The 484,237-nt window shown below is 44.6% G+C and overlaps 8 protein-coding genes and 1 long non-coding RNA gene across 20 annotated transcripts; 6 read left to right on the forward strand and 3 right to left on the reverse strand.

Moving 5' to 3' along the window:
• Nucleotides 1-1,857: 1,857 nt before the first annotated feature.
• Nucleotides 1,858-16,809, reverse strand: CFAP210 (cilia and flagella associated protein 210). Of its 2 annotated transcripts, none has more exons than XM_083409718.1 (9): nt 16,689-16,809; nt 15,174-15,388; nt 12,641-12,814; nt 10,702-10,895; nt 9,154-9,310; nt 6,936-7,075; nt 5,218-5,410; nt 4,540-4,704; nt 1,858-3,596 (listed from the first exon to the last, which is right to left on the reverse strand). In XM_083409718.1, the coding sequence occupies exons 1-9, from the start codon at nt 16,762-16,764 to the stop codon at nt 3,258-3,260; spliced, it is 1,653 nt and encodes a 550-aa protein (XP_083265844.1). In that variant the 5' UTR covers nt 16,765-16,809; the 3' UTR covers nt 1,858-3,257. The 2 variants fall into 2 exon arrangements, with proteins under 2 accessions (XP_083265844.1, XP_083265843.1); XM_083409717.1 differs by having other exon boundaries at nt 16,683-16,808.
• A 42-nt stretch (nt 16,810-16,851) lies between these two features.
• PHOSPHO2 (phosphatase, orphan 2) lies at nt 16,852-23,473 on the forward strand. Of its 2 annotated transcripts, none has more exons than XR_014504926.1 (4): nt 16,852-16,946; nt 19,676-19,821; nt 20,438-21,723; nt 22,163-23,473. XR_014504926.1 is itself a non-coding variant. In XM_083413700.1 (4 exons), exon 3 carries the CDS (start codon nt 20,516-20,518, stop codon nt 21,236-21,238), a length of 723 nt encoding a protein of 240 aa, XP_083269826.1. In that variant the 5' UTR covers nt 16,950-17,522; nt 19,676-19,806; nt 20,495-20,515; the 3' UTR covers nt 21,239-21,723; nt 22,163-23,473. The 2 variants fall into 2 exon arrangements, 1 of the variants encoding a protein (XP_083269826.1); XM_083413700.1 differs by lacking the exon at nt 16,852-16,946 and adding an exon at nt 16,950-17,522 and having other exon boundaries at nt 19,676-19,806; nt 20,495-21,723.
• A 4,001-nt stretch (nt 23,474-27,474) lies between these two features.
• Nucleotides 27,475-38,932, forward strand: KLHL23 (kelch like family member 23). 2 transcript variants are annotated; one of them, XM_083409515.1, is made up of 4 exons: nt 27,475-28,044; nt 32,461-33,675; nt 34,581-34,733; nt 36,563-38,932. In XM_083409515.1, exons 2-4 carry the CDS (start codon nt 32,463-32,465, stop codon nt 36,907-36,909), a joined length of 1,713 nt encoding a protein of 570 aa, XP_083265641.1. In that variant the 5' UTR covers nt 27,475-28,044; nt 32,461-32,462; the 3' UTR covers nt 36,910-38,932. The 2 variants fall into 2 exon arrangements, with proteins under 2 accessions (XP_083265641.1, XP_083265642.1); XM_083409516.1 differs by lacking the exon at nt 27,475-28,044 and adding an exon at nt 28,128-28,383 and having other exon boundaries at nt 36,563-36,955.
• A 1,742-nt stretch (nt 38,933-40,674) lies between these two features.
• On the forward strand, nt 40,675-62,300 carry SSB (small RNA binding exonuclease protection factor La). The gene is made up of 12 exons (XM_083411953.1): nt 40,675-40,833; nt 46,462-46,536; nt 47,266-47,369; nt 48,824-48,998; nt 51,348-51,455; nt 51,555-51,655; nt 53,248-53,319; nt 53,423-53,465; nt 55,752-55,892; nt 59,508-59,694; nt 60,602-60,730; nt 61,447-62,300. The coding sequence occupies exons 2-12, from the start codon at nt 46,471-46,473 to the stop codon at nt 61,545-61,547; spliced, it is 1,227 nt and encodes a 408-aa protein (XP_083268079.1). The 5' UTR covers nt 40,675-40,833; nt 46,462-46,470; the 3' UTR covers nt 61,548-62,300.
• METTL5 (methyltransferase 5, N6-adenosine) lies at nt 61,358-72,624 on the reverse strand. The gene is made up of 8 exons (XM_083413929.1): nt 72,496-72,624; nt 70,971-71,091; nt 69,514-69,628; nt 67,690-67,871; nt 66,369-66,451; nt 66,046-66,097; nt 64,682-64,731; nt 61,358-61,665 (listed from the first exon to the last, which is right to left on the reverse strand). The coding sequence occupies exons 2-8, from the start codon at nt 71,077-71,079 to the stop codon at nt 61,600-61,602; spliced, it is 657 nt and encodes a 218-aa protein (XP_083270055.1). The 5' UTR covers nt 71,080-71,091; nt 72,496-72,624; the 3' UTR covers nt 61,358-61,599.
• Nucleotides 72,625-76,363: 3,739 nt separating this feature from the next.
• UBR3 (ubiquitin protein ligase E3 component n-recognin 3) lies at nt 76,364-170,479 on the forward strand. Of its 8 annotated transcripts, none has more exons than XM_083405192.1 (40): nt 76,397-77,022; nt 85,888-86,027; nt 86,776-86,934; nt 88,293-88,439; nt 89,018-89,067; nt 94,047-94,113; nt 97,204-97,334; nt 99,444-99,672; nt 100,337-100,516; nt 101,095-101,228; nt 102,016-102,102; nt 102,437-102,502; nt 102,609-102,698; nt 103,590-103,718; nt 103,818-103,870; nt 107,396-107,529; nt 108,259-108,357; nt 111,441-111,575; nt 113,632-113,728; nt 116,100-116,241; nt 116,926-117,030; nt 118,723-118,896; nt 119,094-119,126; nt 121,185-121,645; nt 126,657-126,745; nt 132,235-132,384; nt 133,193-133,326; nt 136,501-136,611; nt 138,622-138,822; nt 139,706-139,842; nt 146,006-146,091; nt 155,213-155,321; nt 157,185-157,285; nt 160,600-160,724; nt 162,682-162,789; nt 162,958-163,083; nt 163,809-163,985; nt 164,879-165,088; nt 166,624-166,763; nt 167,777-170,479. In XM_083405192.1, exons 1-40 carry the CDS (start codon nt 76,559-76,561, stop codon nt 167,892-167,894), a joined length of 5,628 nt encoding a protein of 1,875 aa, XP_083261318.1. In that variant the 5' UTR covers nt 76,397-76,558; the 3' UTR covers nt 167,895-170,479. The 8 variants fall into 8 exon arrangements, with proteins under 8 accessions (XP_083261323.1, XP_083261321.1, XP_083261320.1 ...); XM_083405191.1 differs by having other exon boundaries at nt 76,403-77,022; nt 108,259-108,344; nt 111,434-111,575; nt 138,622-138,834; XM_083405193.1 differs by having other exon boundaries at nt 76,403-77,022; nt 108,259-108,344; nt 111,434-111,575.
• Nucleotides 170,480-182,599: 12,120 nt separating this feature from the next.
• MYO3B (myosin IIIB) lies at nt 182,600-471,297 on the forward strand. Of its 2 annotated transcripts, XM_083405794.1 has the most exons (37): nt 182,600-182,623; nt 190,444-190,486; nt 217,795-217,978; nt 220,384-220,518; nt 228,338-228,442; nt 228,727-228,826; nt 237,667-237,743; nt 250,178-250,323; nt 270,835-270,900; nt 289,556-289,711; nt 303,490-303,586; nt 307,633-307,749; nt 309,971-310,075; nt 314,149-314,232; nt 315,357-315,559; nt 317,034-317,132; nt 319,243-319,357; nt 319,639-319,765; nt 320,041-320,251; nt 321,145-321,292; nt 322,804-322,957; nt 327,397-327,485; nt 328,159-328,288; nt 356,600-356,679; nt 359,237-359,257; nt 362,016-362,093; nt 363,004-363,209; nt 381,340-381,451; nt 386,658-386,820; nt 389,895-389,975; nt 401,239-401,353; nt 413,016-413,079; nt 414,690-414,825; nt 448,763-448,869; nt 449,278-449,324; nt 452,053-452,213; nt 470,646-471,297. In XM_083405794.1, exons 3-36 carry the CDS (start codon nt 217,832-217,834, stop codon nt 452,177-452,179), a joined length of 3,948 nt encoding a protein of 1,315 aa, XP_083261920.1. In that variant the 5' UTR covers nt 182,600-182,623; nt 190,444-190,486; nt 217,795-217,831; the 3' UTR covers nt 452,180-452,213; nt 470,646-471,297. The 2 variants fall into 2 exon arrangements, with proteins under 2 accessions (XP_083261920.1, XP_083261921.1); XM_083405795.1 differs by lacking the exons at nt 182,600-182,623; nt 190,444-190,486; nt 314,149-314,232; ... (21 more) ...; nt 452,053-452,213; nt 470,646-471,297 and adding an exon at nt 207,754-207,801 and having other exon boundaries at nt 303,490-303,591.
• LOC310666787 lies at nt 455,364-455,790 on the reverse strand. Its single transcript, XR_014506034.1, has 2 exons — nt 455,746-455,790; nt 455,364-455,503 (listed from the first exon to the last, which is right to left on the reverse strand). It is a non-coding gene; the product is annotated as an uncharacterized lncRNA (long non-coding RNA).
• Nucleotides 471,298-475,071: 3,774 nt separating the features above from the next.
• SP5 (Sp5 transcription factor) lies at nt 475,072-478,054 on the forward strand. The gene is made up of 2 exons (XM_083442492.1): nt 475,072-475,310; nt 476,007-478,054. Exons 1-2 carry the CDS (start codon nt 475,260-475,262, stop codon nt 477,099-477,101), a joined length of 1,146 nt encoding a protein of 381 aa, XP_083298618.1. The 5' UTR covers nt 475,072-475,259; the 3' UTR covers nt 477,102-478,054.
• Nucleotides 478,055-484,237: the final 6,183 nt, after the last annotated feature.

Genomic DNA, 484,237 nt, shown 5'->3' on the forward strand with positions numbered 1-484,237 from the left:
TAAATTGATGTGAGCTATTATTTTTATCCTCTTCCAAAAACTTTTAAAGGCATTTTTAAATGTCAAACAATCAGTGGGACTTTCTTCCAGGTGAATCAGAAGCTGCCTTTATAGTGAGTCAGACCATTGGTTCATGTAGGTCAGTATCATCTAGTTGTTGTGGCTGATTGAGACTCTCCAGGGTTCCAGATAAGGGATATTTCAATGCTTTTGGAAGGATTGAACCTGAACTATAGCTGTTTCTTCACATATGCATAGGATCGGGCTGTTGATCTTTATTATTATTATTATTTATTATTTAAAGCTGGCCGGCTGCTAGACAGACAGACAGACATCTGGTTTTTATTCAAGGTCAGGTCAGTACCGACCACAAGAAAACCAAATGCAAACACCAAATGCAACCAAACAGTAGTGCAATTAGGAATATATATAGGGGATGTTCATATTCTAAACCAACAAAAATTCTATTACTATATGTAAAATATTTTAAGTATCTGACTTATGATGGTACTGTACTTTGCCTGTCCTAAGTAAATGTAGCAGCAGTCGGACACACACGTTTTACATATGCTTCCGTGAAATTATTTGTGAGGTTTTCCATAGTCTTGTCCCGGGGAGTATTTCTGATAAAAAATAAGACAATGGAATAATAATTCTATTTTTGCTTTGATGGCTCCATGTACTTTGTTGACTTACATAGCATCTAATGACTGTCACTGCTTCCTTTGAGTCGCCTCATAAAACTGAAATGACTGGAAGTGAGGGTAATAACTCCAATGGAAATTAGAAGAGAAAGGGAAACAGGATACATTTTGAGTAGCCTGAAATATACAGCCAAATCATTTCTTCATATATTTTTGCTTTGGCTGCCATAAACGATGTGAAGCGCCTATGTCCTCAACCGTGATAGCAAAGAGGACAGAGCATGAGACTCAATCTCGGATCACGGGTTCAAGTCCCGCATTGTATGAAAGATGCCTACATTGCAAGGGATAGACCAGATGATCCTTATGGCCCCTTCCAACTCTATAATTCTATGATTATCACTCAGTGAGGGTGTTTGGATGGCTTAATCTGAAGACAGGTTGTTGGGATATTGCAAATGGGTCATTGACAATAGTTATAAAAACTTCTCCGAGCCTCCCCTTTCAGAAAGGGTAAATCCTAAATAAACGCTGTGCAGACACTGCCCTAAATTTGCTTGCATCGGAAGCAGGACACAGGTGGCGCTGTGGTCTAAACCACTGAGTCTCTTGGGCTTGCCGATTGGAAGGTTGGCAGTTCGAATCCACAGCATCAAGATTTTCCATGGGCTCTTCGCTGTTGAACTGGTTGGCCTTGTGGCAGCTGCTAATAAATAGAATTCTGAAGCTAAGCCACTGTCTCCGGGTGACATCACGAAAACCACAAACTAATGTATCCCTTTATACCAGGGGAGTTCCCCAGTAGATAGATCCCCCTACCTTGCCTGTAGGTGGCCTCGTATTGTGCCTTATTGAGAGGCATGGAACCAACAAGTTACCTACATGCAATGCAAATACTAGATGCCTGAATTCCCAACGCCAGTTGTATATCCGCACCCACCTTGTGCAAGCAATTTCCAAACCTGAAAGGAAAACTTATTTTGTCTGCATATCTCCTTTGCAACACCAGAGGTATGACACTAATTGGGTTGGAGGATCCAATTTAAATTGGCCTTAAGCAGCATCTGAAGATCATGATACAGGAACCACGCTAAGGTTAAGTAGCTCTGAGTCTGGTCAGTACCTGGATGGGAAAAACCATTTCGGGATCCCATTTTTATTGCATTTAGCTCCCTGGAGGAAAGGCAGGACAGAAATGTAATAAATAAATAAATGCTGCAGTTTGTTTTTATTTTATTTAAAACACCACTGGCTATTCGTTTTTTGGTAAAGAGGTTTCCAACGCATTTCTATAAACAGTTTTGCTTTATAAAAGTCAACACTGAACAATATTTTCCCTGGGCAATATGTCAACTCCAAAACTGCAAAATGATGTCATAACAAAGCTTTTATTACAAGTAAACAGTGCATAGCTGCAAATTATCCTTTACTACGTTGTAAGCCATCTCACACTTAAGATAAATTATTGTTTCTTTTCACTGTTCATCAAAGAGGCACTTATACTGAGGTCTTAGTTATCTGTTGATTAAAATATTGTTTAAAGGCTAGATGATGATTGATCAAGAAGGGGTGACAGAAGATCTACAGGTACATAGTTCATGACTTACGCATACTAAGGGTCGAACTATTCCTACTTTGTGTAGAAAACCAACCACTGCTCATCTTCCTTTTAATCTTCCAAGTTGATGGCACTTCTCAATCTGACATGCAAAGCAGCGAGGGGCAGTTGAAAGGGAACAAGAGATGCTGTCTTCCTGTTGCATATATTCTGCAGACCTAACTACTTTAGATTCTGTCTGGCCCAAGATGAGATTTCCCAGTCAAGGGGGTGAGGGAAAGGATAAGCACCTCTGTTCCCAACTACAGCTACTTCCTTGTATATGGCTCCCTACTTTGAGTGCCACAGTCTCTCCAATGCATGATGTTTCTCTCTTTCACAAATAACCAGTGCAATGGAGGGTAGGTGGGCTTTAACTCTTTTTGCCCCTCTCCCACCATGGTCCCAATCCAGATCACTGCCTGCTATGTCCATGGGGGCCCCAGGGGAGCATCCATTAGCTTCGAGTGCAAAAAGCAGGAGAGGGGGAATCCAATCCAGACTGAGAGCATAGCGAGGGTTAAATTGCATATACCTCCCCACAATGCCACATTCTTGATCGGGATTAGGGAGTGGCATGCCGGCTATTGAAAGAAAAATAGCCATGGGTGGGATTTTGGCCATCAAGAGGCAAATACCTGATCAGGAATCTTATGTTTAGAACTAAGTGGCTAGTTAATGCTTTTAGCCTAAAAAGTTTAAACGGAAGAGGTACAGCAAATGGTTTGTTCGCGAAGTGCGTGTTATTTTTGGTGTTCGTACAGGTGGCAGAAACTGAAGGAATAAAGGAGTAGAAATTCCTGAAATAAAACTGAATAGAAAAGGTGTGAATGGCTGTTTTGGAACTTCTAAATGCTACACATCATTAGAGCTACGGATTTTCAAAGTTATACGTAAATATATTTGGATGGTTGCAACCTTTATTAAGGCATCTTAAACTTGCTAATTTTCTACTACAATTTGGGGTAATTTAAAAATGCATTAGACGTTCACTGTAGCATTCGGAAGGGTTTTCCTTACCATGAAAAACCTAGCCGACCCTTAGTGTGCCCATATTCATATTCATTTAACCATTTCATTTCTTGAGCTGTGTCACCTATAAACGGCAGCTTAGTAGGCTGCTTTTCACACGGCTGTTCATTTTCTCTAAAAACTGGTCTGTTTATACCTGAGTCACCTTCATTGAGTGCTTTCAAAAGAGGGTAGAGATTCCGAGTTGTCTTGGATTGCTCATCAATGATTTTCTTTGCGTACTTCTGGAATTCCTGCTCCTTGAATAATAAAATGCGTTCTTTTTGTCTGACATAGTCCGTATCCGCTTGTTTCTCACGATCTTCTTTTAACTTTTTTTCGACCTGCATTGGAAGGGAGGAGGGAAGTCTTAAATATATCCAACAATAATTTTATAATATATTAAAACTGAAACTATAAAGTTATAGATGTCCTGATTCCCTCAATAATAATAATAGCACACGACTGAAGCACTAGCTAGGATAAATGATATCGTGTGGGTGCAATCCTTGTTCTATAAAGTTAATAAACATTGTGAGTGGGACACAAGTACAGCATTAACTACCGAATGTAAAATTCAGCATTCTGAGAATCCCAGTTTAATCCAGTAAAACTAAGCTTTCAGTATCTGTAATGGCATTAGTCTATTTTCTTCCCTCCCTGCGCTCACGCGGTCTCTTTCATTCATTGCCACTGTTGTTTGCAGCTTGGGAGCAGGGAACCTGTCAGTGTTTGCCTATTTAAATATTTAAAATACCACCTACACTTCCAAAACATGGAAGATCCCTCTCATCTGATTTTGGGAAATCCCCCCCCCTTCCTCTGGCAGCGCCCCGGAAACCTACACTGTGCAGGACCCCCTATAACCCTCTGGAGAGGACTGGTGTGCAGAGGAGGGAGAGACAGAAAGAGACAGAGATGAAAAAAGAAAGAAAGAAAGAAAGAAAGAAAGAAAGAAAGAAAGAAAGAAAGAAAGAAAGAAAGAATACTTCTGTGAGTTCTCTGCTCATGATATTCAGAATCCAAGCCTCTGTCTACTACACTACAGTGATGATGTTCCCGGTTTTCTTTGATCTCTGACAGGATGCAAGGTTCCTTTCTCTAAGGCATTTGTCATCTGGAGACAGAGGAAGCCTGTCTCTGGGACTTCATCCATCTGCAGGTGCAGAGGGCAGTTTTCTCACTCAGGACTGCCCTCTCAAGCACTAGACAGAAAATGTACAAGTCATATTCCATTTTAGCCCTTTTTAAAGAAGTTTACTTTGTAAACTTAATGCCCATACTTACTATCTGCATGACATGGAAGTCTTGTAATTTTAAGTTTGCACAATGATTTCTATGTTTCTTGTCTTTCTCCAGTTCTTGGAAAATCCGATCTGCTTCTATTTGTCCACGAAGTATTTCTTGAGCCTCTAGTCTGTCCTGTTTTTCTTTCTCTTCTTTCCTTTTAATCTATAACAACACAATCCAGTTCTTATCCTGTGGTAGTGAAGCCTAAGATCTGATGACTCTCTAACCTGCTACCAACATTAAGAGTTACATATATGCAATTTTGATATTCTGGGCAACCAATTTTTAAATACTTTTATGTGTAAGCCAATCCCACTATTTTAATGGAATTTGCTTTCCTGAAAGCTGCTCAGGAACACAGTGCCTGTGTAAAAGAAGTCTATTTTTTGAGATGAAAGGTTGCATCCAACACTGTCCATTTGCAAACTGAACTTCTGCTCTCTCTATGCAACTTCACCTTTCTCTCCCTCCCTTGTGGTCTCCCACATACCCTCAAAATCTGCTCTACATGGCTGCGGGATCCTCTGAAACCTATTATGGGATGCATGGGGGAAGAGGTAAAAGTGAAATCCAGTTGTGCAAGCAGACTGCTGACCCAATGCTGGATTCCATCCCAACTGATAAATAAGAAATGGTGAAACAGAAAAGCATGCTTAATTTAATTTTAATTCTTACCACATTCATTCTGTGCTCTGTGATGGATTTCCGTTCAGCATTGTTCTTTTCTTCTTTTTCTTTGCGTTCTCTCTCCAGCTGCGCGTCCGTCTCTGCAATGTCCCTAGCGATACGCTCATCTTCATCATCAGCCTCCTTTTTCATATGAGCCAGGAGGCGGCTAGTAATGTTGTCCCTGTGCTCCTCCATTAACCTGCAATGGTTCAGCCATAAGTGCCAAGATTCATCAACTGCGTGCTGTGAGGGGAGGCCTGGGGCATGCCTTGATTAAACTACCAAATTGGATAAAACCACACTCCTCTATGCTAATCAGAGGAAGGACTGATGCTCCGTATCTCTACCCATACGTGACATCTGGTGCCAGACAGGTGGTGAGCTGCTTGCCAAGGAGCAATCAGGAGCCTTAAAACGCTCCCAGTTGTTCCTCAGTGAGGGAGGCTTGCTGTCAGCGATCTTCAGCTGATTGGTCATGACAGCAAACGTAACGCTCGTAAACTGCCCTGTGATCCTCAGGGGAAGGGCAGAATGGAAAGTTAACACAAGCAACAGCTGATTTACACGTGTCCAATTGGCGCACGACTGTGCACACGCACATCGCAGCTACCCGGATGTGGCCGGAAAAGGAGGAGGGCTTATGTGCACTCTGCCATTGTGTGTGATGACCCAGAATGCAAATCAGGAGTTGCCTGTAAATAAAGAAATAAATAAATCTGCACTACAGTGTTCCCGACCTGTTGGTGCCTACCCAAAGTCAGCTTGCGGTCAGCATCAATCAGCTGACTAGTGCCCACTGGGGTCAAATGTACTATGGAGTTGCTGCTTGCCTGAAGTGGGCTTCGCAAGCTAGCTGGAATCTGCACTTGCAGCAAGCCCCAAACATAGTTTGCTGTAAGTGCAAGTATCTCTTTGACGGGCCGGCTTGAATTGAAGCTGGTGGCAGAAGAATATTTCTCTGCGGTTGCAGTTCAAGCGGCACCTGCAAAGGAATTCTAGTTTGCTTGGAGTCACTTGTGATGTCAGGTGATTGACACTTGTCAGAATGGCCCACAGTACATCACCGAGGTAACTGTCTGGTCCACTGGCTGCATCCTATTCCTCATCCGTGCCTCTGTATGATATTCATCTCTTATACTGGTTCCTAGGCAGGTCTATGGGCACATTTGTTTGTTTGGTTGATTTGTATCCTGCCCTTCCATCCAGGGCAGCAGACACAACAGTCTAAAAAACAGTTTTAAAACATTGTCTCAGATCAGTGATCTTAAGGTTGGGAGATTGCTTGGCATCTCTATGTATGCTGCCTTGGGTTCCGCGATGGAAGAAAGGCAGGATGCAAATGTTATCAGTCAAATAAAATAAAATAAAAGAGTTCACAGCAGAGTAAAACTGAATCAAGAGTCCTTGGTCCCACAGAGAAGGATTCAACAAACAAGTCCTACTAGCAGAGGCCAACTAAGAATCTTCATTAGTGCAACAGGACTCTCCCCCCCCCGCCCCCCTGAAACTGGCTCTGTTGGGACCAAGAAGAATATGATGGGGAGGCGGGGGGGATTGTTGTCAGGCAAGCGGAAATGCTGGCGTGGATGCAAGAACAGCCGCAGTGTTACTTTCCTTTCATAATATCTCGGTGTGCGAGATGGGGTCTCTACCGTAATGCTAGAAAACTGTACCTTGTTTTATCTGGGTAGTGTGTTTCCATTTCCCGCTCACATTCTGCCTACCTGTGCATTTCATCTTCTTTTGCTTTTCTCAGCTTAGCCATAGCCTGCTTTGCTCGATAATGTGCTCGGACTTTATCATCCTCTTCCTCTTCTTTTTGCTTCTCAATAGCCTTGAGAGTCACCTGGTCAGCAACATGTGCCTTTAAAAAAACAAAACACAAAAAAACTCAGAAAGTGTATTTTGTTTACCAAAATAAGTGTCGAGCAGAGCACACTATAGAGTTGACTGGCTGGAGGATAATTGGAGGAAGCCCTGCTGCCTCCTGCTGGTCAGGGTAGAAGGTGGATTGTTTTTTGCTGATCCTTGGCCGGCCCTGCTTCACACAAGACCCCAAACACCCTGTATCAAGGGCTTGGCCAGCTACCATCAGTGGGAGCACCACCAGCAGTAGCTCTCCAATGACCTGTGCTTTCACTGGGCAAACTGGGGCTGGAATGACACTTCTGCCCAATCCTAACTATTTCCAGGTGCGTGTTCGCAGAGGGAAGAAGAAGAAGAAGAGTTTGGATTTGATATACCGCTTTATCACTACCCAAAGGAGTCTCAAAACGGCTAGCATTCTCCTTTCCATTCCTCCCCCACAACAAACACTCTGTGAGGTGAGTGAGGCTGAGAGACTTCAGGGAAGTGTGACTGGCCCAAGGTCACCCAGCAGCTGCAGGTGGAGGAGCAGGGAATCAAACCCAGTTCACCAGATTACGAGTCTACTGCTCTTAACCACTACACCAGAGGGGGGGGGGTGCAGAATCTTTACATAAGGCTTCACTGCGTTTGCACCAGTTAGGCCCGAGCTATGGAAGATGACAGAAAAGATCATGAAGAACGTTATGTATTTATTTAAAGTACAGAGTTGGGGGAAGGAGTTTTATAGGGATTTGTTCCTGTTTTCGACATCAAAGGAGCAAGAAGCAGTGTTGACAGTGCAAATATAAGAAAGCATATTAATGTCATCTCGTGTAAACATGGTACCAATGTTGAAGCTGTGTAGCTGTGTAGCTGTTATGGAGCTCCTGACACCTTGTCCTTGAAAAAGTGCACCTTGTGGTTTGTATTGGTCCCGATACAAACAACTTGCTGCAAAATATGACTGAACTCCAATTTTTGCACTGCTTACATATCCCCGCCCTTTGTGCACCTAACTAGAAGTCATTTCTGTCAAGTATGGAGACTATTGGCATTGTTTCATATGCAGGTTCCACAAAGATATCAACAGGTGATGCCAGAAGGCAACTTTGTCAACAGCTGGTTTGACACTATAGCAGAGTTAGACTGTACCACCTTCACTAAAACAGTCGTATTTTGGTTTTTGAACAGTTTAGTTCTTGAACATTTTGGCTCCCGAATGCCGCAAACCTAGAAGTGAGTGTTCCGGTTTGTGAACTATTTTTGGAAGCTGAACATCCAACTGGACTTCTGCAGCTTTCGAATGGCTGCAGGAGCAGCCAATCAGAAGCCGTGCTTTGGTTTCTGAACGTTTTGAAAGTTGAATGGACTTCCAGAATGGATCCCGTTCAACTTCCAAGGTATGACTGTATTGCCAATATCCAATCTGCCATTGGGAATAGTAGAGAGCACGATCATCTGTGTGAGCCTCACACCTGCTAGGACTTGCCGATTGCATGGTCGGCGGTTCGAATCCCAGCGGCAGGGTGAGCTCCCGTTGTTCGGTCCCAGCTCCTGCCCACCTAGCAGTTCGAAAGCACCCTTAAGTGCAAGTAGATAAATAGGTACCGCTTTCTAGTGGGAAGGTAAACGGCGTTTCCGTGTGCTGCTCTGGTGCCGGTTCGCCAGAGCAGCTTCGTCACGCTGGCCACGTGACCCGGAAGTGTCTGCGGACAGCGCTGGCTCCCGGCCTCTAGAGTGAGATGAGCGCACAACCCTAGAGTCTGTCAAGACTGGCCCGTACGGCCAGGGGTACCTTTACCTTTACCTTTAAGAATCACCTATCCAAACAAAATTGTGCATGGAGGCAGCCTCTCTCTCCTGACCTTTGAACTAGAGGCTCCCCTACAAAGTAATATCTGAAAAGCAATGACACAAGCTCTTCGCCTAAGCAGCAGAAACCAACTTTCCCTCCGTTTGCCATAAGCAGGCCTGTGAGTAATTTGACTGGTAATTTGTCCAAGTTAAGCACCTAGTCAAAGTCCAGTGGAAACTGAAATGCATTTTTTCAGATCCTAAGTTCCATACATTTGGCTACTAACTCCCATTTCATACCTGATGCTCCTTTCTACGCCTGATTTTGTCTTCACGCTCCTCCTGCTCTTTCTGCAGCACTTCCTGTTGATTTAGCAGGACCTGCTCCTGAATCTCTGCCCTTTCCCTTTTGTCTTCCAGCCTGCTCAGTTCTGCTAGACGTTCGTGCTCTTTTATCCTAAAACATAGAAAGGATTGGTCAATGAGCCATGTCTAAAGTTCCTCTACAGTTGGCAGAAGTTCTGGATGCTCAAGAAGACTGGTACAGGTAGATTGCGGTTATTCGCAGGGCTTCTTTTTTCTCTCTCTCGAAAGGTGTACCCCCACTTTTCAACCAAATTATCTCCAATGCGATTTTTAAAACATTAAAAACAGTTTGGAAAATTAAAAATCCTACCGGTGCCCTTGCTCCTCTGGCTGATAAGCAGAGACTAGGGTAGCCTTCCTCTCAATTATTATTTACTGAATTTATATACCACCCTATACCCGGGTGTCTCAGGGTGGTTCACAGAATAAAATCAAGATATAAAACCACACAACACCTAATAAAAATAAAAACAACAACCCAATAGCCCCCCTTCCCACAACAACAACAACAACGTTTTAAAAGGGCATAGGATGCAAATTGGATCAAACAAAGGCCCGGTTAAAAAGGAACGTTTTTGCCTGATGCCTAAAGGTATGAAGGTGCCAGGTGAACTTCCCTGGGGAAAGCATTCCACAGACAGGGAGCCACTGCAGAGAAGGCCTGTTCTTGTGTTGCCACCCTCCAGACCTCTCGAGGAGGCACATGAAGGAGGGCCTCAGAAGATGATCTCAGGGTCCGGTAGGTTCTTATGGAAAGAGGCGGTCCTTGAGGTATTGCGGTCCTTAGCCGTTTAATTCTGAACTCTCAGATCAACTGGCAGTTGGAGCTGAGTGTTCTTTCATTTAAGGGGGGGGGGGAGGAACTAGACAGAAGGCCTTCTTGGTTGTGGCACCCGCCCTGTGGAACGCCCTCCCATCAGATGTCAAGGAAATAAACAACTATCTGACTTTTAGAAGATATCTGAAGGCAGCCCCGTTTAGGGAGGTTTTTAATATTTGATGTTTTATTATGTTTTTAATCTGTTGGGAGTCACCCAGAGTGGCTGAGGAAACCCAGCCGGATGGGCAGGGTATAATTAATAAATCATCATCATCATCACTGTCTGGCCAATGGTTGAGGCCAGACTGGCCTTCAACTCGCCACTTGTATTCTTCCTAAAAGAGAAAAGATGCAGCATCCCTGCAAAGGTCCTTCTTCTGTTGACTAGCAACAGAGGCCTTCCCCTCACTTCTGGAGTCCCAGGGCGAATGGTACTTGGAGTACAACTTCCTTCCAGCAGCGAGAGGGAGTAAGGAGTTACAGCTGCTAATTCAGAACATGGTCCAATATGGTATGTTTTGCTTTCCTGCCCCATCCCCCAGCAAATGTTAAAACACATCAGTTTCTGTGCTGTTGCTTTATGGGGCAATGTGCTTATGCCACAAATGACACATTTATTTTATTCTGTGGGCTTAAAAAAGAGCTCTGCTAATTATATTTACTGTTCCAGTTGATCCTTGCTGAGTTGCACTCTCTTCCTACGGTTCTCTCTAATCTTTTCCTCCTCTTTTCGTACAGCCTTTTGACGTTCACGTTCTACTTCTTCATCTCTGCAGCGGTACAGGTTTTCTTTTACCTTTTTAAATTCAATCTGAGCATCTCTTTCTTTTAAGCATTCGGTAAGTAAGAGGGCTCTCTGCAAAATAAAATTGCAACGTTTGATAGGGATTCTTTTTATTGTTTTATTTAAACAACAACAAACAATATTTTAAAGCAATAAATGATGCACCAGTGATGTAAGTATTATACAAATGATGTTTCCCCTTAACAACAGTAGCTGATAATTTCTAATGTGTTAAGAGAGAGAACTCTGAAAGTTAAGTTACATTATACTTAATAACGTGTGGGTTTATATTGTCTTGTGCTTTGTTATTCCAATATATTATAAACAAATTCAATTGCTTTATAAAATGATCGTGAGGGTGTCTTCCTTTTCTAACTCTGACCATGTTTGTCGATCGTATCATATTTACAACCTCCCATATTTTGATTACCCAGTTCTCTGCTGATAAGCGTTTTTTCTTCTTTCCACTTAGGAAGCAACAGTCAATAACTTTATGACCATTTCTCTATTGTCTGTTAAAACATGATATTTCACATACCCAAACAATATTGGGTATGTGGGTTCATTAGAAATGTATACCCTGTTATAACATCAGTTTCTTTTACATACTTCAATCCAAAGAATCTTCGTTTTGGGACAAGTCCAAAAAATATGATAAATATCTGCATTTGTTGCTTTACATAGCCAGCATATATTGCTTGTTGTCCCAGATATATGGTTCAATCTTAATAGTGTAAAGTACTATTGAGATATAGGGACGTGGGTGGCGCTGTGGTCTAAACCACAGAGCCTAGGACTTGCCAATCAGAAGGTCGGCGGTTTGAATCCCTGCGACGGGGTGAGCTCCCATTGCTTGGTCCCTGCTCCTGCCAACCTAGCAGTTTGAAAGCACGTCAAAGTGCAAGTAGAAAAATAGGTACCGCTCCGGCGGGAAGGTAAATGGCGTTTCCATGCACTGCTCTGGTTCACCAGAAGTGGCTTAGTCATGCTGGCCACATGACCCAGAAGCTGTACGCTGGCTCCCTTGACCAGTAGAGCAAAATGAGCGCCACAACCCCAGAGTCATCCATGACTGGACCTAATGGTCAGGGGTCCCTTTACCTTTTTACTATTGAGATATAAGTTTAAATGTTATATAATTAGAGAAGTTTGTCAACTCACAAGGTTGGGGGGGACCCATGAGCCTAAGTCACTTGGTTCATGCCACAAAGGTATAGGGATTGGAGCCGACAGGGGAAAGCAGGTTGCTCTGATCTCTGGGTAGAGACAGAGAGCTGGGTGCTGGCTCAGCTTGCTTCATCAAACAAGTTGACGGAGGAAAGCAAGTTTCTTTCAACTGGGGAAAGTCAAGTAAACAGGATGCTATCTCAGAGTCCCTGTACCAGAGTTTCTTCAATAGCCTCGGAATCTGCTCCTGTCTGGGGCCTATACACATTAAAATAAGGTGGGGGGTGGCAGCCATTCCTGGACAGTTTGGGATGTGACTAGCCTGCTTTGCAAAGAAAGGCATAAGCTGGTTCTCATGGCCTCACACAGAGCTATTACCTTCTTCCAATATTAATAATCTGTGTCAATGAAACCAGTTTTTCAAATTTGTGAACCTGATAGCAGTTTTTTACAGATGGGAATGCTAGTCCCCCCCCCCCATTGCTTATTGTATTAGACAATGTTTTCCCAGATACTCTCGGCTTCTTCTGACCCCAAGCAAAGCTTATTAACAGCCATTTTGATTGTGCCTATTTCCCTCATTTAATACAACTTCTATGTTGAACATATCCCCCACGTTAAAGCGAAATAATAATAATAATAAATGTTACATGGAAGTCTTTCACTCTCTCATTCTGGTAGTACTGATAGAGTTTGGATTGTGCCACCGCCTCTTTTCGCTTCTGTGCTTCATACTTTGCTTCTTCTAGGTCAACCTTTCTTTTTTCTTCCTCATCCCTCTCCTGACGCTCTTTCTTGGCTTTCACTTTCGCTTGTGCCATACCCTGCAATGCAATATTTTATTCATTCATTCATTCATTCTTGTTGCAATCTGTCTGTCTCGAGAAAAAATGGAGTACACCTCTGGGGATAAAGTCAAACCGATGTGTTAGCAGCACCAAAGTGACCTCATCGGGGCACAAGCCTGGGCAGTGTGTATAGAGGTCCTGTGCTGCCCAGACAAGATCCACCCCATCCCCCTTTCAGTCTAGCTGATTTGGTCGAAAGAAAAGCAGAGTGATATGTTTGGCACCAGTTTGGCTGCAGGAGTTGCCAAAAAGAATCATACAAGGCGCCAACCGTCTTAGGGACTGCAGGGTTTACTTCTTATCCTTTTCTTCTCCTGAAGGCAGTAGAGGTTTAGGATCAGTTTTTTCCTTCTCCTAGATGGGCTACCTTCCCAGGTTAACAAGCCCCATCTGTCCTCACGTCCCTCTATAGCACATATAGAAACTGCCTTCTTGACCATTGGACCCACTATTACGTCTCATCCATTCAATCCGTCAGAGCCTGTCTTTGCAAACTCTAACTCACTTAGGGTTTGAGACCCATCGGCTACCCACACCTGGTTTATCCAGCCAGCTGAAGCTGCTTCCAAGGAGTGGCTGCTGTCACAGGTGAGAGCTGAGGGCAGGGTGGGGACCAAAGGTGGATAAACTACCCCAGAAGGAGTATGACGCATACCCCACCAGAGGTACTACCCCTCCCCATAACCCTATGCACCCAACTTCCTTGCATGATGCATTGTAATAAAGTACTTAACTAAGACATTTGGTCTAGAGTGGTAAACAGGCATTTGTTCATTTATAAACTACTAACTACAAACTTTTTTTTTTTTCATATAACCCACTGCTCTGGCACACGCATGCTGCACATTATGACACCATGCAAGGCACCCAATGTTGCAGATACAATGTCAATGTTGAGGATCAGAATGTTGCTGTTTAAACTAGCATCAATAACACTAATACTCAGCAGATTGAGAAGCAGAGAGCAAGGATCTGCAACCACCAGCCACTGCTGTTTTCGCCGGCTGGGCAGACTCCTCCCCTCAGCTTCACAGAGGCTTGTCCTGTGAGAAGGACCATCTGATCTGAGGATGACGGTACTGGGTGTCTATGAGCCATGAACCTACCTGCTAGGATGCCACAAAGTGTTGGCAGATTTCATTTAGGCCCCAGGAGATGAAGGCCCCACCCAGTAAGGTCAACAACTTCTGGCTGCATTGCAGTCACTTCCAGGTAGGTTGGGTTGCCAGGCTATTTCTCAGGAGCCACCAACAAACAAACAATGATCAGCCTGTTTCCATCCAATCTGTTGATTTATAAAACCTTGTACCTTTAAGATCATGGTGCCTGTATTTTCTTTGATCCCTACCATATCCCCTTTTCCTATTTTGTCATTTAGTTTTTTAGTCTGTAAACCTGAGGGCAGGGGCTGTGTTATTTTTCTCAATTTGTAAGATCCTCTGGGAGCTTTCCTGGTTGAGGAGTGGGGCCTATACATGTAAGTAGTGCTCAACAGTCTGCATAGTAAATGTGTTATTTTTTATCTATTGCAATATGAGTTGACCTGAAAAATTCATGGTTGAGGCAAGTTCTGAACCCAGGACTTCCCAGGTCACACTATAAAATTATCACTATCATCATTATTATTTATTAAATCATCTGAAGTTCACAGGGAGGTTTACAACATAAAAATACAAAATGAGAACACAAGATACCTAAATAAAAAACAAAATCAAACCAACAACACCCCCCCTGCAACTAACATATGTAAAAGGTCATAGAATGTTTAATCAAAGGCCTGGTTATAAGAAACATTTTTGGCTGGCACCTAAAGATAAATAATGAAGGTGCAAGGCAAACCACCCTGGGGAGAGCAGAACCACTGCAGAAAAGGAACATTCTTGTGTTGCTACCCTGCAGACCTCTCATGGAGAAGGCATATGAAAAAGGGCACCAGAAGATGTTCTCAGGGTCCAGGTAGGTTCATATGGAGAGATGTGCCCCTTGAGGCACTGTGGTCCTAAACCATTTAAGGCTTTACAGCAATTTGAATAGGGCCAGGAAACTGATTGGCAGCCAGTACAGTCAGGCCAGGATTGTTTTTATATACTCAAGCCATCTTCCCCCGGTGAGCAACCTGGCTGCTGAATTCTGCACCAGCTGAAATTTCTGAACCGTCTTCAGAGGCAGCCCCATGTATATCATGTTGCAGTAATCTATTGCTGATAAACACATATATTCTGATTTTACTGAAACGCTTTTGACTAACCAACCCAGTAGTAAGAAATAGGATAGAAATACAACCAGGACTGTCATAAACATTCCACAGGCATTGAAATGTATGTGTGTCACTTACCGCAATAGTGTTATGCCAGTTTTTCACAAGTGCTTGAGACTTTAAGTGCAGATCTTTCCGCTCCTTCCTTTCAGCACGAATCCGGGCTGCTTCTCTTGCTGGGGCGGTGAGGCTATCGTGAATCCTCTCCCATTCTTTTTTGGGGAGTATAGTTATTTGGCGGAGATCTACTCCCACCGGAAGAAATATTCCCTCCACAACATCATCTTCGTTTGCTAGATGTGAAAAAAAGTTTTCTGTCAAATGCCACTTACTTTTAGAAGACATCTGAAGGCAACCCTGTTTAGGGAAGCTTTTAATGTTTAATGCATTACGGTATTTTAATATTTTGTCGGAAGCCGCCCAGAGTGGCTAGGGAAGCCCAGCCAGATGGGCGGGGTATTAATATTAAATAATAATAAAATTATTATTATTATTATTACTACTACTATTATTATTATTACGATTCTTTCACCTTCTGGGCAAAATGATCATGCTTTCATACCAGTGGCGTAGCGTGGGTTGTCAGCACCCGGGGCAAGGCAAGTAATTTGTGCCCCCTAACCCGTGGATTTGCGCCCCCTAACCCTAACCCCCAGATGTTGCGCCCGGTGCGGCCGGCCCCCCCTGCACCCCCCACGCTACGCCACTGTTTCATACCAGGTTGAGATAGCAACCCTGGGCATGCTGTATGATGGAGACATCTTCACACTGCAACCCTAAAAACATGTTCATTCTCTGGTTTCAGCGCAAATGCTCCCATGTAAACGTTCATAGGATTAAAGCCTTATAGGTCTGCTGAGATGCAAACACTTCAGAGTTCAGGGGGACTTATTCCCAGATAAATGACAATGGACAGGATTTATCAAAATATTGGGGCCATTGGGTACATTTTGTATTTTGGGAGGGCGTGGTGGGCACCACCCTCTCTGGTAGCTTTTATTTGCCCTTCTCCAGCTCAATCATTCCTGCTGGCGTGGCGAGTCTTTGGTAAATGAGCTCACAAAGTCGAAAGTCCTTTAGTGAAACAGTAGGTATACATTTCAGTAGTACCTAGGTATATATGTATTTTGTTTTTCTAGCTTGATCAAAGTTATTTAATATTTCATAATTATTTCATAATAATAAATAACAGGTGAGGCTGCTGATCCCTTATTTTCAAATCTGAAAGTTGACAGCTATGATAAAAATACAAGACAAAAACACAAAATACATAATAATAATTCTTCAATTAAAATGTGTTTTCAACACTGCACTGCCCATGTATGCCGTGTCGCAGCCACCTCTTGCTGACAAAACCCATCGATTCTGATTTCACCGAATCTCTTTTGACTGACCAACAACCCAGCAGGAAGAGAGAGGACAGCAAGACGACGGAGAAAACTCGCTCCCCAACCGCCCCGCATTTTGCCAGGGCGAAGGCGCCGAGCCTCATGAGGAGGCTCAAACTGGCAGCGGGTCGAGGCGCATCAACGGGGACCACCGCCGCCCTCCTCCTCGGGCCCCCAAGCAGCGCCTCCTTCCCCTCACACGCACGCGTGGCTGGGCGCTCCTGCCCTCGGCGCTTCTTGACGAGCACGGCTTGGCGGGCGGCGGCGGCGGCGGCCTTCATGGCGTGAGGCGACCCGCCGCCGACGCGACTCGGGGCCTTAAGCGCGCGTGCGGCGGTTGCCAGGCAACGGCGGGACGGCGGCGGCGTCGGCCGGGAGGGAAGTGACGCGACGTTCTGAGGCGGCGGCGCCAGAGTTGTCCGCGCGCCGCTCACGTGACCCGGCTTCGAAGGAGACGTTGCAGGTCAGTGCGGCCGGGCGAGTCCAGGCGCTGCTGCTGCAGCGGTTGTTGTTGTTTGCTGTTGCGGTTCTTTAACCCCCCTCCTCGTGCGCGTGCGCGGCGCCCCCCTCCCGCCGCTCAGCCGGTCCCGCTGCCTCGTCCTCCGCGCTTCCGCCGGGCTCCGGCCCGCAGGCGGCCCGAAGCTGGAGGGAGACAACCCGGGTTGGGTGGATGTGGGGTGGCGGGGTGGGGAGGGGAGGGGAAGAAGGGACGGGGACAGGGTCTCCCCCGCAAGCTTTCCCCCTTTTTTTGCCGTGTGTGGGACTCCGATGATGTGGGACTCTTGTGTCCCGGGCAGCTGTTTATCAGCTGCATCTGGTACACAGGCTGAAATCCTACCTGTCTGCGGACTGTCTCGTAAGAGTGGTGCATGCTCTAGTTATCTCCTGCTTGGACTACTGCGATGCGCTCTACGTGGGGCTACCTTTGAAGGTGACCCGGAAACTACAACTAATCCAGAATGCAGCAGCTAGACTGGTGACTGGGAGCAGCCCCCGAGACCATATGACACCGGTCTTGAAAGACCTACATTGGCTCCCAGTATGTTTCCGAGCACAATTCAAAGTGTTGGTGCTGACCTTTAAAGCCCTAAACGGCCTTGGTCCAGTATACCTGAAGAAGCGTCTCCACCTCCATCGTTCAGCATGGACACTGAGGTCCAACTCCGAGGGCCTTCTGATGGTTCCCTCACTGCGAGAAGTGAAGCTACAGGGAACCAGGCAGAGGGCCTTCTTGGTAGTGGCACGCGCCCTGTGGAACACCCTCCCACCAGACGTCAAAGAGAAAAATAACTTTTAGAAGACATCTGAAGGCAGCCCTGTTTAGGGAAGCTTTTAATGTTTAATAGGTTATTGTATTTTAGTGTTTTTTTGGAAGCCGCCCAGAGTGGCTGGGGAAACCCAGCCAGATGGGCGGGGTATGAATAATTTATTATTATTATTATCATCATCATCATCATCATTATGTGATGAAGGCGCTCGGCGCTGGTCTGCCCAATTATTATAGAGAGGTGGACGGGACCCCCGAGGGTCATCCAACCCAACCCCACTGCTCCAGACAAGCATCCAACGTCTGCTTTAAAAAAACCTCAAAGGAAGGAGAGTCTGTTCCACTGTCAGGACAGCTCTTGCTGTCAGGAAGTTCTTGATGTCCTAATGGTTTTTTTTTTATTTACTTACTTACTTATTAAATTTGCATATCACCCTATAACAGCCAAGGGACGCAGGTGATGCTGTGAGTTAAACCACAGAGCCTAGGACTTGCTGATCAGAAGGTCAGCGGTTCGAATCCCCACGATGGGGTGAGCTCCCGTTGCTCGTTCCCTGCTCCTGCCAACCTAGCAGTGCGAAAGCACGTCAAAGTGCAAGTAGATAAATAGGTACTGCTCCGGCGGGAAGGTAAACGGCGTTTCCATGCTCTGCTCTGGTTCACCAGAAGCGGCTTGGTCATGCTGGCCACATAACCCGGAAGCTGTACGCCGGCTCCCTTGGCCAATAAAGTGAGATGAGCGCCGCAACCCCAGAGTCGGCCACGACTGGACCTAATGGTCAGGGGTCCCTTTACCTTTACCTTATACTGGCAGTTCTCCTTTCTTTGTAATTTGAAGCCATTGGTACTGGAGCAGGAGAAAACCATCTCGTTCTCCTTTCTTTGTAATTTGAAGCCATTGGTACTGGAGCAGGAGAAAACCATCTTGTTCCCTCTTCCATGTGACAGTCCTTGAGATAGTTGGAGGTGGCTGTCCCATATCTGCTTATCCAACTTGCACATACCCAGCTCCCTCAACCGTTCCTCACAAGGCTTGGTTTCCAGACCCTCGATCATCTCAGTTGCCCTCCTCTGCACACATTCCAGCTTGTCAACGTCCTTCTTAAATTGTGGTTGCCCAGTACTGGACATAGTATTCCAGGTGTGGTCTGACCAAGGCAGAATAGAGCGGGACTATGACTTCCCTTGATTGGAACACTATACTTCAGCGGATGCAGCCTAGAATAGCATTAGCTTTTCTTGCTGCTGCATCACACTGTTGACTCAGGTTCACCTTGTGGTCTGCTAAGACCCCTAGATCCTTTTCACATGCACAACCGGCAAGCCAGGTGTCCTCCATCTTATATTTGTGCAGTGGATTATTCCTGCCCAAGTGCAGAACCTATTGAAATTCATTTTGTTAGTTTTGGCCCAGCTCTCCAATCTGTTAAGGTCCTCTTGAATCCCAATACTGCCTTCAGCGGCATTGGCTATCACTCCCAGTTTGGTGTCAGCCGCAAACTTTTATGAGCATCCTTTCAATACCTTCATGCAAGTTGTTTATAAAGATGTTGAACAACAACAGGCCCAGGAGATAACCCTGCAGCACCCCACTTTTTTCCAGGATGATGAGGAACCATTAGTGAGCACTCTTTCGGAACCCGTCAGGCAACCAGCTACAAATCCACCTAACAGTTTCTTCACCTTGCTCATACTTTACCGGCTTCTTTGCAAGAATAACATGAGGGACTTTGTCCACAGCCTTACTGAATTGCGCCTTCCCTTAAAAAATAATAATCAAAAAGCGTGCAAGGCAATGTATGTTGTAAATATTATGAATACGACTCAGCTGGTGGGGAGCTGAGAAACTGCCTTCATAGGCTTAAATACACATGTATGCTCTCACCTCAATTTCCTTGGCTCTTCTTTCCTCTCTTCCTAACTAGATCTGTGGCGGCAGCGATGGAAAGCTCCAGACGGCAGCTTGCTTGGGAACTGATGGGAGGGAGCTGAATAGTGGAGCAGGTTACCAGACTTTTTCTGTCTCCTGTTGTTTCTTCCTTCCCCTCAGGACAAGGTAAATAAAGAGTGAGTACCACTGTGTTGTTCCACTATTAGATTATCCACCTTTTGTGATGTACACCTGGCATTGCAACATGCATGTGTGCATATTTGTGTGTGTCCACTTCAGGTCTAGACTGACCTGCTTGAAACATAACAAACTGTGCTTTATTGTTACAAGCACAATCTGCAGTGATGTTTGACCTCTATCCTCCTTTGTCATCTCCCCTCACACAAGAGGGGAGGAGCTTAAAACCTGAGAATCTGATTTGTAATAAACTGGTTTGCTGTTTCATTCAACTGCACCAAACTATAGTTTGCTCTCAGATTTGTATCTGGAACCTATAAGGCAAGAATGGGGAACCTATGGCCTCCAGATTTGCCAGACTACAATTCCTATCGTCCCTGACCATTGGCCTTGTTGGCTGGGGCTGAAAGGAACTGGAATCCAACATCAGCTGAAGGGTCAAAAAACTCCCCACACCTGCTATAGAGTATGGTAAATAATTGCATATTCCAAATGGGTTTCATATCATAGGGTACTGCAGATTGTAATACAGTACTTTCAAAAGCCACACACAACCTGATTTCTGAATGAGAGGCAGTATTTTTTTCAGGCATAATTCCATTTCTAAGATCATGGTCAGACTGTAATATAATACAGTAATAGCATACTTAAGCAAATAATTCTTTCTCATTTCCAGGTTTATATTTATCCAACAACAATGAAGGTTCTTCTGGTTTTTGATTTTGACCATACAGTTGTAGATGAAAACAGTGATACTTGGATTGTGAAGTGTGCACCAGGTTCCAAGCTTCCTGATGAAATTAAAAATTCCTATCGAAAAGGATACTGGACAGAATATATGGGCAGAGTCTTCCGATACCTGGGGGACATTGGCATAAGAGAAGATGAGATGAAAAGAACTATGACAGCAATCCCTTTCACTACAGGAATGAAAGAGCTGATAGATTTTATTGGCAAGCACAAAGACTTTTTTGACTGCATAATTATATCGGATTCCAATGCAATATTTATTGATTGGATTTTAAAAGCTGCTGATGTATCTCAAGTATTTGACGAAGTGTTTACAAATCCTGCAAGTTTCAATGACTGTGGCTCTCTCACTGTGCAGAATTGTCACGCTCATGATTGCGCAAAGTGTCCTATTAACCTCTGCAAGAGAAAAGTCTTGGAAGAATTCTTAGAACCTTTAAAGCCCAAGGTGAAATACTCACAAATTATATATATAGGCGACGGTGGGAATGACCTGTGCCCAGTAATGTGTTTGAAAAAAAGCGATGTGGTTATGCCAAGACAAGGGTATATGTTGGAGAGCTTGATCTCTCAGTTGTCTCAGAATCTTGTTCCCGTGGAGGCATCGGTTGTCGTCTGGTCATCTGGATTTGAGATCCTGGCCTACTTGGAAGTACTTACAAAAGGATAGAACTAATTAATACTGGCAAATGGGTGGTGCTCTCTGAATCTTCTCACAGCAGAATCGTTTCTTTATGAATGTTAGGGGGGGGGATAACACTTTGTTTATGCTACTTTGATTCATTGTCTTCCCTTGTGCAAACTCGGTGGGGTGAGGTTCCTGAGAAAGGAGGGAAATTCATCAAAAGAAGGTGCCGAAGGTTGCAGTTCTATAGACACTTACCAGCAAGTCCTGTTGAACTCTAGAGGGCTTACTTCTGAGTAGACATTGCACTGGAAGTCATTGATAAATGTAGTTGCCATGTAATAGCTATGTTACATGAGATAAGCTGTCGGTAGGGTATGTTTTATGAGATATAGAAACTGTTTCCCTCTAATTATTTGATGGAGAGGAGAAATGCAGCAAGAGCTATAGCTAACGTTGCACTGTTGTGCCTCGGTGCCACGTTCAGCAACAGCTGTCCATTTAAGATGATATGATAGGTATCCCTATGAGCTAACTTTTTTTTTTTAAGATAATATTTATTAGAGGTTTAATAGTTACAGAAAAAAGAAACAATAAAAAAATTAACAGACAATACATCGAAAATAAAAAGAAAAACAAAAAACAATACAGCAAAACAGCAACAAAAAAGGAAAAACAAAAACATTTAAAAACACATCTAATATTTCCATATCTTTACCTTTCATTTACTTATTTCATCAACCTCCTCACACCTCCCTTTTTTGCATTCTAGTTCAATTAGCTATTTCAGCAAATCCTTTCTATCTTTCTCAATTTTTTGTTCTATAATTTATCTTAACACAATCTAACTTTTAATTTTCCACTTTGGCCCATTAACAATCAGTTTTTGCTTAATTCTTTATAACATTTCTGCTAAAACCATATAACTTCATTCCAGCATTCTTCTAACATTCATTAATTGCCCATGAGCTAACTTTTAAAAGGTTGTTAATATCATGTGGGATGTGGCTTTGGCTTCTGGTCTTGTGAACATCCCTCACCCGGAGCCCCTTGCAACCATTATAATTCAGCTGCTATTTGCAAGAAACGTAGAGCTTCCACACTGTATGTGAGTAACAAACCATTTCTGTATAACCTTCTGAAGCTCTTTCTTAAGGGAGAGCTGCTTCCCTTAGCCACAAAATCAGCCTACAAACGGGGGCTAATTTTGTCGCGCACACATCTCGTCCCCACGCATCTCATCCCAACATGGCTCTTTTACATTACTTAGCAAACAGCCAGCATAATTCAGTATCAACCACTAATCACAAAGTGAAAGCTGATACCGTGTGTAGGCAGCATTAACAAGGAATAAATGTGAGCAACACTTGAAAGGTTCTGTGTTGTCTGACTTCACGTGCCCATGCAGTGTCTGCTCTAATTGCATATGCCCTGTGAAGAAATTAAAAGAGATGGTGGGATGATATCTGTACTCCTCGTAACAGGCAAAAAGGTGCTTTGTATTAATGCAGCCTTCCATGTTTGCTTGGAAGTAATTCTCGCTCATTTCAATAGGATTTACTTCCGTGTATGTGTGCATAGGATTGCAGCCTTAAAACCGAAGTCAGTTTTGCTAAAACGAGTGTCCCGTGTATGATAATGTTGGAAAGGAGAATGTATCAATCCGATTTCGATGCATCTTAACGAAAGTTCCTGTGACTGAGACACCGTGGTTTGTACCTCTTTGTAATACCTCTGAGGATATTACCCAGGAGTTTGTGGTCCATCTTCCTGTGACATTTTATTAGCATTAGAATGGTGTGTCTGAAATGAAAGGTTTGAAAAGTGGCATATATTGATAAACAGTATTGTGTTGACCCTTTTACCCTATCGTGAAAGGTGATTGTGTTAAAATGTTTTGCTTAATATGTGGAAAAAATATTTAGATAAAATGGTTTTCCTTCCAGTTTTTGAAAGCATACACGAAGAGTAAAGAGCATAACTTGGTAGGCTTCCAGATCCTAGGAATTTGGTGGCAAACATCCCTTTGATGAGCTTACTTAGCAGTCTGCTAAAATTCAAATACTGAGGTACAGTGATCAGTGGATTTCCTTGAAGGTCCATTTCTTGCCCAGTTGTTATTTTGTCTGCATACAATGTGCCTGCTGCAATTTTTGGAGTATGTATATTCTTTAAAAATAAGAAAGATATAAATTTAATTTATCCTGTTTGTAGTTTTGTATTTAAGGATTCATGCTTATATAAAGAATACTTAATTAAATATTTTATTAAGTAACTACATTACAGTTTGACGTCTTTTGCTTTAATGTAAAATCTTCCTGCAGTGGAAATAAACAGAAGCAACCTACATTTGTATAAACAGATCTGATATTACAGAGGTACTCAAGAGATTTTTGCACTCTTGACTGCGAAAGAACAAAAATACAATGGCAGTAATCCCATTGAATCAGCTGTAATACAAATAACCTGTAACTGGTCTCAGTCAGCACCCCGAAACCCTTCTAAAATAACATTTCCACCTACTAAAAACTATGAAAATGTCAAGTTTTGCAGGGAAGGTGTTCCAAAGTTCTGCTGCCACAGAAAACGAGTTGCTGCGAGTCATTGCCAAGTTGCTGCTAAGTTCTGGAAACATTAACCTATCCTTGCATGCTCCCTTTCCTTTTCAGGGGAAAAAAAAATGCTCTACTGTAGCACGCTACTCTCAGTGTAAACTCCTTACACGAGAAGGTCGTAGGAGAAGCGAACGTTTAGGTTCAGGATGTTATAGGAATTCTAAGGTCTCAAATATAATAATAATAATAATAATAATAATAATAATAATAATAATAATTTTTTATTTATACCCCGCCCTCCCCAGCCAAGGCCGGGCTCAGAGCGGCTTACAAGCAATAATAAAAACAAGATGAATGATTACAACTTAAAACAAAAGTAAAGTACAACATTAAAATAATGGAACATTAAAATATTAAAATGTAGCCTCATCGGAGGAGGAGAAGGAAAAGAAAAAAGAAAGAGAGGGAGGGAATCAAATTGGCTCCAAGCCAAAGGCCAGGAGGAACAACTCTGTCTTACAGGTCCTGCGGAAAGAAATCAGATCCTGCAGGGCCCTGGTCTCATGAGGCAGAGCGTTCCACCAGAATATAGAATATAGAATAAATGTTGATAATTGCACAAGGTAAACACACATACATACTGTAAGTATATAAGCCACATGTCTAAAATAGTACTGGAGAGCAATCCAAAAGCCATCTTGGCTTTCCTAAAGACTCTAAATATTTCCTCTGCCTCCTTAATCCCCCTTGCCTGAGAACAGGTAGGCAGATAGCAATCTGGGGAAGTTCCTGAAGGGATTCCTCTCCTCTACATCTATGAACCTCCTTTGTATTAATTGTCATTGTTTGCCCAGATGCTCTGCATTGAGCGATGTCTGACAGGCATCCTGATTGGATGGTTAAGTCCCTCAAAGGCAGCTATGGGGCTGCAGCGCTCATCTCACTTTCAGGCCGAGGGAGCTGGAGCATTTGTCCACAGACAGCTTTCCGGGTCATGTGGCCAGCATGACTAAACCACTTCTGGTGCAACAGGACACTAACAAGTGCCAGCGCGTACGGAAACGCCGTTTACCTTCCCACCGCAGTGGTACCTGTTTATCTACTTGCACTGGTGAGCTTTGGAACTGCTAGGTTGACAGGAACTGGGACAGAGCAACGGGAGCTAACCCCGTCGTGGGGATTCAAACCGCTGACCTGATCAGCAAGCCCAAGAGGCTCAGTGGTTTAGACCACAGTGCCACCCTCTCCCGTAAATGTTTTGTGTAAACTGTGTCTGGAACTATTTGAAACATGCTAAATCCTCAGGAATATCATACCTTGGCCTGCCTGAGCCACAGTAACCCCACCTTAAAAGTAAAGGGACCCCTGACCATTAGGTCCAGTCGGGAACGACTCTGGGGTTACGGCGCTCATCTTGCTTTATTGGCCAAGGGAGCCGGCATACAGCTTCCAGGTCATGTGGCCAGCATGACTAAGCCGCTTCTGGCGAACCAGAGCAGCGAACGGAAATGCCATTTGCCTTCCCACCGGAGCGGTACCTATTTATCTACTTGCACTTTGACGTGCTTTCGAACTGCTAGGTTGACAGGAGCAGGGACCGAACAACGGGAGCTCACCCCTCCGCGGGGATTCGAACCGCCGACCTTCTGATTGGCAAGTCCTAGGCTCCGTGGTTTAACCCACAGCGCCACCCGCGTCCAACCCCACCTTATGTGTGATGTAATTTCTAACTGTTTGTAGAGAGGATGTCCTTCTTCTCCGTGCCAAAATGCAAACCCTTAAAAGAGATGTTTCTTTTCGGTTCTGGGTCTCTCTTGCATCCTTGCTAGCAGGGGAGGGAACTCTGTTGCAATAGAAAAAAATAAAGATCTGCCTTGCTTTCGCTGCATCCGGCCTCCATCCATTCATCTCTGACCGATCATGGACTTAGGGGACTCATTCCCTTGGGGCATTGGGCAGCAAAAACCAACCACCCTTATTTTTCCTATATTGAGGAGAACGTCATTGGTTCTTGGTGGCTCCCATTAAGTTCTGTGCAGCAGCAAGCAGCCTGCAATGTGGGCCCTGGCTAGACAGGGACTGGGCAAGGCAAAAACACAGATCCAGGGCCGGATTTAGGTTTGATGAGATCCTAAGCTACTGAAGGTAATGGGGCCCTTTCTATGTCCAGCTGTCCTTTGTCAACAGCAAATTGTCGCTGTTCTTTTGGGTTGAATATATGCTATATGGTAATTTACGGACCTAATAGGTATCTAAAGCCATTAGCACATGCAGAATGCAGGCACCCTATATATAGAAATGAGCAAACCAGTGATATTTTAGGGAGCAGGCTAGCAGGTGGGGCCCACGACTTACATCATAGGAGCCTACACAACACAAAACACTGTTGCCGTATGTAGGTTTTATTTTATTTGTTTTTTATCTCATATTTTGGAAATGTACATCCAGGTTTTTTTCTCCTTTAATTTTTTTTGGGGGGCCCCAAGAGAGTAGGGCCCTAAGCTATAGCTTGTTTAGCTTATACGTCATGGGTAGGCAAACTAAGGCTCAGGGGCCGGATCCAGCCCAATCGTCTTCTAAATCCGGCCCACAGACAGCATGTTTTTACATGAGTAGAATGTGCCCTTTTATTTAAAATGCATGTCTGGATTATTTGTGGGGCCTGTCTGGTGTTTTTACATGAGTAGAATGTGTGCTTTTATTTCAAATGCATCTCTGGGTTATTTGTGTTGTTGTTGTTTAGTCGTTTAGTCGCTTCCGACTATTCGTGACCCCATGGACCAGAGCACGCCAGGCACTCCTGTCTTCCACTGCCTCCCGCAGTTTGGTCAAACTCATGTTGATAGCTTCGAGAACACTGTCCAACCAACTCGTCCTCTGTTGTCCCCTTCTCCTTGTGCCCTCCATCTTTCCCATCAGGATCTTTTCCAGGGAGTCTTCTCTTCTCATGAGGTGGCCAAAGTGTCAAATGGGCCTTAGAAAGCACTGCTAATAACAAGGCCAGTGGAAGTGAGGATATTCCAGCTGAACTATTTAAATTTTTTAAAGATGATTGCTGTTAAGGTGCTACACTCAATATGCCAGCAAGTGTAGAAAACTCAGCAGTGGCCAGAGGACTGGAGAAGATCAGTCTACATCCCAATGCCAAAGAAGGGCAATGCCAAAGAGTGCTCCAACTACCGCACAATTGTACTCATTTCACATGCTAGCAAGGTTATGGTTAAAATTCTACAAGGAAGGCTCAAGCAGTATGTGGACCGAGAACTCCCAGAAGTGCAAGCTGGATTTCGAAGGGGTTATTTGTTGTTGTTGTTTAGTCATTCAGTCGTGTCCGACTCTTCGTGACCCCCTGGACCAGAGCACGCCAGGCACTCCTGTCTTCCACTGCCTCCCGCAGTTTGGTCAAACTCATGCTGGTAGCTTCGAGAACACTATCCAACCATCTCGTCCTCTGTCGTCCCCTTCTCCTTGTGCCCTCCATCTTTCCCAACATCAGGGTCTTTTCCAGGGAGTCTTCTCTTCTCATGAGGTGGCCAAAGTATTGGAGCCTCAGCTTCAGGATCTGTCCTTCCAGTGAGCACTCAGGGCTGATTTCCTTCAGAATGGATAGGTATGATCTACTTGCAGTCCATGGGACTCTCAAGAGTCTCCTCCAACACCATAATTCAAAAGCCTGAGGCAGAAGCTATTAAAAGGCCCTCGTTGCCTTCGGCCTCTAGGGAGGCACCAAAATAGGAGCTGCTGGTGCTTCTGCTGCTGCCGCGCAGGCCATCTGCTCGCGGGCAGCTTGGCAAGCAGCGCCTCTTCTTCCCAAACATGGTCAAAGAAAGGGTCGCGCCGGGTGCCGCTGCCTGAGGAAAGCGCCGCCGCCTTTGCTTTCCCCCAAAAGATCCGCGGCCAATACTTCTGACCCGCGCACACTCGCGGGAGAATTGCAACCGGTCGCCCGGGGGCGCAGCAGCCTGCGCGCAGCGAGCCCATTTTTTTGCAGGTCCCCCTCGGGCGGCGTCGGTCAGAAGAGAGGACGAGGCAGCAGCAAGAGGCGAGCTGGCGGAGTCTTTCCTCCAGCACCCCCAATGATGACAGGGCGCCCCCTCCCCTCCATGAGCGCACAAGGGCCATCCCGAGGGGAGCGTCCGCGCGCGCTCCACGCGCAGCAGCCTGAGGCGATAGACGCGCGCGGCGAGGGGGCCGCCTTTTGTCTCGCGCTTTTTTCTTCTTCTTAATTTCGGGAAGCGGGCGCGCGCCTCCCCTCCTCCGCGCTCGCGCCGCCGAGGTTGCGCGCGTGGAGAGCAGGTGGGTCTTCGCGCCGCGCGCGCCGCTGTGTGTTTGTTTGTGTGGGGCTGGGTGTCTCTGTCACGATACACGCGCGAGCGAGAGGGGTGTCTGTTTGGGTCGCGCTCTGGGCCTTTGGGAAATGTCTGGAGAGGCAGGCGACCACCTTCGCTCTCCCCAAACCTAGCCCCCCCCCCAGCCCGTTTCCTATCGGGGGCGTTTTTTCCTACTTGTCGTCTTCCCGAGCGCGCAGAACGAAACGCGACAGACGCGTGACTTCGAATTGGCTCCCTTTTGTCTCGCTGCCCGGTGCAGGACAAACTGCTAGCTTTTGTCTGCAGGCACCGGTTTCGGATTTAGGTATAAGCTAAACAAGCTATAGTTTAGGGCCCCACTCTCTTGGCCCCCCCCCCCCCAAATTATGAGTCTGTAAATTGTGTTTCTAAAATTGTTGTTTCCAAATGCCAGTGTGTTTGCATTATTTTGTTATGAATAAAAAATCATTTTAAGGTAGAGCTTAATTATTTCAATATTAATATACTTCTTAATTGTGTTTCACTATTAATATACTTAATAATAATAATAATAATAATAATAATTTATTTATACCCCATCCATCTGGCTGGGTTTCCCCAGCTACTCTGGGCGGCTTCCAACCAAATATTAAAATACAGTAATACATCAAGCATTAAAAGCTTCCCTAAACAGGGCTGCCTTCAGATGTCTTCTAAAAGTTTGGTAGTTGTTGTTCTCTTTGACATATGGTGGGAGGGCGTTCCACAGGGCGGGTGCCACTACCAAGAAGGCCTTCTGCCTGGTTCCCTGCTACATAATTGTATTTTACTATTAATATACTTCTTAATTGTATTTCAGTTCAACAATGACTTTGATAAAATGCATATTTTGTTATGTGCAAATGGCTTTAGATACCTATTAGGTCCATAAATTACCATATAGCATATATATATATAGCATAACACAAAAAAACAGCAACAATTTGTTGTTGACAAAGGACAGCTGGACATATAAAGGGCCCCGTTACCTTCAGTAGCTTACGGCCTCATCAGATCTAAATCTGGCCCTGGCAGGCACTGTGTTTTTGAACGTGTGAATAACAGCAGGAGCCCAGACTTTCCTGCGCTCTCGTGTGCGGTGCTGCGCCCCGTGATCCTAAAGAAGAGAAGTTGCAATCCCACTTAATGGGGGAAGAAGCACCATTGAATCCAGTAGGTTACACATAAAAGGTTCTGAGGGTGCTGTAAAGTTGCATTGTACAAATGTGACACTAGATGGCGACGGTGAGCGATGGAAAATTCAATATATGTTTTTCAAAACTTTTTATTTATTTATTTAAAAAGCATTTAATAATTTTAATAATTTATTATTTATACCCCGCCCATCTGGCTGGGTCTCCCCAGCCACTCTGGGCAGTTCCCAATAGAATATTAAAAATACCATCAAACATTAAATTCTTGCCTTCAGATAGAATAAGAATAAATAAGAATTTTCACAACGTTTTTTATACGTGTCTCAGTTCCACCTAGGACTTAGTTCCAAGTAAACCTGTTTAATGTTGCGCTGTAAGTCCCGTTACATTAAACGGGAGTCACTCCCTACTAGTCGTGCAATCCTACAACGCATGTCCACTCAGAAGTAAACCCCATTGTGTTGCATGGGTTTTACTCCCGGATAAGTGTGTTTAGGATTGCACTGATTCAAGTTCCATATGCTTAAAAAATAAATACCGTATTTCTTGCTCTATAAGACTCTCTTTTTCCCTCCCAAAAAGTAAGGGGAAATGTGTGTGCGTCTTATGGAGCGAATGCAGGCTGCACAGCTATCCCAGAAGCCAGAACAGCAAGAGGGATTGCTGCTTTCACTGCGCAGTGATCCCTCTTGCCTTGGTTTCTGAGATTCAGAATATTTTTTTTCTTGTTTTCCTTCTCCAAAAATAATAATAATAATAATAATAATAATAATAATAATAATATCTTTATTGTCATTGCCCCCTTCGGGGACAACGAAATTACTTGGCTGCTCCATAAAAACACTAATTAAAAAAATATAGTAAAATACATAAAACACCAATTAAAAAAATATAGTAAAATACAGCAAAGGAGATTTGATGACTTTCAAAGTCCGGGCTTCCCATTCAGGGCCGAGATCGCTCTGGAGAAGAAGCTGTTCTTAAGACGGCTTGTTCTTGTCTTCATCGTCCTGTATCTCCGTCCCGACGGCAAGAGCTCGAAGAGACAGTGACCAGGATGCGATGGATCTTTTACTATGTCCAGTGCCTTCCTATGGCACCTTGTGGCGTAAATCCGCTCTAAGGTGGAGAGTGGGCAGCCAACAATGCTCTCTGCTGCCTTCACAACCCTGTGCAACCCCAACCTGTCCTGGGTAGTACAGCTTCCGTACCACACACATAAGCCATAAGTAAGCACGCTCTCAATGGCACAGTGATAGAAGGCAAGCAGCAGTTTCTGCGGAAGATGGTTTTTCCTTAGTATTCTCAAAAAATACAGTCTCTGCTGCGCCTTCTTCACAAGCCCCCTTGTGTTGACACTCCAGGACAGATCCTCTTGTAACTCAATGCCCAAAAACTAGGTGCGTCTTGTGGTCTGGTGCGTCTTATAGAGCGAAAAATACGGTAAATCACTGATTGGTCATTGAACCGAATACAAGTTTTTGGAAATTGTGAAGTCAAAATTTTATTTTATTTCTATTTTAACCATCCCATCTGGTGCCTGTTAATTGAGAGATGTATTGCTATATAAGTATGTTTGTTTATACAGTATATATTCTTTCTTTCAAGAGAAATAGAGCACTGTCTGAGGTCATTTGATGCTGTTCCATTGTTAAAAACAAACAAGATGGTTAGTGCCTGGGCAGGAGCCTGATATATCCTACTTTGATTTTTTCTTAATGTATATAAATCATTAAAAATAAAATAGTTTTAATCCAGACTGGTGGAGTTATCTGTTGAAATCCATGGGAAAGATGGGAGGGGGCAAGGTAAGGATAAGGAGCTTGTTTAGGATTCGGGAGAGTACAAAAGTTACATAATCAGAGTGATTTAACATGATTAATTATTTCAGCAGCAGCATGCTTGCCAGAGCTGATGAGACCAGGGTGACTAGTTCTAGTACTTGCATACACAGTGGTACCTCGGGTTAAGAACTTAATTCGTTCTGGAGGGCCTTTCTTAACCTGAAACTGTTCTTAACCTAGGACACCACTTTAGCTAATGGGGCCTCCCGCTGCCGCCGCACGATTTCTGTTCTCATCCTGAAGCAAAGTTCTTAACCCGAGGTACTATTTCTGGGTTAGCGGAGTCTGTAACCTGAAGCGTATGTAACCTGAAGCATCTGCAACCCAAGGTACCACTGTACAACTTCCATTGAATCAGGAGGGCCTTAAAATGATATTTCCAGGGAAATATTTATTTTAAAGTTTCTTTTCCTCAAGTATATTCTGTCTTATACTTTAACCTTCAGGTGGGTATACACCTTTATCTAAAATATGGCAAGACATTGAGATGATGTCCAAATAAGGCAATTTATACTGGAACTAGATAAAGAAGAAGATTATGAGGCCATTCTTCCATAAGTGTGCATTTACTTATTTACACCTCATTTACTTGTTGATACCTAACACTAGACTTAGCTCTTTGTATTTCACACCTTATGGACTCTACCATATTGTGGGAGCCAGATCTGGATTTTCTTATACCTTTTCCTTTTTGGGGTACTCCTGGTATGAGAAAATCTGGATTGAAGGAGAAGTGTGGGAGGACAGTGCTTTGGAGGAGAGCATCATAGAGCATCGCAGAGAATTAATGGAGATACTGGAAGCTTAATGTCTCCATTAAACAACAGTATGGATGAGCCCAGAATGAATACAGTGGTACCTCGGTTTGCGAGCGTCTCAGAAGTTAAATGTTTTGAACACCGAAAACCTGGAAGTAAATGATTCCTTTTTCAAATGCGCCTCAGACATCGAACAGCTTCCACTGAGTTTTCATTTTTCTCTACAGTGGTACCTCAGGTTACATACGCTTCAGGTTACAGACTCCGCTAACCCAGAAATAGTGCTTCAGGTTAAGAACTTTGCTTCAGGATGAGAACAGAAATCGTGCTCCGGTGGCGCGGCGGCAGCGGGAGGCCCCATTAGCTAAAGTGGTGCTTCAGGTTAAGAACAGTTTCAGGTTAAGAATGGACCTCCGGAACGAATTAAGTACTTAACCTGAGGTACCACTGTATTAAATTTGCAGGCCACCCTTTGCACCTTGGTTTTTGAACGTTTCGGGTGGTCTTCCAGAACAGATTATGTTCAAAAACCGAGGTGCCACTGTATATTAATTCAGTAGGGCTTACTTCTGAGTAAGCACGCTCTACTATCTTCATTTCTTTACCATTTCTTGACATTTTATTGCAGTGATGGCACTGACTGATCAGGAGGAATATACCTATATATACAGAGACAGCTCTCATCCTGTGGAATTCTTGGATGCATTCAGAACATTCTACCTTGAAGGTGTATTCACTGATATTGCCCTTCAATGTGCATCAGGCGTGGTTTTCCATTGCCATAAAGCTGTGCTAGCTGCTTGCAGCAACTATTTCAAGGCCATGTTCACCTCTGACATGAAAGAGAAGTCTAAGAGCCAGGTCAAACTTTCTGGACTCAGTCCCACAATACTGGAATCCCTGGTGATTTACGCTTACACATCAGAGGTTCAAATAACAAAGAGAAATGTCCAGAGCCTGCTCCAAGCAGCAGACCTCCTTCAGTTTGCCTCGGTGAAAAAAGCCTGCGAGCGGTTTCTGATACGGCACTTGGATGTCGACAACTGCCTAGGAATGCACTCCTTTGCAGAGTACCACGTCTGCTCAGAGCTGGAGAAGGAATCTAGAAGGATATTGTTATCGAGATTTGACGAGGTGTGGGCGCAGGAAGAATTTTTGGAGATCAGCAGCGAGAAGCTCCAGTTTATTCTCTCCAGAAAGAACCTCGGCCTTTGGAAAGAGGGGGCAGCCGTGGAACCCATTGTTAAGTGGATAGCCTACGACGTGGAAAAGAGAAGCGAGTGCATTTATGATCTGCTGAGCTGCCTCGAAGCAGATTTAGATGAAATGTATCTGAGGTCAGCTTTAAGCTTGCACAAGAAAAGCCGGCTGAATGAAAACAAGATCCGGTCTCTGATACACAACGCGCTGCGCCCCAACCCAAAGGCAGTTCCTACGAGGTCTACGGCTGTTATGTATGTGATTGGAGGGTACTACTGGCATCCTTTATCGGAGGTGCATGCATGGGATCCAATCGCCAATGTCTGGATCCAGGGAGCTGACATGCCGGACCACGCGAGGGAAAGCTATGCAGTTGCTAGTCTGGGGCCCAACATTTATGTGACAGGCGGCTATAGAACAGACAATATAGAATCCCTCGATGTCATGTGGATATACAACTGTGAAGCCGATGAATGGGTTGAAGGCTGCCCGATGCTTAACGCAAGGTACTACCACTGCGCAGTCACCTTGAGCGGCTGCATCTACGCTTTAGGGGGTTACAGAAAAGGAGCTCCGGCTGAAGAAGCAGAATTCTATGACCCTTTAAAAAAGAGATGGGTCCCTATTGCAAACATGATTAAAGGTAAGTGGAATATTGCATGCTTATTTGCATTTTCGCATGTGTCTTTTAAAAATGAATGAATATTTCCCCCCCCCCCCCCAGGATACACAATTTATTTTTTGTTCAATCTTTTAAAAGATAGCCTGATTAGCCTTCTGCCCATGAAAAGAAATGTGTGAGATGCAATTGCTTGAGTGAAGAAACATTGTCAGTTGCCTTTTTCACTTAGAATTTATGTTTGGCTACTACAACGGAATTTCTGCTCCAACACAATCTTACAATAAGTTTGTTCTGGTTTAAGTTTTCGGGTGCATGCACACTTCTTCAGATACGCGCATGCACACGAAAGCTTATACCAGAACAAACTTAGTTGGTCTATAAAGTGCTACTGGACAATTTTAATTATTATTATTTTTATTTCTACTGTGTCATACCAACACCTGAATCTACAATCTATCACTGTAGCTTAAACTTAAAGTGCATTCATTGTGCTTATTAGCTGTTCATAACTCGTTATCAGGAGCACATTTCTCTTAATGTTTTGGATATTATTGTCTTCTGTTAAATCATTTTAAGTTCTTGTGTTGCCTTCCTCAACAAATTTCAAATGAAAATATACAAACTTGTGCATTCTCACAAGCTTGATCAGCAGAATATATTGCCATACCTACCTTGTTTCTTCTTAAGCATTGAAAAAACTAGCTCTGTGACCAAATGCAGATCTATAAAAATTGGAAAAGCTTCAAGATGAACCAGAAAAAGCCTTTAGAGTATAATTTATTATGAAATCATTTCAAATATTGAATTTCTAGTTCTGTATTTCTATACCATTACATCATTGCTAATGTATTAGTTATATTACTAACTTGTTGGTGAATGTTACTCCATTTTAAAGCTTTTTAGCAATTTCAGTTTTTATTAATTAGGGGTTGGGAATGCCACAGCCTGTGTCTTGAATGAAGTTATCTATGTCACTGGAGGTCACTACGGTTATCGGGGAAGCTGCACTTACGACAAAGTTCAAAGTTACCACTCTAATATTAATGAATGGAATGTCATCACCACCAGTCCGTATCCAGGTAAGCTTTACTTCCGCTCGGTGGTTTGAATAATTGCCTTCCAAAAGCAGCAATTTGCCTGTTTTTCGTCCAAGAAAAGAAATATCTGCAGCTGCTCTGCTGATTTGCACCCACACGTTAACATTCAAAAGCTCACAGCCAGCTAGCAATACTAGGGCATTAACAGGCATTGTTGAGTAACCCACTTCCTTGCAGGGAGCCCACTACTGACTCACAGAACCTGCTGCTCCCCCTTCCTTTGCTCTTTCTGCCTGTTCAGTTTTCCCCCAGTGCTTTTGTATTATGGCCCCCAAACTCTGGTCCTGCTGTACTTCTACCATTTAGGGATTTTAGATTTGGAAGGTGTGGGAGTGTTCAGGGAGGCAGGAGAGGATATATTGTTTAGTAATAATATCCTTCCTAACTTGCGCTAGCAAGTTCTATAATTTAGCAGAGTTTTAACATTCCCCTTTAAACGCACAGCGGGTAGCTGGTTGCAAGCTTGTTTAAGTTTCTCACCATAGATTTCTGGTAAGATCCCTTCCTTCTCCATCTTCCTTTCGTTGCGTGAGCTGCCGTGACTGTCAGTCTGCAGTCACTGGGGTGAACCCCCCATATGGGGTAGATCCACATGTATATAGTGGTGCCTCGCAAGACGAAATTAATTCGTTCCGCGAGTTTTTTCGTCTTGCGAAGCACCACGGCGGGGAGGGGTGGGGAGAAGCAGGGCAGCTGCCGCACCCGCGCCTTGTGGCCACCGCGCGAAGTGGCTGCTGGAGGGCAGTGGGGCTCAGGAGCGCGACTCCGGCTGCAACTCTGGCTGCTGGCGGCAACAGCTCCTGAGGGGAGCGTGCGAGGGCGGTGGGCAGCGGCGCGAGGCAGCCGGAAGGTCGGCCGGAAGGTGGGAGGGAGCCGGAGGAGCCTTCAGCAGGAAGGTGGGAGGGAGCCGGAGGAGCGGGGAAGCGAGCGTGCAACCGTCGCCATGACAGGAGAGGCAGGGCTGTTTCATCTAGCGAAGCAAGCCCTTAGAAAAATCCACCTTGCGAAGCACCTCAGAAAACGAAAAACCCTTTTGTCTAGCGGGTTTTTCGTCTTCCGAGGCATTCGTCTTGCGGGGTACCACTGTATATACCTTTGTAACTAGGTCTGCCTTCAGGGATCCAACTGTGAACTGATGATGTGAATAAACTACTTTTATATATCTTAAACAAGATTTATTCTTTTAAGAGGGAAATAAGAGATCTTACCAGGAATCTATACAGTGGTACCTCTGGTTACGTACTTAATTCGTTCCGGAGGTCCATTCTTAACCTGAAACTGTTCTTAACCTGAAGCACCACTTTAGCTAGTGGGGCCTCCTGCTGCTGCCGCACCGCCACTGGGCGATTTCTGTTCTCATCCTGAAGCAAAGTTCCTAACCCGAGGTACTACACTTTGAGGAGCTTTCGGACTGCTAGTTTGGCAGGAGCAGGGACCGAGCAACGGGAGCTCACCCCGTCGTGGGGGTTCGAACCGCCAACCTTCTGATCGGCAAGCCCTAGGCTCTGTGGTTTAACCCACAGCGACACCCGCGTCCCTTCAGCGCAAGTTAGGAAGGATATTAATAAACAATATATCCTCTCTTGCCTCCCTGAACATTCCCACAGAAGAGACCCTGTGGACAATCTAGTCCAGCCCCCTGCAATGCAGGTATACAGTATGCAGCTGTTCCATATGGGGACCGAACCTGCAACCTTAGCATTATCAGCGCCACGCTCTAATCAACTGAGCAATCCTGCTGCCTGCCCTTTTTCTTCCTTTTCTTCAAACGCTTATTCAGTGTTTTCCGGCACTCTCTGTTTTACCTGTAGAATATGGGCTGTGTTCCATTGCACTGGAGAACAAGCTGTACCTCGTGGGTGGACAATCGACGGTGACGGATTGCTATGACCCAGAGCAGAATGTGTGGAAACAGAAGGCTGATATGGTAGAAAGAAGGATGGAGTGCGGCGCTGTCGTCATGAATGGATGCATCTATGTGACGGGAGGCTATTCCTCTTCCAAAGGGTCGTATTTGCAGAACATTGAGAAGTACGATCCTGAATGCGATACGTGGGAAATTGTGGGGAATCTCCCCAGTTCTATGCGCTCGCATGGCTGTGTCTGCCTGTACAGTGTGCTAGAGGTTGAAAATGCCACTTATGGGACAAGGAACTAATAATATAAGGAGCCCAAAACTAGAGGAAGGTGACCCACCACCTAATGATGGGGACTTACTACTCCGTTTGGCTTTTATTGACACTAAGCCTAGTGCATCAACTCCAGTTAAGCTCCAATATTGTTGATACAAGGGCTACCACTTCTTTTGTTACTACTGTTCTCTGCCCTAGAAGCAATGTGAATGTTTTGTTGCTGCCAGAGCCAGATCTGATTAACTGTTGGGGGGTTAGGGCAGGCATAGGCAAGCCCCAGCCCTCCAGGTGTTTGAGACTACAATTCCCATCATCCCTAGCTAACAGTGGTCAGGGATGATGGGAATTGTAGTCCCGGACATCTGGAGGGCCGGAGTTTGCCTATGCCTGGCTTAGGGTTTTATATTTCTAAAGGGAGGACAAACATTGGTTTTTGTGTGTGTGTGAACCAAGTTATTTTTTGCACCGAATAAGGTCTTAAAGCCCATGTTAAACAGGGATGAGGAGCAGCCTTTAACCTTCCATATATTGCTAAACTCCAAGTCTCATCAGCATGACTGATGGTCATGGATGATAGGTGCTGCAGTCCAAGACATCTGGGAGAGGTTCTCCATCTCTGGTATGACATCTCCATTTTATCTCAGGACCATAGCAAACTGCAGACTTGGGATTCTCATAATACCCAGCACAATCCCCCCCTTTTCCCCACTCTGCCCTTGACATTTGGAAAGTTGTTTGGCTTTACGTACAAGCTCTGTAAGGGTTAGGGTGAATTCAGCAGGTTGGTCACTATTTTGTGATATTTTTAATCAGTCCTAAAATAGTTATTGTGCTACTGTTGCTTTTGGATTTTTGTCCGAGAGACAGACACCACTGCCTACAATTTATGTCTAATCAATAGGTGGCATCTACGCTACAGTTGACCTCCCTTATTAATTTTATGGTACTACTGTGTTGCCGTTGTGTATGAACGGTACAATAGCTATCAAAATAAAATATAGGTGGGGTGTGTGGAAATGAGCACAACTCCCTAATTTTAGGGTCCTACGAGGTTAGGCAGTGGTACTTTCTTGGATCTGACTGGGCAAAAGACCCCACTTTTTGTACATTACCTAACTTGCTTCGCCCAAAAATTTGAACAATGTGCTTTTCAAATGCATTTTGGACTAGAAATGTTTCGTTTATCTTTCATAGTTGTAAAACTGCTTTTGCATATCGTGTTTGTGTTTCAGAATGACGATCTAAAAATGACTTTTTGAAAATGTAAACAATTGAATTTGTGGTCTAGGCCACTGACGATAACCAGCTGCTTATAAAACGTTGCTGCCTTTTCTTTATTTGGCTTACAGAGCTCCAAATGCTAAGCCAAACTATGCCTCACCATGAACAAGCAAGTGTGCAACTAGGAAGTCATGGCCACTTCACTCCTACCCTGGTCCTGCAGCTACCATGCTACAGACACCTATACCATGGTTTGACTTAGCATTCCATGTAAACCTGAGTGCATGGTTTGTCTTCCCTGATAAGTCAAGCACAAACCTTGGGGACAGCTCATTGCGGAGCTTTGAGGAAGACAAAGCATGTGCCCAGGTTGGCACATAATGTTAATGGCTTGGTTCCTGGCAGCATGGCAACCACAGGAATGGAGAGGGTGAGGAGCAAAGCAGTCACAAGAATTTTAAGAATTACTATTTGGATTTTAGTTCAAAAGCACCAGCACTGTAATATCACTTCAGTACTTTTCTTATTTCCAAAAAAGTTGCTTCACCAGCACAATGATAGCAAATACTACGAAAAGGAACCCACCTGTAACAGTTTCAGGATGACAATGCAGGAGACATCAGCATAAATGTTTACAAACTGCGATTGCCACTGTTCCAGTCACGACTTCAGAGCTATTACTATACCTGGAACATTATTATTTATGGAAGCGGAAAAGGATTAGAATGTAGAGCTTTCAGGTTCTCGTTACAATTGTATTTATTGTTGTTGTTTATATTTAATTTATATTTAATTCACGTTAAGTATGTTGTGCATTTGATAAAAATTTGTAAAGTGTGATTTACTTTTAGGAGTAAACAAAATGCTGCACTGTTTTCTAAATTGTAAAGAATACACTACTTGAAACCCTTTTTCAAGATGTGCTCATTAACTTTGGGGGAAAATAAAAGACTAATCTAATATCTTATACCACTGAAAACACAGGCAACCTCAACTTTTGCAGGGTTTGCATTTTGGGTCATCGCTCGCTTCCGTGAAATCATGTGCAATTGAAAAAGCCTGCAAACACCCCATTACCTCGGGTTAAGAACTTAATTCGTTCTGGAGGTCTGTTCTTAACCTGAAACTGTTCTTAACCTGAAGCACCACTTTAGCTAATGGGGCCTCCCGCTGCTGCTTCCCGCGTCTGTAACCGGAAGCGTATGTAATCCAAGGTACCACTGTATTCCACCCCAGCTCAACTGCTGCCACCCACATCTTCAGTGTGGTGTAGTGGTTAAGAGCGATAGACTCGTAATCTGGTGAACTGGGTTCGATTCCCCGCTCCTCCACATGCAGCTGCTGGGTGACCTTCTCTGAAGTCTCTCAGCCTCACTCACCTCACAGAGTGTTTGTTGTGGGGGAGGATGGGAAAGGAGAATGTTAGCCGCTTTGAGACTCCTTTGGGTAGTGATAAAGCGGGATATCAAATCCAAACTCTTCTCTTCTTCTTCTTCTGTTCACCCTGGGTCACTTCAAGGTTTGGTGATGTGTGCATGTGAATGATTGGTCACATAACAGTATTGGTAGTGCCTAAAATGGGAGTTGCCTATAGCACATCTGGAAATGTGTTTAGGACCAAGAGGGAAGAATACCGTTTCCTTGAAGTAACCTCAGCCATATTTTCTCAACCATGTCAACAGGCTTTCGAGAAGCGATCAAATAAATAATTATATCATTGGTTACAGTCTGGGGGGATGTGGTGGGGTATACTTACGCAATACATCAATAGTACGCCATTGTGCCTTTTGTACGTTCAGGTCCCATGCATTAGAAATATACCCCATTTCTCAGTGAATGTGTTATCTGACTGTAGTTTTGTACATTAATTTAATCACAAATGCAGTACACCAAATCCCCAATCCCCAATCTGATATTAACGGAAACGTTTTGATTTTTCCTGTTTATGGAAAATTCTATGGAAGTTCACACTGCTTTGAAGACTTCAATCCCGTTTGACTGACCTGAGCAAGGGGATAATAACCGGCAGCTGAAAAGCAGGGCAATGGTTGTGCTTAATCATCACAGGTCAAATGAGATATGTTATGCCCATACCTGCACCCGATTGCCAAACAGGTGGGTGCTTCAGCTTATGATCAATCAATAATCAGAGATGTGTACTTCATACTTGCTCAGAGAGGTGCTTTATTTACTTTTTTATTGATTACCTAGCTTCCAATGCGGGCTGCGAGGCTGTCGTCACTTCCAGCTTTAACAAAATCGATAGTTTAGATATGCTATGCTATGCTATGCTATGCTATGCTATGCTATGCTATGCTATGCTATGCTAAAAAAACAAACGAGGCTGGCTTTACCCTGAATATTTTTTACTGCCAGAAATTTCTTCCTGATGTTTAGCCATAGGATCGCAAGCAAGACGATCATATTAGGAGCTGCACGGTGCGCGCCCGCTTCCTCTTCCTTTGCCGGTGGAGGCAGAGATCTTCGCAAACCGTCTTGACAACCCGCTGCTCGCTGGGCACCTTCCGAGGATCCGGATTCAGGAGGCGGGCGCCGCGAAAGCCCAGCCCTCGTGGGCCGGGCCGGGGAAAGGGGTGCGGCCAGCGCCGCACAGGCTGCTGGGCTGGCCGGCGAGAGGAGGACGGGAGCGCGTAAAGGCGCACGGAGAAGCGGCGCCGGCGGCCTACGCGATCTAGAGAAGGAGAGGCCGGGGTTTGCTTTGGGCGAAGGTTGGTTCGTTTCCGCGGGCGCGTAATCCTGGCTCCGGGGCTTTTGGGGAGCGCCTGCCTTACGCGCGGCTGCCCGGAGCTCGTTCCAGACTTGGGTGGACGTCCCCACGTGCGTCCCGGGTGGGCTCCCCGGGTGGGATTTCGGGCTTCGCCGCACCGGGTGGGCAGGTGGGTGGGGAGCGAGGAGGGTCGGCTTGCTTGCGCGCCTCCGCCGGCGACGGGTTCCCACGAGGCCTGCTCTTTCCCCCCAACCCGGGGAAGGAGCTGAGCTACAAACAGGGCCCGTGTGCGCGCAGCAGAAGGAGGTTCAAAGCCCAGGAGAGTTGAGATTTCTTTCCCCCGGGCGCTTGCTCGCTGTAACGCTCTACAGACGTGACCTACACGTGTAGGTCAAACCCCGGGATGCGGTGGTCGCGGGGTCTCTTTGGGGAGCACGGATGCGCCGCTTGGCGTGATGCGGGGGGGAGTAATCCGTCTCTTTTCCCGCTTTAAGGCTTCCCACGCGTGTTTTTTTATTGACTTTGCTTTTAACGCACGCGAAGTGCGCGTGAAGGCGGAGCAGGGAACTTCTCGGAACACGCAGGCGACGTGTTCAAGGGAGAAACTTGCATTTTAAATGCCCAGGGAGCTTCTTCCTATTGGAGGTGGCCGGCGAGGAAAAGCACCACGCTGCGCTCTTGTGCGCGCAGGTTTGGACCACGTGGAGGATGGTTTGATTGGCAGCTGGGAGTCCTTTACTGCAAATGCTCACGGAAGAGTGGCAAAGGCTCGACTTTCCGATCCTTCTGCTTTTTGTTTTGCTTCCCTTTCTCACCTGAGTAATACACAAGAGAAGAGTTCTCTGTGTTTTCTTTTTTTTAGTATCTCATTTGGTAAAAGTGAGGTCAGGCTGATATCAGCCATGTGGCATGACTTCTTGGAATCGGTGGCCAGTATCTAGAACTAGTAGCGCTCTTTAATCTCTTAGTGTTTCTCAAACTTGGATATCCAGCGGTTGTTGGACTACAACTCCCATCATCCCTAGCTAGCAGGACCAAGTGGTCAGGGATGATGGGAGTTGTAGTCCAGCAGCCGCTGGGGACCCCAGTTTTAAGGTAAGGGTCCAGCAGCACAGACTGTTTAGTAGGGCTGGGCAATAAATTGCCATACCGTTGAGTACCGATATTGAAATAACATTGTGATAAATGTTTGAACATGGCAATATAGCTGTGAACAAAAGGTGGACACTTGACAGCTTCCCAGGGGGTAGCTCTGCTGAACTTTGCAGATAATTTGTAGGCATGGTGTCTTCAGCTATGTTTGCCCTTTCCTTCATCCCTCCTAACTGCTAAGAAATCATATTTCCACTTAAAGGTAAAGGGACCCCTGACCATTACATCCACTCGTGGCCGACTCTGGGGTTGCAGCGCTCATCTCGCTTTACTGGCCGGGTACAGCTTCCGGGTCATGTGGCCAGCATGACTAAGCCACTTCTGGCGAACCAGAGCAGCGCATGGAAACGCCGTTTACCTTCCCGCCGGAGCAGTACCTATTTATCTACTTGCACTTTGACGTGCTTTCGAAATGCTAGGTTGGCAGTCGCGGGGATTCAAACCGCCGACCTTCTGATCAGCAAGTCCTAGGCTCTGTGGTTTAACCCACAGCGCCACCCACGTCACTTAGTGTGCCACTTAAGGTAAAGGTACCCCTGCCCGTACGGGCCAGTCTTGACAGACTCTAGGGTTGTACGCCCATCTCACTCAAAGAGGCCGAGGGCCAGCGCTGTCCGAAGACACTTCCGGGTCACGTGGCCAGCTGACATCACTGCTCTGGCCACTTAGAGCACAGCTAATTATTCAGAGCCTGCTAACAATACAGGAGGGACCCCCCCCCCCAGGTAGACAAAGAGGCAAAGTAAACAAAGAAATGGAAAACATTTCTTCCCTCACCCCTGAAAAAAAAGGGGGGGGGAAGAATTTTTATTTTCATTTTCTGATGGTGTTTATGTTGTTGGTTCTCCCTAAATAGCTTTTCTCCATATCAGAAAGGAGGGTTTGTTGTTGTTGTTGTTTCAAGGAGACTATCTTTTTGCTTACTTGTCCTCCCTCCTTTTGATTAAAAATAGAGGGATTGGTGGGAGGGGGAGTTTTGGGGGTGGGGTGGAGGGGAGAAGATTTAGCTGTCTGCCTAATGCTGAAATGGGAGGTTGGGTACCATGTGAGAAGGATGGGGAGGGTGTAGAGACTAATACAAATTATCAGAAACAGGAACAGAGTTTTTTTAACAAGCCAATCTTATTAATCAGTGACTACAGTATCATATGAGCATATTTTCTACAGTGTTTGTATTTCCTTACATGTAAGATTGGCTTGTTAAGAAATTGAACTGCATCCTTCTCATATTAATTCTTACAAGTCTGGCTGACGAAGAATTGATCAAGATTGGCTGTTGAAGCATTGAACGAAACAGATTGGTTAGCCAGAAACTCTGTTCCGGCGCTATTTGGTGACAGATTATGTATATAGCAAACTGGTGAAGAAGATTTAGAGACTTTGGCTGTAATTTCTGATCATTTGTATTAGTCTATAAATAGTGTTTAGTGCCGTTGTTATTGGCCATCGTGTTGTGTTATATTGTTCAGAGTGTTCAAAATTGACCAGGCGCATTTTGCACTGAGCTATTGCGGTTCGAATCCCCACAACGGGGTGAGCTCCCATTGCTCGGTCCCTGCTCCTGCCCACCTAGCAGTTCGAAAGCACGTCAAAGTGCAAGTAGATAAATAGGTACCGCTCTGGAAGGAAGGTAAATGGTGTTTCCGTGCGCTGCTCTGGTTCGCCAGAAGTGGCTTAGTCATGCTGGCCACATGACCCGGAAGCTGTCCCTCGGCCAATAAAGCGAGATGAGCGCCACAACCCCAAAGTCGGTCACGTCTGGACCTAATGGTCAGGGGTCCCTTTACCTTTACCTATTGGCCACTTGCGCCCAAGTGAAGGTTCCTGGGCCCCAGGATGACACCTGATATCACCTGGAGGTGCGCACCTGGGGATCGTTGGATCTTGACCGTTTTCACACACTAATACCCACAATCCTATAGAACTCTATCAGCCATATCTTACCTGCACAATTTCAGGAGCCAAAATGCTTTCAGTGCGCAGCCTTAACAAGAACAGTGAACAACGCTGTAGTTAATTGTTGCAGCTTGTTTTCACTTACCATACTTTTCCGTGTATAAGACGCCCCCTATTTTGGGAGGCTCAAATTTAAGAAAATGGGGGGAGAGCTTGAGGGGTTTTTTTGGCGAAGGATTGCTCAGAGTTGTGGAGCTTTTTTGGGGTGGGGGATTACCCTGGGTTGTTCAGCTTTTTTTAGGAGAGGTTGCCGAAAATCGCTCACCTGCACGCGTAGCAAAATTCGACTCTCGTCTGTCCCCTTGCCGGCAGAAGCTGACAATAGCCCGCCCAATTGGCGCAGCGTCAGCCAGTCAACACCACCCATTGACGCAGCAACCAATAACACTCACAATAGCTGCTGACAGTCGCAGCAGCAACCAATCAAACGTCCACCCTATGCACTACCCAGGTATAAGACAAACCTCATTTTTTAGCATGATTTTTACATAATAAAACTTAGTCTTATACACATAAAAGTATGGTACTTCACCCTGCCGCCCTCCTCATAGTTGTGAAGGACGTTCTCATGTTTTGAATGATCTGTGTCACCATTAAGAAAAAGAAGTCAGGATACATGTGGACTGCCCCTTAGTGACTTTTCTTTTAAGTTCTCAAATTCCTTAACCCAGCTCAAGCTGGTCAGCAGAACTTGCCAGGTGTTTTAACTGATAATCCGTCACCACCAGTCCATCCTTTGAAAATAATTTCATTTAAAAACGTTTGTAGCATTAACGTGAAATGTTTTGTAATGTGAAATTAAGAGGTTGATTTGTAAACAAGAATGTGATATTTTAAGGTGACTATAGGATAAGGAAATGACTACGGGAATGCGAAAAATATGTTATAGACTATAGGGATGTCAGAAAGAGAGGTAGAAGGAGGTCTAAGCTCATTTTGAGCAAATAATATAAGTTGTGAATATGTGTATTGAATTAAATGAAATATGGAAAAATTCAATAAAAATTATGCTAAAAAAATTTGAAAACAATTTAGAGTTGTATTGCCCCAAAATGGCAACTAGACATTCTGTTTCTGTGACTAATCTTGGTTTAAGGAGCTATTTGGTGTCTAGCTTATACATCTGAGTTTCTAACAGGGGCTCATGGTCCTCTGCTGCTTAAAGGGCAGGGCCGGCCCACCCATGAGACAAGTGGAAGCAACCACCTCAGGTGGCAGGACCTGATGTTGATAGTGACTCACCCCTACTTCCCTGGCTGGGAGGGGGACTCCATTCTGCAGCTCGCCTCAAATGGCAAAATATATTGGGCCGGGCCTGCCAAAGGGTAACGGATAGCGCTATTTCTTATTTTCATTAGGCACTGTAGGGAGATGCTGGATGTCTTGAACCTGTGCCAGGAGGTGGCTCAAATCTGAAATGTGGGGCGTATGTTTTTTTAGACTTGCTTGGAAATCAATATACATTTACAACAGCGTTCGAAATTTGCCAGGTGCATTTTGCACCCGGTCATTGGCCACTTCTGACCAAGTGAAGATGCCTGGGCGTCAGGATGGCACCTGATGTTTACTCCATCTGGCCTGGGAACCCTTGGCCTGTTTTCACATACCAGCAACACATCCTGTAGAATTCAACCTGTGATATTTTATCTGCACAATCAAGTTCAATTTCAGGAACCAAAAAGTCATATTGAAAAACATTACTTTCAAGCCAAAAGAAGGCAACTAGGCATTTTGTTTTGGCGACTGTCAGGGTGGATTTGATTTAAATCGGATCGATTTAAATCACTAGTCATTAAGACTTGATTTAATTTTTTTTTTTTTTTACAGAAATATTCATTCTTGCTGGTATAATCTTAATATTTACAACCAGATAAAGCTTTCATTTTTGGAATAAAAAAATTTCAGTGTAGTTTTTACAGTTATATCAAAAATTATTGATTTGGTTATACTATTAGAAATAAAAAGACAGGTAATTATGAAATTATTGTTTATATTTGGACAACTTTTCTGCTTTATTGGAAGGAGAAAAATAATCATTTCCTTAATAACAATTTAAACAATTTATTTAACTAAAACAATAACATTATAGCATACGTAGCCATGTTAACTGATGTGGTTAAACAATTTAAAAAAAAACTTAGACTGAGTTTTAAGACACATGAAAAACTTAAAACAAATCCTTATTTCCTGATGAATAGCCTTTGGACTATAATGTAACTTAAATAGAAAACTATCTTTAGAATTTTTTTTCGTCCAGATGCATTTAAATTAAAAAAAAATCTAATTTAAATTGAAAAATTCTGATTTTTTAAATATATATATTTTTTAAAAAATCTTTGATTTTTATCCACCCTGGTGACTGTAAACCCATTTGCTGCCTAGTTTATATCTCTGTGTTTCTAACACAGATTTAAAAGAAGAATATTCTATAATAATGGAGGCAATTGGTGGTAAAGTGGGGTCTAAACCATTTAAATGAGCCCTAGTGCTTAAATGATGCAAAATGTTCCTCTGATTACAGGTGGCGAAAATGGCCGAAAATGGAGACAGCGAAAACATGTCTGACTTGGAAAGGAAGGTCTGCCAACAGATTGAGGTACGAATATTGAGACTGGCATAGCATTAATGCAAAACGCCCGTTACAAACTTTGTGTAGCTGTGTCCTGGTTGAGTACTTAAAATGAGGATTCCTCACAGCTTAGAACTGTTTTATTCCTGGTATCAGCCTGATGTTTTGGAATAGGACTCCTCATCTGCACAGCTTTGCTGGCCGATCGCTGATAAAGTACAAAACTTCTTAAGCTGAACAGACTTTTGTAAAAACAAAGATTAAAAACAGCCTTGAAAAGTTAGGCAAGGAACTATAAAGGGTTCTGGAGCTGCAGAAATTCTCCCGTTTGTTCTGATGACACATGAGACGAGACGCAGTTCAGGAGACTGAGATGCAGTCCAGAATTGAATTGTCAGAACAATTTTAAGCATCCACAAATTGTGACCAGTGTCACAATTGCCTTTTGGGGGGGGAGGTTTAACTCAATAATGTAGCTTCACCTGTGCTGATATTTTTCATACATCAAGCTTCTGGCAAGCAATTTGTAATATAAAACCATTGAGGGAACGACGTTAAGGCATTTTAAAATATTGAACAGAAACCTGGACGTTTTTCACCTGGCGCTCAGAAATGTGTGCCGTAAATTCCGATGGTGCTCTGAAGAAAGGCTTCTGGAAGCTCCTGTGCATGGAAACTGATTTCTTGGTGCTAAATGAAGCAGTAGGTTGTGCTTGGCTTCTAATATTTGTGTTGCTCTTCGTACTTGCGTCATAGTACTATTTTGGCGACCACAACTTGCCCCGGGACAAGTTCCTCCAGGAGAAGATCAAGCTAGACGATGGCTGGGTGACTTTGGAAACGTTAATCAAATTCAACAGGTAAATCTATGGGTGCTTATTCAAAGTTAACTTAAAGGAAGGGGAAGTGGTGACGGGGGTTTTGTTGAGTCCTGTGAGTCCTGCCAGGGATGTGGGTGGCGCTGTGGGTTAAACCACAGAGCCTAGGACTTGCCGATCAAAAGGTTGGCAGTTCCAATCCCCGCGATGGGGTAAGCTCCCATTGCTCGGTCCCTGCTCCTGCCAACCTAGCAGTTTGAAAGCACGTCAAAGTGCAAGTAGATAAATAGGTACCACTCTGGTGGGAAGGTAAACGGCGTTTCTGTGTGCTGCTCTGGTTCGCCAGAAGCGGCTTAGTCATGCTGGCCACATGACCCGGAAGCTGTACGCCGGCTCCCTCGGCCAATAAAGCGAGATGAGCGCTGCAACCCCAGAGTTGGTCATGACTGGACCTAATGGTTAGGGGTCCCTTTACCTTTATGAGTCCTGCCTCCCTCATCTTCTCCCTTGTGCTGCATCCCATGTTGTCCAGCAAGGCTTTATGGCAGACCTCTTCAACCTCAGCCCTCCAGATGTTTTGAGACTACAATTCCCATCATCCCTGACCACTGGTCCTGCTAGCTAGGGATCATGGGAGTTGTAGGCCAAAAGCATCTGGAGCACCCTTTCTCAATCTGTGGGTCCCCAGAAGTTGTTGGACTACAACTCCCATCACCCCTAGCTAGCAAGGCCAGAGCTCTGGGATGATGGGAGTTGTAGTCCAACAACGTCTGGGGACCCACAGGTTGAGAACTGCTGATCTGGAGGGCCGAGGTTGAGGAAGCCTGCTTTAAGGGGTTGTAGGTGAGGAGAAAACTATAGGTTGAGGAGTAAAACTATTTCTATGAGCTTCTTACGTAACCTTACTACGGCATCCAAGCCAGTATGTTCAGTAGAACGTAATGGTTTCAGTTTTAAGGATTTGTGCAGCCTTCATCATGTTATCTGAATGCAATGCAAGCAATATTTTATATTTTTTATGACTTTAGTACAAATCCAGTAAAAGCCACATTATCACAGTACCCAATCACAATCCAATTAAAAACAGAGCCGATTATTCAAAAACCAATTTGAGGTGACTTCTGTGTACTGGGTTTTTCTGAATACGAGGTTCTTATTTCTTCCTGCTTTCATAATCTTCATTAATCCATTTACAGCAGTTCCGATCTTTATCTTTCGTTTAACAGCCACTGGTTTCTTGACTTTCATTTGTAGTTGCAAATTTATTAACTTTCGTTCCTGCTAAATGAGTTTGTGTCCAATACATTTCCTGTGTGAGATACTCATTTTCCCTCTATTTCTTCATTTTTCCTGATGTAATCCAATCATAAAGGGCACCTATGCTTCCACTTTTTCGCTCGGGTTGTATTTAGAGGAGACTTAATATAATTGATCGTTCTTTTAAAAACAAAACAAAAATAACCTCTTTTTACCCACCTTTCTACTTTCCTTCCTAGATTAAATCGTCTCACGAAAGACTTCGATGTAATAGTGGGGGCGTTGAAAAAATCAACGACTGAGCTGATGGAAATTAGCGAAGACAAAGCTAAAGTCCGAAGATCTCCAAACAAACCTTTGCCGGAAGTGACGGAGCAATATAAGAACGCGGTTAAAAGCAGATCTGTGTATATTGTAAGTGGGAACGATAATGTTCTTTAATGCAACCGGATTTCAAACGTTCTAGTTTGGGAGACCCCAGTCCTGCATGAAAATTTCTTTGCCATTACCGAGGACACCCTGCGTGTTGCAAAGGATTCTGGGAAGCATATTGTAGGCCCTGGGCTTCACTAGGCTCAGTGAATTGAAAATGCACTCTTCCCCAGGGAAGATCTTCAGTGCTACCTTGGTTCTCAAGCTTACATCTGTTCTGGAAGTCCATTCCAAAACCAAAGTGTTCCAAAACCAAGGCGCACTTTCTCATAGAAAGAAAGTTTCTCCTCTGTAACATAATAGAGTGTGTAATATCTCAGCTATGGACTTTAGACAGGGCAGCCAATTACTGTTAACATGCTTTCTGTGAATATTCTCTGGCCTTTGCCTCACACCTCATAGAAAGTAATGCAAAATGGATTAATCCGTTCGAGGATTTTAAAAACAACCCTTGAAACAGCAATTTAATATGAATTTTACTATCTTAACGAGACCACTGATCCATAAAACGAAAGCAATAAACAATGTACTGCAGTCACACAATCAGTAGCTGAACTGGGTTCCACACAGTCACAAAAACAAAACAAAAAGAGACGCAAAAATGCAAAATAAATAGCAAAAACAGACAGACCTCAGCGTAACACTCAAAACGGAAGTGTGGTACTCAAATCAGAAGCGTAACACTCAAAATGGAGCACGTTTGGCTTCCGAAAAAAGTTCGCAACCCGGAACACTTACTTCCGGGTTTGCAGTGTTTGTGTTCCAAGTTGTTTGAGTACCAAGGCATTTGAGAACCAAGGTATCACTGTACTATGAAAATGATGAAGCTGAGCCTTCAGGGCCCCTAAATCCCAGAGGAGCCTCAGAAGTGACTTTAGCCAACAATGCTTAAAAAAAGCTGGGTCTAGTCGACGCAAGTTGAGTCACATGACTCAAATTGAATATTTTTTGGTTGTATATGTTTCAGGGTGGATTTGATTTACATAACATCAATTTAAATCACTAGTCAGTAAGACTTGATTTAAATCATTTTTTATTACAGAAAGACTCATTCTTTCTGGTATAATCTTAATATTTACAACCAAATGAAGGTTTCATTTTTGGAATAAGAAATTTTCAGAGTAGTTTTTGCAGTTGTATCAAAAATGGCTGATTTGGTTATACTATTAGAAATACAGAGATTATTGTGAGGTTTGATAAGTTAACTGTTTATATTTGGACAACTTTTCTGCTCTACTTTATTGGAAGGAGAAAAATAATCATTTCCTTAATAACAATTTAAACAAATTATTTAACTAAAACAATAACATGTTTGTTAACTGATGTGGTTAAACATTAGAAAAACACACACCTTAGACTGAGTTTTAGCACACATGAAAAACTTAAAAGAAATCCTTATTTCTTGATGAATAGTCTTTGGACTGCAATGTAACTTAAATAAAAAAACTATCTTTAGAAAGATTTTTCCATGAAAAGCATTTTATTTTAAAAATCCAATTTCAATTAAAAAGACCTCCGATTTAAATAAAAAATCATTTTTTTTTATCCACTGTGCCCCATATTATGTTAACTGCTAATAAGCAGTTGAGCTTAAGTTGGCTACCGTATTTTTCGCTCCATTGGACGCACCGGACCATAGGAGGGGGAGAACAGGGACATTTTTTTCCCCTTGTTCTCCCCCTCTAAAACAAGGTGCGTTCAAGGTACATTCACCAGAGCTTGTGGGGCTGGCGGTGGGGGGAAGCGCTGCTTTCCCCCACCGCCAGCCTCAAAGATCCCTGAAGCCTTTGGAGCGCAGCGCCCCGCTGCCCTACAGAGGCTTTGCGCACAGCCATCCCCAAGCTAGAACAGCGAGACGGAGCGCTCCGTCTCGCTGTTCTGGCTTGGGAACAGCCTTGCTAGCTTCTGCAGGACAGCGGGGTGAAGGCACCCCGCTGCCCTGGAGAGGCTGTGCATGCAGCCGTCCCCAAGCTAGAACAGCGAGACGGAGCGCTCCGCAGTGCTCCGTCTTCCTGTTCTGGCTTTGGGCTTAGCAGCGCAGCCTACATTCGCTCTATAGGACGCACACACATTTCCCCTTAATTTTTGGAGGGGAAAATGTGCGTCCTATAGAACGAAAAATACGGTAATTCTGCTTGACATTTGATTTTTGCTCGTCATGAGGGAGGCTCTCAAATATCGTTCTTTACCGCTATCCATCCTGCTTATGGGTATTGTTCACAAATCAACAGCAAGACTACACCCATGTAAATACCCTAAACGTCCCCAGATAGGTGTTTGCATAAACGTGTCTCTGAATATGAAGTCACTGACCGAATCCTCGATTTTCAGAAAGGTTTTCCACAGGATGCAACCCTTGATGATATCAAGGAATGGCTAGACTCTAAAGGCAAAGTTGAAAACATTCAGATGAGGAAAACCATTCAGAAAGCGTTCAAGGTAACTCCTTTTCGTCAAAGCTCTTTTCAATTATTATTTTTTCCTGTGGGAATATTCCACCAATCTAAATTAAAACACCTCCTTTCTTACCTCCTTCAGGGATCAGTATTTGCAGTTTTTGACAGCGTCGAATCTGCCAAACAGTTCGTTGAAACTCCAAACCAAAAATACAAGGACACGGAGCTTATTGTACTTTTCAGGTGAGTTATGTATTTTATATCGTAATGCTATGGACTTATAGATTGTTACTAGTCACCCAGTGTGTTACTATTGGTATTCATAGCCCTTAACAATATGGGACCAGTTTACCTGCAAGATCGCCTTGCCCATCTATGCCCACTTGACCTCTTTGATCTGCGGAGCTGTCACTGTCGCAGAATACCTGATCCACATTTGTCAGAAATTGGATCTCTTAGTGTGATGGCATCTAAACTTTGAAACTCCTTGCCTGTTGACACCAGGCAGGCCTTTTCACTGTACCCATTTTGGCGCCCGCTAAAAACACTCTTGTTTATATGAGCTTATCCAGGTATGTAGAGTATTGCGAGTTTTAATCTGTTTTTAGTTTATTGCTGATTTTATTTTTATTTTTTTAAAAAAAACACTTTAAATGGTTGTACTTAACCAATTTATTGGTTTTATTCTTTTTGCAAACTGCAAACTGCTGAGAGCCAGCAGACAGCAAAATGCCGTATTTTTTGCTCTATAAGACTCACTTTTTCCCTCCTAAAAAGTATGGGGAAATGTGTGTGCGTCTTATGGAGCGAATGCAGGCTGCGCAGCTATCCCAGAAGCCAGAACAGCAAGAGGGATTGCTGCTTTCACTGCGCAGCGATCCCTCTTGCTGTTCTGGCTTCTGAGATTCAGAATATTTTTTTCCTTGTTTTCCTCCTCCGAAAACTAGGTGCGTCTTGTGGTCTGGCGCGTCTTATAGAGCGAAAAATATGGTACATTAGTATCAGAAGAGAGCAGCAAAAGAGTCAGATAGGAAGAGGATTGCGTGACTGGCCTTTTACAGGCGCTCACAGAGTCATGCCCATCTACCTGGTCACACTCGAGGAGGATGTTCTAGACAGGTGTGACAGGAAGTCCTCCTGGCTGGAGTAACACCCCCCTGTCTGTGTCCACTCTTGGCAAACAGGAAGTGATGTACTTGACTGCTTATGTTACATCCCACACCAAGTTGTAAAGGCAAGCTTTGATAGCCTTGGCAAAGGATCCTACAATCAAGGCTGGAGTGGACTTTTGCTTGTAAGTGTCTTGGCAGGCGCTTTTGGGTGTGCTGCGCTCTAGTCCATAACATCAAGTGCTAGAAAATGGGTCTAGGAGGGGTCTTCTGTCTTGCCCTGCCTGCCTGCCCTCTAGCATCATAGAATCGTAGAACTGGAAGGAATCTTAGCTATAAAGCATCCATGACAGATGGCCATTCAACCTCTGCTTAAAGCCCTCCAAGGAAGGAGAGTCCACAACCTCCCGATGGAGATCTTTCCACTGGCAGTGGTAGCGATTTCTTGCAGTCTGAGGAACAGCACAGTGGGGAGAAGAGTCTCGATCGTGCTTTGAGGGGGAAGCAGATGGCCAGTTTTAATAAGAGCTGATTATTTTTTTCTTGAACCAAAGCCAGTTTTTCTGTCAACGCTAATTGGTCACCATTGTCTATAGCAGCACCAAGGCAGCGATTAGCTTGTTTCAAAGAACAGCCAGGCATCTTAAGGGTGGCTTTCATATTCCTTTCCGTTGCATAGAGGACCCCTAAATTGGCTCGCTTAATTGAATTATATATTCCGTGCAGGGATGATTACTTTGCGAAGAAGAACGACGAGAAAAAACGGAACAGATTGGAAGCGAAAGCAAAGGCCAAGCAGTAAGCGGAGATTTTTTAACCTCGCCATTATCATCTCCTCTTTGTTTGCCAGCAGTGCGCTCTGCTTAACTTCGCAATCCTTTTTCTTACTTCTTTGTCGCAGGGAGAAAGAGGAGAAACAGAAGCAAGCGGAAGATGCGGAAATGGTACATGCCCCTTGATTTAACTGACAAAACTGTGTAATCCACAGTGCCTCTGTTTCCCCTATGTAATTTAGAAGGATAAGGTGGAAGAATAAAGACTTGGAAAGCAATTAGCTAAGACCAGCTTGAGTCTTCTCTCCTGGACCTGATAAGAGCAATAAAACAAACAGGAAGTTTTCACCTGGGTTCTCCAAAACACATGACACTGTTTAGTAATTAAAGGTAAAGGGACCCCTGGCCATTAGGTCCAGTTGTGGCCGACTCTGGGGTTGCGGTGCTCATCTTGCTTTACTGGCCGAGGGAGCCGGTGTACAGCTTCCGGGTCATGTGGCCAGCATGACTAAGCTGCTTCTGGCAAAACCAGAGCAGCGCACGTAAACACCGTTTACCTTCCCACCAGAGGGGTACCTATTTATCTACTTGCACTTTGACGTGCTTTCGAACTGCTAGGTTGGCAGGAGCAGGGATTAAGCAACGGGAGCTCACCCCGTATGCACTTGATTTCTTACACATACTGGGACTGAGCCAGTAGTCTGCCTCAACATCTGTTTTCAGTGCAAAGGCTCAATCCTAGAGCATATGAAGTAAGTAGGAAATGCCCCTGAGCAGGTACAGAGTGCATTTTTGTCCCAGATATGAGTAACTGGCCATGGACTGGGACTAGTTCTAAGGAGGGTTTGCACAGGAACCTGAACTTTGACAACATTTCTTCTGCTGATAATTCCCCGTACGGGACAGCTGCATATTCCTTCAGTGCAGAGGGTTGGACTAGATGACCCTCAGGGTCCCTTCCAACTCAACAATTCTTTGATTCTTCTAGAAATTAAATCCCGAGTGCCTCATTCATAAGGGCTCTTTGCCTAGTGCTGCTGGGGGTATAGGAGACCTAGAAAGCAGTTCTGCTCCTTATTATGTCATTAGGTCGGCCTTGTATTTAACACCTTGCGGGGTAGACAAAAATCACCTGGAATTTCATTCCAACAAAGGAGCCTTCTCTTCCAGTCCACTTGGTAGAAGGTTTTTTATTATTATTTAAAAACCTAGTCAGCATTTTCATGCTAGTCGCAAACTTAAGGCTACATTTAGGCCAAACAGTGGAAAAGGCTGTTCTGACCCAGATGGGAGAGAATTGTCATGAAAAGGTTCGTAAGTGTTGTGTGGGTAAGGCTAAAGGCAACAGTGCTGTTTGGTTTGAAGCTTCTTCCAAAATAGTCTTTCGGAGACTTAAAACTCAATTGCCAAAGTGCTTCTGGGATTGTAAATACCCCTTTGGGGGGGGGATAATAATTTTTATTAATTTTCAATTACAATCCAATAATAGCCTCATTATAACAATGCCAAGTTATAATACAATGAATAATACCAATCATTGAGATGCCAAATTATACAATTTAGGTTGCCCTTCATGTGCTAGAATTGATGGTTTAGTGATTTACTTTGTTTCTGCGTTCCAGAATCTTACAAATTTCAATTACGCTCCAATCAGACTGGAGTGTAATAATACTCCTCCTACCAGTGTCCTGTGCTAAAGTAGCTTTCCTGGAAGAAGCAGGGCACCCCCCTCCCCATTCCAGATTTAATGTGATCATGGGTACCAGTGCCAAATAAATTCACATTCTTGAAGTTGCGCTTGCAAGACTTTGAGCTTATTGGCTGAGCTTACACCATATACTGCAGGAAGGTGTGATCCAGGGTACTCTGGTCTTAACCGAGGTTAGATCGCTGGAGCATGCTTGTGAAACTGAACCTTAGAATAAAGCAGCACATAGCTGGATAAATGCAACTCAAAATGCGATGGCTGTTACGAGCCACCAGCTGCGCCATGCAGCCAACAGCACTGAAGGAATCTCCCACTTTAGGCATTCTCTTTCATGACATCATAATCACATGGTGGAAGGGGGTGGAGCTGTGTTGGTTGGGGAATGGGTCCTCCCAAAGTGTGGGTGGGGGGGGGGTGCAGGGCCATGGAGCCAGCTGAGGAGTGGGGAGGTACAATGCTGTGGCGCCTACCCTTCCTCCATGTGATTATGGTAGCATGAGAATCTCTAAATGGGGCTATTTTAACAGCCAGGAACTTGGGAACTCGCTAATAGTCTATCTACAACCTTGATTCCCCCCCCCCACACACACACACCTTGGAACGGTCCAAGTTTGTGTACATCTCATCGCCCAAGTGCTGGGAAGCTTAAAAACCCATCTCTTGCTTGAAGTCTTGTTTAATCCTGCGGGGGGGTATAAATGTCTGTCCTGTCTAATGGAATCTTTTCCCTCCCCTTTTGTAAATGAAAGAAATCTCTGGAGGAGAAGCAAGGCTGCTTGCTGAAGTTCTTTGGAGACCTGGAAGATCAGACTTGCCGAGAAGACCTCCATGCCCTTTTCTCTGGCCATGGCGAAATTAAATGGATAGACTTTGTCAGAGGTGCCAAAGAGGTCAGACCCGGGGCGTTGCTGCATCTGGCGAAATGTTAACAACAAAATGGGGCGATGTTTTCAGGTTTTGCTGCGCTCGCTGCCCGATACGATGGTGGCTCTCTTCGAAATGTATTACACCAGGGACGTCCAACCCCCCCAGAGACTGTGATCTACTCACAGAATAAAAATCTGGCAGTGATCTAGCCCTTCAGGTCAAAGTTGTGGAGCTTCTCTTAGGGAGGAAAGACAAAGTTGTGGTGCTTTTTTTTAGAGGGGGAGGTAAAAAAATGTTGAGCTTTCTTTAGGGGAGAAAGGAAAAAGTCTCTCACCAAAAGATTGCTTAGGAAACAATCAGCCTCACAGTGAAAACTCTGTCTTCCGTTCTAGCGATCATGTGCAGATGGAAGAGGGGGCGAGGCCAGATGCTTTTTTCCCCCAGCAAAGGGGGGGGGGGAAAGCCAGCGACCAACCGCAATCAACCTAAACCTCCCAGGGATCGACCAGTAGATCGTGGTCGATCGGTTGGACATATACAATCTGCTATTACTGAAAATCAGAATGGAAAACTTGGCAGAAACATTTGATTCCTCCTATCCAAGGCACACTCATAAAAACAGGGAGCATTCATTCTTGCTTGCTAGACAGAATGCTGTGATTGCTTCGCTTTATTCTTCTAAGCGGCAAATGAATAGGTAGAGGTAAAACTTTGCATTGTGGTGAATAACTAACAATGGGTCTCAACCCTAGGAGACCTGTGGCCTGCCTTAAAATGTTCTGCACTCCCGCCAGCCCCAGCTGGTGGTCACAAGTGATGGAGGTTGTAGTCTGAACAGCACCTAAAGGGTGTCTGCTTTCCCCATCCCTCCCTTGCACAAATTGGGTGGTATTTCAACTAAGATTTACTCAAAGTTAGGTCCATAAATTTCAATGGTTCAACTCTTGAGTAATATCTCCCATGGAATTGCCACACGAGCAATGTCCCAGGAACCAGAGCTAGTACAGTGGTGCCCCGCAAGACGAATGCCTCGCAAGACGGAAAACCCGCTAGACGAAAGGGTTTTCCGTTTTGGAGGTGCTTCGCAAAACAAATTTCCTATGGGCTTGCTTCGCAAGACGAAAATGTCTTGCGAGTTGCTGCGATTTTTTTTGCTCCCCACCCCCTTTTTCTAAGGCACTAAGCTGCTAATAGCCTTTTAGTAGCTAATCAGCTAATCCCTTAAGCCTTTAATAGCCGCTAAACCGCTAATAGCGCTAATCCGCTAATGGGCTTGCTTTGCAAGACGAACCGCTAGACGAAGAGACTCACGGAACGGATTCTTTTCGTCTTGCGAGGCACCACTGTATAAAACACCCCAGGAAATTCTGGCAGCTACTAGCTGAAGGAGCCACAGCTAGCTTTGGGAGGACTGCTTTATGCTCACAAGCTACTGGAACTGGTTGATTCCCTTCTGTAGTCTGCTATAGCATCTTCTCCTGGGAAAGAGAGAATAGTTAAAGGGCAGAGTTGTGGGTAGTGACCACGTGCTGCTTTAGGAACATAGAAAGCAGTATTGTCTATATTGACTGGTAGCAGTTATCTGGGATTTCAGACAGAAATTTCTCCCGGCCCTACCTGGAGATGGCAGGGATTAAACCTGGAACCCTCTGTGGGCAAAATCGATGCTCCGGCACCGAGCCACTGTTCTTCGGATCATAAGGTTGGCCTGTCTGGCTTAGGCCTCAAATGAAAAGAACGGCAACTAATGCCAGTACAGTCATACCTTGGAAGCCCAGGGCCTTTGAACTCAAAAGTTCTGGCTCCCAAAGAATTGAAAACCAGAAGTGATTGTTCCGGTTTTCGAGGGATTTTCGGAAGCCAAATGTCTGGTGCTCCTGCAGCTGATTGGAAGCCACACCTTGGTTTTTTAACTGTTGAACGGACTCCTGGAACAGATTAAATTAAAAAACTAAGGTACGACTGTGGTACCTCTGGTTATGCACTTAATTCGTTCCAGAGGTCCGTTCTTAACCTGAAACCATTCTTAACCTGAGATAACCACTTTAGCTAATGGGGCCTGCTGCACTGCCAGCGCGCGATTTCAGTTCTCATCCTGAGGTAAAGTTCTTAACCCGAGGCACTGCTTACATGTTAGCAGAGTTTGTAACTTGAAGTGTTTGTAACCCGAGGCACCACTGTAGTGGCTTATCTAAAATTTTCACAATAATAAAGACATGACTTTTCATAAAAGCACCAGTTTTACGCCAAGTGCATAATGACTTTCAGATATGGAGACACTGAGGAGCACAATATAAAACAGAGTAAAACTGTAATGTAATACAGTGCTACCTCAGGTTACATACACTTCAGGTTAGACTCTGCTAACCCAGAAATAGTGCTTCAGGTTAAGAACTTTGCTTCAGGATGAGAACAGAAATCGTGCTCTGGCAGCAGCAGGAGGTCCCATCAGCTAAAGTGGTGCTTCAGGTTAAGAACAGTTTCAGGTTAAGTACGGACCTCCGGAACGAATTAAGTACTTAACCTGAGGCACCACTGTAATTATATAAGTACCTAATACCACTTAACCTCTGTCCAAGTTGTGTTGCATGTGGCCAATACAGACCTAATACCGCAAATACCGTTTGTGTTTGTGCACACCTATACGATGTCAGGATTTATTTGTATAGTTGTTCAAGGCTTTGAGCTTTTTAAAAGAGCTATCGTCTTGTGTCTGTGCACTGTGTTCATGCCACACCCCAGTAGAACCATTCTTGCGTCGGCTACTACGTGCACACACCTGTTATATGCCACCACGTGCCCCGATATCTGTGATAGATGAGTCCACGTGTGGTGTGAATTTGGTGCTTTTCTGAAGTGCATGACATGCCAGCTATGCTGCCTCAGTGCTAAAAACAAAATAGGAATACAGTGGTAACTTGGGTTAAGTACTTAATTCGTTCCGGAGTTCCGTACTTAACCTGAAACTGTTCTCAACCTGAAGCACCACTTTAGCTAATGGGGCCTCCTGCTGCTGCTGCGCCGCCGGAGCACAATTTCTGTTCTCATCCTGAAGCAAAGTTCTTAACCTGAAGCACTATTTCTGAGTTAGCAGAGTCTGTAACCTGAAGCGTATGTAACCTGAGGTACCACTGTACTTAACAGTGGGCTGCCTTGAGAAGGTTCAGAGGAGTGATTAGTTGTTCCTGGGCAACTGGTGTCAAATACAGTCACACCTCATGTTACAGCCACTTCAGGTTACGTGTTTTTGGGTTGTGGACCACGAGAAACCCGGAAGTACCGGAACGGTTTACCTCCGGGTTTCACCGCATACGCAGAAGCGCCAAATCGCACCCGCGCAGATGCAGCGCTTCAGGATGCGAACGCTGCGGGTTGCAGACGTGCCTCTGTCACGGATTATGTCCGCAACCTGAGGTTCCACTGTAGACTGTTCCAACAAACCTAGTTTAGGCCGAAGCCTCGTGGGAGTACTTGGCCTGCATGATCGTTACCGCTGCATCCGTTACGACTCGGCGGCAAATTTTAGCTATCGAACCGCCACCTTGGCCGTCTCTTCTGACCGCAGGGAAGCCATAGAAAGAAAATGTCTGAGCGAACGGTTGTGTATTGAGATAACAAGCTTGCGTTTCTGCACACAGGGAATCATCCTGTTCAAGAGCAGCGCCAAAGAAGCGCTGGATAAAGCCCAGGCGGCAAATGACGGGAGCCTGCAGCTGCGAGGCAGAGAGGTGACGTGGGACGTGTTGGAAGGAGACGTGGCGAGAGAAGCGCTCAAGAAAATCATGGAGGGGCAGCAAGAACTGTTGAACAAAAAGAAAGGAAAAGGTGACGTTTTGCCTTGATTTTTTTTATTCTTCTTTCATTTAGTTTACCTTCTTGGAAGCCTTATTATGCAGATAGCTGGTGTTGAGCAAAGCAGTGGGCTGCTCTTCTCAAGTCTGGGGACCTGCAGAGCAAACGTTTCTGGACTCTTCGGTAGCTCACAGAAGCTATGTAAGGACACAAAGATGAGTCTGGCTGGATCAGACCAGGGAGCTGTCTTGTCCAGAAATGGTTTAATGCAGCGGTGGACCAGTTGCCTTTGGGAAACCTGCAAGCCAGACATGAGGCCTAGGCCAGTGCCAGAAGAGCTCACTTGGTAGAGCATGACTCTTGATCTCAGGGTTGTGTGTTTGAGCTTCACGTTGGGCAAAGCATACCTGCATTGCAAGGGGTTGGTCTAGGTGACCCTTGTGGTCCCGATTCTAGGAATGCTGGAAGAGCAGCAGTGGGGGCGGGGCTTTGGAGGGGACTGCAAAACTGGTGGTGAACTGGACTGTGCAGCAGAGGGGGAAGCCTATGAAATAAGATGCTGGGGCAGTGAGAGCGCACTGGGGATGTAATCCGAATTCTGCAACTGATTCGCACACCTCATTGCTTGTGGTTGGATGGGCAAACTAACTCTCAGCACCGTGCGTGGAGGGGATGCACGAGTTCTGCCGGCGGGGTTTGATCTATGAAGGCTCACCCGCACATACCGGCAAAATGCTTGGGGAGCGTTGCACATGAATAGGCTTTGCATAAGGGTCCAGGGTTCAAGTTCCGGGCAGAGCAAAAGTGGAAAACCGCTGCCTGTCAACATTTGGCTTAGATAGTTGAGGTTGCAGTTTTCTTATCCTCTTGAGATGCGTTGTGGGAAGCCCCTAAAGCTGAATATTAAGCGGCCTAAGACGTGCCTATTCTTGCCTAACAGGCCGCAAAGGTAAAGGAAAATGCGGCAAGGGACCTCAAGGTGCACAGGACAGGAAAGTGAAATTCCAAGGCAAGAAAACGAAGTTTGAGAGTGAAGAGGAAGAAGAGGGGGAAGACGAAAGTGCGACAGGTGAGCGCTTTCCTTTATTAGAACAAGATTCTGAATGCATGCATTGGGTTTAGTATCACATACTCTTAATACTGGCTGGGGTTTTTCCTGGTATCAAATGCAGAATAAAAGGGCTAGGTAAGGAATAAGCCTCAGCAACTCAAGTCTCACATACTTTAGGTTGAATGTCTTTGCAGAATGGTTTACCCGGAACAGGCAAAAATAGTGCTGTGCAACAGAGGCTCCAGCCAACCTGATCTTTCAAGGAGCCTTTGGCAGGACAAGTAATAAAAAGGCAGTGTTAATCTCCACGAAAAAGCCAGAAGGCCAGTAAGATTGGTTGGCAACTCATAGCTCAACGCCAAAATACATTCCCAGCACACTGGGCTGTGTTTACCATCCAGCTTGTTCAGGCTTTTGCAGCTGGGGGGAAATGGCTGATCAGTCAAAATAGGCTCGGAGGCCCCTGTTACTTCAAAATAGTCACTTTACAGCTGAATCTGTTTCACCTTGAACAGCTGCAGGTCCAAGGGGAAAATGGCTGCCTGTGAGGGTCACAAGCATTCCTCGATATTCTTCCATCCAAATGCGTAGCGTAAGCATTTGGTGTTGTTCTGAGAGAGGCACCAAGGACGGTTGCACAAAAAGTTTCAGTAATACTTGCTTTATTGGCAAGAGGTGTAGGGATCTGGCTGTTTTATAGATCAAATACTGAGTTAACTCTTGGGTGTTTTTAGGGGCGGCGAGTCCAAAGAAAAGACCACTGGAAGAGGCTGAGAAGGGAGAGCCTGCCCGCAAACAGCTGAAGACAGAAAATGGAGCTGGAGATGCAGAATAGTAATCCAAAAAAGCACTGAGGGTTTTGCTTTAAAGAAACAAATGATTTGTTTTCAATCATTCCTCCGTTCATCCTGTTTTCTGCAAGAGAATCTAATAAAATCGACTTCGATGTCCACCTGCAAAAAGGGGATAGAAGAAAGAGTTACATTTCAGGTTATTTCTTTGGGATTTTTTTCTTTTTAAAAAACATACCTTTTTATAATAGCTATTTGAGTGAAATCGAACTGTGTTCTCTTTCCTCTATTCTCCCCTTACAACCCCCCTGCATCCCCCCCCCAATATGCTCTGGAGGATTGGGGGCAGGGACTGTGGCCTGGATAAAAGCGTAAGTTGTTTGTAATACAACGCACCCAGGAGTTGCCAACTCTTTTTGTAGGCCCCACACACTAATTACAGCAACCTTTTCTATTAGCTACAACTGAATGCTCTTTTCGAGCCTAATTTCAGCAGTGGGGAAAGGCAGGGCAGCCGTGGGTACCGAGAAAGGCTTCTGCAGGAAATTCTCTGCCCATGGGCAGTACCTCCGTAACCCCTGGGCCAAAGGGGAAAGGCTCAAGAAAACTGAACCACCTTCATTCAAAACTATGTACAAAAGTTGTATTTAGTAGATACCGAATAAACTTAACGTGCTTCAGTGTTGGAATTCAATGAATTGTATTGCATTAAGTTCCAGAAGTGGAACAACAGGTGTACCACCGTCTTGAGTTTGATGGGAAAGGTGGGCTTAAATAAAGCAAAATGTGTACAGTTACCCGACTTGAGTGATTCGATTCTGAACTGCTTGCCAATGCTTTCGTTAAATAAAGGTAAAGGTACCCCTGCCCGTACGGGCCACTCTTGACAGACTCTAGGGTTGTGCGCCCATCTCACTCAAGAGGCCAGGGGCCAGCGCTGTCCAGAGACACTTCCAGGTCACATGGCCAGCGTGACATCGCTGCTCTGGCGAGCCAGAGCCGCACACGGAAACGCCGTTTACCTTCCCGCTAGTAAGCGGTCCCTATTTATCTACTTGCACCCGGGAGTGCTTTCAAACTGCTAGGTTGGCAGGCGCTGGGACCGAACAACGGGAGCGCACCCCGCCGCGGGGATTCGAACCGCCAACCTTTCGATCGACAAGCCCTAGGTGCTGAGGCTTTTACCCACAGCGCCACCCGCGTCCCCCTTCGTTAAATAGCTGCCTTCAAATTTCATTTGCTTTTTCCATTTACCACAACACTGGGAGTTTCGTCGTGTGTGTAATCAACCTGGTGCCTGTAAAAGCCTTTCTTGGCATCCCTCAGGCAATCGGGGCACCTGTCGTTTAAGTGGCTTTTTCTTGCTTTGCCACATAGGATTTTTTTTTTTAGATGGGGAGGGTCAAGGAAGAGGAAACTGCCATTTTTCTCCCCGCCAGCCACATAGAGCCCCTTAGAGGGCCTTCCCCCCCCCCAAAATGGGGGGGAGAGAAGGAACAAGGGCCACCTTGCTTGCTCAGTTATTGCTTGCCTGCCAGCAGGGAGTTGCTTAGTACTGCAGAGGGCCTTTAAAAAAAAACTGACTGGGGATAACCCTGTACAGTGGTACCTTGGGTTAAGTACTTAATTCGTTCAGGAGGTCCGTTCTTAACCTGAAACACCACTCTAGCTGATGGGGCCTCCTGCTGCTGCTGCGCCGCCGGAGCACAATTTCTGTTCTCATCCTGAAGCAAATGTAGTATTTCTGGGTTAGCGGAGTCTGTAACCTGAAGCGTATGTAACCTGAGGTACCATTGTATATGTGAGAAAGATTTGGGGTGGGTTGCCTGTGAGAAAATAGGTGGGTGTATCCACCTTGTATATTTTTGCTTCTACTTAAATATGGTGCTTTCTAGCAACAGCACTTCCATGTGAAAAATCAATATGGTGTAATCCATAATGTGGACCAGCAGGACACAGATGACTTCATGCTCTGTTAGTAAACAGAGGCTTCGTGTAATGTTTAGCTGGATCTCTGCTGGCCCACACTTAGGTTGTACCACCTGCTTGTATCACCACCAGTTTGTTTAGGGGGATGTGTACCTGTACAGTGGTACTTTGGTTCTCAAACTTAGTCCGTTCCAAAACCAAAGCGTTCCAAAACCAAGGCACACTTTCCCATAGAAGGTAATGCAAAATGGATTAATCCGTTCCAGACTTTTAAAAACACCTAAAGCAGCAATTTAACATGACTTTTACTATCTAACGAGACCACTGATCCACAAAATGAAAGCAATAATCAATGTACTGTACTATAAAATAAATAAGACAGTATTGTAGATGATAAAAATTGTTTGGATTGGGGGCTTTTATCCATTTCCGCAGTCACACAATCAATCAGCAGCTGAACTGGGGTTCCACACGGTCACAAAAACAAATTAACTGAAAAAGCCTCAAAAATGCAAAATAAATGGCAAAAACAGTTGTTTGAAAACCGGAACACTAACCGGTATGTTTTCGGTGTTTGAGAACCAAGGTACCACTGTATACATAAAGGTAAAGGTAAAGGTACCCCTGCCCGTACGGGCCAGTCTTGACAGACTCTAGGGTTGTGCGCCCATCTCACTCAAAGAGGCCAAGGGCCAGCGCTGTCCGAAAACACTTCCGGGTCACGTGGCCAGCGTGACATCGCTGCTCTGGCGAGCCAGAGCCGCACACGGAAACGCTGTTTACCTTCCCGCTAATAAGCGGTCCCTATTTATCTACTTGCACCCAGGGGTGCTTTCGAACTGCTAGGTTGGCAGGCGCTGGGACCGAACAGCGGGAGCGCACCCCGCCACGGGGATTTGAACCGCCGACCTTTCGATCGGCAAGCCCTAGGCACTGAGGCTTTAACCCACAGCGCCACCCGCGTCCCTACTGTATACATAATCATGTTCAAAATAGGTTTCATGTTATACGTTAAGAGTTAAGTGGCTTTTAGGGCTGAGCCATTCTTAAGGTCTCTGCTCCCAGAGAGTTGATTCTTGGAATCCTGATTTCTGTTCCCGGATCCACCTTTAGTGCCTGAACAGTTCAGTCACAGAATACACAGAGCTCCTTGCCTAAAAGGTTTTCATACGTGGTCCTAAGCCCGTGGTTCAGTTAAAACTACCAAGTTCCTATATTCACTCTGGCTCAAGAGTGATGTAATACTTGCCGATTTCTTCTTGTGAAACTTGAACGAGGCTGGTAGGTCGTATCTCAGTTCTGAAAACAAAATGAGTAAACACATTAAGCTGTAATGGATGGTATCGGGCAATTATGTCTCTGGGTGTAAACGGCAAAAGCATTAGGGAATAATGATGCGAAAGCAGGTTAACTGGAATCGGGAAGAAAACACAAGTTTCCACGGATTAAATGCATTTTAGATACATGGCCTGTTTTTCCAGGGCCATCAGATGCTGTAGGATAAGGATTTTGGGAGAGTGAGGCAAGGCAGGTGAAGGTGACAAAGCCTGAACTAGATGAAAAATGCACTCGCCACAAAGGAGGACCATCTACCATCTGCTGCCCTCGAGGAAGGTTGTTGCAGGCTTGTTATGCATGCTGCATTTTTTTTAAAAAAAAAAGCATTATGATATTTGTAATCTGTCTTAGAAGAATCCATCCTAGTGTTTCGCAGACAGTGGGTCTCCAGCTGTTTTTGGACTACAATTCCCATCATGCCTGACCACTGGTCTTGCTAGCGAGGGATGATGGGAATTGTAGTCCAGAAACAGCAGGATATAAGTTAAAATAAAATGGATATTGGAGGTCAGGGACATTATTTGTCTAAGGTTTGGATTGGGGGGGGGCTACATTATCAGACAAGCAGTAAATCACCTGATCTACTTCTAAAATACAATTTAAAAGATTTTTTTAAATTGTCTGCTCTCATTTAACCATACTTATTTCCCCTAATAGCCAAGTTCTCAGGGCAACTCAACCGGAAAAAGCAAAACTGGCTCCTACATCGTATGTAATCAAGTCAGCATCGTTATAGCTCTTACAAAATGACTTTTGGAAGCAGCTCTTTTGAGTTTCATTTTTTTAGGCACTATAAGACAACCCAAATACGGTCAAACCTTGGTTCCCAAACGCCTCCATTTTGGAACGTTTTGGCTACCGAATGCCAAAAACCCGGAAGTAAGTGATCCGGTTTTCAAAGATTTTTCGGAAGCCGAAAATCTGATGTGGCTTCCGCTTGAGTGCAGGAAGCTCCTGCATCCAATCAGAAGCCACACCTCGGTTGTCAAATGTTTTGGAAGCCAAATGGGCTTCTGTAATGGATTACGTTCAACAACCGAGGTTTGACTGTATTAAGCATAATCTGTGTTTTCATTTTTTTATTAAATTCAAGTTGCTCCTCCTCACAGCAGCCTCCAATCTAGCCCAAACCTTCTCTGAGCCTGGCTTCGGCTGGGGAGGACGGGATATAAATAAATTATTATTATTATTATTATTATTATTATTATTATTATTATTATTATTAGCAAGGGGAACTATGTGCCTTTAAGGCTGATCTAAACCGTCAGCTCTTACCTGCTAAAACTTCCATTTTCACGTTCCATTCATCTGCTTTCTTCTGGATATGCTAAGCATGGAAGAAATGCAAGGTGTTTAGTGGTCACCTCGACAATCAGCAGAAGCGTGCCTGATCTTTTGAACTGACGCAACAGCTGTGATAGGACTGCTTCCATCGTGACCAAAGGGTAAGAATCCTAAACACTGACTGTTGTAATGCAGCTTATCATGAAATTATGTTCCAAAGTTGTGTTCTTTGTGTCACTAGAGCTCCCATAAGTTCTGACCCACTCAGTTCCTGTAATGTAGGTGGAAAGAAGACAAGCTTGACTGAGATGTACCTGTCGGGTCGAAGTCTTGTGCAAGGAATATACGGCTGTCCTTGCCAACTGTAATGCTGTCTTGAGAAAAGCCATATCCATGCCTAGGAAAATAAAGATTGTTGTTAAGTTTCAAATCGCCTATTGAATGCGCCAAAGCAAAACTTGTTTTACTGAAACCGGTAGCATGCTAGCAAACTTGAGAGGTGGGATGACAAACATTAAATTGATTTTAAGCTTTGTCCGTCAGCATTAAGTGAAACTTGCATCACTTTTGGAAAAAAAATGTTTTCTTTAATTTGGAAGCCAAATTTGTCTCTTCCAGATTTTCAGCATTGAAAGCCTAATTAAACAGTATATTTGAATATTCAGTTTCCCTGCCCAGGAAGAGTAAATATTTTAGCTACCTGTTCCTGTCTAACATCATGCTTTTAGTTACAACCTTAAACAAATTAGTGCCTCTTTCCGCAAAAGATGACAGACCTTACTGACGAGTGGGAAGAAACAGAAGCGATATGCCTAAACTTCAGTAAAACTTTTGCCATTTTCAGATGACTTACTCTGCCCACCCAACCCCACAAAAAAACAGGGAAGGTTTTGCCCTCTATAAAGGTAAAGGGACCCCTGACCATTAGGTCCAGTCGGGACCGACTCTGGGGTTGCGGTGCTCATCTCACTTTATTGGCCAAGGGAGCCGGCGTACAGCTTCCGGGTCATGTGGCCAGCAGGACTAAGCCGCTTCTGGCGAACCAGAGCAGCGCACAGAAACGCTGTTTACCTTCCCGCCGGAGCGGTACCTATTTATCTACTTGCACTTTGATGTGCTTTCGAACTGCTAGGTGGGCAGGAGCAAGGACCGAGCAATGGGAGCTCACTCCGTCCCGGGGATTCAAACCGCCGACCTTCTGATCAGCAAATCCTAGGCTCTGTGGTTTAACCCACAGCGCCACCCATGTCCCTTTTAGATGCCCCTATTAGATGGCTACAATATGCTGGCTAAAGTAGCATATGCTTGGAAATATTAACAAGCAGAACATCACATGCATCTATCCTAAATCTAGTGCTAAATGTAGAAAGAAAGTGAACACTTTTGAAGAACAGAAGGTTTGCACAACCTGGGAGGAGAGCAAAACAGGATTGGTGAAATGAGTCTTCCAATATATGGAAGATGCATGAGGATAAATCCTTATTAACACCACACATGCAGCCTAAAAAAAATGGCACTAGACTTTAGAAATCGCCACCCTTAACACAATCCAAAAGTAAGTACTGAAAGAAATTGCCGAGAAGCGTAATTACAAAACATTTAGTTTGTTAAGCTAGTTGCTTTATCATTACCAACCTTTATTGTGCTTCGTTCCAAAGGGGGGATTCATAATGACTGTATCAAAGGTTTTTGGCATTCTGTCAGACAAAGAACACACATTGCACTGGACCAAATCAATATTTGTCAGCTCAAATTCTTCAGCGTTCTTGCTAAATACTTCCAAGGCATCAGCATCTATGTCAAATCCTATACATAACCTGGAAAAGGGGAAAATGAAAAACAGCAATTACAGTTATGAATATTTCTAGTTACAGGTAGGTTGCCGACCAACTAAGTTTGTTATTGGTATGAGCTTTCGTGTGCTTGCACACTTATCTGAAGTGGTATCTGAAGAAGTGTGCATGCACACGAAAGCTCATACCAATAACAAACTTAGCTGGTCTATAAGGCGCTACTAGAAGGATTTTTTTAAAATTTTGTTTGAGTTACGAATATGTTGAAGTTATTCCAGGTATAGGTAAAAGGTAAAGGACCCCGGACGGATAAGTCCAGTCAAAGGCAGCTATGGGCTTGCAGCGCTCATCTTGCTTTCAGGCCGAGGGAGCCAGCGTTTGTCCACAGTTAGTTTTCTGGGTCATGTGACCAGCACGACTAAACCACTTCTGGCGCACGGAGGACCGTGACAAGTGCCAGAGCGCACGGAAAGGCCGTTTACCTTCCCGCTGCAGCGGTACCTATTTATCTACTTGCACTGGTGTGCTTTCAAACTGCTGGGTTAGCAGGAGCTGGAAGCTCACTCCGTGGCGGGGATTCAAACCACCGACCTTCTGATCAGCAAGCCCAAGAGGCTCAATGGTTTAGACCACAGCGCCACCTGCGTCCCTATTCCTGGTATATGTGTACTGTGAAAGAAGGATTGGTCTTACTTTCCCCACTTGACTAAGGGAGGAGCAAAGTGGGAAAACATATGAGCTTTGTGCACAGTCAAGTTAAACAAACCATACTCTGTGGCTCAGTGTGGCGTTTGAAGGCAGCCAGTGTATTTAGGAATACACATTATATTCAAAGCAACAAAGCATGGCTAGACTGCATCCCTACTCAGCAGTGTATCCAATTTATGCTTGCAGTTTTCAAATCAATATGGATACAAGCCATTACTCAGCAGGTCCCAGGTTCAATCCCCAGCATCAATAGGTGGGACTGAAATGTCCCCAAACTGCAACTCTGCAGAACCACTGCAATTCACTATAAACAATACAGTGGTGCCCCGCAAGACGAATGCCTCGCAAGACGGAAAACCCGCTAGACGAAAGGGTTTTCCGTTTTTCAATGCGCTTCGCAGGACAAATTTCTCTATGGGCTTGCTTCGCAAGACGAGGCACCACTGTACTGAGCTAGACAGACCAATGGTTTCACTCAGTATAGTGGTACCTCGGTTTCATGAACAGTCTGGTTTAAGAACAATTCGGTTTACAAACTTCGCAAAACTGGAAATAGTGTCTTGGTTTGAGAACTTTTACCTTGGTCTAAGAACAGAATCCGAACGATGGAAGGGCACCGGCGGCAGGAGGCCTCATTAGGGAAAACACGCCTTGGTTTAAGAATGGTTTTGGTTTAAGAGCAGACTTCTGGAACGGATTAAGTTTGTAAACCAAGATACCACTGTATTAGGGATTTCCTAATGAACATGTATAATAGGTCCAGGTCTTTTAGTACAGGTCCAGATCAGGACGCTAGCCTTTAACGTAAAACCCTTTCTAAAATTTACTAACTGTACTTTTATAGGTTGGTTGGCTTCATCAAGGCTTTCTGGTTACACACTTATAATTTTTCAGAAATACATCCAGTATCGGCACCCATTATGAGAAAGCAAGAAGCACATTGCTGTAAGAGACCTACCCTGCTCCCAACATGGCGCTTCCAACGCTCAACACACCACAACCGCACCCAAGATCTGCAACAGTCTTGTTTTCAATATCACCGAAAGTATTGTGAATTGTATAAAGCATACATGCTAGATGACAAAAACAAAGAAATACAGGTGACAGGTTCCGGGCAAATACAAAACCATACTGCAAGGCTGGAATGAAATGCAGGCCTCTAATCTATCCCCTTTTTGCCAGCTGAATAGTTTCCTATTAAGTCCAAGCACTCTCAGCCAACCAGCCAACTTAATAATAATAATAATAATAATAATAATAATAATAATAAATTTTTATTTATACCCCGCCCTCCCCAGCCAAGACCAGGCTCAGGGCGGCTAACAACCAATAATAAAAACAAGTTGATTAAAATACAATTTAAAAGATTAAGATACAATATTAAAACAATTAGGGAGCAATCTCATGATAGGAGGAGAAAGGAAAAAGAAAAAGGGGGAGGGAATCAAACTGATTCTGAGCCAAAGGCCAGGTGGAACAACTCTGTCTCACAGGCCCTGCGGAAAGAAATCAGATCCTGCAGGGCCCTGGTCTCATGAGGCAGAGCGTTCCACCAAGCCGGAGCCAGAGTTGAAAAGGCCCTGGCTCTGGTTGAGGCTGATCTAACTTCCTTAGGGCCCGGGACCTCTAGGGTGTTGCTATTTATGGACCTTGAGGCTCTCCGTGGGGCATACCGGGAGAGGCGGTCTCGTAGGTACAAGCTTCCTAGGCCGTGAAGGGCTTTAAAGGTCAAAAGCAGCACCTTAAATCTGACCCTGTACTCCACCGGGAGCCAATGCAGCTGGAAAAGCTAGTGGGCAAGGCAAGCTAAGAAGACTAAAGTAAATATATTTGCAAGACAGGTTGTAAAAAAATCCAGGTGGCTCAAGCCAGTGATTAGCACAGAACAAGTCAAACAAGAAGGCGTTTCTGTTCATGACCCCAAAATATGGGAATTATCTTGGAAGCATGTGTTCTTCCACGAAACCGTTTCGAACATGGACTCTTGCTTTTCAGAGGAGTGCAACAGCATAACAAGACAGTCATAATTCAATATCAATTAGCAACTTAAGCTCCAGGGATACAAATTTAGCTCTTGACTTTCTTGACAGCCCCAGGAGAAAAACATGTTTTATCCACAACTTAAAGCTTGTTAATGAGAATTTTTGCTGCCCACATGACTTAAATTTAATGCTAAATACACATCATTGCTATATACATCATCCACGCCAACAACCAAAGGTTCTAGAATGAGGGTGCTTTCTTGAATTAGCGTTTGCAGAATAGATTTATAGGGTTGCATCCAAGTCACAGTAAATCCATTTAAATCAATAAATTTAAGTTAGTCATTATTAGCTTAACCCTCTTGTTTTCAATAGGTCTCCTCTAAGTATGCTAGCCATACTGTTAAGAAATAGAAAAAATATTGAGATTTACCTGCAATATGTGGTCTTGTTGGATATTGCTCAAGCAGAAGTTTTGGATTCTCAAAATCATCAACTTGTTGAAGATTGCTCTCTAGTTCTTTAAGTTTTAACTTCTTCATGTTTAGTTTAAGCTTGAAGGGAAATTTATAATCAGATATACATAGGAATTAAACACGGACATGATTGTTACATGTATGCACTGGGTTCAAGAGCACAATTCCTGTTTTTCTTTAATTTGTTTTTGTCCTCTGCCACCTGTATTTATTAAAGTTTTAGGAAAGAACATAAATAATACAGCAGCAAGTCAACAGATTAAATTTGTAAAAAAAGATAAAGTGTTACCAAGCACGATAAAACAACAACAACAACAACTTTATTAGCAACAGCAACAACAACAACAACAACAACAACTTTATTAGTTATACCCTGCCCATCTGACTAGGTTGTCCTGGCCACTCTGGGTGGCTTCCAACATATATTTAAAAATTATAAAACATCCAGCATTTAAAAGCTTCCCTATGCAGGGTTGCCTTCAGATGCCTTCCAACTTTTCTTTCAATTTCTAACACTTAGAATTTTTCACTTGTTCATCCGTTCAGTTTATAAGCCACAATATAACAGTCCTCCAGGCACCATACAAGGTACGACGACAATGCTATAAAACAAGCTTGCAAATTAAAAACAGAAAACACATGACCGTAAAACTAAACAAATCACTCTTGGGGGGGGGGGACTGCCAAGAGAAGGAAATGCTGCAGACAGTTGGAACAAATAAGCAAAATAATGTGAAATGGTGGCACCCCACCAAAACAAAACCCCACCCTACAATAGAGTAAAACTTTTATTTAGGCCAATTTAAAAAGAGCACAAACTCTCAGGCTGGATGCTAATAAGGAGAGAAACAGGCAGGAGAGAAAAAGGTGCCAGGCCTTATGAAACTGAAGCCATCAGGGCTTCAGTATACGTGGACCAATATTTTTTAATGTGCTTCAAGAATCGTGAGACATGAGAGATCATTGGGAAAATTCTCAAAATTGGGGAGAGCTCAAAATCGAGCCCCCTGGTATTGGAACAGTTGGCATTAGTAATTGAATTACAATTAGGTATTGTTATAATGAGGCTATTATTGGATTGCAATTAAAAATTAATTTTAAAAAAAATTAATAAAAAAATCGAGCCCCAATGCACGCTTACTCGGAAGTAAAGCTGCACCTGAATGAAGCCTGAACAGGATAGCAACCGTCCCAAAGGGAAAAGGAGCTTCTCTTCCAGCGTTGTATTCGTGTTCCCGAGAAGATAGTGCAAAAAGCAACAGCAGCAACGAGTTTTGGGTTTTTTTGGAAAATAATAATACTAATTTTATCATTCATATGCCGCCCATCTGACTGGGCTGCTCCCAATCAAATATTAAAAACACAATGAAACTTCAAGCATTAAAATAAACTCCCTGCAAAAACTTCAGATGCCTTCTAAAAGTCAAATAGCTGTTCGCAAGAATAAGCACCCGAAGTGTCTTCCAGGAAGATGCCTTTTACCTTCTTCGCTGCAGCTTCCACGCCACGAAAGATCACATTTCCGCTTTGTGCGGTTTCTTAAGGGATCCCCTGTACACAAAAGAAACAGCAGCCCCCTCGCTTTAGTTCCTCTTGCTGCTGCTGCAGCGAAAACCCGGAGCAGGAATCCGGCGCCTGCCCTGGAAGCGCGAGAAATGGGATGGAAACTGTCACTTTCGATGCACAAGCATAGCTGTCAACTTTCAGATTTGAAAATAAGGGATCAGCAGCCTAGAAAATAAGGGATCAGCAGCCTCACCTGTCCCAGGGATATCTAACAATCCGGGATAGCAGCCGGAAGCAGCGGGAAACGGCGCTGGAATAAGAGAATTTCCCACAAAAAAAGGGAAGGCTGACAGCTATGTGCACAAGTCAGGGTTGGATTGCCATATATATTTCGAAAAGTAAAGAACCCAGGACACCGCGAAAGTTGTGGGGCTTTTTTAAATTTTTTAGGAAGACCCCCCCCCCCCAAAAAAACACTCTGCGATTTTTCTTTTGGAAATAGTTTTATTTGATTTTACAAATGAAAAATTAGTTACAATGCCTAATAAAGGTAAAGGGACCCCGACCAATAGGTCCAGTCATGACCAACTCTGGGGTTGCGGCGCTCATCTCGCTTTATTGGCCGAGAGAGCTGGCACACAGCTTCTGGGTCATGTGGCCAGCATGACTAAGCCGCTTCTGGGGAACCGGAGCAGCACACGGAAACGCCGTACACCTTCCCACCACAGCGATACCTATTTATCGACTTGCACTGCATGCTTTCGAACTGCTAGGTTGGCAGGAGCTGGGATCGAGGGGTGGTGCTGTGGTCTAAACCACTGAGCCTCTTGGGCTTGCCCATCAGAAGATCGGCAGTTCGAAGCCCTGCGACGGGTGAGCTCCTGTTGCTTAGTCCCTGCTCCTGCCAACCTAACAATGCCGAATACATATCCATAAAATGAGATTTCCCTGAATCTCGCAACTTTCCCCCACCCCCTCCATGGCTCCTATTGTCAGCATTTCCAACTGCATATCATTTCATAGTCTGTGTTTGGTATCTACCCATATTGTCCATGATATTTGTTACATTACAAGCGAAGTTAAAACCCTGCTAATGTTTTCATCTGCTTTCGATCAACTTGCCTAAGATCCAGGACAAAGCACCACCTTTTGAAAATTCAAACCAGACGTCAATTCCGCCTTTGAAATCCAGTTCATGTCTGGGAAAATCCGGACGTATGGCGGTCCTACACCAGGGAGAAGCAGTTTGGGGAGCGAGATTGATTCAGCACAGTTGGCTTCCCTTCTGCCTAAAAGCCCCATTGGATCAGAGTGGTGGATCCACCCAGTTCTGCGCAGATTTTTAAGCGATTGCAAACCCGCTTAAAGCCCAGGATTCAAACATGCTAACTTCAGTACAGATGGCAGCTGTTAACTATTGCATTGCATGTAAGCTACTTATGTAAGATGTTACGTGTTAAGTTGTGGGTGAACATATTAGACGACACAGCGATTCTTCAAACAGCTCTTGTTTATTCACAGGCCAGAAGAGAACTGAACTGAAGGGTTCAGCCAGCCTGCTTATATAGAGCTTCGCTACAACGCAACTGTAACAACTTTCTGTAACTATCCAATCAGTGAACGTCACTTTCAAGCCCTTATTTGCATATGTGGACCTGAGTGATATCTACAATATCCCCCTGCTGGCCCAGGCTGAGAACCTCAGGACATAACATTACGGGGAAGCAGCATACAATTCTCGGCCAAATAAGCTGCTTTCGGAAACCTAACGCCCGCCAGTAGCACAAGCCAATGCATGCCTACTCAGAAGCAAGTCCTGTTGAGTTAATTGGGATTTACTCCCAAATTGATGTAGCTTTTGGGGAGCTATCTGGGGTGAAAGGGCAGCCAGTGTCCAATTAAACCCTGTGGCGGCCCCTAGGCAGTCGGAATCTCAGTGCCCCCCTAGCAAATGATCTCCTAATACTTAATTGTAATTTTCTTTCAAGATCAAATCAATATTATTTCAATCTTTTGTCGTGGAGTCCCTAGGTCTACTCTGCCAATTTGGTAATCCGGCACTGAAGACACCCAGGCGCATTGATTCAAAACTTTCTGTGGCTTTTGCATACAGTGGTGCCCCACAAGACGAATGCCTCGCAAGACGGAAAACCCGCTAGACGAAAGGGTTTTCCGTTTTTCAATGCGTTTCGCAGGACGAATTTCTCTATGGGCTTGCTTCGCAAGACGAAAATGTCTTGTGATTCCTGGGGGGTTTTTTTTCGCTCCCCACCCCCTTTTTCTAAGGCACTAAGCTGCTAATAGCCTTTTAGCAGCTAATCCGCTAATCCCTTAAGCCTTTAATAGCCGCTAATAGCCGCTAAACCGCTAATAGCGCTAATCCGCTAATGGGCTTGCTTCGCAAGACGAAAAAACCGCTAGACGAAGAGACTCATGGAACGGATTCTTTTCGTCTTGCGAGGCACCACTGTATTTGCAACCATTTGTTTCACCACTTTTAGTGCTGGGCCTTCTATACCACTGCCTGCAGCGACAGAGGTTAACAGAGTGCTATCAGGAGTGGGGTGCATCCACGGCAACAGTATATACAGTGGAATACCCTTCCTTGATTATTTTCTTTCAAGAACAAATCAAAATTATTTTAATCCATTGTTGTGGGGCCCCTAAAAGGCATGAGACCCATAGGCGGTGCCTACTCCATGGGGATAACCAGGATTTTTGTTGACCGGGGGACAGAACCTCAGATTTGATTTTTACTAATTTTGGGGAGGGGGCAGCAGCCCTCTCTGCCCATGGCCTCCTCTACCTTTCTGGTAATCTAGCACTGCTTCCAAATCTAGTGGGTGCCTGAAGCGAAGGACTATCGGTCAAAGAACGTCATCAACCTTCCTTATGCGTGGCTCAAGGGCCGTTCGTGTGAATGCCACCACACAGTTGTTCCCCAGGGGTGCCCAAACTTTTGTAAAAGAGGGCCAGATTTTGATGAACTGAACATGCCTGAAAGCTGATCTTAGTTGCTGAGGACTGAAGTTGTTGAGCTTTTTTTACAATTTTACCCCAAAGTTGTTGAGCTTTCTTTAGAATTGACGTTGTTGAAATAATATAAACTGCCACAGGGGCCGGATTAGGCCCTCGAAACAGACTTTGGACATGCTTGCCTTAAAACCAGCGTTTCCTAAGCTTGGGTCTCCAGCTGTGTTTGAACTACAACTCCCATCTTCCCTAGTTAGCAGGACCAGTGGTCAGGAATGATGGGAATTGTAGTCCAAAGAAAACCACAACCAGCTGTGGTAACCCAAGTTTGGGGAACAGTACTTGGCGGGTTGTTGCTTTTATTTTGATTTTACATTTTATATCTTGATTTTGTTCTGTCAACTGCCCTGAGACCTCTGGGCATAGGGCGGTATATAACAACAACAACAACAACAACACAACCCAGAGGAGCCAACTTGAATAGAATATTGTGGGGTGGGTCAGGTAAACCTCACCTCACATGACCGATCACCTGATGCGGTGCAAAATGCCCATTAACTTTGGCCTCAAATGTTTTATGGAAAGTGGGGTAGCCCTTCGGCCCCCAGGAGTTGGCTCCTATGCCTCTAGCTAAAGAGTTGGGTCGGGCCTCCGTGACGCGCGTCTCGCTTCTTGAGTTTGGCCGAAACGCGCCGCTTGGCTCGCCGTGTGAACGCCGCGAGCGCTTTGCGTTTCACGCGTGTTAGCAGGCGCACCAACCCGCCCTGTACACACGTACATATATAAACACGCAGGTTCCTCGGAGGCTGCACACCGGAGGGGGCGGGTGTGTGTACAGTAACATCAGGGCGGGGAGGCGCCGCCAGGAGCCAGCCGCGGCAGAAGGAGGCGGCGGCGGCGGGTCGAGTCGAGGAGGCGGCCTGAGGCGGGCAGGGCGCCGGCTTTCCCGGCTATCGCGAGAGGCGGCGAAGGGAGGGGAAAGCGGAGCCGAGAGGGCCGCGAGCGAAGGAGCCCGGCGGCCGGAGCTGCGTCGCGGTTGCTGAGGGGGGAGAAGGCCGCCGCCGTCATGGCGGGCGCCGCCGGAGGCTCGAGCGCCCAGGAGAAGCGGGCCACGGCGTCGCGCCTCAAAGCGGCCCTCAGCCTGAGCGCGGACGAGAGCGAGGCCGCGGCGGGCGAGCTGCGGGCGCTGCTGGAGACGGTGCTGAGCCCGCCGAGCGGCGGCGGAGGCGGCGGCGGCGAGTCGGTGTCGGAGGCGCTGGCGTGGTGCCGCTGCCTGCTGGCGGGCGGCGAGCCGTGGGACAGCTTCGTGCAGGCGGTGCGGGCCTACGACCCGGCCACGCTGTGCGGCCTGGTGTGGACCGCCAACTTCGTGGCCTACCGGTGCCGGACGTGCGGCATCTCGCCCTGCATGAGCCTCTGCGCCGAGTGCTTCCACCAAGGCGAGCACGCCGGACATGACTACAACATGTTCCGCAGCCAGGCCGGCGGAGCCTGCGACTGCGGCGACGGCAACGTCATGCGGGAGGCCGGGTGAGTGCGCCGGGGGTGGGGGGGACCTGGCTGGCTGGGTTGGGGGGTGGTGAGGGGAGACGCTTGTCTAGGGCTGAGGGTGGGGGGAAGGCCAAGGGAAGGCCTCCCGGGCGGGTGTCTGCGAGGGGGTGGCAACCCCCCACCCCACCCCTCCATAAAATACCCGAGGGGGGCACCCCCAAAGTGGATGGGCACTGCCCTTCAAATGGTGCGTGTGCGCCACGTCATGCGATCGGTTATGTGAGGTGGGTCTTTACCTGGAAAAACACGCACAGACACAATATTTTATTCAAGTTGGCACCCCTGGCATCTGGGGAGAAAAGCGAGAGACCCTCCCTCCCTCCCTTTCACGGACAATAATGGTGAAAATAATAGTACCAGGGAGGACCAGTTGAGTGTGTGCAAAAACCTGACCTAATCCATCCTATTAAGTAACCCGGAGCGAGCATGTTTCTGCGCTCATGGGCTCTGTTTTGACTCCACAGACGAACAACAACACAATTATTATTGTTATTATTATTATTAGCTATATGCCACTCATCAGACTGGGTTGGCCCAACCTCTCTGGACAGCTCCCGACAAAAAATAGTAAAAACCCGACACGACGTCAGACACTAAAAACTTCCCTGAAGAGGGCTGCCTTCAGGTGTCTTTTAAAAACCACATAGCTGTTTATCTGTTTGACATCTGCTGGGAGGGCGTTCCACAGGGCATATGCGCCGTGTAATCCTAGGCGTGTCTGCTCAGAAGCAAAGCCGCACTGAACTAAATGGGACTTGTGTACTCTGTAAAGTGCTGCACACATTGATTGAATAATAATAATATTAATTTTATTTATACCCTGCTCATTATCTGGGGCGGCTTAGCACATATAAAAACGTAATAATACGTCAGACATTAAAAACTTCCCAATACCAGTAATAATGGATGCAGAATTGCAGGCTGTTTGCGGAATAAGTTTATGTGTTGAAGTGGGCTTTATGGGACCTTTGGTCCAGCAGAGGTTTTTTCACTGGGGCAAAGGTGGCCGTGCACCACCAACCTCAGTTTGGCCTTAAGGCAGTCTCCACCTGCCCTCCTTCTGCCTTGCATCCACCCCAGGAGGTGGCACTGATCATTGGCTTCCTTCTCTGGAGCCTCCCCGTTATATAACTTGGTAGGATTGGGGCAAAACTAGAATTAATTTGTTCTGTGTGTCATTTGCTGTTGCTCCACCCACGGTTGACCTTTCTGCCTTCTGTCCTTAATGTGCACCGACTTCCACTGCTTGTGTTGCAATGTGAAAGGCTTTAAGATGTCACAGCACTCTTTATTTGTTTGCTACCTCTGTGCGGTTTGTCATGTGGGTTGGAATTCTCGCTTCATCCAGAAATATGCATTCCAAGGGGAGAAAATAACAATCATCAGGCATATATTATGCAAATCTTGACAGGTGAATCTTGCTGGTATGTAATCTATGGATGACGGTCTTGTAAATGCATCCTTGAGGCGTGTTACAAGTTAATGGTGTGCGCATGCTTATGTGAAAACATTGAGAGTGAAACCAGTACTAAAGAGTAAAAAGTAGAGCATTGTAACAGTAAACATTTCTGTAGCACTTTCAAATGGTCTAAATGTGTAACATGATCTAGTTATCTAACAGAGAGGTGAGTTTCAAACCAGGGATTTTCTGAGTATTTGATGGTATGTGAAATGAGAGAAATGTATGTATTGGAGAAGACAGATGGATGCATGCCTATGGAATGAATACACATGATCACACATTTCATCATGCTATCAATAATGCCAGCAAACTTATGATCTTGTGTTTTTACAGACACATTCCATCCATGTGGTTTTATGCACAAAAGCATGATAAGGCGTAACTAACCCAGAAATCAGTCTTCAGATTTTGCTCCAAACCATACCATACGTACAATACAATTCTTCTACCTTCTACTGATTGGTTGTGTTGGTCTGTATGTGCCTGGTGGGTTTTATAGACCTTGTAGGCACTGAGTGATGCTGCAAGGTTTGGTGTACAGTCTTACACCTAGGATCCCCCCTTTGGCTGTTGTACAGTCTTCATGTTGCACAACCCAGTGCTTCTTACTCCTGTTCTTGTGTGGCATAAAGTAGAAATATTGTGTACATTAATGTACTTAAAAGGAGTGAAAAGATTGTAGAATTTGGGTCTCCAGTTGTGGGGGCAGGGGAAGATAGACACACAGGTAAGGATGCTGAAATAATTTGTGGGGAAGAGTGATGCTTAGAACACTGTCAGCCTGTTCAAGTGTTACTCTGTCCCAGGTGTGCTCCCCCTCTTTCCCCTCATTACAGGTACAAGGTAACTATGGAAAGGAGGTACTTCCAAGTTTGCTCCTGCAACACACCTGTTTTGGCTTGAGTGCCACTTATACATTTTGCCAAACCGCTAGGTGCTGTGGATGCTGCTACGGTCTCCCTGCAATCTTGCTTGTGCATGCATGCAGCCCACATATACACAGAGCCCCCTTCCTCAGTTGATCCATTATCTGCTCCTTCCCTCTAATCTATATGATCAGTCTGATGGCCAGGAATGAACAGTCTGCCTTCCGAGCAAGGTGCTGAGTTGGCACAGGAAGCGGGTGGCGCTGGGGTCTAAACCCCTGAGCCTCTTAGACCTGCCGATCAGAAGGTTGGCAGTTCGAATCTGCGCAACGGGGTGACCTCCTGTTGCTCTGTCCCAGCTTCTGCCAACCTAGCAGTTCAAAAGCACGCCAGTGCAAGTAGATAAATAGGTACCGCTGCGGCGATAAGGTAAACAGCGTTTCTGTGTGCTCTGGTTTCCGTTATGGTGTCCTGTTGCGACAGAAGCGGTTTAGTCATGCTGGCCATATGACCCAGAAAGCTATCTGTGGACAAATGCTGGCTCCCTCAGCCTGAAAAGTGAGATGAGCACCACAACCCCATAGTCGCCTTGACTGGACTTAACCGTCCAGGGGTCCTTTACCCTTTACCTTTTTTTACTTTGCTGAGCTGGCAAGAGACATAGTGCTGTGTATCTCCTTAAAGTTTTGTCTTATTGGCACCACATCCAAAATGGGTGGAATCTTATGGGGTGAGGTGGGGGGACAGAAAAATTTGTGGGGGGCATGATGTGGCCTCTAGGCCAGGAGTCAACCACCCCATCCCACGTTATTTAATTGTACAGTGGTACCCCGAGTTACAAACGCCTCAGGTTACAAACGCTGCAGGTGACAAACTCCGCTAACCTGGAAGAGTTACCTCGAGTTGATAACTTTGCCCCAGGATGAGAACGGAAATCGTGTGCCGGCGGCGCAGCGGCAGCAAGAGGCCCCATTAGCGAAAGCACATCTCTGGTTAAGAACAGTTTCAGGTTAAGAATGGACCTCCGGAATGAATTAAGTTCGTAACTAAAGGTACCACTATGGGGATTCCCTGCAGTGTGGTGGTTCCTGGTAGAAGTCAAAGGGTATAATGTGCTAAGCAACTTCTTGTTGTTTTTTGAAGCATTCAAGGGTGGGAGTAGCTGCTGTTGCTGCAGTAATGGACAGATGTAAAGCTGTGAGGGTGTAATTTCAGCAGCACAGTAGTGTTTTATTGGCAGGGCGAGACGATGAAGTGCTGCCAAATTATGGAAGAGTCACTAGCTGTCATATTGAACACATGTGATAGCTGGAGTCATCCTATCCCCGACTCTCATTTTAGTAAGGACTGAAGTGTGAACTCTGAAGGTATGCCAGTATGTAAACAATTCCCAAGTGTCGTCTGATCACCATGATAGACACTGTCCATTGTTGTTTTATTTTTGTGTGCTAATGCTGTGTCATCCCAGCAGGCAAGCCTATAATTAAAATGTAGCTGTGCCTTATAAATTCAATGGGGGAAAATAACATAATGCAGTTGTCATAGTTTCTAAAAAGATTGCTTCCTGATCTGTTTGACTGCTAAATTGCTATGAGAATCTGCCGTGTGTTGCTGGATTCTTCTTGTTGAAGTTTGCATCGTTGATTATGGATGCAATGTGAATGTGGGGACAATGAAGTGGGAATGCGGGATCTGATTGGGGTTATTTTAATTTAGTGATAGTGTGTAGTGGCTGTCTGCACTTAGGTTTTCAGATGTGCCAAATACTCTTTTGGATGACAAGTAACAGTGTGTTTTGACAAATCCAATATCATCACATTTGAAGGAGATGTAGCAAAAGTCAATAAAGATGTTTCCTGGATTATATACTTGAAGTTGATGTGCAAATGAACTCAGTTAGGTCTAGTTCCCAGAAATAACAAATGGAATTGTAAGGTTGTTACATGTGGCCATAGGGAACCTAAATTCAGGTGGTCATTCGATGGCTAGCTCCTTGAATTGGACCACTTGTTCAAATACTTTGGACTTCATGTCAATGAGAATCTCTCATGGAAGCTACACCTGGGCGCCATTAAACTATCAAGAGCCCAGGTCCATTGGCCAGCTCAGCAGATTTTTCTGTACAAAAGAAAACCAATGAATTAATGCTGTTCTCAAGATCTTTATGGCTAAAATTATAGCACAAATGTAGAAATCTGGGAAGTTGGAGCAAAGTACAAGTTCTCCAAAATCAATTTGCACTAGCAGCCAAGAAGCTGCATTCTAGTCATATCAAGAATTATAGTGTATTGTAAAGTTTTATCCCAGGGGTAGGCAACCTAAAGCCCGTGGGCCTGATCACCTTCTCAATCCGGCCCATGGACGGTCTGGGAATCAGTGTGTTTTTACAAGAGTAGAATGTGTGTTTTTATTTAAAATGCATCTCTGGGTTATTTGTGGGGCATAGGAATTCGTTCATTTCCCCCCCACCAAAATATAGTCCGGCCCACCACATGGTCTGAGGGACGGTGGACCGGCCCATGGCTGAAAAAGGTTGCTGACCCCTGTTTTATCCAATGTTTTGTTACCCCTGGGGTAACAAGAAAACTGGCATGTCAGAAAGAAGTTTAGTTTCTATGTTCAGGGAAATTTTCAAATTGAGAATTCAAACATGCGAACCCCACTTTCCATAAAAAGGCTTACCACCTCCTCTGATACTTGTAATAAAAAGGTAAAGGTAAAGGTACCCCTGCCCGTACGGGCCAGTCTTGACAGACTCTAGGGTTGTGCGCCCATCTCACTCAAAGAGGCCAAGGGCCAGCGCTGTCCGCAGACACTTCCGGGTCACGTGGCCAGCGTGACATCGCTGCTCTGGCGAGCCAGAGCCGCACACGGAAACGCCGTTTACCTTCCCGCTAGTAAGCGGTCCCTATTTATCTACTTGCACCCAGGGGTGCTTTCGAACTGCTAGGTTGGCAGGCGCTGGGACCGAACAGCGGGAGCGCACCCCGCCGCGGGGATTCGAACCGCCGACCTTTCGATCGGCAAGCCCTAGGCACTGAGGGTTTAACCCACAGCGCCACCCGCGTCCCTGATACTTGTAATAACTAGTATTTAATTCCCAACAGTCTTGCATTAATTAATGTATCTTGTGAAAACAGTGAATGTGTTTATAACATAAGAGTATGCTAATTGCTGTAGTAACCAATATCCAGTGAGACATTGTGGTCGCTTTTATGTCTTGGCAAATCTGCTGATTCTTCCCACTGAATTGATAGATGTCCCTATTTAAGCTAAGGAACTATCAAGTATAAAAGATAAAACCCCAGTCCCTTTTGGGTAAGTGAAAAGGTTGGAGGAAAGTGAGCTACTATATTTTGTGTGTCGCTTCTTAGTTTACAGCTGAGATCTTTTGGACTGTTTCAAGTTCTGGAATAGGAATTTGCCTCTACAATTCTAGATTTTTCTCTTTCTCATTGTTCTCATTCATTCTTCACCTCTCCTTAATATTGTCTACCCTTCCCATGGTCTGTGTGAATATCCAGCAGACCAATCAAGACTGTATTAGTCAAGATCATCCTTTATCTGTTTTGTGTTTTAAGTTTTTCATCAGAGCAAGCAGTTGCCCTCTCTTTCAGGTCAACATTAACAGCTATGTGAAAGATCAGGTTTCTTGGTACTTTTGCCACAGCAAAAATTTCAACCATGCAAATAAATAAAGTTCAAGTCATATCCTGCCTGGCACTACTCCCCCCCCCCCCGAAATCCCTGGTTGATTGTGTCCAGTGTAACGTCTCCTAAAACAACCTCCTTGGCTGCTGAGCCAATGAATGGTGGTCAGTAAAGCTATGATTCACAGTGCTGTGTACCCATACACAATCTCTTGTCAAACTAAACTTTCTAATATTTGCTTTGCCTGAATACATTTTGGCTTTGAAATCAAGATGGATTTAATTATTCATCTACCTCTTCCCCCTGACACTTTAGAGATTTTGAGGCTATAAATTAGAGCATAGAAGCTCAGAATCAGGTAGTTTATATTTGCAATGTGGCTTTTGTCCAATATCACCCCACCCCCGAAAACCCCAATCTAGTCAAATGCTAGGAGATGCTTTTTGGTAAATCCAGGCAATTATGAAACAGTTTTTTAAATCACTGAGTGGTTTTCTGTTTTAAAATTTATCCAGTTGTACTTTAAAACAACAACAACCCCAGGCTTATGATTTATTAGTGAAACATTTTTATTGTGAAACATTATAATTTTACCCCTACACTTTTCTGTGACATTTTTTGTGCACTAATTTTGTACGTGAGTCTTGAATATGTACTTCTGAAATAGCTGTTATGTTTTTATATAGTTGTAAAACAAATAAAAGAACTTCGTTTGTATTTATGTAGAGGATGCTCTTTAACTGAAGATCATTCCAAGATCATTAATATCTAAGGAAACTACTTTAGCTATGACAAGTAAAGTGAGATTTTGAATAAATGATAGAAGGGAAAGTCATATGAGAAATAAAAAAAAAATCCACTGAGGATTTTGCTTTGACAGCAAGCCTTCAGGAACATGTACTTGGCAGGGCAACAAAATAGAAGCCAAAGGTTATTTCAGTGGTTTATTCAAGTAAGTGGTGTTGGGCATACTTTGAGTGAAACTCTTCATGCATAGCTGAGAATGTGTTCTGTACCAGACCTTTAAGTGAAACATTCTTCAGTTATGTCTTAGGAGGAATTATATAGATTCTGTTCTCCCAAAAACTTTTTTGTAATTTGTGGAGTCTCTGTTTCCTCAAACATTTAATGTATCTGCAGCTTTTCTTTTATTGGTATTTTTTGCTGCTGCAAGGATAGTCCAGTGTTTTGTGTGTGTGGTCAAGGCAAATCACATCTTACATAAGCTCTAAATTATCTGCAAATAGTTTGATTTCTCTCTGCGTTGGATTTGTGTTTTGTCTTTTGTGTTGAAAGAGCTTCAGTTGACTTCCAGACCTGTATTTTCGCATTTGATATAAGCATTATGTAATAGACACGATAATCCTTCTTTCTCTTTCATTTCTCCTGAAATTGTAACTTCGCTTCTGTTGTAGCATTTAAAGTTGGGTGAGAAACTGTGCTTTCTGAATATGTGCAAACGAAAGCATTCCAACTAGTACTGCAAGATCCAGTAGTTGTTTGTCTGGTAGTACAGATGGTTGTATGGCAAGTCCTATATCAGTGAGCTGTGAGAAATGCTATGATTAGAGTTTTTCTTTGCACTTTCTTCCCAGTTTCTCTATAGTTTATGGCAGGAATAGGGAATCTGTAGCCGACCATATGTAGTTGTGGGAGTTGGGAGTCCAGTAATACCTGGAACAGGCATAGGCAAACTCAGCCCTCCAGATGTTTTGAGACTACAGTTCCCATCATCTCTGACCACTGATCCTGTTAGCTAGGGATGATGGGAGTTGTAGTCCCAAAACATCTGGAGGGTCGAGTTTGCCTATGCCTAATCTGGAAGGTCACAGGTTTCCCATCACTTGGATAGTTTTGCATTACTTGGTGGGTATAAAGAGTTCTCGTTTCTTCAGCTCAATAGAGCTGGTAAAGATTCAGAAAAGGACAACCAAAATGACCAGGGAGATAGAGCAACTTCCCTTTCCTGTGAGGAAAGGTGACAACAGTTGGCGTTTTTAAGTTTAGAGAAAAGGTGAGTAAAACTATGCTTGGTGTGAAGAAAGTGAACAGAGAAAGGTCTTTCACTTCTTACAGTGCAGAACTTAGGGAAATCCAACGAATCTGGATGTTGGAAGAGTCAGGGCAGACAAAAGAAAGTACCTTTTCACTCAGTTAAACTGTACAATTTGCTCCCACAAGGTAGTCACCAACATGGATGTTTCATGGAGGACATGGTAATCAGTGGCAACTACCGTATTTTTTGCTCTATAAGACTCACTTTTTCCCTCCTAAAAAGTAAGGGGAAATGTGTGTGTGTCTTATGGAGCAAATGCAGGCTGCGCAGCTATCCCAGAAGCCAGAACAGCAAGAGGGATTGCTGCTTTCACTACGCAGTGATTCCTCTTGCTGTTCTGGCTTCTGAGATTCAGAATAATTTTTTTTCTTGTTTTCCTCCTCCAAAAACTAGGTGCGTCCTGTGGTCTGGTGCGTCTTATAGAGCGAAAAATACGGTACTAACAATGGCTGTGCTTCTGAATATCAGTTATTGGAACTTGCAAGGAAAGAAAGTGATGTTGCACTCATGTCCTGCCTTTTGGTTTTCTGTAAGAATCTGGTTAGCCACTGTGACATCAGGATGCTGGACCCATTATGCTCTTTTTATATTATTATCAGTGCTATTTTTCTAGAAAAAGGGGTGCTGGAAAACCTCCCTTATTCTCTCAGCATGGCAATGGTGCCCACCTGAGAGGTGCCTGAAAAAAGCCCTACTTAGCTTATGTTTACATACGCAGCCATAGCATGGGGGGTTTCAAAATTAGCAGCTGTCAGTTCTTTGTTATTAATTAGGTGGCTGAGTATAACTTTGTATAACTTTATTTGTAGGTTTTGCAAAAGGCATCGGATAAAATCAAGCTCAGAGGTTCCGTCTGTTCCAAAAGATCTGTTGATAATGTCAGAACTAGTTCTTCCACAATTCATCTTCTGTCTTATTCAGTACTTGCGGGAAGGCTATGATGAACCAGGTACGGATGCTATTAATATTTTTGGAAAAGTTCACAAGGCAGATTCTCAGTGTTGTTAGTTTCATTTTGGTGACAGTCTGTTTTGTTCCGAAGGTAAGGATGATTTCAAACTGTTGGTGAATTGCAAGTGGGCTTTTAATAAAGTGTGATTGTCAGGATTGTGAAGTTGAATATGATCAGTGAAGCTGAGGTTAGTCTGCTCCCTGCCACCCACGTAAGCAACTCCTTATATTTTGCAAAATGGGAGAAAAGCTGAAATCCTAGAGAAAGTTGATGCAGAGTGCCCTGGGTTACACAGAAGAGAGTGGAGTGGGAGCGAATTATACTTTGAGTGGCGTAAGCCATGGTGTGAACGCTGGGATAGAGGTTAAGATAACTGAGAGCCATAATGATAGAGTGTAAGGGAAGAATTTAGATACCTGATAATGTTAGAATTGAGGGAATGAAAGGCATCACTCTGTGGAACGGAAACAAGAACTTCCAACACCCTGTCTTGAATATAAAAGGAAAAGAAAAGCCAGTTGCTTGGTTAAAAAAAGTTTATTACTGTTTTTTCTTCCTTTATTGATCATAGAGATGTGAGCAGCTTATGTCTTTTACAAATATTGTAATCAGCAAGGGGTGTATAATCTAAAATTTTAATTGTTGGGATGGGGTGATGTCGTAACAAGTAAGCCACAAGGAGCCACAAAGTTGCTAGAACGGTTTGCTCAATCTGCTACAAACTTCTTGCTTGTTTGTTTTACAGTTCTTGATGTTCCATCAGAAAAAGACCTTCACAAAGTCCTTCAGATATTGGAATCCCACATTTCATTTCTGGAAGATCTGACAAAAATGGGAGGAGCGATGCGTTCAGTCCTTACTCAGGTTTTGACAAATCAGCAGTTCTATAAAGATCTTAGCTCTGGTGAGTTGGTGTGTTATTACGTCTTGAGGAGTTTTTCTGTATTAACCATCCATTCTGTACTTTAAAAAGTCACAAAATAGTGTGGGCATGGGAGAAGGGAGTGGCATTTATTATTGCCGGTGATGTCACAGTCTGTGACACACAACCACAATTCCACACTGGTCTTGTGGTAGTTGCAGGTGTGCTGCCAACAGAGGAGTCAAATTTTCCTTATGACAAATAACATTGAAAACACTACTTGAAGGAATAATAATAATAAGTTATTATTTGTTCCCCAGCCACTCTGGGCGGCTTTCGACAAAAATTAAAAATACATTAAAATGGCACACATAAAAAACTTCCCTGAACAGGGCTGTCTTCAGATGTCTTCTACATGTCAGGTGGTTGCTTATATCTTTGACATCTGATGGGAGGGCGTTCCACAGGGCTGGCGTCACTACCGAGAAAGCCCTCTGCCTGGTTCCCTGTAGCTTTGCTTCTCGCAGTGAGGGAACAGGCAGAAGGCCCTTGGAGCTGGACCTCAGTGTCCGGGCAGAACAATGGGGGTGGAGACGCTCTTTCAGGTATACTGGTCCAAGGCAGTTTAGGGCTTTAAAGGTCAACACCAACACTTTGAATTGTGCTCGGAAACGTACTGGGAGCCAAAGTATGTGAATCCCATGCATCAAATGAATTATAGGACATTTATTGTGTTGCAAAGCCCAAAATGTATTTAATTCTGTGGGCTATTTATTTTTTAATCTCTAGTCAAATTTTCTAACCCATTTCATGCTACAAGGCACATGTGACTTGTGTCACAAGGACTTTGTATTTCTCCTCGGTTGCTCATAGTGCAGCCTTCTAAGCCCCAGGAAGCCCAGTTCACTTTCTGCATCTGATCAGCTGTCAGTTGGGCGGTGGTGGAAGGGATGCTGTAACAGTGCTGCTAAGCGGGGGGTGGGGGGTGGGGCAGCAGTTTTAGCTGCCTTGGGATGGCTGTGGAGTGCAGGCTTTGATCTGCCTGCCCGGAGCGCTCAGTGCAGCTGAAATTGCACTGCCGACAGCAGTGTGAGGGCAGAATTTTTAGCTGCATCAGGATTACTGGGGGTGGCGTGCAGACTTTAATGGTTAAAGTTGCAACAGAGTTCCTGATGCAGCTGCAAAGGGGAAGATTAAACTGTTATTGTGAGGTGGGGAGAATATGTGTGCAAGGGGGAGGAATGCCAGGCCCTGCCCTGCCCTGCCCTGCCCTGCCCACTGGTATGCAGCCCCTGACCAGCTGCACACCACCACATCTGCAGACAGGTGGCTACCCCTACAATAAGGCTTGGTAAGGCTGGTCGCTAGAGTGAACGTAAACCTTTTGAAATACATTCCAGGTGGTGCAGAAAATGCATGTGCGAAAAAAAGCCACGAGAAGTATCTTGTAGCTCTGAAAGGTTCTGGACTCACATTTCCCGAAGACAAGGCTACATGTGGAGGGCAGGAGCAAGCAGCTGGAGGAGCAAGCTCTTCAGTAGTTCAAGGTCTTTTTGTTTATTTATTTCTTTATTAAAAATGTCTTTGTTATTTGAAGAATCTTCTTAGACTTACAGCATTGCCACAGGTCTGCTTCTGAAATAATTGACAGAATGCAGTCGAAACTACACAGTACCAGATACAGAGAGGAAAACAGAACCCCTTTTCAATTGCTACAGTGGGGGAGTATCTCAATTCTTGCAGAAGTGAATTGCAATGGAAGCTTTGGGTCCCTTTGATCCTATCCATTAGAAAATGTGTAAGTTAGAATGAGCGCTTAGTAATTGTGTGGCATAAGGTCACATTTCATTATCAGCAGCAGCACAATCCCCAGCAACATGCATTTCTGCACTGTTCCAGTCATTGTCCCAAACCACACGTAGCACTTCCTAAAGTATTTACCGTTTTCCTCCTTGTATTTTATTTCCAGTATTGCTAGACCTAATGCAGCCCATGCTCGAAAGATAAATCCAAACTTACGTGGAGAGATAGAGGGGGGTATTTTTTTTAAATGAAATTACCTGATTATTCTTTTGTCTAGCTGTGTGCAAATTAGAAAAGATAATTTAATGTTTAATTTCTCAAGGTTTTGCAGGTGCTACGCCAGCTTCAGGGCAAGGTGACTCTTCAGATGAGGTGAGATTTCTTCAGAAATAAAATAAAAGCACAATAACATGTGAAATAAATTGAAATACCCTAATTTTGATCATGCTTGCCTTTGCTAACATGTACTGTAGACTGGTGGTGTCAGCCCTATAAGCCATTAAGCAGAAAACACAGCTCTTTGTATTTATGTAGGGCCAGTCCCTCTCTGCTTTCTCCCCTAGGAGGGTTGTTGTTAATACTGCTTTCGTTGAACTAATTTTAGCAACACTGGGGATCGCAGTGCATATAGCAACTTCTGGAAATAACGCTAACTCATTACTATGTCAGATTCACATGCTGGGGCAGGTTTTAACTAGTGTTAAGGCAGCGAAGGTTGTGTTTCAACTGCATCTTTCTAGTGCTCTTGTATTGACAACAACAGCTTGTTCTTAACCAGGTTCCTTTTCTTAGAATATGTAGGATAGGAATACTTATTTCTAACAGGGCACTGTTAAGCATGTTTATTCAGAAGTAAGCTCTGCTGAGGTTGATGGGGTTTATTTCATAGAAAGCATGCTTAGGATTTAACTGGGAGTAAGTCCTATTGGAACACTGAGTAGGCGCGCATGGTATTGTTCTGCACGTTAACTATGCTAGGCGAATAACTAACAACATATGTGTGTTTATATATACACATTTTAAAAACAGAAATAATAAAGTACCCATGAGTTGCAGATGCTTCCCAAGAGCTCTTGTAAACTTGACGTAGGACTCTGTAAAGTTGCTAGATTAGATGCTGAATAAGCATCTTCCTGAGATCCCTTTACCTTGTAAAGAAGAGGAGTAAAGTGAGAAAAGTGGAAAATTGGGGAAAGGGCCTGCTGTTTCAGTAGTTCCGTCTCTGGTTCTAATCTAGAACTGGGTTCTTGGCGACTGGACAGGAAAGATTTTGTTGAAGCTCTTCCCACATCTGCATGCAACCAGGAGTCATATGCTGCAACTGTGTGCATCCTCTAGTTTTCCGTACACTTAGATGCTGAAGTCCTGTTTTTCTAACATGTAAATGACCGGGATCTCCCATGGCAAATAATAGTCCACCTTAAAAATAAAAGGTTCTTAACAGTAGCCTGACTTAACAGGATCGTGGTACCACGATTCGCCGCTTCCGCGCATGCACGTGGCGTCATTTTTACCGCATGCACGAGCGGTGAGACCCTAAAGTAACACGTTCCATTACGTCCGGGTCGCCGCGGAGCGCAACCTGAAAGCGCTCAATCTGAAGCAACTTCAACCCGAGGTATGACTGTATAACCAGTGAACCTTTCATTGATACTGATATCAGTGCTAGGAAAAGCTTTATGAACTCAATTTCTGCATAACAGGCTGCAGTAAAAGTTGCCAGAATAAAATGCAAAAAAAGAAAAGAAAAGTATCTTTGTTTGAAAAGCTTAGTTCAAAACTTTTTGCAGTATTTTAGATTTTTTTCCAGCTTCAGGAACAAAATGAACATATTGACGGCTGCTTCAGAGTCATTTCAGATGTAATTGCAAAATGAACATGTTGCATGTTTATAACATTTGCAAATGATTTCTGGTTAATGCTGAACTGTAATTAAACAGATTTGGAGGAGAGAAATAATTGGTTTATATCCAGAATAATTTATTAGAAGTTTGTTGTTGTTTGTGCAGCAGAGTCTGCTATGCTTTTAGCAGTGCTATTTATAAGCTAATGTGTTTCAAAGTGCTGCTGTACTTTCACAGTTTTTAGAAACAAAGCTATTTTTAAAAAATGGCAGTGTAACCGAAGGTGAACTTAAATCTCTGAATTAATGAGAACCAGCTAAAAATGATACTTACGACACTTCATATTTGCACAGTTTATTGTGAAGGAAGAAATATGTAAGGTTAGGATTTAGACAGGAATCTGGTGCAATGATCTTTACAGGGAAAAGTGGGAATAGGAGGGTAGCACACCCTGACTTACTGCTTGTGGTGTTAGGAAGGATCATTTCAATAAAAGATGCAAATATGGGAATTTTCAAATAAAGAAACTTCAATAATTAAATGGTACAGGAAACAAATCTAAGTGCTTTATACAGTCATACCTTGGGTTACAGACTCTTCAGGTTGCACTTTTCGGGTTGCACACCGCGCCAAACCCAGAAGTACTGGAATGGGTTACTTCCTGGTTTTGGCGCATGCGCAGAAGTGCTAAATCGTGCTTTGCGCATGCGCAGACACGGCACTGCAGGTTGAGAACGCTGTAGGTTGTGAACGTGCCTCCTGCACGGATCACGTTCACAACCCGAGTGTCCACTGTATTTGCTGGTGGCTGCATTATTTAGTTTTGCCTTTCTAGCATTTAAGTGGATGCAGATCACTAAATAGTTTATTAACCTGTGTGTGTGTGCATATCCAATAATGTCTACTAGCAAAAAGTGCTTGTGCAAGGCAAGAGTACCCAATTTTTGTTAATCACAGCTTATTAACCCATTTCTCTGTGCCTGTGTTGAACCAAGCAGTGGTTTGTACCAGCAAAAAGCACTCTTGCTTGTGTAAGACAGAGCACCTAATTTCCAGTTAACCCCCCCCCCCCTGGTTCACTATAGTCTTCTGCTACACAGAGCTGCTCCTGGAGCTTAGGAGACCCTCCTGTTATGAGATATGGCAGAGGGCTGTAGTGGATAGCGAGGATTAGCAAAAGTTATGTACCCTTCCTTACATTATCAGAAATGGTTTCCATTAGTGCAGAACCACAACTAGATACAATCCTGTGTGTATATCTCTCTCTGAAGTAGATGTAAAATGCATATTATGGGCAAGCTAATTAAACCCAAGAGCACTTGCCTATCTATGAGAGAGCAAAGTCAAGGTCTCAAATAACACACTTGTAATCTTATCCAGAAAACTGTGAGTTAGCACTTACATGTCTCGTTCAAGGCTTCTACATGTAAATAATCTAAAACAAGGACATCTGGTGAGATACTAGTCAATTCTTCAGTTGCATGTGTTTTATCAGAGTCTCCATTTTCAACTCTGCAAATACTAAGCGGATCTAGTTGCATCTATCTGCAAGCAAGTAAAAAGTACTCTGTTGCTTCTGCTTTCCTTAAAACATTGATGTATTTCAACTGTTTTTGCCTCCGTATACTTCTGTGTTGCCACATATTGGTGAGCAGGTACTGCATATGAAGACAGACTTCCCACGAGAGGCCAAAAAATATCTATGTGAGAGGTCTTTCTTTCCCATTCCTCCCATTTGCACAGTTCACAATTCTTGCAGTCTTAAGTGACTACAGTATTCTGAATTGGCTCTGGGGACATAATAATAATAATAATAATAATAATAATAATAATAATAATAATAATAATTTTTATTTATATCCCGCCCTCCCCAGCCGAAGCCAGGCTCGGGGCGGCTAACAACAATCAAATAATCAAACAATCAAATAATCCAACATTCTAAAAACATTTCATTATAAAAATTAATTAAAATCGAATTAATGGCAACCATTAAGTAAAATTCTGTGCAGGTTGCCAGAGGAGGGAGTCAGGCTGGGCCCTGACCAAAGGCCTGGTGGAACAGCTCTGTCTTGCAGGCCCTGCGGAAAGATGTAAAGTCCCGCAGGGCCCTAGTCTCTTGTGACAGAGCGTTCCACCAGATTGGAGCCGCGGCCGAGAAAGCCCTGGCTCTAGTTGAGGCCAGCCTAACCTCTCTGAGGCCTGGGACCTTCAGGATGTTTTTATTTGCAGACCGTAGGTTCCTCTGTGGGGCATACCAGGAGAGGCGGTCCCGTAGGTACGAGGGTCCTAGGCCGTATAGGGCTTTAAAGGCTGTCCCCCCCCCCCCAATCCCGGTACTAGGAGGAGCTGGATTTGAGACATCCTCTAGTGATACTAGCCAAGACTGTGAGAACAAGCAAGGGATGCATAGTTACCGTATTTTTCGCTCTATTAGACGCACCGGACGATTGGACTCACCTAGTTTTTAGGGGAGGAAAACAAGCAATAAGAAAGGAACGCAAAGCATCCTGAGCTAAGAGGGAGCACAAAAGATCCCTCTTGCCCTCCTGGCTTTCTGCAAAAGCAAGCCTAGTGGCTTTCCTCCCGCAAGAGCCATGCGCTCTTTAAAGGGAGCGCGGCTCTTGGGGGCTTTTCTGGGCAGCCCTTCTCCCTCCTCTGGAAAAGCCGCACACACACTCCACCTGGCTCTTTGAAGGGAGCGCTGACAGAGCCTCCTGCCTGCATTCGCTGCATAAGACACACACACATTTCCCCTTACTTTTTAGGACGGGAAAAGTGCATCTTATAGAGCGAAAAATACGGTATATATGGTTGCCGTCTAGGGAGGATAGATTACTAGGAAAGACTTACCACTCAGATGCCACCCAAATAGCTTTCTGTTATCCAAGCTTTCAACATACTGGTGCCAAGTATGTTCATTTTATTCATTGTGCTGCTGAATAAAATTAATTATTAGAAAATACTAATAGTATTTAAGCATTCAAGTGTTTTATGATTGCTTTCTACTTAGGCTGTGCACACGTTTCTAAGTGTGCATGTTTCTAAGCAAGTGCCATTGAAACTAACAGTATTTGCATCCAAGTAAATAGATTTAGGATTGGGGCAACTGACATGTAATACCTTTAACTCCAGAACTTGAATAAAACCATTAAATCAATTGGAAGATGTGCCATTCTTTGTTTTGGTTCTAAAGCCACAAGTTGAAGTCAATTCATAGAGAATCAAATAACAACAGTAACAAATCCCCATAGTTCAGATTATGCATTTGTAAACATAATTAGAAGCAGCGGAAGGAATGTTTAAGGAAGATTATGAAGACCAATCCAATGAAGAATATGTTATTAAGAGTTTGAGTTCCTACAGTATTATTGGAATGAGTTGCTGCAATAATTAAACCGTTCCTTTGTTTCATTCTTTTTTCTTTGAAAAGCATATTCATAGCATATATAGTCTTTGACAGTAAGACATTTTATATTGATCCACTCTCAAACTCTTTCCATATCTCAGGAGGACCAAGATGGTAGCCAAGACGTGGGAAAACGCAAGAGGGTAAAACTAAGCAGCAGCACCAAAGGTACATGGCATATAGTTTGTCAGCTACTTTTGTCTTTTTGTATCTTGAGGTCACCAAGTTTTTGATCAGTCTTGGCTGAAGAATGCAGTATGAGAAAAGACTGAGAAATATGCCGGCATGACATACTTTCACCAGAATTCACTGCTGCCACCAGTGTCTTGTATTGGTTGCATATGTTTCCTGTAAGCGGCCAGTAAGTTTGCTAAATGCCCCTTGATCGAACGATGAAGAGAGTTCTTAAGAGTTGTATCATACGGGGCTTTTGTTTCTTCTCCACACACACCCCACCGCCACATCCCCCCATAATCTTCTTTGGTAGGTCCCCCAACTCTCTGGAGCTGATATTGAGGGTTCCTTGGGGGTTGGAGAGGACAAGAGCAGAAGAGGAAATTCTGGTGTATGCATGGAAACCTGATGTAGCAGCAGAGCTGCAGTGTTTGATACAACCCTTAAAATGTAATTTTGTGAGTATATGTATATGTATGTATGTGTGTGTGTGTGTGTGTATTACACAATATTTTCTTTGGGACAAGGAATTCCATGGCTCAGCTTTCTACGAGCTAAGTACAGTGGTACCTCTGGTTACGTACTTAATTCATTCCGGAGGTCTGTTCTTAACCTGAAACTGTTCTTAACCTGAAGCACCACTTTAGGTAATGGGGCCTCCCGCTGCCACTGCGCCGCCACTGCATGATTTCTGTTCTTATCCTGAAGCAAAGTTCTTAACCCGAGGTACGATTTCTGGGTTAGTGGAGTCTGTAACCTGAAGCGTATGTAACCCGAGATACCACTGTACAGGCACTTGATCTGGAGGTATTTGTGACTCACCACCTCTGTTTTAGGCAGAGGTTGCAGAACCAGAGGGTCTACATGGAAAAGTCTTTTTCTACTATATTTTTCCTTATCCATTCCCCGTAACTTTTTCACCTTGTAATTTCTTCTCATGATTCTCCTTTCATACTCAACTTGTACCTTATTTCTGTACCTTATTTCAACCCCCCCCCCAATCATTTTCGTTCATCCCTCCTCTCTGCTCCTTTCCCCCCTCACTTCTTCCTCCTTTAGCAGCTTTACTCTCTAGCGCCTTCCTTTCTATTCTCAGGTTATTTTATCACTAATAATTATAATTATCATATCTCGCTTTCTAATTCTCTTCAGCAACACCCCTGGAGGCCTCCCTTCCCTTCCTCCACTCTCCTGGCCACTTTCATTTTCACTCAGCAAGCATAGAGCTCCAGGCATTGGTCCAACTAGAAAGCTTTGGCATGGGCTAGGGGGCAGGACAGTGGGACGCGGGTGGCGCTGTGGGTAAAACCTCAGCGCCTAGGAGTTGCCGATCGCATGGTTGGCGGTTCGAATCCCCGCGGCGGGGTGCGCTCCCATCGTTCGGTCCCAGCGCCTGCCAACCTAGCAGTTCGAAAGCACCCCCGGGTGCAAGTAGATAAATAGGGACCGCTTACCAGCGGGAAGGTAAACGGCGTTCCGTGTGCTGCACTGGCTCGCCAGATGCAGCTTGTCACGCTGGCCACGTGACCCGGAAGTGTCTTCGGACAGCACTGGCCCCCGGCCTATAGAGTGAGATGAGCGCACAACCCTAGAGTCTGGCAAGACTGGCCCGTACGGGCAGGGGTACCTTTACCTTACCTAGGGGACAGGACAAGGGACGCGGGTGGCACTGTGGGTTAAGGTTGGTGGTTCAAATCCCCGTGACGGGGTGAGCTCCCGTTGCTTGGTCCTTGCTCCTGCCAACCTAGCAGCTCGAAAGCACGTCAAAGTGCAAGTAGATAAATAGGTACTGCTCCAGCGGGAAGGTGTACGGCGTTTCCGTGCACTGCTCTGGTTCGCCAGAAGCGGCTTAGTCATGCTGGCCACATGACCCGGAAACTGTACGCCGGCTCCCTCGGCCAATAAAGTGAGATGAGCGCCGCAACCCCAGAGTCGGTCATGACTGGACCTAATGGTCAGGGGTCCCCTTTACTCTTTACCTTTAGGGGCAGGACAGGCAAGCGACTAGGCATTGGGCACACTGAGGCCCCTCTGAAATTGCCCTGGGGTGCATTGACGGGTCCCTGCTGTTTGAGAAACCTCAGTGCAAATTGTTATGAGCTGCTGACCCCTTCAGAATTGCACTGAATGATGTGACAAGACACGAAAGATGACTGTGTAAAAAAAAGAAAAGAAAAGATTGTAACCTAGCTGCCAGATGGCATGCAATTAGTATAATTTGCACATCGTTTTCATGGATATGGTTCGTGTCAAACTGCAGTTGATGGATGTGTTGTGCCGGTTCTCAGTATTATTATGCTCACTTTGTTGTCCTTAAAGACAACCCTCCACAAGCCATTCAGCCATCAGTAGTGAGGAAAAACAATTAATTTAAATATGTCTTGGTTTTCTCTCTATTACTTTACAGTACTCAGAAATGCCCCTTTTTACAGTACTTTTAAAAAACAGTAGGCTATTTTGTGTGAAAAGGGTATATATAGTGTGTGTTTTGATTTTTAATGCTTGCTGGATCTACTTTAGGACAAGATTGTGGGTTTGGAGGGCCTTGACTTCAGTAGAATAATAGGAACAGAATATAGCTGAAATTCTAACCAGCGCCCATATGTACCAGATAAGTGGCCCCAGCACAGTGGGCAACCTGTAGGTTGCAGATCATTGCTTGTATCCACCTGTATCTGTAACCTTTAATTATTCACTACGAATGATCAGCAAGCTATTGTGTACACTTTTCTTCCTGTCCTCCATTTTCTGCAACTATGGTACCTAATTTTTAAGCAGCCTTTTAAGCTTTGAGCAGATGAGATGAAAAACACCGGCCTGTTTATATGATGGGGTTTGTAGTTGCTGTGTGTGATTTGAATTGTATGGAAGATTTGTACTGAAGTCTTCTTTGCAAAACAACAACAACAACAACCCTCTGAAAATAAAGTTCCCTGGCCAGCCAGATGTACTGATTTGCCCAATCTAGTTTTTCTCTTAGTAATAAACTCCAGACTTTTTCTTTTTTGTTAGTAGAAAAATATTAAAGAGTTAACAATACTTCTTAACAACCTCCTTCCAATTTTATTACTTGTTTTTGTACAGATCAATCCATTATGGATGTTTTGAAGCATAAATGTTTTCTAGAAGAATTATTATTTTGGACAATAAAATATGAATTTCCCCAGAAGATGGTAACTTTCTTACTCAACATGCTTCCAGATCAGGATTATAAGGTATTTGTGTGTTTCCTCTTTCCTTTCCTGTCAGAACACTTCCCCGCTTCAGTTTGCATACAGTTCCCCATTGCAGTTTGCATTGGGCACGGGGTAGGTATTGCAGAACATCTTCGAATGCAGCATTTACCGTATTTTTTGCTCTATAAGACTCACTTTTTCCCTCCTAAAAATTAAGGGGAAATGTTTGTACGTCTTATGGAGCGAATGCAGGCTGCGCAGCTATCCCAGAAGCCAGAACAGCAAGAGGGATTGCTGCTTTCACTACGCAGTGATTCCTCTTGCTGCTCTGGCTTCTGAAATTCAGAATAATTTTTTTTCTTGTTTTCCTCCTGCAAAAACTAGGTGCGTCTTGTGGTCTATAGAGCAAAAAATATGGTATTTATTTTTACTGTAGCATAAGGTTGCTGGTTGAAAATAGCGCGAAAGAACATAAATAGCTCAGACTAAGTTAGAAGGAACAAATTTAAAAACCTGTAAAAATGCCTGTTTCTTTTATGAGCCATAATTGGAAGGAGTGCTGTCTCTGTAGCTGGTGCTTCCTCACGGTTGGCATGCAATAGTTTGCAGTTACTGTTCTTTGAGTTGCAGAGCTAGGATGTGGAAATTAGCTGCCCCTTTAGTTTTCTGAAACACAGTGCAAAATTTCAACCGTTAATGGAGCCCACAAGAAAAGGTTAAGATTTGTACACATTTGATGGTTTCTTAGCGCTTGAGTGCTTTGGATAGCTCCAACTTATTCTTAAGGGCTTACCATATATGATAACAGGTGCCAGTTCAGACTGCTTAATAAGCTGCATTACGAACAAGGCTCATTCCCCTTTCACATAGCAGATTCTCTTTCTTTGCCGGATTGACTTATAAACCTGCAAGTCTTCTGTTAACTCTAGGTTTTCCATTTCATCTGAATCAGCAAACTATGGCTAACTGGATATGAAGCCACAATTCAATTCACAATTCCTAGCTTGTTCCAGATACATTAACCATTGTTTCCTGGTTGGGTTGTAACAGGAAACTATACTTAGCTGAAGACTTCCTGGCTTGTTTCCTTGTGCAAAGTAATAATAATAATTTTATTATTTATATCCCACCCATCTGGCTGGGTTTCCTCAGCCACTCTGGGAAGCTTAAAACACATTAAAAATTGTAAAACATTAGACATAAAAACTTCCCAATACAGGGTTGCCTTCAGATGTTTTTCTAAAAGTCAGATAGTTGTTTATTTCCTTGACGTCTGATGGGAGGGCGTTCCACAGGGTGTGTGCCACTACCGAGAAGGCCGTCTGCCTCGTTCTCTGTAGCTTCACTTCTCGCAATGAGGGAACCGCCAGAAGGCCCTTGGAGCTGGACCTCAGTGTCCAGGTTGAACGATGGGGGTGGAGACACTCCTTCAGGTATACTGGGCTGAGGCTGTTTAGGGTTTTAAAGGTCAGCACCAACACTTTGGATTGTGCTCGGAAACGTACTGGGAGCCAATGTAGGTCTTTCAGGACCGGTGTTATATGGTCTCGGCAGCCACTCCCAGTCACCAGTCTAGCTGCCGCATTCTGGATTAGTTGTAGTTTCCAGGTCGTCTTCAGAGGTGTCGTCACGTAGAGTGCATTGCAGTAGTCCAAGCAGGAGATAACTAGAGCATGCACCACTCTGGCGAGACAGTCCGCGGGCAGGTAGGGTCTCAGCCTGCGTACCAGATGGAGCTGGTAGATAGCTGCCCTGGACACAGAATTGAAGTGAAATGACCGTGTTCAGGTGCAGAAGGTTTGTTCATATTCCACCTGGTTACATTGAGATGTAATTGTACCAACATGCCCATTGTGTCCTCTAGATGATACTTACCTGGACATTTGGTCCTCATTAACAGATTTTTTAAAAGCATTCATGTTAGCAGAAGTATAGTCTGATACAATGCAGAGTGAGGCACACATAAAGTACATTGAAATAATTGGATTGGGCCACATGTACTTGAAAAGTAATTGCATTGCATGGCATCCTAGTCTTGGTTTTGTGCAACAACTGGTTCAATATACTTTCAGTAACACTTCTTATTGAGACTTGTTCGGGGGTTGGGAATGCAAATGGTAACGCTAACCTTTATTTTATACCCTGCAGATTGCTTTTACTAAAACTTTTGTGCAGCACTACGCTTTTATTATGAAAACCCTGAAGAAAAGCCATGAATCGGATACCATGTCTAACAGAATAGTACATATTAGTGTCCAATTGTTCAGCAATGAGGAGCTGGCACGCCAAGTGACAGAGGAATGCCAGCTGCTTGATATTATGGTTACTGTCCTACTGTACATGATGGAGAGTTGCCTTATTAAAAGTGAGCTGCAAGGTGAGTCGAATTCAGAATTTGCTTTAAGAGCACTAGAGAGGCGCACACAGAATATCCTCAGCCTGTATTTAGGCTTCTTTCTGTAAGGGGGATGCAATCTGTTGGACTCCATGCTAGCAGTTGACAGGGCTAGAGTCCAAGGTGGGCCACCCTTTCGTCTCTCTTACCCTGTTCCCTTCTTTCCCGCTTGTTTCCCCATCCTCTGCACTCCCATGAAATTAGACCCAAGTGCCACAGTTTACCCACCTGTGGGCTTTGGTGGAGGAGGGTCTGTTTTAAGCTTTCCAGCTGAAAGAGTGAAAAATGGCTAAAATAGAAGGAAAACAGCCCCATCATCCTTCCCCTTCCATTCCTCTACCAGAACATGCAGACAGAGAGACTGCTTTGTGTAAAAGAGAGAAAATGTTGGAGATGATCATTACTGCTGTAGTCTTAGACATAAAGGCCAGATTCAGAGTTCACTGCATCCGGGAAGTCCGCATGGAACTTAACTAGCATGCAGACACCTTGTGAGGTTTGGGAGAAACAAGGAAGGTGGTTGTAAAGTGAATGAGGAAGTACTGATACAGGTAGAAGCTCTGTTTTGCACGCTCCATCAGTGTGTATGTTTAACATTGGCAGTTTTAACATTTATGTCTTCAAAACCACTTTACTTGCCTTTTAGATGAGGAAAACAGTTTGCATGTAGTAGTGAACTGTGGGGAAGCTCTACTCAAGAACAACACCTACTGGCCACTTGTCAGCGACTTTATAAATATCCTTTCACACCAGAGCGTGGCTAAGAAATTTTTGGAAGACCACAGGCTATTAGTAACATGGATGAACTTTGTATCATTTTTCCAAGGTATGCGTCACTTTTGCTAATTATGTGCCCTAGTATTGACTGTCCAACTATATATACCTATATATACCTAGATAGGGTTTAGGGGATGCAGGTGGCAATGTGGTCTAAACCACTGAGCCTCTTGGGCTTGCCGATCAGAAGGTTGGTGGTTTGAATCCCCGCGATGGGGTGAGTTCCCGTTGCTCTGTCCCAGCTCCTGACTACCTAGCAGTTCGAAAGCACACCAGTGCAAGTAGATAAACAGGTACCGCCGTGGCGGGAAAGTAAACGGTGTTTCCGTACACTCTGGCACTTGTTACGGTGTCCCATTGCACCAGAAGCGGTTTAGTCATGCTGACCACATGGCCCAGAAAGCTGTCTGTGGACAAATGCCGGCTCCCTCGGCCTGAAAAGCGAGATGAGTGCCACAACCCCAGCCTTTGACTGGACTTAACCATCCAGGGGTCCTTTACTTTTTACCTTAGATAGGGGTTGGATGACTAACTTTCATTTTCTGGGTGTTTGAATTGTATACGGTGCGAAAAAGATGGTGTACTGGTTAGCTGTAACTTTGCGCAACTTTGTCTTGATCTTTTAAGGAATGAATTTAAACAAGAGAGAACTTAATGAGCATGTTGAGTTTGAATCTCAGACCTACTATGCTGCTTTTGCCGCTGAGCTTGAGGCCTGCGCCCAGCCAATGTGGGGGCTACTATCACACTGCAAAATCAGGGTAAGCTGAGCACTACCTCCCCCCTTTGGTTCTCTAGTGATTACATATTTTAAATGTGAAATATGCAGTTTTAGAAAGTTGTACGCTCTCCTTGTGTTAAGTTGGTACACACACCCCAGTGCCTGTTGTGTACCTTGCAGTTAATATGATAGCATTGTGCTCTTAGCTTAACACCCTTAAATTTTTATTTAATCAACTATATTCATCAACGTGAGCAGTAAAACTCCTTTTGAGGGTATGCTCGTTAATCTGTTGTCCTGTTACTGAAAATGTGTTCAGGTGCTTTATTAGTTATGTTCTACAAATAATAAATAGAATGCTTTCATGTTTTTGATGGAAGTCCTTCAAAAATGTGCCTTTTTATCAAACAGAGAAATGCAGGTCCAGTGACTCCAGTTTGAAAGTACATTTATTCTCTCAGCCCCCACTGCCAAGAGCACAGACTGAGTTAACATTCCTGAAGAATTGTTGTCAGAGACCATGGTTTCGTTTTGGTTTCTGTTTCTTTTACTTTGATCGCACAGTATTGTATAACTGTTATCAGTAGGTTGAAACATCCCCCTCCCCCAGATATCAGATTGCCGATCATATCCATAAATAAATATTGGTTCTCGACCCTGAGGGTGTACATGAGGTGAGGCTAGAAACAGGACTCAGGTTCCAAATCATACATTGGGAGAGGACAGGAAAGGGAAGGGATGCTTGCGCCCTCTAGCAAATTTTGCTGTGTCGTTTAACTTCAGAGAGTTCATTTTTCCATTTGTGCAACCTTTGTATCCCACTTCAGGAGACGCAGGAATACACACGAAACGTTGTTAGATACTGCCTAGAAGCACTCCAGGATTGGTTTGATGCTATCAACTTTGTGGATGAGGTTTGTGTGTCTAATGTATTTGACTTTGCATTACGGAGTAGGGTCTTCTTTTAAAATTTGGAAGCATCTTCCCTTCAAACCTATATTGCACGCACCTCCATCCCACCCTCTCTTATTGCAAGAGATTTCCCTGAGCCAAGCTACCCGGTGGAGGGTTGCTTTTGTGTCTGTAGCAATAAAAGAGCGCAGCGTCACAATTTCTGGAATAAAAGCAGAAGTGTATGTGCGCGTGTTGGGTTTTACCAGATGAGAGGAAATAATGAGTGATTTAATAGTGTGCAAAATGGAATTGGTTATTCCTTTGAATTGTAAGCAACCTTTGTTTCCATTGCAGCCTACTCCTAATCAGGTCACTTTTCATCTGCCTCTGCATCGTTACTATGCCATGTTTCTAAGTAAGGTAAGTGAATGTTTTTTTGCAGAATAGGTTTTTTTTTTTGGGGGGGGGGAGAGGCATTATTTAGGTAGACACGTCCAGATCAAATATGTACATATTTTGTTTGTAGGCTGTTAAATGCCAAGAGCTAGATCTCGATTCCCTCCTTCCAGACCAGGAGATGTTGATGAAGCTCATGGTTCACCCACTTCAGATTCAGGTAAGTTGGCCAAGTATTTTTCTCTCTCTGTGATGTGTCAAGCGGTAATCGCAAATAGCGAGCAGATACAGAGGGTAACATCCAATTACGTACATCCACAGTCAATACAGAAATTTGCTTGCACAATGGGAATTTTTGGTTTCTCCTCTCCCCCCCTCCAGCCTCTTGTGTGGCCTCAGAAGATGCTTTGGTGGCTCTCCGAATCCTCCAAAGCAAATTGGGGGCCGGGGGGGGGGGGCTGCAAGGGAGAGAAAAGGAAGGAGATGCCCCATTGTATCTACATTGGATTTCACTCATGGTTCATTGCCTCAGACAGTTTTTCACCACTGGAGGCCATTGATTTGTGGCTGAATGTAACTGAGTGCTAAGGGCATGCAAATCTGAATAACCACAAGTTCATTCCCACATTGTATGTACAGCACTCTTTGTTTTCCACATATGGATCACAATAACGAGTGAGAAATTTTTGGGCGATTCTATTGAATTAGCAAGAGGTAAAGTGAAGGCCAAAAGCGGGAGTGTATCTGAGAACAACACAGAAAAAAGTTATACGGTATAAATAAGCAGGGAAAATATTCAGATCCTGTGGAACAACTGCTCAGTGGTTGCACTTAAAAATGTGATCACATCCTTGGTTGTGGCTGACATTTTGTCTGGATGGCATCCTATGTATTAGTGAAAATCACAGGGGAGAAAGATTGCTATGTTGGTTTTGCAGTGCCTCCGAAGTCTAGTGTGCCACCCTGGATTGAAATATTCTGTAAAAAGCTGTGTGATCAGCTACAAAAATATATTCTCAGCTTTTCAAGTTCTTAACACTGCAAAATAGTATGCCTAAGCAACAGGTAGCGTGTTGAGCTGAAACAGCTTTCTTTTTGCTCTTTCTGGTAGGCAAGCCTCTCTGAAATCCATAGTAATATGTGGGTAAGGAACGGCCTGCAGATTAAAGGACAAGCCATGACTTATGTGCAGTCCCACTTCTGTAATTCCATGATTGATCCTGACATTTATCTGTTACAGGTAGGTCAGTACTTTTTGTAACCTCATCTGCTCTATGTTATTAGATAGCTAAACAGTAATAACTAACATATATATTTTCTCCCCCCCCCCCGAAAACAGGTTTGCGCTTCAAGACTTGACCCAGATTATTTCATTTCCTCAGTTTTTGAAAGGTAAGATACTGTTGAAAAGAACACACCATCTAAGCAATGTCTGCCTTGTGGTTTAAATACACCATAGGGGGCTCTTTAATTCACATGTGGTGGCAGTGAAAATTTGCAAAAAAAAATAAAAAATCTGGGTAATGGTATATGACAAATTTAAAAAGTGCACTTTCCCCCCCGAAAACAGAAGCATTCCAGTTAGCAATAGTAGGTCAGGAAACAAAGTTAAAAACTTAGTTCTATACGGAACAGCAGTTGCAAGAATAGTGTACGCAAAAATGTGGAAAGAGAAGGCTATACCAACAAAGGACCAATGGCTGCTTAAACTAATAGAATACGTCGAACTAGTATGTACGGCAGCCAAAAGAAGAAATAATGATGGGAAGATAGTAACAAGTGAGTGGGAACAATTGGAAGAGTGTTTAAAAGGAAGTGGTATTAAGATAAATCTACAAGCAGGGATAAATCTGTAGTCGTCAGCAGCAGACACAATAAAGCAGGGGTCACCAACGTCCAGCCCGGGGGGCGGATAAGGCCCGAGACCCTCGTTTATCCAGGCCCCCGCCACCCACTCTTACCAGTGTGGTGCGGCGTGGGGACCCACTTCCAGGTCGGAGGAGCACTGGAAACAGCTTGTGTACATGCAGAGGAATAGCCGCCTGAAGCCCCCAGAGCGCAGCGGGAGTTCGCGCTGCGCTCCGGGGGCTTCAGGCAGCTATCCGCAAGCCTTCGGAGGGCAGCAGGAGTTCCCGCTGCGCTCCGAAGGCTTGCGGATAGCCGCCTGATTCCTGGAGAGTGAGAGGGGTCGGTGCACACCAATCCCTCTTGCTCTCCAGGCTTCGCTTCGCTGGAGAGGCGTTGCACAGTTTTCCCTTTCTGCGCAGCGCCCCTTCAGCGAAGCGGGAGGAGAAATGGAAGGGGCTCCATTTCTCCTCCCGCTTCACTGAAGGGGCGCTGCGCAGAGAGGGGGAGAATTTTTTTCCCTGTTCTCCCCCTCCTATGTGTGTCCTATGATCTGGTGCGTCCTATAGAGCAAAAAATACGGTAATTGTTTTGATTATCTTGATGTCTGGAGACATGGAATGGAGAGTGGAATATTTGTAAAACAGTTTGGGTTTCCATTGAAGGGGAGTAGTTTTGGACACCAGCAGTGGATCTCCTCATTGGAGAAAGTGGCAACTTTGAGCGGATGGCTTTTATCCATGGGGTGCGTCAGTGGGTTAACCCCACCCTCTGTGTGCCATGGTTCTAGTTCAAACTGGGTTACCAAACAAACAAACAAACAAACAAAGCATGTAATACTAATTGGAAATACATTTTTAATGTTTAAAAGTAAACATGCACATTTCTGTTTGCCTGGATATCGGTTGCCCTTGGGTGATGAGCTAATTGCAAAATGGTGCCTTCACTCCACTCTCTCAGGGCACTGCTGAGTTTCCTGGCTAAAATGCAGCAGCACTTGTGCTCTGATGTTTATCCTGAAGATGCGAGGGCCAGACGACAGCCCATCTGCCTTAATGTGCCCATATTCGCACGTGTGCATCCTCTCTTTTCTGGCCTTGGTATTGTAGCGCTGTTGTGTTTCTGAAGAAGTGGCTGATGAAATGCATTCCGGCGCTATGGAGACAGTGTGCTCCCTCCTCCCCATCCTTTGTTTATGGCTTAGGGAATAGAGACGGGCAGCAGGCATTTCACAGTACAGTGGTGCCTCGCAAGACGAAATTAATTCGTTCTGCGAGTTTTTTCATCTTGTGAATTTTTCATCTTGCGAAGCACGGTTTCCCATAGGAATGCATTTACGGTTTTAAGAAAAAGGCGCAAGACGTTTTCGTCTTGCAAAGCAAGCCCATAGGGAAATTCGTCTTGCGAAGCAACTCAAAAAACAAAAAACTCTTTCGTCTTGCGAGTTTTTTGTCTTGCGAGGCATTCGTCTTGCGAGGTACCACTGTACAGTGGTACCTCTGGTTACGTACTTAATTCGTTCCGGAGGTCCGTTCTTAACCTGAAACTGTTCTTAATCTGAAGCACCACTTTAGCTAATGGGGCCTCCTGCACCACCACCACGTGATTACTGTTCTCATCCTGAAGCAAAGTTCTTTACCTGAGGTAGTATTTATGGGTTAGCAGAGTCTGTAATCTGAAGCGTATGTAACCCGAGATACCACTGTACCTTGGTTTGCATACGTCTTGGTTTGCATACATTTTGGATTACAAGCACATCAAACCCGGAAGTGCGTGTCCCAGTTTGCAACCTTTTTTTGGATTACACCCCACCCTTTTTTCTTTTTTGGATTATGAACAAAAAATTTTGGGAGGCCCCATTGGCGAAAGTGCGCCTTGGGTTACAACCTGTCACAGACCTCCGGAACGGATTATGGTTGTAATGTACAGTGGTACCTCAGGTTACAGATGCTTCAGGTTACAGGATCCTCTAACCCAGAAATAGTACCTTGGGTTAAGAACTTTACCTCAGAATGAGAACAAAAACCGTGTGCTGGCCGTGCGACGGCAGCGGGAGGCCCCATTAGCTAAAGTGGTGCTTCAGGTTAAGAACAGACCTCTGGAACGAATTAAGTTTTTAACCCGAGATGTACTGCATTTCATTGGAAACTCGGTATCAAATGTATCTAAGCACCCTCTGACCTGCTCCCTCTGTGTTAAGGTTTGGGAAAAGGCTGACAGACTGTGATTTGGGAGCAGATGCTGCATGGCAGCTCTGGGGCATGTAGGGAAGGAGAAAAGTAGAGCTATCTGTAGGCAAACAACACAAGGTGTGCGATAACCCATAAAAAAAAAATTCCAAATTTCAATGGAAGGTTGAATCTTGTACTGTGCGCCAGATGTTGCCGAGTGTAATGGCACAGATAGAAATTTGTTACTTCTTTTTTTAAAAAAAATAGACAGTCGTTTATCCTCACAGATCTCATGGTGGTATACACTAGGCATGAGTAAAATATATCATGCCAAAACCACAATAGTCATCCTCATAAAAACAGTTAGAAGGTAAAGGTAAAGGTACCCCTACCCGTACGGGCCAGTCTTGACAGACTCTAGGGTTGTGCGCCCATCTCACTCAAAGAGGCCGGGGGCCAGCGCTGTCCGAAGACACTTCCGGGTCACGTGGCCAGCGTGACATCGCTGCTCTGGCGAGCCAGAGCCGCATACGGAAACGCTGTTTACCTTCCCACTAGTAAGCGGTCCCTATTTATCTACTTGCACCCGGGAGTGCTTTCGAACTGCTAGGTTGGCAGGCGCTGGGACCGAACGACGGTCCCGGTCATAAAAACAGTTAGAGGCAACCAAAAACAAGCAGGCTAAATGATAGCGAACATCAAAATATCTGGGCAAGTAAGCAAGTTGCCCTTCAATATTCGCTGCTGCTGCGCTGTGTGAAGTTAAGGGGTCTCCATTTGATCATGTCTGGATGGGCCCGTGCCTGGGAGCCTTGTGAGCTTCCTGGAGGAGCAACAGGAAATGTTCTCAAATTATTAACCGTACTAGATTTGCTAAAATTCATATTTTCCTCACCTGTAGGTTCAAGGTGGTTGACCTCTTAACAATGGCTTCCCAACATCAGAATACAGTGCTAGATTCAGAGCATGAGAGATCGATGTTAGAAGGCGCCTTAACATTTCTTGTCATTCTTTTAAGTCTCCGTTTACACTTGGGTAAGATTAATTGGCTTTCTGCTTTCTGCTTTACTCCCAGTAATATCTATGTCGGGGTAGGAATGGTCACAGGCACCAGTATTTAGGTAGGAATGGTGATGGAAACCTCAGCCAAAAGCACTTGCTAACTCTTAATGTTATTGAATTGTTTCTCGGAACCTTCGCCTTTGTTAGTCCCTCTTGGTGGAAGCCAAAAGTTGTGGTTGCCCACTAAATTGTGTTTATTTAGTCAGTCTCCATTCTTGTAACTTGAATCCATTGGTTTGGGTCCTAGCTTGCTCGATCCTCCTTGTGAGAGACCTTTAGATATTTGAAGCTGGCTATCCTATCTCTTTTCAATCTCCTCTTTACTAGGCTATACATGCCCAGTTCCCTCAACCATCCCTAATAAGGCTCTAAATCAGGCATAGGCAAACTCGGCCCTCCAGATGTTTTGGGACTACAACTCCCATCATCCCTAGCTAACATGACCAGTGGCCAGGGATGATAGGAGTTGTAGTCCCAAAACATCTGGAGGGCCGAGTTTGCCTGTGTCTGCTCTAAATCCTTGTTTCTTATTGATACTCTCTGGATTAACAGCCCTTTTTTTTTTAAAATCATAGTATTTTTAAAAAAACTCTTTTACTGTAAAACTGAATGCACTTCTAGGTAGTAATAACTCCACCTCCGCTTCCTATCTTATGGTATGTATTATATGGTTATGTTAATTTACCTTTCAATTTCTCCTAGGAATGACTGATGATGAGATTCTTCGGGCAGAGATGGTCGCTCAGCTCTGCATGAATGACAGGACTCATAGTTCTCTACTGGACCTCATATCCTTGGAAAGTTGTTAAATGCATTTTTTCTGTGACTAATTAACAGGATTCATGTATTGTTCTTCTCTTTGGTGTACAACAAGTAAGACTATTAGAAGCAATTTTGAATGCCTTGAAACCATATTAGCATATAATTTTCATATGAAAAGTTGCATGTTGAGCTTGCAATGAAATTTGATGTTGTACTGAGCTGGAGATATATATCTCATTCATATATATATATATATATATATATATATTACACACACACACACACACACCATAAGCACTCTAGTCTTTCTAACTCTGGTCTAGGAATATAAATCATCACCTTTCTTCCAACCTTCTGATTCAAAAGGATAGATTTGGGATTTACAACTGTGTTTGCCTTGCCATTGAATTAAACCGCCTTCCCCAGATTGGGTTCTTGCACTCCAGGGAGTAATTGGGCAATATGCCAGGACAAAAATAAATAAATACTAGTGTAACCTGGTTTGTTTGAAATCCAAATTTCAGTCTTTTAAAAAACTGTAATGTACACGAAGACCCAGAAGGGTGCAGTATAGTGTTCTCCTTCTGGTGAGATAATCTTCCATATTTAAACATGTGAAATCTGTCTTCCTCCCCTGTTAGCAACCAAAGGGTGAGATTTCAAAAAAACCACAACTAGCCAAGGCTTTAGTGTCGTTGCACAGCTTTCTTTTTCTTACCAATGTGCATATCCTTAATCTAGTGTAATGTGGATTAAGATGGATTAGTAATACCACTATATTCATGCAATTGTGTCCTTAAACCAATTAACATTTTGCAGCTGTGATGGGGTCGTTTTTCAGAATGATGGACATTCTTTGGTTTTTTTGTTACAGCTTCCTAGCACCTCTGGAATAAGCATTTAGTTATGTATCTAACCATTCTCTTAGTCTGAATTGTACAAACATGTATTTGAAATCTATGTGCCGCCTCCAAGAAAACTTTCAACATTAACACTTCAAATGATGGATCGAACACCATTTAATTGTGCAATATAGACCTCTTCTGGTGAAGTGAAGCAACTGCAGAAATCCCTGTTGCTTCTGCCCACCAAAAGACATGCTTACACAGTGGTACCTTAGTTCTCGAACAAATTGGCTCCCGATTGCCGAAAAACTGGAAGTACGTGTTCCGGTTTCCAAACGTTTTTCAGAAGCCGAACGTCTGATGCGGCTTCCGCTTGAGTACAGGAAGCTCCTGCAGCCAATTGGAAGCAACGCCTTGGTTTTCGAACGGTTTTGGGAGCCGAACAGATTAAGTTTGAGAACCAAGGTACCACTGTAGAATCATGGAAGGAAGGGACTATGAGGGTCATCTAATTCAACCCTCTTCAATGCAGGAACCTTGATCGACCCACAACCCTGAGATTAAAAGTCTCATGCTCTACCGACTGAGCTATTAAAAAATGGCTGTGTATTTCTAGATGAAGTTTGCATGTGGGGATGATTAGGGAGGCAGGAGAGGATATATTCTTTAATGATATCCTTCCTAACTTGCGCTAGCAATTTCCATATTCTAGCAGAGTTCCAAACATCCCGCTTTTTAAATTACACAGCGATCAGTTTGTTGCTGACTCATCTGAGTCTTACTATTAAAGATTCCTTCCTGGTAATATCCCGTCTAATCCCTCTTAAAAAGAATAAACAATAAAATCTGATTTAACGTTAATATAAAAGTAGTTTACTCACAGATTCATTCAGGTTCACAGACATATCCCTGAAGGCAGGCTTAGGTTGCATAACAACTATAACTATTCCATTAAGAAGTTAGTCCCAAGTGACTGCACCTGAGCAGTCCAAACACTTCTCCAAACACACAGCAACATACAAAATGGAGAACACACACTGATCAGAACATGGAGGCCGTGTTCTCCTCCATGCTAGTACAACAGACCACACCCTCTTCAAGTCTATCCCAGCTCAGGAAGTCTTCTCCTGAGTGGTGCAAAACATCCCCTAACATGCCCACTGTAGGAAAGTTGTGCAGTGGACGCTCGGGTTGTGAGCGCGATCCGTGCGGGAGGCACGCTCGCAACTCGCAGCGTTCACAACCTGCGCGTCTGCGCGCGCGGGGGTCGCAATTTGGCGCTTCTGCGCATGCGCAAAGCTCTATTTAGTGCCTCTGCACATGCGCAAGCGCCGAAACCCGGAAGTAACCCATTCCGGTACTTCTGGGTTCGGCACGGTGCACAACCCGAAATCATGCAATCCAAAGCATCTATAACCCAAGGTATGACTGTACTTGACTGCAGTTTTACATCCCACAATGCAGTGGTGACTTTTTGTAACGGAAAACACTCCTCCTCACACAAGGCAAGGCATGCGATTTCTGCTGATCCCCACCACCCCACACATGCGCACTGGCAGGCCTCCACAGTGTCCCATATATGTATCCTGTTGCAGAGGATCAACCAACCCTCAAGTACAGCTAGAGTGGGTGCTAGAGTGACTAGGGAGAGTTGAAAAACAATATGCTGCCCCATCTTGCAGAAGCAGAAGTGTTTTCTTACTAGTTCAGGGCCACCATTGGATACAACCCGAATAAAGTTAATACAGTGGTGCCCCGCAAGACGAATGCCTCGCAAGACGGAAAACCCGCTAGACAAAAGGGTTTTCCGTTTTGGAGGTGCTTCGCAAAACGAATTTGCTATGGGCTTGCTTCGCAAGACGAAAATGTCTTGCGATTCCTGGGTCCCCCCCCCCTTTTCCCCAAGCCCCTAAGCCGCTTAACAGCTGTTCGCTAAGCCGCTTAACAGCTGATCTAAGCCGCTTATCAGCTGATCTAAGCCGCTAATAGCCTTTTAGCAGCTAATCCGCTAATCCCTTAAGCCTTTAATAGCCGCTAATAGCCTTTTAGCAGCTAATCCGCTAATCCCTTAAGCCTTTAATAGCCGCTAATAGCCGCTAAACCGCTAATGGGCTTGCTTCGCAAGACGAAAAAAACCGCAAGACGAAGAGACTCGCGGAACGGATTCCTTTCGTCTTGCGAGGCACCACTGTATATGCAACGCTCATGGGAACGAACACCTTTTTGTTGAAAAATTGGGCAATTGTTGTTTACCTTAACACGAGGATCACATTCCAGAAAACCCAAATCCGAAAAGTGGCATTATTCCTGGAAGCTTAAGCTTTGAATCAATGCTGTCAGCTGTAGCTGATTTTAAAGCTCCTGTGTTTGAACCTGGGGGCTCTATGCAGCAAGGAATGTATACACCTAAAGGTATGTTCAGTTTTTATGGGTGTTTTAGTGGGAATCTGTAATATATGTATGGGTTCTTAATGAGCTGGTATTAATTACAACTCTAGAAATTAACTATTGTTATTTATTTATACCCCGCCCATCTGGCCAGGTCTCCCCAGCCACTCTGGGCAGCTTCCAATAGAATATTAAAAACACAATAAAACATCAAACATTAAAAACTTCCCTAAACAGGGCTGCTTTCAGATGTCTTCTAAAAGTCAGGTAGTTGTTTATTTCATTGACATCTGATGGGAGGGTATCTCTAAGATGTAAACAGCTTAGAGATAGTTGACTTCAGTTGCGTATTATGTGAATTTTGGTGGATTAATAAAAATTTTCAGAATTTCAGTGTTGTTACATGCTTTCAACTTTTTTGCTTTCCCTTCCCTAATTCCTCTGTTTAAACAAGTGTTTGTTTGTCACACTTTGAACACTATCATGATATATACAAGAACCAAAATAGTTGATCGGCGAACAGGATACATTGTAATTGTGTATGTTGAGTAATGATAATAAAGATATGTGTTTGAGGATGTTGGCACAAAACTGAAACACTTAGTTGCTGAAAACCTTCATTGTGGTTCAGCATGCACGTAGGTTAAGCCAAACCTTATCTAAACATAGACAAACATGTGGGCACTGAGGGAAAAAACAATTGTGACTGTGCTACTCCTTGCCCGGTCCTGCTGCTGCCATGCTACCCAGTGCTAAGTTGCAATTTGGCTTAGCATTATGTGTGACCCCTCATGGTTTGTCTTGTTTTAGACAAACCAACAGTTGTATCTAGAGCAAAGTTTTAAACCATAAACCTCAGGGCCAGCTTTAGAGCATCCCATTTGATGGTGCTCTTGTGCCTACCAGATATGGGACCATTATTCTTATCCGAAAGGGGTTTCAGATTGAGCACTAGAACACCTCCAAGATCCAACGTAAATGTGGCCATACTTAAGATTGGATTTGAGGAGTGGACTGTCCATTGAGTAGTCTTGTGTGTGCATACGTTATGTGTATTACATTACAGTCGTACCTCGGCTTAAGTACTTAATTCGTTCCGGAGGTCCATTCTTAACCTGAAACTGTTCTTAACCTGAAGCACCGCTTTAGCTAATGGGGCCTCCTGCTGCCGCCGGAGCACGATTTCTGTTCTCATCCTGAAGCAAAGTTCTTAACCTGAAGCACTATTTCTGTGTTAGCGGAGTCTGTAACCTGAAGCATATGTAACCTGAAGCATATGTAACCCGAGGTACCACTGTATTTCTTATCAGTTGTGGCATGAGAGTGGTTTGACTCAGTTTTAGGTTATTTTCATGCTTGATTAGAAAGCAAATGGGCATTTTATACTCTAAGGGAGAGGTAAAAGAGAGCTTCTTGTAGAGTGACAGTGTTTTCCTGCCCCTGGCAACTGGAGAAACACAGTCCCACTTGGTGGTTTGGTAGTGCCCACTTAGAAACACCTTTTGGATAAAACAATGAGTTTCTTCTCATTAATGTGTCCTTCTTCTTCGTGTTGTTATTTGAAGTACAGTGGTACCTTGGGTTACATCCGCTTCAGGTTACATATGCTTCAGGTTACAGACTCCGCTAACCCAGAAATAGTACCTCCGGTTAAGAACTTTGCTTCAGGATGAGAACAAAAATCACGCAGCGGTGGCACAGCGGCAGCAGGAGGCCCCATTAGCTAAAGTGGTGCTTCACGTTAAGAACAGTTTCAGGTTAAGAACAGACCTCCAGAACAAATTAAGTACTTAACCTGAGGTACCACTGTACATGAATAAACAAAATAATCAGTCAGCTACTTTAGTTCTTAATCATTCAGTATTTTTCAAGCACACCAGTATAAACTCAGGCTTTTAATGGTTGTTAATTGGATTTCATTGTCTAGTGTTTTCAGATGTTTATATGATCAGGTGAAGGTATGGTATGTTTGTAAGTGATTCTTTGTGTGTGAAGTAATTTGTATTTATCTTTTAAAAAAAAAAATCTTGAATAGATTTCAGAACTTAATGTCAAACATGTTCTATCTCTATAACAATAGCTGAAGTCTGGGATAAGGAGTTTGACCCCGTCATGGTAATTCTCCGAACTGTTTACCGTAGAGATGTGCAATCTGCGATGGACAGATATACAGCATTGTAAGTTGAATGTATTCTAAAATGAATACTATATTATGTAATAGTAATATACAGTGCCTTTTATTCTTAGGCAGTGAACCCGTTGGCATGTCATGCAAAGCCAGTTTGTTTTAAATCGTGGCTTAATCGTGATTCTTAATTGTGAATTGTTTGTTCGCTTCAAACAAGCCATGAGAAATAAGACAGAAGTAAGCCCAGTTTTGTTACTGGCTTTATTTCTTGCTTACCGCTCGTGGTTTGTGTGAATGCAAAAACCTTCCATACTATGACTTGTCTGAGTACATCCTTAAAAGTAGATTGATACTCAATCTGCTGCCGTAGTTAGCAAGGGCAAAATCATTCCACTCACTTGAAACAAATTATTATTCAGCTGGCTTGGGTCGGTATACGGCTGAAGTCCTTACAAGTATGATTTTGTGCTTTTCACTGGTGCAATTCTGTGAAACGTGTACCTTTTAAGTTTTTTTAAAAAACCTTCGTTTTGTGAAGTGGCATGTCAAAATGATGTATTGCCTGCCATTTTGAAGAAATACATAACCTTTTCAATTTTTAGTGAACTGAATAATATGTTCCTTGAAGCCAAGTAAAAACAAATTGGAAGTCAACCTTTTGGATTTATCCTTCCCTCCCATCTCCTCCCCTCCTACCCAATTCTTGCATCGTGAAGAACTGTTCTAGATATACTAACTGGAAATGTTACCCATCTAGAGATTTGTAGTTGTTCTTCATTCCCATCTGTGTGGTACAACTACGTTTACTACCCATATTATTAAAAGGATGATTTGTCATTGGGAAAACCTGGTCAGAAAACAAAGTAACATTTTTGTTTTCAAGTCTCTTCACTTCCTTGTTTCTGCTTTCCTTTTGTCAGCTGTGAGAAATTCTTTGAGCTGAATCGCACTCTGGCAAAAATGGGAACAGCCTGTTACCTGAAAAGATTTTGCCCTCCTCCCGCACATCTGGACTTGAGCTCATTACAGATGTTATGCTTAACCGTCTTAATCAGAGTTAAGATATTGGAAGCAGGCCACTTTTCTTTGTTGGTATTAACCATGGTGCACCAGAACATCAGCACCAGTATTAATTTTAATTGTAAACCTAGGCTTAGAAACTGGCTTGCAAACCTTTTGAATTTCTCCTCCCCTTCCATTAGTTTTTACCATGGTAGCACTGTTGTTGCATACTTTATCTTGCTGTACTTAGGTTAACACTGACAAGGACAGGAGTGTAGAGTCCATGTGGAAGGAGGAATGGGTAGTATCAGTCGTGCTGGTAAAATCTAAGACCACAATCATATGTACACTTAAAAGACAGAAAACTCAAGATTTACTTTCGAGTACATGGTGCTGTGGTCTAAACCACAGAGCCTAGGACTTGCTGATCAGAAGGTTGGCAGTTCGAATCCCCGCGACGGTGTGAGTTCCCGTTGTTTGGTCCCAGCTCCTGCCCACCTAGCAGTTTGAAAGCAAGTCAAAGCACAAGTAGATAGATAGGTACCGCTCCGGCGGGAAGGTAAATGGCATTTCCGTGCGCTGCTCTGGTTCGCCAGAAGCGGCTTGGTCATGCTGGCCACATGACCAGACACGGAGCAATGGATCCAAACTACAAGAAAGAAGATTCCACCTAAACATTAGGAAGAACTTCCTGACAGTAAGAGCTGTTCGACAGTGGAATTTGCTGCCAATGAGTGTGGTGGAGTCTCCTTCTTTGGAGGTCTTTAAGCAGAGGCTTGACAACCATATGTCAGGAGTGCTCTGATGGTGTTTCCTGCTTGGCAGGGGGTTGGACTCGATGGCCCTTGTGGTCTCTTCCAACTCTATGATTCTATGACCCGGAAGCTGTACGCCGGCTCCCTCGGCCAATAAAGCGAGATGAGCGCTGCAACCCCAAAGTCAGTCACGACTGGACCTAATGGTCAGGGGTACATTTACCTTTACCTTTTACATACTTAGTACTTCTGTTGAGATATGAAGGTGGTGATTGCCTCACTCTTTTTGTGATCATAATACAAATTCTCAGCTTTCCCCATTCTGTCTGATTTGCTGTTGGCTTTAGTATTAGAAGAGTCAGAGCCCTGCATCCAAGGTTGTATCCAAGGTTGTTAGTGCAAGGATTTCTGCTTCCCATCTCTCCCTAGCCCCCTCAAATCTGTTCCTGGATTATGGCGAAAACCCATAATGCATTTGAGCCTATTTTATAATTGGCACCTGGCTTTCAAAATGTTGGGTGCAAGCATTTTTAATTTTTCATTTACTACGAGAAATGCTGAAAAGCGCATGCAGTCAAATGGGCATTCGTTGAGTATCGCAGTTCTCAGTTGTATCTTCTGTAGCATTAACTTTGAGCAGGTTATTTTCTGGTTCTCTTACAGCTTAAAACAAAGTGGGAAAGTTCATGGAAACCCCTGGCCTCCTTACAAGAAACGGACACATTTACACCCAAGCTACAAAGGACTCATGAGGCTGTTGCACTGCAAAACTTTACACATTGTGTTATTCACTCTGCTCTACAAGGTACTACTGAATTGTTGGAGTAGGGAGGGGGAGCCAAGGGACACAAAGCTACTTCAGACTTCACATAATTTTGGTTTGTGGAGGGTGTTTGCCGCGGGTACAATTTTGAAACAGTGATTTTTTTAAAAAAAAAGTTGAGCCAAGTAATACCCTGATCCATTTTTAAAATTTGTTTTTCCAAGGAGAAATGGAACGTAACTGCATACATGTTAAGATTATTGTTAATAGTGCCACAAAGCCCTCTTGTTTTGCTCCTGTCCTGAAACATTCTGCACATTTTCTCAGCTATACAGGCTCAAGCTAAATTAGGTGGCCAGACTAGAATTTTTGAAACCTCATCTTGGGCTCACCTCTCTCTCTCTCCCCCTCCCTCTCCCTTTCTCTCTGTGTACTTCTTTAATTTGTTCCTTAAAATGAAGGCTTGCATATTTCCACAACACAAACATTTTCTAGTTGTGCTTGGGGAGGTGGTGCTGTGTGTTTGTGAATTGTGACCACCATTTTTCTCTTGGTAAATCGTTAACAGCTGTCATTCTGAGAGGTTTTCCTGTACTGAATACTGAATCATGTGGAACTGATGTAGCTATATATTATTTCTTTCTGTTTCCCCTCCCCTCCCACCGAATTCTGAAGTGGAAAAATTTTGAAAGGGAAAAAGGAAAGTAACATTTACTTTTGCTTTAGATCTTAATGGATCATCAGAATCTGTCAGAACATGTCCTTTGCATGGTTTTATATTTGATTGAGTTGGGACTAGAGAACTCATCCGAGCAGGAATCTGATGAAGAGGTAAGTGCTCACATTTCTGTACCTTTCTGGTGTTGTGCTTGTATCTAGAACTACATTTTTATTTTATAGACAATATATTTGCTCTGCTCGCAGCAAACTTTTACTGGAATGGAGGGGTGGGGTTAACGCAATTTTCCTTCCTCCCTCCCTCCTGTGTCCCCTGGAAAGTTACTTGGGTGGGCTAGGGGACCCTACAGAAGAGCATGGGAGGTGGCACTGTGGACTGTAGGAGGAGGGGGACATTACTGAAAATTGCCCCTTTCCTGCAGTTGGCGCCTCTGTTAGCATGATGTAGTGGTTAGAGTGCTGCCTTTGGCCCTGGGTGTAAAGGTAAAGGGACCCCTGACCATTAGGTCTAGTCGTGGCCGACTTTGGGGTTGCGGCGCTCATCTCGCTTTATTGGCCGAGGGAACCGGCATACAGCTTCCGGGTCATGTGGCCAGCATGACTAAGCCACTTCTGGCGAACCAGAGCAGCACACGGAAATGCCGTTTACCTTCCCGCCAGAGCGGTACCTATTTATCTACTTGCACTTTGACGTGCTTTCGAACTGCTAGGTTGGCAGGAGCAGGGACCGAGCAATGGGAGCTCACCCCGTCACGGGGATTCGAACCTCCGACCTTCTGATCAGCAAGTCCTAGGCTCTGTGGTTTAATCCACAGCGCCACTCACGTACCGGGGTTCAAATCCCCACTCAGCCATGAAGCTCACGGGGTGACCATGGGGCAGCTACTCACTCTCAGCCTAACCTACCTCACAGGGTTGCATGTTTGCCCTCTTAACTCCTTGCATGAAAAGTGAACTCATTAAAGAAGGCCCCAGACCATCCTTCTCCAAGCTTGGGTCCTCAGATGGACTACACTCTGATCTGGGAACTCGGGGTTGGAGAAGACTGCCTTAGGCCCTTCCACAGACAGAATGAGTCCCTCTGTTGGTGGAAGGACATTTTGGATCTAATCCACTATCATTTCAGAGCCTTATTTTAATGGTGGGCTGTTCATTGTGGGTGGAAGTTGGCCCCTAGGAGTAACTCAAAGACGTCTAGTGCAGTGAGCTCAGAGCCTGAAAATCCCAACGCAGTCATGAGCCCACCAGGTGGCTTTAGACAAGCTAAACAGCCTCAGCTCACCAGGTGCCATACAGGGATAGCAATACTTCACAAGGCTATCATAGTAACACGAGAACAGGGCCTTCTCTGCAGCCGCTCCCCGTCCGTGGAATGCTCTCCCCAGGGAAGTTCACCTGGCGCCTTCATTATACACCTTTAGGCGCCAGGCAAAAGCGTTCCTTTTTAACCAGGCCATTGGTTAATTTGATTTACATCCTATGCCCTTTTTGAAATGTGGTTTTTTGTGGTGGACGGTACTATTGGGTTGTTGTTTTTATTTTTATTATGTATTTTGTGGTTTTATATCTTGATTTTATTATGTGAACCGCCCTGAGACCCCCGGGTATAGGCGGTATAGAAATTCAATAAATAGTAATATTGGGAGAATGTATATGGCGCGTAACATTGCATAGTACTCCCACCTTAGTATTTCGGGAGTATTTCCCCCAAACACTTAAAGTGCTCTGTAAATACTAAGGTGGCAGCCCCAGTTATTCAGGAATAATTTTCCTCCATGTGCGGATTGGATGGGTTGCACTGACCACATCTGGTGCTGATGGCCTGCTTTGTTTTTGATGTGCCAGGATTCCATGGGAGGACAAGAGCGCTGCCACGATAGTTGGTTCCCAGGGAATAACTTGGTGTCTAACATGCGCCACTTCATTAATTACGTGCGTGTCAGAGTCCCAGAGACGGCCCCAGAGGTGAAAAGAGAACCACCTGCAAGTACGAGCGCCGATGGCTCAGCAGCTTCTCAGGTAAGGATGAGATCTTGCAGATTTATTATTCAGGATCTCATAAGTCAATGCTGACCTCAAGGCCTTTTGCCTTTATGTGGTTGTCTTAAACTTTGCTGAACTTATAGCTGTCCATATTTGATACTTCAAGACCTGGTATGTAATAATCACATTTCTTAGGGTATTTTAATGCCATCCTTTTCCCTCCAACTTCCCAGAATCCCAGGCGGCCTAAAGGACTTCAGAGAGAGGTAGAATTCTGTGTATCTTGCGTTCTAATGGCAAGATGGCTTTAGCTGTGCTGACCCTAACTTCCCTGCAATTCCACAGTCTTTTCAGGAATGTTATTAAGAAATAGCAGCCATTGCATATTTCTAACAATTGTGTTAAAAAAAAGTGCATTGGCCTAGAATATGGCAATCCTTTTTGGTTCCAAATTAATTGTGCCATCTGCTGGAGATAACCTTTTTTAAAAAAGGGGGGGGGGGAGAATTGCTAGCCTGTTGGAATAAATACTGTCTGCTTTGAGCGTGTGTGAATTTCTGCTGCGGTTCTTGCTAACATTTAATAATGCTGCTGCTCTTTAGCTTCCCATTTTCAATAAGCCTGGCCCTCAATCTTGTTAGAAATTACTTGAAATGATAAATGGTTAGTTGATTCATCTTTGTGAACACATGATTAACTTGTTTGAATGATTTATAGCCAATTCATAATGGGGTTGCCACCTTTTCGGGTGGAGGGATGGTGAAGAACAGAGCCGTGGCTCATTTTCTTATAGTAAATCAAGGATACACTACTACATATTTCATTAGCAGCAAGGCTATGCTAAAAGGAAAATGCTTAATGGAAGGCAAGCGTCACAGTTATTTTTTAAGGACAGAGCAGCAACTCTGTAAAATAATCACATTTTTCCTGGTATAGCAGGTATGTCCAACAGGTAGATCGTGATCTACCGGTAGATCACTGGACGTCTGCAGTAGATCACTGGTAGATCATTGGCTCCCCCCAAAGAAGCTGAACAACTCTGGCTCCCCTAACTTTGACCTGAATCCCCCAAAAGGGGGTAGATCACTGCCAGTTTTTAACTGTGAGTAGATCGCAGTCTCTTGGGAGTTGGCCACCCCTGTGGTATAGAACAAATTTTAACAAAAATTGCAGCTGTAAAACGCACATGGTTTTTTTGACCCACCTGCAGAGCCGATAACACCCCCTAGTCCCTCTTTAAATAATGCAACGTGCTCTTTTTTCCTACATACATATCTCAAATTTATAACAATTCTCATAGTAAAACGTACACAGTGGTATTCCAAACTTTTGAAAAGGGACTGGAGCCTTTTTAATCATAAAGTTTTTTAGCTGTAAACTTTGTGTATTGGTGGGTGGGGGTGGTTTTGTTTTACTGCATACATATTGGGAATGTTCAAAAGTGTTAAGCAGTTTGGAGCAGGCTGTGGGATTACTTTTCCCTTGCCTTTAGAAGTGCTAATTTCCCCAGTCCTTCCTCTGCTGCCCTTAACCATGACTGAACTTAACATCTGCAACTACATTTGGTTATGATTAAGGCTAACCAAGACTGGAAATCTGAGAGAACCTTGGTTACACTTAACTGCTGATCATATTTGGGTTTGGATACAACCCTAAACCATAGCTTGTTCAGCTTTAACCCACCCAAGCCAACTAATTATGGTTTGTGTGAGGTCAACAAACCACTGCCTGAAATTATGGTTTTACGTTGGCTTGTGTTAACTGTGATTTGTTGTATCAAAACTCAGTATTGTGGCTTAATCCTAGTCCATGCCTCTGCCAAAACGTTTGGAAACCAAAGCGCGGCTTCTGATTGGCTGCAGGAAGCTCCTGCAGCCAATCAGAAGCCCCATCGGACACTTGGCTTCCAAAAATAGTTCACGAACCAGAACAGTCACTTCTGGTTTTCGGCGTTTGGGAGCCAAAACGTTCAAGAACTAAGCTGTTCAAAAACCAAGGTACGACTGTACTTAATTGTGGGTAAGTTCGGCGGGGGGCGGTATGGTTTCTTCAGAAGGGAATGCTGGGGAGAGGCAGATGATCCTGTGGCCTGCTTTTAATTGCACTACTTCGTTAAGCATTTGGGAGTTGTATGTGTGCACCAGCCTTGGGAGATTGTGAAGTATATTTTAAATGCGAATGTACGTTTAAGGTGTGGCAGTTTTTGTTTTAAACAGCTAAGTAACAAATCGAAATTATTTTAAACGTAATTTTAGTTTAGCTTGTAGTTTTCATACTTACCGATTACTATATCTAATGGCCTTTTCTTATTATTTCCCCTTAAGAATTCAGGAACAGCACAAGTGTTCAGTCTGGTTGCAGAGCGCAGAAAGAAGTTTCAGGAAATCATCAATCGGAATACTACTGAAGCCAATCAGGCTGTTCGACCCAAGACTTCAATGAAGTGGTCTGCTCCAGGTGCAACTCCCCAGCTGACAACAGCTATCTTGGAAATCAAGGAAAGCATATTGTCTTTGCTAGTGAAGCTTCACCATAAACTGTCAGGAAAGCAGAACTCTTATTACCCACCCTGGCTGGATGACATGGAAACGTTAATTCAGTGCGAAAACCCTAAGTACTTACATGGGGATGGAATGACTGCGGTGGAAAGGATTTTATTGAAAGCTGCGCTTCAAAGCAGATTGAACAAACGTATCATTGAAGAAATATGTAGAAAAGTGACTCCACCTGTACCACCCAAAAAGATTAGTCCAGCAGAGAAGAAAATTCTGGACAAAGAAGAAAGGTAATTGGTGGTGGCGGCGGGGTTATTTCAGTGTTTGAACCGATTAGGAAGTTTGACAGTATTCTGTGTTAACAGGCTTCTAATTCTTCATCTGAGACCTTTATGAATTCAGGGCTCTGGTTGGCAGTAGACTTGACTATTGCCAACTACTGTTGATGCTGGAAGAAAACTGACTGGCAGGAGGAGCTAGGGAAATGGGTGATTGCTGCATTTCCTTTCCCCTTGTACCCATGTCTCAAGAGGGAAAATGTTGTCATAATCTGCCCTCCACTGTCTTAACAGGGCTGCAGTTCTAAGGGCGTCTGCATGCATGCATTGATTCTACCGGAGTACCTTGGTTTACAACCGTAATCCATTCCGGAGGTCTGTTTGCAAACCAAAACAGGTTGTAAGCCAAGGCGCGCTTTCGGCAATGGGGCCTCCAAAACAAATTTGTTTGTAATCCAAAAAAAGTGGGTTGTAAGCCAAAAAAAAGTTTGCAAACCAGGACACACACTTACGGGTTTGACGTGTTTGTAATCCAAAACCAGACTGTTTGCAAACCAAGGTACCACTGTATTTGTATTGCTATAAAACACATTTTTCTCCTCTAAACCTTATTGGCAGTGTGTGCTTAGTGTGATACCCAGACATGAGCTTTCATAAGAGTCACATTGCGACCTATACTGTTGTGTTCGTTTGAACATTCCTGCGCTAGCAGTTACCTGATAGAATAACCTGAGCAGGCAAGACTGCGTGTCATCCTGACTCTTTTTGGGGATCCCCACCCCCAGTGTGTGGTGAAATGGGGGCCAGGCCCCTCCCTCCACACCTTTCATGCTGCTTCTCACTCCACCTGATCATCAAATCACCAAGTTGCTTGGGAGCCATTGCAGTATTTCTTTGCGGAGGTAAAGGTAAAGGACCCCTGACAGTTAAGTTCAGTCACGAACAACTCTGGGGTTGCGGCGCCCATCTCGCTTTACTGGCCGAGGGATCCGATGTTTGTCCACAGGCAGTTTTTCCAAGTCATGTGGCCAGCATGACTAAGCCGCTTCTGGCAAACCAGAGCAGCGCACGGAAACGCCGTTTACCTTCCCGCGGTACCTATTTATCTACTTGCACTTTGACATGCTTTTGAACTGCTAGGTTGGCAGGAACAGGGACCGAGCAACGGGAGCTCACCCCATCACGGGGATTCAAACTACCGACCTTCTGATCGGCAAGCCCTAGGCTTAGTGGTTTAGACCACAGCGCCACCCATGTCCCTCTTTTCAGAGGAGAGAACATCAAAAGTCATGGGGCAAGTGGAAGGATGTATGCTGGCAGTTCCTCCCCAAACCAGCATTGATTCTCTGTGACCATTTGGGGCAATGGTGGTATGTGGAAAACTCCTCCACTCCCCTCCCCACTCCTGTCTGCCATGGGGCTTCTGAAAACAATGCTCATGGTGGTTTGATTGATTGATTGTACAGTGGTGCCCCGCAAGACGAATGCCTCGCAAGACAGAAAACCTGCTAGACGAAAGGGTTTTCCGTTTTTCAATGCGCTTCGCAGGACGAATTTCTCTATAGGCTTGCTTCTATAGGCTTGTCTTGCGATTCTTGCGATTTTTTCCCCGCTCCCCACCCCCTTTATCTAAGGCACTAAGCTGCTAATAGCCTTTTAGCAGCTAATCCGCTAATCCCTTAAGCCTTTAATAGCCTCTAAACCGCTAATAGCGCTAATCCGCTAATGGGGTTGCTTCGCAAGACGAAAAAACCGCTAGACGAAGAGACTCGCGGAATGGATTTTTTTCGTCTTGCAAGGCACCACTGTATTTGTACAGAGTTATACTGCAGCTACTCCATGCCGCAAACATACTGTGTGACTCTTAAATATATATTTTTCAAAATATTTTTTGATTCTCTTTTCTCATAACATTCAATATCACCACTTATCATTCATTTTCTAGTTTCCCCCCTCCCTGTTGAACGGCCTCAAGCCGCTTCTTGTCCCCCCCCAAAAAAAAACTCATTGTTAACGCAGCGGCAAGGTAACAGGGAAGCTGGGGCGAGTTACTCCCCGTTCGGCCTGTCTCCTCGAGACCCCACTCTTCCGTGGGGCTTTTTCAGAGGTGCGCGTAGCCCTAGCGCTTCCCCTACAGGTCCAAAATAGCCCAAAACGGTCGTCTCTTAACCGGACGATCCGTTTTGTGCTGCCATTCCTCTCCGCAGACTCTTAAATATTGGGAAAGCGTGGGAGCTGCCGTGAAATGTATATTTTTTTAGAAATCGCCTTATCTCCGTGATTTCAAATTGCTTAATTCCCCCCCCCCCCCAAATATTGTGTTTTAATTGTCGTAATTCACCCTGCAACCTTAAGGTGAAGGGTGGGCAATTAATTAAGAATCCAAATTGGCCTAATGAGGATTGAGTGTGCCTAGTGGCTACAGAACGCTGAAGGACTGTTTTGGGGAGGAGGGGATATGGAACTGAGTGTCTGGAACCCGGAACAAGGAGCACTCCTCGCACTGCAACATTTTTTGCTGTTGATATTTAGGGTTTGCCCCCCCCCCCCTTTAGCACTTGCACAAACCTTGGGGCTCCCTCAGTTCTGCAGATCCTTTTCATACGTTTGTATAGGTCATGCAGCTGTTTTAGCTACATACGGCAATAGCTCACTCCTGGAAGTAGAGGAAATGATGCTTGCAAAAAGCCTTGACAGGAGAGGACGGGGAGGGGAGCCGGGAGCTGCGTACATATGCTTTTGTGTAAATCCAAAACGAAGATGAATCTCCGCAGGCAATTAAGCTGTTTTGTGTGACCTCAGTGTGTGGAAGGAAGTCGGTAGGAATACAGAGTCCAGTTTGCCATAATGAAGACGGAGCAGGCTGTGAGCAGTCAATGATGACCTATTTTCTGGTTTCTTCGTCCTGCAAAGACAAACTTGACATCACCCACATAAGTCGTTGCCATAGAAACTAAGGCATGGAGCTAAAGAAGAATTCAGCAGCGCTGCTTTGCAATATTTTTTCAATCACGGTGCGGAGCCCCCTGGGCCATGGTAGAAAATCACCGAGCTGTACTGAATTTGTCAGTTTGCTATGGCCTCCTTATTAAGGGTCTCTATTTACAGTTAGCCTGTTTAGCAAAGGCATAGCATGCGCTGAGAGGAATTCCCAGGGGGCTGCGGTGGGGCTCAGTATTATGAAAGCTGCCTCATGTTCTTGATACACCCTCCTTAAATGGGACTAAATTGTGCTTAACTGGGTACTCAGTTGCACTTGTCCTATAATAAGTGATGGTGACGATGTGACGGGGATTTTAAATTGCATAAGCTAAATCTTTGGTATCCTTGAAGATCTAGAAGGTTAACTGCATAAGTTACATAATTTTTTGAAAATGGGAATAAAAACTTGCTTGTGTATATTTCTCTCATCGAAAGCCACAATTTGGATGAGAGGATTTACTCGCTTGTTAAAGCTATGAAAAATCTTTGGTGCCATGTCCTTTGTGTATATCGGCAGCTAATTAGTCCATTATTGTGACAGGATAATGGCAAAAAAGCATTGTATCTAGGGCAGAAGAATTCAGATTTGTTCTTGACAAGAGGTTTGTGCTGTCAAGTTAAAAATTCCACTAGCTGTGTAATTACGTTTTCTGTAGGCTTTTGTGCTGTTTCTCTAGAGTTTTTAGGGAAGCTCAAATCCTTCTCTGAGACAGTAAAAGCATGGTTTTTGGTTGTGCAAAACCCCAGCATTTTAACTTAGTCAGGTTCCTAATAATATCAACATTCATTTTCTGCATATATTTCATCCTGCTGTGAATGTTTGTTTTTTTTAAAAAAAAATCTTGTATTTTTATGTTGTGAACCACGAGATCTATGGACAGAAGGCGGTATACAAATTTAATTGATAATAATAATAATAATAATCCGCCACATCTTTTCACAAGAGATCTATAAAGCCCTGGACAACTTCAGACCTCAATACCTGCAATCACACTTCTCTCCACCCTGTCTTGACCAAGCATTGAGATTTTCCAGGGAAGACCAAAGCTCCTTAGCATACTGTCTTGATGTGTTACACAACATGCCGTTATGTGGGAGAGGGTCTCCTCTGTAGTGGTGCCCTACTTGCAGAATGTCCTCCACTCTGGCACCAATCTTCTTTTTTGTGTGTGTGTGTGTGTCAGGCTAAAACCGGGTTATTTAGCCATTTGTAATGGCCATTGCTTGTTTTAAAGATTCTTTACTGTTTCATTGTGCATCCATTCCTGATCTGCAGTTGGGAGTTGTTGTTTTAATTACTACTGTGTCCCACTCTGAAGGGACGCGGGTGGCGCTGTGGGTAAAAGCCTCAGCGCCTAGGGCTTGCCGATCGTGAGGTCGGCGGTTCGAATCCCCGTGGCGGGGTGCGCTCCCGCTGTTCGGTCCCAGCGCCTGCCAACCTAGCAGTTCGAAAGCACTCTCGGGTGCAAGTAGATAAATAGGGACCGCTTACTAGCGGGAAGGTAAACGGCGTTTCCGTGTGCGGCTCTGGCTCACCAGAGCAGCGATGTCACGCTGGCCACGTGACCCGGAAGTGTCTTCGGACAGCGCTGGCCCCCGGCCTCTTTGAGTGAGATGGGTGCACAACCCTAGAGTCTGTCAAGACTGGCCCGTATGGGCAGGGGTACCTTTACCTTTACCCACTCTGAAATGCTTGGATGGAGGATATATTTTAATCAATGAATAAAGTGTGGTCAATAAAGCCCTCTCTGCAGTGTGGGTGGAGCATGTTCTGCTCCTGTCTTAGACTTCTCTGGAGTTCAACTAAGAAGAGAAGGAAGAGGTAGAAGGGAAACATACATCAAGGGCTTCTGGTACATTTGGTCATTAAAGCTTTGGGGTCTTGGGAGATTGACATGCAATAACATCAGGCTAAAATGATAGTTTCAGGTTTTATGTAACGTTTAAGATCTTCTTGTACTCTGCCAACCTAGAAACAGAGCTTATGAATTGAGCTGTCTTGGCATTTGTTCACAATTGCCAATTCTTCTTTTTCACCTAGGCGACAGAAGGCCAGGGAGAGGCAACAAAAGTTGTTGGCTGAATTTGCATCAAGGCAGAAAAGCTTTATGGAAACCGCCATGGATGTTGGTAAGGTTTTATTCTCCATTTTTCTTAATGTGTTTTTTTCCCCAGGTCTCAAGATCTTTGCAAAAGAGGCTAAAGCAGTATTGTTTCCTAGGGCACATTTAATGATAAGAAACAGGATATTTAGACTGAAGAGAGCGAGAAACAGCTTCCCCACTAGAGTTCATCGTAGAACCCTCAAGGAAAGTTCTTGATGTTGCCATAAAAGAAGTGGCTCAGTCTTCTGGTTTAGCCACATAACTGTAGTGATGGCCCTCCACTCAAATCTATTCAAATCCTGCATATAAACTTGCCCAGCAGCTTTGTGCATGGGGTTGAAATGGTAGGGGAGGGTAAAAGGAGCCCCCCAAGATCACTGAAGGTTCTGGGGAGATGATGGGCAAATGCCATCTCCCAGTGTTCCTACCAAGAGTGAATGGAACTCCTGAAGGATAGCTCCACAAATACCTGGCAGGGACCTCAGTTATATTATTAGCACTCGGGATGTTGTTGTTTAGTCTTGTCCGACTCTTCGTGACCCCATGGACCAGAGCACGCCAGGCACTCCTGTCTTCCACTGCCTCCCACAGTTTGGTCAAACTCATGCTGGTAGCTTCGAGAACACTGTCCAACCATCTCGTCCTCTGTCGTCCCCTTCTCCTTGTGCCCTCCATCTTTCCCAACATCAGGGTCTTTTCCAGGGAGTCTTCTCTTCTCATGAGGTTGCCAAAGTATTGGAGCCTCAGCTTCAGGATCTGTCCTTCCAGTGAGCACTCAGGGCTGATTTCCTTCAGAATGGAGAGGTTTGATCTTCTTGCAGTCCATGGGACTCTCAAGAGTCCCCTCTAGCACCACAATTCAAAAGCATCAATTCTTCGGCGATCAGCCTTCTTTGTGGTCCAGCTCTCACTTCCATACCATCACTACTACCAAATATGGCTAGATGATTTTGTAGGACTGACAGGATACCGTTTTCTCTGATCTCTCCTAAGCATCCGTCAGAAACACAGGAGTTAACAACACCCTATCCACACAGAGTGTGTCTGAAGCTTCAGGGCTACTACCCAAACCACTTCTCAAAAAAGAGAGGTGGGAGATTGGGTTCTAGCTAAGCAAGGGAGTTCAGGAAGTGGCTTTTTGATCAAGCACTGCCCAGTCAAGCTTTGTATCATTTCCACTTCCTCTAGCCAGACTTTGCCATCTAGGGTTGATTTGCCAGTCCATTCTGGAGATACTTCCCACATCGCTTGATTGAGCATTTCGTAAGCCACCCCAAGAAATCATTAAAGGGCAGGATGTGAGTACTTTGGTGGGCAGTATTGGTGGATGGTACATTTCCGGGCACAATTCAAAGTGTTGGTGCTGACCTTTCAAGCCCTAAACGGCCTTGGCCCAGTATACCTGAAGGAGTGTCTCCACCCCCATCGTTCAGGAGTTGCAGGTAGGGAAGGTACATACTCATTTTAATAGCAAGGTGACACAGGTTTTCCCAGCACCTCTCCTTCTGGATTTTATACGACAATAGATTAGCTTCTACTCGTCATCTGGGAATACACATGCTGTGTTAGGGCAAAATATATTAACATTCTGAGAGTTGCTTCCGTGCTTGGAGACCACCTTGACACACAGTGCTTTGCAAGTGCAATGTTGCTTCCAGTTAACAGATTGTAAAAACCACACTTAGCATGTGGGGTTTCCAGTGCTTAAGCTAAGGCGTTGCAGAGACATACAATATTTAGTGTCAAGTTATGCATTATTCTCATGGATCAAGATAATTTCAGTAACCTAGTGCTACTTGATATTTGATTTGAGGGTTTTGCTCTGTTTTGTTTTTAAAGATTTATACATTTGACATTGTTGAAAGCTGTCTATGGGCAATTAGGAGTACCAACCATACCTTTTATCCCCAGTTCCTTTATTCACAGTAATCTACTATTAGCTGGTTAAAAAACCAGTTGTGGCTAGTGGTAGCAATTGCAATTGCCCTAGTGTAGTGGTAATAGGATACATCAGGCTTCCTCCACCTCGGCCCTCCAGATGTTTTGAGACTACAATTCCCAGCATCCCTGACCACTGGTCCTGCTAGCTAGGGATCATGGGAGTTGTAGGCCAAAAACATCGGGAGGGCCAAGCTTGAGGAAGCCTGGTATACATTTATTTTCCAAGTTGCTTACAAATGCCTAGGTAATCTCAATATGACCCACTACTGCTGCTGCTGCTACTACTGCTGCTGCTGCTGCTACTACTACTACTACTAATAATAACAACTTATTATTTATACCCCACCCATCTGGCTGGGTTTCCCCAGCCTCTCTGGGCGGCTTCCAACAAAAGATTAAAAATACATTAAAACACCAGTCATTAAAAGCTTCCCTAAACAGGGCTGCCTTCAGATGTCTTCTAAACGTCAGATAGTTGTTTATTTCTTTGACATCTGATGGGAAGGTGTTCCACAGGGCGGGCGCCACTACCGAGAAGGCCCTCTGCCTGGTTCCCTGTAACCTCACTTATCACAGTGAGGAAACTGCCAGAAGGCCCTCGGCGCTGGACCTCAGTGTCCAGGTTGAACGTTGGCAGTAGAGACGCTCCTTCAGGTATACTGGACCGAGGCCGTTTTAAAGGTCATAATGGAAAATAATGGCTATTTCTGAACCATTGAGAATTTCCCCTTCTCTTATGATAAAGCTGTGAGCATGATTCCACTAATTCTAATTAATAATAACGCTTGCACATACTGTTCTTGAACTGCTGTAGCCTTTTAGCTAGACCTACATGTAATGTTCTCCAGCCTGTATGATGTAACTGCATAACTATGAACTATGCATTTGCTATATTTAAAGTAATATATTCAAGTTCTTAATTTAGGCCGGTACTGCAGTGGCTTTGAAATCTGGTTTGGAAAACTTTTTTTTTTTAAACTGTTATTAAACAGCACACGGATTTTGTGCCAAAATCTAAAGTATCTCACCGTGTGCTGTTTTCATGCGCTACAGCAATAAGGACACTTTAACAAGATATGCTATCTTTAGTTAAGTGGTTGATTTAATCAGTTTTATGCAGCTATAGCAATTGCCTAATAAATCAGTCATATTATTGAAGATGTTTTCTCCTTTCCTATACTGAACAACAGAGGTGACTTCCTTATTGTTGCTTTGGTCCTGCTGTTATGCAGTTAGTAATTGAAACATTGCATATTCAAATCCTATTGATTTTAGCAGGAAAAGTTGAAACACACATTTTAATAATCTGTCAGAGTACAGGACTACTCAGTGCAGGATGTTCCTTCTGCATGGCTGTGCAGCCTGTGGCTGGAGGGGTAACCAGATGTAATGGTTAAAAAAAATAATGAATTGTTTTCTATACAGAGATATATCCTATGATTCTGTAGATTGACGATTGGTTTGTATAGTGTGGTTGACTTCTCTTATCACAGCAAGCCTTAACATTTGAATGTTTTTATATTCAATACTCAATTGAAAATACTTGCCATTATATTTCCAAGCCATTAAAAAGCTTTTTTAAAAGTGATTTATTAGGAAAGCTTTCCTAATGGATTCTCTTTTATCTTTGGAAACGGTGACCTGAATTCCTTTATAGGTTGAAAACATACAGGAGAAATGTTGTTTTCCTATTTCCTATTTACATAATGTCTAGCTTCCCTGAGAGAAATTAATATGGAAAGACTATACTTTCAGGGATCACTTCTATAGTGCATAACTAGAGAAATTAATATAGAAATGAATTGGTTTTTAAACATGAAAACTACTGTATTCATTTCATCTGTTGTTCTTCCAATTGCCACTGGGTGGTGGTAAAAGTGCATATAGTGTCAAAAACAATAATCTTAAGTGTCAAAGACAATATGCTTCTTTTTCTTCCTGCTCCCTGGTTTCCCCCCTAGATTTTGGCAGGATTGCCATTAAGAAACTAAAGGAAAACAGCATCTTCCCTGTGACCAAGGTTACACTTTTCTCCTTGCCTGTGATAATGGAATTCCCCGTCAGGGACTTGAATGTGCAGCCAATCTCTGCAGAAAGCAGTTTTGCCAGCCCAATGCTTGGGGTTTTGCTCACCATAGAGCTGGCAAAGCCCTTGTGCTGTGGTTCCTGGCAACCAGCTTCAGAAGCACCTTGCAAGGGACTTTGACAGGTGGGCAGAACAACCCACCTATAATTTATCTGATTACATCAGTTTATGGCCGGTGGGTTGTCTCACTCCCCTGCCAAAGTTGGTCCAAGTGGGTGGGGACAGATAATGATCTGGCCCACCAGGCCAAAAGTGTTCGCCACCCCTGTTCTAGTCCCTCAGTGAGAGAAACGTCCCACATGATGCTTTCCAAATGTCCTTCTGGTTTTTCTCATCCGTTGTCTCATGCCAGGTCCCAACTTTTCAAAGTTTGGATTGAAAAAACAGGAGTCAGATAGATAAGGGGCTATTGAGATGAAACACACGGAACATTCCAATGCCTCCACATTAATTACTAAATCAGTGATGGTGGCGGTGGTGGTTTTATTTGATGTGCATTTTTCTTTTCTTTTTGTGTACGTAAGTTGGCTGCAGCTATATGGCTTGCAAAACTGGTCGATGCAGGAGCTTCTCAGTCTCTACCTGTAGTGGAGGTGGGGACAAGCTTGTCCTACCACCCAAATATTGCAAGGAACATGCTTTACACTCTCGCTCTCTCTCTGTATATATATATGTGTGTGTATATGTATATATGTATATATATGTATATGTATATATACACAGTGGTACCCCACAAGACGAATGACTCGGAAGACGAAAAACTCGCTAGACAAAAGGGTTTTTCGTTTTCTGAGGTGCTTCGCAGGACGGATTTTCCTAAGGGCTTGCTTCGCTAGACGAAACGGCCCTGCCTCTCGTGTCATGGCGACGGTCACTGCACGCACGCACGCTCACTTCCCCGCTCCTCCGGCTCCCTCCCACCTTCCTGCTGACGGCTCCTCCGGCTCCCTCCCACCTTCCGGCTGACGGTTAGTGCCTCGCGCCGCTGCCCACCCCCCTTGCGCGCTCCCCTCAGAGAGCCGTTGCCGCCAGTGCCTCTCTCTCCCTGGAGTCACGCTCCTGAGCCCCGCCGCCCTCCAGCAGCCACGTCGCACAGTGGCCACAACGTGTGGGTGAGTCTGAGGTACCGGCTGCGGCAGCTGTCCTGCTTCTCCCTGCCCCTCCCCGCCGTTGTCAGTGTTTAAATGCAGTGGTGCTTCGCAAGATGAAAAAACTCATACAACGAAAAAACTCGCGGAACGAATTAATTTCGTCTTGCGAGGCACCACTGTATATATATAACATAAACATCACTTATAGTAGCATGGAGATACAGCTCAGTGTGAACAAAATTAAATATATGTGCCATCCTTAGGTGAAAAATAGCAACACGCTGCATTTTGTAATTGGTATAATGATCCAACTGACAGGCCTACCTTGCATTTTACCCATTTACTTATGAGAGTGTCAGTTCTGCACTAACACAGTTTCCTTCCTCTGATCCTTAGAGTCACCAGACGCAGAAATTGCTATGGAGATAGCAACAGCAGAACAGCATGTCCCTGAAGCTGTGTATGATTGCGTTATTTGTGGACAGAGCGGCCCTTCCACGGAGGAGCGACCGGCTGGATTAGTTGTGCTCTTACAGGCCTCTTCAGGTAGGACTGAAGAAACAGCTGAGTTGGAAGAAGATAGGTAGATATCTGAGAATGTTTTAATGGCAGCTAGATTTGGCTGCACTTCAAAGGAACTGCAAGAAAAGTGTACATACGGCCATCTCACATGGTTATACAGTGGTACCTCTGGATGTGAACGGGATCTGTTCCAGAGCCCCGTTCTCATCCAGATGCAAATGCAACCCGAATCTGCGCGTGCGTGAGTCGTGATTCGACATTTCTGCACATGCGCGCGACATCATTTTGACCCTCTGCGCATGTGCGAGTGGCGAAACCCGGAAGTAACACACTCCGTTACTTCCGGGTCGCCGCAGCATGCAACCCAAAAATACTTATCCCGAAGCTACTTCAACCCGAGGTATGACTGTATTCTTGAGCTTTTTGTTGTATACAACCAAAGCGAGGAACCATTTTCGCCCTATGGGTCGTGTGTCCCATCATGGCAACCTCCGCATGCCCCTTATGAACAGAGTCAGAGACACAAGTGGGTGGGGCAACAGACATGATTCTGTACGCTGCGTTCTAGACCATGCAGAAGCCAGAGGTTTCTATCCATGCACACACCCTCTCCACCTTCTATCCAGGAAAGCAAGGTGCATTATCACACTTTGCAAACACGTTTCTGCTGGCAAAAATCTCTGGTTAGGAAGCCATGGACCTAGCCAGGCAAGAGTGCGTGTCCTGCTGGGAGAATATGGTGTGCGGATGTGACCTGTGGCTAAAAAGTAGAACTACTACAGTTGCGCTTCGTTTCCCGCTCTGCTGATGACGACATTATTTCTCCCTGCAGTTTTGGGGCAATGCCGCAATACTACTGAGCCCAAGAAGCTGCCAACCTCTGAAAAGGAGCAGATTTATCCTTGGGATACGTGTGCGGCAGTGTATGAAGCCCGCCTCGCCACTTTACAGCACTTCTTTAAAGATGTAAGTTTTCTGCAGCAGCGTGTTGCGATGGTGTTCTGTTTCTTGCACTTCGTTTAAATATTTAGCTATGTTAACTGCTATAATTCTTCTTATGACTTCTTTGAATTTTAATAGCAACTACAAATTACTTCAAATGATCTCTGTGAGTGTTCCACAGGGATTAGCATCTGCGAGAACCTGTGTCTCTGATTGTGCACACTGTTCAGTTTAGGACATGTATGTTAAAATGCTTGCTCAGCAGTGAAAATAGTTGTTTATCAGTGTCACAATTAGGACTGTGGCAAACCAGCAGTTTTAAGGGCATTTTGTCTCCCAGAAGAGGAGTGCAATTTGAAAGAGAGAGAGAGCACTTCTTTATGCCAGTGATTTCATCACCATTCTTCCTCTTCTTCTTCTCCTTCCAAAAAACAAAACCCCGTTTAAAAACTATTGACTCTGGTCCTGGGATCAGCAGTGATGGAACAGAGCCCTGACCTTCATCACATTTCCTCCTAAGAATGTCTCTTGAACTATACAAGCATGTTTGCACAAAAAAAGGAGAGAGGAGTCCACTGTTGTCCTGGCAAACTGTTTCAGGGCCCAGTAGTTGTAGTTCAGAAAAAAAATACTGAAATTGTTCCACATCATTTGTCACCTACAAATGGAATGATGAATTTGGCTGGGTCCTGATTACAACTCCTTGTTTGTGAAATGAGTATACAACTGAAGGAGTTTTTTAAAAAATGTTTGGAGTGATGCACTAAGAAATCAGGTGTCATTTTCTGCTTCACTTTGTTGCCATATCTACTACTTCTCATTTACAGTGGTGCCTCGCAAGACGAAATTAATTCGTTCTGCGAGTTTTTTCGTCTTGTGAATTTTTCGTCTTGCGAAGCACGGTTTCCCATAGGAATGCATTGACGGTTTTAAGAAAAAGGCGCAAGATGTTTTCGTCTTGCGAAATAAGCCCATAGGGAAATTCGTCTTGCGAAGCAACTCAAAAAACAAAAAACTCTTTCGTCTTGCGAGGCATTCGTCTTGCGAGGTACCACTATACATTGTTTCCTGAAAGGAGCAAAGCTACATACAAGAACATTTCCTTCTGTAGAGGGGAAACACAATAATTTCATATCCTTATACCCTTTCCTTAGAGCCAATTGGAGGCATGAAACATGGCTTTTCAACAACTCTAGCATGTAGACCTTGTTACTACATCTAGTTAAAAATATTCCCATAAAACCAGAAAACCAGAATTTACTTAAATTGCAATCTAAAATATAAAAGCATCGCTTCCTTTCTAGCCAACCAATGAATAGTTTGGGGTGCATGCATAACCCACTGCACACAAAGAACATTTTCATACATTTCAAACGTTTTAGTCATTTTTACTGTTTAGTGAAAGGGGGCCACATGCATTTGATTGTGTGAAAAGATCTGAAGTGCCTTGGTACCTATTAGCAGAGCACTTTATTAGCAATTCTAGATCTTTCTGAAATACAGCATCTTGTGCACTGGGAATCCTCCCACTTAGGAAACTGGATTACTCTTTGGTTTCTTAAAAAAAGTATAGTCCAACTCAGATATTACTTGGATCAAATGTTTTTGCTTTCTTTCAGCTTTCCAGATCATTATTGCGCTAAAATGGTCACAGTAGGAAAGAATTAATCCTGAAATTTCTCTTGGCGCAGAAACAGAAACCTCTGTTAAAGCCCTTGAATAGTTTGTTCACCTCAGCTAAGGAATAGGGGAACAAATCCTGTTTTTCTAAAGTTACTTTTTTCCAATTTTTTAAACACACACACACACAGCTTTTATTCAGCTGGACCTCAATGGAGCTCAGTTGCAGCACCTCTCAGGTGTGCGCCATTGCCATTCTAAGAGAACAAGGGAGAAGTTCACATCACCTCTTTTTCTAGAATAATGGTACTGTGTAAAATAATAATAATAATAGGAAAAAACCAGCAGCAGTTCACATCTATTATACATTAACAATCAGTTCATTCATTTCAAAATAAACATAAATTCATATAAGCTCTCATAGGTCCAAATAGGTATCCTCATGAAATTGATATCTGTAATAAATATGTTCAAATGTAGCCAGGTAGTATGGTCCACAGACCATCGAATCCTTCCAGGCTGATTTGCGATTTAGGCGAGAGGTATAAAATTTTAAGGGATGCGGGTGGCGCTGTGGGTTAAAGCCTGAGTGCCTAGGGCTTGCTGATCGAAAGGTCGGCGGTTCGAATCCACACAGCGGGGTGCGCTCCCGTTGTTCGGTCCCAGCGCCTGCCAACCTAGCAGTTCGAAAGCACTCCCGGGTGCAAGTAGATAAATAGGGACCGCTTACTAGCGGGAAGGTAAACGGCGTTCCGTGTGCGGCTCTGGCTCGCCAGAGCAGCGATGTCACGCTGGCCACGTGACCCGGAAGTGTCTCCGGACAGCGCTGGCCCCCGGCCTCTTGAGTGAGATGGGCGCACAACCCTAGAGTCTGTCAAGACTGGCCCATATGGGCAGGAGTACCTTTACCTTTACTATAAAATTTTAACCCATGTTATAAATTCTTTAGAAAATCTAAATTTGTCCAAAGTAGCAAACATAAAGTGCCTTGGTGGTATCCTAGCATCCACTGAGAATCACTTTTCAGGTGAGTGCTAACGGGACCTTCTCAGCATCTAAGGAAATAAGTGCAGCTGGATCAGTTCTAAGACTGTTTAAAGCAGCCAGTTGGGTCACCAGTCTTGGGTGATGAGCTCCCTGTCTATGCTCAATAAAACTTGCTTGATTCACATGCAGTACGGTTAATACCACTGCCTTAACTCTTATTAGCCAGAATCTCTGTTCATACCCTAATATCTATTCCAGTTAAAGAAATTGGCCTATAACTTGCAAAATTTGTCATGGTCTTTACCAAGCTTAGATGTAACAGAAATATATGCATCATACATTGGAAGTTGAACAGGAACCTTATTCGAAGACTTTTTGATAAACACATAGATGATTAGGGATAAAAAAAACCCTGACTTTCTTGGCCCTGGCTCTTTGTTGGTCTTCACTTTATGAATAACATTCTATGTTTAAATTAGACAACTAATTACATGTAATTTATTTTAATTGTGATTAATTTACATTTTAATTGGTGGTGGAGATATATATGAATTTTTTTTAACCCCCCCTTTTTTTTTACCTTTTTAAAAGAGCTCCTGTCTGCAATCGGTATCAATTGGCTGGGAAGGAGGTGTGTATGTACAAACCTGTGGCCACACGTTACACATAGATTGCCATAAATCCTACATGGAATCATTACGGGTAAGTTAAAATGGACATTTCTGGATATCGAGCTTTTTTTACTCATTAAGTACTATAGGCTTTGCTGCTGACATCGATAGGATCCCAGTGATGCCTTTATGTACCATCTGGATTTTTTAAACAAGCTGCAAAATCCATCCTTTGCAATATAATGCAATGCTTTATGCCCCCCCCCTCCCCACTTAAATATTCTCGTATATAATGCATTATGGTATTGGCCATGAAAAAGAAGTTTTCAATGCTGTACTATTTCATTGAAGTTGGATGGGCTTCACAGTACACTGCCCCTGTTGTATTTGGTAACATTTGAATTTGCTGATCTGCTATGTTAGAAACATCTGACCATGGTCTGTAGTGATGGGCTGTGCAGGTGATGCAGCAATGTAGCTTAAATTATTGCTCCCCAGGCCTCATCTAACTGATTCAAATCAGATAACATCCATACTTGAATCAAAGTGGCTTGCAGCAACCACTCTATGGCAATGGAGAATGAGATCTAACAGTTTAAAAAAGTGTTCACAATTCACAACCTGGACAAGCTATGTTCAGTGGTCTTAAAAATTAGGAGAGGGGTCCCTGACAAACAACTGCTTTGTGCTTATCACGATGAAAGCCTCACTCACCTGAGCTCTCATTGGTTCTGTGAAAGGAAGTATAGTCACAGACAATTTGTGAAATGAAAGTAACAATCTTTTCTGGCCACCAGTGTTGCCCTCCATTGCTTGTGACAGAGTCCCCCCTCCTCCCTAAAAAGGTAAAGGGACCCCTGACCGTTAGGTCCAGTCGTGGATGACTCTCGGGTTGAGGCGCTCATCTCTCTTTACTGGCCAAGGGAGCCGGCGTACAGCTTCGGGCCATGTGGCCAGCATGACTAAGCCGCCTCTGGCGAACCAGAGCAGCGCACGGAAATGCCGTTTACCTTCCCGCCGGAGCAGTACCTATTTATCTACTTGCACTTTGACGTGCTTTCGAACTGCTAGGTTGGCAGGAGCTGGGACAGAGCAACGGGAGCTCACCCCGTCGCGGGGATTCGAACCGCCAACCTTCCGATCGGCAAGCCCTAGGCTAAAAAAGCATCGTGTATCTCCCCTTGCCTTGTAACAGAGAGAGAATTAGGCTTAGGGAAAAGCTTATGGGAGGAGGTCAATGTGACACTATGGAGACTGGTAAAGGTAAAGGGACCCCTGACCTTAGGTCTAGTCGTGGCCCACTATGGAGTTGCTGTGCTCATCTCACTTAATTGGCCAAGGGAGCCGGCATACAGCTTCTGGGTCATGTGGCCAGCAGACTAAGCCGCTTCTGGCAAACCAGAGCAGCGCACAGAAATGCCGTTTGCCTTCCTGCCGGAGCGGTACCTATTTATCTGCTTGCACTTTGACGTGCTTTCGAACGGCTAGGTTGGCAGGAGCAGGAACCGAGCAATGGGACCTCACCCCGTCGTGGGGATTCGAACCTCCGACCTTCTGATCGGCAAGTCCTAGGCTCTGTGGTTTAACCCACAGCGCCACCCATCAGTGCAAACATTAGTTGAACCCGGTCCATAGTCTTTCAAGTGTTTTGTTGAGGTTGTTACAGATACCAAGGATAAGAAAATGATGATTCATCTCTCTTTTCCTAGAGAATCGCTGTTGCCATGTCTACAGAGAATTGAATATTTGCTACTATAATTTACAAGTAGAGAGTACATATCGTTAAGGACCCTTAAAAAAAAGGTGTCCTCCCCCCCCCGGCCCACCCCCAAAATGCTCTTCCCTTAATATCCCTCTCCTGCTTGTTGATTTTCTGCTGTAAATGGACCTTGTACTGGCATTCTGTGTTTGCATTACAGTGATGAAAAGATTGTCTGAATAATTAGAAGTCTTAACATTAAGCATTTATTCATTAAATTGCTTGGTTACAAAAATAACTACACTTGTAGCTGAGCAATTGTTCTTTTATTTCTGGCCTTGCTGTCACTAGAACTTAGCAGTGTCGCTTCACGAATTCATTTGTATTTTTATTTCCCTTTAGAACGACCAGGTTCTCCAGGGCTTTTCAGTGGACAAAGGAGAATTTACTTGTCCTCTGTGCAGGCAGTTTGCTAACAGCGTTCTTCCATGTTATCCTGGCAACAATGTGGAGAGGAGCCTTTGGCAGTGTCACAGTAACAAGACTATGCAAGATCTCATAAAGGAAGTGGAAGATCTTCAAGAGCAGCTGGGAACTTTCCCAGTAAGCATCAGTGTAAGGCAGAAAGATCCTTGTTAATTTGTCTCCATCTTTCAACATTCCTTTTCATTCTCTCTTTCTCTCTCCTTCCCCAAACTCATTTGCATTTTATAGAATTTTAAAGCTGAATATCCTCTCCCATCTCTCTGTTAAGCACTTAAGAGCTTAAATAACGTTAACATTTTAACAGTTAAGCTCTGTTACATCACCTTTAAAATAGGAGATGATTATGTGAGCATTTGCTCCCGCATTTCAGTCTATGTATTTATTGGTCGTTAAAAGTCATTCTTTCCAGCTTCTCATCTTATACAGAACTGAGTTGTATTACATGGAACTCATAATTTCTTTATGATACAAAGCATCAATCACTTGTTAACTAGAAGCCATTTGAAGAGTGTCAATCAAGAGTGCAGATTATTCCTTTTACTAGGACTTTTATGCATTTTGAAGTTTCACAGTGACATTCAAAAAGGGGCAGTTAAAATTATAAGTTTTACTGTGCTCCAGTCTTAGTTATAGATACGTTAAAACAGTACTTTTTCTTGAGACGTATTAGTGTTTTAAAATTCTGTGTTCATATTGACTTATTCCAATGTATGCCTAGTTGAATATGTTTATTATAAAATGCATATGGTGCCTTTGAGGGCAAACTCCTTCAAGGCGGTTTACAATAAAACATAGAAATAATTGTAGGATTTTAAGAGTGCTTTGTCCATCTCCATAACTGTTTAGATTTAGTTTCATTCTGTGGAATTCGGTATTTCCGCTGTTGATGTATAACTGTTACATAATTTTAAAAGTAATTCTTAACTTTCCGAGGGTGTCTTAATTTTGTAATCACCTCTTACTGTAGCTAAGTGAAGTCAGCCATCTTTCTTTTTTACAGTCGGAAACCAATTTAAGTAAAGAAATGGAGTCTGTGATGAAGGATATCAAAAGTACTACCCAGAAGAAATATACTGACTATAGCAAGACTCCTGGATCACCAGACAATGACTTTCTTTTCATGTATTCTGTAGCCAGGTGGGTAAGACATCTGTTTTACAGTCCCTTCCTGTTTGTCAACTACTTGTTACCTCTTTGGTTAAATAAACTGCATGCTTGCTATTTTTCCTGTATCGTGGCAAAGCTCCCTTGACTAACTGAGTTTTGAAGAGGACTCTGGCAGCGTCATGCATAGAGTCAGAGGTTCTTCATAACAAATGTTACACCCATTCCCCTTCAGTTAAATGTTTGCACTTGTACTTGAGCAAATTTTTCCATTCTCTTCAGTGCTCAAATACACATACATTCCACTTTTCCTTGGAGTGAAAGTGGGGTGCCGTCCTGTGTTTTGGGGGCTCAGGGTTTGATTGCAGCTTCTATGTTGCAAAAAGGTGCTGGACGTCTGTGCATGGAGTGCAGTTCATGTACACAGAAGCAAGTGGTTTTTACAGCTCTTAGTTCTTCTGCTTTATTACCTATAGCCACAAGTGTTGCTTGCAGAGTCTATTTCATTCGTCTCTTTTCCTTCTAATTCTTATCTTTTCTGCATTAACTTTGACTATGGGGTCATGCATGAACATGTGCACACATAAACATGATAATGTAATTTGGATAGTTGGATGTTTGGATTTTTAATGTAAGGCAGCGGAGAGTGCTTAACTACTTTAGACCTGTAACTTTCAATTTATTGCTTAAGGTAATACAGGCGCTTCTTACAAGATATTTTGTACTTAGCTCTAGGGCAGGAATTGGGAATCTTTTTTGGTCCCTTGGGCAAGATCCTTATCAGGAATGGCCTTGCAGGACAAATGTGAAACTTAAAAGGAGCAGGGAAAGGGCTGGAATCTCTGTTTATCAGCCTATGCAGAATTAAACCCTGTCATCCTGCCCTTCAGCTGAGACATCATCCATGGGCATAGTTGGGGGGAAACAGCCAAGTAGACCACATTGACTACCCTGGCTGGCCTGTATTTATCTTCAGGTTCCCCCTCCTTGTTGTAGGAACAGAGAGCAGTTCTGGAAATGAGGGTAGTGGAAGAAATCCCTGAGCCCAAGCCCAAATGGGTATATTTGTATTGCTCTATGTAACATATGGGAGACGGGTGGCGCAGTGGGTTAAACCACAGAGCCTAGGACTTGCTGATCAGAAGGTCGGCGGTTCGAATCCCCGCGACGGGGTGAGCTCCCATTGTTCGGTCCCTGCTCCTGCCAACCTAGCAGTTCGAAAGCACGTCAAAGTGTAAGTAGATAAATAGGTACCGCTCCAGCAGGAAGGTAAACGGCATTTCCGTGTGCTGCTCTGGTTCACCAGAGGCGGCTTAGGCATGCTGGCCACATGACCCGGAAGCTGTCTGCGGACAAACGCTGGCTCCCTCGGCCAGTAAAGCGAGATGAGCGCCGCAACCCCAGAGTCAGTCACGACTGGACCTAACGGTCAGGGGTCCCTTTACCTTTATGTAACATATAGACCAGAGAGAATAAAAGACTGCAGTTTTTGTAGAGTTAAGATGAGAGCTGTTTTGTCAGCTGTTCCTCACTCATCAGCAGGAATACTTGAAACTTAAATTGCTGACTCCAGGAAATATATATTTCTAATACTTCCTAATTAGCACACTGGGAAGAACTTTTTAAAAAAGAATTCCCATTGATAAGACATTCGAGCACATTCAGAAGCCTTCATTGCAGAAAGCTGAAAACATGAGATCAGCCTTCTTGACTTTGGTTTTCCTTATTCCCTTCCCCCATCTTCAAAGTGTTTAAAATGTGGGAAGAAGAGTAGCTGACAGACCAGAGTGCTGATTATGGTGGAAAGGTTTCCCCAGATTTTCATTTCATTTATAACTTAGTCTATTTTCTGTAAAACCATGCAAGCAAATAGTTCACCCTGTAAGCCAACTTACTGATTACTGTTAGTATTCCAATTCTTTGCTTTGTTATAGAGATACTATCGCTTCCAGATTTCTTCTGGTGCCCCCACCACCCAGGCTATGGCCTACCTCTTCCTCCCCCCATAATAAGCTCTTTCTAGTTTGTCTGTTTTGAATTAAGTTGCTATTGTACACATGTCCTCATTCACCTTTGATAATTTAATCATTTGTCTACAAGCTTCTCTTCCCCCTTCCCCAAAAGTACACATCACCAGCTGCTTTACAAGTCAGTGGAGATGCCCCAAGGCATCTTCCACCCCCATCTCATTTTTTTTAGCATAATACATCAAAATTATTGGTGCATATGGGTCTTTCAACAGAAGTTTGTGCAGCATTTTCTTGAACCTTCAGAAATCCAGTGAAGCTATAAAGAACAGTGATTCCTCCCCCTGCCCCCAAGATTGATGAATGGTTTTATACCCTGACCTTTATAAAAAGTATTAGGAATGGAATGTGGTTGGAAAACGCATACTGCAGTCCTCAAACCTCTTGCCTCTTACTCATAAGCGGGCATTTTTGTTAAGCAGAGAATTTCAGGACTCTGGCTTTTATCAGTGGACTTTAGAGGTCGTTAAAGGTCATACGGTGCAACCCTTTGCAGAGAAGAAAAAATCACTGTACAGAACCAGACGTAATCAAATGTTCATGGAGAGTAAGATCTAGCTGAAGTAGCTTTGAAAAGAGCATTTTAATTTGCTTCCTAAGTTGGTAACTTAAAAGTAAAAAAAAAAAGGGGGTAAAGGAATCCCTGACAGTTAAATCCAGTTGCGAACGACTCTGGGGTTGCAGCGCTCATCTCGCTTTACTGGCCTCGGGAGCCAACGTTTGTCCACAGGCAGTTTCCCCGGGTCATGTGGCCAGCATGACTAAGCCACTTCTGGCGAAACCAGAGCCAGCGCACGGAAATGCCATTTACCTTCCCGTCGGAGTGGTACCTATTTATCTACTTGCACTTGACATGCTTTAGAACTGCTAGGTTGGCAGGAGCAGGGACCGAGTAACGGGAGCTCACCCCGTTGCAGGGATTTGAACTGCCAACCTTCCTATCATCAAGCCCTAGGCTCAGTGGTTTAGACCACAGCGCCACCCGCGTCGCTAACTTTTAAGTGCCTTGATTTTTTTTAAAAAAACTGCGTAAGTTTGTGCCAGAGACTAGTGGGGATGTCTCCCTTGAACCATTTTTCTCATATATCACATGCAGGTTTTGATTCTCCCGTCATTATAGGAGCAGCTTCAGGCTTTTGTTGGGACAAGAGAGCTAACTTTGGGCCTGAGCCCTTTTACTGCTATAGCAGGAGCCTAGTGGCCAGAAGTTCATGAATGAGCCAATATCTGAAACTATGGTTTGGATCTGACTGGTTCTTACTAAACAGAGTTTAAACAAACCAAGTTCTCTGTATTTGACTTAACCACTGCTGAGACCCTAGAATTAGGGAAATCTGTTTAAAAGTGGAAGCAGTTGCTTCTGTTTGCTGCCTAGTAGCAGCAAACAGGGGGAAAAGAAAGTATACAAGTCCGAGACTCAATGTGGCTTGTTCACAAAACTATAAGTTTTTAGTAATAAATATTAGAGAACATGTGAACTAAACAGTTAAGCTTACAGTTATTGTTATATGCTGTTGTGAGAGTTTTCTATCTACTCTGGTCATTTAGATACATATCAAAGAAGATCTTCCTCTGACTCTCAAACACCTTTTTTTTGGAAAATTTTGTGTGATTCATAATAGAGATAATCAACATCATTTCATTAAAAAAAAGCCTGCTAAGTGTGGGTAGCTTTAAAAGAATTAGTCTTCACATAACATTCATTATGAACCTTTGAATTTGGCCATGTGTTTCTCATTAAAAACATATTTTAAGTTTAGTTATAGAAGTGTCATTCCATAAGTTTTTCAGCAGCATTTTAAGAAATGTAACATTAAGAAAAAGGAGGCTTGATTCCCTCTTGTCCCCAAGTGTTTCTCAAGGAGGGCACAGGCAGACATGAATGCCTGACAGGAATCCAGTTATGTAATTGCTGGCAGAGAGTACAATAAAAGCTGGTTACTAAGAGAACCCTTTTGTGCTGTGTTCTCTGCATGTGAATGGATCACTGCAGGGGAAACAATGTGTTCGAGGGATCCCACACTCATGTGGGATCACTTTTAGGCAGGGGTAGGAAACCTAAGGCCCGGGGGCCGGATGCGGCTCAATTACCTTCTCCGTCCGGCCCGCGGACGGTCTGGGAATCAGCTAGTTTTTACATGAGTAGAATGTGTCCTTCTATTTAAAATGCATTTCTGGGTTATTTGTGGGGCCTGCCTGGTGTTTTTACACGAGTAGAATGTGTGCTTTTATTTAAAATGCATCTCTGGGTTATTTGTAGGGCAAAGGAATTTCTTCATTCCCCCCCCCCCCCCAAAAAAAAAAATAGTCTGGCCCACCACATGGTCTGAGGGACAGTGGTCCGGCCCACGGCTGAAAAAGGTTGCTGACCCCTGCTTTTAGGCATTTGAGGGTTCAGATGAAAGTCATGCTTAAATCAGAGAGAGATGAAAAATTCAGACAGGCTTTTGTGAGATCTGAATATTCTGTCAGGGGAAAACTGTCCAGTAAAGCTCTGGAGCCATATGGAGGAGAATGTTTGGAAGCACACCCAAAATGAATTTATTTGCATTAGACTAAGTCAGGGGCATCCAACTTTCAAGAGTCTGTGATCTACTCACAGTATTAAAAAACTGGCAGTGATCTACCCATTGTCAGAGTTGTTGAGCTTTTTTTTAGGGAGCTTTTTTTCTCTCTCTCACTGTGAGAGTGACATCTCACAGCAGAGGACTTGTGTCCTTGCTGCAATGAAGACTAAACCCTTTGGAAGTGAGTGACTTTCAATTGCTGTAGAACGAGACACACAATTTCAGTGGCTACCTCCTACATATCTGTGGAAGGCATTTTTGCCACATCAAGTATGTGTTGTTCATTTAGAGCAATTCTTGAAGTTGTCTTGGGTGTTAGTGTCTGTTTTTACACTGGACATGAATGTTTTGCTGAGAAGCAAAGGTGAGAAACCTTTGACATCTGACAAAATGGACTGCTTAAAAGATTTCCAATAACCGTTAAGCAAATATTTTTCCTACAGTAAGTGCAGGCAATTTTACTCGAGGCAGTAAATTAGAAAAATGAAAAAGGTCTGCAAATAAACACTTGTCTCATTAATATTCCACAGCGAATTAACCTGTGATCTGTGGTTCCTGTTCTGTCCACTAATACGAAATTCGTGTCCCAGCTTCTTTGCTGGTAGCTTTTTAGAAGTTCAGCAAGCGCTGCAAATCGCCCAAAGAGTGGAAAATTCCCTTGTCACGTGGATGGCCTTATCAGCAGCAACCAGATGGAGCTCAGAGCCCAAACATTATCAATGTTAAATTGCTTTTTCCTGGAGTAGGGAGGATTAAAGTGTTCCTTCCAAAATGGGTGACATAAGCCACTGCAAACTTAGGGATATTAATATTTTGAAACGTTACTATTTTAGTAATGTGCTAATATATTTTAACAAACATTCTATAAAGAAAGTCATCTTCTGACTGATGCAGCTGGAATCTTTGCAAACTATTTTGCTTTGAATAAAATACTTCCAGCTTCCCTGCATTCTTTTGATTAGCTGTACTCAGTGTAATGCTGCAGTTTAGTGGCTAACACAGCACACCTAAGGGGGTCTGTTAAAGTGACGAAACCTCTTCCCTCTCTCCTCCCTCTTACTCCTCACTGTGGGAAGGAAATAACAATTGATTGAGCTGTTGGCTAGAAATTTAAAGCACTGGGAGAAATCAGGATTCTGCTCAGCTTCCTGAATAGCTCTGGAAAATCTAGGCAGCTTGAAATCAGGTGGCTCTGGAGAGACTTTGTCAAATACTGTCCTGCCCATATTTCGTGGGGAGGGTTCTGTGCGTATTTGAGGCTGAGACTTCTCCTAGTAACGCAATAGCTGGTGGCTGGTTTCACAAATATACATTTACAGAAATACGTTTGCAGTAGTCACACCCATACTCCGTGATAAGCTACTTTTGAAAGTTGCATAAATGACAATATTTGCAGAGTTATTGTTGGATTATGCACTGGGGGTGTATAGGTCGAGAGACCCTCTTTCTACCAAATCTTCTGGTTGCAAAACATTAAAGGGGGGGGGGATAGAATAGATGCAACAGCCTTGATCAAAGTGAAGGGAAACGGACAGGGGCAGTTTCATTTCTTTACAACCTCTAGATAATTTACATATAACCTACTGTATTCTTTTTATTCAGGACCAACTTGGAACTTGAACTGGTTCACCGGGGAGGCAATCTGTGCCTAGGAGGTGCAAGCACAGCTGGGAAGAGATCATGTTTACGTATGTATAAAGTTGTCTCAGTTTAATTTAGATTGATTTAAATATTTATTTTTTAAATTTGTATCCCGCCCTTCATCCAAAGATCGCAGGGCGGTTCACAACATAAACATACAAAATGAGAACACAAAATACGTAGTAAAACAAACCGATAAGCCCCCTCCCACAAACACATTTAAAAGGCCACAAGAGTGTCAATCAGCTGAATGCCTGGTTGGAAAGAAATGTTTTCACCTGGTGTCTAAATATCTGTAATGAAGGCGGCAGGTGAGTTTCTCTGGGGAGCGCATTCAATATTATGTTCTCAGGGTCAGGTTCAGTTCATATAGGAATATGAACCGATATGCCCTAAAGATCCATGATGTCAACTCAAACTACACTGATGTGTTTGGCAATGTTTCTAATGTTACGGCGGACGGCGTATTAGACAGCTTCATTGTTTAATTCATGTGGTTTATTTGGTACAGTCGTACCTTGGTTTTCAAACAGCTTAGTTCTCAAATGTTTTGGCTCCCAAACACTGCAAGCCCAGAAGTGACTACTTTTGGAAGCCGAGCTTCCACGGCTTCCAATTGGCAGCACGAGGTTCCTGCAGCCAATCAGAAGCCACACTTTGGTTTCCAAACGTTTTGGAAGTCAAACAGACTTCCAGAACGGATTCCATTTGACTTCCAAGGTATGACCGTATTTGGGTTTGGTAGTACAACCTAGGGCTGTATAGATTGACCGTGTTTATGAAGTGGATAACTTTCGAAGAACACATGTAAACACAAGGATCTCCCTTTCCGCCATCTAGTGGGATGTACACCTTTCCACACTTTGTTGTTGTTTTTTAATAATTTTTATTAAATTCTCCATTTTAACAATCCAATCCAATCCAATCATATTAAATATTCCAAATTATACAAATACATACCATATATTCCGAATATTCTGCCAAATTATAAATTTTTATTGGGACTTCCCATGCTTCAAGTTCGGGGGGGGGGGCTCTGATCATCTTATATCTCTACTGCCTTGAGTTTCTTATAGTTCCTTTAAATCTTCCTGTTGTTAACCTTCCTTCTTTCACGGCCTCGTGAGTTGTTTCCACAGGCGAGTTGAAGTAAGCAATGATGTGCTTCTGTGTGAATTTTGTATGCTTCACTCTCCTATTGTTGCAGTATCCCCTCACATGCTGGTGTTTATGCCGAATCAATCCGAAAGTCATTTCACTGCTGGCAGACGCCATCTTCTCTCAGTTCTGATGAAATCAAATCTAGGCATTTGCTCATTAATTTTCCCAGACCGGTTGCATCAAACATTAGCCTTTCCAGGGGAGAGTTGCCAAATCCGACTTGAAGTGCAGATATAATAACAAATTAAGAGCTCACCTCCCCCACCTTTACACACTTTGTGCTTGTACTGTACACCTATAGAGGCTATTAGATTACAAAAAGTGTGGGATGTCCTTGGGTTGAGAATGGCCAGAAGACTTTACATCATGCATTGTATGTGTGGGGCTTAGCTGCATGCTTGTGAGGATTCCCACCATATGGGGAAGGGAGAAGGTTATGTATCCTCTATTAACAGAAATATCCAACCAGGAGCTAAAAGTATCAACTCCTTTCAGCCAAAAAGCTGAGCCGTAAACAGGCTGCAAAGCAGGCCGCAGGGTTGAAAAGGTAGATGTTCCAGCTGGGTTAAAGCTAGTAAGGCTGGCAGAAGAAGAAATATAACTTGGGGCCACTAACTACAATACAAAGCAAAGTTGTCAGGGTGGGCTTCTTTGAAGATACCACACATGATGGTCCACGTCAGATGTAATGCTAAACCATGGTTTGATACGGCATGTATGAACAAAAGTGAGTTTCAGGCTTGCACACCTATCCTCTTCCAGTACAACTGCAAGGAGATTGGAAGCATCAACTTCCTGGAATTCATTGTCACATCTGAACTGGTGGTGGCGGTTCTGGTTAGTTCAAACTGTGGTTGCTGTAACAAACCAGGATCATGAGCCACACTTTAAACTAACTAGAGTTTTGCCAGTTCTGATATAAGGATAAAGATTTGCAAATAAACTCTGGGATGGTTTTAAAAAGGAAATGGAAGTTTTCAATCTCTTTGCAGCTCTGCCAGTTATGATAACTTCCATTGTAGCTGTTTATCTCAGCTATATATTTAAGTAATAGAATTGACTAGAAACTTAATTTTGAAATTTTTTAATGGGGGGGGTTCTCTCTCTCCCCCCCCCCAATTTGCTTTCTCCCTGTTTAGATTCAAATCTATGATACACTTATTGTATTGACTGGGATAAGGCCGTTTTGTTACACTCTAAACAACATGCTTCTGTTCAAGTACAGCCCAATGAAAATCCTTGCAGATCTTTACTCCCGTAGATCTTTCAGTCATTTTCTTGAATTTTGCGTAATGAGGTCTCTCTCTCTCTCTCTCTCTCTCTCCCCCTTGTGATTGAGTACAGTGTTCTGCATGAGTCTTGTAACAATTGTAAAGTTTGTTGATTAGATATGGAATATGGTGTCCCAGGTGAGCTCTTACAGCTGCGAGTGTCAGTGAAGATGTGGGAGCAAATAGGTCAAGTGCTGTTTTAGAAGATTGCGCAGAGGGGGCAGCTGTACGCTGAGAAGTAAAATTAGGAATGATTAATGTAGCTGTTCATGCCGTTGGCTTAGACAGGGTGACAAGAACAGTGAACTAAATCTAGCTATTTAAATGGCTCCTTTTTAAGGCCTAGATCTTCAGGTGTGTTTTAGACATAGTACACAGCAAGCTGGTAGTCTAATACTACATAATCTGCTGATCTTTATTGGTTTCAGGAAAGCCAAAAAGAGTGACTACAATCTCCATTATTGTCAGCTGTTATAGGAAAGCTTGCAATTGCTTTTTGAATTTTGCAAGTCTTCAAGCACTTTCCTTTTACAAGTCTTCAAGCACAATCTTTTGCCCAATGCGGGGCACAAACCCACGACTTTGAAATTAAGAGTCTCATTGTCTTCCAACAGAGCTGTTAATAAATTTTCTATTAGTTTTGGGTGATATCCAAGATTTGTCATACTTGAAGCTTGTTGAATTCAATGGACATGAGTAACTGGTTTGCTCTGGGTATAACTTAGTTAGCTAGGATAGCTAGGATCCTTTATATTTTAAAACAAATATGAACTATAGCTCTCCCTTAGATGCAAGATGTCCTTGGCTGGGTTTAAGTTTCCCCTAGTACTCAGAGGCCGGAATGCTGGGGTTTCAAAGAAAGTTATTGGCTGTTTCAGCTTCTGAAGCCTCAGCTTGTTCCTCCAGTGCTTAGTGTGGTCTTCTTTCCACTGAGCTATATAGTGCTAAACTATGCTTTAGCTGTGGCGCTGTGGGTTAAAGCCTCAGTGCCTAGGGCTTGCCGATCGAAAGGTCGGCGGTTCGAATCCCCGCGGCGGGGTGCGCTCCCATTGTTCGGTCCCAGCGCCTGCCAACCTAGCAGTTCGAAAGCACCCCCGGGTGCAAGTAGATAAATAGGGACCGCTTACTAGCGGGAAGGTAAACGGCGTTTCCGTGTGCGGCTCTGGCTCGCCAGAGCAGCGATGTCACGCTGGCCACGTGACCCGGAAGTGTCTTCGGACAGCGCTGGCCCTTGGCCTCTTTGAGTGAGATGGGCACACAACCCTACAGTCTGTCAAGACTGGCCCGTACGGGCAGGGGTACCTTTACCTTTACCTTTACCTTTATGCTTTAGCTTTATGTATGAATGCCGCCTCTGTGTCGTGTGAATGCTCCATTAGGCTGGTGTCAGGGGTTTATTTATCCTTGGAAAGGGGTTTAGATGTGATTTAGGCTTTACATACTTGGTGTGTAAGGGATCGGACTGTAAAAACAACAACCACAAATACAAAATTTGCAACCCAAGCTGTAATCCTAGGCCAGGCTTCCTCAACCTCGGCCCTCCAAATGTTTTGAGACTACAATTCCCATCATCCCTGACCACTGGTCCTGCTAGCTAGGGATTATGGGAGTTGTAGGCCAAAAACATCTGGAGGGCTGAGGTTGAGGAAGCCTGTCCTAGGTATTCTTACTGGAGACTAAAGCCCAATTGCTCTTAGTCAGACAAACTTTTGAGAAAGCATGCTTTGGACTGTACTGTCAAGCGTTTCTGTTTCTGTATCTTGCTTTCCGTTGACCCATGGTACGGCTGAGATCAAATTAAACCATAGTTTAAAATGAACTGTGGTTTAATATGAATGAGCAGTGTGCTGGTGCTTGTTCTTGATATGCATCTTGTGGTTTTTTGGGGGGGTGGGAAGGGTTTACTGTGGCAGTAGAGTATTTTGGGGGGTACTAATTGTCCTATGGTCAATATCGGACTACCATCTGGACTTCTAAAGTATAGTGAATTTCTGCTCTGTATTGTGTATACAGTATATAATGCTGTATACTTATATCACTTACACTTATATTTATATCATTATGTAAGTGCTGTAACACTTATATCAGTAAGTGAATGCTAAGCACCATAACATTAGAGTAAGCAAAAAATAAAATAAAAATGTTTGCAGAGTAGAAACAAACAGCTAGTCATCTCTGATTTGTGGAAACATAAATGGGTTTTTTGGGGAACTATGAACACTGTTAAAGGTCCAGTTCTGATCCTTTTTCTTTGCTGCTGTGTTCCCATTAGGGGGCAATGTTAGTCTTTTTGTTTCTGTCCAGTGATAGAACAGCAGAACTAAATTCTAATCTAGAGAATCATTTTTGTTTTGCAACAATTATAGAATATATAAATTTTCTCTAGAAGCAAGGTGACTGTGTCTTCAGTTTACCTAGCTTTTATGGTTGTTAGTCTTAGAGCGTGACCTGAATAAAGCTAATTTAATACTGAAATGATCTTAGCGTGAATAAGATTGCATTTGCTAGGCCCAGAGAAGCAATGTTTCTTTCTTTTGTTATGCTGCCAGGGAACCAAAATGGACCTGTGCAAATTCTTCACTATCTAAAAGAGAAAAGCTACAATTTACAAGGATAATGTACAAGTATAGGGAATTTTGCAGAAGCAGCACTGGAATAAATAGAGACTGTACGGGAATGGCACTGTTTGGTTGGCATCCACATTGTGAGGTGCCAGGATTTAATATCTCTCTGACTGAACAGTGCAATTCTATGCACATATATTCAGAAGTAAGCCCCGTTGAGTTTAATGGGAGCTGTTCCCAGGTAAATGAATCTAGGACGGCTGTCTCCATGTTTAAATTGACAGTTATCTTTGGTGCAAGTAGCTCTACTTAATTAAGCTGAGAAAAGGCTTATTTGGACAACTTTGTTCTAGGGAGGAGTGGGAATGAAACCCTGGGTCCTGATGAGCTAACTTATTTCCTGTCCTGTTTCATTCACCTGAAATAGGTGTGTTGTTGTTGTTTAGTCGTTCAGTCGTGTCCGACTCTTCGTGACCCCATGGACCAGAGCACGCCAGGCACCCCTGTCTTCCACTGCCACCCGCAGTTTGGTCAGATTCATGTTTGTAGCTTCGAGAACACTGTCTAACCATCTCGTCCTCTGTCGTCCCCTTCTCCTTGTGCCCTCCATCTTTCCCAACATCAGGGTCTTTTCCAGTGAGTCTTCTCTTCTCATGAGGTGGCCAAAGTATTGGAGCCTCAGCTTCACAATCTGTCCTTCCAGTGAGCACTCAGGGCTGATTTCCTTAAGAATGGATGCGTTTGATCTTCTTGCAGTCCATGGGACTCTCAAGAGTTTCCTCCAGCACCATAATTCAAAAGCGTCAATTCTTCGGCGATCAGCCTTCTTGATGGTCCAGCTCTCACTTCCATACATCACTACTGGGAAAACCATAGCTTTTACTATACGGACCTTTGTTGGCAAGGTGATGTCTCTACTTTTTAAAATGCTGTCTAGGTTTGCCATTGCTTTCCTCCCAAGAAGCAGGCGTCTCTTAATTTCGTGGCTGCTGTCACCATCTGCAGTGATCATGGAGCCCAAGAAAGTAAACTCTCTCACTGCCTCCATTTCCTCCCCTTCTATTTGCCAGGAGGTGATGGGACCAGTGGCCATGATCTTCGTTTTTTTGATGTTGAGCTTCAGACCATATTTTGCGCTCTCCTCTTTCACCCTCAATAAAAGGTTTTTTAATTCCTCCTCACTTTCTGCCATCAAGGTTGTGTCATCTGCATATCTGAGGTTGTTGATATTTCTTCCAGCAATCTTAATTCCGGCTAGGGATTCATCCAGCCCAGCCTTTCGCATGATGAATTCTGCATATAAGTTAAATAAGCAGGGAGACAAAATACAGCCTTGTCGTACTCCTTTCCCAATTTTGAACCAATCAGTTGTTCCATATCCAGTTCTAACTGTAGCTTCTTGTCCCACATAGAGATTTCTCAGGAGACAGATGAGATGATCAGGCACTCCCATTTCTTTAAGAACTTGCCATAGTTTGCTGTGATCGACACAGTCAAAGGCTTTTGCATAGTCAATGAAGCAGAAGTAGATGTCTTTCTGGAACTCTCTAGCTTTCTCCATAATCCAGCGCATGTTTGCAATTTGGTCTCTGGTTCCCCTGCCTCTTCTAAATCCAGCTTGCACTTCTGGGAGTTCTCGGTCCACATACTGCTTGAGCCTTCCTTGAAGAATTTTAAGCATAACCTTGCTAGCGTGTGAAATGAGTGCAATTGTGCGGTAGTTGGAGCATTCTTTAGCACTGCCCTTCTTTGGGATTGGGATGTAGACTGACCTTCTCCAATCTTCTGGCCACTGCTGAGTTTTCCAAACTTGCTGGCATATTGAGTGTAGCACCTTAACAGCATCATCTTTTAAAATTTTAAATAGTTCAGCTGGAATACCATCACTTCCACTGGCCTTGTTATTTGCAATGCTTTCTAAGGCCCATTTGACTTCACTCTCCAGGATGTCTGGCTCAAGGTCAGCAACCACACTACCTGGGGTGTACGAGACATCCATATCTTTCTGGTGAAATAGGTGTATGTCCTGCCTAATGAAATGTATGGGTGCATCCTGGTACACGAAGTTGGGACAACAGCATAAGCCCTCAGATGTCCAGTGAACTTTTTACTCCCTGAACAACTTTTAAAATAAGAGTATCTTGTCTCACTGCAGCTCTAAGTGGGCAACCTATGTTTGAGCAAACCACTGTTTCCTTGATTTGGATTAAAATGCAAGCTGTGGTTTGCTAAGGCCCTGGATGAAGGTGCAGAAATTGCATGGCATAGAAGGAGAGGGAGAAAATAGTGTACAGCCCGCAAGCTGAAGCCTTTTGGGCACGGCACGTACTGTCAAATCATGGTTTAGTGTACACAACACGTAAACCTTTGCTGAACTCCTTTCTGCTAGCTAGTGCTTTCTGTTTCCATAACAACAACATGAATGGTATAAAGTATATATATATATTTAGAACTAGGGAAGGGAATGTTTTTACTGCCGCTTCAATACCATTTTTTCAACATAATTCAGTATTTTTTCCACATAGGCTTCAAAATAGACATATGTAGGATAATACTGTCAGTATAAATAAATAAAAATGCCAGTCTTTTGCCAGGAAACTTGTTTTGCCCTCATTCACTGCATCTGATTCAGAAAACAGGTGACGACAATCCGTTCCAATGTCATCTGCGCCTTCAATTATTTCCCAAACCCCAGGAACTAATTACAGCCCTCAAGCTCTGCTAAAATCAGCTGACATAAGCATGAGACTCTTTTGGCCTCCCAAGTGCCTATGAATAATTGTCTATTTGTGGAAAATAAATTAATTCCTCTTGTGATTTATATTTAAATGTGGTATCTCCTGGTCTGTTCAGCTGGTAGCCAGGGATAGAAGAACAGAAATGAGAGATAGTAAATAAAAGAAAGTGTGAGCAATAAAGGATTTATATTTTGCAAAGGAAATAGATACGAAAACTTCTTTGGGTGTGGAAATGGTAGATTGACTATAAACTGACTGTCAATTAAAATGATGGTATCATGAAATAAACAAAAAACCAACCGCTCTTTGAAGGAATTAAAAATTGTGTAAAAATGCGTATTTTCCCATTATAGATTAAGTTGTGAAGAAGCATACAAAAAGAAATTCAAAACATGGCAGGGGATCCCATAACACGGGGCAACTCTAATGATCATGCCTGCATTGTGGCAGCCTGGCTCGAATAGAAGAGAGCAATTATGAGTCGTAGATTTCCTTATCTGGATTAATTTTGCAGTAATCTCCTCTCATCAGTCTGGTTCTGTAGATCTAGACAAGATCTAAGACTCGGCAGTCGTGTAATTTAGGAAATGTCTCTCTTTAAACCGGCTCATTTGGTTACAAATGATCCCCAAGGGGAAATAAACTGTTCTCTGCACCAAAATACAGCCACCTCTGTATTAGATACCAGATTAGCTATATATACACCAAGAAAAGTGGTGTGTGACATTCCGTTGCATTTCTGGTACTTTATTATTGGTTGCATTTTTATTAATGTATGGCTTTATTCAGTGTTACTGTAAAGAGAGAGTGCTTAAGACTCCATCTGAAAGAGAACCCCACACTGAAAACAGATAATAGAATTTGCCTCTTGAATGGATATAGAAATGGTGATTTGCTGTGTAATGGCAGTGCTCTAGAGAAGGCCCTTATTAAGCCGCTGTATCTAACCTGCAGAAACCTTTGGGAAGCTGCTGAACACCATGGTTCAGCCTCATTTCCTTTTCTTGCATGGATGTGACTCGAGCAATTGCAATGTAAAACTTTTGATTTATTATATTTGTATCCCGACCCTCTCTCCAAAGGGCTCGGGGTGGCTTACGTAGCACTCGTCCCATTGTTATCTTTGCAGCATCCTGTGAGGGACATTAAGAGATGGGGACTTGTCTGAGGTCGTCCAGTAAATTGTGCAGCTCATGTAGGATATGAATTCGGGTCTTCCCGTTCTAAATCCACCACACTATCTATTACATGGCTCTTGGTGCATGCTAAAGCCAGCTATAGCGGATTGGGTTGTCAAATATTAACAGCTGGCAATGAGTTAGGGAGCCACAGTAATCTAGAAAATGAAACAATCGGTTACAAAGGACTATGAAATATTTTAATTTCATTCAACCAAATAATTAACTCATTAGTTGTTTCCCTTTATCCATTCAGATCAGCTGTTTCATGTGTTGGCTATGCACATGCGGCTCTACAGCATTGATTCTGCTTACAACCCATGGAAGAAACTAACCCAATTGATGCAGAATGACGAGAGTTTGCAGTAAGTACAGTTCTATAGACCAATTTCTCTGTAGCGTTTTAACCTTGTGAGGCACCAAGTGGAGCAGTGTATCTCTGCTGAACATACCGTTCTAAGGGACTGAATTTGCTGCAGTGTTAGAAACACACATCTCACTTCACCTGCCATATCCAAAGACCTTTTATACCCAAACAATTATTCCATCCATTTTTTCAACTAGTAAAGATTTGGAGACCATATTCATTTTTTAAGCCATGCATTTATTCATGTTTACTTTCTCTTCTCTTTTAAAACTACATTGTGCAGCAAAATCTTATGCATTTTGCTCAGAAGGAAAGTCCCTTTATGCTCAATGGGGGTTCAGAGTGTGAGTGTGTGTGTGTGAGAGAGAGAGAGAGAGGGAGGGAGAGAAAAAAATGCAAACACACACATCGGGTAACTAATTTGTCAGTATCTTGGAATATAATACAGTTTATAGTTATAGATTGTTTATGCCTGCAGCATGGTGCAGTTTGATTCTCTTTTCAATAATTTTGCTTTATCACTATCAGACTTTACATTAGGTTGCTTTTTCTTAACTACTTCTGTAGTAGTGTTTTGGGAAGCCACACTTATCTGCCTTCCTCATATGCGTTGAAGGGATTAGCAGGGTGGTTCATTTCCATATTCCAAACAGACTTTATAAAAGACAGTTTTCAGTGTCACGGTGAACAAGTTGCTTAGGCTTTTAATAAATGACAGAGCAATTTTTAAGAGCTTAATGTGCTCTGGTGCTTGACGTAAACTAAAGGAGCTTATCTCTTGGCATTTTATATCATTTCACTTCTTCCGTTCTAGCAAAATGAATATATTTAGTCAGATGTTTCACTTGCTCCTGCAAGCATTCCCTATTTTTGTAATGTTGCCAGGCATCCTATAAACCATATCAATTTAAAGGTTTGATTGTGCAAACATTATTATTTGACCTGCATCCTATAAAACAAAATTATTGCTATCACTTTATTCCACTTGAAAATTGAGCATACGTTTTAAAAGTTATTGGTATAAAAAATGACTCAATATACTTGTTGTATGTTTGTTAATGTATTGAAATGCATCAGGAACGGTCCTGAATTTTCCAAAAGCAAAGTAAGATTGCAACAATTAAATACAGCATCTTGGGGCAGTTTTATTAATTCGCTAAAATAATTGAGCAGAACATTTTATAATAATTGACCTGCACATTCACCATTGCATCTCTGGTTCTGTATTGGATAGACAGACATGTTCTCTTCAGGTGATCTTGCATGTAAAAGTGAGTTCCATTCTCCATTGCTCTATTGCTCTCCACAAGCTTGGAGGTGAACTTTCAGTGGGTATCTGAACACCCAGTTTTTGGTTTTAAAGCATAGACTTCTGCTTCCACAAATATAAAGGTAAAGGGACCCCTGACCTTAGGTCCAGGTGCGAATGTCTCTGGGGTTGCGGCGCTCATCTCGTTTTATTGGCCAAGGGAGTTGGCGTACAGCTTCCGGGTCATGTGGCCAGCATGACTAAGCCACTTCTGGCAAACCAGAACAGTGCACGGAAATGCCGTTTACCTTCCTGCCGGAAGGGTATCTATTTATCTACTTGCACTTTGACGTGCTTTCGAACTGCTAGGTTGGCAGGAGCAGGGACCAAGCAACGGGAGCTCACCCCGTCACAGGGATTCGAACTGCCGACCTTCCGATCGGCAAGCCCTAGGCTCTGTGGTTTAGACCACAGCGCCACCCGCGTCCGTTTCCACAAATATAGTGTGTCCTTATATGTTTACAGTCTAGCAGTATCGCTTCCAGAAACTTGCATCAATTCCTAAGGAAATGGGGTTATTGTGCCAAATATAATTATTTCCATAATTTCCAGGATTTGCAGTGAGGAACAGCCAGAAGTCCCAGTACTTTATAGAGATGCCTCGTCCCTTTTGCTCATCCAGATTTTAACAATGCCACAGCCATTGCGCAAAGGTATGTTTCGGGGAAAAATGCATAAATAATAAGTCTCGGTGTGTTTCCCTTGTCAGTGGCTTTTAAAGCAGCACAGCAAATAAACCTTGTCTGCTGTGTGTGCTCAAATAATGACTTTGCCTTATCTCTAGAAGTTGGCATCAAACAGAAATTTTTGTTGTGGTTTGACGGGCTTATCTGTGACTCCTGTCTTCTCACCTTTATCAGACAACAGTACAGTCAAACCAGGAGGCCTGAGAAATGACTATTAAGTTCCTTGAGATGGGGGGGGGGCGGGGAGAGACAGAGAGAGTTTGGGTCCTTTCGTTTGACCTTCATTCCTTTACTGCAGTGGGGCTGCTTAATATTTCACATTGAACTGCGAACGCCTAAGGGTGAAAGAGAATAATTCGTTTCAATTTAACTGCTCAAATTGTGGCAATTGTGTCACACCCGACAAAGATAATGGCTATAATACAGTATCTGTAATGGTCGCTGCATATATAAAAACGAGCATAAGTTACCGGAATCCCAAGATACTTTTGAAGCAGAAATGATTTATCACTGCTTATTTTGTCAGGTTTTTAAAACCATTAATTTTACTATTTGAAAATACTAACCCAATTCTCCCCCCCCCCCCTCCCCTGGCAGTGATACAGGTACATTTTGATAAAAGTGTAACTATGGGCATTACAGAATAGAATTCCTCTCTTTAACAGTTTTATAATTTGTTGACATGGTATTGGCTTCATCTGTGATATTTTTTATATCAGGGACGTTCAGTATAAATGTATAATCAGCCATGAAAGCAGCCTTTTCATATATAGCTGCACCTTTGTAAATAAAATTCCCAAGAAACCAGTTGTTTGGGCCTTCTAACAGAACTGTGTCTTAAATCGGAAGAGAATCATAGGTTGTCTTTAGCTGCTTAAAGAATTTATTGGCAAGGTACAGACAGAAAGAATCTTTCTTACTTTAATGTGCGCCTAATAGCACATTTTATATGTGGCAGCAAAGCCAATTTTAACAATTACAAGTACAACATAGGTCTGTTGCTAGTCCTGGAAGACACATCTGATAGATATTTCTTGGGTGGTTTTATACCCTTCCCTTTTTTTGGAATGTGGTCTGTCAGGTGGTTATTTGAACAAAGCTCCTTTTTGTTTAAAAATACCTACATGGTATTCTCTGAGAAAATTAGCATTTAATAAGCAGTGTCCTAATAGCATCTCCTGTCCTTCAAGCAAAGCCATGGGAATTCTATTAACTAACTTATTAACTGTCGAATGGCCTTGGCTATCTTTTTTCAATCCGGCATTGATTAAAGCAAAGTAAATGCCATTACACCATTCAGGCTGTTCATTCTGAGAGGAAAATTTGATCCGAATCCACCTCAAAAGAGAAAACACAAATTAAGCCTTTGATTGTAGGAGAACATCACGTTAGAGGTCAGTGCAGTCAATAGTTCCATCGTTTTATACATGGAGGGCTCAAAGAGTAAGAGGGTATAAGTTTTCTTTGTCATATACGTATTTCGTGTGACCTAAAGGATTAAGCACAGTGTTGAAGATATTTAGTTGGCTGAATTTTGTTCAGAATATTAAGATGGGGGAAATGGGTGCATGTTTAAAATGTAAAAAAGAGATTTTTGTGTGGTGGTGCTGGTTAAACTTGATAACGATATTTGTTGCCCATTGAACTGCCATGTTCCCAAGGCTAACTTCTAAATTAATAATGGTTAACCTGGAGTCAGCATGATGTCTGCTTTGGACCTGTGTAGAAGAGAAAGCCACTGCCTTTTCGGCATGTACCACCACCAGGGAAGTCATTTTAAAGAACATAGCAGTTGCCACATGGTTCTATTCGGCATTTAGTAAGACCAGTAAGGCTTGACTTGGGAGTTCAGCTGTGCATCCCAGGGTTAAGAAATATTTTTGACACATTCGAAAGGATTTGTAGGAGCATGAAACATTTTAGAAGAAGGGATCTTTGAGAGGGGATGAAGAAACATGTGTGTGCTGAGCTTAAGAGAGGGTGGTTGTGATTCATTAATTGTGTGCAGCCTGGAGATCAGACTAATTTATTGATGGCTAACATTAAAGTGTAAAGTACAGGTATAAGCACTCTTAAAAACATCAAGTGGCCAGTCAGTCACAATTGTATGGAGTCACCCAATTGTTACAAATAAAAGCTCCTGTTCTCTGAATGTGGTTCTGTGTGCAGATGTGGCAGCGTTAAGCGGTTGGTTAATACCTGAAGTTCTGGTCCATGTTTGCCCATTGTGTTTACTTTCCATTGCAGAAACTTAAACATACAGGTTCCTTGAGTTGTTCTGAAGTTGCTGGCTTTCATTCTTTTTTTTCTCTCTTTGGGGGAGCAAATAAAGCTTCAGTGGAATATTGGCAGTCAATTTCCAGATTAACTGTGAAATAGCCGTTCTTTTACCTATTTTGCTTACTAGACAAGCTTCTTTCCCGAAGCTGTAGCCTTTCTGCAGATGACATTTAATGTGGCATTTAATGGCAGGCAGGCAGGCAGGATATGCTGAGTTGTAAAAAGGGGCTTTAGCTAAAAGTGAAATCCTTCAGAGCACTGGTAAAGTTTGTGGAGTTCCTGAGGGATATATTGCAAAATACATTTCTCTACAAGGTTGTTTGTACAGCTGTACCACTGCAGTAAATGCTAGCCCCAAATTATTATTCTTGTTTCCTATTGCATTTTACTTGCATTCCTATTGCATGTACTATCAGCACTCCTGATAAGGAAAATAAAACCCTTGTTCAATTTATTTTAAATATTGTTGCATTAATCTCTGTTTGCGCACATTGTTAAGTGCTCCAGTTAAAGCTGATAACTGGTTTACAGTGGAAGGCCTTGTTTTCATTCTCTTTCTTTAAACATGACCTCCTGATTTTGATAGTAGTTTTGAGACCTGTTAAATTGCCCAGTGCAGAAGCTATCATTTCTGAAAATGTACATATTCATTTAAATCCCATCTTATTCAGTTTGCTCAAAGTGGCTCACAGTCCGAAACCTAACATCAGTAAAAACAAAGCAATAAAACCACACATAAAAATAAATAAAATGAACCATTACAGCTGCAATAAAACACTGATTCAGACCAGCAGGGATAAATGTAATACTTGCATCTTTTAGGTTTTAATGTATTGGTGTATGTTTAGCTCCTTACAAAATATAACTTGATGCATTTCAAGTTTTAGATGGCTCCTTTGGGGGGGGAAATACAAATTTGTAGAGTATGGAATTGCTGTGTACAAAATTGAGATCTAATTTAGAATGCTTGACTGACATTGTCTGTTTTCGTACTTTTGTAGAACACTTTACCTGTATCATAAAGGTGCTCTTCACATTGTTGTATATACAAGCTCTTGTCGCACTTTCGGTTAAATGCAGTGCTGAAGACAGGATGACGTGGATGAACTCAGGAGCTCTGAAAAAGGTGTGTTGGTTTATGAAAAGCTAACTAGACTGCTAATGGTGCAACTCTATATCCAGCTGAGCACATTTAAGCCCTGTTAGTCTCTTTGGAATACAGATCTGTGCAACCTTTATACTGCATTTTCTCCCAAGTGTTCAGATTTTTTACATCTCGATTGAAAGACAGTGTCAGTCTACAAGGACGAAGAGCTCCTCACCATCCCAGACCTGCTTTGGTGGTGATGAGTTTTTGAAATGTTTTCCAGCAAAGCATATTAAGTGTCAGGTTTCCTCTGCCTGAGATAGCTAAGCAGGTATTTTGAGAACAGGTTTGCCTCTGCCTGACTTCACCACCATGACAAACAGACAGAGCACAATCTTAGCAAGTTATTGAACCAACAGTGGTGCTTTATGATGATTTGCAAGGCATATCCAATACAAAGTTTAGCCCTTTGGCCTTTCCCCTGCTCCTAGGTTTGTTTGTTTTTTACAAAGCCTTGATTCTCCAGGTAGAACACAGAGGATTAAGGATTAGACAATTTGCCCTCATTTGGGTCATTTTAACTTAAAGAGAGCAGAAGTTAACTCCATTTTGGAACTTTCTTCAGAGGCCTCTACAATGGGTCTTTGGAGTGTGGGGCAAATCTGTTTCTCAACATCCGAACGCTCACAGGTTTCAGAAGAGAGGTTTCAGAAATGTTATTTCAAAATAACATTTCTGGTTGGGGATTCCATCCGCCCATATAGGAACTCAGAATTTGATACCCTTTGAGTCAACATGGAACTGTCAACAGTGGTCAACAAGAAACAGTGTTTAGAATTGCCCCTTCCTTTATTCCTAAAGTTAACAGGTCTTTTCACAGATCTGAAGGGATTGTGCTTCTCTCCTTTTGTTCCAATCCTTCTCACCCTAATGAGAAGAAATGGCACAATCGGGATGCATGAAAAGCTCTTTGCATCTGCATCATCAGAACTCTATGCTTGCCCGATTCTGGCATCCCCAAGAATTAGGGCATTGGGCTGTGATATGTAGCCTTCAGCACTAATCTACTGCCACAACTTCTATGACTACTACATCATGTACTATTATTACTGCTGGTTTTACATTGCAGAAGCTGTCAAGAATGTCATGAAACCCAAGTCACTTCTGTGTCATGTCCACAGTTTGTTTCTCTAAATGAGATGGACATCTCTGTTGTTATATACTAGATACAGTGAAATTGACGTCAATACAACTACAGCCACTGTGTTCTTTCACAGTCAATTTGATAAATAATAACCTGCTGTTATTTACCTTGGATAACATCCAGTCTATTGTATTATTTTAAAAGCTTATTAAATGCAGAATTATTATTATTATTAAAAATAATCTTTATTGAGTTTTTGATCTGTTAAAGAGCATTCTCAAGGAAAGCCTTATCTTAGAGAAAAATGGAATAAAGATATGTAAAACAACTTTCACTGTAACCTCAAGGAAAACTGTGTTAAGATGGAAATGGGATGGCATTGGCCAGTGTTGGTTTTGTGATGGAAAGATCCTGGAGTGTGGTAACTAAGGCAATTAAACAAACTGTTTGCAAATGGGTATGCTAAATAACCCAGTTAGGAATTTTAGGGATAGGAATTTATTTTATGCCCTTCTGAAAGACATGCACTATCTGAAAAGGTAGGGTTATAGCAAATTAGAAGTATCTGGTTTGGCTTTAAATGTTTGTATCAGCAATATATTAAGGAAGTATAGTTCTCTAAATCATTTGCTAAGCTGCTTTAGTATATTCCCTTGTACTGTTTTAGAATTCCCTTTTTCATACTGTTCTATATTCATTTTCAACAACAACAACAACAATAATAATAATAAACAGAATATGGAAACCCATATTGACATGGGATTTCGTACATGTATTTGAACTATTGTTGGATTGGGGTGACAGCATTTGCTTATTTTGCTAATTGTCTAATTAATTTCTTCTTAATCACAGAGTATGTCAAATGCAAAAAAGTCTTGGGAAGTATTACTGAGTCACGTGATCAGTGAACTCTATAACGGGAAGATCTATGAGCAAGAGGAAACTGAAGACCTAGCCATGGTACGGTTTATATATTTTTTGGTTTGTCAACCATAGCTCAGTTTGATGGTTACTAAATACATGAGGGAGAAATCAGCATTAGAATCAATAGAATTACCAAAGAGTGCCGTTGATTCTTCAGGAGTTAAATCAATCAGGATTTTCTTCTTTTTCAAAACTCTAATTTAGGACAGCACAAGCGCTTGGTGCCCACACTCCATAGAGACTTATTTGCAGCAGTTCTGTCTGCCTTTCCTCAGGATTACCAGCCTTCTTCAGCACCATCTCTTTGGAGCAGAGCTACCTAGCTGTCAGGTACTATGAAAAACTGGTTCATTTAATCTGTTCTAATAATCTTTGACGTCACTCTAACAAAGCATCCTGCGTTATCTAGGAAGTGCGCTTGTATAGGGAAAATACTGCCGATATTTCCAAGATGCAAGATTAAACTTGATCGTGTGTGTGTGTGTGTGTGTGTGTGTATCATAACAGCACAGCATGAATTTGCATCATAAAGTTCAGGCATGTCCAAAGTCCGTTTCAGAGGCCTAATGCAGTCCACCGGTCTGTTTATTCATTCAATCCTCAGCAATCCTAAAAATCCTTATACAGTGGTACCTCGGGTTACATACGCTTCAGGTTACATACACTTCAGGTTACAGACTCCGCTAACCCAGAAACAGTGCTTCAGCTTAAGAACTTTGCTTCAGGATGAGAACAGAAATAATGCTCCGGCGGCGCGGTGGCAGCAGGAGGCCCCATTAGCTAAAGTGGTGCTTCAGGTTAAGAACAATTTCAGGTTAAGAATGGATCCCCGGAACGAATTGAGTACTTAACCTGAGGTACCACTGTAAAAGCTGTAAAAAAGGTCAACAACTTTGGTTGGTCCTCAAATCTGGCCCTCTTTGAAAAAAGTTTGGACACCACTGATGAAGTTGAATTTATGCGCTCAAGCTGACAGCATTGTTCTTTGGGCTTCCTTTTCCCCCCCTTTTTGAATATCTGACGCATCTGGCTCTTCTTCCTTTTATGTTTAACAGGAAGACGAAGAATTTACCGTGCTTGCTAACTGCCTGGGTTTATTACCGCCATCTTTCCAGTCGTCAGAGTTCTCCAGTGCCTCATGTCTTGACTGGCCTGTGCCAGCCTTTGACATAATATCCCAATGGTGCTCAGAATTGGTTTCATTTGCAGGCAAGCATCCAACCCAAGTAAAGGTAGGTGAAATAAATAAAAATTGCTGCAGCTTAATACGGTACTCTGCTTTCATTTTCAAATTTAACCCTATTTAAAAATCATTTTTAAAAATTATTTGTTACAAAATAGCAGCACAGCAGCTTCCTTTTTAGCAAATTTTTGATTGCACTGTACTGCCAAATTGTTCTCTAGAAGCTAATAAACTTTATAGATGGTTTAAATAAATCATTTTAATTGAATTGGAAATGGCCACCATAAGCAAAAAGAATAACTTATCATAAACATTTTCTGGAAAGAAATATAAGGGCATTATTACAGATGGAGCTACAGGAAACTGAATGAGTGATTTCAGAAACTGAAAGGTTTGCAGAGATAATATTGTAATTTCTCTGATGTATTATACAGTGGTGCCCTGCAAGACGAATGCCTCGCAAGACGGAAAACCCGCAAGACGAAAGGGTTTTCCGTTTTCAGAGGCGCTTCGCAAGACGAATTTCCCTATGGGCTTGCTTCGCAAGACAAAAATTGACGAAAATTTTTGAGGGTTTTTTCCGCTCCAAAACCCCTTTTTCTGAAGCACTAAGCTGCTAAAAGCATTTTAGCAGCTAAACCGCTAATCCCTTAAGCCTTTAATAGGCGTTAATAGCCCTTAAACTGCCAATAGCGCTAATAGCGCTAATCCGCTAATGGGCTTGCTTCGCAAGACGAAAAAACCGCTAGACGAAAAGACCCGCGGAACAGATTCTTTTCGTCTTGCGAGGCACCAGTGTAATTCTGAGAACTGGTGTGTTTGCCCGTCAGTTTCTCTTAAGGTTTTGCTTATCTGGGAACTTTTTGGAAAACTAAGATTTATGAAATTTAACTTCTGTACTTCTGGAGAAACATTTTCACATTTCCCCATTGTCTCTTCCAGATTTTACTTATACAAGAAGCTAAATGGGACTTGCCACGTCTCCTACAATTGCCTGAAAATTATAATACCATTTTCCAATACTATCACAGAAAAAGTTGTTCAGTCTGTTCCAAAGTTCCTAAAGACCCCGCCGTTTGTCTAGTCTGTGGCACTTTTGTGTGTTTGAAAGGACTTTGCTGCAAGCAACAGAGCTACTGTGAATGTGTCTTGGTAAGAAACTCGTAATAAACATTACCTGTTTCCCAAAAGCGATTTGGAAAGGAAGCACGCCTAATAATGCTTCCATTTGGTTTTTGTGATCCTGGGATCTCTTGCAGATGACCTGGAGTGAACATGGAATGCCTCTTGCAAGGTTTCCCCATTCACATTAGTGGTTGTGTCCTGGGCTGCATCAATAGGAGTATAGCATCTAGATTAAGGGAAGTAATAGTGCCACTGTATTCTGCTCTGGTCGGACCTCACCTGGAGTACTGTGTCCAGTTCTGGGCACCACAGTTCAAGAAGGACACTGACAAACTGGAACGTGTCCAGAGGAGGGCAACCAAAATGGTCAAAGGCCTGGAAACAATGCCTTATGAGGAACGGCTAAGGGAGCTGGGCGTGTTTAGCCTGGAGAAGAGGTTAAGGGGTGATATGATAGCCATGTTCAAATATATAAAAGGATGTCACCTAGAGGAGGGAGAAAGGTTGTTTTCTGCTGCTCCAGAGAAGCGGACACGGAGCAATGGATCCAAACTACAAGAAAGAAGATTCCACCTAAACATTAGGAAGAACTTCCTGACAGTAAGAGCTGTTTGACAGTGGAATTTGCTGCCAAGGAGTGTGGTGGAGTCTCCTTCTTTGGAGGTCTTTAAGCAGAGGCTTGACAACCATATGTCAGGAGTGCTCTGATGGTGTTTCCTGCTTGGCAGGGGGTTGGACACGATGGTCCTTGTGGTCTCTTCCAACTCTATGATATTATATAAGAGAAGAGTTTTTTCTATGTGTGGCTCTGTGCAGAACTGCCCTACCCACTGAAGTGAATGAAGCACCCCTGGCCATGCAGAAACTCTGAGTAGAGAGGACTGTGGACCCAGGGGAAAGCTATGGGAGGAATGAAATGTTGTACTATGTCAGTTGTTCCAACAAGAGAAGCGTTTCAGATTGCCAGTTGGAATTATCCCCCATTTGGTCCCCCCGTTTTGAGGGTTCTCCCAATCCCACCAGAGCCAATTTTAAGGGACTTGGAGGGGAAGAGAGGGTGGAAACCCCCATTGCACAAGCGGAAGGAGGTCCATGTGCATAGCTGTCAACTTTTCCCTTTTCTTGTGAGGAATCCTATTCGGAATAAGGGAATTTCCCTTAAAAAAAGGGAAACGTTGACAGCTATGCCCATGTGTGAGCTGCTGCTGCTGCTGGGATTCATTAGGTAAACCCCAGCCTTTATAATCCTTTGAGCTCATTTTTGTTATACAGTGGACCTGCTAGTTACGTACCACTCTGGATATGTAACTTTCGGGTTACAAACGCGGCAAACCCGGAAGTGTATACTTCCAAGTTTCGCCATGCGCAGAAGAGCTCTGTGCACTTTGCGCACATGCGCAGAAGCATCGCCTCTGCCTACAGATTTTTCGGGTCGTGGACGGAGCCCTGGAACGAATTTAATTTGTATATGGAGGGTCCACTGTATTTTGATGCAGATCATTACATTTGTTAGAAAGCCATTCACAAAGAACTCTTCCCTCTTTCCCAAAACAAAACCTCAGCACTCGCAAAATTGCGGTGCTGGAACAGGCATATTCCTCTTGATCAACGCATCCGTCATCATCATCATTCGTGGTCATCGCTTTTGCCTTTGGGGTTCCGTTTACCTGGATGCACATGGTGAAGAAGACAGAGATCTCAGGTAAACTTTTTAAAATGAGAGATAATTTGCAGTGTTTTTAACATAGGGCTACCCCCCTTTTGAACTGTTTTGTTCTCGTAACCAAGGTGTTTGGCAAACCAGGGGAAATAATTTCACATAATAATATCACACCTCCCCTTCAGAAGCTCCCAGGCCTAATCACCAAGCTTTTTAAAAAACTGGGGGTTAAATAGGCTTTGGGGGGCTAATATGAGGGCACCTGCTAAGAAGAAAACTCACACGTGGATGGTGCTGCATGCCCCTTTGTCTGAAAAAGGAGGATTTAAGCTATTCTCAGTGTCAACCTAACTGTAGCTGCTTGAGGCAGCATACCGTATTGGCCTGAATATAAGCCACACTCTCCCCCCCCCCCAAATCTGACCGTGAAAAGCTAAACTGCGGTTTAAATTCATGACCTTATGAAAACTGGCTTTTGCAATATCGCTGCTGAAACAGACATATGGTAAAATGGAACGGGTGTGAGTGCCTGTGGAATTTTAAGGGAGTGGCTCTCCCCCCCCCCCCCAATTTACAGGTTTGGCTTATATTTGGGTGCGGCTTATATTCGGGCCAGTACGGTAACTTAAGGGTGTCCGAAGGGGCAGCAATCAGGCTCCCTTGCAGCGTCCCAAAGACTGATTGGGGGCATCACTTGCATCGCATAACACAGGTGCTTAAGGTAGCAAATTACCGTATTTTTCGCTCTATAAGACGCACCAGACCACAAGACGCACCTAGTTTTTGGAGGAGGAAAACAAGAAAAAAAATATTCTGAATCTCAGAAGCCAGAACAGCAAGAGGGATCACTGTGCAGTGAAAGCAGCAATCCCTCTTGCTGTTCTGGCTTCTGGGATAGCTGCGCAGCCTGCATTCGCTCCATAAGACACACACGCATTTCCCCATACTTTTTAGGAGGGAAAAAGTGAGTCTTATAGAGCAAAAAATACGGTACATTGGGCTCCCGCTGTTCAACTGATTATTGATCTTAATTTTTATTTTCTTCTTTCCTGCAGGCGTGGCAAACCTCTCTATATATGTAAAGAAAGATACAAAGTCCTTGAACAGCAGTGGGTTTCGCACACCTTTGACCACATCAACAAAAGATGGGGGCCGCATTATAATGGTTTGTAGGTCACTGACCACCTTGCTGTAACATCACCCTTATTATCAGCGCTACCGGCATGAGCTTTAAGTGAATGGAAGTTCAGTCGCTTCCCTGGGGAAGGTGTGAATCGGCACCTTTCTACGAAGCCCTGCGTTATCCAGGTCCTGGTAATAAGACATGCAGGAATTAAAAACACAAAGCAATTAGCCCTCCTAATCCGAGTACGGAATCTAAATTCATTTGATAGTTGTTGCTGTATAATCCACTAATAAACAAGCACAAATTGTACTTTAAAAATGCCACTAAATGGCGGTTGAGCGTTTTGTTTTGCCCCGGGTTGGGGTTGTGTATGCTGAGGCACTGTATATGTGTAGTACACACCTGCTAAACATACTGCTCCCCCCTTTACCCTTCTTTGTGTTGCTTTAAGATTTTGATTGATAATGTATTTGTAAGTATACAAGAGCTGTAACACTTCTGATTTGTGAAATTGTATAGAAATTGGTCTAAAGGATTTTTAGAGAATATTTCACTTACTGCCGCGAAGCTATGGAAAGAAGCTTCAGGCAATACTGAAAACCTTACTCATTCTCAGGAATTTCATAGATATACTCCAGAGAGATTAGTGAAATTAGCTGTAAAATAGTTAGCTTGCTGCTCTTAATGTAATACAGTACGTATACAGTATTCTGTCTCTGCCATTTCAGTTAGCTTTATTTACTGGTAACTACTAACGCATCCATTTTATGGTCTGTGTACATACGACTTTTGTAAGACGCCCCGAAATGGTAGATCACAATCCCAGCCCAGCACATCATGGCTGTCTCGTTCCCACCTAGCCGTAGGTTTCAGTAAGGGGAAGGCGAAAGTCCTGCTGAGTTCTTTGCAAATGAAGCGTAAGTTGAGGACTTTCCAATGAGTTTCAAGAAGCATCTTTCTATTATATTCACAGAGCAAGCACTGCCCTTTCTGCTTGACTTCCATTAATAGGGGAATTTGGTAGAGGAGTTAAATTGTGAGTTGGCAGTGGTTAAAAAGAAATGCACCTCCTCTGAATGGGGCATATTTACAACTATCCTCCAGTCTGCATGGAGCAGTCAAGGCTGTACACAGAGAACCCTTTTTAAAAAGCGGAAATCCTGAGGATCCAGTTGCTTGCCATGGAAGGGTGGGGGGGAATCAAGGAGCAGCCTGAATCGAGCCCTCCTCTCAAAGAAACAGCTGATCATCATACTGGATCACAGAGGAGAATCACCTGTGCGGCTGTCCTTCAAGCTGGAGATATATATATATATATGTGCTTCCACTCATAGTGGACCGTAGGACACTTATATTTATTTAGATGGCTTTGAAATCCACAAGAATGGGCATCATTGCAGAAAGATGGGTGGGGAACACACCACATACCACACTTAACCAGGCAGGGGGGGAAACAGATTGATACTATCTTGCTGCCAAAACCTTTTTCATCTTTTTCACAGAATAGTCAAACAGCTGTTGGACTCTTTCTAACGCTTCTGTTGGTCATTTCTGACACTTGCATCCTTTGACTTAACATAGCTTTTTTTCTGTAAAGTGAAGTTTATATATGTAAACTACCATTAAAAATAAGAAAGAGTTGTAGCCATATAACCATGTATTCAGTTGAAAGCTGCTCTCTTTTCAAACGTCTGATAGGAAGTCAGCTGCTGAAATTCGGATAGGAAATAATAAGAAGGAAGTGGGGATGTTCACAAGATGAGCCTTATAGGCCACAACGTTTTTACAAAACCTTAAGGAAAACACATAGCAATGGTTTGCTGTTTTATTTATATAAATTTATCCGTGTGAATATTTATATATAAGCACACGCAAACATTTTTGGGTTCTACCCAGGAGCCTGCATTTCATCCACCAACTGAAATATGGTCTTTTCCAGAACATTGCTACATTTTTAATATTGTAACGTATATTCTGCCTATAATATTTTTGCATTGCTCATTTATGAGTACCCAGCCATTTTGTAAGCACCGGACAGGCAGAAAAGCTGCTGACATTTCCCAGCATAATGCGATTACAGGAGTCTTGGATTTGCTCTGTGTGGTTTTGAAACTTCACAAGAGATGATGTCAAAGGAAACAAGAGCCTCCAGAAACTGAATGAGATGTGCTATTTAAAATGGAATGTTTTATGACTGTGTATATGAGTGTGAAGTAAAATTATTAGCCTTAACCTTAAAATCTTCGGATTTCATGGCGTTCATTTTTATACTGGTGAATTAGTCACCGGTCAGTTTTTAAGAAAAAGAAAAGGCACTTGTTTGGAAATCCTACTTGAAATATACCTGCATGCTGCTGAACTAGAACTTTGATTACTCCTATAACTTTTTGAAAACCTGCTTTGTTAAGCTTACTTTGAAAAATAACAGGTCCAACTAGAATGGGTGTGTGTGTGTGTGCTGCTGCTGCTGCTGCTATTCCTCCGACGTACTGGTGTGGTATCTTGTATGAACGATCATTTTAAGTACAGTACATTACTGTGGAAACAGAATCAGTCTTTGACACATCAAAATGCAAAACTAAAAATACCGTAATCAACATTGTAAAATATGTTAATAAAAAGTCTACTGTCATTATGTGTGTATGGGCTCCTTTTGTTGTATGATAATAAGTTTACATGAAAAAGCACCAAACATGTGTTTTGCATTCAGTTAAGGCAGGGGGGGCGCGGGGGGCGCTGTGGGTTAAACCACAGCCTAGGACTTGCCGATCAGAAGGTCAGCGGTTCGAATCCCCGCGACGATGTAAGCTCCCATTGCTCGGTCCCTGCTCCTGCCAACCTAGCAGTTCAAAAGCACGTCAGAGTGCAAGTAGATAAACAGGTACCACTGTGGCAGGAAGGTAAACGGTGTTTCCGTGCGCTGCTCTGGTTCACCAGAAGCGGCTTAGTCATGCTGGCCACGTGACCCAGAAGCTGTACACCGGCTCCCTCGGCCAGTAAAGAGAGATGAGCGCCGCAACCCCAGAGTCGGTCACGACTGGACCTAATGGCCAGGGGTCCCTTTACCTTGAGTCAGGAGGAGGACAACTTTTTCAGCGTTGAGGGCTGCATCCCTTTCTAGGCAGCCTGCCGGGGGACCATGCGTGTCAGAAGCGAGCCCACAGTAAATCACACCAGAGTGGGTGAAGTTGGCTCCTTATTCAAAAAACAGGCTTGGCAAAGGAGTGACGGGTCTAAGAAGCACAGCAACACTCTTCAGTAGGTCTTTGCCCCATGAGGCAGTTGTGGAGGCTAAAGGCCTTCCCACAGCTGCCTTACTCTCCTCCTCTCCCAGGTATTTCCCAAGCAATCTGAGACTGCCACACATGCTTGCTTTTGTTCCTCCCTCTTCATGGCTCCCCTGGCCCTGGGAGAAAAGGGGGAGTGGAGCTGGTTGCCGCAGGAGGGGAGACACCCTGGCTTCTTTAACCAACCGGAAGAAGAGTTTGGAGTTGATATCCCACTTTATCACTATCACTATCTCCTTTCCCTTCATCTCCCACAACAAACACTCTGTGAGGTCAGTGGGGCTGAGAGACTTCAAAGAAGTGTGACTGGCCCAAGGTCACCCAGCAGCTGCATGTGGAGGAGCGGAAACGCGAACCCGGTTCACCAGATTACAAGTCTACCACTCTTAATCACTACACCACACTGGCTCATCTCTGCTTCTTGGCCTCCCTCCTCTCCTGTTTCCGCCTCTACTGCCGATTCTGGACTTCTTTCTGCCACAGACTCTCCTCGCTCACAAAGCCCCATGAGCTCTTCAGCTTCCGACACCACCTCTTCCCAATCTTCTCCCTCTGACCACTCACCATCGTGTCACCACCAGCCCCTGGGTCTCTGAGCCTTTGTCCCCTGGGGGTTCCCCAGCGGGTGCCTCTCACTATTCCTCTGTGACCAACCAGTTCATGACATAATGCCAGTGATGAGTGGATCCGGAAGCAAAAGTGGTTCACCTAGCGAAAGGCTAGTTTTAACATATACCCCTCTGCATCCTCCATGCTAGCTAGCAAGCAAGCAGCGTTATCTGAGTTCAAGCACACATTCCAGCCAGGCAAAAACACAAGGAAGGTGCAAGGCAGGCCTATGGAGAGGTGTGACCTGAGGGGAGTCCCAATGGCCAGATTTAGAGAGACATGGAGGTTGGAAGGTTGACAGAAAAGGGATCTTCATGGATTCCCTTAATTGTGGCATACCTTACCCTAAAATCTGGCCAAATCTGTCAGATTTCCTTAGAATTTGCCCTGTACAGTGGTACCTCGGGTTACATACACTTCAGGTTACATACGCTTCAGGTTACGGACTCGGCTAACCCAGAAATAGTGCTTCAGGTTAAGAACTTTGCTTCAGGATGAGAACAGAAATCGTGTTTTGGCGGTGCGGCGGCAGCAGGAGGCCCCACTAGCTAAAGTGGTGCTTCAGGTTAAGAACAGTTTCAGGTTAAGTACGGACCTCCGGAACGAATTAAGTACTTAACCCGAGGTACCACTGTACGTAAATCCTTCCTACCTTGTTACACGCAGAAATGACTTAATTGTGAGTCTTTCTAATAAGTCTGCGCTCATCATTTTTCAAGCCTCGAAGTAGTATGTGCTAAGTCACTTGCTACAAGAAACAAGTCAGATCACAACTTCCTGGGATCAGATGCTAAAATAACACAAATATTTGTGCCTGGGCATAACATGGCGTCGTAATGACCTTCCAGACACTTCAAGCCAGAGTAGCCTAGACAAACACAAAAGCAGGTGGAAGGTGAGAAATCAGCACTATACTTTCTCCCGTCAACCAAGTGAAGAAGTGGTTTTAACAATTTGCATACCTTAAAGCGCAGCAGCAAAGGTTGGGAAATACATGCAGGTTTCTGTGACCACAATCAATACCAAACGAGGCAAATTTGCAGACAAAATGGGTGGTAGGGGTAATTTATATGTATGAGCTCTTGTTTGTGTTCTACAAATGCCTTTTTGTTGATATTGTACCCTTAACTCTTCCAACTCTGCATATCAGTTAGTTGTTCAGTTTGCTACTGTGTCTGTGTGTGTGTGCGTGTGCGTGCCAAAAATGCCACAGGAACAGACACGCTGCAGTCCTGAATACCAAAGAGCAGTTGTCATGGCAACAATAAACAGGAGAAAGCTAGCCCAATTTAGGTGATTTACCTTTCTGAGTCCTCTGAGCATCACATATGGACTTGAACACTAAGTAAGTTATTGGAACCGGTTGTATTGACAAACATGAACTGCCCACCCCAACTGAATATTTTTGGATATCTCAGAATAATTCCAATACATAATCACCTTGTAATAACAGAACCTGCCGGTTCAGTCCAGTGTCTCCCAACACGCCTCATTTGCTCCTAATCCATTCCGGAGGTGTTAAATTCTGCCTCTTAAAATATCTCTGCATTTGCTCTGTGGATAGCTATGGGTACTCTTGCTACTTGAGGGACGGGTGAGGGAGATGGGAGATACTCCCATAGATACAGAATAAACAAAAAACCGGGGGAGGGGGACAATTCAACCCATCAATTGAAAGGAATCGGTGTGATCACTATGGCCCTCCTTCCATCATGTCCTGGGCTCAGGAAGACACTACAGAGATGGGAAAGAAGCCTGTTTATAGCTCCCACCATACTGGAAGCCCAGCCAGCTCCTAGGCCTCAGCCGAAGAGAAGGCAAGCTGAGGAATGCTCCCATTACAGATACTCTAAGTGTCCCTATTTTCCAGGGACAGTCCAGGATTTACAGAAGGCATCTGAGATTCTGACTTGAACCCGGAGTGTCCTTTTGCTTCCCTATTTTAATCGGAGAAATGTTGGAGGGTATGGTGTTCTCTAATGCCCAAGCCAAGGAGATACGTAACTACAGTGGTACCTCGGGTTACATATGCTCCAGGTTATATACGCTTCGTGTTACAGACTCCGCTAACCCGGAAATAGTACCTCGGGTTAAGAACATTGCTTCAGGATGAGAACAGAAATTGTGCTCTGGCGGCGCGGCGGCAGCAGGAGGCCCCATTAGCTAAAGTGGTGCTTCAGGTTAAGAACAGTTTCAGGTTAAGAACGGACCTCCGGAACGAATTAAGTACTTAACCTGAGGTACCACTGTGTAACCTTTAGAAGACATCTGAAGGTCGCCCTGTATAATAGGGAAGCTGTGTGTGTGTGATTAATATATATATATTAATGTTTTTACATATGTTGGAAGCTGCCCAGAGTGGCTGGGGCAATCCAGTCACATGGCTGGGGTATAAATAGTAAAATTGTTGTTGTTGAGCAGGGGGTCCCTATGTTCATCAGAGGTACGTTGGAGTGTATGTCATTATCATACAGCAAGAGGCCTGAAAGGAGGAGAAACTGGGCCTTCTTTGCTCACTGACACCGCCTCTTCCTCTCATCAAGGTCCAGCTGTGCATTTTCCACCATTTACACTCCTTGCAGCAGGTGTGGGGAGCCTCAGGCCCAGAGGTGAAATGAAGCTCTCCAGGCCCTCTTTATCAGGCTCTGGGGACCCAAGCTCAGGCCCTCTGTGGTGATTTGGCCTGGATGGGGTATGTCCTTGAACTATGATGGTATCTTCCTTTCCAGGAAGGATGGAGCTGTGCGGAAACCTCTGACTCTCGTGTGGCTGGGCTGCTTCTCTACAAAGGTAAGAGTCCACAGCTGTTGCTCTGTCTGGTCTTCCCCTCAATGGAGGGAATAAATCCCATACCAAAACTTATTTTTCCCCACCCCCTTATTATACAGCCAGGATGCGGGTGGCGCTGTGCGTTAGACCACAGAGCCTAGGACTTGCCGATTGGAAGGTTGGCGGTTCGAATCCCCATGACGGGGTGAGCTCCTGTTCCTCGGTCCCTGCTCCTGCCAACCTAGCAGTTTGAAAGCACCTCAAAGTGCAAGTAGATAAATAGGTACCGCTCCGATGGGAAGGTAAACGGCATTTCCGTGCGCTGCTCTGGTTCGCTAGAAGCAGCTTAGTCATGCTGGCCACATGACCCAGAAGCTGTATGCCAGCTCCCTCGGCCAATAAAGCGAGATGAGCGCTGCAACCCCAGAGTCGGTCACGACTGGACCTAATGGTCAGGGGTCCCTTTACCTTTACCTTACCTCCTTGCTGATTTGCCTGAGGTGAGTGCGCATTTCACGCGCTGCTTCAGAGCGCCAAGTTCTGCATGTAACTTCCGTACGGCTGAGGGACGCGATTCTGGAACGAAAAGGGGCACGAGATGCGTCGATGTTTCTTTTTACGCAACATTCTCAACCAAAGTCCCCACTATGCCTTTAAGCAGCAGTATACCACTTTAGACAGGCATAGCTGTTCCCAAAGAATCCTGGCCTTTGCTAAGGGCGCTGAGAGTTGTTAGAAGACCCCTATTCCCCTCACAGAGCTGCAATTTTCAGAGAAGTTTAACAATCCCTCTTTCTAGGGGGCTCTAAGAATTGTAGCTCTGGTGAGGGAAAACATTATGATGAATGGTTGAAGGAGCTGTGTATATTTAGCCTGGAAAAATGGAGAGGAGATATGACCACTGTTGTAAATATAAAATATGCCCTTTTCCCTTATGGGGTATCCAAGAGCCCATATAGAGTCCTTACATAGGTTCCCTATTGGTAGGAGAAAATAACAGAGGCCAACCAGAGAATATTGAGAAGCAAAGCAGCTAGTATGCTTGATCTTTATTGATCTGTTGCAACAGGGCACTCCCCTCACATGCAGGAGAGGAAGAGGACCCCCAAAATTGCCGTGCAAGGGCTTATAAAGACTTTTGAAATTCCCATTCTCTAGATCAAGACCACCCCCAGAAACATTATGCATACATCACAGAAGGGGTGTAACCTAAGACCACCCCTCAGATACATCCCACCTACATCACAGAAATTTAAATGTTGTTTTTCTCCTGTCACAGTTTATCTCCTGTCTGGCAAGTTACTTGATTGGATTGCCTGGGGAGCCTGGCCATTCTTTTGTAGTGGTAAAATACTTATTTCCTGGGCCAGGTCACAGGCTCACACCTTATTCAAACAGACATATACTTGAGATAGGATTTGTGAGGAAAGAGACAATGGGGAGGCTTTTCCAGTTTAACCTTGCAGAGAAAGGATTTGGTCAGTTTAGGAATCAAAATGGTTCCAGGTTGGTCATCCTGTGTTGATCTATGTATGTGCAGTTATGAACATTACCATATATCTAAGACCATAAAATTCCTATCACACCACCATCTTCAAATATTTTATGGGCTGTCACATGGAAGATGGAGCAAGCCTGTTTTCTCCTGCTCTGGAGGGTGGGACTTGAACCAATGGCTTCAAGTTACAAGAAAGGAGATTCCGACTCAACGTCATGAAGACTTTTCTGACTGTAAGAGGTGCTCAACAGTGGAACAGACTCTCCTTCCTTGGAGGTTTTTAAGCAGAAGTTGGATGGCTGTCTGTCATGGATGACCTAGCTGAGATTCCTGCATTGCTGAGGGTTGGACTAGATGACCCTTGGGTCCCTTCCAACTCTACAATTCTTTGATTCCATGAGGGGGAAAGGGATCTCCTAACTTCTCTCAGCACCCACAACAAGCTACCTCCCCCCATGATACTTTGGGGGAAGCCATGACTGTTGAAAATGGTAAAAACGTGCTTTCAATGTGCAGATAAGTTTCATGGAAATAACCCCGCTGGCTCTGAGAGGAGAAACAGCCCCATGTCTTCAATTATTCGCAAAGTACTGTCTTCCCTAGCTTGCAACAGGCGCCTCACGTTCACATAGATAAATCGAAGGAAAGACCTTTTCAATTAAGTGCTGTCATCGGATAACCTATTCCTGTAAACTGCCATGCAGGTTAATGAGTGCTAAGAGTACAATTGCTGAGCCACTGCGACATCCTCAGACTCGCTTGACATGATTGCATGTTTTTAGTTTAAGCAGCTACAAAGGGAGTGTATCTCTCTCACACAAACCTATCCATGCGCTGGCAGAATGCATGGTCTAGCCCAGGGCTGGATTTAGGTTTGATGAGGCCCTAAGCTACTGAAGGCAATGGGGCCCTTTATATGTCCAGCTGTCCTTTGTCAACAACAAATTGTCTCTTTTTGTGTGTGTTGAACATATGCTATATGGAAATTTATGGACCTAAGAGGTATCTAAACCATTTGCACATAACAAAATATGTATTTTATCAAAGTAATTGAACTGAAATACAATTAAGAAGTATATTAATAGTGAAATACAATCAAGAAGAAGTATATTAATAGTGAAATAATTATTAAGATCTAACTTCAAATGATTTTTATTCATAGAAAACTTAACAATGCAAACACATTGGTATTTGGCAATAACAAAAGTTCCTTTCGAAACACAATTTACAAAGACTCATAATCTAGTCTCTAGAAACTTGCTATAACATGAAATAATAACAGGTGTAGATATATGATGCAAACTACTAATAATTATGAATAGCAGAATGTAGGCACCCTATACAGTGGTACCTCGGGTTACATATGCTTCAGGTTACAGATGCTTCAGATTACAGACTCCACTAACCCAGAAATATTACCTTGGGCTAAGAACTTTGCTTCAGGATGAGAACAGAAATCGTGCTCCGGAGGCACAGTGGCAGCAGGAGGCCCCATTAGCTAAAGTGGTGCTTCAGGTTAAGAACAGTTTCAGCTTAAGAACGGACCTCCGGAACAAATTAAGTACTTAACCCAAGTTACCACTGTATATAGAAATGAGCAAAGCAGTGATATTTTAGGGAGCAGGCTAGCAGGCGGGGCCCATGACTTACATCATAGGAGCCTACACAACACAAAACACTGTTGCTGGATGTAGGTTTTATTTTATTTGTTTTTTATCTTATATTTTGGAATTGTACATCCAGTTTTCCCCCTTGTATTTTTTGGAGGGCCCCAAAGGAGTGGGGCCTTAAGCTATAGCTTGTTTAGCTTATACATAAATCCAGCACTGATCCAGCCTCACCCACTGCTGATCAATTCAATAGATTTCAGAAGGGGTTATGCACATGTACAGGGGTTATGCACACCTGGTGCATGGAAAGACTGAGCAAACAGAGGTGGGGGTGGGTTGCAGGACTGTGCATCAATTCCATACACTGACACGTTTCCCTGTCATTTCCATGTATAATTTCCATGTCGAAAGAGCTTATATGCATGCGCAGGTTTTTGAAGGTAGAAATCCTCTATGCAAGGAGGGACCTCAGTTTGGTAGGATCCTTTCTCACATGGTAAAGCTCTACCTGCATACATCTACAGATCTATGTTGATCTTGCGGGTGCCGGTGGAGTGAATGTGGCTACACCAGGCGTGCCAACCAAGTCTGCACATTAATTCAACGTGTGGAGAGGTACGTGTGAACGCTGCCACCCCTCCTTGAGTAGAGGGAGGTCACTGCCCAGTTAGGGTCCCTTCTTGCATGGAGGAACTCTATGTGCATGCAGAAGCTTTTGGGAATACCTTCTGTTAAGTTGTGGGTGAACATATCAGACAACACAGCGATTCTACAAACAGCTCTTGTTTATTCACAGGCCAGGACAGAACTGAACTGAAGGGTTCAGTCAGCCTGCTTATATAGAGCTCCAGTACAATGTAACTGTAACAATTTTCTAAAACTATCCAATCACTGAGCGTCACTTTCGATCCCTTATTTGCATAACTATCTACAGTATCCCCCTGCTGGCCCAGGGTGAGAACTTCAGTACATAACACCTTCCTTCTTTGGCAATCACTCGTAGCCAAGTAAGATGGTCTTCCATGAACATGGTTTTAACAGTGACTCCATAAGTGACTGTGGAGGCCGATTCTGGATCCACACATCCTTCCACAGTGGGGACATTGGTTTCCGGGCAGGAGTTGATCATGGTAAAGGTTTGCCAAGCATGCCTTCCTCTTAGCACGTTTCTCCCTTTCGAGCATCTTCAAAGCCCATGACACCTTTGGTAAAGGCTGTTGTCCTACTGGAGCGCTCGCAGGCCAGTGTTTCCCAGTTGTCTGTGTTTATACTACAGTACTTTTTTTTTTTTAGATTTGCTTTGAGAAAGTCTTTAAACCTCTTTTGTTGACCACCAGCATTATGCTTTCCATTTTTAAGTTTGGAAGAGAATAGTTGCTTTGGAAGACGATAATCAGGCATCACACAGCTAGGCCTTGTGACACTACCCCTCACCCACATGTCCATTCATCATATGGACATGTTTGTGTGCATTTCTCTTAATGTACTGCAGGGGTGTCCAACCGGCCGCGATCGACAGGTCGATCCCTGGATGATTGTGGTCGATTGCAGGATCCTTATCCATTTGACTTCCGAAATGTTCAAAAACCAAGGCACAGCTTCTGATTGGTGAAGGTGCCCCGGAAACAATAGCCAACAGCCACATCAGATGTTCGGCTTCTGAAAAATGTTCATAAACTGGAACACTTCCGGGTTTTAGGAGCTTGAGAACCAAAGCGTTTGAGAACCAAGGTACCACTGCATAAAGATCAAAATGTCCACCTTATATGGGTTAGCAGGGTGTTCCATTTTAGGGGTTAAAACTTAATTTACACAAATTTCTTCAGTGAGGGGGTCTTTAAAATATGTTTTTGGGTGTGGGGAATTCAAATCTGCTGTTATTTTTGTGATTGGACAACATTTAGCTTGGCAAGTCTACGTTGGATGAAGAAGCGCATAAACTCCTTTTGGAAAACCAAAGAATGTTAATTTTACCTTCTGAAAATGTCGGCTAATGCTCAATAATAAATGAATGAATGAATGACGGCAAGGATTTGGCAGTCATTTTTAATGGTTTCTATGCAATCTTACGCACATCTTACTTAACAAGCAAAACCAAATTATATTAATTCAACCAAAATACCTTTTGAATTCCTAAGTAATGTTACAACTTTTTAGCACTTATTTTGGGATTTTGAATGTTGAAAAATTCAACAAGCCCTAATGGGGTATCCCAGTTCTAGGACTTGCATTTTTAATTCTACTCTAAACCAGTACAGTGGTACCTCGGGTTAAGTACTTAATTCATTCCGGAGGTCCGTACTTAACCTGAAACTGTTCTTAACCTGAAGCACCGCTTTAGCTAATGGGGCCTCCTGCTGCTGCCGCGCCGCTGGAGCACGATTTCTGTTCTCAACCTGAAGCAAAGTTCTTAACCTGAAGCACTATTTCTGGGTTAGCGGAGTATGTAACCTGAAGCGTATGTAACCTGAAGCATATGTAACCCGAGGTACCACTGTACAGCCAAAAAAATTGTCCCAAATACCTGCTGTGGGATGACCCCCTTCAGATGTGTGTGGCAAAAACGTGTCTCTTATGCCATACCTCCAACCAGTGCGTTTTTCTAGAAAAAGAGGTGCCAGAAATCACCATGAACGCCTCCCTTCTTCTCGTATAATGGCAATGGCACCCATCTGAGAGGGGCCAGAACTGGGGTCCGGCCAAAGAAAAGGCCTGCCTCCAGCCCAAAAACTGAGGCTTGTTCTGGTTTGAACTGGAGGGAGACGGAGAAAGGCATTAAATGGCTTGACAGCCAAGATAAGTGTTTGATCACCAAGCACAATGACAAGAAGCAAAGAAAATTGTTATTGAGAAACCCTGCTAATGTTCCACTCCTAACATTGGCAAGAGTCCATGAAACAGGCAGGGGGAGGGAAGAGCTAAGAACCAGGAAGAAAGTTATCCTTCACAAAGTCACCTCCAATAAGTTGTCAATGCATCTGAGCATTAGTAGGACTGGAATATCACTTGTAGTTTAATGGTGAATTTTGGACACAGCGGAGAGATAAAAGATTTGGATTATCATTAAAAGATGCAGGACATGGCTCGCCAAATCAACACAGACTGTGGAAACTTCACACTGGACTTCAAGCATCTGGCATTGTGTGCCTCCCCATTGTTCCTCCAGACTCTGGGTCCTTGGTTTCCAAATGAGGTGCAAAAGCTGCTCTCATCAGAAAAGAGATTTGGGGAGCCATGTCATCAGCTGATGTTGGTCCACTGTGCTTCATTAAGTCCAGGGTCAACACAGCTGTCTACCAGGAGATTTTGGAACACTTCATGCTTCCTTCCGCAGACGAGCTTTAAGGGGATGCTGACTTCATTTTCCAGCACAACTTTGGCACCTGCCCACACTGCCAAAAGTACCAAAACCTGGTTCAATGCCTATAGTATTACTGTGCTTGATTGGCCAGCAAACTTGCCTGACCTGAACCCCATAGAGAATCTATGGGGCATTGCCAAGAGACAGATGAGAGACATGAGACTGAGCAATGCAGAAGAGCTGAAGGCTTGCTATTGAAGCTTCCTGATCTTCCATAACAGTGCCGCAGGCTGATAGCATCCATGCCACGCCGCCTTGAGGCAGTAATTGATGCAAAGGGGGCCCAAACCAAGTACTGAGTACATATGCATGCTTCTACTTCTCAGAGGTCCAATATTGCCCTGTTTGCAGTCTTTGTTTTTCTGATTTCATTTAATATTCTAATTTTCTGAGATTGTTAATTTGGGGTTTTCATCAGCTGTACACCATGAGCATCACAATTATAACAAATAAAGGCTTGACATATCTCACTTTGCATGTCATGAGTCTATCTCATATATTACCGTATTTTTCGCCCTATAGGACGCACTTTTCCCCCTCCAAAAATGAAGGGGAAATGTGTGTGCGTCCTATGGGGCGAATGCAGGCTTTCGCTGAAGCCTGGAGAGCGAGAGGGGTTGGTGTGCACCAACCCCTCTCACTCTCCAAACTTCGCGCAGCTCTCCGCAAGGCGCGGGAGCCCGTGCTGGGCTTCCCCCGCCCCAGCCCTGCACCTGGGGGGGAAATAAATTTCCCCCCTTTATTCCCCCCCCCAAAAAAACTAGGTGCGCCTTATGGGACGGTGTGTCATATAGAGCAAAAAATACGGTAGTTTCACCTTTTAAGTTAAATTACTGAAATAAATGAACTTTTCCACGATATTCTAATTTTCCGAATTTCACTTGTATGACCTCTAGTGATGATACACATAAAAAGTTATTAAACAACGTTCTTTTAGCGGACAATTTCTCTGCTCCTGCAATTTCCTTGTGTTTAATTACTCACCAGCCAAAATCATGAACTGCAAGAATGGGCTGTTTGTGTTGCTGACCGTCTGCCTGTTAACAATGTTAAAAAGTTTCCAGAAGAGACACTGCTTCTGTCCTGGTACTCCAGCAAGTGCCAGAAAGCAGTTTTGTCTTGTGCTTTTGCCAAATGTAGATGGCAGTGGAAAAGTTAATAAGACAAAGACAATGGTGACCGTTCCTACAGCGTGTAGTTGCTTACTCTTGGAGAGGCCCGCCAAAAGGAGGTCTTGAATTTGAGCACTGGAAAGCTGCAAAAGAAAGCTGAATTTTATAAAGAGTGGGTGAAGGACAGGGAGGAATCCACACGAGGATGAGGACATTCAGAATGGCTTCTTGTTTCCCTCAAGGAAGGCACGTACCATAAAAGTACTTATACTGGAGAGAAAAGCAGAATATTTAGGAACCCGCTCTTAAAACCTGCTTTGAGGTCTTGTGTGTTGGATAACTCAAATCTAGGGAGACAGCTGAGGACCAGAAGCTCCTGAATCCTAGGTGTGTCCAAATGAGAGTATAAATGTTTCATCAAGAGAAGAAAAGGAAGATGAAAACAGGAATGATGAAAAGGAAACAGGCAATACAGCAAAGGGAAAGAAGTGAGAGAAACAATTGTGTCAGTTTCACACACCAGGGATCAGGTAAGTGTTGGAACTTTAATTTAAACTTTTGGCTCTTTTCTGCTCACTTGCAAAAGACTCATCTGCCTTCGTGATCCATTTATTATGCAACGTGCTTTTGCTCCCTATTTGTTGCACACACTTTCCTTGACAACCTTTAAGGCTGCACATCTTCCGCAAGAAACCCAGTTCAGACTAGAATACGTTTGCATGGGGAAATGGGATATTTTCTGCAGGTATTTTCATGGAAGCTGCACAGGTGTGATGGACCTCTTTGGACATTGTATGGGATGCAATTAGTTAAGACTTCCCAAACAGATCTGGTTGATCACTGTGAGAACAGGCTCTGGGGCTAGATGGTCTGATCCAGCAGTGCTCTCATTCTCGCATTCTTATGAAATAATTTTCCTCAGATGCTGGTACCATGCTACAAATTTTGTTTACCTTAAAAACCATTCAGATTCTTCAAGGGCTTTTGTACATCACCACTCTAACACAGGGACAATTGCCTCGTTATATATACAGTGGTACCTCGGGTTAAATATGCTTCAGGTTACATAAGCTTCAGGTTACAGACTCCGCACAGCGGCAGCAGGAGGCCCCATTAGCTAAAGTGGTGCTTCAGGTTAAGAACAGTTTCAGGTTAAGAACAGACCTGTACATTTAAAACAAACATTAAGGGTCCTTGCTCTCCATGGAAGTGACAAGCTATTTAGTGGATCTTGTTTACTTCAGAGAGTATGTACTCTCCTCCTCCTCAGTGGCGTAGCGTGGGTTGTCAGCACCCGGGGCAAGGCAAGTAATTTGCGCCCCCTAACCCATGGATTTGCGCCCCCTAACCCTAACCCCCAGATGTTGTGCCCGGTGCGGCCGGCCCCCCCTGCACCCCCCCACGCTATGCTACTGCGCCTCCTCCTCCTCCTCCTCCTCCTCCTCCTCCTCCTCTTCATCCCTTTCCCCTTCTTTAAATAGGAAGCAGAGCCTCCTGTAGCTCTCTTCCCCCATACACCCCCCATCTGTTCTGGGGGTTCATCCCACTCTCCAGAGCGGATTTGGAGGAGACACGCAGGCACAAAATGATTTCAGGGCTGAGGTGGCATTGTAATCATAAGAAGTTGAACTACCTGTTAATGAGACCCCAGTGAATCTCACTTCTAGTTCCCAACCATGAGTTAAAATGACACCTGCACCAACAGCTTTGTGCTTGAGTCCAAATGGAGACAATTGTCTCAAGGCACTTTCTTTCTTTTCAATTAACAGCTTGCTTTCAGGGGGAGACACTGCGTAAGGTCACACTGACCTTCCTTGCGGTGACAGCGTCGGAGGGAAAGCTGAATCATCGCGCGCTCCTGCCACGCTGACATTACTGTGGCATAAGCCTCTGATCATTTTAACGCTGAGTTTTCCTTTTCTTAAACACCTTACGGTAGATGTGAGGCTCAATCTTGATGGTGCTAAACTGAACCTGCTCCTGGGGTGAGAACTGTAGTGAAGAAGAGAGCTTTGCTGTTCTCTTTTCAAAGAAGGGCTGATCACAGCAAATTATCAGGATGCCATGGACGGCTTGTGCAGCTTTCTGTTGACTGCACGATAAACGGAGGGGGTGTGCAATGTGTTTATTGAAGTATACCACAAGGTAACCCCCTCCAGCATTTTGTGGAGGTGTATTGCAAGACATTCACAAAAAACATAATGTGTTTTGTATTAATTAATCCAGGGGGAAAAAATGCCACCCATTGGTCCTGTTCTGGAAAAAGTGAATAAAGAAACGTTTTCCCCTCTCATAATACCAGAACATGAGGGCAGTCAATGAAGCTAATAGTTGGAAGAATAATAGAATTGTGGGGTTGGAAGGGACCCAAAGGGTCATCTAGGCTGACCCCCTGCAATGCAGGAATCTCAGCTAAAGCATCCATGACAAATGGCTATCCAACCGCTGCTTAAAAATCTCCAAGGAAGGAGAGTTTGCAGCCTCTTGAGGGAGACCGTTCGATACGATATGATAATCTTTATTGTCATTGTCCCATACAGAACAACAAAATTGAAAAAATCTACATCAGACGTTCAAAAACCAACAAGCCTGGTTAGCCCCCTAGAAACTCTGATACCCCATTTTTAAATACAGCATACTCCCACAAAGATGCCTTACACTGCGTTTAAAAACCAAAATCGCATTTGGATAGAAATCCTTTCTTAGGCAGCTAGCCCTAGTCTTTATAATAATAATAATAATAATATCTTTATTGTCATTGCCCCCTTCGGGGACAACGAAATTACTTGGCTGCTCCATAAAAACACTAATTAAAAGAAATATAGTAAAATACATAAAACACCAATTAAAAAAATATAGTAAAATACAGCAAAGGAGATTTGATGACTTTCAAAGTCCGGGCTTCCCATTCAGGGCCGAGATCGCTCTGGAGAAGAAGCTGTTCTTAAGACGGCTTGTTCTTGTCTTCATCGTCCTGTATCTCCGTCCCGACGGCAAGAGCTCGAAGAGACAGTGACCAGGATGCGATGGATCTTTTACTATGTCCAGTGCCTTCCTATGGCACCTTGTGGCGTAAATCCGCTCTAAGGTGGAGAGTGGGCAGCCAACAATGCTCTCTGCTGCCTTCACAACCCTGTGCAACCCCATCCTGTCCTGGGTAGTACAGCTTCCGTACCACACACATAAGCCATAAGTAAGCACGCTCTCAATGGCACAGTGATAGAAGGCAAGCAGCAGTTTCTGCGGAAGATGGTTTTTCCTTAGTATTCTCAAAAAATACAGTCTCTGCTGCGCCTTCTTCACAAGCCCCCTTGTGTTGACACTCCAGGACAGATCCTCTTGTAACTCAATGCCCAAAAATCTGAACGTTGTTACCCTCTCCACACAGACCCCATCAATCAAAAGTGGCTGGACATTGCTCTTCTGTCTCCTAAAGTCCACCACAAGTTCCTTTGTCTTCCTTGTATTTATGAGCAAGTTGTTAGCTCTGCACCACTCTGTCAGCCGCTCCACCTCATCTCTATAATCCATTTCACCCTCCCTTTCAGAGATGAGCCCAATCACGGTTGTGTCATCTGCAAATTTGACAACCCTATTACTAGGGTGAGTAGCGACACAATCGTATGTGTAAAGAATATAAAGGAGCGGACTGAGTACGCATCCCTGTGGTGTTCCTATGTTAGTCTTAAGCATATTAGAGGTATAAGGGCCCAACCGAACCCTCTGGGGGCGGTCTGACAAAAAGTCCAATATCCACCCACAAAGTGATAACGGAAGCCCCAGATCTTCCAGTTTAGACATCAGACGTTGTGGTAGAATGGTATTAAATGCCGAGCTAAAATCTAAAAAAAGCAGTCTGGCATAACCCCCCCGCTGCTCCAAATGTGCAAGGACAGCATGGAGGGCAATCGCCACAGCGTCCTCTGTCGATCTTTTTGTTTTATAAGCAAATTGGAATGTGTCCAGTCCCTCTGGTAGGCAGGCAATGACATAATTTATAACCCTGTACCTTCTTCCAGAGGGGTGCGGGTGGCGCTGTGGGTTAAACCACAGAGCCTAGGACTTGCCGATCAGAAGGTTGGTGGTTTGAATCCCCGCAATGGGGTGAGCTCCCTGCTCCTGCCAACCTAGCATTTCAAAAGCACGTCAAAGTGCAAGTAGATAAATAGGCACCACTCCAGCGGAAAGGTAAACGGCATTTCCATGCGCTGCTCTGCTCTGCTTCGCCAGAAGCGGCTTAGTCATGCAGGCCACATGACACGGAAGCTGTACACCGGCTCCCTCGGCCAATAAAGCGAGATGAGCGCTGCAACCCCAGAGTTGGTCACGACTGGACCTAATGGTCAGGGGTCCCTTTACCTTTACCTTTACCTTTACCTACCTTCTTCCAGAAGGCAGAAGCGGAAATAGATCATTTCCGGGGTGCGCACTGTCCTGCACTATCTCTGCAGCTTTCTTGTGACACCTGGAAGCATAGATTTGACCCAAGGTGGGAAGAGTGCACCCAATTATTCTCTCTGCAGTCTTGACAACCCTGGACAGCATTGTTTTTCCCTTGACCATGCAGCTCCCAAACCACACACACAGACCATAACTTAATACACTCTCAACAGTACAATGGTAAAATGTCATCATAAGGTCTTTTGAGAGATTATTTTTCCGAAGGAGTCTCAGAAAATATAACCTCTGCTGTGCTCTCTTCATCAGGTCTTTGCTGTTTTCTCCCCAGGTTAGGTCATCTCTCAACTCTATTCCCAGAAATTGAAACACCGAGACCTATTCCCCACACTTCCCCTCAATAATGAGTGGCTGAGTATTCAATTTACATTTCCTAAAGTCCACAATAATCTCTTAAGTTGTTTTTCCAGCACCACTCCCCCAACTGCTCAACTTCCTTCCTATAGGCCGCCTCCCCCTCTCCAGCCGTGATTAAACCAACCACTGTTGTATCATCTGTGGTCAAACAAAGTTTGTCCTGATGTTAAGTTGGAATCTCTTTTCTTGTAACTTGAAGCTATTGCTTCAAGTCCACCCCCCACCCAAGCAAGAGAAAACAAGCTTGCTCCCTCTTCCATGGGACAGCCGTTGAGATATCTGAAGATGGCTATCATATCTCCTCTCAGTCTCCTCTTTTCCAGGCGAAACATACCCAGATCCCTCAACCGCTCTTCATAAGGCTTCGCTTCCAGACCTTTGATCATCTTGGTTGCCCTCCTCTGCACACCTTCCAGCTTGTCAACACCCTTAAATTGTGGTGCCCAGAACTGGACACAGTATTCCAGGTGAGGTCTGACCAAGCAGAATAGAGTGGTACTATTACCACTTGAACTGTCCCTTGAACTGTCTTCTGACCATTTCCACCACAGCTAAAATGCATACCTCTTTCTCTGAAATTTGTGACGCTTTTAACAAGAAAAAGGGGGCTTGCTCACCCAGACATTATGCACGATTGCCTGGCTGATGCGTCAAGGAAAAGCTGAGCTTTGCACACAGCCAACCTTGAATATAAGGAGGGTGTTCTAATACACATGGCAGTGAAAGACAGCTCAGCCAATCACATCCCTTTCTTCTTGCTAACAGCATGTGCACGTATGCATGGGACTTTTCTGAATGGAAAGTGAAAGGCCTGTTTCCATAGTAACTGTGCATGTTAACATTAGGCACTGAGTGAAACAAATAGTTGGAGGAGGTCGACCTTCTGCCAATTCAGCATAATTACTGTACTCATTAAAGTAATTATCAAAGGGATGCTAAATTTTGGACATGAAACAATTGTGCACCATTCTCTGGCCTCTTCTTAGACTTAACTTTTTTTCAGCAAATGTGGGCAGTTGTAACCTCTCCATGACTTCCTGTCCCAGCAACTTCCATTTCCTGTCTGGGTCCCACTTCATTCTGTTCCACTAACTGCTGCTTCTTGGTGTTGTTTTCGCTCCTCCCCACATCCCTAACCCTTTGCCATCATAATCCTTAGCCCAATTTGCTGCCCACACAAAGAATCATACTGCTTTTATTTATACATATCTGTAACAAGTTGTGATGGCCTGGGATTCAGACTTGGAGGCTGAACCAGGGGGATCCCAGCCTGCACAGGATTCCCCTCCTCCAGAACCAGCTGAGCCGGGGCTGGGGCATGAGCCTGAAGGGTCCTCACCTGTGCTGAGCCTGCTCTGGCTCCTGAGGTGATGGAGGACCCATTGCCTGCAGGTGCTCCACCCTCAGCCCCATCAGAGGAAGCTGAGGTTGCCTCTGGGTCCGGTAACCCTCTAGCCTCTCCTGAGCTGCAGAGGCTCAGGGCAGAGAGAACTAAGTTCCCGCAGGAGGAGTGCTCACCTCCAGGCCAGGAGAGGCGAGTCACCAGAGGATCGGGGCCGCCCTAATGCCTCAGGGCAGATAAAAGCCAGCCAGCCCCAGTCCCAAGTTGCGGGAGCAACATTGTTGGTTGCTAGTTCCTGCCTGAACCCTGTCCTGCTTTCCTGCCTGAGCTCCTGACCCGCCCTGGCTCCCTGCTTGCAAGCCTGTTCCTGACTTCGCCCGACTCCCTGCCCTGCACCCAGCTTCAGCTACTACGGACTGCCTCCACGTTGCACCTTTGACCATGGACCGAACTTGGACCTCGCCTCTCGGGTAACCCACAGGACCAGCACACAAGTGCTATTTTTCTTGAAAAAGAGGTACCGGGGCTCACCATGAATACCTTTGTTATGTATTCAGTGGTCTGTGTTTGCCTGAGCTTGAGTCTGGACTAAGGATTCTGAGCCCCTGTGTTCTGATTTGATACATGATATCCAATCACAGAACATTTCAGGATTTGGGCCTCTGCCATTGGCCCTTAAACTCTGAGTCATGATTCACGGCTTGGAAGTTTAGACAGCCAATCACGTTGAGAGTGGGAGTGGCCCAGGCCTTCAGAAACGTATATAAGCAGTTGCTTTGCCCCTGTTGTCCAGTTCCATTAGTTCAATAATAGTTCTTGCTGTTATCACTGTGTCTTGCCTCGTGGGAACCCACCTACACTTCAGCCCCTCCCTTGTGGTTTTGGAATGGCAATGGCACCCACCTGAGAGGTGCCGGAGCTGAGCTCTTTGGGGGGGGGAAAGCCCTTTCTGTGACATAATTTTGAATGTGGCATTGAGACATCATAAACAAAATTACAAAGAATTGCGACAGCCTTTAGGATTAATTGGTTGTGTGGGCAAATGTTGCAGATGCCTGCAAGGGTAAAGACGAAGGAATGTAGGATAGAAAATGCCTGTGTTGAATAATTGCAAGTATGTTTTCTATATGCTAAAAATAATGGGGCTGATTTTCCAAACAGTAAAGAACACAGAAGAAAGTATTTTTCAGCTCACCCAGAGATTAGTTCTGTGGCTGAGTGGTCACTGTGCCCAGTAAAGTTTAGATGCTTGTGGGATCTGCGGACCAATGTGAAATATAAGCAGTTTCCTAATGGCAGCGCAAGGCAGGTCTGATTGGGCCAAATGGCAGCTTTGCAAGCGCAGTATCAATAAATCAGGAAACAAAATGGTTTGGCTTCAGTAACACAAGCTGTAATTCTGGAAGCACATTATCTACCAATCAATGTAAGGAGGAGTGACGGCTGAAATGGAATCTTGTAAAAAAGAGAAAGGGATCATAAAAGTTGAAGCTTTTGGAATGATATAAAGTTTAGAGATGTGATCAAGCTTCTTAAAATGCTAGGCTGCAGAATCACAGTGTCTGTCTGCCTGTCTGTCTGTCTCTCTGCGCACATATGTGTCTGCACAAAGATGCAGTCGATTAATCTCCCTCTCTTCCCCTGGTGTCAGCTTTCGGATGCTTTCGGATGGGCCAGCTTAGGCTGCAGAACTGTACAACGCGTTTATCCAGGAATATGTCCCACCCCAGCAAAAGTGTGCGCTGGATCAGGCTGTGCGCCATGTAATAATCATGATCTCATGATCTCTGAAGCCCCTGCACAATAGAACTGGACTCCCCACCCCCACCCCCAGTTTTGAGTTTCTCCCTTTCTAAACAGCACCACACACTCAAGTTCCTCCTCAAGTTCTTGTTAATTATTAAATCTTCTATCTGTCCTAGATTTATTGCTGGGAAGGGACAATGCCTCTTGTTTAGTGTAGCCTATGAACTATGGCAGGTAGGAAGCGGATGCATTCTTCTTCCCCAAAACTATCCATATTTTCCCCCTGCCAGGTCTGCGCTTTAGAGTTCAAGCGCAATGTATACAGGGGGCTGCCTTGAATCCTTCCTCAGCTGGAGCAATGCCCAAAGGTCTCTGATGTCTAGAAGGCTGTCCTGTTTCTGCTCCCCCCTGCACCTCACTTTCCTTTGTTTTCTTTTTCCTTTGTAGCCCCTCTGGAGAAGGCGCCAAGCCCTGAAGCGAATCTGAGCGGGTAAGACGCAATGATGAGAAAGTTTGTCGGCTGACATTTGGGAGGGAAGGAATGGGAGTTTGTGTGGCCTTTGCAAAAAGGTGTTTTATGAAGCCACTTGCTTCTGTGCTTCCAGCGCAAGGGTTGGGGATCAGACAGCCCTTGTTTGATCCGGCTAACAAATTATAATGATAATCCGGACGAATAGCAAGTATCGCCACCGCTATGCAAAATCTCCGAATGAATCCGAAGTTCAATGTCTAAAATCCCTGGTGGAGGACAAGGATCCTGAGATCACGTTAAGAGTAGCCAAATTCTGTGTGATTGCCATAAAACCTAGGGAACAAGCTGTGCCATCATAATGATTAAGGTTTTAAATGATAATTTTAGGTTATATGTTAGTGACTAAGTTTTAATTTATATATATTTTTAACTGTTGCTATATCTGTATTGTCCCTGTTATACCTAATTGCAAATTCAAATCTATCCCTATCGTGTTTTATGACTTCCTTGATATTGTATGTGGGCTGGAACTGGTCTGTGACTGAAACAGTAAATTATTGTTATAATGATAATCCGGACGAATAGCAAGTAGCTTTTTCTGCTTCATCTTGGAATTAGGTGAATTCATTCACTCAAAGCCTGCGATCATAGCCACACATATTCAGGGGGTACACCCCACTGAATCCAGTGGCGTTTTGTTGTTGTTGTTTAGTCGTTTAGTCGTGTCCGACTCTTCGTGACCCCATGGACCAGAGCACGCCAGGCACGCCTGTCTTCCACTGCCTCCTGCAGATTAGTCAAACTCATGCTGGTAGCTTCGAGAACACTATCCAACCATCTGGTCCTCTGTTGTCCCCTCCTCCTTGTGCCCTCCATCTTTCCCAACATCAGGGTCTTTTCCAGGGAGTCTTCTCTTCTCATGAGGTGGCCAAAGTATTGGAGCCTCAGCTTCACTATCTGTCCTTCCAGTGAGCACCCAGGGCTGATTTCCTTCAGAATGGATAGGCTTGATCTTCTTGCAGTCCATGGGACTCTCAAAAGTCTCCTCCAGCACCATAATTCAAAGTGGGTTTTACTTCTGTGTAAACACACATGCATTTGATTGAGCTGTAAGAGTGCTCAATAATAAGAAAAGATATAAGGGGAGCAGGGAACAAAAGGACACATGGCTTGTATTCTACAGAGTTAGAAGTAATAACTTACCCGGCTGAGTTCTCTGATTCATCTTTTTGTGTGCAGTAAGTAACCTCTTCCTTAAGTTCCCAATCTCTTTCCATTCTCTTTGATGGCGTCTGATGTGCTTGGATTTGTTTTGAGAGAGCAACTTCCAGACAGTTGCTGTGTTTGGGTGGGATTCAGTCACAGACCAGCACATTCAGGGTGCACAGCTAAAGTTGATTAGGAGATCTTGAGCAACAAACCTATTTCTCCCCCACAAAAAGATCAAACTTTTTGCAGTAAGCGAAATGCACTGGAAAGGGTGGAATGACACTTTAAATGTTGGTTCACATTCAAACCTTACATTAAAAGGACATGGCTTTCCCCCCAAAAAAATCAAACTGCAGTTTGTTTAGGGTGCTGGGGCTGTATTTCTGCAAGGGTAAGGTACAGTTCCCAGGATTGGGGGGACAGGCAATGTGCTTTAATTGTGCTTTAAATGTATGGTTTGGATGTGATCATAATCTAACCTCCCCACAAACAAATCAGGATGAATGTTCAATAAGCAGGATATCTGTATACTGACTTGAGGGTCGTTGTTGTTTTACAATCAAGCGCTATATAAATTTTATGGAATAAAATCTGGAAATGCCCAGTTTGGCTCTGTGAGAATTGTTCTCCCGAGAAATTATTTGGTCTTCTGAGAACTGTTCTCCTCAGAACGGATTTCCCGCCCCTGCTTCTGCCATGATAATGGAACCTGTTTTGTGTTGCCCTGGCATTAGGTCTTCATGAAGCTCATTCAGAGACATGGAAATATTCATTGCACTTATTTTGAATTGGCTTCATAATGGCGCTATGCGGCTAATCAGATTTGACGATGTGGTGATGATATGCAGCAAGTTCAGGCTGTGGGCAGTAAGCCTCACTCTCATTTTGAAAGAATAAATATTTTTGCCCCCCTTAGCACCCATTCCCCTTGAAAAATCACTAAAGCGCTGTGTGATTTTCATGGATTGCAAAAGTTTTTTGTGAGGTGTACCCCTCCCTTTTCGACGCAGCTGGAGTTCAGGGTTCTGGGTTCTCTTTATAATAACTATCTAAACACTCATAGGTCAAAAACCAACTTCTTACCCTTGTGTTCCTATCCGGCCTCCGGCGCTTGCACCTGTCCTTTGACCTCAACATCAAACTCATTCATTGCACATACCCTCCAGGGACCAAGCAATCAACTTTCGCGGGGAGTGAGGGGAGACCTCTAAGGATCACCACACTTGCGTAAATTCTGTTTAGATCAGAATTACTTCCACTGCTTTCAAATCTATGTGCCTGGGGTTGTAGATGCAGAGGGAGCCCATTAGCAGGAAGCTCGATCAGTTTCTACCACAGCGCATTAACGCAGTCGGAAAACACGACAGTTGGGGCTGTTGCGCTAAGGTGATCTTCATTCTTGCAAGGCAGAATGTAGTTTAGACTAGCACATTTTTATAGTGCTAGGCAAAGTTGTTCATCTGTGTGAAAGTTCTGAGTCCTGTTAAGTAGCAGATGCCTCTGTCCTTGACAAAGCGCTCTTTGGGGATCAATGTGGATATCAGCTGCGCACAAGTTCATGATAGGTGCTGGGGCTTCCAGTCTGAAAACGGGGTGTGTTGCATGCATTGGAAATGCACGTAAAAAGAAACTTGACGAGCAGGTGCCCATTTTGACAAGTGCGCATAGAAACATGAAGCAGTTGGGCATCTTTTCTTCCTGGATAGCTCAGCTGGTTAGAGCATGGTGCTGGTCCTCCTAACAGAGGGTTCATGTTGTGCTCGGCCCTGAAACTCTTCCCTAACCAGCTTGTGGGCGGGACTTGTCCCGCTCCAAGCCGGTGGTGCCACAGTTATGCCAATGGCCTTTAGCCAATCAGCAGCGTGGGAAGGTTGGGGGTTGGGGGTATCTATTTGGCAGCACGACGTAGGGACCTCCTTTTGCTTCGCGCTGCCGAACACCCGCCCACCCGTCAATTAGGTTGTGTTTGGCCTTGCTTTGGACTTCGGTTGGTCGCCTGTTTTTGGAATGGGGGCCAGGTAGGAATTTTTTCCAATGTGGCAGATTGGCTGTGGCCACTTGGTTTTTGCCTACCTCTTAGCAGTCGTCACAACTTTGTAAGGTTTGGCGGTTAGGCATTGGTTAGGGGAATGTGGGGAGGGGAAGTGCGGCCATCACCTGCCCCTCCAATGAATAGGGTATTCCATTAAAGGAATCTGGGGGTCTGGATCTCGTCCAAAGCCCAGAGAGGGGCTAGGGCCATACCAGGACCTCCGGGAACCCCAGGGGTGAGCACCAGTCAATATACACTGACGGCGATCCCCCTGCTGGTTGTTTACCCTTCCAGACTTCCTGCAGGGTGGGGCAAGAGCCAGATATAGTTTGATACCAATGCCTAAGCCAATACCAGTCACATTTGTGTATTTTAATAAAGCTGTGGCCAAAATTTGCCCATTAACATTTAAACTAAATTCTGTCTCCACTGTGTCTTTATTTCCATGAGGGATGGGTTTGGGGGCTCGAAGCACAACGCCAAGGTTGCTAGTCTGATCCCCGTATGGAACAGCCACATATTCCCACAATGCACTGGTTTGGACTTGATACGCTGAGATAGGAAGGCACTGCCAGCTTTTATGCCCCATTGGCTGCCAGGGCATGCGTGCAGCCAATGCCCTTTCAGCCAGCAAGGCACACCCCCGAAAAGGTCACTCATTGGACAATTTGAAATGCAGCAGTTGGCAGGAACTTGAGTCAGCTGCCCAGGCAGCCAAGCGGAATTCCTTCAGTGGCTGCCTGGCCATGTGCATTCGGTCTGTTTGATTTTTTTACTTCCCCTGGGATGGCGACTGAGCGAGGATCTGCAACAGCTGCCCACCGGGTGGAAGGGAAGGGGTAAGCGTCCAATTCCTGCACTGCACAATGGATTGGACTAGATGATCCTCAGGGATCCCTCCTCAGGGAGGGACCCAACTCTACAATTTTATGATGCTATGCATACATCACTACTGGGAAAACCATCACCTCGCTGACAAAGGTCCGTATAATTAAAGCTATGGTTTTCCCAGTAGTGATGTATAGAAGTGAAAGCTGGACCATAAAGAAGGCTGATCGCTGAAGAATTGAAGCTTTTGAATTATGGTGCTGGAGGAGACTCTTGAGAGTCCCATGGACTGCAAGAAGACCAGACCTATCCATTCTGAAGGAAATCAGCCCTGAGTGCTCACTGGAAGGACAGATCCTGAAGCTGAGACTCCAATACTTTGGCCACCTCATGAGAAGAGAAGACTCCCTGGGAAAGACCCTGATGTTGGGAAAGATGGAGGGCACAAGGAGAAGGAGACGACAGAGGACGAGATGGTTGGACAGTGTTCTTGAAGCTACCAGCATGAGTTTGACCAAACTGCGGGAGGCAGTGGAAGCCAGAAGTGCCTGGCGTTCTCTGGTCCATGGGGTCACAAAGAGTCGGACACGACTAAACGACCAAACAACAACAATGACTTCTTCATCCTACTCTTCAACAAAGAAAAGAAAAAAACCATATATACTAGCAAACTGCGCAGGGTCTACCAAAAGATATATGATACAAATGTGTTGCTGTGATATATGAAAGCAATGCAAATGATAAGTGACCCCAAATGTAAAAGACAACCATTTATTTTGAGAAGAGGGGAAGGACCTATGCTATTTAAAGAGAGGGTCGGGAACCTTGCGTCCCCCAACTCCAATCAGCCTCAGCCAGCGCAGCTAATGGTCAGGGGTGATGGAAGATTTAGTCTAGCAACATCTGGGAGAACCATAGCTTCCCCTTTTCTGCCTGCCAGGGATCCCCGGTCCCTCAGCCTCATTTGTCTATATCATAAGGACCTGGGTCTGTGTTTCTTCAGTCTTTTCATTGCCATCAGTTCTCTCACAAGATATCCCATTACATCGACACAAGTCTTTGCACTAATGGGGTGGTCTTGCAGGACGCAGTCCTATGGCTTGCTGACTCCTCACATAATTCCTGAATTTTGTTGGCAAGAGGAAACAGTGTTAGGGTAGTAGTTTTGTTGCATTGCTAGTTGCTATTGCCCATGAGTGACCCCCATACCCAAGGAAAGAGCCAATCTAAAGAGCTGAGTGGTTATTGATTGATTACATTTTATTCTTCTTAGGATGCGGGTGGCGCTGTGGTCTAAACCACTGAGCCTCTTGGGCTTGCTGATCAGAAGGTCGGTGGTTCAAATCCCTGTGACGGGGTGAGCCCCTGTTGCTCTGTCCCAGCTCCTGCCAACCTAGCAGTTCGAAAGCACACCAGTGCAAGTAGATAAATAGGTATCACTGCAGCGGGAAGGTAAACGGCGTTTCCGTGTGCTCTGGAACTTGTCAGAGTCCTCTGTGCACCAGAAGCGGTTTAATCATGCTGGCCACATGACCCAAAAAGCTGTCTGTGGACAAACGCCAGCTCCCTCGGCCTGAAAGCGAGATGGGTGCCGCAACCCCATAGTTGCCTTTGACTGGACTTAACCATTCAGGGGTCCTTTACCATTGCATTTTATTCTTAAACAAAGCATATCTTTTCAACCTGTGCTTGGGCTCTCTAGCCATAATTGCATGAGGGAAGTTGACACCTTTGCGCCGTCTGAGCTGTGGAATCAGAGAAGTAAAGAACTGTCAGGCACCTCCTCCAAGTCATTTTCTTTCAAAGAGACAAAGCTAATATAAACTTCACTTGGTGTGTCAGGTACTGCAGCACTCTGAGTATTGTCCTAATGGCTATGTTGCAGGACAAGAAAAGGGGACAATTACAGGAGATAAAGTAGATGTGGTAGATGTCTTAAGTGATAAAAAAAAGGTCTCTAAAACCACATTACTTTTAATCAGAGCTGTTGAATGTAATACTTATTATAGAGACATAATTTTGTTGTTGTTGTTAACTATACCGTTTAGCTGACTGATATTTTAAAAGTTAATCTGGGTTCTTTATGAAATGGCTTCAGTCTCATGCTGGGAGGTAAAATGATTCGAATGACATTTGCAAAATTTGTAGCAATTGCAATCTGTTCAGTTTATCCCCTGACGTATTTTCAGGATCTGCTAGAGGCGGGTGAGCCTAGTGATGGGGGACTCCTGTCTCCTAGAATTAAATTTCAAAATTGCCTTTAAGACGGCTGAAAAATCTTGATGAGCAGAACTCATAAATACAAGTGCTATTTTTTGTGGAGGTACGCAACAGCCATGGCACATAATGAGTAGAATACTTAAGAGATTTAACAAAATAAACATTTGGATAATTGGATTGTTGACGAGCTTTCTAGGGGTTTCCATTTATTCTTTTAATTCCAAGTCTTCTGACTGCATGGCACAACAGAGATGCAGTTCCATCAAATGTGGCTGAGTGTTCCTTTATATTTATTTATTTGGAAGGGGAGGGATATTGAAACAAAGTTTCTTCTGAATGCCAAAGTCTGCATTTTTAGCACAAGGGGGGAAAATACACTCCCTGCTTTGAGAGCAAAGATTGGCAGGCTGCGCCGGAGGGACCTGAGCTGCGGGGATTTGTTCTGACTGCAAGCAAGGCGAGCCAGGAGGGAGGCTGTTCCGCCTTATCTTAGCTCCAGTGAGATTGGGAATCTCCTGCAAGCGAGCACCAGCAATCAGCACCATGCCTGCAAGACAGCAGGAGCATTGCAAAAGGAAATTTTGCGAAAGCCAAGATACTGGCAGAAGAAGAGGTCCAGCTGCAGAAGCAGCTGGGAAATGAACCAGCAATCAACGCCATATAACAGAGCAGCGAGGGTCCAACGAGCGCTTGCCTTAATATAGATGCGTATATAAGCTTTGAGACTGCTCAGTGGCTGTTCCGTTCGTCCGAGACATAACACGGTACAAAGGGAAGGCTGAAGAATTTGTGCAATGTTTACCTCCTCATTCCTCGGCAGGCCTGTCTGATTATGACCTTACAAATAAAGAAACCAACTGAATTGACTTTTGTCCCTGCTCATCAGCCCCTGTCTCCCTCAGTGTACATGTGCTACATCACATTAAAAATATCAAAGCTCCCACGGATTTTAACAGATTGAGGTTGCACTGGGTGATCGGCTGGCGGATGTCCCAGGCTCTTTGACTGGACTTTTGCAGCTGAGCAAAACGCTGTCAGGAATATGGCTCCTTTCCCATCTCTCGCCATTATCCTGGAACAGTCTTACTCATTAAGATCACCTCTTACCTTAGTGTTATTTATTTTTAAACTCAGATTTGCATTAAAAAACTGTATCCTTCCTTCTGAAACTGTATCCTTTCTTCTGAACTTTCTCTTGGCCTTTGTGTAAGGGGACTGCAGCTGATAAAACATAGTTAATTATGATTTTCCTCACCCGCCCCCCCCTTTTGTAATTTCAGTTTAAAAGGAATGGGGGAGAGGGGAAAGAAATTAAATTCTCATTGTTCTCATTTTCTTGTTTAGTTCAAAATTATTTGCAATTTTTTAAAAAAATTAAAACAGCTGACATTAACCATAAAAATATTCCATCAATTTCCATCTAAACATATAGATTTCATATACAGTGGTGCCTCGCAAGACGAAATTAATTCGTTCTGCGAGTTTTTTCGTCTTGTGAATTTTTTTGTCTTGCGAAGCACCGCTGTGTATCGACGGTTTCCCATAGGAATGCATTGGCGGTTTTTAAAAAAAGGCGCAAGACGTTTCGTCTTGCGAAGCAAGCCCACAGGGAAATCCGTCTTGCGAAGCAACTCAGAAAATGAAAAACTCTTTCGTCTTGCGAGTTTTTCGTCTTCCGAGGCATTCGTCTTGCGAGGTACCACTGTAGTCAGTCCATATGTCAAATAGGTATATAAATGAGGTTGATGGCCATGTGTTCTAACTTAGAAAGGTCAATGAGATCTCCATACTACAGCATGGTGGGTGGTGGCTCTTGGTCTGGTGGGTTTTTACCCTTCTAACCTTTCAGTGTAAATCTCTTGCCCGCCATAAGTGTTCGCAGGATGCATTTTTGTCGTCCATCAGTTAGTCCCCAAACCGCAGGGATAGAATTTAAGAATATATGAACGTTTGCACACATATATCAATGATTTATCCAAGTCAAAGTTAATATGAACAATAATTCTTGGCCGAAAAGGAAACGCCATGTGCATATTAAGATCCTCCCTGAAACTCAAGTCAGTGTATGCTCAGTACTCACTGGGGAGCATGGCCTTTTCCAAGATGGCACCAAATTAGCAGAACTTCCTTCCTGTGGGAGAAGCTAATCCTGCTTCATCCCTGTGGCTCTTTAGGTCCCAGATAAAGACAGCACTTTTGAAGAGAAGCTCTCAAATTCATTGTATAATCACTTGCAGTTTGCAGCCTGAATATTGCCGCTGATGGTTTTACTGGCAATGACGATTACTGCTCACTTTGTTGGTTTTTGCTGTTGTCCAGTTTTGATTGAGACACAAATATACCATATTTATGTGAATGTAATGCACACCTTTCTTTGGCCAAATTACGTCACAAAAATTAGGGTGCGCATTGGATTTGATGGTGCCGGCAAATACTTGTTTGGTTTCAAGGTTTTGAAAATTGAGGTGTGCGCTAGATTTGATGGTGCATTATACTTGTGTAAATATGGTAGATATAGATACACACACACACACACACACACACACATACACATATGCCTAATAGGATAGCCCCCCTTCCAGGGTGGTGTAGTGGTTAAGAGCGGTGGAGAAGATTCTTGCACACTTTGGGGCTGCAGCGCTGCGTTAAACTGCGGAACTCCCTCCCACAGGAACCAGCAGTGGCTTTGAAAGAGGGCTAGACAGATCTACGGAGAAGGCAAGGGCTCTGGGCCAGTGTGGTGTAGTGGTTAAGAGCAGTGGACTCGTAATCTGGTGAACCGGGTTCGATTCCCCGCTCCTCCACATGCAGCTGCTGGGTGACCTTGGGCCAGTCACACTTCTCTGAAGTCTCTCAGCCCCACTCACCTCACAGAGTGTTTGTTGTGGGGGAGGAAGGGAAAGGAGAATGTTAGCTGCTTTGAGACTCCTTAAAGGGAGTGAAAGGCGGGATATCAAATCCAAACTCCTCTTCTTCTTCTCCTTCTTCTTCTCCTTCTTCTTCTTCTTCTTCTCCTCACTCCTGTAGTCTCATGCTCCCCAAATCTTCTCTGGGGTTTTCCCTATCCTCCAAAGAAGATTATTGGTGTGCCCTTGTAGGTGGTTTCTGTTACACTGGCAGACTGAGTCTAGTGATTTCACCCATTGTCTTTACTTAATATTTTAAAAAATCTGATTGAGCACCTTTTGGAGGCGCAGCTCAAGTTTTATGAATATGAAGATTCATGGCCAGCTCATTCCCAACCACTACAAACAAAATGTACTGTGCACAGTGCAGCCAGGGAAGCTTACAGCCAACGCTAAAAACACCAGCAATTGATTGACGACAATCAGCATGAATATTTTATCAGCCAGGCCAGGATCCTGTTACGTTTCAGGTGCGCTTCTTATGAGCTTGCATCTGCTAGACATCTCAATTCTTTGCAAACACCAGAGCATAAGGCACAGGGGATTCCCCCGTGACTGCAGAAGAGACCTATGCAATGTCAAGGAGAGCTCGACTGGAAGGTAGGTTGATGGGTTCCTTGATTTTAAATTCCAGGCTGGAACGTTCATGTGCAGTTGGGTGAACTTATTACTGGAAGGTGATGCTTATTAGGCAAAAGTGTTGGGAATGCTGGCCAAAGTGATCTCTCTGCACAGAGGTGGGTTTAGGGCAGCGTGGCTGTTCACACACACAGTGGCGTAGCGTGGGTTGTCAGCACCCGGGGCAAGGCAAGTAATTTGCGCCCCCTAACCTGGGGCAAGGCAAGTAATTTGCGCAAACTGAAGGCGAGGGGCTCCCGATGTTGGCGTCACACAGGGCACCACTGAAATTTGAAAGAGCAGAACCTCCAAGTGTCCCTATTTTCCAGGGACAGCCTCGGATTTACAGAAGCCATCCCGGTTTTTCTGGTTTGATCCCGGAATGTCCCGCTTTCCCTATTTTCCTTGGGGAAATGTTGGGGGGTATGGAGTTATGGGACCCCCCCCAAGCCAAAGAGATAAATAACTATACAACCTTTAGAAGACATCTGAAGGCAGCCCTGTCTAGGGAAGTTTTTAAATGTTTTATTATATATGTTGGAAGCTGCCCAGAGTGGCTGGGGCAACCCAGTCAGATGGGCAGGGTATAAATAATAAAAGGATGAAGATGATGATGATGGAATTGGACATCCCTATTTTAATCAGAGAAATGTCGGAGGAGGGTACAAAGTCTGCCCTTTTACATTGACTGCATGACAATTACCGTATTTTTCCGTGTATAAGACTAGGGTGGTTGTTTTTTTACCAAAAATTAGGTTTAGAATTGGGACTCGTCTTATACACAGGTAGTGCTGAGGGGTATTTTCTTAATTTGGAGTCCCCCAAAATAGGGGGCGTCTTATACATGGGGGCGTCTTATACACGGAAAAATACGGTATATGAGCCCTGGCAATATTTTGTCTGCCCTTATGGGACGTGTGTGTAGGGAACGGGAAGCGAGTAGGGTGCAGGTGTCGTGTTGGAAAGAAAAAAAATGCCTTTCGCCATAATAGTGTTGTCTAGTGAAACTCTTCCCATTTCCTCTCACAGGGGTGAAGGCAGTTGCTTGTCTGTATAGGTGAGAGTAGATGGGAGTACACACTGCTGCAATCAGTACTAAACAGGTTCCTTTGTCCATTGAGACTCAAGCCTGCTTATGTCTGCAGTGTTCTATCCTGAGTCCTGTTCATTTGTTGCACCGAAAGTGCATGGGCACTGGCTTTTAAGTACAGTGGTACCTCGGGTTGCATACGCTTCAGGTTACATACACTTCAGGTTACAGACTCCGCTAACCCACAAATAGTGCTTCAGGTTAAGAACTTTGCTTCAGGATGAGAACAGAAATTGTGCTCCGGCGGCGTGGCAGCAGCAGGAGGTGTTTCAGATGTGCTGTACCTTTGGCCCTCCAGACATTGCTGAACTACAATTCCCAGAATCCCTTGCATTGGCCATGGTAGCTGAGGCTAACAAGAGTTGCATTTCAGCAACATCTGGAGGACCAAAGGTTCCCACGCCTGAGCTACTTCCTACACACTGGGCCTCCCCCTCCCCACTTTCTGTGCCCATCAAACCCACTAAATGCCAAGTGCAATTTTGAAATACAGTGGTACCTCGGGTTAAGTACTTAATTTGTTCTGCAGGTCCGGTCTTAATCTGAAACTGTTCTTAACCTGAAGCACCACTTTAGCTAATGGGGCCTCCCGCTGCTGCCGCGCCGCCGGAGCACGATTTCTGTAGAGGACCACTGTAGAGGAGTGACAGTCGCCAGGAAGTCACAGAAGCCTTAAAGATAGACTACCTGATGCTTGCCAACTCAAGCAAATACAAATAAATGGAGGATGATACAATTAACAGCAACAAGTCATTGGGATTATACTTCTGAATCCTCCAAAAAGTCTCTGATCAAAATAGGGATGTCAGTAATAATAATAATAATAATAATAATAATAATAATAATAATAATACCATGCCTATTTGACTGGGTTGTCCTAGCCACTCTGGGCAGCTTGCAACATACATAAAAACATAACAAAAAGTTAAACATTTTAAAAAAACCATTTCCTATACAGGGCTGCCTTCAGATGTCTTTATTATTATTAATATTATATTGATTTTTTTTTAAAAAAATCATTTTTATTAAGTTTTCAACTTTAACAATCCAATCAAATCACATTAAATATTCCAGATTATACATATACATAACAAATAGTCCGAATATTTGGCCAAATTATAAATTTTTAATAGGATTTCACATGCTTCAAGTTCAGAGGGTTCTAATCATCTCATACTTCTACTGCTTTTCATAGTCATTTTATTATATTGAATTTATATACCGCCTTATACCCGGAGGATTCAGGGCAGTGCACAGAAATGATACAATATATAAAATAAAAATAAGTAACCCAATAACACCCCCCCCCCAAAAGCCACATTTTAAATGTTGCAGGATGTCAATCAGGTCAACCAAAGGCCTAGTTAAAAAGGAACATTTTTCCCTGGCGCCTAAAGGTGTATAATGAAGGCGCCAGGCAAACCTCCTTGGAGAGAGCATTCCGCAGACAGGGAGCCACTGCAGAGAAGGCCCCGTTCTCATGTTGCCACCCTCTGAACCTCTCAAGGAGGAGACACGCAAAGGAGGGCCTCTGAAGATGATCTCAGGGTCTGGGTAGGTTCATATGGGAAGAGGTGGTCCTTCTAAAGGTTCTATAGTTACTTCTCTCCTGGGCTCAGGGGTCCCATAACTCCATACCCTCCAAACTTTCTCCGATGAAAACAGGGACGTCCTAAGAGAAAGCAGAACATTTGAGGATCAAATCAGAAACCGGAGCAGCTCCTGTAAGTCTAAGACCATCCCTGGAAAATAGGGACACTTGGAGGGTCTGTACCTCCCATGTCAGGACACGGGTGGCACTGTGGGTTAAACCACAGAGCCTAGGACTTCCCGATCAGAAGGTCGCCGGTTCGAATCCCCGCGACGGGGTGAGCTCCCGTTGCTCGGTCCCTGCTCCTGCCAACCTAGCAGTTCGAAAGCACCTCAAAGTGCAAGTAGATAAATAGGTACCGCTCCAGTGGGAAGGTAAACGGCGTTTCCGTGCGCTGCTCTGGTTCGCCAGAAGTGGCTTAGTCATGCTGGCCACATGACCTGGAAGCTGTACGCTGGCTCCCTCAGCCAATAAAGCGAGATGAGCGCCGCAACCCCAGAGTCGGTCACAACTGGACCAAATGGTCAGGGGTCCCTTTACTTTTACCTCCCATGTCAGAGACTCCTGCGGAATGCAAGCAGAGGAGCGCCGTTGCACAGTTGTCTTATTGGTGGGCGTCCTGTGCGCAGCTGGTTGGCCATCGCGAGAACAGAATGCTGGACTAGATGGGGTTTTGGTCTGATGCAGCAGTGTTCCTCTTGTAACATTTAAGGATTCCCACATTCAGGTCAATGGTTGAAATTGACGAGTGGATCCGAAACAAGGACAAAAAAAATCTTTTTACCTTTTGTTGGTCCCTGTGGAGAGCTATTTTGGAACTCCTGCTGTAAATCCAACCACAAAAGGTGAAGCAATCTTCAGCATAGGACTCATTTTTAATAATCTGCAGTGATGGCAAGCAATCTTTTCATACAGTCATTTGTTCATACATTCTCCATCTCATTATTCTTCCCCAGATAGCTCAGGGTGGCACATGCCATAGTGCAAAAAAAATACAAAAATAAATAAATTTAAAAACCGCTAATAAACATTAAGGAGCTTCTAAAAACATGTAAAGCAGTCACAGAACAGTTTCACTGTTAGCACAAATGTTTACAGATACTGTCTTGTCATCTGAACAGACTTCGTGAGGGAAGAAATGATGATCATTTCAGGGCAAAGCTTTTACCTATTCTGAATCCCGCGGTCGATAACAGAACGGAATCCCTATCATTTTGAGCTTATTGCTCAAACAACAACAAAAGGAAGCAAAGAAGCAGGTTTTGGTGCCAGCTATTTATTCAGGCCTCTGAGGGAGCTTATCATTTTTTAGAATCAGTTCCCTTATCATTAGTAAATTAAATGGCTCTCTAAATATTTTAGAATATATCAAATGTCACAAAAGCACATAATATGAATAATTCATAGCAGAAAATTACCTTTGCGCCGTTTGATACATCGAGGACGAAAATATCAAAACCGAGCCTGAAAAATCATCAGGCGCAGAAGTCTAGTAATCTGTGACAAAACGGCCAGCGTATTTATTCTGGAACCGTGCAAGTGCACACTCTCATGTGTGCAAAAAGAAAAAAACAGTGGAATATTGTGATGTTGATGGGTTCTTTTGCCGACTATTATGCTGGAAAGGCAAAGCATTTCTGGCTCCAAGCGAAAGAGCCCCCTTTATGTTTATGCATCGTGGAGACTTTTTTTCTGACAGAAAAACGAGGGGAAAGTTAGTTCTACTCACCCACTCAAGGTTAATAAAATGTTGCCCTCTTTCCTCTAATTTGTGTATAGAGTTATGAGCTGTTCTTTTCAATTTCATGTCAATTGCTTTATTTCTCATGAATTGTATAAAGACACCTGTCACGAACTGGCAGGATAACAGGGAGAAGAAAAAAATGAGGAAGAGGATCCCAGTGAGGGGTGTCACCAAGACTGGGACGCACTGGGGCAAGCAGGGGATGTGGAAGTAGAAGTTGGTGTAGAACGTACTCACAGATTGATGGAGGATGATGAGGGGATGGGGGTTCAGTGCACCAGTGGCGTAGCGTGGGGGGTGCAGGGGGGCCCGGCTGCACCGGGCGCAACATCGGGGGGGGGGGCGCTCGCACTCACAGCTCTCTGCCCCTACCTGGCTCACTCACTCTCCCTCACTGCAGTGCTGGCTGTGCGAATTTAATCCGAGCCGCCGGGTCGCCGCCCACTGTGGAGGGGAGGGTGCCAGGCGTGCGGTGCGGAGAGAGAGCGAGGGACTATCTGGGGGAGGGACAGTGCAGCGGGGGGGGGCGCAAATTACTTGCCTTGCCCTGGATTAGGGGGCACAAATTACTTGCCTTCCCCCCTGGTGCCGACAACCCACGCTACGCCACTGCAGTGCACAGGAAGCAGAGCAGCAGGAGCCAGAGGGTCCCCTGTCTCCAGGGGCCAGTGTGGTGTAGTGGTTAAGAGTGTTAGACTCGTAATCTGGTGAACCGGGTTCGCTTCCCCGCTCCTCCACATGCAGCTGCTGGGTGACCTTGGGCCAGTCACACTTCTCTGAAGTCTCTCAGCCCCACTCACCTCACAGAGTGTTTGTTGTGGGGGAGGAAGGGAAAGGAGGATGTTAGCTGCTTTGAGACTCCTTCGGGTAGTGATCAAATCCAAACTCTTCTTCTTCCACGAACATTGCGGGCTCTGAGGTGTAGGGAGAAGCAGGCAGGGTGCTCTAGGAGGCTGAGGAAGGCAAGGGCCCACAGCCCAGCCCCCTAGCTGGCCAGGTGGGGCTCGCTAGCTCTGGGAGGTGGCTTGGAACAGGTGAGGGTCACCTGCCTCATCGGGCCCAGATGCTGCAATCAGCAACAGGGAAGCAGAGCTGAGGGACTGCGTCTGCTCAAATGCCCATATTGATGGACCTCAGCTTGGGAGCTCCAGGATCTCTGTGGGACTTTAGACACATGCCTCAAACCTGGACTGGGGATTCAACTTAGCAACTTGCCGCCAGGTAGGCCAGGGGTTCAGGACAACATCATTGTACTGAGCATTTATTTATTATTTTATTAATTCATCACATTTATACCCCAAGGAGATCAAGATGGTGCACGTGCTTCTCTCCATTTTATCCTTGACAATAACCCTTTAAGGTGATCATTGTCCTTTGTTCCAGTCCATGCTGAATCCATTCCCATATGCAAGTTCTTTGTGATCTTGATTGTCTTCTGTCTGGGATCATCAGGGTTGGCATAGCAACTGGGCAGGGCTCCTGTGGATGTGCTGGTATGGTGAAGGGATTATGGCGCCCTGTATCAAACCTTCCCTATTTTGTAGTCTTTCCTTCATGGAGTAAAATAAAAGTGGAACAGTGCAAATCCGATGTATGGTTGATTTTCTATGAATTTATAACAGAAGTGTAGCGTATGTAGTGTGTGAGTGTGAGTGTGTGTGAAGTTTGTACAAACTGAATGATGGGGGGGGGGTTTCCTGCTACACAATCATACTTCATGTTATGTCCGCTTCATGTTACGTTCTTTCAGGTTACGTCCCGCGGCAACCCGGAAGTACTGGAAAGGGTTACTTCCGGGTTTCACCGCTTGCACATGCGCAGAAGCGTAAAATGACGTCACGCACATGCGCAGAAGCAGCGAATCGCAACCCGAGCGTGCGCAGCTCCTCCGCTGCGGGTTGCACTCTTTTCATGTTGCGAACGGGCCTCCGGAACAGATCCCGTTCGCAACCAGAGGTACCACTGTATTTTTTTCTCTGCTCCAGCCACCGCAAATGGGCTGCCCTAGGATAGGCAATCTCCTAGGACAGCCTTGAGCTAAACCCAGTTTTGATGTGCGTGTCTGTATGTCTCTTCCCCAGCCAATGAACCACCCACAACAGTCCCGACTTAATTTAATTTTCCAATTCATTGCTGATGTAGGTAATTATTGGATGCTTGTCTCCTCCTGCCATTTTCTCCCAGCTGCTCCCATAGGGGAAACCTGGAAACGTTTGTCTCTCGTCTCTTTGGGATTAACCCCCCCCCCCCGACTCCCAAAATGGCCTGGAAGTGATAACACATTTGTAATTTATGGATCTTAACGGGAGGTTCCTTTTGATAAGTCGCTCCATAAAGATATCCGCCAAAGTAACTTTAAAATTAATAGATTCTATCTCAGATGCCTATTATTATTGTTTGAAGCCGCTTGGAGAAGAGAAATTATGTAAATTGGTGTCACGCTAGGCTTCTGCACACACGCTGGGAATGCATAACAGCTAGCTTGACGACGAAATATTTCATCTTGAGCAAGAACAGTCATCTGCATTTAGGAGTCTAGTCCATATTCACTTTTTTTTTTTAAATGGCCTAAGACTGATGGCTATTTTTAAGGTGGGGGGGAACCTCCTCAAAAAGGAAAAAAATGAATAAACCTGTCACTTAAACATTCTGAGAGGTGACCAGTTGCCCTTCAAAGCGAAAAGGTGCCTTGGAAAGCCATAATCAGATGCATTAAAGGAGCGAATAAAACAGCCAGCTCTTGCTGCCGGTCGCTTAATAGCTAAGTGGCTTTTATTCTGCAGCCCAATACGTGTAAAAGACTCGATAAATAGATCAGCCTCAGGACCAATTAGTGTCACATTAATCTGCAGCAATAATGAAGCGAAGCCGCTGGAGGTTGCACCAGTTGAGCTGTGGCCTCCGCGGCGAGGATCTTAAGTCGGAAGCACAAGCCGGGCGCGCAGCTCACTGCAGGGGACAGGCCGGGAAGGAAATATGAAGAAGGAGCTGTTTTCCGTAGCACTTAGGAAAGTCATCCATGGGGAAAAGGAGGCAACCGTTTAAATGCTGAAGGAGTCTGCTCCTCTGTTTGTGGGACAAAAGCGCGACATCATGTAAGCTGGCTTTAGAAAATTAGGTAGCTCCTGCTAAGTCTGCAGTGATATTATTATTATTACAGTGGCGTAGCGTGGGGGGTGCAGGGGGGCCGGCCGCACCGGGCGCAACATCTGGGGGTTAGGGTTAGGGGGCGCAAATCCACGGGTTAGGGGGCGCAAATCCACGGGTTAGGGGGTGCAAATTACTTGCCTTGCCCCGGGTGCTGACAACTCACGCTATGCCACTGTATTATTATTTTCTTTCCAGTTTCCCTTCCTTTCGGATTTCCCTTCCTCACCTGTGCACACTCCCCAGCCCCTTGCAAACACTTCCAAGCAGAAGGCGGAAAGAGACTGATTTTGGCTTGCCAGGGTCACTGTTCTGCTGCAGCCGCCCGCCCTCCTTACATCTCACATTTCACTGGCACATGTGTTTTGTCCTTGCTGTTAAATTGCTGTCAAAGGAGGTGTAGCCAAAGAACCTTCTCGGGTATTGATTTTCACATACAGGGAACATAGTTCATAGCTATTTGATTTGCCACCTGCAGTTTGTAACCGAGTGGACTCGGGAGATTATAAACTTCATTTCAGCACCATGCCCTAGGGCAGAGCTGAATTCTGCTAGCTAATGCCAGCGATTATTTCCCTTTTTGCACGTGCTGTTGCTGTTACTTAAACTTACAGGAATTGTAGTTAAATCACCCAAACAGCCATTTCACCTAAGTGGTACCGTGTTCTTCAGCTGTACAACGTTTTGAGGCTGCAGAAAAATCTCATTTGCTTAATAGAATTGCTAGACTAATGGCTGTTAATTCATACTCCGTACAATGGGGAATGAGTTGCTCCCATTATCAACTGCAGGACTTGGGTATAATATCCAACTAGTTAAATGATTTGATTGTTCTCTTTCAATATCTTTTTCATGCTGATTCCTCAGAATGGTTAGCTGATTTCTCAGTTTTGTGGCAGAATAATTTTGATTCATGGTTTAGTATAGGGTTGTGCTATGTGCTGCTGCTCTTTGACCTATTTGTGCTCCCTGCCTTTCTCTCTTACACATATATACACTAAAAAACAATGGTGCAATTTATTTGGAGCAGCCGAACTGCAATTCTGTGCATTGGATAAGCATGGGACTTGACTGGACGCAGGTGCTTGCTTCTGTGTGCATTGCTTCAGTTTCTGAAACGCATTGAACTTCACTGAAGGGCAAATATTAGTATTTAAGTAGAAATTCAAAAAAAATCTTGCAAAGAAGTGCAACAATTTAAATGGCTAGTGTGAAGTAGGAACTCCTTCAAAGAAAAGAAAGGCGGTACCTAGCCTCTGCTTGTTTGTTTTGTTATCATTCTCTGAGTTTCTCCGTGACAATCTGTTATAAACATCTGCAAAGCTTGAAAGTCTTGTTGTGGCCTCATGCACTTGACAGAGCAAGGAAAATCATGGATTTACAGAAGCTGTCCCAGTTTCTGATTTGATTCCAGAATGTCCCACTTTTCCTTAGGAAGTCCCTATTTTCATTGGAGAAATTTTGGAGGGTCTGGTTATTGTGACTCCCAAACCAAGGAGATAAGTAATTCTACAACCTTTAGAAGACACCTGAAGGCAGCAATTTATAGGGATGCTTTTTAATGTTTAATAAAGGTAAAAGTACCCTGCCCATACGGGCCAGTCGTGTCCAACTCTAGGGTTGTGCGCTCATCTCACTTAAGAGGCCGGGAGCCAGCGCTGTCCAAAGACACTTCCGGGTCACGTGGCCAGCGTGACGAAGCTGCTCTGGCGAACCAGCACCAGAGCAGCACACGGAAACACCGTTTACCTTCCCACTAGAAAGCAGTACCTATTTATCTACTTGCACTTGGGGGTGCTTTCGAACTGCTAGGTGGGCAGGAGCTGGGACCAAAAGACGGGAGCTCACCCCACCGCGGGGATTCGAACCGCCGATCATGCGATCGGCAAGTCCTAGGCACTGAGGTTTTACCCACAGCGCCACCCGCGTCCCCAATGTTTAATTATGTTTATATATATATTGGAAACTGCCCAGAGTGGCTGGGCAATCCAGTCAGATGGACGGGGTATAAATAATAATAATAATAATAATAATAATAATAATAATAATAATAATGTTGTTGTTGAATAGGATGTCCTTATTTTCATCGGAGAAATGTTGGAGAGTAAGAATTAAGCCCAAGTTCATGTAATGGCATTTGTGCATTATGTATTCATGCTTTTTACAAAGCCTTCTTCCTCTCCCCACTCGGTTGTCCTCCTGTCCATCCCCTTCCTGCTGTGAAAATTTAGGCCATAAGTTCTCCTTAAATAAATAAAACTTTTTTAAAAAATTGATTTTTAATGTCAAGTAGTGAAACGTAGCCATACATGGAAAACAGAGCTTAGTAGTTGTACCGAAAAGAAAGAAAAATAGTGTCTGGTTGTAGTTTTACACGTTCCAAGAAAGGCAATCAAATGGAAGTGTCTCTCCATAAGGTTCTGCGAGTCGATGGAGGGTGAAAAGCATGTTCGATTGTCTTAACGAAGCTAATAAAAGGATGCCATGTTGTATAGAAGGTGGGAGTCTTCCCTCCTCCCCAATCAATATTGCTTTTGTGAGATGGTTAATTGGTCCATAAGCACAATGGCAATCACTACTGGCAAGCACAATGACAATCACTAATCTAACTGCATTTAATAAATGGAGAATGTTCTTGATCTGAGGAGTAAAATAAGATGGTAGGGCCAGTTTGGGGTCTGCTTGTAGCAATTGTCCTATCATTTCATACGCTCCAACATTTCTCTGGTGAAAATAGGGATGTCCCGTTCCATAATGATAATTTTCCTATTTATACACATCTCACTGGGTTGCCCCAGCCACTCTGGGCACCTTCCAACATATATAAAAACAAAACATTAAACATTTAAAAAACACAAAACCTTCCCTATACTGTACAGTACTGTTCAGACGGCTCAGGGGTTGGATAATTCCATGCCCTCCAAAATTTCAGCAATGTAAAGAGGGACATCCTAAGGAAAAGTGGGACATTCTGGGATCAAATAGCAAACTGGGATGACTTCTCCAAATCATGGACGGCCCTGGAAAATAGAGACACTTGGAGGATCTATCATTTGATTGTTTGAAAAACGTGTTCCCCAAAGGGGGTGATTTTGGGGCAAAACCACCACATGTACCCTAAAGAGCCAGGTAAATTGCATACCACCCAATCCCGGATTCACAGAAGCTGGCCCAGCTTCTGTTTGAAATCCTGGGTGTCCAGCCTCTGCCTCCATCCGCCTCCTCGGCCTTCGCTGCAGCCTCCGCTGCTGCTGTACATTGGAAGCGGGCAGACCGATTGAAAGCACACTTCCAGAAGCAGGCACACTAATTCTGGCAGCTGCGCCAGCCAAGGAGGCCTGGAAACGCTGGCTGAGAAGGGCTGCTTGTGCTGTTGTGCCGAGGAGAGCTGCCCGATCTCTTCTTCTTCCTTCTCCTCCTCTAGCAGCTGCCTTAAAGTGGCACATCACCCCACAAATCACTGGTCCATTCCCCTTGATCCTTCTTCTGCCCGCCTGTCTCCTCTGCCCAATCCTCAAGCTCCTCCCCATCCCTGACGCTTGTTTACACTCTTAGCCTATGATTACCAGATTTTTTTCAATGAATCCAGGGACATTTTTAATTACTTTTTTTTAAGCTGAGTAGCAACAGGGAGTCAGTAGTGGGGATGGTGAGGCAAAAGACCCTGGGCCCAAGCACACATGCATATTGTACAAAGGTGCAAAGCCCTTCTTTCGCACCCTGTGAAACATAAATGCACAGCGTTTTTAATAATAATAATAATAATAATAATAATAATAATAATAATAATAATTTATTATTTATACCCCTCTCATCTGGCTTGGTTTCCCCAGCCACTCTGGGCGGCTTCCAACAAAGTATTAAAATACAGTAGTCTGTTCAACATTAAAAGCTTCCCTAAACAGGGCAGCCTTCAGATGTCTTCTAAAAGTCTGGTAGTTGTTCTTCTCTTTGACATCTGGTGGGAGGGCGTTCCACAGGGCGGGTGCCACTGCCGAGAAGGCCCTCTGCCTGGTTCCCTGCAACCTCACTTCTTTCAGTGAGGGAACTGCCAGAAGGCCCTCGGAGCTGGACCTCAGTGTCCAGACTGAATGATGGGGGTGGAGACGCTCCTTCAGGTATACTGTTGAACATTTAATGCAACAGTTGCAGTGGACTTTCTCAGAAGAAAGGCTAAGACAGGGTTACCAGACATCCCCGGTTCCCGGGGACAGTCCCCAGATTTGCAAATCTGTCCCCGGGAAACATGGCAGCAGCAGCCTCAGCAGCCCAGAGCCAGCCTGTTAGCGCAGTTGGCTCTGGCTGGCTTCAGGAGCCGCTTGCTGCTCGCTGCTCACTGCTTGCTGCCATGGCGCCCGCCATTTTTCCTGCACCATGGCAGTGAGCAGCTTCTGAAGCCAGCCAGAGCCAACTGCGCTACCAGGATGGCCCCTCCTGGGCAACGGCCGCCTGCCCGTGACTCCCAAGCCTTCCCTGATCTGTCAAAACAAAGGGGGAGGGAGATCGAGGAAGGCTTGGTGGTTGCGCCGTTGCCCAGTTTTTTTTTAATGGCCTCAGTCCAGTATACCTGAAGGAGCGTCTCCACCCCCATCGTTCTGCCCGGACACTGAGGTCCAGCGCCAAGGGCCTTCTGGCGGTTCCCTCGCTGCGAGAAGCCAAGTTGGGAGCGGCCCAGAGTGACTGGGGAAACCAAGCCAGGTGGGTGGGGTATAAATAATAAATTGTTTGTTTGCTTGTTTGTTTTGTACATTTTCCTTCTACGTGGATTTCCAGACTGCCTCTGCCTATAGGCTCATGGAAGGTGACAGCGGTCCAGGTATTTGGCCTGTTTGCGGGCATGAAGATGGAAGCACTGCAATCTGGCCAAACACTCCTCTCTCTTTAGCAATTTTATTCTATTTGAGGCATTGAAAGGCCGCAGCCGATTATCCCACAAACGCAGCTTCAGTCTTCTCTCTTCCATGTGGTGGTGAAAGCGATGTGCCGGAGCTAATTGCGCATGCAGACGCTCTCAGCACCATGTGGAGATGTGCATATGGAACAATAAAACAATATTTTCTGCTTTGCTGCACAAGTGTATCTGCTGCAAGTGCTAGGATTGCCTCCACCACCCATTGCAGAGTCCCAGAAACGCATAGCGTTTTACATCACGGCTCCTCAATAAAATACGGCTCTGGAGCCGAGCCTAGAACTAATTTCGGGGCCGATCTGTCCAGAAGGCTTATGTTACTGAGGACTGGATAATGATTCTCCACTGAAAGGCAGCTACTGTTGCTGAAAACAGTAAAGATATTTACAGTTTCAGAGGGCTTGTGCTGGAAATAACACCATCGGTCAGGAACAGCTAGCGTGGCTCTATTATCCTTGCTCACTGGTCTGACACATCCTGTCCTCATATGTGTTGAATGAGAAGTGGGGACTGGTGAGAGAAGAGGGCCTTTGAATTCCCTGGAAACTGTTTATGCAATGCTGATGCAATCTTGCTGTTGATTGTTTTACTGGCTAATTTGTTTACATTTGGCATTGCTAATTCCGAAGCACGCTTTGCTTTGCGGCCATTGCCTTACATTTTGGTGGAAGTTCTTATTGGCAAATTGTTCAGGGTTGACGTATGCCAACCTTTACTAACCTGATGTCCCTTGTTATAAGAAAAAACTGCTCCCTTTCCTTTATGGGGTATTCGGCCCTTATATAGTCCTTAAGTGGGTTCCCTATCGATAGGAGAAAATAACAGAGGACACCAGAGTATACAGTGGTACCTCGCAAGACGAATGCCTCGGAAGACGAAAAACTCGCAAGACGAAAGAGTTTTTCGTTTTCTGAGTTGCTTCGCAAGACGGATTTCCCTATGGGGTTGCTTCGCAAGACGAAACGTCTTGCGCCTTTTTTTTAAAACCCCCAATGTATTCCTACGGGAAACCGTCAATACACAGTGGTGCTTCGCAAAACGAAAAAACTCGTAGAACGAAAAAACTCACAGAACGAATTAATTTCGTCTTGCGAGGCACCACTGTATTGAGAAGCAAAGGAGCTAGTAAGTGTTATGTACTGAAGTTTTCACCCTGGGCCAGCAGGGGGATACTGTAGATAGTTCAGGTCCACATATGCAAATAAGGGATTGAAAGTGACGTTCAGTGATTGGATAGTTACAGAAAATGGTTACTGTTGCATTCTAGTATTGCTCTATGTAAGCAGGCTGGCTGAACCCTTCAGTTCATTTCTGTTCTGGCCTGTGAATAAACAAGAGTTGTTTGAAGAATCACTGTGTCATCTGATATGTTCACCCACAACTTAACAGTAAGCCTGGTCTTTATTCAAAGAACTGTTGCAACAGGGTCCCCACTCACCACATGCAGGAGGGAGAACAATCCTGAACAATGGTGCTACAGTGGTACCTTGGTTCTCAAATATAATCCGTTCCGGAAGTCCGTTCCAAAACCAAAGTGTTCCAAAACCAAGGCGCAGTTTCCCGTAGAAAGTAACGCAAAATGGATTAATCTGTTCCAGACTTTTAAAAAGCAAGCCTTAAAACAGCAATTTAACATGGATTTTACTATCTAACGAGCCCATTGATCCATAAAATGAAAGCAATAAACAATGTATTGCAGTCACACACAATCAATCAATCAGTAGCTGAACTGGGTTCCACACAGTCACAAAAAAGGAGCCGCAAAAACAAAAATGCAAAATACAGTAGTGCCCCGTAAGACGGATGCCTCGCAAGACGGAAAACCCGCTAGACGAAAGGGTTTTCCGTTTTTCAATGCGCTTCGCAGGACGAATTTCTCTATGGGCTTGCTTCGCAAGACGAAAATGTCTTGCGATTCTTGAGATTTTTTTTCGCTCCCCACCCCCTTTTTCTAAGGCGCTAAGCTGCTAATAGCCTTTTAGCAGCTAATCCGCTAATCCCTTAAGCCTTTAATAGCCGCTAATATCCGCTAAACCGCTAATAGCGCAAATCCGCTAAACCACTAATAGGGTTGCTTTGCAAGACGAAAAAACCGCTAGACGAAGAGACTCGCGGAACGGATTCTTTTCGTCTTGCGAGGCACCACTGTAAATAGCAAAAACAGACAGACCTCAGCGTAACTCTCCAAACGGAAGCGTGGCACTCAAAACAGAAGTGTAACCTCAAAACAGAGCACATTCGTTTTCCAAAAAAAGTTCGCAAACCGGACTACTTACTTCTGGGTTTGCAGTGTTTGGGTTCCACGTTGTTTGAGTACCAAGGCGTCTGAGAACCAAGGTACCACTGTAATTTTGATTCTGATAATTGTGTCTGAATCTTACCAGTTAACATTCTTCATAAGTATAATGATGTAGAGGCTTGCAGTACTTTATTTGTTTTCTGGCTGCACTATTCATTTTATAGATGATCCTCTATTGTCAAGTTAATGTTTACGGTTATTAAGAGTGAGAGATTGACTCAAAGTTCTTCCTCCCTTTGCCTGCAGCGCGACTTCGGCACTGAGGGTGCATCTATGCAATAATGAATGATACCTGCACCCTCATCTTTCTTAGACAGGGAACCGGCTATCTATATAACTGAAGTTAAAATGTGTTCTGGCTTGTATTCTCAACTTTTGCAAAACTGTCGCGCCAGGCCTGGGTTAATTTGTATTGGCAGATAAAAGGTTTTTAGAGCACAAAGACAGATGTTGCAAATCTGGGGTTGTTGTTTTCTTCTAAGCATCTTTTTTTAAAATGGAAGAGCAAAAATGCTTTGTGGAAATTAGAAGTTATCTCCTGTTCATCTTGTATCAGGAAGCTATTGAAATATACTCGAAGTTGAGAGTGGATTTCATGGTCTTTATTCAGCTCATAGTGGTGAGGAGGAATGGAAGTTCCCCCAGAATGTCTGCTTTATATACATTATTTACACAATGGGCCCCACGTGATTGGCTAATTCTGGGATTCTACTGTAGGCCAATCAGGTTGCAGATTCACTTCCACCTGGAGCTGGATTGGGTGGCTCCTGCGGACCAATCAGACGGCTGCATTCTGAATCCTATCGTTCTAGGACCAATCAGACTGCTGCATTTTGGATCCTATTCAACTCAGTACATAACAGCCATAGATTTTGGAGCTTTAAAAAAGTAAAAGGGGGTGGGGAAGAACAGCTTGCTTGTATCATCAGGCCTAAAGCCTGTGGAAGTCAGCTGAAGGGCTATTTCCATACTTAGAGAAGCATTGCCATCCTGCAATCAAATTGTGGTCTTATCCTGTTCTGAAGCGCATTTTATTATGAGGGGTGTATGTTTTTTTATACCCACAGCATGCATCCATATGCAGAATAGACACTTAAGGAGGAGCCTGCTACTTCCAGTGCTGGTTATAAAAATAACGAGGAGCTGGATTTTATTGGTGTAAATATTTGGTTCCTTTCAAGCTGATAATAATAATAATAATTTATTATTTATACCCCGCCCATCTGGCTGGGTTTCCCCAGCCACTCTGGGCGGCTTCCAACAGAACACTAAAATACAATAGCCTATTAAGCATTAAAAGCTTCCCTAAATAGGGCTGCCTTCAGATGTCTTCTAAGGGTTTGGTAGTTGTTTTTCTCTTTGACATCTGGTGGGAGGGGGTTCCACAGGGCGGGTGCCACTACCGAGAAGGCCCTCTGCCTGGTTCCCTGTAACTTGGCTTCTTGCAGCGAGGGAACCGCCAGAAGGGGAGTTAATGTTCAACTCTGATGGTTTTGAGATGCTGATATTTGCAGACCCTCCAAGTGTCCCTATTTTCCAGAGATGTCCCTGATTTAGAGAAGCCGTCCCGGTTTCTGATTTGATCCCAGACTGTCCAACTTTCCCTTAGGATGTCTCTATTTTCTTTGGAGAAATGTTGGAGGGTATGGAATTAAGCAACCCCCGAGCCGTCTGAAGGCAATCCTGTATAGGGAAGTTTCTAAAAAAAGTTTTATGTATGTTGGAAGCTGCCCAGAGTGGCTGGGGCAACCTGGTAAGATGTGTGGGGTATAAATAGTTAAATTTTGTTATAATGCATCCATATATCCAAGACGAGAGATGCATGCAATAAAATGCAGTATGGCAAAATTGGTGGAGGATTTTGATGGCGCAGGAGACCTCCAGAATGCGGCAGCTAGACTGGTGACTGGGAGTGGCCACCAGGACCACATAACACCTGTCCTGAGAGATCTGCATTGGCTCCCAGTACGTTTCCGAGCACAATTCAAAGTGTTGGTGCTGACCTTTAAAGCCCTAAACGGCCTCAGTCCAGTATACCTGAAGGAGAGTCTCCACCCCCATCGTTCAGCCCGAACACTGAGATCCAGCGCCGAGGGCCTTCTGGTGTTCCCTCACTGCGAGAAGTGAGGTTACAGGGAACCAGACAGAGGGCCTTCTCAGCAGTGGTGCCTGCCCTGTGGAACGCCCTCCCTTCAGATGTGAAGGAAATAAGCAGCTATCTTCTTTTTAAAGGACATCTGAAGGCAGCCCTGTTTAGGGAAGTTTTTAATATTTAATGCTGTATTGTTTTTAGCACTTGGTTGGAAGCTGCCCAGAGTGGCTGGGGAAACTCAGCCAGATGGGCAGGGTATAAATAATAAATTATTATTATTATTATTATTATTATTATTATTATTATTATTATTCAGTGGTCAGGCTGCAGGAACACAAGGTTGTGGAAGAGAGTATGTTCTTCCAAGTCAAGAAGTTAACATCTGTGTTGGGAAACGAATGGGCTGGATAGTGAGATGTTGCTTACAATAGCATCCCAAATTAGAAGTTATAAAGACTTCTAAATGTCAATGGCTGCAGGGATTGGAGCTGAAGCCTAGATGTCGCCACAATTTAGCTTCCAGACTTGGCAACCCCCCCTTAATTAACATAGTTTTCCTCATGACAGCCTCTGAGGCAAGGAGAGTTGCTTATGTGAAGCTAACCTGGTAATATTTTGCTTTAACCATTTCCTTTCCGCAGGAAGCCACTCTATGGATTGTTTCAGTATAATCAGAATATGATTGGGCTGGAATCGTTACCCGATCCCTCAGATACCTGGGAAATTATTGAGACCATTGGAAAGGGAACGTATGGGAAAGTCTATAAAGTTACTCATAAGAAGGATGGCAGTTTGGCAGCAGTGAAGATTCTGGATCCGATCAGTGTAAGTAAAGAGGAAAGTTAACAATTTGATTTCCTTTTCCCCCTCCAAACAGATCCAAGCCCCCCTGCACAAACAGAAGTGATACCCATACTCAGTAATTAGAGGAAATGCAAGTATTTGGGGGGTAATTGTTCAGGTGTACAAAAACCACATTATGACAGAAAGTAAGGGAGGTAGTACGGGGACGTGGGTGGCGCTGTGGGTTAAACCACAGAGCCTAGGACTTGCCGATCAGAAGGTCGACGGTTCGAATCCCCGCGACGGGGGGAGCTCCCGTTGCTCGGTCCCTGCTCCTGCCCACCTAGCAGTTTGAAAGCACGTCAGAGTACAAGTAGATACATAGGTACCGCTCCGGCGGGAAGGTAAACGGCGTTTCCGTGCGCTGCTCTGGTTCGCCAGAAGCGGCTTAGTCATGCTGGCCACATGACCTGGAAGCTGTACGCCGGCTCCCTCAGCCAATAAAGCGAGATGAGCGCCCCAACCCCAGAGTCGTCCGTGACTGGACCAAACAGTCAGGGGTCCCTTTACCTTTTTTAAGGGAGATAGCTGTTCCAACATTGCATTTAACCCCAACTGAACTCAGGCGCTTTTGTTTGTGTGCAAAGGTTGGACTTCTGTCTGTGCTGGGATCTCGCACTTTGTTTGGTACTGAAAACTAAACTGGATTCACAAATTGCATGTGCCTCTGCAATTGCAAGGCTTAAGAAGTCAACTCTGAAGATAGGTAGAGTTCTCAGGTTTCAACATGTTGCAGCAAAAGACCCATAATCTTTCTCAATATGCCACAAGTGTCTAGGTTTGGTACCGTTTGTGTGTAGGACATGCATAGGTAATGTTATTATAATTTTTTTTTTAAAAAAGAAGATACATAGGTAATTTATTTATTTTTTAATGAAAAAGTAGTTATCCGAGAAAACTAGAGTCAAGTGAAATGATTTATAAATGAAACCTAAATGGTTTGAGGAAAAGTAGAGTTTATGGGAATAAGGTGGGGGGGAAAAAGGAGGTAAAAGACTCTTGGACGTTTAAGTCCAGTTAAATTTGACTATGGGGTGTGGCACTCATCTTCGCTTTCAGGCCGAGGCAGCTGGCAGGTCATGTGGCCAGCATCACTAAACCGCTTCTGGCGCAATGGAACACCATAACGGAAGCCAGAGCGCACAGAAACGCTGTTTACCTTCCCGCCACAGTGGTACCTATTTATCTACTTGCACTGGTGTGCTTTTGAACTGCTGGGCTGGCAGGAGCTGGGACAGAGCAACGGGAGCTCACCCCGTCACGGGGATTCGAACCACCAACCTTCTGATCGGCAAGCCCAGGAGGCTCAGTGGTTTAGACCACAGCACCACCCGGGTGGCAGAGTTTATGGGAATAAGAGCCCAATCTGAAACATCAGAAGAAAGTTTCATTGCATTCAATGAAATTTATTACCTAACAGGTCTTCTTAAGTATGTAGGCAGGCAGAGCAGGTGTATTTTACCTTAACAGGTGTGTGAGGAGATTTGCTGGCAATGCAACCATTACACCCTGCTATGAGCAGGCCAAGAGGTAGGGGCGTCTTTTCCTTTTACCTTCCCATTGACTGTAGCAGGAGGTTATTAACCACGGGTCCCTTCCTGGTGTGTGTTGGCATCTCTGTGTCTGCGCCCATTGCCCCCGACACACAGCCTCCCCCTTACTCTGCTAGCACAATATCCCTGGAAGATGAGCTATCACTGGAACAAGCTTCCCATTGGAGGGCTAGGGGATTTCCGTTGGCCTAAGAATTGCCCCAGTGACATACTCCCCATATCTACTAGTAGAGCTTCCCAAGGCCCCTCAGCATACCTCTCCTGGTATGTCCCACGGAGGACCTTACTGTCTTAAAAACATCTTGGAGATCCCAGGCCACAGGGAGGTTAGGCTGGCCTCAACCAGAGCCAGGGCTTTTTTGGCTGTGGCCCCGATCTGGTGGAACACTCTGTCACAAGAGACTAGGGCCCTGTAGGACTTGACATCTTTCCGCAGGGCCTGCAAGACAGAACTGTTCTGCCAGGCCTCTGACCCCCTCTCTCCTTCTGTAATCTTCATAGAACTCTAGCCCAATGGTTGCCATTAATTTGTTTCTGAATTGATTTTAGAATGTATTTCAATTAATTGATTGTGATTTTATGTAAACTGTGCTATTTTTACTGTTGTTAGCCGCTCTGAGCCCGGCCTTGGCTGGGGAGAGCGGGATATAAATAAATTATTATTATTATTATTATTATTATTATTATTATTATTATTACCCCTTTAATATTTTTAATGCTGCCCCAAAGCCATGTTTACGTGACTGCTGTCTCTAGATGTGTTATGTCATGTAATCCACCCCTAATAAAGCTGTTATATTTGTAAAGTGCCCTCTCTGTGTGCCTCCAATTTAGGATGTGGATGAAGAAATTGAAGCAGAATACAACATCTTGCAATTCCTTCCAAATCACCCCAACGTTGTTAAATTCTATGGAATGTTTTACAAAGCAGATCAATATGTGGGCGGACAGCTGTGGCTTGTTCTTGAGGTAAGATATTTTGTGAGACTAAATCTTAATTAAAAGAGATTTTTTACGAGCTAACTGCTTCTTCCAAAAATGTAGAAGCAGAAATACTGGCCGACCGTTATTCTCTGAAGAATTCTGTCTCTTTCTGCTCGTGGTTATTAATCGGAGGGTTCCTTTGGGAAGGAAATGCAGCGCCAGATGTCCTGTCTACTTAGCATTTACACTGTACATTTACAAATGCATATTTCTGAACTGAAGTGGGCCACTTCAGAAAGAATCTGGCTTCATCCAAATTTAGGTGGATGGCAAGTTGATCCATAATCATTTGGGCTGTTCAGTCAGCATATTTGAGAAAATATATACTTCTCTCAACCTCTCCAAATGAAGAAGACCCCTGTGAGGGAGAAGTGAGAGAGGAAGGGGTACAGTTTTGTGACGGACAAATATAGCTTTTAACCACAGGGAATCATTCTGCAAGGGCTCTCCGATCACAGTACTTTGGGGAGGGGCACTGAAGGAATATATTCAAGCTAAGCAACCTCTGTTGTGTACTCCATTTTCACACATGTCAAGGAAGTTTTTTTTACTTAGATGGCAGCAATAATGTCCTCTGGCTGCCTGTCCCTGGAGTGCAGAACCATTGGGTTCCCCCCCCAAAAAAACCCCACCCCAACACCTACTGTTTTACTACCTTTGAACACAACAAAGGACTCCCTTATGCCTTTCATACTGGTTGTAATGCTGATCTGAAATGGTCGAGAGGAACGTTCTCCACTGAAAATTCAAAACGAAACTTCATTGTGCAATTTCTAATGCCCAGGTTTTGGAAGCTACTATTTGTCTCATGTGTGGGCTATGAAGTTATTGGGTGAGAATTTGAAGGAGGACACAGTTTGAAGGACGCCACTGAACCACAACAACTGCCTTTCCTAAACTCTAAGCTCATTCCATTCTAAGCTTATTAGCTTTCCTAAGCTCATTCCATTCTTTCAATTGATCCGACCGGCAGTTAAATCATACAGCATCATGTTTCTTGGGATGTCATCCTCTCAAGACATACTGGGTGTTGGTTCCTGATCAGGTTGTAGCCTTATAGGGAAGAAGCATGCAAAAGCAAAGGAAGGTTTGGGTGGCGAGAGTCGTTGAAAGGAGTACCACCTGTGGGTGCCATCTACAGTGTTCTCCAGACCCTTCTCATTTTGCTTTGCAATAAGTGTCATCCACATTCAGCAGACTGTTCAGGACCTGCTGGCGGACAGCGATGATCAAATCACTTTAATAGTGGCTGATTTTTTAAGTGCTGTCCATGAAGAAAGAATGGCCCATGATAAAGAGACTTAGTGGTTTTTAATGGTAGGTGTTGTTGTTGTGTTGTATTACACTATCAATGTACATTGATTTATTTTTTGGAGTTAAGATTAGGACTAGGATAAATTGTGTTCACTGAGCCCGTATTTTATACAGTCTATATATGATGTTTGTATGTTAATGTGCGGTGTGCTATGCCTAATAAAGGATTTTGAATTGAATTGAATTGAATTCAGCAGACTCGGGGTAGCTGAAAAATCCATTTTGGGGTGGAGGTAGCTTCCAAGAGGGAAACTCTCAGTGTGCCAAACCATGATCAGTGAAGATGATTTCCTAGTTTCCTTTATAGGGCCCAGACAGCATTGGAAAAATAGGGCCGAGAAGAGAGGGTTTGGTTGACGCTTTCTCCTAGCTGAAATGGCCACTCCAAGCTCCAATTTGACCTCAGTATGATTTTGTTCACGAGACAGGTAGTAGCTTTGAAGAGTGATTCAGATCACGAGTGGACAGGTTGAGACTCCCCAAGTATCTCTCTTTTCCAGGGACGTCCCTGATTTAGAGAAGCCATCCTGGTTTCTGATTTGATCCCGGAATGTCCCACTTTTCCTGTTTTCATCGGAGAAATGTTGGCGGGTATGCAGACTTCAGGCCTGTCGGATCTACTTTGTGGGTTGTTGTTGTTTTACTGGAACCCACAAATCTTCTGAACAGAGCCACGTGGCAAAAGAATTTATGAACAGGGGGCTTTGGATCATGTTTGGGGATTAGGGATTTGATTTATTTTCAGTACCAGAATTGAACTGAGCTCAGAAAATTTTCATGCAGATGCCGACTCTTGCATAAGTGTCCTTCATTTCTGCAGCCCAATTCGAGTGGGGAAAGTTGATTTGCTGTTATTGTTAAACAACTGGGATCCAGGAACCATTTCCTATCTATTACAAATCAACCAGAGATCTGCCAGGAGATCCCTGAGCTACCACTTGCCCACCCCCGATTTCAATCAGGAAAGCAGAAAGGGTCAAAACATCCCCTCCTCCAGGGACTGATTTCCTGACTGTATTGCTGCTTTGCTTATTGATAAAATTCCAAACCCTGTTGATGCATCTACTGAATCACATCCACTTTGCCCTTCAGAATAATTCACTCGTGGTTTCACCCCCTCTGGATTGCAGTCATCAAACTGCAGGCGGGGAGAAAGTTAGCGAAATGTTAGCGTTATTGACGCAACTGAAATACCCTGCACTTCAGGATTTGCATACCAATTTTGTCTCTGTTGTGCTGCAATTGCTATTTATAACACTTGAATTCAATGAAAGGAACGCCATACAAAAGGGCTCAAATGCTTTTGTTGCTGTTTCTTTGATGAAATCATATGTTCTTTGTGTTGTGGCTAACTTCTGGGGGTGAAAATGTAATTAAAAGTTCTTATTTCCCCTCGGGGCATCTTCGTTCTGCCAGGCTTATACTCTGTGAGCAATACCTTTCTCACTCAGAGCTCCTTTGAACACTTGGACCTGTCATGACTAAAGTGTTATTATTACCTCAACGTGAGGGGAGGAAAAAGGAACTCCTGCAGCCCTGTTCACTTATTTACAAAAGCGAGCAACACACACACACACACCAACCCCTCGCCTCCCCCTGGCCTCATGCACCAACTTTCTCAACCTCCCTCAACATGGCTACATCCAGATATTTCGGATTTCAGGTCTCATGATCCCAAGTCACTGCAAACCCTCCAAGTGTCCCTATTTTCCAGGGATGTCCCTGATTTAGAGAAGCTGTCCCGGTTTCTGATTTGATCCCAGAATGCCCTGCTTTTCCTTAGGATGTCCCAATATTCATTGGAGAAATGTTGTGGGGTATGGAGTTATCTGACCCTCAAGCTGTCTGAAGGCAATCCTGCATAGGCAGGTTTGTTTAATGTTTAATGTTTTATTGTGTTCTTATAGATGTTGGAAGCTGCCCAGAGTGGCTGGGGCAACCCAGTAGGATGTGTGGGGTATAAATAGGAAAATTATCATTCTAGAATGGGACCGCCTTGTTTTCAATGGAGAAATGTTGGAGGATATGTCATTGGCCTTGCTGGTTGGTGCTGATGGGTCTCCAGCTGTTATTGGACTACATCTCCCATCATTCCCAGATACCAGTGCGATGGCTTGTGAATGTTCTTCACAAGAAGCACCTCTGCTCACTCAGAGATACATACAGTGGTGCCTCGCAAGACGAAATTAATTCGTTCTGCGAGTTTTTTCGTCTTGTGAATTTTTCGTCTTGCGAAGCACGGTTTCCCATAGGAAATGCATCGACGGTTTCCCATAGGAAATGCATCGACGGTTTCCCATAGGAATGCATTGGAAAAGGCGCAAGACGTTTTCGTCTTGCGAAGCAAGCCCATAGGGAAATTCGTCTTGCGAAGCAACTCAAAAAACCAAAAAACTTTCGTCTTGCGAGTTTTTCGTCTTGCGAGGCATTCGTCTTGCGAGGTACCACTGTATATACAGTCTTTATTTTACAGCGCATTACAATCATGCATCTGAATCCTCCGGTTCAGATTCTGGGAATGGCTTACGCCGGCTTCTTCTCCAACAGAAAAAGTTTCACGTGATGCCTCTCCCCTCCCCCCTCCTCTTTAACTCTCTCCTTTCCCTGGCAGACGGAATAGGCATTGTCTCACTGTCTGTGCCAGAACTTCCTGTGTGGTGCTGAGGCTCTGGTTCAGCATCTGAGAGCCGTCCCACCTCCTGGCTCTCCCCTCCTTCCTCAATCGCCACTTCCTGCCCCCCTCCCTCTGCCTGTTCCTGCTCCTCCCCTGCATTCTCTGGCAGTACCATAACAACCAGGGATGGTGGGAACTGTAGTTCAAAAACAGCTGCCGTCCCAAGTTTGGGAAACCTTGATCTAGAGGGCCTAGGGTTGAGGAAGGCCACTTTGTACTGTGAGGCCACAAGCCTGTCTTTTTCTAACCCCAGTATGAGGAACCAAAACAGAAGCAAAGAAACATCCACAACTGTACCTCTCGTGCCTTACTACATGTTCCTAGGCCACTCATGTTGAGAGCCCGTGTGGTGTAGTGGTTAAGAGCGGTAGTCTCGTAATCTGGTGAACCAGGTTCGCTTCCCCGCTCCTCCACATGCAGCTGCTGGGTGACCTTGGGCCAGTCACACTTCTCTGAAGTCTCTCAGCCTCACTCACCTCACAGAGTGTTTGTTGTGGGGGAGGAAGGGAAAGGAGAATATTAGCCGCTTTGAGACTCCTTCGGGTAGTGATAAAGCGGGATATCAAATCCATACACCTTTTCTTCTTCTTGAGCTCACACCTCATCTTAATAGGGTTGTTATGGATCTAAACAGCAATCATACGGTGGTCAGATGTGCTTTGAGGAGATATACTGGTCCATCTAGAACTATAGCTGAGATTTTCTACTGGTGAATGCAATAGAAAAAAAGACACCAGGGTGATAGCAAAATAGCTACTGGAGAGACACGAGGATGAGTGATGAACTAATGATGTGGGCAAAAATCCATTTAGAAAGGTTTTAATTTTACTTTTTCTCTCGCCGTTTTAGAATGTGGAAAACTATAGATGGGGGAAATGTTTGCAAGAAGCTGTGCTTTTCTGGATTCTGAATGTTTCATCTCGGTTGTTGGCAGAATGCGCCATCAAGCCCGAGTATAGAGATATGTCTGCCATCTATTTTATATTGCCTGCCAGCAGGAGTATTGATGGAGTGAAGGTTTGAAATGACTGTAATTTGTTGCCTCCCAGTTATCAAGTCCATCAATCTTGTCCCTTAAACACACACACACACACACACACCCCTCCTGGATTTTCCTTCACACAAAAGGCACTTTTAGAAAAGATACGTTAGTAAAAAAGTATACCACTTCTGATACACACACACAATATTTCAAAACAGAGATGAATCCCATTAAAAACAACAACACTCAATTCAGTTTAGCTGGTGGGACACAGGTGGCACTGCGGGTTAAACCACAGAGCCTAGGACTTGCCGATCAGAAGTTCGGCGGTTCGAATCCCCACGACGGGGTGAGCTCCCATTGCTCGGTCCCTGCTCCTGCCCACCTAGCAGTTCGAAAGCACGTCAAAGTGCAAGTAGATAAATAGGTACAACTCTGGCGGGAAGGTAAACGGCATTTCTGTGCACTGCTCTGGTTCGCCAGAAGTGGCTTAGTCATGCTGGCCACATGACCCAGAAGCTGTACGCCGGCTCTCTCGGCCAATAAAGCGAGATGAGCACCACAACCCCAGAGTCGGTCACGACTGGAACTAATGGTCAGGGGTCCCTTCCTTTTAACTTTGGGCAAGGACCAGAGCTCAGTGGTAGAGAACGTGATGTGTTGTGTGGAGGAGGGCTCACGTTCGGTCCCCCACCTCTCCAAGTGTCACAGAAGTATGCTGGTCCGTAATCGCAGAGTTCAAAGTTGGAGTTAACTCCTTATTAGCAAAAAACCCCATGATCTCCACAGACTTGGTTCAATGTCAGGCCTATTGAGCAGCTCGTCTTATTCCATGAAAAGCAGTTGCCGAGACTGAAAGTCCCCATCTGCACACAGCTGTCCAAGTCCCCTCCTCTCCAGGGCTTTCCCCAAGCAACCGGAGGCTGCGCCCGTGTGCAGTCTGTCCCTGCTCCACCCTCTTCATGCCTCTTCTGGTTCTGGGAGACGAAGAGGGAGGGGAGCTTGTCTCAGTAGGACGAGGAGACACCCGTGACTCTTCACCAGCCCGACTCTTCTCTGCCTCTTGTCCTCCCTCTCTCCACTCACCTTCAGCTTCTGCCTCTGATTCTGACCTGCCACAGACTCTTCCCCACTCACTAAACCCTGTTACATCTTCAGCTTCTGACACCTCATACTCCCAGTCTCCTCTCTCTTCACCACTACTCCCTGTTTTATTCAAGTCTTCTTCCCTTGGTTCCTCCGTGTCCAACCCATTCATGAAACCTGGAAAAGAAAGACAGGAAGACCCTCTGCTTGAGACCCTGGAGAGCTGCCTGTCAGAGTAGAGCAGGCATAGGCAAACTCGGCCCTCCATATGTTTTGGGACTACAACTCCCAAGATCCCTAGCTAACAGGACCAGTTGTCAGGGATGATGGGAATTGTAGTCCTAAAACATATGGAGGGCCGAGTTTGCCTATGCCTGAGCTAGAGGGACAAATAGTCTAACCTAGTATAATGCGGCTTCCAGTTCTCTTATGTTTTCAGATTCCTAATTTTTCCACCTATTTTGCCAGGCCTAAGGGCTGGTGACTGATCAGACCCTCTGGGCCTTTTACATTAACAACAAGTATCAAAGTTAGATGACTTCGAAATGTCACTTGACGCAGGAACCTATCTATTATAAGCCACCCTAGTCCCTAACATGGATGTTGGAACCCAATGGTTTAAGGGAACCTTAGGGTCTCATTCTGATCCTCAGTACATTGACCCTTTAAAGTGAATGGAAGGAAGGCAATGAAGAAGGAATAGTTCGGTCGGCAGAGTGTGAGACTCTTAATCTCGAGGTCATGGGTTATAGCCCCACGTTGGGCAAAAGATTCTTGCATTGCAGGGGTTCGGACTTGATGACCCCTGAAGTGTAGGTGGGTTCCCACAAGGCAAGACACAGTGATAACAGAACTAACAGAACTGGACAACAGGGGCAAAGCAAGTGCTTTTATACGTTTCTGAAGGCATGGGCCACTCCCACTCTCAACACGATTGGCTGTCTAAACTTCCAAGCTGCGAATCATGACTCAGAGTTTAAGGGCCAATGGCAGAGGCCCAAATCCTGAAACGTTTTTGTGATTGGATATCATGTATCGAATCAGAACACTGGGGCTCAGAATCCTTAGTCCAGACTCAAGCTCAGGCAAAAACAGGCCATTGAATACATAACAACCCACGTGGTCCCTTCCAACTCTACAATTCTATGATTTTGCAGTGGGATTTGCTTCCCTCCTGAAATGAATGAAGAAGGCTTTATGTCTAGGGGAGCTGCATTTATCCATGGAGGCACTGTACTCATTAGTAACCTTGTGATGATGACGAAGCCTTTGACCCTTGAGATGTATATTTTAGGACCCACCCCACTCTCTTAATTCTAATGTATTTTAACTGTTTTTAATACTGTGCTTTTAAAATGGCCATAACCCGCCCTGGGACCTCATGGTGAAGAGCAGGAAAGAAATCAAACCAGTAAATAACAGGTCACAAGCATCCTTGATTTCATCTATGTGAAGCAATGCTCTGTGCAGGCAATTGGAAAAGCTGCCACATGTTTCCCATTCCTGAGAATGGGAAGCCAATGAAGTTCTTCTGAACTGTGGCTTCTGTTTGGAAAGGGAAGTGTCATGGGAATCAAGAGGGCCTAGTTTCATCTTCATGAGCTTACAGCCCAGCGTCGAATCTCGTGTGTATATATTGTTACTTGATCCACGAAAGCAGAGATCTGCAAGCTAAACAGGCCTGTTGAGTGACTAACAGGGGGTCTTGCTCTGCTTTCTCTTTCCCCTCTTCCGCCCCCTTTTTGCAGCTGTGCAACGGAGGTTCTGTCACAGACCTTGTCAAAGGCTTGCTGAAGTGTGGCCAGCAGTTGGATGAAGCTATAATCTCGTACATCTTATACGGCGCTCTCCTGGTAAGGATGTTCATTAAGCTTCTAATGACAGCAGAGGGTGCAATTTACACAACTGATGACATTTTCTATTTATAAATGATGGCGCGGCTGACAGTAAAACGCGGATTTTGTAATAGCAGCAGCGGGGGGCTGTTTGCAGGATGTGATGCATCGAACAGTGTGCATGCAGATTGTTTTGATTGCCCTCCCTAAAATTAGGGAAATGACATTTCAAAACCGGAGTTAGCATCTTCTCTTTCTCTCCCCTCCCCTTCTCCTCCTCCTCCTTTTTTTTTTGGCACCAGGGTCTTCAGCACTTACACAACAACCGGATCATTCACCGTGATGTCAAGGGGAACAACATTCTCCTGACGACAGAAGGAGGAGTCAAGCTTGTTGACTTTGGTAATGAACAGCTTCTTTCTTTCGACCAGGGTGTCTGGGTTTTTGACTGCATGGGAAAGCAGAGAAGTCTCTTCACCTGAGTGTTCTTTCGGGGAGGAATCTTGAAATGAGAAGGCAAAAAGCAATGCTAGGGAAGGGGTCGTAGCTCAGAGGCAGCAGAGCTCACGCTTTGCAGGCAAGAGTGCCCACCTTCAATACCTGGAATCTCCAGGTAGGCCTCATTTGAAATCCTGGAGCTGCCACCCAAAGGTCTGCTCACTATAAGTGAAATATACTCGAAGTCGAGAGTGGATTTCATGCTCTTTATTCAGCTCATCGTGGTGAGGAGGAATGGAAGTTCCCCCAGAATGTCTGCTTTATATACATTATTTACACATTGGGCCCCACGTGATTGGCTAATTCCGGGATTCTCCTGTAGGCCAATCAGGTCGCGGATTCACTTCCATCTAGAGCTGGATAGGGTGGCTCCTGTGGGCAAGTCAGACTGCTGCATTCTGGAGCCTATTGATCCAGGACCAGTGGTGCAGCGTGGGTTGTCAGCACCTGGGGCAAGGCAAGTAATTTGCGTCGCCCCCCCCCCGCTGCACTGTCCCTCTCCCAGATAGTCCCTCTCTCTCTCTCTCTGCACCGCACCGCACGCCTGGCACCCTCCCCTCCACAGTGGGCAGCGGCGACGCGGCGGCTCGGATCGGATTCGCACAGCCAGCACTGCAGTGAGAGAGAGTGAGTGAGCCAGGTAGGGGCAGAGAGCTGCGAGTGCGAGCGCGCCCCCCCCCCCAGATGTTGCGCCCGGTGCGGCCGGCCCCCCCTGCACCCCCCACGCTACGCCACTGTCTAGGACCAATCAGACTGCTGCATTTTGGATCCTACTCAACTCAGCACATAACAATAAGGCAGTCTCCTGTTTTCTCAGGTATGGGGAAGAGGAGGGAGAAGCTTCTAATCTATCTGGTTCCTCTCAGGAAGCCTGACCAGCAATCAGGTCAAACAAGCTGGAGGGTGGAGCTGGTGAAATAACACAAGCTCCCAACCTCCTCCCAGGGGCTTATAAGTCTTGGATGGAGTCATGGAGGGAGAAGGCAGAGGAGAAGCTTGGAGAAGGCAGAAGCTGCTGTTTGAGGGAGGAACCAGCCAGATCACTCCTGTGCTGATGGGAAGGGTAAATTGGGGGCGTTTTCTCTCCCCGCGGAGTCCAGCTATTTCTATCTGGCAGAAAGATAGCAGAACTGCCTCCCCAAACATTTGTTGTTGTTTAGTCGTGTCCGACTCTTCGTGACCCCATGGACCAGAGCACGCCAGGCACTCCTGTCTTCCACTGCCTCCCGCAGTTTGGTCAAACTCATGTTAGTAGCTTCGAGAACACTGTCCAACCATCTCATCCTCCATCCCCTTCTCCTTGTGCCCTCCATATTTCCCAACATCAGGGTCTTTTCCAGGGAGTCTTCTCTTCTCATGAGGTGGCCAAAGTATTGGAGCCTTAGCTTCACAATCTGTCCTTCCAGTGAGCACTCAGGGCTGATTTCCTTCAGAATGGAGAGGTTGGATCTTCTTGCAGTCCATGGGACTCTCAAGAGTCTCTTCCAGCAGCATAATTCAAAAGCATCAATTCTTTGGCGATCAGCCTTCTTTATGGTCCAGCTCTCACTTCCATACATCACTACTGGGAAAACCGTAGCTTTAACTATACGGACCTTTGTTAGCAAGGTGATCTCTCTGCTTTTTAAGATGCTGTCTATTACCTGCTTCTGGAACCCCCAGAAATTTCAAAACAGTATGGAAGGAAGAGAGGGAAAACTCTGGTCCTGATCCGATTGTACGTAAAGCACACCAGCTGTGGCTATGTGCCCATATCTTGCTCAATTAATTGTCAATAGTAACACCCAGGTTTTTTGTGTCGGTGGTGGGATCAGGACTCCCACCAGTTACCTGATTTGGGCTATCTATATGTGGGCAGCCCTGGCAATCGAATCAGGCCAGGAACCTTCCATGCTCCTCCCTCATGCTGCTTGCATTTGTTCACAGAAATAATATTGGAGAGAGGCTCTTCCCCCCCCCAGTGCGGCGAAGGCAAAAAGGAAATCTCTAGATTTTAAATATTATCTTTTCCATATGAAAAGAAGGCCCTGTTCTTTCTAAAACAGTTTTGACTAGCCTTTAGCATATTTATTCACTCTCGGCAGAAGCTGAAGTGGTCCTCTGGGTCCCAAAGCTAACAGATCCATTTAATTTGCAATTACAGCTGTAAGATATGAGTGTGAGTGAAAATTGGAAGCCTCCATAAAAGGATTAAAGAGAGACGGGAAGAAGTAGGTTTTGCAGTAGACTTCTGAATAAGCTTGCTGATTTCTTGAGGAGGATGCTAATTCAAGTAATAACGATAGCAATAATAAAAAGAGACGAGGCAGATGTGACTCACGCAGCCAAGTTTTATGTCTTCAAAAACGGGGTCAGGACATTGCGTCTTCCTCCCATCACCCCATACAGTGGTACCTCAGGTTAAATACTTACCGTATTTTTCGCTCTATAAGATGCACCAGACCACAAGACGCACCTAGTTTTTGGAGGAGGAAAACAATAAAAAAAAAATTCTGAATCTCAGAAGCCAGAACAGCAAGAGGGATTGCTGTGCAGCCTGCATTCGCTCCATAAGACGCACACACATTTCCCCTTACTTTTTAGGAGGGAAAAAGTGAGTCTTATAGAGCAAAAAATACGGTAATTCGTTCCGGAGGTCCGTACTTAACCTGAAGCCACCAGAGCACAATTTCTGTTCTCATCCTGAAGCGAAGTTCTTAACCCGAGGTAATATTTCTGGGTTAGCGGAATCTGTAACCCGAAGCGTATGTAACCTGAAGCATATGTAACCCGAGGTACCACTGTACTTGCAAGCGCCTAGCAGCAACTAACGCAATCAGTTCGCAATCGCCATCTTGGGACAGAGGCTATGCACACATTACTGGTTAGTCTGGCTCCAATGTGCTTCCACTGCTGGTGCACATTGCATGGGTAGAACGCGGGTGGCACTGGGGGTTAAACCACAGAGCCTAGGGCTTGCCAATCAGAAGGTTGGCAGTTCAAATCCCCGCAATGGGGTGAGCTCCCATTGCTCGGTCACAGCTCCTGCCAACCTAGCAGTTTGAAAGCACAACAGTGCATGTAGATAAATAGGTACCACACCGGCGGGAAGATAAACGGCGTTTCCGTGCGCTGCTCTGGTTCTCCAGAAGCGGCTTAGTCATGCTGGCCACACGACCCGGAAGCTGTACGCCGGCTCCAGAATGCTATGATTCTATGAAACCACAATCTTTTTTTTTTAGGGGGGGGAAACCTTTCAGTATGTAAATGTGGCTTCTCAAAAACAACCCTACTGGGCAGCAATCCCTAAGCAGAATAAACTGCTTTATATACATCCCATTTGGCACTTCAGTAAGTGCTAATTCCCTGGTACTTCCAAAGTAGCTGAATTTATTTGAAAAGCAAAGGCTCTGTGATTGCTTTGTGCAAGGAATGTGAGAGCAGATGCCTGTTTATTGCAGGGAGGTGCAGAAATTCATTATTGATGAGTAGTTGAAACACACAGTTTTGAGGAGCCAATTGGGCAAGCAACTAGCCTAAAGCAACAGCTTATTGCGTAGTCTCATTGGCATCTAAAGGGTAAGGGGTGGAAATTACATTTTATCCGATGCTGTCTTCCCGGGACAATAATTAGCACCAGCAGCTTGCTTGAGCTGCAGGAAATAACCCGTCAATGCCAAAAGAAAAGAGCACATCGGAGGGAGGAAGTAAAAAAAAGGGAACAATATTGGTTGAATAGCATTTTTCAATATTTTGCACATACTCACCATGTTGCACTCCCACAGTGGGATATAAAATCCAAAATAGAACAAGAATGGCAAACGATTGATGCTGTCAACTGGCTGTGCTTTAGTGAGAGAAGAGTTGGATGAGAGAGCCATAAGTTTAGGTGGCTTTTTGTCTGATCCTTTGACATACATTTCTGACATCTCAAAAAAAAAACACCTTGCAAAATATTTGATGGCACAAAATGTAATGTGTTTGCTAAGATGAAATCTACCTGCATTCCAAACCCATTTTGAAACTGGAGGAAACCTAAGCGCTGTCCATTTAGTCCACAGAATGACACAGGTACAATTTCAGATTTCAGTGTGTTTGCACTTATGCAGTGGCCAAAATTCTTACAAAGTACAGTCATACCTCGGGATAAATATGCTTCAGGTTGAGCGCTTTCAGGTTGCGCTCCACGGCGACCCGGAAGTAACGGAGCGCACTACTTCCGGGTTTCGCCACTCGCGCATGCGCAGATGGTAAAAATGAGGTCACACGCATGCGCGGAAGAGGCGAAACGAAACCCGCGCACGCACAGACGCGCTGTTGCGTCTTATGTTCTGTTCAGGATGCGAATGGGGCTCCAGAACGGATCCCGTTTGCATCCCGAGGTACCACTGTATATCCAAATGTCTCTCCTGCTCTTTGATATATTCAAGATTGAATTGCATGCAAAACAACAAAGCGTAGCAAAACGAAAGCATTTGTAGCCGTTCTATTTCATCTTTATACCTCAAGTATACAGTGGTACCTCAGGTTACATACGCTTCAGAACAGTTTCAGGTTAAAAACGGACCTCCAGAACGAATTAAGTACTTAACCCGAGGTACCACTGTATGTAGAATGATTATACGATTCAAAACAATAATGACTTTCACTGCATTCCTGTGGCCACTAAACCAAGTGTAAGGCCTGTTGAATTCAATGGAACTTACTTTTGAATAAACATGCGAAGGAATGTGCAGCAGGAAGAACCTGGTAGGTAGAAATACAGGTGCTCCTGATATTACATCTGGTCTGAAATGGAGGCCAGAGAAAATGCTTCCCCCATACTCCCTAAATGATACCCTGAAAAGTGGCGAGGTTACCTTGTTGTTGTTGGCATTCATGGAGTGTGTCTCCAGAGGTGAAGTCAAACGGCTGTGTTAGGAGCAAGCCTGGGCAGTGTGTATGGAGATCTTGGGCTGTCCACATGACAGCCCCAGCTTGGTCTCCTTGATGTGGTCCGAAGGAAAGCAGAGCAATATGTTTGGCACCAGCTTGGCTGCAGGAGCTGCTGCCAAAAGGAGGTATGTAAGACACTGTCTTAGGGACTCCACTCCAGTTTTGTGTAGGGTTTGCTCCTCAGCCTTTTCTTCTCCTGAAGATATACCACAAGGCAGCAGAGGTTTCAGATCAGAGTTCTCCTCCTCCTAGATGGGCTACCTTCCCAGGTTGACAGCCCCTTCTCTCTCTACATCATGTGCAGAATCCGTCTTCTTGACCATTGGACCCACCGTTGGTCTTGTCCACTCAATCCGCCAGAGCCTGTCTTCATGTGCAGCGCAAGTCCCTAACTCACTGAGGGTTTGAGACCCATTGGCTACCCTCACCTGGTTTAGCCAGCCAGTGGAAGCCATTCCAGGGTGTGGCTGCTGTCGCATGCAGACAGCTTCCAGGACAGCGGTTCTCAACCTGTGGGTCCCCAGATGTTGTTGGACTACAACTCCCATCATCCCTGAGCTCTGGCCTTGCTAGCTAGGGGTGATGGGAGTTGTAGTTCCACAACATCTGGGGACCCACAGGTTGAGAAAGGCTGTTCTAGGAGCCACAGGTGATAGCTGAATGCAGGGTTGGGGACCAAAGATGCACAAACTACCCCAAAAGGTGTATGGTGTGTCCCCTGCCAGAGGTACTACCCCTCCTCTAACACCCCGTATAGCCTGGTTAAGTTGAAAACAGGGTGGCCCACTTTCTCCCAGCACAAAACCACAATTGAATACACCCCACTGGTATCACACATTGTCTCTGCTTTCCCCAATGAATCCTGGGGGTTGTAGTTTGGTCAAGGTGCTGAAAATTCCATTTTTGGGGTCCTCACCTTCCTCTTCAAAAACTACCATTCCCAAGGAAAGGGAAGGGCCTTTAAGTCTAGTTTAAGTCTGATGCAGACATGACTTCTGAATACCTATTTACTCTTATATACTTGTCACTTTGGGTTGTGATCAATACATGCTATTAAGCCCAAGAGAGCCGTTTTAAAATTGGATACAGATTCTAGGCGATCTACAGCAAATTATAGAAAAGGAAATTTTTGCACATGGGCGAGAACTACAGAGATCAATATTCAGTTAGTGAACAATTCTGTAAATGGTTGCCAAATTACTCCGAACTTGTGTGAGTTATCCCTCCTATAGTACATAATTTGTTCTTTGTTGGACGACTCTATAAGGTCTTCAGTTCCCAAATGCAGGTGGAGATTAGGCTCCCGCAGACATCCTTTTTATTGCACATTTACCATGATTTGTGCTCACGATGCTGTTACTTGTGATCCCACTTCCAGTACAAGCATTTTGAGGTGGCCAGCCTTCTTCATTTCCAGTCAGTGGATATCCTCCTGAAATCCCATAACTTTCCTGCTTTTGTTGTGCTAAAGTGCCTCGGGGCAGCAATAACGTGGTTGCATTGGAGGAGTACAGGCGATTTATGCAGTGGTTATGTTCCAGGCCCCTGTGTGCATAAGTGAAGTTGTGTAAAGTGGGGAGCACCCTTTAAACACCCTCTCCACCACTCTCTCTTCAATCCATACCCAAAATGCCGTATGTAAAAAATATCCACAACTGACATTGAAGGTCTGGGGCTGGCAGGAGGCTGGGGGGGAGGGTAAGTGGAAAAGCAACTCCTCCTCCTGCTGCTGCACTTGAAATTGAAATACTTTATTGTCACTTGTACAACTTGTATACAGTGAGATTACACAAGCACCCCCCACTCAGCTCTCTTCGTCTTAATTCCCCTCATTTACTGACACAAACCCACCAAACCAGAAAGTCAGTTGCCCTGTTGTTATCTTTTCATTCAGCAGCCTAACAGCCCACGGATAGAAGCTGTTTTTTACCCTGTTGGTGCAACTAATCATGCTTCTGTATCTTCTGCCCGAGGGCAGGAAATCAAGAAAGTGCCGGCCAGGGTGTGAATCATCCCTGAGAATTTTCCTTACTCTCCTGAGGCAACATTCTTCCGCTATGTCATCCAGTGGATTCACAGGACAGCCCGTAATATCTTGTGCTGTATTCACCACCCTCTGTAGGCACTTCCTATCAGTTGATGTCAAACCAGCATACCACACCGTGATGCAGTATGAAAGGACACTTTCTATTGTGGACCGGTAGAAGGAGATCATCAAATGTTCTTTCGCAATACTCTGAGGAGATGGAGTCTCTGTTGGGCTTTCTTAACCACCTGGGTTGTACTGATTTTCCAAGTAAGGTCTTCACTGAGATAAACTCCTAGGAATTTAAAGGAAGAGACTCTCTCCTCACAGCCCTGCAGATCAGCTGTTAGGCGGGGAGACTGAGCAGCCACAATGAGCCTCCAGGTTGCTTCAGGGTTCCCTCACTGATGTCCTCTTCGGGCTCCAAGAAGAGTGTACTCGCAAGACATTTCCGGGTTTGAATGGAATGATTTCCTGGCACCATGCGTATACCATGGTACCTCGGGTTAAGAACTTAATTCGTTCTGGAGGTCCGTTCTTAACCTGAAGCTGTTCTTAACCTGAGGTACCACTTTAGCTAATGGGGCCTCACGCTGCCACCGCGCCACTGCCACGCAATTTCTGTTCTCATCCTGAAGCAAAGTTCTTAACCCGAGGTACTATTTCTGGGTTAGCGGAGTCTGTAACCTGAAGCGTCTGTAACCCGAGGTACCACTGTGCACGGTTGTACATGAGTCGATCGCACATGAATGGGGGGGTGTGCCTATATTGCAGATCAAACTGAAGCAGAATAAATCCATCACTAATCACTATGATTGTGTCAATAAAAGGTTGCAGTATACATCTGCAATAAGATACCAGTCTGGAGGGACCCATCGAGGTTTCCACAGCTGCAATATAATGTAAAAAGGGAGCAGGTGGCGCTGTGGTCTAAACCACTGAGCCTCTTGGACTTGCTGATCGGAAAGTCGGCGGTTCAAATTTGCATGACAGATTGAGCTCTGACCCAGCTCCTGCCAACATAGCAGTTCGAAAACACGCCAGTGCAAGTAGATAAAGACACCGCTGTGGCAGGAAGGTAAACGGCGTTTCCATGCACTCTGTTTCTGTCACAGTGTTCTGTTGCACCAGAAGCAGTTTAGTCATGCTGGCCACATGACCTGGAAAGCTGTCTGTGGACAAACTCCGGCTCCATTGACCTGAAAAGCGAGATGAGTGCCGCAACCCCATAGTCGCCTTTGACTGGACTTAACCATCCAGGGGTCCTTTACCTTTACACACACACACACACACACACACACACACACACACACACATGTAAAGCCCTGTTTAGGGAAGTTTTTAACATTTAATGCTGTATTGTTTTTAACACTTGATTGGAAGCTGCCCAGAGTGGCTGGGGAAACTCAGCCAGATGGGCTGGGTATAAATTAATAATAATAATAATAATAATAATAATAATAATTTATATGATGTACTTGGTGCCAAATGATCTGCCAATCTCAAGTGTAATTTGGTTGACATCTGTCCAAATGGCAGAGATGTGCCACCATAGAAGGTGATTGATTCTATTCAAACAGAAGCCTCAATTGATTCTGGGACTGACATCTTGGCTAGGCAATTCCAAAATGCACCGACTTTAGAATTGCCTGACTTTAGAATTGTCACCCATTAGTGGGGGGAATTGTATAAATCTATTGACCTTGATGGCCCTCTCTGGCATTGTATTGAAAGGGCAATAAGGATCAGTTTTCAAAAAGGAATGCTATTGTGCCAATACTTGGAATGCATTTTATCATTACAGGTGTTTCTGCACAGCTTACCAGCACGAGGCTGAGGAGAAACACTTCAGTCGGAACCCCATTTTGGATGGCTCCTGAGGTGAGCTATAGTTTGCTTATCGTGTATACGCTTACTTCTATTAAATAGCTGCTTTGAACTGGTGTTTTGTTTTTTAACTGCTAATTTCGTTGTCTTGTTATTTGTTGTTTTGGTGTGTGTGTTTTTGACAATCAAGTAGTACATAAGTTATCTTAAATACAAAAATAAAAAGCTAGGTTTAAGATTCCAGGGCTTTGAGATACATGTTATCTGAATTCTCAAACCCCCTTTATATATAGAATACTAGCCATCCATCTTTAAGAATAAGCCGAGTAAGAAGATTGGGATTTAGCTGAGGTGACCGAAGTTATGTGCCAAAAACAGGGCAGCAAAGTTTGAACCCACATCTATGGTGAATGGTAGTTTCCCACTGAATCTGCTTTACATCCAACCTGATTCTATATAGCAGGTCATCAAAGGAATTTGTTAAATACTACAGTTTCTCTAATCTGGCAACACTCCCTCCAACAGTTAACTCATATGGTGAGTGTCATGAATGTGTCAGTGTCATGGCAATAGAGTCAGATTCTCTGCCCCCCTTTTGGGGAGGAGGTCCGGAATTCAGATTAGGAGAAAGAAAACTGCAGCAGAAGTACCTGGTCCAGAGTGTTCTGTTGTTCCAGTACATCTCTAGCCTTAGGAAGTCACATTGTAGAGCCAGTGTGGTGTAGTGGTTAAGAGCAGTGGATTCGTAATGTGGTGAACCGGGTTCGCTTCCCCGCTCCTCCACATGCAACTGCTGGGTGACCTTGGGCCAGTCACACTTCTCTGAAGTCTCTCAGCCTCACTTACCTCACAGAGTGTTTGTTGTGGGGGAGGAAGGGAAAGGAGAACGTTAGCCGCTTTGAGACTCCTTCGGGTAGTGATAAAGCGGGATATCAAATCCAAACTCTTCTTCCTCTGACTCTTAAGACTCAGAGCCCAAGGAGAGCCACATTTTTACCTCCTCCATTGGATTAATGGCTGCTAAAATAGACTTGTCCCCTTTAAATCAAGAGGTTCCTCTCATGCAAGGTAGAGCTAGCAACTGAAATGATGCAGCAACCGCTATTTAAGGGTCAGTCTGAGGATGACTGCCGCTGAAACAACATTTGAGCATTGCTCTTGCGGAGCCATGCATGGAGCTGTCCAGGGTGCCACTGAAGACTTGCCTCCATCCTGCTGAGCCTGTCACTCAACAGAGAACAAAGTGGGCTATTCTGTAAGAGGAGGGTGGTGAGAGATGCACCTGGTCCCTTTAAAACATTCAGACCCAGAATAAATGCGACACCAGAGCCTATGCAATGTTCAACACAAGTAGCACCTCATTTAAAACAACCTCTGCCTGGTCAGTCATCCTACATGTGCTGCACACTTATTTGAATTTTCCAGTGCACTTCTTGGCTCAAAAACATTAAAATGAATATTTTAATATTAAAATGAATATTTTGGGTAGCAATGCAATGCATGAATATTTAGGGGAAAATATTTAGGGGGAAATGCATAGGGAATTGATATTTTTGGGGAAACAGACAGAAATGAATATGAAATGTGTACTATTGTGAATGCAAAGTTCTTTTTGGAGTTTTATTAAAAAGAAAAAAAAGTTCCAGCAAAATTGGATGGAATCAATATGTCAAGAGGGAAAAGGACCAGAGATGGACTGATCCCCCTGTACTTGTTTGAAACAAGGACCTATTTACATATAACACCGGTCCTGAAAGACCTACATTGGTTCCAGTACGTTTCCGAGCACAATTCAATGTTGGTGCTGACCTTTAAAGCCCTAAACGGCCTTGGCCCAGTATACCGGAAGGAGCGTCTCCACCTCCATCGTTCAGCCTGGGCACTGAGGTCCGGCGCCGAGGGCCTTCTGGCGGTTCCCTCCCTGCGAGGTTATAGGGAAGGTTACAGGGAACCAGGCAGAGGGCCTTCTCAGTAGTGGCACCCGCCCTGTGGAACACCCTCCTATCAGATGTCAAGGAAATAAACAACCACCTGACTTTCAGAAGACATCTGAAGGCAGCCCTGTTTAGGGAAGTTTTTAATGTTTGATGTTTTATTGTGTTTTTAATATTCTGTTGGGAGCTGCCAGTGACTGGGGAAACCCAGCCAGATGGGCAGGGTATATATAAGCTATTATTATTATTATTATTTACTTGTTAGCGCTCCACCGATGTGCACAGGGGTCAAGAATGCCACCCCTGTGTGAAACGCTCATTGCCTGTACACAAGAAGCAATAAATGAGCAGCAAATATCCGAATGCATTTCAATACAACTTTTTTATTTTTAAACTGCATGGATTAAAAAATAAGGCAGATCTTTTGGGATTTCAAAAATAACATTCTTACTGAAAAACAATGTAATCTTCAATGGCATTCTAGAAATGTCCTGTTGAACAAGCCTTCGCAGCTAGAAGCTCCAGCTGCTGCTTTAAAGCAAAACTTCTTATGTAATCAAAACATATTTCTTTTGATGGGTCTATTTAAATGATAACTTGCAATATCCATCCTACGTTCAAAATGACGCTGCAACTGTAATGTGCTGGGCAGTTTTAATTAAAAGGCTTTAAATACCTTTCAATGAAAAAAGCAAATGCCTAGCAAAAGTGGCAGGATTCTACCTACAGTAATTGAGAACAGCAAGCTTGTTTTTATAATTCATTGGAAATAAACATCACGCCCAATGCATACAAACAGTCTAAAAAGGGGCCTTGCTTGCCTTTTGCCTTTTCTCCCCTCCAGCATCTCCTATTTGCTGTTCAGTGGCCCGCATCACAGGGCTCAAGGTCAGTCCCGGCTTAATAGCTTGAGGTTTCTTTACTTCCTATTTAGCTAACATTAGCTTCCCTGATCTGGACGGACGTTTTGTTCTCTGCCCGAGTACCATTTAAATAAGAGGGAGAGTTTATGTCGGCCAAATTCTAGGGGAAAGATGCACATTTAGACAAATAAAGTACAAAATCCATTTGATTTTTTGATGCCTCAAAGGCATCTGAAAGTCATTGCGCACATGCAGATTGTTTGAACGGGGGAAAGGAAAAGCAGGATCTTAACAATGAGATTAACAGTTTCTCTGCAGTAAGGAAAGATTGTATACACGTCCCTTTTATAACATAGAAGGCAAATTTAATGCTCATTAGGCAGTGTCTCACTGTAACTATAATTTTGCAGATTCACTCCTCTCCCAGTTTGCTGGTACTTTTGCAGAACGGAGTCATGTTCGGTTTGGGAACGGGTTGCCATTGCTTCAGATAAACCGTTGTTTGTATAAGAGCCCCTGAGAGAAAGGGGAGATGACTCACATACCCTCCAACATTTCTCCAATGAAAATAGGGATGTTCTAAGGAAAAGCGGGTGGCGCTGTGGGATGCGGGTGGCTCTGTGGGTTAAGCCAGAGAACCTAGGGCTTGCCGATCAGATGGTCGGCGGTTCGAATCCCCGCGACGGGGTGAGCTCCCGTTGTTTGGTCCCAGCTCCTGTCAACCTAGCAGTTCGAAAGCACGTACAAGTGCAAGTAGATAAATAGGTACCACTCTGGCGGGAAGGTAAATGGCGTTTCCGTGTGCTGCTCTGGTTCAGCAGAAGCGGCTTAGTCATGCTGGCCACATGACCTGGAAGCTCTACGCCAGCTCCCTCAGCCAATAAAGTGAGGTGAGCACTGGAACCCCAGAGTCATCTGTGACTGGACCCTAACGGTCAGGGGTCCCTTTACCTTTACGTTTAAGGAAAAGCAGGACATTCCGGGATAAAATCAGAAACCAGGACAGCTTCTCTAAATAAGGAAGGGCCCTGGAAAATGGGGACACTTGGAGGGTCTGAACTCATTCTTCTTTCTTCTTTGGCGATCACTCATAGCCGAGTATGATTGTCTTCCATAAACACAGTTTTATCAGTGATTCCGTAAGTGACTGTGGAGGCCAATTCTGGATCCACACGTCCTTCCACAGTGGGGACATTGGTTCCCAGGCAGGAGTTGATCACGATGATGGTTTGCCAAGCATGCCTTCCTCTTAGCACGTTTCTCCCTTGCGTCCTGAGTTCAAGAGTCTTCAAAGTCCATGACACCTTTGGTAAAGGCTGTTCTCCAACTGGAGCGCTCGCAGGCCAGTGTTTCCCAGTTGTCGGTGTTTAAACTACATTTTTTAAGATTTGCCTTGAGACAGTCTTTAAACCTCTTTTGTTGACCACCAGCATTGCGCTTTCCATTTTTAAGTTTAGAATAGAGTAGTTGCTTTGGAAGACGATCGATCATCAGGCATCCGCACAACATGACCAGTCCAACAAAGTTGATGTTGAAGAATCATTGCTTCAACACTGGTGACCTTTGCTTCTTCCAGTACACTGATATTAGTTCGCCTGTCTTCCCAAGTGTGAAGATATTTAGGATATACTCATAAAGAGACACTGAGGCAGGGCTTTGCCCTTGCCTTTCTAATCAAGCACATCTTCTCTTCAAATGCTGTTTACTGAGTAAACAGCAGGCAATGTGATCGCCCAAAAGATTAAAGAGCCATTCTTGTTGTGTGCTAAATAGAATCTAAACAAGCTGAGCAAAAGAGGGAAGAATGCCACATATGTAGAATCATAAAATCATAGAGTTGGAAGAGACCACAAGGGCCATCGAGTCCAACCCCCTGCCAAGCAGGAAACACCATCAGAGCACTCCTGACATATGGTTGTCAAGCCTCTGCTTAAAGACCTCCAAAGAAGGAGACTCCACCACACTCCTTGGCAGCAAATTCCACTGTCGAACAGCTCTTACTGTCAGGAAGTTCTTCCTAATGTTTAGGTGGAATCTTCTTTCTTGTAGTTTGGATCCATTGCTCCGTGTCCGCTTCTCTGGAGCAGCAGAAAACAAGGGTGCTTGCAATGTGTGCAGCATTTGGGGTGGGAATCAATGGCTCAGTCCCTCTTTCCCCTTCCCCCTAGGAGTGTTCACGCCTTGCATTCAATGAGCGCACAATCGCAAACAATCAAGTTGTACACTTGCGCAGGTATTCACATGTAATGTTGAACAGCTTCAGCTGGTGGCCCAGCTACGCCCCTATCTGGACAGCGAAAGCCTAACTACTGTTGTCTATGCTCTGGTCACCTCAAGGTTAGATTACTGCAATGGGTTATACATAGGGCTGCCTCTGAAGACGGTTCGGAAGCTTCAGCTAGTGCAGAATTCAGCGGCCAGGTTGCTCACCGGAGCAAAATGGTTTGAGCATATTACACCGATTCTAGTCCGACTGCACTGGCTACCAATTGGTTTTCAGGCCCAATTCAAAGTGCTGGTTTTGACCTAGAAAGTCTTAAATGGCTCAGGACCACAATACCTCAAGGACTGCATCTTCCTTGAACCTACCTGGACCCCGAGATCATCATCTGAGCCCCTTCTTCATTTTCTCCTCCTCGAGAGGTCTGGAGAGTGGCAACACAAGAGCAGGGCCTTCTCTGCAGTGGCTCCCCATCTGTGCATTTTAAATAAAAGCACACATTTTACTCATGTAAAAACACCAGGCAGGCCCCACTAATAACCCAGAGATGCATTTTAAATCAAAGGACATATTTTACTCATGTAAAAACACGCTGATTCCCGAACCGTCCGTCGGCCGGATTTAGAAGGCGATTGGGCCAGATCCGGCCCCCAGGCCTTAGTTTGCCTACCCATGGGTTAGAGCATGGTGCTGATAACCCCAAGGTTGCGGGTTTTATCCCCATATGGGACAACTGCATATTCCTGCATTGCAGGCGTTTAAACTAAATGATCCACCGGGTTTCTTCCAATTCTACTTGATTCTACTTCATTAACAAAGTACTATGGATCCTTTGATTAACTATAGATAAAACTGTTTAGTTTCTTTTCAGGGCTGGGGATGTGTTTTAATGATTGGACAGCCTCCATAGATACTGTTTTGCTGCCTTATAACCGAGCCGATTGCTATTTTTTTATATATATTTCAAAATGGGAGGGCTAAAAATGAAAGGCAATTGATTTTGCTATGCCTAGCAGAATTGGCTGTGACTTCCTTCTGAGTTACTGCCTCTAAGGAGTTCATTTACATGAATTCAGAGAAGTGACAATATTGGGAACAGATGTTTTTGGAAAGAGGGTGAAGAAATTTCAAAAGCTTGAAATGTGTCAAGCTTCCTGCCATAGTGTTGCCCCTCGCATTTTGACAGTCTCTGTTAATGGTAAATGCCAAGATACGACGGGTTTTCATTCAGGATGTAAACGTTGAGTCATCATTCTGGGGGGGCGCCTCACAATCAAATAAATTATATATATTTAAAAATAAAAACTATATCTGTCGTTTCCTCTTTTAAATTTTGCGCAGGCATAACTCATAATGGCAAACATTAACCATTTTGTGCGCAGTTTTACTTCACCATATCTTCTTCAGCCTGTTCTCTAATGCTTTTGAGTTATTCTCTCATTGCTCTCTCTCTAAACCGTTCCTAAATTTCCATAGCATATGGCAGTGGATGAAAATTTGGGGAACCTAGGAAGAAGAAAGATTTACGAAATAGGACTTCTCATATTTATTACATGGGTTCTGTGGCACACTGGAAGAAAATTCCAGAATCTGTATTTTCACAATTCTATATTCGGCCAAGCAAAATGTTACAAAAAAGTGTGCAACGTGTCTGAGTTCTCCATAATTCTTCATCAGGTTAGAAGGGAAAGAAAATGGAGGTGGCTGCAAGGGGGAGCTGGTTGATGCTGGAATTGTTAGAATTCCTGGTCTATGATTGCAGTCATGGGATTGTTGTCTATCACATGACGGTATATGTTTTGACTCCACAGAGTGGGTAGTGACGGAGACAGGATGTTTGTGTTACTGTGTTCCGTGAAGTGGGACTATTGTCCTTTGTTCTTTTTCTCTTTGCTGTCTGATGCTAGACAGAGAGGGAGCCATGTTGCAGTGCTCCGTGTGTTTATATGTAAATAAAGTCGATAAGCCAAAATGCGGAGTTGCTGAGGTCTGTCACGCAAGGTGCGCAAACTCTGCGGATCCCTAAGTGTGCTGGTGTCGGTTGGCATCAGTCGCTGTGATGTTCAGACTGAAGAAAGCTTATGAAGCTCTCGAACGATTGACTAGGACTGAGGGAACATGCCAGTCGGGCATGTGTCTCTACCAGGGTCCTACTCGTGTATAGGCTGAACTCCTGACAGGAATCATGAGGGGAGTCTGCTTTTAATCGTGATTTTAGGAGGGCTTGTGAGAACCAGTAGCAGACATATCCCATCTTCCCCACCATTGGCCATGCTGCCTGGGGCTGATGGCTGGGTGCTTTACAGATTCTTAGGAGCACTTAGAACTGCTGGGGTGGAAGGAGATGCATATGGTTTAGGACAGGTGAGTTTCTCTATTTCTCATCTTTAGTTCAATTTTCTACATTTCTGCATCAGTTTCTGATTTCCTTTTAAAATTCCTCATGAAAATTCCTCAACCTTTTAGTAAAATTTTCTCCTGATTACACACGCAGTTTCCGCTGTGGGTAAAAGCCTCAGCGCCTAGGGCTTGCCGATCGCATGGTCGGCAGTTCGAATCCCCACAGCGGGGTGCGCTCCCGTTGCTCGGTCCCAGCGCCTGCCAACCTAGCAGTTCGAAAGCACCCTCGGGTGCAAGTAGATAAATAGGGATCGCTTACTAGCGGGAAGGTAAACGGTGTTTCCGTGTGCTGCGCTGGCTCGCCAGATGCAGCTTGTCACGCTGGCCACGTGACCCGGAAGTGTCTCCGGACAGCGCTGGCCCCCGGCCTCTTGAGTGAGATGGGCGTACAACCCTAGAGTCTGTCAAGACTGGCCCGTACAGGCAGGGGTGCCTTTTCTTCCCCTAGGATACACATTCTTGCAAGCAGTTTCTCCTAATAGAACATATTTTTGTACCATTTTCACTAATGCAGGCATTTAAATGTACACCTTAGTATATCTGTTTTTGTACACATTGGATGGTATTCTACCAAGCTTTACTCCGAGTAGACCCAGTAAAATCAATGGACATGAGTATGGTAGACTCATTAATTTCCGTGGATCTACTCTAAGTAAAACTTAGTTGCACACTGCCCATCACTTGGCTGAACAACTGCGTTGCAATATTCTGTGTGAATGTCAAAGGATGGCTGTACTGTACAGTGGTACCTCAGGTTACATACGCTTCAGGTTACAGACTCCGCTAACCCAGAAATAGTACCTCAGGTTAAGAACTTTGCTTCAGGATGAGAACAGAAATCACGCGGTGGCAGTGGGAGGCCCCATTAGCTGAAGTGGTGCTTCAGGTTAAGAACAGTTTCAGATTAAGAACGGACCTCCAGAACGAATTAAGTACTTAACCTGAGGTACCACTGTATTTCAATCCACATATTTTTGGGGAAAGTGCAAACTAGATGAGTTTGCTTTTAAATGAAAACTGGATCATTCCCCCCCCCCCCCACACACACATCCTTGCATATCGTGTCCATTTCTAAAAACATAAAATCCGGCTGCTATTTCCCAGCTCTGTATTCTTCCGTAGATGAAACATACCTTGTTTAAAGCTTTTTCTTGAACTGGAAGAAGAGCTATATCAGGGGTCAGCAACCTTTTTCAGCTGTGGGCTGGTCCACTGTCCCTCACACCATGTGGTGGGCCAGACTATATTTTGAAGGGGGGAGGGGAAATGAACAAATTCCTATGCTCCACAAATAACCCAGAGATGCATTTTAAATAAAAGCACACATTCTACTCATGTCAAAACACGCTGATTCCTGGACTCTCCATGGACCGGATTGAGAAGGCAATTGGGCCGCATCCGGCCCCTGGGCCTTAGGTTGCCTACCCCTGAGCTATATGTTGAGTTACCGTGGAGCAGACTGTCCTCTTAAGCAAGCCTCGTGTGTGTACCTGATTTTTCTGATTAGAAAAGAGCAGCAATATATTTCCATGCCTATTATCCTTACATTTTCTCCTAGCTCCTGTGTATTTGAATACAGAGTATTTTATGTATATTCAAATAGTTGTATGGCAAATGGAAAGCAAGAGAGTGATTGGATTGAGAGGCAAATGAGGCTGATTTATTTTAGCTCAGATACACCCGCCATTTAAACGCCATTCATTCCTATTGCCAGTCTGCTGACTGAAAGAGCATTGCTCCAGCTCTTAAAATATAAAATGCGATGTGAACCACTCTGTCTTACATCAGTCAATCCCCCACTACCATCATTCAACATACACACACACATATACTTGCTGTCATGATCCATGCAAGTTAGAAATCTGAAGATAGTCTCCCTAGCACAGAATCCATATAAGAAGAAGAAGAGGAGTTTGGATTTGATATCCTGCTTTATCACTACCCGAAGGAGTCTCAAAGCGGCTAACATTCTCCTTTCCCTTCCTCCCCCACAACAAACACTCTGTGAGGTGAGTGGGGCTGAGAGACTTCAGAGAAGTGTGACTAGCCCAAGGTCACCCAGCAGCTGCATGTGGAGGAGCGGAGACGCGAACCCGGTTACCCAGATTACGAGTCCACCGCTCTTAACCACTACACCACACTGGCTCTCTATAGAACATACAAAACCGAGTTGCATGCATGTATAATATGTATAGCATCTTGCCTTGGTGCTGTAAATTAAATTAAACCGTGTCGTAACATTACAAAAATCAGACGGTGAATTTTGTTTGCTTGGCCGGCTCTTTTGCTGTCCTTGGAGCAAGGGTAACTAGATTGTGCCATGTTCAGGGTTTTGAATGTGTGTACACTGATCCATTTTTCAGCATAATGCCGGCATACCTCATAAGCTGCTTAGCTAGTAACATCACCAGGTTTTTCCCCAGGAGGCTCAGACCTTTTAAACTCTAGCTTCTTCCCAGCTTGGTGGGTCAGCGGTGCTAATTGTCCAGTTCAGGTCTCCAGCTAGTCTCGCGCCACAGCCATAATCACGCCGTGTTATACATTGTATGCCTGCGGCTATGTTTTTTTGAATGCATTTGTTGTGTATTCTGAGGAGAGAGGAAGAGGGGGAGGCGGGTGGATAGTTTTGCGGTGTAGAATCCAGGCATACTTTTTAAAGGAGTCGCTGAGCAATCCTGTATTCTCTGTGCTTCCTTGTTGTTTTTTGAATCATACAAAACATATAGACCCTCTTGAACCATGTGTCTACATTTTGCTGTTTTCTCATAGTTTTGTGTCAATTTAAATGCTAATTTTCTATTACATTCAGTCATCAGTCATGAAAGCCAGACATATTGTTGGAATAGGAGTAGAGTAACATATGCGGGTGGCGCTGTAGTCTAAACCACTGAGCCTCTTGGGCTTGCCGATCAGAAGGTCGGTAGTTTGAATCCCAGTGAAGGGGTGAGTTCGGGTTGCTCTGTCCCAGCTTCTGCCAATCTAGCAGTTCAAAAGCAGGCCAGTGCAAGTAGATAAATAGGTGCCACTGTGGTGGGAAGGTAAACAGCAATTTTGTGCACTCTGGTTTCTGTCACGGTGTTCCGTGCCGGAAGCAGTTTAGTCCTGCTGGCCACATGACCCAGAAAGCTGTCTGTGGGCAAATGCCGGCTCCCTCAGCCTGAAAGCAAGATGAACGCCACAACCCCATGGTTGCCTTTGACTGGACTTAACCATCCAGGGGTCTTTTACCTTTTCTTTATTTCTTTATTTCTTTCTTTCTTTTTTAGAGTAACATAGTAGCTGGGGCAACCCAGTCAGATGAGTGGCACATAAATATATCACCATAATCATCACCATTATCCTTATAGCTTTCCAAATAAACATATAGAATTTTTGTGGATTTGGGTTCTCTCTCTCTCTCTCTCTCTCTCTCTCTCTCTCTCTCTAATGTGGCATTGCCACATACCCAAAGTGGTATCTAAACTTAAAAACTTAACTTAATAACAGAGACATCACCTTGCCGACAAAGGTCCGTATAGTTAAAGCTATGGTTTTCCCAGTAGTGATGTATGGAAGTGAGAGCTGGACCATAAAGAACGCTGATCGCCGAAGAATTGATGCTTTTGAATTATGGTGCTGGAGGAGAGTCTTGAGAGTCCCATGGACTGCAAGAAGATCAAACCTATCCCTTCGGAAGGAAATCAGCCCTGAGTGCTCACTGGAAGGACAGATCCTGAAGCTGAGGCTCCAATACTTTGACCACCTCATGAGACTCCCTGGAAAAAACCCTGATGTTGGGAAAGATTGAGGGCACAAGGAGAAGGGGACGACAGAGGACAAGATGGTTGGACAGTGTTCTTGAAGCTACCAGCATGAGTTTGAGCAAACTGCGGGAGGCAGTGGAAGACAGGAGTGCCTGGCATGCTCTGGTCCATGGGGTCACGAAGAGTCGGACACAACTAAATGATTTAACAAACAAAAAACAAAAACTTAACCTCTGGTGTTAATACTTGGGGAGAAGTTCATTCTGTATGTATCTTCCCATTCCCTTAGAGGTAAGACAGATGGACCATGGTTTCATCATGGCGGCACCTTCTCCTCCAGGTTTCTCTAACCTGGTTCCCTCCAGATGTGGCTGGACTACCTCCAATGATCGGGGATGATGGAAGCTGTAGCCCAGTAACATCTGGGGGTAACAAGCTTGGGGAAGGCTGATCTATGCTATGGAATAGGTTTTCTAGCTTGGTTTCTTTGGCACTTAATTTGCTGAGCTGTCCACTGAGATCTCTTTTTCTGATCAGTCTTTACAGGAGAGAGACTGCTGGAACGATCAGGGACAAACTATTCCACCTGCCTTGTTCCACCCCCTCTGCCTTTAAAAGGAGGAGCTGCTTTTTAAGTACTTATTCTTGCTCTCTGTTAATATTTTTGTGGGGAATAAACCGTCGCCTTTTTGTCAGGAAAATGTGAATATCAATAATTTGAAATGCTGAGATTTGATCCACATGTAAGCTGCATTGGGTTTCCATGATGGTGGGATGTAAATGTGAAATAATAAATGAGCAAAATGCAATAATTCCTGTACATTTCCCTTTTAGATGCCCATGCTTTCTCTCGCTCTGCAAATGTATGCACTAAAGAGGATAAAAAGCAGCATTGTTTTCAAAAGCAAATGTTGCCAGAGGATTTCAAAGACGACTGTAATTATTTTGGAATAATTAGCATCCGATGGCAAGAATTAATTTTTTTGTGCATTCTATGGCCACCATTAAAAATTAAGAACACTTACACCCTGAATTTATGCAGAAAATTCAAATGGGTGTGTCTGTCAATTGTAGACTTGAATCGGAATTGGTAACTAAGGTTACATTCACACCGAATACTTAAAGCAGAGTCCGTCCCCCCAAAAAAAGAATTCTGGGAACTGTAGTTTAGTGTTCATAAATGCACAGATCCCAGGATTCTTTGGGGGGAAGCAATGTGTTTTAAATGTGTGGTGTGGATGTAGCCTAAATAGAGTGCATTTGTATGCCCTGCTTGGACAATGGGGCAATTGTTAACTCTGATGGTGTTTTCCTTTGTATTTGATAGGTCATTGCTTGTGAACAACAATATGACTACTCCTATGATGCTCGCTGCGACGTTTGGTCTCTTGGGATCACAGCCATTGAACTGGGTGACGGGGACCCGCCTTTATTCGACATGCATCCTGTGAAAACGCTTTTCAAGATCCCAAGGTATGGCACTAGGTGGCTCTCTTAGCTTGCTAGATTGCCATTCCTCACACAGACAGCAGCATTTCAACAGGGAAATGCAACTGTGAAATTTGGTACACCATTGCATCATAAGTTAACCCTGATTGAGAAATGCTACTATTAAGACCTTTAAAGCCCTAAACGGCCTCGGCCCAGTATACCTGAAGGAGCGTCTCCACCCACATCATTCTGCCCAGACACTAAGGTCCAGCTCCAAGGGCCTTTTGGTGGTTCCCTCCCTGCAAGGTTACAGGGAACCAGGCAGAGGGCCTTCTCAGTAGTGGCGCCTCCCATCAGATATCAAGGAAATAAACAACTATCTGACTTTTAGAAGACATCTCAAGGCAGCCCTGTTTAGGGAAGCTTTTAAGGTTTGATGAATTATTGTATTTTAATGTTTTGCTGGAAGCTGCCCAGAGTGGCTGGGGAAACCCAGGCAGATGGGTGGGGTATAAATAATAAATTGTTGTTGTTGTTAGATTCTTGCTTGCCTTGATCTACATGCAAGTAGTGCATTCTCCCAGAATAAGAACATGTAATATTTCCATAGGTTTTTTTTATATATAAAGCTTTCTCTCTATTTCTCTATGTAATAAAAATGTAAGGTTGTCATCACACCACTGGAGGATTTGTAGTGTCAGATCACAATCCTGGATTTGCAGGGCAGGGGAGCAAAAGTGAAGGCAGGGCGTACAACAGCAGTGGCCTGTAGTATGGGAGCAAGAAGGGAGGGACACTGAGCGGGGGAAAGTGGTGATTTCAAACAATAGCGGGTTTCCATAAAGCAGGCATGGAGGAAACTGAGAGGGAAATGGTGCTTTGGGCAGATGTTTGAGTACAGGGAGTTGGGAGTAGTTGTGTTTCAGTGTCTCTCCCTTCTTACTGCACTTAAACATTCCCCCCTTCCATTTCGCAGCAGCCTCTTGTGAGAAAGGTAAAGATCACGGAATCCTCAAATATTCCATGGTACCTTCCTACAATCAGGCATTTCACTCCTGGTACCGAGTGTTGTTTTCAATATGAAGTTCCAGATTCAGTGTGGCAATTTAGAATAGATACTTGATTAACAAGTAAGGTAAAGGTAAAGGGGCCCCTGACCATTAGGTCCAGTCATGACCGACTCTGGGGTTGCAGCGCTCATCTCGCTTTACTGGGCAAGGGAGCCGGCGTACAGCTTCCGGGTCATGTGGCCAGCATGACTAAGACGCTTCTGGCGGACCAGAGCAGCGCACGGAAATGCCGTTTATCTTCCCGCCGGAGCTGTACCTATTTATCTACTTGCACTTTGACATGCTTTCGACTGCTAGGTTGGCAGGAGCAGGGACCGAGCAACAGGAGCTCACCCCATCGCGGGGATTCGAACCGCCAACCTTCTGATCAGCAAGCCCTAGGCTCTGTGGTTTAACCCACAGCGCCCCCCATATATGTACAACATTGATGGGCTGAGCTGAACCTTCTCTGACTGAACAAGGTATCTGACAGGCTGGCTCTTAGCATCCCATTCATCTTAAAGAGACAGTAGCGTATATAAGGGGGCATCAGAAAGAGGACACATGGAAGTGGCTTTAGAAACAGGAATGGAACAATCAAGCTTAGTAGTTGCAAGGGGAAGCCCTAGGAGGTCAATGTGGGGGGAATGGCAGTGGGATTGGTGAGCAGAGTGAACAGGCGCACAGCCCCTAGGAACGAATACATAGCATGCCATAGAATGTTTAAGATGAGCTCATACTGGATATACCATTTGTTTCCAAAGAAGTAAAGGCCGTTACTGAAAATATACAGCACATTACAAGGTTATTTTGATGGGGGAAAGGTCTTGTGTTATTATGCGGCAAAGGCAATTTAGAAACTGTTATGTGTGCCAGATCATTTGCACCCTTCTCTTACTGCTTATTTACACATGAAAAATACGAAACGCTTTCTTGCCATTCCTGAATATAAACAAGCATTTGATTTCACATGTTGTTAGGCGGTTGTCTTGTTTTCACCTGGCCGAGGGACCTGGGATTATAAAGCCCATTAAGGAATATGAATGAAAGATGGGGACAGTTGTAACAAAAGCAGGATGGCAGCTCTTAAGCATTTGCCCCAGGTTGATTGCCAGCTGGTATATGCCGGCTTCTTCCATATTCCATTGTGCAAAGGGAACGATAGTTACTTGCTACTAGCAATTTGAAAGCTTAGGCAATGAAAATATTTGACCTTTTATTATCTGTACAATCGCACAATTACCATGGGGCATTAAAAAAAAAAAAAAAGAATTCTCCTGATTGCTATTTGCATTTCTGATTAGGTCTATTTATATGCAGATGAGGCTCTCCAACATTCTGCATCGTATTATCTCTGTTGCACAACCCAGACTGCCGTCCCCCCTTCAAAAATTATTCAAACTTAAGCAGCAATTCATCTCTCTCTCTTTTCTCTCCCTCTCTCTTTTGCCCTTTGCACTTGTGTAAAACAGGCTGTAGCAATTAAAGCGGTGAGGGAAGCTTCAAATTTCTAAACTAATACCCATAAATTTTTATCAGATAGAGGCTGTAAACAGCTTTAAAGAACAACAGTCATGATGAAGTACTGTAAAATATCAGCAGGTGATAGGAAGAAATATAGAACAGGACATGGGAATGGTTGTCTTTCAGTCTATGATTTATCTCTTTCTTCCCCCAAAACTGCATATAAATCTGCATGACGAAATAATATATTCTGGTATTATTTCCATAGGACAAAATACTGAATTTATTAAGTAAGCTCCTAACCATCCTATTTTTTTATTCTTCACCAAATCTTTGTAATGTCTGAAGCTCAATCCTAGCTAGGAATAAATACTGCTTATAGGATGTTAAGTGACGATAGGGCTACAGGTGGTGCTGTGGTCCAAACCACTGAGCCTCTTGGACTTGCTGATCAGAAGGTCGGCGGTTCGAATCCCTGTGACGGGGTGAACTCCCGTTGTTCTGTCCCAGCTCCTGCCAACCTAGCATTTCAAAAGCATGCCGGTGCAAGTAGATAAATAGGTACCGCTGTGATGGGAAGGTAAACGGTGTTTCCGTGCACTCTGGTTTCCATCACAGTGTCCTGTTGCACCAGAAGTGGTTTAGTCCTGCTGGCCACATGACCCAGAAAGCTGTCTGTGGACAAACGCCGGCTCCCTTGGCCTGAAAGCAAGATGAGCGCCATAACCCCATAGTCGCCTTTGACTGGACCTAACCATCCAGGGGTCCTTTACCTTTACCATAAGTAATGAAGGGCCATTTAGAAATGCAGTAAATAACTATCAGTAGCATCATAATAAAGAGCATCCATGAAAAGAAATGATAACTCCAGGACATGGCTCAGGCACGTTGACTATGCATTAATTGTGAAAAGACCACATTTCCACAATGTTCTTTGGCAAGACATGGTTAAAAGTAAAAACACTAAATACAAACATTATTCCCCCCCCCCGGGTTTTCCAAAGATCGCTGGCTTCAAGGTAGGCTCCTCTAGTAGCCAGAGGCATTGCATTTTCCAGAACAGATGCCTCTACCTTGAGAAAAATAACTGTCTCCCTTGTCTAGCCAGATATCCCCCAATCTCTGCAAAGCATTATCAGGCTGGTTCTGTAAGAAGGGCAGGCAAAGAGTTGGAGAATGAAGCAACAACATCAGTGCCTTCACCTGCTGCCGCCAGTGGATTATTAGGAAATTGTAGGTGAAGGTATTGGCAGTTGCCTAGCAACCTTCAGATGCCATATTTTCATCCACCAGTACAATACTCTATATATGTCTCCAAGTAAAACACGCAGAGCATATTCTTCCTTTGTAGCTCCTTGCCCACTATATTAGGGAAGAGGGAAAGGGTGTTACGATGAGAAAATGTTAATGTAGCCCCCGCTCCCTCACAATATCCTGACACCACAGTTCAAGAAGGACACTGACAAACTGGAATGTGTCCAGAGGAGGGCAACCAAAATGGTCAAAGGCCTGGAAACGATGCCTTATGAGGAACGGCTAAGGGAGCTGGGCATGTTTTGCCTGGAGAAGAGGAGGTTAAGGGGTGATATGATAGCCATGTTCAAATATATAAAAGGATGTCACCTAGAGGAGGGAGAAAGGTTGTTTTCTGCTGCTCCAGAGAAGCGGACACAGAGCAATGGATCCAAACTACAAGAAAGAAGATTCCACCTAAACATTAGGAAGAACTTCCTGACAGTAAGAGCTGTTCGACAGTGGAATTTGCTGCCAAGGAGTGTGGTGGAGTCTCCTTCTTTGGAGTTCTTTAAGCAGAGGCTTGACAACCATATGTCAGGAGTGCTCTGATGGTGTTTCCTGCTTGGCAGGGGGTTGGACTCGATGGCCCTTGTGGTCTCTTCCAACTCTATGATTCTATGATTCTATGACTCTGACTCCAGGAACGTTAAGTTGCTCAGAGAATATCTACTGCCCTCAAAAGGATACAAGTGGGATATTGAACTGGGGCAGCTTCCTGAAGCTTCCATGCAGTTGGGTATCTTGGGGGACTTCAGGAGGGAAGGAATTTGGTCTCCCTCTGCTGACTAGTCTTTCTGTCCTGATTTCACTGATAGCTCCCACTTGGAACATGCTGGGCCTCCATTCTCCTTTCTTCTTCTTTGGCAATCACTCGTAACCAAGTAAGATTCCAAACCAGCTGTTGGCGCCATGCCTCCAGATCTTTGGACTTCAGTTGTTGTAGCATCTGAACACCTTCATGCATTTAAACAAAACACCTTCACGCTATTTAAACAGAAGTCTTCTGGGATACTTATTTCCAGCTCATCTATTTCAAAAACAAATGCTTTGAGAGCCAGTGTGGTGTAGTGGTTGAGAGCGGTAGTCTTGTAATCTGGGGAACCGGGTTCGCGTCTCCGTTCCTCCACATGCAGCTGCTGGGTGACCTTGGGCCAGTCACACTTTCTTGAAGTCTCTCAGCCCCACTCACCTCACAGAGTGTTTGTTGTGGGGGAGGAAGGGAAAGGAGAATGTTAGCCGCTTTGAGACTCCTTAAAGGGAGTGAAGGCGGGATATCAAATCCAAACTCTTCTTCTTCTTCTTCTTCTTCTTCTTCTTCTTCTTCTTCTTCTTCGGGAATGGTTTTTTTCTTTGATTGAAAATACACACAACATATCCCAATGGTCTTCTTCTTCTTTGGCGGTCACTTGTAGCTGAGTAAGATTGTCTTCCATGAACACGGTTTTAACAGTAAGTGACTGTGGAGGCCAATTCCGGATCCACACGTCCTTCCACAATGGGGACATAGGTTTCAGGGCAGGAGTTGATCACGGTGTGGATTTGCCAAACGTGCCTTCCTGTTAGCTCGTTTCTCCCTTTTGTCCTGAGTTCAAGTGTCTCCAAAGCCCATGACACCTTTGGTAAAGGTTGTTCTCCATTATAGCCTGGCTGACCAGAGGGACCATTATTATTATTATTATTATTATTATTATTATTATTATTATTATTATTATTAGCATGAGCATAAACATTCCTTTGTGATTTCTGTCCAGGCCTTTTGCTCACAAATTTCTTTGATTGGAGGTAGATCTAGGGTTCAACTTTGTGTCCCCCTCCATATAACTTCTCCTGTTCCCTTAGAATGGTTCCTTCCCCCCCCCCAACAGAACGCCGCCACCTCTTCATTTCTTAAAAGTGCTAATTGTTTTGCTCAAATATATTTACATAGAAATGAGGCTAGAGAAATGAGGCTAGTTCTGAAATCTGCAGCTGAAGAGGCCGCATTAATGACAGTAACATAGTATAGAGTTGGGCATCATTTTGTCTGGAAATAGAGGGAGGCAGCTGAGTTCAGAATCAGGACAGGCAACAATATGAAGTATTGATTTGCTGTACCTGACTCATTTTTGCGAAGCATTCTCTTTTCCTATTATTTTGACTTCATTAATTCTGTACGGTCGTTTTAGCTGACTGGACTGATCTGCCTTCTAATTGAGGGGCTGTAAATGCCAATCACAAGCCAAGGGAGTGAGCACTTTGGTTTTCAGCAACCTAAAAATTATTTCACCTCTATCGCCTTACGGTAGTAGCTGTTGCTGATTTATATTTTGCACACTTCTAGCAATTTCTGGAGGATATGATCTTAGCCAGGTGAAAAGAGGGACAGTCCTGGGCGTGAGTACTTACTTTAAGGCTGTTCAGGATGAAATCTGGTGTGGCCCAGGGGTAAAGCTTGGGGGATTTATAGGGAATGAGGGTGGGGGAATGCAGGAGTCCAAGGTTTGTATAGGGTTATTCCCATCATGATAAACCACAGGCTTGAGCATAGGCCTGGGTCAATGTTAGTGGGCACAGCACTCTGCATACTTTGGAGCTACGCAGAGTTCTTCATGACATGACACAGATCTAATGAACAGTTCTGTGTAAATGGAAACTGCATAAACTGCTGCACCTCCAAAAATTGACCCACGACTAATCATATCAGCAGTATGTTTACATATGGCAGGGAGAAATTCCTTATATTCCTAAATAAGAAAATTGCAATGTGCTCAGTAGGAGAGGGAGAAAGCCTTATCAGTAGACAGAGCATTGGTTTCATACTACAGATAGCTTATGTCCTGCCCAATGCTTTGTTTGGGTGAAACACACTGTCAGGCATGTTGCTCCCATTCCAATAATCGCCATAATATGTAGAAAATAATAAGGAACTGGAACTGTGCATCCCACAGTAAGCTTTAAAAGGTAAAGGGACCGTTAGGTCCAGTCGTGACCGACTCTGGGGTTGTGGCGCGCATCTCGCTTTATTGGCTGAGGGAGCCAGTGTACAGCTTCCAGGCCATGTGGACAGCATGACTAAGCCGCTTCTGGCAAACCAGAGCAGCACACAGAAACGCTGTTTCCCTTCCCACCAGAGCGGTACCTATTTATCTACTTGCACTTAATGCTTTCGAACTGCTAGGCTGGCAGGAGCAGGGACTGAGCAACAGGAGCTCACTCCGTCGCGGGGATTCGAACTGCCGACCTTCTGATCGGCAAGTCCTAGGCTCTGTGGTTTAACCCACAGCGCCACCCATGTCCCTTACAGTAAGCTTTGGGTCATTGCAAATGTTATATTCACACCTTCCAATATGTGTCCTCCAGAAGATAGCATTGAATCTGATTCAGCCAAAAGAGACGCAAATTGTTCTGCCCCGCTGCATTTGTGTGTAATGCAACAGATGTAAAAATCACACCAGATGAACAAGAAAAAAATTACATAATTACCCAAACCAGCGATCAGTGGGCTCCAGCTTTAGTTACCTTACACATGTGCGGTGCCAATAGCACGCACACAAACCCAGATGTTTCTTTAAAATCTGGACAGCTGAAGGGTTGGGATTTTCCTGTCAAGATGGAGGTTTTTGCTCATGCTTGTAGAGAGAAGTGAAGGGCAGATGGGGCTCATCCACCTGGGAGGGTAGCCTGTCTAGGAGAAGAAAAACTCTGATCCTAAACTTCTGCTGCCTCTTCGGGAGAAGAAAAGGCTATGGAGTGAACCCTACACAAATCTAGAGCAGAATCCCTAAGACGGTTGGATGATGATTTGTATGCCTCCATGTTTTGCTTTTCGTTTCTTTGGATCACATCAGCAAGGCCAAGATGGGGGTCTTGTCATCTGGGCAACCCAGTACCTTCATACCCATTGCCCAGGATTGCACCTTGGGGAGGTCACTTTGGTGCGGCTAACACAGCAGTTTGACTTCACCCCCAGAAGTGCACTCGTTTGTCTCTTGAGACAGACAGATGCCAGCTACTCAGAACATCATTGGCTGCCCCATGTAAACTGAGGTCCAGCTCAGAGGGCCTTCTGGTGGTTCCCTCCCTGTGACAAGTGAGGTTATGGGGAACCAGGCAGAGGGCCTTCTTGGTAGTGGCGCCCGCCCATCAGATGTCAAGGAAATAAACAACTATCTGACTTTTAGAAGACATCTGAAAGCAGCCCTGTTTAGGGAAGTTTTTAATGTTTGATCTTTTACTGTGTTTTTAATGTTCTGTTGGGAGCTGCCCAGAGTGGCTGGGGAAACCCAGCCAGATGGGCGGGGTATAAATAAATTCTTATTATTCTTATTCTTATTCTTATTCTTATTCTTATTCTTGGAGGGAAAGCTGTGGCTGTTCTGTTGCCTGTGCTCCTTTCAGCAACTATGTTGCAGAGCCCCCCATCCATGCCTAGGTCAACCTGATGACCTCCAGATGTTGTGGTGCTGCAACTTCCACCAACCCCAGCCAGCCAGCATGCACCAACATCTGGAAGAGCCCCAGGTTGGCAAAGGCTGTTCTAATAATCAAAGATGGCAGTAGCCACCAAACAGAAGGCAGAGGTCTTAAGCTCAGCATCAGTTTTGTAGCATCAGTTTCAAGCAGAGTACAAGGTCTTGATGGTTTTTATGGCAACTATGCATCTTTGTGGCTGTATCGATTTTAAAATGTGATTTGGTGCTCTGAGCAACTAATCCTTTCTTCTGACCAAAGACCAGTTCACTTTTTCCTTCCGCTCATTGTCAGAAACAATTAAGTTTTATTCATAGCACCAATACATCTAATTATGAAGCTGTTGTACATTAGACACTCTATGCCTTTTCTACTCCAACATAAGGTAAAGGTAAAGGGACCCCTGACCATTAGGTCCAGTCGTGGCCGACTCTGGGGTTGCGGAGCTCATCTCGCTTTATTGGCCGAGGGAGCCGGCGTACAGCTTCCGGGTCATGTGGCCAGCATGACTAAGCCACTTCTGGCAAACCAGAGCAGCGCACGAAAACGCCGTTAACCTTCCCGCCGGAATGGTACCTATTTATCTACTTGCACTTTGAGGTGCTTTTGAACTGCTAGGTTGGCAGGAGCTGGGACTGAGCAACGGGAGCTCACCCCATCGTGGGGATTCAAACCGCCAACCTTCTGATCGGCAAGTCCTAGGCTCTGTGGTTTAACCCATAGCGCCACCTGCGACTGCAACATAATGTTGCTTTTATTCATTCCATAACTTTTGTATACCTCAGTCATTAACCCTTTCCCTAAAAATTTCACAAGCATACCCCAGCTGAAAAATATATTTATCTCCCTGGTGTAATGCTTTGCACAAGATAAACACTGAATAATTTATTAACCCTATTTTTCTTTTAAATGGTCAGTTCAGCGTTGGATAATTATTTGCTTATATGTGCAAGCATACACTGAGAGGTGTTTATATGTGCAGGCATACACACAGAGATGGATGAGGTTAAAAATATCAAATCCCCAATTGTCAAATTTGCTAGATCTGACCACCTTCATAATTTAGACCCTTCTATTGAAGATTTGAAAATATATTCTAGACAGATGACATGTTAACAGAATCATTTCATGGTTGAGTGTCTTCACAGTATGATTTATCTTTACCTTTAGGCAATGGAGGTCCCTGTTTGGGAGATTTATGAGCTAGGCCCCAAAATCTATTTTGATGACATGGAATGTGTGTGTTTATTGGGGGAGGGGGAAGAGAAAAACCAAACCTTAGCATTTGCTTTAAATACTAGGTTTCCTTCTCACGATCAGTTACGCAAGCCAGCCTTGTTCATGTAACTTCTGCCCTTTTTGATGAATATAATTAAAAGGATTTCGCTCTGGTTGTTGTGTATGGACTTGACAGAACAAGCATTGTAGGTCTCAGACCAACTTTGTATGGAGACCAAACAAAATTGAATTAGTGCGTGAACAAATAGAATAAAGAATGCAGACATCTCCTTTTTTTGTGTGCAGCAGAGCCCAGAGCATTGCCTGCTTTCTGGGTTTGCTGCTAAATAAGCTTGAAGTGCACTGGGGAAGTCAACTGGTTAATCTTGTCAACAAATTGCCCAGACTTGGAGAGTGCTGTGGGTTTAGCAACAGTGAGATTGGTTCTCTTGGGTCACGTGACTTCCAGCTTCATGACAATTCTAGTTTATGCTGTCTGGTCTGTGTTCTGCCTTGAACTCTCTGGACTTCTTTTCTCTGGTTAGCAAGCCCAGTGGCATGGCAAATAAGGGAGGGGCGCATCTGCAGAACACCCAGTTCAAGCCCCATGGGGAAAAACAGTGCATTCCAACCCTGAGTGAATTCAGTGTGTGTGGAGTTTGAGAGTGGCAGGGCTCACCTCCTGATACTTGCCTTTGACAATCTTAACTAGGTAGATGGATCTATTTGCAATAATGAATTTTGCAATGTGTTTAGAGATACAGTGGTACCTCGGGTTAAGAACTTAATTCGTTCTGGAGGTCCGTTCTTAACCTGAAACTGTTCTTAACCTGAGGTACCACTTTAGCTAATGGGGCCTCCCGATGCATGATTTCTGTTCTCATCCTGAAGCAAACTTCTTAACCCGAGGTACTATTTCTGGGTTAGTGGAGTCTGTAACCTGAAGTGTCTGTAACCTGAAGTGTCTAACCCGAGGTACCACTCTCGCTTTACAGGCCGAGGGAGCTGACGTTTGTCCGCAGAAAGTTTTTCCCAGTCATGACTAAGCCGCTTCTGGTGAAACCAGAGCAGTGCACAGAAACGCCGTTTACCTTCCCGCCGGAGTGGTACCTATTTATCTACTTGCACTTTGACGTGCTTTCGAACTGCTAGGTTGGCAGGAGCTGGGACCGAGCAACGGGAGCTCACCCCGTCGCAGGGATTCAAACCGCCGACCTTCTGATCGGCAAGCCCAAGAGGATCAGTGGTTTAGACCACAGCATAAGTAGCTTTTAGCATTGCAGATGGAACTTTTCTTCAGCGGAGTGGGTAAAGGCTGCCTTGTTTCTTATCTGTGGCGTTGTTAGTGCTGCCTCCCTAAAGTATTTAAAAGGCAGCTGAGGGATCGCCTGCACGTGTATGTTTTCCCCGAAATAAATGCAACTCTCCAGGGAAGGGCAATCCGTGGCCCTCAAAATATTCCAGGATTCCCCGTGCCCATCAGGCCCAGCAAGGATGGCTGATATTAAGGGAGTTTCCTCACCCCTGAACTATAAAAGGTAAAGGGACCCCTGACCGACTCTGGGGTTGCGGCGCTCATCTCGCTTTATTGGCTGAGGGAGCCAGCGTACAGCTCCCTGGTCATGTGGCCAGCATGACTAAGCCGCTTCTGGCAAACCAGAGCAGCGCACGGAAATGCCGTTTACCTTCCCGCCGGAGTGGTACCTATTTATCTACTTGCACTTTGACGTGCTTTCGAACTGCTAGGTTGGCAGGAGCAGGGACTGAGCAACAGGAGCTCACCCTGTCGCGGGGATTCGAACCGCCGATCTTCTGATCGGCAAGTCCTAGGCTCTGTGGTATTGATGGAGATATAGTGCAGAATTCACCGATTTACACCTTTATCCATTGGGAAAGGTGAGCAACTGCCCTCTGGGCTTGCTGAATGAATCTATATGTAGCTATTCTCCTGCCTTGTAGACTCTCACACCCTGTTTGGGACACCCAGTTCCTACATAAATTACCACTCTTCAGAAGCTGTTACATAAATGAGCACAAGCTGCTAGGATACAGTAACTGCAATTTTGTTTTGCTCTGGTGGAACACTCCGTGCTGACAAGGTCAGGCTCTTGCAGTCTGAGTGCAGCCAAGTGATGAAGGACACAGCCAACCACCTAAGAGGTGGAGGCTGGACAGCCACTAATTATTCCCCGCCGAGCTAGCCTGCCTATGCATTTGTGACCCTGTTAGATTTACAGACCATGCCGCTAGGGGGCAGGAGATATCCCTCTAGTCTGGGGACATTTTTGCAGCAACAGAAGGGGGGAGGGGAGAGAGAATTCGCTTCCCCCATGGGAATCAACGACTCCATGTGAGTCAGTGTGGTGTAGTGGTTAAGAGAGGTAGACTTGTAATCTGGGGAACCGGGTTTGCGTCTCCACTCCTCCACATGCAGCTGCTGGGTGACCTTGGGCCAGTCACACTTCTCTGAAGTCTCTCAGCCCCACTCACCTCACAGAGTGTTTGCTGTGAGGGAGGAAGGGAAAGGAGAATGTTAGCCGCTTTGAGACTCCTTCGGGTAGTGATAAAGCGGGATATCAAATCCAAACTCTTCTTCTTCTTCTTCTACATGGGCAAGGAAGGAATTACAAAACCAATTAATTCGAGTTAGCTTGCCCAGCAGTAGCATGTTGCATTCTGGAGCTGAAGATGTAAAATTGGGGAGCAGCTAACTCACTTACATCCTCACTCAGTGGCACAGTTCCATTTCAGACACAGGCTGAAGAACCTGTAGTGATGGTGGTAAATGCATTTCTTTACCGTCGCATAAGATATTAGTGCACCCTAGAGCTTTTCTGAACCCCATAAATTACCACGAAGCAGCTGCAGTAAGTAGAAGGAGAATAGCCAGGCTGCCAAAATGCTAACCTTCTGACCTCCTGAAATTCCCAACCAGGTTCCATTCAATGGAAAAAAAAACCAATGTGAGCTGATGCCTTCCTTTCAGCAGGGCTCTTCCTGGGTCCCAAGTCGATATCTAAGGCTGAATGATTTTAAGTGAAAGTTTTATTATGGCATAAAGCATGAGTAGGCAAACTAAGGGCCGGGGGCCGGATCCGGACCAATCGCCTTCTCAATCCGGGGCCCACGTGTTTTTACATGAGTAGAATGTGTGCTTTTATTTAACATGCATCTCTGGGTGATTTGTGGGGCATAGGAATTCGTTCATTTTTATTTTCAAAATATAGTCCGGCCTGCCACAAGGTCTGAGGGACAGTGGACCAGCCCCCTGCTGAAAAAGTTTGCTGATCCCTGGCATAAAGCTTTCATGAACTACATGGACTAACCCTTCCCCCCCCCCCCCACACTTTTATATATGCCATATTTTGCTTTCATCAATGAAAGCAGTTTCCTTAGCTAGTATTATACTTTTGTAAACATATAAAAAACAAAGCTGCTTATGAAAACAGATTCTTAGGACTCTGTGATGGCGATTTTCTCTTTCTGCAGGGTAGGAGACAGAATGGGGTAATCTGGGAATCAAATTGCTCTATAGAATTTAGGAAGCCCTGCTTTCAATTTATAAATCCCCATCATTACCAAAGATGGTTGAGAGGCTATGAATGCCTTATTAGCTAAGGCCTAGATAGATTACCTCCTCTTCTAAACAATTTGCCCGAGCAAAAGAGGGGAAAGGCTTCCAAGTACAGAGGAGAAATGGAATGAAACATCACAATTAATTGAGGTACTTTGTAGCCTTGGAAACAGTAAGAGAGCGGTGACATCAGCAACAATTATGTGTAATTTTTAGCTTTAGTTTATCACCAAGGTAACCAGAGCCAGTTTTTCCGCTTGCAGTGCTGGAGAATGTGTTGGAATAGGGAGAGGGTTATAAACAAGGGGTCAGCAACCTTTTTCAGCCGTGGGCCGGTCCACCATCTCCCTTCAGACCATGTGGTGGGTCAGACTATATATTTTTTTTTGGGGGGGGGGGGAATTGAACGAATTCCTATGCCCCACAAATAACCCAGAGATGCATTTTAAATAAAAACTACTCACATTCTACTTACATTCTACTCATGTAAAAACACCAGGCAGCCCCCACAAATAACCCAGAGATGTATTTTAAATAAAAGGACACATTTTACTCATGTAAAAATACGCTGATTCCCGGACCATCCGTGGGCCAGATTGAGAAGGTGATTGGGCCGCAACCGGCCCCCGGGCCTTAGGTTGCCTACCCCTGTTATAAACCATATGGCTAAAGAGACTGCTAAAACAGCACTCTAACCTGGCCCATTGATTGGATTGCTCAGTACAGTGACTTGGCCGCCAATGCGAGTGCAATGACTCTCCTTCAAAAGGCATTGCATGTGAAGGGATATCAGGTTGTTTTTAATGCACGTGGCATTTGATCTGGGATGTTTCATTCAAACAGGCAAGTCCCTACTTGGTTTTGTGGCAATGAATAGAAATCCTGTAGCTTTCAGGTCCAATGTGTCCAAGCTGGCGTATTTGCTACATGGGTGCTAAAAGACACACATGGCCACTTGGCCACCTGGCCACCTTCAGGCTCATCCTGATGTTATTGCAGAGGTGCGGGGAGCAGTACACCTGCTTCCTGCATAATTCCAGCAAATTGGAAGCCACAGCTCACAAGGGAGGAGTGTGCAATGTGGATCCTTCCTGTGGGATCACACCATTGTACTGTGCCTTCCTAACTCATGTATGTTCCATACATCATATTCCACTGGATAGCTCAGTCGGTTGGAACATGGTGCTGATAATACAAAGGTCATAGGTTTGATCCCCATGTGGACGGCTGCATTGCATTGGGTTGGACTAGAGCAGCGGTTCTCAACCTGTGGGTCCCCATATGTTGTTGGACTACAACTCCCATCATCCCTGAGCTCTGGCCTTGCTATGCATGTTTACTCAGAAGAATATAACCCCCCATTATGTTCAGTCTTGCTCATTCCTAGCAAAGTGTGCATAGGATTGCAGCCAGTCAGGGTGGTCCCAATCATTGAATTTGAATTAAATCCCACTGTGTCCAATGGGTTATACTCCTTGCTGGTAAACATGGATTGCAGCCTTAACCAGGTTACTTAAAGATTATGATTTCCCCTTCCTCCTAATGTGATATTCTGATTGCAACACATACCTTCTTCTGAATTTAGAAGAGACTTATGACCTGCAACTTCAGCATTACTTCAAATGTCTGTGTTTGCCTATCAAAACACACTGCTGTCTCTCTCTGTATGTGTTTTAACGAATTCATGCAGTGATTTGTAAATGGCTTCCTGAAATGCCGGATGTTTTCTGCATAATTTTGCGACTGAATTATTTGTTGAAGTAGCTCGTCAGCGTGGCAAGAAAACTACTCGGTCCTGGAGACCGGCCAGACATTCCTGATTAAACATTTGTTTTAGCATCTTGTGTTGTCGCCCTCACCACACCACAATCACCCTCTTTTTCCCCTAGATGTTCCAGTTGTCAGAACCATTGACACAATTGAAAATACTTACCTGGTTTTTTTAAAAAATGCATAGAGGAGGGTGGTGGAGGTTGTAAGAGATGAAACAATGAAAGCTTATGATTCACTGTGCCCAGCAAATAACCATCTCCATTCATTTCAGGAAAGGAGAAAGTAAACAAAAGTCCAATTAATTTTGTTTCTGAGTCAGGAGTATGAAGAATAAGAACAAGAAGGAGCCCCCTGGGATAACAAATATGTTTTATAATTATGTGAATGTAACCACATATGCATTCAATGTATAAAAGAACTCAAATATATATTTGTAAAACCAGTGGTATCCATGCATAAACCACCCACTTAACCTAAAACAAATCTAATAAATTTCTGTATCCTCAGAGGCTTCCATTTCCTGTACAGAAGGAGATAAGTAGAATGCCGCTTTCTGTTGTGAATGAAAAATCTGCTAATTGACATTAAAAATAACTTTAAAAAAAGACACACCTGACTCCCACTTTTGGAAGGTCAATCATTTTTCTTTTCATTTACCCATCTCACCAGGAGACAGCTATCCTTTCCTGAAATAACGGCATATGATTTACTTGAAACATCTGTAGGCGACACTGATGATTGAAAGTCTTCTAGTCCTGGCAACTGGAAGAGCCTCTGTTTTTTATTGCAAAGAGATTGGTGCAAAGCGTGCCATCGGTTTCACCCTTGCGTATTTGCTGTCTGAGGCCAAGGGAGCCTTTTTGGGTTGTGTGTGTATAACCACAAATTATTGGATGAAATGAAGCAAATAACTATTTCCCAGTGGTGTGACCTGTAAAGACTATGGAAATGTCTCTCAAGGGGTTTGTGGAAGCTCCATTGATTGTGACAGTTTAATACCAGGCTGGCCCAAAACACTCAGGGGACACAATGAAGTGTGAAAATGTACATCTCAGAAGGAGGCACAAAAAGCCTTCCAGATCCTTTGCTTCTTTGTGAATGTGGGAATTTCAGTTCATACATGGAGCTCCGCTTGGCTTCCCCGTTCAGTTCATTGGAAAGATGTGATTCTCATCCATTCCCCCCACCCCTGTTGTGCCCCTTTAGTGATGTGTTTTGTGACATTTTTCAGCCACTTCTGTGTTTACCTGTGTGGACACGTGCGTGATTGCACGTCTTTCGGATGCATGTTAATCAGTCGTTGCCTGTATTATGGAAATATTTTCATGTTGCAAGCCACCCTGAGCATGGTTTTAAGTATGGGAAAATGGCTTGCAGATAAAATGGTGATGGTCATGATGCTTATGTTAGACATGGGACTGGGGCATTATAACCCATTCACCTATTTCTGTACCTGAGAACTACAACTGTTTGATCTCTAATCCCTTACCCAGTGTGTTTGGTTGGCAGAATTTCGCTTAGTCCTGCCTGCTGTTTAGAGACAGGTTTTTAGTTATTATTATAATTATTTATTGAATTTATATATCACCCTATACCCGGAGGTCTCAGGGCGGCTTGCACAACAAAACCAGAACACAAAACCATAAAATATATAATCAAGATAATAACAATAACAATAACAATAATAATATTTATACCCCGCCCATCTGGCTGGGTTTCCCCAGCCACTCTTGGCGGCTCCAAACAGAACACTAAAAACTGAATAAAACTTCAAACATTAAAAACTTTCCTAAACAGGATTGCCTTCAGGTGTCTTCTAAAAGTTGGTTAGTTGTTTATTTCCTTGACCTCTGAAGGGAGGGCGTTCCACAGGGCGGGCGCCACTACCGAGAAGGCCCTCTGCCTGGTTCCCCATAACCTTACTCCTCGCAGTGAGGGAACCGCCAGAAGGCCCTTGGCTCTGGACCGCATTTTAAAAGGACATAGGATACATCCTATATACATCCTAAATAGTTATCCGTAACGTCTTTCTGCTTTTGCTCCTATTCCAAATCCGGCTTGCTTTTTCATGCCCTTACAATTCCGCTAGAGATCTCCTACGAAAGCTTTCCCAAGAATGTTTCACCAGTGCCAAAAGGTCAAAAGGTACGGGGAAATGGAAAAGATACTGAAGAGGATGTGTCCCCCCCCCCTAAAAAAAAGAGGGATAACGAAATTAGTTAACAAAGACAGGTAATTTCAACATTTGCCTCTTGGCCAGCAGCCACCGAGAGATTAAAAAAATGAAACGTGTTCACAACCCCTTAGATTAACAACTAACTATTCTGCATCAGTATGCTTTATCTGGGAACATATGGAGTATGAAATTCCATTTAAGGAATTTACATTTCTTAATGCAAGCAATTAGGTGTGTAGTAAAGTCTCGTTATTACACATGATTAGTCTCTCCCCCCCCCCACACACACTATTTTTTAAAAAGGTGCTCATTTAGTACACTAGCTTTAAGTTCAAGTGGGATGTATTTTAAGACCCAGTAACTGCTGATATAGGGACGCGGGTGGCGCTCTGGGTTAAACCACAGAGCCTCTTGGACTTGCCGAACAGAAGGTCGGTGGTTCGAATCCCCGCGACGGGGTGAGCTCCCATTGCTCGGTCCCTGCTCCTACCAGCCTAGCAGTTCGAAAGCACGTCAAAGTGAAAGTAGATAAATAGGTACCACTCCGGCGAGAAGGTAAATGGCATTTCCGTGCGCTGCTCTGGTTCGCCAGAAGCGGCTTAGTCATGCTGACCACATGACCTGGAAGCTGTACGCCAGCTCCCTTGGCCAGTAAAGCGAGATGAGCGCAGCAACCCCAGAGTCGGTTACGACTGGACCTAATGGTCAGGGGCCCCTTTACCTTTAACTGCTGGCATATGGCCATATCTCTGACCACCACATTCCATACTCCTCAAAGCAAATTCACAACATGCATCTACCTGGCTCTTCTGTCTGCCTGAGTCAGCTCCTGGGCCTGATGCTCAGCTACTAATTCTCCCATTGAAAACAATGCAGCTGCCTCCAGTAATACACCTCTGCATGCCTGGTGGTTGTTTTCTTGGGGAAATATATTGCTGTATTGATTGAAGAAATAAACAGTGTATGTTTTTTGCCTATCAAATATTTTCCCCCTCCAGCTTTGTCCCATTTGCCCCACACCCCTTTCCGCGCAAGAGCTCACGATCAGAGAAGTATTCAAGATCAATGCAGCGACTCCCTCCCTCTTCCTTTGTTGCCCATTGTAAATCTATTAGCTGTGATCTGTAATTAGGTGCACAGCTTAAAAGAAAGAACAAATGGTGCCCACTGAACCATGGCGCTCGCCTTCATGGCTAAAAAATAAAATCAAAAACGACCCATTTGGCTTTACCAGCTGTGACATTGGCGGCAGGTTCAATGACAGAGAACACATAAAACTCAATAGATTAAAACGTTTCCACTTCGCTAGACATCCAGAGGGGCATAACAAAGGGTCCTAGACCACTGTAGGGAAGAGGAAAACGTAGGCTTTGTTGATCTCATATGTTACATTTCCTTCCTTCCATCCTTTTGCTTGGGGGTGGATCTCATATGGTGGTTTTGCCTTAGAGCAGGCATCCCCAACCTTCGGCCCTCCAGATGTTTTGGACTACAATTCCCATCATCCCTGACCACTGGTCCTGTTATCTAGGGATCATGGGAGTTGTAGTCCCAAAAATACCTGGAGGTTGGGGATGCCTGCCTTAGAGATTGGTAGAGTTAACAGAGAGTCTCCACCTTCCAAGACAATAATGCCCACTCACATCACAAAGAGCTCAAAACCCACCTGCTCTCAGCAGCCAGAATCATCATAACCAGACACTGGAGAGACCTGTCAGGAGTAAGCATGGACCAATGGTATCAGATAGTATGGGAAATTCCCAGGAGTCTTTGGGGGAAGTCATGTGCTTTAAATGTACAGTGTATTCATGACCTCACCAGCACCCGCTTGTTTAATAGTAATCTGCTAACCTTGACGTGGATTTTTTAAAATAGAAATTGCAGGTAGATGTTTTCTTCTGTTCACTGTTCTCCGGATTAACCTCTTCTGATGAGATTTGTATGCTGGTTCTGTGATGCAGGTGCGGGTGGTAGGAACGCATTTAATGGAACATGGGAGTAGGCATTAATGTCACTGAATATAACCCATCACATTACTTCCCTAATAGTAAATGTGATAAATGATGCATATCCTGCAAGTATTTTGGATTTTCCCTTCTCATTTTGTGCTGGCGTTATACCAAAGGAGAAAAGTAATAACACATTCAGCTCAGATAACATGACAAACTGCAATGAAATAGGATAGCTGAAATGGTTTTGAATAGATACAGATGAATGAAAATGGGCCATTTATTACGGAGCCATAATGTCTTTACTGTGGCTTGATTTGTTTTGATTGTGTGTGCGTGCGCGCATGGGATGTGTAGAAATGGTAAAACCCAACTCTCATTTGCTCGTTAACTTTGCTCCAGTTTATGCTGCCTTTTTGATTCTTGCTCTCTCTTTTTGCTTTCAAACCTTGCTATTTATTGCTCTGAACTGAATGTGGGGGGTTATATTTATCAGCAGTCCTGTTCTTGCAAGCAGGGACACTGAAGTTGTGATTATTATTATTATTATTATTATTATTATTATTATTTCTACCCCGCCCATCTGGCTGGGCTTCCCCAGCCACTCTGGGCAGCTTTCAACAGAACATTAAAAACAGAATAAAACTTCAAACATTAAAAACTTCCCTAAACAGGGCTGCTTCTAAAAGTCAGATAGTTTATTTCCTGAAGGGAGGGTGTTTCGCAGGGCGGGTGCCACTACCAAGAAGGCCCTCTGCCTGGTTCCCTGTAACCTCACTTCTCGCAGCGAGGAAACAGCCAGAAGGCCCTTGGAGCTGGACCTCAGTGTCCGCACTGAACGATGGGGGTGGAGACGCTCCTTCAGGTATTCTGGGCCGAGGCCATTTAGGGCTTTCAAGGTCAGCACCAACACTTTGAATTGTGCACGGAAACGTACTGGGAGCCAATGCAGGTCTTTCAAGAGCAGTGTTATATGGTCTGTTAACCACCCACTGTTGCTGTGTTACTTGCTTTGGGGTATGTTTGCTGTAAGGTGTGCTGCTTTCCAATTTGCATAGGGTTGAGGATCCAAAGGTTCCTGTGCTTCTATGAAAAGAGCCTTCTTCTCATGGAAGGAGGCCTTCTCTTGAAAAGCATCCTTTGCCAGACCAAGGGAATCTTTGACTCCAATACTTCACTGCGATCATTCATCCTGTTTACATATACAGTGGTACCTTGGTTGTCAAATGGCTTGGCTCCCGAACAAATCAACTCCCGAACACCACAAACCCAGAAGTAAGTGTTCCAGTTTGCGAGTGTTCTTTGGAAATCAAACTTCCAACACGGTGTCCGATTGAATGCAGGAAGCGACTTGCTTTTTGAATGGTTCTGGGAGTCGAACGGACTCCTGGAACAGATTAAGTTTGACAACCAAGGTACCACTGTACTTAAACTTGTTCACTTTAGAAAGACAAGGCATGTGTCCCTGCACCTTCTTTAGTAGTGGCAAAAGGATGGAATAATTTGTTTGTTCTCCCTGCTTTTAAACAGCAGGTCAAACCCCAGATGCTGTAGGGAAATTCATTTGATCTAGTTTTGTTCTTACAAAACATTTGTATTTTCCAGGAACCCTCCTCCTACTTTGTTTCAGCCAGAAAATTGGTCCAGAGGATTCAACCACTTCATTTCCCAGTGAGTACAACCCTTTCCCATTTTAAGCAGCTTAACCTTGTGTGCCGTTATCGCAAAATGATATGCGGCAAACCTTTGGCAATGAAATTTCCTTCCTGCAAACAAGAGCTCTTTTTAGTTTTTGTTTACATTGCATAATTCCTTCTCAACTTTTGTCTTGCTGAAAACTTTACAGTTTCGCAGAGGTCGTGGTGTGATCTGCATTTGAAATTAGTTGCCTGGCTATTGATAGGTATAGGTCTGAATACCCTCCTGTTGTTGTTCTTATCCTTAATATACCTCTTCCTGATTCTGTTTGCTCAGTCTGTGAACCAGGAGCATAAGGCCTTAGGAGAGGAATAGCTCAAGTGACCGTTGCAGCTCAGTCTCCCAAGACTGATGCAACGTAAAGTCGAACATAAAGCCAGCACCACAAAAGACCCCACACAACTTTGTTCTATCACATTACAGTGGAACCACTGGTTCTGACAGCCAGTGTGGTGCAGTGGTTAAGAGCGGTAGACTCGTAATCTGGTGAACCGGGTTCGCTTCCCCGCTCCTCCACATGCAGCTGCTGGGTGACCTTGGGCTAGTCACATTTCTCTGAAGTCTCTCAGCCTCACTCACCTCACAGAGTGTTTGTTGTGGGAGAGGAAGGGAAAGGAGAATGTGAGCCGCTTTGAGACTCCTTCAGGGAGTGATAAAGCGAGATATCAAATCCAAAGTCTTCTTCTTTTTCTTCTTGAACCACTCCGTCCCTGAATGTTTCAGTTCCCGGATGTCGAAAACCCGGAAGTAAGTGTTCTGGGTTTTTTTAAGCATTCCTCGGAACCCGAATGTCCGATGCAGATTCCAATCTGCAAAAAGCCTAGCTGTAAGCCAATCGGAAGCCGCACCTAGGAATTCGAAGGTTTCAGAAGTCAAACGTCCTTCTGGAAAGGATTACATTCGACTTCCGAGGTTCCACTGTACATTGGTTCTCTGCGTTCCCACTGGTTCAAATACATGAATTATGTAGGACATGCTTTGTACCAGGACTGTAGCATGGTGGGGGGTGGGCTTCTAGGGTGACTACTCATGCTGCCCTCCATTTGACCTCCGCACCCCGCCTTAGAAAAGCTCCTTGTAGACCATGGGTCTACTAAGGCCTGGGGGCCTGAACCAACCCAATCGCCTTCTCAATCCGGCCCGCGGACGGTCCAGGAACCAGCGTGTTTTTACATGAGTAGAATGTGTCCTTTTATTTCAAATGCATCTCTGGGTTATTTGTGGGGCCTGCCTGGTGTTTTTACATGAGTAGAATGTGTCCTTTTTAAAAAAAGGCATCTCTGGGTTATTTGTGGGGCATAGGAATTTGTTCATCCCCCCCCCCAAAAAATATATATACAGTCCCAGCCCCCCACAAGGTCTGAGGGACAGTGGACCGGCCCCCCTGCTGAAAAGTTTGCTGACCCCTGTTGTAGAGCCACTCAATGAGGGCACTTGAGAAGCACGCAACAGCCATGCAACCTTGATCCCAGCCTCGCCTGGGATTGAAGAGCACATGGCTGTTACGCCCTTCTCATTCCACACTCCTTGAGTGCTCTGGTGGCAGCTGCTGTTTTGTACCATCCTGACTTGATGGTTTGTTTGGTTTTGGTTGGTTCATAACACCAAGAATCTCTTCCTCACGTATCACCATTCTTTGCCTCGGTTCTTCAGATTCCCTTCTTGAGAAAGTTAGTTGAAGGACAAATCTCCTCCACATCTCCAGTAAAGACAGATGCAAAGAATCCATTCAGTTTTGTTTTTTCTCTGTCCTTTTTCTCCTTTAGCACACCTTTGACTCTCTTGCTGTCCCAAAGTCCCAAAGTAGCTTTTAATATATGGTGACCACTGCCATTTGAGTTATGAGTCATTCCATATGGTGGGTTTGATTCCCACTTAAAAAGTTATTTTTATTTTATTTTATTTTTTAAAATTAAAAGCATCAAGCTATACAGCATCGAACTTTTTGGCCATTAGTGATAAATGACTCATTTATATGCATTAGTTATGCATTTGTCAGTGCCTGGCTTGTGACAGTTTCATTTTGATAAATTAAAAGAAATGATTGTAACAAGTCCATTGTTCCTTTTATACAAATGTTAGGACCATGCCTGATGTTCCCGTCACCCTTGTGATGAGTGGTTGAATTTTCAGTAATTCCATTATCTGCCTCCTCCCTGATGTTGACTATAATTTGCATAACAAGCTTATCTGGTTCAAGTTGTGGTCCAGACCTATGTAGCTACATAGAAGGGAGCGTGCATCTTCAGACAAGTGAATTTCTGAATTCAGCGCTAATACAGCCATTCTCCCCCTCTAGCTGCCACCACCAAATCCTTTTAGGGTCTCGTTCAGAGCAAGTGTTCTGCTCCATATGCCAATTTTCTGTAGCTTGTGCAGAATTGCCTTGTTATTGTTGACACATTGGTGTTGTTCAGTAGATTCTATATATATTTAGTTAGAGAACACAGTCCTGGTCAGCAATTATTTTAAAATTGTAGCCATGGACACACTGGGGGAAAGTGGGAACACATGCCTAATGGGGTGGCAAGGATTTGATTGGGGTGCTACAGCAGGGGCCAGACAAGAAGTCTCTGGAGGCAAGATTGAGCCCCCAGCCTGCCAGCTGCCAATCCTTACAATTTTTTTTTTTTTACAATAAGCAGAAATTTACCTTTTCTCAGTGTGGAGAAAACGCCACTGAATTACTTTTCATAACTCAGCTATTAAAGGCTTGGGGGTTGAGTTTCTGAGGCGGTGGGGATTTTGCAACCACAGTGTGATACATTTGCTTCCAGGTTTTCCTTAGCTGTACATTCATGGTTATGTGGTCATTCTGTCTTGATACATATTGTATCATATGACATATATGCAGTGGCGTAGCGTGGGGGGTGCAGGGAGGGTGCAACATCTGGGGGTTAGGGTTAGGGGGCGCAAATCCACGGGTTAGGGGGTGCAAATTACTTGCCTTGCCCCGGGTGCTGACAACCCACGCTACGCCACTGCATATATGCATAAGGAGTGCAGTGAACAGTTCCAGTTTTTATATTGGCCCAGTTCACATGTCATGCTAAAACATGGCTTAGTGAGATGTGCATGAGCAGAAAGGAGTTGCTGTGGGCCTCGATCCTGCATGCGCCCTCCTCTCCCATCACCACTGTGATAGGAATTTTGAGGTCTTAGATATATGGCAATGTTCATAAGCGTACCAACCAAGCACGTACATAGATCAGCACAGGAAGACCGACCTGGAACCATTTTGACTCCTAAACTGAGCAAATGTTTTCTCTGCAAGGTCAAAGTGGGAAACCTCCCCATTGTCTCTTTCCTCACAAATCCTTTCTTAAGGGCACATTTAAGATATGAACAGGGCATGAGCCTGTGACCTGGCCCAGGAACTAAGCATTTATCACTACAAAAGAATGGCCAGGCTCCCCAGGCAATCCAATCAAGTAACCTGCCAGACAGGAGATAAACGACAAGAGAAAAACAACATTCAAATTTCTGTTTAGACCGCCTTTTCTGTGATGTAGATATGATGTATCTGGGGGGTGGTCTTAGGTTACACCCCTTCTATGATGTATGTATGATGTTTCTGGGGGTGGTCTTGATCTACAGGGTGGCAATTTCAAAAGTCTTTATAAGGCCTTGTGCGCCATTTTTCTGGGTTCCTCCTCCTTTCCTGCGTGTGAGGGGAGCACCCTGTTGCAACAGTTCAATAAAGATCAAGCTTACTAGCTGCTTTGGTTCTCAATATTCTCTGGTTGGCCTCTGTTTTCTTCTCCTACCCATAGGGAACCTATGTAAGGACTCTATATGGGCTCTTGGATACCCCATAAGGGAAAAGGGCAATTTTTGTTTACAACACCGCCTTCCAAACAGCTGCAGGGTGGAAAAAGGAAAGCTTTTATTTGTTTCCCCTTAAACTTGGTTGTCAAGTTCCTGACAAACCAGGAACTGTGGTTTATAACAAACTCTGGTTAGGTTACCAAAGCAGCTTCGGAAACGACAGCTTTAAGCTGGCTTGTTTTGAGTCTGCCCAGATGTTGTTATAAACCAGAATCTCACATCTGGATGGCACAATAAAATAAGAGTCAAAGAAAGTAAGGGGGAAGCTGCCAAAATCTTTCACCCAAGGATGCAAGAAGAGAGGAATAATGAGTCCAACTCTTGCCGCAGCTTATTCCTGCTCATGAAAATCTTGCCAAACCATGGTTTAGTGTGACGTACAACACATCTGATTGTGTTACCTTAAGCAAGAAGGTTTTAGAGGCTCCGACTTTATTTATTTCTCTAAACTACATATTTTTTTCCATCCAGATAATCTCAGACAAAAGCAAGTTCTCACTTATTTCATTTAATTTCATTCCACGGAATGAAAAGGGTTAGCTTGCTTAAGCTACACCTCGGATTCTGTCTTGGTTTCTCTGCAAAACAACAAAACTTTCAAGAAAGCCTCCCTGAAGCCTTGCAGAACAGAGCCATGCAATTAGCCATCAATCCCTTTGAAGTTCAAAATTCTTTAAAAAGTTTGCTCCCTTTGAAGAACTGAACAGATAAAAGGCTTAAGTAACTGGAATTGGTCATTTCCTGATCAAGTGTTACTGTGGAGGAGTAGATTAAGAAGGTGCTTCCTAATTTATTATCATCCAACCTCTGGAAAGGGTATCTCACATTGACTCGAAACCCTCCTGATTATGACTATGACATATTTCATGGGCAGGTTGAAAAACAAAGGCTGCAACTATTCTGAACATATGTTTGATACATATTTAACCTAAATTTTAAAGACTGCTGCTGCTGCTGCTACAAGTATTCTTATACAGCTTTTCAGTGTCTGTTCACATCTATCCTTGCAACTGAATTACAAGTGGATTTGTTGTTGTTTAGTCGTTTAGTCGTGTCCGACTCTTCGTGACCCCATGGACCAGAGCACGCCAGGCACTCCTGTCTTCCACTGTCTCCTGCAGTTTGGTCAAACTCATGCTAGTAGCTTTGAGAACACTATCCAACCATCTCTGGCGTCCCCTTCTCCTTGTGCCCTCCATCTTTCCCAACATCAGGGTCTTTTCCAGAGAGTCTTCTCTTCTCATGAGGTGGCCAAAGTATTGGAGTCTCAGCTTCAGGATCTGTCCTTCCAGTGAGCACTCAGGACTGATTTCCTTAAGAATGGAGAGGTTTGATCTTCTTGCAGTCTATGGGACTCTCAAGAGTCTCCTCCAGCACCATAATTCAAAAGCACCAATTTTTTAACAAGTGGATTTGATACATATTTGAGGCCACCCACTGTGGAATCTGAACCAAGGGCTTTTCCAAAAGAGTTTCTATAGTATCATATCATTGTAGGTGTTTTATTCAACAGCTAAGTAGGCATTCTGTCATAAAGTAGCCCTTCTGCTGTGCGTTATTGAATTTTTTCAGCACCCGAAGCCTCATATTTTGTCAGCAAGTCATTATAAGACTTGCCCCCAGCTACTTGTTTTTATTGCTATAGTAAAGTGTATGACTGCACCTATTGGGCAATGCCTGTGATGTCACTACTGACAGATACCACATACCATTCACATAATACAACCTTCTACTTTTGTGCCCAGGGCATTTTGTGAACTTTCTATACTAGTAAGTTTAATTTAAAATTTTTGATTGGTGGACACATTCTTTTTTCCCCCCAATTTTTTTTACAGTGGTACCTTGGGTTAAGTACTTAATTTGTTCCGGAGGTCCGTACTTAACCTGAAACTGTTCTTAACCTGAAGCACCACTTTAGCTAATGGGGCCTCCTACTGCTGCCGTGCCGCCGGAGCACGATTTCTGTTCTCATCCTGAAGCAAAGTGCTTAACCTGAAGCACTATTTCTGGGTTAGTGGAGTCTGTAACCTGAAGCATATGTAACCTGAAACGTATGTAATCCGAGGTACCACTGTATTCATTTTATAACACAAATAAACAGCACAAACAGGAAAACAATCAATAGAAACAGATTCTTGTCTTATTCTTATTTTTTCTAAACATTGTTAGGTGGGCTTCCCCAAGTCCCCCCTATCTGATTTTCGTTTTACTGGTGGACACATTCTTGTTATGCCTTAAAAAGCAGTAAAGTGCCACCTTCTTCTGCTCCTTGCCTGGTCATTTTCTGAACCTTTTTTCCTTTTTTGAAAAACATTTGCTTGCTAGATGGATAGTGTCTGGTTATGAAAAACCAGAGTGCTCATTCAGATCAGTTTGCAGGACGAAGAAGAAGAAGAAGAAGAAGAAGAAGAAGAAGAAGAAGAAGAAGAAGAAATCCCAGCACTGTGGCTGAGCCCCATCACCCTTTAGCAAGATATGTCCATCTCCCGAGCTGTTATTTGGAGTCAAGATATTCCGCTAGGGGCTAACCCATATATATTACCCACAGACTTCCCATGTTTTGTGTGGCCATGTGGTCTGCTGAGTGCAGACGGAAAAGTGGTTGAAGCAATGAATGGCATTCTTAGCTTAGGATAACGGGCTACATCCCAGCCGTCCAAAAACCGGAGGCTTCTACCACCCCCAAATCCTTCCATCCTCCATCCAGACAAGTGAGAGGAATTATCATAGTCCAATAACACATTTCACCTGGGCAAAAGAACTCGAGGAGGGCTCAGAGCAGAACCAATGTCACTTGTGGAGAGTGTCACTTGTGGAGAGAGGATGTGGTCTGGGAATGAGGGATGACGATGGAAGAGTCCTAGGAAGAAGAAGAAGAAGAAGAAGAAGAAGAAGAAGAATTTGGATTTCATATCCCGCTTTATCACTCCCCTTAAGGAGTCTCAAAGCGGCTAGCAATCTCCTTTCCCTTCCTCCCCCACAACAAACACTCTGTGAGGTGAGTGGGGCTGAGAGACTTCAGAGAAGTGTGACTGGCCCAAGGTCACCCAGCAGCTGCATGTGGAGGAGAGGAGACGCGAACCCGGTTCCCCAGATTATGAATCTACCGCTCTTAACCACTACACCACAATGGAACCAGACAGAGAGAACTAGGAGGTTGCATTTGGCCTATGACGCTAAGCTTCCCCACCCCAATGAAGTTTATTCCCATAAGCTTGGATGACTGGCTAAGAATTTACTCCCTTGTAAGCTCTATATTTTCCTCAGAACTGAACCTGAGTCCTCTTACATTTCTCAGTGCCTTCAGCAAGTTAAAACTATTGGGGGGTGGGTGCTCAAATAATTTTGCTGCCGGAGGATTTATTGCAGCTCGGTTTGGTGGCATTCCAATAGTCGAGTGTTTCTCTTTCCAGCAGGAAGGATTAGAAATTTATGATACCTGGTTCTAAGGGGTGGATCGATAGATACATAAATGTGTCTTGTGTACTAGAATGTATATTATGCACTTGATAATTGAATACTGTGTATTACACTGAATCCTGCTTTGTGGAACCTGAGTGTAGCAGTAGGTAGCAAAAAAATAAAAATAAATCAGTTGTTTATCATGGCATGCTACCTTTGGACACATGTCCTCAAGGCACCTCTGTTATGGGGGTGGGGGGTGATTTTCCTGAAAGGCGGTGAAGCTCTAGAGATAATACTGCCTGGGTACACGGTGATGGCAGGGATCCTATGGAATTGTGATGAAAGACAAAAGGAAAGCAAAAAATGGCTGCAGGCAAAGCTATCCCCGTTTTCCTTCATTTTCTTTTCAACAACAGCAATACCATGCAGCAGTCTGAAGACAGGCAGGTAGCGGGAACAGATGAGCAGATGTGAAAGAGCAGACGCATCATTGGATCATTATTACAAATGGGTTTCATGATGTGCTTGTTCTCGTCCACCTGTCTGCAGCGTGTGACTGGCTTAGCGTTGAGTCAGAGCTACACACGAGAGAAGTAAGAGATGAGCCATTCAGGCAGATGGCTGCGTATGAGGGAAAATGGGAGGGGGAACGAAGCATCTTCCCAAAGAAATTCGCCTTTCAGTGCTCGCTGTAACAAATGCTGTTCTTTTCCCTCATGACAGGCCCTGCCGTTGGGCAGAGTGAGGCAGTTGCCTTAGGTGGCAAATGCCTTAGGTGGTGGGAGAAAAGTAAGTCATTCAGGCAGGTGCTTGTTTATAGTAGGGTGATGAGACTAACCATTTCCCCAAAGGTTTGCTTTTCAATTCTCATAATGTGGTCCCTTTCCCTCAGGACCAGCCCTGCTGTTGGGCAGTGTGTGTCATCTGCCTCTGGCAGCATATGTTGAGGTGTGTGGAGAGTGAGTTGTAGTGAGGTGTTAGAGAACAGTGCTATATGTACCTTGTAGCTTGCCCTCGAAAGATTCCATCAACGGTGTCTCTGGAAAATTTTACACATCACTTGGGAAGACAGGCGAACTAATGCCAGTGTACTGGAAGAAGCAAAGTGTCGAAACAATGATTCTTCAACATCAAAGTGGTTGGACTGGCCATGTTGTTTGGATACCTGATTATCATTTTCCAAAGCAACTACTCTATTCCGAATTTTAAAATGGAAAGTGTAATGCTGGTGGTTAACAAAAGAGGTTAAAAACTCAAGGCAAATCTAAAAAAAGGTAATATAAACAGCGACAACTGGGAAACACTGGCCTGCGAGCGCTCCAATTGGAGAACAGCCTTTACCAAAGGTGTCATGGGCTTTGAAGACGCTCAAACTCGGGACGAAAGGGAGAAAGGTGCTAAGAGGAAAGCACACTTGGCAAACTTTCACCGTGATCAACTGCCGCCCGGAAACCAATGTCCCCACTGTGGAAAGATGTGTGGATCCAGAATTGGCCTCCACAGTCACTTACGGACTCACTGTTAAAACCATGTTCATGGAACACAATCTTACTCGGCTATGAGTGAACGCCACATAAGAAGAAGCCCTGTGCCCTCTGAAGTAATGGAATACAGTCATACCTTGGGTTACAGATGCTTTGGGTTGCACGATTTTGGGTTGCGCACAGCGCCAAACCGGAAGTACCGGAACGGGTTACTTCCAGGTTTTGGCACATGCACAGAAGCACCGAATTGCAACCCGTGCATGCGCAGATGCGGCGCTGCAGGTTGCGGGCGCTGCAGGTTACAAATGTGCTTCCTGCACGGTTTACGTTCACAACCTGAGTGCCCATTGTATGTTGAATCCATATTCAACTGCTGGTCCAGTCAGCTTCTGTACATTAAATTGGATGGCTAACTTGTTCATTGCCTCAGTCAGCAAAATTCCCCTGTGCCTGTTTACCCTTTCCATCCCCACTGCCACAACCTTTAAGCCTTTGAAAGACGTGGCTTATAATAATAAACGTTTCTGTTGTTGTGTTGCTGGATTGCTTGTTGTTTTGAATTTATCTCGTTCTCTCACTAAAATGGATTCAACATCTCTGATGAGTCTGTGGTGTACATAGAAGGGTATAGCTGTTCCGCCTTTCTGTGAGCGACTGGTATAATCTTAAGATCTCCTTTGACAATTAATGTCTCTGTAATTCCAATGAGGTTTTAAAGATTGGGAAAAGAGCTTTGTAAGACTGGAGATGGACATTTGTTATTATTGTTTATATGCACAGGAGGAAATCATTCCACCCACATCCCCGTCTGTCATCAGTATACGGGGATTTGCCTCAGGGGAGTACAGAGTGGTTCAGCTTTCTTATCGGGAGAATCCTTGGTGGGACTGCTGAAGTGTTTAATGGAGGGGAAAATTAACATCTGAGTTGCAGCTGATTTTGTGACATGCAGCTGCCCACTACAGATGTGACTTGCTTTGCTATTACGTCTTGTTTAAAGGTAAAGGTACCCCTGACTGTTAGGCCCAGTTATGGACGATTCTGGGGTTCCACACCCATCTCGCTCTAAAGGCCGAGGGAGCCGGCGTTTGTCCGCAGACAGCGTCTGGGTCATGTGGCCAGCATGACTAAGCCGCTTCTGGCGAACCAGAGCAGTGCACGGAAACGCTGTTTACCTTCCCGCCAGAGCGGTACCTATTTATCTACTTGCACTTGACGTGCTTTTGAACTGCTAGGTGGTCAGGAGCTGGGACTGAACAATGGGAGCTCACCCCGTTGCGGGGATTTGAACCGCCGACCTTCTGATCGGCAAGTCCTAGGTGCTGTGGTTTAACCCACAGTGCCACCCGCGTCCCGGGGGTATGGTAGGACGTCCCTAGTTTCATTGGCAAAATTTTGGAGGGTATGAAGTTATGTGATCCCTGAGCCATCTGAAGGCAGCCCTGTATAGGGAAGTTCTTTAATGCTTAATGTTTTACAGTGGTACCTCAGGTTAAGTACTTAATTCGTTCTGGAGGTCCGTTCTTAACCTGAAACTGTTCTTAACCTGAAGCACCACTTTAGCTAATGGGGCCTCCTGCTGCTGCCGTGCCGCTGGAGCCCGATTTCTGTTCTCATCCTGAAGCAAAGTTCTTAACCTGAAGCACTATTTCTGGGTTAGTGGAGTCTGTAACCTGAAGCGTATGTAAACTGAAGCGTATGTAACCCGAGGTACCACTGTATTATGTTTTTATATATGTTTGAAGGCTCCCAGAGTGGCTGGGCCGATCCACTCAGATGGGTGGAGTATTCAGTTTCCTTTAAAGCCCTCTTCATGTATTATATATGTAAAGCAGTCCACATGATTAAGTATCCTGTCTGTTTCCTTGATGTCCAAGCATACGATGAGGGGGAAGCCTATTTGCCTAGATCTCTACCCAAGCGAGCTGCTCTCTGGAGATGTCCACATCCGATGAAATGATAACTAGCATGTAGCCCTTCACATTCATTCATTGCATGCAGATACATACTTTTGGAAGCTTACCAGATTTTTCAATGTGGACTCATTGTTCCTGGAAGGTGGAAAGTTTGATAGCTGCTGCCTTGGTTAATATGTTTCTCTCTTCTCCAGTTCAAGACATAAATGCAAACACTGGCCCATATCTGTTCTGGCCACCATCATGTTTTCATTGGTGAAGGAGATCTGTTTCTGACAAGATATGCCACCACCTCTGCTTCGGTTGCGAAATCTATTTCTATCCGCTTGTTCGTTCGTAAATATTTGTTCACACCAGCTGGTTCCCCTTTCATTCTTCCGATTTTCTGGCTGCAAAAAAAATGGCAGTTTACATTGTGCACATAGCTCTCTCTGCCTCAACAATGTTATCATCCGAATGCAAGCCGCTTGCCTGTGAATTAGGCCTCTGTGTTGCTTGTTCCCGTCTTAACAAATGCTTCATCTTTGCCTGCCTGTAATTGTGACAGAATGAAATTGGTGTTTAGGAACCTGTAATATTAGATTCTAGTAACCCAACAGACAGCTAATGGCTGCCACCTCTGTTTAACGTAATGACACTAATGAATTCTGAGGGTTACTTTTCAGCTAGGAAAACATGATGGAAGGTGCTGGAATTTCAAATTAGGTGATGGATTTGCATCCGTTGAGGCCAATATGCGCAGCATTTGTTTCCTTTTCAGTATATTTTACTCATATTAACAACGGTCATCCACCATTAGGGCAAAATTGAACCATAATATTAGTCAATAGGAACATTTGTTAAAGTGACTGTTAAGGTGCAACTCCTTAAGTCTTCTTCAAGTGCTACTACTAAACCTGCTGCCTTAGGAGCAGTTAGACGTTATTGTCCTCTCATCTGTGTTGAAGAAAGAATTGAAGGCCAGGCCAATTGGCTTCTGTATGTGGAAGGGTAGGGACACCATTGTGTCCTTCACCTCAGGAAGCAAAATGCCTTGGGCTGGCCTTGTTCCCTTGTAGATGGAACAGAACTTCTCCTTTGTGAGCTGACGCACAGTCCCATCAGTTGGTGTCACTGAGGTGATCTGGGATAGTTCTCTAGAGCAGGCACCCCCAAACTCGGCCCTCCAGATGTTTTGGGACTACAACTCCCATCATCCCTAGCTAACAGGACTAGTGGTCAGGGATGATGGGAACTGTATTCCCAAAACATCTGGAGGGCCGAGTTTGGGGGCGCCTGCTGTAGAGCTATATATAATTGATTCCATATGTTACTTTTCATTACAAGGCTAGCAATGCTGTGGGCTTTCAAAATATGTTTTGGGGGAAATGGTTTTGGGAAATATGTCATTTTAAGAAACCTAGAATGCTAAACCTTAGAAATCTCCCTGGTCTAGGGCTTCTTCAGTATATAAAAAATACGTCCAGCTTATCTTTGAACAAGAGGCAAGTTCCTAATGACTGCGGTTGTGCTGCCCTATATTTAGCAGTGCCATCTCATAAAATAGCATGCTTTGTAACCTTAACAATTGCTGATGTGATGCTGGCTAGGTTGGTTTGAGAATGGTACGTTAAAATGATCTCCTCTGAAAGAACTGGAGACTGGGTGCTAGATTGGTTTAAGGGGGAAGAGTGGCAGCTGCTATGAAGAAATTGCCTTGGATATTGAAAGAGTTCGCCTCTCTCTGTATCCATCCCTGAGTTCTAAAGTCTCCTCAGTAGGACACCCTAAAACCACCATCTGGGCTACAGAACTTATCAAGGGGACCCAGAGCTCAGTGCAAGTAGGTTCCTTAAGATATCTACAAACTTTTAACTCAAATAGCAGCTATTCCCTTTGCTCGAGGCTGGCCCAGACATTAGGCGAGGTGAGCCCACTGCCTCAGGTGGCCAAAGCCCCTGAGGCAGTGTCCCCATGGGCACCCGCCACCTCTGCCACCATTGGAGAAAAGAAACTGGCGTTGGTCCCGATTTCTGGTGAGATCTTGCGGAATGTGTGAGATCACACCTGAAATAGGTGCTGCTCCCGGCACGGCTTCTCCCCAGGCGATATAGGCAGCGGGGGCAGGTGGCAGCAGCAGCAGGGAATAATAATAATAATAATAATAATAATAATAATAATAATAATAATAATTTATTTGTACACCGCCCATCTGGCTGGGTCTCCCCAGCCACTCTGGGCAGCTTCCAACAAAGATTAAAAATACATTAAAATGTCACACATTAAAACCTTCCCTGAACAGGGCTGCCTTCAGATGTCTTCTAAATGTCATGTAGTTGTTTATCTCTTTGACATCTGATGGTGGGTGCCACTACCAAGAAGGCCCTCTGCCTGGTTCCCTGTAGCTTTGCTTCTCGCAGTGAGGGAACCGCCAGAAGGCCCTCGGCACTGGACCTCAGCGTCCGGGCAGAACGATGGGGATGGAGATGCTCCTTCGGGTATACTGGTCCAAGGCCCTTCCTGTTTCATCTCAAATGGCAAAAGAGGATCCACTGCCGCTGCTTTTATCCCAAGGAGTTCTGGGGATTGTAGTCTTTGTAGGAAGAGGGACTGCTAATTCTCAGCCTCACTAAACTACAAAACCCAGCATTCTTTGGGGAAAGCCACAATGGTTGCTCTCTGGTTCTGCTGGCACGCTTCTCATGGGCATCTTGTTAGAGCTGTATTCAACTAACCTGGCCCACTAATGGAAGCCAGTGCAATGGTTTCTGTCAATAGGGCTTCCCCCTTTCCCTTGTCTCTCCCAAACCCTCTCTGGAGAGTCAGGGAGAACCCACAGAACAGCATGTTGGAGGAGGAGAGAGGGAATTGTTCCACCTGGCAAGCAGAAACGCTTGCGCCGTCAGAATGAAGGAAGAGTGTGATGTCGAATTCCTTCCATGGTAATGGAGAAATCAAGATTTTGTATCACATCATGAAACCATTTTTGATCTCAGCTACTGCAGGTGAAGGGTGGCGCTGTGGGTTAAAGCCTCAGCGCCTAGGGCTTGCTGATCGAAAGGTCGGCAGTTCGAATCCCCGCGGCGGGGTGCGCTCCCGCTGTTTGGTCCCAGCGCCTGCCAACCTAGCAGTTCGAAAGCACTCCCGGGTGCAAGTAGATAAATAGGGACCGCTTACTAGCGGGAAGGTAAACGGCGTTTCCGTGTGCGGCTCTGGCTCGCCAGAGCTGCGATGTCACGCTGGCCACGTGACCCGGAAGTGTCTTCGGACAGCGCTGGCCCCCGGCCTCTTGAGTGAGATGGGCGCACAACCCTAGAGTCTGTCAAGACTGGCCCGTACGGGCAGGGGTACCTTTACCTTTACCTTACTGCAGGTGAAGCTCCTTGGTTTTTCTCCTTCGTGGTTTCCAATGCTGAACAAGCTCTGGTATTCTAGGCAGCTTAGAGAGAAGAGGTATAGCTGAAACGTGTATGCACAGCACTGTTCAATTGGGTTCGCTTTTCATACTGGCCTTTAATTCTAGGAAGTCGTCATAAAGAACCGGTTGCGCCATAAACACGGGCCATTTTCAATTGCCTTGCTGTTTTCTCTTACTGTAGCTGGCGGTTGGTATTTAGTGAGTCTCTCGCCTTTTTTATGAAGGGGGATATAAACTTGGAAGAGAGATTGACAAGCATAATATTTTTTAGATGGGGCCACAGTGACTTTTTCCTTTTTTTTAAATGATGGGTAAGAAAACAAAAGAAACACAGAACCTATAAAAGCCAAATGACTGATTTCTTTCCATGGGAGGGCAGGAGTGGTATTTATAACCTCTGCAGGAGGATAGATATAATGTGGTTTTTGTTGCTTTAGCTTTGATATCAGGAGGCTCCAGTTCACAGGGGATGCTAGAGTCTCTTGCTTGTTTGTAAAATAGAATGTTTTCTAGGCTGCTTTGAAGTATACAGAAGAGCTCTGTGCAACCAAATATTTTTGAAAGGTATTTCAACAGGCAGGTGTTACTTAAGGATGATTCCTTAAAATAACAGAGGCTGGGCTTAGTTTTGTGAGTATATTTTGTCCTTTTCTTACTAATGAAATAATTACAGGTGTTATGTTGAGGGTGTGTGTGTGTGTGTGTGTGTGTGTGTGTGTAAAACACTACATTGTCTCTGATGCTGATCGACTGATGAACTTTTAAAATATGCTGTTTTATTGCCCGGCTGTGTAAAATGGCTCTCATTGTTTGTCCCAAAGTAGTTTTAAAAGTGTTTATGTGAAAACGATTGCTTCACAGGGCATTGGTAAATCTGAAATATAGAATTAAACATGTGAATCTGAAAATGCGCAGTCAAACAAATTCAGCTCAGGCTGGAACTAAATATGAAACTCTTGAAAACTATAGGGTAGGTTCAGGAAATATTTATCATGGTACATTAGAGCTTATATTCTCTTGGTTCTCAAATGGTTCTCTAATACGACTGAACCAAATCAAGTTTAACAAACTAACGTGATCAGACATAATAGGGTGTGTGCTTCAAAAGAATTTTTCTGACTCTTCCGTACATTTCTATATTTAGAACACATTATTTTTGCTTAATCTGAAGCCATGTTGTTCTGAATTCTAGCTTCTTTTATGCCATGCCAATTGCACAGTGTCAAGTTTTATAGTTAGAATGTGTTCAGACCTTCAAAGCTCTCTGCCTTGTACTGCTACTTAGCAATGAACTATTCTTTTCTGATAGTTTCTTTTATTAAGCCATTTATTTATATTGATAAACTAATTGAGAAGCCTCCAGACTGAGCTGAAGCTAGTCATCCCTGAAGTTAGTTATGACTGACATGTTAACATTCTACTCTGTGACACTTTATCTCAAATAACATTAGCACGATTCGTACCTCTGCCTGCAATTACAGCTAAGCATCACAGTGACTGTGTTTCCTTTAAAATATAATGCCAAATAATTCTGGTCAGTTTTGGCTGGTTTGTTTCATTCAACCAACACCTCCAATAGTCACCTCACTCAGTTATCATTCAATAATACATGTGAGCAATGGGTTATAAAATTGTTACTAAAATGTTTCTAAACCTAATGGTCTTGGCAGTAAGAGCTGCTCAACAGTGGAACAGACTCCCACAAGAGGCGGGAGATTTTTAAGTAGAGTTTGGATGGCCACCCATCTTGTATGACCTACCGTATTTTTCGCTCCATAAGACGCACCTGACCATAAGACACACCTAGTTTTTAGAGGAGGAAAACAAGAAAAAAAATATTCTGAACAAAACAGTGGATGCATGATTTTTGTGGTTCCTGCTGTGGCCACAAGACATGTGATCTGATGCTGAATTTGGGGTGACCCAATGCAAAAATCCTGAGGATCCATGTGGATCCGTGCCTTGTAACCACGTTTTTGCGCCATTGCGGCCCCACACAACAGTGGGTGGGTGGGTTTTTTGGTGCAGGCTGTAGCCATAGACATGTTATGTGATCTGATGGTGAATTTGGGGTGACCCAATGCAAAAATCCTGAGGATCCATGGGCTTCTACCTCCCCCCCTCCCAGGCAGCCTCTGCATTCCTTATCTCTCTTCCGATCCCACTGATCAGCTGTTTCCTTTCAACACTCCCTTCCCTCTTGTTTTCCTTAGTGTCTTTTCCTTAGCTGGAGCAGTTTTTTTGCTCCTCCTTTTCTTCTAATTTCTCTCCTTATTGCTTTAGTTTTCCTGTTTCCCCCCTTTGCAAGTTTGCTGTCTTTACCTCCCCCCTCCCAGGCAGCCTCCCTTATCTCTCTCCCTGATCGGCAAAGGATCAGCGGCTTTGTTTCAACACCCACTTCCCTCTTTCAAAAAAGAAAGCATGACCTGCTTTTTGCCCCTGGGCAATTCGGCTCCAGGGACCACGCATTCACTCCATTAGATGCAGAGACATTTCCCCTTACTTTTTAGGAAGAAAAAAGTGTGTCTTATGGAGCAAAAAATACAGTAGTTGAGATTCCTGTCCTTGGAATCCCTTCCAACTCTATGATTCTATGACATGAGCTGTAATGTTGCACTCTGAATTCTTAAAGGGTATGGATGATACCAATTTGTGGTCACCTGCGAGTGGAATGGATTTCCATGAGCAGGACAGGATTCCCCCCTCCTTTTGTCCCTGCGGTAGCCTATCCCATACCCCCAGAATATCTTCACGACGCACATACACAGACTTCTGCTTGGGGAATGTCAGAAATCACCCAATATTTTATTCAGATTTTGTACTTTTTGAGTATAGTGCTGCATGAAGATGCCTTATGAGGAACGGCTAAGGGAGCTAGGCATGTTTAGCCTGAAGAAGAGGAGGTTAAGGGGTGATATGATAGCCATGTTCAAATATATAAAAGGATGTCACATAGAGGAGGGAGAAAGGTTGTATTCTGCTGCTCCAGAGAAGCGGACACGGAGCAACGGATCCAAACTACAAGAAAGAAGATTCCACCTAAACATTAGGAAGAATTTCCTGAGAGTAAGAGCTGTTCGACAGTGGAATTTGCTGCCAAGGAGTGTGGTGGAGTCTCCTTCTTTGGAGGTCTTTAAGCAGAGGCTTGACAACCATATGTCAGGAGTGCTCTGATGGTGTTTCCTGCTTCCAACTCTATGATTCTATGATTCTAAGTTTAGTGACTCTGTTGAGATGCTTGTTCCCACGTATATGACATCCAAACATTTCACACATTATAAAAGTCTGTATCCAAAAGCAAAATAGCAAATATCAACACTGGGTATTTGAGCTGAGTAATTGTAATCTGTTTGGATATTTTAGATTTTGTATGTTTTATATATGTACCGTATTTTTCCGTGTATAACACCCCCCCCCCCCCCGTGTATAACACACCCCCTATTTTTTGGGACTCCAAATAAAGAAATCTCCCATATGAACTATCCATGTATAAGTCTCTCTTTACTGGCCAAGGGAGCCGGCGTACAGCTTCAGGTCATGTGGCCAGCATGACTAAGCCGCTTCTGGTGAACCAGATGACCTCCAGTTTTAAACTTGAAAAAATAGGGGGAAATTATAGTCTTACACATGGAAAAATATGGAGGGTTGTAGTTTATTTATTAGGTTTTTCAAATTAAAATTTTACACATAGTCAACAAACAACATAAAAACAAGATTCCAAGGAATCTCCTTGACTTCCCTACTCCTCTTTGTGGGTCCTATTTTTAATCATTTCCTCCTCTTTTATGATAATCCAAATCTTTTACCTCTCCATTGTGTCCAAAATTCACCATTAAACTACAAGTGATATTCCAATCCTACTAACGATCTTAACTGTTTATGATGGTCTTAAAGATAAGTTATAAATTTTCCCCCTTCCTAATTAAAATTTTGGTCTTCCCGATTTCTGATTCTTTTTAGCCATTTCAGTATAATCCATCAACTTGGTCTGCCATTCTTCTCTGATGGGGACTTTATCTTCTTTCCATCTCTGGGCCTAAATCTTCTATGTTTTAAAGTAGGGTTGCAAAAAAATATTTTAAAGTCCCCCCCCTTTTTTTTTACTGTTTTATCTTTTGTAAACTGCTTTGTGACCTTTTACGATCAAGTGGTGTGTAATTTTTTATGAAATAAATACAGTGGTGCCTCGCAAGACGAAAAGAATCCGTCCCGTGAGTCTCTTCGTCTAGCGGTTTTTTCGTCTTGCGAAGCAAGCGGATTAGCGCTATTAACGGTTTAGCGGCTATTAGCGGCTATTAAAGGCTTAAGGGATTAGTGGATTAGCTGCTAAAAGGCTATTAGCAGCTTAGTGCCTTAGAAAAAGGGGGTGGGGAGCGGAAAAAAACCCCCAGGAATCGCAAGACATTTTCGTCTTGCGAAGCAAGCCTATAGAGAAATTCGTCCTGCGAAGCACCTCCAAAACGGAAAACCCTTTCGTCTAGCGGGTTTTCCGTCTTGCGAGGCATTCGTCTTGCGGGGCACCACTGTAAACAGTTTCTAACAGAGCTGAATGCTTCTGTCTATCTATGTATAAGTAACTTAACTGCTGCATTTTTCAGGTGCCTAATCAAGGACTTCGAAAAGCGCCCATCTGTCACTCACCTTTTGGAACATCCCTTCATAAGACAGGTTCATGGCAGAGACATGGCACTCCAAAAACAGCTGGCAGATCTCATTCAAGCACAACAACATTTAGGCGCCGTGGCCAAGACAAGGTACTGTTCAATTTCGCTATAGCAGTACTACAAAGTTCCAGAAATTCATGACTTTTAATTGTGAGACATATATTGCTTATGCAGATATCATATAATGCTTGAAAGCTTTTTGCCCTGGTCCAGCAAGAAGGATCAGTGTGTCCCAACTGGAAGAACATCGCAATGGGCATTCCCGTCGATGATGCTCATCTCAGCTGCCCTTGAATCAGCTAGAAGCCTCTTGGTGACCATGGGGCTGCATTGCCTCATCTGGAGCCACCAGTTCCTATGTATGACAGGTTTACCCATAACTAGAGCTGCTATATTGTTCTAATTATTATGGATCCTTACATACAGGAATTACAACATTCCATATAAATGGAGAGCTTCGAGGCAGCGGAAAACAACTTTCTCATTCATGTCTTTTAATCGCATTCAACCGTAATGGAAGCATCAAATCCCAGTAGTTTCTTGGATTTACTGCTAATACTAACAATGGCATGCAAAATTAATAAATGAACTCTTAGCAAGGAACATGCTCATGTTTTGTGATTTTCGGGAGGGCAGAAGATTCAAAATGTGAATAATAAAGTGACAGTGGTGAAACATTAAGGGTCCGAACCTTGATGTTTTGGTTCAGCATTGGCCTAATACAGGGGTCTGCAACCTTTAAGACAAAAAGGGCCACTTGGACCCGTTTCCGAAGAAAAAAAAACTGGGAGCCGCAAAACTCGTCATTATAAAAATAACTTTTTTGTCACTTTTTTTATTATTTCTTTGTTTGACCCCTCAGAATTACTCCTCCTCATAGAAATAAACGTTAAATTAACAAGTTACCTTTTTGTGTGTGTGTGTGTGTGTTCTTAACTCCCCTTCAAAACAGTGACCAGCGTACATGCCCCCTTTCAATGCAGTGACCAGCGTACATGCCCCTTACAATGTAGCGGGCGGGCGGGCGAGAAGGTGACGTCAGGACGGTGCGTGACTAACGCACGCACCGCCTCCATGCGACGTCACAGCCAGTACAGCGCCTGCCACAGTGGGGAGTGTCGGGGCGCACAATGCGCCTCCTCCCCTCGCTAGTATCTGCCCCGGAGCCGTGGCAAAGGTGTAAAAGAGCCACATGCGGCTCCGGAGCCGTGGGTTGCAGACCCCTGGCCTAATACTACCACTAGTATTCGTATATAGCTGGGTACTTAATATTCATCAGGAAAACCTTCTTTTCCAGTCCAATCTAGGGCTAGCTGCAGGGAATATCTCTTGGTTTCATGGTTGTCCAGAGGGTGGCAGGATTTCGCTGTTTTCAAAGTGAATTTAAATGCAAATGAAGGCTCTTCGGCTGCTCTGCAATCATTTCGTAATATGAAATTCGCCTGGCTGCTAGATAAGCTGTAAACCATTATTGTAAATAAATACCTGCTAATGTTGATGAAGAAAATTAAATGTCATGATTCATAAGTCATAAAAATGTATGTGCATATCCAGCCAGAGTGAATGTGCTATTTGGAAACCAAAGGCATTAAAAAAAAAAAAAACTTTAAAAACAAAATAATAGATGCAGTTTCAAGGTGAGTGTGACTTTCCTAATTTCACTGCAACTGGAATTATTCCACATGCTTCTAAAGCAAGGGTCTAGAATGGTCAGACTTGCTTCAGGAGGCTGGTCTTTTATGTTTCTTTTCCATCTCTCCCTCCTTGTTTTTAAGTAAACTGTCTTATGAATTCTCCCCCTATTGATGGCTGCCGTTTGCAATTTCAAAAGAAAAAGCCTGCCATAAGGTACGAACTTGGCTGCTGCACCAAACACTAATGAAAAACATAGACACATGATTCCACACTCAGAGAAAATAAAAGACTCTGAGTGCACGCTGGCCACATTTCTCGTTTCATAGTCTGTTTTGAGAGTATACCTATATGGGTGATAAAAGCCCACTTGTTTGCTGTAAGAGGCCTGGTCTGTACACCAGCAGAATAAAGAGAACTCTGAGGTGGAAAAGTGACCTGTGTCACTTCAGACTGCAGTCGGTGAATATCATTGCAATAATGAAGTATAGTTTTCTGTGGCTAGCTAGGTGCTATACTGAATACAATGTCTGGAGAAGCTTGTTCAGTGGTAAAGGTAAAGGGACCCCTGACCATTAGGTCCAATTGTGACCGACTCTGGGGTTGCCACGTTCATCTCGCTTTACTGGCCGAGGGATCCGGCGTACAGCTTCCGGGTCATGTGGCCAGCATGACTAAGCCGCTTCTGGCGAACCAGAGCAGCGCACGGAAATGCCGTTTACCTTCCCGCCGGAGTGGTACCTATTTATCTACTTGCACTTTGACATGCTTTCGAACTGCTAGGTTGGCAGGAGCAGGGACTGAGCAAATAGGTAATTTTCGACTCTGCATTGAATACTCATATTCTCCCCTCCTTTAGATGGCAATGTGCACCACTACTTTCTTCAAAATATAGTAAGTTGGCTTGCTGTGTTTCGGGGGCCTTCCTGCTCATTCTACTGAATGGATTCCTGGACTTCTGCTCTGACTGTCAGGGGCGGAGGAAGGGGCGTATGGTGGGGGCAGACCACCCCGGGTGTCATCGCTGAGGGGGGTGACATTTGGTACACCTCCCAAGCCTACCCTGAGCTGTCGGGGGAAGGGCGGGAGCTGCACCGCTTTGCCAGCGGCCTTTCCCCTTCGTTTTAACAGCTATGGGGAAGCTTGGGAGTCGCGGAAGGCGACACGCCGAATGTCTGCCATTGGCAGCTCACTCCGCCCCTGGCTGCAGCGCGCATGCACCCGAACGGCTATCCTGTGCCTGCGAGGGCACCCTCCACTGCCTGCCCCCCCTCGGGAACGCACTCCATTCCCCTCAGGAGCGTGCCTGTCCTGGGCAGTGTAGGCATATGCTCCACCAGAGATTTTGTTCCTGTATAGGATCACTTTGAGACATTATCATTCATTAGGTGAATTGGAGGCTGAATACCTATTCCATGGGTAGGCAAACTAAGGCCCGGGGGCCGGATCCATCCCAATCGCCTTCTAAATCCGGCCCCCAGACGGTCCAGGAATCAGCGTGTTTTTACATGAGTAGAATGTGTCCTTTTATTTGAAATGCATCTCGGGTTATTTGTGGGTCATAGGAATTCAGGTTTTTCCCCCCTTCAAAATATAGTCCGGCCCCCCACAAGGTCTGAGGGACAGTGGACCGGCCCCCTGCTGAAAAAGTTTGCTGACCCCTGACCTATTCCATTCCAGAGCCGGGGTTCATTATAGGCCAGGGCTATGAATGGTTCATCGTGTATACGCTAGCCCAGTGATTCTCAAACGGTTTTCTTTGGATCACACTTTCAGATTAAAAGCTTGCTCGTGCCGCACTGAATTTTTTTTATCGATAAGAAATACATTGAAAAACTGAAAGAGGCAACTCCTAGCAGTGCTTGATTTATAACATAGAACACAGCTGCTTTATAATATGATTCTGGGACACCCAGAAAGTATTAAACATTGCAGCTACAGAACAACATGCCATTCCCAAAATATAATATTGATTGCCCTTGAATTTTCCCGCCGCATTTGCCATCCTCTTCTGCCACAGAAGTGTGGTGCACCACACCCTTTGAGAACCACTAAGAGCATTTGGGCCCGTAATACAGAGCTGCCACGGCTTTAGAATTCAGAGCCAAACTACATTATCCTAAACTCCACTTGATATATTTGTGCTAGACTGTGCCATTTCAGACTGCAAAGAGAGCACTGAAAGTTGCAGTAATTTCATACAAACACAAAATTAGCATGGTAAAGGGAGATTATGACAGTGTTCAAAGAAAGAAAGAAAGAAAGAAAGAAAGAAAGAAAGAAAGAAAGAAAAGAAAACAGCCATTTGTGTTCTGAAGTGAGAAGAGGCCAGCAATAGGTATATTACACAATGCCACTGACCACGATACATGATACATTCAAGCGCATGAGAGCTGCTCAGTGTTTTATTTATTGTTTGTGACTATTTTTTTATATTGCTCAAGGCAGCTTACATAATTACAATATAACAAAAAACAGTCATAAACAATAAATTAAACACATCAAGAATTTCAACAAAATTGAGCAATGCCCACATTAAATCATAATAAAATTTAAAAAATAAAGATGCAAAAAAAAAAAAAAACAACCCCAATTGCAGCAGCAGCAGCAACAAAATCTCTAAACAACATCCCAACCCAAGAGTCTGTTCAGCAGCCTCAGCTTTTGTAGCTGGAGTCAGTCAGGGACCCACCATCCCAGGTCAGGTAGAAAAAGGCCTGCAAGGCAGGAAGCAGGTCTTCCAGGATTCACAGCCAGGATGGTCTCTCTTAAAAGCAGTAAATGATTCTTTGGCTACATCCACATTATTATATTGCAGTTATTTCTGACCTGCTTTGCAAGATATAACTCTTAGTAAGATGGTCTTACAAGTAACATTCAGTCTTAGCCCAACAAAAGTTTGGCTCCCTAGAACAACAGCTAACACTACCTGCTGGTCCATGCTGGCTCTCTAGGCTGGCTCTCATCAGACAGCTTTTTTAAGAACAGCAGTCTGTCTCTAGCAGGGAGGTATTGCAGCTGGAGTCAATTCCATTACCAATCTGAATGCCGTTAGCTGCAAGAAACTAGCTTATGCCCAGCTTGTAATTTTCTTCATACACCCTGTTAGGACTCAGAGATAGCACCAGGCAAAGCTAAAAGGAATAGCAATTGGGTTGTAAAATGATGGGTGTGCAGAATTGAATGTGGTTTTAAAATGCAGTTTCCTCCACACATTGTCTGGGCGAATACCAGGGGACAGATTGCAGACCTGTAAAACCTACTGTGGGCAAAGAAGCAACCATTTTGCAGGCTGATTACATTGTAAATGCTAATGATTACACAGATTCCTATTGTAGTCGTGGCATGTGTGATGTTGCAATTAAGGTTGTGCCAGTGTTGTCATTATGACTCCTCTGAAATACACTCAAGAACAGAGCTCTCTGCCGTGATTGTACTGACCTAGTCAGCATTTGAACTGCACTGGAAGTTTGGTATTGCTGCTGTAATTGAGGTCACCAGGTCTATTCTGCTCCCACTGTGCTGAAGATTTTCCTTGTTCAGTGTTGCAATTCCATCTTTTCAGCGAAAGAAAGAGCATGGATCAGACTGTTGCTATTCTTCATTTAAATAGAGAGAATTCTTTGTTAACCTGCATAGGGAAAAGGCAATGTAGGTAGAAGGAAAATGAGGTGTATGCTGTCAATAACTCTAGGGCAAAATGTGTTTCTCTTTAGGAAATGTGGCTTAGTAAATTTCCTTTCGCCAGAAAATAGAGGGCAACACTCCAGTTCTTCCAGTACACAGGGAGCTATTCATAAGAGGGTCAAAAGTTTACCTTGTTGCCTTCCCAAATCGTTAAGTAAAATCATAATTGATTGGAGGAGAAAGCCACTCCCGATTTAGAGGAGGGGGTGGGGTTGCGGGCTCACGCCCTCGACAACATTATCGCGGGGCTAGTTAGCCCCGCGGGATTCCCTGGGATTCCCCTTATTACTTTAGGTTTCCCCTGGCCAGCCAATTGGCTGGCCCAGGGGGCGGTGCTTAAGCCCATATAAGGTCGGGGCAGCCCACGGCTCGCCCCTTTCGCTTCGCAGCAGCAGATCGTTTCCCGCCCACCCTCCCTTTAGGCTTGCCATGGACTTTGCTATGGGCTTCGGCTGGTCGCCGCAAGGGGCCTGGTAGGAGTTTTTCCATTAGGCTAATTGGCTATGTTTTGAAGCCTCTTGGTTTTTTCGCCCACCTCGTAGCAAAACGTCACAACTTCCCGGTTTTGGCGGTTAGGCATTGGCAGGGGTATTGTCATGCAAATGTGGTTGGGGGGGAAGAGCGCCATCACCTCCCCCATATAACGAAGGGTAGTTCGTTAAAGGACTCCGAGGGGCGTCGCCTCGTCCATAACCTACGGAGGCTAGGGCCTAAAGCGCGCCCCCGAGCGGTAACCCCTGGGGGGGCGCCTACGGATGTACATCTCGGGGGGCTCCCCCTGTTGGTGTTTAACCCTTCCCGGTCAGACCGGATAGTCGTTAGGGCCAATGCCTAAAGCCAATACCTCTCTTACCTGTAATCAATAAAGTTGTGGCCATTTACGCCCATTAACCTTAATTCTGGTGTCCGTGTCTTTATTTCCACTCATGTGGGAGGGGGCGGGTATTGCCACGCAAATTAGTCTGAGACCTTGTTATTCACCCCATTCCTAAGTGTTGTTCTACTCTACCCAGTATTGGGAATAGTTTGGGCCAGACCAGAAGATTAAAGGGCAGTTTAGTGGAAGCAACCAGAGAGAGAAAAAGTGATATCCATTTGTTGACAGTGGTAAAGTTAGCAACATGGTAAAGTTAGTAAGTTTCCAGGGAGTTGTGGGCAGGGTTGTTGTCATATATATATATATGCGGGAACTGAGTTCCCTTACCTTTTAAAAATTGTTCTTTTCTTCTTTTCTTTGGCGATCACTTGAAGCCAAGTAAGATTGTCTTCCATAAACACGCTTTTAACAATGAGTCCGTAAGTGACTGTGGAGGCCAATTCTGGATCCACACATCCTTCCACAGTGGAGACATTGCTTTCTGGGTGGGAGTTGATCACGGTGTAGCTTTGCCAAGCGTGCCTTCCTCTTAGCACATTTCTCCCTTGCGTCCTGAGTTTGAGCGTCTTCAAAGCCCATGACACCTTTGGTAAAAGTTGTTCTCCAATTGGAACGCTCGCGGGCCAGTGTTTCCCAATTGTCAGTGTTTCTACTACATTTTTAAAAATTTGCCTTGAGAGAGTATTTGAACCTCTTTTGTTGACCACCAGCATCACACTTTCCATTTTTAAGTTCGGAATAGAGTAGTTGCTTTGGAAGATGATAATCAGGCATCAGCACAACATGCCCAGTTATATGGGGGCTTAGGGCCTCGGAAGGTCTTAATACAGCCCTGCGTGTATGGTTGTTATCCCACCCAACATGCATGTGTATTACAGCTCCACTTTCACAGAAAATTGTAGCCCTTTCCAAGGATCCTTGATTGCACAGAAATGTCTCCTCCTGTTTGAGCAAATGTGAGCGAACTGCCCCTCCCACCAGACCTTCCCTGCCCAACATGTGAAAGTTGAGAACAGAGAGGGCAGAAGTGAGGGCAACGTTGGGCCAGGGACATTGTGGACAGAAGCCAGACCTGGCTCCCCTCCCATTCAAAAAGTGGCACTGTCTCCCCGCCCCACTGCTAAAACAACACCCAGGGGTTTGGCAAGGAGGTTGATAGGTGGTGTTGCTGCTGCTGCTTCCATGGCAGCAGTGGCAGAAGAAGAATACAAAGTGTGGTGGCACTGTGTGTGTATCAGGGGGTGTCAGCCCTTTAGTGGGCTGCCAAGCCCATGCCCATTGGTTGTTCTCTTTCTTAAATCTTCTTGTGATTTAGTCATTTAGTCGTGTCCTACTCTTCGTGACCCCATGGACCAGAGCACGCCAGGCACTCCTGTCTTCCACTGCCTCCTGCAATTTGGTCAAACTCATGTTAGTAGCTTCAAGAACACCGTTCAACCATCTCGTCCTCTGCCGTCCCCTTCTCCTTGTGCCCTCCATCTTTCCCAACATCAGGGTCTTTTCAGGGGAGTCTTCTCTTCTCATGAGGTGGCCAAAGTATTGGAGCCTCAGCTTCACGATCTGTCCTTCCAGTGAGCACTCAGGGCTGATTTCCTACAGAATGGATAGTTTTGATCTTCTTGCAGTTCATGGGACTCTCAAGAGTCTCCTCCAGCACCATAATTCAAAAGCATCAATTCTTCTTCTTTAATCTTATCACCACTTAAGACACCATCTGTGACATTATGATTCAGCAATAGTGAAGCAGCTTGCACAAAGCTGAATTTTTCCATTACAGTATTGTCTTCATCTTCCATTTTGGTCCAACATGGCTGGTCTGGTGCTTGCTGGAGTCGGTGGTTCTTTGGCTTTAGCAGTACCCAGACTAATAGGCGAAAACTGATAAGACCAGCAGATGAACATGAAGCAAATTTGTTGTTATACTTCCAGTATTGTCCTTCTGAGTACAACATGCACAGAGAAACAAATACAATAGATACTCCCCCTTTTCTCATATTTGACTAAGAAGTTTTCTTAGCAGCATGTGCTTTTAGGTTGGTTTTCTTTTTAAGTCTTCAGTAATAAAACTGACATTTCCCATTGCCCTGGGGGGGAAAGCACAGTGGGAGTTTTCTATTTATTCGGAAAAGTAGTTCATTTGCAAGCCAACTCAGCAATTAGAAATGGCTTAGTATAAAAAGGCTGTGAATATAATGTACCCTCAATCCAAACACAACACTTGCAGCCTATCCATGCACCAAGTAAGGATTGCAAAGGCATCTTGGGAGTCGTTCTCATTGGGTACCCCTTGGCTCTGAAATGCCTTTCCCCTAGAAACTTCACCAATGTCTAACCATGTCCCAGAAACAATGCAAGGCTTCTCTGTTTCAACTGAGCTGGCACAGGATGGTCTGGGTGAGAGCAGATTAGAGCAAATAATTCTTAATTTACAGAATATTTCATCTAAGGAGAATAGAGCCATTCAGAGACAGGAAACTGAAATGATCAAGAGGACAAGACCTACTCAGGAAGAAGTCTAAAGGAAGAAGACAAGACATTATATTTATACGCAACAGTAGCCGCAAGGAAAAGTGGTATTCGACCGACAAAAATAGAGAGTGGCTTGCCAAATTATTGGAGTACTACAATATATCCAAAACAATGGGAGAAATTGGAAGGATCTCAAAAGAGAAGATAGACAGGGACTGGAAGGTGTTTAAAGGATACTTGCAAAACTATAGACAATAGATCACACAATGCCTGGGTTTATTTAAAGATATTGGCCATGAATTTGTACCTTTTTAAAAATTGTCCTCACCAGTAAGTAGTTGCATTATGCCAATTAGCTAAGCTTCTTACCTTGTTGCTTTGCTTTTCATAGTATATCTGAGGGAGGTTTAGGGTCCACCAACAAAAAGCTTTTAAATGTTTCTAATTGATTGTGTGCTGTTGTTTTTAAATCTCCCTGACACCTTTTATGTATGTAATCATGCTTCAAATGAGCCCGTTGAAACAAATGGGATGCTAATAGGCACTTTGGTGGTCAGAAATAAACCTTGACTATGACTGAAACAGAAACTCAGAACCATTAATGCGAAATACGCCCATCAAGTTGCGAAACCACTCTTTCCCCTTTCACTCCTTGTTTTTTTTTTTTAATCTTGATATTTTATTAAGGATTTTCTTGTTTTACAGAAGTAAGTGTAAAGCCTCGTTGTTGTTTTTCCATGTAACATTTCTACAAATCCATTTCATTTGTTGAGGCATTAGGGGGAGAAGAAAGGAAAAAAGAAAAAGGGGGGGTGGAGAGAGGGAAAATGGACGGGGGTGGGGTCGGGTGGCGGTGTTTCTATTATGCTTAATGTATGTAGAGTTTGGGGTCAGCGTTGTTTGTGTTGTTCACTTGTGTTCCTTTGGTGGTGAGAGAGGTTGGGGTTGGCCTAGGGTGTGATTGTTTGCTTGTGATTGGCTGTGGTGATCTTTGTTTTCGTGTGTGAGTGAGGTGGGTGGGTGTTTGGGATCAGGTTAGCCATATTGATTTGTATGCTGTTGGTGGATTATTGTCATTGTCCTGTTGGGCTGTGTATGTGATAAAGGGGAGCCGAAAGGCAACTTGCAATTTCTGATCAATAAAGCATGGATGCCATACAGTTGCTCGTGGTGTAGGAGATGAAGGGGAAATTGTGAAATGCAGTTTGGACAACACATGTATGTGGAGGTGTTTAGAGTCTCATGTGCTTTATTTCTGCTTTCCAAATCTTATTAATTTCAATTACATTCTGGTCAAAATAATAATCCCTTATACAACAACTGCAATATTAGTAACTTCCATTCGTGTCGATACATTAAATGATTTATAGAACTACAAGTGAGGCACTCAAAACTATATCCTTGCTCTTCCTGTGTGTGGCAATTATTCTCTCCGTGGTGTTTTTACCTGTCCTTGTAAAATGTTATGTCTATACTTTCCCAGCTGTTCCTGCTCTCCATCATGCCTTGGGCGGAGCTGATATCCCACCGTTGTTTCAGAAATTTCTTTGTTGCTCCTTCCCGTGCCTCATTGTTTTGCAGCATTAACAACAGCTGCAAAAATCACTCTGTCCCAAAACATTCATGAGCAATTCAATAGAGAGAGAAAAAACATTCGTTTTTCTATTGAATTACTCATGGCATTTGTTCTGTTTTGAGTTGCTGTTGCTTTGTGCAATTTTATAAGTCATTCGCTGTATGCATGTATATATACACACACACATACAGTGGTACCTTGGGTTACATACGCTTCAGGTTACATACACTTCAGGTTACAGACTTCGCTAACCCAGAAATAGTACCTCGGGTTAAGAACTTTGCTTCAGGATGAGAACAGAAATCGCAGCTGGAAGCCACACTAGCTAAAGTGGTGCTTCAGGTTAAGAACAGTTTCAGGTTAAGAACGGGCCTCCGGAATGAATTAAGTACGTAACCAGAGGTACCACTGTACACACACACACACACACACACACACACAACTATAAAAAGCAGAGTGTCTTTTCTGTTTGTAAATGAGGCCAGTATATTGTCTATGCATTACATTTCATATGTCTCAATGCCCTGAAAGGTCTTACCATTGTTCTGTTTGGTTTGCATGCTATTACCCAAGCATTATCAGATTGCTACTGCCTTCTGTACAGGAAGTCGTACACAGGAGCAATCTGTCAGAGTGTCATTGAGGATCAATTCTAAATGGTACCCAGCGGGATGCTGTTGTATCTCAGTGGGTGCACTGCATTCTACGCTTTGATTATATTGGACGCTGGAATTAAGCCCCTCAGGCTTTTGTATGTACAGCAGGTACACTGTGCTGTACCATACTGCACTACCAATACTGTTAAAAAAAAATTCTGGCCTTACAGTTTGATAAATTAGGACATCCTATTTAAAAGCAAAAGGTATTTGTTGGCATTTCCAAAGATTCCTCCCATGTAATCAGATTATATGGGGGTTATGGGGCAGTATGTCTCTGCTTCTAATTCTGTAACTCAGAGGCGATAATTTAAGCTGCAATGAGAAGCTGGCTGAACGCTCTTGGAATTTAGCATGTCCTAGCAGTTGTGGTTCAGAAATGTCATCTTGGACAAGTTCTAGGGCCATGCAAGACGATGCTTTGGCAGACTTAGAGGTAACAGGGTAAATACTCTTGATTTTTGACTATAGCCCTGGTCATGGTCACATTCAGATTGTACAATGCATGTATGAGGGAGAAGAAATGTGACTAGCTAGAAGTGACTTCAAGAGTGTGCGCGGAAGTGGAACTAACTTACGCCAAGATGGAATGACTGGAAAAAAATTAGGATTTTATACTTGGTTCTCTATTGAAAGACTTGCTGCTACATCGTGTAGTGTTGGGTGTGTTTAATTGACAGCAATAGCCATTCTTGCATAGAGTTATGTGGCAAGTAGACTTAGGCGGCAAAATTTTGGGCTGCACCACTTCAGATTGCAAAGTGGGAGTGAAACGTTTGAATAGCCCTCCATGTAAGATTTTTCTTGCATGTAGCATACCAATGGTAAAGCTTTAGAACAGACTTCTCCCTGGCGTGTGGTTTTACGATATGCAGATAATTTTTTTACCTGGGCGCAGGCATTAAAAATATGGCATTACACCAGCTGTCTAGAGTGGTACGGCCCACAATGCTACAATCTCATTTGCACAATGTGTAGAACGGCGACAAGTCGGCCACACCGGGCAAAAAGATTCCTGCATTTCAGGGGGTTGGACTAGATGACCCTCGTGGACCCTTTCAACTCTACAATTCTATGATTCTAAGCCCCACTTAAGTTAAATGGGACTTTTCTGTCTAGGAAGAATGCATAGGATTACAACCTTCTTGCCCTTTTTATCTCATGGGTTCAGGATGGACTGCTGCAACTTATCCTTATCTCATTTTATTTCATTTTACGGAGACTGCAAACGTTTGGATAATCTATCAGGTGGTCACACCATAACGAATTAAAGACTTAATGCATGCTATTAAGAAGGAATGAGTGTCCCAGTGACAGCAGCAAGGACACCAAAGACATATAGTGAACTCTAGAATGACTTGTTGGGATGCAAGGACACTTGTTAGTAAACATGTTGTGCACAAGAACTTACTATCATACAATGGATAATGTATGCAGTCTATATTTTCATACCTTAACTATTCCTTTTTTAAAATTGTTGTTTGATTTGCTTGGGTAAAACATGTGTGTGTGTGTTTTGTGCAGTTGTTCCCAGTAGATTCATTGATTTTTATAAACCTTTTTCTCGTATAATATGTATTTTTGTGTATTTGCACTACAAATGTATATTTGTACCAATCTAGTTGTTTTATTTTCTTCCAAAAGGTCCTAGTAACAGTAGATTGATGAGTGCTATATGTTATGTACTGAAGTTCTCACCCTGGGCCAGCAGGGGGATACTGTAGATAGTTATGCAAATGAAGGATCGAAAGTGACGTTCAGTGATTGGATAGTTTGTATGCAAATGAAGGATCGAAAGTGGCGTTCAGTGATTGGCTAGTTACAGAAAATTGTTACTGTTGCATTCTAGTGGAGCTCTATATAAGCAGGCTGACTGAGCTCCTCAGTTCAGTTCTGTTCCAGCTTACAAATAAAGAGCTGCTTTGGAAGAATCGCTGTGTCGTCTGATATGTTCGTCCACAACTTAACACTATATATCATCTGTAGGGGAGAGACTAGTTGTTTCCCTCACAGAACTTCAGTTACTAGCACCCCCTGAGGAGAGGGAATGGCTTTTAAGCATCTTCAGGTCTGTAGTCAGTGCTGGATTTATGTATAAGCTAAATAAGTTACAGCTTAGGGCCCCACTCTCTTGGCCCCCCCCCCAAAAAAAAATTAAAGAAAAAAAACCCCTGGATGTACATTTCCAAAATATAAGATTAAAAAACAAATAAAATAGAACCTACATACAGCAACAGTGTTTTATGTTGTGTATGGACCTATTAGGTCCATAAATTACCATATACAGTGGTACCTCAGGTTACATACGCTTCAGGTTACAGACTCTGCTAACCCAGAAATAGTACCTCAGGTTAAGAACTTTGCTTCAGGATGAGAACAGAAATCGTGCTCAGGCGGTGTGGCAGCAGCGGGAGGCCCCATTAGCTAAAGTGGTGCTTCAGGTTAAGAACGGACCTCCAGAACGAATTAAGTACATAACTAGAGGTACCACTGTAGCATATATTCCACACAAAAAGAAGTGACAATTTGTTGTTGACAAAGGACAGCTGGACATATAAAGGGCCCCATTACCTTCAGTAGCTTATGGCCTCATCAAACTAAATCTGGTCCTGTCTGTAGTGCAGGTATGTCTCCAGGGGTCAGCAAACTTTTTCAGCAGGGAGCCAGTGCACTGTCCCTCAGACCTTGTGGGGGCCAGACTATATTTTGAAGGAGGGGGGGACAAATTCCTATGGCCCACAAATAACCCAGAGATGCATTTGAAATAAAAGGACACATTCTACTCACGTAAAAACACGCTGATTCCCGTAGTGTCTGAGGGCCGGATTTGGAAGGTGTTTGGGCTGGATCTGGCCCCCGGGCCTTAGTTTGCCTACCCATGGGTTAGGCCAACCACAAGCTTCAGGATCATTGCCTATGGCCAAATGCATACATGGGAACAGAGATTTCACACAGATACTCTTGTTTACAGGCATGAGCGAATACACACTCGAAGACCATATCGTGTTGATGCGTCTGACAAATACTCTCCAGATGATGATCTGGTAAACCTTGAAGTCCTGGATGAGGTAAGGTATGACAAGTTAATGAATTCTCAGTACTCGGTCTTACCGCTTGCTCTTGCCTTCCAGGCATTATTCATATTTCTAACAATATCGCCATGTCACCAAGTTAATTGTTCATAGTCCTGACATAATGAGAAAACTGTGTCATATGATTATGATCTCCTATCAGGGGTTCATTTATATTCTGAGCATTTAGATTGTTCTGTTATACAGGAGAAGCAGATGATGGATGGTAGCAGGTTACATTATTATTTGTGCTTGGTGCAATGAGAAGCTCAGCTCCAAACATCGAGATTAGAGAGGGTGTATATTTCAGAACGGGACGCGGGTGGCGCTGTGGGTAAAAGCTTCAGCGCCTAGGGCTTGCCGATTGAAAGGTCGCGGTTCGAATCCCCGCGGCGGGGTGCGCTCCTGCTGTTCGGTCCCAGCGCCTGTCAACCTAGCAGTTCGAAAGCACCCCCGGGGGCAAGTAGATAAATAGGGACCGCTTACTAGCGGGAAGGTAAACGGCGTTCCGTATGCTGCGCTGGCTCGCCAGATGCAGCTTGTCACGCTGGCCACGTGACCCGGAAGTCACAGCGCTGGCCCCCGGCCTCTTGAGTGAGATGGGCGCACAACCCTAGAGTCTGTCAAGACTGGCCCGTACGGGCAGGGGTACCTTTACCTCTATATTTCAGAACTACTTTTCCATTGGGGCTTATGCATTAAAAGTATATCACTATTATAAACATAGCGACTTTAGTCAAACCATGCGCATCTCTTTCCCCTTACATAAACTTGGTTCTTGTAGCTCCAGTGATCTTTCACGCTTACAAATGCATGGCAATTTATCGGACGGGGAAAGAGGCAGAGAGATCTAACCACCACTCCTTGAATGATCCATTTTCTTCCATCTTTCTCCGCCCTGAAATATTCCAACTTCCTGTTGCCCATATCCATCTCTTTGAGCCTGTTTACTTTGTCTCAGAAAACTGAGCAAAAGCTGTTGTAAAAGGAGCTGGCTTTTGTTTGCATAGACCCAGTGCTGGTGGCGTTTCTTGGTGATGCTGGAGTGTGATAGACGGAACCCACTAACTGGCTTTGAACTGTGTGATTTGTTGGGCCCAAGCGAAATGGCCAAGGAGTGCTTGAGCTACAGCACTGCTAAGCATGTTGTAGACCTGATCAACCCTTTCCATGGAAGACCACAAGGTGGGGCGCTGGGGCAGTGTAGCATAAACAGGCAGCAGGGAAGAGCTTAGCTAGATCTTCTTTATGTGCACATTCGCCTTGCCCAAAGCAGCGGAACACAATGAAGCAAGCAATCACCAGTTTGCTTGTATGTATGTATGTATATATGGTACATACATGCAAGCAAACTGGTGATGGTGGGACGTGGGTGGTGCTGTGGGTTAAACCACAGAGCCTAGGACTTGCCGATCAGAAGGTTGGTGGTTCGAATCCCCGCGACGGGGTGAACTCCCGTTGTTCAGTCCCTGCTCCTGCCTACCTACCTACGTCAAAGTGCAAGTAGATCAACAGGTACCGCTCCAGCGGGAAGGTAAACGGCATTTCCGTGCGCTGCTCTGGTTCGCCAGAAACGGCTTAGTCATGCTGGCCACATGACCCAGAAGCTGTCTGCGGACAAACGCCAGCTCCCTCGACCTATAGAGCAAGATGAGTGTGCAACCCCAGAGTCGGACACGACTGGACCTAATGGTCAGGGGTCCCTTTACCTATGTATGCATGGTAAAGGACCCCTGGATGGTTAAGTCCAGTCAAAGGCAACTATGAGGTTGCAGCGCTCATCTCGCTTTTAGGCTGAGGGAGCCGGTGTGTGTCCACAGACAGCTTTCTGGGTCATGTGGCCAGAATGACTAAACCGCTTCTGGTGCAACGGGACACCGTGACGGAAACCAGAGCACACGGAAACACCGTTTACCTTTCCACTGCAGCGGTACCTATTTATTTACTTGCACTGGTGTGCTTTCAAACTGCTAGGTTGGCAGGAGCTGGGACAGAGCAACGGGAGCTCACCCCATTACAGGGATTCGAACCGCTGACCTTCTAATCGGCAAGCCCAAGAGGCTCAGTGGTTTAGACTACAATGCCACCTGCATTCCGCATATGTATGGATCTTTCTTTCTTTCTTTCTTTCTTTCTTTCTTTCTTTCTTCCCCTACTACCACTCCAGGGGTGCCAAGTTGAATAAAATAGGCAGGGCATGTAAGCCCCGCCCCACACAGTTGATCACATGACATGATGGATACACACCATTTGAATGGCAATGCCCATCAACTGGGGGGTGGGACCTTCTCAAATATGCTATTGGTAGAGGTTGAGGTCACTTCAGCCCTCAGGAATTGGCTCCTATGCACCACTCCACTGCTGCCTCTTGCCCCCTTATAAAAATCCTGGTCAGGTTGCACATTCTGATTCCTAATCTGCCTTCCAGAAGCACTAGAGACTTGCTGTTGAATAAATAAATAAATCTCTGGGGCCCCGTGTAGACGTGGGCCTTGGCACAATTGCTCCCGTTACACCAGGGATAACCTGCCCTTGCACATGGGTCCCCAGTGGAAATGATGGATCCAGAAGACTGCCAGACTGTGTACAGTGGTACCTCAGGTTACAGACGCTTCAGGTTACAGACGCTTCAGGTTACAGACTCCACTAACCCAGAAATAGTGCCTCAGGTTAAGAACTTTGCTTCAGGTTGAAAACAGAAATCGTGCTCCGGCGGTGCGGCAGCATCAGGAGGCCCCATTAGCTAAAGTGGTACCTCAGGTTAAGAACAGTTTCAGGTTAAGAATGGACCTCCAGAACGAATTAAGTTCTTAACCCGAGGTACCACTGTACCGGCTTTTTGAGAGGCGGTGCAACCCCTTCCAAAATTAGGCAAATTCCTAATTCCCAGACCATGGACCCACCTATGGGGCCTAAGTCTTGCCAGCATTCAGCTTCAGTTTGTTGGTCTCTATCCTGCTCCTCACTGCACCCAGGCAGTGATTCAAAACCTACACAGCCCCACCTGACACACATGTAACAGAAATAGGGCTAGATGCTGTCAGTATATACAGTGGAACCTCGGTTCTCAAATGACTCTGTTGGCGAATGTTTCGGAACCCGAACGCCGAAAACCTGGAAGTAAATGCTTCCGTTTTCAAACACACATCAGAAGTTGAACGGCTTCTGCTGTGTGTTTTTCAGTTTTCTCAGTTGAATTTGCTGACAGCCCTTTGTGCCTCGGTTTTCTAATGTTTCTGAAGTCGAACGGTCTTCCGGAATGGATTACGTTCGAAAACCAAGGTTCCGCTGTATGTGGAACGTGAACCTGTATTTTCATATCAGGGAAGTATTCGTTTGCTTTAACACAATAAAACTTTATGGGCTGACTTTATTTTCATAGTTTGTGATCCTTTTATCAAAGTGTGGTCAGGGTCCTGCGTCTAATAAAAATTGGCACACATGCATAAAGGTAGAAAATTAGATTTGTTAGCTCTGTCTAGTTTTACTATTTTTATTATTTTAGTTGAGAAGAAAACAGGGACTCAGCCGTGCCAGCGCTAAGTGCGTTTTATTTGGCAATTGATTTCAGTGGGCAATTGAAATTAATTGCACGTAAAAGGGCTTCACTTTGAGCCTTAGGTAAAATGCCGCAATTGTAAGCAAAATCATTGTACATTTTGTGCTTATAGCAAGAAATTTAGCTGAATGTTATGTTATTGTGTAGTTTTTTTAAAAAAATTAATAAATAAATCAGGAAGTTAAATATATTTTTGTTGTCTCTTTCTATTCCTGGTGTGGTACAGTTTATTTCTCTGACCCAAGCAATGATTGAAATGTAATAGATAGGTTTATTGCTTTTAATGTGACCTACCGTTATAGATTTATCTCGAAGAGAGATATGAGCCTTGGGAAAAATGGTTTGATACGGCAAAGTCAATATTTGACATAAATGACAAATAACATTTGAGATTTTCGCTTATTGCTTCTTGCAGTTGATGTACTTACGGCGAGTTTCCTGTCTGCAAAATACTGCTTAACTGTAAAACTTGCAATGTTTTCAGGAGACAATTATTCATCAGTTGCAGAAGCGCTATGCAGACTTACAAATTTATACTTACGTTGGGGATATCTTAATAGCCTTAAACCCCTTCCAGAATCTCAGCATATATTCTCCGCAGGTAAGAGAATCTTGGGAATGTATCCAGGGTGGGAGCTTTGTGATGGTGGAAAGAACTGCTAATGGGAGCCAAGGCACATGCCTCTCCCCTGCTGCACCCATCTGTGCCTTGTCCCATTCTCTTTCCAGGTGTTCCCTCACTTCTCAAGAGCAGTTTGAAGGAACAGGGTGCAGAGACATGGGAGGCTGCAATGGATAGGAGGGATCTGGGCAGGAGGGATTCTTGCACAAGCAGAATTAGATTCCACTACTACGGGGGTGGCGCTGTGGGTTAAACCGCAGAGCCTAGGACTTGCCAATCAGAAGGTCGGCGGTTCGAATCCCCACGACGGTGTGTGCTCCCGTTGCTCGGTCCCTGCTCCTGCCAACCTAGCAGTTCGAAAGCACATCAAAGTGCAAGTAGATAAATAGGTACCGCTCCGGCAGGAAGGTAAACGGCGTTTCCGTGCGCTGCTCTGGTTCGCCAGAAGCGGCTTAGTCATGCTGGCCACATGACCTGGAAGCTGTACGCCGGCTCCCTCAGCCAATAAAGCAAGAGGAGCGCCACAACCCCAGAGTTGGCCACAACTGGACCTACTACTTTTGGCTACCCAGCCTATTATTTTGTAAACATTTGCTAAGTCCTGGGCTTTCTGGAGCAAGTCAGCAATAAATCACACTGAGCAAGTGAAGTTAACTCCTTATTAGAATAATAATAATATAATAATAAATGTATAACAAATAAATAGAAGAAGCAGGATCTGTTCAGGAGTGCCAGGCCTAATGAGCACAGCTACTCTCATTTTGTAGGTCTTGTCTCTATGGGTTGTGGAGACTGAAGGTCCCTGCCTTCCCACCGCTGCCTAAGTCTTCTCCTCTCCCCGGTCTTTCCCAAGAAATCCAAGACTACGCTGGCGTGCCTGCCTTTGCCCCCCCCTGCTTAATACCTCTCTTAATTGGAGCAGGAGAGGGAGACACCCTTGCTTCTTCACTAGCTCGACCCCTCTCTGCCTTTTGGCCTCCTTCCTCTTCTGCTTCCAATCCTGATCCTGATCTTCTCTCTAGCACAGAGTCTCTCTTCTCACTAAGCCCTGTTACCTCTTCAGCTTCCGACACCTCTTCCTCCCAGTCTTCTCCCTCTCCTGCCTCTGAGCACTCACTGTCATTCTGCCACCAATCCCTGGGCTTTGAGCGTTCTTCCCTTGGGGGTTCCCCAGCTGGTGCCTCTCAACTTTCCTCTGTGTCCAGCCAGCCCATGAATGGGCCATCACATGGCTTTAATGTTCTTACTAAATCAAAACAAAATAAAGGAAAAGTGTTTCTAAACAAAGCCTTTTTAAACAAAGGATATCAAATTATGAAGTTAAGCTGTACCCAGTACAGTCATACATTAGTTCTCAAACACCTTGCAACTCAAACGTTTTGGCTCCCAAACGCCGCAAACCCGGAAGTGAGTGTTCCAGTTTGCAAACGTTCTTTGGAACCCAAACGTCCAATGTGGCTTCCACATCTTCTGATTGGCTGCAGGAGCTTCCTGCAGCCAATCGGAAGCCGTGCCTTGGTTTTTAAACGTTTTCGGAAGTTGAACAGACTTCTGGGACAGATTCCCTTCGGGAACCAAGGTACGGCTGTAATCTGTTTGCCCTCAGGCCCTTTGTTTTCATTCTACTGTGAAGTGTTAGGAGTCATGTTAAAACTGAGACACTGTAGCTCAGTAGAACAGCAAATGGGTTGCATGCAGAAGTTTCAATCTCTGGTTTCTCCACTTAAAAAGAATCAGGTGATAGGTCACCTGACTAGGTCAGATGGACAAATACTGTATTTTTTGCTCTATAAGACTCGCTTTTCCCCTCCTATAAAATAAGGGGAAATGTGTGTGCGTCTTATGGAGCGAATGCAGGCTGCGCAGCTATCCCAGAAGCCAGAACAGCAAGAGGGATTGCTGCTTTCACTGCGCAGCGATCCCTCTTGCTGTTCTGGCTTCTGAGATTCAGAATATTTTTTTTCTTGTTTTCCTCCTCCAAAAACTAGGTGCGTCTTGTGGTCTGGTGCGTCTTATAGAGAGAAAAATACAGTAATCTAACCTTTATATAGCAGATTTGGCGATCCCATTGAAAAATGCAAGCAGCACATGGGAGTGGGGTGGGAAGTTTCTGTTCATTTATTTTTTAACTGGTGGGTGGGGCTTCTTATTACATGGCACACATGTTGTTGTGCTTTGACACCTCTCTTTTTTCGTTTAGTTCTCCAAGCTTTACCACGGCGTGAAGCGCTCCTCAAACCCTCCCCACATATTTGCCTCTGCAGACGCTGCTTATCAAGGCATGATAACTTTCAACAAAGACCAGGTAGGAAAATGTTTTAAATGCATAAATATTTTTAAAATGCTGTTGTCTATACCAGTGGTTCCCACCTGCTTTCTCCCACAGACCGCTTGAAAATTAATTCTTTTACCCTCGCCTGCTGTAGCAATTGCAATGTACTGTGCCTGATTCTGTGTGATTTTTAATTGTATTTTATTGCTTCTTTTATTCTTTATATTGTATTTCATTGTATTCGGATGCTAAGTCTTCTTCACAGACACTGCAGACCACCTGAACAAAGCTCATGGACCACAATTTGGGAACCCTTAGTCTGCACAATGCAAGAGCATGTTGAATTTTTAGTTCATGTCAAACTTTCTGTGTGGAGTTTTCTGAAGTTTCACATGGCTAAAGTGACCGCTCCCCGCTTAAAACGGGGGGCGCCCTTTGCGTGGACGCGCGCAGCCCCTAGATCTGGAGCGGCTCCAACAGCATAGGCTTGGCTTTGCCTTCCCTCAGGTGGGATACCTGGAGGTCCCTGCCTACCTCAGTCAGTTGTCCAATCCCACCTGGGGGAAGCGTTGCCAAGGAGACCAGGCCAGGTAGAGGAGGGATTACCTGCCCACACAATAGAGGAAGGATCTTACCTGGGAATCCTCACTTGGCTCCAGAGCTTCTCCCACCCTACCCACCCTCAGTTAATGTCTTACTTTGCAGGTTAACTTTTCTTCACAGGTTTTGCAGGTTAACCTTTCTTCACAGGTATGCGGGCGCTGCTACGTTAAGGTCGCTGTTAAAGGGCCGGAAAGGAATTTCCCTGCATTGGCAGGTTTCGCCTTTCCCGTAGCAAAACGTCACAACTTTGGCGGTATCAGGCCTTGGGCGGAATCCTTTAGTCCATCTTCCTCTTTGCGGTGGCGATACCAGGGTTCCCGTTAAAGGGGTTTCTGAAGGGAGGCTTTGACCGTGCGCCGAAAGGTCGTCATTGCTCTCCCCTGCGGCAGCGGCGTAATGGGGGCGGCTATCTCTGCTTGAACATATGTTCTCCAGAGCCGGCCCATCCCCCCCCCCACACACACTGGATAACCCTGAAGCTCCCTAGGTCCCCGGCTGGGGACTGGGGAGGGAGTTCGCCCAATGCCTGAGCCAAGGTCTACCCACATTTGAAATTTAATAAAGTTGTGGCCAATTTAATCCCATAGCACGTTGTCTTGAGTCGTTATTCCACATGACGGGGGGGGGGGGGACCGCTCGGGATCTGGGGACTCCGCCTGTCCACGCAATAGAACTCTGAAGATCCCAGCGCTACTCCAAACATCATGGCTTTGAAGCAGTGGCGTAGCGTGGGGGGTGCGGGGGGGGTGCGGCCCCACCGGGCGCAACATCTGGGGGTTAGGGTTAGGGGGCGCAAATCCACGGGTTAGGGGGCACAAATTACTTGCCTTGCCCCGGGTGCTGACAACCCACGCTACGCCACTGCTTTGAAGTGTATACCTATGATTTTGAATTTGAACCCGACAAATACAAAGTTGAAAACGTGTATCCTAGAGGCTGCAATTGGGGGAAAATCTGGAGTCAAAATCAAGAGATTTTAAATTCAGCTTCATTATTCCCACAGGTAACATTTTGTGGGTCAGATTAATGCCCAGCAACTCATGGGATTACATTTAATGTTCCTTGTATTGGGGCAAGAAGCTGTCTTCTGCTGGACCTGCAGTGCACTAGTGAATGCCCCCACCTAGGAAACAGCTTGTTACAAACAATTTAGAACACTTAAGGGTGTATTGATGCAGACCTGGGTCAGACAGATAGACTATTTTTTAAAAAAATGTATTTATTAAAAGTTTGATAGTTACAGAAAAGAAAAAAGGGGGGGGGAAAGAACAATAAAAAATTTAACAAACAATACATCAAAAACAAAAAGAAAAACAAAAGAAAAACATTACATCAAAGCAGCAAGAAAAACAAAAACATTTAAAAACACATCCAATATTTCCATATCTTTATCATTCATTTACTTGTTTCGTCGACCTCCTCACACCTCCCTTTTTTGTATTCTAATTCAATTAGCCATTTCAGCAAATCCTTTCCATCTTTCTCAATTTTTGTTCTATACTTTATCTTAACACTATCTAACTTTATATTTTCCACTTTGGCCCATTAACAATCAGTTTTTGCTTAATTCTTTATAACATTTCTGCTAAAACCATATAACTTCATTCCAGCATTCTACTAACATTCATTAATTTTGCAGTATTTCTGTAAATATACTTTAAATTTTTTCCAATCTTCTTCCACCGACTCTTCTCCCTGGTCTCGGATTCTGCCAGTCATTTCCGCCAATTCCATGTAGTCCATCAGCTTCATCTGCCATTCTTCCCGGGTGGGTAGATCTTGTCAGACAGGTAGACTAGGGTGGATGAAAAGAACTATAGTTCCCTGAGTTCTTTCAGGAAAGGGAACGACTAATTAATTTCCCTAGTTTAAGTCTGTGTTGTAAGCAGGCTTCTAATCTGACTCAGGGTTTCAATCACCAGGGCATGTAATAATCAATTTGCATGCTCCCAAGAGAGCAATTTATGCCTCCCTTTAGGTCAGATGTGCGTTGGTGGACTTTGGGAGAAGACTAGGAAGTACTAGACTCTTGTGGCTATAAGTCAAAGAAAGTAAGAGTCAGTAACTCTGTGATCACTCATTTTCATGGTAAAAACACAATAGGGATACTTCTAATATAACTGTAATGAGGACACAAATCCAATTATATGGCAATGATTTTAATGGAAATGCAGTCGAGTGCTGCAGAAACAGGAGTCTTTATATCCCAAAGATTGCAATCTTGCAAGACTTTTTCACATGAACTATGGCACGCAGAGATGGCTGCTGGCTCTAACAAAAGGCAGCGCTTTTAATTTGTCAGTTTTCTCCTTGGCATGGTTTTGTACAATAATCCCGAGTCGGTATATTTTTAGATACGCATTTTAAAGAAACCCCAGAAAATAAATACAGGGATATGGCACTTTAGAAACAGTGGTGGACCCAGTTTTAAACCTGAATAGAGAAAGAGTTAAAATATACAGTATGTGAGGATTCCAGAATGCATTAGTTACGGTGATCATTTAGGAGGACCAACTTTTTCAAAAGCAGCACAGCCAAAGAATGGTGGTGGTTGTTCTTCTGAGATGCTCCAGGAGAGACAAGTGAGATACTACAGCAAATGTATGGCTGCTGCCAGAAACAACAACCAGCCATTTGTCTCCCTCCTTCCATCACCCTAATACCAAGTTCAAAGTGCTGGTTTTAAGCTATAAAGCCTTAAACGGCTCAGGACCGCGATACCTCAAGGATTGCCTCTTTCCATATGAAGCTACCTGGACCCTGAGATCATCTTCTGAGGCCCTCCTTCATGTGCCTCGTCCTCGAGGAACATAATGCTATAACATGACGTAGCATTACATGGAGGCAGGTGCATTTGGTATCATATGTGCTTTTAAACTGACTATACTTTTGGCTTTCCCCACTGATTTTATTGTTATTTAACCCAATGCCTATCATTGTGCAAGAAGCAAGAGAGGTCCAGTATACCTGAAGGAGCATCTCCACCCCCATCATTCAGCCCTCAACACTGAGGTCCAGCTCCGAGGGCCTTCTGGCGGTTCCCTCCCTGCGAGAAGCCAGGTTACAGGGAACCAGGCAGAGGGCCTTCTCAGTAGTGGCACCCGCCCTTTGGAACGTCCTCCCACCAGATGTCAAAGAGAAAAACAACTACCAGACATTTAGAAGACATCTGAAGGCAGCCCTGTTTAGGGAAGCTTTTAACGTTTGACAGACCATTGTATTTTAATATTTTGTTGGAAGCCGCCCAGAGTGGCTGGGGAAACCCAGCCAGATGGACGGGGTATAAATAAATTATTATTATTATTATTATTATTATTATTATTATTATTATTATTATGCAATATTTTAAAATCAAGTTGAGCATGATTTGTTGACCTCTGCAAAGGCAGCCAAATTGAAGATGCTCTGCTGTCTTAATGGTCTGTTAAGGTGCATGTCTGGGGAGATTAACCACTGGAGCTGTAAACGATGTATATTTACCTCTGTTTTGTGTGTTTTGTCAGTGCATTATCATCAGCGGAGAGAGCGGTGCTGGGAAGACCGAAAGTGCCCATCTCATTGTGCAGCATTTGACCTTCTTGGGAAAGGTATCTATGGCCTGCCATGGTAGCATGAATGTCTGTCGGCAGTGCAAATTACTGCCTGCGTTTGTCCACAGGGCTAAAATCATGCTCCCCTTCCCATCTTCTCCTCCAGCATGGCTGCAAGGAGACGATTGGAAATGTCTGCTTCTGTTTTCAATTGGCCACAGTTTGAAGTCGGCTTGTTTTAGTCACTCATCGTTAACATTAACTGCAGTTTGCCTGGGCTTTGATGTAACACTAAGCTGCAAAGCGATTAGTCAAAAACGGGAGTGAAAGATTCAGAAGTCCTCCTCACCGCTATGCTGGGGGGAGCAGGAGGGAAGTGTGTGATCGTGGTGCTCTATTAGATTTGATCTCATAATGCTTAGCCACAGTTTAGCATTAGATGCAAACGTTCCTTTCATGTAGTTCCGCTTATAGATCCTGCCTGGTTGCAAAAGTAGGTGTGGTAGTGGTCTGGCCGGGAAAAGCAAGATTTGATAGGGTTGCAAAAAACACAGGTGACTTGAGGGGTGCATCTTAAGGATTATTGGCAATGTCATACGAAACCTGTGGATTGTAGGCATAGCTGTCAACCGCCCCTTATTTGGCGGGAAAGTCCCTTGTCCCAGCCAAATGTCCCACTGCTGTCCCTTATTGATGATGTCCCTTAAATTTCCTGGGTTTGAAAGGAAGCAGCTCCTCTCCCTCCCTCTCTGCCGGTCAGGGAGGAGGGAGGCTCCAACTGTGTTGCTTGGCTGCGTTGCTCACCCAATAAGGAGTCTAAGAACGACTGGGGGGGTGGAGCTTCCATGCCTTGTGCCAATCAAATCGGCCGCGTTGCCTGGGGACTCGCCTTTGCTCAGCGCTTCCCAGCGGAGAGGTGACGGTGGTTTTCCTTGCTGCATCCCCTTTGCCGGGTTGCTGCGCTGTGGGAAACACCGCTTGAGGCTTCGTTTAGCTGCTGGTTGACTAAAATCCCTTATTTTGCCTGCTGATCCCTTATTTTCGAGGCTGCTGGTCCCTTATTTTCAAATCTGTAAGTTGACAGCTATGATTATACGTCTTTGGGGGTAAAGAGATCTTCATGTTTTAAGAAAACTTTGTTCAGCTGGGGAATCCCTTGTAACCTGTTTCCGTCTGTGAAGGCTAGCAATCGTGCTTTGCGGGAGAAGATTCTCCAGGTGAACCCCCTGGTTGAAGCCTTTGGAAATGCCTGCACTGCCATCAATGACAACTCCAGCCGTTTTGGGAAATACCTGGAAATGATGTTTACACCAACAGGAGCTGTCATGGGAGCAAAGATTTCCGAATATCTACTGGAAAAATCCAGAGTTATAAAACAAGCTGTGTAGGTATAAATTTGAATATTTCGCTCCCACCTGCCCCTCAGCTAGAAGCAATTTTACTTTCCTAGAAAATACACACACGTAGGGCAATATTTTCAATGCAATTTCTTCCAATCAAGAGGCATTATCACAGATCAAGCATACCGTATTTTTCCGTGTATAAGAGCCCCTCCCCACCTGATTTCTAACCTTATTTTAGAGTAAAAAAGCCTAGTCTTATACACGAAAAAGTACGGTACAGTGGTGCCTCAGGTTACATACGCTTCAGGTTACAGACTCTGCTAACCCAGAAATATTACCTCAGGTTAAGAACTTTGCTTCAGGATGAGAACAGAAATCGTGCTCTGGCGGTGGTGCAGCAGCAGGAGGCCCCATTAGCTAAAGTGGTACCTCAGGTTAAGAACAGTTTCAGGTTAAGAACGGACCTTCAGAACGAATTAAGTTCTTAACCTGAGGTACCACTGTATACGCAGCCAGGTTGCTCACCAGTACAGAACAACAAACCCCTGTGTTGCAAACTTAACACAACAAACAACACAAGCAACACGATGACTAGATAGCACTGTAATTCTTATTGCATAATATACACAATTTAGTACAACAAAAACAAAATGTGTACACTTGTAAATTCTCTAATATATTTGAAATCAAGTGAGCACACGTCTGTCAATCTTTGAAAGTCCGTAGAAGTATAATAAGTCTATAGTAATAGATGCTATCCTGTGGGCTAAGCAGTAAAACCCTTTAGTCTTTCTGATAAAACCTTACATCAGATAACAATCTCCTAGCCTCCAGGACGGGGCACACTGATCCTGGCCCGACTGCACCAGCTACTAATTAGTTTCCAGACTGAATTAAAAGTCCTGGTTTCGATCTATAACACAGTATGCTACTCAGGAGCCCGATACCTCAAGGGCCACCTCTTTCTACATAAACCAGCTCAGATCCTATAGTCTGCATCAGAGGCAATTCTCCATGTTCCTCATCTGAGGGAGGTGCAGAGAATAGCAACATGAAAAGAACTTTTCACAGGTGTCCTCCTATTTGTGGAATGCTCTCCCAAGAGAAACAGTACAGTTGTGAGAATAGGCATATTCACAGTGTATGTACGGTATTTTTCGCTATCTAAGACACACCACACCATAAGACGCACCTAGAGGGAAACAAGAAAAAAATATTCTGAATCTCAGAAGCCATAACAACAAGAAGGATCGCTGCGCAGCGAAAGCCACGGTCCCTCTTGCTGTTCTGGCTTCTGGGATAGCTGTGCAGCCTGCAGTTGCTCCATAAGACACACACACATTTCCCCTTAATTTTTCGGAGGGAAAAAGTGAGTCTTATAGAGCAAAAAATACGGTAGGTATATGTAATATACATAAGTTTGCACGTGTAATAAAAGTGTTGGGTATAGAGGTATGACATATTTAATATGTTACCATATAAGCCATCAAAGCAACTTTTTTTTCTCTTTAACAGAGGGGAGAAAAACTTCCACATATTTTATTATATATATGCTGGCCTTTATCACCAGAAAAAACTCTTTGAATATAAGCTGCCTGAGAAAAAGCCTCCCAGGTAACCCATTACTAATTTGATTTTAATACCAGTTGTAATTAGCTATTGATTAGCTGTTGCTTCCAGCTTGATGCTTGAGTTAGAATATCCGTTAACCCTTCCCCAACCCTTAAGGAACCTTTGTCAGCCTCTCATGTGTAAAAGCGGATAGATAAGATGGGAATTTGACCTGCGATGCTGTTTTGGCCAAGCCATGCCCACCTGCTCTACACCTGACATCATGGGGAATATATCAGGTACAGGACAGGTAAAGGTCCTGTACCTGAAAGATCCTAATCCCACATACCTGGGAGTAAGCCTCACTGAATTCAGTGGGATTTACTTGTAAGTGGACATAATTAGGATTGCAGTCTTAGGGTATATTGACTGCCTCAGAAACAATAAAAAGGAAGAGGTACCTGTATCGTGAATATATGTATGTCTTTGTGCATAATGTGTGCATGTTTTTAAAAAGTTCTAGAGAACTAAATGGCTTTCGCAACACGAGTTCTTGCTGTAATGGGGATTGAAATCCACTCGGTGGTCCGTTTTTGATGGATTCCCTTGTGCAGTATTATGTTAGCTCAGTCGGTAGAGCAAGAGATTAAATCTCAGGATTGTGGGTTTGAGCGTCATGTTAGGCCGGGGGTTAGACTAGATGGGGTCCTTCCCAAATCCACAATTTTAAGAATATTCTCCCAACTAAAGAGACTTGTCCCCCTAAATGACCATCAGCTGATAGTCGCCTGAAGGGATCCTCTTTGCCTAATACTGGGAGAGCATCTTTAAATGAGGTTGTGCTTCAATGTCCTCCTTTGAAATGTGATTGATGTCAGTCACCTGAAATCGCTGTGACCCCAGATGATTGACAAGTGGCTAGTCCTCCCCACCTGTCAAGTTTGCTCACGGCAGGTAGAAGAGGTCGAGATCTGGGCTGCTGGGCTAAATTGATTCCCCACCCTTTTAACTATGTGAATCAAAAATAAAACTAAGAGCTTTTTTTCACTCTCTTGAATTGCATCTGTTTTGTTTTCCAAAATAGCTGGTTGCAGACTTAATGGTACGTGTTAACATTATGCAAATAAACCCAAATCAATTGTTTTTAAATCTGTACATTATTATTACTTGGGTAATTGGCCTATAAGGACAGAGTTGCATTTACGTATTCCGTTGTGTCAACTTTCAAGTGTGTGTTGTTGTTTTCTACATTAACTTTATGAACTTGTCTGGTTTTATTGTCTAGAAATACCCATTTCAAAATAACAGCATCATGGCAACTCTTTGGACAACTACAGTGGCCAGTTTGCTGAACATTATAGCATAGGCAGAGAGAGGATAAAATCTCTCTCTCTCTCTCTCTCTCTCTCTCTCTCTCTCTCTCTCTCTCTCAGTTTGCATATAGGGTTATGTTGAATCCCCGTGAGGCATGGGCTACGCAGTGTCAGAAGAGGAAGATAGGTTTAAATTTGGTTTGCACTCTTGCAAGGTTGTGCACCTGACTTTCTCTAGACCCTTCCCCCCCACTACCCGCTACCCACTCCCGTTCCCCCCCCCCCTGCCTGGTTACTCCTGAGGTCTGAGAAACCACCCAGAATAGTTTGAAATATGTTGCTAGAGGGCTGCAGCTGCTAGAGGGTGTAGGGAGGTCAGAGAAAATTGGGTGCCATGCCTTGCACAACTAGAAGTGCTTTCCACTAGTGCAAATATACCATTGGATACAACCTTGTTGTTGTTTAGTCATTTAGTCGTGTCCGACTCTTTGTGACCCCATGGACCAGAGCATGCCAGGCACTCCTGTCTTCCACTGCCTCCCGCAGTTTGGTCAAAAGGGTACAACCTACTGAGTTCAATTTAATTGAAATCAAGCTTGCATCAAGGCTTAATCTGAACACAGGGCTCAGCTCCTAAACCCTTTTTCCATTTTGTGGTTCGGCTCTCCAAAGAATGAATCTGAGAGTGTCTCTGTGTGCGTGCAAAGTGTTTTATTTACTGCGATTTTCCAATGATCTTACAAATGTAGAGTGCCCAAGAAGGACTTCTGTACCTGTTGGGTTTGTCTTCTAGACAGCCTCCAGCTTCAACACCTTCCTTTTCAGGAATGAAGAATGAATCTTATCTCTTTTTTATTTAGGTATATTGATAATGACACAGGAAGGGTGATGCATGACATTATTAGTAAAGAATCCTATGGGACACAGTTTGACGCAATTCAGCATTGCTTCAGGATCATAGGGTTTACGGATGAGGTAAGTAGTGACTTTTCAATCTGCTGCCGCAAAGATACTTGTCTTGCTCCAGAAGGCGGCAGGAATTCAGCCATGCTGAGGGAGCCTATCAGGGTGCCTGGTTGCACCCCTCTCAGAATTTTGCACCCGGAGCCACTGCCCCTCTGGCCCTCCCACACTACGCCACTGGTTACATCCTCCGTCTGCAGAGTGTGGGTGGGCTTCAAAGTGTTGAGTCTGAAGTCTGCTGACGCTTAGAGTTCTGACTTCTGAAGAGTTCTTGCTCTTCCTCTTGTTTGCAGGAAGTGCACTCAGTGTACCGAATTCTGGCTGGGATCTTAAATACAGGAAACATTGAATTTGCCGCCATTTCCTCACAACATCAAACGGATAAAAGCGAAGTGCCCAATGCCGAAGCCTTAGATAATGGTAAATATTGGCGGGAATTGTACTTCAGAGGACTTTTGTAGGGCAGGGATGAGGAACCTGTGGCCTTCTAGGTGTTGCCGGACTACGACTCCCATCATTCCTGACAGTTAGCCGTGCTGGCTGGGGCTGATGGGAAATGGAGTCCAGCAACGGCCACAGGTTAGCCAGCCCTGCAGTAGTAGAATATGTATAAGAAAAGACCTGTTTCACACAAGATGTCTGCCAAGGCCAACAGCTCCCATCTCATCCCGACATGTCTGTGTGTCCTCTTTCAGCCGCTGCCCTGTTGAGTATTGGCTCAGAGGAACTCCAGGAAGCTCTCACCTCTCACTGCGTTGTGACACGAGGCGAGACTATTATCCGGACAAACACTGTAGACAAAGCAGCCGATGTGCGGGATGCCATGTCAAAGGCACTTTATGGCCGACTTTTCAGCTGGATCGTAAATCGCATTAATACCCTGCTGCAGCCTGATAAAAATATATGGCAAGTCCACACATCAACAAGCAGCGTGTGTGCTGGTGGAGTCTTCTGTGTCTATATATTCCTTTTTATTTTACGGGGAGGAATTTACTGTTTGTTTTAGATAATGCCTCTAAATGGCCTCCGTGCTGTGATTCTGCATTTTTTGTTTCCAGGACGTTAACTCCAGTGTTTTCGAAGAGTTGGCTAGGATTTAACCAAGTAGGTCAATGGGGATCAGTGTGGGGTTAAAATCCCATCAGCTCTTTGAAAATACATCACAAAGCGATGTTTTTAAAGTTGGTCTGTTTTATGGTGAAAGGCTACTGAAGTCCTTTTAATGATAAGGCTATAGCGTACAAAACGTTTAACATGATGTGCTCACACTTAAAACTGTCACTAAAAACTACCTAAGCTGATTTAGCAGCTCATATACAAAGCTTAGCTGTGGGGTGGACTGCAAGGTAAGTGGATTATGCCAATTGCATTAAGATCCCCAAAATAATAAAATGGCATTTAGTGAGCTATTGATAAATAAGGAATTGTGCATGTACAATTATTTTATGGGTATATGGAAACATTTAATTATATAATCTAGTGGGCCAGTTCACACAGGCTTGAATGCAAGGACTTTGTGTGCAGTGAATAACTATAGTTTTGCACTTTCAGGGAGTGCAAAATGCGATTTGCTTTTTTGCCAAGGCATTCTTCCTATATCTTTTCCATGCTGAGAGTCTTGCACAACTTTTTACAACATTATTTTATTTAGTGTCATACCTTTCAATAGTTTTCAAAGCAATAAATTGGACACAATTAAAATAAAATATAAAACAGATACTAGGGTTGAATTTGCATTTACAAAACTGGTTTCCAATGATGGTGTTTCCGTTATGGATTTTGTATATTTTTCTACCCAGCAATGCCGAAAGCGGAATGAATGTTGGTATACTGGATATTTTCGGATTCGAGAACTTCACAAGGAACTCTTTCGAACAGCTGTGCATAAACATTGCAAATGAGCAGATCCAGTTTTATTTCAATCAGCACATCTTTGCACTTGAGCAGGCAAGGTTTACTTAATTACCGTTGGCTTGCTCTGTATCAATGTCTCTAGGCTAAACCTGGGGCTTGTGAGAGGAGTGAACCATAGGAGATGACTTTAACTTCCGAATTCATCTCCTCCTTTATATATGGTTAGAGTGATATTGGGTATATCTTGAGAGATAAATATTGCTTGGGGGACTTCCCATATAAACTTAAGAGAAAAGCAATAAGGTGACTAATGAAATTTGTGTTGGTATTTTTATTTGGTTAAAGATAAAAGAGATGGTGTATAATAAAAGTAGAATTCCCTGGATGTCTGGATCCAAGTTTGGGGCAAGTACTCTTTGGTGAGAGAACCCCAGCAGAGATTTAAAATCACAAAATAATATGCAGCAAAGTAAAGTATTGGAAATATAGGCTGTTGGACCTTTAAATCACCCCTGTTTAAGTTGCTTCCAGAGTTCCCCTATTCCCTTAGCATAGATAGAGACCACACGTTTGGAAGTTAAAAATCATTTACTTACAAACTCTTTGAAGGTCAGATTCATGTGCTTTTCCATGCAGCAGTAATAAAAAACACAGGCAGGAAAACTCAGGTTCCAAAGTGGTAAATGTTTCTAAATTATTTGTATAGAAGCAGAAAGATAGCTTGCTTAAGCCACGCGGTCTGAGTTTGGAGCATTCTTCATAGACCTTAGTGGTAGGATTCACGTGGTAGTATGGGAAGAACAAAGGTCTGATAACTCTTCCTCCCAAGGTGACCTAGCTAAGCCTACTCTGTGGTCTCAACCCCTTCATTCATTCATTAATCTTTAGAACGCTGGTTATATACAGCTGCTTATCCTACAACTTGGACCCCAACAATTTGGGCTTGGCAACTTGTAGCAGGTTTCACATGTAGTGTTTGTGAAAACAGAATGCCATTGCTGGGCACAATACAAGCATGACTGATCTCTGCGATATTTCAACAATATGAATGTTGTATAAGCTTTAATTATATGGAAATTAACCAAGAGGGGGAAATGTCTGCAAGATGCCTTGAAAAGGACGCGGGTGGTGCTGTGGGTTAAACCACAGAGCCTAGGACTTGCTGATCAGAAGGTCAGCGGTTCGAATCCCCGCAATGGGGTGAGCTCCCGTTGCTCGGTCCCGGCTCCTGCCAACCTAGCAGTTCGAAAGCATGTCAAAGTGCAAGTAGATAAATAGGTACCACTCCAGCGGGAAGGTAAACGGCGTTTCCATGCGCTGCTCTGGTTCGCCAGAAGCGGCTTAGTCATGCTGGCCACATGACCCGGAAGCTGTATGCCGGCTCCCTCGGCCAATAAAGCGAGATGAGTGCCACAACTCCCGAGTCGGTCACGACTGGACCTAATGGTCAGGGGTCCCTTTACCTTTAAACATCTGATAAAATGTGTGTTGCAGTGGTTTGCCTCGCTGTGTTGTCACCTTTGTAAATAAATCACACTGGGCAAGAAGAGAGAGCTGTTAGAGGTGACATTTAAATTTGCTGACTTTCATAAATCTTCCTTTAGATGGAATATCAGAATGAAGGAATTGATGCTCCTATGGTTGACTATGAAGACAACAGGCCACTCCTAGACACATTCCTTCAGAAACCAATGGGACTACTTTCTCTGCTTGATGAAGAAAGCCGATTTCCCCAGGCAACAGACCTTACTTTAGTCGGTATGCCATGTCCAGCAATCCTCAACTGTGATTTTATATATACTTGCGGGGGCGGGGGAAAGAGAAAGAAGGCCATAGATATTTTCATATTGCTTTAACTCATGACCATGTATTAAATTTCTGTTGCTTTGGTCAACCTATTAAGTCCCCATGTGCTCTTTATGAGATTTGCCAATAGAAATTTTCTCCATACAGCTCCCTGCTTTTCGGTTTTGGTTTTAATTGATAGGGGTCTGTTATCCACTATGAGCACTGTTAATATTAGCTCACCTTGAAGACCCATAGGCGTTTCTGGTGTCATTGGCTTGGATCCTACCTTCTGTCCCATGAATGGAGCAGAACTCTTCTTCTGTTAAATCGTTTTTATTAATTTTCCAGTAAAAAAACATTCAATTAACATATCAAATCATAATCCAATTAAAATAAAAAAGACCAAATTATCATCCAAATTATAATTATTAATTTTTCAGGACTTCCCATAGTCTGGACCTTGAAGCATATCTCCAAATCTCAATCCTGCCTCTCCTCGTTGTTTCCATATTTTCCGCATCTTGATTTTAACGCTTTAAAGTTCTCCATCTCTGGCTCTACGTTTCTCAATCATGTCAGACATCATATATCCTTTTATCCATCGAGTACAGCTGTATTTGTGTATATATCTTTTGGAGCAGAACTCTTCTGATACAACAGAACTTTCCATCCTCTCGCCAATGTGGTGTAGTGGTTAAGAGCGGTAGACTCGTAATCTGGGGAACAGGGTTCGCTTCCCCGCTCCTCCACATGCAGCTGCTGGGTGACCTTGGGCTAGTCACACTTCTCCGAAGTCTCTCAGCCCCACTCACCTCACAGAGTGTTTGTTGTGGGAGAGGAAGGGGAAGGAGAATATTAGCCACTTTGAGACTCCTTAGGGTAGTGATAAAGCAGGATATCAAATCCAAACTCTTCTTCCCTGTCCAGGGCACAGCCCCCTTTCCCTCCTGAAAACCTATTCCTGGGGGTTAGGGGACTTGCACACTTGTACCAGTTTACATCTTTTCATGCTGCAGCTCTCAAAACATTTACACAAATTTTAAACAGCAATCTGTAAAAAAAGTAAAACAAATAAAAATGATATCCCTTCCCTGACTATAGCAGGAATAGAGAATCACAAAAAGGCAGGGGATGTGGATGGCGCTGTGGGTTAAACCACAGAGCCTAGGGCTTGCCGATCAGAAGGTTGGCGGTTCGAATCCCCGCGACGGGGTGAGCTTCCGTTGCTCGGTCCCTGCTCCTGCCAACCTAGCAGTTTGAAAGCACGAAGTGCAAGTAGATAAATAGGTACCACTCCGGTGGGGAAGGTAAACGGTGTTTCCGTGCACTGCTCTGGTTCCCCAGAAGCGGCTTAGTCATGCTGGCCACATGACCTGGAAGCTGTACGCCCGCTCCCTCAGCTAATAAAGCTAGATGAGCGCCGCAACCCCAGACTTGGCCACAACTAGACCTAATGGTCAGGGGTCCCTTTACCTTTACGTTACCCCACCAGTGGAAGTTCATTCTGCTTGTCCAGCAGCATCTTTGGATGTGAATGGTTATCTTTGACCAGACCACTGCGTTGGAAATAGTGAGTTAAAGAAAAAGCATGGGGTGATTCATGTCGCCATTGCCGAAAACGACATGATCACGTGAAAGCATCTCCTTGAGGGCCCAACTGCTGATTGCCGCATCCAGAAAATAAAATGTTAGAAAATCAGCATTTTTCATGAAAATTGAATATACAGAGCTTATTTGAGAGTAGCTCTGAAACTATTTTGCAATGTGAAAAGTGGATCACTTTGCAGTGACTCCTCTGGATCAAAAATGGTTGTGTGATTCAGGAATGGATTTGTGAGAGCAGCACAGAGATTTATTAATATTATTTTTGGCTACTTGTTTACTCTGTTGGCTTTGGCTGGCTCCCTACTAATTAAACAAAAACTGTTTGTTGCTACTCAATTTGTGCCAGCTGGTCAAACACTGGGAAATTTGCTCAGCCCACCCTAGACATCTGCTAATATTGGGACAACAAATTCTGTTTTCTACTTAGACTTCCTGCTCCAGTGGTGATAGCAGGAAAATAGACACTGGTGCTACTTCTGCTAATGTCTAAGCTGACTTTTTTTGACCTTACCCTATATATGTTAGTCAACTGTTGTCCTAAACCTAACTGTATATCAAATATGAAATAAATGTCAGGTGAAAAAAATTAATGCAGTTGCATATGACATGGCAAAATTATTCAATAAAGCTGGCAGAATTAAGAAAGTTTGATCTTTGTGAAACATCTGGCCATTCTAAGCTTCAAAGGCCAAGTTTGTGAAACATCTGGCTATTCTAAGCTTTAAATGCCTCTCCCCTTCCATAAACTGTCTTGCCATCCTTAATGCAACTACAGCAGCATAGGCGTTAAAAGGACAGAATTGTGAAACAATTATTTGCAGTTTTATTTTAATCTTTGGCATGTATTCAATGAACTGGGCCTTAGAGAAGTCATTCTTTTTCTCTGCCTTAATCCCACCACTGCCACCATCAGTACAATGGGGATGATAATACTGACCAACCTGCCAGGACTTCTGTAGTGACTGCAACATAGCAGGGAGAGCCAAGGTGGTACTGCCTAGATATTGCTGGACTCCAGCTCTGGTTATAATTGTACACAGTCATACATTGGAAGTCAAACAGAATCCATTCCAGAAGTCTGTTCAACTTCCAAAAAGTTCAGAAACCAAATTGCGGCTTCTGATTGGCTGCAGGAAGCTCCTGCAGCCAATCAGAGGCCATGGAAGCCCCGTCGGACATTGGGGTTCCAAAGAAAATTTACAAACCGAAACACTCACTCCCAGGTTTGAGGCGTTCGGGAGCCAAAACGTCTGAGTACCAAGGCATTTGGGATTCCAGGTATGACTGTAAGGCTTAAAAAAACAGGACTCTTTCTAGGGAAAAACAGTGACATTAAAGATGTTGGAATTGTCCCTAAGGCTTCAAAAATACTGTGAAGTTTCACAGTTTTTATAATATGTTAACTAGTTGACCAAGAGTGGGAGAGAAGGACCTGCAGTCGTGTCAGGTCTAGAAGAACAAGGGGCCACACCAGTTTTATTTCTTTACCCTGAACGTTTGGTTTTTGTGCTGGACCCTGCTTTCTTATGCAGGGACTTAATCCTGTAGCATCAACACCAGTGCTCTTTCTGTTGGCTTTCCCCCACCCTGATCCAGTCTGGGGTTTGCCCCTGAACCCACAGGCCCCATGATGTGTCAGCATCACCACCACAAGTGTTGACAACCTTGTTTTACAGGCCTTGCTCAAGCTTGGCAAGGGACTTTGGCAAAAAAAACACAACCCAACCCAAGGACAACACACCTTCTCCTGTGATGGCCTGCGAATCAGATTCAGAGGCTGAACCTGAGGAATCCCAGCCTGCACAGGATTCCCCGCCTCCAGAACCAGCTGAGCCAGGACTGGGGCCTGAGCCTGAAGGGTCCTCACCAGTGCTGAGTCTGCTCTGGCTCCTGCTCCGGCTCCTGAGGTGATGGAGGACCCATTGCCTGGAGATGCTCCATTCTCAGCCCCGTCAGAGGAAGCTGAGGTTGCCTCTGGGTCCGGTAACCCTCCAGCCTCTCCTGAGCTGCAGAGGCTCAGGGCAGAGAGGCGGAGGGAACTAAGTTCCCGCAGGAGGAGTGCTCGCCTCCAGGCCAGGAGAGGCAAGTCACCTGTGGACCGGGACTGCCCTATGCCTCGGGGAAGATAAAAGCTGGCCGGCCCCAGTCCCAAGAGCAACATTGTTGGTGGCCTGTTCCTGCCTGCACCCTGTCCTGCTTTTCTGCCGGAGCTCCTGACCTCCCCCGACTCCCTGCCTTGGACCCAGCTTCAGCTTTGATGGACTGCCTCCATACTGCACCCTCGACCTCGGACTGGACTCGGACCTCGCCTCTCGGTTAGCCCCCAGGACCAGCACATCTCCCTTCAGGCATCACTGACTACTCACTCTCTGAATTTCCAGAATCTTATACTTGTGGCTTGTAGTAGGGCTGTGAGTAGTTCTAGAGAGATAGCCTAAATGTTGCAGCTTTGCTTTGTAAAGAAAAAATTAAGGCAAAATAAGGCGGATATTGGCAATCTCTGCTGGCATTCCTCCTGTAGTTGTCCATAAATAGCTGGGAAGTGGTAGGAGGGTGACAGAAATGCGAGGGGAAAGTGACTTACCTGTTAGTTCGCTAGGATAATTCCTTTTCAAAGCAAACAGAAAGAACAAAAGAGTCGTGAGAGATGTCAAGGAAAGAAGTGTGGGCTGCCGCCTTTACTGCAAAGAAAAACAACATAGTTTGGATATGTGGGCAGGAAGCATCCACACATAATTGCCAAGGCCCGTCTGTGGTTCAGAGAATGGACTAGTAATTATGTTTCCTCTTCTTTAAACAATTAGATAAATTTGAAGATAATTTACGATGCAAGTACTTCTGGAGACCCAAGCGAGTGGAGCTGTGTTTTGGCATTCAACACTACGCTGGAAAGGTAGGCACTATATATAACTTGACACAAGTCCAAATGCAGTATATGATCCAGTTTCTCTTAAAGTGCTTTCGGATTCTCTTTAACGTTTTAAATGTGTTCATATTTCACAAATCTAGAAACTATTTTTTTAAGAAACAAAACACCATGATAGCAGTGTTTGAGGATGTTCTAACCTCTACTGTCATCGTCTGGGGCAAGAAATATCCATTTTCTTGGATGCATGCAAGAAATGCATCCATTTTGAGCCTACAGCTGGCTATTGACCTACCTGAACACACACACGCACACACTAGCTTTTGACATTTGATATTTGTGTGGCTTTTGTGGGGCCACCTCTATTGTTTTATGTACGTTCCTTGGTTTGTTTTAAATCAGGCATCCCCAAACTTGGCCCTCCAGCTGTTTTGGGACTACAATTCCCAGCATCCATGACCACTGGTCCTGTTAGCTAGGGATCATGGGAGTTGTAGTCCCAAAACATCTGGAGGGCCAAGTTTGGGGATGCCTGTTTCAAATGGATTTCAAGATTATATGGTTGTAACCCACCCTGGGACCTTGTGATGAAGGGCAGGTGAGAAATTCCTTAAATAAAACAATAAATAACTATAGCTTTTAAATACATAGCAGACTTTTATAACAGCTGGTTTTGCTTTTAACCTCCAATATGGTATAGGTGCAGTACGATGCTTATGGCTTCCTTGAGAAGAACAGAGACACTCTTCCTGCTGACATAGTGGTGGTCCTGAGGACTTCAGAGAACAGACTTCTCCAGCAGCTCTTCTCAAGTCCTTTAACCAAAACAGGTACTCCTTATCTTCTTCTCTGGCGATCACTCGAAGCCGAGTAAGATTGTCTTCCATAAACACGGTTTTATCAGTGAGTCCGTAAGTGACTGTGGAGGCCAATTCTGGATCCACACGTCCTTCCGCAGTGGGGACATTGGTTTCCAAGTGGAAGTTGATCACGGTGTAGCTTTGCCAAGCGTGCCTCCTCTTAGTACGTTTCTCCCTTGCGTCCTGAGTTTGAGCGTCTTCAAAGCCCATGACACCTTTGGTAAAGGCTGTTCTTCAACTGGAGCGCTAGCAGGCCAGTGGTTCCCAGTTGTCGGTGCTTATACTATTTTTTTAAAGATTTGCCTTGAGAGAGTCTTTAAACCTCTTTTGTTGACCACCAGCGTTACGCTTTCCATTTTTAAGTTCAGAGGTCCATTTCAGGTCCATTACCATGTTGAACTGCAGGGTGGATTTCTGCTTTCAATGCTCATGCAGAGATCCCCTGTGAATAATAATTTGTCAGTTCACTTCTGTGTGAGGAAAAAGTTCAGCATGTGTGTTCCTGATGTATCCATGGAGCTCTTTCGGACATGAAAGTGAATGGGAAGCCCTTCCTTGTGAGTGTGCCAAAAAGAAAAAAGGAAATTCTCCTCTCTGTGGATTAGACAGCACGATTCTGTAACACACACCACATAAAGATAACCTGTACATATGCTCACTGTTGGAAGCAAACAGAGTCTGTCAGTAACCACTGCATGGAAGAAAAATAGTTCATTTCACAGTGGCATAATAGAAATGATATATGGTACTTGTAAAAATACATGATGGCTCATAGGTCTAACATGACATTGTTTTAATGAGTTGAAAAGACCAAGTAAATCACTTGTGATTAGAGAAGTGAAATGGAAGCAAGCCCTACTAAGAAATTGTGATTTTGAGAGAAAGGTATCTCACGTGTTTGTTGTTTAATAGACAATCTCAGGATCACTGTTTAGAAGATGTCACAAGATATTTTGAAAAAAGCTGAAGAAAATAGCATACTAGCATTTCCCCAGAACTGCTTTAGAGTATATTTTCCTCCATGTTCTCCTCCTGCACATGTTTGGGGCGTGAGATTATGCCTGTTCCTCTTCAAACATGCTAGACATCAATGATCTCTGCAGGGACAATGCGCAGTGTGCCAGGGTGGCTGGATGCAAAAGGAGAGCTCTTGTGCCTTTAATAGTTGTGCAGAAAACAGATTTTCAACAGGTGTAGCTTTCATGGCAATATAGAATCATAGAATTGTAGAGCTGGAAGGGACCCTAATGGCCATCTAGTCCAACCCCCTGCAATGCAGGAATCTCAACTAAAGCATCTATGGCAGATGGTCATTCAACTGCTGCTTAAAAAACTCCGAGAAGGAGAGTCCACACCTCCAAAAGGAGTCCATCACACAGCTCTTACTGTCAGAAAGTTCTTCCTGATGTTTAGTCGGAATTTCCTTTCTTGCAACTTGAATCCATTGGTTTGCATCCTACCCTCCAGAGCAAGAGAAAACAAGCTTGCTCCCTCTTCCGTGTTGACAGCCCTTGAGCTATTTGAAGATGGCTATCGTATCTCCTCTCAGTCTCCTCTTTTCCAGGCTAAATATACCAAACTGCCTCAACTGTTCCTCACAAGGTTTGGTTTCCAGATCCTTGGTCATTTTAGTGCCCCTCCTCTGCACACATTTCAGCTCATCAATATCCTTCTTAAACTGTGGTGCCCAGAACTGGACACAGTACTCCAGATTGGTCTGACCAAGGCAGAATAGAGTTGGACTATTACTTCCCATGATCCAGTTCTGTTGTTGCAGCCTAGAATAGCGTTAGCCTTTCTTTTTGCTGCTGCATCACACTGTTGACTCATGTTCCCCTTGTGGTCTACTAAGTCCCCTAGATCCTCTTCACATGTACTACTTGCAAGCCAGATGTCTTATTCTTAATAGAGTGAGAGCCCTGCCCTCTTTTCTGCACCTGGTCACCCTAGGGCAGGGGTCTGCAACCCGCGGCTCCGGAGCCGCATGTGGCTCTTTTACACCTTTGCCGCGGCTCCGGGGCGGATACCAGCGAGGGGAGGAGGCGCATTGTGCGCCCCGACACTCCCCACTGTGGCGGGTGCTGTACTGGCTGTGACGTCGCATGGGGGCGGTGCATGCGTTAGTCACACACCATCCCCACGTCACTTTCCCGCCCGCCCGCTACATTGTAAGGGGCATGTACACTGGTCACTGCATTGAAAGGGGGCATGTACGCTGGTCACTGTTTTGAAGGGGAGTGAAGAACACACATACACAAAAAGGTAACTTGTTAATTTAACGTTTATTTCTATGAGGAGGAGTAATTCTAAGGGGTCAAACAAACAAATAATAAAAAAGTGACAAAAAAGTTATTTTATAATGACGAGTTTTGCGGCTCCCAGGTTTTTTTTTCTTCGCAAACGGGTCCAAGTGGCTCTTTTTGTCTTAAAGGTTGCAGACCCCTGCCCTAGGGCATACACAAATGGCTGTACAGGTGAGCTCTAATTGCTTGTTATCTACCACGTGATTTGAGCCTACACATACTGGATTTCACATACTGGATTTCACATACTGGATTTCATAGGGACGTGGGTGACACTGTGGGTTAAACCACAGAGCCTAGGACTTGCCGATCAGAAGGTTGGTGGTTCGAATCCCCGCGACGGGGTGAGCTCCTGTGTTCAGTCCCTGCTCCTGCCAACCTAGCAGTTCGAAAGCACGTCAAAGTGCAAGTAGATAAATAAGTACCGCTCCGGCGGGAAGGTAAACAACATTTCTGTGTGCTTCTCTGGTTCGCCAGAAGCAGCTTGGTCATGCTGGCCACATGACCCAGAAGCTGTCTGCGGACAAACACCGGCTCCCTCGGCCTATAGAGCGAGATGAGCGCACAACCCCAGACTCGGTCACGACTGGACCTAATGGTCCCTTTACCTTTACCTTATACTGGATTTCACACATGCACTCCATGTTCAGACATTATGCCTATGTGTGGGCATCTGGAGGTGCCAAAATTAAGACAGGTTCACAGGTGAGGCAGGAAGACACATTTTCACTTTCCTGCTACATGTTGGGAGAAGGTAGAGGAGAGTATCATCTGAATGCATCCCTAGATTTCTCAAGGCAGTCTTCATTGTCATGGTTGGAGCCTTCACATTTCTGAAATCCCATTGAGAACAGTTGATGCCAAGGAAGGCTGGGGGATATCTGTTTGGATAGGACAGGTGCCCCTTTGTTATGCTGATTCTTCCATAGAATTTGAGGGCTGCTGCTGCTGTAGCAATGCAGGGCTTACAGACATCTTCAAAGTATTGCCAGATTTTTCTTAACTGTGTAGTTAACCCAAAGGGCTTGTAGTATTTGTGGTGCAAAGCAGAAAATCGACCATCAATTCCTGTGTGCAAAGAAGATTTATTGTAGAAAGTTTCTAGGGCGGGGGAATGAATCCAAAAAAGCAAACAAGTCTCAACAGTTCCTGTAACATTACACACACTTCAGAACTCTGAACTACACATAATATAACTGAGACGACTGAGATGTTTCAGAGCTCTGAAGTACATGTAATGTAATTGAAGCAAGAGAGGATTTTTTTACCCCAAGAGCTCTGATGTATGTGAAATATAACTGAGCCAGTTGAGTCTTGCTTGTTTCTTTGGATTGAGATTTATCCCCAGATGAAGAGCTTAGATATAGCTTGAAATGTATTGTGCTTGTTATCATGCCTTTCTGCAATAAATCTACTTCCTTCTTAATGTCAGACTGTTGATTTTCTAATTTGTGTTGCTAGAGCCTGACCCTCTTGTCAGACTACCACGAATACTTTCATAGGGCTGCAAACCTATTTCATTTTTTAAAAGCTGATTAGCATGCTTTCTTCAGTGAATTGCATAGCCAATGAGTTTGCGAACACTTGTCTGAAATAATTAACTCAGGTGCAGAATGGAGAATGCAGCAAGGGACTGAGAAATAACCTGCTGGAGAAATTTTGTACCATGGTACCTCAGGTTAAGAACTTAATTCGTTCTGGAGGTCCGTTCTTAACCTGAAACTGTTCTTAACCTGAAGCACCACTTTAGCTAATGGGGCCTCTCGCTGCCGCCACACAATTTCTGTTCTCATCCTGAAGCAAAGTTCTTAACCTGAGGTACTATTTCTGGGTTAGCAGAGTCTGTAACCTGAAGCATATGTAACCCCAGTGGCGTAGCGTGGGGGTGCAGGGGGGCCGGCCACACCGGGCGCAACATCTGGGGGTTAGGCTTAGGGGGCGCAAATCCACAGGTTAGGGGGCACAAATTACTTGCCTTGCCCCGGGTGCTGACCACCCACGCTACGCCACTGTGTAACCCAAGGTACCACTGTAGATGGATTTGTCCCCTTCACCTCAAATTGAGGGGCAGACCGCTTCCCACGTAATAATGCCTGCCCCTGCAAAGGGGTATGTGTGAGAGACATGGGTTTCCTTTACTGTCATAAGCTTTGCCAGAGGCTTATATATATATGCCCAACTGAAATTATCAGCATGTACTAAAAGGTCTGTGGAATTTTGTGAAGGCTACAGCTTCCATGGTTTTCTAAACTGTAAACTGCTTTGAGGTTTTGTTTTTTACAATCAAGCAGTATATGAATTTTATGAAATAAAATAAAATAGATAGGGTGAAGGTTGTGCCAATCTTGAGCCAAGGGGAGTGGGGAATATTCAGTTTCCTCTGCCATTTGCAGTCTGGATCGAAGTTCTGGTTGCTTCAAAGCTCACATGCTGCTTGTTGGTTGTTGCTGGCATCTGTCTGTCTCGAGAGACAATGGAGTGCACCTCCAGGGGTGAATCCAAACCACTGTGTTAGTTGCACCAAAGTGGCCTCCCCAGGGCACAAGTCTGGGTAGTGTGTATGGAGGTCCTGGGCTGCCTAGACAACAAGACCTACCACTTGGCTTCGATGATGTGGTCCAAAGGAAAGGAAAGCGATATGTTTAGCACCACCTTGGCCACAGGAGAAGAAGCCCTTTAGGTTGTTCACTAAGAAAATGTTATGTTGTTATTGTTAATAAATTTCTATACTGCTCTTCATCTGAAGATCACAGGGTGGCTTCCAATATAAAATCACAAAAAGACATACCATAATAACAAACAAAAACAGTAAAAACAAACACACACACACCCAACAGCTTAAAAGGCCATAGATTGTTTAATTAGCCATAGACCTAAGAGAAGAAGAAGAGTTTGGATTTGATATCCCACTTTATCACTACCCGAAGGAGTCTCAAAGCGGCTAACATTCTCCTTTCCCTTCCTCCCCCACAACAAACACTCTGTGAGGTGAGTGGGGCTGAGAGACTTCAAAGAAGCGTGACTAGCCCAAGGTCACCCAGCAGCTGCATGTGGAGGAGCAGGGAAGCAAACCCGGTTCACCAGATTACAAGTCCACTTCTCTTAACCACTACACCACACTGAAGAGGAATGTTTTTGCCTGGCACATAAAGATACAGTGGCACCAGGTGAGCCTCCCTGAAGTCACAATCAGGGAGCCACCACCGAAAAGACCCATTCTCATGTTGCCACCCTCCAGACCTCTCACGGAGGAGGCACACAAAGAAGGGCCTCAGGTAATAATTGCCGGCTTGGGGTTGGTTCATATGGCGAGAGGCAGTCTTTGAGGTATTTTAGCCCTGAGCTGTTTAAGGCTTTATAGATCAAAACCAGCTCTTTGAATTGGGCCCAGAAAAGAATTGGCAGCCAGTGCAGTTGCGCCAGAATTGGTGTTATATACTCAAACCATATTTCCCCAGTGAGCAACCTGGCCAACGAATTCTGCACTGGCGGAAGTTTCCAAACCATCTTCAGAGGCAGCCCTGGGTTTAATGCATTGCAGGAATCTAACCTAGAGGATACCATAGACAACAAAAATTAGGCTATCCTTGTCCAGATAAGGACACAGCTGGGCCAGCAACTGAAGCTGACGGAAGCCACCAAGGCCACCTGAACCTCAAGCGAAAGCAATGGATCCAGGAGTAGCCCCAGAATGAGAACCCGCTCCTTCAGAGGAAGTGTGATCCCATAAAGAGCAGACAGCCCTCCCACCTATCCAGTCTAGGGAACCAACTACTAACAGTCCCTTGTATCTGAACTGATCTTAAGTCTCTTGGCCTTAACCCAGTCCACTGGATAAGACCTGGCATTCAGCAACAGCAGCCACAGTCCCGAGGGCTGGCTAATAGGACAGCCGAAATTCCACATGTTGGAGGAGGCGCTGGCACCCGGCGCAGTCACTAACTGCCTGTACCATGTGCCCCATACCCAGCCTGCCCCACTTCCCACTCTGTACCTTCCTGAACTGCTGCGACCGGGGGCTCCCTGCTCTCCCCAGCTCCTCTCTCCTCACTTTCCTGCCAGTAAATATACAACAACAATAAGTTGCTGTCCCTTTCATGACACCTCAAATCAGCTGTCTGAGATAGTCACCTCACTCTACCTAATAGCTGGGCCAGCTCTATGGGATGGAGATTTCATACATAAGTAGATAATAAAAACTGATGATGTGATTCAGTTTATTGCACCATTTTTTGTTGCTGTGCAGCATAGACGGTTTTGAAAATAGAAAAAGGGCCTCGTTATACCACTGGTTAAATGCATGGAGGCGGATTTTTGCGTTTTCTAAGCTGATAGGGACTCAGTAACTCCATTCTGTGTGAGAATGTACCACTAGATGGTGCTATCACAGAGCAAAGAATTACTGTACTTTGAAAAGGATGGCCTCTACAAAATATATTTTCTAAATACTGTTCTGGATTGGTGTTGGGGTTTTTTAAGTACTCCCTGCCATGCTGACATCATCACAGAAAACATTTTGTTTGTGAGTATATTATTTACAGTGCACATTTACCCACTCGATTCAGCGAGACTTGCTCCAAGGTTAGTGTTTACAGGACTGCAGTCTTAAGGGACGCGGGTGGCGCTGTGGGTAAAACCTCAGCGCCTAGGACTTGCCGGCGGTTTGAATCGCCGCAGCGGGGTGAGCTCCCGTCATTTGGTCCCAGCTCCTGCCCACCTAGAAGTTTGAAAGCACCCTTAAGTGCAAGTAGATAAATAGGTACCGCTTTATAGCGAGAAGGTAAACGGCGTTTCCGTGTGCTGCGCTGGTGCCGGCTCGCCGGAGCAGCTTCGTCACGCTGGCCACGTGACCCGGAAGTGTCTTCGGACAGCGCTGGCTCCCGGCCTCTGGAGTGAGATGAGCGCACAACCCTAGAGTCTGTCAAGAGTGGCCCGTACGGGCAGGGGTACCTTTACCTTTTAGTCTTACAGTAGCAGAACTGAAGCAGCAGTAAACAAAATTAAAAAGGCAAACTCGCTCTGTGAATGTAAAATTCTAATGTGACAACTTCTACAATAACATTAAACATATTAGTTCTAGGAGCCCATCATTCATTTATTTATTGTTTTGAAATGTAAGGGAGAAGATGGTGTTTCAAATGTTGCAAAAAAAAATTGCAACACATAGTTCCTCGTGAACAAGAAGCAATCCCCCTGCTTTGGGTTGGTTGCATCCTTTAGTGCTCCTAAGCTCTAAGGATATGCAGGTGAGTAAAACAGAGTGAGGGACGCGGGTGGCGCTGTGGGTTAAACCACTGAGCCTAGGACTTGCCGATGAGAAGGTCAGCGGTTTGAATCCCCGCGATGGGGTGAGCTCCCGTTGTTCGGTCCCTGCTCCTGCCAACCTAGCAGTTCGAAAGCACGTCAAAGTGCAAGTAGATAAATAGGTACCACTCCGGCGGGAAGGTAAACGGCGTTTCCGTGCACTGCTCTGGTTCGCCAGAAGCGGCTTAATCATGCTGGCCACATGACCCAGAAGCTGTACGCCGGCTCCCTTGGCCAGTAAAGCAAGATGAGCGCCGCAACCCCAGAGTCGGTCACGATTGGACCTAATGGTCAGGGGCCCCTTTACCCTTAAAACAGAGTGAAATGCAGCAGAGCTACCTCTCCTGGGATTTCCACACTAGAGAATTGCATTTAGATTTGGAGATCCTTTCTGGGCTAGGATGCACATTTATTTAAAGCTTCTCCCAGAGAATCTTGGGAGTTGTAGTTTGCTGAGGACCTGGAGAAGTATGGCTCTACCAGGGCGGGTACTACAGTTCTTTGGCGAAAGAAATGTGCTTTCACTATGCATTGAAAGTCCTTTAGCTGTATTGTGTGGATCTGACCCCAGTCTGAAGCAGGGATATTTTTAGCTTGATACACCACAAGCACCCCAGGTGCTTGCATTTATCATGACCAGATAAATGTAACAGATGAGCAGGAAAGAAAGAAAGCAACAGTAATCACTCTAGGTCTGAACTTGGTTACCAGGGGAAAGGGATAAGATGCTTCACAGCTGAAACATAGCACTGTGCAGCACAAATTAGAAATGAACGGTGTGTTAATTCGTCAGTGTGCAAAAACAGTTCTAATGCACAAGGAAGGGATGCAGGTGGCGCTGTGGTCTAAACCACTGAGCCTCTTGGGCTTGCCAGTCAGAAGGTCAGCGGTTCGAATCCCCGCGACAGAGTGAGCTCCCATTGCTCTGCCCCAGCTCCTGCCAGTCTAGCAGTTTGAAAGCACACCAGTGCAAGTAGATAAATAGATACTGCTGCAGCGGGAAGGTAAATGGTGTTTCCGTGCGCTCTGGTTTCCGTCACGGTGTCCCTTTGTGCCAGAAGCGGTTTAGTCCTGCTGGCCACATGACCCAAAAAGCTGTCTTAGTACAAACACCGGCTCCCTTGGCCTGAAAGCAAGATGAGCGCCACAACCCCATAGTCACCTTTGACTGGACTTAACCATCCAGGGGTCCTTTACGGTTTTTAATGCATGAGGGAAAAGGTCTAGTTAGCCATGCATTCTGTGTCCACGGGAAGCTTACAGGCAGAGCAGAGGACAGCCTGATGAAAAAAGGTGACAGAGCTCTTGCATATTTAACAGTTATGTAACAGAGGGAATTTCAGCAGGTCCTGCAAGCTGCAGCTGCTAAAATTACCTCTTCTGCGCAAATATTAAGGGGGCAGGAGTCCTGTCCATCTTTGCATTGGGCCACCTTAGCAGGCTGTGAAGGCAACAGTGTTAAAGTTGTCAGGTTGCAATCAGTGGTGCAGCTAGGTAATTTTAGACCCATTACTTCATGGGGGGGGGGCGGGTTACAACTGTGTCTACGTTTTTGATATATTAAAGCAAAAAAAGCAAAGCAAAATGCAGCTTGCCAACCCTGATGTAGGAAAAAAGTCTGCAGTCTTGCCATTTAAACTCACTTAAATCATCACACCATCTGTTTGCAAGTGCCCCCATCACCTGCCATTCTCTGGGTCCCCTTTTGGGCTTCCCCTGGGCTTGCGGGTTCCTGGGCTTCGTGTCTGAGTTCCATTCCTAGTTGCACCACTGGTTGCAACCAAGAGACCACCAGTGTAGTGTAGTGGTTAAGAGCAGTGGACTCGTAATCTGGTGAACCGGGTTCGCTTCCCTGCTCCTCCACATGCAGCTGCTGGGTGACCTTGGGCTAGTCACACTTCTCTGAAGACTCTCAGCCTCACTCACCTCACAGAGTGTTTGTTGGGGGGGGGGGAGGGAAAGGAGAATGTTAGCTGCTTTGAGACTCCTGAAGGGGAGTGATAAAGCGGGATATCAAATCCAAACTCTTCTCTTCTTCTTAACCCTACAAGAGACTAAGCCGTAGCAACTTCTCCAGTCCTGCCCACCCAGGGGTGGAGGAAGGGGGTGCAGTGAGGGCGGGCTGTTCTAAGTGTCACCACTGAGGGGGGTGACAAAAGGCCAGGTGGCACTCACCGCGGGTTCTGCAGTGCACCCGAGCCACACATCTCTCCTGGGATTGACACGGTGGCTTGGGCACCCGCAGGCTCCATGCTGCCCCAAACGGTCTGCCCACCTCCTCCCCCTCAGCTGTAGGGCGGCTGAGTGAGAGGAGGCAGGCAGACTTCTTGGAAGAAGAAGAAGAGTTTGGATTTGATATCCCGCTTTATCACTACCCTAAGGAATCTCAAAGCGGCTAACATTCTCCTTTCCCTTCCTCCCCCACAACAAACACTCTGTGAGGTGAGTGGGGCTGAGAGACTTCAGAGAAGTGTGACTAGCCCAAGGTCACCCAGCAGCTGCATGTGGAGGAGCGGGGAAGCGAACCCAGTTCACCAGATTACGAGTCTACCGCTCTTAACCACTACACCACACTGGCTCTCACTTCTTGGAGGCCCTGCGGAGCGCCCTGCACCAGCTGGCCCTGCTCCTGGTCACAGGGCATGAGCGCCACCCCAGGCGCCCAATCGGCTTGCTCCACCGCTGTGCCCACCCACCCCTACTCTACAAGCAGGGTCTCAGAAGTGCTGTGTTGCTACAAATGGAAGAGGTATCCTAAAGCAGGAGAAGGAAATCTTGAAGGACTGTGGCCTATTCATAATTATTATTATTTTTGTTAAGGTTTAATACAGCGTTTCCCAGCCTAGTATCACTCCCATTATCCCTGGCTATGCTGACTGGGGCTGATGGAACTTATTGTCTAAAGCATGTGGAGGGCACTGAGTTGGGGAAGGCTGGTTTAACAGCATCTTCTTTAGCAAATGGCACTTTGAGAGAGATCACAGATTGTTCAGGGGTTTGTTTTTTTACTGTGCCACTTGAATTCCAATCTCAACGTGATTGATGTATGTACAGAATTTATTCCGTGGCCTGATACGCATCGTATACATTCATTTAAACGTAATATGCTTCCACTTAAGTTTATGCTTCTCTCTTTTTTTTATTTCCATGAATAATCAAAGCGGGGAGGGGGGAGAATGACTCCAAAGCTATTTACAGTTTATTAATTCTGCTCATAATAAAATGGATTGGAGGTTTGGAATTGCATGCTTTCTTGGCTGAAAGATAACTGCAGACTCCCCCCCCCTTCCCCCCAATATAATGGACCAGTAACAAAGCTATTACAATGATAACGTCTCCATTTATAGATAAATCAAAATGTATATTTTCCAAGAATTGAGTAAAGTTAATTGAAAGTCTATAGTGCCTGCCTTAGAACTTTAAGGGCTTTTCTTGCTTCTACATGTCTGGCCCATATGATAAAAGGCTTGTAAAAATTAATTGTATTTTGCCGTGTTGCCAATGCTTTGTGCACAAAGAGCAGGCCTTAAACCACAGATGGGCAAAGGAACATTTGTGAACTACACTGGTCTGCAGATGTGGGACATTAGCGAACTTGATTAAATATAGATTAACTGGGTCTGGGATTATATCAAGTTTTTATTACACTTAGTGGACTTTCATTGGGCCTCCCTTCAAGCTCAGGGTTGAGTTGGTTGACCAGTTGTTTTCCATCATGTAGTGCCTTTTTTTTAGTGCAGGGTATCACATGTTTGCTCAGAAGAAAATCCCCCCGGCTTTTGGTGGGCTTACTCCCAGGAGAAGTGTGCATAGGATTTCAGCAATTATCCTTTACCTCACAACTGGCAGAAACTGAGCTGAACTGGAAAATAGCTGATGTTCGCAGTTAAAATCTCTCAAGCAATAATTCCTGCAGAGAGAAATTGGGAAAATCCCCTCCATGCACCAAGAGGCATGGGGAGAGTATCTAGGGCTGCCAGGATGAAACATGGAAAATGTGGCCCTCCCATTGATTTGTTATCTAGTCTGTGTGTGAGAAGGTTTGTTGGCACAGGAAAGGTATTCTTGGACTGCAATTAGTATTGTTTTTAAATATGCTATTCAGTTCTTTCCAAAAGATGACATGAGCATGTGTTTGTGTGTCAAGGCCCCGAGCCCTCCCCCATTTGTTGAATAACATGGACATCAGTAGTTTAGGTTAATGGGCAAATTAAGGCCACAACTTTATTGGTTACAGAATGTGAGTGGTATTGGCTTAGGCATTGGAATTGAACCAGATGACACAACCTTGATGGCAGAAAGTGAGGAGGAATTAAAGAACCTTTTAATGAGGGTGAAAGAGGAGAGTGCAAAATATGGTCTGAAGCTCAACATCAAAAAAACGGAGATCATGGCCACTGGGCCCATCACCTCCTGGCAAATAGAAGGGGAAGAAATGGTGTCAGTTGAGAAATTTCACTTTCTTGGGCTTCATGATCACTGCAGATGGTGACAGCAGTCTTCTTGGGAGAAAAGCAATGACAAACCTAGACAGTATCTTAAAAAGCAGAGACATCACCTTGCTGACAAAGGTTCGTAAAGCTATGGTTTTCCCAGTAGTGATGTATGGAAGTGAGAGCTGGACCATAAAGAAGGCTGATCGCCGAAGAATTGATGCTTTTGAATTATGGTGCTGGAGGAAACTCTTGAGAGTCCCATGGACTGCAAGAAGACCAAACCTATCCATTCTGAAGGAAATCAGCCCTGAGTGCTCACTGGAAGGACAGATCCTGAAGCTGAGGCTCCAATACTTTGGCCACCTCATGAGAAGAGAAGACTCCCTGGAAAAGACCCTGATGTTGGGAAAGATGGAGGGCACAAGGAGAAGGGGACGACAGAGGACGAGATGGTTGGACAGTGTTCTTGAAGCTACCGGCATGAGTTTGACCAAACTGCGGGAAGCAGTGGAAGACAGGAGTGCCTGGCGTGCTCTGGTCCATGGGGTCACGAAGAGTTGAACACGACTAAACGACTAAACAGCAACAACAACAACAACAGTATCTGACTCCTGCCCGCCATGCAGGTAGTCCAGTAAGAGTCAACCACCAGTAGGGGGAGCCCTGTTGATGTACATCAACTGGGAGCTCCCCCAGTGTTTAATTTAAGTGGCTGCTTAAATTACAGTAAGCCATGCCCCTGGCCAACCGGATTGGTCAGCCAGGGGCGTGATGTGGCTGGGACACATGCGGGGGTATTGCCACGTCCCTGCTGTGCATGGAGAGAGCGTGTGGCTTGCCTTCAACACCGCCCCACAGGGAAGTGGAGCGGCCTTATTATTGTTGCTGTTCTTTATTGAATTTATATGCCGCCCTATACCTGGAAGTCTCAAGGTGGTTCACAGAATAAAATCAAAATATAAATCCACAAAATACATAATCAAAATAAAAACCAAAACCCAATAACCTTCTAGGTAAAGGTAAAGGGACCCCTGACCATTAGGTCTAGTCATGGCCGACTCTGGGATTGCGGCGCTCATCTCGCTTTATTGCCCGAGGGAGCTGGCGTACAGCTTCAGGGTCACGTGGCCAGCATGACTAAGCCGCTTCTGGCGAACCAGAGCAGCGCACGGAAACGCCTTTTACCTTCCCACCAGAGAAGTACCTAATTATCTACTTGCACTTTGACGTGCTTTCGAACTGCTAGGTTGGCAGGAGCAGGGACCGAGCAATGGGAGCTCACCCCGTCGCGGGGATTCGAACTGCCGACCTTCTAATCGGCAAGTCCAAGGCTCTGTGGTTTAACCCACAGCACCACCCACGTCCCTCTAATAACCTCCTATCCCCCTCCAAAAAAAACACATTTTAAAGGGGCATGGGATCCTCACAACTTTTAAAGTAAGACAATAACAAACCTTCACAAGAGCCACTCATTGGAAATACCATAAATCTCATAAATGTTTGCAGCAATATTTATTGGCAACCAAATTGGCCAGATGCCTTTCTGATACAAACACAAAAAATAGCCTTGAAATAAGTGTAGGAAGGGGAAAAATTTGCTTTGGTTGTTGAGCGGACAGCATCCTCCTTGAGCTAAATTTAAATAATGATTACAGAGTAAACACTGCTAGGCCCAAGCTTTCTGGAGCTGTGGGCAATATATAGCATCACAGCAAACATCCAGTATGTTGTGCCTCACTTTTGAGGGCTGGTTTCAGCTTTTTTGTGGTACAACCTTGAAGCTTTATGAAAATCTGAAAGAATTGGTTAGATTGGACACCATTTGGTATGCAGGCTGAGACCCTCCCTGCCCGCGGACTGTCTCGCCAGAGTGGTGCATGCTCTAGTTATCTCCCTCTTCGACTACTGCAATGCGCTCTACATGTGGCTACCTTTGAAGGTGACCTGGAAACTACAACTAATCCAGAATGCGGCAGCTAGACAGGTGACTGGGGGTGGCCGCCAAGACCACATAACACCGGTCTTGAAAGACCTACATTGGCTCCCAGTACATTTCCAAGCACAATTCAAAGTGTTGGTGTTGACCTTTAAAGCCCAAAATGACCTCGGCCCAGTATACCTGAAGGAGCATCTTCACCCTCATCGTTCTGCCCAGACGCTGAGGTCCAGCACCGAGGGCCTTCTGGCTGTTCCCTCACTGCGAGAAGCAAAGCTACAGGGAACCAGGCAGAGGGCCTTCTCGGTAGTGGCACCCGCCCTGTGGAACGCCCTCCCACCAGATGTCAAAGAGATAAACAACTACTTGACATTTAGAAGACATCTGAAGGCAGTCCTGTTCAGGAAGTTTTTATTGTGTGACATTTTAATGTATTTTTAATCTTTGTTGGAAGCCGCCCAGAGTGGCTAAAGAAACCCAGCCAGGTGGGCAGGGTACAAATAAATTATTATTATTATTATTATTATTATTATTATTATTATTATTAGGCTTCACAAATTAACTTGTGTCACAGGCATGTATGGCTGTATAATACTGCTGCTGCTAAGGCTCTGAGAAGCCACCCTCTCTGGTATGGTAGCATATAGAGAAGGAAACAGATATGGTGGGTTAGGCCTAAGCTTTATGGCAAGGGTGACTAACCTGGTGCGATGGCAACAGGTTAGCCACCCTGCTCTAGTCTGAAATCACCATCTTCTTGAAATGTGCCCAGAAGGCAAGCGCAAGACAATGCTGATTGGTGATACCCAACTATGCACATCAACGTAGAAGCGTAGAATTGAAAGGGACTCTGAGAATCATCGAGTCCAACCCCTTGCGATGCAGGAATCTCAGTTAAAGCATCCGTGACAGATGGTCATCCAACCTCTGCTTAAGGACCTCCAAGGTAGGAGAGTCATAGAATCATAGAATCATAGGATCATAGAGTTGGAAGAGACCACAAGGGCCATCGAGTCCAACCCCCTGCCAAGCAGGAAACACCATCAGAGCACTCCTGACATATGGTTGCCAAGCCTCTGCTTAAAGACCTCCAAAGAAGGAGACTCCACCACACTCCTTGGCAGCAAATTCCAATGTCAAACAGCTCTTACTGTCAGGAAGTTCTTCCTAATGTTTAGGTGGAATCTTCTTTCTTGTAGTTTGGATCCATTGCTCCGTGTCCGCTTCTCTGGAGCAGCAGAAAACAACCTTTCTCCCTCCTCTAGGTGACATCCTTTTATATATTTGAACATGGCTATCATATCACCCCTTAACCTCCTCTTCTCCAGCCTAAACATGCCCAGCTCCCTTAGTCCACAAACCTCCCAAGGGAGACGTTTCCACTGTCGAACAGCTTACTGTCAGAAAGTTATTCCTGATGTGTAGTCAGAATCTCCTTTCTTGTAACTTGGTTTGAGTCTTGCCCTTCATAGCAAGAGAAAACAAGCTTGCTCCCTTTTCCATGTGACAGTCCTTAAGATACAGTGGAACCTCGGTTTTCGATCGTCTCGGAAGTCAAACGTTTCGATTTCCAAACGCCGAAAACCTGGAAGTAACTGCTTTGGTTTTCGAACCCTTTCCAGAAGTCGAACGTGCCACGTGGCTTCTGTATTGAGTTTTCCTTAAGGAAATGCTTCCGGGAATGCATGCTTCAGTTTTCCAACATTTCAGAAGTCAAACGGTCTTCAAGAACAGATTACGTTTGAAAACCAAGGTTCCGCTGTATTTGAAGATGGCGATCATGTCTCCTCAGTATAATTGGGTTATACAGTGGTACCTCGCAAGACGAATGCCTCTCAAGACGAAAAACTCACAAGACAAAAGAGTTTTTCGTTTTCTGAGTTGCTTCGCAAGACGGATTTCCCTATGGGCTTGCTTCGCAAGACGAAAACATCTTGCGCCTTTTTTAAAAAACCGCCAATGCATTCCTATGGGAAACCGTCAATACACAGTGGTGCTTCGCAAGACGAAAAAATTCACAAGACGAAAAAACTCGCAGAACGAATTAATTTTGTCTTGCGAGGCACCACTGTACTGACTTTACTGTTTTTTTTTTGTATTGTGAACTGCCCCTGGAAGCTATTTGGCTGAAGGGCAGTATTATTATTATTATTATTATTATTATTTTATACCGTGTTTATATGCCACCTTTCCATTAAAAATCTGAGCTCAAAGCTACTCACAGCAAATTTTTGGAGTGGCCTTACACACCCTCTCAGAAGGGAGGCTGCCCATTGGATAGCTCCGTTGGTTAGACTGCAGGGGTCAGCAAACTTTTTCAGCAGGGGGCCGGTCCATTGTCCCTCAGACCTTGTGGGGGGCCGGACTATATTTTGGAGGGGAGAAACTAAATGAATTCCTATGCCCCACAAATAACCCAGAGATGCATTTCAAATAAAAGCACACATTCTACTCATGTACAAACACCAGGCAGGCCCCACAAATAACCCAGAGATGCATTTTAAATAAAAGGACACATTCTACTCATGCTCCTGGACCATCTGCGGGCTGGATTTAGAAGGCGATTGGGCCAGATCTGGCCGCCGGGCCTTGTTTTGCCTACCCATGGATTAGAGCAGCGGTTCTCAACCTGTGGGTCCCCAGATGTTGTTGGACTACAACTCCCAGCATCCCTGAGCTCTGGCCTTGCTAACTAGGGGTGATGGGAGTTGTAGTTCAACAACATCTGGGAACCCACAGGTTGAGAAAGGCTGAGTTAGAGCATGGTGCTGATAATGCCAGGGTTGCAGGTTCTATCCCTGTATGAGGCAGCTGCCTATTCCTGCATTGCAGGGGGTTGGACTAGATGATCCTCAGTGTCCCTTCCAGCTCTACAATTCTATGATTCTAATGGACTTCCTCACCCAGTGCCAGCAAACAAGGCTCTACTCGACTGTGGTTTTCCTCTTAGGGGAATAAAAAGAAAGATAGTCATTGTATTGGATGAATAAGTGAATGTCAGGTTACCCCCATCTCCAACAAGGATGCAAAATAATTATCTCAACAGTCCACTTTACCCTAAATGCATTCAAAATTGCTGTCAGCGTTAAGACTACAGCAAATGTGCTTTGTAGAAAGACATTGCTTTCCTTTAGTATTAATTTTTGGACTGACTGAGAGAAACAAGTGGTTACCGTTCATTTAAATTTAGGAACTTTTAAAAAAGGTGCTGCTTGTATCCATTGGCTAGCTTTGAAAGCAAGACAAGAAGAAAACCTGTGTAGTTTGCACAATTCACAAATGTGAGCTGGGCTGCTAGACGTACCATCTAATGCATGCATCTAAATTTGCTGCTCTGACATCCAGAGATATACTGTATTTTTCCGTGTATAACACGCCCCTGTGTATAAGACGCTCCCTATTTTGGCGGGCTCCAAACTAGGAAAATGGGAGGAGATTGCCCAGAGTTGTTGAGCTTTCTTGGGGGGGGGGTGCCCCACAGTTGTTGAGCTTTTCTTAGCAAAAGCCGCCAATCGCCCGCCCAATTGCCACAGCAAAACAACACCATCCCTTCCCACAGCCACCAATAACATGTCAAATAGCCACTGACAATCTCCAGGTCGTGGCAGCAACCAATCCCACATCCCCCTGATGCACTATCAGTGTATAAGACGACCCTCCCCCCTTTTTGGCATAATTTCAGAAGAAAAAAACCCTCGTCTTGTACACGGAAAAGTACGGTATATATATGACAAGAGAATTATTCATTCTTCCTGTTGGAACTTACTCCTTTTTTTGCACTGCTCTATACATTTGATTCCCTAACTTTAAGGCACTTCGTCTACCTTCTAGGACAAGCCTTGTAATAAATTCAGTTTCAATTCAATAAATGTCTGCGCTATCAAAATATTTCATTGTCTCAGCTGCTGCCTATGTAGTAAAATGTGATTTTTCTCTGGGAAACCTAGCAATCCAGGGGAAAATGCTGGCAGCTTAACCATTCGGTATGTTTGTGATTGTGTATGTGTATAGGTACAGTGGTGCCTCGCAAGACGAAATTAATTCATTCTGCGAGTTTTTTCTTCTTGTGAATTTTTTCGTCTTGCGAAGCACCAATGTGTATTGATGGTTTCCCATAGGAATGCATTTGTGGTTTTAAAAAAAAGGCGCAAGATGTTTTCGTCTTGCGAAGCAAGCCCATAGGGAAATCCGTCTTGCGAAGCAACTCAGAAAACGAAAAACTCTTTCGTCTTGCGAGTTTTTCGTCTTCTGAGGCATTCGTCTTGCGAGGTACCACTGTATAAAATTCCCTAGTAAAACATAAAACAATGATGCCTAGAATATTAATTGCTATGCCTGTCTTGATTTTATTTATATTCTCAATTCAGTGTTTTCTATGAGGATAGTGGTGGTGCTGGCCGTGCTCTGATTTTGTACTTTGCTTTGACAAGGTCCACCTTCAGTGCCCCTTCACCACACAGCAAGCTCCAAAGGTCAGTGGTCTTCTGAATGTGCATGCCTGCTTTCCTGTTAGTGAGTTTGGAATTTTGTTTCCTTTATTGCTGTTATTATCTATTTCGTAAAATTTGTATACCGCTTTAAGGAGCGTCTCCAACCTCATCGTTCAGCCCAGACACTGAGGTCCAGTTCTGAGGGCCTTTTGGTGGTTCCCTCACTGCGAAATGCGAAGTTACAGGGAACCAAGCAGAGGGCCTTCTCGGTAGTAGCACCTGCCCTGTGGAACACCCTCCCATCAGATGTCAAGGAAATAAACAACTATCTGACTTTTAGAAGACATCTGAAGGCAGCCCTGTTTAGGGAAGTATTTTATGTTTGATGTTTTATTCTGTTGGGAGCCGCCCAGACTGCCTGGGGAAACCCAGCCAGAAGGGAGGGGTATAGATAATAAGTTGTTGTTGTTGTTGTTGTTGTATTATATTGTTGGGGAAAACCTCAACAGACACATACAAATTTTACTCTTTTCAATTGCTCAAAACTGCATCAGCGTTGAATAGTACCGTATTTTTCGCTCCATAAGACGCACTTTTTTCCTCCTAAAAAGTAAGAGAAAATGTGTGTGCATGTGCTGGTCCTGGGGGGGGGGTGTTACCGTGTGCCGTGGTCTGTGTCCAGTCCAAGGCTGAAGCGGGGTCCAAGGCAGGGAGTCGGGCGTGCTCAGGAACTCTGGCAGAAAGCAGGACAGGGTGCTGGCAGGAACAGGTAACCAATGATGTTGCTCCCACAACCTGGGACTGGGCGGTCTGGCCTTTATCCCCTCTGAGGCATAGGGCAGCCCTGGTCCACAGGTGACTCGCCTCTCCTGGCCTGGAGGCGAGCACTCCTCCTGTGAGAACTTAGTTCCCTCCGCCTCTCTGCCCTGAGCCTCTGCAGCTCAGGAGAGGCTGGAGGGTTACTGGACCCAGAGACAACCTCACCTTCCCCTGACAGGCCTGAGAGAGGTGCACCTGCAGGCAATGGGTCCTCCATCACCTCCGGAGCCAGAGCAGATTCAGCTGGTGTCTGCTCCTGAGGATCCGGCACAGGTGAGGGCCCTTCAGGTTCAAGCCCCTGCCCTGGCTCAGCTGGCCCTGGAGGCGGGGACTCCTGTGCCGGCTGGGATTCCTCAGGTTCAGACTCTGAATCAGATTCCCAGGCCATCACAGTGTGTCTTATGGAGCAGATGAAGGCTGCGCAGCTATCGCTGAAGCCAGCACAGCAAGAGTGAGAGCTGCGCAGTGCCTCTTGTTCTGCTGGCTTCAGCGATAGCTGCACAGCTTGCTCTGGCTTTTCAGGGAGGTGGGAGAAAGGACGGAGGGCAGACTGTCAGTTCCTTCTCCAACCTCCCGGAAAAGCCAGCAAGAGCCGCTCTATCTTTAAAGAGCCGTGTCACGCGAGGGTGTCTGAGGCTCTTGCTGGCTTTTCTTGTTTTCCTCCTCTAAAAACTAGGTGCGTCTTATGGTCAGGTGCGTCTTATAGAGTGAAAAATACGGTGCTCGCACTTAATGGCTGGGTACTTTGGGGAGCAACTAATTAAAGGGGTGGTAACAAAACCTTCCAAGTATCCCTATTTTCCAGGGATGCCCCTGATTTAGAGAAGCTGTCCCAGTTTCTGATTTGATCCCAGACTGTCCCTTTTACTTAGGATGTCCCTACTTTCATTGGAGAAAGGTTGGAGGGTATGGAGTTATCCGATCCCTGAGTTGTCTGAGGGCAATCCTGTATAGGGAAGTTTTTTTAATGTTCAATGTTTTATTATGTTTTTATATATGTTGGCAGCTGCCCAGAGTGGCTGGGGCAACTCTATAAGATGTGTGGGATACAAGTAGTAAAATTATGGAATGGGACGTCCCTGTTTTCATCGGAAAATGTTGGACGGTATGGGTAACTATTCCCCCTCAAAACTGTATGCTTCTGGAATGGAATCTTTTTGTTTGTCTAGTAGCTAATTCAGATTATATAAGGGGAAAACTGCTCACCAGCATGAACCTAAATGCTACTTGAGAAATAAGAATTGATATCCAACCTCAGTGGTTTCCTGGCTTTGAAACAATGATAGTCTGAAAGATCATATCTCCTTATATGAACCTGCCTGGGTGCTAAGTTCCACTTTCCATCAATATCAGAAGTGCATTGGTGGTGATATATGGGAGAGAGACTTTTCTGTGGCTGCTGCCTTATTATGGAATTCCAGGAGTGGTTAGGCTGGCTCCTTCTTTGTTATCCTTCTGCCAGCAGGCTAAGACCTTCCTATTCAGACAAGCCTTTCAAAACTAAGGTACAGTTTTGATTCTGATCACAGGGCTGCTGTCAGGGCAATTGTATTTCAATTATTGTTTTTAACTGGTTTGTTTTTATTGCTCTGTGTTTTATGACATTTTAAAATGTTGTAAGCAGCCTTGAATTCCAACTTGGAAGAAATGTGGGCTATAAAGATTAACAAAAACAACAACAACAACAACTCTGATAAGTCAGAGGAATTGCTCTCTCCGCCCTGGTTACTTAGGCTGCAGTAAATGCAGTTCTCTTGGATAGAGAAATATTTTTGGAGAGTTCTCAAATGCCTTTAAAATGTATCAACAGCTGTTTCTGGATATTTTTTTCCTGGTCTCTGTATCAACTACTGCCAAATTAATTTGGCCTTAGTTATGAAGGAGATTTTGAAAGAGTGGTTAGATCAACAATTTCAGCTACTCATCATAGCTGTTCTGTATCAGGTCTCCTTTGGGATGGGTTGGTAACACGTGTGGACTAAGCAGCAACAGTCATAATGTCTTTTATTCATTATCTTTTTGCAAGCTATTCCATTTAGAATCGAAAGTGTTTCTGGTATATATAGACACTTTAGCCTCTATCACGCAACATATATTATGCTGGTGTCTGTAAAAGTTAAGCTGTTCTTCTCCTGGGATTTCAGCAGCAAGCTTTGCAGTTAAGTAGCAAAATTAGAATATCTGCTCTTTTGGAAACTCTGCTCCTCTCGGAAAAGAGCAGAACACATAATAATATGTCTTGCTTCTTGAGTAAAAGGTTGAAGAATCTGAACCTAAATGTAGAAAAAAGCACCAGCTTTTAGCAACTTCCCCTCTGTCTTGTTTTTTAAAAAAATAATAACATTGTTCTTGTGTGCTATATAAAAGTCACATTGCAAATACTCCTATGTGGCGTAGAAGCACTCGACAACAAACCCACTGAAATAAAGGAGAGTTGCACAACAACACAGTTGATGGTGGGTGTGGTATATTTGTGAAATCTGTGCAAGACTGAGGAAGGAACCCAATTATTGCTGTCTTTTTTCTTGGGTATTGCTCTGAAGTATTCACATAATTATTTACATAACATACTCCAGGTATGTTATGGTACCTGGAGTAACTGGCAAATGGTGCAACTGTAAAGGTAAGGTAAAGGTAACCCCTGGGCAGTTAAGTCCAGTCAAAGGTGACTATGGGGGTTGCGGCACTCATCTCGCTTTCAGGCCAAGGGAGCCGGGGTTTGTCCACAGACAGCTTTCCGGTTCATGTGGCCAGCACGACTAAGCCACTTCTGGTGCAATGGGACACCATGACAGAAACCAGAGTGCACAGAAACACTGTTTACCTTCCCACCACAGTGGTACCTATTTATCTATTTGCACTGGCATGCTTTTGAACTGCTCGGTCGGCAGGAGCTGGGACAGAGCAATGGGAGCTCACTTCATTGTGGGGATTCGAACTGCCGACCTTCTGATCGGCAAGAGGCTCAGTGGTTTAGACCACAATGCCACCCACGTCCTTGCAACTGTATACAGTGGTACATCGGGTTAATACTTAATTCGTTCCGGAGGTCCGTTCTTGACCTGAAACTGTTCTTAACCTGAAGCACCACTTTAGCTAATGGGGCCTCCTGCTGCTGCTGCGCCGCCGGAGCACGATTTCTGTTCTTATCCTGAAGCAAAGTTCTTAACCTGAGGTAATATTTTCTGGGTTAGCGGAGTCTGTAACCTGAAGCGTATGTAACCCGAGGTACCACTGTATGTGTCTTCTTGGGAAACGTCCCATTGAGTTAAATGGGGCTTAACTTCTGGTAAGTGGCCTAAGTGAGGAATGTTTTATATAAAAGATGCAGCAGCTGGGCCAAAGCCACAAGCAATATAAATTATTTTATCCATTATCAAAATTGTGTGTGTGTGTGTTTTAACTCATGTTAAGCACAGTTTGCACCCGATCTTCTACATTTTTGGCATGATACTTCCACAGATTATATAGATTCCTCTATAGATCCCTTTTCTTGCTTACATATTAGCCAAAAAAGGAATAGTTCTGACCACAAACCTTTAAACCAAAGGGGTGGAAAAATAATTTAAAAGTATCTTCTTTTAAATGTGCCCTAACAATAAAAAGCAATAATTCTGTGGAGAGCATTCAAGGGTTGGGGATCGGTATTGGCTATCTAAACCTACTAAGAAATTATTAGTTCCCAGATGTTGGAACAAAAGGAAGCATTTTTCCCGGTCTACCCAATAGCCTGTTTTTTTAAACAAACAAACAGACAAGCCAGAAAACAAACAAACAACTGAACATGAATGATGATCCACTGAAATGGTCCTTGAAATCTCTATATTTTGAGTTACGAAAGTGCTTACTAGCAATGCAAGTGAGAATATCAAATGTCCTTTCAGTATAACAGAGCCACTGTGCTAATTGAATTTTCTTCCTGGGTGATTACTTACATTGTAAACGTGGACTCTGGTTTTGTTTATTTAATATTTCCCCTTTCCAGTTATATACCATTGGGTGCGATTTTTGGAATAAAGAAGGCTGTTCAGAATTAACATGCTTTCTGTAAAGCAAGGAGGGGAGGGAGAAACAGGAGTTGCTGCAAACAAGGCACTTTTAACATCTGAAAGAAGTGTTAACACTTTATTTACATTTAAATTAAAATGGAAACTTATTTGTGTGTTATGTTTCTGAAAGGTGTGTGGCACATCTGCAGAGGCCTATTGTTTATTCATGCTCTAAATCCTTTGAAATGTGTTAAAATGCTTCCCACTCATTATAAAAATCCTGCCACCCATGGATTAGGACTTTGATGTCACCAATCCTGCTTCAAAGGGTTCTTTCAATGCTATTAATCACAGTTTAGCCTCTGAAGATATGTAGCCAGAGAAAACATTTGGACATCTTGTGCTCCACTCACTAAAAAACTTTGAAATGTATCTGGAATGGCTTGCACATGAATGGTCCGCATCACTTCCTTTCTTCCTCTCTAAGGTTTTATTTTTAAAAATCTCCCTCCTAGCTGTCTCACCCACCTCTCTCTCTCTCTCTCTATATATATATATATATATTTAAGTTGTCAATGAATATTCTCCATATAAATCAACATACGTCTGTTGACTCCCAACATCTGTCACACAAAATGGGCACAATCCAACCAAAGCTGGCCACTTTTCAGTCTCCTTGATTCCAAGAAGAAAAATTTAAGCACATACTTAATCTTCCTTTTTGAAACCAATGGGATTCCAAAGTGTTTAACTTGGGCTGGATCAGGCCCATTATTGTTAACCGATTAGTCAAGGCGGCCTTTGAAATCGTAGCCCCAGAAGGTCATGAAGTTCAAGCTTCTTATCCCACCCCAAGGCAAATTCTCCACAGGTCAACCCACCCCCATGGGTTAATCTACATCATCCAGATTAGATCCTGCTACAATGGGAAAGCCACTTACGTCTGAAGAGCAAGCAAAGTTTTAATGTCAGAAAATCAATGATGGTTTTATCATGTTCTCATAACCTTTGAGTCGGAGGTGGCGCCTAAGTGCATCAGAGATCTTGAGAATCCATACGCAGTGGATTCTGAGCAGTGCGTGCGAGAGCTGATGAGCGATCAGTTGTTCATTATCTAGACGTCTGCTCTCCTCCTTAGGTTCAACTTAGATTCTCCAAAGCTTATCAAGCCAAGATGCAGCAGCCCCCATGGACAATGTTCACACAACCTTTTTATATAATGCAGTTGTACATTGGAAGTCAAACAGAATCCGTTCCGGAAGTCCATTCGACTTCCAAAACGTTCAGAAACCAAAGCATGGCTTCTGATTGGCTGCAGGAAGCTCCTGCAGCCAATCAGAAGCTGCATAAACCCCGTTGGACGTTCAGGTTTCAGAGAACGTTTGCAAGCCGGAACACTCACTTCCGGATTTGTGGCGTTTTGGGAGCCAAAATGTCCGAGTATCAAGGTACGACTGTACAAAGAAATGGGGAGGGAGGGGTTAGAATCTGGAGTCTTCCACATCGTAGTACAGATAGGAGGGTAAATTAGGTCATATTTTTGAATGTTCGGCCATTGGGAAACTTCCTTGCATGTAATAGAACTAGTACATTGGCCAGAGTACTATTCTAAACTCCCCTGTCCTACTGTGCTAGTTTACAACATGCAGAATACTTTTTTTGGATAAAAATCTGTCTTTTCCTGAAGTCCAAGGTGGGACAGCTCAAAGGACTCCACAAATCTACTTGCTCACTTTTGTTTGATGTAATTTGTAGCTGATGGATGGACGGATGTGGGCCATGGTAAATTCAAGCCCAATCACCCTATTCAGTGAAATCCTATACAGGTTTACTCAGAAGTAAGTCTAATTTTGTTCACTGGGGCTCCTCCCTTGTCTGTTTAGCATGACAATCTTAAATATCTGAAGAAGTGTGCATGCACACGAAAGCTCATACCAATAACAAACTTAGTTGGTCTCTAAGGTGCTACTGGAAGGAATTTTATTTTCTTTCAACCTTAAATACACGTATCTTGTGTGTTGGTCCATTTGTGTGTAACGTTAGCATAACAAAGTCAGCAGCACATAACTGGTATTCTAATGTCAATGTGCAAATCACTCAATGACAATTGGGCACGCAGTGTAGGTGAGTAAAGGCCTTCTGCATGCCATTCCTCATGTCCTGTCTAAACCAGGCCCCATAGAACATTTCCCAGAGATTCCTCTCTCCCGCCTTGTAAAGTTGTTTTTAAATGGTGAAGCAGATTCTAAAAATGTATTGGCTATTCTGTAAAGGCCTGGGTTATTTAATTTGGAAGAAAATATGCTGGTGATGGGTAATCATTTGAAGAACAGTAACCTTCCACAATTATGCATTAAAACTAGAGAGAGAGATATCACCTACCTACCTTAACTTTATTATTGTCTTCACATTACCAGTTTTCAGAGTTCCCGTCCTACTCATGGCTATTTTTTGTCACCACGGAGGGAAGCAACCCACTAACATGGACCATTCATCTTATGTAGCGCAACCTTCAAATGTTTCAGAAAGTAAAAAGTTTAAAACTCCATAGCATACCAAAGAGGGAGCTGCTCCCCACCTCAGTTTTCACCCATGGTTACAAGAATTACAGTGGTACCTCTGGTTATGCACTTAATTTGTTCCGGAGGGCCATTCTTAACCTGAAACTATCCTTAACCTGAAGCACCACTTTAGCTAATGGGGCCTCCCGCTGTTGCCGCACCGCAAAGTTCTTAACCAGAGGTACTATGTCTGAGTTAGCGGAGTCTGTAACCTGAAGCGTATGTAACCTGAAGCGTATGTAACCCGAGGTACCACTGTATTGCGTGTAGGTAGAAAATAAGCCCCAAATGGTAGCCCTGTGACTTAAAGCAGTCTCAGTACAGTATAAGGAGATGTCGAGAATGAAGCTTGCGACAAGCCCAAAGAGCCAAGGCAGGCTTCCATATAGCAAAAACAGCGCTGAGCTGAGCGTTTGCCATACCAGGATCTTTGCAGTTACAGTGGTACCTTGGGTTACATACGCTTCAGGTTACAGACTCTGCTAACCCAGAGATATTACCTCGGGTTAAGAACTTTGCTTCAGGATGAGAACAGAAATCGTGCTCCGGCGGCGCGCTGGCAGTGGGTGGCCCCATTAGCTAAAGTGGTGCTTCAGGTTAAGAACTGTTTCAGGTTAAGAATGGACCTCCAGAACGAATTAAGTAGGTAACCAGAGGTACCACTGTGCTTAATGGAGCTGAACTGAAGACATGAGCCAGGGTTGGACTTAGGATTCAGCAGGTTTAGCCATGTTCAAATATATAAAAGATGTCACCTAGAGGAGGGAGAAAGGTTGTTTTCTGCTGCTCCAGAGAAGCGGACACGGAGCAATGGATCCAAACTACAAGAAAGAAGATTCCACCTAAACATTAGGAAGAACTTCCTGACAGTAAGAGCTGTTCGACATTGGAATTTGCTGCCAAGGAGTGTGGTGGAGTCTCCTTCTTTGGAGGTCTTTAAGCAGAGGCTTGACAACCATATGTCAGGAGTGCTCTGATGGTGTTTCCTGCTTGGCAGGGGGTTGGACTCGATGGCCCTTGTGGTCTCTTCCAACTCTATGATTCTATGATTCTAGGTATGAGGCACTGCCTTTTTGACAAGGATAGGACACAGGTTCTGGATCTGCCATTTATACCAGGACTGATGGGTACAGAGGCTAAGAACTTCCTCCAGATTGATTAAGACTGTGGTCTTAATCCCAGACTCCACTGTTGTGACGGTTTACATCTTTTCCTGAAGAGGGCTATGGCTCCTGAGCAAACACTTCCACTAGGTTAGGTCCCAGCCTCAGCTCCTTCTGAACGGCAATATGCCGATTCTAGCAAGCCTGCAGGTATAATCTTCACACATATACTGATAGATGAGGCTTAGGGCTTAGGATCATACCTGCTTGGCCTGCTCCTGACCCCCATACATTCAAGATGCGTTCTACACCTGCATGCATATGCACGATCCTCATCCCGCAACAATTGAGAGTTAGGCACCGATAACACTGTAGGGAGCGTATGGGTGTTTTGCCTGTACTTGCAGAGGCCTTTTAGGGTTGCCATATGTCCTCTTTTTCCAGGGCACGTCCTCTTTTTCATGATGAGAGTCGTCATAGACACCCAGTGCCAGATTTACGTATAAGCTAAACAAGCTGTAACTTAGGGCACCACTCTCTTGGGGGCCCCCAAAAAATGTAAAGAAAAAATAAACTGGATGTACATTTCCAAAATATAAGACAGAAAACAAAAAAAAAATAAAACCTACATACAGCAACGGTGTTTTGTGTTGTGTATGTTATGTACTGAAGTTCTCACCCTGGGCCAGCAGGGGGATACTGTAGATAGTTATGCAAATAAGGGATCAAAAGTGACATTCAGTGATTGGATAGTTTTAGAAAATTTGTTACAGTTACGTTGTACTGGAGCTCTATATAAGCAGGCTGACTGAACCCTTCAATTCAGTTCTGTTCTGGCCTGTGAATAAACAAGAGCTGTTTGAAGAATCGCTGTGTCGTCTGATATGTTCACCCACACTTAATAGTGTAGGCTCCTGTGATGTACATATTTTGTTATGTGCAAATGGCTTTAGATACCTATTAGGTCCATAAATCACCATATAGCATATATTTGTTGACAAAGGACAGCTGGACATATAAAGGGCCCCATTACCTTCAGTAGCTTAGGGCCTCATCAAACCTAAATGCGGCCCTGTAGACATCCGTAGTTGAAGTCGGCAAATGTGTCTTCTTTTTTGCTCTTCAAAATAATGGCAACCCTACTAGGGAAATGGCATATTGGAGTTTTTGCAAAGAGTGCAATCCTGTACCAGCCCCTTAGAGGTGGTATACATAGATCTGTATCTGCAAAGCTCATTGCTATGTAATACAATATGTTCTGCAATAACCTTCCTCTTCTTGGCCTGTTCCAGCTATCAGGTAGCATTCGTTTGTGTCTTCCAGATATTGCTTTTCCTAGGCTTTTTGCCCATTGTCTAAATTTTTGCTTTCCTTCCTTCCTTCCTCTGTCTTTTTAACAGGCAACTTGGCTCAGGCGAGAGCCAGAGTGACAGCGGCGTCCAGGTCTTTGCCTCCACAGCTCAGTGCTGGTCGTATCAAGGTCAGTACACAACCAATGCCTTTGCCTGCATATTTGAAAAAGTGATCTGTAATGCACTGCGGTTATTCCGAAAGCCAGATCCTTTACTGTTTCACGTCCACTTGGTTTACATTAGCAGGGGATCGGGAGTTTGTTTGTTTGTTTACAACACAGACAAAGATAATTATATTTTATTCAGATTACAGTGGTATCTCGGGTTAAGTACTTAATTCGTTAAGGAGGTCTGTTCTTACCATGAAACTGTTCTTAACTTGAAGCACCACTTTAGCTAATGGGGTTTCCTGCTGCTGCCGCACCGCCGGAGCACGATTTCTGTTCTCATCCTGAAGCAAAGTTCTTAACCCGAGGTACTATTTCTGGGTTAGCGCAGTCTGTAACCTGAAGTGTCTGTAACCTGAGGTACCACTGTATATGTTTTCTTACTGTTCACTGAATTCTTCTTGGAAACTGTTCATTTGTAAAATCCAAATCATCTTTCCCTCCCCCTCCAAATAAACTTTATAAAATGGGGGGCTCACTTTAAAAAAAAACAGTTTTTGCTAAATCCCCCTCCCCATTTAGTAGGGGAATCTCTCTTTTGATCATCGTAATCTTTTCCCGCCGTACTTTTGCCTAAGCACTTCCCTTTCAGTTGCACACACAGGAGGATTAATTTGTAATCTTCCTCTGGGGAATGATTCATTAGTTTGTCAGCAATCAAACACAGGCCCTTAGGTCCCACCCCCGATCGTGGTCCACATCAAACATATAGGGGTTTGAACATGCCTGTCTGGATCAGGTTTTTGCTTATGAGTCAGACCAGCAGTTTGGCAGAAACCAGGGACAACGCTAAGCTTTTTAAAGCTCCTTCACAAGATCCTCTCCTCTTCCCCGTGTATCTAGTTCTCTTGACTATGGGAGGGCATACCCAAACATTAACTCTTAGGAATCGCCTTGTCTGGAGCCAGTGGCATAGCGTGGGGGGTGCAGGGGGGGCCGGCCGCACCGGGTGCAACATCTGGGGGGTTAGGGTTAGGTGGTGCAAATCCACGAGTTAGGGGGTGCAAATTACTTGCCTTGCCCCGGGTGCTGACAACCCACGCTACGCCACTGTCTGGAGCATACAAACATTCACTCAATAGCCCAATAGCCATTACAGATATATTCTCTCCTCTCCCTCCTATCACTGATCTGGTGAAACTTAGCAGATCACGCAAAGCTGTCTTCATGCTCAGAGTTTCCCCGCTTTGCTGCTTGCTGCAGTTTTGTTTTACTGAATTTATTTATTTTTTAGCAAGATTTATAGGTCACTTAATTTTTAAAAAAGAAGTCTGAAAGGTTTGCATAATAGTAAGTAAATAAACTTTAAAAACAGCAGACAGTGAAATGATCAACTTATGGATCAGAACAAGCAGTTTTTAAAATATACACACTAAAATGTGTTGTATTCCCTGTCAGGGGAGGAAATGTGGGGCATAAGTAAAATTATTATTATTATCAGTGCTTTTTTTCTGGGGGATGCAGGGGTACGCATACCCCTAAACATTTTGTGAATCTATGTACTTTTGTCCATTTACTGTATTTATTTTTCCCAATTTGAACTATAAAATGGTGATGTTCTTGAGTCAAAATGAGAGTACCCCTAGACATTTTTTTAGGGAAAGAAAAGCACTGATTACTACTACTACATGTTTGGAGAAGGCTGCCTAAACAAAAAGGCTTTTAGAAGATGTCAAAAACAGCACAATTAAGGTGTCTGCCTAATATCAATAAGCAGAGAGTTCCACGGAATATGTAGGTGCTGCCACGTTAAAAAATTGATTTCTCACAAGTAGGGAATGAACCATATGAGGCGCTTGTAAGAGTGCCAGTTCAACAGCTTGAAGCAGTCAAGTGGGCACATTTGGAGCAAGGCAAAGAAAGAGAGAAAGAGAGAAAGAGAGAGAGAGAGAGAGAGAGAGAGAGAGAGAGAGAAAGAAAGAAAGAAAGAAAGAAAGAAAGAAAGAAAGAAAGAAAAGAAAGATCAGCTTCTCCTTTCTGTCTCCCAGATTCCATCAAGCATGATTCAGCCCTGGAATCCTTCCCCATCTCTTCTCTGGAAATTAGCCAGAAAGGCTGAACTTTTCAGCCTAATCAGAAGAGTTCTGAAAAACCTCCTTTGCAATCATTCCCTGCGGACATTCCCTGCAACGCTAAGCAGAAGGCTTGATATTTACTTGGTCATGTGACCTTCTGAAATGTTTGATGTGATCTCTGCTGACGCAGCATTCCTCTTCCTTGTGCCACATTATAGGACTTCGCTTTACAATCTCCCCCCCTCCCCCGCCATTTAAAGAGCCCCATACCTTTTCTTTGTCACCTAGTCATTCAAAGGGCATTTTAACACTTGGAGGGGGGGGGCAAGAAACAGCAGCTGCAATGGATTACGAAAGAGTGGCTCTCTGTTTTAACTCTCTCACCTTGTGCGTTCTGTCCAAGTCTGATCTTAAAGCCTGTTTTCCCTCCCACCCTCTTCTGCCTGTATCTGCTTGTGATGCCGCTTAGCATTTCTTTCTTCTCCTTTCTGTTTTGCATGCAGTCTCCCAAGTATCTCCTCAAGGTAAGGCCACACGATTGCTATCTTGGGAACAGCAGTCCTTTCTCTGCCTCTGCTTGCATCCCCTTTGAAAATATCAGCCTTGATCAGGAGTAAGAAACACACTGCGCGATCTGAAGGCCACTGCTTTATAACGCAGGTGCAAAAGCTGCTATTCTCTGGTTCAAATGTTCTTAGTTTAATACACAAATGCCACCTGTTCACAGCAGATGGTGAACTGCCACAGAGCATTTGTGTGTGTGTGTACGCACTAAAATGTTTCTATTGCACCATGCGAACAGAGGGCAGATTGTTTTCTCTAATTGTGTCGAACTATGTGATACAACAGCACAAAGCTGCTTTTGATTACTAACTAGGGGGGGCGATATTTTTAATTCACAACGTCAGCTTTGATTCTTTTTTGTAAAAAATAATAAAATAAAATAAAGAACAGCTGTAGTGACAGAGTAATTAAGGTAAGACGCGTAATGAACAATATACTTGTTACCCGTATACTATGTTGAACACACACAAAAAGGTTTTTGCTTTGTTTTAATGGAGAGCGCTCGCGATTTGGCGGCATGAACCAACTAGAGACGTGAAGTAATGAAGAAGAAAGTAATTTAAAAAGGGAAATACTGTTTTGTGTTCAGTGACAAGGGTGATGTGGTGACTGCAGTGATAGCTGACTACATGCTTATCATGGCTGCCTGCAACACGTCAATCACTGCTGAGACCCATGTTCATTTTTGTGTTGCTTCTGGAAGTGCATACAGTGGTACCTTGGTTTAAGAACAGCTTAGTTTATGAACAACTTGGATTAAGAACGCTGCAGAAGAAGAAGAGTTTGGATTTGATATCCCGCCTTTCACTCCCTTTAAGGAGTCTCAAAGCGGCTAACATTCTCCTTTCCCTTCCTCCCCCACAACAAACACTCTGTGAGGTGAGTGGGGCTGAGAGACTTCAAAGAAGTGTGACTAGCCCAAGGTCACCCAGCAGTTGCATGTGGAGGAGCGGAGACGGTTCCCCAGATTACGAGACTACCGCTCTTAACCACTACACCACACTGGCTGCAAGCCTGGAAGTAGGTGTTTTGGTTTGTGAACTTTGCCTTGGAAGAAGAACATGTTCCGCTTCCTGTTGAGTGTATTCCATTTGTAAATTGAGCCCCCCGCTGCTATGGGAAAACACGCTTTGGTTTAAGAACGGACTTCCGGAACGGATTAAGTTCGTAAACCAAGGTGCCACTGTAGTTTTAAACTGGGCTAATGCACCGTGGACTGCTGAGTGTGGACGTCAGCTGACTTCTCTGCAGCCTATAGGCTTCCTCCCTTGTCTTCACCTGAACCCTGCAGAGGGAGGAGTGATCCCACTGCAATGCCTCTCTCCTTCCCGCTGCCTAACTGGTGGGTGCTGAGAAGAGCTGAGGAATGCTGTTCCCAGCATGCAGAAAGATAGGAGGGGCAAAGGTTAGGGGTGTTTGTGAGTGAAGGGGGTGCTTTGTGATTCACAGGTCGTGAGGGTGTCTGTCTGTGGGAGACTGTGTCAGGTTGCGTGTGTCTGTGTGAGAGGTGGTGGGGGATCTGATGGGTCACCCTCAAAAACTTCTAAATGCAGCCGCCAATCTACCACCCATCATCTCAGGTGGCCCTTGGTACAAAATGGTTGCCTACCTATGGGTTAGAGTACAGTGGTAGCTCTGGTTATGTACTTAATTCATTCCGAAGGTCTGTTCTTAACCTGAAGCACCACTTTAGCTAATGGGGTCTCCCGCTGCTGTCGCGCCTCTGCCGCTGCGCGATTTCTGTTCTCATCCTGAAGCAAAGTTCTTAACCCGAGGTACTATTTCTGGGTTAGCGGAGTCTGTAACCTGAAGCGTATGTAAGCTGAAGCGTATGTAACCTGAGGTACCACTGTAGTTGTGAAGCGACACGTTTTAGATTGGTTCACCATCACCCTAAACCATGGGGTTGTGTCACATGCACAACATAGAATTATAATTGTTGTTGTGTTTGTTTGTTTGTTTGTTTGTTTGTCTGTCTGTCTGTCTGTTTATACCCCGCCCATCTGGCTGGGATTCCCTAGCCACTCTGTGCGGCTCCCAACAGAATATTAAAAACACAATCAAACATTAAAAACTTCCCTAAACAGGATCGCCTTCAGATGTCTTCTAAAAGTCAGACAGTTGCTTATTTCCTTGACATCTGATGGGAGGGTGCAACTACCGAGAAGGCCCTCTGCCTGGTTCCCTGCAACATCACTTCTCACAGTGAGGGAACCACCAGAAGGCCCTCGGAGCTGGACCTCAATGTCCGGGCTAAACGATGGGGGTGGAGACGCATACTTCCCTCTCTTTCTCCCCTGTGGCTGAGAGAAGGGCTTTCAATAGGTCTTCAGGCTGTGACTTTGATGAGTCTCCAGAGATAAATTATTACATAGCTGGGAAAAGGGAGGCAGTTACTGAGAACACCTCTCTGCAATGTTGTCATCTCTTTGTGATACACACCCATGAAGTGTCACTGAGAGGCGTGTTTATCTCAGAGTCCATTAACAGGAGACATGGACCTGAGGTAAGCGGCAAGAACTTTTGACCACATCCTGGTTGTTGCCCAGTAGACAATTCCTCTTGGAGTCAGAAACCTCCTTCCACACTTGGGGACTTAGGGTGGGTGCAGAGCCTTTGATGATCCAGTAAACAACTGAAACAATCTTAGGAAACATATACTGAGGATTAGGTAGTAAATGACGCTACACATTGTGTGTCTCTGGCTTGTTCTTTCAGGTGGACACCATGGAGATTATGAGGCACCCTGAGGAAACAACCAACATGAAGAGGCAAACTGTGGCTTCCTATTTCAGGGTATGCAATCTGCATTGTGCAATATAACATTATTGACACCCCCAGCCCCACTTTGTCGTTTATATAGTGCTGGCAGTGTGTCAGGGACCCTGAAGTGCAGATAAGTGTCCCAGCCTGAAGAGATTCCTGTAGATGCACAAGGCAGCTCAGGAAATGATCTCATTGTTTAAGGAAAGTTGAAGAGAGTTAGGTGAGCATTGGGAAAGAGCTCGGTTGAGCTTAGTGCAGGGGCAAGAATGGTTATGGGGATACTTTGCCAAATCAGTGGTTTTCAGTGGCAATGCAATCATATACAGTGGTACCTCTGGTTACAAACTTAATTTGTTCCGGAGGTCCATTCTTAACCTGAAACTGTTCTTAACCTGAGGTACCACTTTAGCTAATGGGGCCTTCCACTGCCGCTGCCACAGCGCCACCAGCGCACGATTTCTGTTCTCATCCTGAGGTAAAATTCTTAACCCGAGGTACTACTTCTGGGTTAGCGGAGACTGTAACCCGAAGTGTTTGTAACCCAAGGTGTTTGTAATCCGAGGTACCACTGTACCTATCTACTCAGTCGTAAGCCCCACTGAGTTCAGTGAGACTTACCTCCAGGTGAGTGTGTATAGTATTACAGCCTTAAAAGAAGATATTTTTAAAAGAGAACATTTTCCAGCAGCTTTTGCTTTACTCGGTGATGAAAACGAGAGAGAACGAGGCTGCTTTCAAAAGGAATACTTTAATTCACCTTGGACATCTGATCTGCAGTGTTATGCATCTTTCCCCCTCCCAACTCTTTCAAGTTTGTTAATACTGCTTTTTAGATGCGACGTGACTGGAATGAGCAGACTGCTAGAATTTCATTCCTTTAAAAAAAGGGGGGGCATCGTTGGGCCTCATTTTTTAATTATTTTTGCTTGTGTTTCCCCAGTATTCCCTGATGGATCTGTTGTCCAAAATGGTGGTTGGGCAGCCTCATTTCGTCCGCTGCATTAAACCCAACGATGACCGAGAGGCCCTGAGGTTTTCTCAAGAAAGAGTTTTAGTGCAGCTGCGCTACACTGGCATTCTGGAGACGATCAACATACGTCGGCAAGGGTATTCTCACCGCATTCTCTTTGATGAGTTTGTGAAAAGGTGAGCGGCATGTTGTTGTTGTTGTTTAGTCGTTCAGTCGTGTCCGACTCTTCGTGACCCCATGGACCAGAGCACGCCAGGCACTCCTGTTTTCCACTGCCACCCGCAGTTTGGTCAGATTCATGTTTGTAGCTTCGAGAACACTGTCTAACCATCTCGTCCTCTGTCGTCCCCTTCTCCTTGTGCCCTCCATCTTTCCCAACATCAGGGTCTTTTCCAGGGAGTCTTCTCTTCTCATGAGGTGGCCAAAGTATTGGAGCCTCAGCTTCACGATCTGTCCTTCCAGTGAGTACTCAGGGCTGATTTCCTTAAGAATGGATGCATTTGATCTTCTTGCAGTCCATGGGACTCTCAAGAGTCTCCTCCAGCACCATAATTCAAAAGCGTCAATTCTTCGGCGATCAGCCTTCTTTATGGTCCAGCTCTCACTTCCATACATCACTACTGGGAAAACCATAGCTTTTACTATACGGACCTTTGTTGGCAAGGTGAGCGGCATAGTTTTGGGTAATGTCAGAATGCATGAACCTCTGGAACTTCCATTCTAATCTATACAATTGGGAGGAGGGAATCACATGGCTCCTGGGACGGCAGCATTCAGAATTGTAGGACTGTTCAGGGAGTCAGGAGAGGATATATTCTTTATTAATATCCTTCCTAACTTGCGCTAGCAATTTCCTTTACTTGGCAGAGTTTTACATTCCCCTTTTAAATGCACAGCGGATAGCTGGTTGCAGGTTTGTGTAAGCCCCTCACTATTAGGTTCCTAGTAAGTTCCCTTACATCCCTCTTTAAAGAATAAACATGCCACAATCTTGTTTAAAGTATACAAAAGAAGTTTACTCATGTCACCAGTTCACAGCTGGATCCCTGAAGGCAGACTTAGTTACAAAGTAAATACCGTATTTTTCACACCTGACCATAAGACGCACCTAGTTTTAGAGGGGGAATGCAAGAAAAAAATATTCTTTAAAGGGAGCGCTGAGCAGAGCCAAGAATGTTCTGCCTTGTTAAGACCACACCTGGAGTATTGTGTCCAGTTCTTGGTGCACAGTTTAAGAATGATATTGACAAGCTGCGGTAGGAGACCAAGATGATCAAGGGCCTGGAAACCTAGCCTTAAAAGGAACTGTTGAGGGAGCTTGATATGTTTAGCTTGGAGAAGAGCAGATTGAGAGGAGATCTGAAAGCCATGTTCAAATATTTAAAGGCTGTCACATGGAAGATGGAGCAAGCTTGTTTTCTCTTGCTCTGGAGGGTAAGATCCAAACCAATGGATTCCACTTACAAGAAAGCAGATTCTGCCTAGACATCAGGAAGAACTTTCTGGCCGCAAGAGCTGTTTGACAGTGGAACAGACTCCCTTGGGAGGTTGTGGACTCTCCTTCCTTGGAGGTTTCTAAGCAGAGGTTGGATGGCCATATGTCATGGATGCTTTAGTTGAGATTCCTGCATTGCAGGGGGTTGGACTAGATGACCCTCTGGGACCCTTCCAACTCTTCAATTCTATGATCCTATGATTTTTTAGAAAAGCCCACCTTCTTAATTTAATGATGCTAAGGTTGTATTACATTTTAGGATGTTGTGGTTGTTGCTGTTGTTTTAACTGACCATACATGTCAATTCTACACTGCATGTAGAAAGCAGAAAATGCCATTTTTAAAATTTTGATTAATCTGATATCAGTCTTCTGATATCAGTCCATCTTCAGTCAGATTTCTCAATCTGCATTGTCTGCTTTATGTAGGTCAGCCTTGCAGTTTACCAGGAATTGGCAGGCATGGTACCAACAATTCTTCTCAATGTGATGTATCCGACAATACACAGTTGAAGAGGTTCTGGGGTTCTTCACTGAAAAATAATTAATATGCAGACATCATGAATGTGAATGAGAAGTACTAGAAAATAACTGCAGACACTTTGAAGCCTATGGCTCTATTTTCATTTTAGCCAGTTTTTGTGCTTAGTTGTACTTTTATTGTCATTGTAAGCCGCCTTGCAAAATATAAATAAAATAATATAACCTTGGAAGCATTTGCCCATGGCAGAGCAATCTGATTTTTAGCCCAGACTAAGTTGAGTGCTTTAGGCACTAAGTAGTGAGTACGGTACATAAAAACATTTGAGAAAAACAGGTCAAATGCTAAACAGATTGGCACTTCTTTGTTCCTAATCAAAAAAGCCATTAGGCAAGTATGAACAAGAGTTTTGAAATGTCAGTAAATCTGAGGATATCAAAGATTTTTCTAAGCCAGCTAGTTAATTGGTATTTTGATCCTTTTGAGCAACTTAACAACAAAATATATGAACCAGCAGTTTTTCCCTCCTTGATGTTATTAAACAAATAGGTACGCTTCTTATCTTCCTGTTCACTAGCTGCTGTTTTGTAAACTCTTAGCAGGAAAGATGAGAACAAAGCAATCAAAGGCAGGAAACAGAGACGATCAAGGTTTATCAGGTTGAGGTAAACAAAAGCTAAAACCTTGTCTAATGCTCTGGCTGTCTTTTGTTTCCCTATGACATGGAAAGGACTTCACAAGGCAGACCTGCAAGTTTGTTTATTGCATTGGAACCAAAAGCTTAACTGTCACCAGTTCCTCTACCATTGCTTCCCCAGCTTGTTAGCCTCAAAAGTTTAAGATTTAGGATCAAACGTGAGTTTGGGTTTAGAACCTGATTTGTGTGCCAGTTTTCAATTTTGGAAGCTGACATACTGTTTTTGAAGAAAATGACAGAGTGCCTCTGACCATGATGAAAGAATTTTTTATTTACCTCTGAGTGTCCATGAATTTGAGGTCATAATACAGGACTTTGCAGGCAGACAATCTGACTTCCAGGCCTTTGGGGTTTGTTGTTTGTTTGTTTGTTTACAGCATTTATATTGCACATAAACAAATGTTGTGTGCATAGTGCCTAATTGTTTGTGTCTTATCTGTGTGAAGTACAGTGGTACCTTGGGTTATATACGCTTCAGGTTACATACGCTTCAGGTTACAGACTCCTCTAACCCAGAAATAGTGCTTCAGGTTAAGAACTTTGCTTCAGGATAAGAACAGAAATCGTGCTCCAGCGGCGCAGCGGCAGCAGGTGGCCCCATTAGCTAAAGTGGTGTTTCAGGTTAAGAACAGTTTCAGGTTAAGAACGGACCTCCGGAACAAATTTAAGTACTTAACCCGAGGTACCACTGTATTAGCAACATAGAATAAAGTCTAAAAGACCTGGTACACAAACCTGTAATGCAGATATATGGGAGTCATTTTGGACTCACAGCTGTCCATGGAGGCGCAGGTCAATTTCGTATCCAGGGCAGCTGTCTACCAACTCCACCTGGTACGCAGGCTGAGACCCTACCTGCCCGCGGACTGTCTCGCCAGAGTGGTGCATGCTCTGGTTATCTCCCGCTTGGACTACTGCAATGCGCTCTACGTGGGGCTACCTTTGAAGGTGACTCGGAAACTACAACTAATCCAGAATGCGGCAGCTAGACTGGTGACTGGGGGCGGCCGCCGAGACCATATAACACCGGTCTTGAAAGACCTACATTGGCGACTTCCGGTCGGCGCCAGGACTTCCGGTCGGCGCCAGCGCTTAATGGCGGTCCTTGCCTCGAGCTCCGAGGCAGGACTGCTCTGTGAGTTCGGGTCTGACCCGCTACGGCGAGCGGGGGACCCCTAAAATCACAGGCGCTGAAGCCTGTGAACAAGGAGACTCGGCGGGCACCTTTTGCGCCCCCCGGTATTGCGAAAGAGCCTTTTTAAAGGCTCCGTAGCGGCATCGGGTGTGAGCGCGGTGCTGAGAGTCGCAACCCAGCTCGCAGAGTGAAGCCGCGTCGCCATAAGCGGAGAGCGTCGATTCCTTCCTGAAAAGAAAATTCGGACTGAACACCCGTGAGTAAGAGCGGAAAAAAGACGGTACAACAAAATTTTAAAAAATTTGGCTGAAAACGGGACGGCATAAAATAAGGAAGTCTGCCCCCCCCGGACTGCAGAAATCTAAAGCAACGTCAGACCTCGCTGCAGTTGCAAGAAAGTTACAGTTGAACTTTTAACCCTGACCTGTCAAATGTATCCTTCCCCCCCGATCGGCAAGAGAAGGGGGGGAAAGACAGTCTTGTGAAGATACTCTTTAATTTGAAAAGGAAACAAGGTTTCCCATCGCCCTGACTCCCCCGGGACGACCTGCCAGGAGTGAACACCGGGAGGAATGGGTCTTTTAAGAGCATCATTAAAAAGTCGGAAAGTTGGATAAAGTTGTAGAACTTGAAGGGGACTTTATTAGTGAAACTGATTAATTAAATCCATCAGAGGAAAAGTGTTTTTAATAACTTTAATGGCGGACTTCGGACTTTTCACATTTGGCTTCCTGTTTCTTTGTTTCCCCGAATTTGGACATTGTTAATTGCTCCCTCTTGAGGATCAAGAGGGGAAAAGTGTGACTAACAGTGGGATTTTCCATCGCGAGTTTTTCCTGTGAGAACGACCTTGGGACATGAGCGGCACAGCTGAGGAGATAAGAACCAGATCTAAAACTAAGGTAACACAAAAGAAAAGAGCCTCAATTTCTGGCCAAACAGTGCCGGCACCAGAAAGCTCAACAGCTGCATCAATGGATTCTATGACACAGGCACTACTGAAAATTAATCAATCCCTTGAGGCTTTAACAAAGCAATCCACAGAAAATACAAAAAAATTGACAGAATTGACAGTGAGACTGGACTTGAATACTACATCTGTGACAACTAATACGGAATCTATTAATAGACTGATTCAGGAATCTACAGAAACTAGGAAAATTGCTACGAGTGCGAAGGCAATTGCAGAAGAGACACAGGGGAAACTTGCGCCGATTGAGAAAAAAGTGAATGAGCATGAGGCAGCTCTCTCCCTATTGGAATTACAGAGGAAAGAACGAAATTTGAAACTAAGGCAAGTTCCAGAGAACGAAGGGGACGACCTGAAGGAATTCCTCACAGAGGCAATTTTGGAAAATTGGCGAGAGGATTTGGAAGATGATGAAATAGAAATAACAACGGCTTTCAGACTTGGCAGAAAACAAGTTAAAAGGGCAAGGGATTGTCTGATTACCCTAAGAACCAAGCAGGAGAGAGATAAGATATTGAACCTGCATTACCAAAAAGCTTTGGTCATTGAGAACACTCAAGCTCTGATTTTTAAAGATATTCCTAGATACATCTTGGAAGTGAGAACCTTTTATAGAGATCTTGCCAATTTGCTGAGGAAAAATTACATACCTTTCAGGTGGGAGTTCCCACAGGGATTGTCCTTTAACTATAAAGGGAAGAAGGTGAGAATAAGAACAGTACAGGAGAAAGAAGATTTCTTGGAGAGAAATTTGGAGGACCTGCAGAAAGGAACGGCACAAGGACTAACAGCAGAAGGGGGAGAACCAGTGGATATAGCAAACTTATCATACGGCCTACCACAATCAACAACTGAAGAAGAAGACAAACTTGGGGCAGTCGGAGGGACAAACGCTTAATAATCAAGATGTCACTGCAACTTCTTAGTTGGAATTGTAATGGTTTGAACCATCCCCGAAAAAGACGTCAAGTTTTTCATATCTTGAAAAAAGAGCAATTGGATTTGATATGTCTACAGGAAACTCATATAATCAGGACACATAGAAAATTGCTCGTGAATAAAAGAGTAGGACAAGAATTTATATCTTCTGACAAAGTCAAAAAGAGAGGAGTTGTGATTTATGCAAAAGAAAAATTGGATCCAAAAATCAAATTTAAAGATGAAGAAGGAAGATATTTGGCAATTGAAGTACAGATTCAAGGAGAAAAGTATTTGGTTGTTGGAGTATACGCGCCAAATGACGGGAAGGCAGAATTTTTTAAGAAGTTGCATGGGACTTTGATGGACTATCTCGACTGCAAAATAATAATGATGGGGGACATGAATGGAGTGGTCTCTACAAATATGGATAAAGCACAAAGACAAATGATCTCTAAAGAAGGTAGATTACCAAAGATCTTTTTTGAGATGACAGAAAATATGGACCTAATAGATATTTGGAGGACTAGAAACCCTCTCGAAAGAGAGGGAACTTTTTTCTCGGAATCTAAAATGACATGGACAAGAATCGACCAAATCTGGGTATCTAGTGTGATGGCTGCAAAGATAAAAAAAGTGGAAATCTGCCCAAAAACCTGCTCCGACCATAACGCAGTGAAGATGGAAATGAAATTGACAACAACTGGATCCTTTAGGTGGAGAATGAATGACTTCCTATTTAGAGATGAACAAATTTGTGAAAAGGCCCTAAGGACATTGAAAGATTATTTTGAGATTAACTTAAGAACAAAAGTTGAAAAAAGAATAATTTGGGACGCAAGTAAAGCCGTGATGCGAGGCTTCCTGATACAACAGAATTCAATTAAGAAGAAAAAACAAAATGAAAGGAAAAGTAGAATTCTGGAAAAGATGAAGGAAGGAGAAAAGAAATTGAGGTCCAATCCAAAGTCTCATGAAATATTGAGAGAAATAAAATATTATCAGATGCAGTATATGGAACTTACAAACCAAGAGATAGAATGGAAAATTAAACAAATGAGACAGAGGACATTTGAATCAGCAGATAAATGTGGGAAGCTTCTTGCATGGCAATTGAAAAAAAGACAGAAACTGAACACTGTTACTTGTCTGGAGGAGGATGGAAGGAGTATATGTAAGCCGAATGAGATAAGTAACTGTTTTCAAAGTTATTTCAGGAAATTATATTCACAAGGGCCTGTGAAGGAACAAGAGATAGATGAATTTTTGGAAAATTATGGACTACCAAAAATCTCGGAACAGAACAGGCTGATTTTGAACCAAAAATAACAGAACAAGAAATAGAGGAAGCCATTCAAAAGACACAATTGGGAAAATCTCCAGGACCAGATGGCCTGACGGCTAAATATTACAAGGTTTTGAAAGACTGTCTAGTACAACCATTGAAAGAAGTATGCAATGAGATACTGGAAGGGAAGGGGGCACCTGAATCGTGGAGAGAGGCTTTTATATCACTTATACCAAAAACTGAGACTGAAAAGAACCAGGTTAAAAACTACCGCCCGATCTCACTTTTAAATGTGGATTACAAAATATTTGCAGACATTTTAGCAAAAAGACTTAAGAAAGTGTTGATAGGTGAGATTCATAAAGATCAAGCTGGCTTTCTCCCGGGAAGACACATGTCGGACAATGTAAGGAATATAATTGACATTGTGGAGTTATTGGAAACAAACATTAATAGAAAAGCAGTATTGATTTTTGTGGACGCGGAGAAAGCCTTTGACAACATTTGTTGGAGCTTTATGAAAAAGAATCTCCAGGGGATGGGGGTAGGCCAAGGTTTTGAAAATGGTATAAGTGCAATATATTCTAAACAGAAGGCAAAACTAATTGTGAATAATGTGGTAACTGAAGAGATAGCTATAGAGAAAGGAACACGACAAGGATGCCCCATTTCTCCCTTACTTTTTATTTCAGTCTTGGAGATATTGTTAAACATGATTAGAAAGGACCAGTTGGTAAAAGGAATTCAGTTCGGAGCGAAAGAGTATAAGTTAAGAGCATTTGCAGATGACTTAGTCTTAACATTACAGCAGCCGAACACTAGTACAAAAAGAGTTTTAGAACTGATAGAAATATTTGGTCAAGTTGCAGGATTTAAATTGAATAAACAAAAAACTAAAGTGCTGGAGAAAAATCTAACAAATGAGGAAAAAGAGGCATTCCAAAAAGAAACTGGTTTGGGGTTAGCAAAAAAACTTAAATATTTGGGGGTAAATCTGACATCGAAAAACGTGAATCTATTTAAAGACAACTATGATAAATGTTGGTCAGAAGTTAAGAAAGATCTAGACACATGGTCAGGATTGAAACTTTCTCTGTTAGGAAGAATCGCCGTTATCAAAATGAATGTATTGCCTAGAATGTTATTTTTGTTTCAGACTTTACAAATAATAGACAAGATGGATTGTTTCAAGAGGTGGCAGAAAGACATATCCAAGTTTGTCTGGCAGGGCAAAAAGCCTAGAATAAAATTTAAGATTTTAACAGATGCTAAAGATAGAGGAGGCTTTGCCCTGCCAGACTTAAAACTGTACTATGAATCAGCAGCATTCTGCTGGTTGAAAGAATGGCTGCGCCTCGAGAATGCAGACATCTTGGATCTTGAAGGATTTGATAATAGATTTGGTTGGCATGCATATCTATGGTATGATAAGGTAAAATCTCATAAAGGTTTCAAAAATCATGTTGTCAGGAAAGCTTTGTACAATGTTTGGATTCGATATAAAGATTTACTTGAAAGTAAAACCCCCAGGTGGTTGTCACCTATGGAAGCCAAAGAGGTGAAAAAATTGAATATGGGGCCACATTGGCCTAAATATTCTGAAATTATAGTACAGGATGGTGAACAACTGAAACTGAAAAGTTTTGAGGAGTTGAAAGACAAGGTGAGAGATTGGCTACATTATAGACAAATAAATGAAGCATTTAAACAGGACAGAAAGATAGGCTTCCAGATGGAGAGATCCAAACTAGAAACAGAATTGTTAGAACCCAATACTAAAAACCTATCAAGGATGTATAATTTGTTGCTGAAGTGGAATACTCAAGATGAAATGGTGAAGTCTAGTATGATTAAATGGGCACAAGATATTGGACATGATATTGAGCTTGCTGACTGGGAGCAGTTGTGCACCACTGGTGTTAAATTTACGGCATGTAATGCCTTAAGAGAAAACATTATGAAAATGATCTACAGGTGGTACATGACTCCTGCTAAGTTAGCGAAGATTTATCATTTGCCCAGTAACAAATGCTGGAAATGTAATGAAACTGAGGGAACCTTCTTTCACCTTTGGTGGACCTGCCCGAAGATTAAGGCATTCTGGGAAATGATCTATAATGAAATTAAGAAAGTTCTCAAGAGAACCTTTTTCAAGAAACCAGAAGCTTTTCTCTTGGGCATGGTGGGCCAAATGGTGTCAAGGAAGGACAAGACATTTTTTATGTACGCCACAACAGCAGCAAGAATTCTCCTAGCAAAGTATTGGAAAACGCAAGAACTACCCACGCTGGAAGAATGGCAGTCGAAGGTGATCGATTATATGGGATTGGCGGAGATGACTGGCAGAATTCGAGACCGGGGGAAGGAGGCGGTGGAAGAAGATTGGAGTAAATTTAAAGAATATCTTAAAAATCGTTGTAATTTGGATGAAAACTAAGGTTCAGGGCAATAAGAGGTAAAGAGCTACAGCTGTTAATACTAAGTTAAAGAAAATTTAACTGATGGAAAAAAAGGTATACATTGTTTGACTAAAAAGTTGCTGAAAAATCTGAAATAAGGATGCAGAAAAGGGGTGGTATGGGGAGGTCCATTTTATATGTTTGTTATTATTTTTGTTTATGTTATTGTTATGTTTGTTTTTTATGTGGAAAAATAAAAATTACTTAAAAAAAAAAAAGAAAGACCTACATTGGCTCCCAGTACGTTTCCGAGCACAATTCAAAGTGCTGGTGTTGACCTTTAAAGCCCTAAACAGCCTTGGCCCAGTATACCTGAAGGAGCGTCTCCACCCCCATCATTCTGCCCGGACACTGAGGTCCAGCTCCAAGGGCCTTCTGGCGGTTCCCTCATTGCGAGAAGCAAAGCTACAGGGAACCAGGCAGAGGGCCTTCTCGGTAGTGGCGCCCGCCCTGTGGAACGCCCTCCCATCAGATGTCAAAGCGATAAATAACTACCTGACATTTAGAAGACATCTTAAGGCAGCCCTGTTCAGGGAAGTTTTTAATCTGTGATATTTTACTGTATTTTTTGTTTCTATGGAAGCCGCCCAGAGTGGCTGGGGAAACCCAGCCAGATGGGCGGGGTACAAATAATAAATTATTATTATTATTATTATTATTATTATTATACATGAAACCGGGAGGGGGGTATTTTAGTGACATTTTTCTGATTTAAAACAAGATTTTTCTAACTCATTCATACAGTTAGAATACGATATTGCATAATATATTTGCACTAGTCAGTCATTGTGTGGTCCCCATTGGAGATTGGCACTGTTTAAAACAGGGTTCAGCAAACTTTTTCAGCAAACTTTTTCCACTGTCCCTCAGACCTTGTGAGGGACCAGACTATATTTGGGGGGGGGGGATGAATGAATTCCTATGCCCCACAAATAACTCAGAGATGCATTTTAAATAAAAACACACATTCTACTCATGTAAAAACACCAGGCAGGCCCCACAAATAACCCAGAGGTGCATTTTAAATAAAAGGACACATTCTACTCATGTAAAAACACCAGGCAGGCCCCACAAATAACCCAGAGGTGCATTTTAAATAAAAGGACACATTCTACTCATGTAAAAACACGCTGATTCCTGGACCATTCGCGGGCCGGATATAGAAAGCGATTGGGTCAGATCCAGCCCCCGGGCCTTAGTTTGCCTACCCATGGTTTAAAATATAGTGTTCCATGTAGATTCAGCACCATTTCTGCAATTTTGCCTGGTCGCGTTCTACACCGGTAGGAAAAATTCAGCTGAGCAGACATCATATATACAAATGCAATAGCCTTCCTTCCTTCCACCCAATCTAGACAATAAGCTTATAAATATGAGGTTTTTAAGAGGAAACCGCAAATGCAGAAGAGGAGGAAAAACAATTCTGTTTGCTGCAGCATTCTATTATCAGAAGCAGTCAGTTTGTTACTGATTAGGGTCCTTATTCCCTATTTCATTTTGGTGAAAGTGGTGGCGCTCAGATTTGCATTTCTGCCTTTTATTTGCTAATGCTAATGGGGACTCATACAAGTGCATCAAGACAAGGCCCATAGCTTTGATCTTGGCTTAAATTTCCCCAGCTTGTGAAATCTCTCAGAAGGGCCATTTATTACAGAGCAGAGTGCTGCGTACACTATTCATATGCAAGCAAGTATGTTAAGAGAACATTTAAAGGATGAGTTCATGCAACTCTTGGGCCCCAGGGAAGCAAGGAATGCAGCTGCTGGCAGCTGGGGCGGGCTCAGAATTTGGGTTGGAGAAGACCCACAGTGTGGCATTCTTAGCTGTGGGACTGCATGCACCCTCTTCCCCCCCACCCACCTCAAAATATTGTGGAGTTAGTAACATCTGTTCTTTCAAGGTCTCTGGAATTGTGGTGGCAGCAAATAAGAAGCATTGCTTACGTTCTGTGTAACTGTGGTGTGCTCTCAAAAGAAAGGGCATAAGGCATCACCAATGCTGAATGCTAAAGAACTACCGGTATACTTCCCAGCTTTCTTTCAGTTCTTTCTCAGAGCCCACACACGTCAATCTCTGTAATCCTTACAGCAAGCCTGTCTAGAAAAATAGAATCATAGAGTTGGAAGAGGGCCCAAGGACCATCTAGTCCAGTGGTTCTCAACCTGTGGGTCTCCAGATGTTGTTGGACTACAACTCCCATCATCCCTTGCTAGCTAGGGGTGATGGGAGCTGTAGTCCAACAACATCTGGGGACCCACAGGTTGAGAAAGGCTGAATTCTAGTCCATGGGTAGGCAGACTAAGGCCCAGGGGTCGGATCCAGCCCAATCACCTTCTAAATCCGGCCCACGGTCGGTCCAGGAATCAGCATGTTTTTACATGAGTAGAATGTTTTCTTTTATTTAAAATGCATCTCTGGGTTATTTGTGGGCAGTGGCATAGCGTGAGTTGTCAGCACCCGGGGCAAGGCAAGTAATTTGCCCCCCCCCCCGCGCTGCACTGTCCCTCCCCCAGATAGTCCCTCACTCTCTCTCCGCACCGCACCGCACGCCTGACACCCTCCCCTCCACAGTGGGCGGCGACCCAGCGGCTCGGATCGGATTCGCACAGCCAGCACTGCAGTGAGAGTGAGCCAGGTAGCGGCAGAGAGCTGCGAGTGCGAGCGTGCCCCCCCCAGATGTTGCGACCGGTGCGGCCGGCCCCCCCTGCCCCCCACGCTACGCCACTGTTTGTGGGGCATAGGAATTCGTTTATTTTTTTCTCCAAAATATAGTCCGGCTTCCCACAAGGTCTGAGGGACAGTGGCTCGGCCTCCTGCTGAAAAAGTTTGCTGACCCCCCGATTCTAGTTCAATTCCCTGCAACGCAGGAATCTTTTGCCCAACATAGACCTCAGGTCCATGACCCCGAGATTTAAGAGTCTCATGCTGTACCGACCGAGCTATCCAGCTGTGGAAGATCCCTGCTCATATCCCTTCCTTTCAGATGACAGGGGTGAAGTTGAGAGACAATGGTTTGCCTCAGACATCTCATTCATTCTCTGGTAGGTTTATGGATGAAGTAAGCCCATTGGTCAAACTGTTAGCCGTTACTATAAGAGCACATCAATTCTCTACGCTGATAGCCATTCAGAGCCTGTATGCCCTCACTCAGTGGTGTCCCTAGGGGTTGGCTAGGTTGGCCCCTGCCAAGGGTACAGACCCAGAGGCGTGCAAAAATCGCAAAGAAAGGCAGAGAGAGCTGGCAATTGCCAAGGGCAAAAGGGTTGGTGGGGCAGTCGGGGACAATACAGCTCCTTGCCAGGGGAACATGGGAATCTGGGTACACCTCTGAATTCACCCTCTTTGCTGTGACATAGTGTGCTGGTCCTGAGGGTTAACCATGAGGCGAGGTCAGAGTTCAGTCCGAGGTCAAGGGTGTGGTATGGAGGCTGTCCGTCAAAGCTGAAGCTAGGTCCAAGGCAGGGAGTTGGGTGAGGTTAGGAACTCTGGCAGAAGAGCAGGACAGGGTGCAGGCAGGAACAGGCTACCAACAACGTTGCTCCCGCAACTTGGGACTGGGGCTGGCTGGCTTTTATCTGCCCCGAGGCATAGGGCGGCCCCGATCCTCTGGTGACTCGCCTCTCCTGGCCTGGAGGTGAGCACTCCTCCTGCGAGAACTCAGTTCCCTCCGCCTCTGTGCCCTGAGCCTCTGCAGCTCAGGAGAGGTTGGAGGGTTACCGGACCCAGAGGCAACCTTAGCTTCCCCTGACGGGGCTGAGAGTGGAGCACCTGCAGGCAATGGGTCCTCCATCACCTCAGGAGCCAGAGCAGACTCAGCTGGTGCCTGCACCTGAGGATCCAGCACAGGTGAGGACCCTTCAGGCTCATGCCCCAGCCCTGGCTCAGCTGGTTCTGGAGGTGGGGACTCCTGTGCAGGCTGGGATTCCTCGGGTTCAGCCTCCGAGTCCGAATCCCAGGCCATCACACATAGGAATGTGTGTGGGTTTTATATTTTAAAAAAAACTTACTTCATTTCCTTAAGACCTTCACACCTGCAGTTTGCAAAACTCCCTTTGTCACACACCCCTGCTCCAGGGCGTGTTAATCCAGCATTGGAGGCTGGTGGTGGAATTTGGCTTCTGGGGAGCTACTTAGGTCATGCTCCTAAGCACAGTGTTTATTTATGAATTTTGTAATCCTATCCTTCAGCTGTATGCAAGCATCAGGGGTGCAGAACAGAATAGAAGTTGGCTGGTGTTTTAAAAGGCCTGGGGAAATGAATCTTGCTATGATAAAGACTTAGGGACGTGGGTGCACTGTGGGTAAAAGCCTCAGCACCTAGGGCTTGCCGATCGAAAGGTCTGCGGTTCGAATCCCCGCGGCGGGGTGCGCTCCCGTTGCTCGGTCCCAGCGTCTGCCAACCTAGCAGTTCGAAAGCACCCCTGGGTGCAAGTAGATAAATAGGGACCGCTTACTAGCGGGAAGGTAAACGGCGTTCCGTGTGTGGCTCTGGCTCGCCAGAGCAGCGATGTCACGCTGGCCACGTGCCCCGGAAGTGTCTTCGGACAGCGCTGGCCCCCGGCCTCTTGAGTGAGATGGGCGCACAACCCTAGAGTCTGTCAAGACTGGCCCATACGGGCAGGGGTACCTTTACCTTTACCTATGATAAAGACTTAGTAAGTTACCAAGCAAGATTCTCCAGAGATGGCCCAATAGTCAAGAGGATCTTCTGTATGGTCACCACGGGGCCCCTAACATCAGAGGGTCAAAGGGCAGCACCCAGAGAAGGGCCTCTAACAAGGATATTAATGTACAGCCAGGAAGATTTGATTGATTGTCGAGGTGACAGTTATTATGGTGACCACGGCAACATTTGTATTATACATCATTCATTATTATTAGTAGAAGTAGTAGTAGTAATAATAATAGTATTATTATTATTAATAATTTGAATGGCTTTTAAAAAAAAACAACCAACATTTCCTTAACTATTTGCCTTTATGATTATAAACTATACTTTTACCGTTTTAATATATTTTAAGCAATAAATTAATCTGGGAACTTAGTTAAGGAAGGCTGGCTTACAGATGGAATGAATAAACAACTAAATAAATGTGGGGAGGGGGAAAGAGTCACATTACGGCCCTTCAGGACCCCAAACATGGTCACAATTACCAAACATATTTTAGTAAATTACTACATACGCTTAGGGTAAGCGTGTAAGGGGCAATCCACCCTCAGATGTCAGGTGGACTTCGTCTTTTATCATTGGTGAAGGAAGGAGTGAATTTCAGATACAACGAAGAGCAAGAGATGAATTTGATGCCGCTTGTTGGACTTGAACTGTGATGAAAGGCAGGAGTCCCCCACGATGCCTGAGGAGAGGGTGATGGTGGTGGAAAACCTGCTTCTTCTCCACCTGACTAGAGAAGAAATCTGTGTATGGCGATGGAAGATAGGCAAGCCTGGCTAAGTGGTGGCTTATCTCAGGCGAAGGTGGTTTTGCTTTTGTTTATGAGGCAGGGCAGAGGGAGACTTGCAGTCGCTGCTTTGCTTTGATCCATGATGAATATTACACCATCCTCTTGACAAATTAGGTTGCCATTCCATTCACCCATACTTGGAACTATGTTCCACGGAATTGGTAGGAGTCATTTCCAAATACAGTGGTACCTCAAGTTAAGTACTGAATTCGTTCCGGAGGTCCGTTCTTAACCTGAAACTGTTCTTAACCTGAAGCACCACTTTAGCTAGTGGGGCCTCCCTCTGCCGCCGCGCTGCTGGAGCACGATTTCTGTTCTCACCCCAAAGCAAAGTTCTTAACCTGAAGCACTATTTCTGGGTTAGCGGAGTCTGTAACCTGAAGCGTATGTAACCTGAGGTACCACCGTAAACATGCACAGGACCAGGTTTTAAGTGTTGCAAGCTTACTCTGAAAAGTAGCTATCATGATGTTACTGTTTCTTAAAAAGAAGCCTTCACAATGGGTCTTTCCAGTTTTCCCCTTTCATTTTTGCTTGCACAAAACCATGCTCATCCTATGTCTGTTTAGAATAAGCCTCATGCTATTCAGTCCGTTCTGTATACAGTGGTACCTCGGGTTAAGAACTTAATTCGTTCTGGAGGTCCGTTCTTAACCTGAAACTGTTCTTAACCTGAGGTACCACTTTAGCTAATGGGGCCTCCCGCTGCTGCCACACGATTTCTGTTCTCATCCTGAAGCAAAGTTCTTAACCCGAGGTACTATTTCTGGGTTAGCGGAGTCTGTAACCTGAAGCGTCTGTAACCTGAGGTACCACTGCAGTTGGTGAACCATGGTAAGTTGGGTTGTTCCTCTACCAAACAAAGTTCCTTGTGGACTGTAGTCTGGTGTACAGAGAGAACTGTAGCTTTAAAGGGAGGGAGGGAGAAAAAGACAGCTGGTGATTGCAAGACAGTGTTCCAGAATTAAATGCCACATAATTACGAAGAAGAAGAAGAAGAAGAAGAAGAAGAAGAAGAAGAAGCCATGTGTTATTTTCATAAAATCATCGAATCATAGAATGGGAAGGGACCTCACGGGTCATCTAGTCCATTCCTCTGCAATGTAGGATCTAAGATAAGCTTTTGTGGAAAGGCTTTCTCTGCTGAAAGGCTGCAATACTCAGAGTTCCTACTTGCCCTCTCTGCCTTATGTGGTACTGAGAATGGGACCTGGCAATAGGAACATCTCTCTGACCACTGTAGCCTTTCTGCAGAGGAGAAAATGATCACGCTGTCTGGCTTTAATGACCCTTCTGGCTCAGATGAAGACATGGAAGGGGAAGAGCCATCACTTGGGGGGCCATCACCCCCATTCCATAGGGACCACTCCAACAGTGAAGGAACCAGTGACTGAACTGAGCAGTGGTCTTTGATGAATGTACGGCAATGTACGGCCAACAGCAAGTTCAGACCAGTCATCCTTCGGAAGGCCTCTTGTTGGCGAAAACAGCACCTTTCCTTGGCTGACTTCCAGCCAGTACCTGCCTCAGTGACCTGTCCAAGGTTCTGAAAGGCCTGGCCAGTTAAGATTCTGCATAGCCAACCTTGACTTGATTATTGGTCTAAATGTGACTCTGCCCTTTTCCTGTAAGTGCCACAACTTCAACCCAACTTCCCTTGGAAGTCCCAAGCAAAGCTAAGACAGGTCAGAAGTCCTTAATATGTGTCTCCTAGCCCTGGGAAGTTGACAGGGCAAGCCAATATAGGTTTACTCAGAAGTAAGTCCCATTGAAATAGGGACTTCAAGGCCAAGGGGAGGAAGAATATTCATCTCTCTTTTGGGATTTTCAAAAACCTTACTAGAACCTAGAGAACACTCCAGTAGTTTGATGGACAATGTCATTTACCTTTAACTTTCCAATTATTCTTAATTTCTAGAGCCATGTTCAAGATGCACTGGGAATAAGTGGTTCTTTCTTTCTTTCTCTTTTTAATGAAGATGGATATGGAAGTCATTTTTATTGTAAACTAATTGTAGCCCTGACACACACTAACAAAATCTCAAGCTTAGCCATATTTCAGTGTCAGTGTGCTAAAAAAAATGGCTAGCAATTATCTGCTGGATATTAGAATGGAATTTGGGGAGGGGGGTGAACCTGGAAAAAAAAATCCCTGCTTGAAAGTAACACACAAGTGCCACTGATCTTGAAATGGGTAAAAGGGGGGCGGCTCTGGGACATTGCTTTATTAAATTTCAATAAGTTATTCGAAGTTATTAAATAAATAAAGTTTATTTAATTTAAATAAATAACCTAAAGTTATTAAATTAAGTTATTTAAACAATTATCAACTAGTTGAAAGGTTAGATACAAATTTAACAAAATTTATGAAGAGCCTACAATCAACCAGCAGTCCTAAGGTAATTATATTTGACAGTAGACATAGTCAACATATTGCCCTCCAGAAGTTTTGAGGACTCCAGCTCCCATTAGCTCTAGCCAACACGGCCAATGGTCTGTAGTCATGGGAGTTGTAGTACAGCAACATTTGAAAAACATCATGCAGGCCGCTCCTGACTTGGCCTGCTCATGGTGACAGGACCTAAGGTGGGGAAAATACTTGAAATTCACAAGTGGGCCATCTCTTGCCTGCAACCAGCTCGTCATTTGTATTGGCTGCCGAACACTGAGTACCTATTGCAGTTTGCTCAGAACCAAGCTCTGCACCTGAGCGGCACATAACCCCAAGTGTCTGGGAGCTGGCATGCACAGGAAGTGAGTGGATTTATGCCGACCTCTCCAACTCTTGCACCCAGTTGCTCACAATAACACCTATTACATTTATTGAGACTTAAGACTATCAAAGCAAAGAGGGGAGAGGGATTTGCTTATCTACAGTGGTACCTTGGGCTACAGACGCTTCAGTTACAGACTGTGCTAACCCAGAAATAGTACCTCGGGTTAAGAACTTTACCTCAGGATGAGAACAGAAATCGTGTGGCGGCAGCAGGAGGCCCCATTAGCTAAAGTGGTACCTCAGGTTAAGAACAGTTTCAGGTTAAGAACGGACCTCCGGAACGAATTAAGTTCTTAACCCGAGGTACCACTGTAATCATCTTCATTTTGTCCTTTTTTATATTGTTATTGTTATTATTGTTATGTCTCCTTCCAGGCACACACACACACAGAGAGAGAGAGAGAGAGAGAGAGAGAGAGAGAGAGAGTGCTTTGTGTAACATCTAGCTTGAAAAAGAGTTCTGGGGAACTTGAAAGCTAACTCACAGTTTTGTGACATTATGTTTGGTGCTAATAAAGGTATCACCCAACTGTGAATTTTGTGGAGTTCGCACACAGAGAGACAGACACACTGTTCACCAACCAGCACAGCAGCCTTTGCTCTCTTTGTCCTTTCTGTTTCTGTAGGTATTATTACATTGCTTTCAAAGCACACGAAACTCCTCTGCCCAGCAAAGAAAGCTGTGTTGCTATTCTGCAGAAAGCCAAGCTGGAGAAATGGGCTCTTGGGAAAACAAAGGTAGGATAAGTTCTATCCCGCTTTGTTTAGAGCAAAAGGTACATTCAATATGGCAGCCTTGTAACGCAAGTGCTTGTAAAAGGGATGGGAGAAGGAATCCGCTTATCTTTTCTGTGTTTGAAACTTGACTGTCCTCACAACAGATTCCCACAGATTGTGAACTTGTTTTCTTCCCAGACAGCAGCACTGCTTTTGCAGAGAAGGGATGTCCACACACACAACACACACTTTCTCAGACATACATATGCACACAGATGACATTGTGGCCGCACAGTGTTCTTTGGAGATGCGCCAGCCTTGAGGAATGCTGCCTCCTGTTCCTTTTGCTATAAGATTTGGGGAAACAAGGGACCTTCTGGGGCAGTAGCTTTTTCAATCAGGGATGTTCCATTGGCAAAGCAAAATAGGACCAATGCTTCAAATAGTATGTGGTGCTCCTGTTATGTTCTCAGCAGAGCTTAATGGTGCAACTTAAGGGCTGATTCAACAGGGACGCGGGTGGCGCTGTGGGTTAAACCACAGAGCCTAGGACTTGCCGATCAGAAGGTCGGCGGTTCGAATCCCCGCGACGGGGTGAGCTCCCATTGCTCGGTCCCTGCTCCTGCCAACCTAGCAGTTCAAAAGCATGTCAAAGTGCAAGTAGATAAATAGGTACTGCTCCAGCGGGAAGGTAAACGGTGTTTCCGTGCGCTGCTCTGGCTTGCCAGAAGTGGCTTAGTCATGCTGGCCACATGACCCAGAAGCTGTACGGTGGCTCCCTCGGCCCGCAAAGCGAGATGAGCGTCGCAACCCCAGAGTCGGTCATGACTGGACCTAATGGTCAGGAGTCCCTTTACCTTTTACTAACTGTAGAAAGAAACACTGAGGGAAGATTAGGTTGCCTTTCTTTCTACACATTAACCCCCCCACCCACATTTCAAGTAACTCACCACAGGTATTATTGCTTTACTCCCAGAAGTAATAAGGTTTGGGGGTACTCACAGGTCAGTTGAGTGAGGGATTTGTCATTCTCCCAGTTATGCCACCAGGAGAGTAAGAACTGAGCTCAGTAAAAAGAAGCTGTTTTTCATGGTGGGTGGGTGGAGGAGAACCTGTTTGCTGTAGGGACAGATGGACCTATCCATTTCGATCTCTCAGTCTCTCATTTTGCCAATCATAAATTCGATTAACAAATTGCTGCTTACCGTATTTTTCGCCCTATAGGACGCACCGGCCCATAGGACGCACCTAGTTTTTTGGGGGGGAAATCAAGAAAAAAAAATTTATTTCCCCCCCAGGTTTGCGCAGCCATACCCAAGCTAGAAGAGGGAGACGGAGCGCACCGTCTCCCTCTTCTGCCTTCAGGGACAGCCTCTCTAGCCTCCGTGGGGCAGCGGCTTGCCCCGCTGTCCCCCGAGGTTGTGGGGCTGGTGGGGGGGGGAGAAGCAAGCTTGCTTCTCTCTCCCCCCCCCCAACCTCCAGATCAGGTGGGGGAATAGCGGGGTGGCGGTGCTCCGCCTCCCCGCTATCCTCCGAGGTTGTGGGGCTGGCAGGGGGGAGAAGCAAGCCTGCTTCTCCCCCCGCCAGCCTCCAGACCAGGTCGGGGAATAGCGGGGTGGCGGCGCTGCGCCTCCCCGCTATCCCCCGAGGTTGTGGGGCTGTCAGTGGGGAAAAGCAAGCCTGCTTTTCCCCCTGCCAGCCTCCAGATCAGGTCGGGGAATAGCGGGGTGGCGGTGCTCCGCCTCCCCGCTATCCCCCGATGTTGTGGGGCTGTCAGTGGGGAAAAGCAAGCCTGCTTCTCCCCCCCCCCAGCCTCCAGATCATGTCGGAGAATAGCGGGGTGGCGGTGCTCCGCCTCCCCGCTATCCTCCGAGGTTGTGGGGCTGGCAGGGGGGGAAAGCAAGCCTGCTTCTCCCCCCCCCCCCAGCCTCCAAATCAGGTCGGGGAATAGCGGGGTGGCGGTTCTCCCCGCTATCCCCCAGGTTGTGGGGCTGGCAGGGGGGAAAAGCAAGCCTGCTTCTCCCCCCCCCCCAGCCTCCAGATCATGTCGGAGAATAGCGGGGTGGCGGTGCTCCGCCTCCCCGCTATCCTCCGAGGTTGTGGGGCTGGCAGGAGGGAGAAGCAAGCCTGCTTCTCCCCCTGCCAGCCTCCAGATCACGTCGGAGAATAGCGGGGTGGCGGTGCTCCGCCTCCCCTCTTTCCTCCGAGGTTGTGGGGCTGGCAGGGGGGAGAAGCAAGCCTGCTTCTCCCCCCGCCAGCCTCCAGACCAGGACGGGGAATAGCGGGGTGGCGGCGCTGCGCCTCCCCGCTATCCTCCGAGGTTGTGGGGCTGGCAGGGGGGAAAAGCAAGCCTGCTTCTCCCCCTGCCAGCCTCCAGATCACGTCGGAGAATAGCGGGGTGGCGGTGCTCCGCCTCCCCACTATCCTCCGAGGTTGTGGGGCTGGCAGGAGGGAGAAGCAAGCCTGCTTCTCCCCCTGCCAGCCTCCAGATCACGTTGGAGAATAGCGGGGTGGCGGTGCTCCGCCTCCCCGCTATCCTCCGAGGTTGTGGGGCTGGCAGGAGGGAGAAGCAAGCCTGCTTCTCCCCCTGCCAGCCTCCAGATCACGTCGGAGAATAGCGGGGTGGCGGTGCTCCGCCTCCCCGCTATCCCCCAGGTTGTGGGGCTGGCAGGGGGGAAAAGCAAGCCTGCTTCTCCCCCCCCCCCCAGCCTCCAGATCACGTCGGAGAATAGCGGGGTGGCGGTGCTCCGCCTCCCCTCTTTCCTCCGAGGTTGTGCGGCTGGCAGGGGGGAGAAGCAAGCCTGCTTCTCCCCCCGCCAGCCTCCAGACCAGGACGGGGAATAGCGGGGTGGCGGCGCTGCGCCTCCCCGCTATCCTCCGAGGTTGTGGGGCTGGCAGGGGGGAAAAGCAAGCCTGCTTCTCCCCCTGCCAGCCTCCAGATCACGTCGGAGAATAGCGGGGTGGCGGTGCTCCGCCTCCCCTCTTTCCTCCGAGGTTGTGGGGCTGGCAGGGGGGAGAAGCAAGCCTGCTTCTCCCCCCGCCAGCCTCCAGACCAGGACGGGGAAAAGCGGGGTGGCGGCGCTGCGCCTCCCCGCTATCCTCCGAGGTTGTGGGGCTGGCAGGGGGGAAAAGCAAGCCTGCTTATCCCCCTGCCAGCCTCCAGATCACGTGGGAGAATAGCGGGGTGGCGGTGCTCCGCCTCCCCGCTATCCTCCGAGGTTGTGGGGCTGGCAGGAGGGAGAAGCAAGCCTGCTTCTCCCCCTGCCAGCCTCCAGATCGCGTCGGAGAATAGCGGGGTGGCGGTGCTCCGCCTCCCCACTATCCTCCGAGGTTGTGGGGCTGGCAGGAGGGAGAAGCAAGCCTGCTTCTCCCCCTGCCAGCCTCCAGATCACGTTGGAGAATAGCGGGGTGGCGGTGCTCCGCCTCCCCGCTATCCTCCGAGGTTGTGGGGCTGGCAGGAGGGAGAAGCAAGCCTGCTTCTCCCCCTGCCAGCCTCCAGATCACGTCGGAGAATAGCGGGGTGGCGGTGCTCCGCCTCCCCTCTTTCCTCCGAGGTTGTGGGGCTGGCAGGGGGGAGAAGCAAGCCTGCTTCTCCCCCTGCCAGCCTCCAGATCACGTCGGAGAATAGCGGGGTGGCGGTGCTCCGCCTCCCCGCTATCCTCCGAGGTTGTGGGGCTGGCAGGAGGGAGAAGCAAGCCTGCTTCTCCCCCCCCCCGCCAGCCTCCAGATCAGGTGGGGGAATAGCGGGGTGGCGGCGCTGCGCCTCCCCGCTGTCCCCCGAGGTTGTGGGGCTGGCAGGGGGGGAAAGCAAGCCTGCTTCTCCCCCCCCCGCCAGCCTCCAGATCAGGTGGGGGAATAGCGGGGTGGCGGCGCTCCGCCTCCCTGCTATCCCCCGAGGTTGTGGGGCTGTCAGGGTGGAAAAGCAAGCCTGCTTCTCCCCCCCGCCAGCCTCCAGACCATGTCGGGGAATAGCGGGGTGGTGGCGCTGCGCCTCCCCGCTATCCTCCGAGGTTGTGGGGCTGGCAGGGGGGAAAAGCAAGCCTGCTTCTCCCCCCGCCAGCCTCCAGACCAGGTCGGGGAATAGCGGGGTGGCGGCGCTGCGCCTCCCCGCTATCCTCCGAGGTTGTGGGGCTGGCAGGGGGGAAAAGCAAGCCTGCTTCTCCCCCTGCCAGCCTCCAGATCATGTCGGAGAATAGCGGGGTGGCGGTGCTCCGCCTCCCCTCTTTCCTCCGAGGTTGTGGGGCTGGCAGGAGGGAGAAGCAAGCCTGCTTCTCCCCCCCCCGCCAGCCTCCAGATCAGGTGGGGGAATAGCGGGGAGGCGTCCCTGCGCCTCCCCGCTGTCCCCCGAGGTTGTGGGGCTGTCAGGGGGGGGAAAGCAAGCCTGCTTCTCTCCCCCCCCCCCGCCGCCAGCCTCCAGACCAGGTCGGGGAATAGCGGGGTGGCGGCGCTGCGCCTCCCCGCTGTCCCCCGAGCTTTTGGGCTGCAGGCTGCTGCCCGCAAGCCTTGGCAGCCCGCGGGACCTCCCGCCAGGTTTGCAAGACTTGCGGATAGCTTCTTGAAGCCTGGAGAGCGAGAGGGGTCGGTGCGCACCGATCCCTCTCGCTCTCCAGGCTTCAGCGAAAGCCTGCATTCGCCCCATAGGACGCACACACATTTCCCCTTCATTTTTGGAGGGGAAAAAGTGCGTCTTATAGGACGAAAAATACGGTAAATGTGGGAGATTTTTTTTTTAAGCCTCATGAAGCACCAGGATTTTAGTGTGCATTTCTCCTAATAAACACATGTTTGTATGCAGTTTTTCCTGTCGTGCACATATCTCCATACATCATGCATTATTTTCACTAATATATGCATTTATCCCCAGCATTTTAACATATGCATTTTTGTACACATTGATTGGCTGGGTAGCCGTGCTGCAAAATTTAAAGGAGTTTGAACGATGGCTGTGTTTTGGTTCTCGTATCGTTTCGCAAAGTGTGAATTTGGTACGTTCGCCTTTAAATGCAAACTTGCCAGAACCCAGCCTAGGAAATAATAACAGCCATCACCATAAAGAAATGCTATGCTACGCATTCATTTACAAGCAATGTGGCAATGTACTTGACAATGCAACAGCCAGCATCACTGTTCCTTTTGCTATCACCCTCCAGAGTCCAGAACTCCCTCGTTAATTATTTTCTCGTACTTAGGTGTCACATCACGTTTGACCTTGTTGGTTTCATTGCAGGTTTTCTTGAAGTATTACCACGTTGAACAACTGAACTTGTTTCTGCGTGAAGTTATAGGCAGGGTGGTGACTATGCAGGCTTATACGAAAGGATGGCTTGGAGCTAGGAGGTACAAGAAACTCAAAGAGAAAAGAACAAACAGTGCCATTGCCATTCAGTCAGGTAAATGTTCCCGAGTTCCCCTATATCATAGATGATCCCAGAGTTTCAAGCTGTTAAATTGCACACAAATTGCCTATTCGTTTTCTTAATAGCTGGATGTTAAACCCCAAATAACATGTGGTAGGTTCTTCCTCTCCAGTTAACTGATGCCAGCATTACACAGATTCATTGCTAACTTATCAACTTTGTAATCACTAATGTCTTTGCTTAAACACATTTATAGGCTTTGCCTGTAAACAAAAGAAGAGCAGTGCTGTTAATTGTCTCTTCTGGGCTATGAAGCACACAAGAGAAATGAAGGGCTGCCTGGTGTGATGTTGATTTTTTTAAGGAAAGAGTACCCACATCTACATTCCAAATGATTGCTGTGTCTGCTGGGCCTGTTTCTGGAATGCCGTATATTCCTTCAGTTTGAATGCAGAACCTGTTTGGTCTAGAGGCTATGTTAGACTTCTTAGGATGCTCAGCATAGGAGGGATTTGTTTAAGGACACAAAAGAATCCCCAACAAACTGCCTGCCGTTTCTGCATTTTTTCAGTGGCCTACTGAATGCTCTGCATATTTTATAGAATCATAGAGTTGGCAGGGACTACAAGGCTCATCTAGTCCAATCAGTGGCGTAGCATGGGTTGTCAGCGCCCGGGGCCGCACAGAGGGAAACGTACAGGGTACGCATCTGCATTCAGCTGCCCAATGGCATCTGCATCACCTGGGAGATCACAGCCTCAAAGAGTCATTCCGTTGTCTGCAGAGGTCACTTCTTGGTTCTCATTGAGAAGCCGTTTTTAGTGGAGCCCAACGACAGAAACACTCAGCTGGATTGAGGCAGCACCAGGTGCTGAAATTTTGCACCCCTAACAATTTTGCGCCCGAGGCAACTGCCCCTGTGCCCCACCCCCGCTACGCCACTGAGCCCAGCCTCCTGCAACCCAGGACTCTTTTAACCAACCCACAACCCTGAGATTAAGGGTCTCATGAATGAGCTATCCAGGATGGGATAACTCCATATACCCTGCCCTTGAAAATGTTACCTTTCAGATGTTTTTAAAGGCTACAGTCAACGAGAAGGCTAGTCTCTCAGCACATGAAAGAGACCTCACAGAGGAATTTTATCATTTGTATTTTACACTGAGGGGAGAAGTTAGAGTTGTATGCTGTGTTTTTGCCTGCTGATGAGCAGTGCAAGGCCGAAAGCAGCTTCTGATCTGGCAGGTGCCTTCCCTCAGAGCCAAAAAAAGCAAGAACATTTTTCCTTATAGGCCTCTGCCTCCAGGGTTGTCTCCTTTCACGCTGAGAGAGAGAGTGCTTTGCTGGGTTGAAAGCAAATGTGAGTCACTTGTGAGTCAAGGACCCTCCACCCGCATAGGATTATAGTAAGACACAAAGACACATTATTTTAAGTTAATGGGCAAAATTAGGTCACAACTTTTATTGGTTACAGCATGTGAGTAGTATTGGCTTAGGCATTGGATGAAACAGCAATACAAGACTTCACCCCACACAGCCGGGAGTCATATTGGGGTTAAGAAGAAGAAGAGGAGTTTGGATTTGATATCCCACTTTATCACTACCCGAAGGAGTCTCAAAGCAGCTAACGTTCTCCTTTCCCTTCCTCCCCCACAACAAACACTCTGTGAGGTGAGTGGGGCTGAGAGACTTCAGAGAAGTGTGACTAGCCCAAGGTCACCCAGCAGCTGCATGTGGAGGAGCGGAGACACGAACCCGGTTCACCAGATTCCGAGTCTACCGCTCTTAACCACTACACCATGCTGGTTCTCAACCAATTAACAACCAATGGGAGGAGCTTGCTGATGCAAAAACAACTGGAAGCTCCCCCATGACGTCACTGGGGGTCATGCCATGGCCCTAGCCACCAGCAGGGCATCGGACAGGATCCACGACCGCCAGATTCCTTTACCGGAATACCCAAAAGAGGAGGGGTAGATGGTGGCCCATACCCAATCCTCCAACACAGCACACATATTCCAATGCCTAACCGCCAATACCAGAAAGTTGTGGCGAATTGCTACAAGGTAGGCGGAAAAACCAAGAGGCTGGTGCCAATTTGCCAAATGGATAAAAAAAGTATGCAAAAGAAGCTAACCTAAGAGAAAGGGAGGGCGGAGATCCGAAGAAAGAAGGAACTGAATGGGAGCTGAGCGCTGCCGCGGCTGTTTAAACGCGGCTAGCCCCGCCCACCAGCTGGCCCTATTGGTCAGCTGGAGGCTGCTCCCGCTCACAACCCCTCCCCTCTGGGAGGAGGAGAGACCTTCTAACCTGGTGCAGGGAAGGGTTCGGGCCATCTGTTACTCAGCTCTGCTTCTCTCTCTCTCTGCCCTGTCCATTTTTTTTGCTAAGACAGGAGGAAAGGTTCCTATTTAAACAGGAACACAGTGGCATCCCATAGTCCGCAGTTGATGGTGCTCCTAAATGCTTTCCATTACGTCAGCGGCACAGCTGACCTCCAGTGCATGGAAGACAGATGTTACTGCAGATTGTAGCCTAGTTCAGATCCCAAAAGCTGGAAATATATTAGAGAGCATCTTGTGCTGGCGCAGACATGAGGGGTGGCATTGGTCTGCTGTGTGCTTCATCACATCAAGATGTAAGGGATGCTCTTCTTGCATTAAAACGGCTTGTTCTGTGTAGGGACCTGGGGGCTAAAAGGTTGCTGCTACCCTGACCTTTAAAAAACAACAATGGTTCACCCTTAGTTGCTAAAGCGCTGGGCGCCATGTTCTGAATTTGCATATATTCAAACAACTCAACACATGCAAACAAGCGTTCGGCCACTGTTGTTCTTCCCACTGGGGGAGGTGGCAAACGTAATCAAAGAGCCCACGCTGTGACAGAAAGGCTGAGGGAACTGTTTGAAGCCGTAGGGAGCTGCTTAAACCTACTTCACTCATGAGCCCAGCATTCAACAGGCCACTTATACCGGGAGAGTGCTTTGGTGGGGTGAGGAAGAAGGCTGAGGGCAGAAGGGATCAAAAGGGTGGCCCGTTTTTCTGACTCTACGGCAGCCTTTCCTCTAAAGCGAACCTAATTCACAACACATGGCTTTGTATTTTTAGCCTGGAGAGGATATGATGCACGCAGGAAGTTCAAGGATATAAAGAACAGAAGAACTGATGCTGCTATTCATATTCAAGCAGGTAATTAAAACAATATTTTCACAGCTGACACCTATTTTACTGCGGGTAACTTCCCATGTCAGTGTTTGTGTCTGGCAGAAATCAAGCGCAGCCAAAACAAAAGGAACTTAAACGCGCTTCTCCTGGCTGCTTGCTTCCCTGTGCCTGAAGTTCAAATTCAGCATTCAGGCACCTGATGGAGAAGCTGGCTCTGACCAGGGTCCACATGACTCAACTTATAATACAGCAGCCCCATTGTCAGTCTTACAGGCATCCCAGCATTCTGTATTATATCATTGCTACCCTTTGGGGAGGGACGCAGGTGGCGCTGTGGGTTAAACCACAGAGCCTAGGACTTGCCGATCAGAAGGTCGGCGGTTCGAATCCCCGCGACGAGGTGCGCTCCCATTGCTCGGTCCCTGCTCCTGCCAACCTAGCAGTTCGAAAGCACGGCAAAGTGCAAGTAGATAAATAGGTACCACTCCGGTGGGAAGGTAAATCATAGAATCATAGAGTTGGAATAGACCACAAGGGCCATCGAGTCCAACCCCCTGCCAAGCAGGAAACACCATCAGAGCACTCCTGACATATGGACAAATGGCGTTTCCGTGCGCTGCTCTGGTTTGCCAGAAGTGGCTTAGTCATGCTGGCCGCATGACCCGGAAGCTGTACACTGGCTCCCTTGGCCAATAAAGCAAGATGAGCACCGCAACCCCAGAGTCGGTCATGACGGAACCTAATGGTCAGGGGTCCCTTTACCTTTACCCTTTGGGGGGGAAACCCTTGGTATGGTTTTTTAAAAAAACTTTTCTTCAGAAAAAGCAAACAAGGTGGTAAGGTGCTCATTATCCAATGGGGCAATACAGTGGTACCTCGGGTTACATACGCTTCTGGTTACAGACTCCGCTAACCCAGAAATATTACCTTGGGTTAAGAACTTTGCTTCAGGATGAGAACAGAAATCATGTGGCGGCAGTGGGAGGCCCCATTAGCTAAAGTGGTGCTTCAGGTTAAGAACAGTTTCAGGTTAAGAACGGACCTCTGGAACAAATTAACTACGTAACCAGAGGTACCACTCTACATCTTTAGAGTAGGCAGATTCATACCATTTTTTTTATAAGAGGTAATCAAGGTGCATTCAGTTAGGAACTCTGAAATAAATGGGACCAATATGAGAAAAGCCTTGGCACGCAATAGACTAGAGGCAAGTGTGCAGAACTTCCCCACCTGCCTCTTACACACACACACACACACACACACACACACAAACACACACAAACCACCACCAGTTGTTTGTTTTTTGTTTTGTTTTTTTGAGGCAAAAAATAAAATAAAAATAAAAATGGGGGAGTTCAACACAAAGGTTATTTGTTTGTTTATTATTGTGGGCCGAGTCGTGGTGCCACCGCACCCGCACCCCCGTGCAGTGGCTAAATGTAAGATGTGATTAATAAACTCAAGCAGACCATGATCTGGGTTAGAAATGGCCACAACTTCATTGATATAGGTTTATTTTTGGCTCAGGCATTGGGTATATATCTGTTCCAGGCCCCCCAGACCAAATAATAATAATAATAATAAATAATAATAATTTTTAAAAGGTAAGGAACTCAGTTCCCCCAAGTTCCTGCTTATAAACAAAAAACAAAAAACCGCTCCCCACAACTCCCTGGAAATTCTCCGCTGAGGTATGCTTCCAAATAGCCTGGGCTGTGACACAGGAAGCTTAAAGGGAATCACCCAAAATTGGAAAAAGTCAAAACTGTGAGGTGGTGCTTTGTCAACCTATACAATACCTACGTCTTTCCATTCCAATGAGATGCGGGTGGCGCTGTGGTCTAAACCACTGAGCCTCTTGGGCTTGCCAATCAGAAGGTCAGCGGTTCGAATCCCCGTGACAGAGTGAGCTCCCATTGCTCTGTCCCAGCTCCTGCCAACCTAGCAGTTTGAAAGCACACCAGTGCAAGTAGATAAATAGGTACCGCTGCGGCGGGAAGATAAACAGTGTTTCTGTGCGCTCTGGTTTCCATCACAGTGTTCCATTGTGCCAGAAATGGTTTAGTCATGCTGGCCACATGACCCGGAAAGCTGTCTGTGGACAAACGCCGGCTCCCTCAGCCTGAAACCTTTGTCTGGACTTAACCATCCAGGGGTCCTTTACCTTTTTGCCTTTACCTTTCCATTCCAGTCCTGTCCCTCTTGCATTATTATTGCTATGAGGATGCAGGTTCCCTGGTAGTATTCATCAGGAAATGCTTTTCCCAGGATCGCATACCATGCACTCTGGGAGAGCTTTGTTTATACTGCAGTGTTTATACTCTAGGGTTGCCTCTGAGCACAGAAATTCCCATCGCTCAGCTGAGTTCATCACCCCTCTCCCATTGTTGTGGGGCAGGGGCACTCACTCCATACCTGCCACAGGTGTGTGAGGCCTTAGAAGGCACTCCCCACCATGTGCGCAAGGAGGGATGCTGCGTCTAGAAACACATTTAATAATAAAAGGGTCTTTTGATGCTCAAATGGACCGATTCACATATTCAGCCAATGTATGCATCTGATCCTCTGTAGCCGGCACTTGGAAAACAACTCCACATTTCTGCCAGGCTCAGAAGGAATGGCATATTTATCACTCGCTGTGCCCTGCATTGATGCGCAGGCAGCGCCGCTCCCGCAGGAAGACACAGCTGTTTTTGAAGTTTGATACTGTGGTTGCCAGGCAGTTGCCTCGGGATGGGGTTTGATAGTTGGGCACCAGCTGTTCCTCCTCGTAGCACTTGATAAGGCAGGCCATAACTAAACCAGGCAGGGACAGCACCAGAATTTTTTTAACAAAAGCAGAGGAGGCAAAGTGTATTTCTAGGTGGGTGAGTTGAGTTGTGCCCCATATGCTAAGATCTCTGAAATAAAAATAACGGCATGTTAATGACCGAAGTTCAGCAATGAAGGGCAGGTGGACGGAGGGGTATCTTGCTTGAGGGGAGGCTTACGTGACCTTCCCAGTGCTGCCCATGAAAGCAGGCCCTGTGGTTGCGAGCCTTTCCCATTCTGCTGGGGGCTAGTGCAGCGTGACACAAATACGTGCATTCCCTGTTAGGCATGACAGCCCACAGTTGATGCAGTTTGTTGCAAGGACAACAAACATTTCTAAATCAAATTCTTTCCCCAGAAATGTGGCTTGTCATGGTATCGGATTGGATGCTTTAACATGGATATTTATTCCTGCGAATGGAGCAAGTTATATGAAGTGTCGGTGGGTTCCCATGAGGCAAGATACAGTGATAGCAGCAAGAACTTTTATTGAACTAATAGAACTGGACAACAGGGGCAAAGCAACTGCTTATATACGTTTCAGAAGGCCTGGGCCCCTCCCACTCCCAATGCCATTGGCTGTCTAAACTTCCAAGCCGCGAATCATGACTCAATCAAGGGCCAATGGCAGACGCCCAAATCCTGAAATGTTCTGTGATTGGATATCATGTATCGAATCGGAACACAGGGCCTGAGAATCCTTAGTCCAGACTGAAGCTTAGGCAAACACAGACCACTGAATACATAGCGTTAACATGGATATTTATTCCCGCGAATAGAGCAAGTTATATATTATCTTAACCATTTTATTTATCGGGCACTCATGGGCACTTTTGCCTCAAACAAATCGCACCACTGGTATAGCAGGCCGGCTACTCTTTTCAGCAGCCATTTTGTGCTGGCACACACAATACGTCTATCGATAGATGCGTACCGACACCGCATATATATATTTGAACCAAGAAAAGCATTAATGATGGCAATAAGATAGTGTTGTTTCCTCCATCCTTGAGGAGAGCAGCTTTGTTATGAAAGTGTGTGTGTGAATGTGTTTCCTGGACATGGGGTGCTGCGCGAATGTTGGGGGTGCGGAATGGAAAACCAGGAAAGGGAGAATGGAGTGGAATGGGAGGAACCAAGAGCAGAAGCACTCTTCACAGCAACAGGTTAAGGCAAGTTTATCTCTACATCCATATTTCCAAAATATAAGCAGCGATTACTATGTGTAGCCATTTCCCCCCTGGTTTTGCTAGACTACAGATGTGCGATGCTCAGAGTACAGTGGTACCTCGGGTTACATACGCTTCAGGTTACACACTCAGCTAACCCAGAAATAGTGCTTCAGGTTAAGAACTTTGCTTCAGGATGAGAACAGAAATCGGGCTCCGGCGGCACGGCAGCAGCAGGAGGCCCCATTAGCTAAACTGGTGCTTCAGGTTAAGAACAGTTTCAGGTTAAGAACGAACCTCCAGAACGAATTAAGTACTTAACCCGAGGTACCACTGTATGATGCCTTTTCTATGGCTCTTTCAGGGCCAGATGAAGACTTTTGTTATTCATCCCGGTTTCTAAATAACATTTCGAATCTACTGTGGACTGCTGTGGCTTAGTGTGCTTTCAATACAAACCGTAAACTACTAGTTATACTGTCTTTGTTATGAGGAAAGCTTCTATTTTGGTTCCCCCCCCCCTTTTATCGCTTACTGTTGATTTTAATTATTGCATCCTGTGTTTTCTGTGTTGCCTTCACAAACCACTCGGGGAATGTTTATTGATGGGTAGTCAAATAATTTATTTTTAAAACACAGGAATGTTTGTGTTAGATCAACACTGCTTGGTGTTGCGAAGACCCACCCCCCAATGCTCACAATGGGGTTGTAATTAAGGGACAATGTTTCATTCACAAGAAATATGATCATCCTAACACTGAAAGCACGAGGAATTTTGATTCTACGAAGTGCATCGGTTGCACTTGTTACCTAGGCATTCAAAGAACTATCTAATTAAAATATATGTCTCAGGAAAAAAATGAAAAGAAAAGAAAAGGAGAATGTTACAGGGGTGGGGAGGAAGAAAGGTGGTCTTGAAATTTAGGAAGCACTTGGCTTACTTGTTTCTACAGCGCGGCTGATACTGAGATTTGTTTCCCTTTCATCTCCTTCCCAGTAAAAGCAGCACTGAGGCTTATCCCTTTAGCTTCCTCAGAACTTCCTTTCAGAATTCCCGATCTATTACCAGCACATTCACATACCAGAAACAAGATGCCTTTTCATGCTGTCAACCTTTTTCATCTGAAATGTAAATTAATTCTTGCCTTGACAGAGATCAAAGGGGGGGTATTAACCTTATTGGACCCTTCCCTCATCAGAATCTGTTCCAAAGACTATGATGCTGGTGTTGTTGGGATGTGGGGAAAGGCGGGGGGGGGGGGCGCACAGTCTTCAGTGTTATCTATGGCCCTCCTGCAGGCAGGTCCCCCTGTCTACAAGTTGCCATTTCAAAGGCAGTGGTTTCTTTTGTAAATGACCTTATCATTGCTTCATACTGTGTGAAAAATGATTTGCCTGAATAATTCTTCCAGGATTAGCCTGCTCATTTTAATTGTTGCAAGGGGCGGGGGGAGGCGGGGGGGGGGAGAGGCCTTCATTCAGATTTCAGGATATCCTCTGAGTGGTTTTGACAGCAAGAGATCTTGGCCGGATAGAAAAATGTACATATGGCTTCTGATCAGGGTGGGGGCTGAACCCCTCTTGATTTGTTCAGGTTGCTCATTTCCTTGCAGTGCGGTCTTTTGAGGCGGGCTGCATTTGCATTTTGAAAATAAACAGATGCCTTTCGCATACCCGAGCGGCTGGGCTAGGCGTTCTCAGTGGAACCAAGGAGATGAAATGTTGGAATGGGTGGGGTGGGGAGTAAGTGTTTGTTTCTATCCTCCAGTGGGGATAGAAATTTTATTTATTTATTTTTAAACCCAAATGCACTTGAGCGTCCATTCCCTGAGAGGAAGTACAGTGGTACCTCGGGTTACATACGCTTCAGGTTACATACGCTTCAGGTTATAGACTCCGCTAACCCAGAAATATTACCTCGGGTTAAGAACTTTGCTTCAGGATGAGAATAAAAATTGTGCTCTGGCGGCGCGGCAGCAGCGGGAGGCCCCATTAGCTAAAGTGGTGCTTCAGGTTACGAACAGTTTCAGGTTAAGTACGGACCTCCGGAACGAATTAAGTACTTAACCTGAGGTACCACTGTATAGTGCTGCCACAGAACAAGTCACTGTAGAGTTGAGGAAGGAGAAAGCTGATCCTAGAATTTGAAGTCCTGCACTTATTTAAACTGGAAGAAAAGAGGTGGCTGCAGGATTAATAATTTCTGCTCATTGTTGCTCAGTTTCTCTCTGCTTTGATATAATTATTATTGAATTTCCTTCTTTTACAAATTGACTTCAAATTAGTCGCATTGTTTCATTAGGTTAGAGTGTGGTGCTGATAACCCCAAGGTTGCAGATTTGATCCCTCTATGTAAAAGGTAAAAAGGGACTCCTGACCATTCGATCCAGTTGTGGCCGACTCTTGGGTTGTGGCGCTCATCTCGCTTTATTGGCTGAGGGAGCCAGTGTACAGCTTCCGGGTCATGTAGCCAGCATGACTAAACTGCTTCTGGCAAAGCAGAGCAGCGCACGGAAACGCCGTTTACCTTCCCGCCAGAGCGGTACCTATTTATCTACTTGCACTTTGACGTGCTTTCGAACTGCTAGGTTGGCAGGAGCAGGGACCGAGCAACGGGAGCTCACCCCGTCGCAGGGATTCAAACCACTGACCTTCCGAATGGCAAGCCCTAGGCTCTGTGGTTTAACCCACAGCGCCACCCGCATCCCTACCAGTCCCTACCAGTTGCGGTAGGCTGGCCTAAATCAGGTCCTACAGCATTCGTTTCTCCTGGAGATAATTGGGGATTGGGGTCGGAGGCACCCTCTTTCTTGTTTACCAAATTTGAACCACACCACGAATGACCGATACGCCTCAGCACGTTTTCTAGGAGTGCAATGCCCCCATCTCCTGTATGTAACAGCAATCTTGATGTGCTGTCTGTTGAAGCTGAGGGGCGTCTCGTTTTACGTCAATACTGTATCTGTATTCCCAGTGCGCCAGGTACACTTCGCCCCCAAATGACTAATAATAAAACGATAGCAATATTCATTTCAAGTCTTACTCCGTTGGCCCTGGGTCTTAATAGTCCCATCATTAGCAATGCGAAGATGGGGATCTAATTCATTATGGTGGTGCATCGGAGAATATTATTAAATGCATAAGGTGAAAATAAAGTGGCAGCTGGTAATCATTCTTCTTCATTGATGTGGGGATTGTTCCTGGGGCGCTAGCAGTGTGTGCCTGCTAATTTCACACTCCTTGAGCCAAGTGCTTAGTGTCAAAACCAGGGATAGTCAGCAATGCAAATAGCTGTGATGGCTCCTCCACCTGACGTCAGCTTTCCCTCCCTCCCTTCTCTCCTGCCCACCCCTGCCTTCTTACGCTAACAGGATATTCTGTAAACATCTTTGCTGGTAAATGCTTTGCATCTATCTAAACGCTACAGTGAGTGAGCTGTCCCTGGTATTCTTGCACCTTGGCGTGTTTCAAACCCATTCATATTTGCATGGATTTGCTGCTGGCATTATTTGTTCAGCAAAGTGGGAAGCAGGGAAGATCATAGGACTCTTTCATCAGCAGCTAGTTCTGCCAGTGGGCCGCTTTGGGAAAGGAGTTGAAGGTAGGGCCAAGCTTCTGCCGCAATCCCTGGCAAGTCCCAATAATAATAATAATAATAATAATAATTTATTATTTCATAGAATCATAGAATCATAGAGTTGGAAGAGACCACAAGGGCCATCGAGTCCAACCCCCTGCCAAGCAGGAAACACCATCAGAGCACTCCTGACATATGGTTGTCAAGCCTCTGCTTAAAGACCTCCAAAGAAGGAGACTCCACCCCACTCCTTGGCAGCAAATTCCACTGTCGAACAGCTCTTACTGTCAGGAAGTTCTTCCTAATGTTTAGGTGGAATCTTCTTTCTTGTAGTTTGGATCCATTGCTCCGTGTCCGCTTCTCTGGAGCAGCAGAAAACAACCTTTCTCCCTCCTCTATATGATATCCTTTTATATATTTGAACATGGCTATCATATCATTCCTTAACCTCCTCTTCTCCAGGCTAAACATGCCCAGCTCCCTTAGCCGTTCCTCATAAGGCATCGTTTCCAGGCCTTTGACCATTTTGTACCCTGCCACTCTGAGGTTTGTTTCCCCAGCCACTCTGAGCGGCTTCCAACAAAGATTAAAAATACATCAAAATCAATGTAGCAACTCTCTTAATGTTTCTGCGTTCACAATTGGGGGTGGGAGCAAGCCTCATCATCACCCTCAAGGGGTCAGATTTGGACCAGATCCACTGGTCATCTGATCTATATAACGCCTGCCTTGCAAGACCTTCGTGTCCTTTTCAAACCTGCCTTGAGTCTTTTGTTTCATAGCATCAGATCTTGCCATCGCATCCATTCACAGACAGCTGGAACAAATGCTTCTTTTTCTCTGCATGATAGCCTCTGACAAACCTCTCCCTACCGTGCCATGTGAAACTGCAGCAGTGGCGTAGCGTGGGTTGTCAGCACCCGGGGTAAGGCAAGTAATTTGCGCCCCCTAACCCGGGGCAAGGCAAGTAATTTGCGACCCCCGCTGCACTGTCCCTCCCCCAGATAGTCCCTCGCTCTCTCTCCGCACCGCACGCCTGGCACCCCCCCCCCCCACAGTGGGCGGCGACCCGGCGGCTCAGATCGGATTCGCACAGCCAGCACTGCAGTGAGAGAGAGTGTGTGAGCCAGGTAGGGGCAGAGAGCTGCGAGTGCGAGCGCGCCCCCCCCAGATGTTGCGCCCGGTGTGGACGGCCCCCCCTGCACCCCCCACGCTACGCCACTGAACTGCAGTACCAAAGTGACTTTGTGAACACAGTGATTCTTTGTATAGCCACCAATATTGAGGAAATTGTTCTACAGACCCTGTTCCTGTTTTCCAGGGTCAGTCCCAGATTTACAGAAGCCATCTTGGTTTCTGATTTGATCCCGGAATGTTTCTTAGGCCGTCCCTATTATCACCAAAGAAATGTTCGAGGGTATGGAGTTATGCAGCCCCTGAGCCAAGGAGATAAGCAACTATACAACCATTAGAAGACATCTGAAGGCAGCCCTGTATAGGGAAGTTTTTTAATGTTTAATGACTTGTTATGTTTTTATATGTGCTAAAAGCTTCCCAGAGTGGCTGCAGCAACCCAGTCAGATGGGAGGCATATAAATAAAATAAAACAATTATAATGATGAATAAGACATCCCTATTTTCATCAGAGAAATGTTGGGGGGTATGGTTCTGCTAGTTTGCATTTATGGTTCTCCATAGAGTTGCAACCTTTGAAACATTTATAAAAATGACAAATAATAGTTGTGTAAACCAGCCTATACGACAAGAATGAGGATTTTGTTTTGTGTTTTTTTGGTGTGTTTTTTGGTTTTAAGAGAATAAAATGCTGCATGCTTTTAACTGAAGCAGTAAACGCGGGTGGAAAAATTGCAACATTACAAATGAGTTAAGAATCTGAAATAACAAATCATCTATGTTATCTAATCAACAGGTGTGGGTGTTTAAAGACAATTTCTCAAAGTTCTAGCACATTCTTGTATGAGCAACAAGCAGAACCTAGAATAGATGGTTTCAAAAGATGGTGGGACGGGATTAGGAATAGTTCATAATGGCTGGAGTGAGCAGAGTGAAGCAGCAAGTTTAGTCCCTGTTGCAATCATATTCTCATGTGGTCCCCTTGTCTTTTTCCCTTTTAAGTGAATGGTTCATATTGCTTCATTGGTCTAATGCTGTGCAGGCAAGCCTGTCTTCTCCATACTTGTGGGGCTTCCTCAAGTGTGTATCATGTATGTAGTACACAGACACACACTGTTCCCTATATTCTGCTCCTTGGTCACAGCAGAGTGTGACAGAACCGTGAGAAGTGTGTGTGTGTGTGTGTGTGTTTGCTCTATAAGACTCACTTTTTCCCTCCTAAAAAGTAAGGGGAAATGTGTGTGTGTCTTATGGAGCGAATGCAGGCTGCGTAGCTATCCCAGAAGCCAGAACAGCAAGAGGGATCGCTGCTTTCGCTGCGCAGCGATCCCTCCTGCTGTTCTGGCTTCTGGGATTCATAATATTTTTTTCTTGTTTTCCTCCTCCAAAAACTAAGTGTGTCTTGTGGTCTGCTGCGTCTTATAGAGCGAAAAATACAGTGTGTGTGTGTGTGTGTGTGTGTGTGTGTGTACACAGTGGTACCTCAGGTTACATACGCTTCAGGTTACATACGCTTCAGGTTACAGACTCTGCTAACCCAGAAAATATTACCTCAGGTTAAGAACTTTGCTTCAGGATGAGAACAGAAATCGTGCTCTGGCGGCGCAGCCGCAGCAGGAATCCCCATTAGCTAAAGTGGTGCTTCAGGTTAAGAACAGTTTCAAGTTAAGAACGCACTTCCAGAACGAATTAAGTACCTAACCTGAGGTACCACTGTATATATATATGGATTGATAAGTTGCTGATCAGCCCAGAGATGGAAAGATGAAAAAGTCCCTACCAGAGAGGAATGGCAAATCAAGCTGTTGGAGTACGATGAAATGTCAAAACTGACCAGAAATCTCAGGAACCAAGAAGACAAAAACTTCAGTAAAGAATGGGGGGGGGGGATAATAATTTATCTAGGAGACCACTGTGAGCAGATGGAAACATTAGCAGGATTCTATTAACACTTGTAATGTAGCAATTATCATGGACAATATGGAGAGATATAGAACATGGATTATGAAATAATTTACAGTTGAAAAGGTTGACAAAAGGACCGATGGAGGGGATGGTGGGAAGTCCAGAGATTCGGAGAAATCTCTAAAGATGGAGATGTATTTTGTTTTGTTATAACTTTACACTTGTAAAATCAAATAAAAATTATTTCAGAAAAAGATAAGTTGCTGATCAGATAGATAGATATTTTTATTTTTTAAGACTCTGCTCATTTGTAACATAACAATCTTTCCTGCACCACTATTTGCTTCAGCTTGAGTCTACTGCATTTTAGACTGCATGTTTGCTCAGAAGCAAGTCCTGTTGAATTCAGTGGGACTAACTCTCAGGAAAGTGGGATTGCATGGCAGCGTCACACTCAACAAAAGTAGAATCCATGCCAAGGTGTTTCTCCCACCCCAGGGCCCTTGACATATGGAGATCTTCCCTCCATACAGACACCACTCATCACAATGGAGCATGTTTTGTTAGCGCTATGAACGAATTAATTGTGTTTCTCAGGCCTTGGACAAATATGTTTGTCCTTCTGCTGCCGCAACAGTACAGGGACTCTTGCCCCCATGTTTTAACATTACCTTTCTTTCTGTCCGCTTAGCTTTCAGGGGATACTTAGCTCGCAAAAAATACATCAGAATGAAGAAGAGCAGTGGCTGCCCATCGGATACACAGCCCATGAGCTTGGCTTCCGGTCTGAGTTGCGAAGAAAACTGGTGAGTTTGGGTTAGTCTGTCCAAAGAGAGGTGAGAGGGAAAGTGTGTGGAAACAAAAAAATGCTTGTTCTCTGAATCACTGGACTTCTTTGCACATTAAATGGCAACAAACCCAAAGATGTCATCATCATCATCATTTATCATTTATACCCTGCCCATCTGGCTGGGTTTCCCCAGACACTCTGGGCAGCTCCAATAAGAATAAGAATAATAAAGCAATAAAACATCAAACATTAAAAACTTCCCTAAACAGGGCTGCCTTCAGATGTCTTCTAAAAGTCAGATACAGTGGTACCTCGGGTTACATACGCTTCAGGTTACATACGCTTTAGGTTACAGACTCCGCTAACCCAGAAATAGTACCTCAAGTTAAGAACTTTGCTTCAGGATGAGAACAGAAATCATGCAGCGGTGGCGCAGCAGCAGCAGGAGGCCCCATTAGCTAAAGTGGTGCTTCAGGTTAAGAACAGTTTCAGGTTAAGTACGGACCGCCGGAACGAATTAAGTACTTAACCCGAGGTACCACTGTAGTTGTTTATTTTCTTGACATCTGATGGGAAGGCGTTCCACAGGGCAGGCACCACTACCGAGAAGGCCCTCTGCCTGGTTCCCTGTAACCTCACTTCTCGCTGTGAGGGAACTCCCAAAAGGCCTTCGGAGCTGGACCTCAGTGTCCGGGCAGAACGATGGGGGTGGAGACACTCCTTCAGGTATGGTCACTCAGTAGAGAGCTGTAACCAGTCACAGCTTCTGAGAGTTGTACGTGTTTGATATACTTCTGCAAAGAAGCATTTGTTGCCTTAACCGATGATGTGTGAAGCAGCCTCTCACAAGCTTCTCATTCCGCAAACCATGGAAGCTGTTGGGGGAAAGAAAAGCTTCACCACTTCTTCTTTCAGTTTATGTTTTCCCTTCATCGTGAACTTTATGCGTCTGAGAAAAAGCACTTTAACCTCCTGCAACTTCAGGCAGAGTCCTAAGAACTGCAAGCAGCTTACTGTGTGGATCAGTCTAATCTCTCGGAGAGTCTCTGTGGCCAGGACTGGATATTGCTGTTGTGGAAAATCTCCCTAGCACAACACTTGGCCCAATCCACATGGCAAGCAGCTTACAAAGGTTGTGAACGCCACCTGGAGCTGCTCCTTTGTCTCCATTTCCACACATTGAATCACTGCTCACATCATGTGTTTTCTCCAGCAGGGGAGATGATGGGAGTTTTTGCCTCTTAAGCCATCATACAAAACAGTTCCACTGATCTCTTCCTAGATAGGCCACTATACAGTGGTACCTCGCAAGACGAATGCCTCGCAAGACGAAAAACTCGCAAGACGAACGAGTTTTTCGTTTTCTGAGTTGCTTCGCAAGATGAATTTCCCTATGGGCTTGCTTCGCAAGACGAAAACGTCTTGCACCTTTTTTGAAAACTGTCAATGCATTCCTATGGGAAACCGTCAATGCACCGTTGTGCTTCGCAAGACGAAAAAATTCACAAGACGAAAAAACTCGCAGAAGGAATTAATTTCGTCTTGCGAGGCACCACTATACTTTAATTTGCGCAACTGTCTCATGAACTTCACTAGTCTTCTGTTCCATACACTAGTAGAAAAATCTCCTTTTCAGAGCTTCTAAGAAATGAATAATCTATTGGACTTCTAACATTGCGGTATTATTCTAGATTTTTCCGTGTATTATACGAGCTTTTTTTTTACTGTAAAATAAAGTTAAAAGGGGGGGGTCGTTTTATACAGTGGTACCTCGGGTTACATACGCTTCAGGTTACATACGCTTCAGGTTACAGACTCCGCTAACCCACAAATAGTGCTTCAGGTTAAGAACCTTGCTTCAGGATGAGAACAGAAATTGTGCTCCGGCGGTGCGGCAGCAGCAGGAGGCCCCATTAGCTAAAGTGGTGCTTCAGGTTAAGAACAGTTTCAGGTTAAGTACGGACCTCCGAAACGAATTAAGTTCTTAACCCGAGGTACCACTGTACATGGGTAGTGTAGAGGGGGGAAGTTGGAGTTTTTGCTGCCACGAATCAGAGTTGGCAGCAGCTATTGACTGTGTTTTTGATGGCTGCGGAAGGGCTGTAGTTGATTGGTTGTTGCTGCTGCATGTGTGCTGGCGATTGGCTGGTTCTGCTGGTGAGGGATAGGTGGCTTGTTAGACACACGCGGCTGGCAGCGTTGGTTCTGCAGGTGAGCAATTTTCATGGACAATTTTCCCTACAAAAAACCTCTGCCCTCCCCCCAAGAAAATGTTCAACAACTCTGGGCAATCCTCCCCAAAAAAGCTCAACAAGTCAGGACAATCTCCCCCCATTTTCTTAATTTGGAGTCCCCCAAAATAGGGGCCGTCCTATTCATGGGGGCGTCCAATACACGGGAAAATACGGTATTCTGTTTCGTCATGTTTGAAAGAATTAGTCCCTTTAAAAAGAACACAAAATTGTGTGCTGATGTTCATCACATGTATTTGTGAGCTTTTAAGCTGCAGCTTGATCCTATGCATGTATACTCATACGCAAGTATATTCATCGTGAATCGACACCTTTCTGGGGGCCGTCTCAATCAATCTTGTATGCAGCTATATCGTGCCGTATGTATCGTGTTAAGATGCCAATTGTAGCTTATAATGCTCACCTTCAGCTTGTGGTCAATGAATTTTGAAAGATTGGTTCTGTAGAGTGCTGGACACATGCCTTAATGACCATTGAATTCAGATGAGAATCGCAACATTTTTTCACAGAAGAAGAGTCTTAGTTCCATGGGAAATTAAGATCTACACCCATTTTCTAGTTTTGTTTGGCCCAATAAAAGTCCCACCCCTCCACATGTGGCTGCTGCTGCTAACCATATGGCTGTTGAGTTACAAAGGAAACAGGAAGGATGGTGAAAAATAATATTTCAGTCTTTAATTTAGTTGCTTTTGGTATGTCCATGTGGTCCCATAGATGCAGGCTTGCTGTAGTGTTACTCCAAAATTCAGTTCTGTGTGTCATTCAGGACACATCCAGGGCTAGCAAGTAAATCGGGTCCTCCCTTAAAGAGGACACGTATTGCGGTGAGACCTGGACAACCAACACCCTGTGTTGTGGGTGGGTAAGTTTGGTCAGCTGCAACACCCGATTGGTAGGTCCCTCGAAGCTGGGTGCAATCTGGCCAATGGGACGCAGTCCAAACGGTTTGAGGGACCTATTTATGCCCATGCATGTGACCCAGAGCTTCCTCTTTTGGTGTGTGCATTTGGAACACTCGCCCACCTCTCCCTACTTTTAGGGTTTTGCGCTTGACCTTGCTATGCCGTTGTGTGTCGTCTGTCGTTGGGAGAGGGGCACGGCAGGAATTTTCCCCACTTGGCTGATTGGCTGTTGCCATTTGGGTTTCGACCTGCCGCATAGCAAATCGTCACAACTTGTAAGGTTGCGAATAGGCTCTGGTTCAAGTGATAGGGATGGGAGAACACTCTCGCCATCCCTATGTGAAGGGTATTCCGTTAAAGGAATCCAGGGACTCGATGTTTTGGTCAACCTCTGAGAGGGGGTTGTGCCCATGCCTGAGCCCAGGGGGACATTTGGGTGGCGGAGTTAACCCGTTCCTGGCTTTCCGCTTATCCAGGTGTTCACCTTTGGCTGACCTATGCTGGAACCCTGGGTCAGAGCTACCTGCATGGCAGGGAGCTAGTCGAACCAGAGCCCATGCAACCAGTCACTTTTTGTAATCAATAAAGTTGTGGCCTAAATTCTGCCAAAAACCCAACCAAAATTTAAATCATGTGTGAATTTATTTAGGAGGGAGGTTTCTGAGTCTGAACACGCAAATGCTCAAGGTGGGGTTCAGCAATCCGTGGGCTGATATCCCATCGCAACCTGTAGCTGGACAGTGGAGCTTCAAAAAGCCTGTGGTCATTGCTAATGCACATTCAATCCTTTGCCTTGACACTTTAAGATGCTGTGAACAGGTCTTACACTTGGCTATCATCAATGGCAAAACTGAGAAATCAATATATATATATAAAAGACTCACTTTTTCCCTCCTAAAAAGTAAGGGGAAATGTGTGTGCGTCTTATGGAGCGAATGCAGGCTGCACAGCTATCCCAGAAGCCAGAACAGCAAGAGGGATCGCTGCTTTCGCTGCACAGCGATCCCTCTTGTTGTTCTGATTTCTGAGATTCAGAATATATTTTTTTCTTGTTTTCCTCCTCCAAAAACTAGATGCGTCTTGTGGTCTGGTGCATCTTATAGAGCGAAAAATACGGTGTGTGTGTGTGTGTGTATATATATATATATATATATATATATATATATATATATGAGAATTTATATCCCACCCTTCTAGTGCAATATTGAGGGTGACTTCCAGTGATTAAAACTATACAATAGAATAACTCTTCATTTAAAAAACCAATATTCAGCACTATTTTTCTAGAAAAAGAGGTGCCGGAACCCACAATGAACGCCTCTCTTGTTCTCTTAGAATGGTAATGGCACCCACCTGAGAGGTGCCGCAACTGAGTTCTGGTAAGTTCTGGCTTAAAAGAGCCCTGCCAATATAACATAAGAGACAAACACAGCAGATAATACAAAGTCACGCAGAAACATTGGGTGGTATTACAAAGTGCTGGAGGGTATTGATGTTTTAAAGATGATACCATTACAGTGGTACCTTGGGTTACTTATGCTTCAGCTTACAGACTTCGCTAACCCAGAAATAGTGCTTCAGGTTAAGAACTTTGCTTCAGGGTCAGAACAGAAATCGTGCTCTGGCGGCGCGGCGGCAGCAGGAGGCCCCATTAGCTAAAGTGGTGCTTCAGGATAAGAACAGTTTCAGGTTAAGAACGGACCTCCGGAACGAATTAAGTACTTAACCCGAGGTACCACTGTATCTGGGCTATCCAATTTTCACAAGAATCCCTGAAACAGATAATCAATCATTCAAAGATTATTTTTTTCTGAAAGCTCACTACCTATATAATATTTTGGGGTTTTTTACGTTTTGCTAAATGCTTCTTATATTGATGAAAGAGTTGCTTGATTATCCAAACACATCTGAAAGCTGTCAGCAGGCTACCAACTGGAATGTCAAAATATGGTTATGTTTTTGTGAAAACCATATTTAAGACTTGTAATGAAATGAGAGGAGGAATAAGCTGCTGGCGCTGTGCAGTGGGAAACTGTCATGGGGAAGAGAGATGTGTTCTCCGCTGTCAGAAACACTTGTAATGGCCAATATTTGCAAAGAAAATATGGAGAGCTCAAATTGGGCAAAGCCTCACACAGCTTTGCTTTGCAGAACACAAAGTGAGCTCTGCGTATCTGTAAGCACAGGCAAAATCTTTGGCTCAATTCCACTGTCCACAGAGTATGTTGCTTTTGTTTAGCCTTTTTAAAAAAGAAAAAAAAATGATTATTTTTTTTAATGGGAAACAACTCAAAACTACATTACTTGGGAGTGCTTTTTGCTCTTTTCGGATGTAGTATTAAAGCTATTATGAAAAATATTTCCATTTATTCGTGACTATCTACACGGCTCTGTTTATAAGTGGGTATTTCTCAAATCTTGAGCAACACGTAAGATTAAATCTAGCCAATTCAATGCAATTCCTTCTTTAACACACATTTTTATTGAATCTTGAAAATGCCTCTTTGTCGTAACTTGTGTGAGTAGTTCAGGATAGTCAATCATGCATTGCCCAAAACAAGAAAAAGTATTACCCCCCAAAGAGGACAAGGTTTGCAAATGCTACTTTACATGTAAGATGCAAATCTAGAAATGATTACTATAATTTAAATAGAAATACATGTCACCCTAGTGAGGAAGACTGACCTCTTCAGTCTGCTGTCCGGTGTTAAATGTTGATAGGTAACTTCAAGACCCCTGCTCTCCCTTTCTTAGGAATCCTTATCTTTAAATCAGATTTGACCCAGACACCACAGCCTTTCAGATAGAGGAGTCAGTCACCAGCCCTTCAAACAGAATATCATCTTCTATAAAGTAGGCCTTTACCTAGAATAGTTGAAGTCACCTATCGCTACAAAAAAAAAATCTACTTCAGCTGACTCCTAGATTTCTCTTTCCCTTATGATTACTCTCAGAATTTTGGTCAGGGGGATGAAGTGTCCCCCATACTAAATTATTTTTGGGGGGGAGGCTTGGTCATAGCTGTCAACTTTTCCCTTTTCTTGTGAGGAATCCTATTCAGAATAAGGGAATTTCCCTTAAGGGGAAACGTTGACAGCTATAATAATAATAATAATAATAATAATAATAATAATAATAATAATTTATTATTTGTACCTCGCTCATCTAGCTGGGTTTTCCCAACCACTCTGGGCGGCTTCCACAGACTTCCAAATACACTAAAATGTCACACATTAAAAACTTCCCTTCTGAATGTCTTCTGAATGTCAGGTAGTTGTTTATCTCTTTGACATCTGAAGGGAGGGCATTCCACAGGGCGGGTGCCACTGCCGAGAAGGCCTTCTGTCTGGTTCCCTGTAACCTCACTTCTCTCAATGAGGGAACCGGCAGAAGGCCCTCAGTGCTGGATCTCAGTGTCCGGGCAGAACGATGGAGGTGGAGACGTTCCTTCAGGTATACAGGACCAAGGCCCGCTATGGGCTTGGTATCTCCTCCTGCAGTGATTCTGAGGAGAAATCCTCACTTTTTAGCTGAGGAAGTCCTAAGAATTGGCCTGTTGCTGAATCGCTCACTTGATATGCAGTCTTTAGTCACAAGAAAAGACTCTCTTCTGCGGTTCAGTTTTTGTCTGAGTGGCATTTTGAAAAGGGAAGCAGATGATTTACATTCACGTGATGGCACCATTTATCATTTCAACTCATCCGACAATATCTCTAAACAAAGTATTACAATACAACTCACTGTACCTGTCAAGATCTAATGGATGCCTCAAAAGAACATGATACATTCAACACATGCAAAACCTTTCCCACACCAGATCAAAGGAAGCAACGGCGCTTGTGTTTTATTTTTGCATTGACAAAGTTGAAAGGGTTGATGGAGTCTGTTTTTTAAATATTTATTAAAAAATCAAATGTAGATTGTACGATGTTTCTGGTAGCAACACAGTAACGCCAAGTAAAATAATTCATCGGTTGATTCTTATTTTTTGCATTTATATTAGCAAATATGTTCACAGAAACTAGATGCTGAGGAGAATTATAAAAATTGTGCACCCCAAATCTATGGGTGTTTACTTAGTTCCACAGACTTTATTGGGGATTGCTTCTAAGGAAGCACACACAGGAGTGCAGTCCTTGACTCTAGATTTTGGACATTGTTTTATAAACCCAAGGTCAAGAACCAACACAAGAAGAAGAAGAAGAAGAGTTTGGATTTGATATCGCGCTTTATCACTACCCAAAGGAGTCTCAAAGCGGCTAACATTCTCCTTTCCCTTCCTCCCCCACAACAAACACTCTGTGAGGTGAGTGGGGCTGAGAGACTTCAGAGAAGTGTGACTAGCCCAAGGTCACCCAGCAGCTGCATGTGGAGGAGCGGAGATGCGAACCCGGTTCACCAGATTACGAGTCTACCGCTCTTAACCACTACACCACACTGGCTCTCGAGCCGCTATGGAAATTGGATTATTTGTTTGATTGATTAATATTCAACCTTTTTCCTAGCGCTGCACTCGAGATGGCTCACAGCATAAACCAAAAACTCGCAATAAACATAAACATTTTTTTCCAAAGGCCTCTTTCTTTTGCAGTCCCTAGCACCACCACTACGGTTTACATTTGGAGAGTCCCCCAACTCCCTGGTCCTGAATGGGGTAACTGTGCCCCTGAAGGACCAGGTGTGCAGCCTGGGAGTCATTCTGGACCCACAGCTGTCCGTGGAGGCGCAGGTCAATTCTGTGTCCAGGGCAGCTGTCTACCAGCTCCATCTGGTATGCAAGCTGAGACCCTACCTGCCCGCAGACTGTCTCGCCAGAGTGGTACATGCTCTAGTTATCTCCTGCTTGGACTACTGCAATGCGCTCTACGTGGGGCTACCTTTGAAGGTGACCTGGAAACTACAACTAATCCAGAATGCGGCAGCTAGACTGGTGACTGGGAGTGGCCGCAAAGACCACATAACACTGGTCCTGAAAGACCTACATTGGCTCCCAGTACATTTAAGTCCACCCAAAGGCGACTATGGGGTTGCGGCGCTCATCTCGCTTTCAGACTGAGGAAGCCGGCATTTGTCCACAGACAGCTTTCTCGGTCATGTGGCAAGCATGACTAAACCACTTCTGGTGCAACAGAACACCATGACAGAAACTAGAGCGCACAGAAACACCGTTTACCTTCCCGCCGCAGCGGTACCTATTTATCTACTTGCACTTTTGGGCGTGCTTTCAAACTGCTAGGTTGGCAGGAGCTGGGACAGAGCAACGGGAGCTCACCCGTCACGGGGATTCGAACCGCCAACCTTCCGATCGGCAAGCCCAAGAGGCTCAGTGGTTTAGACCACAGCGCCATCCGCGTCCCTTCACAACAGCAGCATATCAACACTGCCAGTGCATTACACAATTCAGATGATCGAACCACATTCAGAAGGATATAATACAGCTGAGAACAGTCAAAGAAATAATAAGTCCACATATCAAATATGGGTGGTGGAACATTTTTCTCAATAAAAAAAGAAGCTGCAACGTTTTGGGGAAAGGACAGGCATAGGTGTGATCTATGCAAACAGCTAACTCCTGTCACAGTCAAGTGGCCCATTCATTTCAAGAATCTGTCCTATATGGTACATTTGTAGGTGATGAATGTTCCCATTGACTTCAGCAGCCGCAGGATGAGGCCTTAACGAATTAAGTGGCCAAGCAGAGGTGCACTGAAATCCTTTTAGCCACAAGCCACAAATTACATAAGCCAACAGACTGGGAAATAGGTACTTGAGAGGAACTACTGCCTCTTTATGGTTTGTGGCTCTTTCCATCATTGTCCTTCATTAAACCAGGCTTCCAGGAAAGCATAACTTGTGTTCTTGTTACACAACAAGTTTTGTTTCATTTCTCCCAGGACTAAATTGGTGATAGGGTTCAGCTCCCACCATCTGTTTTCAAGACCAGGACTTAACCCTGGGATATGGGGTGGGGGCGTGGGGGAACACCCAGAAAAAATGCCCCTGAAAAAGTTCAGACTTACTTCCCGTTCCATGTTTTCCCTACACCATTGCATGTTATCATTCTCAAGGGGCAAGGCTGGCCCAAGACATTTTGACACCTGAGGCAGGTCTCAAAATGGTGCCCATTTCACCGCCAGGGAAGAAGGGGTGAAGGAAGATCTACATTAGGAACGGGGGGAGGGGGGGAGGCAGGAAGAAAGATTGACATTGGGATCTGCTGCCTGAGGCAGTTGCCTCATGTTTGCCTCATGGGTGAGCCGGCCCTGTCATGGAGCATTCCAGCCAAATTTCCAAGTTGCTCTTTGCAACAGTGGCAACGTGTTTTTCCTTGTCTCTAATTTTTACTACAGTGGTACCTCGGGTTAAGTACTTAATCCGTTCCGGAGATCCATTCTTAACCTGAAACTGTTCTTAACCTGAAGCACCACTTTAGCTAATGGGGCTTCCCACTGCCGCCACGCCGCTGGAGCACGATTTCTGTTCTCATCCTGAAGCAAAGTTCTTAACCTGAGGTAATATTTCTGGGTTAGCGGAGTCTGTAACCTGAAGCGTATGTAACCTGAAGCATATGTAACCTGGTGCTCCACTGTATTTAGTACTTGATTTTATTTGTTTTTATGAGACGCTACACAGTACAAATTCCGTGGGTATTGCTCACAAAAAAGGTAAAAGTGTAACAGTGGAGAAAAAAAGATAAATTAATAAAAAGCCCTCATCCACTTCTGTTTCCTGAAAGTGCTGCAGGTTCCACCTACCCACCCACCTGAAAATCACCGCAATGCCCCGTGGCATTGGGAGGGGAATTCACCCAGAAACAATATATTTGCACATGTGATATAAGTTTGGCTGCCAGATTCCTGTGAATGGATCTGTGGTTGTTACCATTTTGCCTAAAGAGCTGCTTGACCAAAGTTAATAATTTGATTTAAAAACCAAAGAAACTCGCACATTAATGTTCCTTTAACTGCTTTGGATGTTTCCTAAATGGACAACACACTGCAGTGTTGGGGATCAGACACTAATACGATCTAGGGATATGGGTTTTTCGGGGGGGGGCGAGGATTTTTGAGCTGAGAGACAGAAATAGATGAGAGCTGAGAGTTACTAGTTTGAAATGCCTGGAAGAGGGGGGCTAAGGGCCCTGCTCTAGGAATACAGTGGTACCTCAGGTTAAGAACTTAATTTGTTCCGGAGGTCAGTTCTTAACCTGAAACTGTTCTTAACCTGAAGCACTACTTTAGCTAATGGGGCCTCCTGCTGCCACTGCGTGGCCGCTGCGCGATTCCTGTTCTCATCCTGAAGCAAAGTTCTTAACCCGAGGTAATATTTCTGGGTTAGCGGAGTCTGTAACCTGAAGCGTCTGTAACCTGAAGCGTCTTTAACCCAAGGTACCACTGTACCTGTTTGTCTTGTTTATACACTGCTTGTATATTCATGAATGAAGCAAAGATGGCAAATATGCCATAAGTCTCCAGGGATTTTCCAGCCAATCCCCTGGATCTTCCCACCTCCTTGCGATGTTGGGAGCATGTAATAATGTTTACAGAGTAAAATTTCAAGTTGAGGGTAACAAAAGAGGTGATAAGTGTGTGGGGGAAAGAATGCCATGAGCTACTTAGAGCTTTGTTTCTTGTTTTCGCGTTTGGGAGCTAGCAGTTGTCTACTGAAGAGACAAGCTACATAGGGCATTGAATTAAAAAAGTGGCTTACCTCTTCGAAAGGTAGCAGAGACATGCAAACAAACAAGGTTTTGGCGGCATGTGCAATTCCCCTGCATATCACGACTATTGATCCTAACCAATGTTCTTACTGAAGGAGACCTGTTGTTTTATTAATTTTAAAGCCATGTGTTCCATGCACAATCATGATATATACATTATGCTTTTAATATTTTAAAACAATAAATTCAGAAGTGTGTGTGTGTGTGTACGTACATGTACACACGCATACACACCCTGATAATTATACAGTGGAACCTTGGTTCTCGAACGGCTTAGTTGACAAACAAATGGCTCCTGAACACCGAAAACCCGGAAGTAAGTGTTGCTGTTTTCAAACGTTTTTCGGAAGCCGAATGTCCAACACGGCTTCCGCTTGAGTGCAGGAAGCTCCTGCAGCCAATCGGAAGCTGAGCCTTGGTTTTCGAATGTTTTGGAAGTCAAACGTACTTCTGGAACGGATTACGTTCGAGAACCAAGGTACAACCGTACTAGGTTTTATTGATAATGGAACTGTTGTATTGTGAGTTTTATTTTGTGTACTAGGTTTTATTTATAATGGAACTGTTGTATTGTGAGTTTTATTTTGTGTATCCCACCCTGGTGTCATTTGCTTGATGAATGGTAGGTGAGCCATGAAATGAAATTAAATAAAGTAAAATAAAACAGCAATTTGCTTACCTAACGAGGAAGCATGATTGATGGGCTGGGCACATGTGGATAATTTTATTTTATTTTTTTTAAAGAGAGAAATAGTAGTAGTATTAAAATGACGACAATGATTATAACTTCTTGTTTTGTTTTAGGCAGCAAAGCAACAGCGCAACGTCTCCTACAGAGCTGGGTTTTCTCGACAAACAAACAAGCAAGGTACTATGAAGCTCAGACTCTGAAACGACATGAAACCCCTGCATCTACAGTTCTGAAGTGTGTTCGCGGTTGCTTGGCATAACCATCAGAACATGAAACCGTTAGTGGTGTTTTGAAGTCTTTGAGACAAAAGGCTGCTTGCTAAGAACTTTAGTTCTGTAGAAAGACAGGGAGGTACAGTGAATAAGGGAATCAAAAGGCTGGAAATCTGCTGCTGAGAATAAATGCTAGCTGCTCCCTGAGGTGATTTGTCTGTGCACTTCACTTTCTACAGATGTTAGAGCCTCTTTTTGAGTAAGGACCTGAGGTTCTTTGGTAGCACTTTGATATCCTGCTTGAATTCAATATGTGAAATGGAGGAGTCGCTCTGTGACTGGGAGCACAGCGCAGCCTTTGAAGTCTGATCCAATTTTTGCTGCTTACCATTTGATGTTGAAAGGATGAAATGAAGAAAATGTACCGTTTTCGCCAGTAACTCTGCTGAGCATATGTAAGATTAAAAAAACAAAATCCCTTGGATGATGTACTTAGAAATGTTAAGCAGATTAATACCTTCCTATAGCTTTCTCCCCCTCTTCTTCTAAAGATACAAATTAACTTTGAGAGGGAAATCAGCATACAGTATACGCCATTATTAGTTGCCTCTGTGCCGGGGTACAGGAGTGAACCGGGGGCAGGAAAGAAATAAACATTGGGAGACGCAGGTGTAAAAACACTCTTGGCCAGGGAACACACAGGGCTCAATCCAGTCAAATACAGGTGCTGTGTGCTCATGTATAAATCCAGAGGAGGGGGATTTGGGGGGGATGGGATTACCACATGAAACAAGATTTTCTCCATGGTGGTATCCCAGCTGTGGAACTCCCTTCCCTACCCAGATCCACCCCACATTATAACTATTTGAATGGCAACTCAAGTCCTGTTTGTTCTGACAGGACTTTGTAAATCTGAACGATTTACAATTCCTTTGCATTTGTAAAATGTACCGCATTTTTTGCTCTATAAGACTCACTTTTTCCCTCCTAAAAAGTAAGGGAAAGTGTGTGTGCATCTTATGGAGCGAATGCAGGCTGCGCAGCTGTCCCATAAGCCAGAACAGCAAGAGGGATTGCTGCTTTCACTGCACAGTGATTGCTCTTGCTGTTCTGGCTTCTGAGATTCAGAATATTTTTTTTCTTGTTTTCCTCCTCCAATAACTGGTGCGTCTTATAGAGCAAAAAATATGGTAATTTGAATGTAATTTAAGGCTGACTTTGTACTGTGCTTTAATTTTTTTGTATTTCCACGCTGCGGCTTTGTTGTTTTTTGCTATCCTGGGTATTCGTGAGGGGAAGGGCAAGATAAAAGAAAATAGTAAATAAATAACAATGATAACAACATATTGTGGAGTGCCAGAGGCCTCGACAGAACTGAAACTGGGTAGATCGGATCCTAAATGGTTCTACTCTATAACTGGGGGCATTTGCACTAAGCTGTCCAGAAGTTTAGGCTGTATTCTTACAAATCCACTCGCACACTTTGTTTTCCTGCCTGAATGGAATTCAGATATTGATTTGTGTTGTTTTTCCCCCTAAAAAATTTTTTTTCCATTTCCCCTCCCAAAAATAAAGGGTTCAGCTGACACTTCGGCACCAGTGATTGTTCAAAGACATTCAGACCAAATGAAGACCATGCAGCCCACCAGCCAGTCCAACTCAATGACAGATCACAAGTTCTCTTGTCCACTGAGGTCGCATGAAACACAAGGTAAGACATATTCAAACACACCCATAAAACCCAACACCCTTTAATGTTGAGAATACCTGTTCTTTGTGAAAGATCCTCAGTCGCAGCAATGGTGGGCAATATTCATCAAAATCAACAGAGGGTCAGTTACCTTTTAATCTTTTCCCTTGCTTTTCACCCAAAGAATGGAAACCTGCCATGATGGCGGATCTACTCTATCTTTGTCTATCATCTCTACATTGTTAGTGTTGCTGTGCATTTTAGGCATGCTTTGATCACATGAGTGGGTCTCACAGTTGTACCATTGTCTTAAGGATGTAGCCTTAGGATACATTCGATCCAGTGACTTGAATGTCATGGATTCTGCTGAGATTCTTCTTGGGGGAGATGTGTGATGCCCAGGTAAAGGATCTTTTCAGTGGTGGCTCTGTTTGCGGAGCCCTTTTCCCAGCAGACATACCAAATAATGCAACTTCTCAGCAAAAGGCCTCCTCATTTACAAAGTCTGCTTAGTTTTTTCATTGATGTATGGCTACAAGCAAAATTATATTATCAACATATACAAGCAGAAAAGTTGTTTCCCTTCATTTGCAAAGAATCATACAAAACAAAGTGGCACTAATAAAGAAAAGTTCCAGGGTGGCAACAGAAAGCAAACTAAAAATGCTTTTGCAGTTTATCAAAACTATCCCGCAGTATCAAGTTACAGGAAAAGTGGTGCTATTAACAGTAATCCTTCTAGTTGGTTAATTGGTTCGGCAACTTCCATGCACATGACATGTGATGCTAATTATTTTCCCCAAGAGTTAAATGATAACTAATCAGAGGCGGCTACAGTTGCAAATGGCAACAAAATATCTAATTAGAATAGTAGAGTGCCTGGTATCTGGTGGGCAGACCAAAGCAGTCGTCAGGAGAGCTATGAGATTCAGGTGAGGGTCATATGCCTTGTCAATCCCAGCAGGTATATAAGAGGACGACCCAGCTTGCCCAAGCCTCAAAACAAGCAACGGGAAAACAGTAAACAATGGAGTGAAAAGGGGGGAAAGTATTGGGCAGGCCTCCGGCTTTTATCATGAACCTCCCTAAGAGCTCTGGTTGGAACTAAAGGGTGGGATATTGCATGTTATAAATACAGTGGTACCTGGGAATGTGAATGGGATCTGTTCCGAAGCCCCGTTCGCATCCTGAACACAACATAAGATGCGACAGCGCGTCTCACGGGTTGCGTTTCGCCGCTTCCCGCATGCGCGTGACGTCATTTTGACCATCTACGCATGTGCAAGCGGCGAAACCTGGAAGTAACGCATTCCGTTACTTCCAGGTCGCCGCGGTGCACAACCCGAAAATACTTATCCTGAAGCGTATTTCTCCCGAGGTATGACTGTGAATGCACAAACAAACAAAAGCCCTTTGGACTTCATGCATCCTGTAAACACACAACCCCAGGCCCAGGTACCCTACAGTTCAGTAAGCTTATTGGTTTAAAAACAACGATCTCGTATAGTATCCAAGAAAACTCTCAAAAGAAAATTGTTAACTGGGTGTTAATACGTTTGTTTGTTTCCTGAAGTCTGCCCACCCCTGCTGGTTCTCAGTGTGTGTCTGCTAGCTACAGGTTTGTGTGTTTTCTGGACCAGGGCTTGGAGCTTGAAGCCCAGGTGAGTAAGGTAAAAGGTAAAGGACCCCTGGATGGTAAAGTCCAGTCAAAGGCGACTACGGGGTTGCGGCTCTCATCTTGCTTTCAGGCCAAGGGAGCTGGTGTTTGTCCACAGACAGCTTTCCAGATCATGTGGCCAGCATGACTAAACCGCTTCTAGCACAACAGGTCACTGCGACAGAAGCCAGAGCGTCGTTTACCTTCCCGCCAAAGCGGGACCTATTTATCTACTTGCACGGGTGTGCTTTTACAATCTGGGACAATGCAGAGAGGAAGGTGGGCAGCCAAGACAGAAATGGCAGAAAACCAGCTGGGAGATGGAATTAACTGTTACAAGTGAGCTGAGGTCAGAATAATGGTGTGGGAGCAGGAGGATGTGCCATGCTCAAACCAAACGCCTGCAGTTGAAGACGTAGTCCTGTTGCAATGTGTGTAGAAATCAGAAGCAGGAGGGCCTTGCGTGAAGGGGGGCAGAATCAGGATACTGCATCTGGTTCAGAGAGGGAGGGGCATGCAGAGAAGCAAAAGACCAAGCCAAGAGAAACTGCTGCTCAGGCAAACAACTCGAGGCTGCCTTGATACTTTGCATTTATACCCAGCAGGTTAGCAGTGACCTAAGTGACGCGGGTGGCGCTGTGGGTTAAAGCCTCAGTGCCTAGGGCTTGCCGACCGAAAGGTCGGCGGTTCGAATCCCCGCGGCGGGGTGCGCTCCCGTTGTTCGGTCCCAGCGCCTGCCAACCTAGCAATTCCAAAGCACTCCCGGATGCAAGTAGATAAATAGGGACCGCTTACTAGCGGGAAGGTAAACGGCGTTTCCATGTGCGGCTCTGGCTCGCCAGAGCAGCGATGTCACGCTGGCCACGTGACCCGGAAGTGTCTCCGGACAGCGCTGGCCCCCGGCCTCTTGAGTGAGATGGGCGCACAACCCTAGAGTCTGTCAAGACTGGCCCATACGGGCAGGGGTACCTTTACCTTTAAGTGACAGCAGCACCAGATAAGTCCAAGATCAAATCTGATGTAAGATGGGAACAAACATGACTTGCAGCAGTGAGCCAAAGTGCAACGTTCACAGATTAAGATCTGATGCCTCTTCCTGACATCTTGCTGCATATAATTGTTTTCAACCCACCGAAACAGCCCCACAAAATTTCGAGTTATATGCAGTGCGTGCATGCAACAAGTAAGTAAAGCAATGAGCTGCCGTGCCAGTTTTTTAATAATAAATTTGGCAGAAATTCCCTCTTCTACGCAGGAACAGTGTCCCTCTTTTTCTTTTCCATTTGGCCGCCATTTTTATATTCCACCTTTTCATTGGGAAGGTAAACGGCGTTTCCGTGCACTTCCATCAAGGTGTTCTATTGTGCCAGAAGCGGTTTAGTCATGCTGGCCACATGACCTGGAAAACTGTTTGTGGACAAATGCTGGCCCCCTCAGCCTGAAAGTGAGATGAGAGCCACAACCCCATTGTTGCCTTTTGAACGGACTTAACCGTCCAGGGGTCCTTTAACTTTTACCTTATTGAGTAAGTCCCCACTTCAAGAATAGAATCTTCCACCTCCTGGCAAATAAAAGGAGAAGAAATGAAGGCAGTGAGAGATTTTACTTTCTTGGGCTCCATGATCGCTGCAGATGGTGAGAGCAGTCACGAAATTAAAAGACGCGTGCTTCTTAGGAGAAAAGCAATGACAAACATAGACAGCATCTTAAAAAGCAGAGACATCACCTTGCAAACAAAGGTCAGTATAGTTAAAGCTATGGTTTTCCCAGTAGTGATGTATGGAAGTGAGAGCTGGACTATAAAGAAGGCTGATCACCGAAGAATAGATGCTTTTGAATTATGGTGTTGGAGGAGACTCTTGAGAGTCCCATGGACTGCAAAAAGATCAAACCTATCCATTCTGAAGGAAATCAGCCCTGAGTACTCACTGGAAGGACAGATCCTGAAGCTGAGGCTCCAATACTTTGGCCACCTCATGAGAAGAGAAGACTCCCTGGAAAAGACCCTGATGTTGGGAAAGATGGAGGGCACAAGGAGAAGGGGACAACAGAGGACGAGATGGTTGGACAGTGTTCTCGAAGCTACCAGCATGAGTTTGACCAAACTGCGGGAGGCAGTGGAAGACAGGAGTGCCTGGTGTGCTCTGGTCCATGGGGTCACAAAGAGTCGGACACGACTAAACGATTAAACAACAACAACAACATATTCATGGAACAGGACTTTTGAGGATGTGTGCATTACACTGGAACACTATAAATGATTTCCATATTAAACAATAAATCTGCTAAATGAAACCTTTCCCGCCCCCTCAACAAAGCCTGTGTAAGAGACATCACTTTTACACTCCTGGCATTCTCTTTTATGCTGAATAATACCTTTCTCTCTGGGTAGCCCAACAAGATGGTAGATGCATTACCAGAGCAAACTATTTCACTGAGTGAAAGTGGCAGAATTCTGCAAATGGGGCAATAGAGAATCCATTGTAAGCAAATACAAGCTAGCTTTGTGACAGCTCCTGTGTCAAAGGAGCACCAATTATTATTATTATTGTTTCTGATGAAGAAACGGCTACACCATTGACTTGATCTATCAAGGAAATAAGGAGGTGGAGGGAACAAGCAGGCGGCCACAGCCTTTCTTGGTAATGTGTTTAAAGCACTTAAGGGAAGCAGTGATTATCAATCACTCTTAAATGAGTAAGTGTTAAAGATATGAACCTGTTGAAGACTAATAGCCTATTCCAGTGCTTTTGAAAGCGCAGCTCTTCAGCTGGAAATTCAAATGCTTTCACACCCCAGTGAGCCTGAATTGCACCGAGGGCCTGATGTGTAGTTTTGAGCGTACAGTGCTTGAGCTAAAATGAAATGGCAAATGCAGTGCCGTTTATTATTCTTGGAATAAATTTAGCACATAAGGGTATACAATGGGCAGCCATCTCAACAGGCCATACATGTAGCCCAGTCCTGTACAAGTAAGGAAGGTGACCAGATGGGATAGCTCAGTTGGCAGAGCATGAGGCTCTTAATCTTAGAGTTGTGGGTTCGAGCCCCATGTTGGGCAAAAGTTTCCGGCCTTGCAGGGGGGTGGACTAGATGATCCTTGTGGCCCCTTCCAACTCTACAATTCAGTGATTCTATGAATAGAGGACAGGGCTCCTGTAGCTTTTAATAGCTGTGTAGAAGAGGGAATTTCAGCAGATGAATCTCGTCATGCAAACCACACATCCTGGAATTCCCTCTTCTGCACATCTGTTAAAGATACAGGAGTCACGTCCTCTGTTTCATCTGGTCACCTTACAAGAAAGTACATGGGATTGCAGACTCGATTTCACATTTACTCACAGATAATATGTATGGAAGTGAGAGCTGGACCATTAAGAAGGCTGATCACCGAAGAATTGATGCTTTTGAATTATGGTGCTGGAGGAGACTCTTGAGAGTCCCATGGACTGCAAGAAGATCAAACGTATCCATTCTTAAGGAAATCAGCCCTGAGTTCTCACTGGAAGGACAGATCGTGAAGCTGAGGCTCTAACACTTTGGCCACCTCATGAGAAGAGAAGACTCCCTGGAAAAGACCCTGATGCTGGGAACGATGGAGGGCACAAGGAGAAGGGGACGACAGAGGATGAGATGGTTGGACAGTGTTCTCGAAGCTACCAACATGAGTTTGACCAAACTGCGGGAAGCAGTGGAAGACAGGAGTGCCTAGTGTGCTCTGGTCCATGGGGTCATGAAGATTCAGATATGACTAAATGACTAAACAACAACAACAATAATAATAAAATAATAATAATAATAATTTATTATTCATACCCCGCCCATCTGGCTGGGTTTCCCCAGCCAATCTGGACAGCTCCCAACAGATTATTAAAGTCACGATAAAATATCAAATATTAAAAGCTTCCCTAACCAGGGCTGCCTTCAGAGTTGTCTTCTAAAAATCAGGTAGTTGTTTATTTCCTTGACATCTGAGAGGAGGCCGTTCCACAGGGCAGGGGCCACTACCGAGAAGGCCCTCTGCCTGGTTCCCTGTAACCTCACTTCTCGCAGGGAGGGAACCGCCAGAAGGCTCTCAGAGCTGGATCTCAGTTTCTGGGCTGAACGATGGGGATGGAGACGCTCCTTCAGGTATGAAGGCAAAGCCACCCAGACAGCTCCTTTCCCACAAACAGCAGCTTTAGGAAAGAGCTATATGACTAAGTGACCCATTTCACAACTGCCTCTTGTCCACTCCAGATTGCTTCCTCTCCCCCACTGCTTCCCTTTATTATAATGTTCCCAATATGTTGCTGTGAGGGATCCAGGCCTCACCTCTGAAAGATCAATGCTGAAAGTTTCTCTCTGTGCTGTATGCATGCTTACTTTGGAGTAAGTCACAGTGATTCAGCTGCAAATCTCCCCCAGCTCTTTCCCACACATTTCCTGAAACTTTAAAATGATCCATGCAAATCAGAATGTCGATGAATTTGATCTTACACATGAGTCTGTTTTCAGCATTACTTTCTGTATTACGTTTCAGAAGTGATGCATTAAAGACAAAATAAGCCTTCATGGTGTCACTCGTGAAAACATGCTGCTAACTGGGTTATTTTTAACAAATCTCCAACAAATCTTGTAACACGCCTCTCATGGCTTTAAGAACAATATTTTGGATATCCCGCTTTATCGCTACCCTAAGGAGTCTCAAAGCGGATAACATTCTCCTTTCCCTTCCTCCCCCACAACAAACACTCTGTGAGGTGAGTGAGGCTGAGAGACTTCAGAGAAGTGTGACTGGCCCAAGGTCACCCAGCAGCTGCATGTGGAGGAGCAGAGATGCGAACCCGGTTCACCAGATTACGAGTCTACCGCTCTACTATACCACACTGGCTCCTCCTAGGAGGAAAACTCTGATCCTAAACCTCCGCTGCCTTGTGGGATATCTTCAGGAGAAGAAAAGGCTAAGGAGTAAACTTTACACAAATAGAGAATGGAGTCCCTAAGATGGTTGGATGGTGCCTTTTATGCCTCCTTCTGGCAACTACTGCACCAAGCTGGTGCCAAACATATTCTCTGCTTTCCTTTGAACCACATCAGCAAGGCTAAGAGTCTTGTCATCTGGGCAGCCCAGGGCCTCTATATACACCGCTGAAGTTTGTGACCCAGAGAGGTCACTTAGGTGCTGCTTAACACACCGGTTTGACTTCACTGTCAGAGGTGCCACGCCATTGTCAAGAGACAATGCCAACAACATCATGTACATAATCGAATTTTAGGTCTAGGCCGTGGGTTTCATTTCAGACTGTTTATGTGTACTACTTTTCAGGGGAAATGTCCAGTTATCAGTATTGATAAGAACAGGTTAATGCCTGAAACCTTTGGTGAGGATTCAAAGATGGGAAATCAGAATGAGGTGTACAGTCTATGCAGAACTACATGAATTAGACTGAACCGTTTCTACTGAAAATTCACGTCTTTCCCCATAGCTACAGAAGTCACAGTGCAATCTCCTTCTCCTCACCTCCCCCTGCTTTTCACATTTCGTGGTTATCACTCTCCGTCGCAGATATTTAACTTTATATCAGGGTGCTTCGGGAAACCTAAGCAGCTACTCGTGCCTTTCATCTCTAGTCACCTGGATTCCCAAATTCATGTCAAAACAAGGGACGAGAGGTTGGGTATTGTGGGGATCCGGCTAATAACTTGACAAGTAGGTTGATTCCCTTGGGCATAACTGATTATGATCCATTAGCGTCAGAGTGAATTTTTTCCCCCAAAGTCAAATTTGAGCCACTTAACCCCCAAAATAATTGGATGGCTTTAAATGTTTTTGAAAGGCAAAATATGAATAAATGAAGAACAAACAAAGAGCTATCTTGAATGGCAGCTTTGTCGTTGTTACGTTACATAATGTTGCATACATACACTACACCACACTATTTGTGTACTATTTGCATATCATCATTGCCTACTTCACACACCAAAAAAACCCCTTTTGGTCTTCTAGTGATGGTAAAAGATGCAGAAATATAATTGAACCTTGGGGTTTAGGTTGGAGAGTAGGTGAAAGTATTGTGCTTTTTAATATTAGATTTAATTATCGTGGAGTTAAAAAGAAAGACTAAAAGGTTCGGAAAGACTTGCGCAGCAATTATGCATAAAATATTGTAGCAAAGAAATGCTTTTTTACATTTGAAATCAAAGTAGCTAGCAATTTGTTTCTAACCGGTTTCCAGTCTATGTGGGGTTCCCCCCCCCCGCCGCCGCCGCCCCACTCTCTCTCTCATTTTCTATCCCTGACATGGAGCCTTTGACTAAGTACTTCTTTTTCTTTACCACGTCTTTGTTGATGGGCTAAGCTTTTTATCGTACTGTACCTCGCTGTGCTGTTATTATTGCTCAAAGTTTTCCTAAATATCCTCTGTGAATCCCTCTGACAGCTTTTCTGCCAATGCTTAGCTACTGCTGTGAGCACTCCAGAACAGCTGCATACGTCTCTGACGGTCCCCTCACTGAAATATTGCACCTCCCCAATTAATTTCTCTTCACTTCTCTCTTTTAGCTTGCTTAAGCTTGTGTATTGCTGAAGAAATTATTAAAATTGCAGGATGGTTTTTATCTGTGCTCTCTTTGTCTGCCAAGTCACCTTAGATCTGAGCTTCCTTTAATCATGCTCCTTTATTAGAGATAAGAGACTGGCGTTTTCGTATTTGTCTCCCAATCTTCCATTTGTAGAATATTTTCTCTTTATGTTCTCGTAAAGCCAACAAATGCAACTACTTGCTTTAAATCACTGTACAGATTTATATACAGTATTTATAAATTTGGAGGATGCCTAAGATATACATGATTGTCTTTTGTAGCAAAGCAAAAGCACAGGTAGAACTCCCTAGAACAAGGTGGAGAGTCGTAATTAAAAGCAGAATTTGGCTAGGCAAAGACCAATCCTCAAAACATTTAACCAAACTAGATCAGCTACACAAATGCACACAGCTGTTTCCTGTTAATACTGCCAGAGGCTATGGGCAAGGTGCGGGGGGGGGGGGACACACCTCATAGACCTGGTGTTTGGTGTTATGAATATATTTAGTTATAATATGACATAATGGAAAATGATGGCTATTATCTGTCAGTGGTACTCTGGGAACCAATACAAACCTCTAGTTCAGGGATCAGCAAACTTTGTCAGCATGGGGCCGGTCCACTGTCCCTCAGACCTTGTGGGGAGCTGGACTATATTTTGGGGGTGGGGAAATGAACATATTCCTACACCCCCAAAATAATCCAGAGATGCATTTTAAATAAAAGCACACACATTTTACTCATGTAAAAACACCAGGCAGGCCCCACAAATAACCCAGAGATGCATTTTAAATAAAAGGACACATTCTACTCATGTAAAAACATGATGATTCCCGGACCGTCCGTGGGCCGGATTTAGAAGGCGAATGGGCCGGATCCGACCCCCGGGCCTTAGTTTGCCTACCCATGCTCTAGTTTGTGAAGCAAAAATCTAGCATAAATTTCAGAGGTCACCCAGGCAGCCAGAGCAGGCAGGCTGGTGAGTCAATAATAGTTAGGGTTACTCTTACAGCTGAGGGAGATTTGCCAGTATAGTCAATATTAGGAAAAGCCTTTGCTGAATTTAAGGCTCACCAGAGGAAGCTCGTTTTAAAACATGTGAGTGGAAGCATAACCTCCCCTGGGGTTTTTCCATTTGCCGTCACCCTATAAGTGCAACAATTTATTTGGGTCCAACCAGCAAACTAAACTAAATTCTTTTTCAAGTTAAGAAATCTCATGACCAAATGAACTGCCATAGGGATTATATTAAAGTTTTATTACAATTAATATCAAACATGATTCCCTGATCTTTTAACTCGGCAGCTTCACTGTACACTGCCTGCTAAATACATTTTTGTTCAGACAAGCCTACCCAGATATGTAGAGTGTGTATCTACAGATATATGAGGCCATTTGCATGTATTTTAATCTGTTTTTAGCTTATTGCTGGTTTTAATTATCACTTGAATGTTTTAAATGGCTGTTTTTGACTGTTTTTATAGATGTTAAAGGGGCGCGGGTGGCACTGTGGGTTAAACCACAGAGCCTAGGACTTGCCGATCAGAAGGTCAGCGGTTCGAATCCCCGCGACGGGGTGAGCTCCCGTTGCTCTGTCTCTGCTCCTGCCAACCTAGCAGTTCGAAAGCACGTCAAAGTGCAAGTAGTTAAATAGGTACCGCTCCGGCAGGAAGGTAAATGGCATTTCCGTGCGCTGCTCTGGTTCACCACAAGCAGCTTTGTCATGCTGGCCTCATGACCCAGAAGAACTTTCTGCGGACAAATGTCGGCTCCCTCGGCCACTAAAGCGAGATGAGCGCCGCAACCTCAGAGTCGTTCACGACTGGACTTAACTGTCAGGGGTCCCTTTACCTTACTATACAAATTTTACAGAATAAATAACTAAAATATACTCAGAATTTTAGTCCCAAAGGCCACAGGTTTGCAAATCTCATATTCATCTTTTTGTTTCGATTTATTCATTTATTTATCAAATTTAGCGTACCGCCCAACTGTAAATAAAACATCTAAGGTGTTTCCACCAATACGTAAGGAAGTTTTTGCAAGTCCTGTGTTCACAAAGCAAATTTGTGGCATATTCTGAGCTATTAGGCACCCTTTATTCCAAGCTATTATGCATGTTGCCAACCTTACTCTCAGCTGTCCTGAATTAATTGCTATATAGAATTTCACTCGCCGGTGAATCTATAATCACACGCAGCTGTGAAAAAGAATGATAATAGCCCATTGATGGCCTGGCCTACGTTGAGAGTTGTGCGTTGCTAGAAGACGGCACCTGTATAGATAATATATTAAATGTATTCTGAAAGGTAATTAATCTTTATAAAATTATAATGCAGTAAAGATTCTGCAAACCCAGTCCTGAATTATCTGCTTCACAATTACTAACAATATTTCATCAATCAATGCAAAGGGCATGATCATTCCTTCAGCCAAACTTTTTTAAAAAACTGGAGGGAGAGGGCAGTCAAACTAGTGTACACTGCAGCGGAGCGGTGTAAAGATCCCATGAGAAGGGAGCTAACAGGTTGTCTAGCTTGGCCCTAAGAGCTCACATGGGACAGCTGAGTAGCTTATTTCACAGGCTTCCTCAACCTCAGCCCTCCAGATGTTTTTGTGGGAATGTTCATGGATGCAGGAGAGAATATATTGTTTGATAATAGCCTTTCCAACTTGTGTTAACAAGTTCACAATTTAGCAGAGTAACATACCCCTTTTTAAACTTGCAGCGGATGCGTTTGCTCAGGCTCACTAAAGCCTCTATAATAACGGTTCTGGTATTTTCCCCTTATTCCCTCATAAAAGATAAGACACGACACAGTCTTCTATAAAAGTATAAAAAGGTTTACTCACACATCATTCTGTTCACAATAGGATCCCAGAAGGCAGACTTAGCTTAGAAAAGTAACATATACCTGGAACCTATCTCATAAGAAGACAGTCCCTTTGTCCTCTCTTGGCTGGAGCCAAGAGAGTATCTTTGGCTAAGCAGATGTTGCTTCTTCGATGCATGTAGTCAAAGAGAGAGAGATGGCTGCCCTGCCCTGTGCTTTTGTCGTTACCTGCACAGGTGAGGCCACGCCCACCTCTAGTCACATGCAGAGGAAGTCTGTCCCAGCCCAGAAGGAAACAGGAAGTTTACCTGCTGGCAGGGCAAACATTCCTCCCCATGCGTAAATATGTTCACTCTAGGAATGTTGTACTTGACTGCTCTTGTGTTTCATATCCCACAGTTTTGAGACTACAATTCCCATCATCCCTGATCACTGGTCCTGCTAGCTAGGGATCATGGGAGTTGTAGGCCAAAAACATCTGGAGGGTCGAGGTTGAGGAAGCCTGTTATTGCACCTGTGTTTGTGATATATGTCTTATCCCAACATCTGAGTGGAAGCTTGGTTGAACATTGAGAAAGGGAGGAAAGGGCAAGTAAGGTGTGTTTCAGATTGCCCCCTCCCTTGATTTTATTCATTCAGGTGCTTGGTGAATAAGTGGTTTTATAGAAAGATTTTCAACAGATTAAAATACCTTTTTTGTACTGGCATAGGTTGTGTTTCACAGGATTTGTTAATTTCTGGTGTTCTATGGTATTCAGGGCCAGATTTAGGTTTGATGAGGCCCTAAGCTACTGAAGGTAATGGGGTCCTTTATATGCCCAGCTGTCCTTCGTCAACAACAAAATTCTCATTGTTTTTTGTGTTGAATATATGCTATATGGTAATTTGTGGACCTAATAGGTATCTAAAGCCATTTGCACACTGAAATACAATTAAGAACTGAATTAACTGAAATACAATTAAGAAGTATATTAATAGCGAAATACAATTAAGAAGTATATTAATAGCGAAATTTACTATTTCCCAACCCTACAACAGTGCAAGTAGATAAATAGGTACCGCTGTGGGGGGAAGGTAAATGGTGTTTCCGTGCGCTCTGGTTTCCATCACAGTGTCCTGTTGCGCCAGAAGCAGTTTAGTCATGCTGGCCACCTGACTCGGAAAGCTGCCTGTGGACAAACGCTGGCACCCTTGACCTGAAAGTGAGATGAGCGCTGCAACCCCATAGTCGCCTTTAACTTAACCATCCAGGGGTCCTTTACCTTTTCCCTTAATCAAACCCAACTTAATTCTTCACTTTTACTAAATCCAATAATTATGGGGAGGAGCTGGCACAAACTCATAACACATTTAGGGGGATCTGGGGCCCCCTCCATACTCATAACAATACCCTGCTAGTTATCTGTGTAGATGAGTCGTCTGAATGCTTGGCTATCTGGGTTTTCTGTGAAACTCTGGAGTTTTAGCAATTCAGATATTTTCCTGTAGCCCAAGGCAATAATGGATGTGGTAAGCAAATATTGCTTTAAAGAGGATGCCTCCTGATTTACATATTTTAAAAGTACTGAGATCAAAAGTAATGAGAATTTAATCCATATGGCATATAAAAGATAAATAGGAATATTAATACTGTATCAAATACTAATTAAAAGAAATACACGTTCCATTAAAAAAAAAGTCTTGCACAGATAATACAAATAAGTTGATTAAAATCTCAACATCTGGTTTTTTTTATACAAAAATGCATTCTACTAGTTGAGAGTTTCACAAAATTAACAAATTTAATCCAAAACAGAAGTTTGGATCTCAAACAGTACCCAAACCACAGTACGTTATAAAGTGTCAATAATATAAGTTAAATAGATGTAAAACAATTAAGTCGGTTGCTTAAGGGCAGTCCTAGTGCCAGGCATGGAGAGTCTTCCCCTCCCTTCGGTGACTTCACAGACAAGAATTAACAAGCAGTTTATGATTTATAGGGTTTTTTTTTATTTATTTAATCTGGTTGCAATCAAAAATCCACATCTCTCCACAAGGAGAGTAGTTGGCTACACTAAATCCTACCCCTTCCGTCCCCAGCAACATCCTGGGTGCCAACGAAACGTTCCTCCTCCTCCTCCTCTCTGCATTCTTTGTTCTCTAATATGGATGGACTTCCTAGTTTGTGGGGAGTGTGATGTCTCTGCTGGCTGTTCCCTCCCTTCTGTTTCCCTTTCCATTATCTCATAGCTAGGTAACTCCTGCCGAAGCTGCTTGGTGTCTGTGTCTCTCCCTGCTTCTGAAACCGCTGGAGATAAGGGGGGAACGAATCTTTCCCCTACAGCTCCTCTTCAGAGAAGAGCTGATCTGCCTGAGAATGCCTTCCCCAATCCTCCGATTCAGTCCGTTCTCTGACACCTAGGTTTCACTCTTTCTCTAAAAAGCAAGAGCTGAAATGAAGGAGGAACATGCATGGGAGAGGATGAAAGTCCAAACACAAATGTTACGGTTTGCCATATGTCCTCTTTTTCCAGGATACATCCTCTTTTTCATGGGTAGAGTCGTCATAGCAACCTATATTTAAAAGTAAAGGTAAAGGGGCCCCTGACCGTTAGATCCAGTCATGGACGACTCTGGGGTTGCGGTGCTCATCTTGCTTTACTGGCTGAGAGAGCCAGCGTACAGCTTCCGGGTCATGTGGCCAGCGTGACTAAGCCACTTCTGGCAAACCAGAGCAGCGCATGGAAACGCCATTTACCTTCCCTCCGGAGCGGTACCTATTTATCTACTTGCACTTTGACGTGCTTTCGAACTGCTAGGTTGGCAGGAGCAGGGACCGAGCAATGGGAGCTCACCCCATCGCGGGGATTCGAACCGCTGACCTTCTGATTGGCAAGCCTTAGGCTCTGTGGTTTAGACAACAGCGCCACCCGCGTCCAAAAAGTAGAAGTAGAAGTCGGCAAATGTGTCCTCTTTTTTTCCTCTTCAAAATATGGCAACCCTACAAATGTAAATGAACCTGAAGCTCCCAGTCCTCCAAGAGGTCTTCTCCTACCCTCCCCAGAAGCTGGTCTCACCTTCTAGAGTGTACCCTGGTCCTGTTCCCTGTTATCCCTTGGGTATAAAAGCCTGCTCTAGGAGTTAGGGCAGCCCCAACTGCTGGAGGAGCAATTAGAATATCCCTGCCTACATGCTCCAGGAATGTCCTCTGGGAAACAAATTTCTGTTCTCATATTCTTCCAGAGAGCATTCCGAATCCTGAAATTTCCTCAGGAAGACTTATAACAATAGAAATCAATGATAAGAAAAATTCTCTTGGGGTTTTTCCTTCCTTTTGGTGGGTTACAGACAGGGTGTTAGTTAATATTGCTATGTTCATTTATCCCTTTTCTTTTCGTATGAAACTCTTTTGCATATATATATATATATATATATATATATATATATATATATATATATTCTCCAGCTGGAAAAAATTAAAACAGAGACACTTCATCAAATCTTTGCTCCAGTCCTGAAGCAATTCTGAAATGTTGACTGAAGCAATCTAACTGCCCTGGAGCACTTTTACAACATCAAACATTTTAATGAAAATGTTTTCCTCAAACCCTAGAGCATTTCCAAATATTAAATGTAGAAAAGGGATGATTTTCTCTCCAGCCCCAAAGCTATTCTAAAATATCCAGTGCTAAGTTGAGGGATGGAAGTGTGTGTGTGTGTGTGTGTGTGTATTATAGATGTAGACACACACACACACACACACATATGCGTATTAGTGTGCGTAAGCAGTATGACTATAAACTACAGTAGAACTGTAGTAAGCGTGGGTCATTCAGTGTCCATCTGAACACTGCTTGACGAGTGAAGATGTTACACAGTGAAGACTGTCTGACAGAATTTGGAATGTTTTGTCTCAAGAAAAACAAATGTTTCAGTGTTAGGTACTGAAAGTTTGCTGGGAATTGAAGTGGAAATACTTTTCTCCATCCTGACAGTCTGTGGAGAAAATTTGGCTATTGTGATGACAGATCTCCTTGCACTGGCAAGTGGCAAGTTCTCTGAGAGGAGCAGTTTCACAACATCTCCCCCCCCCCCCCGCTTGCTATATATTCAGAAATGCCCAAGCACCAACATGTGAGAAGGCCAAGCCTATTCTCCCGTCGCATTTCTGCTTACATCAGCAAAACAGCGGTCTCTCTGCCTTCCTTCGGAATTCCAACAAGAAACTCGACGTAAAACAAAACAAAAAAATGGAGAGAAGCATTATTTACCATGCTTTGTGCATCCCCTTTTCTTGCATGGATGGAGACACCATACCTAGCACAACGGGTCAAAATACAGAATATGGAAATCCACCAGGAGTGAGTGCAATCATGGCAGTTTGACCAGGAGCACAAACCCAAGACCTATAGTAGCCATATTTGCTGTCTGGCCACTCTCTGGTTACTGGATTTTAGGGATTGCATGGGTCTCCATTAAGGTCTTGGCTTGGGACCTAGGAACTGTGAGCAGAAGTAGGCTTGTACTGGTCATGTGGCCAGCAGGACTAAACCACTTCTGGCTCAACAGAACACTGTGACGGAAACCAGAGCGCATGGAAACGCTGTTTACCGTCCCACCGCAGTGGTACTGATTTATCTACTTGAACTGGCGTGCTTTCGAACTGCTAGGTTGGCAGAGCTGGGACAGAGCAACGGGAGCTCACCCCGTCACAGGGATTCGAACCGCCAACCTTCTGATCAGCAAGCCCAAGAGGCTCAGTGGTTTAGACCACAGCACCACCCACGTCCTAGTCGCACCCCCTACAACCCCTGGCCTCTCATGCAGTACCTCTATCTGGTTGGGGTTATTTCTCCCTCTCTCAGAAGAGGAAGGACAGGAAAATGACTTTCTGCGACCTTCCTCTCACAGTTCACAGGAGCCAAGCCATTGTATATTGAATTGTATTAGGACAGTTACCTTCCAGAAACCTCTATGCTACATTATATAAACGCAATATATTGAGGGTATTTTGCAACATCCTCTATTCTCCTTGTAAAGGAGTCTAGTACAAGTGGCTGGAGCCAACCTCAACATGCAGCAACATGAAGCAGAGGCTTTGGGCAGCAGATTCTGCAGAGAACATCCTTTCCCAGCATCTTATGTCAATTTCTTTGTGCCATTCAAAATGCAGAATTTTTATGCTTTGGTGTCTAATAGCAGCACTAAAGAGAAGCTTTGCACTTCAGTATGCTTGGTCTGTTGATTTGCTTGCTTGCTTGCTTGCTTGAAGATGCTGTATAAAAGAGTAGTGATAAACAAAAAATGCAATTTAAAATAATAACAAATAATATAAAGTATATGGGACGTGGGTGGCGCTGTGGGTAAAACCACAGAGCCTAGGACTTGCCAATCAGAAGGTCGGTGGTTCGAATCCCCACAACGGGGTGAGCTCCTGTTGCTCGGTCCCAGCTCCTGCCAACCTAGCAGTTTGAAAGCACACTAGTGCAAGTAGATAAATAGGTACCGCACCGGCAGGAAGGTAAACAGCGTTTTCGTGCGCTGCTCTGGTTCGCCAGAAGCGGCTTAGTCATGCTGACCACATGACCCGGAAGCTGTACGCTGGCTCCCTCGGCCAATAAAGCGAGATGAGTGCCGCAACCCTAGAGTCGGTCACGACTGGACCTAATGGTCAGGGGTCCCTTTACCTTACTAATATAAAGTATGCAACAAATACTTCAAATTAAAACAACAAAACTAAAATATGTAAGCATAGTTGTATCTCAGCATTTTCACTGACCAGGAAGTGGGAGGATAAATGTTTCCCATTTTATTCTCACAAGAACCTTGTGAAGTAGGTTTAGGCTGAGATATAGACTCAATGAGTTCTTTGCACACTGGCTCTGCTAGGTTTCTTTGAGTCTTAACCCTAAGTTACTCATCTGTTCATTGCTTCCATATTTTTGAAGAAAAAACAAAGAAGGAAGGAAGGAAGGAAGGAAGGAAGGAAGGAAGGAGGAAAGAAAAAGAAAGAAAGAAAGCTGAGGACTTGCAAGTGGCCACGGGCAGTTGAAACGTAAACAATAAAGTTGTGACTCCAACCTTCTTAACTGAGGACACAGCATTCTGGCCTGACAAGAGAGTCATTTTCTTCACAGGAAAGTGTCACCACTGAAAGAATCCGAACAACAGTACTTAGTCACTGAGACCTTTCCAAAGTTAGGTATACAAGCGGTAGTTACTTAACTACGGCTTCATTGACGAATTGCCTCATCTTCATCTTCTCAACTGCTGGCTCTCAGTTTCCAGAGTTGCTGCATTTTAAACAAACAAAAAAACAAACAAACCATTCTTATCCTTTCTTTAAGAAGATTTCTTTCCCAGGTCATCTTTCAGCCTGCCATTTCTGGCTTCATCTACCCCTCAAGATTGTGGAACAGTTTTTGAAAATAAAGTAGCGTGCCTTCCCTGCTTCCAGGGTAGCCAGAACAGATTTCAATAACTGGTTCTCATTCTACATGGCTGGCTACATAGAATCAGCATGAGAAAACCAAGCTCTGAGAAACTGGTTTCTCAAAGGAGAAATAAAATCCTCAAGCATTCTTAAATCTTCAAGTCAGCGCATACATGGGCTACGTTGTTTTGTTTTTTTATGTGCTGTGTGCATTTGGCAATTATTTAACAGTGTGAGCCAGTGGATTTAATGATCTCCCTGTGATTTATGCATAACTTTTATTAATTACGCCAGTGGGAATGAATGGTGGCGAGAAATCAAGCCAGATGTCTATTCCGTATTATTCTCAACAAATAAACTCTTGAATGCTATGAAATGCTTTTGCAATTTTTAAAGAAGAAACTTTACACGGGATATTTAACCCTTTGTCCCTTCCAAGCTATATACAGTGGTACCTCGGGTTAAGTACTTAATTCGTTCAGGAGGTCCGTTCTTATCCTGAAACTGTTCATAACCTGAAGCACCACTTTAGCTAATGGGGCCTCCTGCTGCCGCCGCACTGCCGGAACACGATTTCTGTTCTCATCCTGAAGCAAAGTTCTTAACCTGAGGTAATATTTCTGGGTTAGCGGAGTCTGTAACCTGAAGCGTATGTAACCTGAAGCATATGTAACCCGAGGCTCCACTGTATTTAGTACTTGGGGCCTCCCACTGCCGCTGCTTCTGTTCTTATCCTGAAGCAAAGTTCTTAACCTGAAGCACTTTTTCTGGGTTAGCGGAGTCTGTAACCTGAAGTGTATGTAACCTGAAGCGTATGTAACCTGAGGTACCACTGTGTACGATGAAATAGTTTTATCCCCTGTGCATCCTGCTTGTTAACCAGATATGCAGAGGACAGCAGCGGAGGAAGCCGCTTGGGGCGGGGCGCACTGTGGAGCCTCCAGAGTCTGCCTGCCTCCTCCCACTCAGACACGCTACAGCTGGGGGGGAGGCAGCAGGCGGACCATTTGGGCAGCGCGGAGCCTGCGCACACCCAAGCTACTGCGTCTCTCCCAGGAGAGACGTGTGGCTTGGGTGCGCTGCAGGCCCTGCGGTTAGTGCCGCCTGGAATTTTGTCACCCCTCTCAGTGGTGGCACCTGGGGCGGCCCACACTCACTGCACCCCTGTTACTCAGCCCCTGGCAAAGGATGCAGAGATAGGCCATCATGTTGCACTGAGGGCACTTACAACTGGTCATTGGAAAATGAGTCTGTCTGGTGTAGTGGTTAAGAGCGGTGGACTCGTAATCTGGTGAACCAGGTTCGCTTCCCCGCTCCTTCACATGCAGCTGCTGGGTGACCTTGGGCCAGTCACACTTCTCTGAAGTCTCTCAGCCTCACTCACCTCACAGAGTGTTTGTTGTGGGGGAGGAAGGGAAAGGATAATGTTAGCCGCTTTGAGACTTCTTCAGGTAGTGATAAAGCGGGATATCAAATCCAAACTCTTCTTCTTGTTTTATGAAGGCAACCCTGTTTAGGGAAGTTTTTAATGACTAATGTGTTTTTTATCTTTGTTGGAAGCCGCCCAGAGTGGCTGGGGAAATTCAGCCAGATGGGCGGGGTATAAATTTTTTTTTATTATTATTATTATTATTATTATTATTATTATTATTATTATTAACTTTTTGTACCTTTAACTGAACCATAACAGTGCATCTTCTGGGTCTTTGTAAATCTTTGTACAAAGTAGACTTACAAAGCTAGGGTTGCCATATTTCTTGAATTTTTAAAGCATTTATTTTATTTTAAAAATTGCCCTACTTGCCATACGTCTGGGTTTTCCCAGACATTTTGCCAATTCAGCAAGAATCTGCCCGTACGCCATTTTTGGAGCCCAATTCCCAGATGTGTCCAGGAAACCCAGATGTATGGCAGCCCTAACAAAGGCCTTAACCTTTCTGTTTAGTTTTTCCACTGTTTGGAAGGACTAGGTTGTCCTTTTGAAGAGATAGGATTGACATGTTTTCTGCTGCTGCTGTTCTCCTTTCTGTCCTCCATTTGTCACCATCCAATCAAGGATCTCAGTTGGTCTCTTCTGCCTCTCTACAATGTAGAATGTACATCTTTCCATTAAAAAGCAGATTAAGCAGCCACAGGCTTGGTAACATCTACGATTACACTAAGATGTCATATATCATGTTCAATAAGAACTGCGTCAGATTTGACATGGGATTGGATATCCAAGTATACATATCTTATGTCCATTTAGGCATCGTAATAAGGTAAACTCTCTGATTCCAACCCTACCCAGATAAATCATTTTAAATTTCATTGATTTCATATTTTTAAATAAATTCTATTAGAAGTTATAGAGAACAATACAAGACTTAATATCAAATATCTTTTTTATTCAACAGTCTAATAAGACAAAAACATAGGGAGGAAGAAAGAGGAAGAAAAGAAAAGAGAGAGAGAGAAGAAGAGATAGGAAAAGTTTAAAGAGAAAAGAGAAATAAAACAATACTTTATTCACTCTAATACAATACTCAACTAAACCACTTTCTATAAACAAACATTATCGTCAATCCCCAGTTCCAAATGCCATTATTTCATTTCCTTTTTCACATAAAAACTCTATGAGAGGTTCCCAGTCTTTAGCAAATGTTCACGACTTTTCTCTGATTAAATTAATTTGCATTGATTTCAGTGAGAGGGTGAACTTAAGTTGTCTCCTTCTGAAATCAGTGAAACTCTTCTATGTCTGCTTATAACTGATTCCAACTAAGCTCAATGGGACTTACTCTCCAGAAAGTGGGATTCCCATCTTAAGTGCTCATCTTTGGCTTGATGATTTTTTTTGTTATCTGTAGAGTTTCAAAACCCCAGTGGTCTCACAAATGAGTTTATGTGTTCCCAGCTCAGATTCTGATAATTTCTCAGACTTCACATGCCAATATCTAGATGCGATAGTTGACAGTACCAAACCACACGCCAATAGGTTCATCTACCATGATGTCACTGGCCAAGCTCAAACTAATAATTAAAACAAGCAACTATTGTCATCTTTTATTTATGGCTTTTTCTGACAGATATGGTTAGACAATAGAGTGCTGCCACTGCCAGCATTATGTTCTCAGCCTTTGGTTACTGTCAGATACTGCTGAGAACTAAATTATGCCAAGTTTGTTGGGTGGTTATTAATACAATATGGCATACTAGCAAAGTGTAAGTTTAGCATGTATATGTTATGAATAGCTCTCAAACTGTTCCACTTTTGGCAAAGCCTTTTCTGCATTTCAAGGACTAATATAGTTTGGAATTTAGAAGGGATGGTTAGGAAGGATGTTGTCAAGAACATAAGTCAAGGGTGGGATAGCTTTCATAAATGGAAATGATGAAATAACTTTCCGCTCCTATCCCCAGTAAAGGGTATCTGAGGGTATATTTCAATGCATACATCCAAAGAAACATGAAGCAAACTTAAATCCAATTGAAACCACTTACCATATAAGAGTTTATTATTCATATCTAGAGAGCCTACAAGGGACACGGGTGGCACTGTGGGTTAAACCACAGAGCCTAGGACTTGCCGATCAGAAGGTCGGCGGTTCGAATCCCCACGAAGGGGTGAGCTCCCGTTGCTCGGTCCCTGCTTCTGCCAACCTAGCAGTTCGAAAGCACGTCAAAGTGCAAGTAGATAAATAGGTACCGCTCCGGCGGGAAGGTAAATGACGTTTCCGTGAGCTGCTTTGGTTCGCCAGAAGTGGCTTAGTCATGCTGGCCACATGACCCGGAAGCTGTACGCCGGCTCCCTCGGCCAATAAAGCGAGACGAGCGCCGCAACCCCAGAGTCGGCCACGACTGGACCTAATGGTCAGGGGTCCCTTTACCTTTACCTTTAGAGAGCCTACTGTACATAAAATGAAGGGATAAGCACAGGCCCAATCTTCAAAGCCTGCAATCTAAACAAGGCAAGGCACTCAGTGAATGGGCCTGGTGGGAAGTGGTCACAGTGTGATAGCAGAGACTATAAATTTAATCCTGTGTTCAGACAGGTAAAGCCAGGCCTTCAAGAAATACCTTCTCCCTCTTGCTTCTGCAGGATTCATGCAATGACAACAGTGGCACTTCTTAAGATCAACTTCTTATTTCAAATAATAGCAAGCAGAATCTCTTTAACAGAAATATGTGACAATTCCACCACCACAGTCAAGCATATGTGCCAGTTCCTAGGAGCCGAGGCAGTTTCAGTGCCCCACCCTTTTTTAGGGGGCCATTTTGAAATGAATTAAACGCTTGACATTTGATTCCAGCAAATCAACAAGTGTGTGCATTTTTATTCCCTAGATTTAGGGAAGGGTGCCTTTTTGGGGATAAAGATTTATCCATTTGTACTTTGTCTTTTCTGAAACTGTTGTGTTGGGTCGACATCTAGTATGTACATCACCCATGAGTTGCGTGACATGTTTGTCAGTTTTTTAATTTAAAAGGCATTTTTGTGACCAGTGTTAGCCGGTGTGATTTATAAGGCTGTTCCCTGCACATGCTCAGTAGGTGCCCATTGTAAGAGCAGGTTGAGTGGAGTGGGGAGGGATGGAATGAAACATTGGGGGACAGGCAGATGACAGATTGTGGCTGTGTAAGACCCAGAAAATGGCAAGGAAAGAGGGGAGATGAGAGAAACGACATACTCCCAAACTAGGCTTCTCAGCCATGAGCGTTTTACAGTTCAGGTGGGCCAAGAAGTTCAAAGTTGGCTATGAAAGAAGACAAGGTGCAAAAATCACAGGAGATGTGTAAAAATAGTTTGAGGGACATGGAGGTGATAAGGAAAGTGTCCCTGGACTTCTGACAGACAACTTTTGAAGCCACAGGGGGAAGGGAAATTTAGGGAGCTCGGTGTGTGTGCTTCACCTGCTGAATTTCTTCTTTAAAGCAAATTCGACAGGGAGGCAAGGAAAGGGAAAAGTTGGGAACTTTATTTCTAATGTCTTTCTGTTGTTCTTTTCTTAAAATGAACCGGTTGTTACAGGTATAGAAGGAGAATGGCCAGTAAAAGTTGTCACTCCGTTAGAGAAAGTATAGGAGCCTCGTAATTGTACAGTGGTACCTCGGGTTAAGTACTTAATTCGTTCCGGAGGTCCGTTCTTAACCTGAAACTGTTCTTAACCTGAAGCACCGCTTTAGGTAATGGGGCCTCCTGCTGCTGCCGCGCCGCCAGAGAACAATTTCTGTTCTCATCCTGACGCAAAGTTCTTAACCTGAGGTACTATTTCTGGGTTAGCGGACTCTGTAACCTGAAGTGTATGTAACTTGAAGCATATGTAACCCGAGGTACCACTGTAACTTGCATGAGAGGGTCAGTTACATAGACTCCATGTGTCTTATTCCAGTCAACAGACAAATCTGAGGCTTAGGCCTACCACTCTGCCACTGACAGCCAAGCTCGTAGACTAGAACCCACCCCATGAGCTGTATCAAATCCTCAACTGGTAGATTTTGCATATTGTGCCTCCAGATTGTCACTGTATTGAGGGAGGGGTGAAATTTAGGTTTGTGCTATTAAGGTGGATTAAACCACTCTTTCACCCCAGCACAATAAATCCACTTTTCATTTTTGGCCTTTTTGCCATTATAAATGTGGTGGGGAAGTACCCTGAAAAGTAAGGGATGAACAAACGATTAATGGGAAGCTGTATGATTACCCCACAAGCGTATCAAGAGGAATTGCTCATTGTTGCATAACTGCCCTGTAAACAAATCAGAACAAATGCTCAGTACAGACTGAACAGAACAGCCACGAAAGCTTTGTGCAAGCAAATTGGGACGAATGATGAATAAATAGATCATATGGAGATGTGCGTGTATAGGAGAGAATTGTAAACATGGAGGCCAACAACAAAGCATCTTGTGGCACCTTGGCTCCTCATAAACATGTATGAAACAGCCTGTAGAAAGAAAGGACCTTGAAAAATGTGTGATCTTTGTAATTTGAAGCATGTGATTCCACACAGAACTGGTGTCCAAAGTGAAACCATAAGTCATGAAACCACGCGGAGGGAGATGCATGGCTTCTGTTATGAGCGCCTTCAGAGAGCATGTGTGCGAGTGTGTATTCAAATGGTTCTGTTTAGAGGTTATAAACAAAAGGCAGCGCTCCCCGTTGTAGTAGAGTGTGTGCTACAGATTCTGGGATTCAAGTGACATCAAAGCAAGTGCGCTAATGAATTTCCTTAGCGTTCATTGGCTCTATAAATGTGCTCCATCTGAGTAAACAAAGCTGCTGTTGTTGGGAATTTGAAGCGGCTGAAAAGTTGGAATGTTTAAAAGTTAAAAGGAAAACATTTTCCCTTGACTGCTTCAGAGTTATCAGATAGGCACATGGGTGTCTGTGGGGAGGGGCAAAGGGGGCACTTAACCACCCCCAATCCTAAATGTATGTATTAATGTACATACACACACACACATTCAGATTGTCAACAGGATGTTTAGAGTGATCTCTGAAACCGTTCCAAATGAGCGCAGCTACCAGACTCTGGCTCTCTGCACTTTTTTGATGAAGTCTTCCTGGTCCAGCAGGCAGCTCAGATGAAGGACGCTGCTTCTGATTGAATGATGCTGCTTCTGCAAATGCTGTAATACAGTGGTACCTCGGGTTAAGTACTTAATTCGTTCTGGAGGTTCCTTTCTTAACCTGAAGCACCACTTTAGCTAATGGGGCCTCCCGCTGCCACCGCGCCACTGGAGCACAATTTCTGTTCTCATCCTGAAGCAAAGTTCTTAACCTGAAGCACTTTTTCTGGGTTAGCGGAGTTTGTAACCTGAAGCGTATGTAACCTGAAGCGTATGTAACCCGAGGGTACCACTGTATTTGGAAACCCTGGAAACATAACGATTATATAAGGAGTTGTGGTTCTTTGTTATGATCAGCTGAAAGGTTTGGGGGTGCTGCTGGGCCCAGCTCTGCTTTTCGAGGGGCAGATAGAGGCAGTGGCCAAGAGCAGGAACTAAAAGGGCTAACATGTTGCTCAGGGAATGGGTAGAGAGAAACTCCTTTCCTTAGGAAACAGAAACTTAGTGCTACTGTTTGATTGGTTCAAGGAGGTGGGAAGGCACAAGGGTTTTCTATACAGCTGTACCTCGGAAGTCGAACAGAATCCGTTCCGTTCGACTTCCAAAATGTTCAGAAACCAAAGCATGGCTTCTGATTGGCTGCAGGAAGCTCCTGCAGCCAATCGGAAGCTCCAGAAGCCACGTCGGATGTTCAGGTCTCAAAGAATGTTCACAAACTGGAACACTCACTTCCAGGATAGAGGATTTGCTCTCAATATATAGCTCCCCAACTTGAACAACAGGGAAAGTGTGGGCATGGGTCACTATATATTACGAGCAAATCCTCTATCAGATGTGAGCTGTTTACACAATGCTGGACCTCTACAGAAAGTTACGGCTTCAGGTATGATAGTACAGCTCCAAGAGCATTTTGCCATGCGTGGCTTTCTAAATATCTTCCTTAATTAGCACACTCTGCTGCTTTGAAACACCAAGTTGTGAAACATGAAACTCATGTTGTGGTTTTGAACTATATCTCAAGAAGTTTGTGGGACAAGGATAAGATGGGGGTTCAAACATGGTAGGAAAAGAAGGAGCACAAATCAGGGCAATCTGTCCTCAAGCAACCTTTGTCCATGGCTTATTCCTCAGCTTGGGAAGGAGCATGAACAACCCTGGCAAAGTGAATTACAATGGTACTTTGGTTATTCAACTTAATCCGTTCCGGGAGTCTGTTCAACTCCTGAAACCATTCAAAAACCAAGGCACGGCTTCCGATTGGCTGCAGGAACTTCCTGCATTCAATCGGAAGCCGCAGAAGCCACATTGGACGTTCAGCTTCCGAAAAACGTTTGTAAACCGGAACACTCACTTCCGGGTTTATTGGCTTTCAGGAGCCGATTTGTTCAGGAGCCAAGCCGTTCGAGTACCAAGGTACCACTGTACTTCTCACTCATTCTGGGATAAGTCAGAGACAGCAGAGATGTTACATCATGTACCTCAAGATAGCAGCATCTACCTTGTAGGTTCATGAGAAACCCACGGAATTATCGCACTTACAGGGCCTTAGTTTGACTTTGCAAAGACCTTGATGCTCAAGGAAGCTGCTTCTGTTTCCGTGCCCATAAAAGTGAGATCCTGCTATCAGGATTTTCCTAGAAACTTATATGGTGCTGAAGAAATATCCCCCCCCCCCTTTGGAATCAACATCCTAGACCAACTTCCATTCATTCTTGTAGTATCAAGACAGAAGAAGTACATTTCCCCCCATTTCCCTGAGACTTCAAGGGGGTGGGGGGATGAAATCTTGAAAGAAGAGTTGCAATCCAAAGGGAAACTGGAAATTCTCAAAAGCATCAAAATACATATAAATACATATAAATTATCAAAGGAGAACAAAGACATGTTTTATTTTTTCCTTCTACAAAAATCTTCTCCCTAGGCTATAACAATGCATTACTCAGGCACAATCAATATATCTGAGCTTGAGAACCAAAGTACTTTGAAATAAATTAGACGAGTAGGAGAAGAAACAAAGGACAAATTAACATGATTTTAAACACTGCTTAAATTTTTATGAACTTGGACCTTGAAATGTTATGATGAGTTCCCAGGAGCCTGTGCTAATATTTGCCAATAATTAAGAGTTGCACTTTCATGTTCCCTCTGATGTGAAAGGTTGGAAATCAGAGTGTTTGCTATCTTTATGGTCATAGTGATATATCTTTAAAATAATTGTTTATTTTCTTAATTATTAATGAAATCCTTTAAACGGCTCTATTAAATTTTATTTGTTGGCTTGTTCCTCCACCTCTTGCTGTTAATATCCTAATGCTTGAATAATCCTACTCCTCGCCCAGCTTTACATTACTTTAGATTATTTAGAAGCAATGGCAAATATAAATAAACCCTGAAACATGCAGCTCTGAGGATTTGCAAGTACCATCCTCTAAAGTATCCTGGGGAACAAACAAACTCCAATAATTTTACCTGCTTAAGGCAGGCAGCGCACCCTTAAATAATAGGCCTTTCATGAAAGTGACAAAGGGATTTCTCAAGCATTCTGTGAATATACGCCAATGAGGTATACAGTGGTACCTCAGGTTACATACGCTTCAGGTTACAGACTCCGCTAACCCAGAAATAGTGCTTCAGGTTAAGAACTTTGCTTCAGGATGAGAACAGAAATTGTGCTCCGGCAGCACAGCAGCAGCGGGAGGCCCCATTAGTTAAAGTGGTGCTTCAGGTTAAGAACAGTTTCAGGTTAAGAACAGACCTCCGGAATGAATTAATTACTTAACCTGAGGTACCACTGTATTTGGGACTGAATATACAGTATCAGGACTGTTGCTGTTTTAATCATACTCTTGGGCTGCAATCCTGTAGCCACTTTCCCAGGTGCAAAACTCCTTGAACTCAATGGGGCTTCCTTCTGATCAGGCATATATAGGGTTGTGCAGTTAGTCCATCAAAAAGCCCTATCAAAAGAGGTCAACTTACTTCAAAAACTCGAGGGGAAAGCAGCTCTAACTCGCGACCTGACACCACCAGCCCAGCAATCTGGAAACTGTGCAGCAACATTGTCAGTTTCAAGATGCCCTCTTTCAAAGGGGGCAGGGAAGGGCTCCCAGGAGCTCAGTGCGGTAATTTCAAACATTCCCCGTTGGCTATCTTTGCAGGCTTTTAGCTGTTGGGAGGAGCAGAATTTCTCTAGACAGCAGGGAAATGTGAAATAAGACTGCTGCCCAATTATTAGAATAAAATTCTAATCCCATTACTTATGGGTATGATTTATTTTTTAAAGACATTGTTATCAGGGCCTCACTTTCATCTGAACTGAATATTTCTAAAACAAGTAAAGATGCAAAAGATGTCATGTAAAGAGAGAGGATTTTTGTTCTTCCTGCCACCACTGGTTTCAACTGAAGGGCTGTGGTGATTTCTCTCTCTCTTAAACAGAAAGCCTTGGTGTTCTGACTTGCTCCGCCAGCCTAAAATTTTAAATGATGTTGCCTGGCAGGCAAATGTTCACACCCTCTTCTCTCTTAAGGGTGTCTCTGAGCCACCACTGTCTCGGGTCCATGCAATCCTCTTTGCTCAAGAATGCCTTCAGCACCAGTCTTCTTGCTGAGTTGCAGCATCACAGCACCAGACAAACTGCTTGCTAAGTTCCTACAATCACATACAGTGGTACCTCGGGTTACATACGCTTCAGGTTACAGACTCCGCTAACCCAGAAATAGCACCTCGGGTTAAGAACTTTGCTTCAGGATGAGAACAGAAATCGTGCTCCGGCGGCACCGCAAGAGGCCCCATTAGCTAAAGTGGTGCTTCAGGTTAAGAACAGTTTCAGGATAAGAACAGACCTCCGGAACGAATTAAGTACTTAACCCGAGGTACTGCTGTACACCAGGCACGTCCAACTCCCAAGAAACTGTGATCTACTCACAGTATAAAAAAATTGGCTGTGATTTACCCATTGCCATTGCCAAGAGTTGTTGAGGGTTGGCCAAAGTTGTTAAGCTATTTTGTGTGTGTGTGTGTGTGTGTGGAGAGTAGACTACAAAGTTTTTGAGCTTTTTTGGGGGGGCAGGGTTGGCCAAAGTTGTTGAGCTATTTTGGAGGGGGATCTACAAAGAACACTAAGGCAGTCAATAAACCGCGATCAACCTGGGACACCCCTGCGATCAACCGGTAGATCACGATTGACCTGTTGGACATGCCTGAGATACACCCCTCTTCATTTTCCACATGGTTAGAACAGGGATAGCTCTACTCTTCATCACCAGAGGCACTGGTGAGCAATGAAGAAGACCTCCATTAAAACGCCACCAGAATCGGTAATCCTTGTACAGCAATGGTATCCAAACTACCGTATTTTTCACTCCATAAGACGCACATAGTTTTTAGAGGAAAACAAGAAAAAAAATATTCTGAATGAAACAGTGGATGTATGATTTTTTTGGTTCATGCTGTGGCCACAGACATGTGATTTAATGGTGAGTTTGGGGTAGCCCAATGCAAAAATCCATGTGGATCTGTGGTTTGTAACCACGTTTTTGCGCCATTGCAGCCCCACAAAACAGTGGATGTGTGGTTTTTTTGGTGCAGGCTGTAGCCATGGACATGCTATGTGATCTTATGGTGAACTTGGGGTGACCCAATGCAAAAATCCTGAGGATCCATGTGAAACGGTGCTTTGTAACCACGCTTTTGCGCCATTGCGGCCCCAGGCAACAGTGTGTGCATGATTTTCTCGATCTATCAAAAAACAGCAAATTCAGACAGAAGTTTTAATATAGCTGCATAGGATCTGTGCATGTCTGGAGCTAGCTAACCAAGAGTGGTAGTCTAAGGGTTCACCTCATGGGGGAGTGGGGAATAGGAGTGGGTCTGCTTGTCTGTGCTCTATATAAATTGCTTATCTAACTAGGCATCTTTAGAATGAACTCTCCACAGTAGTTTCTCAATCACAGGCTTTCATGGCCAGCCATTCATGTAGAGCCATTCCAATTTATACCACAATATGTGAACAATTGCTAATTTAATGTGCAAGATCCAGGTGTCTCCTCTCAAGAAAGCATTTCTGTTCTGAGGATATGGCAGTCTTTAAGATGCCGCAAAATTCTGCATTGTTTTATGTGTTCCTCCATTTCCTGACCTTTGGAAGCCACTGTTTTTCCTTCCCCCTTTATTTTCAGGGTAACAGTGTCCCAGATGAAGTTGGTTCTGGTCCATAGAAGTTTATGCCATAATAAATCTGTTGCCACAAGACCCTTGTGGGATAACCAGCCTCATATAACCAACACGCTTAAGTCTAATTGATTCATGAATGGGTTATTACCATAGAGTAAGCTGTCCTGCTAGGATTAGCTCACCTAGGGAGGGACTAGGCAATCAAGACTTTGTTCCCCTCCAGTCTACCAGAGAAGCTTAATGTTCCTATATCAATAATTTAGGAATTTTCACCACTATAACTAAGCCAAGTTCTACAGCCTGTGCAACTATTTCTGAATGCTGTATGGAAAAGCACAGGAACATGACCTTTGGAGAGTTTGTAAGTAAAGCATTTTTAACTTTCTAAATGTGTAGTCTTTTTCTACGTTAGGGTAAGAGGAAAGTTTTGGAAGTCACAATGGCATATTTCAAAGGTCTAACAGTCTGTATTTCCATGGTTTACTTTGCTGCATATTTTGTGATTTTAAATCTCTGCTGGGGTTATCCCACCAAAGAAGACTTGCAGAAAACCTGGATCTTGGCACCCAGGAAGTCTCCTTTCTATATACCTGTTTTTTCCTTGCCACCAACAACCCTTACCTGTTTCTTCTGGGTTCATGCCCATGACTTTTGTCTCGCTCCAGACCTGAAGTTTATCTGAGAGAGGGAGAGGGAGAGAGAGGGAGAGAGTGTGTGTATGTCAGGAGTCAGTAAGAGACCAAATGGGAGTGAGCCCACAGGAGATGGCCCTCAGTGGATAGCTGACATAGCTGGGGTTGTAGGAGTTAGGTCAGCTCAATCTGCAAGGCTACCCAGGCACACGGGGATTTGGTGTTGGATGGAGAGACATGCTAGATATAGAGCACCTGAGGCATTAAAGGTAAAGGGACCCCTGACCTTAGGTCCAGTCGTGGCCGACTCTGGGGTTGCGGCGCTCATCTCGCTTTATTAGCCGAGGGAGCTGGTGTACTGCTTCTGGGTCATGTGGCCAGCATGACTAAGCCGCTTTTGGCGAACCAGAGCAGTGCACGGAAACGCCGTTTACCTTCCCGCCGGAGCAGTACCTCTTTATCTACTTGCACTTTGACGTACTTTCGAACTGCTAGGTTGGCAGGAGCTGGGACCGAGCAACGGGAGCTCACTCCGTCGCGGGGAGTCAAATCGCCGACCTTCTGATCAGCACGTCCTAGGCTCTGTGGCTTAACCCACAGCGCCACCTTAACCCACAGCGCCACCCCTGAGGCATTAAAGGTAAAGGTAAAGGTACCCCTGCCCGTACGGGCCAGTCTTGACAGACTCTAGGGTTGTGCGCCCATCTCGCTCTATAGGCCGGGGGCGAGTGCTGTCCGGAGACACTTCCGGGTCACGTGGCCAGCGTGACGAAGCTGCTCTGGCGAGCCAGAGCCGCACACGGAAACGCCGTTTACCTTCCCGCTAGTAAGTGGTCCCTATTTATCTACTTGCCCCAGGGGTGCTTTCGAACTGCTAGGTTGGCAGGCGCTGGGACCGAACAACAGGAGCGCACCCCGCCGCGGGGATTCGAACCGCCGACCTTTCGATCGGCAAGCCCTAGGCGCTGAGGCTTTTACCCACAGCGCCACCTTAACCCACAGCGCCACCCCTGAGGCATTACACTTGCGCTAATAATTTTTTTCAATTTGTGTAGTCTTTTAAATAAACATTAGCCAAGAGGTGAATGAGTTGCTTGACCTACCCATAACCTTAATTTTATGAGTGGATAAAAACGTATGTAAATGATTTGCAAAATCTGTCTAATGACACAGCAGAGAGCACATGTTAATATGGTTTCCTCCAGATATGGTTGTCTGTGATAAACGCTACCAGATTTCCCCCCACACCCACCCATCGTATTTTAGGCTACTTGCACAAGGAAGACAAATGGGCTCAGCGAAAGGGCATTTCCTTTGGAGGATGCAAGCTACAGACCACCCAAGAGCCATGCAGCAGCGATGGTATCAAGCTGAAAAGCTAGCACAGGGCTTTGCTAAGTCTGAGAATGCAGATAGCTGTGATAGGCGCATTGAATCCATTGTGAAAGGGGGCATGAGAGAACTTTTTAACATAAATATAAATTTAAAAATAGCCTAGGATGCTAGAGGAGAGTTGTGTGTCCAGCTGGTGGTGAGAAATGGACTGTGTACAACGACAGAGCAATGAAATAAATAGATTACCTTAGCATTTCAAAAGGTCTTTTGACATCCCCTCTTGCCTTAAGAACCTTATAGGCTGACAGTAGCAGTTGCTTCTATAATTGTGGTAAAGGTAAAGGGACCCCTGACTATTAGGTCCAGTCGTGGCCGACACTGGGGTTGCGGCGCTCATCTCTTTTATTGGCCGAGGGAGCCGGCGTACAAATTCCGGGTCATGTGGCCAGCTTGACTAAGCTGCTTCTGGCGAACCAGAGCAGCGCACGGAAACGCCGTTTACCTTCCCGCCGGAGCGGTACTTATTTATCTACTTGCACTTTGACGTGCTTTCAAACTGCTAGGTGGGCAGGAGCAGGGACCGAGCAACAGGAGCTCACCCTGTCGCGGGGATTCGAACCGCCGACCTTCTGATCAGCAAGTCCTAGGCTCTGTGATTTAACCCACAGCGCCACCCACATCCCTTATAATTGTGGTATGTCGCCACAAATGACACTTAACAGCAGGGTGTGGGTGTGGCTTGTCTGTCTGTACATTCAGACACCTCTTGAGATATCATCACTGAACTTGACATAAAGGGCTCAAGATTTGGGACATAATATTGATTTTGAAAAATGGGGAAATTGTGGACATAAACAATTAAATTTACAGCATGTATGTCACTCAAGGAAAATTTAATGAAGATGATGTATAGGTGGTATTTTACACCGGCCAAACTTGCTAAAATGTATAGAAATCAAGATAAAGAATGCTGGAAATGTAAGGAGAAAGAGGGGAATTTCTTCCACATGTGGTGGACATGCAATAAGGTGAAAGCCTATTGGGACATGATATATAATGAATTGAAAAAGGTTTTTAAATATACCTTTAATAGAAAACCAGAGGTGTTTTTGTTAGGTATAATTGGAGGTGAAATTCCTTAAAAAGATGTTAAATTTGTTTATCTATGCTACAACGGCAGCAAGGATACTTTTAGCCCAGAATGGAAGCAGCAGGGACTTCCAACATTGGAAGAATGGCAGACTAAAATGATGGAATATGCAGAATTGGCAAAGCTGATGGGGAAAATCCGAAATCAGCACAACAAACTGTTTGAAAAGGACTGGAGTAAATTTATACAATATATGAAAGAATATTGTAAACATTTGAAAACATTTGTAGGTTTGAGTTGAAATATTTTGTAATGTTAATATTGAGAGCTGGTTTACATTTAATGAGGTAAATTTTATTAAGAAAAAAAGAAGGTAAATAAGTGGCTAAAGAAATGCTAAGATGTAAGTGAATATTTATAAAAGCCAGAGAGTGGGATGGGGGGAAGTCGAAGCTCAGTTTGAGCAATGCTTTTGATGATGAGATTATGTAATGGAATGTGATTATGATAAAATGTAAACTTAATAAAAATTATTTAAGAAGGGAAAAAAGAACTTGCATAAGGGTTCCTGGGGGTGGAAGAGCCCATTTTCATCTATGATGGTGAAGCAAAATGTTCCAAACTGCACCAATTTGGATGCCTCTTGAGATATCATCACCCAGTTTGGTGTGACGGTTCTAAGACTGTGCCAAGGATCTGCAAAGGGCAGCCCAGGACTTTCAAACTTCCCTGCCTGTGTCTGATAGTCAAACTGAGCAGAATTGAAACCTCCACTCATAAGCTGGTGAGCGCTGGGTGCAAGCCTGGTAGCTGCAGGGGTCTGTTCCACCCGTGTTTTAGCTACATGTGACCTGCTAGGAAAGCAGACGCCTGCAGGATTCAAAAGGGAGTGACCAAGACTGCATAAGTCCAAAGGCAGAAAGATTCCATGACTGGGGCGGGGGATCAGAGAAGAACCAGCTCCCGCCCCCAAGTTCAGCCTGTGCTAGAATTTGGTCAGTCTCTTACAATCAGTTATGGCTCCAGTGGCAATAGTCACATTTCAACATTGGGGTTATGGCCCCGACGGCAGCAGTTTCTTAGAAGTTGTGGGCAGAGCCAGGTACTTTCAGCTAGTATCTTATATTTGGGGAGGTGGGGAATGCAACAGCTGCTACTTCTACGGTGGTACCTCTGGTTACGAACTTAATTCATTCCGGAGGTCCGTTCTTAATCTGAAACCGTTCTTAACCTGAGGTACCACTTTAGCTAATGGGGCCTCCTGCTGCCGCGGCGCCACCAGTGCACGATTTCTCATCCTGAGGTAAAATTATTAACCTGAGGTACTACTTCTGGGTTAGCGGAGTCTATAACCCGAGGTGTTTGTAACTACTACATCCCCCTTCAGCATCGAACCCCAGGTGGTTTTGGGGACAGCTTACCCAGGAGCCCATCCACACCTTTAACATATAGTTGAACCAAGGTGGTGAATCTTGCCCTCAGACCACACCTTGGGATTAGAAAACAAATGCAAAGTTTTTGCTCAGTTTTACTCCAAACTCAACACTGTATCCCAGTTTCTACGTGCCTACATAGAACGGCACGGCACAGGTTGCAGGGGAATCAACCCTGTAATTAGGAAGCCAGAGCTCCTTTGATTGTAAAATATGCTGAGACATTTACAGCACCTGGCGTGGCGGAGATCTAAATTGTGTTGTCGTCCTGTAGGTTCCCCAAGCTGCCTCGAACAGAAGCTCAAAACGCCCCGTCGAAGGTGTCAGCAGCCTAAAGTGCTGAATAGCCCTGAGGACAACGTGTATTATAACCAGTTAAATGTGAGTTCAAAGTGGCAATAAAGCAGTTTTACTGGCTTTGTCTCCAGTTAATAATTTTGTTATTGATACCTGTTCCAACCCCTCCAGTTCCCCCCACCCCGCCCCCGCCCCGTTGCCCCCACCCCACCCTGACGTTCTTCAGCTCTCGTCTTGAACATGTGCTTATGCTCTTTATCTGTTGCTTTCATGTCAGGATGTCTGCCTTCACGGTGAATAATTGATGTGGTTTATCAAAGACGAGCAAGATGCATGCTTCATCAGGCTCGCTTGAGCCCTTTGATCAAAAAAATTATGCTGTGACTTCTGATATTATCAGCATCTGCTTGCATTCAACACAAAATCACTTTGAATTAAAAATTAACGACTTGCTGCCTTGCTTTGACTGTGTGTTCTTGGCCCTCTCCACAGGGAGCTCTAGAATATCAAGGGAGCAAGAGGAAGCCAAGAAAACTTGGGTAAATAGCTATCTTCTTAGTTCTAAGCAACTGTAAACAGAAGAAGGTCCTTTGTGATATTACAGAAAACGCACAAACTTTCTGGAGAGAATTCTAAAAATAAACAGCCAGACTCAATATAGCAACCTTGGGTATTCTGCTACAGAAGCAAACAGAAAACGGCGTCTAAGCTTGTCTGTTAAAACGTGGCAACCATCTCTTGCAAGACTGAGGGCAACCGGACAGGTTCTTCTTGACGGAATTTCTGCAAAGTTTTGATTTTTCTTTCTTTGTTTTGTAATGGGTTTGATACGAGGAGCGGACTGGGAGTCCTAGAAGCAAATGTCCGCCAACTGTCTGCACTGGCTCAGAATGAGGGGCAGTAAAATGCAAAAGTCCTTCCTGGTCTCTGACATGGACCAGCTGAAGGGAGAAAAGGCAGAAAAGGCAAACAAAGCATTTGTTCCTCAAAAGAGGCGGTCCATGTTCATTCTTGGCTGTGGTCTGCTTTGTTTGCGACTCCTTTTGCCTTACACAGATTCAGTTTCCTTAAAGGGAAAATCATGCGCACTCTCAATTATGAAGTGTCCTGTTCTTGTTTTCCAGTGAATCCCTAGATCAGATAGCCACTGAGTACATCAGTTATAAAGCATGCTATCAACAACCACCACGTGACCCCTCAAAAGCCATCCTGGATAAAATAACCTTATGATGCTTCTGAACCTCAAATGTGATTCAGACATATCTGCATTTTATATAACTTGCTTGTGTTGGTGTTTTAAAATTGTAAACCAGCTTGGGTGCCTTGGTAGAAAGGCAGTATATAAATCCAAACAAAGTGTGTTGTGAGGGAATGGATAGAGTCAAAGAAAGCTGTGCTTGGTCCCCATTGACATCAATGAAACACAAGTCTTAATTAATTTGCCCCCTTGATTTCACTGCAGCCTAGGTTCAACTGAGTCTGAATCCGACCCAATTTGTTTGTGAACATTCATTTAAGATTTCATTTAGTATGTTATGATCCTTTGTTGTTTTGTCTGTGTGTTTACAAATAATAGTTTGACAAATTATCACTATTACTACTACTTTTTGTGTATGCTGCCTGGGAACGACATCTTGTCTTATAGAGAATCACGCTAGCAATGCAGTTACCTTCTCCTAGTGCCATATAGGAACAGTTTTTTATCTCAGTGTGCAATTTTTAATAACCTCCCAGGGCAGGACCAAGGGAGCCTTGTTGAGCAAGGGGAAAACACTTCCATTCACACAAGGGAGGAGGCCTCCAATTTCTACCAGTGTGTCTCTCACCTAAAGCACCCCATCACACCCCACACTGTTTCAGAGCGTCTCCTGACCTACCCTTGGGGCAGGGAAACAAGGAGCCACAGCAAGGAAGAGGAGGCAGGGAACCTTCCATGTGTAAAATTCCCCTTGCAGTTATTAGGATCCATCCACAAAGTTTAAGCAACCTGCAAGCAGTGGTGCTTGAAGTGTAGGTGGGTTCCCACGAGGTAAGACACAGTGATAACAGCAAGAACGTTTATTGAATTAACAGAACTGGACAACAGGAGCAAAGCAACTGCTTATATACATTTCTGAAGGCCTGGGCCACTCCCACTCCCCACGTGATTGGCTGTCTAAACTTCCAAGCTGCGAATCATGAACCAGAGTTTAAGGGCCAATGGCAGAGGCCCAAATCCTGAAATGTTCTGTGATTGGATAGCATGTATCGAATCAAAACACAGGGGCTCAGAATCCTTAGTCCAGACTCAAGTTCAGGCAAACACAGACCACTGAATACGTAACAGTGCTCTTCCATTACATGAATATCCGTTGACTATGTGCACAACGCCACAGCATAATTGCTGGGGATTTTTGTCATTGATCAACCATCCACCAGAAGCGGAACCTTCTCATTGTGTGAAGCTTCTATGAGTTATTCAGGAAGCATCTTGGTTATTTTAGAAGTATGGCTGATCACTTAAAAACAAACAAGGACTGCACTCACTTTGTGTGGCATGGATTTGTAAGAATCATTTGACAGAAACCCAAATCATGGCATTCCTCACTATAGAAACTTTGAAACACCATAAATCCAAACTGTATTATTAACGAATGCTTCATACACCGCTCCTAAGCAGGAAGTAGCATGCTATGTTCCTGGGTTTTAAAGCCTGGAAGAGTCCTAACTCACAGCCAACGCCTTAAATTGATCCCAGTGACTCTAGTGAGCTAGTGCATGTCTACTCTGAAGTAGGCCCCACTGAGTTCAGCCGGACTCACTCCTAGGTTAATGTGCATATGATTGCAGCTGCAGTGTATTATTCTTCGAAGCTCTGCCCAGAGAAGCCATATACTTCACCTAGGGTTGCCATATTTCAAAAAGTGAACATCAACAAAAGTTGTCGAGCTTTATTTGCAAAATCTCAACGGAAAAATGAGTTTTTGAGCTATTTTTAATGAAATTCACCAAAATCTACACTTCCGACATAGGCTGCCATACGTCCAGATTTTCCGAGACATTTCAGTGATTTCCGCCCAGCCACTGTTTACGAGGGCCAAATACCAGCTATTTCCAGAAAAATCATGGCAACCCTAACTTCACCAGCCAACAGTCAGTCATCAAGCACAAGATTGTTTTTGTTCTACCCCCCATACGAAAGCACATTTTGTACCCAGTAAACATAAACTTCTAAAAAGAATGTGGTGAGCCATTCAGAATGGTTTGTGTTTCCTTCTTTTTCCTCAGGCAAATAAAAGTGCTTGATTGGGAGGATGAGTATTACAAATCATTGTCAGCCGCAGATTCCATCACAGAGGAGGAAAACACATTCCAAGCTCTTCCTTCTTCCAGAGGAGTGTCCTTTCGGAGCTGAACTTTTACCACTTAACTCTTTTGGTACAATGCTGGTAAGAAACTTAACATATGCTTCTCATTTCTGGTTCACATGTGTGCATGTGGTATGCACATTGCCGATCAGAAGGTTGGTGATTCGAATCCCCGCGACGGGGTGAGCTCCCGTTGTTTGGTCCCTGCTCCTGCCAATCTAACAGTTCAAAAACACGTCAAAGTGCAAGTAGATAAATAGGTACCGCTCCGGCAGGAAGGTAAACAGCGTTTCCATGTGCGGCTCTGGTTCGCCAGAAGCGGCTTAGTCATGCTGGCCACATTACCTGGAAGCTGTACGCCGGCTCCCTCGACCAATAAAGGGAGATGAGTGCCGCAACCCCAGAATCAGCCACGACTGGATCTAATGGTCACGGGTCCCTTTACTTTTACCTTTTTACATAATATTTTAAATACATATTTTGGGAGCACCTTGACGTACGCTATTTGACAACATAGGCAGAACAGGAAGAGATTCAACAAATGCTGGTGTCTACCATGGTTCTGTATCCTGCATACACACTATACATTTAAAGCACAATTTTATTTTATCCCCCCCCCCCCCGCTCTATAATCAATTTTATTAAGTTCTCAAAAGTTTAACATATAATCTTCAATACATCATAAATTAATCTTTTTTTCCACTTCCCACCTCATTTTCCACCGTGTTTTTATTTATCCCCCTCTGCTGCACACTACCTTCGATTTCTTATCCCATAACAACAATACTGTATTCTCTAAATCCTTTGGTTGCTCATAATTCAAATCCTTCTCGCGAGTTCATCATACAGTGGTACCTCTGGTTACATGCTTAATTCATTCTGGAGGTCCGTTCTTAACCTGAAAGTGTTCTTAACCTGAAGCACCACTTTAGCTAATGGGGCCTTCCACTGCCGCCGTGCCGCCACTGTGCAATTTCTGCTCTCATCTTAACCCAAGGCACTATTTCTGGGTTAGCGGAGTCTGTAACCTGAAGCGTATGTAACCTGAATCGTCTGTAACCCGAGGTACCACTGTACTGTAATATTTCCTTAAATATTCCGAAAAGGGCTTTCATTCTTCCACAAAACAATCATCATTAGGTTTTCTTATTTTGGCTCTTAACTTTGCAAGTTCATCATACAGTGGTACCTTGGTTCTCAAACTTAATCCATTCCGGAAGTCCGTTTGACTCCCAAAACCGTTTGGAAACCAAGGCACAGCTTCTGATTGGCTACAGGAGCTTCCTACACTCAAGAGGAAGCCACATCGGACATTCAGCTTCCAAAAAACATTCGCAAACCGGGACACTTACTTCCGGGTTTGCAGTGTTCAGGAGCCAATTTGTTCGTCAACCAAGCCGTTTGAGAACCAAGGCACCACTGTAATCCATTGCCTTGCTTATCCATTCTTCTTTGGTGGGAACTTCTTCCTCCTTCCATTTAAAGCACAATTTTACCCCCAAAAGAGTCTTGTAAACAGTAGCATAGGCCTCCACAAAGCTACAACTCCCAACACACTTAACAAACTCAAGTTCCCAGGATTCTTAATGGAGGGGGGCGGCTTGCTTTAAATATATGGTATGTATGCAGCCCAAGAGAAGGCAAGAAAAGGTAAATCAAAACATCAACGTGGCAGCCTTTTCTCAAAATTATGGCTTGTTTCTATAACAGAATATCTTGCTAACCGTAATGGAATGGAGGGGTCATAGCCTAGTGGTGGAGCAACTGCCTTGCAAGCAGAAGGTGGCAAGTTCACTCCCCCCCCCCAGCACAGGGGTCCCCAAACGAAGGCCCGCCGGCCGGATAAGGTCTGAGGGACTCATTTATCCGGCCCACAGCGACTGCCACTGCCCACTCTTACCGGCGCTGCGCTGCGCGGCTGCCCACTTCCAGGTCAGAGGAGCACAGGAAATAGCTTTTGCGCATGCGCAAGCGTTATTTCCTTTGCACATCCGGGTCAGAGGAGGCCCGTGCACATGCACACAAACTATTTCTGGTGCTCATGTGTGCACGTGTATGGGCACGGCCTCCCCTGCCCTCTGGCCTGCCACGCGATCGGCGCTGGAGACACCAGCCCAAGGCGCGGTAAGTTTGCTGACCCCTGCCCCAGCATCTTCAGGTACGGTTTGAAGAGACACCTGCCTTAAACCTTGGAGAGCCACTGCAAGTCAGTGCAGATAGTAATGTGCTGGATGGACCAAGGGCCTGACTCTGTACGAAGCAGCTTCCTCCGTTCCTGTGCACGGCATGAGTTAGGGTGACTCTTGCAGCGTTTGCCTCATAAACAAAACATGACGCAGCATTGGAGGAGGCATTCTGAGACACAGCCGAACTCTGAAAACTGGAGTAGATTCACAAGGCGAGGAATAATTAGCACAGTGGAGGAATCTAGTATAGCCTCCGTTCAAAATGCTGAATGTGTGCTTTTTGTCAAACGGTATTTTGTGATAGAACATGTGGCTTTTGTTTCCCTAGAGGAGAAACACGCACACATTTTCAAAAAGCCTAAGCGGTAGAGCCTATTACCAAATCGCTTGATTTTTATGACGTGAAATTGGAAATAGTTAGATCGGAGCCAAGACTTTGCAGCACCTCGGGAAAATAAATTATATGGTCTGTTGTTGGGTGCCCTTCATGTGGACTCTCAGGTCGCTATGTGTCGCCTTTCAGCCAAACTGTGCAACCGGCAGTGGTGTGCATTGCCTTGTTCTCCTGACCCCTTGGTATGGGGGAAACAGTGGGCAGCTTAAATGGACAGGAGCCCAAGAACACGTCACATCCCAGGGAACAGTAGCCTGTAACTCTTACCACTACAGGTTCCTGATTTTAGCCCTGATAGGCAGTTCCTGATGGTGGGCTAGGAAAATAAGGGTGGTATGCTTTCACTGATATAATGGGAAGGCGCCAGCTTTAATGAGTGATGGAAAAATTGAATTGGTGGGGCTGTGTTGAGGCCTAACTAGGCTCCCTTGTGCCCTTGGCAAGGAGCTGTATCAGGGCCTCTGAAGCCAGGAGAGACCATGGACCAGAAAACTCCAAATGTTTGCTTTCCGTCTCCTTTCACACTTCAGCCACTGCCATCAGGGTCAGGTCTGCTCGGCTCAGCCTCCCCTCATCCTCTTCTTCCTCCTCCAGCATTCTGTCTGTCTGCCTTCCTGGCTACCTCTCTCCTTCCCATAGCTGTCAACTTACAGATTTGAAAATAAGGGACCAGCAGCCTCGAAAATAAGGGATCAGCAGCCAAAATAAGGGATTTTCCGGGCACAGGTATGTTCAACTTCTGAGCCCCTCCGAGCCAAAGGCAGAAAGCCCAGCCAGCAGCCAAACGAAGCCTCAAGGAAAACCACCATCAATCACCTCTCCGCTGGGAAGCACTGAGCAAAGGCGAGTCCCCAGGCAACACGGCCAATTTGATAGGCACAAGGCATGCAACCTCCACCCCCCAGTCGTTCTTACACTCCTTATTGGGTGAGCAATGCAGCCAAGCAACACAGTTGGAGCCTCCCTCCTCCCTAACCGGCAGGGAGGGAGGGAGAGGAGCTGCTTCCATTGAAAGCCGGGAAATTTAAGGGACATCATCAATAAGGGACAGCAGCGGGACACGGCGCTGGGATAAGGGAGTTTCCTGCCAAATAAGGGACAGTTGACAACTATGCTCCTTCCACATGCTGTCTTCCCTTCCTCCTCCTCCTCCTGCAAGTCAAGAAGCAAAGCTACAGGGAACCAGGTGGAGGGCCTTCTTGGTAGTGGCGCCCACCCTGTGGAACACCCTCCCATCAGATGTCAAGGAAATAAACAACTATCTGACTTTTAGAAGACATCTGAAGTCAGCCCTGTTCAGGGAAGTTTTTAATGTGTGACATTTTAATGTATTTTTAATCTTTGTTGGAAGCCACCCAGAGTGGCTGGGGAAACCCAGCCAGATGGGCGGGGGTACAAATATTATTATTATTATTATTATTATTATTATTTCGCACATCCACGTTGCAGAAGCTGGTAGTGGTAGCAGCTCCTCTTCCTCCTCCTCTCCACAGCCAGTGAGTTACCTTTATCCATGGGGAGGGGCTCAAACTCTGCATTTGAGGACCCCCTCCCCCTGAAAAAGGGTGCCTTGCTCCATGGCAGCAGAGGACAGAGCTCAACTGCTTCTCTCTCAGGGGCAGCACCGCAGAGGTTGGCTGGCTGCCTCTCACTTGGGGGCAGTGCTGCTGCCGCCTGCTAACTTTGTGGGTGCCCGGCCCCCGGCATTATATTCTTGTGGGTGTCCAAGCACCCACGGTACCCTAGACCAGGGGTAGGCAACCTAAGGCCCAGGGGCCGGATGCGGCCCAATTGCCTTCTCAATCTGGCCCTCGGATGGTCCTGGAATCAGCGTGTTTTTACATGAGTAGAATGTGTCCTTCTATTTAAAATGCATCTCTGGGTTATTTGTGGGGCCTGCCTGGTGTTTTTACATGAGTAGAATGTGTGCTTTTATTTAAAATGCATCTCTGGGTTATTTGTGGGGCATAGGAATTCATTCATTATTTTTTTTCAAAATATAGTCCAGCCTCCCACATGGTCTGAGGGACGGTGGACCGGCCCACAGCTGAAAAAGGTTGCTGACCCCTGGCCTATACAATGTATGCTTTCTGTTTAGAGTCACTGGCAGCACCCAGTATGGACTAGTGACATGAATTGTCCTGTACACTAGAGGAATTCCATTTCCATTTGGTTCATTGGTATCAATGAAAGCTGCTTGATGCAATTCAGTTAAAGGTGGTTTGCTGTCTTCCTGCTTTCGACTGGGAGACTGGATTGAATTTTCCTGAAAGCCACACTCTGTGGAAGTTTAAGGGTGGAGGCACTGAATTTGAGTAATTTTGTACTACTACTAGTTGCTGGCAAACAGCTAGAGAAAAGCAGCCTCAGAGGCGTTTTGATCCCTGTGGTTGGGACTGGCACTGCAAATTCCGACTGCCAATTCCTTATCATTCCTTCTCAGCCTATCGTTTAGAAATAAATGGATTGTTTTCCCCAAAGACCTTGTTGTTCTTCTTGTGAAGAAGAGCACCGCTCTGGTCTTCCGCCACTCAGGAAAGGGACAGAGAAATATTTTAGTACAAGGGGTTTTTATTTTATTTCCCACTTCCCAAATCTCTTTATTGGATACTTGTCAAACCAAGTTTCACAATACATTATATTACTTTGGTTCCAGAAGAAAGGAAAAACAAAGGGGGAAAGGCAATGTATTTCTGTCAAGAAAGTAGCTACCTTGCTATAACACAAAAGGTAAACTGTTTAAGTACAAGTTTGCAAGTGAATCTCTCCAAGCACCCGGCTGGTCCTGTGTAGCAGAAATGTCAGAACTGTGCAACTGTCAAGGCCAGGGGACAAGTCAAGATTGGTATTGAGGGAATCGAGCCAGAAATTCAGAACCAGGGAACAAGGAAGGAGACACTATCATTACCCAGGCAAAGCTCTGAACATGAAATCTTTATAGCCCTTCCTGTTCAGGAGAGCCAATAACCAGCCTGGGTAGGTAAAGTCACTCCAATATTTGGTTGTCAGATGGACATGGAGAAATGCCACCTAGATCCTATAATAATAATGTTATTATTTACACCCCGCGAATCTGGCTCGGTTTCCCCCGCCACTCTGGGCAGCTCACAACAGAATTAATGATAATAATGATGATGATGGTGGTGATGATAATAAACCAATAAAACATCAGACATTAAAAACTTCCCTAAACAGGGCATCCTTCAGATGTCTTCTAAAAGTCAGATACAGTGGTACCTCGGGTTAAGTACTTAATTCGTTCCGGAGGTCTGTTCTTAACCTGAAACTGTTCTTAACCTGAAGCACCACTTTAGCTAATGGGGCCTCCTGCTGCCGCCGCACCGCAGGAGCATGATTTCTGTTCTCATCCTGAAGCAAAGTTCTTAACCCAAGGTAATATTTCTGAGTTAGCAGAGGCTGTAACCTGAAGCGTATGTAACCTGAAGCATATGTAACCCGAGGTACCACTGTAGTTGTTTATTTCCTTGACTTCTGATGGGAGGGCATTCCATAGGGCGGGCGCCACTACCAAAAAGGCCCTCTGCCTAGTTCCCTGTAACTTCACTTCTTACAGAGAGGGAACCGCCAGAAGGCCCTTGGAGCTGGACCTCAGTGTCCGGGCAGAATGATAGGAATGGAGACGCTCCTTCGGGTACACTGGGCCGAGGCCATTGAGGGCTTTAAAGGTCAGCACCAACACTTTGAATTGTGCTCAAAGTCTAGTCTCTAGACTTCTCCATTTGGATTTCTCTAATCTAGGAAACAAACCACACAGGTTTGGCAGCACTTGCAGACCCACTTTACCTGCCCCACAGGTGGGTGTGGGATGGGGAGAACAGCATTACAGGCCAAATCGGGACCCTTGAAAGCCTGGTTGAGCCTGTGGCTGGAGATTCCCCGTCGCTGTTCAATCTGCATCAGAAGCAGATTGCAGTAAAAGTCCATTTGCTATAATAAAATAATAATAATAATAATTATTATTATTATTATTATTATTATTTATTTATTTATTTATTTATACCCCGCCCATCTAGCTGAGTTTCCCCAGCCACTCTGGGCAGCTCCCAATCAAGTGTTAAAAACAGTACAGCGTTAAATATTAAAAACTTCCCTGAACAGGGCTGCCTTCAGATGTCTTTTAAAGATAGGATAGCTGCTTATTTCCTTCACATCTGAAGGGAGGGTGTTCCACAGGGTGGGTGCCACTACCGAGAAGGCCCTCTGTCTGGTTCCCTGTAACCTGTAACCTCACTTCTCACAGTGAGGTAACCGCCAGAAGGCCCTCGGCGCTGGATCTCAGTGTCTGGGCTAAACGATGGGGGTGGAGACGCTCCTTCAAGTATACAGGACCGAGGCCATTTAGGACTTTAAAGGTCAGCACCAACAGGTCAGTGAAGCATTCTTAAGCCGATTCCATTACGAGCTCCTTGCAATACAGGAGCGTATCAATCTAAAACGTGTGAAACCCACTTGCAATTACAGTGGTACCTCGGGTTAAGTACTTAATTCGTTCCGGTGGTCCGTTCTTAACCTGAAACTGTTCTTAACCTGAAGCACCACTTTAGCTAATGGGGCCTCCCACTGCTGCCGCGCCGTCGCCACATGATTTCTGTTCTCATCCTGAAGCAAAGTTCTTAACCCGAGGTACTATTTCTGGGTTAGTGGAGTCTGTAACCTGAAGTGTCTATAACCCGAGGTACCACTATAGTTTTCCTCAAGGAGAGCTAGGAAAACATGCTATGCACCTCCTCAGAGCTGCTGTTTTAGGGTCACCACTGTGGTCACTGGTAAGTGCATCCCCAAAACCTGGTGCAAGAAACTGACCCTTATTAAAGTAACATTAAGTGCTCCTTTTTATCGATCTGATCCTCTGGCTTAATGATTAGAACTTACTGATGTTTTAATAATAACCTTTGCACGCTTTCTCCCATTTTACTTGGTTGTAAATCGTTGCACAGAAGAAGAAGAAGAAGAAAAGGGGGCTGCGGAAACTAACTTAGCATAAACATTTTGCAGAGGACTTTAAAGGCTAGAAAGAAGAGCAGGATTCGGTTGTGCTGCATGCTAACTAAAGGGGGTGGGAGAATCCCACCCTTTCCAGATAAAAGGGAGCCTTGAGTGTGAACATCAAAGAATTGTTAATGACCAGAAATACCATTAGGGTTAGCATCCCTTTTGTTTCAAGCCTCTCACACCTGCAGCGCATCAGACGCTGCCTTTGTTGGTCCATCTGAATTACCTCTATTAGCATTTATAGAAAAGTCATTGGCAAAACCACTAATATCGCTCCTGGCCTCCTCTGGGCCTCCCCCCCAATTTTAAGTCTGATATTAGTTCTCTGTGGGTTTCCTTTATGATACAGAATCTGCCAAAGGAAAAGCCAATAGCCCAGGATTCTCTTGATTGCAAATGAGCCCGGCTGTGAAAGGAGAAGGATAGCTTTTGTTACTGAAAAGTAATATCGGCAACTGTACGAGAAGCACACATAAGAAGCTCACACATTAGTGAGAGCAAAACCAGAGCGTGAAATTCAGATTAGGCTACCACAGGCTATCAGAAGGAGCTGTTGCGGTGGGGAGCGAGGAAAGAGAGAGGCAGAAACGGTATTGGGGGAACTTGGCACTGGCTGAAGGTGTAACCTGTTCCATTTGGCCCCTGAAAAGCAGTTTAGCAGATGGCGCGGCCAGCTGTCCTTTTCAGCCATTTAATAAACTCTCTGGTGGTAGCAGTTTGGGAAGTAGGGGGCAGAGAGGTTTTAGGCTAGAGGGGAGAGGGAGGAAAAAATCAAGAAATCTGTCCCAGTTGTCTTTGCCAAGTATTAAAGTCAACCTTTAACAACAACAAAAAATTGAAAATAAAGAACTGCAAAGGGGGAAAGAATCTAATGGAGGATGTTGCCCTGCTTATCAAGGTTCCCCACCCCCAACTCCAAATGTCTATTTTCCACTGATAAATAAAGGCCCAGTATGCAAACACTTATTACACTGTTATCTTTATATGTCATTTCAATTTCAGCCTTTGCAAAGGAGGTGCCTAATTAGAAATCTTAAATGAACTGTGGAATGAAAAATTGAGCTGGTAGCTAAGGCATGAGCATGTGACAAAATAATAGTCAAAAAATGACCTATTTTTATCCATAAGACCGAACTTCCTTTAAGGTTCAGGCAACCAACTGAGAAAAATGGATCCTTCATTGAACTCATGGGACTCAATCATCTGAAACGCCGCTGACCTTGCCTTTATGAAAACGCGGATGCTACTGAGAGTTTTGACTCATGACCTCTTTACTTCCAGTGATGACACTAGTGAGATAGCCTTCCATATGCTTTTTCATCAATAACATTTCAGGGAGGTTCTGTGTGTCTTTTTTTTTTTTTAATTAATATTCTTAATGCAACAGTTTAAGTGGCAAGTCTCAATTATGTGAGAGATGTTTTATTTAAAAAGCATGTCTGGTGTCTTTGAAGGGAACGGTTCTTTTTGCACATTTACATGCTCCCCAGCTGAGCAGCCACCCCTTTCATTTGACAAGGGCTTTGTTCTGCCTACAGGCCTATTACAAGCCCTAGATTGTTTGCCCTTAATAAACTGCAGCAGCAAGGCAGCTAAACTCCTTTTCAAGTTAGGGGTGCAGTGCAGCACATATCCCTCCCCCCGCAATATTTGCCGAGCGCCTAACTGTTAAACTTGCTACAGAAGCAAACTTGCAAGTCTCGTTTGCCCAGTTCCCTGACCACTTCTGTAGCAATCCAGGAACTACGTTGGTTACTTCGCATTAGTCTAGGCTAGTAAAAGCAACGATTGCTGCAACGGTTTGCATCATGTGCTACAACGTCAAGCTGTATTTTTATGGCTGGGCGCATGAAATCGTCCATCATCAGACTGTTTCCTTCCAAATTAAAATTGAGGGCTTTAATCGAAATGTAAATGGTGCTGTTACCTTGCAGCCAGGAGAATCAGAACATAAAGAAAAGGCTGCTTGATCAGGCTAAAAAGGTAAAGGGACCCCTGACCATTAGGTCCAGTCGTGACCAACTCTGGGGTTGCGGCGCTCATCTTGCTTTATTGGCCGAGGGAGCCGGCGTACAGCTTCTGGGTCATGTGGCCAGCATGACTAAGCTGTTTCTGGCAAACCAGAGCAGCGCACGGAAACGCTGTTTACCTTCCTGCCGGAGCGATACCTATTTATCTACTTGAACTTTGATGTGCTTTTGAACTGCTAGGTTGGCAGGAGCAGGGACTGAGCAACGGGAGCTCACCCCATCGTGGGGATTCGAACCACCGACCTTCTGATCGGCAAGCACTAGGCTCAGTGGTTTAGACCACGGCGCCACCTGCGTCCCTTTGATCAGGCTAGCTGTAACATATTCTCACGATGGCCAGCCACAAATGGACAGGGTGATGAGTTAATGGTGGCTGCTATGGCTATGTGCCTTTCCAGGGGAAGCCAGAAATCCATTTATTCTTACAGAACAGAAGCATAGACGTTCAAGGATTGTAATATGGATTTTACACCTGACGAGTGTTGCATCCACCTTGGTGATAAGCAATCCTGAATTCTGGCATAGCATTCTGTTTTGGCATATTAACTAGTTCAACCACCATTACCCCAGTATTATCTATCTACCCTGGGTGGCCCTCCATTTTTGGGCAGGAGTCTCTGGCACTCATTACCCAGTTATTTGATTGTCAGTAGCAGGGATTGAACCCGCAACCTTTGGCATGCAACACGCACACCTCCCTAGCAAAGTTGTAGTTGTGCTTCCTTTTTACGGCTCTTTGGCTATAACTTTTGATAAAATACAGATAATTGAGCAAACTTTGTTTCATTCCATTCTTCATTAAATTACCTTTCCGTTGATATATAATTTTATGGTATTACTGCAAAACAAAGTGGTGTTATGAGCCATCAAACCTCGGAAATACCCTTTTCCCAAAAGGTTTCCACAATTTTGGCCACTAGTGTATACTAGTGTAACACTGTTAAGCATTTAGTTAATCCGTTGAAAGCCGATAAACAGGCTGATAAAGGTTAAATGTGTAAGAAATAGTAATAGAAAATGGGATATGTAATGGAAAAACCCTAGTGGGGCCTGCGATAATTTGTTATAGTGCAGAGGGCTCTACTTGTCCACCATTCCGTCTTTCAGAATATTCTGTCCTGTTCCCTTGTGCCAGTTATCCTATCAGTGAGATAGCATTCTTTGGGCACTGAGCATGCTCAGTCCACATTAGGCTGCTCAGAGAGGATTCTCCCTTTTGCAGATATTTTTAGGACTCCTACAAAGCACAACGCTTCCCCAAGCCTGCTCCTACTTCCCTTGTGAAATTTTGGGGTTTCCCCTGTAGTTTCGTGGGAGAGGGCTGCTTTAAAGAGAGGGCAAAGGGACGCAGGTGGCCCTGTGGTCTAAACCACTGAGCCTCTTGGGCTTGCCGATTGGAAGGTCGGCGGTTCGAATCCCCACAAGTGAGCTCCCATTGCTCTGTGCCAGTTCCTGCCAACCTAGCAGTTCAAAAGCACACCAGTCCAAGTAGATAAATAGGTACCGCTGCAGCAGGAAGGTAAACAGCGTTTCTATGCACTCTAGTTTCTGTCACGGTGTCCCATTGCGCCAGAAGCGGTTTAGTCATGCTGGCCACATGACCCGGAAAGCTGTCTGTGGACAAACACCAGCTCCCTTGGCCTGAAAGCGAGATGAGCGACGCAACCCCATAGTCGCCTTTGACTAGACTTCAGTCCAGGGGTCCTTTACCTTTACAATGGGGAAGGGGAGAGGATAGAAATGCAATAATAATAATAATAATAATAATAATAATAATAATAATAATAATTGCTATCCAGCAATTCATGACAGATTTTTTAAGCTTGTAACATATTGTTCACGTGTATAAAAAATATACTCCATGCATCTCCTGTGGAAGATAGCTTCTGCATATAAGCTGCACATTGATTTACTGCACATTTATACTTTCTCACATTCTCCAAACCTTGCACATTTGTTGTAGGTAAATAACTCTAGTGTCTAGGGTTGGAATTTCTTAAGAGAAGCAACAGAAGTATCCTTTACTGGAGCTCATTCTCCTGTGGCAAACCACAGATCTCAGCTGGGATAAATTATTTTCCCCATGGGCTTTCCCAGATTGCAGAAAGTGGTTTGCATTTTATAACAAATTACCCCTAGATTGAGACACATTTGGATCACTCTGAAATGTGTTTATAATTTTTCAGCTAGTAAAAAAAGATAGCGGTATCACTTAATGTGCCCGCTACTGAGATGAAAGAAAGCTGGTGCCACCAGAATTATTTATATTTAGCTCAGCAGCTGCTTATGGACATTGGACCTCTGAGGCATGCAGTCCTTTGCATGTGTGAATCTGTTTCCACCTCCACTGAAATGAATGGTGCTACCTAGGCAGATAAGTGTCCTGGGAGCATCAGAATTACATCAGGACGATAGCTTTCAGAGTTGCAATTTCTCGCAGTGTGCTAAGGTTTGCAAACTACAGGTCTCTAACCATTCCTTGGACCACATCACACATGACAAATTTCCTACCTGGATAAAGAGTACCGTACATATATTGTCGCACACATGACAGACACACACTTAGCTATTTATCCACGTTTAAGGGTGACGCTGTGGTCTAAACCACAGAGCCTAGGGCTTGCCGATCAGAAGGTCGGTGGTTCGAATCCCCACAACAGGGTGCGCTCCCGTTGTTCAGTCCTAGCTCCTGCCAACCTAGCAGTTCAAAAGCACATCAAGTGCAAGTAGATAAATAGGTACCACTCCGGAGGGAAGGTAAATGGCGTTTCCGTGTGCTGCTCTGGTTCGCCAGAAGCGGCTTAGTCATGCTGGCCACATGACCCAGAAGCTGTATGCCGGCTCCCTCGGCCAATAAAGCGAGGTGAGCACCGCAATCCCAGAGTCGTCTGTGACTGGACCTAATGGACAGGGGTCCTTTTACCTTTACCTTTAATGGCCAAGCAGTAAAATACTCACATGTGCTTATTATACATGATGGTATGTACACATCAGGCATGTCTTTTGCTATACAGAAGTGATAGCCATTTGAAAGAAAATATATAGCCCTTTGAAATATATACCCATTTGAAAGAAAATATGCTTTAAAATGGTCAACAGTGTTATTTAGCATATTTAACCACAATTCAGGAAGGCCCAGTTCAGTCAATTTCAGTGTCGCTTTGGTCTATATCAGGGATGTCCAACAGGTCGATCACGATCTACTGGTAGATCCCCAGGAGGTTTTGGTAGATCGCGGTCGATCGCTGGGTCCCTTTCCTTAGCGTTGGTAAAATAGAATCCAGCCCTGCCCCCTCACACTGCTCTCCATTGATTCACGACCTGCGGAAGATGGAGTTTACTCAGTGAGGCTATTTGTTCCCCCAGCGCTCTGTTGGAGAGTGTCTGTTCCCTGAGGCTTGAATTTCCAAAAATTGGGGCTTTCTTCCTCCTGAAAAAAAGCTCAACAACTTTGCCCTGAACCCCCCCAAAATGGGGCTTCCCTTCCTAAAAAAAGCTCAACAGTAGATCACTGCCAGTTTTTAATTCTGTGAGTAGATCACAGTCTCTTGGGAGTTGGCCACCTTTGGTCTATATGAATCATGAGCCCCAGGGACCTCTCTTGGAAAGCAATCCAAGGATCAGCCATCCATCTCTCTTATTAACAATAATTGTTAATATATAAATGTATAAATTGCTTCAGCCCTGTATACCCAAAGGAGTGCCTCCATCCCCATCGTCCAGCCCGGACACAGAGGTCCAGGTCCAAGGGCCTTCTGATGTCTCCCTTTGAGAGAGGTGAGGTTACAAGGAACCAGGCAGAGGGCCTTCTCAGGAGTCACACCAGCCCTGTGGAATGCCCTCCCAGCTGATGGCAAGCAGATATACAGCTGTGTGCTTTTTAAAAGACATCTGAAGCCTGTGCTCTTCAGGGAAGTTTTTAGTGTTTGATGTATTGTGTTTTTACTATTTGGGGTTGGGAGCTTCTCAGATTGGCTGGGGTAACCCAGTCTTATGGGTGACATAATAAATAATAATAATAATAATAATAATAATAATTGTTGTTGTTGTTGTTGTTGTTGTTATGCCCCATAGTGTCTGTTCTCTGGACTGCCAATAGTCTAGTTGTTTTGCAATTCCTCCCAATAAAGGAATAGGATTTATTTTATTTTATTACTTTTTTAAAAAATAAAAACCCTGCCATTCAAGATTCCAGGGTGGGTTACAAGCCTATAAAAACAACAAAAGCAATACATGTCACAAGAGGAGCAGATGAAACCAATACTCATAAAGCCAACAAAAGCTGTGGATGGCTCCGTAAAATCGCAACACTTAAAAGCCTGGGGAAATAAACACTGAGTTGGTGCTGTGTGGATAGCAGTTCTGCTGAACTTCCAAAGGGAGGTTATTCCATAGTTGGAATGTCACCTCTGAAAGAGCCAATTCTCATATCAACGCAGAATGTGTTGCACCAGCCCCAGATGTGAGACATCAAAGAAGGCTTCTCCAGTACAGTGGTACCTCGGGTTACATACACTTCAGGTTACAGACTCTGCTAACCCAGAAACAGTGCTTCAGGTTAAGAACTTTGCTTCAGGATGAGAACTGAAATCGTGCTCCGGCGGCACGGCAGCAGCAGGAGGCCCCATTGGCTAAAGTGGTGCTTCAGGTGAAGAACAGTTTCAGGTTAAGAACGGACCTCCGGAACGAATTAAATACTTAACCTGAGGTACCACTGTACTCGACAAGCAGACAGGACCCTACCTGGAGAGGCACTCCATCAGGTATCTAGGTTCTGAGTCATGCAAAGCTTTATACAGCGAGCTCTGAATTGGCTCCAGAAGCATATCAGGAACGAGCGCAAACCCCGTACGTTTAACATTTATTTCAGTAAAGCAAATTTGCACTGTAACTCTCCTTTGAGATCAACAGAACCTGTTAGTTGTGATTACCTCACTGATTTCAGTGGAAGTTAAGGACAACCAACTTCCTTTGGATTGATGCCCCTGAATTATAATTATCTCCCATAAGAGCAAACGGAAGAAGAAACCTATGGGGGAAAGCAAGAATTCTCTGGTAGGCAGTAGGTTAATAACAAACATAAACAAAGCTTATGTCAGAAACATATGAGACTCTTTTCAGCTTAGTTCTCCTGCAAAGAGAGCAGTGGAGGAAAGAGGCGGCTAATTTTTATGAGTGCTGACATCAGAGCCTTTGTGAGGACCATAAAAAAAAACACAGAGCAAGAAGTAAAAGGTGGCCAGCCCAGAATAATGGCTGTAAACTCACAAGACGAAAGAGACCCTCCTGCTAGGAGGTAAGCAATGTGGCAAAAAGGCTGAGGTGGAAAGTTTGCTCATCTCTACTGATTGTGAGATAAAGTAATCTGAAGGAAGCCTTTAAGCCTAATGCTTTGTTCTGTTCTTATGCCAGAGGGTTGCTTAAACAAGGCTCTGAACATCTTAAAAATTAGTTTCTCTGCTGAGACAGCTTAAAAGCAGGAGGTTCCTTTGGAGATCTCCTGATTTATGGATGATAGATTACTCTGCCAGTAACAGGGTTTTTTTCCCCCCAGAATAAGAATGCTCTTGCTCTGAATGTGGAGGTAAGTTTATGACAAGCGACAAAGTAACTTCATTAATCCAAGTGATAAAGAGAGGAAAATGTAAGGGAAACAGCTTGTTTCTGCACAAGCTTCAAGTTCAGTTGTTATTGTTTATTGTTTATTGTTGTTAGCCGCCCTGAGCCCAGCTTCGGCTGGGGAGGGCGGGATATAAATTTTAAAAAAAATATTATTATTATTATTATTATTATTATTATTATTATTATTATTATTCAGTGCAGGGTCTCTACTGTTATTCATGGCCAAAGGCTCCCCCCGCCCCTCGCTGACACATTTCCGTCAAGGTGGGAAAATATGGTAAATGACAAAGTACCAATTGTTGCTACATGCAAGGATAGATAAAAGGTTTTTTCTACTACGTTATGGATATAGAATGGTTTCTCAATGGCATTCCCAGCTGTTGAATGCTGTAGCACTGTGAACTAGTTTTCGGAAGTCAGATGTGAGGCAGGTTCTGGGCGGCTTCCAACAAAATATTAAAAATACAATAAAACACCAGACATTAAAAACTTCCCTAACCAGGGCTGCCTTCAGATGTCTTGTTAAAAGTCAGATAGTTGTTTGTTTCCTTGAAGTTTTCATTTCAAAATGTACCACGTGCAAATTCCTTCTGAAACGCTCCGTTTGTCGACAAGGTGTGTATTTGCTGCGTTGCAAATATTTGATGCGGCAATGAGAATGCTAACTTTAATTTGCATTCAGGCAAATCTGTGCTGCTCTCCGCTCCTTAGCCAACATCAGCTGTGCTTCGCAAGAAAACGCCCCTGAACTGAACAAAGGTTCAACACTGACCGCTTCCCACAGGTGTATGAAACACAGCATTGCAATACAATCTCTTAAGGGAACCTCTGGTGAATGAAGCAAGAGGACATCACCACAACAGCAGCTTGGTTTCACCTAGAGCAAATCACTTCATACCCATAATAGGATATTGTGGTTTATTAACAATTCCAAGGGTTGCAGCCTGTGTTATTACTACTCAGAGTAGATGCATTGAGATTAATGGACATGACCAACTTAGGTCTGTTAATTTCAGTGGGCATTACTTACTTGGAGACAACCTCATGTGTTTTCTTGAAGGTTCATAATGAAGTTTGACTCATTCAGAATCAGTTGGGTAACTGTGCAGTCAGCAAATTCAGCACACAGAAGCATCCAACTCTTAGAGTAGCTTCAGTTTTTAGCTTGTTTTTAGTTGTGACCTATGTTTTAGGTTAGTCAACCTTGCAAATTATTTTTTTTAAGATTCATTGCGGTGCAAAAGTCTTCTTCTTTGGCGATCACTCGAAGCCGAGTAAGATTGTCTTCTACAAACACCGTTTTAACAATGAGTCTGTAAGTGACTGTGGAGGCCAGTTCTGGATCCACACGTCCTTCCACAGTGGGGACATAGGTTTATGGGCGGGAGTTGATCACGGTGAGGGTTTGCCAAGCGTGCCTTCCTCTTAGCACACTTCTCCATTGCGTCCTGAGTTTGAGTGTCTTCAGAGCCCATGACACCTTTGGTAAAGGCTGTTCTCCAACTGAAGCGCTCACAGGCCAGTGTTTCCCAGTTGTCAGTGTTTATACTACATTTTTAAAGATTTGCCTTGAGACAGTCTTTAAACGTCCTTGGTGACCACCGGCATTACGCTTTCCATTTTTAAGTTCAGAATAGAGTAGTCACTTTGGAAGACGATAATCAGGCATCCGTACAACATGACCAGTCTAACAAAGTATATACATATTATCTCTAGATACTTTATACATATCTACATATCTCTAGATACTTTAGATTGGATGCTCAGGGTATATTCCAGCAAACGTTGCAAGCGGTAATTGGGAATTTGGTTATGCAGAAGTGCAAACAGGGTTTTCTGGGCCCAGTACACTGTATGTAGATCGGGGCCTCTGGCCCCCTTGCAAAAGACAACACAGATTTGTATAAAAATTGTATTTCCTTTGTGTCATATGCATCTTTTGCAGTTGGAGGGCCCCAAAATAAATCAGAGGCCACACATGCAATAAAATGTATGGCAGACAGAATACAAACAGGTGAAGCTGTTCCAATACAATAGAACCTCAGAAGTCGAATGTAATACATTTCAGAAGGACGTTCGACTTCCAAAACATTCGAATTCTGAGGGGCAGTTTCCGATTGGTGGACAGCTAGGCTTTTTGCAGATTGGAAGCCACGTTGGACGTTCGGGTTCCGAGGAACGTTCGAAAACCGAAACATTTACTTCCAGGTTTTCGACATTCGGGAGCTGAAATGTTTGGGAATGGAGCTGTTCAAAAAACAAGGTTCCACTGTAATTGTATTTTCATGCTAGAAAAAGCTTAACTTGTTGAATTCTTCATGAGTGCTTGGTATTTGCCTTCTGTCTAAGTCTTTTGGCGAAGTTTTCACATTTTGCATTTTCCATCGTGGAGGGGATGGGATTCTTTAACATTCACCCACACTTACTGTTTATTATTTGCTGATATTTAATTTTATTGTATCCTCTTACATTCTAATGGATTATTGAATATTGCTTTATTTGATATAAGTTGTTTATTTTAGAGTTTTTTTATTATTGTATTTTATTTTTGAATGGGATCAGATTGTTAATAAAGGGTGTGATCTTTTGTTGTCTCTTTAGCTTGCAATCCACCTTGTGTATAGTAATATACGAAGGTGGTACACCAATTAAAAGTGAAATGAAATGAAACCTTCTGCCAATGCAGGAAATCCACTACTGTAACATCCCAATAGGTGGGATTATTTGTTCCCAGGGCATAGTCTGAAGGTGCATGAGGCTTCCACCTGGCTGAAACGTACCGTATTTTTTGCTCTATAAGACTCACTTTTTCCCTCCTAAAAGGTAAGGGGAAATGTGTGTGTGTCTTATGGAGCGAATGCAGGCTGTGCAGCTATCACACAAGCCAGAACAGCAAGAGGGATTGCTGCTTTCACAGCACTTGAGATTCAGAATATATTTTTTCTTGTTTTCCTCCTCCAAAAACTAGCTGCGTCTTGTGGTCTGGTGCATCTTATAGAGCGAAAAATATGGTAAGTTGGTCCAGGTCTGCTCAGTGTCCAGGTGAGAGTCAGCCTGGGAACCACATATGCCTTAGGTTCCACAATAGAAGAAAAACGGAATATAAATGTAAGAAAACTGTAAAAGCTACTGCTTTTAAAAAAACCAACTCTGGAGAGTTTGAACTTTTAGGGGAAGCACTGCGTATGAATTTCCTGGCAGTACTCCAGATTCTCTTTGCTGAGTGACCTGGGAAAATTAACCACCTCTTTGCTCTCCTTCTCTCCAGGTTGCCTTTGTCCCCTTTTCCCTGTGGGGTAAAGAAGAAGAAAGTGGGTGGAGATGCCTCTTCAGGGAAGGGAACACCGCCAAGAAGCCTAAACCCATCACCTTCTTACTACTGCTGTCTCTAGGGAGACCGGTCAGTAGCTTTGCCTTGCTGCTGCCCTCTTATCCCAACCCGGCTGAGGCCACGACAACATGGGCTTCTAGATAACTTTCTCTTCTTGCCACTCTGTGGCCAAGTTGGAAACCCTCAACCTGTGGCTGCTGTTTACTTGTGGAGTATCCTAGACCGGAGAACAAGGAGTTAAGGTTGCTCCCAGTCCTCTCTTGCATTTGCCTCACAATCTTATATGTGTGTCTACTTGGAAGTAAGCCCTACTGAGTTCCACTGTCAAGTAAAGTATGCAGACAATCGCAAGTTCAGACCGCAAAGGTGTCCACACTTAACTGGGACTTCCTTCGCAGTAGACATGCATAGGACTGCACTGTTACTTGTCTGCGCACTTGATGTTCTCTTAATTATTATTATTTTTTAATTCCTGCTGCGTCTCTTTTCCTGCTTTTGTGTAATATTGAGCAAATATTTGGCCTTGATGTACCTGTGTATCTCCCAAAGACGGAAAACAAATTTGTGAAATAAATATATAGCACTGTGATCTTCTAAGGCCTTTAAAAAATAATTTTAAAAAGCAATTAATTTTGGCCCTATTTAAGAGGAGTGGAATGCACTTATTTTCCAAAACTAACTGAACAGGCAGCAAATGATTGCCACCCTGAGGTATTCTGTCTCATTTGATTTGGTCCAAAGCCCAGACACCCACTTCACACACACACACACACACACACACACACACACACCAATACACACCAATTCATCCTATTTTACAAGGCTATCCTATACATCTATGTACTAAGTCCCACTGACCTCAGTGGGTTTTATTTCTGAATAGGCAGGTATAGAATTGCACTGTAAGACTGCAAACTTATCCATACTTCCTTGGGAGTAAATCCCACTGAAACTGGTATGCTCACTTTGGATGAAACAGATCATCTTTAGCTGTGCTTTTCTACAACATGGAATCCCGGTTTCATCCAAGCAACACCTGCAGCCAAAACTTCTCCAGAAGCCGTTCGAAGGACGCCCATTCATTCCATGATCATTCAGAAACATTGCATGAGGCTCTTTAATTTCAGGGTTGTGGGTTCGAGCCCCAGGTTGGGTCAAAATGGTTCCTGCATTGCAGAGGGTTGAATTTAGATGACCCTCGTTGTCCCTTCCAACTCTGCAATTCTATAATATAGCAGACCCTCCAAGTGTCCCTATTTTCCAAGGACAGTCATGGATTTACAGAAAGCTGCTGCAGTTTCTGATTTGACCCTGGAATGTCCCACTTTTTCATCGTCCCCATTTTCATCAGAGAATTGGTGGAGCGTATGGAGTTATGTGAAGGGACGCGGGTGGCACTGTGGTCTAAACCACAGAGCCTAGGGCTTGCTGATTGGAAGGTTGACAGTTTGAATCCCCGCGACGGGGTGAGCTCCCATTGCTCGCTCTCTGCTCCTGCCAACCTAGCAGTTCAAAAGCACATCAAAGCGCAAGTAGATAAATAGGTACCCCTGCAGTGGCAAGGTAAACGGTGTTTCTGTGCGCTGCTCTGGTTTCGCCAGAAGCGGCTTAGTCATGCTGGACACATGACCTGGAAAAACTGTCTGCAGACAAACATTCGCTCCCTCAGCCAGTAAAGTAAGATGAGCGCCACAACCCCAGAGTCATCTGTGACTGGACCTAACAGTCAGGAGCCCCTTTACCTTTATGGAGTAATGTGGCCCCAAAACCAAGGAGATCAGTAGCTATACAACCTTTAGAAGACACCTGAAGGCAACCTTGTACAGTGGTACCTCAGGTTAAGAACTTAATTCATTCTGGAGGTCCGTTCTTAAAGCTGAAACTGTTCTTAACCCAAAGCACCACTATAGCTAATGGGGCCTCCCGCTGCTGCCGCGCCGGAGCACGATTTCTGTTCTCATCCTGAAGCGAAGTTCTTAACCCAAGGTAATATTTCTGGGCTAGTGGAGTATGTAACCTGAAGCGTATGTAACCCAAGATACCACTGTATAGGGAAGTTTTTATACATCAGATGGGTGGTGTATAATTGAATAGGCTGTCCCTATTTTCACCAGAGAAATGTTGGAGGGTATGATATAGTGCGTATAACTTTTCAAATACTAATACTGTGTTGTCTGGTTGCTGGGCTTGTGGATAAAAGGCCTTTTTCTGCGCAGGAGGGCAGGCAGCATCGACCTCTCCCTTTCCTCTTCCCACGTCTGCCCGCATCTCCGGAGTATCGATTCCGATTAAGCAGTTACAAGTCACCAGGCAAGGATGGGCCGTGGCCGCCCCCGCTATGCGGTGGGTGCCTGCATTCGTCGTCAGGGAGGCGGAGGCCCGACGGAGTGGCTGGGTGGGGAGGGAGGGGGCTTCCCCTTCTCCCCGGGACTCCATATGGAGCCGTGGGAGAGGGGCTCGGCCCTTTAATCCCTTCAAAGGCACCGATGCGTTTGGAGGCCCTGCAAAACTCTTTGGAAGTCTTTGGAGAGGCCACGGGTTGTGTTTGTACGGGGAGGCCAGATAAAGATCTCTCTGTGCGGGGCGTTTTTTATTTTTTTAAAAAAAGGTTTCAGTGGCAACGCGAAGACAATGGCATCCAACCGGCTGCTGGGCGGGATCGGGTTACCTGTGGGGAAGTGGGAGAAAGGCCAGCTCGAGGGGGAGGCGCAGGGCCACGCGGACCCCCCACCACCGACCCACCCCTCCTGCCCTGGGAAGCCCGCCTTGGCACGTGGCCAAGCATCAGATGGATCTCCCCAGTCGAGGGATCTCCCTTGGGATCTCCCGAGGCCGGGTAGACCCAACAGCTCTCAAGCAGACGCCCAGGAAATTGCATACGACGGCCAAACTTTTGAAGCCCCCCCCTCCCCCCCCAAAAAAGCATTGGTGATTTTAAACTACTTCTCTCTCTCTGTGCGCCCGATCAGAAGCGTCAGGTTTTTAAGCGATCCAGGATCGAGTAGAGAAAAGGCAGCCCAAAATCACCACCAGGTTGCTTGTTCTGGGCTTCGTTTGCAGAGAGAGGTTGGAAAAGGCTTTGGAGCATCACTTCTTTCCTTGGCAAATATAAAGACAAGCGCGCTCAGGTTCTGAGAAACTGTTTGGAAGAAGGGGCTCCGAAGGGTTTGGCTGGGAATGGTTCGCAAGCTTGTGCGCTTCTGTTTGCAGCCTTAACATACCACCTACGAAGCGCAAGACCCAGTGCTTCCAATGCGTTTCAAATTGCGTTGCGTTTCAAGTCCCCCCCCCCCCGGGGTGTCCCAGGAGATGGTAAAGATAAGGAGCTGTAACTGAACGTGTTTCGGTTGAGGGTAGTATAAGAAACAGGTCTGTTAAAGTTTGGTCGGATTTCCTACTCTAAGAGCTGTTCAGAACTCAACTTATATTTTGGAGTTCTTGCAGACCACTAGAAACCACATCACCTGTATAGAAAATAGGAATTTCTCCCCCCCCCCCCCAAGGTATTCATTAAACCAAATTCATACCACTGGGGTGCGGGGCGGGGAGAGAAAGAAGAAAAAAACCAACACTTTTGGTATTGCACTCCCAGTTTTTAACAAGGGGAGAAATCATGCTGGTTGCAGCATAACAAAGCGTTGGCAAAGCCCCGATTCCAGAAGAGCAAAGGAACGGGCGCAAAATGATATATTTGCTGATTGTTCTTGTTCTCGTTTGTATTCTCCAGAAAATCAGGCCCCACAAAGTGTAAGAACCTTTCCTGTCGGGCTGCGAGTTGCCGACGCGCTCAAAAGTTATTTACAAATAAGTGAACTTTTAAGTCATTTGGTGACAATAAAACTATTGGCAAACGAGATACAGTAGTCGAACAGGGAAACCCGGGGCTGATGTAACTGAAGATTATGAAGAAGTATTGTCCCTTTTAGGGCTCTGCTACAAATCCTTAATCTTAATATACTTTTTCTTTTCTTTTTTGAGGGATGGGAAGCTGGGGGTTGGGCGGGGTTGAGATGCAATGTCTTGCACGTCGAGTGAGAGGGGTCTCCAGGCGGTAAAGGACCCTTTGATCAAGAAAATCCAATTATTTGTGTATATACATTTCCCACATAGTGATTACTTCATTAATTGTCCCGCCTTTATCTCCTCCCTTCCCATCCCCCCTAATAATCAGCTCTTTTATCCAGACCAACAAACACACCATAGGAGCTTTGTGGATTCAAAGGATTTGCTTTCGCTTCTGAAAGAGCCGCTATTCTTTGATGATTGGGTAGCGGCAAACTTCAAAGCCATAAATCTTCCTTCTGACTGGCTGGCGGCCCAGCAAAGTCCTTATCAAATTCTTGGAGGTGATCCTGGCGCAGGCAGACAGTCCGCGGAGATCGCGCTGAGCCGGGGCTGCCTGCCTAGTGGAGGGGGGTGCAGAAGGCGAGGAAATCTGAAAGTGGGTGGGTGGGAGAAGGAGGGAAACTGGGCAGCTTTCCGGCTTCCCCCTGGCGACTCCATGCCGCGGCGTCGCCCCCCTGGCCTCGCCTGGCCCCGGACGCGGTAGCCATGGCCGCCGTGGCCGTCCTTCGGAACGACTCTCTGCAAGCGTTTCTCCAGGTCAGTCGCCCCGTCGAGCCGGGAGGTGGAGGGGAGGAGAACGGGGTGCGTAAAAAGACCAAAACAACTGGGCGCATCTTTTTGCACATCCAGGCGCAAGGAGGCAGAGAGGAGGGAGGGAGGGAGGGAGGGAGGGAAAGCCTTTGATGGGGGACCCCCCAAAGTTGAAGGATCGCTGTGCGCCCCTTCTGGGGAAGTGAGCTGTAAGGGGCTACTAACCAAACCCGTTTGGGTTTATGATGCTGATGAAGTAGAAATGTTGAGAGGCTTCTGGGTTGGCGAAGAAACTTCTTGGTTTGGGAATACGCGCCTAGCGCTCGCTCGAGGGACTGGCTGCCCTGGAATCGGAGGGAAAAGTTTTCTCTCTCCGACTACAGCCAAGCCTCGCAAGGAGGGCGAAGCTGGAGGGGACGGGGGAAGGGCGAGGTCTGCTTCCTGGCTGCGGGAAGCTGCATCCCCGGGGTGGTACGGGTTTCAAAGGAAGTGGGGTCGCAGCCTTTGGAGGGGGGCTGATCGAGGCAGCCCGCCCCCTCTAAAGTTTCCTGGGAAACTTCCCCGCCCACGTGCTGGGCAAGCGATGCCGCTGCTGAACTTTGGGGGAGAGGCCGCTGGGGAGCCAGAAGGCGGCCGGTGCCCGTTTGTTGGTGGGCGGGCAGGAAGCTGGGCGACGGGCGACTAACGACGTGTCTCCCGCAGGACCGCACTCCGAGCGCCTCCCCCGACGTGGCCAAGCACTCGCCGCTGGCTTTACTGGCCGCCACCTGTAGCCGCATCGGGCAGCCCGGCGCATCGGGCCCGCCGTCGGACTTCCTGCAGGTGTCCTACGAGGCCAGCTTGGGCTCTCCGTCCAGGATCTTCCACCCGTGGAGCAGCGACATGCCGGCGCACTCGCCGGGCGGCCTGCCGCCGCCGCCCAGCCTGGGCCTCACCCCGCAGCCGCCCTTCGGCAGCGCCCACGAGCTGCCGCTGACGCCGCCGGCCGACCCGTCGTACCCCTACGAGTTCTCGCCCGTCAAGATGCTGCCGCCGCCGCCGCCCTCCATGGGCGCGCTGTCGTCCAGCTGCGCTCCGCCGCCCGCCGCCTACGTGCCCTACGCCGCCCAAGCGGCCCTGCCCCCGGGCTACTCCAACCTACTGGCCCCGCCGCCCGTGCCCCAGCTCTCGCCGGCGCCCGAGGACATCCCTTGGTGGAGCATCCAGCAGGCGGCGCCCGGCGCGGACGGCTGCGCGCACCGCTTCGCGGGAAACCTGCAGCGCGGCCTGGTCTTGGCGCCGTCGGAGCTGGCGCAGTACCAGACGCAGCTAGCCGCGCTGCTGCACCCCAAGGCGCCCCTGGCGGCCACGGCCAGGAGGTGCCGGCGCTGCCGCTGCCCCAACTGCCAGGCGGCGGCGGCTGGAGGAGGGGGAGGCCCCGACGGGGCGCCCTCCTCCGAGCCGGGCAAGAAGAAGCAGCACGTGTGCCACATCCCCGGCTGCGGGAAGGTGTACGGCAAGACGTCGCACCTCAAGGCGCACCTGCGCTGGCACACGGGCGAGCGGCCCTTCGTCTGCAACTGGCTCTTCTGCGGCAAGAGCTTCACGCGCTCCGACGAGCTGCAGAGGCACCTGCGGACTCACACCGGCGAGAAGCGCTTCGGCTGCGCCGAGTGCGGCAAGCGCTTCATGCGCAGCGACCACCTGGCCAAGCACGTCAAGACGCACCAGAACAAGCGCCTCAAGGCCGCCGCCGCCGCGCCGGGACACGGACACGCGTGTGCCACCGTCAAAAGGGAGGAGCCCAGGGACATGTGACAACCTGCGCCTGAGCTGCCCTCCCACGCCCGCTCCCTGGGTTAAAAGCTGGGCCACCAGGCGCCCTGGCCTGCGCCTGGCGTTCCCTCTCCAGATCCACCTTGCAGATCTTACAGGCCTGGGAGAGTCTGGGGAACTCCACTTTTGCAGAGGTTTCTGGGAGGAGGACTTGAACCCAGGACCCACCCTTGAAAGTCTGGGCGGCCTGGAAAGGGGGGGGGGACAAAAACACCTCCTTTGAACATAGCTGCCTGTATTCTGTGAGCTTGGAGCAGTTGTTGGTGCGTCATCCCATATCGGAATCGAGGCCAGTGTGACGCTGCTGCCTCCGGGATCCCAGGCCTCAGGGGACTAGATGCAGGATGTGACCCTTGCCTTGGGAGCAGAAGTGGTCAGATGAATCCTGGCTCTCATCTTAGCAAGATTTGGAACTGTGTGCTCTGGGGGTCAGAGATGTCCGTTTACGTCAACCCGCCTTGTGGATTTATTTGATTTCTACGTTTTTGCTCCTGGTACTCCCAGTTCCGGTCACCTGTGAGGATCCCCCCAAAGGATCAGGACTTACAGTGCCAACTGTTTGCAACAATTCCTCGGACTAGAGGGCATAACCTCAGACACACCCACACCCAAAATACCATTTCGGAAACATCTGGTCAAAGTGGGCTGGATTACGGTTTTAAATAAAAACAACTGCAGCGTTAGCCTGTCTGTGGAGGGCTTGGCTCCTTTCATTATTATAATTTTATGCCTTTCTTCGGGGGGAAAGGCCAGCCTTTTGTGTACAGCTTATTTAATAGCTTTGTTTGAATTTTAAAAATGTTTCCCCCCTCCCCCTCCTTGTTCTTGGCTCCATATGGGGGCTATAGCATGAGATGTGTCTGTAAAGCAACCTGCAGCTGCAGCGTGATAATAAATACATTAACTCTGGGGTCATATGGAGAAGACCCAACTGAGTTTGTTTCATTTGATCTTATTTGTTTCTGTTTTAAGGGGTTTTTCGGCCCAAACAAACAAATCCTCCTTTATTTGGTCAACACTCCCCAGAGTAATTTGTATCTCATCATTCGATTTTCCCAGCTTTTTCAACTGATCCCTCGCATTTCCCCATTGTGATCGGGGTGAAGGGTAGGGCTTGACTTCCTTGTGGCTCCATTCATTATTTCTGGAAGCTCTCACTGATCAGAGATTATAACATTCAAATAGAGCAGGAGAGGACGATGTCTGTTAATTGCATCTAGCAATAAAAGCAAGAGTTGCAGTATCCCGAAAAGGAGAAACATGCAAACTATGATCACAGTCGTTTCTTTAGAAAAAGTGTACACAAGGGCTGCAATCCTATATACACTTAACCTGAGAGTAAACTCCACTCAGTGGGGTTTACTTCTGAGTAGATGTGCATGGAATTTCTCTGTCTGTCTTGTTAAAACAAGACTTCTATGGGAACTATCAAACAAAAGGTTTTTTTTAGTATCTTTAACCTTCATTGAATTTGGTGGGACTTGGATTTCAGATAGAGAATGCTCAATAATGTTTACAACCTGCATATGACTACTGGATGTGTGCAAAAGAGCACATCAGCAGTTTGCCAAACACCTCTTTCATCAATTTCGTGTGTCTTTTAGGTTTCGCCTACTAATACCACTGTTCACATTTCATTGCTATACAGACAAACCATTCAATTCATTGGGGCATCTGAATAGATACATAGAGGATTGTTCTCTTGATGTCTTAGTGTGGTCCTTCAGAAACAAGCCCTTTTGGGTTCAGTGGGACTTAACTCCCAGATAAGTGTGTGATAAAGTATTGCAGCATCAACCTCTTTTAAAGGCTGCATGTTTTATTTCTGCATTCTAAACATTTATCAAAGAAGTGATGCTGTGAAATGTCTTAGCTCACTGGCAGAACTGAATTCTGTGTATTTGCAGAAATATAAATACTGTACAACACTAACATTCCATATTCTTGAAAAAAAATACTTTGTCAGCTACCTCTAAAATTAAGAATTTGCTGCAATTACATGCATACTCATTTATAACTGAGGTTTCTGAAACAATTATTTGCATCATTAACTTTATAGTTGATTTGTACTGTACTTTGGAAAGTTTTACTGATACAAACTTTAAAGTGAATCGTTTTAGGGTTGGACTGTTATTAGAAATTTCCACCTGAATTGGACCTATGTAACTGTAATTTAATATATGTTTTTAAATCTAAATTATGTGGTCACATTTTAAGGGTCGTTATGAAGCTGGATTGATGGTCTACCCCAAGTTATGAATTGGAAGCAGCAATCGATTCAAACAACTTATCAGAAATACTGTTGTCAAATCGAGTTTCTGGATTTGCATTTATTTGCAACTGCACATCTTAAAAATTGCATTCTATAGATCTAGTTAGTGATTATAACTTTTACAGATCTGCTTTCCGGGATTAATTATTAAGTAATTGAACCACAGCAACATAGTTTATGCACAACATGAGATTTAATAGGAAGTTGGAAATGCAATCTGTTTAAGCTTATGGAAGTTAACCTTGAAAAAAATGGGTGATCAAAAAATGGAATAGGCAAGAAAAATGCCTTCAGCTGAGCTGTTGGTGGGTGTCGCTCTGCTTGGAATTTAAGATTTCCCCCTTTCTAGTATGTACATCAGGTTAACTGGGTAATTTCAGATTATTTTATAGCATTGCCCTCCAAGGAATTATTGTTATCATCTCAGATGCAGGTGTATTTTAGATGAAGCAAGGTTGTGAGTCAGGTTTTTATTCAAACTCTTTTAAGAAATCCTTTTTTCTTTTGTGCAGAGTTTGATCTTTCCTTTTAGGGTGTAAAATACCAGTGTGCCAATCCTAAACAGGTCAGTGAGAGTGATTTTCAAGCAGACATGTTTGGATTATGTTATAAATAACAATTGATTTAATTAGAAATCGATTGGGAAAGCAGTAAACTGGATTCCTATTCCAATTACAAGTACTTGTATTTTTTTATGAAAGCAGACATAGAAAAGATAATGCATCACTTAAAGAGATAATGCAGTGTTTTTTGTAAATTAAAAAATAAAGAGTAGGAGAAATATGTGGACTAGAGGCCTCAATATTTCCGATTCTATAGTAGAAGATTAATTAGATTAGCTGTACTGTTGGACAGTTGCCCTTTTCAATCCAAGTATTTGATACAATTCTTTTGTGCCAAATCAAACAAAAATAAAATAGGTCAATTAGCTAGTACCATAGCTGTTCCTAATCTGACTGTACAGTAAAGGCTGGATTGCAATTGGATTAAAAATTTGGTTCGGTTTGATTTGTGATTGATTAACTGATCAATTTTCAAAGCTGATGGGGAACAGAACCATTTTTTTATATATAATATAGTCAAATTGTGATACTCAGTTTCTGTTCACTTGTCATAATTAGTTTATATGGATCTAAGGTAACAATTCTTAATGCATTCACTAGGGATTAGACCTCATTATTTCTGAGTAAACATGCATTGAATTCTGCAGTGCTGGAAATCACTCATTAGTGACATGATCCAGCCCAAAATGAACCACATTTAAAACTTTCTGTTTTTAACGAGGAAGTTTGAAGAACATACTTAAGCATTTAAGTATGGGCTTAGGTGTGTGAAGATGGATTGTACACCAATTTTTTAAAGTATACAGTACTATATGAATATAAAATATAAATTCTCCAGTTCTTGTACAACTGAATTGGGGGTTTTGGTAACTGGATTACATGCAAATTGTTGTCCTCTTTAGTTTATGATTAGAAACCAGGCAATGTAGTAAGATCTGTGTCAACAATGGGTTCCTCAAAAGGTGTACTGGTACACTTTAAAAAAATTCAGTTTACAGACTTGAAACCTGAACTAAACGGTACGTCTGAAAATGACATATATTTTGTAGTTACTTTCATACTGTATTCAGTCAAGTCTTTAATGGAACAACAAACAAAGTGTTGGGATTGTTTTATATGTCCTGATTATAATTGAAATCACTGTACAGACCTGGATTACACATCCACAAAAGTTGTAGATCACCTTCCAGCTAAAGACTTTTAGAAGTTCATTCCTATGCATGTTTATTCAGCTGTAAGTCCAATGAATACAATGGCCAGGTTTACACATACAGTAATGCTAAGCCATAGTTTATTAAACCATGGCTTATTAAACCATGACTTAGTGTTATGCATAAACCCAACCTAATTACAGTTTTATTAAGTATGGTTATAGGTCACACATAAAGCAAGGCTTGCAGTGGGCTTATAAAACTTGGTTAAAATTAACCATGGCCTAGTGTTAATGTGTGAACACAGACCACCTCCTTAATAGTGATTAAGGAGCCATCATCACCTAAGAGCTACAAAGATGCAAGTGAAAAGTGACTCTTCCTGGCTTGTGTTTTCTTTAAAGGGGGATGTTGCAATAAACCAAGGTTTACGTGATCATCTGCCATATGCCTAAATATATAACTATGGTTTGTTTAAAAATGACTAATGTTAAAACATGAGCTAGCCTCATGTGCAAACCAGGTGATAGAGACTTACTCCCTAGGAATCAAGCTTGGAACTGCATTCTCACTGAAACCAGTGTAAGAAGTTAGTCACAAGAAACTTAGAAATGATTCTTGGCAGTAGGATAATCACCACTATCTTTTGCAGGATCCAAGCCTGTAGTATACTTCAGATGCTTCATATCTCTCCATCCTCCCTTTTTATATACCACAGCAACACTGGTGCTGAATGTGTATACACTTTGTATTTTAGAACTGCAGTGAGTTTACAGCGTAGATCAATAAATACTCACCTTTGAAATGGGCACATTATTCCAAGGAGTTCAGTATTTCTGTTTTGGGCACAGCCCAGAAAAAGTTAAGACACACATTCCAGCAAATCTGGGTGGCTTGACTTCTAAGGCCTTCTAAATGTTGAGACTCAACTTCCATCAGTCCCTGCCACCATGGCCGATGGTTGGAGATGATGGAAGTTATAGTCAAGCAACGTCTGAAGGGCCAAAAGTTACCCACTCCCTTAGTAAATATTTAAGGCTACAACCCTAAGCCTTCTTACGGGAAAGTAAGTCCCACTTAATGTAATGATACTTATAAGTAAATACGGATAGGATAAGGCTGCCAAGTGGTATTGATTTCAGTAGTATTGGGGGTGTCTAACCTTGTTGGAACAAAAAGGGCCTGTACATATATTTACTGCTTGCTTTTATGGAATTGAAATTCAGATCTCCTAGCTGTCTTTTCTTGCTTGCAACTTGCTTCAAGGTGGGAAATGCAACCAACATCATTGCATATAGAACTGCTAGCTTCAGGGGAACAATCCAATTCTCAATTTGGCACACAGCAAAGGAAAGATGATAGAGAATCGAGCTAAAGAATGAAGCCGGCACTGAGATCTGCCAATCCATCAATATGAGCAATATGCATTGATAATATGAAATGTAACGCCATGTATTGAGACCATTCCAAAGGGAATCATGTTTCTGGTGTGACGTTGCCAAAGACAAGCAGGCCGCTAAATGATTCTATTATGTTGCTTTCATACTAGTAATCACCACAATATCAGCACCAGTAAATTCAGTATTTATTGGAATGATTCCTAAAATTGAATTAGGAGTGAAATCAATGTTTTGTGAAACCCTCAACCCAGGCTAAACAAGGCCTTTTGTCTTTGCACCCCATCTTTCTCTCTGCTTGCTAACTACTTTTTAGTTGAGTAATATGCCCGAACTAGTAGCAAGGATTCAGAATAGTTATTTATAACACACTTAATAACTGGAGGATAATGTGTGTGCATAAGGGAGGGGGAGAAAGAAAGAGAATATCTTTACACCGTAAGTCTTGGATAACTCTTTATTTGTAACTTTTATTTATTAGAGGAGAAAAACATTTAAAAGGTAAAGTATATTTTGAAAATTCTATAAAGAGTTAAAGTGATTTACTTAATGTTGAGTGAGCACTGAGGGAGATGTAAATAATCTAAAAGCTTGTATACCAGTAGCACAGGTGATTAAGTGCTTTTACTAAAGGCAGTAGATAAACGTTTTTTCCATGATACATTCTATAAGGATACTGTATAGAGTTCTGTGTTTGTGTTATATGGGATACTTTCAATTTATATGTTCTGCCTCATAAGGATTCACTTGTTGCTATTCCATCATTTCCTTTTGTTAAAGCACAATTTCCATTAGTCTCTTGAAATATTTCATTTTGCACATTTGATATTTCTGCTGTTAACAAGGTATACTTTTACGGAGCAAGATTAGCTTCAGGGGTGGCTCACAATATATTCTCTACGTTGCTTAAAAACAAATGATCAACATCATCTGTCATACTTCCAAGATTTAATTGCAATGTTAGAAGCCTCTACAAATGCATGCATAATCATGGCCATATTTCTTGCCTTTGAATTAGCATATTTATATGTGATATTTGAAAGGTTTGTGCTTAAATCAGTCTTTGATGGGAGAACCTGCAAAGAATGCTATATGGTTTGAATCCAGATGGGTATTTTGATCCATTGGAAACACTGGGAAAAGTTGGTAATAACTTAAGTTGCATTGATTTCAGTGGGAACTAAATGGAACAAACTTGGTCTGGATCTAACTCAATTTCTGTTCCATTTGATTTTCTGCATGAACAACATTCATAGATGCAGTGCATATATGAGATTTGAGAGATGCTCAAATGAGCTTTTAATGTGATGTCTAATAATGCCTGTGGTATGCAGTGTAGCCCAAATCACTTAAATGCACCTCACTCCATTCTTGATTGCAATAAAAAAAATTCTAGAAGGCAGCAGTAGATCCCTTACCTACTGTGCAGACATAATGTCTACAACATTATGTTCTAGTGTTCACTGGAAACAGTGTCCACATGATAAATTCTGCTTCTAATTTCCTATTGTTACCTCCAGAGCCGGTCCACCCATGAGGCGAGGCAAGGTGACCACCTCAGGCAGCACCCCAGGACGAGACGATCCTCATGTCAATTTTTACTTCTGCCTTGTTCCTGATATAGATCTTCCCTCATTCCTTCTTCCCTGGTGGAAAGAGGGGCACTTTTTTTAGGGGGTCCACCTCAGGTGTCAAAATGTCTTGGGTCGGCCTTGGTTACCACACGAGTGGTAAT

The sequence above is a fragment of the Podarcis tiliguerta genome (assembly GCF_965153285.1).
Source record: "Podarcis tiliguerta genome assembly, chromosome: 1".
NCBI classification, from domain to species: domain Eukaryota; kingdom Metazoa; phylum Chordata; class Lepidosauria; order Squamata; family Lacertidae; genus Podarcis; species Podarcis tiliguerta.

Bases quoted from the DNA above. Each gene is read 5' to 3' on its own strand.
- SSB (XM_083411953.1), top strand. From the start codon at position 46,471: ATGGCCGAAAATGGAGACAGCGAAAACATGTCTGACTTGGAAAGGAAG. The intron at 48,999-51,347 runs GTAAGTGGGAAC...CTCGATTTTCAG, and splicing joins AAAGCAGATCTGTGTATATT to AAAGGTTTTCCACAGGATGC. The intron at 55,893-59,507 runs GTCAGACCCGGG...TTCTGCACACAG, and splicing joins TTGTCAGAGGTGCCAAAGAG to GGAATCATCCTGTTCAAGAG.
- METTL5 (XM_083413929.1), bottom strand. From the start codon at position 71,079: ATGAAGAAGTTAAAACTTAAAGAACTAGAGAGCAATCTTCAACAAGTT. The intron at 67,872-69,513 runs GTAGGTCTCTTA...CCCCTTTTCCAG, and splicing joins AGCGCCATGTTGGGAGCAGG to GTTATGTATAGGATTTGACA. The intron at 66,452-67,689 runs GTTGGTAATGAT...TTATTTTCCTAG, and splicing joins TGGAACGAAGCACAATAAAG to GCATGGATATGGCTTTTCTC.
- UBR3 (XM_083405190.1), top strand. From the start codon at position 76,559: ATGGCGGGCGCCGCCGGAGGCTCGAGCGCCCAGGAGAAGCGGGCCACG. The intron at 86,935-88,292 runs GTGAGTTGGTGT...AATACATTCCAG, and splicing joins CTATAAAGATCTTAGCTCTG to GTGGTGCAGAAAATGCATGT. The intron at 99,673-100,336 runs GTGAGTCGAATT...CTTGCCTTTTAG, and splicing joins TATTAAAAGTGAGCTGCAAG to ATGAGGAAAACAGTTTGCAT.
- PHOSPHO2 (XM_083413700.1), top strand. From the start codon at position 20,516: ATGAAGGTTCTTCTGGTTTTTGATTTTGACCATACAGTTGTAGATGAA.
- KLHL23 (XM_083409515.1), top strand. From the start codon at position 32,463: ATGGCACTGACTGATCAGGAGGAATATACCTATATATACAGAGACAGC. The intron at 33,676-34,580 runs GTAAGTGGAATA...TTTATTAATTAG, and splicing joins TATTGCAAACATGATTAAAG to GGGTTGGGAATGCCACAGCC. The intron at 34,734-36,562 runs GTAAGCTTTACT...TTTTACCTGTAG, and splicing joins CACCACCAGTCCGTATCCAG to AATATGGGCTGTGTTCCATT.
- SP5 (XM_083442492.1), top strand. From the start codon at position 475,260: ATGGCCGCCGTGGCCGTCCTTCGGAACGACTCTCTGCAAGCGTTTCTC. The intron at 475,311-476,006 runs GTCAGTCGCCCC...TGTCTCCCGCAG, and splicing joins CTCTGCAAGCGTTTCTCCAG to GACCGCACTCCGAGCGCCTC.
- CFAP210 (XM_083409717.1), bottom strand. From the start codon at position 16,764: ATGAAGGCCGCCGCCGCCGCCGCCCGCCAAGCCGTGCTCGTCAAGAAG. The intron at 4,705-5,217 runs GTAAGAATTAAA...GTGTTGTTATAG, and splicing joins CAGAGCACAGAATGAATGTG to ATTAAAAGGAAAGAAGAGAA. The intron at 3,597-4,539 runs GTAAGTATGGGC...CTTCCAATGCAG, and splicing joins ACTTCCATGTCATGCAGATA to GTCGAAAAAAAGTTAAAAGA.
- MYO3B (XM_083405794.1), top strand. From the start codon at position 217,832: ATGATTGGGCTGGAATCGTTACCCGATCCCTCAGATACCTGGGAAATT. The intron at 307,750-309,970 runs GTAAGAGAATCT...TTTTTCGTTTAG, and splicing joins TCAGCATATATTCTCCGCAG to TTCTCCAAGCTTTACCACGG. The intron at 413,080-414,689 runs GTACTATGAAGC...CCAAAAATAAAG, and splicing joins TCGACAAACAAACAAGCAAG to GGTTCAGCTGACACTTCGGC.